Source organism: Syngnathus typhle, linkage group LG1, assembly GCF_033458585.1.
Source record: "Syngnathus typhle isolate RoL2023-S1 ecotype Sweden linkage group LG1, RoL_Styp_1.0, whole genome shotgun sequence".
Lineage (NCBI taxonomy): Eukaryota > Metazoa > Chordata > Actinopteri > Syngnathiformes > Syngnathidae > Syngnathus > Syngnathus typhle.
Genome location: NC_083738.1, coordinates 27,642,244 through 28,193,895, shown reverse-complemented (window position 1 = coordinate 28,193,895; position 551,652 = coordinate 27,642,244). Strand labels below are relative to the sequence as shown.

The following is a 551,652-nucleotide window of genomic DNA, read 5'->3' as shown; positions in this document are numbered from 1 at the left end:
AGAGCACACTGGCTTATCACATAGATAACAGTTTGGGGGGGGGAAGGGTTGGGTTGGGTTGGGTTGTTTTGGGCGGGTGCTGGCTTTAGGCCTGTGGTCATGTTAAACCGTTATAGCGACTTACTTGCCAAAACATTTTCAGCCTCGAATTCCTCTACCGTTGAGAGTCAAGTCAAGTCTGGTGAGATGAGCGAACGTGGGCCCGCTATTCTGCTGACATGACAATAATGTACCGTATTTTCCGGACTATAAGACGCACCATTAATGCATCATGTCAGATTTTGAATCCAAATCAAATCATTCTCCATTTTATCTTTTTTATTTCAACTTCAGATGCAACAAATGACTTTATAATCACAAAATAATGATCCATAGACTTTTTGATTCATGATTCCTAGTCTTCAGCGGGCCACTTATGATTGATTTCATGACACAACGCTTCGGGCCAGTTCATTGATTGAAATTGAGGAATTTGGTCCATATATAAGGCGCACCGGACTATAAGGCGCACTGTCGACTTTTGAGAAAATTTTAGGTTTTTAGGTGCGCCTTATAGTCCGGAAAATACGGTAACCGTGATTTATGTCGTTGCTTCGGGACGGGGATCGTCTTTCAAAGGTTGTGTCCCTCCGAGCGCTGCCGTCTTCTGAATCTTTGTGCGAGGGCGACAGGTGGCCGCATCACTTGTCTTTCACAAGCTGACACCTGATACCTGTTTTTCATGGGAGGGCGGGGCCAATCCCCCCCCCCCCCCCCCCAACCGTGCTGAGAAGTATTGTGTTCCTTACTAAGTTCTGCTGCTTTCATAGGCACGATGGAGGCCTTGAAGGTGCGCCTTGACTTCCAGAGCCCCATCATTCAAGCCCAGGTGAGTGAAAGAAGAGCAAAGGTTGGAGATTAGTGGCCTAAATATGCTTCTCAGTTTATTTTTTCCCAAACATTTTTGGTCACGCTGCAAGATCCACAACATGTCTTCAGTGTTTTCTCACACACATGATGTTTCCCACCTCCAAATAGCTCAAGTTGGGTTTCTTCTTCTGACCATACTCCTTTTTTTCCCCCTGAACGTGATTTCAAGGCGAGAATAACAAGATGTTGAAAATTTTTTTTTGTAATTTTTATTTATTTATTTATTTAATGTATTTAGGAAGTTGGCCAAGTTCAAAAGTGAAAAGAGCACTTTTTTTCTTTAAGATGTTGGCCAATATTTTTTTATTTATGGATTTATTTATTTATTCATTCATGTACCGTAATTTTTGGACTATAAGTCGCGTTTTTTTTTTTTTCATAGTTTGGGTGGGGGGGACGACTTGTATACATACATATGTTTTTTTTTTCACTTTTTTTGGCATTTTATGGCTGGTGCGATTTATACTCCGGTGCGACTTATAGTCCGGAAATTACGGTATAATCTTTTCCTCCGCGGTGTAATGATCAACATGCAACTCTAGTACGATATTTTTAAAAATTTTTTTTTTGCAGGCGGTGAGAAGGCTCGTTGCTGCCGTGCTGAAAGAGAAAGGTCCGAATGGACAAATCAGCCTGTCTTGCACCCAGGTGAATGTCGTGGAAGATATTTTTCGTATTATCCTACATTTGTGCCACCCGCCCGCCCGCAAGTGCTCAAACTGGCGGTGTCCCATCAGGGCTCGGCGCTGGAGACGCTATGGGAGCGCTGCTGCGGCGAGCGCGCCGCCGTGCGCTCGGCCTGCTGCCACGCCGTCGTGCTTCTGGTGGAGCAAGGCCACGCCGACCTACGCCACGTCCTCAACGGCGTCCTCAACCTGCTGCCTTCCGCACGGTACGCCGTCTCATCCGCATTTTGCTTCCGCTTTTTGACCGGACCCGTCCCCAGGAACGCTCAGGGCTTGGTGAAAGTCGTGGCCGAGCTGCTACGGATCCAGACGGAGCGCCGAGACCCGGACGTGAGCTTCGGATGTCCTTACGGGATCAGGTCAGTGGAGGGGGCCCCAACCGAGTCTCCGTTTTCGATTGACTCGCCTTGTCTATTTGAGATATTACAATTAGGTGGATGATCTGAAATATTTACCCCGTCTATCTGAAACCAGAAAAGCGCCAAATATGTTTGACAAGGCCACAGCTTCTTTTTCCCGTCCGTCCTCAAGCTGCTCACAAAAAGTCCGAATGGCTTTGTGCTTGCCTTCCTTTCTTTCTCCTCTCATCTTTTTTCAGGCGCTCGCTCACAATCTTTCCACTCCCTTTGTCCTCTTCTGTCGCCTTCATTCCCTCGGCGCTCTCCGCATCGGTCCGCCTCCCCGGCGGGAAGATGAATATGTTCCGGCGTCTCGGGCCGCCGTCGGGGCCTCGGATTCGCGGAGGACGCACGCTGGCGGCCATTGTTAAGCGGCCGCTCGCCGCTGTCCTGCGAAATCTGAAAAGTCGAAATCTGGAGCCGCATCCCAAAATAGTCTTAATCCATCTGGTCGACCCCTGCTGAGGGACGCTGCGGTGAAATCTTCATCAGAGCGTTTGAGTCTTAACTCGTTCAGTGCCACGGACGGTTAGAGACGTCAAAGATGTACCGGGTCGGCAGTGAATGAGTTCAGGGAAGCAAAGTGGGAGGGAAATGCGTATTATGGATTTTTTTTCCCTTCCATTTTGCTGCTTCCTGAACGATTGCGAAGGGTGCGAGAGGCTGATGGATGAGAGTTGGCGGGCGGATGAGCGACGAGCGAGGACGTTTGAAGACGGTCACCAAGATGATTAGGAGCGCAAAGAAAAGAGAGGGGTCAGTCCGTCTGGGTCGCTGAACTTCCTTTTGTGTGGATTGATGGGACCCAGTTGAGTGGGCCCGCAAGGTGGGGGGAGGGGAGTGACCCTCGTGACCTCACCTTGGATTTGACTGCCAGTGTTTAGTCTGGACTTGATGGCTGTGGAAGTGGTGATTTATTTATTTTTTTATCACGTGGAAATTTCTGGACGTAACAACATTGTATGAAAAAAATATAATTATAAAGCTTCTGTCCTATCCTGTCCTTTTCCTCAGGAGTGATCCTCACCCATTCATTACAGCTTTGGAGAACCGCCCGGACTGCTGGACCGCCATTCTCGCCGAGGTCCATGACTTTGTCCAGCAGGCTGTTGACAGGCAAGCCCAAAATAAATTGACCCAATCTGAAATCTTGTTGACGGCGCCGACTCTGATGACGCAGAAACGAGCCCGCCTACGTGGCCATGCTGGTCCCCTTTCTACGCTACCTCTACTGCCAACCCGAGAGGCGGACCGAGCACGGCTTCCTTCGCCAGGGTCTTCTGCGGACACTCCTCCCCGCAGGTGGGCTCGGCACGCGGGACGAGAGTTCGCCGCCGTCCGACAGCCTTCTCCGGTGCTTCTGCCGGCTGGTGCCGCACATGCCGGTGAGTCGGGGGCGACGTGCGGCTGACGGTTCTGAACGCTTTAGGCGATGTCAGAGGTCAAAGAAAGCCGGCTTCAAATATTCAAGGCTGTCGTCACGGCAGGTGGACGATGTGGAGGCGGCGCTGGAGCTGCAGTGGCTGATCAGCGCTTTGCTTCCCGCCTTGTCGGAGAAGCGCGAAGACGCCTGGACGAGCCAGAGAGTGCGTCTCCTGCTCCAGTTGCTCTGCGCGTGTCAGAGCTGCCTCAGCTTCGGCGGGGACTGTCGACCGCTCGTGGGCTTGATGACGGAGATCATCCCGACGTGTCGACAGGTCGGCCGGCCCGCTCGACTTGTCGTCATGTGCGCGATGTGACTTGGACGACAAATCATAGTGCTGCGTTTGTGTGTAGAAGCTGCCTTTGGATGAGATGCTCATGGCTGTTGCTTTGCTCCTGCTTGAGGCCCCCGCAGCGCAACAGAGCAGCCTGCTCAGTCTTGGTAAAAATCTGTAAAAAATATATACCGTAATTTTCGGACTATAAGTCGCGTTTTTTGTTTTTCAGAGTTTGGGGGGGGGGGGGTTGACTTATACTCAGGAGCGACTTATATACATATATATGGGTTTTTTTCACTTTTTTGGTCATTTTATGGCTGGTGCGACTTATACTCCGGTGCGACTTATAGTCCGAAAATTACGGTATATATTATTTTTATTTATTTATTTTATTTTAGGGATATATAAAATCATATACACTACCGTTCAAAAGTTTGGGGTAACAAAATTGTTTGGGTGACCCCAAACTTTTGAACGGTAGTGTATATATTTATTTAGATAATTATTTATAGATTATATATATAATCTTCTGTGTAATTTTTTTTATAATATATATGTATACTTATATTCATAGATTATATATAATCTTATACAAATATAATATATAATTTATAATATTTAATTTATAATATTTTATTATAATAATATTTACACTACCGTTCAAAAGTTTGGGGTCACCCAAACAATTTTGTGACCCCCAAACCTTTGAACGGTAGTGTATATAGTTGTGTTTTTTGCTCATTTCTACTTTATATATTTAAGGATTTATTTTTATAGATTTTTTTTCCCTTTTATACGTATATTAAAAAGAAAATTCAATAAAAATAAATCCTTTAATGTGATACACACACACACTCTGAAGTAGTATTTTTTTGCTCATTTCCATAACCTTCTGTCCACTTTCAAGCACTAACTTTAGCTCCCGAGCACACCACCGAGCCCTCCCACTGGTTGAGTCCGGTCCTGGTTCTCCCCGTGCTGCAGCTCCTGTCCTGCTCAGATGTCACCGAGGCGCTCGCAGAGCGCCACACGCACAAGCTCAACCAGAAGCTGGCTCAGAGCGTGTTACGCAGCGTCACCAGGGAAACCGCTCAACTCCAACAGGTAACTTGGAGCGTAACATAATGAGTCTCCATTCTGAGATGAAGATGACCCTCTTCTTCTTGCCAGTCTCCTCTACCGGAGAAGCTTCTTCTCACCCCCTGGTTCAGCGAGCTGAGAGCGGCCGTGTCCACGCTCCGCCGAGCGGTGGAGAACCCTTCGGCAGCCGTCGATTGGCTCCTTTCGCTCACCTCGGCTCTGTCGTCAAGCCAGCAGCACCTGCCCAGCTCCCTCGCTCTCACGGTCGCCCACCTTCTCCTCCTCACGGGCCAGGACCAGGTCTGCCGCTTGGCTTTGGATGCCGTACGGGCCGTCGCAGCCGCTGACCCCCGCCAGGTGAGTGACATCCTTTGACGAGACTTTCCTGTTTGGGTTTGAAATTCTGCCTTTTCAAAATGGCCGCCTTTCTGTTGTTGTTTTTTTGGGTCGTTTGTGTAAACTCGGTGGCCTCCAAATGAAGCTCCTCACCTCAATATCATATTCAAGCATGAATATTCATATTTTTGCTCTGTCCGAAACCTATATCGATGCAAAATATTAAAATAATTAAAAAAGTTGACATTTTAAAAAAATTAGACCATTGTCAGGGTTTAAATCAGTCAGTTCTTTTGTTGATGAAAAGAAATATAAAATTGGACTTTAATTTTATTTTATTTTTTTATCCCCAGCCTATCCAAAAACAAACCCTTGGTAACAAAGAGCTGAAAAAAATGAAAAGAAGCTGCCTCTGAAGAAAAAAAAAAAAATCTATTAAACGTGCGAATATAAAAAGTGTCTTCTGAGAAACTCACTTTAGCCGTCACTTTTAAACCCCCCAAGACAGGGAAGCTATTTTAGCTTCTCAATTTAGCTCACCGATAACGGCTCAATTTGTCATTACGCTTGGTGTTAGTCAGGCGTTAAATTGAGAAAGTCAAAATAAACTCAAAGCTTTGGCGACATGGGGAAAAAAAAAACATGTTAGCACTGCTTCGCGTTAGCTAGCAGAGTGTAAAGTGGCTAATGTGTGAATACAACAAACTTGACAGACACAAGCCAAGTGATGGCGTGACTCCAATTGTTGTTAGCACACCTAGCTAGCCTAATGTGTGAATACAGCAAACTTGACATACACGAGCCAAGTGATAACGTGACTCCAATTGTTGTTAGCACAGCTAGCTAGGCTAATGTGTGAATACAGCAAACTTGACATACACAAGCCAAGTGATGACGTGACTCCAATTGTTGTTAGCACAGCTAGCTAGGCTAATGTGTGAATACAGCAAACTTGACATACACGAGCCAAGTGATGACGTGACTCCAATTGTTGTTAGCACAGCTAGCTAGGCTAATGTGTGAATACAGCAAACTTGACATACACGAGCCAAGTGATGACGTGACTCCAATTGTTGTTAGCACAGCTAGCTAGGCTAATGTGTGAATACAGCAAACTTGACATACACAAGCCAAGTGATGGTTTCTCGCTTTCTGCTGCTACCAAATGAATTTTCAACCCAATGTCAAATTCTGGTTCCGCTCTTTGGAGCTCTTTGGCTACTTAAATGATGCACATTTTTTATGTTGAACTAAAAAAAAAAAGCTTTCTGTTGCTGACTGACATATCCCTCCGAGCCCTCGGGACTGCAACCTGAGTCTCCGCAACCCCCCCAGACAATGATGTGAAATAACAGGCGGTGCTCGTTAAGAGGATTCCCCCCGCTGTTCTAATTGCTCCCACAGTGCCACTTGCACCGGGGCGGCCATTTATGAAGTGGAAGACAAATTGGATTGAGCCCGAAAATTGTTGCTAGGGTAGCTAGCCCCTTTTGTTAAAAGACGGGAACAAAACGCACCGACCGACCGACGCGCTAAATCATCGCGCTCACCAACTGATGCGACGTTCCAGGTGCCATCCCTTCTTCCCGTGCTGCTGTTCAAGCTGGGCAAAGAAAAGGATCCGAGCGTGACGCGGGCTCTGCTCGAGTGCCTGCCGAACCTCGGCACCCACAAGGTAGCGTCGAGAAGACGGACCGTACATTTGTGCGGAAGGCTAAAAGTGTCTTTGCGTCGCAGCTCTGCGTCCCCACGGTGCTGCAGACCCTCGGCCTGCTCGCCAGCAACCTCAAACTCAAAGCAGCCGCCATGCGGCTCATGACGACGCTTTGGAAGAAGCAGGTGGGCCGCCTCGACCAACACTTGACATGATTTCACCGCCCTCAGCGTTATTGACCCGTCCTCGCCCCCGCCAGGACCGCGTCTACCCCGAGCTTCAGCGTCTGCTGGCTCAGCCGGACAACAGGGTGGTGATGGGGAGGGAAACCCAGTGGGAGCAAGTGTTGGCCCGAGCCGCCTGTCTTCGAGACATCTGCCGAGAAAGGTCTCATCGTCGTTAGCTGGAAAGTCTTTTGCTAGGTTGACTGTGTGTGTTGTGTTTGTGTTGCGCGCAGGCCTTACCAGCACGGAAGTGACATGTTGGCCGCCATCGCGTTGACTCTGAAGCAGTGCAGCAGAGCCGACCAGGTGACCCCTGCCGTGCTGGCCCTGCAGGGACTGCAGGAGCTGTGCCGTGCTGAGGTGGGCCCACGCAAAGCAAATGATTAGCTATGCAATTGGGATGGATAGAGGGATGGAATTGAAATATTTTGGTGTTCATGGTCTTCAAATGAGTGGCCATGTGCTGCGTTGTCTGCCATGCAGACTTTGGCCACCAAGGGGCGGTATGTTCCATACAGCCACACTGCACATATGGATTTGATTGAAAATGCAATTATCTTTTCAAGGTCTTCTTCCTGTGTATTTATACAAACACTAATAATAAATCAATTTTTATTACAATATGCGACACCGTATTTATTATATGTAAACATCTGGCGGAACACCCGTGCATAAAAACGGCAAATGGCAGCACTCAAGAACAAAATACTCCACTACCTTTGCGATTTGTTATGGAATTCACTGCCGCCACCTAGCGGTGGAGTGCCTGAACTCTCGTATGTCCACATTTTTGTTCGTTTGGCCACTTTGGACTGAAAACTATACGAGTTTCTAATTCAGACGTCCTGGCAAGAAAATATTCTAGCAATGAATTAAATTTTTCACAAAAGACCTGTCGTGTTTTTCAATTGGTTTTGCAGGTAGTGGACATCGTGTCTACATGGAGAACTCTTGGACCGGACCTGAGATGCGACTCTCGTCCACTGATGGTCAAGGCGGTTTCTCAGCTTCTGGCTCTGGTTCCCCAACTCGCCGTCAAATCTGAAGAATATGAGGTGAATACTTCAGTCAAATAATTGTCAAGCTATTACAGTCAGCCCCCTGCGCATTTCAAAAATACCGTAATTTTCGGACTGTAAGTCGCGGTTTTTTTTTCATAGTTTGGGTGGGGGGGGCGACTTATACTCAGGAGCGACTTATATACATATATATGGTGTTTTTTTTCACTTTTTTGGGAATTTTATGGCTGGTGCGACTTATACTCCGGTGCGACTTATAGTCCGAAAATTACGGTATATATATATATTTTTTTTCTTTATTTTTCTCACTTTTTATGATTATTTTTAATAGAAACTAAAGGATGAAGCGGTCAGCTTTCTCTGGCATTATGCTGTCAACAAGGTCTGTGTAAGAAACACCCGTGCACAATCTGATATTGTGACAGGTGCCTCTTTGAGCCCATTTTGTTTTGTTGGTGGGGGCGGGGCAACAGGATCCAGATGTAGCCAGCTGTGGTTTCCGGGCCTTGGCTGACTTCCCCGAAGCGAGTCACACCATCAATCATCTCCCCGAGGCAGTAAGTTGAAATTCAGCTCAGTTTTCTCATGCCGATCCACAATGGAAGGGACGCGCGTTCATTTCCACCATGTGCGTCGTAGGCCAGGCCCGTAGCGCCGCCGCCGCCTGAGCAGAAAGACGAGGACGAGGAGCAAGCGGGGAAGGACGAAGAGGGAGACCTCTCAGTCACGGGCTCGTCATATGTCAAGTTGCTGACTCTCACCCCCTCGCCTGCTTTACCAGGTCAATGACATCACAGCGTGTCTCTTAGTTGGATCGAAAAATGTACCGTAAATTTCGGACTATAAGCCGTGGCTTTTTTTCGCAAATTTTGAACCCGAAATCACGAGCGCGGCTTATAGTCTGGTGCGGCTTATAGTCCGGAAATTACGGTAATGTGCTACAGCGCCCTCTAGTGGCACCCGAAAGAATCATTCTCCTCTCTGATAAGCAAAGTGTTGCAAATGACTGAACGTGTGTCACACAGCCTTGGAGCATTTCCTGACATCGCTGGTCAAGCAAGAGATGAGCCAGATGCCGAGGGGCGTGTATTTTTCCGCCCTGCGGGGAGGCAGTTCGCGTTCGGACCAGGGCAAAACCCTGGCGGGGATCCCGGCCTTCATGCTCAAGTCCTACGAGAAGAACAAGCAGCCGGGCCTCAAGGCAGGACTGGCGGGTGAGTGTTGGCAAGTTTTAGCAAATGCGTCCGTCCGTCCGTCACATGTTCCTCGTTGCAGCCGGCCTGCTGCTTTGCCACGAGCTTCCGCAGCAGACGGATCGGGAGGGCCGACCCATCGTGCGCTTCCTCCTCAGCCGCAGCCGAAGCTACCAGCAAACCATGAGCGCCCTCATTCACGAAGTACTCGCGTCTCTGCTGCTTTCTGACCAAAGGGGGGGCGGAGTCTATCTGACATTTGGCTACGGTCCATCCGCAGGTGAACATTCAGCCGTCCGAATGGCACCGCTCGCTGCTCCTCCCTCAGGCGTGGCGCACTTTCATGAACGGCACCTTCCACGCAGTCCTCGAGGTTGCTTCTTCTAACATTCGGTTTTCGGGTAGAAGATACAATTTGCACGCACTCAAAATTTTTTTGCGCCCAGGGCCGACGCGCCGATCTGGAAATGCAACGGCGCAAAAGCGACCAAGAGGACCGAGAAGAACTGCGCTACAAGCAACACTGCGCCTGGCTGTGGTGAGCTTCTCATTCATCTTCACACCATCTTCATCAGCTGCCACCGACTCTCGCTGTCCACAGGACCAGAGACCACCTGACGGATTCAATCCGAGCCGCGACCAAGTGAGTAAAGGCCAAGGAGGCGCCGCTACCTTTTCCGAGGCTAACCCGCGTCTGTGCTACGCGGCGTTCAGGGACAGTCCCGTTGTTCAGGGAAATTCCGTACTGGCTCTGAGCGCGCTGGCTGCCGTGCTGGCTAAATACGAGCGCAACCTGCCCGCCGACAGCGACTCCGGCCTCACGGTAAGGCGTGGGATGTCTGATTCCGAGGCGAGACCGCGTGTCCAAGGCCTTTACCTCCTTTCAGGCTGGACCCGAGTTTGTGCCCACCAGCAGCTGGTTGGCAAGGCTGCTCGACACCCTGCTCAGCATCATCAGCAGTAGCTACAAGGCCAGCGGGCAAGTCTTTCCGTGGTACCTGCATGTAAGTCGCGAGGTCTGTTCATTGTGAACGAAGTTAGAAGAGGGTGTGCGCACTTGTGCAACCACATCATCGGAGTTGTTTTTAGTGCCGCTGTCATTCGTTTGAGTTGTTGGGTGCTTTGGAGAGAGAGTTTTGCCATGATTGAACTTGCTCTCATTTTTCATATTGCAAAAAGTTGCCATGAGGTCAGGGGTGCGACGACTTTCGCTTGCTCTCGTCCTCAGCGCTCTTATTCGGGCGAGAACACGGCGAGTGGCATCGCTCGCTCCTGCGCCAGCTTAGCGCTGTCCCTGCTGGTGCCGGTGCTGGTTTGGTGGCATCAAGACAGTCTGAGGCAGGTGTTGTCGGCGCTGCGGGCCGGCCTGCCCGAGTCGCCCGCCGAAGACGACTCCCAGGCCGTTCGCTTCCACTCCGGCCTGGCCCTCGGCATGGTGCTGTCCGGCTTGCATCAGCAGCGCCTCGGGTATTTTTGGAAGAATTTTTGCCGCTTGGTGGCCACGCTGGGGAATCAGCTCGCTTCTTTTTTTTCCACCTCCTCCAGCGACGTCACTCCTCAGAAGGACGCCGAGCTCCTCCTCGACGCTCTCTCGGCGCTGGAAGCTTGCGCTTTCGACACCCGGGCGGAATACAAGTGAGTCCGCCGTGGAGGGACGTCGCCGAGCGGACTCATTTTTTTCTCCCCCTTCTTCAGTACGGGCTGCGTGTTGGGTCTGGCGCTGGTGCTTTCTGCGCTCTGCAACGGTGGGCAGACCCAGCAGCACGGCCGGGTCACTCAAACGCTGGACAAGCTGCTGAGTGCCCTGCAGGACAGCGGCGGACAGGACAGGCGCATGATGCAAGAGGTACGAAGAGAAGAAAAGGAGTAGTGGAACGATAAGTAACACTGTACGATTTACGCCGTTGGTTAAAAAGAGTGGAAATATGTACCGTAAATTCCGGACGATAAGCCGCACCGGACTATAAGCCGCACCGGCTAAAACGGGGGATATTTTAGTTTTTTTCTTATATAAGCCGCACGTGCCCACGCGTCTTTTTACAAGGCGTTCACAGAAAGCCTTTTTAAAGTTTTAATAACATACTTTAACACGTCTTTCTAAACACTGCCTGTGACAAAGGGTTTAGAGCCCTTTGACGCAGGTCACCTAGCGTGCATTCCTACTAAAGCTCATAATAGTCACAAGCAACACAGCCAGAATAAGCAGCAGTTTCAAAATAGTATTTTTGTTGTTGTTTTTTTCTTCAAGATACCGCAGTGTATAAAAGTGATCAAGTCATCACAAAAATCACGAAAAAAATCCTTATATAAGCCGCACCTGACTATAAGCCGCAGGGTTCCAAATTTTGGAAAAAAGTCGCGGCTTATAGTCCGGAATTTACGGTATGTTAAAAAAAAAAAAAACTTTACATTTATAGAGCCCATTTTTAGAAAAATGTATTTATTGGGTCTTTTTCCTCTCTCTTGCTCAATAGAAAAAAGTCGGCCAATGTTTGCACAAAAATGTGTTGTTGTTAAATATTAAAATACGACTTAAGCAAAAAAAGGGTAATAAAAAAATCATTGTAGGTATTTTTGGTTTAATCGTATTTTCCGGCATGAAAGTAATCGAGCCAGTAGTTCCATGAAAATAATAGCGTTGTAACATTTTGCACCAAACCAAAAAAATGGTGTGCAGGTTTTGGCCTACTCGGTGGCGTGCGTCAGCGTCTCGGCCTTCAGCGTCAGCCTCGTCGATGCCGCCAAGGCAGACCAGGCCGTGGCGACTCTGCGCACCTTGACCGAGGAGAGTCAGCAGGTCCAACGCAAATCCGATTCTGATGCAGCATTCTTTTCTGACATCCTTTCTTTTCCTTCCTTCTAGCTAATTCTCCTTCCTCCTCTCCTTCACCCTTCCTACCTTCCACCATTTCTCTTTCCAATCTTTTACGCATCCTTGTTTATTTCTCCTTCCTTCCTTCCTTCCTTCCTTCCTTCCTTCCTTCCTTCCTTCCTTCCTTCCTTCCTTCCTTCCATCCTTCCATCCTTCCATCCTTCCTTCCATCCTCCGTCCCTCCCTCCCTTCCTTCCTTCCTTCCTTCCTTCCTTCCTTCCTTCCTCGCTCCCTCCCTTCCTGCCTCCATCCTTCATTCCTCCCTCCCTCCCTCCCTGCCTCCCTCCCTCCCTCCCTCGTGTCTGTCTGCGCCGCCACGCTCCTAAGATGTCTTTTCTATTGTTCAGACTCCCGGCTTCTCCATGGCACTGGGCCTGGCGGTCCACGGCCTGTCCCTGTGCGGCCACGGCAAAGCCGAGGACCTCCAACCTCGACTCCTGGCTGCCTGGGTTAAGATTTTACTGGCAGAGGTGCGACATTTGTTTTTTTGTTGCTGTTGTTGTGTGCAAGCGGTGCTGGAACACGTTGGTTGTTTTCAGGGTTGTCCCACCATGCAGCGGCTGGCTGCCGTTAACGGACTGGTGGCTTTGGTGGGATCGGAGAGTTACCTCATTCAGGTGAAGAGCCTGCCTTCGGCTCCGTTTGCTTTTCTTTGCATTCCTTTCGTCGAGCGTGCGTTTGTCTCCGTTCCGCAGCTCAAGAGCGAACTGGAGCCTTCGTCCAATCAGCAGAGCCGACTCAACGAGGTCATCCGGGCCGTTTCGCAGGTAACGCCGTCCTTCCTTGGCTTGTTTCCTTTCTTCTGTCCTTTCTTGATTCTTAAAAATTGGGCTTGTCAGATTGTGTCCTTCTCAGGAGCCATCGGCTTGCAGTCCAACTGCGCCTGCCTGCTGGGCCACTTGCATTTGTCGCACATGTTCAGCAGTCACAGTCACGTGGCAGGTAGCGAGCGAGCGAGCGAGCGGCACACGTCAAAGAGACGGTCGCAGAAAATACACGTGTGATCAAATGCATGTTGTGGTCCATCCATCCATCTATCCAGTGCCTCAGGATTTTAGTTACCTGACGGAGAAAAGCGTCATCAGGGCCGTGGTGGACTTGCTCACAGAGGCGGGAAAGAAAGGTTTGCTTCTTCTCTCATATCTTGCCAAAATGATTTGTGATAGAGGTTCAAGAATTGTTGAAAAAAAATGTGTTCACTTGATTGCAGCTCATCACACCAATTTTAGATTGCAACTGTTCATTTTAAAAAACATACTTTTCAATTATTTGACCATTTTATTGACATTAAATAAATGAACTGTTTGTTTTGGATATTTTTTCTACATTTTATTACTTGTATTATTTATTTGATGACTTTTAAAAACATACTTTTAAATTATTTGACCATTTTATTGACACTAAACAAATGAACTGTATTTTTTTGGAAATATTTTTATGATTCTTTATCTTTTACATTTTATTACTTGTATTATTTATTTTATGACTTTAAAAACATACTTTTAAATTATTTGACCATTTTATTGACACTAAACAAATGAACTGTATTTTTTTTAAAATATTTGTATGATTCTTTTTTTACATTTTATTACTTGTATTATTTATTTTATGACTTTAAAAACACACTTTTAAATTATTTGACCATTTTATTGAAACTAAACAAATGAACTGTATTTAAAAAAAAATATTTTTATGATTCTATTATTTGCTGACATTATTGCTCTGGATGCCCCAATCAAAATATTCAAAAGGTTGTGTCCTGGCAGGTCCTGAGTTTGCCCACCCGAGTGTGGTCCAAACCGCCCTGACGCCTCTGGCCTCAGTCGGAACGGGGGTCCAGTACCCGCCCGTCAACTGGAGCGCCATCTTGTCCCCTCTGATGAGACTCAGCTTTGGTAACGGCTCACTCGAAGGCCCAAAAATGGCCGCCTGATCCCAATTTGTTCCTGTCTTGACAGGTGAGGAGGTTCAGCATCAATGTGTGGCCTTGGCTGCAGCTCAAGCTCAGTTTTCCCAGAGTGCTTCGCTCTTCCTGGGCTCCTGGCTCAGCTCGCCTCTTGTGTACAGTCTGGGTGTAAGTGAGGAGACTTTTTTTTTTTTTTTTTCCGTGTCCATTTTTGCATTCTCCAAATTGTGTTGATCATTTAGTTCCAGACGAGGGCCCTTCTGTGCGAGAAGCTCTCCTGGTGGATGAAGCACGTCCCAGAGGACAAACTCCAGTTCTTCGTGGAGGCTCCGGGCCTGCAGAGCTTCTGGGAAGACCCGGAAGCGCAGCGTCTCTCCCTGCGTGGCTCTCTGCTGAGGGGTCTCGCCGAGGCCATGGCCGCGCCCAACCCGCCCGCCGCCTGCTGGACTCTTCTCTCCTCTGCCACCGAGAAGATCTTCAGCCTGCTGCCCGACCAGATAAAGGTACCAAGTTTGTCGCCTTCCAAAAATGACTTTGGAAATGTTTCATTTCGTGCTCGTCCTTTTATAGGACGGTGAGGTGGATTTTTATGTGGGCGTCGCCCAATGTTTGTCCGAGATGTCTGATACGGAGATCGACCGCATCGCGGGTGTGGCACAGGTACGGCGTGGGAGAAGTGAAGTGCTGTGAATCCTTTTCTAGCTCATGTTGTGACTTTGTACACACAGATGGAAAAAAGCTGCTTCGTCTTGGCTTACCTGGCATCCCGCGGGAGGATTCCGCTGCTGGCTCTGAACGACGTCATCGCCGGCGTGCTCCGCGGTCGGCCCAGCCACCGGGTGGGCTGGATCCTCCTGCAGACGTTCTATCAGTGTCGCCTGGCCGCCGGCATCAATACAGGTCCGATTACCGTAGTTTCCGGACTATAAGGCGCACCTTCAATGAACGGCCCATTTTAAAACTTTGTCCTTATATAAGGCGCACCGGACTATAAGGCGCACCATTAATGCATCATGTCAGATTTTTAATCCACCTCCATTTTATCTTTTTTTATTTCAACTTCCGATGCAACAAATGACTTTATAATCACAAGGTAATGATCCATAGTCTTTTTGATTCATGATTCATAGTCTTCAGCAGGCCACTTATGATTGATTCCATGACACAATGCTTCGGGCCAGTTTAAATTTTGGAATTTGGCGCACTGGAGTATAGGGCGCATTGTCGGCTTTTGAGAAAATTTTAGGTTGTTAGGTGCGCCTTATAGTCCGGAAAATACGGTACTTTTTTTTTTTTTGTCGTTGGCCGCTGGCACTAATACAGGCCCAACTACTTCATTGATTTAATTCATTTTGTTAATTGTCTTGAAGAAACTCGACAAAATGTGTGCTGTAAGTGTCATTTTTGTGTGGCAGGCGTTTCCAAGCGCATGGAGTGGCTGCTGGAGTTGATGGGACTCATCCGGAACATCGCCTACGGTTCCGCCACTGTCGCATGCGCGAACATCAAACTGGTGCGTAGGCTGCGTCGGCGTTTGCGAGTGCCTTGACAGGAGTCGGCGCTTATTTTGTGCAGGCCACAGACTTCCTGTTCCAAGTCTTTGCCGCCGCCGTCGTTTCCTGGGGCGACCACTCGGTGCCCCTGCTGTTGGGGATCCGGGCGCGCTGGTTCCCCTGGAGCCCGGCCTCCAAGCCCGCCGCCCTGACGCACGGCCTTTACGGCGCCGAGTCGCTGACGGAGGACGCCCTGCCGCGTTGCCTGCTGGCGCTGCCCCGCAGCTTACCCCCGCTTCTCCACAAGGAACCCTGGAACTGCCGCTCTCATAAGGTCAGAATCCTATCTGTCTTATCCTGGAGACGTTGCGTTTGACGTTGCCGTTTGCCAGTTCGTAGAGTGGCTTCTCGGCATGGTGGAGGGACCGGAACAAAGTCTGTCTGCGACGACAATCCACGCGGCTCGAGGTGAGAAAGCCCAGAGAATTGAATTTGAATTCAAATTCGAGCCTAAATTTCCACCAGGGGATCAATAAAGTATCTCTCTCTCTTTCTCTCTTTCACTCTCTTTCACTCTTTTTCTCTCTGTCTCTTTCTCTCTCTTTCTCTCTCTTTCTCTTTCTCTCTCTTTCTCTTTCTCTTTCTCTTTCTCTTTCTCTTTCTCTCTCTCTCTCTCTCTCTCTCTCGCTCTCGCTCTCTCTCTCTCTCTCTCTTTCTCTTTCTCTTTCTCTTTCCTCTTTCTCTTTCTCTCTCTCTCTCTCTCTCTCTCTCTCTCTCTCTCTCTCTCTCTCTCTCTCTCTCTCTCTCTCTCTCTCTCTCTCTCTCTCTCTCTCTCTCTCTCTCTCTCTCTCTCTCTCTCTCTCTCTCTCTCTCTCTCTCTCTCTCTCTCTCTCTCTCTCTCTCTCCTCTCTCTCTCTCTCTCTCTCTCTCTCTCATCTCTCTCTCTCTCCTCTCTCTCTCTCTCTCTCTCTCTCCTCTCTCTCTCTCTCTCTCTCTCTCTCTCTCTCTCTCTCTCTCTCTCTCTTCCTCTCTCTTCCTCTCTCTTCCTCTCTCTTCCTCTCTCTTCCTCTCTCTTCCTCTCTCTCTCTCTCTCTCTCTCTCTCTTCCTCTCTTCCTCTCTTCCTCTCTCTCTCTCTCTCTCTCTCTCTCTCTCTGTCTATGTATGTATGTAGCTAGCTAGCTAGCTAGCCAACTTTAGTCATCTAGCTCTCTTTTGTCATGATTTCAGCGGCTCTGTTGGCCTTGCGCTGCTCCCCCGAGTTCAAGAAGAAGTCGGTGTGGACCAGAGCGTACGGATGGTAATCTACGGCAAGCCATTTGAGCATTTTTTTCCCCCACGTCTTTAATAGTGCTTGGACCTCAAAATGGATCCCAAGGAAATGGAATCAATGCTCAAGTGACAAGGCAGCTTGAGATCCAGAAGCCAGGAGCACGTGCTGTTTTATTTTTTTCCGAGTCACTTCCTTTTCATCTTCTTGGCCCACCTCTCCAGCTGATGCCGCCTCTCCTTCAGCGACTGCCACACTGTGAGCGAAGCTCCTGAGGACACAAATTGCCTCGAATGACTCCCTCCCGCCTTTCACGGCCACGAAAGCGACGTCTTACCCAACGCGAGGAGCGGCAGCGAGACCACCAGGACAAGCGGCCGATGGACGGGCGCCGCCGCCGTTGCGTTCCCCGCCAACAACGATTCCTGCTCCATGTAACGCATCACCTGGTAAATCGTCACCCCTGTTGGGCAAAAAAAAAATGGTGTGAGGTTTCCACACCCGTCAGGCTGCTCCAAACTAAAATGTGTGAATTCTTGCATGATTTGAATTTTTGAATTTAATTTTTTCTTTAAAAAATAAATAAATAAAAAGTAATTAATTACAAAATTGATCGGACTGGATCACCTTCCGTGACGGCAGAGAGGACGTATACGGGGATCCACAGAGTGTAACGGGCCCACAGCATGGTGGCGGAGGGGGCGTCCATCACGCACATCACTTCGTGAGGGTACCTGGGCGCAAAACCGGACACGCTGAGGCCCGGCCCGGCCCGGATGGTTTCATGGCGTGCGAGCGGGCGGGCACCTGAGCAAGTCGGAGATGTTCCAGAAGAAGAGCTGCAGGCACACCACCGGTTTGCTCTGAACTTCGTCTAAGCGGATGAGCGTGAGCAGGAGGAGGTTCTTCTCCAAAACCTGGACACAACGTCAAGCTTCAGGCGCGCGTCAGCCAGGAAAACGATTGGCCGTACTTGGATGAGGCGCGGGAGCAGTCTGGCTTTCTCAATCCGGTCAGCAATGTGGAAAATCTCCAAGACGGAGAGCAACTGGCAGAAGCTCATGACCAAGCCGACGGAGTGAAACGTGTCTGCGAGGGCATCTGCAAAAACAGTTTGGGTCTTATGACCAAGCCGCTAAGGGCGAGCCAAATTTGCCCGACCTTGTCCGAAGGTGAGAAACCTGACGATCATGTTTGTCAGAATCCACGTGTGTCCACAGAACTGGAAGAGATTGTAGAAGAAAATGTAGGCATGGCTGAAGCTGAGCCTGGAGTAAAAAAAATAATAGTCACTCCCGACTGTAGAGCAAAAGGAGCAGCACGGTGTCGGTTGCGTTGGCGTAACATCATGATGCAATTCCATGTTACTTCGACTGTCACCCGTCTCTACTTATCGTGACCAAACGTGTCTGCCAATAAATCGTGCAAGCTCATCAATTGAATGTCGCTCACTTACATCGTCTCTTCAAAGTCGACTTTGTTTGCAGCCCCCTTCTAACGGCTGGTTTTTTTTTTTTTTTTTTTCTGGGCAGCAGCGGAAGCAGGAAAAGAGCTGCAATGTTTGCTCAGCTGCACTTCCTCAGGCTGATTAGCGCTCTTTGAATTGGAGGCAGAAAAAAAACACATCTATTGTATGTATCGACATATCACTATATAAGCTTTTCATTTCAAAAAGAATCTCCTTTCGTGAAAAAGTGCAAATTAGCACGTTTTTTTCTTTGTTTGTACTGCTTAGCATTCAAATCTTAAATGGAGTCAGAACAATTTTTTTTAGAATTTTATTTATTTTTTGTTAAATTACCCCAAAGTGCGAATATGCTAATTCTTTATTTTTGAACTTTTTAATATATTTATTATTAATATATACACTACCGTTCAAAAGTTTGGGGTCACAAAATTGTTTGGGTGACCCCAAACTTTTGAACGGTAGTGTAAATAAATAAATAATAAAATATTATGAATTAAATATTATAAATTATATCTTATATTTGTATAAGATTATATGTAATCTATGAATATAAGTATACATATATATTATAAGATTTTTTACACAGAAGATTATATATAATCTATAAATAATTATCTACAGAAATATATACACTACCGTTCAAAAGTTTGGGGTCACCCAAACAATTTTGTGACCCCAAACTTTTGAACGGTAGTGTATATATGTAAAATATATATATTTTATTATATATATAATTTATATATATCTTGTATATTTATTAAATCATGCTACAAACCGCAAAATTATTTTTACAAATCGAAATCAAGTCAGCAAATTCCATACATAACTTGAAACCATTATTTTATATTCAAACCATAATTCAGTTGACAACAAAAAATATCAAAGTACACACACACACAGGGTAAATACATAAATACATTTATAGATATGACAGGTATTGCACTTTCTTGCTGGCATGGGGGAAATATCATTCTTTCGGAAGACAACAGCAGCGTGTGTGTTATAAAGTGCATGCATGTCGGTTGAGGCTTGACATGTAAATCATTTGCAAGTAAAAGATGATTTCATATCCAATACCTATAAATACTATATAATTGCAGAGAAAGAGTTTGACAATATTTTATAATATATATAATGTGTTTTTTCTGTGGTACGCAGAGAGAGATGATTATACCCGTTACTTAAGAGTAGTGGTTCTCAACCAGGGGCTCGGGGGCCCTCAGAGGGCTGTGAGCTATTGCTTGGCGGTCGCAAAATAATTGCCAGTAAATTGTTTGCTATCATTTTTAAGAATTCACTTGAAGAAAGACAGAAATAAAAGTGTAATAGTGCGAAAACAAAATATACTCAATCGTAATGTTACAACTTATGTCTTTTTTTTGTCGTTTTTGTTAAGATTCCATTTTTTCCATTTCTCGTACGCCTTTTTACCTCGGCAAAATACATCTTTGAAAGATTACAACTTTTTTCTTGGAAAATAAATCATTTGAAATTAGCGTTGTAAATATTCAATGTCTTACCTTGTTAATTCTTTATCCCAATTTTTTTTATCGTAAAAATACTACTTTATTCTTGTAACATTATAACTCTTCCTTCCGTCAAAATACGTCACTGTTTTTGATTACGTTTATTTCATGTGTTCTATGTTCTAACTTTGTTTTTTCTTCAAAATAAAAATGTGTTCCTGTAACATGCTGACGTTTCCCTTCAACATTGGCCAGCTTTCTAAATTTCCTGTTACCGTTTTTTTCCGTGTATAATGCGCCCCCATGTATAATGCGCACCCCAGATTTTAGGACAATAAATTAGTTAAATTTTGCGCATTATACATGGAAAAAAACGGTATGCCTGGTGGTCCTGTGTCATCCATCGCCGTTACAATTAGAACCGGAATCGTGACCCCCCCCCTTGGACCCAATGTTGGAAACCCCTCCCCCGTTTCAGTCGGCTGACGGCGGCACGATGGTCATGAGAGTGCGTCCGTCGAGCGGCGCGAACAACGGGTACACCTTCCCCTTGAATTTGCCCGTAAATGTATAAATGTGCGTCTTGCTTTCGGCGTTGTAGAAAGACACCTGACCGACCTCGTAGTCTAAGTAGATGCCCATCCGCCGCGGCACCAGCCCGGCAGGCAGCATGGTCTCGGGCTTGGTACAGGCGTAGAACTGGTGCATGCTGCGCCACAGGCACCAAAAACCCGTCTCGGGGTTCATGGGGAAGCGGCCGTGACGGCGGGAGTCGACGGTGGCCAGCCCCACGCGCCAGTAGCCATTTTTGGCGATGTCCACTTCCCAGTAATGGCGTCCGCGGGTGTAGCCTTCCCAAGCCAGCACGCAGGGCCAACTGTCGAAGCGCTGCGAGCTGTACGGCAGGTCGGCCTCCGACAGGCCCTCCTGGACTTGCCGATTGTCCGCGGAGAGGCTCAGCCACGGGTGGTTGGTGTTTGCGTCCAGAATTACGTCGGCTGTGACGGAGGAGAAATTCTCAGAAAAGCTGACGTGGCCAAAATATCGCCGTACCGCAAAAATATGACAAGCCGAGCACACATCCGGTGATCTTTTCTGGCCTCACCTTGTGCACCGCGGATCCAATTCCAAACTGCAAACGAGACACGCGTGAGTCCAAATTTTTCAATCTTTCATCAATCCCTTTTTGCGTGTTTGAAATCAAGAGCTACCTGAGTTGGGGATGTATCTTGACGTGCCCACTTTCCAGGCGCGCTGTTTGACCGGCAGCCATAACTGCGGGATCATCGCCTAAAAAAAAAAATCACGTCAATTGTCCCACATTGTAAATCTTTGACCTGAACCAACAACATTTTTTACAAGCGCAATAATGGCAAAGTTCAAAGTAGCGCCTTGAACGTTACAATTTGGCCCAAAACGAAAGAAGGAAATGAAACAAAACTTTGAGGGAAATTTTTATCCGGACTCCCGATATAATGGCTGGTATGGGTCCAATACCTGTTACTTCCCCGTCCTTATTTTTATGCTGAAAATAATTTTCCATTTTTTTAAAAATCATATCTGCTACGGAGTGTCCGAGTGACCCCAATCAGAAAGTGGGGGTGAGTGAGGGCAGGTGTGGCACTTTTCACTTGAAATTTGTTGAGTGCAATAAAACCAGTACTGTTTTTTTTCCATGTACAATGCGCCCCCACGTATAATACGCACCCTAAAAATGGCATGTTGATGCTGGAAAAAAGCCTGTACCCATGTATAATCCGCACCCAAATTTTGACTCCTACTTAAGTCCGTAAAATGATTTCAGAAAAAAGATCATCTTTGGGAACCACCGGATGTTATTCTGCCGGTCAGTATCACTGCGCATGCGCTAGCAAACCCGATAGCGAAGAAATGTTTCGGATTTGTGTAGGGTACATTGTGACAGCAAACGAGCAGCTGATCGAGCGAGCGTCTGATACCAGAGCATTGTGTTCGTATGGAGCGTGTTTGAAGTGAACAGCATCTGTAATGGCGGCCTCCGTATCATATCCGGATTAAAAAAAAAAAAAATTGTACCCATGTATAATGCGCACCCCAGATTTTAGGACAATAAATTAGTTAAATTTTGCGCATTATACATGGAAAAAAACGGTAATCAAGTGTTTGCTTTTCAAAACGGAAGGCCAAAACTTTGCCCGAGGGTATTTCAACGCTGCGTCACGACTGATGCGCAATAAAGGAGAAATGTGTCGGAGGTTATCGACACGGCCGCGTTTATATAAACACACCGACTTGACTGATTTATTGCCCTCTCGCACGCACACGAAGGTTGACGTTATACAACCGGCATCTTATCGGCTTTCCTTTACGACGCTGAACCCGAGCGATCCCGCCTATAATGGCTTGATGGCACCTTCCGGGCTGACCTTTTTATTTTTTTCGTTTCCTCAGGCTGCCACCATTTGCCGCGTGGTCCGCTCACCATGCAGTCTTGCTTGAGGAGCGACCAGGTGATGAACTCCAGCAGGGGCAGCAGGCTGACCAGACGCTTCTTCTTGAGGCCCAGAAGACGCAGCACTTTGCCCATCTCGTCGCTCTGCACCCCGCAGCTCTGAAGAGACCGGTCAAGCGTATTTCGATCGTGCAATGTCAAAGCCCATAGAGTAGCTAAGTGAAGTTAGCATAGCAAAATTCAAAACTACTCTCCATGAAGCTGACTTTGCTTGGGGAAGCGGTTTCTCACCTCGGAGACCGTTTGGACCTCCCGAGCCCACTCCATGACCCTCACTTGTACATCCTCATTGGCGTCAAAGTTCTTCTTGGGTTCTTGAGTCTCAGGTGCCCAGGGGTTGGCCTCCAGAACCTGAAGACGTACAAGTCGGCACGTGAGATTTGTCTTGCGGGCCTTTGCCTGTCACGCCGACCAACCTTGTCCACATGGCGTAGTTCGTCGGCCCACTCCAGGATGAGTTTATGGCTTTCCTCCAAACTACGCTCGGTGCGCGAGTGGATCTTCTCGGCCTTGCTTGACGTTCCCTCTGATTTGGATCCGTCGCTCTGGAGAAGTCAAGTCAAGTTTATTTATATAGCCCTAAATCGCAAGCCGTCTCAAATGGCTTCACATATAGAGAACAAACGGAGAACAGCAAATTATTTTTTGGTTTGTTTTTTGTCAAACTGTTGCCATTTCTTCTATTTTAATGACCGTATTTTCCGGACTATAAGGCGCACCTAAAAGCCTAACATTTTCTCAAAAGCCGACAGTGCGCCTTATATATGGACTAAATTCCTAAATCTAAACTGGCCCAAAGCATTGTGTCATGAAATCAATCATAAGTGGCCCGCTGAAGACTATGAATCACGAATCAAAAAGACTATGGATCATTATTTTGTGATTATAAAGTCATTTGTTGCATCTGAAGTTGAAATAAAAAAGATAGAATGGAGAATGATTTGATTTGGATTAAAAATCTGACATGATGCATTAATGCTGCGCCTTATATAAGGACAAAGTCTTAAAATGGGCCATTCGTTGAAGGTGCGCCTTATAGTCCGGTGCGCCTTATAGTCCGGGAAATACGGTAGTTGTCCAGTAATTCAGACAGGCAATTTCCATATATACCTTGCAAACCTGGTCCACTTGCTCCTTCCAGTATTGGATGAATTGCACGCACTCCTGCAGGCTGCGCAGGTCTTTCAGGCCGTTCTGGCGAGGCTGCTGCTGGTGCTGAAAACATACCCAGTCAACTTTGACCCGCCACAAATTAAAAAAAAAAAAAAAAAAAAAAACAGGGGTGGCCAACCGGTCAGAAACTAAGAGCCACATTTTTTGACTCTGTACTGTCCCATCCGCCCCCTTTTAAGTAATTCATTACTTCTGCCCCCCCTACATATTTCGGGGCGGCGGCCATTTTGTCACTTGGCTGTTGTAATGACGTCACACGACACAGGTGATGGTCGTTACCTGAGCAGTATGAATATTAATACCATGTTGAGACTATAGTGAGGGAGCATAATAATATAATATGTAAAAGAAACCGTTTTGACTTCCCTTTAAACGCAAATAAATATGTTGAAAGACGTAGTTGAACAAAGCGGATTCACACCTGCGAGTGTCCGGTGAGTTTTCCGCTGGTGACGGGCCAGTTGGGAGCGGAGCTGTGGGCCTGGACGTCCTCCTCGGGAAGGTTCCAGCGCAGGGCACCGATGGAGCTGCTCTGGGTGGTGCTGTAATCTTCCGCCTTCCGCAGCAGGAGGTTCTCTACAGGGGCAAGCAAAAAAAAAAAAAAAAATCAAGTGCTCAGCGTCGCGCCAGGTAGCCATCTCCATCATTTGTGCTTTTCCAAACTTACTTCTGTCCGATTTCAAAATGCTCTTCATCTCCATCAAAGTTTCTTGGTTCCTGCGAACAGCAAGCAACTAGCTGGTTAGCCAACTAGTTAGTATGTAGGTTAGGTTTTTCATTTGTATGCTACCTTGACAAAAAAAAAATAAAAAAATCGGTCGTAGTTGGTTAGCTTCTACCTTGTTAGTTCGATATTAAGCTAATTGTGTAGCTAGCTAGAGATCTTCTTAGATATCAAATGACTTTTGGAATGAATTTATTTTTAGCTATAAAGTTATTTAAGCTTACAAGAATATGCTAGTTAGATAGTCAATAATTTAGAAAGAATAAATGTTGAACAATTTCTCATACTGTCGACTACAGCATAATGACCTTTTCAAATTTTTGGGAAAAGAACAAACACAATTTTACAGCACATTCTTATTTGAATTATTATTATTTACATATTGTAACAGAGACTTCAACCAGATGGGTCAACAAGTAAGCTGAAGTAAAAAGACCCAATAAAAAAAAAACCATCAATGTGTCCTCTAAAAAAAAAAAAAAACAAAAAAAAACGGGTGACTTAATAAATGAATCTGTATTTAAGGAAACAATATCAGGTTTATTATATTTAAGTGTTTTGGTCTTAGAGGTTATACAGTCCAGTTACAGTTCTCAACTTGCCGCATATTTTGACTTGAAGTCTTTGTCAGTGTTCGCCACGACAGTTTCTGCCAGAAAGGTTTGGCGTAAAAACAAATATAAATTATAAATCTGATTAGAACACAGATGCCCCAAAAATCTGTGTCTTTATCTGTACTGCATTTCAGCACCAAATTTATCTCCGCTCTATGTGGAAAAGAGAAGAAATGATTAAAAAGAAAAAAAAATCATTTAATGTTAGGAAATAAAAATGAATGGACACCAATGACAAGAATTTATTTATTTATTAAAAAGAGACTATAATTCTCTGTAAATTAAATTGTAAAAGGTCATTTGAGGCTTACCTGTAGTCGGAGGAAGCGGAGGAGAAGGCAACCAACTGGCGGCCCCTCCGCTGCCGTCTCGTCGTTTTGATGGATGGTCCCCTGACCTTTGGACTCCTGATTAATTGGGCGGGGCGACACTTGGCTGGCTACCTTGAAGCCGCCTGCCACCCTCTCTCACACACACACACACGCACACACACGCACCTACACGTGGTCAGGAATGGTGTTTAACAGCGGCGAAAGATAATAAAGCTTCGCTTATCGCTGATTGTGACGCACAAGATGATTTTACGCTGGCTCCACTTGGCTTACGTTCCCGAGCCTTTCGGTCTCGTAACAATGTTTATGGGAACAAAAGCAAGCCATCAGGCCCCAGCCATGCTTTTCTGTTTATGGTGTTTGTCCTCATTCGGGTCACACGTGTGCTGAAGCCCATTTTAGCGAGCGCACATAGTACCTTGACAAATATCAAATCAAAAGTTTTTATTCTTTTAGCGACAGCAGAAGCCGCTTCGGTTTATAAAAGTGACTGAATGACATAGTATGTACCTTGCATTTTGAACATTTCAGTCAATGCGTAAAAAAAAAAAAATTTTGTTTCAGAATTTCTGTTTTGTTTCAGGATCTGGTCATCAGTTCCAGCTCTTGAAAAACTGCTTGAAGATGATGGTCTCCTTCCCCTGGGGCAAGATCTCCACCTGAGGCAGAAAAGCAGAGGTGAGTGGAGGATATTTTATCAGATGTTATCATTTTAGGATTTTTTTTTTTTTTTTTTTTTTTGGTGACATTACAATCTTTATTCAGAGCATCACAACTTTCTGCATAAGGTTATGATTTTTCTTTTATGGATAAATGTTACGTTTTGTGACGTGAATTTCAGATTTTTTTTCTCGAGCCGGTGACCACTTGAACATTTTTGCAAACATTTTCTTTTAAATTCTCGTTGCAACCAATGATGCAACGTTTTCAAGTAACATTACAATTTCCTCATGATTGTAGATTTTTAGATTTTTGTTTGAACAATATTTAATATTTTCAAGATTCAATTTTCTCTCGGAGCTTTTGTGTCAAATATCGAATTGTTTTTCTCATATTTCGAGAATTCTTGGTAACAAAACATCTTTCTCGTAACATGATGACCCTTTTCATTGCGATAGTTCTTCAAAACGACTTTATGTCTTCTCCCAACATTCCGACTCTTTGGCGCATTTCAATTTTTTCCCCTTGCCTTGTGCACCATGCGTACGTTTGTCATAACAATGAATTTTCCTCACGCTAGTCTTCCCATTACAAAAAAAAAATCATATGTTTTTGTGTTAAGTTATCACAACAAATATTGTATGTAGGAGGAAAATGGCGACTTTTAAGTACAGGAGGGATCCGTACTCCCAAGTCTTTTATCTGTAATCCTCCTAGTAGAGCGGGAGCGCTTTTGCCACCTCTGTGAGAAAGTGATCGTTAAAAAAAAGTAACTGCGGGAGCAAATGATAAGAAGGTGGCGCGCAATAAAAACACAAAGTGTCGCAAAAGCATGCCGCTCTGCCCCACCTGCGTTTTCATCCTGGGGTAGTTCATCTGCTCAATGAACTTGTCTGCCACCTGCAGGGCCGCCTGCTTCTCCTTGCCGTTGGCCCCGATTCCTGAAAAAGCACGATTTGTTTATCGAGATAATTTTTTATTAAAAAAAAAATATATATATATATATATATATATTACTGTGCAATAACATCCTGCTCCTCACACCTTCTTGAATTTGTCTACACTGTTTTTGCATTATTCACATGTCCTGAATGTTGTTAGTCACCTAAATGTTGAACAGAGGGTGTGTTTCTACCGAAGTCAAATTCCTTGTTTGGCACGCTCAAACATGGCGAATAAAAAACTCTTGAATCTTGAATCTTGAAATATATATATACACCGTAATTTTCCGACTATAAGTCGCACCGGAGTATAAGTCACACCAGCCATAAAATGTCCAAAAAAGTGAAGAAAAAAAACATATATATGTATATAAGTCGCTCCTGAGTATAAGTCGCCCCCCCACCCAAACTATGAGAAAAAACGCGACTTATAGTCCAAAAATTACGGTATTTGTTTTTCAGTGCAAACACATTTTTATTGTATTACTTTCCAATCGTGAAAGAGAAAATGGAAACTTTTAGTTTTGATTAAATGAACGAATCAACCAATTGAGCACTCCAGTCGTTTTAAAAACGGTGGCACCCCAGCCCTGCTCCACTTTGCGGCGCTCACCTTTCCACACGAAAATCTTGCCGTTGGCGCCGTTGTCCAGAATGAAGCAGTCGTCTCGAAGCAGCAGCTCCTTGGCAAACGGGCTCTTTGCTTCCACTTTTGTCAGCGACATGGAGCCGGTTGCGTCCGACACCTGGAAGAAGAGAAGGCGGGTGTTTTTGAAAAGGTGACCCCAAAGAGAGGGAGCATCCCGCCGGTGACCTTGTAGAGGGAGGCTACGTTGGAGGCGTCCGCTTTGCTGTCCTCCTCCGGGGTGCTTTGGGCCAGCTCGGGCTTGGCTCCCAAAACGTTCAGCATTTCCGGAGGTTCCTCTCCCTCGACGGAGTCCACGATGCGAGCTTTGCCATGTCGCTCGGCATCCCGAATGAGCGAGGCGATCTCCCGCACTTTCTGTTTCTCAAAGACGTTGGCCTGCGATCCGATCCAGGACACGATGACCTGCGGGCGGCGACGGCAACTTAAGCGGAGCGCGAGAGATTTAAACAAGCAAGATTCCGCCTCAGCGTTGACCCCAGGGATGAATCGTAGTAAATAGGTTGCCTTGCGCCATCCAGCAGCTGTCGGCCAATTGGAAAAACATCGACAGGTAAGGTGCAACTTGGTTATTCACTTCACGATGACTTTTGTCAGCCAAATATAATGTAGATTGTAGGTTTTCAATTTCAAAAGGATTTTTTGCTCTTCATTTTACATTAACAAAGCTGTAGAAAGGAACCACAGTGAATTGTAGCTAGCTTGTAGCTAACTCTAGCTAGCTTGTAGCTAACTTGCTAGCATGTGTGTGTTTTTGTTATTGTGTGTAATGGGCAACAAAACGCTTTAGTTTTTTTACAAGGTCTGCTTTTTAACTGAAGAACTTGAATCGGGACTATTTTTTTATTGAACAAATACGATCTGTTCTACCTAAGGCCAACTTTTGCCGGTCATCACCTCTCCGAGGTCCAAGATGAAGCAGTCGCCCTTGTTGAAGCTCTTCCAGGACAGCTCCACCTCCTTGGCACGGATGTTGCGTTTGCCTTTAATCTGATACAAGCGTTGTACCGCCGTCCCTGAGTTCTGAGGCCTCCTGAACCCCGACTCCACGCCTCCAACCTGCCAAGAAAAGCTCCTCTTTTAAAAAAAATTGTCCATGCGCACAATTCAGAAACATGTTAAATAAGTTTTAATTCAGTTTTTTGTATCTACATCTATCTTGTAATTATTAAAAGATTTTGCTTTATCGCATTTTCCTCCCACTGTTCAGTTATTACGTTGACAATGCGACAACATATGCTAAGTTGTCTCGTCTTCGTTTAAGATTTTTTTCCCGCCATAAAGGATCATCTCGGTCAAACTAGCCCAGGTGGCCGTAGCAGTTTAATTAGTACTTTTTATTATATCGCTAAGTTTGTTCTTAATTGCTTAGCATAGCAGCTAACGGGCAGAACCTGTATTCTTTAGCGAAATGCTAACTTTAGCATTGATTTGCAACCCTGCTACTATGTATTCAGAGTAAGATTGTCTTTGTTCAATTTATGAAAGTTTTATTTAGTAATCGAAATATATGTTTTCCGGGCAGCTGCGGATCTTTTAGCGTCGTCTAATACAGCAAAATATAAACTATCATTGAAGTTGATGGAGAATTTAGGTTATTGGTTTTCTTGAAAACCGGACCAAAATGGTCAAATAAACTGCCCGTTTGTAAAAACAATCAAAACAATGCTAATTTCCAAATAATAACCCATCCAAATAATGTCAAATGTAGCTGAGATTCCCAAAATAAATTTCCACCAAAGCAGTTGGGTGGTGATGAAGGGCTGACCTTGTAGCTGACACCTCTGGGGAAGAGCGTCATGAAGTCTGAGGACTCGTACCCCTGGACCTGCCTGTGCTGAACCGGGTCCCCCCCTAGGAAGTTGTCCAGTTGGGTGGCCAGCATGGCACACGCCACCTGCTCGTCACGTGACGACTTCTCCCCTGAATTTGAAAGGAGAGCAAACGGCGATAAGAACCCAGCGCCTCGTCGGTATCCGCCAGGCGTCAGGTCTCACCTAACCACATGTGGAGATCGGTTCCCAGTTCGCCGCGGTTCTCCAGAACCAAGTAGGCGTCGCCGTTGTAGAACACCCCCACCTCGGACGAAGGCAGCGGGACCGCTTTCATTTTCTCCACCCTCCACACCCGCAGGCCCGGCTGCCGGACCTCCGGACCGAACTGACCCGCTGCGGCCTGTAGGGGGAGCATGCTGTGCCAAAGGATACACAGTCATCTACCGAACGTAAAACATATTTTTGGACTGTGCCGACATTTCAATCTCCGCGCCGCCCCTAACCGAACGACAAGAAATACCATCAAGGGTTCTTCCCTAGACTGACGTTAGGAGAAGTGAAAGCACAACCAGAGCAGGACTTCCCTTCTGCCGCTACTTCCTTGTTTCGATTGGATGAAAAGAATATTTTGATATTGTTTCGCTTTGTTGCTTGTGCCCGTTGGATTTGGAATCTTGACCGATGAATCATGACCTCTGCTTATGTGGCGCCGCGAGATAATGAAGACACACCCTTATCGTGTTACCGCAGCGCGTCGGATAAATATTACGACATCAAGGGTGGAGTCGATTGCGTAACATTGCAGCCAAGTGGAAGTCAGCAGCTACAAGGCCACGGATCCACCGTCACAGTATCAATATTTGAACACCAAAGTCCCCCAAAAACAAAAGACACAAGTTAGAAATCTCACACGATTCACTCAACTGGATGTTGTGGCCTGGTGCCGCGCTGTCCGACTCGGGCTCCATTCGGAACGGGTTCTGGAGGGGAGTTTGTGCTCGCCTGTTCCGGGTCGGTTTTTACAGTGAGCGGGAGGTAACCGAAGCCCGTGTGCTGAAAGCCTACCTGGGGTGGAAGCGGGGGAGGACGGAGGGAGTTGGAGTAGAGTCGGGTTCCTGGATACGGATGCTTTGGGGGCAGCGGCTCAAAATGTTTACCCTTATCAACTTTGCGAGTGTTTCCCAACCTTAAGTATTCTCTGGCTTTAATTTGTCACATTTTGGGATGAAACATACTCACCTAGCGTAAATGTTGGGGTGAACCGTGTCATTTTCTTTTTTGAATTGTCCGTGCAGTTTATCCGTTTGATTCGATTTTTATTGCTTGAGAGAAGGAAATATCATTAACTGTACTCCATCCCATTTCTCGTGTTCCCGCGTTTTTTTGGTTTTTTTTTGGTGTGATTATTGGTTACCGTATTTTGCCATGTATAATGCGCAAAATTTAACTAATCTATTGTCCTAAAATCTGGGGTGCGCATTATACATGGGTACAAATTTTTTCTTTTTTTTTTTATCCGGATATAATACAGAGGCCGCCATTACAGATGCGCTTTCTTTCTTCTCTGCTGTTCACTTCAAACACGCTCCATACGAACACAATGCTCTGGTATCAGACAAGGCTTGCTCGATCACCTGCTCGTTGGCTGTCTGTCACAATGTACCCTACACAAATCCGAAACATTTCTTCGCTATCGAGTTTGCTAGCGCATGCGCAGTGATACTGACCGGCAGAATAACATCCGGTTGTTCCCAAAGATGATCTTTTTTCTGAAATCATTTTACGTTGACGGACTTAAGTAGGAGTCAAAATTTGGGTGCGTATTATACATGGGTACAGGCTTTTTTCCAGCATCGACATGCCATTTTTAGGGTGCGTATTATACATAAGGGCGCATTATACATGGAAAAAAACGGTAATTTTATTTTTGATCTCTTGTTCAAGCTGAGTATATCGCCACTGTCGACCACTAGAGGGCGCCACACTTAATCAGGGTGGAAATTTGAAAGAACAAAATCGCGTTGAAAACAATTTCACAAAGCGATGGCTGGAGGTGCGATTTGTATTGTACGTCTTTGGCTATGATTATCGATGTGAAATATACTAAGGTCAATATTATTTGAAACAAAGAATATTGTGAGATGAGAAGTCTGATAGGTTTTAGGGAGAAAAGCATTAGCACACTGTTAGTTGTCGTAAATGAAATAAAAAAAAAGGGAGTTTTTTTTAATTTATTATTGTTGGAAATCACTGCAGTCCCCCCCCCCCCGCACTCTCTTTCAGGAAGCGTGACGCTGCAGCCGAAAAAAAAATCCCCATAAAACCACTTGATCTTGATAAGCGCAGAGAAAAAAAATATATCACCAATGACAGCAACAATGAAGTAGCTGCTGCTTTGCACGGCAAAATCATTTCATCGGGGTTCTTGTCTGAACACCGAATGGGACTCAACTATGTGACCACGAGGAAATGAAGTGCAAGAATGCAAAATATTTGACAACAGTTGTCCGGAGGATCAAGGTTGAAGGCTTACCTTGAACAGAAAGTTAGTCGCGGGACCAAACAGGCAAGGAGTGGAGAAAAGAGGGCTTGTGTGTGGCTGGGTGTTTGCCAACTCCCAAACACAAATTCTTTCTTTCTCGTCACATATTTCCTGGTTGCGTCAGGCCAGCCCCCTTGTCGGTCTCTTGTCTATACAACGCTACCAATGTGATGGAATGCCCGCCGCTCACTGAAAATGGATCACATTCCATTTCAGCAAATAGTGACGACCTTCAATTTACCATTTTAATGATGACGACTTATTACCGTTTTTTCCCATGTATAATGCGCAAAATTTAACTAATTTATTGTCCTAAAATCTGGGGTGCGCATTATACATGGGTACAAAAAAAAAAGAACTTTTTTTGTTTGTTTTTTAAATCCGGATATGATACGGAGGCCGCCATTACAGATGCGCTTTCTTCTCTGCTGTTAGCTTCAAACACGCTCCATACGAACACAATGCTCTGGTATCAGACGCTCACTCGATCACCTGCTGGTTTGCTGTCACAATGTACCCTACGCAAATCCGAAACATTTCTTCGCTATCGAGTTTGCTAGCGCATGCCCAGTGATACTAACATCCGGTTGTTCCCAAAGATGATCTTTTTTCTGAAATCATTTTACATTCACGGACTTAAGTAGGAGTAAAAATTTGGGCGCGTATTATACATGGGTACAGGCTCTTTTCCAGCATCAACATGCCATTTTTAGGGTGCGTATTATACATGGGGGCGCATTATACATGGAAAAAAAACGGTAGTCAAGTGGAATACCTGTGCAGGTTCCGATTATCTTGACGTGACGCATCGTCGAACGTGTTCAAACACGCAAGATGGTGCTTACGTAATTGCCGTGCGTAATCTATCACGTTGTATTGCCAAGCGACCGTTTATGACACTTTTAGGAATGTGTAGGGAATGCACAGTATCAAAGTCCACACACCCCAAACAACCCTGATCTGATACTTCTCCGGTGTACCCATAACAAAGCACTTTGTGACTTGAAGTTTAGAAAAAAAAGTTGTAGGGGGACCATTTCTTTGCACGGAAGGCAACAGCGTCCTCTTGTGTAAAGTCTGTGTAACTACTGTTACGCGGAATTGTTACACGTGGTTTCTTGGGAGCTAATTAGCTCATGCTAAAATTAATAGCATTAGCTAATTAAATAGAATTTAAATTTGATCAAATATTCAGTTTCAAGTTGATCAATTTTTCCCTTTGTAAGAGCGAATTAGATTTTTGTCTACTGCAATGTAAATGTGCTAAGTGGTAGGGCAAAATGTAGCCAGTTGCAAAATGGCAAGATTGTTATGGTACAGTACAAATAAAAAATAAAAAAACAAGCTACAAACTTGTTGTAAAACTTTTATTTCTTCCCAAGTCAAAAACAGAGAACAACACAACGAGACTGTGAAATGATTTCCAAATAGCGGCACATATACTTCATTGTTACCCTGTCTTGCTCTCCGATGCGCAATTTGTACAAGCTAATGTTTCTCAACAGTCCAGACAGGGCCCCTGACAAGGCAAGTCAAGAATCACAGTTACAAAACACCCCGCTTCATTACGAAAAGTCAGGAGGTGCCATCCTCTCAACCGCGTCCATATATTCTTTGCAGGACTCCCTGTCGACAGACACAATGACTCCTCCAGACTCGGTCGGTCGGCTAAGGGAAATAACATTGGCTGAACAGCAGCAAAAGGTAAGGAACTTTGTTAAATGAACGAGACGATATCCGAGAAAAAAAAAAAATTGTCATACTGAAGCCTGCTTAATCAAAAACAATCACGAGAAGAGGACATTGCGATGTAGGGTCACAACCTTGGACACTTAGGGTGTGTGAGTCTTTAGCCACGTTGAGTCACCAGTAATAATAATAATTCACACGGAATAGTAGTTAAACCTTCTGTCTTAAATAAACGGAATCGTCAAAATGATTTGACCCAAAACAGGGCAAACGTTATTAGCAGGATATTTCAATGTTCATTTGCCCCACATGCAAACGATGCCCAAAGCTCCGCCCATTTCTAGATAATGTCAAAATGAAAGACAAAAAAAGAAAATTCATTCCCAACGTGACGGGAATACCTTTTTTTTTTTTTGCCTTTGATGCAAAAGCCTCCAAAATGCTAGATGGGAGGATGCTGGTGGCCGTTTGAAGACACGGTTCAGTCTTTGGGGTGTGGACGGCAGCAGTGAGGACGCTCCTGTGCCTTGCAAACCAAAAACTAAACAAAAAAAAAAAAGGGGGCAGGGGAGGGCAGGGGGAACCGTTCATCCATTTTGTTCTGGAAAGGTTTTTGGCGAAACATCCGCCATTCCAGAATAGCTCGACGCCCAACAATTCAAAGTAAAGTTAAAATAAAATAAAAAATAATAATAAATGACCCAGCTCTTCTTTTCCTTGTGGGTATTGCCTGGTGGGGGTGGGGGATTATTTATAAAACTGAAAAAGGCAGCCTTTTTTTGCCTCCTTTAAGGCAAAGCAGTTTGTTTTCAAATAATAGTTTCAACTATTTGGAGAAGCAAAAGCAGGACAAAGTGGTCAGATGGTGAGGGAAAAAAAAAAAAAGGGGGGGGGCTTACGGGCGCTTTCCGCCCTCACCCGCTTCTCCTCGGCAGCCCCTCAGTTGTTTTCCTCGTCGCTGTCGTCCGGGCTGATGGCCGGGCTGTAGGTGGGCGAGGTGGGACTGTACCCGGGCGAGGTGGGGCTGTACGTGGAGCCTTTGGGGCTGGTCGGCGAGTACGTGGGCGACGTCGGCGAGTACTTGGGCGAGGTGGGCGAGTACGTGGGCGAGGTGGGGGAGTATTTAGGGCTGGTGGGCGTGTAAGTCGGGGAGGCGGGCGAGTAGGTGGGCGAGGTGGGGCTGTATTTGGGCGTGGTCGGAGAATAAGTAGGGGAGGTGGGGGAATACTTGGGCGAGGTGGGGGAGTACTTGGGTGACGTCGGGGAGTATTTGTGTGAGGCGGGGGTGTACTCTGGCGAGCTAGGGCTGTACGACGGCGAAGTCGGGGTGTATTTGGGCGAGGTGGGTGAGTAGGAGGGCGAGCTGGGGCTGTAGGAGGGGGAGCTGGGCGTGTAGGTGGGCGACTGGGGGGTGAAGCGCGGGCTGGAGGGCGAGTAGGACGGTGAGGTCGGAGAGTACGAGGGGGAGGTGGGGGAGTAGTTGGGGCTGGTGGGGGTGTAGTTGGGGGAGGTCGGCGAGTAGGAGGGGGAGGTCGGGGAGTAGGAGGGAGACGTCGGGGAGTAGCTGGGCGAGGTGGGGGTGTAGTTGGGCGACGTGGGGCTGTAGCTCGGGCTCGTCGGCGAGTAGGAGGGAGAGGTGGGCGAGTAAGACGGCGAGGTGGGCGAATACGAGGGCGAGGTAGGAGAATAGGAGGGAGAGGTGGGGGAGTACGAAGGAGAGGTGGGGGAGTAGCTGGGCGATGTCGGGCTGTAGCTGGGCGAAGTGGGACTGTAGCTGGGCGACGTCGGCGAGTAGGAGGGAGACGTCGGCGAGTAAGACGGCGAGGTGGGCGAATAGGAGGGAGACGTCGGCGAGTAGGAAGGCGACGTGGGGGAGTAAGAGGGAGACGTGGGGGAATAACTGGGCGAGGTGGGGGAGTAGGAGGGGGACGTCGGGCTGTAATTGGGGCTGGTAGGGGAGTAGGAGGGGGACGTCGGGGAATAGGAAGGCGACGTCGGCGAGTAGCCCGGACTCTGGGGCGTGTAGCCGCCGGGGGAGCGGGGCTCGTAGGCGGGCGAAGTGGGCGAGTAATTGGGCGACATGGCGCCACCTGCAAAGGAAAGGTACATTCGCGGTCAGTTCGTCGCTTCTCCTCAACTCCTTCCAGCGCTAACTCGAAAGCCCGGCTAACCTGGAGATGGGATGTAAGGACTGGCGGGTCCGGGGGATCCGGGGGACCCGGGAGTGGGCGACCAAGCCGGGGAATAGCCTGGCGAGAAGCCACTGGCGTCTGACGCTGCGCTCGGGGAGAAGCCGGCCGCCCCGGGGGTCATGCCGCTTCCTGAAGGACGGAATGGAAGGTCACAAAATGAGTAAAAAAAAAAAAAAAACATGCAAGGAGGACTTATTATTGAGGGGAAGGCTATTTTTTCTTTTTTTAAATTGAACTCTGTCACAAAGCTTCACTTCCACGTAGTTCGTCGGCACCGAGCCGCCACACGATGGCGCCAAAGCCCGGCCTCATATAGACTTTCAAGAAGAGCTTCCCAAAATGAGCAAAGGTGAATTTTGGAGTCGCGGGGGGCGTCCACTCACCAATGCTGGGAGACCAGGCGCCATGGGCGGGTGTTGCTCCTGTGTTCCAAGGCGTCATGGCGGGAGAGCGGCCGCTCATGGGACTCGGCACCGAGCCAAAGAACATCCCGGTGGCTAAGAACACAAAGGAGCCGTCAGAAACGGAAGGCAAAAGGAACCCAATCCTCTTGGAAGTCATCTCCACTTACGGCCAGCGACGCTGATGCCGGGTATGTTTGTCGGGATCTCCATGCCGTACTTGCACTTTTCGGCATCCAGGAGCAGGTCAAAGCAACCCGTGCCGGCGGGAGCCAGCTGGCCCAGCATGATGTTTTCGGACACGCCCTTCATCGGGTCGCTTTCGCCGTGGGACGACGCCTCCATCAACACATCCACCTAGACCGAGGGGGACGCCAAGCGTCAAAGCTGCATTCTCCGAGCGAGATTGGACAAAGCCCCGCCCCTCCCTCCCTCACCGTCTCCTCAAAGGAACACTTCATGAGCGGTCCCGTGTCCTGCCGGTTGATGCCGTGTCTCGTGATGGCCATCAGGTGACCGCGGCACGTCATGGTGTCGCACAGCAGGGCCAAGTGGCGGTAGTTGACGTAGGAGCCGTCAAAGGAGATGACGTGGTACAGCTCCCTCTCCAGCGCCTTCCGCACCGCCTCGATCCCAAGCACCTGCGGGACGGCGAGCGGCGCACGTGTTTCTCATCCGGGCAAGACATTAAGATGGGGGGAGGCATTTGAAGCGGACGCCCTACCGTGAAGATCTCCACGATGTCGTTGGACGTGGTCCTGACGGGATCGACGTCCTTCTCGCTCAAGACCCTCATGAGGCTAACGCCGTCCGTCTCCAGGATCCACTCCTGCAGCGCTTTGAATTCGCCGTCCTCGGTGATGATGATCTTCTTCTTGTTGTCCGTCTGGGGCAGGTGCATGTACACCTTGCTGATCTGCTCGATGCCTTGGAGCGTCATGTCGGTCAGCATGTTGGACTCGATGCACCTGAGGAAGACGTCGTCGTCCATTTTGTCCACCACCTCCTCGTCCTGGCCGACAAAGTCATTTGAGGTTCTCGTGGCGACTTGGGCGGGAGGAGATGGTTTTTTTCTCTCACCTCTTGGAACTTGTTCTCGTCGCTCTTCATGATCCGGATGCGCAAAACCAGCTTCTCGGCGTTGTCGTCGTTGAAGATGCAGTTGAGGTCGTCGCCGAAACCTTGGCGAGCGTGCGCGGCGAGCGTTTAAAAAAAAGCCGCCGTCGTGGGAACATCTCAACGCGCAAACTCACCCGCGTTGATCTTCTCGGCGATCTGCTCCATGGTCAGCTTGCGATCCGTCATGTGCTTGCGGTCCAGCTCGATGCGCAGCAGCCACGGGGAAATGCGCGTCACGTCAAAGTCCGGCATCTCGTAGTACACGTTGACCCACTCCTGGTCCTCGGCCACCACCGTGTTCTGGGGGTTGGGGTCGTAGTAGATGGCCGTGTTGGCGGTCACCTGGAATGACATTTTTTGGGGGGGGCGGGGTCAGTTCGGCAGACACTGAAGCGAGCGAGTTTAAAAATAATCTCGCCTTTCTCAGCGTGGTGTGCTCCAGGCGACACAGGATGTCTTTGGCCCTCTCGGCATCCCTGGCGGCCTGGCCCAGTAAGAAGACGGTCAGCGAGGGCGTTTTGGGCTTCTTGGAAATGTTGATCAACTCTTTCAGACGGGGCACGCCCAGGGTCACGTTCTTGGCCGACACGCCGGCATAGTGGAAGGTGTTCAAGGTCATCTGCGTGGCCGGTTCTCCCAGAGACTGAGCGGCCAGAGCGCCGACCATTTCGCCAGGGTGGGCCTGGGCGAGGACATTTTGAAAAAAATATTACCATTAACAAAATCAAATAGGTGTCAAAAAGTAGGGGAAGTTGTTCTTTTAAATGTTTTCTTTCAGGAAAGTTCACAACGGAAACAACAGTTTGAAAAATATTCCCATTACCGTTGCATTTAAAAAGATTTCCATTCACAAAATCAAATACCGTTTTTTTCCATGTATAATGCGCCCCCATGTATAATACAAACCTGCTTTGCAAACAAAATGAAAGAAACTCAAAATGAAGTTGAAAGTAAAAGTAAGAACTCACAATGGAATGGTTGAACTTGGTCTCGATCTCTCCCAGCAGCCAGTCGAAAGCCTCGGTGGTGAGGCGGAACTCCTCCGTCATGCGCTTGGAGCACAGCGTGGAGCGAAGGTGGATGTTGAAGAGAAGCGTGGCGTTCTCTTGGGCCTGCCTGCTGAGACGGTCTTCGCCGTTGACGATCACCAGTTTCTTACTCAGCTCCTCCACGCCTGAAGACATTTTCAGCTAAGTCTCAACTTTCATCCTTCGAGTCATCTCGATGGCCGCTAGCGCTTCGACCTGAAAGTCAAAGTATTTTCCCACGAACCTTCGACAACTCGAATCGGGTTGAGGTCCGTCGGAGTCCGCGTGTTGATGCGAAAGATCTTCTGGGCGTTCCAAATCATTCTGGCCAAGTTGCACGGCAGCACCACCTGTAGGGGAGGGGTGGAATTGCGACCGGTGAGTCGCCGGATCGACGAAGCCCGAGGACGCGAAGGCTCACCTTGCTGTCGCCGGTGGGGAAAATGGTTCGGAGGTTCTCCCTGTCCTCTTTCATCTTCTCAAACTCCTTCTCCAGCGTGCCTTGCACGTGGGCGTTGGTCATCACGTCTTTGACCACGTCCTCCTGCAGCGTTCGCCTCAGCGCTCGCTCGTTGGTGCAGTCAAACTTGAACCTGGACGGGACGGGACAACGTTGGGTGGACCGGTCTTGTCGTAAAAGCCGAGTCGGCGCCGGTACGGGCCGTACTTCTTTTCGAAGGTTTTGTTTGAGGGTTTGAGGGTGGCCATGTTTTGGAACTCCACGTTCTCTCCCGCCAGGCCGTCCTCGCCGTAACGCAGCTGCACCACCTGGTTGATGGAGTTTCGCACCGTGCCGTCGTACTTGACCATGACCGACTCCATGGACTTGATTAGACGCCGCTGGATGTAACCTGGAAGAGCGCAACGATACACGGGGGGGGGGAAATCAACCCAGCCCAACGAAGACGGACGGAGGTTTTCATTTCGCTCACCCGTCTCGGCCGTCTTGACGGCCGTGTCGATCAGACCCTCTCGGCCTCCCATGGCGTGGAAGAAGAACTCGGTGGGCGTCAGGCCGGCCAGGTAGGAGTTCTCCACAAAGCCTCTGCTCTCGGGACCGTAATCGTCCTTGATGAAGTGAGGCAGCGTGCGGTGCTTGAAGCCAAACGGGATCCGTTTGCCCTCCACGTTCTGCTGCCCCACCACGGCGATGACCTGAGGGAGCGGCCCGGGTTGAGTTTGCGCCGGCGCCCTTTGAGCGCTCCCCGCCTCGCTTTTCCTTACCTGCGAGATGTTGATCTTGGAGCCCTTGGATCCGGCCACCACCATGGACTTGAAGTTATTGTATTCCGACAGCGACTTCTGAGCCGAGGAGCCCGTTTTGTCACGGGCGTCGTTGAGGATCCGATTGACCTGGTTCTCAAAGGTCTGCCTGAGCGTGTTGCCGGGGGTGGGCTCCAGCTCGTTGTTGTGGGCCTTCTCGATGACCTGCCGGGATCCCGCACGGTAAGCGTTTGCCCCGTGCGGTCACGTGTCGCCGCTTGCTCGAGGCGCTTACCTCGATCACATCCTGTTTGGCTTTCTTGATTGTGTTCTGGATGTCGAGGTAAGTCTTGGCGTCGGCGATGGAGTCGCCGATACCGATGGAATGTCCTACGGGAGAGAGAGAGAAAAAAAAAACGAGTTGAGGACCAAAGCGGGATCTCGGAATCAGCGGCGTTGTGGTTTTGAGCCCCGCCTTCGATTAGCAGCCAGTTGTTGACCACCGTCTGGATGTTGGAGTAGAAGAGCCTGGTGACGTCATGGCCCATCTCCAGGTAGGAAATGTGGACCAGGGAACCGGCTGACGTTCCCAGAGACTTCTTGCACAGGATGCCCATGATCAACTCGCCGTTCTCTACGATGACCTGAAAGCAGACACAAACGTAAGCCGGCCGGCACCGAGACCCTTTGTCGACTCGGCGTACCTTGGTGTCGCCGGGAGAGATGTGTTTGTAAGGGCCGCTGTCTTCCTCGTCCGGGTGGGTGCTGTGCGTGCGGATGACGTTGATGTGGCCGGGAATGATCAGGCTGAAGATCTGCTTGCCCGTCCAGAGCGGGCGGGGCTTGAGGATGGCCGGCTGGGGTACCTTCCCGTCCCAGGTGGACAGGAACATGAGCAGGTTCATGACTTCGCCCTGCCGTGGAGGAGGAGCGGCGTTAGCCCAAAATGTCAAAGCCCGACCAGACACCGACCGAGTCGGCGGCGTCGACTCCGCACCCGCTCCAAGAAGACGTCCCTCTTGGTGAACTTGCGTACGGCCGTCAGCGTGTCCTGCACGATGCCCATGACGGGCCTGTTGGACTGCGGCGTGACGATCATGCGCGGCACCATGGCCAGCTCTTGGATCTCAGCCCTGGTCTCCAGGGACTGCGGCAGGTGCAGGTTCATCTCGTCGCCGTCGAAATCGGCATTGTAAGGCGTGGTGACGCTGGAGAGAGGCAACGGCCGCGGGAACTTGACACGACTCGCGCTTTGGTTAGCGGCCGGGGGGAAGACGAACCCCAACAAACCTTAGGTTGAGTCGAAATGTGGACCAGGGCAGAATCCGAACCCTGTGACCCATCATGGACATTTTATGGAGCGTGGGCTGTCTGTTAAAGATGATGATGTCTCCGTCGCACATGTGTCTTTCCACCTACGAGGAGAGAGGAGGCGCTCAGACTTTTGGAAGGGCCTCCTTCCCGCCACTCCAATCTCACCTTGTAGCCGATCTGCAAGTGAAGGTCGCTCGGTTTGGGGTGAAACCGCAGGTCGATTCTGTCGCCGTTGTCGCGGATGATGTATTTGGCTCCCGGGTACTGGCTGTTGCCTCGCCGCACCAGCTCTTGAAGTCTAACCCAAGAAGAAGAAAAAAAAGCGGGTGACATTGTTTCTCCGCGACGGGGCGTTCTCCAACCTCTCACCTGTCGTTGTTGAAGGGTGTGACGATTTCCGGGAAGGTCATATTGGCGGCGATGGATCGCGGGACGCCCACTTGGTCGATTTGGAGGTTGGGATCCGGGGTGATGACGGTCCGCGCCGAGAAGTCCACGCGCTTGCCCATCAGGTTGCCTCGTACTCGGCCTTCCTTGCCCTTCAGACGCTGTTTGATGGATTTGAGAGGGCGGCCGGATTTCTGCATGGCCTGAGAGAAGCGGAGAGAAAATGTCATTTTCCGTTTGCGTGTGCCCAACAGCCGATTCGGGCCCCGACGTACTCTGGGCAGGCCCGGCAGTTCGTTGTCCACCATGGTGGCCACGTGGAACTGGAGCAGTTTGACATCCTCCGCTATGACGTGAGCCGCCGCGCCGCTTTGCTCGTTCCGCCTCAGCTGGTTGTTGATTTTGACGATATCGGCCAACTTGTGGGTCAGGTCGTCCTGCGGATCGGGAGCTTCAGTCGCCGATTCGATATTTGCGACAAATATCCGAGCCTGACCTGGTTCCGAGCGGAGCCCTGCATGACCACGGCGGGCCTGACGGCGAGCGGCGGCACGGGCAGCACGGTGACAATCATCCACTCGGGTCGGGAAAATTTGGGATCCATGCCCAGGATGACGTCCTCCTCATCCGAGATGCGTTTGAAGATCTCGTGCACGCGTTCAGGGCTCAGCAGGATTTTCTTCTCCTGCGAGTCCTCGTTCACGTGCTTCCACTCGGCGAACAGCTCCAGGCCGGAGCGGCGGATCCCAGGCTGGTAGCGCCCGCAGCCGCCGTGTCCCTGCGCACGTCCACGGTCGGAGTTGTGTCAAACGCTTGGAAGGCGAGACGAGAAACTTTGGTCAAATACCTTCTCCTTCGTGATGTCCTCCTCCGTCTCCTGCTGCTCCATCCCGAATTTGTTATCCATCTCCTCGCCTCCTTCGCAGATGTTTTTGCCTTTGCACAGCTCGTACACATGCGTCAAGCGCTTCCTGGGTTGCCCTTTGGATTTGCCGAGGATGTCCTTAATCTTCGGATTGTTCTGTCAATAGAGTTGTTGGGGTTGTTTTTTTAAAATCGACATTTCCACTCGACTAAAACGTGAAGCAAGCATACTTACGGCATCCACGAGCAGCTTGGAACAAAAGAAGCAGACGCAACGCATAACCTTCATTATCTTGGAAATGAAGCCCACGTGGAAGACGGGCTTTGCCAGTTCAATGTGCCCAAAGTGGCCCGGGCATTCCGTCATGTTGCCTGGGGAAAGAGGCAACGGCACGTCAGACAAAGTCCGCTCCACGCAAAGGCGTTACGACGGCGTTACGACGCCGTTACGACTTTGTACCTGCGCACGTCTGGCATCTTCCACTTCGCTCGATGACGCCTTGTCTCGGGTCCATGAGGCCACCGAGTTTGGGACGGCCGCCTTCTGTCGTTTCGGGGTATTTGATACCCCCTTCTGTGACCGACATTCGTTTCTAAAAGAGACAATATGGAGCGTCAGTGCTTGGATTCTTGGAAACGCCGCCAGCCATTATGGTGCAAAGAGTCATTTTCCATGAGTATGAAGGGGAAAAAAAACATCTGACTTATTTTTCAATGTATTTTTTTTTTATTTCTTAATTGTGGGTATTACTCCATTCATTTCAATGCGACAACAAAGAAGAGCAGAAAACATCTCGCGCACCGTGCTCATTTGTGGCAAAAGGAACCATTGTAAAAGAACACTTTGGACTGAAAGTGGTGTGCTTGAAGTTTGCAAACTTCTCCGAACGTGCTCGTTAGCTCGAGTCCGAGCCGGGAAACGGCGAGCTAGGCTAGGCTAACGGCTAGCATTGTTCATTGTAACTCGAGCCTTTGCCACAAATGCCACAGTACAACATCCGTCGCGAGATCGGGGAAGGCGCGTGTATGATTTGTCAATGCAGAAATGCAATGTTCCCCCGCCCGCCCCGACAGAAGACCTACAAGCTCATCAGGGCTGATGATGCCGAACTGAACTCTCTTGATCGTGCGCAAGGGGCATGCGCTGTCGCCGGAGGGCGGTCCGTGCATCCTGTCTATTCAAAAGACGCGTCCTTCCTCGACACGTCGCTTTGTGAGCAGGAACAGGCTCTCAGGATTCACCACGGTGCCGAGCAGGCCGCCAACGGTGACCGGAATGTCTCCGGTAGCGTTATCCGAGGGACCTCTGTTGTCAGTCGCCTTTTCGATTCGAGTTCAACGTGGTTTTAATCGGGTCAGGAGACGACCGATAAGCCCTTCTCCCTTTTCCGATCTACACCGTGGTGCGCTCGAAGCGCATCTGAACTGTGGAACGCTCAACGAGACGTTATATAGACTGGGCGCCTGCTACGGGGTCTACCAGTCAACAAGGCAAGGTCTGACGCTTCGGTAGGCGGGACATTCTACGCTGTTTGGCAACGTTCATTGGTCGCGTTAGTGAGCGCGATGAATAAATTATTTTGTCTTAGCTTGAGCCAATGAAGGTGCACGTTTCGGTTCGCAGCCAATCACAGAAAAGGCGGGCGTTGGTTAGCTCCAAATCCGTTTTGATTGGCTAACTCACAAGCGATTACGCGGACCTCCATATGACAAACGTTGGAATGTGCCAATGGCAAATGGGCTTCGCCCAATTGGTGCGTTTTCTCGTTAATGTTAAGTAGCGGGGAATGTGTGTCCAATCACGGTCGAGATTTTGTCGTCCTTGGAATAATTTTACCGAAATCCGCCCCGTTTCCGATGTTTGCCGAGGATAGCCGATGTGGATTTCTTCCCTCAAAGCAAAAAAAAAAAAAAAAGTCTGTTCCCCGGTTCGTCTCGCTGTGGGTGAGCCTGGGCGCTAAGAAAGGAGGCTCAGAACCGAGGCCCGTTCAAATGTCCACGAAACAAACTCTTATTGTCGAATCACAGTGTATTGTTACAACAAAACACCGTGTATTGGACTTTTCGTTTTGGATTTTTCCCATCAACGTCGACGTTCGGGATTTCCACCATCGACACTTTGGGATTTCATGGGACTCGGTCGAAAGCCTCGGACTCGCCTGAATACGAAGGCCCGACGCCGCATGGGACAGGCGGCATGCCGAGTAGGAAAATCCGGGGAAGCCTTCGGTGATTGCTAATTGTTGTCACGTCGCTGTATTTAGAATACTGATGTTGAAACGTTGCTCGTTATGTTTGTTACACCAAGGAGCGATCCCGATGATTGTTTTGATTCATTTTCACGATTTTAAAACGACTCACTTGGTCGCAGGCCTACATTTTGAAAACTGTTCTCGATTGTGACAAAAGTGTTGGCTAGCAAAATGTCGAATCTCTGTCATTTTAAACTTGTCGTCATCGTCTTAATGACATTTTTAGTATGAAACACGTATGTATTCTAACTGGTTAGTTTAAACGGTGTTCGGAACGTTCGCCTCAAGGCTTTTTTTTTTTTTTTTTTGACGTGGGTCTCAAATGTTATGATTTTAGACTGTTTGGCCTTTTCCTTGATCACGATTCTCCTTGCGGGAACATTTTGAAATGGTTAAGATCAGAGCTTAGCCTTCCGCATCACTGCTAGCTTCGCGCCGCTTCACGTTTTAATTGTCGTCATTGGCGTTCCTTCGACTTGAATCGCATCGTGTTCTCGCCGCGTTTGAGTGACTCGAGTCCGTCATATCACACGTTGAAAGGACGACGCGCTGTTTTTATTTCAACCAAAGGGCTCAGCTGATTTGGACGAGAGCTTCGTTGGAACTAGCTTAGCCGCGGGACAACATGGCGGAGTTAGCCGACAGAGCGAAGGGAAAATGGAGCCCAGGGGATAACGTCGTCGTTAATGCCCCGCTTAGAAAGCCGCGCGTTTAAACGAGATTAATTCGCACGGCCTATTTCACTTATAAATGACGAATACGACTAACAAGGTGTAACGACAAGGCTGTCGGGCCTTTTATTTAGAGGATTCCGGAATTGTTGTGGAATACAGAAGCCATTTTGCTAGCCAACTATTGTTAATGCATATTTGTCTGCTGTGGCAAGACGTACCTTTTAAGCTCATTGCAAAGAAACACGGTCGGCTAAAAGTAGAGATACATGTTTTCATTTAATCACATTTGCATCGACGCTAAGCAGTCATTTATACATGGAACATATTTTCTACCCCTAAAAATACTCAAATTGGAAAGTGCCGGGGCCTGTTAAAATGAAAGTCGAAACTTATCCAAGTTTGTAGTTAAAAACGAAATAACTGATGGGTTGCTTTATGACGGGAAATACTTGAGATGTTCTGCTTCAACATCCCTCAAACCTTTCCAGAAAAAGGCCATGGATAGCAAACCCTCAACTCTTAAAATTCATCCTAGTGGCAAGCAAGGTTCCAAAGTGGGGAGTTAAAACTTAATCTACAACTTTCTAGTCAGGTTAGTGTTTGAAATCACAAAAGCGAGGGTTAGTTACAGAATTTTAAAAATTGGCCTTAAAGGTTTTGTACTTCTCAGGATCATTCATATCGTGCTTTCGAGCCATACATTCCCCTCTGAATTTAAACAGCCCAATTTTATCCCAGCGTGTATGTTGATTTAATTTCTATGTGCTCAATCCTTTTGTACTCGCGTACTAGCTAAAAAAATATCTCGCTGTCAGTCAATTGAAGAAATGTTGTTTTTGAATGTCTTGAATCCGTCGCAAGGAGGACTGAACTCTTAAAATGTGCATTAAACATTTTTGATGTTGAATTGCAACCAAATATTGTCAACAATTGTTCCTCATTCTCTGTTTGAATAAAGACACTTGAACCAGCATCACTTGTCATCATCTTTGGGGAAGTGGGAATGTTGCTGGAAATGAGAATTTTCTTGCCAACATCTCTTGGCTGTGTTTTCTTCCCTTCCATTGCAGCAGGTACAGAAGGGTGTGATCGCCGAGCAGGGGCAGACTGAACGGCCGCGGTTTGCCATTACCGTCACTCGTCACCCATTCGGACGAGTAGGACTTCTGGTTAGTAATTGGACTTTTCATGTGGATGTTTTAATGATTACACATTCCTTTGTACTTTTTCGTCCCATCCTTTTTAATAGCATCACTTTCCTTATTGCCTTTGTCCCTATATTTTACCAATACATTCCCTATTTATCAATATCCTCTCACCTCGCTTTTGTACCACAGCGGTCACGCTACAAAACCCCCCAAATGGCCCAATAGCTCCCCCGCGTGTCTGTTTTTCTAACTGCAGCAACACCCAGCCTTTACGTAATACCAATGACGAAAGCGGAAGTGGGCGGTGTTTGGTCTTCAAGCTTGCGCCCTCTGCTGTTCCAATAAGGTTGCTGCACAAAGGGAGACATTGGAAGTAAAATGCGTCTTTTGAATGTCTTTTTCTGACGAGAAGATAGGCTCAAAGGTTTTCAGGAAGCTGCTAACGAGAGGCTAACGCCGGAACCCCGTCCTCTGTAGAAAAGGGTACGTCGCGCGCGCGCGCACACGCACGCGCTTGGCGTGCACACGACAACGTGGTGGCTGAATTCGTGTGCGTCACAGTGTAGAAATGTCCCGAGTAGCAGCGTTGTTGTTCGTCGTGACATGAAGTCATTGTGTAACCGGACTCGTGCTATTTTACATTTCCAATCCAAATTTGCTAAGTCGTCACAACTCCTGTGAAAAGTGCGCATGCCCATAACGAGGGGGCGCTGTTGTCCCGGGATGTTGTCAGTCAGCGTGTTGACGGATGACCTTTGAAACAGCAAATTGGGAGAGGGGAGAAATCAATACCGCAAGGGGCGTTAATGAAAATTAAAGCAACATAATTAATGGAGCTCGTTCTAGTTTTTTTCCGTCGTGCCTTGGGATTAATTTAGAAAGGCCTCTCGGTCAACGTCTTCCTTTTCACTCCAATTAGGGCGAACGGTATCGAAATGGACGATTTTCTCGTTTGCTTAATCTGATTTCGCACATCCGGGTGTGTTTCACAATAAAAGTGAGTGACGTCGTTGGAGGCACGCGCCCTCCGTCTCTGTTTTTCTCAGCCCATTTGGGGGCAGTCTAAAATGTTTCATGCTAAAAAGGCCAGCTACCTAAATTCACGTGGACGTCGTTCTTCCGACACGAAGCTTTTTGTACACTTGCTTTTAGACTGTGTGTGTTTATTTTGGGTGACGTCAGCGCAGGGCCGCCGCCATCTGTCCTCCAGTCTTTCTTTCCCTTTATCACCGTCGTGCCTCATCACACGGTTTTCCAAAGGTTCATCGATTTGAGACATTCTTTCCCAATGCCCTCATTCACTGGACTTCAAGTGGCTTTTATCGAGACTGTCGCTCGAATTGATCCGCCAATAGGTTTGATAGATTGTCGGACGCTCACGTCAAATGTGATGGTGCCGTAACGGCCGGCCCACTCCAATACAAAGCGGTCTTGCTGCCTCGAACAACATGGCTGCGGAAAGAGAGTCAGTGTTGGCGAGTCGGAGATTTGCTGGCTATTTTTAGCCACTTCTTTGGCCGGCCTAATGACTTTTTAAGAAAGAAAAAGTTGCAAATCGTTGGAGAGAAGGAAGTCAGTCGCGCTGAACGTTTCCATCCATCGTGGGTCATTTTACAGTGACTATAGAAAACCGCTCGGGCCTTTCTATTTTTTAACGTTGCTCCTAATGATGGTACTCAAAGTGTCGACTAGCTTTCCAGCCATAATGTCGAGCGTAAGAGCCACGAGTTCAGTTGCTGACTTTGTTGGAGTTGCCCCCGAGGGGGCTTGACGTGAATGGGCGCCAAAGCGGAGCCAAAAAGACGGCGGCCTCCAAAGTACAGGCCGTCCCGAAACAGGAAGCGCACGCAGCCACTTCCTCCCCGAGCAAAACAAGCCGCCTGCGCCCCTCCCTCCCTTTGCGGGCCCGTCCGTCCTTGTCAATGGCGCACATGTGCCGCACGCTTTGCCCCTTCCTCGGCGCCGCCATGTCCTCCTATCTCTTGGGCCCTCCGCCCCGCCCCTCCGCTTTTCTCTGCCAGCGTGCCCGAGTAGCTGCCTGGAGATGAAGGAGCTAATTAATTTGATTTCGGCTGTGGAAAAAGCAGCCGTCCGTCCCCTGTCCCTCCTCCACTTTGTATCGAGCAAACACACACATTTTGTTTTCCACCTATCCTTCCCAGTCTCCTTTGGCGTGGTGCGCACGCTCCGCCTCCTCACGGATTGCCCGCGCTTACACAAGCAGCCGTTCGCTGCCGTTTGACACGCCGCTCGAGGTTCAGTCGAAATCCGCGGCGACTGCCGGGCGGCCTCGTTAAAAACCCGCGCGGGCTCTTGACATCTCATTAAAGGGTCCCTGTGTTGTCTTTGCAGGTCAGGCCCACCGTCTGCAGGGTCCGGCATGCAAACTCCTCAAGTGATGCCAAGAAAGGTGAGAATTTTCATTTAGCAGCGTAACGAGCTAGCTTTCCATTTTTTTTTTTTTTGGATTGCATTTGTCCCAATTAGCCAATCGCAAATCTCTGGGAAATGAAAATCACTGCCCTACTTTAGGATAAAAGTATGGCTTTGGTGGCATCTTTTGTTATGTTGGAACCAAGGAACTAAGTTGAAATGAGTTGAGGAGCTTCATCCCAGGGATTCTGTTTTCAGCAGGGGAAGATTTTTATTTTAACATATGATGACAGTCCCACCCCGAAATAAATACTGAAAAGACAAAGTAATGTAAAACAGTCGAAGCATGGCCAAAATGAAATTCTTTTATTCGTTATGTATTTAATTAAAAAAAACAACAACATCCGATTAATCGGGTATCGGAATTACATTTTGCCAAATATCAGTCGGCCTAAAGAATTCCTATCGATCGGGCCCCACAAAAAAACACCACTGTGAATTTCTTATAAGAAAAATGGTATCACACAGCATTAAAAAAGAGCATATTAACTTTTGTCCGCCACGTAACCAGCAAACACACAAACTTTGTCTTTTTCTTGTTTTTCCTCTTTTTGGTTTACTGATGGCAGCACGAAGGTCCATTCCCGTCCCCAACTGGGATTGCCCCCCCCCCCTTCCCCACTGCAAAAAACAAACAAACAAAAAAAACAGCATGAATTGATGAAGTGTGCTGCCGCCATCTAGTGGTGGGGGTCAGAAGCGCACCCGGTACAGTGAATGTTCATTTAAAACAGAAAATAAAATAAAAAATGTCATTTCTGAAAATGTTTTCCTACCACTGCCAACTGGACATTGAAGGCTTAGAATCCAAACACAAATGCATATTTTAAACTAATGCACCAAACAATGCGTGTGTTTCCCGAAATCAAACGAGGCACGCGAGAGTTAACGTTTGTCCTCGGCACCCCTCGCATTTTTGCGGCGCGGCGTCCGCTAAGCAGCTGCCTCGGCCTCCAAAAGGCGGCGCCGCCGCCGCCGCCACCGCCGCTTCCTCTTGAAGAGTGCGCTGACATTGGAGGCCTTTCAAAGCTTTGGCCCCTCCCACTTGTCAAGCTCGTCCAAGTCAGCCGGAGAGCGGCTTAGTCATCCGCTCTCCTCTGCAGGTCACCGAGGACGTGCGCTGCTGCCGACACTCGGCCGCTCTTGCGAGACACGTCCGCTGCCTGAAACAAAACGTGTTGATGCATTGCAGCGTTTGCACTTGAGCTTTTTTTTTTTTTTTTGCTGAGAAGTGAGCAGCCTGCGCAAATCGCTCGCCGCCGTGACGACGCCTTTATCACGTCGTAGACAAACGTTGGCGGCAGAAGGCCGGGAAGCGCGTCTGCGTAACATTCCGGCCGTGGAGCCTCCTGCGGAGAGTTTGTTTTCCTCGCGGTTTGGTGGATTTTCTCCGGCCGCTCCGGCTTCCCCCCCCCCCCCCACATTCCAAAAATACATTCACCTCCGAAGACTCTCCATTGTAGGAATTTGACTTCACGGGGGCCTGACCGATATTGACTTTTTATTTTTTTTTCTAATTGGCCTGTGCCAATTCCAATAATCGACCAATACTTTAATACCAATACTATAATCAGACAGCCAATTTAATATCGGCCAATGTAATCAGACGGCTGATTAATCGATTGGGCCCCATAGTCTCTCGTATGTGCAAAAACCTCGAGCACGTAAGGCTTCTCAAATTGGGCCAGATGTGTTTACACGCTGCTCTATTTTTATGGTGTTGCTCTTCAGCCTTGACTTTTCTTTTCTTTTTTTTTTTTTTTTAACTCTCTCGCTCCGCACTGGCCTTCGCACGAGGAAAAAGCTTTGACCTCCACAGTGCCCTTGCGGTGATACATGACGTCATGGGATTATTAATAGGCCACGTCGGACACCGTAAAGTAGCCGATGATGTTTTCCCCGCTGTTGAATATATAGTTGCAGAATGTAACCATGATTAAAAAAGAAAAACTACCGTTTTTTCCCATGTATAATGCGCCCCCATGTATAAGACGCACCCTAAAAACGGCATGTCGATGCTGGAAAAAAGCCTGTACCCATGTATAACACGCACCCAAATTTTGACTCCTACTTAAGTCCGTGAAGGTAAACTGATTTCAGAAAAAAGATCATCTTTGGGAACAACCGGATGTTATTCTGCCGGTCAGTATCACTGCGCATGCGCTAGCAAACTCGATAGCGAAGAAATGTTTCGGATTTGCGTAGGGTACATTGTGATAGCAAACGAGCAGGTGATCCAGCAAGCCTTGTCTGATACCAGAGCATTGTGTTCGTATGGAGCGTGTTTGAAGTGAACAGCAGAGAAGAAGGAAAGCGCATCTGTAATGGCGGCCTCCGTATGGTATCCGGATTTAAAAAAAAAATATATATATATATATATATATATGTTTTTTTTTTGTACCCATGTATAATGCGCACCCCAGATTTTAGGACAATAAATTAGTTAAATTTTGCGCATTATACATGGAAAAAAACGGTAATCCCAATGAATAAAAGAACGTATTTTCTGATCTTTTACTTCCTCCAACAAAAAAACTTCTGAATTACTAGCAGAACATTATTATTAATATTATTATTGTGGGAGATTTGTTGACCACTTTAGCACCAAGAATTGAAAAAATAAAATAAAATAAAATCGTAAGAATTTAAAAAAAAAAAAAAAAACCTTTCAGACTCTTAAATGTGTTTTTGGCCACTTTTCCTCACTTAGCAGACCATTATAACGATATTAACTCAAAATACATTTCCGAAAGTTTCTATCTGTGATGCGGCTCCACATTTTCCGAGAAAATGGCTTCCTGCTAGCCTCTGTTTTTCATTTCTTTTTTTTTTTTTTTTTTTTTTTGGGGGGGTGCTGCTGTTTTTCCTTTGGACGTTCAGATGTCGCTTGGAAGCACAGTATGAAAAGCCGTGATCACGTCAGGGCCAAAGAGCCATGAATAGGGGCGGCCGGACGACGGGGGCGCTCTGAATGGACGAGCTGATGGCGAGCACGCGTGTAGACTTGGCGCACACAAACACACACACACGCGCGCACACACACACATCCTAAAGCTATTGTCTTTGCCACCAGGCACGCCGCTTCTTACAAACTTCTTGCTTTCTTCCTGGGCTGGCTCTTTCCACCGAGATGTAATTCTTTGTCACGTGAAACCGCGCTGGAGTGAATGAGTTGGCGGTGGGTGGTAACATGGGGGGGGTTCAAAAAAAGAAAAAAGTTTGTCCTCCGACTCTTGAGAGCCGCCAGACAGGTCACAGGAACAACACCCAATCCCCGAGCGGTTCCCATGGCGACCAGTGTGGCAGCTCACAATGAGGGTGAGAGCGAGAGAGAGAGTGATGAAAGGGAGTGAGAGGGAAAGGGCAGGAGGCGAGCGGCCGGTCGGTCGGCCGGCCGGCCGGCGTCAGGATTCAGTTGGTGGATTCGAGGGGGGGGGGGGCGGCGGGCTCAAAGGGACAAGTAGCGTTACGCCGACACAACATATTTCAACGGGTTTACCCTCAACGGCTCCCATTCTTTCCTCGTTTCGATAAATCGCTCTTTGCGAGACATCTTAGCTGATATCCGTAATGCTGCAATGCAAGCGGGTGCGCTGCTCCTCCTACTATGCCTTCCCTGGCCACTGGGGGGCGCTACTCTGTCATACGGTCTTGCAGACAAAGAGGAAGAATTATATTTCTACTCCCCAATACTGTAATATTTGTCAGTTTTCATTAAAAATAAGAATGTATTACGGTGGGATTTTGATTTAAACGATTCATTTGGCTTTTTGTTTTTATTTTATTTCTCATTGCGTTGAAATGACTCAGCATTTTGACAGTTTTGGGAAATCTTGTCACACGGCTACTTTGAATTGTTGTAGAAATGCTAACTGTTAGCGTGTCATTCGGCATTTTCAGCTTCCGAGCCGGGATTGGTCGCCACTTCAGACATGGCAACTGTGATGTCATTTTCAGTTGACGGCAAAATGGCCGCCCCCTGGGCTGGATGAATTTGGCCTGTTTCTTTCATATTTTCGCACATGAATATGAATACCGTGTTTCAACCAGTTGGGCTGCATAGAATATATTATAATATATAATATATATATAAAATATAATATTCTTATTTATTGGGTTATTTGGTTATTATTTATTCATCACTCATATTATTTATTCATTATTTATTGTTTGCGGCTACTTGTTTTTATTTTGTGTCGTCTACTTGTATGTCTATCGTGTACTGTGTCTCGTCACCGTGGGATAGAGGAAACGGAATTTCGGTTTCTTTGCGTGTCTTGACATATGAAGGGATTGACAATAAAGCAGACTTTGACAAAGAAAATTGGAGCGTTGACTTCCCCTTTAAGCTAGCAGTGCTAACTGTTTCTTCGCCAATCTAGTTTCACGCTACCTGTTTTATTTTTTATGCTTAATTTGGCGCCAATGCACTTTTTGGATGAATGGTGTCAAACCGCTGCTCCTTGTCAAGTGAGTTGAATGGAATTGACTGCCACCTCCTCCGGGTATCAAGACGTTGCTTAATTCCGGGCTCACCACTTCCTGGTGGCTGGCTGGCTCTTCCAACACACCTGCGTGAATCGTCAACCGAGGCCTGCCACCGAGCGGCGACCTCATAGGCCGCCGCCTTTTCCTGGACTTTCCTTATTTGATCATTTAATAGATGTCCGCCACTCAACCTGGCCATTTAACGCATCCAATTACTTTGGAGCCTCGCCTCGCCTCGCCTCGCCACCCCGTCCACCCGTCCACCCGCCCCTTCGCCAACTTTCGCTTGGCTTCACAAGCGCATTCCCATCCGCCATTTGCCTGCCGCCACTTTGTCCTCCCTCTCTCTCTCTCTCTCTGTCTCTCATTCTCTCCTCCTCTCTCTCTTTCTTCCCCGCTCCGTCTGTTCGTCCGTCCGCCCGCCCGTCCTCGTGCCTGGGGTCTGCGACTTGGCTCAGTTCCTGTTTGTTTTCAGCCATTTTGGGGACTCGCCACGCTCGTGACAAACTGCTTAAATGGCGTCCTCGCGGCTCGCTCTGCCTCTCCCTCCCTCACCCTATCGTCGGGCTTTGTGGATATCAAGTAGTGTGTGCGTGTGCGTGCGCGTGTGTGTGTGTGTGGAGGGATAAAGGGAACAACACTTCCAAATAAAAAGAAGATTGGATTCAGTTGGGTGGGGTGTGCGGAAAGGAGGTTTTTTTGGGGGGGGGGGGGGTCACTTGCAGGGGGGGGGAATTGGGAAAAAGACTCCGTGTGGTGTGTGAGGTAAAACCTGGAGCGTGAAAAAGAGAGAGAGAGAGAGAGGGCAAGTTGGAGTGTGAGAATCGCTCCTGCCCTCTGTCTTCATACGCCGCCTGTGTACTCTCTCTCTCGCTCGCTCTCTCGCCTTCCCTCCCTTCCTCTCTCTCTCTCGACTACAGACGGACGGGGGAGAGTGAGCGAGCGAGCGAGGGAGAGAGAGAGAGAGAGAGAGGAGCGCGGGGGAGAGGACACATCGCAGCAGAGATGCAGCAGGAGGCTTTCCGAGGTACGTTGCGTTCTATGCTCGCCCAGAGAGCGCGAATAAGCGGAAGAGAGGCCGGCCGGCCGACCGGCCTGCCGACCGGCCTGCCTTGTCTTGTCAGCCCAGCCCTCGCTCGCCTGGCTTTCCTGCTTTTCCGCGCGTCAAAGCGGTCAGGGGGGTGTCTGGCGTTTTGGGTTTATTTGTCGCCTTGCGTGCGTCGGTCGGGGCGTGAGCGCTGGTGGGTGTGTGTGCGCGGACGGCGATTGGAGCCCGTGCGCGCTCGTGCGCGCGCGCTCCGGCCTTATTTTGGCGTGCGCGCGCATGTAGCAAGGCCTTCGTCGCCCTCATCCTCGGCCTCTGTCGCACTTTTTTTTTTTTCTTTTTTCCGAGGGCGGGCGCTGAAAGTTTTGGATCGCTCCGAGCTTGGCCGCGTCTCGTCTCGGCGTGAGGGACTGACAGGTTAGAATGAGCGTGAAACGGACTGGGTGGTGGGACAACCCCCCCCCCCCCTCTCTCTCTCTTTCTCTCTCTCTCTTGCTCTCTCTCTCTCTCTTCCCTCCACGGCCACATGTCTTTCCGTTGAGTGTTCCTGTGGCTTGTTTTGGTTGCGCATGTGTCGTCCATTTTAGCTGGCTGTTGTTGTGCTGGAGGTTGTTGGAGGGCATATTGATGTTTTTTCCAAAACAGACCGGCATCAGCTGCCAAGCACTCGGCATTCCACGGTTTCCATGGTTTCCGAGCACCCCCCCCCCCCCCTCCCCTCCCTCATTAACGTATGGAAAGTATGATGCGGGAACGCCGTAGGGAGCGAGGACAGAGGGAAGATGAGAGGGTTGTGTTTTGGTGCTCAGGACTTGTGAAACTTTTTGGGTCCGGCAACCGCGTCTTAATGGAAAGGCCCGGTGAACTTATAATTATTATGAAATTGCTGCTGTCTAACTTACCTCATTTCTGGTCAGCCTTTGAATTTTAATTCACTCCTCAAATTCCAGTTGTTTGGCACAATACACAGGTTATAAAACAAACACATTCTTACCTGTTTTTTTTTTTTTTTTTTTATATTACTCATAATCCGGCCTTTCTCCAAACCCTTAATCAGCTCTTTTGCCAACGCTCAATATTTCATCCATTTGCTGCCTTCTTCAAAAGCAGAAAACAAAACATTTTAAATGTTGCGAATAAAACAAGTTTTAAGAAATTAAAAAAAGTTGGAAACAAAAGTGGCCGCAATAGAGCCAAATATTATGATTGATTTTGTTTAATAGCTAAAGTTTAGCAAATTACAAAAAGAGGCCATTTAAAAAAAGAAAAATGGATACCATGATGATTGGGCATTATTATGAGACATGATAGTTTATTATGAAATAGTTTTTTGGGACCCAGGAACCGTCATGGCAGCCGCTCGTGGCCTTCAAGCAAATTTGTACTGGCGCCAACTTGGTCAGATTTTGCTGTGTCGTGGCTGCTACTTGCATTCGCTGATACTAACAATGTTGGCGGACAGTTCTTTTGTACATAATTGTTTTTTTATTTTTACTTGCATATGGGAAACGAGCGCCCCAGCTGGCAATGTTGCTTCTCAGCTTGAGAGGGAAACGCTGATTGATATCAGTGCGACGAGGAGCCACTCACGCTCGCTGATGTCACATGCGCCACATTAGGCTCCGCCTCTTAAAGGGAGGTAGCTCCACTCCTCAGTGTGTGCATTATTGTTGGTGTTGTTTATGCTTGATGGTTGGTGTTCAAATAAGTTTATTTTGAAGTGTTCAAAGTTCAAGAAAAGAATTTAATTTTTTTATTACCGTAATTTTCGGACTATAAGTCGTGGTTTTTTTCATAGTTTGGGTGGGGGGGGGCGACTTATACTCAGGAGCGACTTATATACATATATATGGGTTTTTTTCACTTTTTTGGGCGTTTTATGGCTGGTGCGATTTATACTCCGGTGCGATTTATAGTCGGAAAATTACGGTAATTGGAGGATTAGAACGTCTGGACCGTATAGTGAGCCCAACTAGTATGTTTTTTTTGTTGGTGCTATTTTTTAAGCGAAAATTCTGACAACCAGTTAATTGGATGATTATTATTTTTTTGAATTATATAATTCATAAAAGAACTTCTTTTGGGGATCCCTTAACGCTTATAACAATGAAGGTATTAATTGCTGGCCCAAACATTTGACTTTTGACAATATTTTTTTCTAAAGCCTCAATCTCACTAAGTAGCAAAGGTTAGCAAGGCTCTCTCTCCGTACGACCTGGATATCTATTTTTTTGGGGCAGCCTTCGTTCCAGGTCACAAAGACGTTGGTCAGACACTCGCCAGCAGTTCTAAGTCGGCAACGTTTTTTCTTCCTCGAGACAAAAGTGTTTGCAACCTTTTAGGAAACCTGACAAAATAGCAGCAATGGCTTTGCGCTCAACGAGATAAGGCCTCTAAGTATCGCCTTGGAAACGACCTCAGAAAGGTCACGAGCGTCTCCTCGGGCTTTTCAAAGATGTCGGCTGGAGTTGGCGGAACGGTCCGTTTTGCTGCGTGAGCGGGAGAGGGCCGCCATCTCGTCCCGTTCCGCTCGGCGGTGGGGGCTTGTGTGGAGTTGAGCAGCCATTCTTCACAGACGACCAACCGGCGCTTTGATTTGGGCCCCTCCGGCCAGCCCGAGCGGGGGAGAAAGCCCGAGCGACACCTTCCCCGTCGCGCACGCTCCCGGCCGCCAGCTGGAGAGGCGAGGCCAGGCGAGGCCCCCGCATTCCTCCCCGCAGGCGGGCTGGCGGGCGGCTGGGCACTCCCCTCCACCCCTCGTGCACGCACCAAACACGGCAGACAGGCTAGGCATTATGCTGCTCCATCGCAACTTTGATTTCCGGGATAATGGATGTTTGCGGCCGGCCGGCCGTTTGGCCGAGACGTCACGTCCGCGCTTGCAGCACGTTGCGCAACGGCGCTCTTTCCCTGAAGTTGCTTCTGTGGAAAAGCTCCGTATTCAACTGACAAGCTGAGGGGAACCAAATGACGTACGATTGGGATGATGAATTGAAATTGAAAATCGTTACTATAAAGTGTAGTACATGGAATGTCCTCTAAAAATAGCCCAAATTAAATGATCTGAAATGATTGTAAAAAAAATATTATTATAAATTAATCTTTTTTATACAAAAAATAAAAACAGCTTGATTAGAAATCAGCAAATTAGATTATTACTAAAAATCATTATTATTATCAATTATTATTTTTGTACAAAGAAATCCATTTTAGGAGGTTGTTTTCTCGGGTAAGAAAAGTTGCTTCAAATTGACCCAAGTCAAGTCAGAGCACGAAAAACTGGGGCTGTTAGGAGCGTGGAGCGTTAGGGGTCGCAGTAATAGGCAACAGGGGCGCTAATGATAGGGGGGCTTTCTGGGGGCCCCTCATGCTAGATGGATGGCTCCGGCAGGAACGGCCCGTGCAGAACCTGCGCAGAACCCTCAAAGCTCCCAAGACTCGGGCGGAGGAAACAATGATTAATTTTTCAAGTACCGTATTTTCCGCCCTATAAGGCGCACCTAAAAACCTAAATTTTTATCAAAAGTCAACAGTGCGCCTTATAGTCCGGTGCGCCTTATATATGGATCAAGTGATGAATTTGTTGATCCATACTGGTTGTACACAGTGCTCTGCCAAAATGTTTTAGTACGTTTTAGTACGACTAGTAAATTACAAGGTCGCATCGCTTCCCAACATTACGGTAACTGTAGTCAGGGGGCGTCACCGAATAGCTATTGTACCCGCGAGGCTATTTCATTTCAAAATAGGCTGCTCCGTTAATGTTTCGAGTAAATCTACGGATCGATATGGAAGGGAAACATAGGTAAGTAGTACCCATGCGTTAGATTGAACTTTAGTCAGTTCCAATCATTTTACAGGAGATCGTTTGAGAAACGCAATTGTTTACAGAGGGCTCGTTGGTTATTGGCTAGTGGGTGCATACCGCAACCCTAGTCAACCTCAGTTTGTTGCAGTAAAGCTTCTATTTTATGCGCCTCATAGTCCGGTGCGCCTTATATATGGACAAAGTTTTAAAATGGGCCGTTCATTGAAGGTGCGCCTTATACCCCGGTGCGCCCAATAGGGCGGAAAATACGGTAATCATCTGATTAATTGGTGCGGCTGAACGAGAAAGCTTTCGAATAAATCGACGTAAACATTGATTACGTCTTTGTGGGACCGGACGGCCGCCAGACGCCGTTGTCGTGCCTGTGCCTTCGCTCGGCGCCCGCGTGCGTCACAGGCAGATGAAAAAATAGCCGCGGAGTGGGTGCGAAGGGGAGGGGAGCGTCGCACGCATTTTCCCGGCGCGGGCGTCAGATGAGACGCTGACATTTTTAGCCGAGCGCCGAATCCGCCCACTCGGAGACGACCGGGGCCCGCGCTCGCTCGCTCGCTCGCCTTCAGGGATTTCCCGAGCCATTTCGGCATTTAGTCTGTCGCATGTACCAAGATTGGCGTGCTAGCTCATCAGCCAAAAAGCTGCGGCGAAGGCGTCGCGACTGCAGATGAGCCCATGGCGGCGCTCGGCGTCAGGTCGCACTCGGGCGCAGGTGACAAGTGCGGCCGAGCGGGGCCGGCTTTGTTGACGTCTAGCCTGCGGGGCCTGCCTGCGTGCGTGCACAGGGTTGTCGTGCCCGAGTGTTTGTCTGCCGAGAGGCTCCTCCCCCTTCCTTCATCCTCCTAGCACATGGAGCCCTGCCCTATATGGCGACTTGGCCATTTTGTACCCCTAGCGAGCATCTCATGAGCCGAAGCTCAACGCTTTGGAATCGGCAGTTCTTTTTTTCGTCTGCAACGAGAAACAGCAAAAGTCTCTTCAGTCATTATATGGAATCCAAATGAAGCACATTACGACTCGGTTTGAAAAGTTTGAAAGGACAACATATTGAAAAAGAGTCAAATGTTCCGGCTTGAATGCAAATCATTGTGCGGCAGAAGTTCCAGCACGGGATTGTTTGCGTTCATTTCCTTAAACGTGCTTGTCTTAAAACAATTGATTTTTTTCCTATATATGTAGTTTGCGCTTTATGATGGAATGTATTGTAATTAGGGCTGGGCATTGAATCCAAATTGAATCATGATTTGGATTTTGCTTCCTCATGATCTAAAAAACTATTTTTGAAAAAAAAACGATCGACTTGCCGATTGTAATTTCCGACTCAAAACGTGCCTGACAAATGTTCCTTTTTTTTCATTTAGCTACGACTCCAAGATACTTTACATTTCTTGTTTAATTTGTAGTTGATCTTTCAAGCTTGATCTAAATTTGAGTTTCGGACTCATTGTGTTTGCTCATTTCAACATCAAAAACGGCGCTTATGACATTTTCCATGATGCTAATCTTGCGACGGGGGGGTGACGTCATGGGTGGGCCTGCGCCTGATGAGTGAAGGACGTGACGCGTACGCCATAACGACGCCTATGGAGGCTTTAGGGAATGTGAGTCGGCCAGCCCTCGTTCGCTCGCTCGCTCGCTCGCTCGCCTTTCTCCGGCTGCCTTTTCGTGTCAGCCGTTGTCGCTCTCTCGCTGGCTGGCTGGCTCTCTCGCTCTCTCGCTCGCTCGCTCGCCTTCCTCTTCCCTCTGCAATAACAGTGCTGACCTACTTTCCGCTTGTTCAGTGCTGCCTGTGGAATTTTACAGCGGCCTGCCTCCCCGGCCCGGCCCGGCCGCCTTGCCGCTCGAAAACGCAGGCAGCAAAGCATGACTGAGGATTTTTGTCTCCTGGCGTCATTTGCGCTCTTACGTAGGCTGCGACGCCTCTCAGCAAATCAGCACTTTTTCCAAATGGGCCCTCCGGTCTGGAAGACGTCACGGAGCGCGCCGTCGGCGTGGCCTCGTCGCGTGCGGCGCTCGGCTGCGGTTAGATGGAAAAATGCAAAGTGGCTCGGCGTTCTATCCGGTCACGGGAGGCGGGTCGGACGTCAGCTGTGCGGCGGTGGCAGGAAGTAACCCAGCGCAACGGCTTCAGTCCATTTGTCAAGTACTTGAGTATTTTTTTTTTTTTAATGACGACCTACATTTGGTTGATATCACCAAATCCAATTTTGCCCAAATGGTTTTTGGAGATGCTCGCCTTGGCCACTAAGGGGCAGTGTAGGCTCGTTTCTCAGCTCATCAGTACGCCACTAATATTGAAAGAGTTTTGAAGCCTTTTGGGGAATTTTATAGGTTGCTATGGGAAAAGAAATAGCCGATAGCATAAATGTGAGGCTAGTGCTTGGTAGCTCTTCATTTTTTTTCTCGTCATGGAAAGTTGTCGCTGTTTACGCAAGTATCTCGACTTCTACACGAATTCTTCTGCCGCTGTTCAACTCGCTCTCCCTCCCTTTTCATCGTTCCTGGCAAATAGTTCAATTCTTATCCGGCAGATACCAAGCCCTTCCAGGAATGTCCAACAAGGCCGGAGTGGAAAGAGAACGCGTGACTGTTTTTATTAGCGATAGGGTCATTGAGCCGAATCGATATGGAGTCGTGATTCAAATGGGCGGGGAAGTGACTCATTTCTTTTCCGCTTCTTCTTTCAAGGTATATTGAAAGTTGAGTTGTAGTCATTGAACAAATACAAAGTTTGGAAATCAGTTAAATGATCATATTTACTAGAAGTGACTTCAATAGTGATAAAAAAATAAAATAATAATCGTGATGACTATTTTTTTTGCCATAATTGCTCACCTGTGACTCTGGTGGTACCTTCAATTTGGGCCATTTTTTTTCCCCCCTTTCCAGCCCCTCTAAACTCCCCCCCCAAAAAAATATATATATCCATATATATGGATGGAGGGTGGATGGACGAACGGATGGATGGATGGAGGAACGAACGAATGAATGGATTCAACAATTGTTTCTGAACAACTTTGTCCTCACGCTGTTCCTTGCATGCGAGCATTGGACACTAGTGGCCAGTATAGAGGCCTTTGTCAGTACGTGATTTAATGTTCACTTGCACGATGGCGGTTTCGTTTCATTGCGTTTTTATTTGTACTTCAAGCCGAATTTTTTTTCTTCCTCCAGAATTCGGGTGCTGGTCATGGTGTCCGGGGTGAAGGAGTGGGACCCCCTCCACGTGGGTCTGATTCACTCTCCTCTGAGTGAGCGACACCTGGCTTCCGGATTAGCGCCTCCCTGCTCCTTCACACATTGCGTCGCCAAGGACGCCACTTGCCGCCGCCGCCGCCAGAGTCAGCGGCAGACGCCTTCCACTCGAGTAAGCGCACAAGTCTTTCCGCCGCCCGGTGGCTCAAACCGGGCCAAACCAGACGCTCGAGGGGAACTCCGCCAGCTGGAGATGAAGGGGAAAAGGCAGTGCGGTCGAGGAGAAGCCATGGAGGACAGGCTGGAGAGCGTGACGGACGGACCTAAGAATGCAAAAATCACCTTAAGCTTCCCAGTCAGCGCCGGGCCCCTCCCGACCTCGTTGACGTCATCGGGCTTTTGCCGTAACGCCGCGTCATCCTCTTCCCCGCACAGGCGCCGGCCTTCCTCCAAGAGCTCCGACGAGGGGTCTCTATGGAAACTGGACTCCACCATGGACGTCAAGCACAGACCTTTCAAGCCCCCGAGGCGCGACGGTTCTCCGTCCTCGTCGCCCTCCTCCTCCTCCTCCCCCATGAGCGCCGCTCACGCGCTGATCAGGAAGGATCTCAAATCCCCGCCTCCGCTCAAGTGCTCCAAAGTCTCTCCGGAGACGCACTTCCACAAGACGGCGCCCGGATCTTCCAGCTCCTCTTCGGGGGGCAGCGGCGACGGGTGGGACGAAAGACACAAGTTGGCCAACGGCAGCGCTTTGGCCTCGCAAACGGCCCAGATCCTCTTCAGCCTGGGCGCCTCGGCCTACCAGAGGGGGGGCGGCGGCGGGGACGCCGAGCGGAAGGAGAAAATAACGGGCCGGCCGGCCGCCAAGCTGGGGAGCCCTCACGGACCCAGCCTGCACCCGCCTACGCTCCACCTCCCGCCCCCTCTGCCGCCGCCCCCTCCTCCCCCGTCCGAGGGGCTGACCGCACCCCCCCACTCCTCCTCCTACTCCCCCGGCGAAATCCTCAAGCCCGAGCTGATTTGCGGGGTGTGCCACCGGCTCTTCAGCTCAGCCTCCTCTCTCACTGTCCACATGCGGCTGCACCGCGGAAGCCGCGCCCTCGGCTGCCGCTTCTGCGGCAAAGTCTTCATCCACAGCAAGCGACTGCAGTCTCACGAGGCCTCGTGCAGAGCGCCGGGCCTGCCTTCCAGACCGGGCCCGACTCTCGCCGTGCGGCCCAAGGAGGAGCCGCCCGAGGAGGGCCAAGCGCCGGCCGAGAGCGGCGACGCAGACGCCGACCAGGCCGGGCCGGAGAGAAAAGCGGCCGGCCTGCTGGCGCGCATCCAAGGCGGCGGCGACGACGACGGCGGCGCGGCCGAGGAGGCCGGCGAGCTCCTGGCCGGCGACGAGAGCCATTTCGTGAAGGTGGTGGACGGCAACGTCATCTACTTCTGCTCCGTGTGCGAGCGCTCCTACATGACGCTGTCCAGCCTTAAGCGTCACTCCAACGTGCACTCGTGGCGCCGCAGGTACCCGTGCCATTACTGCGACAAAGTCTTTGCGCTGGCCGAGTACCGCACAAAACACGAGGTGTGGCACACGGGGGAGCGCCGCTACCAGTGCATTTTCTGCTGGGACGCCTTTGCTACCTACTACAATCTGAAAACTCACCAGAAGACCATCCACGGCATCAATCCCGGTCTCATCTCCAGCGAGAAGACGGCCAACGGCGGCTACAAGCAGAAGGCAAACGCCCTCAAGCTCTACCGCCTCCTTCCCATGCGCTCGCAGAAAAGACCGTACAAGACTTACAGCGACTCCCTGCATAACGGACTGCTGATGTCATCGGCCGACGCCCCTCCCCTGCCCGGCCTGGGCTGCGCTCTGGGACCCGGAGACCTGCAAGGTTTCATCAGCGGCGTCAAGCCCGACCCCGACGGCTTTTCCGACGACGTCGCGGCCGCCGACCGCCCCGCCTCGCCGCCCTTTGCTCAAACCGACTCGGCCCGGCCTGACAAACACGACGACGACGACGAGGCCCGCGACTCGGATCCGCCTCGAAGCGGCTCCAAAATATCCAGCGGCGGCAAAAGCAAAAGTCACAAAGCCCAGAGAGGCGGCGAGCCGAGCGGCACGCCCTCCGTCATCACGTACGGACACGCCAAAGCCTCGGTCATCGTTCACGGAGCCGCCGTGTCGTCTTCCGTCATCGTCCACAGCAAGCAGGTCTCCCCTGGAAGTGAACAAAACCAGAACCCTGAAATCAACGCCAGTCAGAGCTCCCACAAGGGCGGCGGCGCCAAGTCATCCAAGAGACAACGGGACGGCTCGGACGGCCACAGAAAGCGCTCCCGAGATACCGAGTCGGTCGGCGGCTCCTCTTTGAAGTCCAGAAAGTCCCTGGGCAAGAACGAGCCGTCAAAGTCGAAGCAGCCGTCGCCGTCGGCGGTCAAAGAGACGGGCCCGCTGTGCCAGATCACCGTACGTATCGGCGAGGAGGCCATCGTCAAGCGCAGCATCTCCGAGACCGACCTGCGCCGATCTCCTCCCAAAAGCAAGAAAGGCGAGGCGTCTTCGCATCACCACAAACATCACGGCCACCGGCGAGCCAGCCGGGCGCAGGAAGAAGAAGAAAGCAAGGAGGAGGAGGCGGCGGTGGCGGAAAACTCCTCCGACGAGTCCAGGGAGTACAACTTTCGCCAAAAGGTCCGCGAGCAGGACAGCGACCACGACGCCGAGGACAACCTGTGGCGACCCTACTACTCCTACAAGCCCAAGAAAAAGAGCCAGGCGCAGCTGCAGAGGTTCAAAAGCTGGCAGCGAAAGCTCAAGTTTAAGCGAGCTCTGCGGCTCAAGAGGAGAGCGGAAAAGCTGAGAAAGCGGGCCAAAAAGGAGACGGACAATTCGCAAGATGACGACAAGCCGGCAGGGGACGAGAGAGAAGCCAAGCAAGCTAAGCTGGGTTGTGGTGAGCTCGCCGCCGCCGCCGCCGCCGCCGCCGCACCTTCGCCGCCATCCCCCAAGCAGAAGGACCCTCTCGCCGCCGTTGCTCCTTCGGGACCCAAAAAGCGGCCCTGGAGCGACGCCGACGCGGCCGAGTGCGCCACGTGCGGCTGCTGGTTCTCCAGCTCCGGCAAGCGGGACCAACACGAACTCAGTCACCTTCTGGAGTTCATGTGCCTGTTCTGCCGAGCCACGTTCCCCTCCAGGGACAAATTGGAAGACCACCAAAGGATCCAGCACCCCAAGCCCGCCGACACGCCCTCAGCACCCCCGAAAGTGGCCGACGCGCCCAAAGCCGAGGGCGGCGACCAGAAGGACGACCACGTCCACTCCAGTCCGTCCCGCCTGAGCAGGAGAGCGTTGTCGCGGCACACCTGCCCGCAGTGTCACAAAGTGTGCAAGACCTCCTCCGCGCTCAATCGCCACGTCCGACGTCACGAGCTCAGCACTTCTCCGGAGAGGGAAAAGGAAGAGGACGTCCCGGCGCCCCAAACCGCAGCCGTGAGCCGAGAGGCCGTCGTCTCAGAGAAAGGCCAAGTCGTCTCAGTCATCAGCTACTCCACAGCAGAACCTCCTAAAACTGACCAACCTTCGTCGTCACCGGACCGTCGCGGCGAGCCGGCCACGCAACATCAGCAGGTGGGGACCGCCGACGAGCCCCAGGTGGCCGAGCGCGCCTACCCGGAACTCCACAAGAGGCCCAGCCCAAAGACGAGCGAGATCCCGGCTAACCCGGCGCCGGTCGAAACCCGGCTGGCCCTGCCCCCCGCGCTCCAAAGCGTGCTGGTCATGAACAGAAGCGAATGTTTGGACTACCGCACCCCGGGCAAACGGAGCCTGGACAGAATGGCGAGCCCCGCGCGCAGCACGCCGGCCCCCGGCGCCTCGGCTAATGTGCCCGTGACGCCGCAGACTAGAATAACCGCCGCGGCTGCTGCTCCTCCTGTTTCCATGGCAACCGATCGGCGATTGGTGACACGAGACGGGGTCATTATGGACAGAGAGAGGCAGGCTCCGTGCGCTACCTTTGCGCACACCAGCTACAAGGAACCCCTCCTGGTCCAAGATGGCCGAGTCCGCTCCCTGTCCTGCAGTCCGTCTCCCAACGAAGCACAAGACCTGACCATGTCCTCCATACTGGCTCGAGAGAGGGAGATGGAGAGACAAAGACTGCGAAAGCTGGAGAAACAGCGGGAAAGAGGGAAAGACCCGGAGAGGGTCCAGCACACCAGTCGACACGAACACACCCCAGCGGACCACAAAGCTCTGTTAGTCCCCAAGGAGGAGCCTTTGAGTCCCGTGCCATCCCCACAACACGTCCCCACCACCACCACCACGAATGGACCCCAGTCGCACAGGCGCACTCCAAAGTCCCCCTGCCGCCCTGGACTCTTAGCCGCGGCCAAGCAGCAGGTCCAAGAACTGGAGCGGCTCGCGTTGTCCGGCGTGGGAGAACGTCCCTCCGCCCAGGCTCTCCTTCTCCCGCGGCCACCCAAAGCGCCTGAACCCGAGAGCCGGGACACTCCGAGCTTGCACGTGGAAGCGGCGCCGGTGTGCTATCCCATCCAGGAGTACCCGCTGCCCCTGATCGTGCCGGACGCCTACCAGCCAGCCAAGAAGCAAGAAGACAACCTGCTGGTGTCCTCCTACCCCGCCGGAGCGCTCCCCTTCGGCCCTCTGGGAAAGATGATGGTCCCGAACGGCGCCGACTTGGCCAAGCTGCCCTTCTATCCGGACCCCTACCAGCTCCTCTACGGGTCCCAGCTTCTGGCCTACCCGTACAACGTGGCGGCTCTTCCCGTGGCCCTCAACATGATGGCGCCCGGCGCGGACAAGGTGGAGCCTCTGCCCTTTCTGCCAGCCATCTTTAACTACGCCGCCGGCGCGGGGCCCTACGTAGGTGGCACGCCGCACCCCCTGGTGGCCAACCCCAGCTTCTACGCCGCCGGCAAGAAGCAACGTGACGGCAGTGGCAAGAAACCATAGGCCGCCGCGCCGAGTAGCAAGAAGGATCGGACCGGGGAGGGAAGGCTTGGCCAATGTTCCAGTGACGTAGCTTCACTTCCTCCCTCCCTCCCAACCCTCCCTCCCTCCTCCCATCTTTGTTCCCTGCTGTTTTGCCGTAGTGTGCCGTAGTTCTAGAACTATTATCTCGAATATCCGAATAACTAACTGCGGTCAGGGTGCATTTTATTTTTATTTTATTTTTTGCGAGAGCGAATCGACTCAAAGCCAGTTATATGCACTACTTACAAAAAAGTTGGGTGGCGGCAAAATTTCGCATTTGAACATCGGATGCCGGAGTCTCACCCAAAGGCGATTTTTGTGAGTAGTCAACCTTCGGCAGTTACGGGCAACGAGCTCGGCAGATATCGAGGACGGCGAACGCCGCGCCGAACGCGGCCCGACCCCGACACACGGCATTCCTTCCTTCTCTCGTGGGCGTATAGAAGGGATACGCCGTCCGGAAGCGTGTACGACGAGCGCTCTGGACACGCCCGTGCGACTGACGACACTGTTGGACGTGTATAGCATCGTTTCAACCTTTTTTTTTTTTTGTGCACAAAAACTAGTCACGTAGTGGTCACTCCAAGGGGGGCACTTGTAGCTGCTTTGGATATGTAGCTGGTCACTGGGTTAACAAATGCAGGCTGGTAAAACTATTGCACTTCCCTTCTTCATCTCATTTCCCTAACACGAGAGAGGAAATAAAAGGCCCCGCCCCCGATCCCCCCCCACCCCTCCCCTTTTGGAGTAGATGGACAAAAAAACGAAATGGATTCAGGGTATTGAGTTATTTCTAGGCTTGGAAAAATGAGGTTGAGCTCAACAGCCAAAGCGATGCCTGGACCCCCCCGCCCCGCCCCCACGTGGTTCTGTTATCTCTTGTATCTTCAATGATGTTGCTGGTTAAGCCCCGCCCCCTCCCTCTTGCTGAGGGGCGGGGTGGGGCCTGAACCTCAAAATATGAATGTAAATTTGAATCACACGGTCAATGAAGTACAGCTGTGTCCCGCGAGACGACGACAAACCCTTTTGAGCATTTCTTCGACATCTTCGAGATCCAATTCAAGGTCCGCACGTACACGTTCTCGCTCTTTGCCCTCACTTTGAAGAATCCAGCACACTATTAAAGCGACTTTTCCCAACATTCTTTTATTTCGTTTTCAAAAGAATTCATTTCTTGACCACTGAATAGCTTTAAAGTTTGAGTTTTCAGCCCATTTTATTATTTATTTGTTTTGTTTCACACGTTGGCAAAACATAAGACAAAGATAATGACGTTCAATAAAATTGGCTGATTTTTGCCACGTTTTTGGCCAATTTATTTATTTCTATACATCAAGAGATGACGTTGAAAGCACCCCCCTCCCTAAAAAAAATAACATAAAACCTTTACATTTTTTTGGAACGTCGCTAGTAGTAAAACTAGCAGTTGTCAACTATTGCACAATTTTACAGCGCCCCAACATCACCCTTAAAAGCATTTTTCTATTTGCTGGTATTCTTTATCATCACAGCGAATGGTAGGAATGGAAGTCAAGATGCAAAATATAAATGCAGTCAAATAACGGCGCTCTTATGATCATTGTTTTCCAAAAATCGTGTTCTTGCACTGTACGCACTTTTAGACACTTTAGTGAGCTACTTTGATTTCTTTCTTTTGCTTCGAATTTTGTGAAGCGTTACGTCGTTGAGGAAATCCGCTATCATCGGTGAATCCAATCTTTTCTTTGAAACCACCCGTCGGTACTGGGAAAGGTGGAAACAATGTGAACATTTTTTCCAATCGCATTAAGCCCCTCCCCCTTTGGATCCCCGAGTCACGTGACTCGGACGGCGGATTTTAAACTGGATTTCGAGGATGCGGACGAGATGCTCAAACGGCTTTTTTTTTTTACGAGACACGGTTTCAGTTGGTTTTTTTTTGTTTTGTTTTGTTTCATACACGTAAGCTATTACAGAACAATATAAGAGTCTGGTATGCGTATATACAAACAGTAGTGCTAGCAACACGTCAGTTCCACGAAAGCATGAGCGCCACTTGCTTCCTAACCGTCTCTACGCTCGGCAAATCTTGACACTGTGCGCACAGCTTTTTTTGTTGTTGTTTTTTTCTCGTTCCCGTCTCAATCTTCCCTATCGGTCTGGTTTGGTTCTGAGTTGGCCCGACTCCACCGGGTGTTTTTTCTTCTTTTTTTTTTTTTTCTCTTTTCAGGGGTGAGCGGTTAAGCGATGAGGAAAAACCAAAAGTCACAAAGTCAGCATATCCCTCGGATACTCGCAATACGGGCCACCTGTTGTTATTATTATTTTTTTTGTGTGTGTTACAAAGAAGAAAAAAAAAAAGAAAAGAGAAAAAGGCTGTCCGTCTCCGAGGCAATATTCCAATCCATTCCTGTAGCTGTGTTTTTGGACCATGGTTTTCTTATGTCACACAGACCAAAAGCATGCCAATGGACTCGTATCGTAGTGACCGGACTGGAACCTGGTGGTGTTATACAACTCGTCTACTGTACGTTTTCGTTGAAATGAATGTGCCTCTGCTTTGATATTTAAATCATTATCTCCAGATCTGCCAGATTTCCCATGTTTAAGGTGCCTTGTTACGGCATAAGAAATTAGATTTGTAAATGAACGTTTTTTTTTTTTTTTTTTTTCCGTTCCTTTAGATATCATTTGGAGATAGATCTGCCGGCTTTGTCCGCTATGAAGCTGTTCCTAGATGTAGGGGTGTGGCTAAATGTTTTTTTTTGGGGGGGGGGGGGTATCATATATCATGTCTAGGGTAATACTGTGCCATAGAGAGCCCTCGAAATATGTCAGTTATTTTTGGGGGAAAGAAAAAAAAAAACCCAGATGTTTTTATGTTGCCTGAGGACTTTGTCTTTAGATTTGATACAAAGGCTCGTAGCCTCAGCTCTCCCAAAGTCTGTAGTCTCCTTTTCCCGTAACTCTTCTTGACCCCCGTCTGCCCGCCCTCGCCCCCACCCCCCCCCTTCTGTCTCTTTGCTGCAATCAAACAAAATAAAGTATTAACCTGATGACCCAATGATATTGTATAGTTGTTATGTTAGTCTTCCGTGCGTTTCACTCCTTCGCTGCCATTGACGAGAATAAACGTCAAACATCAGGCTGCCATTGACAGGAATTGACGTCCGACATCACTTTGTACTAAGGTGGCTGTGAATGAGTTAATACTCCCCTTATATATTGTATATGGCAAATTTGAGTTGAATTAAAAATCTCTTTCAAATGACAACATTTGACATACAATTGATCTAATTGGTTAATTTAGGAGATGTCAAATAAAATGTCTTCCTCGATAACTGCTCAATGTTTAGTAGTGTAAAACAAGAATAAAGTACCGTTTTTTTCCATGTATAATGCGCAAAATTTAAGTAATTTATTGTCCTAAAATCTGGGGTGCGCATTATACATGGGTAAAAAAAAAAAAAAAAAATTTATTTTTTAATCCGGATATGATACGGAGGCCGCCATTACAGATGCGCTTTCTTTCTTTTCTGCTGTTCACTTCAAACACGCTCCATACGAACACAATGCTCTGGTATCAGACAAGGCTTGCTCGATCACCTGCTCGTTTGCTGTCACAATGTACCCTTCACAAATCCAAAACATTTCTTCGCTATTGAGTTTGCTAGCGCATGCGCAGTGATACTGACCAGCAGAATAACATCCGGTTGTTCCCAAAGATGATCTTTTTTCTGAAATAATCTTACCTTCACGGACTTAAGTAGGAGTCAAAGTTTGGGTGCGTATTATACATGGGTACAGGCCTTTTTCCAGCATCGACATGCCATTTTTAGGGTGCGTATTATACATGGGGGCGCATTGTACATGGAAAAAAACGGTATTGAAAACTTGGCTTTATATTACACATTTATTATTATTAAATGATGCGCTAAATTTCTTGTGCAAAATGAAAAATAAAGAATAGTAGATTTTAAAATATGTGCTATGAAATATTTTATTTTGTCAAACAAAATTCCCATTTAAATTGGAAATTTCCACTAAAAAGATGTGTATAGATATCAAATCATTTGAATCAGCAATTGCTTTATTCAGTGTAAAAGAATAATTTTCTTTTTATACACCTGACTTTTCTATAGCGTTGGCAGAGGTGAACCCGCTACCACGGTAAGCGTCCTTCACAGCTTTGCCGCCGGCCACTGCCCTTTGAGTTGATAAACTGTGTGTTGTCCCCATTTGTTTATTCTGTTTGTCACCGAGTCCAAATCAATACAGCGCCAGCCCTCTTGCCCTCTGGACTGGCGCACAGTCCAGGACTACACACTCCTTGGGAACCTTTTGGAAAGCGGCGAGACTGGCACGATGATGGCGACTGGACCACTGCTGCTAGCTTTGAGCATCACGGCACTGGCGTGGGGAGTGCACGGGAAGGTATAATATATATATATATATATATATATAATATATATAAATGTAGAATATTGTCTAGAATATTGTGTGACAAATATATATATATATATATATATATATATATATATATATATATATATATATATATATATATATATATATATATATTTTAATTTATTTAAATATATATGATCATTTGAACTTTAAAAATTAAAATAGTGTTTGAAAAGTGTCATGGAAGGCAGTTGTAGACACTTTGATGTGTAAATTGTGAAGAGCCACATCCTCAGTTACGAGGGTGTGCACACTTTTGCAGCCAACTTATTTCTGATGTTTATTATTACTTCACCTCTGGATAAGATGTGTAAAGGTTAAAGGTTATATTAATACTTGGCCTCTTTTTTATGTCACGAACATGGTATTTGAATGGGGGGGGTGTAGACTTTTTATATGCATTATTTATTGTAAAACGACATAGGCTGATGGCCCCGGATGATTGTTTGTTTTCAGAAAGATGTATCGGGCAGTGCCGCCGTGTACCTGGGCCAGTCGAGAGACGCGTGGAGGCCGCTTATTCACATCACAGTCAACCTTACCAAAATAAGAGAGTGAGTGCATGAACGTGTGTGTGCGTGGGCGCGTGAGGTCATGCCTCCGTGTGGGATTGTTTGTTCATTTTTAAAATACATTCTACAATTAAAATACATATTATGATATACCGTAAATTCCGGACTATAAGCCGCGACTTTTTTCCAAAATTTTGAACCCTGCGGCTTATAGTCAGGTGCGGCTTATATAAGGATTTTTTTCGTGATTTTTGTGATGACTTGATCACTTTTATACAACAACAAAAATACTATTTTGAAACACTACTATGGCTGCTGCTTATTCTGGCTGTGTCGCTTGTGACTATTATGAGCTTTAGTAGGAATGCACGCTAGGTGACCTGCGTCAAAGGGCTCTAAACCCTTCGTCACAGGCAGTGTTTAGAAAGACATGTTAAAGTATGTTATTAAAACTTTAAAAAGGCTTTCTGTGAACGGACTTTCCTTGTAAAAAGACACGTGTGCACGTGCGGCTTATAGTCCGGTGCGGCTTATATAAGAAAAAAACTAAAATATCCCCCAATTTTAGCTGGTGCGGTTTATAGTCCGGTGCGGCTTATAGTCCGGAATTTACGGTAGTATAAAAAATATATATACTACGTATAATGTTTAAAAAAAAAGGCATTCTATATTATAAAATGTACGTTATAATATAAAGAATATAATCAATTAAGATTTTAAAAAGAATTGTTCATAGTAAGTTTGAGATCCTGTTGACCATTTCGGGGTTCTCCTGCCGTGACCCTTTTTACGCTCTTGTTTAGCATCAAGTCGTCCTTTCAGCTGAGGACGTACGACCCGGAGGGGATCATCTTCTACGGGGACACCAAAGACGGGAAGGACTGGTTCATTTTGTCCCTGAAAGACGGCATCCCGCTCATGCAGCTCAGCCGCAGCGGCGTCCTCGTCAACGTGGCGGGCGGGCCCAAGCTCAACGACGGGCGGTGGCACACGGTGAGTAACGGCCCGGCACGATCAGTCTCAGATCACAAGGCCCATACGATACAAAATGTGGAACCGGTGAATTCCTCTGATTGCACTTTTTTTCTTCCTTACCCTGGTCAAGCTGGAGCTGAGCAACCACGGCCATTTTGTAATCCTGGACGTGGACGGCTCGCGGGGGCTGTTCATGGGCGTCAGGTCCGACACCTCGGAGGAGGTGATTTCGGGGTCACTTCGACTGGCACTTGGCGGGATCCTGATTCCGAGAGAGAGACTGTTTGTTGAGGTAGTGCAAGACGGCGGTCTGTTGAAGACCCGGGAAAGTCATTCTTGTGATTTCTTGAAATGCATTTGAAGAGAATTGTTAAGACACGGACGGACGGCCTGGGCGGGCGGGGCTAAAACCGAGCCGCCTGAAAGTCGTCATTCCCTCTGTGGCTATCCGCACAACAGACACTTAGGGGAAAGTTAGCTGTTGATTAGCCGTTTGCTAGCCGACCATCTCCCTGCTAAAAATCAAAAAGCAGCATGCTTTTTCCTTTCATACTGGTTTTGCCGGTGTCACTAACGAGACGAGCAAAGGCAGCACCGGGTCTTTCAAATGCCCGTTTTTTGTCTTTGCAGTTTGAGCCGCAAATGGACGCCTGCGTGCGGGAAGGCCGCTGGCTTAACCTCAGCATCCCCTGGGAGACGGATGCCGAAGAGCTCCGGCCGTGCTATGAAAACATCCGACCGGGGAGCTTCTTCCCCGGGAACGGATTGGCCATTGTCAACGCATCAGGTGTGAAAACAAAAGCGGATTGGGGTTGGCAGTAACAAGGCTTGCTCCGATCGACCAATCAGAAGACGGAAACATGCTGATGTCATCAAGGGCCAGTGCTCTGGCCCTGCCAGGGTGAAAGCGCCATCCGATTGGTGAAGAAAATATCGCAACTACGTCGTTTACGTCCACCGGCACGACTGCTTTTGATTCTTGGGCAGATTAGATTGACATGGCAACACATAGAGGCTGAAATGGGATTGGACGAGAAAAATCTAACTATCCTCCCGCTTCGAAATCAGGGTAGTTCATGGACATGTCATTTTGTGTCTCTTTAGCAGTCCTGCAGGTACACCGCAAACGCAGCGTGACGATCGAACTGTGGGGAGATTTCACGAAAATGGACGGGACTATCTTAAGCGTCAGGACTCCTGGACAACCGCTCATGTTTTCTTTGAGTGCCCATAATGACACAAAGGTATGCACGTGAACGTGAGATATTTCCAGGAATAGCCAGACAACCAAAGATTGACTTTTTTTTTTTTTTTTTCCAATTGGCAGAAAGTAACAGTCTTATTCGGTGGTCATGTCCTGAGTGTCAAAGACAACTTCAAGAAGCTGGCCATGATCTTCAGAACCGGTTTGCTAGAAGTGAGACACGGTGGAGATGAATCCCATTTCCTCGGCCTGCCTGAGAATTCCGGGCTGTTGGACGAATTGAGAGGAAGCCGCATTGCCATCGGCGGCCTCCTTGGTAAGATTCAGAAATACAGCTCGACTTACGAACCAGTTTTGGGATCGCGAGCCGTCTGAGCCCAAAGTATTTCAGTGGGTTGGACACAACAACTCACAAATGAACCTCATTATGAAAACAATTGTGTACCTTCGGCTACACGTTGACAAAAGCATCTTTCAGTTGTAATAGCATTATTAACCACTAGATGGCAGGAATCGAAGTAAGGTTCAGGTGATTTTAGTGAAACAGATTAAATTCAGGGTCGATGTGTCGTCGCAGAACGGTCATTGACTGCGCCGCTGTCCTTACTTTGCTCCTCAGGCGAAGACGACGCCGGCTCCCACTTCTTGAAGGGCTGCCTGGAGAAGGTCCAGATCCAAGGGAAGGATGTGGACTTTGATCGGGCTATCAAACACCAGTCCATCTCTTCTCACAGCTGCCCCATATGAATCACAAGCATTTGGTCTTGCTTAGCAAAAGACTACATAATTCAGACTTTTCATACTGATAACTGTACTAGCTAGACTCTAAATTGTTAGCCATGTACAATAGTGAATAAAATGCTTTCATCTTGGACCAAGCTGATAATGTGTGGCGTTCCTGCTCCCTCTAGTGGATATCTTAATATAACGTTTAGATTACGTCATTCGTTCTTCGAGTAACGCTTTAATAATTCTTTATAGGGTAGGTTCTATTTGTTGCATTATATACATATAAAAACGAATCTTTGTCCCGGTAAATTTCGGGTAAAATGTTCACCCTCAAAGTAAAATATGAAATGACCAGGCGTGGCTCAATTTTATTATTGAACAATCATTTTTATTATAGGTTAGAATGTTTATCTACAAAATAATTTTTTTTATGGGCAAAAAAAAAAAATCAATTCACATAAACATACATATACCTATAATTTACATATACGGTGCTAATGTAATGAAAGTAAATAAAAACTGATACTGAAGCGATGGAAAATCAAATGGAGGAATATTTTACAGCAAGCCACTCATTTATGTTAGTTACAACATTTTATGTAGGTTGAAAAAGCAAAATAAAGCCTTTAAAAACAGACCACAATTCAGGAGTAAACAGCGGTCGGGCGTTTGCCGTAAATGAGCCTTTGCTATGACGTCACCGTCGCAACCCTGCGTGATGTCGCGCAAACTGGCCGCCCCCTAAAGATGGCGGCGGAGCTGCATCCCCGGAGTGGAAAGCTGGTCGGCCTGTCCAACTCCAACCGCACCGCCCGGCGCAACCAGCCGGTTCAGGAGTTCAACCACGGCCTGGTGCTCAGTAAGGAGCCGCTGAGGGACCGGGACGTCTTCACTGTCCGTATCGACAAGAAGGTACAAAGTAGCGCTAGACTGCCCCCCGCCATTGCCGCCGCCGCTGCTGCCTGCTCGGGGCGGGCGGGGGTTGATGAAACGGGGAATGCTTGGACAGTGCTCGCTGGGACGGGCGGGCGGGATGGAGGGTCCGCGCGGGGACGACTTGTCGCGCCTCCTTGACAGCGGCTCTTCACTACGTCGCTTTTGTTGTTTGAGCCATAATCATCTTGCGGTGTAAATGTTTGCGTTGGTCACTTTGCCATCGATCCAGTGTGTTAGTTAGCCAATGCTAATGAGGTGCTTGCTGGCGGACAAACTCGGTTGCTAGTCGAGGATCTCAATTGAGCTCGCTAATGCAGCTCGCTAATGCAGCTCGGCTTTGCATTTGTTGTCTCTCGTTAGCTCCTCGGCTTACGTCTTGGTCAATGGACCTTTTTAGCATGACGTCACCCAGGTACTTCCGGGTGGCAGGAGCTCCGACGGCACATCACTTAACGAACTCTTGAGCGATTGGGAAAACAACGTTGTTCTTATTCATTTAAAAAAATAAAAAATAAATAAATCTGCTCCTGTTTTTGGTATCGTGTCAAGTGAGGTCAAAATGTTGGATTTGGACTTCTCATTTGGTGACCATTGTATACGTATTTATATGATAGTTGTGAAAATGCCCTCCACAACATAGATGATGTCAATTTGCTTCCTAGTCTGACTCTTTCGAGGAGTTAAGGGTGGATCAATGGCATTCCGGTTGATTTCAACGTGGAGAAAAACTCGATTTTACATGTCAACCAATTAATCGACAAATTTACCCACAGAACAAATGAAACTTGCAAGTCGAGGTACAACATGTTGGCACCCTTATCTTAAGCAAAAGAAAAATAAGCCACAGTGGCCACAGAAGATCTCACAAGAGTGCAGCCAAGCTCCCTCTTCTCTACATTTTTGGACATCTGACCTTGTGGGTGATAATGAATCCAGCCCATGTGATTTTCCTCGGCCTCTCGTCGGACTTGCGCATATAACCCGTCAGAAAATCGATGGCGTTCCATCAAAGTGCATCCAGACAGGCCCTGTGATTCATCCCACTCAGCTCCACAGGAAGTGGAGGCAATTTTCATTTTGGGACGACAGTCCCTGAAAATATCATCTTGTTTTTGTGCTCAAGAAAAGTCACGAGAAATGCTGCCGCAGTGAGCTTTTAATTCTTTCTTGCTTTTTTGAGATCTTGTGGTTTGTTGGCGCTCCTTGAACGCACCTCGTGCACTGTTAATGTTTCTGCTATGTGCAATTACCGTTTTTTTTCATGTATAATGCGCAAAAATTAACTAATTTATTGTCCTAAAATCTGGGGTGCGCATTATACATGGGTACAAAAAAACAGGGGTACGTTTACGGACTTAAGTAGGAGTCAAAATTTGGGTGTGTATTATACATGGGTACAGGCTTTTTTCCAGCATCGACACGCCATTTTTAGGGTGCGTATTATACATGGGGGCGCATTATACATGGAAAAAAACGGTAGTTCCTAGTCTCCGCCGTCAATTTCCATGTATTCCCCGACTTTCATTGTCGTGCGGAAAGGCCCAAAAGTCATTTTTACGACTTCCACCGTTTATATAAAGCGCTCGAGTTCTTCTTGATTTGTGACGTCACATCATTTTTACGCCAGTCGAGTGAGCTCCCTCAGTCGGCGCAAAGTCGATACCTTCTAAATGATTCACCGGATAATTGATTCGAAAAAAGATTCGATTGATGAGCGCCGTGTTTATGTAACATTGATGCACGCTAAATCAAGAATGTGTTCACGACTTTCATCTGCTGCGTTTGAGTGCCTCGCATCGGCGTTGGCCTCAATGTCATGCTCAAGGTCATTTTCCTGCGTGCGTGCGTGTCGCCGGCCGATTTGGCTCGAGCTCTCCGGCCGGCACCACGTTGGTAAGTGTTGGCCAACTTATCCGATGCGTAAAGGATTGAGGATGTTTTGAAATCATTTTCTTCATGATTGAAAAGACTTTGCCGGTGTGGTAACCTTGCAAAGGCATTTTAAGGCCTCTCGCTGCAATCAAGTCACAACTGCATCGTAGTGGAATGCAGTTTCAAATTGCAGAGGTTCTATTTATATCGTACACTATATATACCGTTTTATTTCATGTATAATGCGCCCCCATGTGTAATACGCACCCTAAAAATGGCATGTTGATGCTGGAAAAAAGCCTGTACCCATGTATAATACGCACCCAAATTTGGACTCCTACTTAAGTCCGTGAACGTAAAATGATTTCAGAAAAAAGATCATCTTTGGGAACAAGCGGATGTTATTCTGCCGGTCAGTATCACTGCGCCTGCGCTAGCAAACTCGATAGCGAAGAAATGTTTCGGATTTGCGTAGGGTACATTGTGACAGCAAACGAGCAGGTGATCCAGCAAGCCTTGTCTGATACCAGAGCATTGTGTTTGTATGGAGCGTGTTTGAAGTGAACAGCATCTGTAATGGCGGTCTCCGTATGATATCCGGATTAAAAAAAATAAAATAAAAATTTGTACCCATGTATAATGCGCCCCCCAGATTTTAGGACAATAAATTAGTTAAATTTTGCGCATTACACATGGAAAAAAACGGTAGTTATGTTCAATAGCACAATTTGTCGGACGGAGACAGATATGAGTATTCACGCTTACGTAATACTCGCCGATACCTCGAGTGCTTTTGACCTATAGAATGATGAAAACAAAGAGCTTTCCTTCGAATGCTGATGATGGGTGGCCAATGTGTCAAACCAAGTAGCGCCAACTAGTGTCGAGGAGGACTTGTATGATGTCAAATTGTTTATTTATTTACGGCTGGTTTGTTATTAAAAAAACAAATGGGAATAGGACCGGGGAAATTTTTTAATGGTAATTGCGTTATTGGAGAGAAAAGAAAAAAGGCAATTCTTTTTTTTTTTTTTTAATCTTTGAGCCATTTTAGGCAAACGACAAAACATCTGGGTGGCCGTTTGATTTCCAACTTATGCCCAGTTGGCATTTTTGGCATCTTCTGCATGCGATGTGGCATTTTTTTCACTTTGTGATACTGTCCCGAATATGCTAAGAATGTTTCTTCCATTATACTGCTGCGGTCCCCACCACCAAGACGCCTTCTATTTTTTTTTTTTCGACGCAAGCTACCTTCCTCCCTCACTAAAAATATCTCCGCGGATCATCAAACAAATTGCTTTTATCCACCTGCACGTTTTAGTCCAGCCGCAGCTTAGCAGTGACTCGCAGGCTCCAGCGTGATCCGAGCGAAAAGAAAATGTTTCTCCTGTCCTGCGCCGGTTGCTCGTGTTTCTCAGCGTTGCCTTCTCGCAACCCGTCGCAGGTGAACTCGTGGAGCGGCTCCATCGAGATCGGCGTGACCACGCTGGACCCCGCCCTGCTGGACTTCCCGAGCAGCGCCACGGGCCTGAAAGGCGGCTCCTGGATCGTGTCGGGCTGCTCGGTCCTCCGCGACGGCCGCTCGGTGCTGGAGGAGTACGGCCGCGACCTGGATCAGCTGGCCGAGGGCGACCGCGTGGGCATCCAGCGCAGCTCCCGCGGAGAGCTCCACCTATGGGTCAACGGCCAGGACTGCGGCGCGGCCGCCAGCGGCTTGCCCGCCAAGCTGTGGGCGGTGGTGGACCTGTACGGCAAGTGCACGCAGGTGACGGTGGTCAGCTGCGAGCCGCCGCTCGCCTCCGCCGAGCGAGAGATCGTCCTTCGGGAGGAGGAGGAAGAGGACGAGGAAGAGGAGGACGATGGGGTGGTCTGCCGGCTACGGGAGGATGCGGGCATCGCCGCGCTGATGAATGTGGCAGCGATGAATGGAGTCATGATAGGAGACCAAGGTAAGAGAAGAGGAGGGAACGCCTCGAGCCACACGTCGTTCCATAGTTTCAACAGAAAGGAGCGACCCGACAGAATCCGAGCTCGGCAAACGTGCATATGGGCCAAAATTTGTACAAGCAAAAAACAAAGTTGATACAAAATAGCATTCAAACTTGAATCAAAATTCAAAGGCTTTTGTGAATTTTCAGTGTACCGTATTTTCCGGACTATAAGGCGCACCGGACTACGAGGCGAATGGCCCATTTTAAAACTTTGTCCTTATATAAGGCGCACCATTAATGCATCATGTCAGATTTTTAATCCAAATCAAATCATTCTCCATTTTATCTTTTTTCTTTCAACTTCAGATGCAACAAATGACTTTATAATCACAAAATAATGATCCATAGTCTTTTTGATTCATGATTCCTAGTCTTCAGCAGCCCACTTATGATTGATTTCATGACACAATGCTTCGGGCCAGTTTGAATTGAGGAATTTGGTCCATATATAAGGCGCACTGGACTATAAGGCGCACTGTCGGCTTTTGAAAAGATTTTAGGTTTTTAGGTGCGCCTTATAGTCCGGAAAATACGGTAAAGTAATTTCTTAATTACACCAATGCAAAAATTCGTATGAGCCAAAATTCGTTCGAGCGAAAAGCAAACAGTCGATGAAAAATCTAAATTCAAAGGCTTTTGTGGATTTTCAGTGTAAAATGATTTCTTAATTATATCAATGCAAAAATGCTAATGTGTGTCTCAACCCCCCCCCCCCCCCCCCCTCTTGTGGTCATCAGTGCCTGAGCTTAGTTGCGGTCACAGCAGACCAGACAAGTTCCCCAACAACCTGGAGCCAGACGCAGGTATGAAAAGCTGCCACTGCCGCCGGCGCCGCGGTGACACGGACTCTACTGATTTTGCTCTTCCCGCTTCTTGTCAGTTCTCACCGAGCACCAGCTCTTTGACGTGTTCAACAACGCAATCGTGTCTTTTTACCGAGCCGAGGATGAGGGCGGAGGGGAAGAAGGCGGCGGCGGCGGCGCCGGCAGTGGCAGCACGGGCACGGGCACGGGAGGGAGCTCGGCCGCAGGAAGTGACAATTCCTCGTCGAGGAGCGGCAACAGAGGAAGCACCTTGAGCAATGACAGCGGGGTGGGAGCGGGGGACGCTGGGAACACTAGCAGCAGCCCCGCCGGTAACGGAGGAGGAGGAGGAGCCTCGGCGGCGGCGGCGGGCGGCTTGACCACGAACGACGCGTTGCTCTTCCACGAGAAATGCGGCACCTTGATCAAACTGAGCAATAACAACAAGACAGCGGAGAGGAGGCGGCCGCTGGACGAGTTCAACAACGGCGTGGTCATGACCAACCGCCCGTTGCGGCACAACGAGATGTTTGAGGTGAACATTTCTTATTTATAATTATTCTTAATTATTTTTAATTATTATATATATATATATATATATATATGTGTGTGTGTATATATATATATATGTGTGTATGTGTGTGTGTGTGTGTATATATAAACATATATATATATATAATTTATTATACTTTTCTTTATTATTTTTATTATATATATAATTATTATACATATAATTTATTATACATTTATTTATTATTTTTAGTTCGTATATATTTAGTATATATATATATATATGTGTGTGTATATATAAACATATATATATATATATATATAATTTATTATACTTTTCTTTATTATTTTTATTATATATATATAATTATTATACATATAATTTATTATACATTTATTTATTATTTTTATTTCCCATATTAAAAAAAAAAACTCAACCTGTTTCATCAAATGATTTGAATAATATGTTTATTATGAATTTGGGAAAATGTTTTTTTTTTTTTTTTCTTCCAGATCCGCATCGATAAACTGGTGGACAAGTGGTCGGGCTCCATTGAGATCGGCGTGACCACGCACATCCCAAGCAATCTGGATTATCCTGCCACCATGACCAATCTGCGTTCAGGTACCGCACGCACGCCCGCACACGACAAGGGTCGCCGAGCGAGCCAGCGAGTGACGTCACCCTCATCAATGGCAGGCACAATCATGATGAGCGGCTGCGGCATCCTGACCAACGGCAAAGGCACGAGACGGGAGTACTGCGAGTTTAGCCTGGATGAACTACAGGTTTGCGAGCACGCACGCACTTCATAGTAGAGAAGATGTTTTTTAATATGCCTAGGCAGCTTGCTTGATTTGTTAACAAAAAAAAATGCTGCATACATAATGAGTTTCGGATCTTGTCGTTTCCCAGTTTTATGAAGTTGATTTTTTTTGTAAAGTCAATATTTGCAAATACAATATTGACAAATATTTGGTCAGATTTTTTATGAATTTATTTGTCCTCATAAACCCATTACAGTGTAAGATAATGACATTCGAACACCTCCACTCTCCCAAAAGATGACAAAGGAGTTTTGAGTAAAACTTACATATAATTGTCAAATGTTTTTTTCTGTCACTTTGTTTTTTGCAAATATTGAGGTATCCCCTCCCCCAAAAATGTCATTTGTTTTGATATACTTTTGAATGAATTAGACAATTAATGGGATATCAGAATCATTTGCTTTATAGATTTTTTTTAATTAATTGGACAATTAATGGGTTATCAGAGCCATTTGTTTTTATAGATTTTTTCAAATGAATTGGACGATGAATGGGTTATCCGAATCATTTGTTTTTAATATACCGTATTTTCCGGACTATAAGGCGCACCGGACTATAAGGCGCACCATTAATGCATCATGTCAGATTTTTTATCCAAATCAAATCATTCTCCGTTTTATCTTTTTCATTTCAACTTCAGACACAACAAATTACTTTATAATCACAAAATAATGGTCCATAGTCTTTTTGATTCATGATTCCTAGTCTTCAGCGGGCCACTTATGATTGATTTCATGACACAATGCTTCGGGCCAGTTTAAATTGAGGAATTTGGTCCATATATAAGGCGCACCGGACTATAAGGCGCACTGTCAGCTTTTGAGAAAATGTTAGGTTTTTAGGTGCGCCTTATAGTCCGGAAAATACGGTATATTTTTCCAATTCATTGGACCTTTAATGGGTTATCGGAACCATTTGTTTTGATACATTTTTTAACATGAATTGAACAATTAATGGGTTATCCGAATTTTGCTCGGTCAACATGGTACCCGTTTAAGAACGGGCATGAAGGTGTCTTTGCGTTTCTTGTCAGGAGGGCGATCACATCGGACTGATGCGCAAAGCCAGCGGGGCGCTTCACTTCTACATCAACGGCATCGACCAAGGTGAGACGAACTCACGGCCTTGTGAAACAAACGTCCCCGTCGGAACGGGTCCGGAGTCTGTAAGGAAGTCCTGTCCTTTTGAAGGTGTGGCAGCAGCGCAGACCCCCGGCGTGGTTTACGGGGTGGTGGACCTCTACGGCATGGCCGTCAAGGTCACCATTGTCCACAACCACAACCACAGCGAGCGCCTCCGCCGCAACAACGCCATCATGCGGGCCATGTCGCCTGACGTGGGCCGGCCCAGGCCCGCCCTCAGCCCGGACGCCGACGCGGCCGAGCGCCTGCTCTTCCACGCCAACTGCGGCCAGAAAGCCGCCATCATCAGCGACGGCAGGACGGCGCTCAGGCCACAGTAAGCTGCTCACTTTATTTTCTTCAATGAAATATGAATTATTATTGATGTTCTCACACGCCTCTCTCTCGCCAGCGCCACGGACGACTTCAATCACGGCGTGGTGCTGAGCAGCAGGCCGCTGCGCTCCAACGAAGTCTTTCAGGTTCGGATCGACAAGATGGTGGACAAGTGGGCGGGCTCCATTGAAATCGGTGTCACCACGCACAACCCCGCCTACCTGCAGCTCCCCTCCACCATGACCAACCTGCGCTCAGGTAAATCTAAAAAAAAAGGTCTTGGCAACTAGCAACGGTCTTGATGTTCCAAACTCTTTTTTTTTTTTTCTTCTTCTTATCTTTAGGGACATGGATGATGACAGGAAACGGTGTGATGCACAATGGAACAACGATTCTAGATGAATACGGACACAACCTCGACCGCCTCAAAGTGTGTAAAAAAAAAAAAAAAAAACTATATTGGGGGGGTTGTCCATTAAATATTTTAAAGACAGATGATTATTTTTTTCCATTTCTGCTGATTTTTTTTTTAACACATTAGCTTCTTTCAACATACCGTTTTTTTCCATGTATAATGCGCCCCCATGTATAATACGCACCCTAAAAATGGCATGTTGATGCTGGAAAAAAAGCCTGTACCCATGTATAATACGCACCCAAATTTTGACTCCGACTTAAGTCGATTAACGTAAAATTATTTCAGAAATTTAAAAAATTTATATATATTTTGTTTTTGTTTTTTTGTACCCATGTATAATGCGCACCCCAGATTTTAGGACAATAAATTAGTTAAATTTTGCGCATTATACATGGAAAAAAACGGTAATAGAAACTCAAGCATGCCGCCCAAAATCTGCCATTTTTACAAATTTTTTTCTCTGTTAAACATATTCCATTGTCATGTCAAATATTTTGCCTGTCACTCATACCTTTATGATCTCAAGCATTATTCATGATACATTATTGTCCATCAGAATTTTTTACAGCACATTTTTTTATTTTTTCCCTATCTGTTCTTCTAACGATTGTCTCCCCCAGGCGGGCGACACCGTCGGCGTGGTGCGCAAAGAAGACGGCAGCTTGCACTTCTTTGTCAACGGTGTGGCTCAGGGCCCGGCGGCTTGGAACGTACCCCCCAGCGTCTACGCCGTGGTGGACCTCTACGGCCAGGCCGCTCAGGCCACCATCATGGACGACATGGGTGAGGGCGGGAGGCCCACCGGCGGCGGCGCACGACTCGTCCGCTCGTTGCGGTCGAGCATTGCCCTTTTGTTTGTGCTCCTCAGTGGACCTCCCCCCGCTTCCCGAGGACAGCTCTGAAGGACCGGCGGCCGTGTCCCCCGGGAGCCCTTGCTCGGTTCTGGGCGCCGCCACCGACCTGCGTTTCCACCACCTGCACGGCACCAACGCCGTCATCACCAACGGGGGGCGCACGGCCCTGCGGCAGAACTGCCGCAGCGAGTTCAACGACGCCATCGTCATTTCCAACAGGCGAGGGCGGCGAAGAGACACCACGGCGTTTCCGTCCCGTGCGCGCGCGCTAAGTGGCGTCCCTCGACCTCTCGTTGCAGGTGCCTTCGAGACGGAGAGCTTTTCGAAATCATCATTCAGAAGATGGTCGACCGCTGGTCGGGTTCAATCGAAGCAGGTCGGGAGCTTGCGGGATCTGGAAGGTTGCCCTTGGAGCTTCTCCAACACCAGACGTGTGCGTCTTTGCGTGCAGGCGTGACTGCCATCAGGCCGGAAGAGCTTGAGTTTCCCAACACCATGACTGACATCGACTACGACACATGGATGCTCAGGTATGCCGCGCGATGTTTCAAAAAGGGCAAATTGGGGCTCGGCTCCCGTCGCTTGACTTTGCCTCCGGTTGGTCTCAGCGGGACGGCCATCATGCAGGACGGCAACACCATGCGCAACAACTACGGCTGCGATCTGGACTCGCTGACGTCGGGCTCGCGCATCGGCATGATGCGCTCGCCGATCGGCGACCTTCATTATTACATCAACGGCGTGGACCAGGGGGTCGCCTGCTCCGGTCTGCCGCCAGGTCTGACGAAGAGAAAATTCCTCTTGGTTTTGTTTTGAGTAGTATTGGACTATTTAACCCCCCACCCTCCCCTCTCAGATGTGTTTGCCGTGATCGACCTGTACGGTCAGTGCGTTCAGGTGTCCATCACCAGCTCCTCTGGCCCTCTGGACAACAGCTTGTGCACCAGCAACATCACCGAGAAGAGCTTCCCGATCCACTCTCCAGGTGGGAACGAGACGGCATCTCGGAGCCAAACGATTTGCTGACTGTGCGTGCGCGTGTTTGCATAGCGGCAGGAGTCGCCCACAGGTTCCACGGCAAACACGGTAAGAACGTGGTGCTGCTCGGCGAGGGCTGCCAGGCCATCCGAGCGGGGGGCTACGCCCACGGCATCGTTTTCAGCGCCAAGGAGCTCCAAGTGGACGAGCTGTTTGAGGTGGCCGCTTCGTCAGCCGCTTAACGTACCTCGTTGGGAAGGAACGTAAAATGACTTTCGTCCTGCAGGTGAGGATCGACGAGATGGACGAGCAGTGGTGCGGTTCGCTGCACGTGGGCCTGAGCACGCTGCCGCCCCCCGAGCTCCCGTCGTGCCCGCTGTCCGGCTTCTCCCCCTCCCTCCCGCAGCTCCGCGCCAAGGTCACCTGGCTGCTCTGCGGCTCCGAGGTGCGGCGCAACGGCGTGCTGCAGCGGCAGAACTACGGCTGCTCCTTGGACCGGCTGACGGTGAGCCGCGCGACGCTCGCCTTGATGTCGGTCGGTCGGACGCGCGTGAACACATTTGTGGCTTAGGTCGGCAACCGTGTGGGCGTGAAGAGATGCGGCGACGACACCATGCACGTCTTTATTGACGGCGAGGACATGGGCCCCGCCGCCACTGCCGTCGCCAAGGTAACCTTTAAAAAACGCCCACGCTTGGGACGGGCAATCAGTGGGTGCGTCCTTTTTTTTTTTTCTGTAAATAGATTTTATATGTAATATGCATTTATAATATATATTCTATAATACATACTATATTATGTATAAAATATATTCTTTTTATATATGATATCAAAATTATATAATTTACGTATATGTAGATGATTGACTACACCACCCTCCTCCCCCCAAGAATGTGTACGCAGTCTTGGACCTGTACGGGCAGATTACGGCGGTGTCCATCGTCAGCTCCACGCTGATTGAAGACGCGGAAGGCGTCAAAGTGCCGTCGCTCTCCTCCGGAAGCTGCAGTGAAGGAGAGGATGACGGCACGCCCGTCACAGAGGTGCACCACAATAGAAAAAATAAAAAAAAATTGGCCCACCACCAGTTATGAAAACCAAAGTACTGCCGTACCTCATGTAAGTGAAACCTTAGTTGTCGGTTCCAGGCGGCAAGTGAGCCGTGCGCGCCGGTGCCCACCGCCATGGCCTTCCTGGAAAACCACGGCAAGAACATCCAGCTGTCCAACCAGAAGCTGACGGCGGCCAGAGTGTCCAGCTACAACCAGGGCCTGCTGGTCACCGCTCAACCTCTCAACCAGCAGCAGCTCTTCCAGGTATCCGTCCACCGGGCGCCGCCGCCGTTCTTCCACGCGGCTGACGTCCTCTTCGATGTCCAGTTTCAGATCGACCGCCTCAATCCGTCGTGGACGTCGTCGCTTTCGCTGGGGGTGATCGGTCACTCCCCGGACCGGCTCAACTTCCCTTCCACGGCGTGCTGCCTAAAACGCTCGGCGTGGCTGCTGCAGCGGGACTCCGTTTTCCACAATTCCCTCAAAGTAGACGCACGAAAAAAAAAAAAAAAAAATCCCAGATTTCCTCGACCGGCAAATTTAGCGCAATTCGTCTTCCTCCTCAGATCTGTGAGAACTACGGTCCTAACTTGGACACGTGTCCTGAGGGGACGGTGTTGGGTCTGCTGGTGGACGCCAACAGTTGTCTCCACCTCTACGTCAACGGCATGGACCAGGGTGTGGCGGCGCAGGACATTCCCTCCCCTTGCTACCCTTTCATCGACCTCTACGGCCAATGCGAACAGGTACGCACGCACGTGCGAGACGTGGCATCGAAACGGGCGTCAATCAACACCTCAGCTCTTTGTGTCAACCTGGCAGGTTACCATAGTAACAAACAACGTGCCGGCCGCCGGTGGAGAAGGTGGCGACGCCCGCTGTCAGTGCGACATGGAAAAGGCCGACATGGTTGACGGTACATGACTGAAAATGTTTTGGAAATGTCATGGTATTTTCTTTTCTTATTATATTATCTTTAATTTGGAATGTTATATGTTGAATATTTGATATTTATATGCATTTATTTGATATGTATTTATATTATACTTATATTTATATATATATATTTGTTTTTTCTAGTTCTTGTGTACTACTTTCCCTCTCTTTTTGAAACACACAAAACAAATATATATACACCGTAATTTTCGGACTATAAGTCGCGTTTTTTTTTCATAGTTTGGGAGGGGGGGGCGATTTATACTCAGGAGCGACTTATATACATATACCGTAAATTCCGGACTATAAGCCGCACCAGCTAAAATTGGGGGATATTTTAGTTTTTTTTCTTATATAAGCCGCACCGGACTATAAGCCGCACGTGCACACGCGTTTTTCTACAAAGAAAGACCGTTCACAGAAGTTTTTATAACATACTTTAACATGTCTTTCTCAACATTGCCTGTGACGAAGGGTTTAAAGCCCTTATAAGCCGCACCTGACTATAAGCCGCAGGGTTCAAAATTTTGGAAAAAAGTCACGGCTTATAGTCCGGAATTTACGGTAGATGTTTTTTTTTTTCACTTTTTTGGGCATTTTATGGCTGGTGTGATTTATACTCCGGTGCGACTTATAGTCCGGAAATTACGGTGTATATGTATAAAAAATCCGACACTTTTAGCCAATTTTTTGCTCAGTTGTAAGTTTAAAACAGACACATGGGCTACTCGTGTTATCCAAACCTTGGCTTTTGAAAGGCCTCGTCAATCAACCCAAAGAGTGGTGGCAAAGACCTCATTTTCCTTTCTTTTCTTGCTCCCGCAGGAATCAAAGAGAGCGTGTGCTGGACACCCCCTCCCGAGGTCAACCCCAACAAGTCCTGCGAGTACCAGGCACTGTGCTCCCGCTTCAAGGACCTCCTCACCATACCAGGTGATTACCAAGTCAAGCACCGTAACACTTCTTTTCATCACGCGTAACCGTCGTTCGTCACTTGGCGTCAGATGGCTACTTCAGCGAAGACGCCAAGTACAACCTGTGCTACTGCGAGTCCTGCCACAAGCTGCGAGGGGACGAGGCTTATTACAAGAGAGGCGAGCCGCCACGGGACTACGCGCTGCCTTTTGGATGGTGCTGCTTCGCTCTCAGGTGACCAGGGGCGGAGGATTTCACTCTCTTTTGCTTGGCTAAAAGCCTTTTGGCGTTTTTTTCTCCAGGCCTCTTTCATGAGTGCCTTTTTTAGCAATTCTGCTGAACTCCCATTTAAAATCTTGATTGTCATGGCTTCGTTTTGGTGACTATTTTGGCAGATGCCGCTTGTTTCGGAACGTATCGACGGCATTGCCGTTCACGTCGGAGGGCAAAGTTGATTTGAGAATCCGCAAATCGTTTCTTGTGACTCGCTCGATCCGACTTGACTCACGGGCTCGCCTTTCTCATATGTAGGATCAAGCCGCACTGCGAGGTTTCCACGGCACTGAAGAAATGGCACATCGCCTACCACGGCACCAGCGTCGGGGCCCTGCGCCGCACGCTGGACCACAGCCAGCTGCTTCCCGGTGCGCAGTCACGACACACGCCCGCCCGCCCCACCTCACGCTTGACCGTACCGATAAATTGTCACCGCAGGGACGTCATCCATCTTCTCGGTGGCTCCGGCCAAGGCGGAGGGGCCCGACGGCTACGGTGATCGGGAGGAGAACAGCGCCCCCGCTAGGGAGGTGCCCCGAGTGAGACTCTCGCCCACCATGCGCTACTCCGGTTTGGAGACGTTTGCTCCTAAAGTGCAGTAAGTTGACTTTTGATAGTCCCCCAATTCCTTCAAAATGAAATCCTAAAAGGTCGGCGCCCCCACAAACTGACCCACCCGCTTCGGCGCCTTCTCCTCGATGCAGATTTCGGGACCCCCGCTCTCACCGCTGCCACCAGGCCCAGGTGGGCTTCCAGGTGTGCGTGCGGCCAGGCTCCTACAAGGCGGGGCCGCAGCAGACGGCGGGCCACGGCGGCGGCGAGCCCCTGGACCCGCGCTTCAGCAACTCCGAGATCGAGTGGGTCACCAAAGAGCAGGGCGGCACGCTGCTCTACGGCCTGCTGGTGCGAGTGGAGTGAGCGTTGCCGAGACTTTTGAGAAAGTGACTAGCTAATCCAAGCCCTGCCTTTGAGCAACAGACTCTTGTGGGATCCACTCGATCGGAATGATTGTTTTTCCATCTTGGCGGTCGCGAAGAAGAAAGGACACTGCCTGCACTTTATGTTTCGGCATTTTTTTTTTTTTAACTGGACAAAATAGCAACACGACACATTTATATTTGTTGAACACCCGGCTTTACAAGTCGGCGGGGCCGTCACTAATTTATGACTGAATCGTTTTTACGTGCAAAAAGAAAAAGAAAAAAAAAAGAGAAAACTTGAATTTTAAGAGTGAGCTTTTACAACTGGCTTGTTTACACGTTGCGTTGGGATCCCGTTTGTTGTTACGAGCCGGACCCGATTTCTGTTTCCTCTTCGGCGGCTCTTGTTTCTCACCATCCAGACGAAAAAAAGGCTTTGTCCGGACCGTTTTTATGGAATTTTATTCTGCCAAATATTGGAATTGGAATCGACGTTTGGACTAAAAAAAAAAAATCCTGTTGGTCTGACCTAATAATATAGTTAACTAGAATGTAAAAAAGTTTTTTTTGGGCGGGGAGAGGAAAGTTAATTCCATTTTTAAAATTTCATGCTTAAAGTTAGTGGACAGAAAACAATGGAAATTGCAAGTACGGGACTGAACCCAACTTGTACTCAGGTGTACTGACAGTGGCCGGAGTTCACGTCAGCCGTCGCCACCTAGTGGTGAGGTCCCTGCAGCGCACTGATTTTTGATGGCAGCACAAGGCAAAGAAATTGACATTGTAATGGCTTGAGTAAGGTGGGCCACTTGTAAGGCAAGGTACCACTTGAGTTCAAACTAACTAGGGAAGTAGGATTACTTTTCTATTAGGCCATCTTTATGCTATCTTGGGACATTTCAAAATGAGCACAGAAACAGCAAATAGGTTAGTTTTCCGGTGAGTAACAGGCGAGGTATATCAACTTTTTGGGGGTTTTTAAACCTTCCAAGTGTTAAAGTCAGAATGACTGTCAAAGCGGGCAACCCTGTTTACGATTTATCTTCCCACTGCATTTTTTTTTTTTTAATCTTCAAAAGAGTTCAAAAATCAGAGCGTCAACAAAACGTGAACAAAAACGTTGAGAATTGTATTAACGAGGACTTTGAGGTTTTTTTTTTTTTTGTTTGCGTTCTCAATCCCGGTTGAAGATCAAAAACCTTCTTCGAGCAGCTGGGATCCGGTGAGATCCCAAGGGGTTGGTTGGACAAAAGGAGAAAAACACAATCAAAAATGTGAAAACGATTTTATGGGTAATTTATGGCCCAGTGCTGCTTTTTAAATTGTTTTTTTTTCTTTCTTTCTGTATGTTGCATTGTATATAAATATCTCCCTGATTTATATAAATATATATATATATATATATAAAAGAAAATAAACTGACAGTATGCACAATTGGATGTGTGTTTTGCTCCAAACCCAAAAAATGTTGGACAAGTAGCTTTTCTGTCAAATTTATTTTGAGTACGAAACGGACATTTTTTATTGCAGCACACAATCACGCTGTTGAGTTCTTCATTATTAAGGCCAAGAGTGTGTTTTTGTCTTAGCTTTTCACAGAATGTCGCCGTTTAAGATCAGACAAGCATGAAGAAACAAAGACTTAGAAGAAAAAAAGAAAAAAAACAGACAACGTTGTATTTGTAGCCAAGTACAGGAACGGCTAGGATACAGTTCATCCCTGGGTTGCATAGTTTGCCATCTGCTATTAAAACAACAAATTATGCACCAGATTGAACCTTAAAAAATTCTAATTTCCCCCTAGAATACAGTTGTGGTCACTTTGGTGAGAAGTGTGAATCAAAGTTGAGTTACCAACCACAGAATGTGTGTAATATGCAAAATATTTGTTTATTCGTTTTTTTTCAATAAATAAATTAGTTAAATTCTGCGCATTATACATGGAAAAAAACGGTAATTACGATTCTAAATCCCGTGGGCCCGTTTGTTGTTCAATTTTGAGGCTATTGAGGATTGATTGGATATGGCTGAGATGATCCATCTACTAGTACGTGCTGTCTTCACTAGTTTAACACACTCGTTTAACAATCACTATGTAAGGAAATAGACAAACGAGTTGTTTTAACGTATTTCTTCACCGTCATAAAACCGAAATATTATAGTGTGGCTGTCATAAATGGGCTACAAAATGATGACGTGAACTTTTAGGGGTTGTGCGTGTTTTTTTTTTTTTAGGATGGCAAGCAGCATTTGCGTTGACAAAAATATCAAGCATTAATGAGGAGCTCTGAGAAAATATAGATTCAAACCATGTCAGAGTTTGGTTCAGCTTCAATTAAATATACATTTTAAAGCACACGCACGCGCGCACACAACCACACACAGACCGCAATTGATGCCGTCACCGATTGAAAAAAATCTGCCTTTAAAAAATAGCCCAAATCCTTCTTTGTTAAGTGTTAATATGTTCCTGATAAAGGTCCATCGTGGGCTAGCTACAACGGCCACTTATGAAAAAGGGGGAAATCACAGTAGTCCAAATCAACTGGCTCCTTTTTCACGGTTGACAAGAAATAAAGGAATCAGTGCAAGAACGTCACCTCTCAAAAAAAAAAAAAAATCTTTTTTTAAACTACAGTAGCCGGTTTGCCGACTAATCACACGCAGCTACGCGACGCTATTTTGGCATTTATTCGATATCCAGCTAAAGGGACAACTTATTTTGAATAGTACAATGGTGTTTCCTTTTGAGCTTTTCTTTTGAAAGGTCTTAATCCGGTTAGTACGCTCTCACGTTGTTTAGCTTGCTACGTTAGCATCCCGGCGGCGGCCACTTGCTGACAGTGACGAGCGCACACCTGGGATGAGCGGCTAATGAGGTCACCGCCGTTTCGTTGACTTTATACTTGCTTATTTGACTTTGTGTATATTTGTACTATATTGTTTCGTTGCCACTGTGTTGAATTAGCGGGCAAACCACTTGCGTCTGGTACTGTGTTAGTACTAGTTCAACTAGTGTCTCAATAGGAAGGCCGAAAGAGCAAAAACGGGACCCTTAAACTGGATATCCAGACTATCTAATAAATGCTGAAAGCTTTTCAGTAGCAGCCAGGAAAGAATGTGAAGACCTTTAAAAAATGACAGCAGTGAGTTTGACATTTGCTGAGGCAGTCAGTGCAGCGGACAAACCCCAAAGTGCCCCCCGCCCCCCCCCCCCAAGGTTTCATTGAATTGCAGAACCCCCCCCCCAAAGTTGTGTAAAAGGCGGAGAAAGGAACTCATCTCCTCTGAATGCACACTGGCTGATTAGGGGAGAAAATCAAGAAGGGAAGGAAGGTGAGCACTGAGCAGCATCTGGGTTTGATGTCTGTTGTATCTCAGAATTTCTTGGGGCCCCAGGCGGACGTCTGCGTGGGGGCAACGCTTGTCCCAAATGTGGGGAAGTCCTCCGCGCTGCTCATGTCTGGGGCCTGGAAAGCAAAAAGTATTTTGGAAGGACTGTACGTGACACTTCAATGATTTGTGGTCTCTATGTTGGAGTGAAATAGCTTACCGTTTTTTTCCATGTATAATGCGCCCCCATGTATATTACGCACCCTAAAAATGGCATGTCGATGCTGGAAAAAAGCCTGTACCCATGTATAATACGCACCCGAATTTGGACTCCTGCTTAAGTCCGTGAAGGTAAAATGATTTCAGAAAAAAGATCATCTTTGGGAACAACCGGATGTTATTCTGCCGGTCAGTATCACTGCGCATGCGCTAGCAAACTCGATAGTGAAGATGTGTTTCGGATTTTCGTAGGGTACAGCAAACGAGCAGGTGATCGAGCAAGCGCCTGATACGAGAGCATTGTGTTCGTATGGAGCGTGTTTGAAGTGAACAGCAGAGAAGAAAGAAAGCGCATCTGTAATGGCGGCCTCCGTATTATATCCGGATTTAAAAAAAAAAAAAGAAACCATTTTTTTTTTTGTACCCATGTATAATGCGCGCCCCAGATTTTAGGACAATAAATTAGAGTTTGCGCATTATACATGGAAAAAAACGGTAACTGATCTTCGAATGTGTGGGAGGAGCTAACTTTAGCCTGGGTTGTTAGCTGGAGCATAAAAAAAAATACGTCAAATGAACTTGGAAGTTACATAAAATTGAACTGCACTTAAAAATTGTAGTGAAATATAGTAAAACTTAAAAAAAAAAAAAAGCTTAAGCCATCATATGTATAGTTTGAACATTTAATTGAGTGATTCTTGCCACTGGAGGGCGCCATTTTAGGTCTCACCTTGTTCCCTGCGGCGTTCCAGGGTGCGTCGCGCACAACAAAGCCTTTGGTGGGAGTCTTGCTGCCGTCGTCCGGCCCCCCCGCGTCGGTCCCGCCTCCCCCGTAGCGCGACGGAGGCTTCATGTACGCCGCCAACGTCTCGGTTTCAGTCACGCTGAGCATCTAAAATAGTCCCAGGGGCGAGAAGGTGAAGCACTTTAGTGTCCTGTACTGTCAACAGAGGTGAGCGTCTCTCACGTATTCTTCCTCCAGGTTGATCAGATGCTCAATGGCGTTGTCCACCGTCTCAGGAAGGCCCGTGACCGTCACTTTGTCAGGTTCGTCGGAACCGGGAGGAGGAAACCGGATGTCGACCTGAAAAACGTACACAAGAGGGAGGAAGAAGAATCAATCGATTGATTGACTGCTGGATTTTTTCGTCCCATTCTAAGCCCCTGAGAAATTTGAACTACTGAAGCCTCGCCGTCCAAACCTTGAACTCCTCCATGAGCTTGCGGACGGCTTTGCCGCGGGCGCCGATAATGCGGGCGTGCGTCCTGCGGTCCAGGCGCACGTCTCGGTTCACCATCTTCTGCAAGTCGGCCACCAACCGCTGGATGGCCTGACACGCCTCCTCCACGTTGCCCTCGTACCCCGAAACCGCAATCAGGTCCTGAGGGCAACACACCCGGAAATTGACGCACCCTCCCTTCGACCAGCAAGCGCGCAGGACGACGCCGGCCGCCGTGCACCTGCTGTTCTTCTCCTTTTTCGGGGAACCGGATGACGACGTTGTGGTCCTTTCGGATTTGAGAAATGACCGCCCCTTTCCGGCCGATGATCTTGGGATGAAACCTGGGCTCCACCGATATGGTCACCTTGAAGCTCCGCAGTAACTAGTACAAAGGGAGAAATGAAAATAGCTTTGAGAAGATTTGGGATTTTGGCCCAGGGATTGCTCACCCGGTCCTCCTGCTCTGCCCGGAGCTCTTTGACGCGGCCCAGCAAGCCCCGCTTGGCTCGCTGCACGTTAGCCATCAGGCCCGTCACTTTGATGACGTCCCGCTGCATCTCCGGCTGCGGCACCCACATGTTCACCTGCATTGGTGCATTCAGGAGCATTGGAAACCACTTTGTACCTTCAGATTGTCGTTTTTGACATTTTTAATTTGTCATTAACCTCGTATTCCTCCATCATTTTTCGGATTCCGTTGCCTTTCTGCCCGATGATGTAGCGATGAAGCTCATTGCAAACTTCCACGTCCTCCGTGACGGGCACCAAGGCCTGAAAAAGGACAACGGAGGAGGAAAAAAACAAGCAAGCGGTGCTTCTTCCATCCAAATCGACGGCGGGCGAGGATCTACCAGCAGGGCAGCCTTGGCCATCTCGCACTTCTCGTCCCGCCCAGATATGGTGACCACGTCACACTTGCGGGGGACAAGCTCCGCCTCTGGACACACGTGTCCGTTCTCCAAAACCTCTTGACCTTGACGGACGACGATTGAAAAGGTCACACGGCAAAGCGTTTGCTAAGCTCCGGACGGACGCGAAGCCGGCGCCGCCGCTCGGGGGGGAAACCTGCGGAGGCGTCGTCTCTCTCGGGGAACTTGATGTGGACCTCGTGTTCGCGGGAGATGTTCTGGATCCGGATGCCTTTGGGGCCCATGATGGCGCGGTGGTAGCGCTGAGGGACCGCCACCTCCAAGCTCACCCGCGACTCCTGCTCGACCAGAGCACGTATCGACGACAACCCAAGCGACGAGGTCAGCGCTCCCTTACCAGGTCCTGGATGATCTCCCGTATTCGTTTCTTAGCGGCATCCACGCAGTCCCTGGCTCCTATGAGGTCGACCCGCCGGCTGTCGGCCCCCGTGCGGGGGAAGCTCACGACCACGCCGCCGTATTCCTCGGCCAACTGGCGTAGCACCTGTCCTCTGCGGCACACAAAATGTCGGTGGTGGCGAACGTCCACATCCATGCTGTCCTCCGACACGTCGTCCTGGAGAGGAGAAGCGACCGGTCGGAAAATTGGAACCAGCCACCGTGTGCTCTAAATGTAGTGATGTGGCGCGTGAGCTTTCAAGTTTCACCAGGTTTTTGAGCAGGTTTTCCAGTTCCTCGCGCGCCTGCCGAACGGCTTCCTCTTTGCCCACGATGGTGATCAGCTCCTGCCGGCCGTCGTCGGCCGACGGGAAGATGATGCGGGCGCCCGTCCTGTCGCGAACGCGCCGAACGTTGGCGCCGCCGCGGCCGATCAGGAACTTGTGGTGCTCAGGCTTGGCCTGCAGCTCGGCTGTGAAGTTGCTGACTTGCTGAATGGAGGAGAGCAGACGTGGGTGGAGATTCCGACGGCCAACGTTGGTCTTCGGGCTCTACCTTCTCCTCGGCCAGGTGCAGTAGTTGCCGCCGGGCTTTCTCCACCTCGCCGGCCGGCCCCCTGATGGTGACCCGGTCGGAGGCGGAGCCTTCGGAGGGAAAGTGGATATGGACGGCGCCGCCGCATTCCTCCATGATGGCGCGGACCAGGCAGCCCTTGGCGCCGATGAGCGAGTTGTGGAGCTTGGCCGGGATGATGACCTCCGTCTCTTTAACGTTGGCCTGGAGAAAGGTGGCGGTGAGACCTTCTCGCTTTCCAGATGCCTTTTTAGCCGAGACTGACCATTTCTCTCTGGATGGCGAGGATTCGTTCTCTAGCCGCCTCACAGTTGGCCTTCTTTCCCGTGATGACGATGGTCTCCGAGTTGCTGTTCTCGGTGGGCAGCTCGATCTTGGTGTTGGTCTCCTCGCGGATCTGCCGCCGATGAGAGTGTTATGAGAACTGAACCGCTCGCCGAAGTTTCTTGGGCGCTTTACCTTTTTGATGTTGGCGCCACCTTTGCCGATGATGTTTTTGTGAAACTGCTTGAAGATGGGAACCGAGAGCGAGAAGCTGTTCTCCATCTGCAGGCGAGATTGGCAAAGTGCTGGTCGGGGGACATTTTTTACAGGCCGGTGTGTTTTGGCACTCGTACCAGGTCGGCGATCATTTTCTGGAGGAACTTGGCGCACTTCTCCAACTCGCTCTTGGGACCTCTCATCTGAACAAGGTTACTCTTCTGCGCCGGGTCGGGGAAGTTGATGATGACCTGGATGAGGTGGACTGGATGAGACTTGCTTCTGCAGCGCAAAGAGACCACCTCCTCACCTCGGGGAACTTGTCTCGGACTTCTTTTATCTTCTCTCCCTTCTGGCCGATGATGGTTCGATGGAACTTGTGCTCCACCACCAGATCTTTGGTCCGCTCGTTCTCCTGGAGAAGAGTGTGGACTTTTTTTTTTTCTTTTCTTCAAGCTGTCTTCCTCACCGTCCGCCGCAGTCAAGTTAACCTCACCATTCTTTGGACCATCTCGATGAGTTCCCGGCGAGCCAGCTGGACGCCCTTGGGGTCTCCCTCGATCCGAATCGGGCTGCTTCCGTCTGAGTCCTGCGGGATTCTCACCGACACCTTGTACTGCTCCTTAATTCGGTTGACTGGAACGGAAGCGGGAGGTGAAGAAAGCAGCTACGCCTTTCTGTTTTTTTTTCTTCTCTCCAACACTGACTATTGGCGCCGTTCTTGCCGATGAGATGTCTGTGGAAACGCTGGTTGATGAACACCTCGGTGTAATCCATCCGCACAAGCTGCGAGTCAAAGAAAGCCCTGGTCAGAGATTTTCACGGTGGGCGTTCCTCAGCCAGCCAGCCAACCACCCACCAGATCGGTGATGATTTCTTTTAACTGGACCTGAGCCTGCTCCACCTCCTCCGTCGGCCCCTCCAGGCTGATTCGCTCCTCGCCGTCGGTGAACTCTATGTGGACCTACACAAGAACTGGTCCTAATTTTCCTCCACCTTCAATTTATTTTATTTTTTTATTGTCACGTACCCGAGGCAGCTGGTGTGTTATCCGCCCGATGTTTTGTCCTTTCTTGCCTATAATGAAGCGATGCAGCCAGGCCGGCGCCGTCACATCCACCACCGTCACGCTCTTCGCCTGGCCAGCGGGAAAAAACGTAGGAGCCAAAATATTGCAATGTACCATATTTCCTGGACCATAAGTCCGAGTTTCTTTCATCGTTTGGTGCAACTTGTACTCAGGAGTGACTTATGTGTTAAATTATTAACACCTTATATCATTTCACATGTTATTTTCACACTGAACCACAGGAGGGCGCTTTAAGCCTGTGGAATAATTGGAACTGCAACTGACGATGAGTCGGACGTAAGCCACTACTTCCGGTGTTGGCCGAGTTGTTTTTAAGTGACACAGAGGATGGAGATTTCGTCGGATTTAATGGATTTGGATGGTTCGATAAACTTGTTAGCATGTTTGTTTTTTCTATAGTCATTTGAATAACTCTTAATATGTTACGTCAGGCACGTTTTAAGTTCCTTCTTTATGTGTTTATGTAACGTTAGCAATGCTAATGGTGCGATTTAAGTCTATTCATTATGCATTTCGTGGCTTGTGCGACTTCTACTCCGGAGCGACGTATAGTCGGGAAAATACGGTATTGCGCTAAAACCAAAATGGGTGACATTTGTTATTTCATTTCCTTTTGTTCTCACCTTGGAGTAGACTTGCGTGAGCGCCGGTCCCAGCTTGTCAGGCTCCCCCCGCAGGACGATGGTCTCCGAGCTGGAGTCCAGAGGGGGCATTTCCACCGAGACTCCCGTGGCCTCCAGGATCTCCTGCAAGGTGTTGCCCTTGGGCCCGATGATGTACTTGTGCTGAGACTTCTTTACCTCCACCGAGATGGTGGTGGTCTTCCTCTTCTGTCAGGCAACACAACTCTATTAGGTTATTCTAGTTGAGGAAACTTTGCAATTCCTTCTCATCTTTTTGGTTTGTTTGGCATGTGTCCGCACCACGTCATCGTAGATGGCGCGAATGCGGCTCAGCGCCAGGGCGACGGCCTCCTTCTCGCCAGTGATGACGATCTCGTCCTTGGTCAGGCTGGGCGGGGGGACGCTGATGCGAGCGCCGGTTTCCTGACTTAGCTCCTGCGCCAGCCGGCTGTGCGGGCCCGCGATGAAGGGGTGGAAGGCCTTCTCCAGGGGGAGACGCTCTACAGCACGCTTGTCCTGATGGGCCAAAAAGAAGATGAGGAAAGTACATCATGGTTGATAGAATTTTTTTTTTTTTTTATATGCTTTAGAGGTTTTTTAATGGGAGTTTGTGTAGGTTTGCAGTGTAGGGGTACCTCAGGGCAGGGGCCCTTCTTATTTTCTCTTTTTACAAACGGCTTGACATTAGAGTTAAATTCTTTAAATCCAGTTTGGATGATGATGAGATGCTCCAGATATATGACTCTGAGTATTTGATCATCTGCTACAAAAATGATGTAACATCAAGTATTTCTAATCCGTCGGCATATCCAACCTGCTCGGCAGAGATCAGCAATATCTCATGGCGCGCCTTTTCAATGCCCTCCTTGGTACCGGTGATACGGATGTTGGTACTGGTGTCGTCCGGGCGCGGAATAACGATCTTGGTCGCCGTCTTCAGCTCGAGTTCTTGCAGCTTTTCGCCGTTCTTGCCGATGACAAAGCGATGGTGCTCTTTGGGGATGACCAGCGCGGCCCAAGCCTGGGCATTTCGGGGGAAGGAGATGAACTGGCGCCTTACTGATTGAAATAGAAATTTTCCATTTTCTGACCTGAGTCTGTAGTCTTGCCACAATCTCCTTGCGGGCCTTCATGACAGAGTCCAGTTTGCCCGTGACCATGATGGACAAGCCCTGGTCCTTAGCTAGCGACAGCTCAATGTGAGCTTCGGTCCGCTGCATGATGTCCAAGCACACTTTGGCTTCTTCACCCTCCCCAAATTGGCTGTTGTCCTTGTAGCGCCGTTCCTCCACGGGCACGTGGAAAACCTGCGACGCAGCAGGACCCATTCTTACTTCTTTTGAGGAGATATTTGCTCCATTTGCTTTTTTTTCTTCTTTAAGTATTTTAGCTGCCTTGATGCAAATGTTGCTTTGCAAGGGTGTGGGATTTTTTTTTTTTTTTATTCATTCCAATTTGATCATTTCCAATTTTAGCTCTAATATGATACTGCTTGCATCCAATTGCAGCTTCTTTTCTTTCTTTTTTTAGTCTGGCCACTTTTGGCAGCCGTTTTGAAATTGTTTGAATTCCTAAATCAAAACGTGTATGTAACCAAACCAGATAGCTCTGCCTTACCAAAAGTCTGCCACCATCTTGATGCTAACCCACAATGCAAAGCACCATAGACAGGCTGACCAAACTAGAATGGATACTGCGCTCCTTAAAACAAAACCATGTCAAAAGACAAAACAGTTCAAAGACTGACTGGGAATAAAGCAATACTCACGGGCCTTTTTTGGGGGGTTGGGTTAGTTTACATTATTCTTCGTTACCCATCAAATCTTGTGGTGTGAAATCACACACGTCAAGACTTTCAAATATTTGAAAAAAAAATACAAATTTGATGCTCGGGACAAGAAGCGATCCTCTAATAGACGCAAAAGCAATCTCGAAAATGCCAGATTGTGTCATGTCGAGGGATAAAGTCATCATGAGCGCCCAGCGTCCTTGTTGGCAAAGCTACCTGAGTAATGACGGAAGCTTTGATGGGTCTGATCTTGCTCCCCCACGCAGGAGCCGCCTCCCCCGCCTTCTCCCCCGGCGCGCCCTTCTCCGGCAGCGGAGGGAAGGCCTCCAGGTAGGTGGGGATGTATGCCTCATCCTCCGGGACGCAGCCTGCACCGCAGAGGTGAGGAAGAAAAACAAAAAATAAACACTAGCTACGCCATCATATTTATCTGGAATTTTTTTTTAATTTATTTTGATATATATATTAGATATTACATACGTATATATTTTATTTATTTTACTTGAAATTATTTTATATTTGATATTTTTTAAAATTTATTAATAAGGTAAGCAGGTGACTTTAGAAGAGGGAGGCGAGATATGGAAAGACAAACTCCAGATAGCCTCCACACAAGTGCGAAATATCACATTTGAAATCTTACCCGTGATCTCCTGCTCCCTCAGGCCGCCGCGGTGCTCTGCAAAGCTCTCGGGGGTCAACAGCGCCACTGAGCTCATGGTTCAAGACTTCTTCCGCTATTCCACTGCAACAAATGAGCACAATCAAAGTTCAAGTTTGTCGCTGACGTTCCAAGAAGTCGGACAAAAAGGTAAAGAATGATTCGCCGGTTAACAAAACATTCTGTGTCCATTTAGTTTTTCAAGATGGTGACACTCTACTGATGCTTATGTTGTTTTGGTTTTTTTTGGTATAGTGACAACACAGGTCACCTGCACAGGTCAATTGCCAGCAAGTCCGTCCAGGTCGCGGCTACCGACGGCGCTTCAGTGCCAGTCTCGTTTGAAGCTCCTGAAAACATGAAACAGGTCCAGTATAAAAGCTTAAATTCACAAAAAACATTGCTAATCTTCACAAAGCCTTTTTATTTTTATACATGGAGATGAATACTCATCAATCCTGTGATTTTTGTCAGTAGTTTTTCCTGTAGATAATGTTGCTTGCGCAAAGATTTTTGTGTTACATAAAACATGGGTAAAACTCTCGAAGAACTTCACTTGGAACTTCAAGGCCGCTATGGCTGTAAAACCTTATAAATACCTATACAACCTATATATCAAACCCCGTTATTACATTCATACTACAAATTGATGAATCGAAATTCAGTGAGGAAAATATTTTGTTAAAACTGTTTAGGTCAAGAAAAGGTATTGGTTAAAAGAACATGCTGGCAATATCGTTTTTCAACATTATTACGACTGATGACAATTTGTAACCGGATCCGGGCAATATTTGACTTTGAATATTGCCATTTCATAAACGGGGCTTTAATGTCGCCATGTTTAATCAAGAAAGAACAGTGGCAGGGTTCCTTAAGTGGTCCCACGTGATTTTTTTTTAAATGTTTTTATTCTAATTTCATCCAATCTCTTGCCGGTCGACTGCGTTCTTAGCTCAGGCTTTCCCGTCCATGCTCCTGCCTTGCCGCTCGAATCGAACGTTTTATTCGAATTCATGTTCAATGTCGGTTTAATGACGCACGTCGACGATGAAGCGCAAACGATTTCTTATCGTCTCCAAACAAGAACAATAACACGAAGGAAACAAGGCAGCAACCGCTCCGCTCCGCGGGCGCTAACCTTCCTAAGCTTGGCTGCGTGTCTTTGTGGGGGCCGGCGGGCGAAGCGGCGCAGGCGTTGTCCATCTTGACAATAATGCAAATAATAAATAAGGTGGAAAAGTATCCTACCTTACAGAGAGAAAACGTAGCGGAGGATGTTGAGCGTTTGACAGGTGATGGTGTAAACACAACTGTGATTGGTCGACGAGCATTTCCTCGGGACGAAGCGGAGTGATACGCCGAGATGCGCTGCGGTTCAAAGATGGTCCGGCCAATTGCCGCAGTATGTTTACGCCAGCGGAGCATCCAAATAAAATAGAGCCCGGTGATTTGAATACCCTGATTTATGAAGGATACAAAGGCCTCGCAGACTAGTGTTTTTAAAGGATTTTGTGGTTTGTCTCAAAGTTACCGTTGACCCAAAATATGGTGATGAGAGAGTATCCAAAGTGTTAGCCGTATTTCCCGTTTTAGACACTAGGTGGCAGTCCGAACCCAACGTAAACAAAGGTAAGGCAGGACTTCTTTTGTCTTTTTCTCACTTTTGGAAGAAGAATAAATACAAAATTAATAAGAATGCTGAAAGACCAAGTTTCACTTAGTTTCTGAGTACCATCGAGCGAGAGTGGCGTGCGAAGCCCACATTTGGTCGCGGAACGCATGCTGGTTCCGACTCGCTCCCAGGTGGATGCGCGCTCTGCTCGCTACGCTCCGCCCTCTACACGCCTCTTCCAACAAAGCGCGGTTTTGATCAAAAAGATACGACTGGTGTTGCGGTGTAGCCTTCACAATAAAACTCACTTGACGAATATTCAACCGGTCACTTTTATTTTGCAATTCGCTACAGGATTCATTATTTTCTATCAAAGTTAGCTTGACGATATGTACCTCCTTGGTGTTGTCTTCCCTTCAGTTGGCTCCACTCACTCCTTGTGCCTCTTACAACAAAGAACAAAGTACATATGCCGTCGGGGACCGGAAAGTAGCCTTTACCTTTTCTTTCTTGGTTTTTGTAACGATAATGATCATTTCTGCTTTTATCTTTTCACCTTCCAAGATCATGTTGGAGCGCCGACACAGCAGCCGAGTGACTGACAAGTAATGTTTACTCGCGTCCGAACTCTCCTGGTGAGTTTTCTATGCCTTATATCATTTTTTTTTCTATGAGACGTTTTTATTTAGAATTGACAACAATGCTGGAGCGTTTCCAAAAATGAAAGCACCTGTTCTCTCGAGGGCTGGCTTATTTGAGTTGCCAACTTGCCAGTGAAGTAAAGATGCCCGATGTGTCAATTGTTTCTAAAAAGAAGCACTTCCGGCTGGGCAACCTGCCATGTTTGTCGTCTCATAAAAAGGGGGAGTTAAGCACCAAGTAATAAGTAACCACAGAATGCCATGTAACATTTCATTGGCACATGAAAGGGGGATTTTTTCTTCCACCTCTTTTGTGTGCTGCCCCCCCCCCCCCAATATTTTCCACACACTGACCCAACAGATGGTACCCACACCCATACAGCGTCCACACTGCATCAATGGGATAATGGAAGCCCCTTTCAGGCACTTAAAGAGTGTGCACAAGCTAGATTGATTTAAGCCATCGGGCCGTGTTAGCTCGGAGTTGCATTTACAGGAATGAATGAGTGACCTAGTGACCCGGCCTGACTCTTTTGGTAAGCGTCCACTTGACGAAGAAATCAAATCAGGTCAAAGTCAGACAAAGAAGAAGAGCTCAGTTTAATACACACAGGGGGAAAAAAAATACGCTGTTAGAGATGTCCCCCCTAATTTGTGTTATTGTTGTTTTAGCAGTATCACATTTTCAGGTATTCTTGGTTCTTCCATTTTTGTCCGAATTTGCGTGCGTAATGGTGAATGACAGACAGGTGGTGTTTCCCCAAAATGAAAAAAACTCGTAAAATGAGACAATAAAATGTTTATTTATCGATACTACTTTGGATTTCCCCACCAAGAACCCCCCGCCCCCCATCTTTCCAGTAAGAAACCTGAAACCTTTCTGCTAAAACAAGTTGACTGACTCAATGGCACACGCAAAGCCAATCTCCAAACTGGTCCGACGAGCCGGTTTACGTTCTAACAAAGTGGTGTTGCGCTGGCACAGCCGGCCCGGGTACCCTGTCTGGATTGTCGTGCAGCCACTTGCACGCTGTAGAAAATGTGAAATTGACTCCAAATGTAATTTACTGACTAATTGACAGTTGGCAGGAATCACCGGCGAATGAAATTTAAAATACTTTTTTATTGCGTGTTGATGTTTCGTTGTCAGTTCTAACGGACTCGCCACATTTAGCCGTCCAAAGTGTTCCGACTTAAAAAGTGGGCCCGCAAGGCACTGTGAGCAGAAGGAGCGGACGCCCCGCCGCCTTACGCAAAGTTCGTTTTCCGCTCCAGGCCCAGTGGCACGTTTGCTTGTTTACAAACGATCAGGACGGATTATTATGGATGAGTGGAACTGTCATTGCAGGGCAGACATTTTGAATTTGCTAAGAGCTCGATTATAGTACGATGAGCGTCGACATGCGTCATTACTAAAACTGTCTTGTCTTCACTTTTTAAAAATAGAGAGACTGCTTACTCCCATTCATCTTTTTAAACGATTTCTAATTTTACAATTATCACTAGTCCCTGCCCCCTGGTGGTCTCGCGGGGCATGACAGAACTCATGATTGCATAACTAACGACCGTGTTCAGTCGCTTAATTATCTCACACAAACAAACCACTTCCAGTCAAGGCTCATTCATAGCATGCTAGCACAAATGGACTTGAAATATGTCCATTAGCACTTTACGAAAAAAGTTGGGAAACTCACTTCTGGGCATTTGCTCACAATCATAATCAATGTTATGAAATATAGACAAATGGTAATGGCCAAATTGTAATGGCCATACATAGTCGGACTATTAGGCGAGAAGGAAAAAAACAACAACGTTCTGTTTCATTCCAGAGACTGATTCTCTCTCTCTCTCCTCAACAAGTGTGGATGACGTGTTCCGGCGGCCATTTTCCCTCGGAGCCCGGCCTCTAATCGGAAGCGCGTTATCAAAGACGACCCGGCGACCCGACCATGGCTGCCCAGGAAGCAGACAATCCACCCGTCCAATTAGCCGAGCGCAAACCCAGGCCGAACATCCCGCCAAAACCGATGGAGCGAGGAACGGAGCAGGACGACCGGTCCGCCAGCCCTTCGGGCGCCAACGTCAAAACCATGGTGAACAAGTTCACCAAACAGCGTGTCGGGCAGGCCAACGCCACCCGAAGGCAGCAGAGAAGGCATCTGGTGTTCAAACCCAAGCCCGGTACTGACGCCAGTAACCCAGTGGTCCAGCCGCCTCCGCTACCCAAGAAGAGAACTCGCCTACCGGGGGCGAAGAGAACGGAATCGGAGGACGGCGACAGCGTCTGCGCCGAAGGAGGGCGCTCAGGTACTAATTACAATCATTAAAATTCTGCTGTGGTGTCCCGCATTCTGCAGCAGGCGCGGCGGAAGATGTGTTCCAAGAACTGTAAACAGGTTCTGCTGGTCACATGACGGGTTTCACATCCAATGTGCGTATTGGTGGAAAAGTCCAATGTAGTCATGGAACGTCGTCACCAAAATGCAATTTGACGGAAGCGGTGACATTTTGTGTGGTATTGTTTGATTTCAGTGGAAAGGCTTTTCTCTGTTCCTGTCCGACGAAACAATCGGACTTCCCTGTTTTGATTCCCCGTCGTGTTCTCAGAGCATTGAAGATGTAACGCAGACAGACAGAAATGGTCCCAGCGTGCATTTTACAAGTATTTATTTTCACTGAAGTATTTTACGATAGAGAACCAAAACTGCCTAAACCAGAAAGAAATTACCGATTTTTTCCATGTATAATGCGCAAAATTTAACTAATTTATTGTCCTAAAATCTGGGGTGCGCATTATACATGGGTACAAAAGAATATATATATATATATTTATTGTCTGTCACAATGTACCCTACACAAATCCGAAACATTTCTTCGCTATCGAGTTTGCTAGCGCATGCGCAGTGATACTGACCGGCAGAATAACATCCGGTTGTTCCCAAAGATGATCTTTTTTCTGAAATCATTTTACGTTCACGGACTTAAGTAGGAGTCCAAATTTGGGTGCGTATTATACATGGGTACGGGCTTTTTTCCACCATCGACATGCCATTTTTAGGGTGCGTATTATACATGGGGGCGCATTATACATGGAAAAAAACGGTAAATGGAAAATAAAAACAAATACATATTAAGTGGAATTGATCAAATACATTAAAAAATATATGAATTAATACTCAATTTTATTCATGAATTTAATTTTGTTTTTATTTGCACAATTATTTCCGGTCTTTTTTTGTCTTTCTTTTTACCTGTTTTTTTGTTGTTTTTTACCAATTTTATTCATATTTTGTTTTTATTTCCACATTTATTTTTAAAACCTGTCTTTACTTTTACCTGTATTCTATATCTTTTCTCATTTTCATTTCAATACATTTGTGTTAATTTAAATTTTTTTTCTTTTCATTTTCACTTTTATGAAAGGTGGTCCCAATGCAGTCGGTCAATGAGAAGTGCTTTAAGTAGCACTACACAAGCCGGAGCCCGTTTTCCACTCTCACCGGGTTCCATTTATTAATCCATCTTGGGTTTTCGCCGCCATTGTCTGATGAATATTTAAGGGGCCGTGTCAGTGCTGCTTTGCGTTCACAGAGCTGAACGCCAAGCCTGCCTGCCAGCCAGGGTTCTTGTGAGTGACCCTAAGCCAAGGTTTCTTCTTCTCGCAGACCCCGACGGGAAAGAGGTGGACGCCCCTTCCGTTGTTGGAAAGGTGGAGGAGGAGCACGTTCCGTACGATGTCGCCAGCCCGACTTGCGATCCCAGCTGCTGTTGCGTGTGCCACCTCCAGCGGCCCGGCATGAAGCTGGTGTGGGTGCCGCTGGAAGCCGAGGACGGCGCCGACGGCGACATCTTGGAGGAAGAGGCGCCCGACTGGGCCTCGTCGGACGGCGAGAAGGGCGAAGGCCTGGCGGGGGTAGAAGAGGAGGGAGAAGAATTGGAGGCGGCGCCCCTCGTCGCCGATGTGACGGAAGCGCCGCAAAAGGAAAAATTGGCGCTTACCATGGACGAGGCTCCCCGGAGACTCTCGGATCCCGGACCTCAGGTCTCCTTCGCTGCCCCCGGACAGAATCCATTCCTGACAGTCAGCAAGGAAGAAAACGATCTTTACGAGACCTTCATCCCCACGGTGGATCTCAGTCACAAGAAAGCCAGTCAGGAGGCGGCGGACGTTCCTCAGGTCAAGGTGCCCACGCCGGCTCGCAGGTCCAAACCTCCGGAGCTCCAGAGGGATGCCGCCGTGATGTCGGATGAGCCGCCACCCGCCATCCCGCCCCGCAGGCCCCTGACTCAAGACACTCGCTCCTTGTCGGCGGACGAGCGCACGCCGCAAGCCGGTCCTCGGCCCCCCGCCAGCCCCCATTTGCCTCAGAGACCGCCGCCGCTCCTACCAAAAGCCGACGTCTGCAGGGAGGCCAGCAACCCGGGCGGACAAAGAAACGGTTTGTCACCAACGAGCGCTTGCTTGAATCCGCGCTGTCGACGCTGACCTGAATGTGCTTCATCTCGCAGAGGGAGAGAACGGGGACCGATGGAAGGAGGACTCGACGGAAGAACTGTGAGTTGGCGCCCCGTCGCCGTCATCGCTGCTGGGTTTGACCTTCTTGGGGTAATCTGCTTGGCAGGTACGAGCCTGAGCTTTCCAACAGCTGGAAGTCCCGGCTGCAAAACCGTGAGTCATAAACTTGCAAAACAACCCAGGGGAGGGGCGGGGGGGGGGAAGAAAAACAGGCTTGGGGTGACTGGAATCCAATTGGATGGATGGATGGACTCGATAGCTAGCTCGATAGCTAGCTAGAGAGATACTTCTAGTAGGAGAACCCTCAGCGCATTTGGTACGGTCCGCATCAGCGTTACCGATTTGTCACCTCGTCAGAACCTCTGTACCAGACCTACCGGGCCACCGTCATCACCAAAGAGATCCACCGGCAGACGATTTGCCGGAACGTCAGCGCCAGCGGCGACTACACCTCCGAGTTGCCGAGCCGGAACGATTGCACCCTCTGGCAGAACCTGCCGGCGGTGCGGGACAGCGGCGTCTTGGAGCAGCTCTCCCGAGAACAGTGCAAGTATCAGGAGGTGAGGGAAGCTCGGTTCTTTTGGACCATCCGGGTCAGGGGGAGGGGAAAAAAAAATAATAGCCTCATGACACGTTGCTCCGCACAGAGCATGTTTGAGGTTCTGACGTCGGAAACCTCCTACCTTCGCTCGCTGTACGTTCTAACCGAACACTTCCTGGAGAATCGGGAGCTGGAAGGGACGCTGGTGATCAGAGACAAGAAGCCCCTCTTTTCTAACATCCTGAGGATCCGCGAGGTCAGCGAGAGGTGAGGCGAACGTCTCCACGTGCCCCAAACTGGTGCCTGAAGCGCAGTTTGCTTTTTAGGTTCCTGAAAGACCTGGAGGTGCGCGTCTTTGAGAACATCGTCTTCTCCGACATCTGCGACATCATCCACTACCACTCGCAGCACAATTTCCCGGCCTACATCGACTACGTCCGCAACCAGATCTACCAGGAGAAGACGTTCACCTCGCTCATGTACGCCAATGCTCTGCCGTCGCTTCTCGTGAGCGTTGCACGCTAACCGCGCGCTAACCCGCACGCTAACCCGCAGGAAGAACAACACGAACTTTGCCGCCGTCATCAATCGGCTCCAGGAGTCGCCTCAGTGCCAGCGGCTGCCCTTCATGTCCTTCCTGCTGCTGCCGTTCCAGAGGATAACGCGCATCAAAATGCTCATCGAGGTGAGCGGCAAAGTTGGAGACACATCACAAACTAGGGTCGGGCGATATGGCCTTTGAGGAAACGCCCGTGGAGATAGGGGTGCTGCCTCCCCCCTCCTTGCATGGACCACCCAAGTACTTTTGGTATTTTCCAGGATTTCTTTTCTTCACAGTCCCAACGAGGAACAAATGATGGAGGGTCATCAGCGTTTTAGGAGCAATTTAGGGTGTTTATAAAGAAATCATAATAATCGGCTGTAACTTTGACGCCCCCATGGCACCCCAAAAGAAAAAAATCGTGGTCCCGTGAAAAGTGAAAATGGTGTCTCTTCTAAATTGGGAAACGTGCTTGTTTGCTGTTTGCAGAACATCCTGAAAAGAACAAAAGAGGGCACCAAAGAGGAGCAGATGGCTTCCAAGGCTTTGGCCTCCGTGTCCAAGGTGACATCACGACAGGGCTTTTGGCAAAAGACACCTGACGTCATTTGAACTCTGGTGCTCGCGCAGATCATTGACGAGTGCAACACGGAGGTGGGCAAGATGAGACAGATGGAGGAGTTGATCCTCATCTCCAAATCGCTGGAGTTCGACAAGCTCAAGGCAAGCCAGCCAGAAAAGCGGCCTGTCCTTCCACGCCCGACAAGAGATTGCCATTTTGCCGCTTGTTTTTTTTGTTTGTTTTTCCTCGCAGGCCATCCCCATCATCTCCCAGACTCGCTTCCTGGAGAAGAAGGGAGAACTCCAGGAAATGTCCAGAGGAGGAACCGTCTTCCAAATGAAAATCAAGTTCAATCCCATCTACGTTTTTCTCTTCAACGACCTGCTCATCATTACCACCAGCACCGTCAAGAAGAGGTGAGACGGGTCCGGGCCGCGAGCGCGCCTTTTCTTCCGCCTGCCTCACCCGTCCGTCCTGGTGGCGACAGCGCCGAGCGCTTCGTGGTGCTGGACTACGCCCACCGCTCCTTGGTTCAGGCTCAGCCCCTGGAGGAGGACAGGAGCAGCGGCCCGTACGAGAACTGCTTCACCCTCACTCTGCTGGAGAACCATAATGGACGCTTGATGGAGCGTCTCATCAAAGCGCCCTCCAAGTGAGTAGCAGGAAGCTCCGCCTTGGCCCAAAAAAGTACCGTAAATTCCGGACTATAAGCTGCACCGGACTATAAGCGGCACCAGCTAAAATTGGGGGATATTTTAGTTTTTTTCTTATATAAGCCGCACCGGACTATAAGCCGTTTTTTTTTACAAAGAAAGACCGTTCACAGAAAGCCTTTTTAAAGTTTTTATAACATACTTTAACATGTCTTTCTCAACATTGCCTGCGACGAAGGCTTTAGAGCCCTTTGACGCAGGTCACCTAGCGTGCATTCCTACTAAAGCTCATAATAGTCACAAGCAACAGAGCCAGAATAAGCAGCAGTGTTTCAAAATAGTATTTTTGTTGTTGTTTTTTTCTTCAAGATACCGCAGTGTATAAAAGTGATCAAGTCATCACAAAAATCACGGAAAAAAATCCTCATATAAGCCGCACCTGACTATAAGCCGCAGGGTTCAAAATTTTGGAAAAAAGTCGCGGCTTATAGTCCGGAATTTACGGTACAATGACGCCACAACGTCCGGACAATCTTTTTGGACAGGCCGGATATGCACAGGTGGATGGGCGCCTTCCCCAACAAAGAGGAAGACGAGGTGGTCTACGACGCCTGGGGTGAGCCGAATCCGGACGCTAGCGATGATTGCTTTGACGTCAAGTGTTTCAAGTGTGTGCGTGTGTGCGTGTCAGACTGTCCTCAGGTTCAGTGCGTGGAGCAGTACGTGGCCCAGCAGGCCGACGAGCTCAACCTGGAACCCACTGAGATTGTCAACGTCATCCGCAAAACAAACGAGGGTGAGGAGGATTGCTACCTCGTTCCATTTTTAATTAGCAACCCAAAAAGAAAAAGCGGCGCGTTCTAGTTTGTTTTATATCTCAAATAAGAGAGGAAACGTTTTGAACTTTAAAGTTCAATACAACTGGAGCCCAAAAAATGTTTGCTGCTCGTCGTACAGTGAGCACACCGTTTGAACACCGAAATCAGTGATTTCTTCCACGTAGCAATATGAATAAATATAATATATAAATATATGATAATACAGAAATAATAATAAATGGCTTTCGTTGTCATTTTTAATCATATTAATAATAATAATTGCATATAATAATATGTAAATATCCATCCATCCATGGATGGATAGATGTAAATATATAATAATAATAATATATAGATAATAATAAATGACTTTCGTTATCATTTTTAATCATTTTAATCATAAATAGTAAATATATATATATATGTAAAATATAATAATATATAATTAATAATAAATGGCTTTCGTTGTCGTTTTTAATCATTTTAATAAATAATGAATATATATATTTATATATATATATATATATATATATATATATATATATATATATATATATATATATATATATATATATATATTATAATATGTAAAAATGATGACTGCTGGGATAGGCTCCAGCACCCCCGTGGGGGACAAAACGGTACTGAAAATAGATGGATGGATAATAATAATAATATATAAATAATAACAAATGACTGTCGTTGTAGTTTTTAATCATTTTAATTTGGTGATCTAACTAACCCCCCCCCAAATGTGGAATGAGCACATTTCCCATGGATTTGGCGGGTTTCACTGCTGTCATGGTTAACATGGAGCCTCCCTCCTCGCACCCTTCTTCCTCATTGCAATGATGCCCCCCCCCCCCCCCCCCAGCAGTTTATTGATTTTCTTTTTCCCGCATGAGCAATCTCGAAAACGCTTTTCCCCTTGCTCGGCCTTCCCGCTCCCGCAGGTTGGTACGAGGGCATCCGCCTGTCGGACGGCCAGAAAGGCTGGTTCCCCGTCAGCAACATCATCGAAATCACCAACGAGCACGTGAGGAGGCGCAACCTGAAGGAGCGCTATCGAGTCATCCAGGCCGCCAGCCAGGTCACCCCCGTCAAGAAAATTTAATCAGGTCGTCGGCGGTGACGGGTTTGCCGCGCAGGTAACTCGCGATGGACAATTATTTATACATTTTGTTTTTAAAGCTAAAATGAAACCGATCCAATACTGCACACTGAATATTTTTATTGTAAACGTGTCAAATGTACATAAATCCAAAAACAACAGTTGCTTGGTGTCAGCCATGTTCCTCTTGCGTGGATAACGGCGGCGCCGGGATTGGCAGCAGGTACTCCTCGTAATGCTCCACGTCGTCCGGTCGACTCGGTTCCATCCACGGCGCGCCACTCGGGGGCGTCGCCGTATCGTCTCCCCGGCCGACCTTCGATTTTGCCAACTCAAAGTTGCCGATTTAGAAAATCCCTGATATTTTGCGAGCCTACCTGAGAGTCTTCTGGGTAGCTCAGTTTGAGAAGACAAGTGACGGCCAGGTCCTCCTCGGCGCTCAGCTGGAGAATCATCCGGCACGGGTGACTGTCGGAGCGAGGCGTCAGGGTGGGGCCCCCCAGGACCCTGAAGACATGCGGCCCACGCAGGAAGGGGTCGGGCTGATTGCGAGGAGCGGAGCTTGTGCTCATGCGTGGCGGGGGAGTGTTGAGTTGGAAGCTGCTCCATGCTGGCTAAAAACAAATGGGCTGGATAAAATGTCATCATTTAAAAATGGATTTGTTTTCAATTTTAAATACTGACCAGATGAACGATTTAACAGAATATATTATCCGCGAAAAGTGTTTTGATATTCATATATAAGCTCGATTTCATATATTTATATGTATACTTTCATAGTTCAGCTTCTTTACACTCAATACCTGAATCAATTAATAGTTTTAAATGCAACTAAATGCCCCAAATCATTTTATCTTTTTTTTTTTTTACATAAAGACCAAAAACAACACTTAAGGCTTCCCGCGTTTTTGTTTTGGTCATTTGATACAATTCTAGTCACACCAGACAAAGAAAAAAAAAACTAAAAGAAATTGAAGATAAACAACTTAAAGAAAACACGGGCTCAAAACTTTGATACTTGTCTCGCGGTACTGGGGTCCATTCTCCTCCACGCTTGCTGTTGCTCGGGGGGAGTCCCGGTCTAAAGTTGCGGACTCACCTTGTCGGGAGGAGGCGAGACTTGCTGCTTGGTTGATGCACAAAAAAACATTCGTGACGGTTGCTGCATGGTCCTGCGGGAGGACGGCGGCTGCACCGCCGCCACCGCGCGCTGGGCTCTCGGCTATATTAAAAACGGACACCAATGACGCGTTAGCTTTTTTTTTCTTTCTCCCCACCAGTCCAAATTGAAGTTGAGACTCTTACGTGGTCGCTCATGTTGGAGTCGAGTTGTGCAAGTTCTGAATCTGAAGCTCGACACGAGTTTCGGCTGCAACAGTGCCCTCACATGGCTACAATTACACCTGCTTGATCGAAAGATCATTATAAGTCAAAAACATCCAGAGACTTATTTTGCTCTTAAACAGATTTTGAATGATTTACTTTTTAATCTGATCGCTCTAAAAAAAAAAAATTAGTTTGGTAATTTAGTTTGGTAATCAGGTAGTTTTACGTAAACGGGGCTGCTTGTTTCCTTACGGATCAATTTCACTGACGGACACATTCAATTTTGCGCCGGAATCGCAGCGTAGCAGTTTTGGGGAATTAAGCTAGCAGGCACTATCTGGTGAGTTTTTACGATTACTTTATTTTGGCCGCGTGCTAGTTAAATTTGTTGTAATAATTAGAACTTAAAGAGTTACATATACCTTTTTCGTGTCAGTGCTTTATAAAATGTAAAAAAATAAATAAATGCAATTTTGTTTATCGGTGTTCGCGGGCGCAGGTCGGTTAAATGTGTACATCTTAATATTTAAAAAGAACTCATTGAGGATTTTAGGTAAGACATAAGACTTTTATTGAATACAGTTAAAAATCCAAGCCTTCAAACGTTGCCATTCTGCCATCCTTTTATACCTGTGAAGAAATTGAACAGTTCATAATTCTATTGCAGAGGGTCAATTTGAACAATTGAAGGTTGGCTCAACCTTTTTTGGCATTAGGGTGAGGTTTGCTCTGTTTAGACACCCAGACGTAGCGCACCGCAGGATTGGACCCCAAATGCTTTCGGATCGGAGCGCCACTTCTGCTTCTTCCAGCCATGGGCGTCGTCGGAGCCGCTATGGTTGACGTGACGAGACCACTAAGAGGAGTAGTGCTGATTCCTGCCGCGAGCCGCTTGATGAAGCCCATGCTACCTATACCCGGGTCGTCCGACTCAAACCTGTACATGGAGAAAAGCTTGTGCAAGCCTTCCAAAGGATACTTGCACTGCACCATCAACCTGAGAAGTAAGAGTGTACACTCAATCCCTTCATTTTCCCCATTTCAAATAATTTCCACAGTCTTAATTTCTCCATAAATAAAAATAAGTCTTCCAAACCTCTCATCAACATCCTCAGACACATTCTTGCTGTAGAAAATCTCATTTCGATAGATCACATTGCCATGTCGGAGCTAAAAAAAGCGGAAGAGGAAAAAATGTAGGATCTCACACGAGTTACAAGTGATTTGTGTGAATACCTTGACTTTGGATCCACAGCTATTGAGCGGGAAAGAGAAAAGTGCCCTGGTTTCATCAGCTTCTGCAGGGCCGCACGAACTGTCCAGTAAGTTGCTTGTCAATGGGCTTGCACCGCCGGGAGTCATCCGAGATAAATCTGCCGCCACGGTCATCGTCCCGTCAGTGGAACACACTGAAAAGGACATTCACGAAAAGTCCAGCATTTTGTCACTCATTGGCCAAAATGTGACACCCACGGCACTCACCTACTTACCAATAAGTTCTGAGGTCACAAAAGGACAAGTCTTGGAAGCAGATTTTTGAACAGACCCAGTTTGACGGTCTTTCACATGGATTTCAAAAGTGCCCGAGAAGCTTTCCAAAGTGATGTCCTGAAACAAATGACCCCAAAAAACAAAACAAAAAAATCAGTCTGGAATTCTTCAAGCTGTAGAATCAGACCATCCCGACCTTATAACGGAAGCCCTGCGAGTAGACTGGCACATCCAGCTGCAGTTTCTGACTGGCATTGCTCATCTTGTAGCCCCGCCGAGCTGCCAGCTCTGGGGTCAGCGTGTCAGAGCCCACCACGATGGACCACAGGAAGCCAAAGCCCCGGTGGTCTGCGCTGAAGCTGATGCCTGACTCTGAGCAAACCGCATCCAGGACTGGAGGAGCTAAAGCAGAATTAGAGTTTAAATAGTGAGGACGACATCTAACCCAAACGGGTCAACCCAAGATTCGACTCACAGGGGCCAGCCAGAGCCGTGACGCTCACAAAGTAGAAATAGGGCTCGTTTTCGGGAAGAACACTCAGCGTGTAGTTGATGTCCAATTTGTATTGCACCGTTCCGTATGTTTCGTAGTACTAAGGGAGAAGAAGAAGCATGAGCGGAACTACTTGGGATGACTCAGATTGTAACTATGCGATCTACCTGCTGAGTGACAGCAGGGTGGTCAAAAGAGACGTTCAGCAAGTAACCGTGGCCGTGAGCGGCTTGCGTGATATCGGCGACGGAACACGAGTTGGTGTGGAGCGCCTCGCGGCCGTTGAGCCGAAGCAAAACCAAGCGGACGTCCTGGGGTACGTCGCCTAGGTAGACCTGAAAGAGGCGCTCTTCCACAATACTTCGGTTCTGGGTAAACAGAGGCCGCAGCAACATGGGTGTGCTCAGCGTCCGGTGAAGTCGCAGCCTGGTCTCGGCCCCTTCGTCCTCAAACATTTGCTCCAGGTAGAGGTGGAAGGTGTAGAACTCGTAAAGGTCATCGCTCACAAAGCTCTGCAAGAAGTGTGATGGGAAATCTTACAAAGAGTCTTTCAACGACCTGGTCACCGCTGAATACCGACCTTCCTGAGTCCGCCCTTGGCATCTAACGGGATGCTAATCTGAACCGTGCCGTTCTCGGTCACAACGTCGCCGTTCTCAAAAAGGCCTTCGTTGAATCCAACCCGAACTCTCGCGACATCAGGACCTGGATAAGGTTCCCCCGGAGTCCTGAAAATCAGGTGGCCACTGTCTTCGTAAGCACCTTGATCTGTTCAAGGATGGGGAGTGACTAAGTACGAAGGTAGGAGGACATTTCTAGCAGATAGGAGTTGATGCATACGCATGGAGCAGGTGGCCGCGACGTCCACCATGATGACCAACCAGCGTTGTCTGGAGAACAGAGTGGCCTGGACCACCTCCACAGGGATGTCATCCACCTGAGAAGATTAGCAAAGGAACGGAAAATGCACAGTAACATATCCACGGGATGTTTGGAAACCGCTTCAAGGTTTATTCCCCCCAAAATCCCATGAACATTTCCAGAACTCTGACCATGGCCATGAACGAATCCGTCTGTCCATAGGGTGTGCGGAACACCAGCCTCTGGTGGGTCAGCGCAAACATGTACCCTTGCTCACGGGCGTCCGAGATGCTCATCGGTTCCAGCTGCTCCTCATCTCTCTGGAACACCACCTGCCAACCCAAAGTAGACCAGCCATCTACCTGCAGCGCACACGCGCAAGAATCCCAAGACCGCCTAGCCATAAAGCTAATCCAACGATAAGGATGGATGAATGGAACATGTCCAAGGATCAGTTTTGCAACTCACATGTCCGAGAACATTCCAGTCGTCCTTCTCCCCGGCACCACACGGGATTTCGCTCTTCATGGACACCTACGGACACGCCGGCAAATGTATGGACCTGACCAGAATTGAAATGAAAAAGCCATCATACCTCCATGTAGTTGAGCTCACAGCACACCTCTCGTGGAGCCCACTCCAGGGATGGTGAGCAGGTCTTGTTCAGTCCGTAGGCTACGTCGCCGTCGCGCCTCACCAACAGGTTGAAGCTGAATCCGAACTCCTTATCGTCCTAAGGACCAGTGAACCAATCAGCAAATTTGGACTCCTTCCACCAGACATTTACAGATACCTTCGTCTGTGTGTGACAGCTAAAGTAGGACGCACGCAACTCCATGCGACCACTCAATGGGGAGATGGTGACGCTATAGCCACACTTGGCCGCGTACGGCTCAGCGACGGCGTACGCTCCCGTCCCATCTGGAAGGTCAGAAGGATCACGATTACCATCCACGTCAATCAAATAAAACCCATTTCCGCCCGTCAAGAAAAAGTTGAGAAAGGAAATATCTGACCACCGCGGTCCCCAACTGGACGTACCGACAGCCTCGAAGCGAGCATCATCCCCGGCGAACGAGAGGTCCACGGCTATCACGAAGGAACGATCGTGGCAATCCATGTCCAGGACTCCTGCGAGTAAATTGCAGAATGGTTCAAATAGCGCTTAAGATTTCTTCGATTGGGAGATTATTCCGTACCATCGGGAATGGGATCGGCCAACGTGGACAGAAGCCACACCACCCTGCAAGACAAAACCACACGCAAGAATCGGAGTAGTTCTGCGGCATGTGACAGTGCAGTCTTACCACAAATAAAAGAGGCGCGCCATCGTTGGAGACAGCCTCCATGAAACCGGCTTTTGATCAAACCGACTGACCAATGGAAGACCTCCATTGAAACAGGTGAAGGTGCCGCTCGTTAGCAATCAATCAGCAGCAGTTTGGCTTTGTAGGTCCTTCCGGGACCTTTTCTATCCCTCTCCTGAAATTATAAGTCGTCCATACGCAAAATACAGAAACGTGTCAATTGAATTTTGCCTTATCGCAAAATGAACTTGTGACTGTGTCCTAAAGATGATTTTAAAATACCAAATGGCTCTCGAGCACCCCCTGGAATTGCTTTTTTTCTCAGCCTTCCACAATAACTAATTTGCATCTCAAGGATAACAACTGAACTTTGAAATCAATGTTTGATATGATTTTGTTGATATGTGGTCTTTTGTGACTACTCTAAGCCCCGCCCCGCCCGCCAAATAACTGCCGTTTCCGCACGGACGCATTTCGCTGACGCACAAATTGAATTTCCCGCGACGAGTCAGGAGCACAGCACAGCACAGCGGAGATTTCGGGACTGACAGTGACAGCTTGCAATTTCTGGTAGGTTTTGGTTTTCTACGAGTACGTCAACGTGGCCGGTTCCGCTCTCAATTTGTCGCCTTTGACTGAATTTCGAAACGTTTGAGACGTCGAGACGCGCTAGCATACGCATGCGCACAATCATAGTGATTTCCCGGAAATGCAAAATGGGTCACGACGCATGGCTCGGTTGTAACACTTTATTTTTTCCAGTTTTCATTCTATACTGTAGCTACAGTAACTTTGTTCTTGACCAGTTAGCAGCAGCTAACTCAGCAAGGTGATCTATTGAAAGAACTAACTTGATTCAAATGTATTTGCTCCCCTGCTACTCTGATGAGAGTAAAATAAAAATGATATTGGTAATCACATGAACCGTCACTCTTTAGTACAACCACGATGCACAGTCACATCATTAAAATAAATATTTCCAGGAAAACCACTCGTAGTCCATACATAATATAAATAGAAAATAATATATATGTTGCTAAATGAGCTTCTTATTCCGCTTAGTGATCTAATTCATTGCATGCTGTTTGTATGTATCTTAGTGCTAACATAATTAATGGTCGAGTAAATCTTTGTCTCAAAATACGATGAGGCCGTAAATACTGTATAGAGTAAAACCAATTACTTTGGCAGTAACTGAGTGCCCCTTCTTACGCCAGGCCACAGTCCAACATCAGCAAAATCACAATTCAAGTCAGTATTCCTGTGAAAAACACTTTTGGGCTATTAATAGATGCCTTGTGCACGCGAAAGTACAATCTTTTTAAACCCACTTGTAGTCTTATCACTAACCGATGTACAATCAATTAAAAAGAGTATGTTGTTACGGCGTTCGCCCCTCCCACTTACCGTTTTTTTCCATGTATAATGCGCAAAATTTAACTAATTTATTGTCCTAAAATCTGGGGTGCGCATTATACATGGGTAAAAAAAAGAAAGAAAAAAAAAAGGTGTTTTTTTAAATTATTTATTTATCCAGAGATGATATGAAGGCTGCCATTACAGATGCGCTTTCTTCTCTGGTGTTCACTTCAAACACGCTCCATACGAACACAATGCTCTCGTATCAGACGCTTGCTAGATCACCTGCTCGTTGTTATCGAGTTTGCTAGCGCAGGCGCAGTGATACTGACCGGCAGAATAACATCCGGTTGTTCCCAAAGATGATCTTTTTTCTGAAATCATTTTACATTTACGGACTTAAGTAGGAGTCCAAATTTGGGTGCGTATTATACATGGGTACAGGCTTTTTTCCAGCATCGACATGCCGTTTTTAGGGTGCGTATTATACATGAGGGCGCATTATACATGGAAAAAAACGGTAGTTCAAATCAGTTGAATGGAGCCTGACAAGGTGCGATCACATTTCCGCCGCGGCGCCGGCTCGCTCTGAAACGTCAAGTCGTCGTCGAATTGATCCGCTCCCGTTGGCGCCGTTGCCACCTCGGGGCTATGTTGGAAAAGTTTGTGTGTGTTTCTCTGAGTGATGTCCTGCTCTTGAAGTTTTTTAATCATTTAACATTTATTCCCTTTTCAAGATCTTTTGAGGTGTAAATTAAATAAGAATTGTCCTCCAAAACAGGAAAGAAAAGAGAGTGCTATTGGAAGAGTTTGGCGACGGTTCCTTGACATTTACATACAGGCCCCCCCCCCTCGGAGCGCCGCGCTGACTAAAGCCGCCTCGCCTTGTTGTTCGTTAACATTTGAGTCACTGTGTGTCATTAACAAAGAGCCTCAGCGTGCGGGGGGCCTCACGTTGTGCGTGGACGCCAAATGGCTAATCCCGACCGACACATTTTATATCATCTCCATAGAGTTGAAGGGTTTTTAGACATAATCATATTCTCAAATTTGCAGTTGTACCGGAGCGTTTAGCCTTCACATTTTTCAGGGTCATTTATGTTTGGGTTTTTCTTGTTTCATGTGATTTTTTTTTAAAGATTTTTTTTCTGTTTAGTTTTTTTTCCCCTGATTTTCAGGGATTTTTCTTTTGTTTGAAATGTGTTTCTCTGAATAATGTCCTGCTCTTGAAATTTTTTAATCATTTAACATTTTCAAGATCTTTTGAGGTGTAAATTAAATAAAAATTGTCCTCCAAAACAGGAAAGAAAATCCCACAAAAAAATGCTCTGACAACCGAAAAAAATAAAATAAATGACTGGATTTTTGTTTTGTGTTTTCAAGTGTGCTCTAGTGTTTTTTCCAAAAGTATATTTTAAACAAACAGAAGCAGTATTACAATAAGCGTCACCCTAAAGTGACATTCAACTTCTTATGCAAACAACGACCGCGCAAAACAAAATCGTCTACCCGGGTGACACTTGCATCATCTGACAACACCTCGTAGCGCCCCCGCAGCCGCCTTCGGCCCATGGCGCGCTGGCGTCCAAGGAGCCTATTTATGAGGGCGAGTGCGCCCAATCGGCCGTCACACGACCTGTTCTGCAGAAGCGGAAATGCTTCGGCTGCAGGTGCTGCTGGCTCTTCTGTTGTCCTCCGGGCTGCTGGTGCGGGTCAGCACCGGAGCCCCTGACGCGGCTCACCTACTCGCAGAGGCCTTTGGGGCAGATGCGCCACTGGACAAGGTGAGGGGGGGGGGGGGGGTTGCTGGTTTTGTCCACCTTTGTATTTCTATGTACTGTGTTGGTACTGGCCAACTTTTTCGACACTGTCTTCACTTTGTGTGTGTGTGTGTTTTTTTTAAATAAAAGGATGCGAGTACTTTCATATAGGTGAAGTACTTTGAAGTCCGTTTAGTTTTTTAAAATATCCAGACGTGTACTTTTGCGGTATAGAGAGTTCTTTTTGGACTTCTCCACGTTAAATAAGGAGCTCACAAGTCTTAGATGATGGGAGGTAACAAAGTAGAAATACTCAATTACAGTATTTAAGTTGATTTTTTTAGCTATCTGTTTTTTAGTTGGGGAATGTATATATTTTTTTCTGACCACTTTACTTTTACAAGGAAGGCAAAAGAAGCAGATGAAGCTGAACTTGTTTGTTTTCAGGAGTCTGCTCGCTCGCTGCTGCTGAGGCTGATCTACCAAGCGGCGGCGAGCGACGAGGCGCTCCCCGAGCTCGGCGTCGGGGTGACGTTGATGCGGCGACATCTTCCTCTCTCCCAAAGAGAGCGCAAGGCGGGTTGCCGCAATTTCTTCTGGAAGACCTTCACCTCCTGTTGACGCCACGTCGTCATTCTCCTTCCTTCGATGGTGCGCCATGCCAACCCTCTCGCGTCAATTGAAACTTTGGCCGTGTCCCGTTTTTGTGATCTTTTTGTTAGGTGCCGTGTTGTTAGATTTGTCCTCATTGAATAATGTGCCTTGGCTCAATAAAAGTTGAAAAGCATCAGTTTGACGTTGTTCTTAATGGCGTGCGTATTAGTGAGAGATGGTATTTATTTAGGGGTGTGCTAGCTTTTGTTGCCAGCTTTGTTGGCTTATTTTGAGGAAACCATCTCTATTTTTAAACAAGTTGTACAGTTTGTGTACCGTTTTTTTCCATGTATAATGCGCCCCCATGTATAATACGCACCCTAAAAATGGCATGATGATGATGCTGGAAAAAAGCCTGTACCCATGTATAATACGCACCCAAATTTGGACTCCTACTTAAGTCCGTAAACGTAAAATTATTTCAGAAAAAAGATCATCTTTGGGAACAACTGGATATTATTCTGCCGGTCAGTATCACTGCGCATGCGCTAGCAAACTCGATAGCGAAGAAATGTTTCGGATTTTCGTAGGGTACAGCAAACGAGCAGGTGATCGAGCAAGCATTGTCTGATACGAGAGCATTGTGTTCGTATGGAGCGTGTTTGAAGTGAACAGCAGAGAAGAAAGCGCATCTGTAATGGCGGCCTACGCGTCATATCCGGATTAAAAGAAAAAAAGGGTTTTTTTTTGTACCCATGTATAATGCACACCCCAGATTTTAGGACAATAAATTAGTTAAATTTTGCGCATTATACATGGAAAAAACGGTAATTTCTTCACTTTTCCTAAAGAAACCCACCTGATTGAAGAAACCCAAATGAAACCTTTTGACAAATGTGTCCAACTTTGCGCTTAATTAGACACAAGACACTTTTACTTTATTTTAAAAATATTTTATTTATTCGCTCCAAAAGGGACGCGCCGCAGTACCGTGAGCTTCACTTCGTAGCGTTTCAAAACAGAACCAAAATGAAAAGCCAAAAAATGGACGTGGCCAAAGCTACATGGCTGATTGTGCAAGTGGACATTAACATTCAAACTTAAAGACGGGCAAATAACAAAAGGTACTGAGATCACTTCACAAGAGCGGGATCGACAATCGGACTGTACACGAATACTGTAGCTGCCGAGGCTCCAAAAATGAACGAACCCCAGATGACAGGCGGCCACAATACATCTGTTCATTTAATTTGATGGCACAGTTTTTTTTTTATTGCCGAAATGTTGTACGCTTATATTGTGGCCGCGTCGGCATGTTGCCGTGTCACGTCTGGGGCGATGTACAAATAAACAAACGAGCGCAAAGGTGCACAAAGAAACATCGGCAAGGGAGACAGACGCGAGTTCCGATTTGTAATCCTATCAAACTTCATTGCACCGTTCTGAGTAACAGTCCAAAGACGTTTTTTTCTCGTCACATTCGTTATGGCAAAAACCAAATCCTTGTGAAATCGACGACATTCTTTTTTTTTAGCTACAATTCTACCAGGCGCCGACGCAGCCTGCTCGAATGTAGAAAGTCACAGTTTGTTGAGTTTTGAGGCAGTTACGGATTGAGCCATCATCCATCATCGGGTTCGAAATGAAATGCCGAATATGTACCCGACCGACCGTGACTGCTTCACGTGTCACTCGTTTGGATCAGTAACACAAGACAAAGACTAGCAAAAAAAAATGACAAATGGGGGTTTGTTAAAGCTGCGTGATGTTTAAAAAAAAAAAAATGTTGTGTTCCACAGCGCCTCGGTCAGCAGTCGGTGGAGATTTTGGCCGAGAGGTCCTGGATGCGCCGGGCGCTGCAGCCCTTGCACAGGATGTGACCGTCCAGCGGGTAGCAACCGCGACCTTCGCCCTCTGAGGACAGCAGGAGCCCGCATTCCTGCTCATGATGGAGATCACGGTCAGTCCCGCGGCAAATCGACGGCAGCTTTCTTTCGTTTTGCGTCCCGTGAATATTTTCACTCATTCAGTGCCATTGACGGTTATGGACGTCCAAGATATTAACTGGATTGGCAGCGAAGGAGTTAATAATTGAGTAGTTGCTGAATACATTTTGGAAATTTCCTCCCAGATAAGACGATAAAGTTTAGAAGAATAAAACAAATTGTTAAATGAAACTAACCTCGCAGATGTAACAGTTGACGTGAAAGCTTCGGTCAAGCGCGACGATCCTGACCGTCTCCTCCTGACCCGCCTCGGGCATGATGGGCTCGCCGCACACGGAACAGCGAGGGGCGTACTTCCTGTCGGGGGGGGGGGGGGGGTGTTATGGGGCTTTCGTTAGCAGCACTCGGTCACTGCGCGCGCGTTTGCGTGGGTACCTGTGAAAGTCCTCGATGCAGTGGATCTGCGAGGTGGCGTCCACCGTGAAGGGCACGCCGTCCAAGCAGCAGTTGCACACCACGCAGGTGAAGCAGCGAGGATGGTACGCTTTGCCCATGGCACGCAGGATGCGGTCCAAGATGGGCTTGGAGCACTTGGAACATTGCTCCAGTGTACTCTGGCGGAAAAATTGCTTTCAGTTCACTGTCGCTGTAGAAAGCTGTTGTTGTTTGAATTCTGTTCATTTGGGGTTTTCTTTTTTTTTCTTTGATATTTAGTGCCTATTATTTATAACAATAATAATCATTTAGATTAATTTATAATTACTATAATGATATATAATTGTTATTTATGATCAGTAATGTATTTATTATTTAATTATTAGTTTAATAATTTATTTAGTGTCTATTATTTATAACAATAATCATTTAGATTCATTTATAATTACTATAATAATATATAATTGTTATTTATGATCAGTAATGCATTTATTATTTAATTATTAGTTTAATAATTTATTTAGTGTCTATTATTTATAACAATAATAATTTATATTTATTTATAATTACTATAATAATATATAATTGTTATTTATGACCAGTAATGTATTTATTATTTAATTATTAGTTTAATCATTTATTCATTTCGTATTTGTTCTATTTTTTTTTAAATATCTGGAGTATTTATTTGTCAAGCTCAAAAATAGGTTTGTTTTTGTTTGCAAAAATGATTTTGAACACTACTAGTTAGGCCAGTGCTTCTCAATTATTTTCTGTTACGCCCCCCCCCTAGCAAGAAGAAAACTATTCGCGCCCCCCCTCCCCACCGTGACTATCCTAACTTGTCTTGTAAGTCGTAAAATGTTGCACTGTCGCAAACGTGACAGAAGTAACAATGAGAGCGCCACTGCCCCCTGCTGTAGTAAACGCGCAATTACACTTTATTCTAGTACTGCCAAAAAAAAAGCCTGTTCCCCAGGGTCACACGCGCCCCCCCAGGAATAGCACCGCGCCCCCCAAGGGGGGCGCGCCCCACTATTTGAGAAGCACTGAGTTAGGCCCACGTTGGGATTCTAATGGAGTTGGAAGAGCTGCAAGCCAACGCGGACAACTGAAAAGGGCTTTTCATCAAGGCAAGCACGGCGGCGCTCACAATGTAGCAAGTCTCGCAGTAGCTCTTCTTGTCCAGGGCGTAGAAGGGCTGCCCTCGCAGCCGGGCGTGGCAGGTGATGCAGGTGAAACACTCCACGTGGAACACCTGCTCCATGGCGATGCAGCCGCTGCCGTCGCCCACCACGTTGTCGCCGCAGCGAGCGCAGCGCCCTAAAAGGGAGGGCAAAGGTTTTGGTCGCGGGTACCCTCGCTGGGGTTTCCGTAGGGTCGTACCAAAATAATCCTCGGCGGGCGGGTGGTTCATATCGTACACCAGCTTCTTGGTGAGGCGATCCAACTCCTCTTCTGGACGAGTCGAGGATGCTAGATGCTGCGCAGGGTTCAATTCAAAACGTTACTTCAAATGGTTTATTGATTGCCGATACAATGAAAATCTACTCTTTGACTGGCCCCTTGAATTTGACCCACTATTTGGTTTTGTCCAACGTGGCCAAGTGTCAGCGGTCTCACCTTGCCGGACTGGTAAGCAGCAGCGGGACTGTGCGCGGCTCCCATTTGATGATTTTCCATCCCCTTTTTGGACAAGGCCACCTGGCCCCCCTCCCTCACCCTGTGCGTCTCCTGAGGGGGCGGGGCGGCGGCGTACCAATCCTGGGGCGGCGGGCGTGGCGCGTGCTGACAAGGGGGCGGCGGCGCGTAGGCCTGGTCGGCCTGCCTCCCCGTCTGCGAGTAGGTGACGGGCTGAGCCGTCTTGACCTGCACGCTGAACCTGGGCCCACTCGGGGTGGAGGCCGTGGTGTAGGACGCCGGCACGGGCTGCGGGTACGGCTTGGAGGAGGCCGGCGCGTAGTAGTCCTGCTGGTACGGGGACGGGTGGTACTGGCTCTGGGGGTGGTAGCTCGAGGTGGTCCGGCTCGGGGGCGCGACGGCGTTGTAGTGTTCCCCCGAGAGGTATTTGTTGTAAGGCACGTTGTCGTACAGCTGTGGGAAACAAATCCCCCATGTCAACATGACGGGAAAACGGCGGCGCGTTTTTGCCCGGGTGTCGTACTTGCGCGCCCGAGTCCTGCGGCAGACCGTCCAGGTCGGCCAGCATGGCGGTGAGCGAGTCGATGTCGGCGTCAATCTTGGAGTGGTAGCCGCCGGCAGCCTTGTCGGGGCCGCGGCGCTGAAGGGGAGAGCCCGTTTTGGAAAAGACAACGTGAAGGCTGGGCGATGTGGAAAATTGGGTGCGGGCGACCTCGACGGGACACCTACGGTCAGCTCATAGCCGTCGCCCCCGTGGCCGCTCCACTTGGCGGGCCCGTGCGGAGGCAGGAAATAGCCATCGCTGGGAGAATGGTGAACGGGCCCACCTTTGCCGCAACAGAGAGCGGTCGCAGGGAATTTTAATCGGGATGCGGGCATCATTTTGAAATGAGATTTTTAGGAGTGCCCTGTGATTGGCTGGATAAATAATGACCATGAAGACAAATAAGTTATTTTCCAACCTGCACATTGTGCAAACAAACAAAAAAGAATATTTCAGAAGACCGACGTTAGATGAAACGTTCCAGCAAACTGCTTATGGTAGTGTGGTACGACTGGTGTTATGAGAGCTCCCTCTCGTGGTGAAGAAAAAAAAAGCACATCTTTTTTTAGATTTTCCAATATTTAAGTGAAGTGGCTAACAAAAATGTAAAGGGGAGAGAGCAACGTGGTTTTTTTTTTTTTCTGGGTGGCGCTTGTGCAAAAACGTAAAGACCAAAGTCTCACCTGTGGGTCCGGTCGCCATGTACCGAGTGGCCGTGCCCCCTCCTCCGTTGTGGTCATAAGGGTTGTATTTGGGCCGGAAGTCCGGCGCCGCCTTCTTGTTGGGGGCCCGGTAGGCGGGCGAGCCTGCAGAGTGGGCCATCTGGGGGACGGCTCGCTCGGGACTATCCAGAGTCCGGGGTGGCAGCCAGGTAGGACCCGACATGGCGGGATTCTGAGGATCGACACAGAAGGGGCAACGAGTCCAGCGGAAGGGATGCGTTGCTGCTTTTTTTGTTTCCCGTGGCAACGGCGGCTCAAACAATAGACTTTTGGGAGCAGGAAGGCAGCAGCCGGTCGGAAAGGTTTGGGGAATTCCAGCGGCGGGCCCCCCGAAAACATTGGGCGCACGCACGCAGCTGCAACGCTCGCACCCTGGCCGCCTGCCACCCACAATGCTTATTGTCTTTGGCTGTTTACGCCAGGACGGCGAGGATTTCCAGAATAGGAAATGTTGCGTAATGAAAGCACCTGGTTTAAAACAATACAATCCTTGACAACTTGCTTTGTTTTCGAGTCAAGAGGGGAGGGGAAAAGGAACATGTCAGTTCGGCCGAGTGAGAGAATTTAGGTCGTGGAGCTGTCATAAATCCTCATAGCTAAGAGGATTATAACCATGACGTCGTGGCACATAAAAAATTTTTGAAAAAAAAGATACCGCAACTCGGACTGAAACTTGAAACTCGCTTCCCCGTTCTGTGTAGCGTCCTGTACTTTTACTGTCTGTATGCACACTGGCTCTTTATTTGTTCTGTTATCTGTTTATTCATTATTTATTATTACTCTTATTATTTATTGTTTGTGCCTTCTTGTTTTTTTATATTTCGTCGTTTACTTGTATGTCTATCGTGTAATATGTCTCGTCACCGTCGTGGGATAGAGAAAACGTAATTTCCATCTCTTTGTGTGTCTCGGCATGTGAAGACGTTGACAATAAAGCAGACTTTGACTTTGAAGCCATTGTTATGAAAGACCGAAAAAAATATTAAATAGCACAAAAAGCGTCAAAGCTTTAAATTGCTATTATAAAGGACCAGTAAAAAGGTGACCAATAACTATTTGTATATTTTCGTTTTGTATTACATATATGTATATTTGATGTGATAAACGGTGCAAAACTCCAACTAAAAACAAAATACGGGCACAAATTCTGCACACTTGGCTGTTTCAAAGTTCTTCGCCCTGGAAAAAATATTGACTGTATCTAATCTTTGTCCCAATGAATAGATCAAAATCAAATCGATTTGACGGGTGAAAAGCGGGCGACAGGGTGTCAAGCGAATGGGGAACTTGGGCGTTTCTTCCGTTTCTTTTCAAGTCAAATTCCATGACACGAAAAAAAGCAATACACACGCGTGAAGCACCACCGAAATAAAATCCCAAGCATCGTTGTATCTGCCTCGGCCGTGTCCACAAGTATAGCAAAATGACGCTCAATTTGGAAATGTATTAGTCTCATGCTTTTATTTTGAAGGCTTAAGCTAGCGGCGTGTAGCTAGTTGTTTGTTGCGCTCTTGTCACAGATTGTGCAAACGGCCGAAAATGTAACAACAATTTCAAACGAAAGAAATGTGACTCGACTCTAAAGTGATGGGCGAGGGGAAAAAAAAAACATTATGATGCCGATGTTGGTAACCGGCTAACTTCGCAACACACGACCCGATAATGAAACAATAACAACAGTAAGGAAAGAATGATGGCTCACCACCAGAAATGGCGAAGAGCGGATCGGTGCGCGGCTCCCATGAAAGCACGCAAGCGGAAAGTTGTGGCCGGCTGTTTTCGGTTCGAGCGAGCCAGTCAGCCAGCGTCGGTAACCGACTTTAGGTTCGGCTCCGGGGGAGGCCTTTCGAGTAGAGGCCACACACAGCCACCTCGCGACGCTTCCCGACGCGTGACGTCAGCGAGCGTACAACGACGTGCTCGCACCCGCTTTGCGAGGTGGGCGCGTGACCGGGAAAAGTTCCCAAAATAGAAACCAACTTAGAAGAGGGGACACTACCCGGATTCAACGTAGAATCTTAAAGCTTTAGAGTTCAGTTGTACAGATTTAAATCAAACATATTTTCAAGTTATCGGTTTATTTATTATTTATTATTACTCTTATTATTTATTGTTTGTGCCTTCCTGTTTTTTATATTGCGTCGTTTACTTGTATGTCTATCGTGTAATATGTCTCGTCACCGTGGGATAGAGAAAACGTCATTTCGATCTCTTTGTGTGTCTCGGCATGTGAAGACGTTGACAATAAAGCAGACTTTCGACTTTGAAGTCAGAACATCATGAGGATAAATTCATATCTTTTCTCCAAAAATTGGCAAGTATTAGCCAACACAAGAATGGGAACAAATTGTAAGATTCTGAAAATGTTGCTTTTTTTCCTCCCCTCTCAAGGATTTATTAATCTCATATTACAAATGTCATCTGGAAAATGTAAAACCTGCTCTTGCGATATTCTCTGATTTAACTCTCCCACTATTTGGACTTTTTGTCTGGTTGTGCATCTTTTGATTTGTAGTCCTACGCGATCAAAGTTGGTGCCTCGTTGGCGTATTGGCAGGGCCTCGGCAGAAAGCGAGACAAAGAAAGACGTTCCCCCCCCCCCCTTCCTCCCCCATCCGGTAGCCGCTTGTCCTTATATGTCCACGCCGACGGCCAATCATAGGAAGTCTTTGTTTTTGTCAACACGTTGGCATGGGCTTGGGGGATTCGGGTCAACGTTGGGGCTAGAGAATACTGACCCATATGTGAAGGCGAGGAAGTCCCCCCCCCCCCAACACACACATAGCTTTGCCAACGGGACAGACTGGATGGCTTCCGCCCATTGGAGAAGCCGTTTAGTAATGGTCTCACTTTTCCTCAAAGACCCCCCTTGGACTCATCCGTTGTTCTCACAATGGCCGGAAGCGGCCCAGACCACCTCTGTTTTCTTGATCCCTGTTTCCCCGACCCCCCCCACCACCACCACCACCATCAGGGATGTCATGACAAATACAAAATAAAGGTCCGAAAAATAGCCGGGGAACTCTGCCAGCATGAGGTAACGTGCCGCCATTTTGTTTAGTTTTTTATATGAAGGCCCCTCATCGCCTTTTTTCTTCCCTGGTCTCCTGCCTCCTTTATTATTGACGGATGTCCTGCGCAGGCGTTTTCATCCATGTCTCTCAGCAGCTTTGCAGGATGCATTCAAAAGTGTGTGTGTGTTGTGATGGGGGGAGCAGGACGGAGGGGAGGGGGCGGGGGGGATTTCCTTCACATCTGTTGGCTTCATTTCGCTCCAAGTTTGTTTTCCACCATCAAGGGGAAGGTGTCCCCCATCTCCAAGCGACGACGGTGTTGTCTCGCTTCCTTCCTCTTTGTCCTCATAACACTTGCACCTCACTAAATGGTACTTTGAAAAACGTTGCTCTTAAATTGTTGGACACACTCGCGCGGTTGTTTTCAAAATGGCCAACCGCGCCCCAAACAAATTGCATTATAAGGGTAAACATGAAATCTCTTGTTTTTGTAACGGATCTATACTTCATAATTGGTAGATCATTCGGACAACAATATAAATATTTCTCTTCCTCCCTTCCGTGATGGTCGGTGATATTTTCTGGCTTGTCTCCAGACAATCGGCGAATCCTCCTGGATTTTTTTTCTTTTTTTTTGTTTTCCAAACGGGACACCACAAGCCTTTTCCTGTGCTCAGCGCGACGGGGGTTTCGATAAACTACTAGCCCACTAAAAATACTGGGCCAGGAGGCCTTTTCCTGCGCGTGGGCCATTGAGGAAGAAGGAAGTGGCAGAAGGCGGGTGGGCGACATTATAAAGAGCGGTCCTCCCCGCCGCCCCCCCCACACGAAGTCTTGTCGCCAGTGGAAGTGGAGGTGAGCTCGGTCCCACTTTCTCTTTTGTGCGGAGGAGCCTGAGGCGCGAAGGGCTTGAGGTCTGCGCGGGGGGCACTTCGGTTCTCGTCCCTGCTGGTCGGGGTGAGTCGAGGACAGCCAAAAAAAAAAAGGCCAAAATGAAAATTGAGATTACATTTGAGTTTTTCTTTCCAGGTACGAGTAGGGAGCTGGTCTCGCCTAACACATGTGTCTGGCACACTTGTGTTTATTTATTCTCGCACATATCTGTAAGTATTTTATTTTGGAGAGGAAAATTTAAAAAAAAAAAAACAATCGGTGTTTATCAAACAGAAATGTAAAATTCCTCTCCATCTTTACGCACAGATTGAATGGACCTAAATATGGGAAGATTTACAAACAAAAACATACGCTATGATTGGAGAGCACGTGATAGCGAAATAGTACCGTAATTTTCGGACTACAAGTCGCGGTTTTTTTCATAGTTTGGGTGGGGCGGGCGACTTGTATACATATATATGTTTTTTTCCCTTCTTTGGGCATTTTATGGCTGGTGCAATTTATACTCCGGTGCGATTTATAGTCCGAAAATTACGGTAGTTGAATTGTACCGCAAATTCCTTTCAGCGGTTGTTGCCTTGTCCCATTGTATTTTTTCTTCTTTTTTTCCAGAGAGGATGGCGATGGCGTCGGCAACGGAAGGGAACGGGGCGTCCGCCGGCTACGTGAAGGAGTTCACTCGCCACTGCGGCGACGTGCTGCTCAACCTGAACGAGCTGCGGCACCGCGCCATCTTGACCGACGCCACCCTGGCGGTGGGCCACGCGCGCCTGCGGGCTCACTCGGCCGTGCTGGTGGCCTGCAGGTGGGTGCACGCAAAACGAAATGTTTTTGGAAAAATGTTGCCAATAAGCAAAGGTTCCGCAAAACTACAATGGATTAAGATGTTAGAATGTTTTTTTATTTTTGTTATTGAGGATAAGGACTGTGAATACTGTTACATTATTTGTCTGAACGTGTTGAAAAAAACTCTCAATGCTAACCATTAGCATGTCAATGGCGTTTTCAATTCTAACTTAGCATTATCTCGTGTGGGCGTTTCTTTTGATTGATGCTCTGCAGCTCAGCTCCACCGGAGAATTGACTTTTTTTTTTTTCCCCCCCCTCCCCTCCTCAGCGGGTTCTTCTATTCGCTCTACACGCGGCCGGTGCAGCACATGAGCGTGTCCCTCCCGAGCCACTTGGAGCCCACCAGCGTGGCCCTGCTGCTGGACTTCATGTACACGTCCCGCCTCCCGCTGACCCCTGCCACCGCCCCCGGCGTGCTTGCCGCGGCGGCCTACCTGCAGATGGACCACGTGGCCGACACCTGCCGGGACTTTATGCGGCTGCACTGGTCAGAATCTTTTAAAAATTAAATACTATAAAACAAATAAACAATTTCACTTGTATGTTACAATATAATATAAATATATTTTTTAAATTTCTATTTTATATCTATATTTGATATTTATTTAGCGCATTATATAGCGCCATGATATTTTCAAAGCTCATCTACTGATGAGAAAATGTTCGTCTGCATTTTGAACCTCAAATGCTTCGATTTTTTTAGCGGGGAAAAGATGAGAACGACACACGCCCGATTGGAGCTGGACCCCCGGGTGTCGGTAGCCTCTGTGGCCCCTAAAAGTGGACACCTGCCTCATCTTGGACCGCAGGCAGCTCAGAAAGTCAGGTAAGAACTGGTAGCCCATTTGGGAACTATTTAGGGGGGGGGGGGCTGATGGATCTGACCTTCAAGCAGTACTTTTTCCAGGGCCCCGGGTGAGGCCGAGGGCCCGCTCACACCGGGGGCCTTCCCGGCACGCGGGCCCGCTTCAGAGGAGCTAAAGAAGGAGCTCGTGTCGCCCCCGCCGTCTCCCGACAGCCCCGCTCGCTCCAGCTGCCAGCCGAGCTCCCCGGCCGAGTCCAAAACCTGCAAGGAAAATCTTGAGGTCAGTTTAGTGGGAAAGCGACGTAACATATCAAATGGGAAAACCCAAGCGCGTCGTTTGAGTGCTCCGTTCTGTCAATTCCACTCACGCGAGATTTGAACAAGCGTTGGCTGTTTATGTGTGTTCCCCCCAGTGTGGCAGCAAAACCACCGCGTACCCAAAGTCCTGCAACTGGAAAAAATACAAGTACATTGTCCTCAACCCTCTCTGCGCCGGGAGCTCAGTGAAGGAGGAGCCGCGCGGCGGCGACGCCACGGCCGTGACACAGGCGTGGCCTGGAGAAGTGCCTGGTCAGATTGATAGGTGAGGACGAGGTCGCCGTTGCGACACACGACCTTCGTCTGCTCACAATCTCTGCTCGCCAGACAGGGGCGGGCCTCCTGCTACGAGGGTTCTGGCCGAGCCCCTCCCCTCGGGTCACCCGCCTCCGTGGACGAAGGGACAGGTAACGCCTTCCTTCCTTCCTTCCTTCCTTCCTTCCTTCCTTCCTTCCTTCCTTCCTTCCTTCCTTCCTTCCTTCCTTCCTTCCTTCCTTCCTTCCTTCCTTCCTTCCTTCCTTCCTTCCTTCCTTCCTTCCTTCCTTCCTGAAATACATTCACACCACCTTGGTTGTTTTTCTCTCTCTCCCACTCCACAGCTACCACTCATCAGAAACATCACGCCGTCAAGCGAGAGTGCTCCTACGCGCCTTACGGTTACCCGGGCAACGCTAAAGGAGGCAAAAGCATCCTCTCGGGTGAGGCTCGGATGTCGCCTGACGACCCATGTGGTTCGAATTTGCTCCGAAACCAGAACCGCGAGTCCACCGTGATGTGGGTTGAAAATCCGTTTGAACTGAAACCCCGCAGGCGACAAGCCGTACCTCTGCAACGTGTGCGGGGCCCGCTTCAACCGGCCGGCCAACCTCAAGACGCACGCTCGCATCCACTCGGGCGAGAAGCCGTACCGCTGCGACACCTGCGGCGCCCGATTCGTTCAGGTGAGCCGCCGCATTGCCGCTACTTCGGATTAGCATTAAGCTCGCAAAGCTAAGAGGTTGTTGTTATGTTCAGGTGGCTCACCTGCGGGCGCACGTCCTGATCCACACGGGTGAGAAGCCGTACCCGTGTCACACGTGCGGCACCCGCTTCCGACACCTGCAGACCCTCAAGAGTCACCTGCGCATCCACACCGGAGAAAAACCTTACTCGGTGAGTGCCGAATCAAAAACGGGTGCAATGATTCAAGGCGAGGTCAAATGTTCATTTTGGGTGTTTTTCGGCCAGTGTGAAAAGTGCGAGCTCCGCTTCCGCCACAAAAGCCAGCTGCGCCTTCATCTGCGCCAGAAGCACGGCGCCGTTACCAACACCAAGATCCACTACAAGGTCCTGACTGAGCCGTACCCGCCCGTTCTGCAGGCCTGCTAAAAAAAAAAAAAAGGCTGAACGACACGATTTTTTTCTGAACGGTATATTTGTCACTGCCCGTTATTGGTTGGTGGTTTAGCTGTCTGTAAAAAGACAAACTTGCCGAGTTTGAGAGTAGAGCGGTAAGAAAAGTCGGATTAGAGTGTAACAGAAAGTGTGTTTGGAAGTTTGTGAAGAGTTTGAGAGGAAGTCCTGCCCAAAGAGAGGTTTTGTAAAGTATGTTCAGTGAACCCTTACCATTCGACAACTTCAAACAAAGACATTGACAATCAAGCATAAAGATTGTTTTGCAATTTTTGAATCCCAATTTTTGAAGCTAAAATAATGAAGGACAAAGTCTGTTCAGGCACAAAATGGTGAGGGTTCACTTCAGGTGGTCGAAGGAAGTTTGACGTGTGGACGTTTGAGCTCATTCATTTAAAAGGCACTTTGAATGACAATTGTGTTGTTTCTTGCATTGAACTTGGCACGTGAGAGGCCTGGCCTGGCGCCTTGCCCTGCTCTCTGAAATAATTTATGCATCTATACCCACTTGAGAAAGTCCAAGCGGGCAAAGGACTTTTGCGGATATATAACCGTACAAATTGTCTCCAAGAGAGTCGGGAATTATTGGATGATTCATTTGCAGGTCAAAGATGCTTTTGTGTTATTTCAATTAAACTGCAGCCTTGATATCATGTCTCTTTATTTTTTAGAATTGACACAATACATACCGTATTTTCCGGACTATAAGGCGCACCTAAAAACCTAAAATCTTCTCAAAAGTGCGCCTTATACTCCAGTGCGCCTTATATATGGACTAAATTCCTAAATTCAAACTGGCCCGAAGCATTGTGTCATGAAATCAATCATAAGTGGCCCGCTGAAGACTATGAATCATGAATCAAAAAGACTATGGATCATTATTTTGTGATTATAAAGTCATTTGTTGCATCTGAAGTTGAAATAAAAAAGATAAAATGGAAAATGATATGATTTGGATTAAAAATCTGACATGATGCATTAATGGTGCGCTTTATAGTCCGGTGCGCTTTATGTTGGGATTAAGTTTTAAAATGGGCCATTCATTGAAGGTGCGCCTTATAGTCCGGAAAATACGGTACTTGTTTCATTTTCACGGAACGTCATTGTCGTATTTTAAATCAAGAGGACAGATTTTTTAAAATAAAAACAAAATTCAAGATACTATTAAGGGGGGGGGGGGGGGCATAATCAAGTAAATTGGCCTTATTCTCCCGATATGTCAAAGTTCCACATGACTGTCACATCCCTATCTGCTGCCATATGGAAACGATGAAAAAATTGCTGCCACTTGTTTCCTGCTTGACCCTCACACTGTTGCCATAGCTGGTGTTTCCTGGGGGGCGGGGCGAAGCGGGGCGGGGCCTGAACTCTCTCACCCTCTGTCACCTGACGCAACATGAATTATGACGATAAGCAAACCCGGGTTGGGGGGGGGGGGGGTGGGGGCGTGTCTGTCCCAGCTGACAACAACTTCAGCAAATCAACTTTAACGTTTTCTTTTTAAATTCAACCTGCCCCGTCTTTTATTACCCCGAGAAGTCATTAAACGCCGTGGCAAACGTCATTTATTGCATTATTTTTAAAATTGTTACCTGACCAAAAGAAAAGCCGGTTGGTGCTTTTGAGCATTTAAAAGGCAGCCCTTCGCAACACCCCCCCACACACGCGTCTAGAGGAACACGAACCGCCGGGTCGGTTCTGTGCTTTGACTTCATCGACTTCGGAACAAGTCGATGAGAACATGACCAGAATGATAATACAGAGAAGGTTCCAAGTACAAGAGGTAAGTCAAGTGTTACTGGCAGGTTAGCACTATTTAACAGGTTCTTCGCGAGCGTAACATATGTACATTTTACGGCTACTTCTACGGTACAAGAATAATTCTTTTCAATCAAGGGGTGTTGTTGGATGAGTAAATTGTGTGTTAGTCTTGTTTGTGCCGTTATTTTTTAATTCGTCTTTCGGGGAATTTAGTTTGTCGCTAATGCGCATGCGTTACGACACGTCATTTACGTAGACTTTGGTTATGCTTAGACGTGCTCCGTTGGCGTAAAGCGCAAGACTTCGTAAATTTTTTTTTTTTTTTTTAATGAATTTATTTTTTAAACTTGATGTATACACGCGAATCTTTTTGTTGTTTATATTCCTAAACAATTAAAAAAGCTTGCAAATCCTAATTGGGAAAAAAAAAAGTGTGTTCTTCAGCTCCATTGAAGCCCACTTCAAGAGGAGCCAGGTGCCTCCCACATGTTTTGCAGTGCACTCCTCCTTCAGCAGGTGGGTCACCTCCTTTTTCACAGCACATCGAAAAGTGCGACTTTGTGAAATTTCCAATCCTTCATCACAATGTACCTTGAATGCTATCATTTTCCAAAATGAAAGTTGATGGTTGTGGGTTTTTTTTTAGGTGGTGATTTCTTTCCCCTTGTCACACAATCTAGTTTCCTTCCTCAGTAAAAACTTTTACAAGTTGTTCATGATTAACCCACCAATGTTTTAAGGAGCCCCAGCCAAAGCAAGTTAATGATTACGCTTTACCTGTTAGCATTTGCCGACATACTTTGTCTCCAGATCCCTCAGCGATGGCCGGCGTCCGACCTGGAGCGGAGAGTCGGCGCAGCGGCGAAGCCGAGGAGCCCGACGGGGGCTGGAGCTGGGTGCTGGTGGGGGCCCTTTTCGTCAGCACCAGCCTGGTGTTCGGGCTCATGCGCGGCTTGGGCATCTTTTTTGTGGAGTTTGTGCAGTACTTTGATGAGAGCGCTCAAGCCATCTCGTGGATCGCCTCCACCGGTCTGGCGGCGCAGCAGTTCTTCAGTGCGTAACCCTAACCCTCGGTCCTGAAGTTAGGCAGTGAGGCAGCGTGTTGTTGTGTGGCAGGCCCCCTGGGCGCGGCCTTATCCAAAGCCTACGACGCGGGGCCGGTGGTGATGGCGGGAGGCTGCCTGGCTGGGCTGGGCTTGATTCTGGCCTCGCGGGCCACCTGTTTGCTTCACCTCTACCTCACCATGGGCCTCCTGACTGGTACGTCATCGCACGGGGCCATGAGGATACAAGTCTGGATTACTGGCCACGCACTAATACTGTCTGTTTGGACAGGTTTGGGCTGGGGCCTGGTTTTCACACCCATGGTGGCCACGGTCATGGCGAGCTTCCGCCAGCGGCGCAGCCTTGCCCTGGGGCTGGCCTTCTCCAGCATCGGCCTGGCGTCGTTCACCTTCAACCCGCTCTTTCAGTTCCTGGTGGAGACGTACGCCTGGCGCGGGGCCTTGCTCATCCTGGGCGGGCTCAGCTTCAACATCGTGCCGTGCGGGGCGTGCATTCGGCCACGGCGGCGGCCTAAGAAACCGGAGAAGGTCAAGGTGGGGTCAAATACACAGCAGTTGCCCGCTATTGTCTTGCTTTGGCGCCATCTTGTGGCATCTTGGTAACCAAGGAACTCCATATAATGGGGAACTTCGTTGAACCATGCTAAAGTTGTCATATTTGCTTTGACTGAAATTAGAATCTTTTCAAATTTGCCTCGGCTGTCTAAGTCAAGGTTGAGTAAATGTTTTCCAAGTCCGGACTTTCTTGTCTTCCAGGCGGCTACGGAGAGCAGGCAGTCATGCGGCGGCGCCTTGCGGCAAGTGGCCTCCTACCTGGAGCTGTCGCTGCTGTGCGAGAGGCCTTACGTCACCTACGCTTTAGCCATCAGCCTCCTCAACGTGGGCTACTTTGTGCCTTACGTCCACCTGGTGGCCCACAGCCGACACGCCGGCTTCTCCGAGTACCAGGCCGCCTTCGTCATGTCCGCCGCCGGCGTGACCGACATCCTGGGCCGCGTGGCCTCGGGCTGGTTCTCGGACCGGGGCCACTTCCGCCTCATCCACCTACTGAGCGCTTGGACCACGCTGGCCGGGTTGTCCATCATGCTGTTGCCAGTCAGCTCCATGCGGGGCTCCTACGCCGCCCTGGTGGGCGTCAGCCTCTTCTACGGCTTCTCCTCGGGGGCGCTGACCTCGCTGGCCTTCACGGTGGTGCCGACGGTGGTCAGCGCCGAGCGCGTGATGGGGGCGCTCGGGCTGTTGCAGCTTATCGAGAGTTGTGCGGGACTGCTGGGATCACCTCTGTCAGGTAGGAGCAACCACCCTGTATAGAGCCGACTATTTCTTGCTCCGCTTTTATTTGCCAGTTGACGAACTGAATGTAGCATTTCAGCTAAATGTGTAACCAAGTGAGTCAATTACAAAGTTAGCAGTGGATCGAATTATTCTACAACGTATGGCTTCCCCATGTCAGTTTGACATGTCATGACCTAAAAACAAACAAAGAAAAAAAAACCTCTGTGGTAGTCAAACATTGACCCAAAGTTATTTGCCAATAGCGCTTTTGCGTTACTCAAGCATGCCTTGTCTGGCCCTTCCTTCCAGGGCTGCTCCGAGACATCACGGGCAACTACATGGCCTCCTTCGTGGTGTCGGGTGCCTTCTTCCTCCTCAGCACTCTGACCATGGCCACGTTGCCCCACTTCTTCGCCCGCACGGATCCGCCGCTGCTGCCGGTTATGCCGCCAATGGTGCCAGACGCCGAGACGCAAAGTCCCAGCTCGGAGACTGAGCCGATGAATGAGTCGCCCGGTGACTCCAATCAGTGAGGGGCCACACAGCCACTCCTCAAAAAAAAAAAAGAATACGGGTTAGAGAAGGTCAAAGTGAAGCTTATCCTGTTGCCTTTTTAAGTTCATCCTGTGATTTCAGACCAAACTTTTTGCCAGGAGTGAACATGAGGAGGGCAAATGATTTACATTTGTACATTGTCATTGAAATGAAATGTTTTTCCAATTCCATGTAAACTGGGAATCTATTGAAGATGGTAGCAGCATACTCCACTGGTGTTAAATTGACGCACCCACCGGTGCCCAAAAAAGTAGTCCCAACGATATTCATAAGAATGAGCTTTACGCACGTCCCTCACACTCAGGAGTACAGGACCGCTGTTACTTAAGTGCCTTAGACAATAATTGTGTCTTTATTTTGTAGTTATGAGGAAGATAATAAATGCTGGTTACTTGAGTGCTTGGTTGGATCATTCACCCGCGCACCCCTTTGCTTTGGCTTCCTGAACTTTGCTGACACTATTTTGGAAGATACTTGTGTAGGACTTAAAAGTGATGTGCGATTACCGTTTTTTTCCATGTATAATGCGCAAAATCTAACTAATTTATTGTCCTAAAATCCGGGGTGCGCATTATACATGAGTACAAATTTTTTTTTATTATTGTTTAAACTCTGGATATCATACGGAGGCCGCCATTACAGATGCGCTTTCTTTCTTCTCTGCTGTTCACTTCAAACACGCTCCATACAAACACAATGCTCTCGTATCAGACACTCGCTCGATCACCTGCTCGTTTGCTGTCACAATGTAGCCTACGCAAATCCGAAACATTTCTTCGCTATCGAGTTTGCTAGCGCATGCGCAGTGATGCTGATGGGCAGAATAACATCCGGTTGTTCCCAAAGATGATCTTTTTTCTGAAATAACTTTACGTTCACAGACCTAAGTAGGAGTCCAAATTTGGGTGCGTATTATACATGGGTACAGGCTTTTTTTCCAGCATCAACATGCCATTTTTAGGGTGCGTCTTATACATGGGGGCGCATTATACATGGAAAAAACGGTAGCGTTCCTGAGCAAGAGAAATGCTCATCACATCTTTGTTTTTTAAACTGATTTTAAGATTAAACTTTAAACTGTGAAGAAGAAGAAAAAAGAAATCAAGCGAAGAGATACAAAGTGAATGCAAAGTACGCCTCTTTTGTGCCGTGTGACGTGTCGGAACGCGGAATGAATCTCGTTCGTTGAGGGAAAGACGGAGAGTTAAATGAGGACAAATCGCGCACTCTGGTGGAAGAGACTCGAACTGACAGTTTGTTGGCTTAGTTCGGCTAGCTAGTACATAGTCACCATTTAATTTCAAGCACTGTTAAGACTGGAAAAAAATACTGAGAAAATAGTGCACGGCCTTTCTTGATTTGTTTTTGCCTCGGACTTCAAATGCAAAGTCTGTTTTATTGTCAATTTTTTCACATGCCAAGATACAAAGAAATCGAACAAACAATCGACAAAGGACTTGAAGGGCATCCTGGGCGCAAAGCACACCCACTGGCGTGTACTTGGCCATCAAAACTTATAAATCACAGACGGACAAGTTCACCATCAAGTTCACCTTGTCAACGCCGCAGTGTAAACTAGCAAGGACAATAAAATGCATTTATTTGATCTGCATTTGTTGGACAAGAGACAATTCTGTCCGAAGAAGTTTCAACATTTTCAAATCGAATTATTCCAAAATATACCCCTTGGCGACAAGACAGAAGCAAGCATTTGCCCTAAATATTTTTTTCTTTTAGAATTTGCCGTCGGTGCTGCGACGCTTGAGCTTCTCTGGGTTGTTAGAAGCCATGTGCGAGAAGTCTCTGAAGATGTGCTGGTAAGTTTCGTCACCTGTGCGACACAAGAGAGGTAAAACCAATTACAAAAAAAAAATACGAAGAGTACAAGAACACATAAATAACCCCCAAGAAGCCGACTGATAGGAATCATCCATAAATAAGCCCCCATGAAGTCTGCGGATAGGAACGTAAAGTGCCACTAGATGACGCTGCCGTCTCGAAATGTACGCAGAAGAAGAGCGTGTTGCCGGAAAAAAAGTGGAAGCCACCCGTAAGTCAACGAGCAAACTTGTTTAGACTAAAGACAGGCGTTCAGACGGTAGCAACGTTTCCCAAAAGCTAAACAGATAGCAAACGGATCAATTGTCATCTCTCAAAGTCCCACTTTGCGTCTATTTGAGGTTGACCTCGAAGCGGGACAAGTAGGAAGCAGCGCGCATGCGCACAAATGCACTTTACCTGGTAGTTTACGGCAGGTGGCACGCTGCACAAACGGGTGAGACTAGAAGCGTGCAAAGACACACAAAGTCACAAATGCTGACCGCCAGGGTCTCTTTGTTTTAGTTTTTAAACAAGCACACACAAAACCAGGTTACAAGAAGCAAGCCTGCAAAGCAAAAACACAACGCTTGAGCACAAAGGCTGCAACACAAAAGTAAGCATGCTTCCTGTTTCATTCCATTTTCACAGTGTTTTGACATTTTGGCCCTTTCAAAGAGCCACACGCTTAAGTGGAAGAAGGAATGGTGATCATAGAAGACTCTTTGGTGTACCGTCGTCATGGATTCTGAGCGAGAAACTGGATTTTCACGCTTTGCCTAAGAAGGCGGAGTTCCCTTTACACGCCATCTCCAATGACATTTGCAACAGTATAAATACGCAGAGTAAAAAAAAAAGGTGACACTGCAAAAGCAGTGTGAAGGAAAAAAAACAAAAAACAAAAGCCCCTTTCTGTCAGAACTACTCATTTTGTGCTCCCGCTTATATGGTTCTTGAAAGCCTGGAGGCTCTTCCTGGATTGGACCTGCCCGCTCCCTGCCCCGGTGCCCCCAGCCGGCGCCTGCCCCTTGGAGAGACCTGATTTTCCGAGGGATCCATCCAGCTCCTGCATCTCCCTGTTCATCTTGGCGATTCGGAGTCTGCGGGGATAAAAAGAGCATCGGGCAAGTTTTCCCTTTTCGCCATCAAGGGGCAAATTTTTCTTCCCGATGCTCACAAAGTGACAATGTCGGCGTTGGCGTTGTCCACGGCGATGGTTATGGGGTCCTTTTGGCTTTTGTCTCTGGCGTTGTAGTCCGCGCCTCGTTTCAGGAAGAGGCACACCAGCCTGAGTTCACACACAAGCCCGTATAAAATTGAAATGGAGCACTATTAGCCCTACTAGCTCGTTCCTGTGGAAACGTTGAATTAGCTTGCTAGCCGTTACACGTCAAGAACCTGGGCTTGTCTAGAGAACTACTTTAAGATGTCTTCCAACGCTCCAGTTTTGACTGACTGTTGCGAGTATGCTAACAGACTGTTCGCTAATATGCTAACAGTTGGTCTGCTAACATATAGCAAGAGTACAAAATGCTTTTGAACTTGGGGTCGTGGGGTCGCAAAGGCTAAGATGCTCACGGTTGTTATGCTAATTGGAAGATACGAGCTGACAAAGTGATAAGAAGAAGAATCGACCCAATGCGAGAAATATCGAATAACTGATAGTCATCAGCCGTTCTTTTCAAAAACGGACATCATTAGCCAAGTGTTGTCTTTCCATTACAGACGGGGACACGTGTGTGTGTGTGTGAGTGTTTGTACCCGGTGTGACCCAATATGGTGGCGTGGTGAAGCGGACCTCTCCCATTTCTGTCCGCCTGGTTGACGTCAGCGCCGTTCTGCAGCAGGAATTCGCACGCCGCCAGAGCATTCTGCTCGGAGAGGAAGGAAGGAAGGTGGGAAGGAAGGAAGGAAGAGAGGAAGAAAAAAAAAAGCTTCCCAACAATGGGCCGGAGGAACCCTCACCACCGAGACGGCCTGGATCAGCGGCGTGCGGGCCTCCTCGGCCGCGTTGACCCAGTTGACGTTGGCGCTGTGGGCCAACGCGTCGGCCATGACGGGGAAGTTCTGCAGGGCGGCCGCGCGGTACAGCAGCGCCCCGGAATGAAGGCCGCTCAGATCCTCCTCTTCGTCATTGGCATCTAAGGTACAACACAAATATTGATAGCGTCGGGAACTTGTTTTTTTTTTTTTAAACGTGCGTGAACGCCGACCTCTGCGGGACCCCATGTCGTGCTCTTGGACCTCAATCGGGCTCGACGCTAAGGGGAGAGAGAAAGACGTGTGACAAGGCAGGCGTCTCGTCGGCGGTTCCGTCGTGCGTTACCCGATCGCGGCAGGGTGGCTCGGCTCGGTTTGGGTTTGAGCGGCGGTCGCTGCGCGCTGCGGTCTTGCGTGGCCGCCCTGTTCCTTTTATCGCTCGGACGCTTCTGCCACGTGTTCTGACCCGTCTCCGGCAGCTTTTGGATGAACTTCTTGTCCACGTATTTGGAGCGGATCCAGGCCTCCTTGTCCCCCCTGTTGTCGGGGAAGGCTCTCGTCAGGGGCAGATTGGAACGACGAGTGCAAAGAAGATGCGGAGTTGCTTCTGCACTTCCAAGCTTCTGAGCTAGAATCTGCCCAAAGCTACCTGGGACTGGAAGCGAGGGGCTTCTTCAAGGTGATCTGGTCAATCCGGGCCTCGTAGATGCCGTTGATGACGCCGTTGCCCAATTCGCACATCAGCTGCAAGGCACACCGAGACCTCAGTCATCTCAAGCCGCTCACACGAGAAGACAATCCCTTACCTTAATGAGTTCTGGCTCCCACGAGTCCAGCGTGAGGGAGCGCACTTTGGAGAAGTGGACCCCCAGGCTCCTGAAAGAGAGCAAGTTGGTGCGCCTGGGCCTGCCCGGGTCCAGGCGCCTGCATACCTGTGTATGCCCGAGCACACGATGCACAGAGTGATGCCGAGGTTGATGGAAGCCCAGTCGGGATCCGGCGCGGCGCAGTCGCAGCACTCGCCGTTCCCGCCAATGGCCCGGACCTCCTCCAAGGCCTTGAAGCCCTCGTCCCCTTCGCCGTCGGCGGGGTTCCCCGTCGACACCGAGCTACGGCGCTGCCGCTGCGAGACACGGGCCGCACGGTCGACGAGGGGAGGCGACGAGACGAGGCGGGTCTCGCCGGCAAATTCTCACCGGACTGCGTTGGAGCTCCCTGCGCTCGTGGTAGGCCGAGGCGATGCTGTTCTGCACGGCGCCGATCCACGTCTGCTGCTGCCTCTCCGAGTCGGCCTGTAACAGACAGCTTCTGCGCCCGCCTTAGAGTCGGCCGGCGGGGACGCCGTTGTCGCCGGGCGGGACTCACTTGGACGGGGAGACCACTTCCAAACAGAAGCGCCGCTCGCTCTCGCCGTTGGGCTTGACCGTGCACAGACGCAAGTCCTCCACCACCACCGTGGGCTGGTCCTGAGAGACGAGCAGACGGCCCAGACCCCTTTTGGCTGCGTTCCCCTTTTCGCCCAAAGCAACAAGCCTCATCTTTGTTTGCTCACCTTGAATTTCTTCTGATACACCAGCTGATTCTTCTGAATGGAGAACCAACGCCTGAGGGAGGAAGGGAAGGAAGGAGGGAGACGTGAGAAGAAGAAAAGATCACAAGAGATCTTTTTTTTTTTAAACCTGTTCCATGTCTTGAAGGCGTTGCTGGCCCGTTTGTAGAGGTAGCCTTCCATGGCAACTCCGTCGGCGGCGTCCGGTTTGAAGTCCATGATGGAGTCGTCGTAGGAAACATCCTGGAAAGCCCCGAATCCATTTTTAGCTGATTTGATGCCTTTTGAAACTCCAGAATGCAAAAATATGCTCAAGAGCGGACGTAGAACTTGAAATTGAAAAATGACGTCGTTCGAACTCTTTCACTGCCATTGACGCGTATAGACGTCAAAGTTGTATTTCAAAGGCAGCCCAGATGAAATACAACTTTGACGTCTATACGTGTCAATGGCAGTGAACGAGTTCAAATGTGCCCATTGATTGTGAAATGTTGTCGTGAATTTGGAATGATGCTTTGAGAATTGTGGAAGGGAGAAAAAAGTAGATATACACTACCGTTCAAAGGTTTGGGGTCACCCAAACAATTTTGTGACCCCAAACTTTTGAACGGTAGTGTATATATTTATTTACATAATTATTTATAGATTATATATATAATCTTCTGTGTAAAAAATCTTATAATATATATGTATACTTATATTCATAGATTATTTATAATCTTATACAAATATAAGATATAATTTATAATATTTAATTCATAATATTTTATTATAATAATATCTACACTACCGTTCAAAAGTTTGGGGTCACCCAAACAATTTTGTGACCCCAAACTTTTGAACGGTAGATATATATTACGTATAAATATTTCAAAACGTTGAATTGGTTGAAAAATGTTTTTAGGAGAATTGTTGAAAAAGTGTCCAGATGTTCTGAATTTGAAGTTGCGATGCTTTGAATGAACCTTTTTCTTGATGGCGGCGTGCCTTTGCTCCATGTCCCTCTTCTCTCGGGCTGAATTCAGGACAAACTGCCGATGCTGTTGAAACAGAGCAAAAAGGCAAGATGGAGGGAGGCAAGACGCTCATTCTCGTCTTCTCCTTGCATCCGATGACGACAAGTTCATTTCCTGTCTTTTGACAGACGGACGGACGGACGGACGGACGGACGGAGTGTGTGATCTTGTGAACTATTTCCTGTTGTTGCTGGCTCTTTCCTGTCACGCTGGCAAGTCGTGTGCCACGCAAACGCTCTCAGGAAACCTTTGAAATCATCGCAGCCATGACAAGAACCGCTTTTCAGATCCAACATTCAAATTGGAATATCACAAGAGTCAAATTATTATTATTATTATTATTTTTTACGTTCAATTTGGTATGTTAAGACATTAAAGACGCATGTTTTCAAGTCATACTTTCAAGATTGATGACAATGAGGTTGTTTATTAAGTCTTATTTTCCATCTAAAGATCTACAAGAGCCATATTGGATATTTAAGAATGATATTAGATGTAATATATAATAAATAAAATAAATGTAATAATATATCGTCCTATATATATAATATACTATATTATAATATATATATATACACATATATATTGAACGGTAGTGTAAATATTATTATAATAAAATATTATGAATTAAATATTAAAAATTATATCTTATATTTGTATAAAATTATATATAATCTATGAATATAAGTATACATATATATTATAAGATTTTTTACACAGAAGATTATATATATAATCTATAAATAATTATCTAAATAAATATATACACTACTGTTCAAAAGTTTGGGGTCACCCAAACTATTTTGTGACCCCAAACCTTTGAACGGTAGTGTATATATGAATACAGTATTTAAATATTTGAGAGAGAAGAAGTTGTAATATTGCATGAATATAGTGTTTTGTTTCTTCCCCAAAAAACAACAACAATCATCGTCACAATCACCTCTTCGCTTAGTTTTTGCCGATAATGGTCCAGTTCTGCCAAGGACTGGTAGCCATTCTGGAACAGCTGGGCCTGAGCGTCCATTAGCGACAACATCTAAAAATAGAAAAAAAAAAGAATTGCCCAACAAAATGTGGATGAGCTCAAATGTGATGCACGCATTTTTAAAAAGGTGACCAGGTTGCACTCACGGCCATCAACAGTTCCGTCTTCTTTTTGGCCTCGATGATGTTAATCTGCGAGGAAAAGACTTCAAACTTCAAAAGTGCGGCCTCGAAACCCGTCGCCATGTCTTTGCTGACCTCCAGGACGTAGTCGAGGGCGCCCGATCGGAAGGCCCGGCGGGCGTTGAGCAGCGCGCCGCTGGCCTCCTCCACCTCGTGAGGCTTCCCGCGAGGCGCCTGAGCGTTCCTGGCTAGCGCCCCCTCCAGGGACTCGCTGCTACGCTCAAACTCCTTGCGCGCGTCCTTGAAGCGCCGCACGTCTCTGGAGAGAACGCCAAATTGGGAAGGTGAGTGAACCCACCGCCCGCCCGCCACGCTGAAATTGAGCAGCTCCTCACTCTTTGACAAATGTCTGGAGCTTCGTCTTGACCGACTTCTGCGTGATGTCAATCACCTCCTGAAAGGACAACGTACATGTTGAATATGGTCCAAGATGACTTCTAACTACCGTTTTTTCCCATGTATAATGCGCAAAATGTAACTAATTTATTGTCCTAAAATCTGGGGTGCGCATTATACATGGGTACAGGCTTTTTTCCAGTATCAACATGCCATTTTTAGGGTGCGTATTATACATGGGGGCGCATTATATATGGAAAAAAACGGTATTTCGTGCCCGAGCAGCAAACCGAATTTTGAACTAACGTCACACCTGAAGCCAAATTTGATATTTTCAAAGGTAGAGTAGTTTATCAGAGCCCTACCAAATTTTGCTCTCACGTCACCCCTGGCAAAAAATTGGATATTTTAAAGTTGCCATACAAGAAAAGAGTGTAGCGGCCCCCCCAGAGTGGTTTATCAGAGCCCTACCAAATATTTCACTAACATTACACCTGGTGAAACATTTTTTATTTTAAAGTCGTCATACAAAAAAGGGTCTGTAGCGCCCCCTAAAGTAGTTAATCAGAGCCCTACCAAATTTCGCACCAATGTCACATCTGGCGAAAACTGTGATATTTTAAAGTCGCCGTCCAAAAAAGGGTCTATTTTGGCGAGTTCGACCCGAGACTACAAAAATTGTGTACAGTTGTACGTGCAAAAAAAGAAATATTTGAAACAAACCGCTCACCCCCTGCGCGTCCAAGATGACGGAGAGTTTTTGGGAAAATTTCTGCAAGCATTCCTGTAAGAAGAAAAACAACATGATTTGGACTTGCACAGTTGCCGATCAGCCCGCGGTTCTCACCTCCATGGTGGTGTCCCCGGAGCAGTGCTGTCCCAGACTCTGGAGGCCCGTCACAAAGCTCTTGCTGGTCTGCTGGTAGACTCGGCCGGCCTCCAGCATGGCCTGGCATTGTTTCACCAGCTGCCACACAAAAGCGCATTTTGTCTGCAGGTGGCCCATTTAGAGGCAATGCAAGAAGCTGCTTTGACTAAAGTTAACTGTGACCACTCTCACAGCGGCGCAGTCCTCCCTCTCGCAGATCCGCCGCCCACTAAATGACCAAAATTGTGTCTAGCCAGCTCGTCTAAATGAACTGGGCAGGGTGTAAGATTGAGCCCTATGATTTTGTTCTTAAAATACCCCAAACTTTTTTTTCCCTCATATTACAACTTCAATTTATAGAATAAATGAATATGTAACAATTTTATTCACACAAACCTCACCTTGTCTAATCGGGTCTCGAGTTCACCCACATCAGCTTGGACGGCTTCAATTTCCGCTCTGAAATGCACGCACACACACACACAGGCAATTTTATTTTTTTTAAATTAGCAATTAGCAATTTTTTTAATTAGCAACATTACTTTTGTATGCATTTTTCCAGTTTTTTTTTTTTCCAGAAATATGCTTTTTCCCCCCCTTTTTGGGAATTTTCCTGAAACTTTTTTCAATAAACATTTGACCCTACATGTCATATATGCCACATATCCATTTGATTCTGCTTTATTATAATACATCATGCAACCGATGTATTCCTTTCCATTCTCTTTCCGTCCGTATGTTTCGATATTTACATTTTACAATACTGTAAAGAGGAGAAGTACAAAATGGGGAAAGCTTAGTTGTTGTGTCAACGCCGGTGCGGTTTCACACTTCCTGCAGCGCTCGGCTTGCTTCCTGTTCACCTCAACTGTCACCTGGCAACACAACTTTTTCAAGTAACAAAATGGCCACACTGCCACTTTTGTCCAACTTTCGTGGCATCTTTGTTTTTCTGCTTCCTCTGTTCCAAGTTTCTCTGAGCTTACTGTGTGTGTGTGTGTGTGTCTGGGGGGGGGGGGTCAAGTTTGAAAGATGCCAGATCAGCTGCAAAGCACAATACTGACTGACTCAGACCTAGGGCACACCCAAAATCTGCTCTTGCTTTCTTATATACTTGCAACAGCACCATTTAGCACGACTTGCCTTGACATATGCTTCCACTTTATGGCTTTACATGCATATTATTAAATACAGTACTATTATTACATGACAAAAATCTCACGACACTCTACCAAATTGTCACAAAAATATATTTAGGGGCCTAGCGAAAAGCGATTTGAGTCAAAAACTTACTTTTGATTGAAAAGATGTGCATACACGCACACCTAAGCTATCACAAGACTTTTGCTTTTGTTACCTGAAGCGTGGGGAATCTTTCAAACACTCCTCAAAGTCCACTTTTATAGTCATAATCCTCTTCGTTTGGACGCAAAAAAACAATATAAAGTATATATTAAATAAATCCAATTTCGTCGTGGCAAGGTTTACTTGGTCATTTCGTTTCCTGCAGTTCTTGGGACTTGTTTAATTTGTGCGCCTAGCGTGCACGATGGATCTCGAGCGACGTTTGACGCGTCATCGGAACACACGCGCTCATAGGGGTGTGTTTTTCTTGTCTGCCAACGGGTTTTTCTTCCCACGCAAAATCTAACACCGCCCAGAGTGCGCGATAACAAACAAGATGCAAACACACACAGAAAAAACAACAACCACGTACTTTCAAGCCGAGCCTTGATGCCACATGACTGACGTCACGCACTCCGGAATTGAGTCACATGACTCGGATGAGCCATGACAGCGCTTCTTTGTGGAAAAATAAGCGTCTGAAGCCATGCAGTGCCAAACTGTACAATTTGTTAAAATACGGGGCATGGAAAATGCTTTTTAACTGATTTTTGGTACCACCCGTGTTCGTTCTTTTCATATACAATCGGTAAAGCAGGGGTCACCAAACTACGGCCCGCGGGCCGGATACGGCCCGCGGGACCGTTTAATCTGGCCCGCCAACCCTGAATAAATTGTATTATTAAACTTTTTTTTTTTTTTTGCTCATTTTGCCTGCAATGACTGCGTTTCCCCAGTAGATGGGGAAGCGCTCGCCTGCGCATTTACTACCGGAAGCCGTGTCAGAAAGCTCGGTGCACACTCACAAGTGCGTGTACGGACATGGCGCACTCGCGCTCTATTTGTATCAGTCCCGAATTTAGAGCGTGGGCTGTGACGACAGCATTCTTGTAATTTGCGCGCTGAGCTTTCAGATGCAGTTTTGCGCTAAAGCCACCCACAAACCTTCCCCTGGAATCCTTCCGTTAAAATGTCGCCCAAGTAAAGCAGTGCCGAGCGTTTAAAAGAGTTGCCAATTTGGCTCGACGTACGCGACGTGACGTTCAGCCACATGAACGTCAACATCTACCCGTCACAGATCGAGGTAAACGGACCAACACCTCGGATCTCGCCTAAGAATTGCCACAACAAATTTTACTCCAGACTATGACGCACTATCAAACTTTAACAAAAAAGACAGCAGTGTCTACAAGCCTACTGGAACCTACAAAAGGATTATAAGGAAGGAACACAAGAACTTTAAGAGACTGCTCATATGTGTCAGAGAGGTTCTGCTCTGACAACTGAGCTGAACTTTTATCTGTTAAGATTGTGCATGGCACAACAGAAAGTTAATGTTCCATGTTTTTTTTTCTATGAAGAACCCAGAGAGAGTTATTTAGTTATTTATTTCCTGTTTTTTCTGTGAAGAACTCAGAGAGGGTTTAGTTATTATTTATTTCATTAATAGTGTTATTATTTGTTTCCTGACTTTTTTTCTGTAAAGAACCTGGAAAGGGTTATTAAATAACCGTTATTTGGTTATGTGTGGCTTTCTGGAAAACAATAATTTTTTTAAGCTCCCCTACGATCGTCACACTTTTTCTGTTACAAACTGCCACCGGCCCGCCATCAGAGAAGGGAAAGGTTATGTGGCCCTCACAGGAAAAAGTTTGGGGACCCCTGCGGTAAAGTATTACGCCGAGAGCTCTGAATGCCACGCGGATGACGTCACGCAGCCATGCCAACAGAAGCCTGAAGAGTCACGTGATTTTGCTGATCAAAAGCAGGCTCAACTCGTCATAAATATTCACTTCCTGCTAAAAAACAAACAATAAAAGCATAGATAGGTAGACGAATGAAATGATTTGCCTTTTTGACACCTCGTATGCAAATAATGATCTTGGTCGCGTTTTCAAAACAGTGTGACACACGTCCGGTTGAATGCTTTTATTCTGAAGAAAGTAAGCATGTTTCCGTTTATGTGACGCATCTCGTTGGGTTTGACTCCCCCACCCCCCTCCGCGTGAAGCAGGAGCTGAGTGGCGTTTTCTCCAACCACTGCCCCCTCGACCCCCACGCCCCCCGCCCCACAATGCGGCGGTGAAGTGGCGGAGAGCCCGGGAGACGGAGCTCGGACGGTGGCTCGACCAAGCCCCCACCCCGCCCCTCCTCCGGATCCACGATGTCGAACCGCAAGCACCGGGACAACCAGGAGATTTGCGCACGCAAGGTCCGGGAGCTGGCCCAGTCGGGAGTAAACAAACATTGCTTCGAGTGCAACCAGCCCGGTGTGACGTACACGGACGTGACCGTGGGCACCTTCGTGTGCACCTCGTGCTCCGGAATGCTGTGAGTAGCATCTGCACTCAGCCCCGTGTCATCATGCAATTGTTGTTGCTGCAGAGTGGAGCCAAAGTGGCAGGCCCGCAGATTGCAGCACCGTCGCACACGCTGGTGCAATCGCGAGAAGCGCATTCCACGCATGTTGACACACTCTCTGTCTTCCCACAGCCATTTAAAAGCAGTCCTCGGGTGCAAGGTTTGTGTCTTGCCGTCCCTTCCAGCAGCTCCTCTGGAGTGTGGGCGTGTGTATGTTGATGTGTGTGGACACATTGATTTTGCATGTCCAGCCCACTCCTCGCACTCCACGGGAAGGCCGGCCCGGGCAACCACTCACTGTTGTGTTTCAGCGTTCTTGATCTCCAGCCTCAAGATCAGGACGCACTAGCAGAACAATTGCGTCGACCAGCGCGGCTCGGTAGTAACGTGTACCGACGCTGTCCTACTCTTCGTGAGGACGATAAGCTTGACATGAAGGATATCGAATAATCGTCGCTTTGAGCATCGATCCAATAGTTTTATTACTAACGCGCTCTTTGTCCGTGCAAAGTGTGTTTCTGCACACTACTACGTCTACACGCTAAAATGAGGTCAAACTACAAGTGAGGACAAAGAGTACGCGAGTAGATGGAACTTAAACTGGATAGAAAAGCTCTCAAAGAAATGCTCACACAGCCTTCCGTAGAAAGCATGGATGAAGATTCCCACACATCAGAAGATCCCAACACCTGCTGTTTCCTCTGGCCCGAATGACAACATATGTTTTTTTTTTTTTTTTATCCACTCGCCATCCTACCCCAGGCGAGGCCTCAACCCTCCGCACAGGGTCAAGTCCATCTCCATGACGACCTTCTCCCAACAGGAAGTGGAATTCCTCCAAAACCACGGCAACCAGGTGAGTGAGGCTGCAGCAAAGGAGCAGCCGCCGAAAAACGTCGGTCCGCCTTCTCCCGGGATTGCGGGCGATCACAAACTGCTGATGTCTGTCCTCAGGTCGGCAGGAGGACGTGGCTGTGCGCCTTTGAGCCCAAGACAGATGGCTGCTCCGACATGAAGGACTCGCAGAAGTTCAAAGAGTTCCTGCAGGACAAATACGAGAAGAAGAAATGGTGAGCCGACACACGTTCGCGCAAAACATAAATAGTAAATAAATCAATCAACATGAATAAATAAGTGAAAAAACATTTTCGGGCGTTAGCATCCCACACTCGTCAGACTTTGGTTTGTGGAGGCGGAGCCAAGAGGTCCTTTTTCCCGCAGCTTGTCACCTTTGGGACCATCCAGTGACGTTCACCCCGTTTTTTCTTGCAGGCATTTTTCCAAAAGTAAGAACCGGAGAGATGTGGAGGGACCTTGGAGCCCAGGTGTCCAGACCGTCCTGGTTCACGGCCCACTTGCCGGCCAGCCCCTTCACAACTTACCTCCCAACGCCCGGCCCGCCAGGACGCTGGTGAGAGAGTCTCCCCGACGCCGGTCGGGACGCCGCCGACTCAGCCGGCGAGCTTTTCTTGCAGTCGCAGATGGCGCAGTGGGATCGAGCCTCGCCCGCTGACGCCCGGCCCGACGCCTTCACCGCGCGGCCCACGCGCTCCCAAAGCTTCCGGGATCCGTCGCTGAAAGGTATCGTCGCCGGCGGAACCGTTTGACGACGATACCTTTTCAAACTTTTATTTATTTTTTTTCCGTAGAACAGAACGTGTGTGGGATTGAGAGACAGCGGCCGGGCTCGTTAGCTCACCCGCCTTCCTTCCCCGCCCTCCCCCGTCCTTCAGGTGGGCGTCCTAACGGCGTTCTGCTCCCTCTTGATGGGTCCTTTCAGATTAACGCCCTTTTCTGCCTTGTGTCTTCTTGACCTCGTAGCCGCTAGTTCTTTCAAAAAACACTTCACGTTAGGTAAGACCCGTCCCACCGGTGCATTTGCTGTCTGCGTCCGTAACGTCCGTAAGCTACGTAGCTCACGCATCGAGTCGTTCGCCGCGCCGGTCCTCGCGTTGCTATTTTTAGGCGGCCGCGGCTGCTGCCTGTGGTCAGCGGTGGGCTGCTGATATTTCACTCTGCGTCGGCGGCAAAGCACTTAAAAATAAATATGTGGGGCACCGCTGTAATCCGGCAGTGCCTACACATTAGCTTTTCCAAAAATACTCCTTAGCGTCGCTCCACAACGGCCGCTAGTCGCACGTATTGAACACGTGGAAGGAGTTTGCTATTTCAAGGTGATTTCCAGAGTATAGCTAATTGCTTACTTTTTAATAAAACAAAATACCGTTTTTTTCCATGTATAATGCGCCCCCATGTATAATACGCACCCTAAAAATGGCATGTCGATGCTGGAAAAAAGCCTGTACCCATGTATAATACGCACCCAAATTTTGACTCCTACTTAAGTCGATTAATGTAAAATGATTTGAGAAAAAAGATCATCTTTGGGAACAACCGGATGTTATTCTGCCGGTCAGTATCACTGTCCATGCGCTAGCAAACCCGATAGCGAAGAAATGTTTCGGATTTGCGTAGGGTACATTGTGACAGCAAACGAGCAAGTGATCGAGCAAGCCTTGTCTGATACCAGAGCATTGTGTTTGAAGTGAACAGCAGAGAAGAAAGAAAGCGCATCTGTAATGGCGGCCTCCGTATCATATCCGGATTAAAAAAATATATATTAAAAAAAATTGTACCCATGTATAATGCGCACCCCAGATTTTAGGACAATATATTAGTTAAATTTTGCGCATTATACATGGAAAAAAACGGTACTACTTTTAAAAAAGTAATAATACAAATTGTACTGCTCAGGGAACAAAAAAGACTGCATGCTGTGTTGTGGCCAATGGTTGCTGCACGCTGAGATGCTAACCATGCTAACCCCTCCCTTTGTTTTTTTTACTGTTGCGATGGTGTTTGTACGCTGAAACAACATAGTAGAAAACTCGCTCGACTACAGCGAGTCGAACATATTCACCACATCGTCGGTTCAGCGCTTTATATTAGCAAGCTGATGTGTTGGTATTTGATTTTGAGGGTGGAGCTAGTTGATAACAAGTGGAAACAAAAGAGAGGCTTTATCAGCTGCTAGCATGCTCTGTGGCGAATGTCCGCTACCTGCTAAGATGCTAACCTTGCCGGTCTTTGTGTCTATTTTCTTTGTATCTCCTCTTGCAGCATGAAAACTTGCCCTGACTAAGCACTTAGGGTGTTTGTTTGTATTCACATTGGGATGTTGGTGTTTGATGATCTTTGTCCGGGGCTTTTCCCTCTTATTATTTTTTTTTTTGTGTCGGTCCCAGGTCGCACGGTGTCAACATCGGGCGCCACGGGGCCCTTCAGAGCCTTCCCCAAATCTCTCAGCTTGGACTTTGGAGGTCTGAAACAGCTGCAGCCCCCTCTTCCTCACTCTCTATCCCAGCAGCAGAAGCAGACCACGGCCAACGCCCAGGACAGGTACGCTGCGGTGTCCCAACTGGATAGCGTCTTCTCGGACACAGGTATGCCACTGTCGACCGGCAATTCACCTCACCATTGAGGGACACCCCACCATGTACAAAAAAAAGTGACGATTCATTTCATTTCTAAGTTTTCAGCAAGGGGATCCAAACACTATTCAAGCAGAAATCCGCAGTCAGTTGTAGTAACGCTCGTATCGGCAGGTGGGATTTAATAAAGCATAGCCGTGGAGTCTGCGTGTGATCCGGATTGTCACGGCTTGCTCAGCTAGATTGCGTAACGTCCTTCCTCCAAATGCCAAGGTTGAATTATGCTCATTGTTTTCTCCCCATCGCGCGCAGTTAGCTTCAAAGGAGCCGCTTGACTCGTTTTAATCGGTTTAAAATCAGCTGCTTTTGACTCGTCAAGGTGGCTTTTTTTTTTTTTTGTGTGTGTGTGTTGAGGAAGTGAGATTGTTCCCTGGCTACGTTAAAAGCATTTTTTTCTTCATTTCAGTATTCGATTTGGGTACGGAAGAGGATTAGGGCCAGTGAAGAAAAAAAAAAACGAAGGGTGACAGGATTCTGACTTTTTTTCTCAGAATTCTGACTTTATTCTCAGAATTCTGACTTTAAAGTGGGAATTCTGACTTTAAAGTGGGACTTCTGACTTTAAAGTCACAATTCTGAGAATAAAGTCAGAATTCCCACTTTAAAGTCAGAATTCCGAGAAAAAAGTCGGAATCCTGTCACCCCTCTTTTTCTTTTCTTCACTGGCCCTAATCCTCTTCCGTAGATTTGAACCCAGTTTATAATTTGAAGTGAAAAAGCCCGTGTGAATTGTTTGTCTGCAGCACCACCACCTGCTGGGCCTCCACAGTATAGCACCTTGTTTGGCAGCCGGATCTCTTCTAGCTCCACTCCGGCCAGGCATGTATTTATTCATTCATTAATTTATTTATTTTTCATGTATTTAATTTTGTTTATTTGTTGGAGGGTTGAAATTTTCACTTCTCTGCCCTTTTCTGAATCCCCTAAATTCTCTTCTCCCACCAGCTCCCCGGGCGTTGATACGACTTCTGCCTCACAAACATTTACAGGTAAGCTGAACACGATTTGATATCCTCATTATTGGCTGAAGAACTCGTGGATTCACTCATTTGGCTAAAGCAATAAAATAAGATGCAGCGCAATCAAGTGGAATTCATTTGTTGTTCATTGTTTTTCTTAGACCAATTCTTTTAGTGAGGGTCCTTGAATGCGCCCCAAAACTCAAACTAAGAGTATGATTGTGCTTCTCTTGCTACTAACGGTCTATTCCACTTTCTATTTTCATATGTATATTCCAAAAGTTGAGTTCACTGACTAGTACACACATTTGTTTGCCCATGTGTAACAATGCCTTAGTTAGTGCTAGCGTGTTGTCGAGGCTACTATGCTAGCTAATATGTGTTTCTGTGTGTGTGTGGGCCCTAGCGTTCCCCAACCCGTTCAGCTCAGGCGCCACTTGCCAGCAGCCTGATGCACTCTCCCCCAGTAACCCTTTCAGCAGTTCCCCAGGAGGTGATTTTTTGTTAGTTTTGGAGCGGGTGGGGGGTTGTCCTCAGTCCTGCAGCCTAAGCGACCGATCCCAAACGTTGTTTCCCCAGGCGACGGCGCTTTGGTCACCACGCCCACGTCAGTGTTCCCCCCGCCTGCCTCCTTTCCTCAAGAGGGCGCCAATAACCAGGAAGCCAACGGTAACGCGCACTTGAATTTCTCATTTGTAGGGCAGCGTTATGCGGACAACCCAAACTGAAGATACAAAAGGCTTGTTTGCGCATCGCAATAACCAGAGGAGGATAAAGAATATACCGGTTTTTTTTCATGTATAATGCGCCCCATTGTATAATACGCACCCTAAAAATGGTATCTTGATGCTGGAAAAAAGCCTGTACCCATGTATAATACGCACCCAAATTTGGACTCCTACTTAAGTCCGTGAAGGTAAAATGATTTCAGAAAAAAGATCATCTTTGGGAACAACCGGATGTTCTGCCGGTCAGTATCACTGCGCATGCGCTAGCAAACTCGATAGCGAAGAAAAGTTTCGGATTTGTGTAGGGCACATTGTGACAGCAAACAAGCAGATGATCGAGCAAGCCTTGTCTGATACCACAGCATTGTGTTCGAAGTGAACAGCAGAGAAGAAAGCGCATCTGTAATGGCGGCCTCCGTATCATATCCGGATTAAAAAAATAAAAATGTATCCATGTATAATGCGCACCCCAGATTTTAGGACAATAAATTAGTTAAATTTTGCGCATTATACATGAAAAAAAACGGTATGCCTTTATTTATTTATTTTCACGTGATCCGCTCTCTCAAATGTTTTCAGGCTTCGCCGCCTTCCCCGCGTGCGACTCGCAACCCAAAGTCCCTCGGCCCATGTCGGTGAACCCTTTTACCGTGAGTACCCCTTTTTCGTACAAATCGGACGAGGCGCCATGAAGCAACTTCCTTTAAGGCTCGCTCTCTTTCAGGGGAACGTTTACCCCAGTCGCGGCACGTCGCGAAACCCTTTTATCTGACTCAGCCGTCTGTCTCTGGGAGAAGTGGACTGTCGTAGTCGCCTCTGCCTCGTCAATGCCTCTGGAGTATTTTCCTCCTCGTCCTAATGTCCCCGTATTTATGTGATTATTTGTGTGCGTGTGTTTAAAAAAAAAAAAAAAGCCTGAATGTAATTATGACTTCAACTAGCAAGATCTACTTTGATGCCTCTAGCATTTTTATTTATTTTTTTGGGGGGGGGAGGAGGGCAGAAATATACACCCAACGCATCGCTACTTTGCTTTCACCCCCTCCCTGCTCCAAAAAAAAAAAAAAGCAAACTAAATTTTCAGTTTTTAAGCCTAATAAGTAAAAGATAAAGATAAAGTTTTTGAAGGATCACCGCCTTAAAGCCTGTCTTCTGTTTTTTTTTTTTTTCAAAGATGTTAACCACTGCCAGGCTGCATGAGTTTTGAGGGCTAAAAAAATATACGACTAAAAAAAATAAGCTACTGAATGTAAAAAAAGAAAAAAGCTATTACAGAAAAACTTATAATAGTGCATCCACTGGACCAAAATGTTGTGTTTTTTTTTTTTTTTTTTAACATGGGGGTTTACTTAAGGATTGTTTTAACCACGTCTTTGTCATGGCAAGTATTCATAAAATCCGTTCGACCCTTTACTGCTGCCTAAGCGAGTGTTGCTTTCCAGAAAATAAAAGCTCTTTTACACCAAGTCCCTTCTGGATTTCTCCGCAAGGGGTCGCACGTTGCCCGTTTCCCCCCAAAGCCTCGAGGTTACTTTGGGATGCGTGTTGCATAACGCGCAGCCTGCTTTAGCAATAGAACTCCTATTTTAGAAAGGCCGACGGAATTATGGGATGCATTGCTTGCTTTGTGCTCAAATTACGCCATAGCATGGATCCCCGGTTGCTCGGGACCAGGCAACCCGAATAAAAAAATAAAACCTCCCGAAACGCAAATCAATTTACAATAAAATATGCATTTTCCACGGGGGGAAATTGGCTAGTAGGGAAATCCACAAGTATGCAAGGCCCGCAGTATCTTGATGAAAATATCTTGCATATAAAAGTCATGACAAATTTTATATCAATAAATAATAACTTAAATAAAACCAAACTCTGCATAATTGTCGGGTGTACTCGACCTCAGTGAAGATAAGTACGAGTTGAATCGGTATTCCTACTTTTTAAATACGTACATGCACGTGTTTCTACTGATGAAAGCACTTTTGGCTTAGCTTAATTTTTTTAAATCTCACTCACGACAAGGTCAGTGAACGCACCACGTTCCACAATACTACGAGGTACATCTTGTATTGCGAAGTAGTTCGTTTCTGAGGTAAAGATAAAAATAAAAAAAATCCAGGTACTTCAATTGTGGATCTGCTACAACGAAAGCACATTGCGATTTTATCATTTCATCAAAGTGACAATAAAAAGGACTCTTTCGACCACGCGGTCGGGTAGTGTGTTCTCCGAGCTCAAAACCGCGTCAGTGAACGCACCGCGTTCCAGAGTACTACTAGGACATCGTGTAGCGTGTGGAGTTGAGTGACAGTCCCACAGAAGTGGATCTACCACCGGGGACGCCGAACCGAGGCGGCGCGGTTGGACGAGCGGATCAACGCATGCCTGAAATGCGTTTTAATTGCGTTCGGAAGTGCTTGCGCCAAGTGTGAAAGTTGCGTGAAGAGGAGGACGAGAAGGGACGGACGTAAACAAGACTTGCAGAGAAGCGGGGGGGGGGCGCACTCCATCTCACATGGCCAAGTGGGGGGAGCCGGGAGATGTTTGAATGAGCTCGCCGCGAGGACACAACGCGTCGCCCGGCTGGGGGTCGCTGGTGGCGGGCCACGCCATGGACGCCCAGGCGGTCGAGCACGGCGAGGACGTGCGTAAGAGCGGCTACCTCCGCAAGCACAAGTCCATGCACCGGCGCTACTTCGTGCTGCGTTCGGGTTCGGAACGCGGCGCTGCCCGCCTGGAGTACTACGAAAGCGAGAAGAAATTCCGCGGCAAGGCCCCCGTCCCCAAGAAGGCCGTGCTGCTGGAGACCTGCTTCAACATCAACAAGCGGGCCGACTCCAAGAACAAGCACATGATCGTGCTGTACACGCGCGCCGAGAGCTTCACTGTCGCCGCTGACAACGAAGCCGACCAGGACGACTGGTACCAGGCCATGGTGGACCTGCAGTGCAAAAGTCAGTACGCGCGCATGCACACAGACGCGCGCGCGCGCGAGGCAAACGTGGCAGGCTGCAGTGACCATTCGAAACGTGCATGCGCGTGCGTCCTTTATAGAGTGCTTGAGGAGTTTTTTCCTCCCTTCTTTTAAATGTCCATGCCAGGAAAGCCGCATTTTTGCAGCGAGAATGGAAGCTTGTTATTTTGTGCATGTGGTTTCTCTCATCTGGGAGAGTTTGGGAACGATATTCGCAACTTGTTTATGTCGGAGGATGCCAACGTGTTCAAGAGGCAGCCAGCTCAAGTTGACTTGTTTGTTTTCTTCTTCTTTCCTCAAGAAAACAGCATGGCGTTTCTCTCATATACAGACTGAGTGCAGGCACGTGCACAGATAGACTCTAGTTTTGCTCGAGCAACAGACGTGTATATATATATATATATATATATTTTATCAAACAGATATGAATCGGCAGTATGGCCCAAAAAATATATATACTGTAATTTTCGGACTATAAGTCGCGTTTTTTTCATAGTTTGGGTGGGGGGGCGACTTATACTCAGGAGCGACTTATATACATATATATGGTTTTTTTTTCACTCTTTTGGGCATTTTATGGCTGGTGCGACTTATACTCCGGTGCGACTTATAGTCCGAAAATTACGGTATATATATTGTTTTTAAACTTCTTTTTTCAATGCATGAAAAACTGTACATTTTCAAGACTGGAAAAAATAACATCCTAACTTAAATATGCTCACCGTTGATCAACTAATCGTGAGCTCTAATCGCGATTGCCATCTGTTTGTTTGCGCCCCCAAAGTTTTTGCCTTGGAACAGGGGTGTGTAGACTTTCTAAAGCCAGTCCAGCTTCCCTTCACCTCCTCTGTAAATCACAATATTAAATATTGCTACTGTGGATTTTCTGGATCATGTGAAACATTTTGGCAATGGGTGCCTCTTTTTTTTTTTTTTTTTTTTGCTTAAGCCCCCACAAACGTGTGCACATATTGCAAAATCTGCTCATGCGCCAATGATCAAGAAGTTCCAGCCGACTCTCCGGTTTCCTCCAACGGTGCCCGAAGTAGCCAGAAATCCGCGCATTCCCCGATCGCGTCTATTGGCCGCCTGTGTAAACACAGCTGGCGAAGCGCCGATGGCGAGCGAGCCAGCCAGCGCGGCCACTCCACAGTCACCTGTTCGACCTTCCTTCGCCTCTCAGGCTTGGTGACGCAATGCGGGCAAACAAGATGACAAGAGTTCAAGGTGCTCCTCACACATGACCTGCTGCTCTGTTACATAAAGCGGCTGATTAGCGGCTCAGCCCGGACACTTTGTCTTGACACCGTCGTGTTTATGTGCAAGTGGCATTAGGCTAGCATTTAGCACATGTCCGCCAGCCTCCCGTGTGGACGCACTTGCTGGTCACGAAATGGATCGAAAATGACTTATTCGAACCAAAATGGTGGACTTCCTGTTTGTGGTGGAAGTCCTAACTTGCCCCGAAATGGCTGACTTCCTGTTTGGGTCGTTTCGTCACCATCCACACAACCTTCCATTTTTTGCATCGATCAGGGAAACCTGACGTCGGACCGTGCTGCAATCTCGGTCGGGTTGGTCTGCTGCTGCTCATTTTTGGAAAGGGCGGATGAAAAGAAAAAAAAAAAGCAAATAAACAAGGAGAACAGCCGGAGTGACCAAAGGTTACGGCCGAAAACGGCGTTGGCCGGCAAACGACTCACTCTGAACACTGTGGAGTCATAAGGGCGGGCCTCTTGGTATGCGGCGCACAGCCGTGGGTACACTGAAGAACTTGTGCCCTACTTGAAAAATTCACAGCTCGCATGCAGACTGGAAGCCAGCCGGGAAGCCAAGAGATGCTGCAGTGTCGGAGCCGCGCCCTGGGCGCCGTCAGAGGCTCTTTTCAGAGCCCGCCGGGCGGGATTTGGCAACAAGCGCTAGCGAGTGGGCGGTGGTGCTGCGCTGCAGGTGAAATTGTGTCAACTTTGAAAGAGTCAGACGCTGCCTGGGGACTTGAAAGCCTTTCGAGTAGTGCCCCTGATGTAAGGTCTCAAAATCCACAGCTGATTTTTAAAGCAGATCCAGATCAGAAATGGCCTAATTGTGAGCTGCCTTTTCTGCTGCACCGGCCTTAGCCACGTGGGGGCGGTAGACAGACAGACAGACAGACAGCTTTGAGGAGAAGCTCATCAGTACGGCACTAATTTGCCCTTTGTGTTCAAATTGTTGCTAACGTCGTAATAATCCGGGCACTGGTTTTTATCGTTCATGAAAATGAGCCAAATGAGTCAAAGTAAAATTGAAAAAAACTTTCGTTGAGAAAAATGTAATGAAATACAAATTGCTTCCGTAAATGCATATGTTTGAAAAACTACCGTTTTTTTCCATGTATAATGCGCCCCCATGTATAATACGCACCCTAAAAATGGCATGTTGATGCTGGAAAAAAGCCTGTACCCATGTATAATACGCACCCAAATTTGGACTCCTACTTAAGTCCGTGAAGGTAAAATGATTTCAGAAAAAAGATCATCTTTGGGAACAACCGGATGTTATTCTGCCGGTCAGTATCACTGCGCATGCGCTAGCAACCTCGATAGCGAAGAAATGTTTCGGATTTGCGTAGGGTACATTGTGACAGCAAACGAGCAGGTGATCTAGCAAGCGTCTGATACGAGAGCGTTGTGTTCGTATGGAGCGTGTTTGAAGTGAACAGCAGAGAAGAAAGAAAGCACATCTGTAATGGCGGCCTCCGTATCATATCCGGATTAAAAAATAAAATAAAAAATATATATTTTTTTGGTACCCATGTATAATGCGCACCCCAGATTTTAGGACAATAAATTAGTTAAATTCTGCGCATTATACATGGAAAAAACGGTAATGCTGAAACTAAACAAAGCTCAAAAATGAACAAACGAACTGTAAAATCAATGAATAAATAAATCTGATCAAAAGGAAAAAAAAATCGAAAGAAACCAAACAATAATCCCAAACTATTCCTGCCTGGTGGGCAAAGTCACTTGGATGATTGTTTTCTTACATTGTGCCCAACTTTTGATCTGGACCCCTTGCATTGCTGCAACAGCGGCCCAAAGTATCCGCTATCGCACGAGCTCTCCTCGAGCGGGCGCTAATTACACAAACACGGGCCTGCCGCCGTGCTCGGTGATACGCGGATGGCAGTTATTTATTCAGTTAAGTCCAGTAAGACACTTTTGGACAGCGACTACAGTGTCAGTATTGAGTGCGGCTATTTGTTCAGCTATTAGTAGTCAGTGGAGTGTGTAAAAGCTTAACCTCGATGAAGCGGGGCGGCGTGCCGCTGCGGCCCGGCTCTCGCCGTTGGCCAGGAAATTTCTCCCCGCGGCTCTGGCACCACCTCAAGAATTGTTGACCTCCATAAAACCAAATAGCAGCTCCAAATTTGGAGCTGCCGCGCCAGCTATAAACAAGATGGAAATTGTATCTGCGGCTTACAGACGCAAGCCGGACGGCCGCGGCCGTCGGCGCCATCAAAGTGTCGCGAGCGGTCTTTGAGGGTTCCCAAAATGGAGCTCGGCTGCGCCTGTGACGTCATTGCTACGCAATTAGCTGAGTCCTCATCAATAAATGAAACTGATCATTAAAAGTCGCAACACTGAGGCGGTTGTTTTGATATTTTCCAAGATTGAGACGGGCAGAAGTTGAAAGTCGCGCTGGCGACGCTCAATTCTCGTTTTTTGAGCTTTTTCCTCTCTCGCCCATCGAATCTGTTTGGAGATTTCCCGACTTTGATGCCATTTTTCAAAGCGCCATTTTCCACATGCATGAAGCCTTCTGTAGCTCCGTCTTTGGATGCCGCTGCCCCACCTGGCCCAATGAGATCCGCATGGCCCGATTAGGCGCTAAGCCACGCTAAGCGGGCGCTCATCCCCCTAATCAGGCGCTAATTGCTGTCTCGAGTGTCGGCCGCCGGTGGCACACTGCGGCCTTTGTCCCGAAAAAGCCGGCGCAGGAAGTCTTGCGAGTTATTCTTGGCTTGCCGGGCCGCGCCAAACTTTCTGGCCGCTAATGCTGTTGGCTAATGTGTGCCTTTGACAACACGCTTATCTTTTGTCTTTGACCTGAGAGCGAAGGCGGAGCACCTGCGGGGGATGCGGGTGTTTTTGCTTGATAGCGTTCCAGACATTCATTCGACTTTTGTTTACTCTTAAAGACGCTCGTGAGCACCGACGACGCACAGCGGGACCTTGACTCGGCACTTGCGCTGAATGATTTAAAAAGAAGAGAGGGAAAAAAAGAACCACGTTTGAGAAGAGCGCTTGGAAGACATTTTGATGACAGCTAATGCCACATTAACAATTTAGCACACGCTGTAAAATGGCGGCATCGGAAATCACAAACGGAAAATCCAGACTCAAACCCAGATCCTCGGAGCTGCGAGGCAGACTCGCTAACCAGTCCCGTACCGCGCTGCCATGTTCCATAGTGGCTCCCTTTAAATGGAAGCTTTTACCGTATCGATTATTGTTGCCGGTGCACATTAGCGCTGCGGTTGCAGCGGTCAGGAAGCGGCCCCGAATTGATCAGCTTTACGTTCCTGGCCCCGCCCCCTCAATTTCCTCACGCGTCCTTTGGGATGCAATTGAATCCACGAGCGTGAATGCGACGCTTCCGTTCGGATGCTCCATTATTTTTTTTTTCTTTTGCAGCAAAGCGCAACTTAAAAAATTTAGTAGTTTTAAAATTGAGGTGACATGAAATATTCACTTGCTTGGCACAATTGCTGCCCCCCCCCCCCCCCCCCCCCCAGAAAAACAAAGAATTTTGACATTGGGTGAATTGTTCATCCCTTTTCAATGACCTGATCATATTTTTTTTTTTTTTACTCAAGCATGCTGCGGCCAAGAATGCTAGCACATTGTGTTCCCAGTGGCCGCGTTTACTAGCTCAACAGCAGGCTAACCCGCGCGTGCAAGTCGTTTGAGGTTCCCTTGCTGTTTATTTCTTGTGTGTGTGTGTGGGTCCCATCCTTAAATGCCTCCTTTGCTGGCTGGCTGGATAACTGGGAACACATGCGAGCTGAACCTTTGGCAGACGGCGGCGAAGCGTCGTGTTCTCGGGCGGAGGAGTTACGCTGCGGCCCGCCTGAGGAAGTAGCAAGTTTGAAACGAGGGAAGGGGTCACACGGAACGGAGTACAAAGCCTCAATTGAGGGTGGGCGGGGTTTAAGAGGGGGGAAAAAAAGAGAAAAGAAAAACACTCTGCGGTGTGGAAAAGCATCTCGCCACGCCACGCCACGGCGTGCTAAGCCGATGAGGTCACCCCTTGGAAATGCGAGGAGCTCCGAGCGCTGACTTACAGATAGAAAAAGAGTCTATAATGCCATAAATTGGAATTGTCTCGGACGAGCCTGAGCAAAAATGAATTGAGTCGTGACCTACCGTTTTTTTCCATGTATAATGCGCAAAATTTAACCAATTTATTGTCCTAAAATCTGGGGTGCGCATTGTACATGGGTACAAAAAATACTGAATAACAGCAGAATAACATCCGCTTGTTCCCAAAGATGATCTTTTTTCTGAAATCATTTTACGTTTACGGACTTAAGTAGGAGTCAAAATTTGGGCGCGTATTATACATGGGTACAGGCTTTTTTCCAGCATGCCATTTTTAGGGTGCGTATTATACATGGGGGCGCATTATACATGGGAAAAAACGGTAGTTGTGGCAATGTCGACACTTTTTTTTGTGCTTGCTTTTGTGGTTCGAACGGCGGCACGTTGTACATCAAGTGGCACCAGGGAAGAAAAAAAAAAAAACTCGTAGTTTCGCCCGCTAAGTACGATATTAGTCTGTCTTGCTCTCTCCTCCCCTCATTCCAAGAATGTCTTTTCTGAGGTCACCAAATGAGGCCGATGTCTTTTCTGAAGGTAACCACATTGCGGCAGGTGGCTGTCTCCAAACGCTTTCGAAACCTCGCTGACGTTTGGCGGACGTTTCCCGGCCGCAGCCTTTGTGCTTGGCGGCTGCGTCAAAACTGGAGCTTTCGTGCCGGCGGCAAGGCGCCTCCGGGGAGAGGAAAGGCAGAGGTGCTCCATAATTCATATTGCTCCAAGCAGAATCAATTCTTGCTTTACGTAACCAAGAGAAGACGGGTTCTGACAGACGCAAATGTACTTTTTGAGAATGAAGCCTCCGAATGTGTGTAAAGTAGCCCAGAATGATTTTGAAAAAATCATCTCATTGCGACCCAGCTCCTCGCTGTTGCAATTGACTCTTTTACATTATTTTTAAAATCTCCAGATGTTTTGTAACGCACACAAGCGATGACTTAGCACAAGTTCATGTACCGGTTTTTTTCATGTATAATGCGCCCCCATGTATAATACGCACCCTAAAAATGGCATGTTGATGCTGGAAAAAAGCCTGTACCCATGAATAATACGCACCCAAATTTGGACTCCTACTTAAGTCCGTGAAGGTAAAATGATTTCAGAAAAAAGATCATCATTGGGAACAACCGGATGTTATTCTGCCGGTCAGTATTACTGCGCCTGCGCTAGCATACTCAATAGCGAAGAAATGTTTCGGATTTGCGTAGGGTACATTGTGACCGCAAACGAGCAGGTGATCGAGCAAGCGTCTGATACCAGAGCATTGTGTTCGTATGGAACAGCAGAGAAGAAAGAAAGCGCATCTGTAATGGCGGCCTCCGTATGATATCCAGATTTTAAAAAAATAATAATAAATAAAAATTTGTACCCATGTATAATGCGCACCCCAGATTTTAGGACAATAAATTAGTTAAATTTTGCGCATTATACATGGAAAAAAACGGTAAAATACAGTTGAGCTACTGCCATTAGTTTTCTGACTGAAAATTTGATGACAACAATAGTGCAAACAAATCTCTGGCTTTATCATTTAAAATGTTCATATTTCATGATGTACAACATATCCATATGTAGAAAAAAAACACTCAAAATGACTAGAGCACTTTATTTTCAAAATGGCTGCTTTTGCCATTTGAAAATTCCATTCTACGACATTGAAATGTTGATTTGGGTTCATTCATTGTGTTCATTGAGTTTTGGGGTTTTGACACTGAGTGGACTTGATGAAAGTGTGTGTGTGTGTGTGTGTATAAAGTTTAAGGCTGTGTCCTTCTCCAAACAAACGACACTCTTTGTGTGTGGCCTCTTGAAATGAAAAATCACGCTACACCCAAATTAGCACTTTGACGTAGCATTTGAAATGGTTTTGTCCCCACACGTTTTGTTTTTACAGTCGCTCTCTTTTCGCAATCTTCCCATGGTCCCCCCCCCCCCCCCCTAAACTATCGACTGCATCTTCCTGTTTTAAATCTTAACGGAGGAGCTGTGTGAGAAGCACAAAAGAGGCCACGCATGGCCTTGAGTGAGTCATCTCCCGCAGACGCAGTGTGGAGGCTGCCATCTATTCGAGGTTCCCTTTCAACTTCTAAATGCTCCTCTGTGTTTTTGACGGAGCCAGACATCCGATCAGCAGAACTACCGGTCATTGCGCCGACGTACCGGGTCACTTAGAACCCCAGAAATGTTCTTTCTAATCATGTTTTATAGCTTTTTATTCTCGACCCTCTGAGAAACCTGATGTGGTTTCCTCTCTTTTAAATTCCTACAACACGTGCGAGTGTTTGTTTTGAGGAGCTCCCTTTGTCGGGCGGGCAACACACATCAAACCCAGAAAGTCGATGAGCGAGCACCGGCGAAGCCGCTGAATGTCAATGGTTATTTCGAGACGTCGTCAAGAGCTCTCGCTTTAATAATCACCGCGCAAAAGACGAATGGGCTGCCGGTGCTAATGATCAGTTGACAAAGTGGGCGGAGCCTTTCAATCTTCCCCTCAATGGTTTCCCAGCCCTTTTTTGTTTTTTTTGGCACATTCCATTGTTAAGTGTCAGTTTACTTTGGTTTTCTGCCCTCCTCCCCGAACTGTTCATCATTGTTGGCGTCAGCAGTCGACTCTTTCCACGGCGGTATGCGCGCTTGTGTTTGATTGTATGTGTGCGGTTGACTAACGAGACCCCCGGGTATGAAGCCCGCAGGTTCAGAGGCGGTCACGCAAGCTCGTGCATGCTCACTTTTCGCTCTTATCTGCTTGAAAATCAAAAGAAAAAGCTGCGTCTGAAGCAAAGCCTGCTAAATAGTGGCGCTGCTGGTAGCGCTAGCGCTAAATCGCTTCCCACGGTTCAAGGTAACCAAGCCCGCGTTTCTGTCCTGTGCTCGTTAGGTAAGAACCCCTGTGACAAAGGTGCTGCCGGGGACTACGGGGTCCCCAACCCTGGGCCGGCCTTTAAAGAGGTTTGGCAGGTGAAAGTGTGGCCCAAAGGTCTGGGTCAGGCCAAAAACCTGGTGGGCATCTACCGCCTCTGCCTGACGGACAAAACCATCAACTTCGTCAAGCTCAACTCCGATGCCGCCGCTGTGGTACTGCAGCTCATGAACGTCCGGCGCTGCGGGCATTCGGAAAATTTCTTCTTCGTTGAGGTTGGCCGCTCGGCTGTGACGGGCCCCGGCGAGTTCTGGATGCAGGTAAGTCTCTTATCTTCTTCATCGTGTACATCCCTATCATCTAAAAAAAAAAAAAAGTCAACCATATCACATTTCAAAACCGCAATCTGAAAAGCCAGCCATAGATTTAGGCTAATGTAGATTAGCATAGATGTTCTGGTAAATACAAACCTTCAAAAAACACTACAATAACACCAATGGTGCTGCAACACAGACAGACAGATAAAGCGTATAATAAGAGCATCAGCACGTTTCAGGGTAGCATGTTGCTGCACGACGTTAGCATTGAGCACCACAAAAACGTGTGACGTGGTATGCGGTGTTTGTGTTTTGTAGGTGGATGATTCGGTGGTTGCCCAGAACATGCATGAAACGTTGCTGGAGGCGATGAAGGCGCTCAGTGAGGAGTTTCGCCAGCGAAGTAAATCTCAGTCAAACTCCGGTCCAGGAGGAGGTGCGACCGCCTCCAACCCCATCAGCGTTCCCACACGCCGTCACCACTCAAACCCTCCGCCCAGCCAGGTGGGCTTCACCCGTCGACCCCGAACCGAGCCTCCCGGAGGAGGTAACGGCGGGACGGGGGTTACCAGCTCCAGCGCTTCGCCTACCCCTCGACACAGCTTTCCGAGGTCTCGCGCTGCCAGCGACGGGAGCAAAGTCGAGGAGGGCCTAACGGGAGTTCCCGGCTCCAGTCCCTCGGCCAACGGTTCTTGCTCCAACACGCCGATCCTCAGGTCAAAGTCGACTCGCTCGGCCCCCACCTCCACCTCTAAAACACCTCTCGGTCTGATGCGCTCCATTTCCACACCGGCACCCTCCCCGGCCCCGAGCTTGTCCTCCAGCTCTGGGCACGGATCGGAATTTGGGGGCATCGCGTCTTGTGCCGGTCCCGGGGCGGGCTCTGGTCCCTACAGTCGTGTCGCCATGCATTGCGCCTCTGTCTCAGGTTCACCCAGCGACTACGGCTCCTCAGACGAATATGGCTCCAGTCCGGGAGAACAGACTCTTCTGGTCTCCCCCAGCCTGCCTGGAAGTTCGGTCGGCAGCGCTGGCAGCCAGTCCCTTGGCGAGGACGGAGCCAATTACATTTTAATGGGCCAGCACAGCGGGGGCAATGGCGGCGTGACGTCAGGCTCCTTGCCAGCACCCGGAGCGCCGGTCTGCGGCTCCCAAGGCCAGACAAGGAGAGTGCTGCGTCGATCCTTTAGCCGGGAAGGCGAAGCTGAACGTAAGTTGCTGAGCAAGCGCGCCTCCTTACCTCCTATGGCCTTGGAGAGGCTGGTCCCGTGCCAACACAGAGGCGAGGAGCCGGCAGACGAAGACTCGGCCGACTACGCAATCATGTCAAGGAGCACCAGCCGCGAGTCGTTTTCATCCACGTCCTCTGCTACGCAGAGGGAATTCCTCTTGAGTACTGGGTCAGGAGGGGAAGGAGGAGGTTACTTGGATGTGGCAGGAGAGTTTAAAGTCGAAACAGGTGCGGGATCAGGTGGTGTTGTTGACGTCGGAGTGGATAATGGCTACATGTCCATGCTGCCCGGGGTTACTCAGTCTCCGGTGTCCCTTTCCCAATCACTGGCTGTTTCCGTCCCAGACTCGGAGGCTAAAGCCGCCGATGATTACATGGCCATGACCCCGAACAGTAGCGTGTCCCCACCGCAGCAGATCCGAGCGCCGCCCGCCTCTGACGGCTACATGATCATGTCTCCCAATAGCAGCTGCTCGCCCGATCAACGCGGCGGTCTTTCGTCGGGGGCTTGGCTGGGCAGCGGCAGTGCCGACAGCAGGGCGGGTAGTGACTACATGAACATGTCGCCCATCAGCGCTCGCTCCGTAAGCGGTAGCCCCCCTCCCTCAGAACGCAGTCATTCGGAGACCAGTCCTCAACAGCAAGTCCCCAAAATGGTGTACTCTTACTATTCCCTCCCCCGGTCATACAAACACAACGCCTCTTCCAGACACTTTGACGACGGACCAGGCCGTGGCAGACGTCCTAACGGGAGCGGCAGTAGGGGAGGTCGGACCGTAGGAGGGCGTCAGGAGCAAACGCCCGTCGGCGGTTCAATGGCGGGGAGGCACCAGTCGCTCTCCTCTTCCTCGTACTCGTCCAGCTCGGCCAGCAGCGAGAGCCTCGGCGAAAGTGAGGAAAGAGCAGCGAGCTCCATCGGCGGGAGGTCCAAAGATGGAACTAAGCTCCAACAGCGACGGGGCTCCGGCGGCTTGCCAAAACACGGTGTCCACTCTCGAAGCAGACCCGTGAGCTTGTTTGTTGACGTATCCAAGGCCAACACGCTTCCCAGGGTCCGTGAGAACCCCTTGCCCCCAGAACCTAAGAGTCCCGGCGAGTATGTCAGTATTGAGTTTAAGGGGGAGAACAGCAACCCGCACAGGGTCGCGGGAGGGCGTGGCCGAGGCCTCAGGCAGGGCTCCTCGAACCCTCGTGGTACAAACAACCAGCCTCCTCAACACAGACCGGTGTCTTGCCTTGCCAATTTCATCCCCGTCTCCCGCAGCCCGTCCGCCCCCATCACTCCCCCGGCTGCTTCGGAATACGTCAACATGGACCTGGGTCCTTCTCCTTCGCCCTCACCCCATACCCCGCTGGTTTTTCCTCCTTTCCACACGCCTCCAACGCTGGCTCTGGCTTCCAAAGTCTCCGATACCGAATCGAGCGGCCCTCGTGAAGAGTCGGTAGCCATTGCCGATGCACCGCTGAGGAAAACCCGAGAGATTGTCCCAGAGTCGGAGTCCCCCACATCGTGCGGGGACTACACGGTCATGGCTTTCAGTCTGAATAACGGTACTGCTCCGAGATCCAGTGTCTCACCCAAAGCTCCTTCCCCGTCTAGGACTGAACTCTCGGTCGCATCACGGGGTCTAGACTTTGCTCTCGCCAAGTCGGGGCCCAATCCGGATCACGGAGCCAAAGTTATCCGCGCTGACCCCCAGGGACGCAGGCGACATTGCTCTGAAAGCTTCCTGGCCTCGTCTTCCCTCTCCACCTCTGGTTCGACCCCCTCTTCGTCCACATCGTCACTCTTCCCGGAACAGGCCGGGAGCCGCCGGCAGGGTTTCGAAAGCACTCCGTGGCGCAATTGTGCCGTCCCGGATGGCCCCGCTCCGTCACCCTTCCCTGGACAGCAGCAACAGCAAACACCCAGCGCAGAGCAAGGCCTGAACTACATAGACTTGGACTTGGCCAACAAGGAGAGCCCCCACTTGGGCCTGGACGGACTGCCGGGGAGCCAGGCATCGGTGCGCCTCTTTTCGGCGCTGGGTGCGAGCCCTGCGGTCGGAGGAGGGGCCGCGGCCGTCGGCAACAACAACAGCAGCAGCAGCGGCAGCAGCTCCAGCGCGGCCAACACCTACGCCAGCATTGACTTCTACAAGTCTGAGGAGCTTCGGACGCATCAGAACCCAAGCAAGGAGGGAACAGGTAACCTGAAGTTTCTTAAATACATTTTTGTCTTCTGAAATGTCGCAGGACCGCTTTTCCTTTTTTTCAAGTTGAAGTGGCGCAGCTTTACTCTTGTTCTATACCTAATAGAATGGCCGATGCTTCCGCTCGGCTTGAGCCATTGTTTCCTCGTCGCAAACATCTCACTGCCGCACCGTTTCCAGACAAAGGACGCATTCAGACTTGCCATCCAAGCGTCCCACTCAGAGTTGAGCCAATGGTCCTGTAGTGTGACATGAATCTTCCCCTTAGGAGTTTGTTTTTCTGGCCACCTTCAGGTTAGCTCCACGCGTGCTTTCTCCCCCTTTGCTATAAAAAGTCGATCCGATGCGTTTCTCCATGCATTCCAAAGTGGAATTGGATTTGATCCACTCATCAGTTTGTCTGTCTTTTTGCTACTCTCCTCATCCATTCCTGTCATTTCTAAGAATTTGCGCCTATACTGTAATGAATGCTCTTTGCATCCCAAGAATGTTCCTTCAGGGGGGGAAACCACCGCAGCTAAACAAGGCCTCAAACCCTGGGAGATGTTTCCCCCCAACCTCCTCCAATTGCCAAACATTCTTTTTGGCCACTGTCTGCACTGTTAGGAACTCGGCGCCTGCAGCCTGAGCAGATAGAGGAGCGTTTAAATGGCCGTGCGGATTTATGCGCATCGCTAAAACACTGGGCCGTCTTACCGAAGCGTTCCACAGTGAGCCTCTTGTGACAGCTTGGCCCCGCCGAGCCTCGCGGTTTGCCGAGCGGCTTCCACTTTGAATTGCGTCCTCGCATGCGTTGGCCGCAAAACGGCGCGGAATGGTGAGGGCGGGAGTGGCGAGCAAGCGCGCCCTTTTCAGACCGCACAGGTCTTGGAATGGAAATACTTGCAGCGGGGGAGAATGTGACACATTGACTGTGAATGTGAGACGGGGCCACGGGTTCAGTCGCACCGTCTCACAAATGCCTTTGGGCCGCGCTCGGACTCTTTCATCTGCGTAGCCCCCTCCTACTACCCCCCCCCCCCTCCCGACGACAAATAACCCTTTTGTTGGGGTCTTGGGGATCTCCCAAATGGCCTTACAGTCCCAGATTGCTTTCCTGATGGTCACTACTTTGTATTATTCTCAACGTGGCTTTGGTTTTGTCCTCAGATGATGGATTTCAAAAATTAAAAATAGTTTGCCCACCTCGAAGTCCCCGAGCCCTTTCGCGACATCCGATCCATCCTTTAAAGGCGATTTTCTAATCTCACTGGTCCGGCACAACGGGCGGGGATGACGTCAATGAGCCAGGAGCCATCATAAACAAAGAATAAATGTTTAGAATCGCCGCGTTATCTCGGTCCTCATGTGTTTTTAAATGTCATCTCTACTGTGATGACGGGGACCTTATCTGGAAACCGTGTGCTTATCGCATCTTGAAAACCCACGTCAGCTGTTCATATTGACAGTGGCCGCCAAATGACCCGATTGACTCGAAATAATTGTCCGTGGTACCTTTCCCCAAAATCACGTCCATAGTCAAAGCAAATTTGATCCAAATGTTAAATGAAGTGCACTGTTGCCACTCTATCTTGATCGGATGTTTACAAAGCCATATTCACGTATATCGGTCAAACGTGTCGGAGTGGAGCACACGTCTGCCCGTTGAAAAGCTTTACATTCTTTGTTTGAACTAACTTAAACCTCCAGGACCGTACCCTGGCCGGCGGCGCAACAAAGGAATCTTTAGTCGACCAAATGCTAGTGCTTAGCTAGTGCTAAGTTATTTTGCCTCTCAAATTTTAAAAACTCCCTTTTTCTTTGTTGCTAGCGTAGCATTAGTCGACCAACAGCTAGGGCTTAGCTAGTGCTAAGCTAAATTGCTTCTCAAAATTTAAAAACTCCTTTTGTTTGTTGCTAGCATAGCATTAGTCGACCGACAGCCGAGACACTAGCCCATGGGTAGGCAATACCCATCATCGATATAATGCTCTACGATTTATTGGCATCGATGCTAAACGTAAACAAGAAAAAACACGACATCAAAGTTCAGTGTTAAAATAAGCACTTTGTATACTACAATACTCTTGTCATTTCCTAAATAGAGTTTGCAGTACCTTGTTGATTTTGCGTATGAATTGTTATAAATCAGGATATTGTTCTATATTTTTTATTTAAAAAAAAAAAAAAAAACGATCGTAGAGCACTATATCGTGATATATCGTGAATGAATCGCAGCAGGCTTTAAGATATCGGCAAGTATCGTAGTTCTTTGTATCGATATGATATCGTATCGTGACAAAACCCGCCATTTACACCCCTAGTAGGCAAGCTCGCCATACCGATGATCGTTTGAATCAGGTGTCTTAACTTTAACTTAAGGAGAGAAACGTCTCAGACGGGAGTTGCCGACTCCCGCACCCGCCGGTCAAATATTTTTTTACGCTAGGACGGCGTTCGCTCACCAAATATTTTCTTAGCTACTTCTAGGCGTGTGCTCGACTGAGACGGAACGTGCCGTCCAAATGTTTCTCTCTGATGACAATTTGTCATGACACGCTCTGATTCAAATGGGAAAATTTGGATTTGTTTTCATTCAGATTAGGCAACCAATTTGAGTCAATCTGTGCACAATATGCGATTGCGTCCCCAACAAACGGACATCTGCAGCTATCAACTGGAGCCCGACCGATAAGGATTTTGGTCTCGTTCCTTCGCGATCTCCTCCAGCGAAAGCACGAGATGGAGAAAGCGCATCTGTAATGGCGGCCTCTGTATCATATCCGGATAAAAAAATAAAAATAATTTTGTACCCATGTATAATGCGCACCCCAGATTTTAGGACAATAAATTAGTTAAATTTTGCGCATTATACATGGAAAAAAACGGTAATCGGCTCAACTTTTACCTGGCTAATCTATGTCGCCCCCATCACCTCTGTCTTTAATGAGCACAGTACACAGAGTCAGGTCTGTCGGCGCTGCTAATTGGACACAACGCATGCATAAACGGACAATTGGATCACTAGCTGTCTCCTACTTGTCGAGACACTTTGCATGTGACGTGAATTTGATTCCCTTACGAGGAGACGATTTGCGCAGTGCACTGAATGAACCAACGAATGAAAGTGGCTGGATTCATGCAAGCGCGCATTTTTCTTAAGGCGGGGCCCTTGAAAACACACACACACACACAGAGTGCGTTTATTGGCTAGTTTATGATGACAGGTGTGTCCCCCCGGCTGTGGAATTCAGGTCAGGCTAAGGCTGCGTTATGTAAATGGGAACCACGTGGAAGGTACATGACAACCCCCCCCCTCCCCCTTACTGCCCCCCCCTCGCCCCTTAGAAGGCTTTACACGTCTTTAAAGCTGCTAGCGCCAATATAGCATAGCACTGCTAACTCCTACTTGATCACTGCGGTGATAGTATCTAAACTAGGAGGCGGGGCTACAGTATTGGTGTCACAGTAGCACGTTCACTGTCTTATGTAACCCAATTTTTAATCTCATCCTTTCTATCGTGTTGTTCCGCCATTTAAAATGGACCTCAAATGTCTGTGACGTTTTGCAGCCTCTATTTGTATCCAAGTTGATTTTAGTACCGTATTTTCCGGACTATAAGGCGCACCTAAAAACCTAAAAGTGCGCCTTATAGTCCGGTGCGCCTTATATATGGACCAAGTTCCCTAAATTTAAACTGGCCCGAAGCATTGTGTCATGAAATCAATCATAAGTGGCCCGCTAAAGACTATGAATCATGACTCAAAAAGACTATGGACCATTAATTTGTGATTATAAAGTCATTTGTTGCGTCTGAAGTTGAAATAAAAAAGCTGAAATGGAGAATGATTTGAGTTGGACTAAAAATCGGACATGATCCATTAATGGTGCGCCTTATAGTCCGGTGCGCCTTATATAAGGACAAAGTTTTAAAATGGGCCATTCATTGAAGGTGCGCCTTATCGTCCGGTGCGCCTTATAGTCTGGAAAATACGGTTGTTTTAAAATAAGCCTGTCTGAGTAGGAGGTCAGATAAGTTGGCTAAAGTGAAGGAAATTGAGCGAGCTCAATTCCCGGACTGAATTTGTTTGGGTGGGAATCGGGCAAGCTCGCCTCTGTTTTGCTTTTGGCCGAGTGCTGAAGGTTGTGTGTGTGTGTGCGTGTGTGTGTACACCACGTGTGCTTGTATTCATCTCTGCGGCAAAAAGGACGTTTTTTATTTTTTTAAATAATGAGGTCATCTGCGTGTGCCGCCACGGCAATATCAGCCCAGCGGTTCTGTCCGATTGGGCCAATCTAAGGCTGCCGGATCATAAACACAGTGACAATTTGTAATGAATGAACAAGGAGAAATATTTTACAAGTAGGCGGTCGGAACCAGCCTGCCCAGGCACGTTTGAGGCCCAGTGTTTTTGTTTAATTTTTTTATTTGGGGGGCTTTGCTATTATTAAGATATGTTTAAACATGTGCGCGTCCCCACATATACACACACACACACACACACGCCTTTGTGAAACCTGCATTGTGGGGCCTGGTTGGGGTTTTTCCGGTATTTACCAAGAAGGTGTCCGCTGGATTTGGATTGCTGCATAAAATAATGGATGCAAATGGAGTGGAAAATTTTGCACGCCTAAGCGCAAATGTTTATTTTACTTACGGATTGTGTGTTCACCATTTGAGTTTTCATTAATATTGTTGAAGGTTGAACTTTGCCCTTCTATAAATCTTGGCCCGCTTTTGTAAGCCTTGACGTGAGGCTTGGATGGCCAATATGTTTATTTTCTGGCAATTTGTATTGTTTGTGTCAAAAGGAGCTTTTTTTTTTTTTATGCATTATCGATCGTCAAGCACTTGAGAAGGTCGTGGTGACTTTTTCCTCGACAAAAGCTTTTGGGAAAAAAAACAGTCAGGGTTTCTGCTGACTGAAGAAAAAAAAGCAGGCATCATGGATTTGCTTTTGATTTCATTTGGACTTTTTTTTAAATTCAGTTAGTTTCAATGTGTTTATTAGTTTTAGTATTAGTTTTTGAATATAAAGAGTGTTTATCGAGTGCAAGATGAATAAAGAATAACTTACCGTAATTTTCGGACTATAAGTCGCGTTTCTTTTTCATAGTTTGGATGGGGGGATGACTTATACTCAGGAGCGACTTATATACATATATATGTTTTTTTTTTTCACTTTTTCGGGCATTTAATGGCTGGTGCGACTTATACTCCGGTGCGACTTATAGTCCGAAAATTATGGTATTGTGCATTGTTTTGATCTGTTTGTTCCTTTCGCTACGACTACAAAACACACCAGTGAGAAGAGTCGTTTGATTTGTGCAGTGAGTGAGTGAGTGAGTGAGTGAGTGAGTGAGTGAGTGAGTGAGTGAGTGAGTGAGTGAGTGAGTGAGTGAGTGAGTGAGTGAGTGAGTGAGTGAGTGAGTATGCGTTTTTGCGTGTGCCCGCCCGCCCCGTGCGTGGCATGGTGCCAGCTCCCTTGGTCAATCTGATCTTGTCCACATAGTGTGGACTGTGTGCGCCGGTATTAGATGCGTTCCGGCCCCTGCAAAAGCTGGGGGTGACTGAGTGCATAGAAGGAGAAGGGGTCCCGGGATCTTTTCACACATTCATTTTGTCAGCCCACCCTTGTTTCCTCTTTTCACGAGTGTCACGTCACACATCTTGGCCGCGCGGCGTGCGCTGCCGGGCATCAGCGTGCTGCGCCGCTAACCGGGTCTGTCCGTAAAGAGCTTATCCCCGGTGAGCGCTAATCTGATTAGCGTCTGGCTAACAAGCCAGCTCTCATTCAAGGACCGGGTCTGACTTTAATAGTGTTTGTTTATGCACGAGTCGTCGAGCGTATTTGGACGGGCGCGCGCGTCAGGTGGAGTCGCCGGAGCGTACGTCACCAAGTCACAATCGATTTCAGGGTTACCGTTTTTTTCCATGTATAACGCGCCCCCATGTATAATACGCACCCTAAAAATGGCATGTTGATGCTGGAAAAAAGCCTGTACCCATGTATAATGCGCACCCCAGATTTTAGGACAATAAATTAGTTAAATTTTGCGCATTATACGTGGAAAAAAACGGTAGTTCAAATGCCGCTAACAGGGTGCAAAGAGCTCTTTCGGATGAGTTGTCAACATTACCGTTGTCCTCCTCCAAGGACAAGAGTGAGAGGCGGCGCACCTTACGTAAGTCGAGAGTGCAGATGGACGCGAAAGGAGGCCAGCCCGACGTGTTTGCTCATCGTTGCCGCTAAAGCGCGTGTTAAGCTTCTGGAGCGGCCGGCTCACCTCCGCGTCACCTTGGCGTCAGCGCCCGCCGTCCAATAACGATAACTGCTTCCTTTTACTTCATTGCCCACTTTGCTCGAGGCACTCAGTATGTGTGTTTGTGTGTGACAGACAGCGTGTGACTCTTTATAAGGGGAAGTGCGTGTGTAGGCCCGTATATTATTTTTACGAGCCCTATGTTACCGCGTGGGCCTGCTAGTTTTTGTCGGGCCCCCGTTAAGTTCAAAGTTTCCCTTTTTCTTTTTGGGACTGGCATTGGACGGGCCTGGCGTCTTTCTCAGGACGTCTTTACGTGCGATTCGGACGGGGCGGTGGAAATGAGCCACGTTTCGGGGTTGTTGTCGACTGAATCATCCTAACGAGGCAGCGCAGCCTTCGATTTTGTGAAAAGCAGAGGGAGGCACGCCAACGTACGCTCCGGCTGCGCTTATTAGCGACAAAACGCAGGAAGTGGACCTCGCCAATGCTAGCTACTCAATCAACGTGCTTGCGTTTGCCTTTAAGAACTTGCTTTGTACCGTAATTTTCGGACTATAAGTCGCGGTTTTTTTCATAGTTTGGGTGGGGGGGCGACTTATACTCAGGAGCGACTTATATACATATATATGTGGGGTTTTTTCACTTTTTTGGGCATTTTATGGCTGGTGCGACTTATACTCCGGTGCGACTTATAGTCCGAAAATTACGGTATTCACAAGGGCTTGAGCTGCATGTGTGCCAGGTGGTGACATTTTGTTCTGTGTTGGGGTTGGGGGGGGGTTCAAAGTGAGGGTCTGGCAGATTGCAGAATAATCACATGTTGCCTTTGCAGAGCGCACACGCTACACCGGGCCGGGCCGTGCGTCATGGCGCTGACGTCGCCCACCCAATGCTACATATGTGAGCCATTAGCGGGGGGCTTTCATGTCTCGTTTGTGTGTCTGTTTCACGTCTAGTCATGTACAGCTATGACCTAAGCCCGCCACAAGCGACCACACACACACACGCGCGCGCTCATTTCCTAAAAGGCCTCACGGTGTGTGCAACCGTTTCTTTGTTCCAGGCAATTTGCATGCACGCAGGAACAAGCCCCGCCCACTATGCCCCCGGGATCTAACTATTTGAAAACAAGATGTGAAAGCCAGTCGATTTTGGAAGCGCGTACAGAGAGAGGCGGGGCAGCGACATGTGTCGATTTTCAGGTTCTCGTCTTGATGTGGAGATTTGGTGCTGGAATTGTGGGGAGGTGCGGCGGGACATATTTGGAATAGGTGCGCTGTGCCACGAGGAGGTCATCCTTGGGTGGGGTGGCTTCCGTATTTACATCACAAATCCATAGCGATCAAGCGTTCAGCGATCAAACTAGGGTTGAGCATGACTTCATGGAGGCGTCGCCAAATAACTCGATGATCAAAATTGTTGGACTTTGATCATCGATTTGCTTCACTTTCACACCTCAAATGTGAATATCGTTCTTCTCGATGCCAATTGTTAGCCTGTGCATTTGTTAGCATGCAGCGAGCGTTGCCGTAACGGTAGAACCTTTGTCCGATAGCGACTGCTGCTTGTTGTGAGGGGATTTTACGGTAAGGCCCCGTCCCACAGGCTGACACGGCGTTCCCAAAGCCCCCCCCGAGCCCTCCCAATGCCCCCCCACACACTCGGTACTGGCGTAGCTACTGACTTCCTGTCCCCACACATTCCAGCTCCTGGAATGCCCACTCTGTGAAATGAGCACACGGTGACGTCAGCGCTTTCAATTCTCAGGCTTTTTCAAATGGCAAAATTCAACAATGCGCAATTTGCACGCTCAGCTTTTTTTTCGGTCTCGCTCTCGCGCGCTACACGCCGCATAGCTTCCACGTCGCTTTGTTACGTAACGCTCGGCATTGCTTCAAAAGTGCCAAGGTGAAAGTGCACGCCGGACTGGTTTTTGTGAGCCCTCTGTTCCGGCCCCGGCAGCTGCGCACTGTGTAAAAAAATGTTGGAAAATAACTTTGAAGAGCACATGTGCTAAATTCACAGCCCCCCTGTCATGTCAGCATTCGTCACGACCTTTACGTTCCCCCAAGTCGACTCCAGTCCTAGAAAATACCTGCCTGTGGCTAATGCTATACGCTTAGGGTGGCAGTTAAACGCTAACGTTAGCTGGAAAACCTCATAGACAAGCTAATGTGAGTTAGCATGGATTTCAAGACCTAATGCTGTATGCTTCGGGTTCGGGTTATGCTAACGTTAGAGGAAAGACGCCATAGACAAGCTAATGTGAGTTAGCAGCCCCAGACTCACTCTCCTCATTACATCACTCAAGAGGAAGCCAGGCAGCAGTTTGCGGCAACTGTCAGACTCTTGAGGCTAATCATGGCTTCTGTAAGCGCCTTATTTCAACACGCATGTTGTTACGCAGGAAGTTCGTTTCTGAAAAGGCACACAAAATGAACGATTTTTGATAGCGCTTTTTTTTTTTTTTTTAACAGAACGAGCCCACTATCCTCTCTTGAGCACTCACTGATTCAAAGTAGCGATACCGCTAGTACTTTTCGTGCATAGATTTTCATTTACCGTAATTTTCGGACTATAAGTCGCGGTTTTTTTCATAGTTTGGGTGGGGGGGGGGGGGGTGGCGACTTATACTCAGGAGCGACTTATATACATATATATGTTGTTTTTTTTCACTTTTTTGGGCATTTTATGACTGGTGCGACTTATAGTCCGAAAATTACGGTACAGAATAAAAGCCAATGGGTCAAACCACATGGAGTACCTAAGGCTTACTAAAAGTCCTTACTAAAAAAAAGCGATTTTTCTTTGACAGAGGGAATGGCGAGTGTGAGTCAGTGAATTAACCTCAGGCAGTCTTTCCCTGTGTAATTTAACATGTCTCCCATTGAAGAAGCCTCATCATGATGAGACTAAATATAGTGCGCATGCAGTGCTGCGTGTCATTGCAGCAAATTAGAGCGGCCCCTTTTTTGGGGGGGGGGGGTCTAATTTGCAGGAGCCATCGCGGCTGCGTTTCGGGGGCTAACGCGAGCTCGCTGCATCAGGAAGGAGACAAACGAGTAGAGATGGGAGGGGGTCAGCGATCAAAGCAATGGGTGTCCTCGATATTTCCCTTCCTCCAACACACCTCGTTCAAATGAGGAGGATCATTCTCAGGCTTCTTCAGAGCCCATTGATTGAGTCAGATGTTTGAAAGAGGCAAACGTCTTTTTTGCCGGAGGGAGCTTCAATTCGTTCACCGACTCGTCCCGGTTTTAAACTTGGTTGACGTATAAGCGGAGCACAAAAATAGGTCGACACAAGATTTTGGCCACGCAGTCGAGCCACCGTGCTTAAATCCATTCAACGCGGAACAGATTGGATAGTGTGATTCCATTGTTGACCACTAGAGGGCGACTCACAATTTTGAGGCTGTAAATTTAACAAAGGGTGAGAACAGGAAGTTGAGTATTTTAGCTCACCCAAGTTTTTGCTCATTATTGAATGTTGCCCCTCTTTTGTCCTGCTTTTTACGCCTACAGAACGCCGTTGGTTCTTTTTTTTTTACGTACGACTTAAGGCATGATTATTTTAAGTACCGTATTTTCCGGACTATAAGGCGCACCTAAAAACCTAAAATTTTCTCAAAAACCAACAGTGCGCCTTATAGTCCGGTGCGCCTTATGTATGGACCAAATTCTTAAATTTAAACTGGCCCAAAGCATTGTGTCATGAAGTCAATCATAAGTGGCCCGCTGAAGACTATGAATCATGACTCAAAAAGACTATGGATCATTATTCTATGATTATAAAGTCATTTGCTGCGTCTGAAGTTGAAATAAGAAAGATAAAATGGAGAATGATTTGATTTGGATTAAAAATCTGACATGATGCATTAATGGTGCGCCTTATAGTCCGGTGCGCCTCATATAAGGTGGGCGTTGTAAAATGGGCCATTCATTGAAGGTGCGCCTTATAGTCCGGAAAATACGGTACATTGTGTAACCGTATGCGGATATTCTTTTCATGCGACTGCTCGACTTTGAGCGCTATGCACCCATTGACAGCAGCGTTGACCTGATTGTTAAAACAAACAAGCGTCAGGTGCCTTTATACTCCGACCCCCCCCCCCCCCCCCCCCTCTCTGTTTACTCGCAATGTTTACCCTCCCTTTACGTAGTTTCGGGTCACCGTGTTCTTCTGGATGAGATATTCTAGTGTTTATTTAATTTGATTTTCCTGATTGGCAACCAGCTCTGTATATACATGTGAAGCTATTTATTTATTTCTATTATTATCTATGATATGCTTCTAAGCCGGTGGTGTGCAAACATTTCAAACCAAAGCTCTGAAAATGACATCACTGCCCAAGTATCATATATTTAATTTTGCATATGGAGTGTTCTAAGCAAAAACTTTTTTCTTTGTGTCTGTTCGCAGAGTGCTGATGCCAGCGACTTTGGAAGTCCGTTTGCTCCTTTCGGGGGGGATTGGACACGTCCCCGGAGAGAGACTTCTCTTTTTTGCCAAGTGATGTTCTCCAAAAATAGCTTTCATTCCGTGAGTGGGAGCCCCAAAAAAAAAAAAAAGGAATTAAAGTTCTCCCAGGCAAAAAGAGCCACTCAAAAATAAAATAGTACTATTAAGTGTATGGAAAAGAAAATATTTACAGGTCTGGGGAAAAAAAGTGCCTACTTCGAATATAGACATTATGTTCCCAAGGGTGAGTGAACCCATTTTTTTTGTTTTTGTTTTTTAAATCACAACACCTCAAACAATCTTGTCATACGAACTATTTTTCCCCCCCCTCCTGAAAGGTTTATTTTTATTTTTTCTCATGACATAGAGCCATATACACCACGAGTATTCACAAAACGCGTAGCAAAAAATGCCATCCGGCCGACTCAGCACGAGCTGGCCGGCCGTTTGCTGGTAGGCCAAAAATAACACTTACCTCTCACACATAGACTCATGTTCATCGAAAGACTTATGGTGTGTTGTGAGTTTCCAGCGAGTGTGAGGATTTTTTTGTGTGTGAGTTTTGTGAAGGTTTTTTGGGGTGTGAATGAGAATTGTTTTTGTGGTTGGTTGGGAGAATTTTTTTGTTGTGTGTGTCGTGTAAGATTTTGTGTTTTTTTTTTTTTTTATTTGTGTGAGAGGATTTTGGGCGCGTAAAAAGTTTTTGGATAAGTGTTAGTATCTTTTGCTGCGTGTCCTTTTTAGGTGTGTGTGTGTCGAGTTTTTTTTTTTTGCTGTGTGAATTTTTTTGTGCGAGTGGGAGGTAAATGTTTTTGACCTATACGGCACCTCACATTTGGATGAATCCGTTTCCCTCCGTCTATTTTTGCTCTCAGGACAATGAAAAAACGTATAGTATGACTCGTGGTGTTGACGGCCACGCTAATGCTAACTCGCTAGCTTTTAGGAAATGTTCTCCAAACTCATTTGTGAGTATGCGCATCAGCACTTAAGTGCCTGTCAGTTTTGTCTTACCTGACCTATGTATCACTTCTTGGTCTTCGTCCCAGACCACATCTGGGTTTTTTTTCCGTACGTGATCTCGTTTTGGATGTATATAAGTCGTTTGTTTGTCGGGGGGGACTTTATGGTCGGCCGTAACTCTCGAGTGCTAAAACTGGACAGTAGCCCGCAGCGCTCAACTTTCTTGCTTTGTTTGAAATGTAACTGTTTTCTTTTTCCAAGCAATTGGAAGAAGCGGCCCCGATCTCGCCTCACAATTCTCGTGACACTTTTGAGATAAAGCTGTTGTGGTGAACACTTGATGTTTTAATCTCCATTTTGTTTTCACCCGTTGAGAAATGCATGAAGTGATCAAACCCCTCGCAAGCACCACTGCCCATGCGTCATCATCATCATCATTGTTGTTGCAAATTGCCTTCATGTGTTTGTCTGTTCCTAAACTGGAAGCAGATTCCGATCTGTCATTTGTAAGTGTCTCCATATTGGCAGCTTCCAAAGTAGTCGCAACAAGCGCAAGTTTCAACAGACAAACACGTGAAATGTTTGCGATGTCTCCAAACTTGAGTTGGGCAAAGTTTGGCCCGCCGTATGTGGCCAAAATGACACAAAAAATGCATTGCATCCATTTTGCTGCTAATGCTAACGTAATGCTAACCACGTATAATTGGAAATACTTGTGGGCTAACAATTAGCGCTAGCGGTGTTCTTTTAAGCAACGTATGTGGCCAAGATTACACAAAAAATGGGTTGCATCCATTTTGATGCTAATGCTAACGTAATGCTAACCACAAACAATGGGAAACACTCGCTAGCTAACGATTAGCGCTAACCGTGTTGTTCTTTTAAGCAAGCGATACCTGGGTATGTCGCGAAGATTACGCCAAAAAAAATGTGTTGCATCCATTTTGTTGCTAATGCTAACCACAAACAATGGGGAAACACTTGCTGGCTAACAATTGGCACTAGCCGATTTTAATCCTGCCCACTCCATGTTCCTTCAAATCCACGTCACTTTGAAAAGTCAAAATGGTCTCTTCTATGTGTGAGGGACGTGAATGGAGGGGAAAAAAAATGTGTGAGCGTTGCCATCGTTTTGTTGCTTGAGAAACAAAACAAACAGACGCTTGACCCCAAAAAAAAAAAAATTCAACCAACAGATGGACTCGCGGTGTCTTTTGTTTTGTGAAACTGAGCCGTCGCTTCTCGGGAGGCGTCCGAGGCACAAATTAGCGTTCCGATTTGGAGGGAAGTGCAAACAAACGTCAAGTCCTCCTCGCTTCTGCGTTTCCATCCGGGAAGACCGTCAAGCAGGTTCGAGCGAAACCACGCCTCCATGGAACACATTGGTAGCCGTCCAGGGCCTGCTGACAGACTTACGACAGAGATGGGCTTCCGTTTGAGGCTCCTTCCAAGGAGGGAGTTTTTCCCCGAAAAGGTTGGTGACCTCCCACTTTTCTCAACTCAATAAGTACTCCAGAAAAGAGATGCTTGCTCGTCCATGCTGCCTGTCACTGGCTTATCTACAGATGGCGGGCGCAGGAAGATGACCTGAACAGCGAGTGATTGTGTAGACATGAATAGAAATGAGAAGTCTGCTTGCACCTGGAGATGATCTGGGAAATTAAAAAAAAAAAAAAAAGAGCAGACTTGAATGTTACACCTCTTTGTTGTCCAACTATCGATACCGCTGAGCTCTCTGAAAATGAAGACAAACTATTGATGTTGCTTTTCGAAAGGAGAACTAGTGTTTCATGTTCTCAAAAAAGAAATCAATTATTGTGTTTTTTTATGATTATTATTTTATATATATATATAGAGAGAGAGAGATATTATTATATATTAATTATTAAATATATATATATAATATTTATATAGTTATTGATGAATTGCTGTGTTTATTTTTATTACCGTTTTTTTCCATGTATAATGCGCCCCCATGTATAATACGCACCCTAAAAATGGCATGTCGATGCTGGAAAAAAGCCTGTACCCATGTATAATAGGCACTCAAATTTTGACTCCTACTTAAGTCCGTGAACGTAAAATGATTTGAGAAAAAAGATCATCTTTGGGAACAAGCGGATGTTATTCTGCCGGTCAGTATCACTGCGCATGCGCTAGCAAACTTGATAGCGAAGAAATATTTCAGATTTGTGTCGGGTACATTGTGATAGCAAACAAGCAGGTAATCGAGCAAGCGTCTGATACGAGAGCATTGTGTTTGTATGGAGCGTGTTTGAAGTGAACAGCAGAGAAGAAAGAAAGCGCATCTGTAATGGCGGCCTCCGTATCATATCCGGATTAAAAAAACAAATTAAAAAAAAGTCTTTTTTTGTATCCATGTATAATGCGCACCCCAGATTTTAGAACAATAAATTTGTTAAATTTTGCGCATTATACATGGAAAAAAACGGTATGTTGTTAATATTATATATATATTTCTTTTCTAATTATGCTTCTTATAGGAAAAAAAAACCATGACTCCCTCTCCCTCTCTCCTTGTTGTAAAGTTAAATGTTAGCTGGATTCCACAATCGCGGTGATGTCGGGATGGAGAGAAAGCGGCGGCACGGCGAATGTCACAGCTGCCGCGCTGTTGTCGTGGCGACGCGCTCGTCCCGCCTCGGGAGATGAGGTGGACCTGTCGGACGTGAAGCCTCGGGACGCGAGGCCGCAGAGTTCAAATGACCTCCAGGTGGATTTAGGTGCGTACTTTGTGTAATTATTAATCAGCACATTCATACAAACTTGGCTGCTTCAACCTTTTGAGCATTCTCCGATGTGAATGACACGTTGCTTCATTTTCGGGTTGCATAATTCAACAAATTTTTGGACCTGTGCCTTTTATGGCCTAACGTCAGCCAGCTCCAACCCCGTGAGCAGTCGGCCGGGCTCGCTCCGTGGCGGCGACGTTACAGGAAGTCTTTCTGACTTTATGACTTCCTGCGCCGTGCTGAGGACGGGAAACGGACTGCGTGTAAGCGTGAGGAAATCGCTTTTTTTGTTCCCAGAGTAAATGAGGGAATTTCATGGCCGTGTCCATCATGATAAGACGCACAAAAACGTTGCCAGGGCCCCTGCCTGAAATTGAACGGGAAGTTGGCGATTTGGGTTTATTTTTTGGGGTGGGGGGGGGACAAGTCCAGGGAAAACAAAATAGCACTTAGCAGTAGTTTCCCCATTAGACAAGAAGTTTGGTGGATCTGTCTGTAGTGACGGGACCCACAAAAAAGCCTCAAGCGTCTAAACCCAAAATTGAAACGGAAGGCACAAAGGTCAGAAAAAAAAAAGTCAATCAAAACAAACACACAACACTTTTTCACTAGCCAACACAAACTTTGTCTCTCGCGTCAGGGCGCACAAAAAGCATCAATACCAAAGATTGAACAGGAAGGCGGCCATTTTGGATGACTTCTCTCTTTGTAATTTGTTTCGAAACTTGGCTGTTTTTTTCCAGCAACTGCTGAATGTGTTTTCGCAAGATAACGTTTGTTTATTTTGCGTGTGGCCCAAACAGCGTCGGTTGGCTTGGTGTTGGGCTAAAAACCTCAAATCCTTTTCCCTCCTCCCTTGCCACAAAGCCACCATCATGTCTTACAGTATGTCCTCACTAGTCACCCGCTGCCATCCCCCTTTTTTCACTTTGCAAAACAAAAGGCCTTTCTCCATGTTCCTTTCACACACACAGACCCCCCCCCCCCCACACACACACACACGTTGGAGTTTTGCCTTTATTGTAAACCGTGTGCAAAATTAGCACTCGTCAAATGCCACACAAAGAAAGCGAGTTGAAGGGAAGAGCTGGGCGAGGGCGTTATTTTGATGGAAAACTCCCTGAAAAGCTTCCACACATGCTCGAGAATTCCCCCTTACTTGGATGGGGGGGGGGGGCAGGGAAAAAAAGGGGGGGGACACCACGCGGCCAAATACATGCAGGAAGTAGTTGACACACATGAAAAGAAAGCGCGAGATGTCCCAGCGCAAACATTAAAATAGTTGAGCTCTCTGGGAAAGTGGAGCTCTCGGCTTTCCACGCCACACGGGGTGGCGGAGGGGGCTCGGGGGGGGGGGGGGCGGCGTTAATCCAGCGAAGGCTACAATGTGTTTGACTGGCAGGTCCCCTCACACTCACGGCCCCTTCGTGAAGGAGCTGGCAACTCACGACAAGTGTTGGTATTTAGGTGGAGCTAGCAGCCTGGGAAAAGGGTGAAGGCCCAAGTCAGGTGATGTGGGAGGACCTTGTCAAGGGGCTCCCATCTCGGTTTAGCGTGGACCTGATGACCCTCCATGGCTGTACTCAAAGGGAATCGTTTATTGTTTAGATGGAAAATGTGTAGACAATCGCTTGCTACTTTGTCGTTTTCCAGCTAGTTCGCTAGTTGGCTCGCGGGTTAGCAAAGGTTAATAAACCGTTAACTCTGCCCCAAGTGTTTTGACTATTACCAAATTGGAAAGACATTAATGATTTCCATTTCATGATAATTCGTGATAATACACGTCAGTGATTTTATTTGGCTCTAACCAATGTTAGGAAAGAGTAACTTAGCTTATGTTTTGTTTTTTTTTTTTGCTGGCCTCATTTCTTCAAAAATGATGCAGACCCCAAAAACCCGCTCACACCCCAGTTTGAGAACCGCTCCATTAACTTTTTTTTTTTTTCTCCATCCCTGATTAAGTTTGGTCGTCACAAACAACCCCACGTTTTAAACTGGCGACATCTTCGCGCATGAATACAAACTTGTCTCCTTGAAAAACATGACGACCGTTTCAATCTGGATTTATGACGGCGGACTACTGCCCTCTAGTGGACACGTGTGCCTCGACGGTGGCTCCAACAATCCAGAACGTTTAAGCAGGGCCCTCCTTTGCGGTTAAGTGTGAATCAATCGTCTGACCTTGTTGTCAATGCGAACCCAAAATAGTCGCTTTCATGTGTGAGAAGTGACTACTGGTTGCTCTGGTTTATGTCTTCTGGCACGACGAGAAAAAAAAAGTTGGACGAGCGGCCAGATCATTTTTTCCATCTTTTTTTTGTTTTCTTCTTACCACCAGCATGCTCGCAGATGAGGAGACGGAAAATCGGTGTCAGCACACTGCTGGGAATGAGGTCAAGAGCAACAGGAGGCACTACCTGACAGTTCTCAAATTAAACGTACGTGAACGATTCAATTAGGATTGCTTTGAACGTTTCAGCGCCGTCTTTCGGACTTCCGTGACGATTGGGCCGTTTTGACAGCTCGCCATCTGCTATTAAATTGACCTGTTCTTTAAATTGGGCTTCGTATAAAATGTGATCGAAAAAAAGTGACAATTTGAGAATATATTGGACTTAGTGTACAGATGGGACGAAATATTGAATGGTTTCAATCGATTCCTGGACCATGTCAACACACATCACAGGATAATGGTTCAGGATTTTCCATTTCTTTTATTTAATAACAAAGCATCCAGAACCGAACCTCAAATGGACTTGAAGGAGATGTTTCCTGTAGCAATTCGGAGGTAATTTAATTCCAACAAATCTTCCTGCAGCGTCTCGTTGGTCCCGTCGTCAAACGCGTCGCTTCTGTTTGATTCGCGGTCCGTTTTGACGTTGTCGCCATTAAGAGTCGTCGTGCGGCTTTTGTCGGCACCGGTGGGCGCCGGTACCTCACTGCTGGAGAACCCAACTCCGGGTTCTGTGGGAGCGGAGGTCGGCGCCGGGGTGGTGATGGCGTCGCCTTTGGGCAGCCTGACGATGGGCCAGTTTGCGGCGACACGCTTGGGCCCAGCGTGATGGGCCGTGTTCACGCGTCTACCTCTCGCCGTGCTGCTGGTCGACGTGCCGAAGAGCCTCGACTTGCCCTCGGCCAGCCTCCGTTCGGTGCCTTTCGGGCCGCCGCCGCCCGCCGTTTGGTTTTGTTGGTTTCTGTACCGTAGAGGCCAATTTGCAACCGGGCTTGTATAATTCTGGTTTAGACCTTGAAAAATCTGCTGAGCGGCAGATTTCTCAGATGGTCTGGCTTGACCCTTGACCTGATTTGATGGCTGTTTTAGCTGCCCGCGATCCAGGTTTTGGGGATATGGAAATCCAGTCGCCGACGGAGCGGCTGTTGGCTCAACTCTTCTCCGGTTGAAAGTATATTTGGACAAGAGAGAGGGGTAAATATTGACCGCTTTGAAGCTTCTTCCCTTATTGGTCGCAGAGTCACCGGCGACCTCGGAGGCCGGCCAACGGGAGCGTCCCGTCACCAACTGTTTGAAGGACAACAGAGGTTTCCTGGTTGTCATGGCCGCCGAGCCGCTTGGCGCATCTTTGTGGCGTTGAGCTGCAAAGGGCCCAGGTAAATAGATTCTCGAGGGGACTGGATACCGCCCCCCCGCGTTCCGGCCCGCGTCGTCTTTTCCGGACATCGTCCAGCTGTACAATGGAATACTTTTGTCCTTCTCGAATTTGGATGCGGCAGGGGAACGCAAAGGCTTCCCGAAATCTTCTCGAGCGACAAAAGAGGGCTTGAAGGCCGACGACTCTTCCTTCTTCGATTCTTCCCGCCAGTTGCTGTGTTTGAAAACAGAGGAGCGCGGGGTTTTCTCCACTGAGGCCGTCACGGGTCTCAGCGGAAACCTGCCGGGTCTAATCCCGTCGGGCATTTTCGGCACGTCCGCTTCGGTGGGCTCCTTGCGGCTCGCGGTCAGATATCGTGGAGGATGCGACAACCTTTGCCACACCGACTGACCTTCTGATGGAGCTCCTCTTCTTGCAGATGTTTTAGGAGCGTCCCCACTGGGTACCTCTTCACCTCTTCTCAGGTCTTCTTTGCGGTTCCTGGATCTCGGATGTAAGGGATGACCAGGTGCCGATTTCAGAACCACCACCGGGTATCGGTAGAGGTTTTCGCCTTGCCGGACGAAAAGCCTGTCGGTCGGTCTCGTTATCTCCGATTGGAACGGTTTGTAAGGAAGAACATTGTTTGCGTCGTGCGGCTGGCTCGATTGAGAATACGTCTTCACGACATCAGCACGGAGGACGCCGACGGAACTGGCTGCAGGTGAGAAGAAAGACCAGTGTGATTATTTTCAACAATAGTAAAACAATGCATCAAAAGTCTACACACCCCTGCTCAAACAGAGATAAAGTATGTTTTTGTGTGAAAGATTTTTTTTTTTAAATAGAAGAAAAAAAATTGGAAAAAAAAATTAAATAGCCCAAAATATTCATAAAGCACACACTTTTATTGGACTTGTTGGATCAGCGATGAAACATTTTTTTTTAATCATGTTTCTGAATAAAAATGAACAAAATTCATTTCACAATTTTTTTTTTTTTTTTTAATTTCTAACATGGAGGCAGCAGGTTTGGGGGGCTCACCTTGTGCAGAACGCGGGCTCAATGACAGCTCAGCGACAGCTGCACAAACCGGCACAAAGACGAAGAGGAGCCTGCGGATGGCGACGCAAAAACAACAAGCACAAGCGTGTAGTCGTGCAACAAAACAGGATCAATGTGCAAAGTGGAAGCGACATCTTTACCTCGTGACCAAGGGCATCATGAACAACTTTTGCAGTGGTCACACAGTTGTGGTATTTTTATTTATTTTTGTTGGGCTGTCAGGGCCACTGCTTGGGCTTCTGATTGGAAGCAATGCCGTTCACCTGCTCCACTTCCTCAATGGGGTGCCGTCACATCTGCAAACTCATGCAAACCAGAAGAAACAGAGCATGAAGCAAAATAGGACATTTGCCGCCCGACTGAACGATCTATGTTGTTGAACGTCCAGCCATTATGTGATAAAGAAAAAGAAATGAATTGTATCAAGTTGAAGCGTGTTCAAATCATGACCACTGGTGCTCTACTAAAGTTAGAGACACCAGTTTCTCATTTGTCGGACGTCATAAAAGAACGGAAGCCCGGAGGTCAACGGGAATGCGGCCATTTTGGTTTTATGTAGCCATTTTGGATGAGGTTTTTTTTTTTTTAAACAGAAATCTTGAAACAATTAGGCAAGAGAAAACTAGGTGGCTCTATTTATGATATAGTGCATCTATATATCAATTTTTTTTATAAACCCCAAAAGTAAAAATATCAGCACGTGATGGTTGACCTATCGGGCGTTGCTGTTGTTATGACAACAGTGCGTCACGTGTGCAACACCGGCCAAAGGAGGAGAGTGAAATTGCTTGTGCAGTTGTTAAAAGGATGACTGCTCGCTCTGAGTCATGGTCTGACCATGCGGTTATAAAAGCAGCAACGCAGCTTCCCCGGAGGAGTAGATCTTGTGCAAGTATTTGTTTTTTTCTATAATTATTTATTTGCATGGCAGAGTGAGTCGTTTTTATTGTGGTTTGATTTTTGTATATAATTTCTTATGGATGTTTTATAAAGGTTTGTTTAATTACATGATACGTTTTATTTTATTTTAGTTGTATTATACTGAACCTATTTTATAAATGTATTTATAGTTTTAATTATTTATTCTTTAAATGAATTCATGATAGAGTGAAGGATTTTTCTTAATTATTTTTAGAAATATGACTAGGAAAGTCATATTCGTCATCTCGTCATCTTTTTTTTATCTTATACTTTATCTTTTTTTAATTGTCGCATGAGTGACAGAGTAATTTTCCTTTACTTTGGTTGTTTTATCGAACAAGGGCCAAAAGTATGAACTTTTTTAAATCAGTTTTTTATAGGAAGCTGTGGACGGAAGAATACATGGAAGGAACGTAGGAAAGAAACAAGTATGGAAGGAATTAAGGAAGGATGGAAGGGATTCGAATTGTATTTAGAGAGGTTAGAATTGATTAATAGCACTTTAATCATGCTCCACCATCGACAAAAATGGTTAGTCATTATAAATCATTTGGGGGGGGGGGCTGAAAGGCGTGGCTGGGAGGCTACGTAAGGAAAACGGGACTTACGTGATGGCGTCACACGCCGCGTTGGCTCGCGCAAATTAAAAAAAAAAAAAGTGGTGAAAACTTTTTGGAACTCCCTCCGCCGCTCCTCCCCCTCCCCTTCCCTTCCCCGTGTGTTTTTGTTGAGGGGGAAAGTTACTCCGTGTTCGCTTCGTTTAAAGTACCACTTCCTTCGCTATAGTCGGTAAAATGTGAGTGTAGACATTTGTTTGGGGCGAAACGGCGACGGGACAAGGTGGGCTTCGAGTAAAGGAAGAAAAAGAAAAAAAATCTCAGCAGCCGCCACCATCGTTTCACCTCTGCCGTCTGGTTAGCCAGCTAGCTTGCTAAAGGCTAACTGCCACAACTCTTGTGTTTCCACTGGACGCCTTACTCAAGGACCACAAACCAAAAGAATAAATCATGGCGGAAACTAAAATCATCTATCACATTGATGAAGAGGAGACTCCGTACTTAGTGAAGATACCGATCGGCGCCGAAAGTATCACCTTGCTGGATTTTAAGCAAGTTCTGAACAAGCCCAACTATAAGTTCTTCTTCAAATCTATGGACCAAGACTTTGGGTGAGTTCGCTTACCAAAAAAAAAATGTCTTTGAATAAAGTGACCTCAGCAAACATGATCATTACAATGGATCGATTACCTGTCCTTACTGCTTTTCTTTGCACCCCAATCTCATGAAGTCCATCATGGTGAGATGCTGTTTTTCGTCCCCCGTTCTTGAAAACCTTTGGCCGCCAGCCACCCTTTCTTTCCCAGGACTTCCTCCCCCCCCTCCTCCATTCTCCTCCAGATAGAAGCAAGCAACAATCTGGCCCTCTATCAATTCATCTTTTTGTGCCGGCCCGGCTGCTAATCCTGCTGCAGAGGAATGTGCTGTTTGTGTGCTTTTAGGAGAGTCCAAGCGGAGGACGCGTATGCATATTATGAAGCATTGACTACTTTAACCGATTTTTTTGAAAATGTGAGAGAGCCCGCACACGGCGAGGTTGCCGTTAGCTCACTGTTCAAATAGTTTGCAGTATACACAAACGGCGCACTTCATAATTTTATGGAGGAATGATTTGGGGGAAATAATCTTATTGCCATTGTGACTTGATATTTAGGTTGTCAAGGACCTCTTCTGCTGTTTTGTGACAAACGCAAACGTGGATTTGACAAATGTGGATTAAAGGGGCAAATCTTTAACGTATGTTTTATTTATATATATATATATATATATATATATATATACACACTCATACAAAAAAAGAAACTGATAAACAAATAATTATAACTTGAGGAGACACTACGAGGAATGCCCATTCTTCGCAGAGGATAAAGAATACATATGACATTGTTTCAAATTTGACTGGTTCCTAATGTACGCTTGTTGTTTTCAAGATGCAATAGTAATTTTCAGAACCCATGACTCATCATTTTTATTCATTGTGATCTCGGTATCAATCAAAATCAGTGTTTTGTTTTTTTTTTTTACTTGAAAATTCCTTCCTCTACAAATGGGTGCCCTCATTTGCATATTTCCAACACTCTTTTCAAATGTGGCTTCCGAGTCGGCCAGTCAATCAAACCAATGGACCCCTCCTTCCACCCGAGCCGGTGGAGTCTCTTTCTGTCTTTCTTTCTTTCTTTCTTTCTTTCTTTCTTTCTTTCTTTCTTTCTTTCTTTCTCTGTCTCTGTCTCTGTCTCTGTCTCTGTCTCTGTCTCTGTCTCTGTCTCTGATTCCTTCCTTCCTTCTTTTGGGTGGGAGGCAGCGGGCTAGGACCAGCGCTGAGGAAACTGGTTCCAGACGGGCACCGTTGACTGGGTGTCGACATCACTCCGGATTTTTGGCTATTTGTCGCTGGTGCCATGGCGCATTCCTCTTCAATTCGCTCACTTGAAATGCCGCACTGCTTGATATTTTAATAAAGATTTAAAAAAAAAAAATTTTTTTCATAAAAATTTGAGTCACACCTCTGATGGTGATCAAGGAATTAAAAAAAAAAAAAGCAAAACCTTTTTGTCATGCTCCGCTAAATCCCACGTACGTAAAACATAACATATGGTTTTCAATGTTCAATAGCAACATAGCAGGAAAGAAAAGATTGAGGATTCCTCTGTGCCGGCCTACAAAAGCAGCGCCGAGCAGCTGCTTAAAACCAGGGGAGCCCGAGCGTGCCTCCCGTGCGTGCGTGGGCCCGGCCCAGCCCATCTTCCTCATAAGCACTCCAACGAGAACTTACGGCAAATGTCTGCCAAACACGGAGGAAAACCCCCCGAGCTTGTCTGATGTTCTTTACTGCTGCGTGTTGGAGCTTTTTTTTTTTTTCCGTTTTTCGGTCCTGCTCCACTTTTGAATCTTTTGTTTGTTTGTTTCAGGGTGGTGAAGGAAGAGATTTCGGACGATGGCGCCAAGTTGCCGTGCTTTAATGGTCGTGTGGTGTCCTGGGTAAGTACTCACTTTGCACAAGCACGCCATTTGCTTTTCACCTCTCAAATCTTGCGTGACAACCAACAAAAGAGAGCGATAGATGTCTTTAGATGTTGACTTTTACTTTCTGCTCATTCTAGCATTTAGTCTTTCTTTCGAACCGAAAATTTCTCTTCTCTGATGGCAGCCAATTGTTTGCTCAAAACTGTCCCCGGTGGGTCTCGGTTGACGACGGAGACAGCTCGGGGAGGTTTGAATGTAACCTTTTGGCGCCGGGAGCCCACTTGGCCCGGTCCAGCGGGTTTTGGAGGCATCTGTTAAGTCCATAAGAATGAAGCGAGCGCTTTAAAGCCGATAGACCCGCGGGAGCGATATGTGAGACGCACGCTGAGAAGGGTGGAGGCATCCCGAAAGACCTCCGCCATAGCTGGAGGGGGCGGGGTCAAAATAATTGACATGTTACCTCTCGAGCCCCCCCCCCCCCCCCCCCCCCACATATGTTTCGACAGTTCTCGTCCTGGCTAATTATTTCTTTTTTTGCATCAATTATGGACGTCAGCTGGTGTCGTCGGACGCTCCGGCGACAGAGCCCGCAGCTGCACCGGCGGCGCTTCCCGCCGCGGAGACGCCCGCCCAGCCGTCACCTCCTCCGCCACCGCTCCCGCCCCCGCCCGCCGAGAGGACCGGGGGCATCGGGGACTCCAGACCGCCATCCTTCCAGTAAGCGAGCGAGAACTCCTTTGATAAGGTCACCGGATGTGCCATAGCATGACCCAACGGCGAATTTCTCATTCGGTGAAAATGAGAAGCCGGCAAGCCACGTGCGTTTTGCGTCACGGGATCTGGTCCCGCCTTGACCCCGCGTCTCTCGCAGTCCCAACGCGACGGGCAGCGTGGAGACGCTTGACGAGCAGACGGAAACCGAGTCCGTGGTTTCCTTCAGGAGAGAGCGACCTCGGCACCGGGAGAGCGCCGAGCAACACGGTGAGCTGGAATCATCAGGAAAATGGCGGGAAATCTAAACCCCGACGTCTGCCCTTTTCAGGACCTCGGGTGAACGGCCAGAGTCGCCTGGAGCGCCACCTAGCGGGCTACGAGAGCTCCAGCACCATGATGAGCAGCGAGTTGGAGACCACCAGCTTCTGCGACTCCGAGGACGACGACACCATGAGCAGGTGAGGCCCGCGGCTCCAAACGCGAGCCGAGTCAGGTTTTCTTTGCTCCACATCGGACGTGCCTTTGGTTAGGTTCAGCAGCGCCACCGAACAAAGCACCGCCTCCAGACTCTTGAAACGACATCGGCGACGCAGGAAACAGCGCCCCCCTCGCTTGGAAAGGGTACTACAGAGCTGCGCTCGATTAAAGCTTGTCATTCTTTTCATTTCACACACGCTGCTGTGGAGTTAAAAAAATAAATAAATAAAAATACATTTCCTGTTGTAGGCTTCCTCCTTCAGCAGTGTGACAGATTCCACAATGTCCTTGAACATCATCACGGTCACCTTGAACATGGGTAAGCGCATCTTCCGTGCTTTTGATTGCGTCCCGTCGTGAGTTCTGATCGTCTTGCACGTTTCCCACCTCGAGCTTTTTTTTTTTTTCTTAATACTAAATGAATGAGCAAAACCAGCATTTCTGTTTTGGGGCTTTTCCACCACGTAGAGAAGTACAACTTCCTGGGCATCAGCATCGTGGGCCAAAGCAACGAAAGGGGCGACGGCGGTATCTACATCGGCTCCATCATGAAGGGCGGAGCCGTGGCCGCCGACGGACGCATCGAACCCGGCGACATGCTCTTGCAGGTGACTCCGCATCATCGCCTCTCTCGGCGCTGCCACGATGAAAGACTGTCGTTGATCTGTTTTCCTCCGCAAGGTCAACGACATCAACTTTGAGAACATGAGCAACGACGACGCCGTGCGGGTGCTGAGGGAGATCGTGCACAAGCCGGGGTGAGTGAGCCGACCACTCGCTCGGCGCGTCCGTGAGCTCGCCGATGAATACCGCTGACGTGTTTGCCAGGCCCATCATCCTCACCGTGGCCAAGTGCTGGGACCCGTCTCCGCAAGGTTACTTCACTCTGCCGCGTAGTAAGTAGACCCGGAATACATGGTTTCGAAAAAAACTGCCGTTTTTGAGCGCTTTTATCATCTCGTCACGCAGATGAACCCATCCGACCGATCGACCCCGCCGCTTGGGTCAGCCACTCGGTGGCCATGACGGGCGCCTACCCGGCTTTCCCGGGCAGCACCTCCCTCAGCACAATCACCTCCTCCTCCTCCGTCACCGAAACCGAACGTGAGATTCTCACTCCCTCTTTGATGTCTGGCCACTCGGCCATCAATTGTTGCTCAAGCCGTGTGAAATGGGTCCTCAGGATTCGATGACTTCAATTTGTCGCTCCACTCCGACATGGCGTCCGTGGCCAAGGCCATGGCCTCGCCGGAGTCCGGGCTGGAAGTCCGGGATCGCATGTGGCTCAAAATCACCATCCCCAACGCTTTCCTGGGTAAGAGAGAGAGAGAGCACAGAGCGTCGGCCCGCTTACCTCCAAATTTCACATGACTTCACAGGGCAGGCATTATATTCCGGGAATTAAAACCGTGTGATTTGTGGTAGGGGGGGGGGCTATGAATGTGTGAGCGCTTGTCTTGACTGAAAACAGCTGTTAAATCGGAATCACCTGCATCTGAATCACGTGGATTATTTTTTTTTTTTTGCTCATTTTAAATGACGTGCATTTAATTACCATATTTTCCGGACTATAAGGGGCACCGGACTATAGGGCGCACATTCAATGAATGGCCCATTTTAAAACTTAATCCTTATATAAGGCGCACCGGACTATAAGGCGCACCATTAATGCATCATGTCAGATGTTTAATCCAAATCATTCTCCATTTAATCTTTTTTATTTCAACTTCAGATGCAACAAATGACTTTATAATCACAAAATAATGATCCATAGTCTTTTTGATTCATGATTCATAGTCTTCAGCAGGCCACTTATGCTTGATTTCATGACACAATGCTTCGGGCCAGTTTGAATTTAGGAATTTAGTCCATATATAAGGCGCACTGTCGGCTTTTGAGAAAATTTTAGGTTTTTAGGTGCGCCTTATAGTCTGGAAAATACGGTATTATTATTATTTTTTTTAAGTACCAGGTCCCTCCTGATTTTTTTTCTCTCCACCAGTGTCGCCAGGCAATATTCAGTAGCAACTTTGTTTGTGAGTCGCCTGCTCCAGCAACGAAAGTGCTGTTGTTGTTCGGGGTTCCCCGCGTGTACAAATCTCATCTCGGTTCACTCCGCACGCAGGCTCCGACGTGGTCGAGTGGCTCTTCCACCACATCGAGGGATTCCAGGACCGCCGCGAAGCCAGGAAGTATGCCAGCAATCTGCTGAAGGCCGGCTTCATCCGTCACACGGTCAACAAGATCACCTTCTCGGAACAGTGCTATTACGTCTTCGGCGATTTAAGCGACTGCGAGAATTGTAAGTGGCGTGCGCAAACGTCGGACCACTCTGGAGCACGCCACAAATACATTCCAGGTCACAAAAGACCGAGTCGGTAACGTCACACCCCCGTGGGTCCTTCTCGCACACAGATATGGCCAACCTGTCCCTGAACGACAACGACGGTTCCAGCGGGGCCTCGGACCAGGACACGTTGGCCCCGCTGCCCCTCCCCGGAGCGTCGCCGTGGCCCATGATGCACACGTTCCCCTACCAGCCGTACGGCAGCCACCCTTACTCCAGCCAGCCGCCGCCCTACCACGAGCTCACCAGCTACAGCTACACTCCAGGAAGCACCGGCAGCCAGCACAGTGAAGGTCAGCGCTTTTGAGTTTATTCCCGAATTGTTCGAGGGCGGGAACATACCGTCAACGTAAATCTGTCACCAGGGAGCCGAAGCAGCGGGTCGACACGAAGCGAAGGCGAGCGACGTCGCGGCGGCGGCAGCAAAGCGCCCGGTAGCGCGACGGGCGGCGGGGAGAAGTCTCCTTGCGACGGCGGCGGCGGCGGCGACTCGCGCTCCGGCAGCGGCAGCGAATCGGAATACTCCACCCGGAGCAGCTTGAGGCGGGGCCACGGCTCGGCCGCTCCCAGCGAGCACAGCCACGCCTCCTCCCAGCGCTCGCATCATCACCGCATGCCCCAGCCGCCCCCCCACATGTCGCCCTATCCTCCGGGCATCATGCCTTACAACCCCATGATGGTGATGATGGTACCCCAGCACCCGGCCATGGCAGGTGCCCACACCCTTCCTCACGGGCCGCAGCTGCCCACGGGCCCCATGCACCCCGCGTTGCCGCCGTCCCTCCAATCGAGTTCGGCCGGACCTCCCGGCGCGCCGCCCACCCGGGACTTGGGCTCCGTGCCCCCCGAGCTGACTGCGTCCCGCCAGTCCTTCCACCTGGCCATGGGTAACCCGAGCGAGTTCTTTGTGGACGTCATGTAGTCGTCGCGCGGCTCGACGGTGCTTCTCGCCAGGGCCTATCGGATGAAGGGCGCTTGTTCCAAATTTGGGGAGAACAGGGTTTAACGTATTCAAACGGTTCACGAGGAATTGACGTGTCAAGTCGTCTCGTCCGATTCAAAGCGTACCAAACCGAGCGTTGGACCTACTTTTGCGCGCCTTTTCTGGTCATTGCTCATTTCCACTTTGCCCCCTGTGTGACATTCCAGAATGTGCGCGCATATGTCAAACACTCAAAGTGGGTCACCATTTGGAGTGCCTTGGTTTTAACACACTCCAGGTACACGACGTCACTCTTCGAAAGATATGCTTTTGTACGGCATTGTTTTACAATGAACGTGTGTGTGTGTTTTTTTTTTTTTTTCCATGGTTCAGCACACGGCAAGCTCAAATGTGAAAGACGAAAAAGTAGTCATTTTTTTTGCTTCGTGACGACAGCCTTCCGTTGTCACTAATTGTGTACTTGTGACGTGTACTGTATGGAGGGTGCGTTGTGGTACAAGTTGGTAAAAAGAGAGAGACCTTGAAGAAAGCGGTACGTTTAAAAAAAAAAAAGAAAAAAAAAAGAAATACACTTTGTAGATGTTAACTGTGATCCACAAGCCTCACACTTGTTTCGCGTTACCCACTCACATTATTTACACATTTCAATTTTTTTTTCCTTTTTTACGAGTGACTATATAGATCATGTATAACCCGAATATCAAGGTGCAAAATGGATTCATTGTTACGCGCCAGATTGCATTTTCATTGACTTGATTCTGCTGCCTTTGGTGTTAAAAGAATAAAAATTGATTTTGACGCACTATTATGTTGTGATTGTATATATATATTTTTTAATTTAATATTAACTTGGTCGCATGTCTGTGTGAGTGAACGTTTTGGAATTGCCTAGATTACTGTATATTAATGTGATCCGGTCATATGTATTCACATATTGATATATATGCGGGGTGTGATGAAAACAGATTTGAATCAAATAGCCGATTCTGGTTTCAAAGACTCATCAAACCGAATTGTTTTATTGTTGGAACCGCCCCGAGTCAAAATGGCGGCTCGGTCCGTATCATTCGCAATCAGCGGATGAGCCAATCACAACTCGTCATTTTAGCTTAGCCTGCGCAAGCTAAACATGTCTTCCAGAAACATGGCGTGGAGACGAAGGAATGATTCTCGATATTTTCTAGCGTGGACAAGTCGAAAGGAACGCAACGGCGTCTCCTTTTTTTCCCCCCGTGGAGTTTTCGCTTTGCGTTCTCTATGGAGACTAACCGGATGATGCTCAGGTACGTGACGGGCCGAGATTTGTTTTGTTTTGATATGACAAAGGAAAAAAAGAGCGAGGACTTTTTAAAAAAAAAATGCAAATAAAAAATGCATTAAAATGAAAATAAAAAAATCTTGCAGTGATGCAAGATGTCTATTTCAGTGGGCCACCATCATTTCCTCTTTCAGTGAGGTCTAATCCAAAACTGGCAAAATTTAAGTACCGTTTTTTTCCATGTATAATGCGCAAAATTTAACTAATTTATTGTCCTAAAATCTGGAGTGCGCATTATACATGGGTAAAAAAAAAAAAAAAAAAAAAAAAATTATTTTTTAATCCGGATATGATACGGAGGCCGCCATTACAGATGCGCTTTCTTTCTTTTCTGCTGTTCACTTCAAACACGCTCCATACGAACACAATGCTCTGGTATCAGCAAGGCTTGCTCGATCACCTGCTCGTTTGCTGTCACAATGTAGCCTACGCAAATCCGAAACATTTCTTCGCTATCGAGTTTGCTAGCGCATGCGCAGTGATACTGACCGGCAGAATAACATCCGGTTGTTCCCAAAGATGATCTTTTTTCTGAAATAATTTTACCTTCACGGACTTAAGTAGGAGTCAAAATTTGGGTGCCTATTATACATGGGTACAGGCTTTTTTCCAGTATCAACATGCCATTTTTAGGGTGCGTATTATACATGGGGGCGCATTATACATGGAAAAAAACGGTACTAGCAATCGCTGTATATGATGTTTTTTTTTTCATCCACGTGCAAGTTTAACAAATCTCGTTTGGATTAGATTTCCGTTGGAATGCCATGAAAATGAAGTGCTGAGCAAATGAAATGATGCATGAGTCGCGATTGTTCGTTTAGGCCACCAGAGGGCACTTTTAAACGAGTCTTTAAATAGTGCTTACTCCGGGAACATGATAATAAAAATAACAGAAAATTGAGAAGCACTGTTTTAAAGCTATAGGAACAGAAAATGTCATTGTTTCAATCTAATCAGAGTAAATTAAAAACAACAACAAACTTGGCATGGCCACGATAATTTACTTGGGATGTTTGGCGAGCGAATCATAGTTTTTGTTTTTCCATTAACTACATTACGAATTGGATCACCTGTTATTTACTAAGTATTGATATAACGTCACCCACATAGAAAAATAATAGCCAAAGACTCATAAATCATGTTGTATGTTTGACCCAAGAACGTTGTTGACATTATCTGACGTCGCCTCCCAATTTCTGCAGCACGCCAAGGCCGCTCTCCTGGTACTCGGCCCTGGTCAGCCAGAAGGATTCTTTGTCCTTCATGATGTTGGCCAGCACGGCGCCGCCCAGGAACACCATGTGTTTGCGGCGCGGTGGGTCCTCGATGCGAATCTTGAACTTCTGCGGAGATGAAGTGAAACGACTTCAAGTGTGACTGAGAACATTTCAGGTTCACTTGAAAATGTGTGCAAGAAAAAATAGTGTGTGAGGAAATCCAAAATGCTTTGTGGGGGGGTCTTACAGCCAACTTGTGTGTGTCTCCATCCAGAACCCTCTCCAAGTAGAGCTGCTTGATCTCTCGCTCCAGTCGGGACGGGAGCCCGGGGTACATGGTGCTCCCCCCAGACAGGACGATGTGTTTATAGAAGTCTGCCCTGCAAACGGCAACACATCAAAAGCCGTAATCCGCCATCTTTGAACACGAGTCAGTCAAAGCCCGATTGCGACCACAAAGTCTTGTCGTTATGGACGAGGACAGACGTGAGCTCCACCTGAGATCGATGTCAGCCGCCTGGATGGTGTTGAAAAGGAGCTCGGCCACGCCCGCCCCCTCCACGTTGATCAGGTGGGGCTGGAAGAGCGCTTCCGGGGCGCTGAACCGCTCGCCCCCCACCATCACCTCCCGGCCGTCGGGGAGCTGCAGCAGACGCCTTGATTGCTCGCTGGGACGTCACCAGCCAAACCTCAAAGAGTGTCTGTCGGTCGAGGTCCGGCCTACCGTGTAGGACTCCACCAGGTAGGTGGTTTCCGTGGCGAGGCGCTGCTCCTGCTCGATGTTGTATCCCACGTAGCACAACTTCTCCTTCAGCATGCGCACCGTCTCAAAGTCGGCCGAATGGTTGAAGGCGTAGCCGCGTAGCAGAAGCAGCTGAGGTCACAAATGGGGTCATGGCGTCACACACTTCATCTGTGAGGCAAAGTTCTTTGATTCTGCCACCTATTTATTGGTGGTGTAAAACATTTTGTTTCACACGGTTTACATTTGAAATACCGTTTTTTCCCATGTATAATGCGCCCCCATGTATAATACGCACCCTAAAAATGGCATGTCGATGCTGGAAAAAAAGCCTGTACCCATGTATAATACGCACCCAAATTTTGACTCCTACTTAAGTCCGTAAACGTAAAATTATTTCAGAAAAAAGATCATCTTTAATCAAATTTGTTAAATTTTGCGCATTATACATGGAAAAAAACGGTACTAGCAACGACAACAGGAAGTTTTTCTACTTGTCCTAGTGCAGTGCTTCTCAATTATTTTCTGTTACGCCCCCCCCCTAGCAAGAAGAAAACTATTCGCGCCCCCCCTCCCCACCGTGACTATCCTAACTTGTCTTGTAAGTCGTAAAATGTTGCACTGTCGCAAACGTGACAGAAGTAACAATGAGAGCGCCACTGCCCCCTGCTGTAGTGAAGGCGCAATTACACTTTATTCTACTACTGCCAAAAAAAAAGCCTGTTCCCCAGGGTCACACGCGCCCTCCCAGGTATAGCACTGCGCCCCCCAAGGGGGGCGCGCCCCACTATTTGAGAAGCTAGTGTATGCTGGAGATGATTGAATGCAGAATTTTGCACCTTGATGAGGTATCGTGTGATGTCACGCCCAGCAATGTCCAGCCTGCGCGTCAGATGCGGCAAGGAGAAGCCTTCGTACACCGGACAGATGTGAGTGACACCGTCTCCGGAATCCACAACCACACCGGTCAGCAGGCCTGTTGGCGGAAGTGTAAATATTTTCAAACACACAAGTTCAATTTTGAGTAGACCAGCCGATATTTATTTATTTATTTATTTATTTATTTATTTATTTATTTATTTATTTATTTATTTATTTATTTATTTATTTATTTATTTATTTATTTATTTATTTATTTATTTATTTATTTATTTATTTTTAGCGGCCGGTGGAGTTCAAGGTGCTCAGTGGACGGCGTACCTTGAGCGTACAGCGTGAGCACAGCCTGGATGGCCACGTAGATGGCGTGGAACTGGTACGTCTCAAACATAACCTCGGCGATCCTCTCGCGGTTCTTCGTCGGGTTCATGGGAGGTTCCGTCAGGAGGATCTGCGTTCCACGGGAAGCTTATACCGTATACTGAGTCGTGATGACCGTCCGGCTCTCATCTACCTTGCAGCGGGACGGCTCGATGTCCAGCCTCTCGGGTCCGAAGGTGTGGTCCCACAAGTGGAGCATGTCGTCCCAGCAGCGCACCATGCCGTTCTCCATGGGGTAGGCCACCTCCAGCAAGGAGCGGCACTCGCTGGCCTCATCGCCCACCATCAGGTCCTGAGAGACAACACCAGGTGAGAGAAATGGCGGCTATGATTTCCACGCCTCGCCTTCCCCGCCGTCCTTACCTTGATCTCGATGTTGCCCACTTTGGTGGTGGATCGAATAACTGGGCGACCCACCATGGCGGGAAAGATGTGATCAGGGAAGTTGGAGCCCGCAAAGCCGCATTTGACAAACTGGAGAGGAGGCATCGCAGCCATGTGAGTCCCACAAATCAGCAGCACAACCAGCCAGGGAGATTTTTTTTTTCTTTTTTCGTACACAACCAGCTAGCTGGAAGTTGTTGTTTTTTTTTTTTTGCATCACCCACAACTTTGGAAAATGCATTATTTGTTCTTATTATCATAATCAATCTACTAATAACTAATCATTTCATGATATAATTATGTTTGTTTTATTTCTTTTATTTGTTTGGCAAACTTAATCTTTTTCTACTGTCTGTTTTTTTTTTTTTTTAATTAATTTAGTTTATTTTAAATGTGTTAAATTTGTTCTTATTATCATAATCAATCTACTAATAACTAATCATTTCATGATATAATTATGTTTGTTTTATTTCTTTTATTTGTTTGGCAAATTTAATCTTTTTCTACTGTCTGTTTTTTTTTTTTTTAATTAATTTAGTTTATTTTAAATGTGTTAAATTTGTTCTTATTATCATAATCAATCTACTAATAACTAATCATTTCATGATATAATTATGTTTGTTTTATTTCTTTTATTTGTTTGGCAAATTTAATCTTTTTCTACTGTCTGTGTTTTTCTTTTTTTTTTTGTTTATTTTAAATGCACCAACAACCAAGGGTAAAACTTTTCAACTTATTTCTTTGGACCAATTATTGCTATACTTTGACGTTATCTACATAAAAACAACACAAATTGGGTCAAAAGGGATGGATCCAACCTTTTTTCTTTTTTTTTTTTAACCCAAAAGGTCGGGTCACATTACTAACCCACAGCATCCCATTTGTTTGTTCATTTCAGAGCATTTGAGCTGAGCGTCCATCAAATTCCAAATTCAGCCATGCCGTGTCTTTGCCAGAAGGATGGCAGCACATTCCAAGCAAAATCAAATAACAGCCCCTCCTATGAAACCAGCGGCCGAGGTGTCTCTCAGCCAATAGCTGCTGAGATGACAACTTCACCGCCTTGTATGGCGGCGGCCTGGGAGAACGGCGAGTCCAGACAAGCCTCTGCGTTGGTCCCTCCAGCTGGCAATAACGCACCACGCCCAAAGAGGAGCTCCAACAAAGGAACTCCAAGTGCTTTGGCCGCATTCGACTTACCCCGGTCCCGTTGTCGCAGACCACCACTTTCCGGCCCTCGCTGTCCATCTCGGCGCCGCTAACAGCTCCGACGTGCTGCCCACCTGGTCCGCGCAGCCTCGGCTCCTCACCTTACCTGGCCCAGTAGGCCCGCCCCTTTTAGAGGCCGGCTTGGGTGGGACGCCAGCGTTGCTGCCTCCCCCTCATCATTTTTGTTCCTTTGAGTCTGCTTCCATCCATGCATGCATGCATCCATCCATGCATGCATGCATCCATCCATCCATCCATCCATCCATCCATGCAAAACAAGCAAAAAGTCACTTTGGATAGAAATACTTTCATTTATTGACATTAAACCATCTTTCTTTCTTCCCCTCAAATGCTGCGGAGGAAAGTCCACCGGTGGCGGTCCACGTCTCCGAGGCGGCTCTCCTCGTGTCATCGACGTAGCGGGCGCGGTTTAAACAACACATCACATGATGTCAGCAGGTCAACCAACACACATCAGTGGTTCCCTGAGTTCCTTTTAAGGCAGTGACATGCTCACTGTGCTTGGAGCTTGCTAGCTCCCAACAACAAACTTTTTTTTTCTGGATAAGTATCATAAGATTTGGTTTAGCCTCGTGAGCTTTTATTTAAGTATACGCATGATGTAAGTTATTTGACTGGTTCTTTTATCCCAAAGAAAATATCTAGGTTGCATCGCCTGACATGTTTCGGCTAGTACTTTCGCCTTCATCAGAGTGTCACGAAGGCGGAAGTACTAGTTGAAACATGTCAGGTAATGCAAGCTAAATATTTCGTTTGTGATAAAAAGAACCAGTCAAATAATTGACAATTGAAAACAAAACGAACATAGTACAAACATGATGTAAGTTGATAAAAAAAGAGAGAAACTATTTTTGTGCAGAAATGATTTTTCCCCATTATGTCAAGTTAACAAAATGACTAATGTATATAACCGAAATTAAAAATACTTCATTAAAAATCAATTAGCTAGAGCGCTAACGGGGAAATGTCGCCCTCTGGCGGAGGACATCTAATTTTTATTTTTATTTTTTTATTTTTACAGCGTATCCATACTTCTACTAAATACAGATTGTTCGTACGTTTGCCACCTCTGCGGAGCCAGGCACTGTGCTGCCGGATCGAGCAACAAGAAACACTTCAAGAACAGAGAGGCGTTATTTTGAGATAGCTGTCGAGCTTGATTAAGTGCATGATGTTTTGTTTTGTTTTTTTCCAAATTCGAAATTGTGACATCATGGCACGGCCCAAGCCCCCGCCAGAAGTCCACGGTGTCTTTCGTGCGGCGTCATCTCATGAGTCGAATTCACTGTCGCTGCTGACCGAGATGTCCGGCGTGGAGGCGCCGGTGCCCCTGTGCTCGGTCCCCGTGCTGCCGTCGCTGGCCTCGGGGCTGCCCAAGTTCCTCGGGGAGGAGACCAATGAACGGGGACGGTCTGAGGGAAGGTGGGCCGGGTCCTGCGGCAGCCTGGTTCGGAAACAGCAAAGAGAGTCATTGCAAGGATTTTTTTCTAAATTGGGAATATTCCATTTGTAATTGTGTCAATTATACTTTAAAATATCCCGTAGCTCTTGAGCACCCCCGAATTGTTTTTTACTCTCGTCAATTCACCAATTGATCTAACCCTAAAAAAAAGTCCCTACCATCACAGACGCATTTTAAGTATTAATGCAACCTAGATTTTTGGAGCACTCTTAAAAAACTGAATTTTGATTAGAAAATGAATGAATGCTTTCAAACATCTTTTTCTTTTTTCTGATTGGTTTAATTGAGTAAATTCTTTCCGTCACGTCACAGCGCACCCAATCCAGGTGGTCGCTCGTGGAAGTCAGGTGTCACGGGAAATGGAAGGAAAGTTTGAAACAGTATTTTATGCTGAAATTGATATCAAAGCATATAAATGCAGCAATGGTCGAACTGTGGGAGCCGCCGAGCGAGTGAAACGGAGCCAAGGATCCAATTTAACTCGTAAGTTGTCGTAACATGTATTAATTAGCCTAGCGGCCCTAGCCGCTAATGTAGCCTAGCCGCTAACGTAGCCTCGCCGCCCCCTTCGTTTGAATGTGCCGCCTAGCCATAGCCGCTAATACTATGTAGCCTAGCTGCTAATATAGCCTAGCCGCCCCTTTCATTTGAATGTGCCTGCCAAGCCGCTACTTTGCTGATCGGTGTCGTTAGTAGTGTCATGGAATATTTCTCTGATATAGTTCTCCTTTATTCACGCCATTGTGTATTCTCTTAACAAGTTGGAATTGAAACGCTTAAGAGGTTATTGTTTTTGTTATGAGCGTTTCTTCAGTCTTTATATTTTGAGTGTTTGATGATTGTGTGTGAGTGCCAGATTCTTAATTGGACTTGTTTTGATGCAGGAAATGGAACCCATTCCTTCAGGACCAAACATCCAACAGGTGATGGCGAGCTATGGGCCTGGTCTGGGCCTGAAGTTTAAAACCTGGAGAGGAACCTCTGCTGGAGCGGAACCCTCACTGCTCTGTTCTGGTAGGAGGTCGCTTCTTACTGCAGCCGCTTCATTAGGGACAAGTTTTGGTCCAGGTTGACTTGAAATGTTTACGAACGATACATGGCGCCAATTTAAATCTGAAGCTGTTTGGTTTCTTATTCTCAACAAGGGTAGAAGGTTTTGCCACGCAGTCCCCTCTGCTATCAAAACGATTTGGTGTTGACTGGCCGGCGCTAAGCGCCCCGCCTCTTTTTTGTCACTCACCTGCTTTTGGCGGAGGCGGCGCGGTCTCGTTGCCGCCGGTTCTTGAACCAGTTGCCGACCTGGGTGGGCGTGAGTCCCGTGGCCTGGGCCAGGTGGCGCTTCCTGGATGGGTTGGGGTAAGGATCTTGGAGGTACCACTCCCTCAGCAAGCTGCGAGTCCTCTCCTAGTCACAAACAGTGAAGAGGACGCAATTTATTAACTTGCTCAGAGACCAAGGCATAAGGTCACGGACATCCTGCTTAGGAGTCCCTGTGACCACCAGGGGGCGTCCAAGATCAACTGTCAGTCATTTATTGACCGTAATTTTCGGACTATAAGTCGCGTTTTTTTTTCCATAGTTTGGGTGGGGGGGCGACTTATACTCAGGAGCGACTTATATACATATATGGTTTTTTTTTCACTTTTTTGGGCATTTTATGGCTCGTGCGACTTATAGTCCGAAAATTACGGTATTCTTTTAGCTGTCAGTCCATTTTACAGAATTGCTTTTATTACCGATCTTACCCATATAAGGGTTCAAAAAATAAAAGGACTTGCATAAAAATAACCCATCCATATTGGGTTATTCTTAATGCAGCAGTTTAGAGGTTTTTCTTTTTTCTTTAGTAGCATTGAGAACTCTGAGAACAAAATAAAATGTCTGTATTAGCTGTAGTAATGACATGCTAATGTTTATGTTTGTCAATACATCTACATTTATTACAGATCTACGTGACAAAGTTGATTGTTCTCGGACGACAACATATTTTGATATAGATTTATGACCGCAAGAATCTCATTTACTCCAGGTTTGTTATTGCTAATCGATGCCACAAGATAGCACTGCTTGTTTTCCAACATTTCTTTAGCTACCGTTCTTATTTATTCACTTTTCTGTGCGAAAACTAAATGTCGTCACTCGGCACAGGTGTTTTAGGTTCCGATATTTAAGCGCAGTTTAGATATTCAAGCTACGAGCGATCGTAAAGAGGTTGACAACGTTAACATCCTTGATGGAAATCCGTTTTTGACAACCGATTTCTAATGTCGCCTTTCAAAATGCAACGCAGAGCTATGCGTCACCTATCATGCCCTTGCAATCGTATTAGACGGGGGATATTATTGGAAGATGTACGTAGAAGTCACCGTCGATCCACTCAATTGGATCATGTTTAGCCGCTTAACGTGCTGATGGCAGCATGGAAGCCAGGCCTCATCTCGCCACACGCACAGGTTGGTAGAGTTCAACAACGCTAACCAAAACAAAAGTCACTTTACCGAACAAAATCCAATGAAAACAAAAATACCTCGTAGGTTTTTAATTCGAGTGAAAACATCCTTAGTAGAATACCGTCATTTTCGGACTATAAATCGCACCGGAGTATAAGTCGCACCAGCCATAAAATGGCCAAAAAAGTGAAAAAAAAAAAAACATATTTGTATAGAAGTCGCTCCTGAGTATAAGTCGCCCCCCCACCCAAACTATGAAAAAAAACGCGATTTATAGTCCGAGAATTACGGTACATGGGAAGAGGATCTAGGGGGGGGGGGGTTAATCCGATCTGAAATTGTAATTCGTGTGAGAATTTTCTTTCTAAAATCTTTCCGTTTTTGTGGCCCAAAAAGTCATCCCAACGATGGAAGCCCGTCTTGGCAAAATACGCAATGGCGGATGAATTACCTTGAAGCAGTGAGTTTTCTGCTCGCCGTCCCAGATGGTTCGGGGCAAGGGGAACTTCTTGCGTATGCGGTACTTCTCCACCGGACCCAGCGGTCGGCCTCGGAGCCTCTCAGCCTCCCGGTAGTGCGCATCCAGCCACAGGTCCTGCAGCTTGGCGTGGGACTCCCGTGTGAAGCGATGACTTTGCAAGATCTGGTAGAGCGCTTCGAAGTTGCCCCGATGGAAGGCCACCAGGGCTCGCGCCCGCATCACCGACTCGTGGCGGTTCAGGGCTTGCCCGGCCGGGAGGGACCACAAGAAGCGGCCGAGGCGCTCAATGTCGCCCGTCTCCTCCAGGTTCTCGCACACGCGGGCCACCTGCTCGGCCGTGAACATGGGCAGCGGGAACATGTCGCCAAAAAAAGAAGAACCCAGTACGAGCGACCGGGACCGAGTGCTGAGCGGCGGCCGGTGTCGCAGATGAAGCTGCCGTGAGTCAGGCGGTATTTATAGACGGACGCAATTAGCATCTCTGCGCTTGTTTGGAGAAGGATTATCAGACCGGGTTCTTGGGTGGGGCTGGAGTCGGGGTGGGCGGGGCTGGAGTTGGGGCTACCCTGGCCCGAGGTGACACACAGCTCATCAGCTTGTTTGGACGATTAGCCTCAACATACACGGATAGAGTGATTGGGAGACGGACGGCGCGCCAAAGAGCGCCCGATCAATATGCACCTTCCGTGCCCGAGACTCGGAGGAGGTTGCCGTCAGGTGAAGGATGATCCGCCACAAAGAAGATTATCATCATCATCTTTGTAACATCTGCACTCTTCAATATAAACACACACACACACAAATACACCACGTTTCTCAGAACCATGTTCTCGCTGAGGAGGCCCCACTTGGCATAATTAATTAGTGGCTTAAACCGGAGCCTTCTGCCTACCAAAAAAAAACAACTGACCTGTTGATTCTGCCACCAAGCCAAGTAGGGGGTATCTGTGTGTGTGTGTGTGTGTGTGTGTGTGTGTGTGTGTGTGTGTGTGGTGGGGGGGTATTAGCATGCTGTATAAATCCACAGTGAACACAATTAACAAGCAATTGGGAGGAGAAGTAATTAGTATTATCTACTTAACACTATGGCAGGGAAAATGGGTTAAAAACACATACACACATGCACGCACACACACACACACGCACACACGGCTAATCCCCTCCAGGCAAATGTGTAAGGGCTAATTCCAAGCTCATTTGCAACTCAATGGCAGTATCCTCTCAGACAGGTCCATCCCATTGCGCCCCATAAGACATGGAGTGTTAGTTTTACACCTCACCTCACACAGGGAGGGCAGCACCCCCCCCCCCCCTCCCCTTCACATCCCGAATCAACGCTTGCTGGCACGACGGGCCTCTCTCGCCACAGACGTTATCATGGCCGCTGTTTGAGGGATCGGCTTACCCAGAAGCTGGACGTTAAGCGAAGCCGTTGAGAAAATTAGCCCGGCCAATCGGCGGCGCCGGCCACGGATGATTGTTTTTCTTTTTTGTCGACACGGCCGGCGGGAACTCTGACTGGGCGGTGACCCCTGTTTGATTGAAGATGACTAGGAAATCCCCCAAACGTAAAATCTTGTATGTAATAATAAACGGCAGATAGAGGTTTAAAGTATCGAGGACCAATTCGGTACCCGCATGCAAAGAATTCCAGATTTTCTTGTGGTACCGTCAGAACCGAATAGTTCGTTTTTCATTTGGCGAGCTGCATCGATTTTCGCCAGAACTGAAGGGGGCAGTATACGCACGCGAGCAGCACTGAAGAAGAAGAAGAAGGAAACTTTCGGTCTTTCGTAACAACGGCCGCTCTCTTTTTTTTCGTTTATTCTCAGTCTAGATATGTGACTTGAAGAATCGGTGCCACCGCTGCTCTTTTTTTAACGTATAAAGTCTACTATACGCTTTAAGCAGTTTTAAATAAATGAGTGATTTTTAAAAGTACCGTTTTTTTCCATGTATAATGCGCCCCCATGTATAATACGCACCCTAAAAATGGCATGTTGATGCTGTAAAAAAGCCTGTACCCATGTATAATACGCACCCAAATTCTGACTCCTACTTAAGTCCGTGAACGTAAAATTATTTCAGAAAAAAGATCATCTTTGGGAACAACCGGATGTTATTCTGCCGGTCAGTATCACTGCGCATGCGCTAGCAAACTTGATAGCGAAGAAATCTTTCGGAATTGTGTAGGGTCCATTGTGATAGCAAACGAGCAGGTGATCGAGCAAGCGTCTGATACCAGAGCATTGTGTTTGAAGTGAACAGCAGAGAAGAAAGAAAGCGCATCTGTAATGGCGGCCTCCGTATCTTATCCGGATTAAAAAAAAAAAAAAATTGTACTCATGTATAATGCGCACCCCAGATTTTAGGACAATAAATTAGTTAAATTTTGCGCATTATACATGGAAAAAAACGGTAAGTGGATTCTCTCGTTTTTCCACCGTGGTACCGAAATAGTATCGAGAACGGCGGTAACTGACAGCCGTCGCTACCGACGACTGAAATTCTGTTATCGTGACACCGCTAACGACGAGACGCTATGTATATTTAGCAAACGGTATGTAACAGGTGTTAGTGGAGTTGTTTAGGATTAAAGGTGGGACTTATTCTTACCTAAGAGCCTAATGCTCATTAATTCCTGCTTTGGTGACTTAGCTCCCCCCTGATCCTCTGCGGACGGGACGGGCCGGGCTGAGGCCGAGCCCGACGGACGCCTCGGCGGCGGGCGGGATCGCTCGCGCGTCCGAACGGGAAAGCCCGGCCCGGCCGGGCCTTTGTGGCTCGCGCCATTTTCAGTAGCATCTCGGGGATGCAGATAAATGGTGCTGAAGCAAAGCACGTGGGTGGAGAAGATCATCTCCAAGTGAAGGTAGTAGTGAAAAGAAAGACGCGGCTTTTATTGATTTTGGACCACTAAAGTCTTTGTTGACAGATGACGGACCTACTGTGTGACACTTAAATTTAATCTGCCATTTCAAATCCTCTTAATCTGTTCGATCATAATGATAGCGAGAGCTTGACCGGGTCCGGAAAGGCCGCCCGAGCTTTTTTTCGCCGCTGTTGCTTGTGACGCGGTGGCTCCAGTCCTTAGCATCCCCCCCTCCCCTCACAGGTCAGAGGTCACAGGGTCAAATTCTGGGCTCAGGCCTTCCTCTGGCCCAAAAAGAGGCAATGGAGGACTCCAAATTGTCTATCCGTGTGAATCGGACCTCTCTGAAACAATACTTCAGTACGTTTGGCCCAACTTGATGTTCTCTAACAAGTCATTAGAGAGCGGAGACTTTCAACTGGACCTCGGTGGTTGCGCAAGGCGTGTTGGCACACACGCGCCGGCTGTTGTGCCAACACGGACGGAGCTCATCGTATCATAGGCGCTCATTCATTGATCGACCAGGACGGCGTGGGAGCCGAGGTGTGTTTTCATGTTTTCAGTGGGAAGCGTGACAACCGTGCCTGCAGGGCGCGTGTGTAGGGGGGTGGGGGGAGGGTGGGGGGTGATCGTTGGTGTTGCTGAGCGCCTATGACAGCAGGGGTGCAAAGCTAAGAAGTGTTAGTGTGGTGAGAAGGATTACATTTATCTGCCAGGCCTCCTTTTCTCTCCCTCAGCTAGCTAGCTAGCCAGCTAGCAAGCCAGTCCCGTGTCACATGTCGTTATTGCCATATTTTGGCGTGCAGGAAAATGGAGGGACTTCCCGGGAATTTAACAAACGAGAGTAGCCGGGGTGTCCGTAGCCGCGTTCACGACCCACTTTTGGCTCTTTGTATTAAAGTTTTGATAAGTTTGCATAGAAGTCAACGGTCTCCAAAGGAACCAAAAGTCGGATCAGGCAATTATTTCCAAAAAATAATTGATTGATTTATTTATTTTTTTGTGTGTGGCTGTGTGCTTCCATTCACCTGCCGCTTATGTTATTGCCGCCAGCGTGCTTGCCCAGAAACTTGTCGTTGGTCTGATATCACACGGACGATAGCTCGTAGAACCGTCAAAACCGTCTTTGGAAGTGGCCCAATGCATTTGGCAAATGACGATCCACCAATCAGCTCCCTTCAGCCACTCGTGTCACGTCCAGGCCATATTTGTGCTGACTCCACTTTTTTTTTTTTTTTTTTGGAGATTCTTCCCGCTTCCCTGTATTTGTTACCCTGTACAGTCATGAACATTTTGCTCTACTCTCCCCGTGACCCACAAGGAGGGCTGACGTTCTGGAGCGGCCTCCTCCCTCCCTCCCTCCCTCCCTCCCATGCCCGCAGCTCATGGCGCCCTCCTGCTGCTTTCCCCCCGCCGAGCCACAAGCAGAGCTGCTCTCCTGGCCCGAGATGGCTGGGCGGGTTGACTGGCCCTCCTGCCGGCCCCGCACAGGAGAGGGCGGCCCTAATTGCTTTTGGCGTAAAGCTCTGTGACCCAGATTAGCCCATGGAGATAAACCCCCCCTTTGCTCCTGCAAACCTGCTCCGCTCCACACCAGCCACCCCCCTCTCTACCTTCTGCCACGTTATTAACGACCACGACGGGCAACCGGGGCGACTCGAGGGAACCCTCACGCCGAGTCGGGCCCCCGGAAATTCCAGCCGGCGTGTCATCGGAGGACGCTCGGACACCATTCACGGTACGCCGGGCTCGTCACAGCACAGAACATCACAAGTTGTCCTTTCTGGCGGCAGATGGCAAAAGCGGGCCATGTGACTAATGTCAACATTGAATCGGACCGACTACTCGGCCCCCACCTTTCTTTTAACCATCAGCGGGGGTGGGGGGGGTGAAGTGTCACCACACAATCTGTCAAGCAACCTAACTCGTATGAAATTTATTCGCAAAAATTGCATCAAAACAAACAATCTAATTGCCTTATTTTTTTCTCCCTGTCTCAATAATTGCAATTTCATATGCATTTTTTTTTTCCATGGTCCACTTCCTTCTATTTTCTAACAAACAATAACAACAATTTCTAACAAACTTAGTCATACTAAGTTACCTCTATGCTAAAATAAAGGGAAATGAATCCTAAATTAATTTGAAAGCATTTATCAACTACAAGAATAGTACAAAGACAAATAAGCGATTGCATCAAGATGTTTATTGTCCCAGTTGTAGTTTGACCTATCTTAAAACTAAAACCTTCCTGTTGTGTATTAAACAAAACCGTATTAACATTGTCATCCCTAGCTAGCTTACGACACTAGCTTGATGCTAACACACAATGAACAATGCCACAGAGGGGCTTTCGAAACTAGCACCAAAAGTTCCAGCTGACTCTTTTTCCTGGGTAGCCAGAAACAAAAGTTCCCAAAACTTGAGGTTGGAATACTTATGGAGACAGAATAAAAGCCTCGAACTTTGTCTACGGTTAGAAAGATTGACTTCCTGTTGTGCTTGTCATGGCAACGTCATACTTAGGGCAAAGAATCAAGGCAGAAGACGAGCAGCGCTACACAAAAGTAAAAAATAAATAGACGGCAAGTCGTTGTCTCTGCCAAAAAGGGTGATTGACGAGGGATGTGCCATTTTACAATAAATACAAATACAAGCATAAAAATGTCAAAAGTACAACGTCAACTATCAGTCGGGTCTCAGCGCGTCTGCTGCCATCTAGTGGTCACTGACGGACATTACTGAGCAGTTTTTATCCTTTATATTAGCATCGCCTGGCGGAGTTTGGATATTTGGTCTTCAGAGCCTCTTTGAAGCTGCGAAACAGGAGCCGGTTGCGATTATTTTCCTCGTCCTTCTTAGCGTGGAACTCGCCCTGGATCTTGAAGCCGCGGTGGACCAGGAAGGCCGAGCTCAGCACGGAGAACTTGAAGCCGGCTACGTGGAGCTCGCAGGCCTGCACAAAACAAGTCACCAAGTCGGATGAGACCTCACAACGGAATATGAAAGACAATTTAGCGTTCCTTTGGATCTGGTCTCGCGTGCCTTCCCCATTTGGCTGCTCCGCACGCGCATGACGCCATTTCTGACCTGGCTGATGCGATTGAAGCCGTACTGCTTGAAGTTCTCGTCGTAGAGGGGCACGTTGCTTGGGCCGATGTAAAAAGGCTCCCATGGATCCACCCAGGTCAGCGTGTAGGCCACTTCCAGGACGCCCAAAGTGTCCCGGACGTGGCTGTTGACCCACTGCGAGTAGTTGCTGGGGGCTTGGCATCGAGGGCACAGCTCCTCATAGAAAGGTCTGACTTCGCCCACCTGGTATAGCCGCACCAGCTCCGCCTTGGTGGCCGGGATCTTCCTGGTGTGGCGGATCTCGAAGGCGGGCAAGACGAAAACCTGGTCCGGGTCAGGCCGGCGCCCGGCGATCATCTCCAGGAACTGCCGGTGCAGATCAGCCGCAGGCATCATGTCGATGTCAATGACGAGGACGTAGGAGGCCTCGGTGCCTCCTCGGGCCACGTTCCGAAGGAGGTTATTGGGGTAGGAGACGTCGGCGCCAATAGCGTAGTTCTTGTATTTGTCCCTGTGGGCTTGCAGCCGGGCGAAGACGGCAGCGCAGTCGCCCAGGCCGGCAAAGTGGTGGTGGTCCTCCTCGGGGAAGCTGGCCGTCTCCCCCGAGAGACACACCAGGTGGAAGTCCACCAGGGCCTGCAAGCGAGGACACAAGACGCCCAGCGCGTACACCAGCGCCGTGGCAAACTTGACGTCCTGGCCGTGCGCAAAGATGGCCACCGACAGCGGGTTGCGCCACCGCTCCACCAGATCCTCCAGGTGGTGAAGGTTGTTGATGCTCGTGTGGGTGGCCAGCGTGAGAACATTGGAAGCCGGCTTGTTGGCGAAGTCGCTCTGAACCATGTTCTTGTACACGCGGTACTGTCCGCTGTGGTCAAAGATCCCCCCCGTGGAAAGGGAATACCTCAGGCGCTCCTTGCGGGCGTTCTTCTCGGCGTGCGCCGCGACGCTCCCCGGGCCGGAGCCCCCGAAGAGCTCCGAGTAGCTGTAGCGCTGCTGCTTGCCGTGCAACTTGGACAAGAAGGACAGGTAGAGGAGCTGCAGCAGCGCCACCAGCAGCAGAGCGCTCAGCACCATGCGGAAGGCCGAACATTTCTTGGGCAGATGCATTCCTCACAAAGTGAGCCAAAACGAGAGGGAAGGTCGCCTACCTTGCCATTCTTGCCGGTGGCCGCTTCGCTTAGCTTAGCCTAGCCGCGTAGCATAGCATAGCAGCTGCGCTACCAGCTGGAAAGGCTCCCGACGAACGCCGTGAGAGCGAGCGTCATGACGTCACGCGCATGTCCAGCACGAGGACAAGGACAAAAAATAATAAAAAAAAGAGCCACTCGATATCATAGACACTCTGTAAAATCCTGTCATAATTTTGTCATTTTGACATATATATATTTCAAATGTATATCGGAGTCATGGAGAGAAAAAAAATGGATAGAACTCCATGCTTTATTGTCACATTCTCCTCCACATGCCATGGCAACTCTTAAATTCTTCTTCCTTCTCCACAGCCCAGAACAACAAAACACCAATGAGCGACAGGTACAGTATTTGCCTGCTTTACAATATTTTTTTACCTTACTATTTAACTTTTGTCAAAGTGGATTATTTGGGAATTTTATTTGGATGTGTTTAAATGTCATATGCTTATGTGTTATTGAGCTGCACCTGTTTACAAATCAATATTGTGTGCCAAAATGCATTGGAGAACATCACAAGAGGACTCATTGCCAAAGGCTTTTTATTCTCTGCAGTTTGCCAGAGCAGAGCAAAACGGGCTGACTGCTCCGACACGCGAGCACTTCGCCCGCGGGGCCGCCGCGAACACGCACACACTGTAAACAACGTTCGAGACCTACCAAAACTGAAAATGCATTTGGTAGGGCGCATCGCATCTTGAAGTTGTCAGTATAAAATCTTGAGGCAAATTTTATGTTTTGAACCTAGATTTTCTTTTTTGTCAACTTTGTTTTCAATATGTGAGAGCCTTAGAGCCACAGAATCCCCCCCCCCAAAAAAAAAACTATGAAACCAAAACACCAGCTCCACTTTTGGGGTTGCCTCCTTCACTATCCTTGGAAGCAGTCGTGGACTGGCCCTGTGCATCGTTCTCGCCCTCGCCCACCAGGCGAATGTTGTAACGTTCTCTGTACTCGGTGAGTTCCCGGCCTTTCTCCACCATCATGGTGTTGAGTGACTCGATTATTTTGGAGAGCTGACACAAAACAGGAGACCGATGCGTTAATTGACATGCGGCGATGGAGGCTCGTGACAAAATGCAAAAAAATCCACAGCTAAAGAAAAAAATCCGAAATAACCATCGTCGTTACCTGCTCCTTGTTGGTTTGCAGTGCCGGCAGAACTTCTTTGACCGTCCTCTCCACCAGCACGCCGCCGACGAGACGGAAGCATTTCCGGGAAGGGTCCACATCTTTCAGGGTGTCGATGACAAGGCTGGTGGAGACAAGCTAATCAATCACAGAGGAAAGTTTCCTCTGTTTATTATTATAGGTAATTGACGGTCAGCGTCGCTGTCTCCTTGTATTTTCGTCCATTTTTTTCGGCGTGACGTGCCGACAGTCGGGCCCATGCCTTTTGGCGCAAGAGACCCACCCACCTGTGTTCATTTGATTCCATCTCCAACTCTGCTGCTTTGGAGGCCATATTGCGCTGCTCCTGGCGCATTCTCTGAAAGGTTGCCACCACCTGTTGAACATCACACAAGTGATTTAGAATCAGTAATCATCTCATTTACGCAAGATTGTCAAATTGACAAAGGGCTATCTAAATGAAAAGGTTACTTGTCATCAATCCACAATAACAGATGCTTGGGAGGCACTCGTTCCTCATCCACATTATTTGCTTCACTTCTCTCGTCATGACTCGGCAGGATGCGCTAATGTATCAAATTTAGCCAGTTTATTGACGCTTTAATCGTTCTTTCACTCCCTGGTGGTTAGTTTGCTCCTGGCTGGGAGATACCTTGATGAGATTTGCAGAAGAGTCGCATTTTAAGGCAAATATCACCGGCTACCATATTAATGTGACTACTAAGGATCGGCTAGTGTGCACTGAAAATAGCGTTAATATCACGTCGACGGAGTAAAGAAGGCCGTAGAAACCAGAGCACCCTAAAAGTAGAACAACAAAAGCATCCACCATTGTCCAATCGGTTCATGAGGAAGCTGCATTGAGGTGGACACAAGCGCACAGTCGCCAGATAGGTGCAGCGATGAGATGCGAGCGTTAGCATTGTGGCTAGCCCAGTTTTCTTCGTCCCGTTAATCCCCGCGGAGGGGCCGGCCACAATCAAAGCGGCGAACGGTGCCGGTGGCGGTACCTGTTCGGTGGAGGGGGTGGATGGTTTTCCTCCACCATTGTTTGTAGCTTTGGAAGCCGCGTTGCTACCGTTCGCTGCCATTTTGGATCTCGTTAGGTGACAAGGAAGACCCCTGTCAGGAGTTGAAGTGCTGCCCGCGAGATTGCCTGAATGAAATTAACCGACATCAACAAACGCCTTCACGTATCGGTCTCTTTTGTTTTGAGTGGGGACCGAAGGTTCCTCGTTCTGCCAGAATCTTTAACTTGGAGTGAACAGGTGATGATTTGAACCAATGTTCTCCGTATTGAGGTCGTCAGCGTCCTTATTCTCCATTCGGGCAGTCGAGCCACATAACAGGTAACTCATTATTTGTCATTCCCTCCTCCACATGTCATCTGCACAACCTTGTCATTTTATTTACAAGCGTAGCTGGAACGAAGTTCAACAATCGGACATAAAGCAGGTAGTTGAGTTTATCATGCAATTGACAGGAAACAAAACGACTAGGCACGAAAACAAGGGGAGCGGATGAAACATTAGAAGGGGCGGTAGTTACGTAGCAAGGTGGCAGGAAAATGTTGAGAAGATGAATGACTAACTTTGCCGAAAGGCGTGAATAAATAACAAATACCATATGATTTTACGTTTAGTTGTGCCCCAATATTGATTTGGTTGTGGAAAAACACTCGAGCTATTTTTGCGACAGGTTGAAGGAAATGGGTAGAAAGTGCAGAAAACTTGCAGTTTACAGAGTACCGTTTTTTCCCATGTATAATGCGCAAAATGTAACAAACTTATTGTCCTAAAATCTGGGGTGCGCATTATACATGGGTACAAAAAAATATATATATTTATTTTTTAAATCCGGATATCATACGGAGGCCGCCATTACAGATGCGCTTTCTTCTCTGCTGTTCACTTCAAACACGCTCCATACGAACACAATGCTCTGGTATCAGACGCTTGCTCGATCACCTCCTCGTTTGCTGTCACAATGTACCCGACGCAAATCCGAAACATTTCTTCGCTATCGGGTTTGCTAGCCCATGCGCAGTGATACCGACCGGCAGAATAACATCCGGTTGTTCCCAAAGATGATCTTTTTTCTGAAATCATTTTACGTTTACGGACTTAAGTAGGAGTCAAAATTTGGGTGCGTATTATACATGGGTACAGGCTTTTTTCCAGCATCAACATGCCATTTTTAGGGTGCGTATTATACATGGGGGCGCATTATACATGGAAAAAACGGTAATCTTTATTGTGAGTATTGCTTTCATACGGTGTTAGTGAAAGCCAGAACTGTGGTGCAAGCAGCAGAACCCAGCATGGCGCATTTTCTATTATAATCAAAAAATAATGTCAATATTTGTCTGCTGTGTTTGTCTTAGGAACTATTCTGCATATTTGAGGTGACATGCTAGGTGTTGTCAGAACCAGTTATTTTAGTCAATGAAAACGAATGAAATAACTCAAATTGAAATTGGAAATACACTTTTTGTGAGCAAAATAAAATCAATAAATGCTTTAAAAGTAATGTCGCGCAGGAAAAAAAAAAGCCGCCTGCTGACATCGTCCCCAGCAGACAAAACTTTTTTTTTTTAAACGAAGCAAAACAAACCATCTCTGTAAACTAATTAAAGCTAAGTCGAAAAACAAAAGTCAAACCGAAACCCGTTCTCTGCGCAGGATGTCAAGTTCTCACCATCCGCGGGCCGCCTTGTGTCAGCTGAGCGTCACCGCAGACAAGCTGGCCAACTTTTGTACCACCCGAGAGCTGCTGGAAGAGGCAAAGCGACGAGGCGCCGCCATGGCCTTCCTGCCCGAGGCCTTTGACTACATCGCCTCCAGCCGCGAGGAGACCCTGGAGCTGTCTGAGACCCTGGCGGGAGATACTATTGCGCAATACGCTCAGCTGGCCCGGTACGAGACATCGAGGCGGATTGGTGTGGAAGACGTGGACAAGGGGAAAAAAGTTTCTGGCCAAGCTCAACATCACCTTCCTTCGTCACAGGAAGTTGGACATGTGGTTGTCTCTGGGCGGCTTCCACGAACGAGGACGTCAGTGGGAGGCCGAGCGGCGGATTTACAACTGCCACGTGGTCATGAACAATCAAGGTAGGGTTGTCTTAAAACGCACGTGGACTCCTTTGCGCTTCCTGACGTCACGTCGCCGCCTTTTTGTGATCCGTGCAGGCGAGATCGTGTCCACCTACAGGAAATGCCACCTGTTTGACGTGGAGCTTCCCGAGAAAGGCGTCTCGCTCAGCGAAAGCGCCTTCACCATCCCGGGCCCGTCGCTGGTAGCGCCGGTCCAAACGCCCATCGGCAAGGTGTCCTCTCCGCACCGACGGGTCCGATTTGCGTCCACTCGCACTTCTCACCGCCGTCACCGTTTGCCGTCAGCTCGGATTGGGAGTCTGCTACGACTTGAGGTTCCCGGAGTTTTCGCTGGCGTTGCAGAAGAGCGGCGCCGAGATCCTGACCTTCCCCTCGGCCTTCACGGAGGTGACGGGAGCCGCTCACTGGGAGGTACGACGCTTAGAAGTCCTAAATAATATTAGAAGTGATTCCCCTTTTCATATGAAAGGTACAGTGGACAGTTGAATGTCTCCTGGCCCGGGTCAAACGGACCCAACACATATTAAAGGGTGAAGCCCGTTGACAGGTGCTGCTCCGGGCGCGAGCCATCGAGAACCAGTGTTACGTCCTGGCGGCGGCGCAGGTGGGCCGGCATCACGACAGGCGCTCGTCCTACGGCCACGCCCTGGCCGTGGACCCCTGGGGAGCGGTGACGGCTGACTGCGGGGGGGAGCGAGCGGGCCTGGCGCTGGTGGAGGTCGACCTAGATAAGGTTCGCAGCGTCCGAAGGAATATGCCCCTTCAAAAGCATCGGCGAGACGACAACTTTTACGCCAGCATGTGACATGAGCGAATGGTCCAACTCATTTGAGGTCATGAGGAGAACCTGCTCCAAATGATCATATAAAGTTCTTCTGTCTTTTATAAGGACAAGGAACCTTCTCCAGATCATGGCTGTTGCGTTCCGTTTGTTAAACTACAGGGAACGACCGCTAAGTTTTACAATGAGAACAAATCGAAAGTTCTCATAATAGTCACCGGGACAAAATTGTTGGCACCACTATGTTAATGGGAGAAATCCCACGGCGCTCAACGCAAATAACGTGAATGTAACAAATGTAATTGTAAATAAAACGTGAATCAAAATCTAAATGGACTACCGTTTTTTTTCCATGTATAATGCGCAAAATTTAACTACCGTTTTTTTCCATGTATAATGCGCAAAATTTAACTAATATATTGTCCTAAAATCTGGGGTGCGCATTATACATGGGTCCAAAAAATTTTTTTTTTATTATTATTATTTTTAAATCCGGATATCATACGGAGGCCGCCATTTCTTCTCTGGTGTTCACTTCAAACACGCTCCATACGAACACAATGCTCTGGTATCAGACAAGGCTTGCTCGATCACCTGCTCGTTTGCTGTCACAATGTACCCTACACAAATCCAAAACATTTCTATCGCTATTGAGTTTGCTAGCGCATGCGCAGTGATACGGACCGGCAGAATAACATCCGGTTGTTCCCAAAGATGATCTTTTTTCTGAAATCATTTTACCTTCACGGACTTAAGTAGGAGTCAAAATTTGGGTGCGTATTATACATGGGTACAGGCTTTTTTCCAGCATCAACATGCCATTTTTAGGGTGCGTATTATACATGGGGGCGCATTATACATGGGAAAAAACGGTATTTCCAAGCAGCTTGATGTTCCTGTGACGACTGACCAACATTCCGAAATTGAAGGTACTACCTGGAAGTGGAGTGAAATGGGTCACACATTGAGAAAGAGCCTAGAACAACGTCCAAATAAATAAACGGGATCACTAAAATCCAAGATCAAGGTACATCAGTGTCAAGTTGCACCACCCGTCTGTGGATTAATGAGAAAAATACATTTTCCATAGCAACCGCAAATGAGGTAGGTGGGTTGGCAAAAGAAATGAGCAGCAAACAACAGTAGCACCATTAAAAAAACGCATGATAACGGTAAAAGCGCCCGCGTTCGGTCCAATGGTCCAGCCGTGACGTCATCAGTAGGAAACAGGAAGTGACTGTTGCTGACACAGGTACGAGACTGGGACGAAAACAGCAGCGATGAAGAGGAGCTGCTTGTGCAAACGACTTTTTTGTTAAATGGGCCATTTCATGTAAGGAGGAACAATGAAGTGTTGCGTCCGGACTGGATTCGAGGCATCGCTAAGGTTAGTTTGCTTCCTCCCTCGCTCGCTGGAGCTAACACCGGAGGCTAGCTTTAGCATCAAGTCATCGCTCAACATCTCGTTGTGTCATTGGGGGCAGCCACGTACATTTTCCAGATTTGATTTATTTTTAAATCATTCGTAGTCGCTTAAACCGGGAGGCTACAAGGTGGCCCACCAATGTGCTGAGAACGTCACCACGGAGGCAGTTAGTTGGAATGCAGCAATACAAGTTAAGTCAACAGGACGAGTTGCTGTACGGTGTACCGGAAGTCAGGGTTCGCTTCCAAGAGTTTGAACGGACCCAAAATATGGGTCGCCTAGTCATTAGTATTGCTGAGCTTATTTTAATATGGTTTGGCCGGTCACCGTAAGGAAATTCTTTTGCCGTTTTGGAGCGAATGCCCAACTTGGTTGCACCCAACCATAACGTTGAGAGCTTGGTGAAATTGCCGAGTGACTCTTGTTTATTGTAAACAACCACAAATGGCCGCCATCAAGCTTAAAAGTTCATGTCAAGCCCCGGCCGGTCACAACAGACTTGTGTAATGTTGGCAAAAAAAATGAACGAAATAAAAGTCAACTGCTGAAGACGTTTATGGCAGGAGGGAAGAAGCTGCTTAATGTCTGCTTGTGGGATAGCGCCTGCAAGAGGTGGTGACCAGGATGTGGCGGGTCCAAGTCCTCAAGAGTCTCAGTCTCTACTGTGGGAGTCCTTATTCATCCAAAGCAGACTGTGACGGAGGAACACACGACTGTTTTATAGAAGTGCCTCAACAGCTCCTCCTCAGAAGCTGCACCTTCTGCTTGGACTTTTATTTTCATTCCGAGGAACTTGAAGGCTTTCTGATAGATGAGATAAGGCGAGCAGCTGGAAAAGCCGGATCGGCTGAACGGTGCAATGTGGATGTGACTTTTTCTTTCTAATCAGCTCAGACCTGATTGGGTAAGCGTGCAAATGGAGTCTCACAATAGCCAATCAAGACGCAATCATCGCTGAAGGGATTAGGTTGCGTTTCAAGTCATTCACCAATACCAATAATGTATATATCAATAATGATCATAAATAAATAAATAAATGAGTGGGGGTATTTATTCATTTCAGCCACTGTACATTGGTTCTGACCGCGTGCGTTGTCCCCCAGGGCACGGCTGCTTTGCTAAATGGAGTCGGAGCAGCTGTACCACAGAGGCTACTCCAGGAACAGCTACAACAGCATCGCCAGCGCCAGCAGCGACGAGGAGCTGCTCGATGGAGCTGGCATGGTCATGGACTTCCACACCACCGAGGACGACAACCTGCTAGATGGCGACGCTTCCTCCCCAGGTACGGCGCACCTGGACACGCCGGGTCGGGCCGGGGCTGTGTTTATTGCATTCGTGGAATTCTATTGGCCTTTACTGAAATTGACGTTCAAGTACCCTCGGGCTCACCTGACCAAACACAGAACTATCTGATGTTCCATCATATTTTAATTGGGTGCTGATTTATCTTGTATGGCAAGATATTTGCTTAAGCATGGTCCAGTTTTATTTTTTTATTTTTATTTTTTTTATATTTTTTATGGTCTTTGTTATTTCTTTCTTTGTTGTCCTGGGCCTCCAGTGGCTCTAGAAATGCCCCTGTGAGTGCCGGTTCGTGTGTGATGATGATGTCATCAGCCTTCAAGTCAGCTGCTGCAGGAGAGGGAGAGGGCGAGAGAGAGAGAGAGAGGGAGGGTGGGCGAGAGAGAGAGAGAGAGAGAGGGAGGGAGGGTGAGAGAGAGAGAGAGAGAGAGGGAGGGAGGGAGGGAGGGAGAGAGAGGGCGAGGGAGAGAGAGGGTGAGGGAGAGAGAGGGCGAGAGAGAGGGCGAGAGAGAGGGTGAGAGAGAGAGAGGAAGGGAGGGAGGGTGCGAGAGAGAGGGCGAGAGAGAGAGAGAGAGAGAGAGAGAGGAAGGGAGGGAGGGTGCGAGAGAGACAGAGAGAGAGAGAAGGGAGGGAGAGAGAGAGAGAGAGAGAGAGAGAGAGAGAAGGGAGGGTGCGAGAGAGAGAGAGAGAGAGAAGGGAGGGTGTGAGAGAAGGGAGGGTGAGAGAGAGAGAGAGAGAGAGAGAGAAGGGAGGGCAAGAGAGAGAAGGGAGGGCAAGAGAGAGAAGGGAGAAGGGAGGGCGAGAGAGAGAGAGAGAGAGCAAGAGAAGGGAGGGTGATAGAGAGAGAGAGAGGGAGAGAGAGAGCGAGCGAGAGAAGGGAGGGCAAGAGAGAGAGAGTGCGAGAGAAGGCAGGGCGAGAGAGTTCAAGGCGACACACACATGCACACAGAGGCTGTGTGTGTCGCTGCCTTGCGCAGCCCTGCTTGCCTTCCTCCAGCAAAAATGGCAGCAGCTCCAACGCACGCACGCACGCACTTCAAGCAGTGCGCAGTGAAAGCTTAGCTTAGCTCCTTTTAGCCTAGCCTAGCCTCAGCTCGCCGACTCTGTCCGTCAACATGGAGGAGGAGGAGGACGCGGGCGCCGACCCCTATTTACCTTACGACGGGGGAGGGGACACCATCCCCCTGCGCGAGATCCCGAGACGAGGTACGAGTCCGTCGCTAGTGACGACGACGACGTCGCGCGCGGCCGTCGTGCACAAGATAACGAGATTAAGCCTGAGGCCTCGGGAGCCGTGTCCACCGCAGCCCCGTCAACGGGCGTCCGTCACGCTACGTACACGAGCTGGATCCAGGCGTGACCCCTGTTGTTGGTACGCTCTGATAACCTCCAGGGCGATTTTGGCCACCACCCTAAGGAGATCTTCAGCAACGTTCAACGTGACGTTTGCAATTCAAGCGAGCGCTCCGCAGCGTATCGAATCGAGCGATTCCTCAAGCGCCAACCGAGGGGGGGGGTTGGCGCCTCGCCAAAATGAGCGGGGGTTACCCCGCTGTGACTGTCATGCACTTGATTTTGGAGTCAGCCAGTCCTCCATCAAGTTGCTCCAAAATGCTGCTTCAAAGCTCACGTTGTTAGTCTTTGTTTTTTTTTTCCGACTTGTTTGTTTCGACTGTTTTGGTCTTTTTGACCGTCTTGGTGGTTCATTGATTGTTCGTATGACTTCTTCTGCTCCTGGTATGCCATTTTGTGTGCAGCGCATTGTCGTCATAGTTACCCTCGGAGGGCCATTAAGACTGTCGACATCTTCTTTCGGCGTACATACAGTCTAGGTGACGCAACAAACTGATAAATGACTCGTTCGGAAATCAGAGACGGTTGAAAAAGCGTTTTGCTTAAAAGGATGAACGGTGATTAAAGTTGCTAGCAATAGCTGTCATTTTAAAAAAAGTGAAGACAATTACCGTTTTTTTCCATGTATAATGCGCAAAATGTAACTAATTTATTGTCCTAAAATCTGGGGTGCGCATTATACATGGGTACAATTATTTATTTTTTTAATCCGGATATGATACGGAGGCCGCCATTACAGATGCGCTTTCTTTCTTCTCTGCTGTTCACTTCAAACACGCTTCATATGAACACAATGCTCTCGTATCAGACGCTTGCTCGATCACCTGCTCGTTTGCTGTCACAATGTACCCTACGCAAATCCGAAACATTTCTTCGCTATTGAGTATGCTAGCGCATGCGCAGTGATACTGACCGGCAGAATAACATCCGGTTGTTCCCAAAGATGATCTTTTTTCTGAAATCATTTTACCTTCACGGACTTAAGTAGGAGTCCAAATCTGGGCGCGTATTATACATGGGTACAGGCTTTTTTCCAGCATCGACATGCCATTTTTAGGGTGCGTATTATACACGGGGGCGCATTATACATGGAAGAAAACGGTAGTATTTCTTAGTAATAACACAAAGTCGGTGAAAAAGGTGTCTTCTCGGGCCACATAAAACGATGCGGCGGGCCGTATCTGGGCCCCCCCGGGCCTATGTTTTAAAGTGACACAGTGCAATTGCACCCAGTTGAGAGAGCAATAGCTGATCATTTTCCAAAGAAGAAGAATTATGGGTCGAAGTAGTCCATGTCGCGCATGCGGGTGTTTTGATCCGATTTTTACTCCGACAAAGCACTTGTTGAAGCGACCTTTGGCCTGGGTGACATTTTGTGGGGGTGAGACACGACACGACTCGGCTGCTTTCTTGGGCCGAGCGAGCGGAGACAAAAAGCCGTGCGGGCCTCACCGGTGGCCGACTTGGAATTTGCGGCCGTTCGCCCTCACGTGGGCTTCCTTATCGTTTCTTCAGCCGGTTTCACACGGCAACGCCAGCGAGCGACACTTAAGGGGCCACACTGAGGTGACTGGGCTCCGCAGATGATCTGAAGGTCTTTGGGGAACTTTAGAATGATTCGGGGTCATTTTGAATGAGCAGAAACGGGACACGCTCGTCTGAAGATGAAACGTGATCCGCTGATCCTTTTGCCTGGCGTAGGCTCCAACTATGCCATGACGAACGGGGGCGGCGCGCCCAGCAGCTCTACCCACCTGCTGGACTTCTTGGAGGAGCCCATCCCCGGCGTGGGCACCTACGACGACTTCCACACCATCGACTGGGTGCGCGAGAAGTGCAAGGACCGCGAACGGCACCGCAAGGTCAGGACCAGTTGAACCGGTCCCCTTGTGACTCGCGGTCGATCCGGCCAGGATTTGCAACTTTTTGGGAGCGCCGTCCGCCCTTTGTACAAATAGCGCGTTTGTGATGTTTGCAGATCAACAGTAAGAAGAAGGAGTCGGCGTGGGAGTTCACCAAGAGTCTGTACGACGCCTGGTCCGGATGGCTGGTTGTGACGCTCACCGGCTTAGCTTCGGGTAACGGCCCTGCAAACGCGCCACGGTTCTCGTCGTAGGCTACCGAGCCATTCTTAAAACCCATTGGCTGCCACTGACGGTTGTAGACGTCAAAGATGTTACTCGTGTTGGCAGTGAATGAATTCAACTCAAGTGATTTTAAAACGTACAACAAGCTTGTCCCTCCGTCTGGTCCTCGGCGGCAGGCGCCTTGGCCGGCCTGATCGACATCGCCGCCGACTGGATGAACGACCTGAAGGAGGGCGTGTGCCTGAGCGCCATGTGGTTCAACCACGAGCAGTGCTGCTGGACGTCCAACGAGACCACCTTTGCCGAGCGGGACAAGTGCCCCCAGTGGAAGAGCTGGGCCGAGCTCATCCTGGGCCAGGCCGAGGTTCGCTGCGGAGGACCGTCTCCGACCATAACCCAGTTGAGATTTCCTTTTTCTTTTTCTTTTTCTTTTTTTTTAACCGGGCTCGCCGTTGCAGGGTCCGGGCTCCTACATCATGAACTACTTCATGTACATCTACTGGGCGCTGTCTTTCGCTTTCCTGGCCGTGTGTCTGGTCAAAGTGTTTGCGCCGTACGCCTGCGGATCGGGGATCCCGGAGGTAAATGAAAAGCGGGCCAATTCACAGCATGGTTTTGACTTGATGTAACGCACACAGCCGCTAGAGGGCGCCAACTGGAAAGGCTGCTTTTGAGCGCCGCTGACGCCAACTCTGGTCTGCCGGTCTGCCCCCCTCAGATCAAGACCATCCTGAGCGGGTTCATCATCAGGGGCTACCTGGGCAAGTGGACCCTGTTGATCAAGACCATCACTTTGGTGCTGGCCGTGGCGTCTGGCCTGAGTCTAGGGAAGGAGGGCCCGCTGGTCCACGTGGCTTGCTGCTGCGGGAACATCTTCTCTTACCTCTTCCCCAAGTACAGCAAGAACGAGGCCAAGAAGCGAGAGGTGAGCCGAGCGCCCGCCACCGCGCACTTCCGACATTTCCGCCTGCGCCTTTTCCCTTGACCCCGACGAGGCTCTCCGTCTCGCCCAGGTCCTGTCGGCGGCGTCGGCGGCCGGCGTGTCGGTGGCGTTCGGGGCTCCCATCGGCGGCGTTCTCTTCAGCCTGGAAGAGGTGAGCGTCTCGTTTTGAGCCAGCAGGATAAGACTTGTCTCATGCTCGGTGTCTCCCCCTCCAGGTGAGCTACTACTTCCCGCTCAAGACACTGTGGCGCTCCTTTTTCGCCGCCCTGGTGGCCGCCTTTGTCCTGCGCTCCATTAACCCCTTTGGGAACAGCCGCCTGGTGCTGTTCTACGTGGAGTACCACACACCCTGGTACCTGTTTGAGCTTATCCCCTTCATCCTCCTGGGAGTTTTCGGAGGCCTGTGGGGCGCCTTCTTCATCCGAGCCAACATTGCTTGGTGTCGGCGGCGCAAGTCGACCCGCTTCGGCAAGTGCTTCGGCGACCGGTGAGCGGCCGTAGAACACGATTTGAAAACAGCCATTGTCTGGCACCTCAGGTAAGTACCCGGTTTTGGAGGTGATCCTGGTGGCGGCGATCACGGCCGTGGTGGCGTTCCCCAACCCGTACACCCGCCAGAACACCAGCGAGCTGATCAAGGAGCTCTTCACCGACTGCGGCCCGCTGGAGTCGTCGCAGCTCTGCCAGTACCGCAGCCAGATGAACGGCAGCAAGGCCTTTACGGAGAACCCCAACCGGCCCGCCGGGGCCGGCGTCTACGCCGCCATGTGGCAGCTCTGCCTGGCGCTCATCTTTAAAATCATCATGACCATCTTCACCTTCGGCCTCAAGGTGAGCCCGCCTGTTGCCTGAGGCCCGTTTGAGAGAGAGAACCGATGCAGCCACTCCGCCCCTCCCATCAGGTTCCATCAGGCTTGTTCATTCCCAGCATGGCCATCGGCGCCATCGCGGGGCGGATCGTCGGCATTGCCGTGGAGCAGCTGGCCTACTACCACCACGACTGGTTCCTCTTCAAGGAGTGGTGCGAGGTTGGCGCCGATTGCATCACGCCGGGACTCTACGCCATGGTCGGGGCCGCCGCCTGCCTGGGTGAGTCCGCCGGAGCCAACGACGAACTCTCCGGGTTCAGCGTGGTCACGCCTGTTGCCCAATGTCCTCCTCCTCAGGCGGGGTGACCCGCATGACCGTCTCCTTGGTGGTCATCGTCTTTGAGCTGACGGGCGGCCTGGAGTACATCGTGCCCCTCATGGCCGCCGTCATGACGAGCAAATGGGTGGGCGACGCTTTTGGGCGAGAGGGCATCTACGAGTCCCACATCCGTCTCAACGGCTACCCCTTCCTGGACGCCAAGGAGGAGTTCACGCACACCACGCTGGCCAGGGAGGTGATGCGGCCGCGCCGCTGCGACCCGCCGCTGGCCGTGCTGACGCAGGACGACCTGACCGTGGAGGACCTGCAGGCCGTCATCAACGAAACCAGTTACAACGGTTTCCCCGTCATCGTGTCCAAGGAGTCCCAGAGGCTGGTGGGCTTCGCCCTGCGCAGGGACATCACCATCGCTATAGGTAAACACCACGGGCATTTTCTGCCCACGCCGCTCGCCGAGCTTAGCCGCAAAGTAAGTTCAACCGGTAAGTCCGAGGGACGGCCGCGAAACGCAAATTCGGCCGAGCGTTGAAAGTTGATCGGGAAAAGTTCCATTTGAGAGCGTATCGTCATCGTAAACCGCCCCCACTGCTCTTCCGCCCGGACAGAGAACGCTCGGCGCAAGCAGGAGGGCATCATGTTGAACTCCAGGGTGTACTTCACCCAGCACGCCCCCACCCTGCCCGCCGACAGCCCCCGGCCCCTCAAGCTGCGCTCCATCCTCGACATGAGCCCCTTCACCGTCACCGACCACATGCCCATGGAGATTGTGGTGGACATCTTCAGGAAGCTGGGCCTGCGCCAGTGCCTGGTCACGCACAACGGGTGAGTGCAGCGCAGTTAGCGTGCCGGACCGGACCGGACTCTGGGCCCTGACCCCCATCCTGCCAGAAGTGTCGTTCCGCGTCTTGTTCCAGGCCAGTTGCGCGAGTAACGGGGGTGTGTTGCAGGATTGTGTTGGGCATCATCACAAAGAAGAATATATTAGAGCATCTGGAGGAGCTCAAGCAGCACACGGAGGCCCCGGTGACTAGACAGTAAAACGACCCCCACTCTTTAGTGGAGGGGTGCATGAAACCTGGTGTGGGCAAAAGGATAATGGCATCTCATTCCTCCTGCTTTCTCTTCCTGCTGGGGGCGGTGGGTGGCTTAGTTGGCAAGAGGGTTAGCCGCATTGTAGCGACCGTCCGCGGCGAAGCGCTTTGTAGCTGACGCCAGAGGCGTAGTCCTAGCTTAGCCTGGACGTAGCGGCCGTGGCGGTCCGTACAGAGTCGTAGCTGTAGCTTTGCAAAGTCGTAACGAGCGAGGAGGTCGCACCATTTTCCGCGAGCTGCTTTTGGGCCTTGAGCGGTCGCTGGAATTCCAAGTTCCTTTAAGAACTGACTCTTCTTCTCGTGTGTGTGTTTTCTGAAACCTTCCCGCTCTTGGTTCCGCAACGGATGTCGTCGGACTCATGGCAGTAACCACCGGCCTCGACGAGTTTGTGGGTGTTTTTGTGAACATAGCGAGGGGAGTTCTCCCCCTCTCGGCCCGATTGTGGTGTCGGATAGTCCCGTGTCCTATCATGCATGTAGGAAGTTTTTTTTAATCTGACCTCGCCCCCCCGCTGGCTCCCGTTCCAAGTATGGAATTATAAAAAGAATTAGCATTAGCTGGTTAGCCTTAGCGAGCCAGTATTGCTGGATAAGTTTATGGTTGTATAATATCCCGAGTTGAAAATTACAAACAACACGACAGAAACATTCCACGTATTCGGACATCAGCATTAGCATGTGTACAGCCAAGCGAATTTTCGACCAACAACTCGAAAATTACAAACGGGACTTGTGTAAGCAGAGTAGCTTTGAATCCCAACCCCCCCCCCCCCTCTGGAGGCACGTGAAAAGATAAGCTAAGTAGCAGCTAAATGTTGTCACATTTACAGGCCACATTTGAATTAGCATGGAGTAGCTAGCATTAGCACGTTCGCATCAGCTTGTTGAGCCACTAACCGCTTGGAAAAAAAGCAAAGACGATAGCATGTACCGTATTTTCCGGACTATAAGGCGAACCTTCAATGAACGGCCCATTTTAAAACTTTGTCCTTATATAAGGCGCACCGGACTATAAGGCGCACCATTAATGCATCATGTCAGATTTTTAATCCAAATCAAATCATTCTCCATTTTATCTTTTTCATTCCAACTTCAGACGCAACAAATTGCTTTATAATCACAAAATAATGATCCATAGTAGTTTTGATTCATGATTCATAGTCTTCAGCGGGCCACTTATGATTTATTTTATGACACAATGCTTCGGGCCAGTTTAAATTTAGGAATTCGGTCCCTATATAAGGCGCACCGGACTATAAGGCGCACTGTCGGCTTTTGAGAAAACTTTAGGTTTTTAGGTGCGCCTTATAGTCCGGAAAATACGGTACACAAAGATCCAAGTGAAATCCCTCCTCCTTTCCCACAAGTCAAATGTTTCTCTCGACCTTATAATAGGAAACAATATCAAAATCACCTTTCCCGGCCTTCTTTTTTTGAAGCAGCTTCTGTCTATCGGTTACGGGTGCTGGTCGTTGTTTTCAGCCTCCCTTTGCAGCCGCAGCAGCAGCTTACCTCGCCACCGGTTTTGACCACCATAACAAAATGTGCTTTGTCGCGCTCATTAACCCTTCCTGTCACGCAGGCGGCTTCTTGGCATCGTCACAAAAAAGGATATCCTGCGTCACATGGCTCAAATGGCAAATCAAGATCCCGAGTCCATCATGTTCAACTGATCCAATCGTTTCAGGACGACGAGGACGAGGAAGCAGTTTGCCTCCTGGATGACACCTACCGTTGACCTACGAGCCTCGTTTGCCCGCATTTTCCCCCCTTTTTTTTTTTTTTGCACTCCATCCGCTTGCGTTGATTGACTGCCGATGAGGTTTGTGACTCACTTTACTAAAAGTGATCTGAATTGTCGCTTCCTCCAGAATGAAGAACTTGGCAGGAGTTCCACACGGCGCTGTCTGGTGTGCAATATCTTTTAGTTCACTAATCCTTCCATCATTGTGAAGTCAGAAAAAAAAAAAAAACCTGAATTTTGTGCGATTGACTTTCCACTCGTGCTACTTTTGCCGTCACTTTAACTGGAAAGAGGGTCAAACGTGATCCTCGATGAATGGATGAACTTTTCACAGCTAATCAGCTGAGCCATGAGCCGGGAATGATTTTGTCACAACCAAATGTGGAAAAAGAAACACGCGCCTTTGTGCTCCCTTCCTCCCCACAAACCAATCGAAGGTATCGGCGCACGTGGCCGTTTCCGTCCGTCCGTCCGTCCTTTCCGTCCCGCTGAGGAACGCGTCGCCCACATCTCGGTTTCTTAATTTATGAAGTTGTGCAATGTTGTGATCTTTGCTTTCTTTGATTGTACATTTGAAACATGAAGGGTCATTAAATTTGGATTGAAATTTCAACTTTGTGATATGTGAAATAGACGCCGACACGTTTGTTTGATCAGCACTTCAAAGTCTGCTTTATTGTCAACTTCTTCACGTCAAGACACACAAAGAGATCGAAATTGCGTTTCCAACTATCCCACGGTGACAAGACATATCACATATATATATATATATACACACACACACACACACCACATTATATTGGACCACGGACGAACAAAACATACAAGTGAACAATACAAAAAGTAAAAACTTGTAGTTAGGGTTGGTGTTTCGAAATAGAATTTTCGAATAAGGGTCAAGATTTTAAAATAGGAGGGTTTTAAAGTTTCAAAGTAGGATTTCAAACTAGGTTAACGGATAGTTTTTAAAAGGGTTTGAAACGAGGGTTAGGGTTTCAAAATAGGTTTTAACTTTTAAAGTAGCGTTAGTGGGAATTCATAGTGACGTGTGACGTCATCGCTAGACCATAAACGTGTCATTTGGAAGTAAATAGGGGGGGCGGGGCTACGCGACGTCATCGCATCCAATAAATGCGTCATATCTACGAAACCGTAGCAGCAGCACAAACGAAACTTTTGGCAGTACAAACGAAGCACAAGCGGACGGTACCATTTTGGCTCCATTTGGAGGAAAAGGGGGGCTGGCTGACGTCCTCGCTACAACATCAACCAAATCGTAGCCAGGGAATTAAACGATGGACCGAAAAAAAGCGGGACAAGGATGATGCTGCCGAGTGCGCAAAGCTCACCAATATGGTTTTCTAAAGACCAACCGCAGAGGAAAATGGCAAAGAGCCATTCAGGTTTAGGGCACAACACGGGCTAATTCGTGTGCTAATATCAGTCTCAGTGTCTTTTTAGGCTCAAATCTTTCCCCCCGTGGTCAGCGCTGCAATAGTGGAGTCACGTGATACAGCGCTAGTCTGCCATTGGCCCGGTTGGATTTGAACCTGAAACATGGCGCCCAGCACGCCGCCGGACCGGACACGACTTGGTTCCAAACCGCCAGTGTCTTTTAGGAATGAAGCCATCCATCCATCCATCCTTCCTGCTTGCCTGCATTTAGCTCCAAAACGTGACAACCTGCTCATTTGACGTTGCCAAGAAAAGATGGGATCCGGAAATGTCTGGACAAAAGTGAGATCGCGTGCACACGTACAAAGGGCCTCCGCGGGAACGCGCTCTTCCAAGGGCGCTGAGGAGCGAGCGGAGGGAGACGGTCTGATAGTCACAGAGATAATTTTGTAGCTTTGTTTTACGAGGTGGGTGTGAAATTCCAACATGTCTTCCTTCGCTACTCCTTTGCGAGTTCAAAAAAACAATTTTTGTCTGGAACTGATAGTCGCGGAGATGATTCTCTCGCTTTGTTTTACGAGGTGGGTGTGAAATTCCAACATGTCCTCCTTTGCTACTCCTCTGCTATAGTTGAAAGAAACACCCCAACAACAACTTTTCTCTCCCCGAGTGGCCGGCGGAATGACAGAAGGTGGACTGGATTTCAGTCTTTGAAATGATTCAGCATCTTGAAACTGGTTGATTATCGTGAGAAGAAATATGCCTTATTGATTTTTTTGGGGTGCATATATGATTTCAGTTTATCTCTGTCATATTTGATTCTTGTCAGCCATGCAGGTGGCACCATTTGAAAACAAACTTGCAACTGGCCATCAAATCTTTTTTTCTTTTGTAACTACCTGAAAAGAAGGCAGCTCGAATTTTTTGGTGTTTAAAAAAAAAAGAAAGAGGCGTGACTCGACGTCTTCCTTTCCATATCTTTTGGCAATAGATGAAAAAAATGGATGTGGACTCTTTCGACGTGGGCCGCACTTGAGTACTGGCCAATTGGAAGGCAGCACGTGGACTGACTTTACAGTCCCTGAAATGATTCAGCGTCTCCAAACTGTTTGACGATTATTTATCTCATGAAAGAAAATTCGTCCTTCAGTGACGTTACACCCCGGCACGCACGAGAGCACCGAAATGGCTGGCTTCGACGTGGGTGGGTTGGTGGGTTACACTCGCCTGCATCCAGGCATCAATCGTCAACGAGCAAATACCGAAGCTTTTTTTGCCAACGTCACAAGAAAAGTATCAATTTGAGAACAAAGTTCCCCTTAACGGGAGGTAAGTTTCGTCTTCTTTTCTCCGCCCGTTCCCGGCAAAGTGACGCACGCTCAGGCCGTCTTGGCTCCATTTAAGGTCATTTCCTTGCCGTCAATTGGAATTTGACCAATTGCGCATGCGTGGCCGAGAGAGTTAGGTTTGGCTCCTCCGGTGGCTTTGCCCAGGCCGTCTTGGTTTGTGCGTGCGTGTCATTTTGGAGCCAACTACTGTCAAGCACCCTGCCAGGCTTCTTCTGCTGCCATCAACACTCTGACCCGACTGCAAAGAAAGATGGAGCTTCAGACCATGCAGGTGGTAATTGCATCATTTACATTTGTTTGACTATCAATACTTTGGTCGAGCTTGATCGGTTTCTTCAAAGGCCGGCCCTTACACTCGGCCTCAAAAAAAACATCTTCTAATGATCGTTTTCTTTCCAACTTGTTCTCACTCATATCCATGCATATTTGGATAAAGGCACCCTCCGTTTGATTTGACCCTTGACATCCAAATATGCATTGATGGGAGTGAGAACAACTTGGAAAGAAAAAAAAAGATCTTTTTGGGGTGGTCGCAGGGAACGAGGCAGGCGAGGCCGCCATTGCGTGACCGCACCCTCTCAAGCGTCCATGTGTTGAAAACGTTGAAGTGGATATTTTGTGATGAGAACATTCACAAATGCTTTCATGCGTGTAAATAATACAACAATAGTATAAAGGACATATTGTATCAATCTTGAAAATGTCAGTATTAGTCAACAACGTGTGCGTGCGCGTGCGTGCGCGCGTGTAACATTGGGAGGTGCGACGTAGCGTTGTGAACCTTGGTTAACCGAGGACCTCTAGTGGTCACAATTCACCACTTGCACACTTGCTCCATTTTTGCTCCTCTTATTCAGTTCGTGATTTGTTTATTTATTCTTGATTCATCATATCTTGTCACCGTGGGATAGTGGGAAGGTCATTTCGGTTTCTTTGTGTGTCTTGGCACGTGAAGAAATTGACAATCAAGCAGACTTTGACAATACTGTCAATAGGTCTTCAGGCGGCTTTTACTAGGACCACTTGTTTTGGAAGAGACAGAGTCCAAGGCTGCAAATTGACTAAATTAATTCACATCTTTGTCCGTCCCTCATCCGGACCCTAGGACCGTTCCGGCACCACTGACGACGGCGTGTCCGAAGGAGCATCGGAGTCTGTGGTCGTCGGCCGCTCAGAGACGTGAGTCAGCTTATCTGTCCATCACGCGACGTTACATGGCTTTGAGAGCTCTTGTCTTTTTTTGGGTTTCAGTTCGTTGGCTTTGCAGTTTCTACGTCCCTCTGATCGGAGACAAGACACCACGCCATGGTGGCGTTTGGTATTGCTCCTCTTTATTCTTTCATATACACATGCGCTTTTTGGGTTTGGTCACTCACGCACGCGCGCGCGCATTCACAGCGTCAAACGTGGGAAGATAGATAGATAAAGACCAAGCAAGCAAGCAATCAAAGAAATCTTGTCAATGACAACTTGAACTTGCTCGGGGGCGCATTTTGTCTTGTCTACCTTGTGCCCGTTGCTTTTCTGTCGGGCTTTTGCGCGCTCTCGCGATAATGTACCGACCGAGCCCAGACAGAGGTGCCGTCCCGTCCCGTCTCGTTGCCGCAAACAAGGTCAAAACCAACGTCAAGTGCAAAGAAAACTTCACGTCACTTGGCTAAACACAAAATACGCCATTAGACGCACGCAGAACAGTTGGGGACAGTCGTACGGAGTAAGCAAGAATAGAAGGAGAGCGCCAAATGACAAGTGGTGCGAGATGAACCAAAGCACCCAGAAGCTGATCGGCGAACCACCGAAGCGCAAGGGACGCATGGACGCGCACGTGCACGCGCTTGACGAATGGCTTGGTCGAGTTGAAAGTCGTTCGCTCCGTCGGGGGAGAGACAGAGACAGAGAGAGAGAGACGCCGCCGCCGGCTGAGACGTCGTTTTGCGCTCAGTTTGTTCAGATACGCTGGGGCTCCATTCTGGCGGTGGTCCCGACGCTCCTCTTGGTCGTGCTTGTCATCCAAAACATCGTCTTCTACCACTTGAACAGGTACGCACGCACGCGATGAACAAACCACCACAAGTTACAATACCCCCCCCCCCCCCCCACCGACCTGATGGCAGCTTCATGTATACCCTTTATGTGTTCCAAGGCCTCAGGACATCGTCAAAGAGTTGGGCGCGCTGGTGGCGACTTTGCCCAACAGCATCCCGGACCACAAGTGCACCGACTTAGCCTGCCACTGGGCGGCGCTGCAGACCGCATTGGCAGAGCTGAAAGCGAGTCACACGGCGATTTCCAGCGACCTGGAGAAGAGTCAGACGACATTGGCGGACCTGAAGGCAGGTCAGGCGGCATTGGCAGAGCTGAAGGCAGGTCAGGAGGCAGGTCAGACGGCATTGGCAGAGCTGAAGGCGAGTCACACGGCGATTTCCAGCGACCTGGAGAAGAGTCAGACGGCATTGGCAGAGCTGAAGGCGAGTCACACTGCGATTTCCAGCGACCTGGAGAAGAGTCAGACGACATTGGCGGACCTGAAGGCAGGTCAGGCGGCATTGGCAGAGCTGAAGGCAGGTCAGGAGGCAGGTCAGACGGCATTGGCAGAGCTGAAGGCGAGTCACACGGCGATTTCCAGCGACCTGGAGAAGAGTCAGACGGCATTGGCAGAGCTGAAGGCGAGTCACACTGCGATTTCCAGCGACCTGGAGAAGAGTCAGACGACATTGGCGGACCTGAAGGCAGGTCAGGCGGCATTGGCAGAGCTGAAGGCAGGTCAGGAGGCAGGTCAGACGGCATTGGCAGAGCTGAAGGCGAGTCACACGGCGATTTCCAGCGACCTGGAGAAGAGTCAGACGGCATTGGCAGAGCTGAAGGCGAGTCACACTGCGATTTCCAGCGACCTGGAGAAGAGTCAGACGACATTGGCGGACCTGAAGGCAGGTCAGGCGGCATTGACAGAGCTGAAGGCAGGTCAGGAGGCAGGTCAGACGGCATTGGCAGAGCTGAAGGCGAGTCACACGGCGATTTCCAGCGACCTGGAGAAGAGTCAGACGGCATTGGCAGAGCTGAAGGCAGGTCAGGAGGCAGGCCAGTCCGCATTGGCAGAGCTGAAGGCAGGTCAGACGGCATTGGCAGAGCTGAAGGCGAGTCACACGGCGATTTCAAGCGACCTGGAGAAGAGTCAGACGGCATTGACAGAGCTGAAGGCAGGTCAAGAGGCAGGTCAGACGGCATTGGCAGAGCTGAAGGCGAGTCACACGGCGATTTCCAGCGACCTGGAGAAGAGTCAGACGGCATTGGCAGAGCTGAAGGCAGGTCAGACGGCATTGGCAGAGCTGAAGGCGAGTCACACGGCGATTTCCAGCGACCTGGAGAAGAGTCAGACGGCATTGGCAGAGCTGAAGGCAGGTCAGACGGCATTGGCAAAGAAGGTGGTGGACCAGCCCACACTTAACAGGGAACTCAAAGGTAGCTAGCGAGCGAGCGTGTCCAGTTTGTTAACTTAAAAGCGGCCATCTATTTTGCACTCTCACAAATTCTTTTTTGCTTCAGGTCTCATTCCCAGAGACTGCAGTGACATCATGGCGGCGGGAAAGTCCCAAAGTGGAGTCTATGTCATCTTTAGCGGGTCCGTCAGCTTTGAGGCTTACTGCAACATGCGGCAGGACGGGGGAGGCTGGACCGTAAGTGCTTGACCCCCAAAAAAAACACCCCAAAGTTCCCCTCGTGAAGCCTTCCCCAATAAAGTTGGCACTTTTCTTCAAGGCTGAACGTCCAGTTGGCCAGTCATGCTCCTTTGCTCCGCTGATGGTGTGCGTGTGTGCGTTTGCAGGTGATCCAGAGGAGAAAGGACGGCTCCGTCGACTTCTTTCGGGGTTGGAACGACTATCGCAAGGGCTTTGGAGACCTCGCCGGAGAGCACTGGCTCGGTCTGAAACCAAGACACCCTTCTTGTCAAGCCTTTGTGGTTTGCGTGACGTGACGTGACGCCGCCGCCGCCTTTGCGTGTTTGCAGGCCTGGAAAACATCCACGCTCTGACGGCCTCGGGCGTTTACCAGTTGCGGATCGACTTGACCCTATTCGACCACCGCACTTACTACGCTCTCTACGACGACTTCTCGGTGGGCCGGAACTCGCTGGACCCCGACAAGGACGGCTACCCGCTGCTTGTGAGCGGCTACTCCGGAACCGCAGGTAACGACTCCTGCCGGGGGGGGGGGCACACTCGAGAGCCTGCGCCGCCTGCGTGCGCTCAAAAGCAAGTTTGTGTGCTTTGCAGGCGATAGGCTCACCGGCCAGTCTAGGATGAAGTTCAGCACCAAAGACCGCGACCAAGACGCCCATAGTGTCAATTGCGCCATTGATTGGAAGGGCGCTTGGTGGTACAAAGACTGTCACGACTCCAACCTGAACGGGCTGTACAAGGCAACCGGCACCTGCGACGGTACCAATGCAGTCTGGTGGGGTCCGAGCTCAGGTTATACCTGCCTGAGATTTGTGGAGATGAAGATCCGGCCCAGAAAGTGAGCGGTTGGCCGGCGGAGCCTGGGAACGGCATCCCCGCGGGATCACGTGGGTGCTGCCCGACGTCACCCATTTGCGCAGCGCCCGTCAAGATGTAAGATGGCGCTGCGCAAATGTGTGTCGGATTTGGCCCGGGCAAATCGGCTCAAGCGCAATTCCGAATCTCACCAGGAGCTTGACACGAGAGAGACCTGACAAAGGCTTAGTTAGAAGTTAGTGCCTCAAAATGAAAGGGCAGTTTGGCGCTGTTGCACTTCCAAATTTCACCAGCAGACGGTGCCATATTTAGACTGACGTGACATGGTAAATCCGTCGTTCGATTAGTCGAAGTTACACACACACGCTCACTTTTGGATCATTTTAGCGTGTTTTGCTTTGCTATCACAAAATCCCTTCCATCTGTCAACATCAGGAGTGCTCATAGGTTAGCTCCGATTGATTATGTGTTAAGTTAGTGAGTGTTCGATGAAGTTGTCTTTTGCAATGACATGGGTTCAAGTGAGGGTACGTTTGACATTCTCTTGCTTTGCCATGAAATGAGTAACAGCTGAAGCGTTCCAATGGCATCTGTTAAAGTAAGGGTACCCACCCATAACCATTGTTTAGTTAGGTTGCGTTGAATATTGAGTTAGGTTTCATTTTCTTCCTTTTTTTTCAGTTGAATATTTTCAAACATGGTTTATTGCTGTTGGTTGGTTGGTTGGTTGGATGGATGGATGGATGGATGGATGGATGGATGGATGGATGGATGGATGATCAACATGTATTCAATATGGATGTTTTATTCCTACTTGGATGTATTCTCACGCGAGTAAGGACTGTTAAAGTAATCATCGTTTAGTCATGTTGTGTGGAATATTTCATTAAAAGTGTTTTAGGAGTTAAGTTGCATTTTCTTTTCTTTTTTGGAACCAAAATTTGGATTTTGGGAACGAGGCCAACTGATTAAATTCCTCCACCCATTCCAGCAATTTATACCCTCAGTCTCCTTTTTTGTCCCTTCCCTTTACGAAGGTTGAGTTTTACAATCTAAAGAGGTTTGCGACGGCATCGTTCTCGCTGGAATGAGAGATGGCGAGTGGAATTGTTGTCGTTTGTACAAACAATTGAGATGTGTGACTTCTTTCCCTTATTCATTCAACTTTCTCTTGATAATCCTTTGATTTGATGATTTTTTTTTTTTTTTCCACGTACACTTTACAATGTGGAGCGAATCGGAATTCGAACAAAAAATTCTAGATTTTTTTTGTTTTTTGCTTCAGTTGTCGAACAAAATTCGGAGGTTGAATTTTATTTTGCTGCTAAATTTAAAAACAAAAGGCACATTTTTTAAATGAACTCTCAATGGATTTGGTTGAATGATATTTTCTGAACACCGAAGTGGGAGAAACACATATTCTGTTAGACCAGTGCTTCTCAATCATTTTCTGAGATGCCCCCCCCCCCCTAGGGAGAAGAAAACATTTCGCCCCCCCCCCTCATGTTATTAACATTAAAGAAAACAAAAATTATATAAAAAAAGAAAGATCAACCTACAATCAAGAATAACTATTAATAACATTGTTTTTCAGTCAGTAAGAACAGATTCAATGTGCATCACGCTTTGCCTGAAATTAAAAAACATTTTTTTTTTCAAACTATAAACATTCCTGACCAACTGCCATTTTACGGTGAAAAAAAACAATACAATAAATATTTTTTTTTTTAAGTCAAATGTCGCGGCGAACGGCAGCTGACTGCGCGCGCGCACGCTACTCACCTCCGTCAAACGAGGCTATCAGGGCGTGCGCGCGCGCGCTACTCACCTGAATGTAATCAAGGACGCCAGAATGAAAGACCTAATGGGCAAAAACATGCAGCACCTCCAGCAGCACGGGAATACAGAGCCAATACAGAAAAGTATCAAAAAGAAACAAAACATCTGAACACAACAGCCGGTAAGCTCACAAATCCTCCTTGTTGCCAAAACAAATAGGGAATGCGCGTTTAGCATAAAGTGGAGACGGACAATTAAAAACACGCATCTTTTTCTTGTATTTGTCACATGATTGTAATGTATTGAAAGTATTTACTGCTAAAAACGTAATGTTATAGAAAAGGTGTTTGTAAATATATATGGGTCAAAAGATCCTGCTTGGTTGGGTGGTTGATATTGACATCCATTGGATTTACTATTTTAATCTTCATCACATGGTTCAAGTATATTTGATGAATTTACATGAATGCATTTAAAACAGTCTCTTTTTCTATTAAGTCAAAGTCAGCTTTATTGTCAATCCCGTCATATGTCAAGACGTACAAAGAAACCGGAATTCCGTTTCCTCTATCCCACGGTGACGAGACATAAGAAATACAAGTAGACGACACAAAATAAAAACAAGAAGGCACAAACAATAAATAATAAATAAATATGAGTGATGAATAAATAATAAACAAATAACACAATAAATAAGAGGAGCAAAACTTTCTATAGTTATTTTCTGTCTATCTGATTTTACAAACAGTATCCGCCATGGTAACTGTTGGAATTTGTTTGTCTGAGGGTTTTCGCCTGACTTGCAAACTGACAACTTCAACTGAGACCAGTTTCAACAAATGATTGACAAGTTGGAAAGAAATCACGGGTGAAGAAATTAAACGGAAGCAATGGAACAACAGTCTGGTTATTGAGTGGAATCCAGTCCAAGTTTAATTTGGTACAACCCTTTAAGTGTGGGAAGAAGTGAAACACTTGACAAATAATAAACATACGTAATATTAAATTAAATAACTGCAATAAATATTATTCAATTCAAAGTAATCAGCAACATTAACTCAAGAGCACAATATATAAAACAGTTTAATTAAAATTGTACATGATTGTGTTGTCCCATGACTTAATATATTGCAGAGATGTGAGGGGCATAAGCACTTTTGTGAGGTACATGCCTGAGGGCTTATACCGGAACCCAAACTGTGTGTAGAGGCAAATCCGACTACCGTTTTTTTCCATGTATAATGCGCCCCTATGTATAATACGCACCCTAAAAATGGCATGTTGATGCTGGAGAAAAGCCTGTACCCATGTATAATACGCACCCAAATATTGACTCCTACTTAAATCCGTGAATGTAAAATGATTTCAGAAAAAAGATCATCTTTGGGAACAGCCGGATGTTATTCTGCAGGTCAGTATCACTGGGCATGCGCTAGCAAACTCAATAGCGAAGAAATGTTTCGGATTTGTGTAGGGTACATTGTGACAGCAAACGAGCAGGTGATCGAGCAAGCCTTGTCTGATACGAGAGCATTGTGTTCGTATGGAGCGTGTTTGAAGTGAACAGCAGAGAAGAAAGAAAGCGCATCTGTAATGCCAGCCTCCGTATCATATCCGGATAAAAAATAAAAAAAAATCTTTTTTACCCATGTATAATGCGCACCCTAGATTTAAGGACAATAATAAGATAAATTTTGCGCATTATACATGGAAAAAAACGGTATGTCTAGTCGGAACTTTTCTGCCTTGCACATCCGATCGACCTCCTTCCCAGCCAGACAGGTGACATTCCATGTCCCAAAAGCTAGCTTCTGCAGTTGGGGATGGGACCAACAAGGTCCTTGCCTTTGGCTGCCACCCAGTTTACTTTGCACCCAACCACTTTGGCCACTCCCACAGATGGTGAGCCCATAGGAAGGTGGACCTACGGTTTCTTTTCGGGCTGTGCCCGGCCAGGCTCCATATTATAGTAATTCAATCTAATCACCAGGACTAAATTTCAATCGATAAAATGTTACTCTGAATATTAACAAGTTCATTTTCAGTTCAATGTCAGACCAGGCACAATTTCTGTGCAAACTTTAGCGTTAGCTAGTAAATAATCAGTAGAAACCGCCCAGTAAGGAAGGTCTTAATTTTTCAATCATCAAGTGTTAATTGTTACAAGGTAATGTAAGTACTCAACACAGGATGGAATATTTTGTTGGAATCTCAGAAACCATTTGTATCACAAATAGTTTCAACAAGTTACAGTCCACCCCAACTAGCTACACTAGCCTGTTCATGTCTGTGACACATCATTTCCAGGAAGTGGACACAGACACACACGGCCCTTAAGAGCTTTATTAAAACACCACTTGAACAAGGGAATGCCACAAAAAAAAAAAAGCAAATTAACAGGGACTGCCGCACCAGGAACAAAATACAAAACAAAGAGCTTCTTTGAAGCCACTTTAAAAAAAAGAAAAAAAAAACCCAGGTGAGTAGATGCAAGCTCCAACCAAACAGTCTCCTAACAGGTGTTCTACTAAAGACGAGGAAAAGCGGCGCAATGCAGACGTCGTCCTGAGATGGCACAACTTCTAGAGGACTTGCCCTCCAGCAGCCCCGTTATACGGTCTTCTGCTGGCCCTTCTTTCCAATCAGAGATTTGTGGATATGTGGGATCACACCTGTCAAAGAGAAAACACAAAAGTTGAGATGCGCCTAAAGTACGCTGCCGGCAAGGTTGAAACCGCGGACTCGCCTCCGCCGGCGATGGTGGCTTTGATGAGGGAATCCAGCTCTTCGTCTCCTCGGATGGCCAGCTGTAAGTGACGGGGCGTGATGCGCTTTACTTTCAGATCTTTGGAAGCGTTCCCGGCCAGCTCCAGAACCTGAAGGCCCGTAAACAAAGAGGGATTCACGACGGCACGTAACTGATTCAAACGCTCAGGGCCACTGTTGGGGTATCCAGTCTGGGGAAATGGATGAGACCGTACCAGCCTATGCCCCCCCCCCCTCTTTTATCCTACCTTCCAGGTCCAGTATAGCCACAGTATAGCTTTAGGTGCTGTAACTTTGTTTTCCTGTCAGAGTAAAATAGTTTTTGGCTAAATCCAAACTGTGGCAGAGATTTTACTTTAAGGACCGGAACTTCCACCCAAACTATGGGGGAAAAAAAAAAAAAAAAAAAAAAAACGCGACTTATAGTTCGAAAATTACGGTACTTTGACATTTTTCTCTTTGAGGTCTTTTCTCTTCCCCAAACGTTTCCTTTTATCCTACTATTCAACCTAATGTTTTATCCTTGCTTCGAATAGGTCAATTGCAAAAGCAAACAAGCGGGCTTTTTGAACAGTACCTCAGCGGTGAGGTATTCAAGAATTGCCGCACTGTACACGGCTGCAGTGGCGCCAACCCTGCCGTGGCTGGTGGTCCTGGACTTGAGGTGCCTGTGGATACGACCCACCGGGAACTGGGGAGAGAAACAAGCGGGGAATGAGTTTTGGATCTGGAGGCAAGTCTAGCAGAATCTTGAACGGGGAGCCAACCTGCAATCCGGCTCGCTGAGAGCGCGAAATCGCCTTCGTCTTCGTCTTTCCGGAGTCTTTGCCCGCCTTGCCACCAGCCTGGAGGTAACCGCAAACAAGAACGCATTCACTACACGGAGCCACTCGAAAGCTCCGCGCTACTTACCGAACCCCGACCGCATCTCCACTGTTGAATTTTACCGCCATATTTCTATCGCTCACAATCACAACCGAAGCTAGGCTAAGCATGCTAAGCTAATACCATAGGCAAATATAAATGCATCGGCGCGGTTTCGAAAGCGACGACGTTAAGGTGAAGCGTAACAAATACGCGCCCCGGCGGCTCGCTTAACGATGGAGACGAACTCACCATGTTTTTGCCGTTGAATAGTTTCGGGCCGCTTGTAGCTCAGAAGCTAATTTTTCTTTTTTTTTTTTTAAAAAAATGGGCACGCCACAGTATACCGACGGACGGTTTGAACTACAATCCCCGCCTACAATTGTCCCTCGTTATATAGCTGAGTTACATCCGGGTTCGCCGTGAGGACACATCCAAGCCAATCACGTTGTACGATGAGGGACGTTTAGCCAATCAGCGAGAGAAGAATGAGTTTTGCGGGAAAAGAGACTCGTTTCTCCCCCCGTGTAATCTTGGGTAATGTAGTTGTACTTCAGCAAGCCTTTGTATTGACCAAACAATAATATGGGACCCCTTTGGGTTTTTGTCTGCGTTTGGAACCCTGTTAAAACATGCATCTGGATTCCGTATGCACTCATTTCCAAACGTTTATTTCAAATTTAACGAAATGTAGACTCATTCGACAAAGAGATTTTCTAGTTTTAAAATAGGAAAGACAACCGTTTAGATTCACACCGTAACCGACTACGGAAGTCAGCGGAACGTACCGTCAGCAATTTTAAAGGATTTTATTAGTGCTGAAAAGGAAATTGTCGTATTATAAATTGAAATGATTCAATGTACGATTAGTCTGTGTATTTTTTGTTTTTGTGCAGTTTACTTCTGTTTTTGTTTTCAGGCTTGTGCGTGCACAAAACTGCCACGCGAGGGTGGTAAAAGCTTATTGTTCAGTGCAACGATCCCGTTAAAAATTGAATTATGTATATTATTATGACTTCTAATAATCACTCGATGACGAAATGACAAAACAAATGAAAATCTTCTGGAAATTGCTTGATTTACACAAAACGCGTTAATGGTTTTTCCCGTTCTTTTCCCCAAGCATAAACTTGCATTTGCTTCCGCAAAATATGAAAGATTAGTTTCTTTACAGATCGCACGAAATGAGAAATTGTACAAATTCAGACACTTTTAATACTACTGCGTGTGCTCGCTGGGCCACATGCGCAGCAGTTGTTGGGGCAGGTCAGCATAAATCACGTGCCAGTCATACTTAGTGGTACCCCCCCCCCCCCCCCTGCAGCAGTCACTTTCCCTTTGACCTCAAGAACATTAAAGTCCAACACACAGCACTGCTGTCTCTCTTACTCGCTGACTGAAAAAAAATGCTGCTTTATTTTTCTAGCTGTAAAATTTGAGCTGACCGGGTTCATTTGATCCAAGGTTGGATTATTTATTTTGGGCTAGCAAATTGGGTTGAAAATTGCCTCTGTCCTCAGAAAATGTTGGTTACCGTTTTTTTCCATGTATAATGCGCCCCCATGTATAACACGCACCCTAAGAATGGCATGTTGATGCTGGAAAAAAGCCTGTACCCATGTATAATACGCACCCAAATTTTGACTCCTACTTAAGTCAGTTAACGTAAAACTATTTCAGAAAAAAGATCTTTGGGAACAACCGGATGTTATTCTGCCGGTCAGTATCACTGCGCATGCGCTAGCAAACTCGATAGCGAAGAAATGTTTCGGATTTGTGTAGGGTACATTATGACAGCAAACAAGCAGATGATCGAGCAAGCGTCTGATACGAGAGCATTGTGTTCGTATGGAGTGTGTTTGACGTGAACAGCAGAGAAGAAAGCGCATCTGTAATGGCGGCCTCCGTATCATATCCGGATTTAAAAAAATAAAAATAAAAATGTATAATGCGCACCCCAGATTTTAAGACAATAAATTAGTTAAATTTTGCGCATTATACACGAAAAAAACGGTATTTTGTTTTGAATGACAGCTGTACTCATAGTCCTGTAACTGTGGCTTCCATCCATGAGTAGTTTGGAACTCTTGTTGGATCTAAATATTGACCCAAGGCAGACTGGAACCACAGGAAATGTATGGTTGTCTTCATGTGCCCTACGAAAGATGGCACTTTTCTAAAACCGACAGCATTTCGTGTACTTGTTGTTAAAGACGCAACTTTGACACAGTCGCTTCTGTAGGATGCAAGAGGAAGTGACAGTGAGAGGCCAGAGGAAGACGGGACGGACAAAGAGCGTGAGAAAGTCTGACCCTTTATGCTACGGGCCTTCAGGGCGACCCGATTGAAGACGTTGCGATGAGAAAATGCTTCAATCATTCACTGTGCATTTCCTTACATGCTGTATTCATTACATTCTGTTTGAGGCACATGTTTTGCCAAAGAGGGACCTTTTTAAACATACACATCAGGAGCGTCGGGGTGGCATTATTGTACAGAGTGCATGGCGATGTACCGTAATTTTCGGACTATAAGTCGCACCGGAGTATAAGTCGCACCAGCCATAAAATGCCCAAAAAAGTGAATAAACCCACCATATATATGTATATAAGTTGCTCCTGAGTATAAGTCGCCCCCCCCCACCCAAACTATAAAAAAACCCGCAATTTATAGTCCGAAAATTACGGTAGTACACAGAATGACATGACCCTCGACTCTGCAGGGATTTTACATATGCATAGAGCCCCTCCCAACTTACATGCACATTAGTCCCCACTTGCAGCCGGGGGTCCGACAGCACTTTGACAGATGGTCCAATAGGGATGCAGGGTTGGGAGGAAGGGAGGGAAACGAGGGCTAAAGAGTGGGCTGGATGAAGAGGACAATGCAAATACAAGTGCAGTGTGTTTGGGTGTGTCATCTGGCACTGAAAGAGAAAAGATAGTAAACATTAAAGAAGACGATGCTATCCTGCTGGTACTGCATTTGCATAGATGTAGACATTTATCCATCTATTTTTGCTTTGAGCCGAAGCCCATGCCAGCAGCTGGGGAATTGCAACCTGGACTGGTCGTCATCCAACTGCAGGACACATAGAAACAAGCAACCGTTCACATTTGTTTCATGTGCTCTTGCCGAAGCTGTGACGAACTCCAGAAAAAATAGTAGTATAATAATGTGTGTGGAGGTGTTTGTGGAGAGACAGAAGGGCTGATAAATGGTCTAAAAATGTCAGTATGTCTTCGTTAATATACTCAGCGGTCATTTCGATTGAAACGGGACCAATGAGTAGTTTGGTCATGATGTTCTGCACTTCTCGGCCACCGTAGCAAGTAAGGGGCCCGCCCCGTCAAGTGCTTCTGCTTATGACAGTTCTGGTTCACAGCTGTCAAAGTAAAATATGATCAAACGACGCCCGCCTGGCTTACGATTTGATTCGTTGAAAAAAATTCAAGACACAAGAATAGACCCTACATCGAGATTTGACGTGGGTTGGAAGACGCACTGCTCGATGTCACTGTTCTTTGAGTTTAGTACTCGTGAGCTTTTATTGTGTAGGGAAACGACGGGTCCCGGCGTGATTGTTACGACATACGCGCACTTGACGCCACTTCCGGCTAGATTGACAGCCTCAGCCCACTCTCCAGTGTGTGCAGTGACGCGAGCTCCACTCTTGTGTGACGGCCGGCCGCGGCCGAGACTTTTTCTTTTTCATTTCTATTCCATTTTCGCCATCATGTTCATCCATTCGTAGATTATTCTTTTTGGGGAATCAAGGAGACGGCGTGGGGCCGTGAGCGTGACGCGGCCTTCTGGAAACAAAGTAAGGAGAGGAGCCCCGACGCCAGGGTGGTTTTATGGAGGCTGGGGATGGAGCCCAGCTGCCGGCCACCGTCGCGGCCAGTCGGAGTGTTGAGAAAGCCCTGGAGGACGCCGCCGCCAGCGGGGCGCTCAATTTAGCTAACCGAAAACTCAAAGAGTTCCCTCGGAGTGCTCGCAACTACGACCTATCCGACATTACACACGCAGGTAAGTTTAACTTTGTAGTTGGCCTTTTGTTTTGTCGGTTCCCGGCTGGGGGTGTGCTGGCAGCCCGAATCGAGCAGACGCTTCGAAAGTATTGTTTCAAAATACATGGCAGTCCTATCTTGAATCAACTTCCGACATTTAAATGAGAAAAAAAAAATGCAACGTCATTTTATGAAGAAGAATCGTCAACGTATTGTATAGTTGTAACACAGTATCATTGTTTCTTTTGCCGTTCTGGCTAAATTAAGCAATTCTTTTATCTCCATCGGCAAGGCTTTATTCACGCCTGATTATTATCTATATCATAGAAGCAGGGGCGGAGCTAATAGTGGCCCCTTAGTGAGTGCTTGTGTCCCCTGGGCACCCCAACTGAAAAGCCTCCGTCTCCGCTCCTGCGCGAAAAGTACCTATGCTCGTATGACTTCGCAGAGTCCGCTGTACGTCACATTCTTAGAAAAAAGGAAATTAGAAAATATCACCGCAGAAACGCAGGAAATGCAAGACCAAAACACAAGCACGGCAAGGTGAACCGATGCTGGCTAGATGTGAAATTCTCTGTCGCCATGAAGTAGTAGCAAGTTTTTTTTTTGTCAGCATCATTAAAAAAAATGGCCCTATTGAGGTTATTGTTGAAATAATTAATTTGTCAATTATTTCCTCTATTACCGTAATTTTCGGACTATAAGTCATGTTTTATTTCATAGTTTGGGTGGGGGGGGCGACTTATACTCAGGAGCGACTTATATATGTTTTTTTTCACTTTTTTGGGCATTTTATGGCTGGTGCGATTTATACTCCGGTGCCACTTGTAGTCCGAAAATTACGGTATTTGAATTGAAAACGTATACAGCAGATTGATTCGTATCGGAAAGTAGACACAAATGTTCATAAGTGTATTTCCAAGTAAAAATATGTTTATTTTGGTTAACCCGATATGACAGAATGGTTATCAAGAGCAGCAAGTTTTGTATGGTTCACAAACACAGTTTTAGTTTAGTTTTGATCTCCTGGTGAGCAATTTGGCTTGGTTGTAAAATTGCGAGCATCTTGAGTTCGCCATCGATGACCAAGGTGTCAGCCCACGCTTGGATTAAGGCCGACTATCTTGCCGCCGCCGCCGCCGTGTGCAAAAAGAGGATTACGCCGACGTCCAGGTTGACAGGAATCAATCTTCACGTTCCGTCCTGCGCTAGTTGCGCTAGGTGTCTGTGCACCGACGACCAAGAGTCAAACAAAACATTATTTTTCTTTTTGGGCCCAGTCAACTTTGTCTTTGTGCGTGGAAAGAAGTGTTAGTGATTGAAAATACCCCCGCCCCCCCTCCTTCCCGTCTTCCTCTCTCCCTCCCGGCAACTTCCCAGCTCCAGCAAGGTCAAAGGTTCGTACACGCGTGCACAAAGAAGACTCGCTTCTGGCGAGAAGCCGACAAAGCTCTGGCTTCGTAACCCTCGCGCGCACCCACAAGCGTGTGTTTTTCTTCTTTGGCGTTCTCGCCGTTTGATCAACGTACACAGCGACCGTCCTCGGGCTCTACTCTACTCTACTGTACTGTAGACGCGGCCATATCTAATATCGTTGCTCCGGGACTGACTTTGATAATGATGCTCATGTTTGGAATTCACTGTGGACGAGCTGCAGCGTTTTCTCACCAAGCGATCATAAGCTTCATAATAACGCTCGTACTGTGTTGGTCTTAAGAATGAAAATAAAAAGATAAAAAGCAGAGAAAGTTTGTTTTTCTGCACAGGACATTGCTTTTATTGCCACTAGAGTTAATATAAAAACAACCTCTGCTGGACTGGTTGAATATTGCGACTTACATATTGTATTAAGAAAGCTTTGTAAAAGTGAAATTGCCCATTCAACTCGCGCAAACTAATTTGTACAGCAATTAGATGTGATATGTGTTTTGAGAAACATCCAAAGTTAACATCTTTAATCAACATTGTACTGAGAATAACAACAGAAATCACGTTACAGGTCAATATGTTGCTAAGCGTTAATTAGCATTGGCTCTATGTTTACGCTATCGTAACAACCCCCAAACCTTTGCTCATGTTGGAGCAAATAAAAATGCTAAATGAGCTAATAGCTCCAAAAAACTTGTTTTCAGAACTAACAAACCACAACAGCACACGCGCAATGAATCGATGCTAGCTAATTTGCTAGTTACAACATATTTGAAGGTTCACGAGAATAAGCGCATACTTCCACTGCAGCTATCACTGCTGACTGCCGTTTTACTAGCTAACGGTTAGCTCGTTAACAGCGCGGTGCTAACCTCATCTCAGTCGCTGCCTCCCACGTCACTCACCAAACAAGGCCCAAACCTTTAAATGTGTAGATGACGCCCCCTAGTGGACAACAATAATACCTCTGATAACGAATTGATAATTTGATAGAAAATTTTGAGGTAGCCCAAAAAAAAACAAGTTTGCGCGTGTTTTTTGCTCAGCTGCTACTTCTGCCGTGTTAAGTAAATCCAACCGCTTACTTTATTTCCTGTGGGCTGCGGAAGTGGGCTCATCGTTGCGTTGGCTTCTGCTCTGTCTTGTCTGGCTGTTCCAAACACGTGACGCATTGCACATTTTAAGATTCCGTTTTTAGCACTTCTGGTTGACCCTGCAAGCACCAGCAGGACTGTCCGGGTAGATCTCAGAAACACCCAAGGCCGGGTCCTGGGCGACGATTCAGATTGTGAGTTGCTTTGGAAGTATTTTAAAGCTCTGTGGCAGCTGTTTGAAAGGGGCACAGGGGTTGGGGGGGGGGGGGTCCCACGGGAGGTAACCAGAGCGAAGGTAGTCCGCCTACAAGTGCAAGGCGCAACAACTTTTTTGTGTTCAGTTTAGTTTCCTGGCCACAGCACAGCGAAACTGGATGAGGGTGTGTGAATAACTGTGCGTGCGTGTGTGTGTGGTGAGGACTAGCTGGTGAATAATAAAAGGCCCGGCGGTTACGTAACCACGCTGATTCATGAGCCTCCGCACCGAGGAAGTGGACGATCCGGCGTGACGGGGCCCTTCAAGTTGGGCTTGAGAGACGAACCTGCCATTTTGCACGACACAGCGGCCGTCCGCCGCCGCGTTTTCACAGTCCGACCGTGCGCATGCCGTTGCCACGGTGATTGGAATGTGCGGCTACTGCCGCCATCTGTTTACACGTCTCTCATATTTCCGTGCTTGTCGCACAATATTTGGATTCCTACTAATTGCCCTTCATTCGTTCGAGCAACCCCCCCCCCCCCAAAAAAAATAAAAACTACATTCAAAACCGTACTGTACTGTATTTGAGGTGCAACGATTAATTGGTTAAATCGGTATTTGCAGCCGTGACTGTACATTGTGCTGCTCCTCCTGTGATGTGCATCATGGCCTCTAGGCGGCAGTATAGTATCCATCCATACATCTGAACGGCTTAATCCTCTCCGAGGTTAGTTTGAGTACCGTATTTTCCGGACTATAAGGCGCACCTAAAAACCTAGAATTTTCTCAAAAGCCGACAGTGCGCCTTATAGTCCGGTGCGCCTTGGCCCACTGAAGACTATGAATCATGACTCAAAAATACTATGGATCATTATTTTGTGATTATAAAGTCATTTGTTGCGTCTGAAGTTGAAATAAAAAAGATAAAATGGAGAATGATTTGATTTGGATTAAAAATCTGACATGATGCATTAATGGTGCGCCTTATAGTCCGGTGCGCCTTATATAAGGATTAAGTTTTAAAATGGGCCATTCATTGAAGGTGCGCCTTATAGTCCGGAAAATACGGTCATTTTAAACCCGACAAAAAAGTCTCACCAGGAAGCACATAGTACTCTGACGCCCGGTTTGTTTGTGTTTTTGGAACCGAACGCTCAAACAGGGCGAATAAAAAAAAAACCCAAAAAACTCTTGAATCTTGAATCATCACAAACGCAGATTTGGCGGCTAATCATACCGCCGATCCCTAAGTGTAGTCAAGGAAATATTGTAAAACCATTTATTTGTTGTTGCAAAAAGTCCGTTTTGAATTTATTATAGATACTTTTAAAATAATCAGAAGATTACTTCGTTTCTGCCAAATATCGGAATCTGTGTGAGTCCATTTTGCGTGGGATCAAGAAAGACTTGATCATGTGAGCCAGCATACTGCCTGAGAAAGTTTGCGCTTGCAAAGCATCGAAGCCCTAAAGCAAATGTTTGCGGCGTAATGGATGAAGCGTTGCCGCATCGCCATGTGGCTTGTGATTCACCTTTGGCCGCACCCCAAGCGGTGATTTCATAGCAAGTGTTTTGTGTTAGCCGTCTATCACTTTGCCTTTTCCCTCCACGCAATACTTTTGGCACCTGATCTCGCTCGCTCGTCAACAAATGCCCGACGACCATAACATGTCATAGCTTCACGCTGTTAACGTAGCAACCCACGCAAACTTTCAAATCCGTGCTCCGGTGGGGGCGTGAAGGCGAAACTGCCTGCCGTGTCGGAGGAGAACATCATTTTCATTCAGTGGGAGAAGGAATTCTCCCATCTCGCTATCGTGTGTCGCTCGATAAGGAATGTCGTCCGAGTTCTTGCGGGACCGCGCGGCATTTTCATCCCTCGTCCGGTGACCCACATCGAAATGAAAGGAAACGCTAGACAAACAAAGGACCTTGTTTGAATCCTGGCTCCCACCAACAACTAACTGGGTGTCACCGCCTCCGTGACGTGTCGTCAGCTCGCCTGCTTCGACTCCGGCCTGCTTGTGTCATGCTGATGTGTCATGCTGAATCACCTTCTGATTCTCTGCAGCGTCATACGGCGTGGAATATATTGTTTTTTGGAGGTCGCACTTTGCCTTCCCTAGCGGCTACCTTTTTGTCCCTCGATGAACTCCCGTCGGCGCTATCTGCGCGGGTCTAGCAAAGTCAAGTTCACAGTGAAACATCAGACTCGTTATTATCTCTCGAAATAAAGTACTGAATAAGTACCATATTTGCCGGACTATAAGGCGCACCATTAATGCATCATGTCAGATTTGTAATCCAAATCAAATCATTCTCCATTTTATCTTTTTTCTTTCAACTTCAGACGCAACAAATGACTTTATAATCACAAAATAATGATCCATAGTCTTTTTGATTCAGGATTCCTAGTCTTCAGCGGGCCACTTATGATTGATTTCAAGACACAATGCTTTGGGCCAGTTTAAATTTAGGAATTTGGTCCATATATAAGGCGCACTGGACTATAAGGCGCACTGTCGGTTTTTGAGACATTTTTAGATTTTTAGGTGCGCCTTATAGTCCGGAAAATACGGTACATTAGAGGTGGATTTGGATTCCCCCGTGGAACTCTGAGCAAAAACGAGTCAATTCTGACACTCCCAAAATCGGCAATATACAGCAATCCCTCGTTTATCGCGGATAATTGGTCCAATAAACCACCCGCGATAAGCGAAATCCGCAAAGTACTGTCACCAACAAGAAGTACCGGGCAGGCTAACGAGTTAGCGGAATGATGCTAATTCGCGATCGTGCTAACGCGCGAAAACGGACTTCCAAAGGAATGTAAACAAACATTTGGAGCCAATACTACTTTGTCCTAAAGGTTACTAACATGTTTCCTCAATTTAGAAGTTTTATTTGGACTTTTAAATGTTTTTGTTTTGTAATTTGGAAAAAAAAATTCACGATGTGTGTGTGTGTGTGTGTAACTCGATCACGTGATTCCTTTTTTTTGGTGTGCTTTTTGCTGAAAATGGCTTCCTTCGGCCATGCTGCTTCCAAAACCAATCAATAAACAGCCACTGGGCGGTCTGCCATCACCAACTGGCTTGTCAGCGAAAGATAATGGAGCTTTTCAAGCAGGGTTTGAGGCTATTCAAAATAATTGCAAAAATGTGTGTGCGTGTGTTTTTTTTATTCCATTGTGGCTCTGTTGTTTGGAAGAATTATTGACCAATCTCCAAGCCGTATGTGCTAAAAAAAAAAAAAACAACTACCGTTTTTTTCCATGTATAATGCGCAAAATTTAACTGATTTATTGTCCTAAAATCTGGGGTGCGCATTATACATGGGTACAATGTTTTTTTTTTTTTTTAATATATATTTTTTTAATCCGGATATGATACGGAGGCCGCCATTACAGATGCGCTTTCTTTCTTTCTTCTCTGCTGTTCACTTCGAACACAATGCTCTGGTATCAGACAAGGCTTGCTGGATCACCTGCTCGTTTGCTGTCACAATGTACCCTACGCAAATCCGAAACATTTCTTCGCTATCGAGTTTGCTAGCGCACGTGCAGTGATACTGACCGGCAGAATAACATCCGGTTGTTCCCAAAGATGATCTTTTTTCTGAAATCATTTTACGTTTATGGACTTAAGTAGGAGTCCAAATTTGGGTGCGTATCATACATGGGTACAGGCTTTTTTCCAGCATCGACATGCCATTTTTAGGGTGCGTATTAAACATGGGGGCGCATTATACATGGAAAAAAACGGTACTAATGGTGTGTAAGTAGCAACATTACTGTAGTTAAGGAAAAAAACAAAACAAAAATTGGGACAGTGAGAGAAATTGACAAAGATTGAACTTGTTTGTGTCCCCCCCTCCTCCGCCAGATCTGTCGAAAAACCGTCTGTGTGAGCTGCCGGAGGAGCTGGGTCACTTTATCTCATTGGAGACGCTCAGCCTTTACCACAATGGCATGCGTTTGCTCTCCCCCTGCCTGGGGAATCTCCAGGTCCTCACCTACCTCAATCTCAGGTACAGCCCACATTTGAAAATGGATTTTGCGTGCAGCCGCTGAAACGTTTGCGTGCGTTGCGTCCGCAGCCGCAATCTCTTGTCCAGTTTGTCCCCGTCCGTGTTTGAGCTTCCCCTGCTGCGAGTGCTCATCGTCAGCAACAACAAGCTGTCTTCGCTGCCCGCCTCCGTCTTTGCCCTGGCGCATCTTCGACAGCTGGTAGCGTCAACACGCCGGTCGCCGCCACCCCGCCGCGTTTCACCAGCCTCAACTTTTTTTCCTCTCGTCAGGACGTGAGCTGCAACGAGCTGCAGTGTTTGCCGCCCGAGCTCGGCCAGCTCGAGTGTTTGCGGGACTTGAAGCTGAGGAGGAACCGGCTCACGTCTTTGCCCGAAGGTAACGTCGAGATAATTGCTAACGTTAGCCGCGGCCAGATGCTCAAAATCCAAAATGGCCAGAAATCTCGGAGCTCCCGCTGGTCCGCCTGGATGCGTCGTGCAACCGGATCACCCGGTTGCCTCTGTGCTACCGCCACCTGCGCCACCTCCAGAGCATCTCGCTGGACAACAACCCGCTGCAGATGCCCCCCGCGCAGATCTGCTCCAAGGGCAAGTACCACATCTTCAAATATCTCAACATGGAGGCCTGCAAGAGGAGCCAGGAGGAGCTGGAGAGGCACCTGAGGCCCACCGGCTTTAACGGCTGGTCAGTGACCGAGCGCCGTCCGGTTTTCGTTTTTTTTTCCCCCCCCGTGGGCCGCGGAAGTCGTAACCTTTCGCGGCGTCGCAGTTTGTCCGATCAGGAGCTGTTCGCCTGTCAGTTCGGAGGAGGGCTGGACTCCGGCTTCAACAGCGTGGACAGCGGCAGCAAAAGATGGTCGGGGAACGAGGCGAGTCCAAGCTGCTGCTACGCTGCGACCGTGGCCAACTTAATAACAAGCGCTCCATTGCGTGTGTGTGCGTGTGGTAGTCAGCAGACGACTTCTCGGAACGTTCCCTCCGCATTTCCGAGGTCAGCAGAGACCGGAGAAACCTGGAGGAGGAAGAGGAGGAGGTGGAGGAGGATACTCCTCGACAAGCCAACAAAGGTGCGGCTCGTGGCCGCGTTGGATTCTTCTCCGACGGGCAAAATAAAATACAAACCGAAATGTTCTTAATTTTTTTTTCCACTAACGAGCTCGAGCGGACCACCCCGGCGCTCTTCTTGACGTCATTACGCAACACTTTTTCTCTCCACTTGTGTCCAGTCAACGGCCAAGCGGTCTTGATTGACAGCAGCGTGACGGAGGAAGAGGAGGAGGACACGAAGACGGACCCTCCCACGCCTCTCTCCCCGGCGGTATGAGGCAAAAGCTGCAGATTGCGCAACATCCTCTTTCTCTTCCGCTTTGCCTCACCGCCCCGTCGCTCCTTTGCAGGAGCCGAAAGAGGGGCCGGCCTCGCCGTGCGTCAAGGACGCTACGATACGCCGGTACGTCCCGCCGCTTATCCCCGCCGGCTCGATGCAATATTTGACGAGCTGGGGAAAGTCAACACACGGGAGTTCCCAGCCGGCCTTCCTGCCAGTCAAACATTGCCTCGACTCTGCACACAAGATTGTTTCAATCAATTTGTTTTTTTGTTTTTTTTTTGTGCTGTCTCCAGGTCCAGTCTTCACGTGGAGGTCGCCGCCCTGCCGCCGTCGCCGGTGTCCCCCTCCAGCCCCAGCACGGAAGAGCGCCGCCGGCCGGGAACGCTGCTCATCTGGCAGGAGCGAGAACGACTCCAGCAGCAGCAGCAGGGAGAGAAGGCCGGGTAAAAAAAAAAAAAAAAAAATCAAACAACGTGACATTCCATATGATGTTACCAAAAGTAATGGGACACTTCAATTAATTTGCCGCTGCTCGGAGACCCGGGATAAAATGTTTTTGCACATCATGTGGAAAAGGCTGCATTGAGTCCGTGACGTGTAAATTCTACGCGTCTTGGGTTTTGCAGTTTTTGCAGAAGCAGTAGCTCCGAGTGAGTTCACGTTTGGACGCCCGTCAACACGACCGCCGCTAGAAATGCTCATCACTGCTCCTCTGCTTCCCTCTAGCGGCCAGTCTCCAGAAAGCAGTCCCTCCCGCTGGGGCCTCCGAGAGAGATGCGCCGTGAGTTGTCGTGGTCCTCCGTTGGCAAACGCGTTGACAAACGCGTTGACGGTCGGCTCCGCTTTTCCTCAGAGCGTGGAACACGCCGCCGCTTCGTCTTCTTCGACGACCTCGCAACTTCAGCGCTCCGGGAGCAGAACAGGTACCTTGGGGAAAATCTTTTATTTTAGCTTGGGCCTCATCGATGCAATTGTAATTATTTTTCAAAATCATTAGCATCGTTAGCATGTACCAAAGTGGGAAGAAAAACTTTTTTCAGAGGGACCGTCCACGCCGAAGACATCGCCGCCCCCAGGGCCGAACCAGAAGCCCAACAGCTTCCTGTTCCGCGCCACGTCCCGCGGCAACGTCCGACCCGCAGGTGAGCACAAAACGAAACCGAGCGATGAGCTTTTGCACACTCCCTCGCTTTGTCAGCGCCCACCTGTGTGTCGTCCACAGGCTCCTCCTCCCAAAACGAGATGAGCAGGAGCGAGTCACGCACCGCCATGCGCTCGCCAAAGGAAGAGAGAGCGGACGCCGCTCAGCTTCGGAAGGTCGGTCGGTCGCTCGTGACTTCTCAAGGTTCGGGAACGCTGACGTTGCCTTTTGACAGACGCTGGAAACGCGGCTAAAGATCACCCTCGGCGAGGACCTGGCGGAGGCGCTGTCGGACGGAACCGCCCTCTGCCAGCTGGTCAACAGCGTCCGCCCGCGCGCCGTGTCCGTCATCCACATTCCGTCCCCAGCTGTGGTGCGTCTTACGTTCACGTGGCAATTTACAGATGTTGGATGGAGTTAGTTCCACTTTGTAGATTTGATGCGCCCATGTCCCTGTCCTTGCATTTCAGCCCAAACTGAGCTCGGCCAAGTGCCGACTCAACGTGGAAAATTTCCTCGCCGCTTGCCGCAAGCTGGGCGTCCCCGAGGTAGGCGAGAAATGTTCCCTCATCCGACCGAGCCTGCGAATAGCTTTGGACGCCGCGCTCAAAAAAAAGGGCTTGTCATTGTGCGTAGCGGCCACAAGATGGCGGTAGAGCACAACATTTCCCCCCCCTTGAAACTTAACGAGCGCTTTCAACCGTTGCCCGTCACGACCGGACCGACGACTGGCGCGGCCTCAAAAGGCGCGAGTCGCCGGTCCAAAGTCCGCTTTTGTCCCCGCTTCCTTCTAACACATCCCTGTCGTGTGTCTCTGCCCTCCCCGTCCAGGCGGACATGTGTGTGTGCTCTGATGTGCTTGTGTCTAAGCCGGGGCGCGTGCTGCGCTGCGTCGAGGCCTTGCTGGCCCTGGAGGGCGGACCCCGGCAGTCCTCGCTGCTGGCTGCAGATTTCCTGCTCTTCTACTGCGCTGCCATGGCGCTGCTCTACGTCCTCTACGACTACCTGCTAGCCTAAGACCAAACACACACACACAAAGCACTGAAATGCCTTTGCTTAGCCTTGTACCACATCGGAAAAAAACAACAACACACTACAGGTCCTGCATTTTTTTTTTCCAGCATATTATACAGGGTGATGACATAGCGTTAAGCATTTAGTTCCTTTATTTGTATTTTTTGCACTGCTCGGGTTTTGGAAAAAGGAAGGGAGTATCCTAAATGAGCTCAAGGCAAACTGTGAATGTCTGATGGCTTTTATTTATATTTCAAAACGTGCACAAACGAGACCCGAGTGCCTCGGAAGCGACGAGACTTTTGGCTTGTCCGAACTAGAAGGGTACAAACTACACACGCGCGCATTCAAAATGGAATGATTCGATTCGGATCGATTTGGCGATCTGATTCGATGACGGTACGGCTCAGTTTGAGTCATGAACTTGTGAGTACTGTAAACGAGGCCATCGACGACGCCAAGAAGAGGCGATTCGTTATAAATCTCCAGAGAAAAGTGGAAAGATTTTCTGATTTGAATCGGGGTTTTTTTTTTTTTTTTTTTTGCACCGTTATATATTTGTGTTCAACATGTCGAGCGACTGACCTTGTATAGATAAGAAGCGGTAATTAAATTAAATATATTTTTTATTTATTTTGTTTATGTGTTTTCATTTTTCGAGAAAAAAAAAAATAGTCAAAAGAAATCTAACAGGAAATCAAATGCGATCGATATTCCGAGAGGCTTTTCCACTTTTTTTTTTTAACACCTACGAAGCTTTTCCGCGCGACACTACGTACCGTAAAGTCAAAATGCACGATACAAAAGTGAAAAAAATATCAAATTCAGTCGATAGTCAGTGTGTGTGAGCCTCCGCCTAAAGTCTACGATTGTCTGCTCAAACCGATTTCCAATTCCCACAATTTTGCTGACTCGGTCGGTTCCCGTGTGGGGAAAAAATGTCGTCCCAGTACGCGTACCGAATTTCTCTGCCTTATTGCACATCTTCAGTCGATGTCAACTAACTCGTCTTGTCACGGAAACTTTTTTTGTACTGCTCACAAGGTCAAATGTCGATTTCTGCTCGTTGTTGTCCTGTTAGCTCAACCGTCTCCTGCTGCTGTTTTGGACTCTTCCCGTCTTTCTATTGACCTACTCTACGTTTTCTGTACACTGTATGAATTCAAAATGTCTATTTTAGACTGCTTTCCAAACGCACGCCGAGAAATGTCCACTGAACAGAAATTTCCAGTTATTTTTTTTATATTTATATACTCTTTGAGACTCCTTTTTCAAGTTTATATCAATATATTTGTTACATTTGCCCCCCCCCCTCCCCTTTCCTGTTGTAAAGAATTTATTAAAAATAGATTTTGATGCTCTGTCGCTCTGTTTGGTTAATATTGAAGAAGAAAAACTGTTGTTTTTATGGGAGCCGGGCGGGCCCACCAGTGTGAGTAGAACCGAAGCAGCAATCGAAAGCTAACCCTTTCAAATTCAACATTTCACTTTTCTGTCCTGCTGGCCCAGGACGCTCTGTGCTCACCACAGCTCACCGCAGAGGACGACGGCCTGAGCCGCTTGGCCCGCACCGTCCGGGTACTGGAGGGACTGGCGGGCTTGACGTGACCGACCGGTGAAAAAGGGTTGCCATTTAACTCGTCGATTCAATTGATTAAATTGTCAAGTCTAAAGGAGTGATGGTGGAGCGCTGCAGTCCGTCATTGGGGCGGTTCACAATAAGAGGACGTTTTATGTCTGCCCTCAAGGAAACTTGAAAAACTTTGGTGATCATTGGTTCGTCAGATATTTTAAGGAACTTGCAAGCTCTATTACGAAAACTTTTTTAGTGATAGGAAAAGTGAACTACCTGACTCGGCAGAAAGAACATTATGCTTGTGACATTTGTTATTTTGGATATTTGTAATTTGACCCAACAAAAAAATACGTTAGAGCTTTACATAGCTCGATTCATGAACAACTATCAGCTATCAGCTAGCATGTGCTATTCGATTTCCAACCCTGGTGTAATGATTCTAAAATTAATCTTCAAATGTAACGAGAATGGAATTTTCTTTTGGCCTATTTTAAGTACCGTAATTTTCGGACTATAAATCGCACCGGAGTATTAGGTCGCACCAGCCATAAAATGCCCAAAAATGTGAAAAAAAACATATATGTATATAAGTCGCTCCTGAGTTTAAGTCGCCCCCCCACCTAAACTATGAAAAAACCCGCGACTTATAGTCCGAAAATTACGGTAATGTAACTGGAATGGATTTTTTTTTCCTTAAGTATTGGGGAACAGGGTTGCTTAATAAAATATACGATTTCACACAAAATATTAGCTGGTTTTCTTGAAAACAAAAGACTATTTTCGTTTTTTCACCTCATGCTGAGCGGCCCAAATAATGAAGGTGCTAGTTTGTAAACTCCGCAAATCAGGCTCCACATTCAAGGCTATAAAGGACAAAAGATGGCGCAAGAAAAACATGCATGGATTGCTGTGTGCGCTTGGGTAGCTTAATAGTTACTTTTATGTGGCCCTTTTAAAAGGTTTGCGCTTGGAGGGGTTTCAATCAGGTTAATGATCCCCCTGGTCAGCCGCTCCTTGCCCTTGAGAGACGACACACACACACACACACACAAAAAACGACACACCAGTCCACATAATTGGTCCAATATACAACTAGATCAATAAACTGAATTATTGACACGTCCTACCTCTTTCCCCTTTGCGTAGATTGGGGTTAATCCTTGAATTAAATCAACATTTCCCAATATATGAACCTCTTGTAACGTGAATTGATTGCCAAAGTGCTCTTTTGTCCGGAGTACCGTGAACACCTCACCGGTCTGTCTTCCCTCGGTGTGTTGCAGGTATTATGAGTAAAAGAGCTTGAATCGATGTCAATCGAGAATTATTAAAAGTGAGGTAGAGGCTATCCTTATATGGACATCCATAAAACAATATTTGTAACGGGATTGAAATCCCTGCAGCGTTTCGGAACTGTTACGCCCAACGAAGTAGCTTGAAAGCACCATTTAATTGGAATCAGTTGCAATTATAAAAGTAAAAAAATATATCTTGAACCGACGTCTAGTATTTCTTTTAACGGGCCATAAAAAGATTATAATTAGTCCCAGATTGTTCCAATTGTGTTTTACCCCGAGGACCTTGAACGCCTCGCCCGATTGACTTCAATACCCAACATGTGTATCAGCAACACGCTAATTTGTATGAATTCATTCCCGTTTCGACTATCTACATATTTAAAAGCATGCTTGTGTGTATGTGCGAGGGGGTGCTTGAAAATACAACACATTGCATGTATTATTCATCACTTCTCTTATTTTCATAGCTGGCTTTATGCAAATTGGGGCAAAAAAAAACAATCATTAAGCGTGGAGGGAGGCGACTAATGCGTCTGACCTCTTATCATCAAGTTAGAAATAATGCGAGCAAATAGTAAGCGCTACATAATAAAAGCTACCCTCGTGGCACACAGGTACAAGTAGCTTTATTGTGACGGTCCAAACCGGATGTGATTGTTGCGTCCTTCAACTGACTTGACACCCAGCGGAACCGGAGAAGGGAGGGGAGGCGCCGAAGCAGGCAGAGTTGAGCAGCCGGGCGAGGACGAGGGAGGACGGGGCGGCCGCGGCGGCACCACGGAGGCTCACAGGGATGTACAGTAAACACAGACAGAAAAATGGCCACATATCGCCGGCGGCGTGCGCGTCTTTGCTCTTCTTTCTCGCTTTGTTCTCGCTCCACGGCGCCCCGGGAAGAACCAGCGGTAAGTCAAACTTGTTGCGCGCGGATGCTGACGTTTGAAAAAATAAAAAACAAACAAACGAAAAGGCTCCTTTTAGAGCATCTCCGCATTTATTAATGCTAGGTGAAACTTTGCGAAAAAACAACTTTGTCCTTTTGGTGTAATGAGTCTTTGGCTGTACGCTCGATGTGTGCGTAATCGTGGCTCCTGCTCGAGGCGCATATTGGCATCTCCGACTTGGCTGCTCCTCCACATTGCCCCGTTTTTGCTCTCATTGTCCTTAAAAGGAAGAGTTTTGGACGTTCGAATACCGTGCTCACTCAATTACAAACGGGGGTGGTGGAGTCCCGTTACGAACGGCGCTTGTAGCAGGGGCGGTTCTAGGATCAGAAGTTGCGGGGGGCATTCGGTCTGCGGGGTGTCGTAGGATTGACAATGATGATAATTGGCATTAATCGGAATCACCTTTATTTTAATATAATCTGATACACATTAGTACTGTCTGACCATTTGCTAACAAGATTAGCCACCCGATCTAATTGCACGATTTTCTGTAGCGGAAGCCAAACCATTAAGACTACAACATGAATCTAACGTTGTTGTAATATACCGTAATTTTCCGACTATAAGTCGCACCGGAGTATAAGTCGCACCAGCCATAAAATGCCCAGAAAAGTGAAAAAAAAACATGTATATAAGTCGCTCCTGAGTATAAGTCGCCCTACCTCACCCAAACCATGAAAAAAAACGCGACTTATAGTCCGAAAATTACGGTAGATGAATTTTTCAAATCCATCGGAAGAGGACTGAAAAAAAATGCGTATGAAATGTGCAATATTGCAATCAGACGACTTCACGATTGTTTAGTTGCGGTCGAGAAGTGTTCCTCACATTCCCGAAACGGGCGTTACGGCCAATTTTTGATGACGCTGCCAACGCAGTTGTAAACAGAGCGCTGCCGGTCGTTTGAACGAACTGACAATCCAGCAAGGGCGACACGTGTCCAGTCATGTGAAGCGGTGGATGAGCACAACAATCGCCGCCATTCATAAAAGGCCCGTATCCGCATAACGAGAATATCGTGTCATCGCCGCTAGTTCTCTATCCTCGCTGATGTCGAGGTTGCCTCCGGTGGGGCTTGCGTGAGCTCCGTCGCGTTAGTCACAGTTGTTTTTTTTTGCCGTGAGCTGGAGTCGCTGAAGAGAGCTTTTCATTCTCAAAGCTTCCTGTTCCGCTCTAAACGCGACCGCAGCTCTTATCTTAAGAACCCGCAGCTGTTTAAAGAGGACGTAACAAAGCTAACGAACTTTTCTTTGCTTGCGCGCGAGGAGTCGGACGTCCGTGCCTGCGGCCCGGTGTGGTCGGCAAGTCAAAGTGCTGACTTGTGAGGTTGGCCGCGGCACCCCATGAACATGGCATTTTTCTAAGGTCCGTTTTCGGACCCGAGCTCCGGCTCCGAGTCGCCCACGTGGACGCCGGAGGCCTACGCGGATAGGTCTCGTCTTACCGGATCGTACGGTGTACGACACACGCCTGTGCCACTATTGACGGACTCAAACTCGAATTATACATAACTGCAAGCATCCTGGGAGGGCGCCCTCTGTCGTGGCTGTGTGGTCCTGCACCGATCCCTCTCATTTCTACATGGAGGACATCTTTGGGCCGTAACCTTTGACCCAAATGGCCTACACAATCAGAAACGATGTCAACTCTCTCTCTCTCTCTTTCTCTCTTTCTCTCTTTCTCTCTTTCTCCCTTTCTCTCTTTCTCTCTCTCTCTCTCTCTTTCTCTCTTTCTCTCTTTCTCTCTCTCTCTCTCTCCCCCCCGCTTTAATTTTTTTATTAATTAATTAATTAAAAAAAATATATAAATATATTTACTTTTTAAATTATTATTTATTTTTGAGAATTTTTTTTTAATGGTTTTGCCATGCCTTGTGACTTGAGGAAAAAAAAGGCAGCTTTAATTTATATATACATATATATATATATATATAATTTTTTGAAAAACAAAATTATATATACCGTATATAATTTTCGGACTATAAGTCGTGTTTTTTTTTCATAGTTTGGGTGGGGGGGGGACTTATACTCAGGAGCGACTTATATACATATACATGGGTTTTTTCACTTTTTTGGGCATTTTATGGCTGGTGCGACTTATACTCCGGTGCGACTTATAGTCCGAAAATTACGGTATATACAGGGCTCGAAGCTTATTTTTTGCCCAAGTTGCCCTCGGGCAAGTTGGAGAAAATTTTACTTGCCCGAAACAAAATTTTACTTGCCCGAATTTTTTTGGAGTGGATTTTTACTTGCCCGACACATTTTTGCAATAAAAAAGACAACACTATAAGTTTTGCCTTCATATGCCTTCGTATCCGCCAACCGGAAACAAGCTCTGCTGGTGCGCAGGCGCAGAAGAGCCAGGGACGGGTGAGAGAGCATGCATTTAATTACGAAGCGCTTTGCCGTTATCAATGTATTGCAGACTTACACGAGAAACTAACCGCTCCCTAGAAAACAAAATGTCGGACCAGAAGCGGCAGAAGTTGCGAGAAATTATGCACAAAATCGTCTTTTTACAGCTTGAAAACATGGTATTATGGCAGGGCAAGTTCGGGCAAGTGAGGAAAAAATTCTACTTGCCCGTCTGCCATCGCTACTTGCCCCGGGCAATCGGGCAATCGTTAGTTTCGAGCCCTGATATATATATATATATATATATTAGGGACTATTGTATGTGCTCAATGCGTCCCTGAAGCGCCCTTGCAGCAACCCTTTGACAAAAGGGAAATCCAGCAAGCATTTGTCACATAGATAAGAAGGAGGGTGGCCATCCGTCTTCCTCTCCTGGGTTATCGTTGGTCCGACTGAGAGCTACAGTGGATGCGGCGGTGCTGCGAAAATGTGTTTTGTGTGCCAGTGTCACCCCCCAGTCCCTTGGGGGGCCCACAGAGGAAATGGCAGAATGTTTGAAAAAGAAATGGGGCCGGCTTGAGTGTCAAAGGTCTGTAGACTGTATGACCGTGCATATATATATATATTTTTTTTTGGGGGGGGGGGGATTGAAAAGGTCATGTTTGCAATCCTGGATGTACACGGTACAGGGTATGAATATAAAGAACGTATTGTTCTTCTGTAGCTCGGAAATTGCTACGACTGCTAACCGAGAGTTTCAATAATGTCTGACCTACTTTGGGTTTCGCAGATCAGAAATTCTCATTTCTTGTCTTGCTGAAATTAGCCCGTTTTGCAGCGGGGTGGCTTTGTCTCATTTCCTGATGGGCCAACGACCCGGGTGGATTTTGCAAGAGGTGCTCGGTGCGTGCTACTAAATTGTGAAGATTATTATTATTTTTTTTAACCTGTGGTTGATACATTATTTCTTTTTAATGTTGTTTAATGTTTTGTATTTTTTTTTTTGTTACCTGAGCTTGCTAATGTTAACAAATCAAAGGTTGCGCAATGATTTTTAAGCATTTGCCATAAATCGATGTTCAATTTTAGAGTTTTGTAATCTTTCCTTTGGGCTCCCCGACACCAATGAATCAAAGTGAATATTTAGGGCAAAACCCAACAAGTTCTGTTTGGTTTCAGCCGAGGGGTTGTGAACGTTTCGTAAGTTAACAACTCCAATTGAAGTCACGAAATAAACTCTCATCTCCCGATTTATTCTCAGAACAAATCTGACCTTGTTTATTATTTCACAGATGAATTTATTGCGTGTGTTGTTAAATGAACACAGAAGAAGAGAACCTTGAGCGGATTGATGGCGTTTCTTTTTTAAATTTTAGTATTACCGTAATTTTCGGACTATAAGTCGCACCGGAGTATAAGTCGCACCAGCCATAAAATGCCCAAAAAAGTGAAAAAAAAACATATATATGTATATAAGTCGCTCCTGAGTATAAGTCGCCCCCCTACCCATGCAGTCGCCGATGTAGTCACAGCTCGTCGATCGTAGTCACGTCATTTGTATTTCTTTTTTTTTTTCCCGCTCGGTAAATCACGGCCGGGCGAAGCTTAAGCGCGCCTAATGACGGCGGCGGCTTCTTCCTCGATTCCTCCTCGCACGTTTGCTTAAAGCTTGCGAGTTCAGCCTCTGAGCGGCGGCCTCATTCCTTTTTAACGACTCCCCAAGGACGCGGCGCCGCCGCCGCCGTTTTGTCAATGTTTTCACTCGCTCCACTTTTCAGGAACTTACAGTCAATTTCTCGAATATATTTTTGCAAATTCTTTTTCAAATTCAAACCGCCTCGCCTCTTTTTGTTTTGAGATTGCGTCATCCGCAGTCGAAGGTCACGCAAATAAATGTCAGGCCGCAAATGACGCGTGGGAAAACATTTCATCTGCCTTGAAGAAACCATTTTTTTTTTTTTTTTTGAACTCGGCTTCTCTTTTGATAAGCGCCGCACGTCTCCTTTTGTCACCCGTCCTTGTTGTTTAGCCATGCAAATGGAGCCCTCGGATTGTTTTGTTGTGTTTGTCGCTCTCCCGCCTGACAACAAGCTTCCGGGCGCAATGTTTGTTTGAACCACATGACTCAAATTCATGTCTGGAGATTTGTATTTTGACCTGTCGGGGGTTGAAACTCGTGGTTCCTCTCAGCAAAGGCATTATCGTCATCGTCTGGCGAGAATATAAAAGAAGCACAGAGTTTGCAAAAACAGACTTCGCTCTGTTAATGTTTTTTTTTTGGGGGGGGGGCTTTCTGAAGGGTTACAGAGAGGACGGACAGTGACGGCAAGATGGCTCTCCCAAGGTCGAAACAAGAGGGAGGCCCACATCTCAGCTCAGGTCAGTCCATTCATCATCTGCTTTGACATATTTCAAATATTTCCCAAGTTTTTATTTCAAAGATGGAATCGTTGCTGACATCTTTTGTAGTTTCGTAGCGTGGCCCAAATTGACGTCAATAGCGCTTTTTTTAACTTGAGGTGTCACAAAAGCAAAAAAAAAATATTAGCGGCAAATTTTTGGTTTGACAATTTAGTTTCTTTTCGCCACAAAAGTCGTTGGCTCCGCTTTTTGCTCTGAAACTTGTGCTTTTGGAGAACCTGACTAGAAAGCCATGTTGGAGTGTGGCCATCTCGCCGGAACTTCACATTTTTTGAGGTGGCACTTGAAAAAGGTCCGGGACTCACAGAATTTAGACAAGAGCCACTTGAGCGGCTGCCAAGACTCAAGATGAGGTGAAGTAGGCCTTGGCCTTTAATTCACTTTTTAAAAAATGCTATTTTGTTCGGACCCGCCCTCGCAACAGAGGACGCCATTGTTTGCTGAGCCGTTCCTTGCCCGTACGGACAAGACAATCGTGACGCCCGCCGTCTGCCAGGAAAGGACAATGGCGCCGTCTATTGTCATTCACTCGACCCGGTCGCTCCGTCTGTGACTAATTCGGGCGAGTCCGTGGCGTTCCTCGCCAAACTCCAAAACGAAGCATTCGAGGCATTTTGCAACATTTGGGAATTTGCCCGTTGCGAGCCGCGCGATCCGTTATTGTTCTACACGCAGTCGGCCGGGCTTGCTCGCGGGTGGGAAAGAATGAAAAGATGGCCGGGTGCCGCGCCGTGCAGATGTCCCCGCTTCGGCCCCAGGACGGCCATTTCGGCAGAGGAGGCCATCGGGGAGCTTCCGCTGGCTTTCACTCGGACTAGCTCGTCCACGGTCTGCACCGGAGAGGCGTTAAAAGTCGTTCAAGCGTGTCAGATGCCGAAATGTGGCACGATCATTCATCTCTTCTCTTATTGGTCGTGCTTGGATTTGCTTTCTTTATGCTCAGCGCGTAGAAAATAATTTTCCCGCCGTTATCGCGTCAAGGCATCCATTTTACAAATGACAAATGTAGACATTTTTGGTCCAAAAAGTTTCATCCAAAAGATTTCTTCACTTGAATAGATTCACCGACAGTTTTTATTCATTTATTTTTATGTACCGTAATTTTCGGACTATAAGTCGCACCGGAGTATAAGTCACACCAGCCATAAAATGCACAAAAAAGTGAAAAAAAACATATATATGTATATAAATCGCTCCTGAGTATAAGTCGACGCCCCACCCAAACTAAATGTATTTTTATTTAATCAATGAATTCATTTAATTATTTTGCACTCTAGTGTTGACGACGTTGCTGGGCCAAGGCACGGGCGCATCCGAATGCCCAGCTTGAGGCTAATGAATGCAACGGAGGAAACCAAATGGGAGCCATGCCCAGAAACGTAACGGCGCTCACGCGTACATCCGCGTAGCGGCGTCAGCGCGTTGGCACGCATGCTAACGAGTCCGAGCCGGGAGAAGAGATGCCAACTCGGCCGTAGGGGGGGGGGGGGGGGGTGCTGCGAGCGAGTCACAGCGTGTCTTAAGCGACTGTGACAAAAATCCAGAATGTTGAGTCGAGGACTCGCCACTAAATTCCAAGCAAGTCTCGTCAAGTCTTTCATCGGGTAAAGGAAGTCAAGTAATTCGCAACAAGCTAACAACAAAAAGCTAAACTAGCATGCTAAATCCTAAAACCGTCATCTGAAATCCGATTCAAACAATGGCTGGCTGGAGCGCTAGCAACAAGGTCCTATCTCTTCGCCGCATGCCTCTAATGATGAGGCGATAAGTCAGCCCGCCGAAAGCGGCCGTCGCCGGCCATCATTTACTCGGGTGACATTAGCGAGCGCACACATGGCGTCAGCGTTTTATCGGCCGCCGTAAATTGGTCGTCGTGCTCGGACGCATTTGCTCGCTCGCTTATGGAAAATCTACTTTTGCTAGCAATTGTAAAAAATATATATATATTTATGTATACATGAGAAGAGTATACAGTATAAAATATTACATTGTAAGCAAGAAAACGCTCTTTGGCCAATTTTTTTTCCCCCAAATTGCCGCTACGCTCTCAGCGATTGCGCAACGTTTCTAAGTCGGGCGCGTCCTGATATACAGCCGAGACAACAAGATGCAATCCGGGGAATTCATTAATCCATAATTCATACTCGCTTCACCCCAGCAAGGATTGCCGGCTAATAGAATTCCACTGTGCGATTTACATGCGGAGTGTCGAAGGCGGTGAGAAATTGGCTCGGAGAAGATAATTTTTGCGCGTGTCACGGCTAATAGCTCCCTCAAAGAAATCCGGAGAAGCGCTTTTCTGGGCCCCCGCGCTTGGCGGAAGTGAGGCGCTCAAACAATCTCCACGGATGCGTTCAAATGGCCTTTCAAATGCTATTTTTAGTTCACCTTCATCCGTCTAATGGGCCCGGACTATTTTTGCTCTTGTTCGTCAAACTGTTTGACTTGAACGTTCTCTTCCGTCGTCTCTCAAGAAACGGCAAATAGCGGAGGACATATTTGTTCCTTCGTCACCCGACACGAGTACGGCCCCCCTCCCCTCCCGTCCCGTGCTTGGTCTACATCTGGATTTTGTACGCTCCTCTGACATTTCCGCTTGGCGGCAGTTGCGCAAAGTCAGCAGTGAGCCGCTCTGTGTGTGTGTGTGTGTGTGTGTGCCGTACTTGCCAAGTTCTCAGCCATACGTTCACTTTTTGCCGTTGCTCGTCTCTTCACCTCGACTGTTCTCTCCGATCGGCGCGTCATCGATGAATCGGCAGCCATCCGTCATAACCGCCGATTCATCGATGACGCGCGCGGAATGCATTTCACGCCGACGGAATTCGATTTGTGTCGGGTGTCTCTTTTCTTGTCGTCCCAAATCAGAAGCTGCGTTTAGATTTTGTTTGCCTTTCCCACCTTCGAAGATAAATGAAAAAACAATCATGTCATAAATGGCGATATCAGCGATATCAAATTGGAAGTACCGTAATTTCCGGACTATAAGTCGCGTTTTTTTTTCATAGTTTGGGTGGGGGGGGGGGGGGCGATTTATACTCAGGAGCGACTTATATACATATGTTTTTTTTTTTCACTTTTTGGGGCATTTTATGGCTGGTGCAATTTATAGTCCGGTGCGACTTATAGTCCGAAAATTACAGTAAGCATCCATCCGGTGAGTCATCCACGCAAGGTCAGGCTCCCGGATCAAAAAAAAAAAATCTGGTTACGCTTGCCGCTTTTTGAAGTGTCACAAACAAACAGCGGGCATCTCTTTCACGGAAAAACCCAAAGCTGTCCGTTTTATTTGAACGGCGTGGAAGCGGAACAAATATGGCGGCGTCTCTCGCACATCAAAGGAGCGGACGACACGGATGTCGTTTTGTGACTGGGGGGGGGGGCGTTCATACGGCATTGAAGGAGAATAAAGTCGGCGCCGTCTCAACAAAAGCTCACTTGAATATTTGTTTTGGTTTTCTGCTGGGTTCAGCTAAAGAATTAGCCGGTGGGCGCAAGTGACCTCGCGACACAAATGGAACTTTTCCTGTCATGTTCCGGGAGGGGAGGGGAGGGGAGGGCGTGGTATTCTGTTAAAACTCGAAACCTTGGCAGCATCGAAGGCGAACAATTGGATGTTCGCTTTTACGGCCGACATCTGTTCCCTTCCCTCATGAGCATGATTGCGCAATAATAAACTGGCAGAGTGCCGCACATAAAAGCTCCATCTGGACACACACAAATGATTCCACTCCCCAGCTAATTTTATTTATTTTATTTTTTTTAAAGCCGACATATTACGAATCGTTGTTTTCGTGCAAATGGTCGGCCAGATGTGCCGGCGCTCTGTAACAAAGGCTAAAAGTAGTCGAGACAAAACGGAGGCGGCTCGTTTGAATCAAGAGGTGGATGGCGTTGGCTGAAAGCGACGTTTTCCAAACGCCCTTGATGACAAAGCGCACTCAAGCATTTTTTGCTCTCACTCCAGTTGTCGAAAAGTAGAACCGGACGTAGCCGCAAAGGGGGGCGGAAAGCAACACTTGCAGCGATTCGTGTTTTGATTCAAACGCCGACTCGCAATCATCTCCAGCCCGAGCTCCTCGAGGAGTCTTGTTTTGAGCCCACCTTTGATCACTCGCCTCGTTTTGCCACCGTGAGACGCCAGACGTGACTCTGTTGTGCTTCGGGGGATACGACTTTGTTTCAAATGACATTTTTGGGGGTTGCGTTTTTTGCCGAGAGGAAGGGAGTCGACCGACTCGACTCGTGTGCCGATTCCAAGAAGTGGGTCAATGGCACGCACACACGCGCGCACACACACATCTGGGGGCCGCCCACCCTGTTTCGAAATTCAGCTCCGCGCTGTCACGCCTGACAAACATTTTCGATGTTGAGGTTTCTTGTTTCCTTCCTGTTAATCATGTCATCATAGCAGATTGAAATGAGTAGTGAACCCCGCAAGTCCAACCTAGAATAAAAAAAAAAAAAAAAAAAATCAAGCTTTTTAATATCAAACCTACATTCTAGTTTACAAAAACATGCAGTAATGACATAATTATAGTACAGTCGCAATTTTGCTTCAGCGTGCTGCTCCCTCTGGTGTGTGTACCTTGTCCACCAGGGGGCAGTATAAGACAGACAGTAAAGTCATTCTTTCCAGAGGATAAATAATATACACCAGTTATGTTTCCTGAACCTAGCCCACATCATATCATTTCTTTTTTAATAAAGATAAAAAGCACAATCAACAATTTTCAATTTGTTCGGTTGCCGCCCAAATTGAAGCGTTTTTTTTCCAGGCGGGCTTTTGTCATCTCGCAGCCCAAACGGATCTCCCGCAAAATGTCTCCCTTTTTTTTTTTTTTACTGGTGAAATTGATTGCTTTGTTGGCTTGTAAGAAATCGTAAGCACGAGAGTGAAATGAGCGTGCCTTGTGAGACGGATAATTGCCATTGTCCGCTTTCCAGTGACTAGATTTAAGATTGGCACGTTAATAAAGCTTTTCATTGCAATTTCATTTAATGGCGCGTGTTTGTTCTGCGAGGGAGAGCTATCATAGCCCTGAAAGGGATTGAATGACTTGTAACCAAGCGCCACGCCTGAATTCAAGGACTCGGAGGAAATGAAATAATGCTTTTCATTTAGGCGACGACCCCCCTTGGACGGCGAGTCAAATGGGACTCGGGTGTGTATGTGTGTGGGTGTGTGTTCGCTGAGAATGAAGGTGAGACTATATTCACGGGCTTCAATTAATAGCGCTCCATTAATATGGATTTTAAAGGCATTGTCAATAAAAACTAATTTCAATATACAGTACCGTTCAAAAGTTTGGGGTCACAAAATGGTTTGGGTGACCCCAAACCTTTGAACGGTAGTGTATATATTTATTTAGATAATTAATTATAGATTATATGTTTAATCTTCTGTGTAAAAAAATCTTATAATATATATGTATACTGGTATTCATAGATTATATATAATCTTATACAAATATAAAATATAATTTATAATATTTAATTCGTAATATTTTATTATAATAATATCTACACTACCGTTCAAATGTTTGGGGTCACCCAAACAATTTTGTGACCCCAAACTTTTGAACGGTAGTGTATATTGAAAGCGAGAACAATAAACAACATCAAAATAATGTACAGTTTTGCAGTTTACAATCCGTCAATCAATTTACCAATCTCTTGTGAAATCTTAGAGGAAAAAAGCATGAAAGCAGGATGACAGCAATCTCGGCTGTGCTACAATTCTCCATTTAGTTTTTCTCCTTTCGTATTTGCAGTTTCAATTTAGACACATAGCCCACCATCTAGTGGCCAACAGTGGAATCACACCAAACGTAAATGGCCGGTTAAAAAGCAGAATGACAGCAGAAGACGTTCAACAACTGTTAAGAAAAAAAGCTTGGCTGTTCTTCAAGTCGCCATTTCGGTTTTCTGCTGTCAAATTTGCACTTTAAACATAGATACACCATCTAGTGGCCAGCGTTGGAATTACACCAAATAGAAATAAATTATTAATTGTACGAAAAACATACTGGGACTTTGATAGGCCTCTCACTACCGACTCGTTGTAGAATCGATTATTCTATCCAATGTTTCACCAAAGACTGCGACCGACTTACAAAAAAACAACAACAACAACAACCGCCATTTAAATGTGCATCTGTTCGCGTTATATATGCCGGCGCCTAAACGCTGTTATTGCGCGCCGTGTTCTCGCCCAAGGTTAATATTTAACGGCCGCCGTGTCCTCGAGAGCAAGGCAGGGCAACATTTGAAACAAAACGAAAACCGTTAGCTTCGACTCAGATTCAAGTGACATCAAGTTTTTGTCAGTCTGTGTTGCGCTAATGGCCATTCTGTAACTTGTGCACTTTTTTTTTTGTATCTGTGTGTGTGTGTGTGACTCAGCTCAAACGGAAATATTCGCGTTAAGCTTCTAACCATCAATTTCCTGCCGAGCTATAAAAAGCAACAGCTTGCCTTCCGCAGTTAAATAATTGTCATGCGCGACGACGCTTCATTTCACGCTGAAAAAAATACACCTGACACTTCAGCGATGGACGAAGGAAGAAAGAAGAAAAGCTCGACCGTCCCCCCCCCCGAACCCGAGCCTATTGAGAACCCGGGGGGGGCATCCTTTCAACATTGGTTTTATTGCAGATGCCCGTTCGAGTCAAAACCTGAATCAAAACTGAATCAACGTCATTAGGAACGATTTGTTCAAATTTGTCAACTCACCAAACTAAATGTGAGCTAAGCTCAAGGTTCGAAGAGCCACATGGGCCGACACACCCTCTTTCTTTTTTCTTTTTTTTTTCCATTTTGCCACTTTCCCTTCCGAGCGGGACGTGTGATTCGTGGAGTCGGGATTAGGTGGAACGCATTAAACATTCAAAGGCATTCCCGTCTTAAAGGATTTTGGATTTGTGCCTGATTTCAAACGGGAGCCATCTTGTACGAGCCAGCTCGGGCGATAATCTCAACGCGCGAGTGTCGTTTCGAACGATCCCGATCGCCCATTCCCTTTTCCCCGTTTTGAAGTGTCGACTTTCTGCGGTCTAAAGTGCACGGCCGGGGGCGGGGCTTGTGAGAAGCGCCAAGATGAGGGGGGAGCGGGGGGGCGCTAACAACGTTGACCTAAATCTGGCTCTCATTAAGATGGCCTGCACATGAGCCTCGAAAGAGCCCCCCCCCCCCCCTTTCCTGCTGGTCTTCTCCCATTCAGTCTGTGGCCTCGACATGTTGTATTTATTACAACCACTCTTGTCTCGGCCAGCTTTTACATTTTGGGGTGGGCCTTGTGTGCAGTGTGTGTGTGTGTGTGCGTAAAACGGAACAAAAAAAGTCCCGTAGTCGTTGACCTGCAAAAAAAAAAAAGTCTTCCTTTGAACATTCTTGTTTCTTCTTTTTTTTCCCGACTGTTTAGCAAGACAGAGACGCTTCTTCCATTTCCGCCACGTCAGGTACGCATTTAGAAAATGCAAAAAGGTTGCCCTGGCACATTTTGCACGATGGAAAAACAATTACCAAAGGAATGAAAGCGCTCCGAACCCGACTGTGCCGAGTAGGAAATGATGACGAAGCGGAGCAGAAGGAACGCGGCGCCGACTTCTGGAAGAGCAATTTTCGCCGAGGCCGACGACCCAAATGCGGCCAGGCGGGAGAAGAAGACCTCACTTGAGGTCATTCATTTCTTTGATGGTGGTCAAAATATTTGCCAGCAGCTACGTTGACAAATGGTCCAATTAAACCGAGTGACCGCTCGGATTGGGAAAGTCCAGATGGCCTCGTCCAATCCCGAGCGAAACAATAGCTAGCGCTCCAGTCTTCAAACCTCCTGCCCCTCGCCGATAAGGACTCCCTCCTCCTTTAGCGTATCGGCGCTCATTACCTGCTGCCGAGATGGCGTTCCCGAGGGAATGACGCCCCCCCCCTCCCCCACCCGACTCGCGGCTTCAGAGGGCAACGTGAAAAAGTAGCGAGACTATACGCACTCATCCAAGTTTGGAGTCGAGAGATTCACCACCGCCGGCGAAACTGCCGAGCGGGCCTCTAAATCCGCACGCTTGATCCCCGCCCGCCTCCGGCCCGACGCTCGACCTTAAGTAGCTCCTAATGGCTACCTTGCCCGTCAAGTCGGGAGAAGTTCAAATCAAATGGAGCAGCTCTCTCCGGAACCAATCCGGCACGAAGCTCCAGGCCGAACGCAATTGAGTCTTTGGTTCGGGACGTTTTTTGTCCATCAGCCTCACGCCTGTCCGCCATCTTGTCTTCTGCATCTTTCTTTCTTCGAGGGCTTTTCAATCGGAGCCTGAAAACACTTTCAATACCGCATAACCATTTCCGAATGAGATGGATCTCGGTAAATACGAGCCCTACGGTTTGCCGTTCGGGGGAAGGGGGCGGGGCTTCTTGTGTATTGGCGTGGATGCATGTAATTAGCCTAGCGCAGGTCTCCGGCACTTCAAAAGACGGCGGGAAACGTCAATACGCAGCAAATGAGGCTAACGTGGAACCTGATGGTAGCCGTTAGCGTCCGTTCGCTTGTGTTTGCTCGCGGTTTTGTTCGACGATCGTCGCCTTCTCAAATATGACACAAACATTCTGCCACATCGAAATAAAAATAAAATAAATTGTTTTTGTTACTCTAATTTTAATGAACACAACGACGCTACGCTAATGTTGGTACCTCAAAGTCAAAGGTTTGTAGCCGCCAAACGTTTGCCGTTCATTCCGTTTTGGCTGAATCCGATATTTCACCAGCAGTGCAGCGTTTCCAAAAGTACATTTGTTTGATAAAGCTCATTGTTTTGCTTCTGATTGTTTGTGACATTCTCATCCCTCTTTCAATCACGGCCAACCGGCGTTTCCCTAGCAACTAGCTCGCGAGCTAAGGTCGGCCCTCGTCCTCGCGAATCTCGCACGTGATTGGATTATTTATTTTTTTACTCTCGACCCGGCATTAGTTGTAAGTGAACAAGACTGAATCTGTTTATGCAGATGTTTTGATTTGTTTGGAGCGGAAAACAGGAAGGAAACAATAAGCTGGCGGCGCTTTGACAGCAGCGTTTTCGCTAATGGAGCCTTACTCCCAATTCCTGAAAGCAAACGTCTGGCACTTTGGCGGGCTGCTGTCTCGCAAGCAAAAGCTCCGTGCCACTTTAGCCCGGTCCTCGGCCACGCCGCTTGACTGACCGGGAGAAATTGGAGCCGTGAAGAGTGGCACTTCTTTTACCTCCCGCTGGCCTACTTTCACCTGTCTGAATTTTATACACAGTACAAAGTCCGTTTCAGATGATCGCTATGAACTGAAAGACCATTAATCTAAAAAATGTTAAAGTCAAATGCCTTTCAGGGTGTGTGTGTTTTCCTCGGAGGGAGACAAAAATTACCGTAATTTTCTGACTATAAGTCGCGTTTTTTTTTCATAGTTTGGGTGGGGGGGCGACTTATACTCAGGAGCGACTTATATACATATATATGTTGTTTTTTTTTCACTTTTTTGGGCATTTTATGACTTATACTTCGGTGCGACTTGTAGTCCGAAAATTACGGTAATGTGTAGTTCGTTAAGAAAAAAGAGGCGTAAATAATCAAATATAATATATTGAATAATAAAGAAAAATCATTAGTATATTATTCTTTTTATATTATATATAGATATAAACAAATCATACAATTATAAATATATATATGTATAATACAGAAATATAATTATTATATTATATATAAATATATATACTATATATAATAAATCAACGGGGGGGAAAAAACGACACTGGATAAAGGTTCTTTCCAGAGACGAGGAAGATGACAAATATTTGATTAGGACAAATATATTGGGCGCTACTACTCAGAATCTTAAAAATAGCTAGTAAAATAGCTCCACGTCGACTTTGTCTCTCTTTGGCCAAGAGAGCAAATTGATAGCACACATACACACGCATGCACACACACACACACACACACACACACACACACGCGCAGGCACTTTCTCAATCCCAAATTGTGTCTGGCGCTCCCCTATCACGATGCACCCTGGAAATGCCAGTGTCACTTTGAGTTCTTCTTATCAAGCAAGTTCCCATGTAGCAAAGAGCATTTGGAGAGAGTAAATGCGAGACTATCACGATGTTCCCCGCTGAATACTCTCCGGGCCCTCTTCAGGCACAGTCTTTTTTGATATTTGTTTTATTTATACTTGTGAATACATGTTTCATGTTGCACGATTGCACTGCCCAAAAAAAAAAAAAATCCTAGTTTGTGAACTCCTCTTCAAATTCTGTTCCTGATTCTGATTCTCTTCCTGATTCTGTTTCGGATTATCTTGCTGATTCCGTTTCTGTTCCTAAGTCTGCTTCTGACTTTGTTTCTGATTCTCTTCCTGATTCTGTTTCGAATTCTCTTCCTGATTCTGTTTCTGTTCCTAATTTCTATTTCTGATTCTGTTTTGGTTTCTCGTGCTTCTGTTTCGGATTCTCTTCCTGATTCTGTTTCCGAGTCTCTTCTTGATTCTCTTTAAGTTCCTCATTCTCTTCCTGATTCTGATTCTCTTCCTTGTCCTGATTCAGTTTCTGATTCTCTTCCTGATTCTGATTCTGATCTGTATGAATTCCACACCTTCTTGTATCTCTGCCCTTGTCTGTTTGAGCATCAAGAAAATCTTCCCGCGACATCCTTTTAAATCCTCCATCCAATTTCTCGTCTTCTCGTTCGGCAAGCTAATGTCATCCAAACGAGGTGGAGTAAGTGCGAGGTAGAGGCGGCTTGGCGCCCGGCGTCTCTCACGTCTGGGCGTCCGAGGGTGAAGAAGATTAAACCGCTTTTGTCGTAACAGCGGCGGAAACGCACACAAAAAAAAGACCCGAAAAGCTTTTGCGTGATGTGTGCCGATTCTTCGCCTCACACTCTTTATGCAAAATCAATCAAATGAAACGACCTTGACGTGCAAGTAGAAGCACGTTTTCATTTTAGTAGGAGAAAAAAAAAAACGGTGGTCCAAAAACACGCTCTAATCCTAAAAGCTGACTTTCCTTGGATTTTTTTTTTTTTTTTTGCTTCTGACTGTGGAAATGTTTCTTCTTACTCCAACAGGACGAACGGCCAATTCGAGGAGAAATTGTGCTTTCCTCCGATGACCTCCAACTGGTGCTACAAGTGGAACATAACCGGTAACCGCTTTCACTTTGACGTGTAGCTTAAAGGTGCCATTTTGTGCACTTTTGTTTTTTTTTCTTTTTCAATTGAAGAGTTCCCGGCCGGGTGGTTTCACAACATTTCTGTTTGAGACATTTAAACGGCCCTGTTGAAATACTTCAAACTCGAGCCGGCAAAAAATCCAGAGACGGCTTCCGAGCAAATGCCGCAACTGAAGAATGATCTGTTGGGCGCAGTTGTATGGCGGAAGCTAAAATGCAACTCTAGCGTCTGTAGTAGTCAGACGTAAAAAAAAACAAAAAAAAAACATCTGAACGTGAAGAATAACACATTGAGGTGGTGACTGAGAAGCGGCACGCACGCAAGCACATGCCGACGTGGCAGGCTCCAGTTGCTTGGAAACAAATTGACGCATGGCGAGAAAGAGGAGACAAAGCGGCCACTTTCCGGAAGCTCGGACAAAAAAAGTTGGCTTTTGCCGAACAACAACTGATCAGCCTTAGTCAGTGTTAGTAATGAGAAGACTTCCAGCAAAATGGCCAAGGGAGCATTTAGTGTTTGTTCATATTTGGCACTAGCTTGCTCAGCTACCAAACAGCTGCTTGTTCAACTTTTTCACACCGCTTCGTACGTACAAGAGGTTTTACAGAAAGCCCAAGCTGTGTTTGTAAAAAAAGACAAGTGAATTCGCTTGGCAATGTTGTGTTTTATTTGAAGCTAACGTTGCTAAAAGTGCGTTGCTAATAATGCTGAAAGCTAACTTTTTTCCTTTTCTTTTATTCTTTTTTCTTTTTTTTCTTTATTTCTTTTTATTTCATTTCTTTTTTTTTATGTTCCCTACAAATGGAAACGTGACAAATATATTATATATACGCTTGGCAATGTTGTATTTTATTTGAAGCTAACGTTGCTAAAAGTGCATTCCTAAAAATGCTAAAAGCTAACTTTTTTCTTTTTCTTTTATTCTTTTATTTCTTTTTTTTATTTCTTTATTTCTTTTTATTTTATTTCTTCTTTTTATGTTCCCTACAAATGGAAATGTGACAAATTACATTATATTATATTATATTATATTATATTATATTATATTATATTATATTATATTATATTATATTATATTATATTATATTATATTATATTATATTATATTATATTATATTATATTATATTATATTATATTATATTATAAAATCTATTATATTATATTATATTATATTATATTATATTATATTATAAAATATTATATTATATTATATTATATTATATTATATTATATTATATTATATTATATTATATTATATTATATTATATTATATTGAATTATATTATATTATATTATCTGGCCCGGCACCTGAGGGGGTCCAAGCATATTTCAGGGTGGGCCAGTCCCGCCTCGGCCCCCCCTCTAGCACCGCCAGTGCAGAGAACACACGTAGCCGGTGGAACTAGCATCAATATAGCGAATGGTTGGCTACACATTTTTTTTCCCCATCCCATGATGATAAAGCTCTGTCGTGAAAGTTTTTGAATCCCTCCTGGACACGTGTCGTCGAATGTTTTAAAATGGTACCTTGGCCTTCACTGTCTTTTCCGCAGCTCCAATCTTTCCAATTCCGACCAATTTTGCAAAGTCGTTGTGGATTTTTTACAGCACATGTGTTGTCATGGAAAGACTGCAAAACATTTCGAGCCAGAATATGTTGAATTCTTTTTTGGGATTGCCATCAGGACCATCAGTGAAAGTTTTTCTTTCCTTTCCTCAACAGGGAAACGTGTCCTAGATAAGCGTAATATATTGACACCCCAACGTGACCAGGTGGGAATTGGGACTCCTGCGAGAATGCGCAAAGCTTTATGGAGCGCCATCCGTCTGTTTTAGTAGCTCGCTTTTCTTCATTGATTTCTTTTTCAAACCCGAGGAAATGATTTGTTTGAACTCGGCGTCAGTCCCACTGTGTTTCCACTTTGTGATTTCAAATCAAATACGGGCTTTGTTCTTCTTATCGCAGTCTATTCCGGCTCTGGATGACATGGCTGTGATGATGACTGGCAGCTCCGAGTCAACAGCGAGTCAAAAAAAAAACGGATGAGCTTTCGGCTTGCGGGATGTCGGTCCTGGGAGGGAGGGAGGGAGGGAGGTAGGGAGGGGCGGATAATACTGCAGCAGTGAAATCAACTTTCCCATTCGAAATGAATGCAAATGCCTGAGACCGCCAAAAAGAGGTTTTGGAAAACAGAACATAATCCAGGACCACCTGTGACATGACATTGTGATCTCCGAGGGATCTTGCAGTCTTGATCATTAGCATTAGTAGGATTAATGAATATTATTAATATATATATATATATATATATATATATATATATATATATATATATATATATATATATTAAATATATATATATATATATATTAAATATATATATATTAAATATATTATATCAATATTAAATAAATAATAAATAAAAGTGTAAAAATAAAAGCAAAAATATAAAAACAGAAATAAAAATACATAATAGAAAATAAACATAGAAACAAAAATATAACATAATAATATTTCATATAGATTTAACATTTATTTTTGGTTCAGTTGAAAAACCTTTATTAATATTTATAATCATACAATAAATAGAAATATAAAAGTAAAAACTTAAAAATAAAAATATACAAATATGAAAACAGTTCATATCGATTTAACCTTTCTTTTTGGTTCGGTTGGAAAAACTCGTGTCCAGACACGAGTGTACTTGAGAGAACTGACGGGAAGTGGCGAAGGGCAAGTGGCGTGCGGTAGGAGTCCGTTTGAAACAGACAACAGGTGCTGCGGCTCGGCTGACGTCGAGCCCACGCCTCTTCCTGTCAAGTTCGCCATGCGTCTCGTTCACGGTCTGCCTTCAAGAGCAGGTGGGCCTCATCGCTCACAATGTGACCTTCTGAAAGCAATTGGCCGCGACGGGCCGCCGGCGACGCGCCGACGTCCTGCTGGGCCCGCTTGCCATCTTTCATTTGGCAGCCCCTCCCTTTCCCCTTTAAGTCTCGAATATCTGGCCAGAGCAAATGGCACCTCGCTTACGTTCTCAATTCTCCAGAGGCATTTAGTGTGATAAAAAGAAAAATGGCCAGAGACCTGCTGCTTTTTTTCCCCCCCTTTATTTATTTATTTTTATTTTTGAACCGATGACATCTTTAAGCTCTCAAAGTGTTTGTCTGGGAGCCTTTTTGTGTTTGTTGCCTTCCACTTGGCGAATACTCTGCATGCAAATATGCTCCACCGGCACAATAATGTGCCTTGAATTAACAATGATGAAATGATGCTACTCTTGAAGTCAAGAAAACATCTCAGGCGTGTTCTGAACACCTGACGACATGTCTGACATGTTTTTCTGGGGCCTTAGTCAAAGATTTTGAGGGAACAGGAAACAGGAGAAGCATACTAGAACAGTTGAAATTGAGGGTGTGCACACATATGCAACTACATTATCTCGCCTGTTTATTTTTAAGGTGTTTATTTTCAATTGAGTTGAGCAGGTTATACTTTATTCCTGTCATTTTATAGAGCACAAAAATCTGGCATTTGAACAGGGGTGTGTAGACTTTTTATAGCCACTGTATTTATAAAGAGATGAGACTGTTTAACAAACTATTTTTTCTCAGTATATCCCCCTTGAAAGGTCTAAACCCAATTTAAAAAAAATAAAAAATCGGTTAGCATCCCCAGCTGGGCCTGTCCAAGAGGGTTTTGTATTCCAATTTTACTCCAGAATAAAATTATGATAATTAACTAATAAAACAATGTGTAAAAAAAATAATAAAATCCCTTTTGGTCCTTTAATATTTGTATTGTGTTAGTAAAAAAACAACAAATTACCGTATTTTCCGCCCTAGTGGCGCACCGGGGTATAAGGCGCACCGGACTATAAGGCGCACTGTTGACTTCTGATAAAAAATTAGGTTTTTAGGTGCGCCTTTTAGGGCGGAAAATACGGTATCAAAAATCGGAGACAAACTGACAGTTATTTTTTTTTTTTTTTTAAATCTAATCCTTTATTTTTTTTCCCCTTCTTTCTTCTTTTTAACCAAAGGCCAGCCTGTGAGCTTTCTGGTGATGTTTTTTTTTTTTTTTTTTTAAAAAGAATAGCGGACGAAAAAAAAAAAAAAAACATGCAATCTTTGGCTCCACATTGAAATGCTGCAAGCTTTAATTGGGTCTCTTCACCCCGCTTTAATTAAAGCAGCAGTAGCTGCCGCGCCGTTTGTTGAACTCGAATGCACACAAGCCTTTGCTGGACGGACGGACGGACGGACGGACGGGCGGACTTTTATCCGTAGCGACAGCTGGCAAAGAAAGGCCGACTCGACTGCTAGCAAAGTGGCGCGACTTGCTATATTTAAGAATCGGCATGTGACGGGTCCGACACGACAGCGTGTTTGAGTCACAAACGTGTGACGCACACCTCGTGAACGCGGCCGCCGTTTTCACAAGGCGTCTTTATCTGCGTTGCCGCGGGAGACCGAGTCGGGCCTGAGCACTGAAAGTCGACCAATGTGTTGTTGTTTTCCTCTAGTGAGCTTTTGGGTCCAGATTTCAGCGAGACCTATTACACCGACGACGGGCAGCCGGTGACCGTGACCGGCGGGAATTTCACCGTAAGTAAATCCAATCCAAAGTGTGTCTTCAAGCCGCCATGACCGGGGCCCTCGTAACTTCTGTTTGATGGCCACTCCGCAAATTGACGACACGCTTATCCGTCCCGGTGGGCGGCATTTCTCAAATTTGGCCTGCGGCGGCGTGTTGCCGACTTTGCCGCCATGGCTTGACTTCGTTTTTATTGTTGATGTCATACTCGCATCATGCGTCGCAGCCATCTTGTGAGCTCACGTCAGTTGCTTTCAAGATTTGTTGTGAGACAGTGCTCAGGAGATAACCTCCTCTCTCTTGCTCTCTCGCTCCCTCTCTCTGGCTCGTGCTCTCTCTCTGGTGTTCTCTCTCTGGTCCTCTCTTTCTGTCTCACACGCACTCTCGCTCTCTCTCTCTCTCTCTCTCTCTCTCTCTCTCTCTCTCTCTCTCTCACACACGCACTCTCTCTCTTTCTCTCTCTCACACGCACTCTCGCTCTCTCTCTTTCTCTCCCTCACACTCTCTCTCTCTCTTTCTCTCACTTTCTCGCTCTCACACTCTCTCTCTGTCTCTTTCTCTGTCTCTCTCTCTCTGTCTCTCTGTCTCTCTCTCTCTCTCTTTCTTCCTCTTCCTCTGTCGCTCTCTGGCTCTCGCTCTCTCTGTCTCTCTCTCTCTCTCTGTCTCTCTCTCTCTCTCTCTCTCTCTCTCTCTCTCTCTCTCTCTCACTTTCTTGTTCTCACACTCTCTCTCTGTCTCTTTCTCTGTCTCTCTCAGTCTCTCTGTCTCTCTCTCTCTCTTTCTTTCTTCCTCTTCCTCTCTCTCTCTCTGTCTCTCTCTCTCTCTCTCTCTCTCTCTCTCTCTCACTTTCTCGTTCTCACACTCTCTCTCTGTCTCTTTCTCTGTCTCTCTCTCTCTCTCTCAGTCTCTCTGTCTCTCTCTCTCTCTCTTTCTTCCTCTTCCTCTGTCGCTATCTGTCTCTCTCTCTCTCTCTCTCTCTCTCTCTCTTCCTCTGTTGCTCTCTGGCTCTCTTTCTCTCTCTCTCTCTCCCCCCCCCCCCCCCTCTCAAAGGCAGCCTAAAAGATGAGGCTGCATTACTTCTTGGATCATCCAGTCCAAAAAGGACCAAATGATGTTCCGCTTACAAGGCAGAAGATTGAATATTCTCCACTTTCTTCTCCCTTCAGCACTAAACTGATTTGGCCCAGACGCAAATTCGATTAGGACTTCTGGGCTTTGTCATCCCAAAAGGAATGAAGTCATTTTCGACATGCGGCAGCGACTTTTTACATCCGTGGTCCTGAACAGGACTCAACAGTTTTGAATTATTATTATGATGTCATTTTGTTATCATTATTATGCAATTTGATTATTATTATTATAATGTCATTTTATTATTATTCTGTCTTTTTTTTTTTTTCTTCAAGATCCACGTATTGTTGTGACAAACACAGACAAAAATGAGTCCATTCCAATGAAGATGAATTTTTAGGTGATGCTATGGGCAAATTTCAAAAAGGAAGGATAATGGAGCCTTTTTTCGCCCCCTCTCCAAATTGCATGCGTTTGTGAATTGCAAATGACTTTCTACTCATCGCTCGGTCCCGGTCGGGTCCGGGAATCAACTCAAAACAGCCTGCGAGAATGCGTCTCCGTTCGGATGCCACATCTGCCCGTCTGCGTCGCACGCTGGCAGGAGTTCATTGCTAGATGTTGGCTGGGAGAGCCCCCCCCACCCCCACCCCTCCACCCACCCCTCCCTGGCTGACAATTAATTTGTATGTCCGCTATAACCGAGCTGGAATGAAAGAGCTCATTTCACGCTCTGATGAAGTGACAATTTAAAAAAAACGAAAAAAAAAAAACATCCAACCTGCTTGCATAATTTAAACCTGCCGGCGATCAAGTCTCCTTTTAACATTAGCAGCCGGTAATAAGGGCCAACGTTTTGATTCTTTTCCGCCCGGGCGAGCGTCGACATCGGCTTGTTGGCTTTGAACTGGATGTCGCGTCAAAAGCGGAAAATGTTAACACTCGATTACGGCCATTTGGAAGCAAACGAGCGTGGGCTCTTTGTTTTATGCTCAGTAAAGCAGCGAGCCGAGCCGAGCCGAGCCCGAGCGAGACCCGCAATCGCAAATTTGTGGCAGGAGTCCGTCCTTTGCCGGCGGCGCCTCAAATATTTCACATCAAGCGCTCCCTGCAAAATTGCTTAGGGGTGTTTGTCCCCCCAAAAATGAAGTAGTTGCTTCTCCCTCGGCGATTCCAGCAAGTACGAAACTACATTTTATTTCATTTTAATTTATTTGTTTGTTTGTATATTTATTGGTAATGACGTCTGCGGTTCCAGCAAATATGCATAAATAAATAATATTTATTTATTTATTTATTCCATCCATCTTCTATCCACAGGGGTTTATTTATATATTTGGGTGTTTGTTTCTTTCTTTTTCAGGATCATTGCTTCTATCACGGAAATGTCAGAGGTCATCCGGATTCCTGGGTGGCCCTCAGCGCGTGCTCAGGTGTCAGGTGTGGACAACAAGCCAACGCTATATATTTTTTTTCAAATTAACTGTCCAGCCACTGCTGGCTCTCAGGAGATATGAGACCTTTGTGAATATTTCAAGAAGGGAAGGAGACGTGCTTGGTATCCCGACTGATACGCATGCAAATTGGCGAGTGTTTCCCTGCTCAGGTGCCGTCTGCGGGATTATTCTTCACTTTTGAAGAAGAAGATCCTCATTAATCCTGACAGACTTTGCTCCTTGAAAATGACTCATCTGATACGCTCAAGCCAGGGCTGCTCAAACATTTGGATATTTGGAATTAAAAAAAAAAACTTTTTACGGAGGCCCGACCAATTCATCTCGGCAAAGACAGAAATTGGAATATTCTCCTGCTTTGGATGACTTTTGCCAATTTTCTTACCTGTTATGAAGTTAAACGAATACAATGTATTGAGAAATGAATGATTTAAAAAAAAAAAAAAAAAACATTTTAATTTGATTTTAAATGAATTTAAATTATTTAAATGAATCCGCTGATTAATCAGTTATTGACATTTTGGTCTTAAAAAATCTCCATGAGTCGGGCTTTCCTTTCTATCCCAACGACCGCCCAAACTCGGTTCTCAAAGTAGCGACATCATCGCTGACGTTCGCCAAAGTGTCGCTACAAACAAGACATTGGTTTTATTCCTCAAAAGTCGATCCTATTTTTCCATTTGACTTCGAATTGAAGCATTTCAAAGTTGCCCAAACAAAGTTGATGACCTTTTCCTCCCGTTACCGCAGGGGATTGATCTCGTTAAATGTGAACAACAGCTTCTACCTGGAGCCACAGGGGGGCGCCGATCCCCCCCTCCGCCATTCCTTGCTGCCCGCCCAACAACTGGAATTGGAAGGCGGCGATTGCGGTCACGGCCGTCACCACGCGGCGTTCGACCACGTGTCCGACTTCCTCCGACCGCATCGTTTAAGGGTGAGGGCTAATTAACTCCATCACTGTCAACCCGGTTCATATCTTTGACGTGTATAACCGTCAATGGAATTGAATGACTTAAGGAAAAAAAATGGATGCAGGCCAAGCCATCACATTATCACTCCAAGACGGCCGTTGATTTTTTTTTTTCTTCCTCCTGAAGAGCTCTCCGGGTGGTGCTTCAAGTATTTGATGTGTCTTCACAAAGGAAGATGAATTGAATACAGCTCGCTTAGCCTCGCATCTACTACCCCCCCCACCCCCTTCCCGCCATCATTTGTCTTGAATGCTTTGTGTATTTTGCTTCTAATTTATTCTCCCATATTTGGACCATCAATCACTTGATGGGTCCACATCATTAGCTGAAGCGCTCTTAGCGCTCCGCCGGTGCACCATCCATCCATTTCTTTCTCGTCCTTCCGGTCGCGACTCTCCATTTCCTACTAAGCAATCTGGTTCGGAGTGCTAAACTAATCCCGCTTTGGGTCCGGAGGCTTTTTCTTTGCTTCTTTCCCCAATAAAAGATTGCGATGCCCTGTTTGTCACGAGAGATACAGGCCAGATTCATTCTATGATATCCAAGAGACTGATTAATTGAGCTTTCGAGTTGCTTATAGCCACTGGCAGATAACGGCAAAGCACTTAAAACGGAGAGGATCATTAAAAAAAGGATTTGTTTATTGATTGATTTACTGCAGTGTGTAACAGCGCAGGAGCAGAAAAGCATCCAGCACGTCACACAATCGTAAATGACGCTATTCGTCGCTTCGGCTATTCAACCCGATCAAAACAACTTCACGCGAGACTCAGCGATTGTATTTTGAAAAATAATCTCGTTGAGTTCTTTGCGATAGCAAATGTCAAATAGTCGCGGTGTGTTGTCATAATCAGCCCGATGCGTTCAGCTAGCATACGAGCACAAGTCACCTAGCTTAAATAGCAATATCGTAACGTTAGCATTCCCGCGAACGATACGCCGCAATGTATTGCGAATCACCGAGCTTTAAACAATGTCTCGTCGCCACACCGATGCTATCAGCTAGCATACGAGCTTGAGTAAACTAGCTTAAAAAGCAATGGTGTAATGTTAGCATTACGCCGCAACGTATTGCGAATCACTGAATTTTAAACCCGGTGGCAAACTTGAAAAGGGCGACAAGCTAACCACCGGACGCCGCCGTGGCAACTGTGAGGCCACACTTGCAATTTTGAGAAAATGGCCACCCCACACACTGTCATCAAATGATGTACTTCAACCCTGATATTATATTTGATATTCTTCCAGGTGAAAAGAAACACGTGGGGCACCACCAAGTACATGGAGCTCTACATTGTGGCTGACAACACGCTGGTGAGAGCCCCTTCCGCTACTTTACACGACTCACAAAAACCTTTCGGATTTCCACGTCCTTTGATTAGGCCTGAATGACTTTAAAAAAATAATCTACCCTAACTCCGGTGCGATTTATAGTCCGAAAATTACGGTACTCGCGCCCCTGCCTTTAACATTTTGATTCATTACACGATTACTTTGTGAAGGTCTTTTTATGAATAGAACGACCAACTATTTTTTTTTTGCAGCCTTCTGGATTTAAAAATTGCTTTACGATGTCGATTTAAATACGATAATTGTTTAGCTTGCGCTATTTCCGAATGCACTTTCTTTCAGCACTTTTTCTCTAACAAGGAGCCGATCAACTGCGCGTGTGCTTTATTTTCATTTCCGGGGACATTCACTTGTGAAGATGTCGATCAATTGCGCCGTGTCACCTCGGCCTCGTGTCAAAAATCGATTGGGAAGAGGAGCGCCTCAATCGGCCTTCTAATCCAAGCATCAAACATCGGTTGTGAATTTTGCAAATATCGTCTTTGGCGCTAAGGGAATGGTCGTGAAGACGAGATGAGGTGTACTTCATGAAGCAAAGTGGAAATGGAACCACCAGGGCCTATAAAGTCCATCGACGAGCCACTTTGTCTTCATGAACGTCCTCGCTCGGTTCATTACGATTTTTCAATAAGTGCAATCGAGTGAGTTTGCGCTGTCTTTGCGTCTCTGCAGTTTAAACGACAGAATCGAGACTACGAGAAAATCAAGACGAGGATCATGGAAATCGCCAACTACGTGGACAAGGTGAGCGGCGCTTTTCCCCGGCGGACTTTGCCGCGCCATTGTCGGGAACGCTTCTCTTTCAGTTCTACAGGGCTCTGAACATCCGCGTGCCTCTTATCGGTCTGGAGGTGTGGACCGAGCGGGACCAGTGCATCGTCACCGAGGAGCCCAACGCTACCCTCTGGTCCTTCCTCCAGTGGCGACAGAAGCTCAAGTCCCGCAAGAAGCACGACAACGCACAACTGCTCACGTGAGTGCTCAATCGGAAAAGTTGAGCCCTCGCTTGAGAAGGTGGCTGGAGGTTGTCCGGGCGTCTTCTCGCTCCCGGCGATGGGAAGTCACTAAATCGCCGGCGGCGGTTTGGGGTGTTTACGTGGCCGCCTCGTTCTCTGGCAGCGGCGTGATCTTCAAGGGGACGACTATCGGGATGGCGCCGCTGGAGGGCATGTGCAGTCTGGAGAACTCCGGAGGGATCAATGTGGTAGGAGACGGCGACTTTATGCTCTGAACTCGCAAATTTGTTGCTGATCACTTTTGATCTATCGTTGGGTTGTTTTTGTGCAAAAGCAATCCAAATTTTGTTCAAGAATGTTGTTTTGTACAAAAGAACCCAATTTTGCGGGTTGTTTTACGGAGAAAAAAAATGTTAGGTTTAATTGACTAAACTTTTTTTTTTTAATCGACATTTTCTATGTAAAAGAATTTTTTTTTATAAATTTCGTGGAGAAGCAAATGTTAGGTTAAATTGAGTAGACTTTTTTTTATCAACAGTATTTATACAAAAGAGTATTTTTTTGTGTTTTTTTGGTGGTTGTTTTGTAATAAAAAGAATTTTTTCTTCATCAATAGTTTTGATATAAAAGAATCAATTGAGTGTTTTGTACAAAACAACAACATTTTGAGGGTTGTTTTGTAATTAAAAAAACAACTCGTAGTGGCTCCCTTTTTGATCCAATTTTTTTTCCGTGGACACGTTTTTGTGTTTTTAGTCTTTTTTTTTTTAATCGACATTTTTTATGTAAAATAATCTTTCTTTTTTTATAAATTTTGTGGTGAAACAAATATTAGGTTAAATTGACTAGACTTTTTTTTTTTATCAACAGTATTTATATAAAAGAGTTTTTTTTGTGTGTTTTTGTACAAAACAAAGTTTTGGTGGTTGTTTTGTAATAAAAATAATTTTTATTTATTTTTTTCATCAATAGTTTTGAGTGTTTTTGTACAAAACAACAACATTTTGAGGGTTGTTTTGTAATAAAAAAAAAAAACTGTTGGTTCAAATGGAACCAACTCGTGGCGGCCCCTTTTTGATTTAATTTTTTTCTGTGGACGCGTTTTTGCGACTGTCCAGGACCACTCGGAGCTGTCCATCGGCGCGGCGGCCACCATGGCCCACGAGATCGGCCACAACTTTGGGATGAGTCACGACCACGACGGCTGCTGCGTGGAGGCCACGGCCGAGCAGGGGGGTTGCGTCATGGCGGCCGCCACCGGGTGGGTGAGGCCCGCCGCCCCGAGTCGCCACCTGGCTGGCCACTGAGCGTCGGCAACTTTCCCCTTCAGGCATCCCTTTCCCAAAGTGTTCAGCCAGTGCAGCAAGCGCGACCTGGACAGCTACTTCCAGAAGGGCGGCGGCATGTGTCTCTTCGACATGCCCAACATGAAGGACCTGGTGGGCGGGAAAAGGTGCGGCAACGGCTTCGTGGAGGACGGCGAGGAATGCGACTGCGGCCAAGCCGACGTGAGCATGTCGCCTCTTCTTCGAGATTTTTCAAATGGAACAAAAATCTGCATATAGAATTTTTCTTTTTTTTTTTTGTTCCCCCTCTCATTGTTAAAGATGATCCGTTTTGATGACTTGGCACGTTGCTTTGTGCCATGAGAATTCAGTCGTGGCTTCTTTGTGGAGCGACCGTCAGAGCGCACAAGCGCGGCCAAGCGCGTGCTGTTGTTGTTGTCGGCGCTCATAATCCCTTCTCCCTTCCGTCACGCCGGGGTAATTTAACGCCCCTGCTCCTAGACCCCTCCCCCCCCCCCTCGACTCGCAAAGCGCCGGCTCGACAGAGGACGCCATGGCAACAGGAGATGCTGCGGCGTGTGTGTGTGTGTCGAGTGCGCAGCGTGACACAACGGCAGCGCGCCGCACCTCTGCGTTTTTATTTTTATACTCGGCGCCCGCACCCCCCTCGCCAATATTTTATCTAGTTAAGCCTCGTTCGCCGTCTTCTTTAATTTTCTTGCCACTGAAAAGTGTCTCCAGTTTATCGAAGGGATCGGTTGTTGCCGCCACGTTTCTTTTAGGTGGATTTATTTATTTATTTTTTTAAGCAAGTGATAGCAGCTAACGTGTTCCTTCAGGTCAATGAAACTACAGCCGATAAAGTACAATAGACATCGGAGAATCTATGAATCCCTAACCAGTTGTGAATTCATCGGTTTATCGGCTGTCGAATGAATAAAAAAAGGCCGATGCCGATAATCGGCACGATGCCAAATAAGTATAGACGTGCCTAAAGTATGTCAAATGCATTTGTTGTTGCATGTGCTTTCTGACAGTAAAAAAAAAAAAAAAAAAGTACCGTAAATTCCGGACTATAAGCCGCGACTTTTTTCCAAAATTTTGAACCCTGCGGCTTATAGTCAGGTGCGGCTTATATACGGATTTATTTCATGATTTTTGTGATGACTTGATCACTTTTATACACTGCGGTATCTTGAAGAAAAAAACAACAACAAAAGCACTATTTTGAAACACTACTATGGCTGCTGCTTATTCTGGCTGTGTTGCTTGTGACTATGATGAGCTTTAGTAGGAATGCACGCTAGGTGACCTGCGTCAAAGGGCTCTAAAGCCTTCGTCACAGGCAGTGTTTAGAAAGACATGTTAAAGTATGTTATTAAAACTTTTAAAAGGCTTTCTGTGAACGGTCTTTCCTTGTAAAAAGACGCGTGTGCACGTGCGGCTTATAGTCCGGTGCGGCTTATATAAGAAAAAAACTAAAATATCTCCCAATTTTAGCTGGTGCTGCTTATAGTCCGGTGCGGCTTATAGTCCGGAATTTACGGTACATATATATTTTAATATTTTGGGGAAAAAATAATTCGGGGGGAAATCCTTTTTTTTTATTTTTTTATTTATTTATTTATTTATTTATTTATTTATTTATTTATTTATTTATTTATTTATTTATTTATTTATTTATTTATTTATTTATTTATTTATTTATTTATTTATTTATTTATTTATTTGCCGGCGGGGATGGGCTGCCATACCTGCGTGTCCTCAAATCCAATTCATTTGTAGTAAGCCATGAAAATGCCTCTTTCAGAAGCAGAAAATAGAGGAGATGATTCAGAAAAGAGGAATCAGACCAAAAAAAAAAAAAAAAAATCTCAGGTTTCATGACTTTTGCAAGAAATACAGACAAAATCCTTGGGGACGAAAAAAAAAAAGAACCGCGGGTTGAGGAATAATCAGGGCCGACCTCTGTTTACTTGCAGGAATGCACCAATGACTGTTGCAATGCCAATAATTGCACGCTGAAAGAAGGGGCTCAGTGTGCCCATGGAGTGTGTTGCCAAGCTTGTAAGGTAGGGAACACACACACACACACACACACACGCAGTCAGACATCTTCAAACGCTTCGCCGTCTCTGCTCTCGTCGCTTCCGTCAAAACTATTGCAAAGACGAGCTCAGTCAACTTTTCACTTGACAGAAATGACAAAACGAGCGACTTTTATTTTTCCGTCTCTCCACGACAAGAACTTGAAATGCCTCTTTCCGATGTTGATTTTATGCAACGAACTCAGCTGAAGCAAGCGGGCACCATGTGCCGGGGCCCGGCTGGGGCCTGCGATCTGCCCGAGTACTGCACGGGCGCGGCGCCCTACTGCCCCACCAACGTCTACCTACTGGACGGATCCTCGTGCCAGGCGGGACGGGCCTACTGCTACAACGGCATGTGTCTGACCCATCAGCAGCAGTGCTTGCAGTTGTGGGGCGCCGGTAAGTACGTCGTACGTTGGGTTTTAGTCAATAGGTAGTGCTTTGGCGCCTCGTTTTGGTCTCTTGGTGACAAGGGACTGTGTTGAAGTCAGGTCAGTAGCACAGATTTTTTTTTGGATTTTTTTTTTCCCATGAGAAGGCGTTAGGCTGTCTAAAAGCAAAGTAGTGCTTTGACGCCACCGACAGGCAACGAGGGAGCTTTTTTATCGGAAGATTTATGGAGTCTCTCTGCATTGTCGCTCCCAGTGTCTAGTTAGCTAGTTTCTCCAGTTTGGGTTACTTTGGGCCCAGCAATAGTTGTTGAATTGGAATTGGTGTCAAGGAAGTGCACGTCTCCATTCATTTGAGACTGTTTGGCCACATCGTTTGAAGTACCGTATTTTCCGGACTATAAGGCGCACCGGACTATAAGGCGCACCATTAATGCATCATGTCAGATTTTTAATCCAAATCAGATCATTCTCCATTTTATCTTTTTTATTTCAACTTCAGATGCAACAAATGACTTTATAATCACAAAATAATGATCCATAGTCTTTTTGATTCACGATTCATAGTCTTCAGCAGGCCACTTGTGCTTGATTTCATGACACAATGCTTCGGGCCAGTTTGAATTTAAGGAATTTGGTCCATATATAAGGCGCACTGGACTATAAGGCGCACTGTCGGCTTTTGAGAAGATTTTAGGTTTTTAGGTGCGCCTTATAGTCCGGAAAATACGGTATATTTACAAATTGAACTATAAACTACAAAAAACACGCCTCCCTCTCGCTTTGTTTCCCAGGTGCCCGTCCGGCGCACGACGCCTGTTTCGAAGACGTCAACGCCGCGGGGAACGCTTTCGGGAACTGCGGGAAAGACGAGCGCGGCAACTACGTCAAGTGCGCAAAAAGGTGACGACGATGGCATCCGGTCTGATTCTTTCGTTTTGTGTCGTGTTCTCCCCTTCCAAAATTTGCTCTTTTTTTTGGGGGGGGGGGGGGTGCGGTTTTCACAGCGTGCCGCTCCTGCGAATTAATGGATCCAAATGAGCAATTTAGTTATGTTAATGAACGAGCGGATTAAGGAAGTTGATTGCCGCGCTGCCCACAACGATTATGCGGCCCCGCAGGAATCATTAAGACGGCGTTGCGGTGGCGCCGGCTGGGCTGATTATGGAAATGCGAGCTCCGTCCTGTTACAATCTGACTAATCTTTGCATTAGTCACCGCAACAACTCAGCTTCATCGTCCGGTAATTGTCATGGACCCCCGCCCCCTCCCCCCTCAAATGACGGATGGGAGTTTGCGGACTTGCCTGTTTTCATTTGCATATCAATGAGGAAGAAGTTACAAAGAATTTAGACAGCATGGAAACAGGCCCCAGTTGATTGTTTTTTAATTTGGTTGATCCCTACAAGGTGGGAATAGTTTGGCAATGGTTATTTTTTTATCTTATTTTAATTCAATTATTTTTTAGAGCTGGGTTGTCTTTTTTTTATTTGTTTCTGTTTTAAATTTCAGGATGGTTAGTTGTGATTTATTTAAATTGTTTTGACTTCACTTACTTTTTTTTAGAGCGGGTTTGTTAGTTTTTATTTGTTTCTGTTTTTTTTTAATATATGGAGCATTCTTTGAGCGGAACATACAAAAGAAAAGTCGCTAAATGTGTAGTAAGGAAGCCTATTATTCTCAAACTACTATTGATCCTTTTTTGGTACGAAAATAAAAGGTATCAGCAATTCCAAAATAAATACATAAGTTAAAAAAAATGAACTACCGTAATTTTCGGACTATAAGTTGCGTTCTTTTCATAGTTTGGGTGGGGGGGGCGACTTATACTCAGGAGCGACTTATATACATATATATGGGGTTTTTTTCCACTTTTTTGGGCATTTTATGGCTGGTGCGACTTATACTCCGGTGCGTCTTATAGTCCGAAAATTACGGTACAAAATTGACAAATATGTAAAGGATGGATATTATCTTATTGACAAGCATAGTTTCAGTCAATTTTCATTTCATTTGTGTTTATTTTGTGAGCCGAAAATCGTCTTTCCAACTTGTTTTTCGTGATTTTGCGTGACCCACTTTGCGCCCAGTGACGCCAAATGCGGCAAGATCCAGTGCCACAGCGCCGCCAAGAAGCCCAAAGGCACCAACGCCGTGTCCATCGACACCACCATCAAAACGGGCGGCATCGAGGTCAAGTGCCGCGGCACCTACGTCTACAGCACCCAGGACGGCCAGGGCGACCTTCCCGACCCCGGCTTGGTCGCGACGGGCACAAAATGCGGCGAGGGGAAGGTCAGCTCCAGCTCACATGTTTTGTGTGTATTGTTGTCGTAAACATTCCCAAGCAAACCTCGCACAATAACTGTTTTCTTGGAGCGGTTTAAAAATAATACTTAGGAATAATAAAAGGACTCAACACACACACACACACACCCCCCCTTGTAGTGCACTCGTATTAACGTTAGCCCAGGGCCCTTTTTTTAACATCTCCAAAACTGTAAAATTCCAAATAGAAGCAGCAAGTATTCATCCGCCCGTTTATTGAGTCATCCTTTTTATTTGCTTGGACTGTCTTGCCAATTTCTTTTCATGCCTCTGACTCGCTCGTGTTGTGTCCGCAGGTGTGCCGGGAGCGCCGGTGTCAAAACGCATCCTTTAGCGAGTTGGAGACGTGCATCTCTCGCTGCCATGGCAACGGGGTGAGGACGCAATAGGACAAACACAAACAAAACAAATAAAAAAAAGAAGGATTTATTGGCCTGAGCCAGATAAGGAAAGGAACGCCATGCAAGATTCATTCGGCGATAAAGCTCCGGGCGGGTCAGCTGGCCTTTTGCGACGGGAAATTTTCACAAATAGTACCATGTCCTCCTATATTGGATTTGGCCGAGGCCGCATGAGTGTGTTTTGACGTTGTAAAATTCATGAGGGGTGGGTGGGGGCCGGGTTGTGTTTATGCGCCGGCGAGCGGCGTCTTTTTCCCGCTTTGATTTGGATCGACCTTCTCTGCGCTAGGTGTGCAACAGCAACGGCAACTGCCACTGCCATCGAGGTTGGGCGCCCCCATTCTGCGACAAGCCGGGCCTTGGAGGCAGCGTGGACAGCGGGCCCGTGCAGTACGACAGTCAGTACACACACGTTAATGATGACAGTTTATGGAAAATGGATTTGAAAGAAAACAGACGAACAAAAAATAATCCTGAAAAAAAAACATTTTCTCTAACACAACGTGAGAAAAACACATTTTAAACAAAAATAAAGGGAAAAAAATGATACTCAAACCATAAATACTCAAATTAAAACAAAGCAAAAAATAAAATAAAAACAAACAAACTGGATGTTAAAATGAACAGAATTTCCTAAAAAAAATTTTTTTAACTAAATCCAAACTCACTCGTGAAAAATCTCATTTTCTCCAACACAAAGAAAGTGAGAAAACCATATTTTAAACCAAAATAAAGGGAAAAAACTAACACTAAAATCCATGAATACTCAAATTAAAACAAAAGCAAAAAATTAAAATAAAAACAAACAAACTGGATGTTGAAATGAACAGAATTTCCTAAAAAAAAAAGTCTAAACTAAATCCAAACTCACTCGTGAAAAATCTCATTTTAAAATGACAGAATTAAGCCCAAACTAAATCCAAACTCACTCTCATGAAAAATCACATTTAAAAAAAAAAAAAAGAGGATGGTGAACTTGTCAACATGTGGCGTGCAGGTCAGGTGGGCTTGGTGGTGGGCCTTCTATTTGCCTTCCTGGTGCTCCTGCCCGGCGTGCTGCTGCTCTTCTACTGCTACCGCATCAAGACCTCCTACTTGCACAAGTGGCTGGCGCGGAGAGACAAGAACAAGAGCAACAAGTAGCGTAACCGTTCTCTTATTCCTCATCGGGTTTTACGGCCAACCTCTTGGCTCTCGCTCTCGTTTGTCTTGCTCGAGCAGTTCATCGCCAGCCGGACAAACGACTTTGAAATACGTCGACATTTGGCGCTAATAGCTCGGATTGCTCGTTGTGTTAAAGAGACTAAGTGCGTATGTGTGACTCTGATGAATGTGCGTAATTAATTCGACAAATTTGTGGTGGTTGGAAACAAATGCTGAAAAAAAATCTGTGTGTGTTGGTGTGTGCGTGAAGAGCTTATCATCCAATATGTAATTCATGCACATAAAATATCACGTCGACATTTTGTGCCCGTCGCTTGGCTTGCGGTTTGCTCGGGTTATACGGCGGCGGTTGTAATGAAGGGCGCCCTCTTGTGGTCAGAATGGAAACAGACAAAGCCAAGAAGAACAGCCACCTGAATCCTGCCTTTCACCTCAAAGTTGTCGGACCCATCAACAAAGCCAGCAGCCACAAGGGGGTGAGTTAGCAACATATTCATTCAAGATATAAAATTGTTCATCTAAAAAAAAAAAACAATTTTTTTCATCCTGTAGCTTTCCGCCACCAGCAAAGAGGTTCTTCCTCTCCGACCAGAATCGGCGGCAGTTGGTACCCAGCCGGTTAACATCGTGCGCCCGCTGCGGCCCGCTCCGTTGACTCGGGATGTCAGGGGGCACCGCCCCCCCGTCCCGTCGGCGCCCCGGCAATCCCCGCAGCGACTGAGCCCACCTAAGAAGCCCCTGCCCCTCAACCCCACGCGATCGCCACTGGTGAGGCTGCCTAAAAAGTCATTTGCCAAAAAAACAAAAGGCCAGTGAACTTAGAAGTCCTCGCCCGAACTGATGGTAGTCATATTATGAACTTTTTTTTCCTCCCCACAGCCCAGACCGTCACCATTGCCCCCCCAGAGGCCCCTCCCCCTCAGTCCCGCCAGAGGAGGCTCGCCAGTGAGGGTGCTGACCTCCAAACCGTCGCCGAGCCTGCTGGTCATGATGCCCCCAGCGGTAGGACTCAAAACTGCAAGCAGACCGCCAGGGGTCCACCCTCACAGGGCTCTCAGGTGAGTTTGCGCAGGTGAGCGTTTTTTTTTCTTAGTTTTTTGTGATTACCGTAATTTTCGGACTATAAGTTGCACCGGAGTATAAGTCGCACCAGCCATAAAACGCCCAAAAAAGTGGAAAAAAAACGTATATATAAGTCGCTCCTGAGTATAAGTCGCCCCCCCTCACCCAAACTATGAAAAAAAACGCGACTTATAGTCCGAAAATTACGGTATAAATATCAATAGAGGTCATTTTCATACAATTTGATGAATAACGGTAAAGACAAAAACAAATACATTGTATGCGAATCACAGATTCTGTTTCCTTCGTTGTCTCCCGCAGAGCGGTCCCAGGTGCCAAACAGAGCTCGGCGTCACCCCCATCGTGAAGCCGGCCTTCCTCTTCTGCCTCAAAGCCTCTTTTTTTTTGCACTAAAGTAACGTCGCTACGTCGGTCGACCACCTCGTGGTCGCGGCGCACGGCGGCGGGAGGACGGCGTTTAGACGAAAGCGACGAGTCGCCGCGCTGGAATCTATGGCCACATTTGACGCAGTTTTGCACGGACCAAGACGTGTCATTTCTGCCAAAATGGCTTCTTTTAATGATATTTTAAAATGTTCTTTGTGTACGAAAAACTGCGGTTTACAATTTGTCTCGGATTTGCGTTCTGTGCCAAAGAGGTTTCGCCACGCTTGGGGAGGGGGGGTGTCCAGAATCGCTTGAAAATCATGGTCCACTCCGCAACGGAAAGCCGCTTGAGCATTTTAGGAAGTTAAAGCACGCATTGGTACACGAACCTTAAGCTGGATAGCAACGATACGGAAGAAACGCTCAAACGCATCAGGAACGTCCGATTCCTGCCGCACACCGACCAATCAAAAAACATACCCTTGTGAAGCAAGGACATTTTAAATATTGTTTTGGAACTTTGGGATGGTCGCTGTTGCTCGGTGTGCGGCTGGTCCCTAGTACGTCAATCTGGAGACCCACAAAAAAATGAAAAGCTGCCTCGGCTGCTTCTTTTACTGTTTACATTTTGACCGAGTACTTGATGGAACACCCCCGCCACTTCCGTTACTCCGCATCATCGCATCAATGTGAATGTCTTTTGCTTTTTGTCACCACTTTTGAAAAGGTACATAAAATATTTTTTACTAAACGCTTGGCACTCTCCTTGTGGTTCTTTGCAAAATTGACTCCTATTGTTAATGAATTCTATTCGCACTTTGCTCTGATTGGTAGTGGGGGGTTGACTGTACCGGAGAAAACGTTTGCGTTTTCTGCCGCTAGATGGCGGTACTTGCGTTTTAGCCTACTTAGCGCGCGGTTGATAAATCCCGATGAAGAGTATAGTACGAGTGCGCATGCGCCAAAATGTCACGGTGTTGGTAGTACTACCAGTATGTCACAGTACAAGTTGTTATAAACGATCGTTTTTTAATGATAGCCATGGCTCCCTTATCGTAACGATTTGGCTCCGTGGAGGGAGGACGCCACGGCCAAACGAAAGCGAAACTATGACAGCGAATGAGGATCAAGAGGTAAGGTATAAATGGACGCTAATGTGGCTAGCGGCTGGTAGCTGTGGAATGCTAACTCGCCAGCCTGTTGAAATGGCCGATTTTTTCCGAATGTGGTGCTTGTTTCTAGATGGAGTTGGAGGCTCTTCGCTCGATTTACGAAGGTGACGAGTGTTTCAAAGTGCTTAGTCCAGTTTCCTTTCAGTTGAGGGTGAGTATTAAGTTCATTATTTTGGTTCGAGTAAAATTCCCAAAAAAAAGAATCGCGTCTTGTTTTTTTTAAGTATTGCGTCAACAGAATAGAGACAAAATTGTGTGTTGAGACATTGAAATCGGCCAACCAGAAAATCTGAATCAGACTAATTATAATTTATAAACCATCAGATAGGCGGTCTGGATGACTCCAAAGCATTCATCCTGGACATCACGTGGCCAGAGACATACCCCAAGACTGGTCCTCAAATCTCCCTGGATGGCTTTTTTAACAACCGAATGTAAGTTGCCCGGCTTGGAGAAATAGTTAAAAATAAAAATATCCTCCTAAAACATTTTATTGCCATTGCCAGAACTCCCGAAACCAAGCAGGTCATCCTTTCGAAGCTGGAGGAACAAGTAGAAGCCAATCTGGGCGACGCCATGACCTACACCCTGTTCGAGTGGGCCAAGGACAACCAAGAAGACTTGATGGAGAACCACAGACCTATGGTCACCGCCGTGGTCGGTTTCAAGTAGTAGCGTCGGCGGCGTACGACCGGGCACTGAGCGCTTCCTTCCTTTCACCGCCAGAATTTAACGCCAAGCGGTGAGGCCGTACCCAACGCCACGGGCAAAAAGAAAGAGAGGAAGGAGCAGCTCACCAAAGCGCAGAAGAGGAGGATCATCAATCGGACAGGTGAGAAGTGCCCACAGCACAGGGGGAGGAATTTCGTCACGTGAGCTGCTTGGTTCTGCTTTCAGATAACAAAGGGGAACTGCCGAGAGGATGGAATTGGATTGACGTCATCAAAGTATGTACGCTTGCAACGTTCCTCGACATGAACGATAAGAAACTCCATTAATTTTTTTTTTCCCTTCCCCCTCCTTCGTTACAATGAACATCCAGCACGTAAGTAGAAAAAAAAAAAACAGCAGCATGAAATTCCATTCTTTCATTTTCATGGTGTAATTTTTTTTGTGTGTGTTCTACTTTTGCGTTGCAGCTGAGTAAAACTGGAGGCAAAGATGACGATTAGACCCCCAGAGCTGCCCCCCCTTTCAATTTGAGCGGAATGTCTTTCCGGAACAGGGCCGGCCGCAAAAAGGAGGCAATACTGTACAGCGCAATGCGTTGCTGGTTTCAGAAAGGTTACTTGAAAGCCTCCGTTCTGAAGGTACAGTATCGACTCACTGCCTGGAACCTTGACGCATTCGCCTTACAAACCAATATTTTGCATTGTCGTGACACTCGATAAATAATTCCATCAGATTTAACCTCACGGTTTTCTCTTTTTTTTTTTTTTTTTTTAGTCAAATAAAACCCGATTTCTGAGGTGACTTGATCTGGTTTTCTTTCATTGGTTTGTATTACAGCGGGAAGGTTTGGTGTCGACGATACTGGGCAAAGTATGCTAAGTGGTGTGATAGTGTTAAAAAAAAAAAAATAATAACCTGAAATTCCATTTTTATTGGAACAAATACGTGCATACTTTACACAAGTACTGTCGGGTTGCCATTCAAATCCTCCACTAAAGCTGCGGGGATTTTTTCTTAAGCTCTTGTTCCTGCTTTGACAATTTATCCGCAGTGCCCGGCAAACCTTTTTCGGGGAAATAATCATTGACCACGTCCAAGAGACCCCTTTTCAGGGATGTTTCTAACCTTTTGGAAAATTCATTTTTAAACATGTTCTCAAAGAAGCTGTGGATGTCCTGGGCGCGTACCATTGGCTTTGCAGATTGGTTTCTTGTGCGCTCCTCGTCGTCGTCATCGTCGTCACTCGGCGGTAACTCGACTGATAAAATCGACGTGATGACAGGAGTCTCCGCCCTTTCGTCCGAGACATTTGGAAGTGGCGGTCTCTCGCCTATTCGCTCGGGTTTCCCTTTGACTCTCTTGCTCTTCCTCCGGCCGTAGTGAGTCTTCCACATTGACTTGATCTTATTGAAAATGGGCCGAAGAGCTGGTTTTGCCCGAATGCAGTCCATGATGGTTCTTGGACAGTTTCCCAGAATTGGCTGTATCTTCATCGTTTGGCTTTTCCACCTCTTCCAAAGGGATGTCCTCCTTTCAAGTCCTTCCGGTGATGTTTTGTCAAGGTCTGCTGCCGCTTCAGATGAAAGTTCCTGCTCATCCGTCTCGGTTATCGATTCTGATAAAGACTCCCTGGAAAATTTGAGGTCGGCTTCTGCCACCAGTCTTGACGAAGATCTCCTGGATATCCGGTCTTCTGACAGTTTAGAGATGGCGCTGACTGCTGATTTTGATGAAGACCTCCTTGATATTCTGTCTTCTGACAGTCTCGAGATGGATTCTCTTGCCGCTTTTGACGAAGACCTCCTTGATATCCTCTCTTCTGATAATTTCCCAACATCTGACGCCTGGGAAGAAGACCTCCTTGATATCCTCTCTTCTGATAATTTCCCAACATCTGACGCCTGGGAAGAAGACCTCCTTGATATCTTGCCTTCTGACAATTGAGGAACAACCTCAAATTCTGCATCAGACGACTTCCTGGAGACCCTGTCTTCTGACAGTTTAGGAGGAACTCTTAGGTCTGCCGGAGATGAAGACTTTCGAGATACCCTGTCTTCAACCTCTGCTGACAAAGAGTCCAAGTATGCTTCGGCCGAAGGGCTCTTGGGTACCACGTAGTCTGACAGTGGGTTGTCATTCAAAGACATCTGCGATACCCTGCGTTCAGACGATATGACATCAACATCTTCTAGCATCTCTACTGACGTCCTCTTAACATCAAGCAAGTGAACATCAACTACTTCTTCCAAAAGAGCTTCACTCACTTCTGGTTCATCGCATAATTGAGGGGCAGACTCGAACGCTGCTTCTGTTGAAGGCAGCTTTGCTTCCCTGTCTTCAGGTGACTTGAGATCACCCCGTCCTACTGTTTCACAGGATCTCCTTGTGACCCTGTCTTCAAGCCACTCTTCTGGCTCCTGCGAGTTACTATCTACTTCTGACGGAGACGTACTTGCAACTTTAGCATCTCGCCCACTCGGTTCAGCATCTGCGACTGGTTCTAATGAGGGTATCTTTGTTACGTTGTCTTCTGCCCACTGAGGCTCGGTATCAACTGCTTCCGATGAAGAAAGCTTAGCCACGTTGACTTCTGGCCTCTGAAGATCAATATGGTCTAATTCTAATGACAGCGTCTTTGCTACTTCTTCCCATTTTGGATCAGTATCTGTTGGTTCTAATGAAGAAAGCTTGGCCACGTTGACTTCTGCCCTCTGAAGATCAGTATGTTCTAATGCCAGCGTCTTTGCTACTTCTTGCCACTTTGGATCAGTATCTGCTGGTTCTAATGAAGACGTATTTTCCGCAATGTCTTGAGTACACTTGAGATTATCGAGAGAAGCAGTCGATGCTAGTCTCTTTAATACCTGCTCTTCCGGTGACTTAAAACCAGCATTGACTGCTTGTGATGAAGACCTTTTCATTACCACGTCTTCTGGCCATAGGACACTATCTACCGCTCCCTCTGGTGAGACCCTCTTTGCTACCTCGTCTGCTTGCAAGGTGATAGGTACTGCTTCTGATGAAGGCTTCTTTACAACGCTGTCTTCCGGCTCCATAAATGCTTCGGAGGACGACCTTCTTTGTAGGTCTTCTGACAACAAAGAGTCAAATGTTTCTTGTCTGGGTGAAAGCAAACTCGCCGTCAAGCTTTCTGGCAACTCGGGATCATCGTCTCGTCCCTCAGACGACATCCTCTCGGAACTTACGTCTTCTGGAGACTCAAGATCAGCATTGACCGCTTCTATTGAATAGCTCTTTTGGACCCGGTCTTCTGGCAACTCTAAATCGGAGCCTACTGCATCTGACGTTCTCTTTGCTAGCCTGTCTTCTGGCAAGTCAAGACGAGTGTAGGCTTCTCCATTTGGTAAATTGTTTGCTTCTGGTGATTTGTTGCCATCATAAGCAGGGATTGTAGAACATCTACCTTCCAGGGAATCTACCCGGCCCGTATCCATGTTACTTGCTGTTCGTGTGCTCTCGGGGGATCCTGTGGAAATCCTGAAAGGATCGTCATAGTCAGTTTCTGTATCCTTCAGCGGCGATCCAGCTACTTCTTCCGATAAACCTGGAGAACGACACGTCTCCTCCATTTCCACTTGATCCAAGTTGTCCGGCCTCTCACCTTCGTTGTCCGGGAACAACACGGCCAGATTTGGCGTCCATCTTTCCTCTGACGTGGCCGAAAAGCTGGCACGTGGTTCGACCTCTGAGACGGGGGATTCAACATCTCGCTCCAAATCTTGAGTTTTTTGCAAGGTCTTGGTTTTTCCAGCTGTGTCGATGGTGGAAACCACAGGGTTCAACACTTGGCCAATCGATGGCTCCTGAGTCTCCTTCCTGGCGCCGGTCCTCGCAAATATCTTCAGGGCCGAGTTGGTGCTGCCGATCTTACCTTCTTCCTGCTCGGCGATTCTCAGCCGCTCGGAGAAAAAAGTCTTCAGGTGTTGCTTGATCTTCTGCTGGGTGACCACGCCGTACGACGACTCGTCGATGAAGGAGTTGCACGTAGCCCGCTCCTCCTTGTCCCAGAGGGTGATCATCTGCCTCAAGTTGGCCACATCGAGCGTACTTTTCTCAACAATCTTCTTGATGAGATTGTCGATCTTGGACTCTTTCTCGTTTAAACCGTAAGTCATATTCTGGAGTAGAAAAGTAAACATCTGATTAGGCATAATATTGAAATCCATTTCATTACCTCGATGCCGCCCGCCATGATTTCGATTTTTAAGTACCGTATTGACCTGAATATAAGATGACCCCGATTATAAGAAGCCCCTCTCTTTTTCAAGACTCAAGTTTGAAGAAAGCCTTTGTAAGACGATCCCCACCTTTTTCAGTTTTATTCCGATGAAAAAAAAAAACTCATCTTATATTTGGGACAATTTAAAATTGTTGAAAAAAATGATCCTTTGAAAATCCGCAGTATAGCAGGCACCATAAACATCGATCGCTTGTCACGAAGTAAGCTTCGGTCATTACCTGGTCAGCTTGACAACCTATCACGTTGTCCCCAAACATCCCTCGTTGGGCGAAGAAATCCTTAATGCCATGTTGAATCTTCTCCAGGGTGAGAAGATGTTCATTTCCCGGCCCGAGTGTGACCCTCTCATTGCTCATCTCGGGGCTGTGCTCGCAGTCTTCCCTTTCTATGTTTTTGGAGCTTGGAGCTCCAGAATTTTAGGGAGGATACCTCCGTTCTCGCAAACCTTTTATATCCTCTGAACTAGGCCGACAAGGGGCGGCGGGTCGTGACATCAGTCTTTGTCACCAAGCGTCGACATCAGGCTTTGTGGTCGAAGCGTTGTCATCAAGGTACGTCGCCCCGAGGGCGATGAGCTGCAACCGATCCGAAACAGAGATTGTATTCTTAATTTGGGTTGTAGGTGAGCTGGATGTTTAGACCAGCTGAATTTTGGATCAGAACCAGTGTCTGCCTGGGTTTCGACTGACAAAGGATCTGGACGATTATGGAAACAAATAATGGCTATCATTTGGTTTGGCATTTCATAATTAGTCAAACGATGTCAAAATTTAGTCTTTTAAGACTTGTGAGCCCAACGACCTTATTTGGTCATTTGAGCAACAGTCAGGCTAATATAATAGACATTGCTAGCAACAGGTGAATTAGTAGCGCCGATGTTACGCTAACGTGTCATCACCAGTCGGGGGTCCATTTTGACCCGACGATGTTTATCGGTGCAACTCGTGAGGGACTTGAGGTTGCTTCATCCTGTTTCAGCAAATCGCCTTTAACAAAGAAAATGGATGAAAATTGCCGAAAAACAAAATCAGTTTCAAAGGTGACTAAAGTGTGACTGATTTTGTTTCAGTGGTCGTTACATGTACCGAAGGCAGTCAACTGTGAATAAGGACCTCGTCCGCAAAGAAGACACTCGAAACCGAGATGCTTGAGTTGTATTTATTTTGACACGTCAAAAATAAAGAAACTTCTCACTAGGTGAGTAAGAAGTCTCTTCGATTGTGCTCTTCACGTTGGACTCTGATAGATTTCCTGGTGGGTCACTACCTGGACCGGCGGTCTTTTCTGTTCTTGTCCAGACTTTTGTCCATAGTCTTTTCATTGTCCCCCCTACATTTAGGACAGTACCACTTGCCCTTAGGTTTGTAGGTCAGCCCCACGCAGGAGAAGTGGAACCACTCGATGGGGCACTGCTCGTTGTCGCAGCCGATCATCTCGCCGTAAGACACCTGCTCACACAAGCAGTAGGTGGGCTCGTTGGGGTCGATGGCGAAATCCACCGGCGAAGCGTCCCGCTCCTGCTTGGACTTGCGCTTCTTTTTCTTGGCCGACTTGGACTTCTTCTCCCTGGGAAGCGGGACGGACGGCTCATCGGCAGCGTCGTCCGCCACGGAACCGTTGGCCGACGGGTGGCTGGAGTCTCGGCTCTCGCTGTTACGCTGCCGTCTCGGCCGGCGGGCCGAGGCGCGTTCGACGGCGGCGGCGGTGGCGGCAGTTGGGGCGGCGGCGGCGGCCACTGGGGGCTCCTGGACGTTGGCGCGTCTCTCCGTCACCATACGCTCGGGATCGCAGGGCTCCTGGAGGCACAGGGAGTGGGACTCCATCTGGCGCGAGCGGTTCTCCACCAGCTCGGTCATCTGGGTCACCACGTGGATTTTCTCGTCGCCCAGCTCCTGGCTGACGATGAGTGCCCGTTGCAGCTGGACTTGCAGGCGCTTTCTCTGAGCGCCATCCCGCTCAGCCTTGTACTTCTCAAAGACTTCATCCACCTCCTTCAGAACTTCTGCAAGGAGATAAACAAAATCGAATTGCTAAAGCGGACAATATAATTGCAATTGTGGGGTTTTTTTTTAAACCCCAACGCGGACTGTTTTTTTGAAAAGTGGGTGCGGAAAGAAACAAGGCGCCCAGCGCTTCCCCCTACCGAAGGTGACTACGCTGGGTGGTCACGTGACGGGGGCGGGACACAGAGCAGTTCTTTTGGCTGCTCCAACACACACTAGCTCATTCTACGGAGCACGGTCGCGACAACGGTCCGATTTCCCCGTCACGTTGTGTCGATTTCTACAACAGATTGACGCCCAACGTCATAGCGGTAGTAATGCACGCGCGTGTTTTGTTAGCAGGAACAAATGGAAAGAAATATCCGCCGCCTCGCTGCAAGAGAGCCAGGCTGCGTTGACGTGAATGGTTGGAAGGGAGGAAGACGGCTGCCCGCACCCGCACCGCACTCCACCATCGCCGGACACACAATGCGCATCGGCATCTCCTTACCTTGATACTTGGCGTCGATTTCCCGCAGCACAGAAACATTTCTTTGTATATCCAAAGGCAGGGATTCCACGCATTCCAGATAATCCTCCACGTAGCTGGCCAGTTGCTGCGACTTGTCAGCATTCGGGTAATGGTGGCCCAACATTGTCGCGACGATGCATCGAGGCGGGGTGGAAATGTGCAGAAATAGCGCGAGTGGATTCAAATGCCGGACGACTGACTTTGCGAGCTCCTAAGGGCAGTTCCAGGCAGCAGTTCACTTCAAACAAAACTGACACCAGCGCGCATGCGTGAGTATTTTCCTTTTATGGCGTTGGACGGTTTCTCGCCCGCCAATGTCGTAATCGGAGGCGGTGCCAGTGGGGGGCCAGCGTAAGGATTGGTCGAGAGGAGTCCTCATTACCATACGTTTTTTTTTCGGGGAACTTAGCCCAATGCTTTTGATAAATTATTACTGTGAGACGGGAGAAGATTACCAATAGCAACGCTGAACTCATTTGAAAATGATTCACTATTTTCTCCAAGTAGGCGCTTAGTTAAGTCAGTTCTCCACTAGAGGTCGCTGTGGTGTCTTCTGTTATTAAAATCAATTAGTGTTTAAGATAAGTTTATTTTTCCATACACAAAACATCGTTTTTAAGGATAAAGTCCTACTATGTATGGTACTGGGGGTAGAATTGTTGAGGTTAAAAAACAAAACTTTTTTTTTTTAAACCTCAACAAATTGAATGTAGTTGCAAAAAGAAATGGTGAGGGGGGGAAAAAGTCTTGAACGCTTTTTCTAAGGTTTTGCTCGTATATAGGTTGTCGAAATCAGCGGTTTCTTCGATGCATTTCAGCCGTGGCAAGTGAGCGCAGACGAGAGCGCAATACCACCCATGCCCGCAAGATGGCGCCACCCGATCGAACGCGGGAATGGAGCGCGACGCCACGTGCGGTCCAGGCGAGGGGGAGATCATGGAAGAGAGCAGCAATATCAAGGCAAGTTGATTTGTATAGCCCCACCTAGACAAAAATGGACAATTATTCTCAAAGCATCCCCTGATCTTACGCTCCCCAAATATTTGTCAAGTTGATTTGTCTAGTCCTAAATCCCAAGCAGTCTCAAAGGGCTTCACCTAGACAAAAATGGACAATTATTCTCAAAGCATCCCCAAACATTTGCCTTTTCTCATGGAATACGTCCACAAAACGACGTTGGCTTTCCGAAAGGAGTGGAGGTTTTTTTTTTGCTAGTTTGCCCACACGGTGGCAGACTATATTTGGGTCACTTTTCTTTCACGGTGGCCCGCAAATCAATTGTAGCACACCAAGCCCAAAAGCACGTCTCTGACCGTTTGACTGAAAGAGCTTTGCTAACGCGAGCGAGCCATTTAGCCACAGATGCATGGATTCAGCCGTGTGGGAAACGGACAGAGAAGTCGACAGACAGAACGATTACGAAAATCGAAAACGGATGGAATGAAAATAAAGCCTTTAATGACTCGCCTGGTGATTTCGAATGTGCTTATGTCGGTTGTGAGGAGTTGGAGCAGCGCTCTGAGAGAGACAGAGCGGCAGCTGTCACTTGAGTGCAATTGCAAAATGGTGGCGGCCTCCAAAGTTCTAATTTACATGAACAACTAAAGCAAGCCAATTTGTGTGTGTGTGTGTGTAATGATCCCTCCCGGACGCATTCCTCAATGACTCCTGCGGCAACCATGAGAGTGAATATTTGCCATCCATTCATGCGTTTGCCAACAGCAGGCATGAAGATGATGCAACATTGGCCTCGCAGGTGGGGGAGCGGTTCAGCTTTGCCTTTGACCTCTGATGCAAAGTGGCGGCGGGGGCGGCAGTGCTGGCCCGATCGTCAAGTGCCACTCGAGCCGTTTGAAGGCTTTGACTTCTGACGACGAAGCCGGGGAGAAAAGGACGTTCCGTCCTTACGGTTGCCATTCCAGACGTTTCCATTGCAAACGGCTTCAAAGTGGCTTGATTCCAATGACATCATACCTCGGCCATGAAACAGAAAGGATTGTGTGGCAAAATCAAAGCAATCCACATATTTGTTTGTTTGTCTGTTTCTTTGAAATAGCGAGGTGATGTAACGCAACCGCTGGACGAAGGATAACAGTCAACTCAAGCATGATTTTTTTTTTTTTTTCAGATGGATGGGAAGTTAGGATGGCTACTTGATTGCGATCATCTTAGCGTGTTTTTTTCCAGATCGATGGGAAGACGCGACGGCTACTTTACCGCGATCATTTGAGCGAGCGCGTTTTGCACGTTGGCTTGATTGACTCGTTTGCCTGTTCGTCTTGAACTCTTGAACTATTTCACTCATGACGGGAGTAACAAAGTTGCTCGGTCGTCTCGCAACAACTTGGCGGCAGGCGCTTTGACATCAAACGAAGCGCGCGTGGGCTGTGCGTGGCAAAGCGTCGTGACGTCACGCAGCTCGCGGGTAAGCGCTCGCGTCCGACACTTCATTCGCTGGTCGAGTCGGAGCAGCCAGCCAGCTCGCCAGTCAGCCCGCCAGTCAGTCCTCCAGCCAGCCAGTCAGCCAGCCAGCCAGCCCGCCGTCAAGCCATCGGCCACCAGCCAGCCAGCGACGTCAGCATGAATCTCGTGAAAATCATCTTGCTCTTGTGCGCCCACACGGCAGGTAGGACAACACCTTTTTACACTTTGCAGTCCGATCGATGTCAGTTGAATTGAAGTTGGAGCGTGCCACACGGTGAAGCCATTCAATTGATTGTCATGGCGAGTTGGTCCAAAGCGATGTTGATTTGAAAAAAGCCCTTACAATGTTTTGCTTTTCCTTCCTTTTGCCAATTGCATTTGGATGGATGGATTTGGATCCGTCATATTGTTTTGATACTTTGGGCCAGCTCTAATCTCCTCGTACGTATGTATCAGGACAACGAAAGGCATTCTGAGGGCAAAATGGCTCGGCACAAGAAAGCTCGATGCTCCAATCTATATCTCGGGCCTTGAAGTAGCTTTGCGTCTGTACAATGGTTGCTGGGTGTCCTTTGAGTACACGGTGCGAGTAAGAGCATGGGCACGCGCTGGCCACCTCTGCTTTTCCAGATGTGGTGGCAACTGTATGCGACGCCAAGAAGGATCAGGTGGTGTTCTGTGCAACTGGCAACACCCTCAAAATAGATCCCCCCACGCCCATTGCTGAATACGAGTGGAAATTTGGAACAACCGAGGAAGCGCTCCCAGAGGAACTGAAGCCAGACGCAAGCAACATATTGAAGGGCACCCTGGCCAAAAGGCACACCGGCGTGTACTTGGCCAAGCATAAAACTGATCCATCACAGACGGACAAGTTCACCGTCATTGTGGATGCGGGTAAGTCGCACGACTATCGTCCGGGATGTCTGCTTTTGGTGGAAAAACACCAGCGCTCGCTCGTTCGCTCGCTCGCTCGCGTGCAGCTCCAATTCAGCAAGATGGGCTGAGGAGACGTGATGGATTCTTGGGAAAGCCTCATTTGATTTTGCCCGCAAATTGAAAAGCGAGCGAGTCGCTCGACGAGTCCATCTGCGCGCGGCGCCGCCCGTCCGCCGCCGTCTATGTGATTTGACCGCCTGCGCTTGGACTTTGCTACCGCGCTGAATAACGCGATACAACTGTTTTGGGCTTTTTCAGAACCCTGCACCGCAAGCACGCCTTGCAACGTCAAGGCTGGTGGCTCCATCCAATTGGATTCCACAAATACAGATGAGGCTGTCAACTGGGAGTTTCAAGCAGACGGTACCCCTGGGTTTGTGGAGGTCACTGAGTCTGATAAGCCCAAGTTTCTTCCCGACGCCGGCAACTTCAAGAAAGGGTTGGGCCTCTTCAACGTGCAAAAAGCTGAAAGCGGGATATACCGGACCAAGAAAACATCTGGCGATGGCATATTTGACTCGTTTCCAGTCCACGTCCGAAGTAAGTGTGCCTCTGGCGCTCGCTCCTTTCACTCACTTGTTGGAAGTCTCGAGGTAGCCGCTCAAACAATTCAGGGAGCACGACGGCAGGCGAGCTGCCTGCCGCTGCCGCCGTTTGCTTCTCGGTTCATAAGTGTCGCGCTGTTGAGACATCTGCTTGATCGATGCGCCGGTTAAAAAGGGCCGACTTTTTGCAAGGGCCACCCTCTCTGACGTCTGAGTGCATTTCATCCGTTGGAGGATGAGATCTTGAGGGGGAAAATGCAAGCGGGACCCCAATTTGCACATGCCCGCCCTTGAAATGGACTCTCTATCCCAACAGCTCCCGTCTCCGGTGTCACAGTCAAGGGAGGGGGCTGCGATGGGAAATTAGAGTGCCAGGTCACCGGTGATGCCAAAAATATCGGATGGACCAAGGAAGGAACTGCCCTGGCTCCTACAGGGAAAACGTTGACCGTCGGAACGGGGGGGGCTGACTCCGGTAAGTATGCCTGCAAGGCCACAGCCTACTACGATGATGATCAGACAAGCCCCGCCTTCCCGTACGCCTACGCAGGTGAGTAAGGAAAGCACCATCCCAGAAAAATTGCAAAGCGCGACTTCCCCTGTTTTTTGACAGTTTCCACGGTCAGCATCGAACGGAGCGGCCGTGTCCTCACGTGTGTCGCCGACGGTGCCGTCAAAGCCTTTGAGTGGCTGACGTTCGGAAACGTGCCTGTCACAGCAAGCGACGGCAAAGTGGGCAGTGACCCGTCCAAGTTCACTTTGGACGCCAAGGCCATAGGCCAGTTCATTTGCAAGGTCACCGCCTGCGATAACAAGAACATCAACTCCCCGTCCTTCGACGTCAGCGGAGCCAAGGACCCCACCGGTAGCCCCGGCATGGACCGGGACAACAATCCGAGTGAGTACTTGCATGTCAGCGGATCAAGCCCCGCCCGCCCCGCCGCCAATGTTTGCCATCTTTGCTCTAGAACCAACCGCAGCCACCCAGGGCGCGTCCTGCTCTGTCGCTCTGTTGGTGATAAGCGTCCTCATTGAGCTCTACGTGGTGATGATGATGTAGACCGAGGCCGGCCGGCCGGTCGGCGGGTGAGTCGCCATTTTCCTTCCACCGTGGCTGCGCTGCGCTGCCTTGCCCAACCGGCGGTCTGTCTGTCTGCTTTTCCTCAGATGAGAGATCCTGGAGGCGAGCGGCCATTTTTCTTTTTTCATTCATTCAGCAATAAAAAGAATTCATTCATCAGCAATAAGAAGAGCGGAAAAAAAAGCACAACAGAAAGCAGCGGCTCGGGAGAAGCGGGAAGACGGCGGTGGCGGCGGCGGCGGCGTTGATGGCGGCACGAGACCCTGGCCCAATGGCGTCCATCTGGCGCGAGGGAGGGCAGGCACGCCTGAGCGGTTGGCCGTGGACTTGTTTGTGGTAGGGGAAGGGTCGAGAGTGAGCTTTTTTTTTCTTCTTCAATATGCTTCTACTTCTTCCATTTATTAGGATTTACAATGGATGATGTCACTCAGCGACCGTTAGCATTGCTCGGGAAGGTGGTCGACGCCATTGGGTGAATGAATTGCGCGGTGCAACTTTTTGTTGGTCTTCAATTTACTCCATTTATTTGCATGCTTACTTACTACTGGAGTTATTATCAATTTATATGATGTGGTTTACAATGGATGATGTCACTCAACTTTAGCATTGGGGAGGGATGGGAGGCAAACGCTTTGTTTGGACGCGCTGGAAGGTGATCAACGTGATTGGGTGGGTGAATTGGATGGTGCAACTTGCGACGGCAGTGCAATTTGAGTTTTGATGGTGCAACTTTGCCTTGGTGTCATGTGTCCACTGGAAACCACAATAAAGTCTTCATTCCACTTGGCGGTGGTGGTGCGGTTTGATGTCAATGGCGCCGGCAACGGGGCGATGCGTTGCGGCCCGCCGTTTGGACAGATGGAGGAGACGAGCAGAGATTGAATGGCCCGCCGCCTCCACAGCGATTCATGGAAGAAACTTCCTGAAGATGGAATGGCCCGCCACCGCCATGGAAGAAACTCGTGCAAGCGCTTAGACAGGTGGCATTTTTCTATCCAACACTTTTTTTTTTTTGGTCTTTTTTGCCCAGAGACAGGTGGGAGTTTGGTTTCAAACGTTCTTGCATGCGCTTAGTCTTTTTTTTCCAAACGACAGGTGGCATTTTTGGATCCAACTTTCTTGCATGCGCTCTTCAAACGGGAAGGGACTTTTTCTCCTTTGCAGCCTGCTCCACATATCGTACTTTGCGTCCCCTCGCCACCACCGCTAGAGGGCGGCGGAGCACATTGACGCTGGCTCAGCGCTTCAATTTACAAACCCATTGAGGAGTTAGAACGAGTTAGAAAGAAAATCATTTAAGAAAAATACAAATATTTTTTCGGTGGTTGCAGGTCCACCAAATTGCCCCCCACTCCCCCAACTGTTGCCCTAGGCCAGTGTTTCCCAACCTTTCTTCATTCACGGCACACTTTTTCATTGGGAAGAAAATCTCTGTTAAGGTATATTAGAATCAGTTATATCACAACGAAAGACGTAAAGTCCTATTCCTATGTAGGAAGTCGAATAATCGAATCAAAAGAAAGACAAAATATTCTTTGAATTGTATTTCTTTTTTTAAACAAAAGGCAATTCTTTTAAAAACCTTTTAGGCAGTGCAAGGAATAAACTATTGAAAGTGATTGCGATTAAAATCTAAAATAATCAACACGACTTTATTGTTTTAGACGAGCGCTCGAAATATTACGACACGTCACAACGCCGCGTTTGTTCGGAAGTTGTGTCATTCAAATACAAGCTCAATTTTGTGTGTTTTTTTTTCTAGGTGGCCCGAATTCGTCATCTATTCAAAGAAGATAATTATTGTCGTTTATCTCGATGCATTTTTTTTTCTTTGAACGTCAATCAAGAACATTTCCCCTAGTTGAATGCGGCCAGTTTCGTTTCCCGATCAAGAACCTCCTCCCTAACTGAATGCGGCTACTTTCGATAGCCGAAGCACCGACTACTTCCGAGAGCGGCTTTCAAAATAAAACGCAAGTAGCAGAAGTTGATCGTAAAATAAGTTTGACATGAAATTGACTAATCCACTCTGAATTGTAATATTAATTTCCAAACAGCGGAATGTCTCAATGCGTTAACGGTTCAATGATTGAGCAATGAATATGTCAAGGCTAGGTTTTGTTTTGACTTCTTACGTGCGTTTCCGGTCAAAGCACGTTTTCTTTTATTGAGCTTTGTACGTCGTAGGAGCGAGGCGTCACTCCGTCGGTCGTTGTCTTCGTGCGGCTGCCACACTACCTACCACCTGCATCTATCCTGGAACCATGAAAAGTGCACTTATCATTCTTTCTTGCTGTATCGTTTCAGGTATTTCTTTTTATGACTGCTTTTTACTCGGAAGTATAGTATATTTCCCTGCCGTTTTCGTTTTACGTACTATTTGTGACGTACGTACTAAAAAGTGCTTTCACGGTTTTTAAAATGTGAAATACCGAGGTTAAAGGTATGGATTTGTGTTTTTTATTTTATTTAAAAACTGTGTTTGGAAGCGTGTCAATACGTGGTGGACTTTGGAACTCGAGCGTATTATCAGACCAGTTCAACTTAAAAATCACTTGGCTCGCACTCTGACTCCTTTTTTTTTAAATGCTATTTTCGTCTTAAATTTTTGACGCTTAATAATTTTAGAAATACACACCTGGTGCTGATGGGGGGGGGGTTGTTTATCATAAATAAGTGTTCGTGATTACAAATACTAACTTTGTGACGTTTTAAGGCTTCGAACTTAACGTGGCTCGACGCGCTATAATTGCGTGGTTTTTCATTTGCGTGCGCAGTCGGAAGTGTGTTCAAATGTTTTCGTTCTGTTATGATTCACTTAAATCTGACCCCCCCCCCCCCCCCCCCTTCTGTTCTATCCTCTTTTAAAGCACTGTCTCTTGCGCGACATGGAAAGCCCCCAGCGACCATGGCTCCCGCTCAAGGGTTTTCTCCAAAACCTGACCCTAGCCCAACGGGCAAGCTGACTACACCGGCCGCCAACGCCACAACCGGCTCTGTTTCCACGACAACCAGCGCAACAACCGCTCTCGCACCCATCACCAATACGACCTCACCCGCACCCATCACTAACACGACCTCACCCGCACCCATCACCAATACGACCTCACCCGCACCCATCACTAACACGACCTCACCCGCACCCATCACTAACACGACCTCACCCGCACCCAGCACCAGTACGACCACCGCGCCTCCCACCATGACTCCACCCAAGCCCAACCCGCCTGCCGACTTGATTGCGGGAGACTACCGGCTGATGAAGGGCAAAATCGTTTGCCTGATGGCCCATGTGGCCCTGCAGCTCCGACTCGAGACACCGAAGGTACTTTTTTTTTTTTCAATCGTGTAAAAAGTATGACATTCTTTTTTTGGGGGGGAACAGATCAATGGCATTTCTATTCATTTCACCAGAGCCAGATGATTTGAGTAACACATTTTTTGTATTCATGTTATGAAATTGGTTCCCTTTGCAGGCCAGCGGGACGTTCGTCGTGCAGCCCAATAAGACCCGAGCCGTTGGAGAGTGTCAGGAGAACCGGGCTAACCTCACGCTGGTCTTCGAGGAGGGTTTCATCACCTTCATGTTCAACAAGGTTGATTTCTCTCAGAGCTTGCAAAATACTTCTCTGTACTCGAGTGGAAGTAAAAGAAAAGTAGGAAGTAGGGCTGAACAGTTAAATTATTAATTAAATTTGATCTGAAATTGTAATGAAATTGAATGATTCTTTTTTAAATGGTAGTTTCTCAAAAGAGTGATGGTTAATCCGATATTTATCGTAATAGAGCTTAATTCTTTTGCCCCTGTATGTTAAAACATACAAGGGACAACATCTTAAAAAAAAAAATAACTGCAACCAAAATATTAAGTGTAAAAAATAAATCTATTGTTTCTCCAAAACTCGTTCAGCCCTTGTAACAAGTAGACATCCTAAAACAAAAGAGCCATTCAACTTCTTGAAAATTCTGAATCTACATTTTATTTGAATTTGGACTTCCCAACACCGGTTTCTCCCTATGGCTCACCCCTGACTTGAGGTCATGTGATTTTTATGCGCAAAGCTACCACGGGTGAAGAATTATTCGAAAGAGGAAGTGGACCCGATGAGCCTGTTTTGTGCGTGTCGCAGCATGTGATCTGGATCACTCAATGCCTCAACCACACTTATTTGTTGACAAAGCAAATAACCATCTTTTGTTCTTTTCCCTAAATTTCTTCAGAGCTCCGCCGAAAACATCGCCTACGTCGACACTTTGCTGTTCAACCTCACCTACCCCTTGAGCAACGGTAAGGTCGCTTTGTGGATTGAAATTGATTTTAGCACTGCTTAGCGTAGCCTCTATTTTGGTGCAACACTCTAGCCCCGCCCCCAAAAGCCACCCACTTTTTTTGTGTATTTTAGCAGAAGTGTGTCAGACAGCTTTTTCCCCAAGATAGTTGGGCATTTTTAAAAAATCTATACTTACCTCGCTTTGTGTTTGTCGTTGCAGCCAGCGGACATTATGCCGCCGCCAACATGTCATTGCGCGCCTTCCCCGCCAAGATTGGCCACTCGTACGCGTGCAGGAGCGACTCTGTCTACATGGGAAAGGGTTTATATGTGGACGTCAAGGATGACCGCATGCAGGCCTTCGATCTGACCCCGAGCGGCGAATTTGGCGTCAGTAAGTAGACCGCCCCCCCCCCCCGGACGCCATTTTGAGTGGTGACGTACATGTAAATCACGGCGTCCTTTTCAGCCGACCACTGTGCGGCCGACCAGCCCGATTATAGCGTGGCCATCGGGGTGGGCGTGACGCTGCTGGTGCTGATCTTGGTGGTGGTGGTGGTCTACCTGCTGGGCCGCAAGAGGAGGACGGACGGCTACCAGCCACTGTGAGAACCTGCCGCAGATACGGCCTTCACGGTGTAAATCCTCATTCGACTTGCCTTGGAACTTTCTTTACTCGGGTCGCTGGCTTGTATAGGTCCAGGCTGTGCTAGCATGTTAGCAAGAATCAAGAGTTCCTGGTATTTCATTTTGACCTTTTTCCCCCCCCCCCTAAATTTAGTTTTAATTCAACTTTAGAACAGGTATAAAATATTGTCATTTTTATTTGACCAAAATGCTTTGTTTGAGTTAGTTTTTATTAGTTGTAGTACTTTTTTGCTAAGTATATAAGGTATTTATCAAGTGCAAGATAAATATATGAGGTCATAAATTAAACTACTGTTGTCAAACGACAAAGAGCAATGAAACATTTTAAAATGAAAACCAAAAGTGAATGTATATTAATCAACCCAAAAAAAAAAATTATATAATGTATGATACAGTTTTAATTTTCATTTCTGTCTTGTTTTTTCTGGTTGTTTTTTTTTTGTTCATGAAAATGCTTCAATTCTAATTCATCAGTTTTCGTTAATTATAATAACCTTGTTCGCTACTTTGACATGTTTTGTTTTACTGTGATTCTACTAAAAGGGAAAAGTCGGGTGATTCAAGCAATGCTTTGCCGGTAATAAATAACATGTTGCAATCGACAATTGCACTAATTGAAGGCCAAACTGGCTGGATGTAAATGCGTATTTTTCTATTGAGTAAAAGCTCTGACAAAGGGGGATATGGCTTGCTGCTGCAAACAGTGGTGAATGCAAATTCTCTCTGTTGTATTAATGACTTTTGGTACAATGAATGTTGAATGAGGCATTTTATGTTGAGACTGTTTTGTGAAGTCTTTATTTTGCCAATAAAGACGGATTCAAGTGTCTTCACTGGTGAGATTTTGATAGGAAATTTCTGAGACCAATGAAGGCAGCTGAAAGTGGCGAGCGCCCTCTGTTGACCATCTGCCACTGCGGCGTTGAACACATACGGGAGCATAATTATTTCCGCAAGTGATGGTGCTTCATTATAACATTACGCATATTTACTAAACGTTTTTTTCCCCAACATTTCATTTTATCGATGTTATGACACAAATTCCCGTTTTTTCCCGACGTTTTACGCTGTATTTGAAGGGGCCCTTTAGTGACGTCATATTACGTGATGACGCATTTTGAGTCACTTTCGGGAGAGACTGAAGTGCGCGGCAAAAGAAGTGGGGCACAAACAAAACAACACGAAACGAAACATGTGGCCGGACTACTGCTGAGCAAACGGTACGTTATCACTCTCACGCCATGTATTCTTCCGCCACCAGCGCGAGGCCTTTTACGGAACTACACAAGGACGGGGTTATTTTCCCCGGGACTTTTAACCTACATCAACGCGCCTTATCTCAACTAGTCCGCTTGAGCGAACTAGCCGCTTGTTAGCATTTTGGCTCCAGCTGGTCGCCGGTCAAGTCAAGCTGGTGCGTGTTGGGGCTTTGATTCCCATTTGGGTTCGTGAATGCTTACGATACGTTACGATACTACGTCGGAGTGGTTACTTTTACTTTCGAATTGGTAGCGAGACAGCGTAGCGCCGGTGTGAATGAAGCTCCCGATGCTAACGTTAGCCTAGCCTCTTTGGTATGTGTGTGTGCGTGCGTTTTAGCTAGGAGTGCCCCGCCCACCCACGAGCAACACAAGCTCTCAATGATTTAAAAAATAAATAAATAAATAAATATATATATATATATATAAATATATTATTACACAACTGCTTTTAAATACGATGCATATTTACAATACTTATACTGTGAGTACAGTATTTTTATTAATTGTTACCCTCTCAATGTAGCGGATTTAACATGGAACACTTGCTCGTATTTTATACAGTGGAACCTCGCACACTCGTTTCATTTGTTCATTAATTCATTCATTCATTCTCCATAGCACCTGTTCTCCCTCCCTTTTGCTTTCTTTCTTTCTGTCGCGCACCCATTTTTGGGGGAGGGGGTTGGACCAACCCTTTGTTTTTTGTGGGATGTTAAATGGGAAAAAAACAAACTAAAATTGCCTTTGCTTGTTACATTTAATATGTTTCTTAATCTTTAACCTAAATTGGAAATCTGGTATAACTGTAAAATTTGCTGAAGAACATAAGGAGACAACATCTCATGATGAACTGAAGGCTGTCATAGAAAGGAACCAACGGAAGCAATCCATTCATCCGTCTTCCAATTGTGTGCCACATTCAGCGCTGCGGGCGGCGACTACCTCAGAAGACGTAATGGGCTTGCACTCATCCCAGAAGAAGCATTTCCCCCTGCGGGGGATTGACGGCGTGGTTCAGCTTTTCGACGCCGAGCTCCGCAAGTCCGAGCCGGACCTGGCCCTCCTCTCTCTGGTCCTGGGCTTTGTCGAGCACTTCCTGGCCGTGAACCGCGTGGTGCCCATCAACGTTCCCGGCGTGCGTTTCGAGCCGCTGGAGCCCGAGTGCCCCAACTCGTGTTTCCCCACCGTGGAGCTCGGCATGATCTCGGCGCTGTACGAGCGCTTCACGGCGCAGATCCGCGGGGCCGTGGACCTTTCCCAGTACAGGAGGACTGCGGGCGGGTCCAGTCGAGAGCTGGTGAAGAAGGTGTCCGACGTGATTTGGAACAGCCTCAGTCGCTCGTACTTCAAAGACCGCGCCCACATCCAGTCTCTCTTCAGCCTCATCACCGGTAAGTAGGACTTGGCCACGCGGGAATTACAAAAACGTCGACCGATTTTTGCCGATTCAAACGAGCTTGACCGCCAGCGACCTCTTTCCTCAAGGGACCAAACTGGACAGCTCGGGGGTGGCCTTTGCGGTGGTGGCGGCCTGCCAGGTCCTGGCCCTGAAGGACGTACACCTGGCCTTGTCCGAGGACCACGCCTGGGTCATCTTCGGCAAGAGCGGCGAAGAGACGGCCGAGGTCACGTGGCACGGCAAGGGCAACGAAGACCGGCGAGGGCAGACGGTCGCGGCGGGTGTCAACGAGAAGGTAACTCCCCCGTTGTCGGATCAAAATAATAATAATAATAATACATTTATTTATAAGGCGCCTTTCAAGGTCACCGTCCAAACATAAAATAAGATCGACAATTTTTTTTTACGACTTTGTGTCTCCTTCAGAGTTGGCTCTACTTGAAGGGCTCCTACATGAAGTGTGACCGCAACATGGAGGTGGCTTTCATGGTGTGCGCCATCAACCCTTCACTGGACCTGCACACCGACAGCTCAGAACTGCTGCAGCTTCAGCAGGTGACGAGGCGCCGCACGCCGTCCTCATTCCAGCTTCTTTGATCGCGTTATCGATCGAATGATCTGGAGATTTGTGATTGGTCGATGAAATACGCTTGTTTTCCCTCCACGCAGAAACTACTGTGGCTCCTCTATGAACGAGGGGACCTGGACAGGTGAGTTTGCGGATGTCTAAAAGAATTGTCATGAAAAGTCAAAGTCTCCCGTGCTTTCTCAGGTATCCTATGGCAATGGGGACTCTGGCGGACTTGGAAGACCAGGATCCGATGCCGGGCAAGGAGAGCCCGCTGGAAATCCACCTCAAGGTAAGTCTGATTTAATAGTTTACAATCAACTGTAGATATACCACAAAATATGCGCCCCAAAATATCCTCTTGCCATGTCTCAGCTCCTCTCAGGTCATCAGTACGGCGCTAATATGAAGTTGTTGCTTGCAGAGGATAAAGAATCTATGCTGTTTAGCATTAGCATTGGGTTCGGGGACTGATAGTCGATGTAGTTGCGCACGTCTGTGTGTGGGGGGAGGGGCTGACTGGACTCGATGTTAACTTTTTCTTCTCTCGCGTCGTCACCAGGCCGTGGGTTCGGCCCAGAAGTATTACAACAACGAGCACATCTACCCCTACATGTACTTGGCCGGCTTCCACTACAGGCACAGGAACGTGCGGGACGCGCTGAGGGCCTGGGCCGACGCCGCCCAGGTCATGCAGGAGTAAGTGCTTGATGTTGCCTTTGCCTGACACCAGAGGGCAGCAGATACTTTTTTGTTGTTGTTGTGGTCGTGGAACTATGTCGTGATCATGCCGCTTTGTTCTCATGACACGTTTCTTTTGATTCTTGCCTGCGTTCGACATAGTAAGCCTTGAGAAAGTCCCTCGTCCTGGCTAAAAATAGACACGGGGCATATTCACCTTCCTCCTCATTGTTCTCCAGATTTGGCGCTTCCTCTCCCACTTGTCGCGGTTTGGGCCTTTTCGTCACACTCCGAATCGGAACGTCGTCGTCCCGCTTCACCGCTATTGAAACTTTTCAAATCAAAAGTCTTAAAATCTTTTGGGGGTATATTTGTTCAGTTAAAAAAAAAAAAACATTCAGCCAAGCAATTGGCTCATTTTTGCGGAATATTCTTTTTTTGTTCTCGTTGAGGTGTTAAGGCTTGAGACAGACCCCCCAAAAATCTGCTGCTGTACCAACTAAAATAAAAAATAAAATAAAAAAATAAAATAAAAATAAAAATAATTTTCAATTGTTTAAAAAAAAAAAAAAAAAAAAAAGAACATAACTCACTGACACTATTTTTGTATTCAACTCAAATTTCAAGCTTTGACTAAAAATAACGTGTCACTATGTAACCTCGGTTGTAAAGTTCAGGCCTGAGTCGTTCCAGTCGTGTTTTGTTGCTGTCTGGATAATTGAAGTGTTGAGAAGGTCCGGTGTAAAGAAGCCAATTCCCCTTGCGGCCGCAGCTTCAACTACTTCCGCGAGGACGAGGAGATCTACAAGGAGTTCTTTGACATCGCCAACGACGTCATTCCCACTCTGCTCAAGGAGACGGCCGCCGCCGCCGAGAGTCCCTCGGACGGCGCCGACGCGGGAGACGCGGTACGGAGTCGGTCGAGCTCGTCTCTGGGAGAAGCTCCAATCTCATCTTTTTTGTTTGTGTGTGTAGGAGCAACCGAAGCAGCAGCAGGCCGCGGCTTTCTCGGCACTGCAGGACCCGGAATGCTTCGCCCACCTGCTATGCTTCTACGACGGCATCTGCAAGTGGGAGGAGGGAAGCCCCACGCCGGTGCTGCACGTGGGCTGGGCTACCTACCTGGTCCAGTCCCTCAGCCGCTTCGACGCGCAGGTGAGCAGCTGGCGCTTCGAAAAATACAAACGCTCTCCAGTCGAGCTTCAAGTTCCCAATGAGTTTTTTTTTTCTATCGTTTATCTATATAGTTTATATATTTTTAATATATAAATAAAATTTATAAAATATATAATAATCAAAAATTGAATAGAATGAAAACATAAAATTAATAAATGTAAAAATATGATATTTTCTGTGTGTGTGTGTCTCCACTCACCTGTCAACACTAAAGGTGCGTCAAAAAGTGTCCATCATCATCAAGGAGCCCGAGTGCCAGGACGAGGACGATGCGTCCAGCGAGGACCCGTGGGAGGGGCGCAGGCGAGTCCCCCGCAGGGAGTCCAAGCCGGAGGAGCAGAACTCCCCCCTCCCCGCCGCCCCCAACTCCCCGGCCTCCCAGGGGGCGGCCCCCGCGCCCAAGAAAGCGGCAGAGGCCGGCGCCCGCCGCCGCTCGGAGGGGAAGCCGAGGTCGCCCGACGCGGCGGCGCTCTCCCCTCAACCGCTCCACCCGCCCGCCCCCGTGGTGGCCTTCCAGAGCGAGAAGATGAAGGGCATGAAGGAGCTGCTGCGTGCCGCCAAGGTCAACTCCAGCGCCATCAAGCTGCAGCTCACCGCCCAGTCTCAGGTCCAGATGAAAAGGCAGAAGAGCACGCCGCCGGGCGATTACTCCATGTCCTTCATGAAGAGGCAGCGCAAGTCGCTGTAGGACGCGGGCGGACAAACCCGCGCGCGTTCCTTTCAAACGTCCTCCTGCTGCCGTAAGCCAAAAACCTCTCTCGGTGATTCTTTCACAGCCACGCTGAGGTTCTCAAACCAATTCATTCGACAACATTGCTTTTGGGTCATTTGTTTAAGAGAGGGCAAGAAAAAGAAAACGCAGTCAAGACTCTCCGGAGCTTTTTGCTAACAACCCAGGCCAAAGTCAGCACCTCCCCGACATACAACGATTGTCTCACTGTCACTTCAGCATACACGTTGACGCCCATGTCCAGGTACTACTTTCCTATCGGACAAGGCTTGGGCACCTTCTCGTGGCATCCATCAGAAAGAGCACAAAAAAAAAAGCTCGGGCAATAAGTCGCGATGGGTTCATCGGCGAGCGGTTACATATCAGACTTCACGTCGCCAAACCAATTGACTTTGCCGCATCACGACATGTTGGAAAGGCTGAACGCTGGGAAAGTTCATTTAGTATAGTTACTGTGTAACATTGTCCACTTCCACGTTAAGAATAGCTCCTTTCTTGCTAGCTTGATGTTGCCTTATTTGCTTTTTTTTTTGTTTTAGTTTTGACTCAGGTCACGACGGTAATATAGAGGAAAACCCACGAGGTTTTGTTTGCTCAGAACCGCAGGATGTTGCGTTCAGTTGTGGTTTGCTCTTTGGATTTTTAGTTTTTGCAATTAAGAAAAATAAAAAAAAGTGGAAGCTGATCTCTGGGTGTTCCTAATCTTTTTTTTCTTAGACAAAGCTCCTATTTGATATCGATTAAACTTGTTTCTATGGCCTTATTTTTTGTTCCTTATATAAAAAAAAAAGGTTTGAAATTCGAAAATAATACGGGAAGACATTGAGGATTAATCGTGTTTAAAAAAAACAAAAAAAACTGCAGACTTAATCCGGAATTGCGCGATTATTGGTGGCCATTTTTTTTTTGTGTTTTTGTTTTGCTCATCCACGTTGGACTCCAGCAGGTTTTCCTTCTCCGCAGCGCGCGCGTGTTTCTTTAAAACTCGTTTGTTTCCGTGTCTTTTTTTTTTCTCCTTCATCATCTTTGGAGGGGGGCCTCCAATCGCTGTTCTTTGTCCTCGGCGTTAGGAGCAGCAAAGCGGCATGTGCGGCGCCGCCTAGACACCAAAAGCTCCCGCGCACCACCAACAGCGGCGGCAACAGCACCACGACAGCCCGCCCGCCAACATGGAGCGAATCGGGGTGTCATTCCTCGACCCGCTGGACGACTACGCGCTCATCCACCGGATCGGGTGCGGCACCTACGGGGACGTTTTCAAGGTGAGACTTTTCAACCAATGACCTTCTTCGAGTTTGAATGTATTTTATGACCACGAAAAATAGTGTGATGAGAAAATGAAGCGACGCAAAACTTGATGCACAATCATTGAAGACACATCATTAGGTACACCCTTTTTGCGTACAGTGAGTGATTTCGACTCAGAAAAAGGAGAAGTTTTCTCCATTGATGATGGATAGGAGGCAGAATGTCATTGAATTTGGCTGGAGCACAGTTCATCTCGACCGGGCGACTTGGCAAGTGTGTCGCGAGTGACATTTTCAACTCTTGCAGTTAACGCCTTCGGCATTTCACTCGTACACTTTTGCCTCACGTGAGTGGACGAGCTTAAAATGGCTAGCGAAGAGATTGAATAAATGCTTTAACGAGTTGTCATTTCACCCAAGACAATCAGGTGCGGTCGTAGAACTGGTTTCGACACATCGGTGGAACAACTAGTAGGACAAGTAAATGTTATTAATAAGACAGAACTGCGCCACGACATACTAACTAGTGCTTCTAGTTTATATTTCAATTCTTTGTGGTACACAGCTGTCAACTAGTCACACATTATTGTTACTAGTGTACAGAATAGCTTCTATTACCGTTTTTCCCCATGTATAATGCGCAAAAGATAACTCATTTATTGTCCTAAAATCTGGGGTGCGCATTATACATGGGTACAATTTTAATATATATATATTTTTATCCGGATATGATACGGAGGCCGCCATTACAGATGCGCTTTCTTTCTTCTCTGCTGTTCACTTCAAACACGCTCCATACGAACACGTTGCTCTCGTATCAGACGCTTGCTGGATCACCTGCTCGTTTGCTGTCACAATGTACCCTACACAAATCCGAAACATTTCTTCGCTATCGAGTTTGCTAGCGCATGCGCAGTGATACTGACCGGCAGAATAACATCCGGTTGTTCCCAAAGATGATCTTCTTTCTGAAATAATTTTACGTTCACGGACTTAAGTAGGAGTCCAAATTTGGGTGCGTATTATACATGGGTACAGGATTTCTTTCCAGCATGCCATTTTTAGGGTGCGTATTATACATGGGGGCGCATTATACATGGAAAAAAACGGTAGTAAAAGAAAATACTCAATGAAGAGTTGTACATTATGCTGAATATCCATTAATATTCATTTTCCCCGAAAGCTACACAGTTGGATTTCCTGCACACGCTGCAGCATACTATAGGACAACAATATTACGAGTAGTGAGGCGACACTGTGGACTAGTTGACAACTTTGTACTAGCTAAGCATATAATGTAATACCAGTAGAGGACAATTTTGCTTCACTTGTGTCTACTCGTATGCCAAATATGTGCTACTTGGGACAAAAAAGTACTAATGCATCATTTACATGGACCTTGAGCTGGATATGATACTCTGTGCATTACCACAGCCATAGAAATGAGTGATGAGTGATTTCTTTGTAATCGAGCAAACTTACAAATGTGTCAAAATGTGAATGAACACATTCGCTCAATGTCTTGGACTTCCCTCGGCCTTGTGTCCCGTCTGCAGAATGGAGACATAGAAGGGTGCCCAGTCGAGGACAATGGCCTCTGTGGGAGGCGAAAATGCGTGAGAAAAAAAAAAAAAGGGTCTCCACCTCCGGACATGTGACAGTGTCTTCCCTCAGTTTAAGATGCTCTGAGGTCACGTGAGCCACGGCGAGACAGTTGGGATACCCTAATGTTGATGTACACTACCGTTCAAAAGTTTGGGGTCGCAAAATTGTTTGGGTGACCCCAAACATTTGAATGGTAGTGTAGATATTATTATAAGAAAATATTATGAATTAAATATTATAAATTATATTTTATATTTGTATAAGATTATATATAGTCTATGAATATCAGTATACATATATATTATACGATTTTTTACACAGAAGATTATATATATAATCTATAAATAATTATCTAAATAAATATATACACTACCGTTCAAAAGTTTGGGGTCACCCAAACAATTTTGTGACCCCAAACTTTTGAACGGTAGTGTATATACAGACAGTATATGGAATTGGTTGTGCTCTACTGTAAAGCAGCCCAGGCGGCTATTTGGGGCTAGATTGCGTCTCTCAATTGCTGACAGGAAGTGCGGTGCTCAAACAGGAAGGAAAACAGGAAGTGAACGTGCATTTGACGTTGTGCGGATGGATGCCAGTGTGAAAACACGACGTCACGGCTGCATGCCAGGCCAGATGTGAAAGGCAGCAGGCCGCCATCCTTCATCCCGGGTCGTTATTTTGGCGCGGGCCTCTGTTGATGTGGTTCCGAGATGCTCGCGCCCTTTGAACTTTTCCACAGCAACAACGCGACCTGAAGCCACAACTTTGTCGCCATGCCCACGTTTCAGATGTTGGCACAAACGCATTATTTGCAGCTTGTTGTGGACGTTGTCCGTCATGTGGCTTGTGCCTATTTTAGCCCAACGCCGAATTATGGCAGGGTAAAATTACGATAACCAATATATATGCTTAAAAAATGTATATTATATGATAAAAAAAATATGATTTGAAAAATTAAAAAATGCAATTGCTATGTTATATGATAAAGAAATATTATTTGAATGATTTATTTTAGCAGCACCTTTCACGTTTCGTGTTTTATTTGATTGGTTGATTTATTTAGCGCAAGTAAAAATGCTTAAAACACATTAATATTTACAAATTTACATGCTTAGTTTATATAGAACAATAATAATTAAATGAGAAAATATTACAAGTGCTATTTGATTTAATTAAACTTAATTATGATAGGATTATTTATAATTAGTAAAACAACAATAAGACTTGAAGACTTGAATTCCAAATTTTTTTTTCATCCGACTGCAGGCTCGCAACATCCGCACATCGGAACTGGCCGCCATCAAGATCGTCAAGCTGGACCCATGTCAGTGGTAACTTTTGGCGAATGATGCAATCCGCGCGGCTTCCCGACCTGACTTTGAAGCGTTTTCACTTGTCCAGGCGATGACATCACGTCCATCCAGCAGGAAATCACCATGATGAGCGAATGCAAGCACAAGAACATCGTGGCCTACTTTGGCAGCTACCACAGGTATTTGGCATCAATACACACATGGTGCGCCTTATAGTCCGGTACGCCTTATATAAGGATTAAGTTTTAAAATGGGCCATTCATTGAAGGTGCGCCTTATAGTCTGGTGCGCCTTATAGTCCGGAAAATACGGTACTTATTAATTTTGTCAGTTTTGGAAAAAAAAAGACAAGATTTGCTTTCTGTAAAGAGGAATCAGTCCTCTGTGACGCTGTTTCTACTGAAAAAAATATATTTTTTAATTGTATTACTTTAAAAGTGTGCATATAATTTTTTTCTTTATTGTGAATTTAAGCAAACTGTTGATATTCTCGCCCAGGAACACCAAACTGTGGATCTGCATGGAATACTGTGGGGGAGGCTCTCTTCAGGACATCTACCACGGTATGAAAAGATACAGCTGTATTTAAAAAAAAAAAAAAGTTTTTAATTTAATTACCGTATTTTCCGGACTATAAGGCGCACCTTCAATGAATGGCCCATTTTAAAACTTAATCTATATATAAGGCGCACCGGACTATAAGGCGCACCATGAATGCATCATGTCAGATTTTTAATCCAAATCAAATCATTCTCCATTTTATCTTTTTTATTTCAACTTCAGATGCAACAAATGACTTTATAATCACAAAATAATGATCCATAGTCTTTTTGATTCATGATTCATAGTCTTCAGCAGGCCACTTATGCTTGATTTCATGACACAATGCTTCGGGCCAGTTCGAATTTAGGAATTTAGTCCATATATAAGGCGCACTGGACTATAAGGCGCGCTGTCGGCTTTTGAGAAGATTTTAGGTTTTTAGGTGTGCCTTTTAGTCCGGAAAATACGGTATTTGTTTATTTGCTGTAGTTTTATTTATTTAATGATTTGTTTATCTCTATTTATTTTGAAATGTGGCCTTTTTTTTGTCATTTTTGTGTTTTTCCCCTAAAGTGACAGGCCCATTAAAGGAGAAACAGATTGCGTATGTGTGCAGAGAAACCCTCCAGGTAATATTTTGGTTTATTATTACACGACGGGCTGTAGTTACGCTGTGAACTCTCCTCTGCTTGGCCGCCAGCACGGTGACTCATGTTTGCCGCCAGACACAGGACAGGACAGCTCAGTAGCACGTTTATCCCTCAACAAAGTGGCGAGAAACAGGCATTGCGTTCCGTCGTTACGGGTGACCCTGGTCAAAGGTTTCGTGTCGCCCGGTTTAGGCCACGGTACACTTTGAAGACCGTCACATGACTTAACAAAAAGTTGGAAGAAGTCCGTTGCCTTTAAATGCGTCTCTTAGTCAGTCACATTCAAAGAAGCGCTCATGCTGAAATACTTACCACTGTACCGCCATCTAGTGGTCGATTGTGGAATTACAACCAAACGGAGAAACTTTGCGATTGCGTCATCGAATATCCTTTTATGTCTCGTAGGGTTTGTACCACTTGCATGAAACCGGCAAAATGCATCGAGACATCAAGGTAAGGCGAGCTGCGTTGCGTAACTTAAGTCTTTGTCTGGTCATGCATTCAAACGGAATTTTTCTCTCAACAGGGCGCCAACATTCTTTTGACAGAGCGAGGAGATGTCAAACTGGGTCGGTTAAGATCCGGACGCATACTTGCTTTGTCACAAATGATCAGACCGGCCGGTCGTAAATTTCCCATGCGTGTGTTTTGTAGCGGATTTTGGGGTGGCAGCGGAGATCAGTGCCTCCGTGGCCAAAAGGAAGTCGTTCATCGGGACGCCCTACTGGTAAGGGCATTCAGTTAAGTGCAAGAAGAAGTCAGGAGTATTCACCATCACAGCATGGGCAGAGAACTTGAATGATGACGCAATGGTGTGTCAAAAGAAAAGCAAAGTGGGCCTCGAACGCTACCTTGAGGAACTCCGGAATCAGAAACTGCTCTGCGTGCGTGCAGGATGGCTCCAGAGGTGGCGGCAGTGGAGAAGAAGGGCGGCTACAACCACCTGTGCGACATCTGGGCCGTGGGTATCACCGCCATCGAACTGGCCGAGCTCCAGCCCCCCATGTTCGACCTCCACCCGATGAGGTCAGACCGCAGCGGCGAACGGAACCGCAACTTGTGCAGGTTTTTTCTCAGCAACATCCACTTGCTCCATTTTTAGAGCTTTGATGCTGATGTCCAAGAGCAGCTTCCAACCACCAAAACTGAAGGAAAAGACCAAATGGTACGTTTCAATGACCGCTCCTCATACTTTCACAATTGGTCTTTGATCGATCGACTTTTTGCCATGGCGCCGCAGGTCTCCGGGTTTCCAAAGCTTCGTCAAGATGGCGCTCATCAAAAATCCTCGGAAAAGGCCGTCCGCTGAGACACTACTACAGGTGAGCTATCTATCTATCTATCTATCTATCTATCTATCTATCTATCTATCTATCTATCTATCTATCTATCTATCTATCTATCTATCTATCTATCTATCTATCTATCTATCTATCTATCTATCTATCTATCTATCTATCTATCTATCTATCTATCTATCTATCTATCTAGCTATCTATCTATCTATCTATCTATCTATCTATCTATCTATCTATCTATCTATCTATCTATCTATCTATCTATCTATCTATCTATCTATCTATCTATCTATCTATCTATCTATCTATCTATCTATCTATCTATCTATCTATCTATCTATCTATCTATCTATCTATCTATCTATCTATCTATCTATCTATCTATCCCTAACCCTACCTACCTACCTACCTACCTACCTACCTACCTACCTACCTACCTACCTACCTACCTACCTACCTATCTAGTATCCATCGATCCATGTCTATCCATTTATCTAGTATCCATCCATCCATCCATCCATCCATCCATCCATCCATCCATCCATCCATCCATCCATCCATCCATCCATCCATCCATCCATCCATCCATCCATCCATCCATCTTCTTTTCTTCCAGCATCCGTTCGTGACACAATTGCTGAGCCGCAAGCTGGTCATGGAGCTGCTGGACACCGCCAACAACCCCGAGCTGCACGCCTCGCACAACATGGACGACAACGAGCTGGAGGTCAGCTGCCGCAGCTCGGCGGACACTCCCGCCCGCTAAACCATAGCAAACGGATAGCATTCTTAGCATGGTCACTGTCGACAGATTGGTCTCCAAGCCCCGGACAAGATCCAGTCGGCAGGGAAACACCTACCTGTGGAGAGAACCGTGTCTGAAGAACAATGTGAGTGGGGATCTTTTTTTTTTAATCGCGTCATTTAGTTGGGATTCATTTATCATTCATCGGATCGAGCGTGGAGAATTGGCGGCGCGTAACCGGATGTCTTGACGGCAACGAAGAGTGGCTTCCCTTGTCCGGACACCCAATGACGTCATCTTGGCGATGTGGTCGAGGAAGGACAAAAGACCCTCAGTCAGTCGGCCGGCCGCCCTCGTGCATACATGCGGGTTGCGAGGCCTGCTCGGTGGATGGCACGGACCACATGCCAATAGCGTGTCTGACACACACTTTTATACTCGCACTCTCTTAATCGGCGTCTCAGTCCAGTTTCAAACTACCAATGAATCGGACTTCCTAAAGTATCAACGTTAAATTTCAATTGTCGTGTCTTCCGCTCCATACTATCGTGGTTTTTTTTTTTTTAAATGTGTTTTTGTAGTTGGCCAAGTGACGTTTGGGCCACCGCTGAGGAAAGTCACGGAACCTTATCCTAATCTGGTAACCGCTGCGCTGATTGATCCATAAGTAAATAATCACGTACCCGAGCTAACGGCGTCGTTTTCTCCCCCCAACAGAGCTCGTACGACGACGACTGGAGCTTGTCTGGGGATGAAGACGACTCACCGTAAGACACTTTTCCGTGTCATATGGGAATCTTTTGATTTTTTCGAATTTCGAATACAAAGCGGGTCAAACCGAGCAGCCCTGTAGTTGTAGGCGGAATTCACATCAGCTCACCCCACTGAAATGAATGAATGCCACAAATGCCATTCATCTCTTCCAGCAGCCCTGAAATAATAATTAGAATAATTATAGTGTATGAGAAATATATGTGCTTTTAGAAATAATAAATGATTTAAAAGAAGGATTGCAACAGTATTTATATTTATTTATTTTCTCAAGTAAAAAACAAACAACAAATCTATCATTCCCATCTGTGAGGCAGCCAATGTGCCAATTTATTGAATTTGGTGGACATAGTGCTGCTCCTTCTGCTCTGCACATGCTGACCACTTGAGGCACTATAATGCAGATTTTGATTCTTGGGCAGATATTTGGTGATTCTTTATATTTACCGTATTTTCCGCACTATAAGGCGCACCGGATTATAAGGCGCACCTTCAATGAATGGCCCATTTTAAAACTTTGTCCATATATAAAGCGCACCGGATTATAAGGCGCACCTTCAATGAATGGCCCATTTTAAAACTTTGTCCATATAGAAGATCTATACATTTGGCCCACAGGCCGGACTTTGGACACGCCTGCTGTAGTGGCTCAATATTGGTCCATATATAAGGCGCACCTGATTATAAGGCGCACTGTCGGCTTTTGAGAAAATTGGAAGTTTTTAGGTCCGCCTTATAGTGCGGAAAATACGGTAATTATTTTACAATAACACAGCCGAACACAAGACAAAGATAACATTCATATTTAACCATTTACCCCCCCAAAACTGCAAAAAAAAAAATTATTGGGTTGCTGCTTGAAATGGTCGCTTAGCCTTTGTCTAGACTTCGGCGTCGACCAAATTTTTTTTTGAAGACCAATTGGCGTGGCGTTTCCTTCCCCGCCATTGTTGTGGGCCGCCGAGGCCTCTGGCCAGATAAACAGCAGGTCTTCCTGTTGCAGGAGCCTGCTGGAATGTGTGGAGCAAGCTTTGCAGCTGAGGTAGGCCACGCCCATCCTCTCCAGCTCGCCCCTCCCATTTTGTCATGCAAAACAGCAGGTCCCTGAGCTCATCCAGTGGGTTTGTGTTTAGCTCCTCCTCCTAATCCTAAAAATGCCATCCTGTTGATCCATAATCTGGATTTTGCGATCCCCCGCAAACCCACTGGTTTGTTTCCCGGATGTGTGTCGACGTGCTCGTCCTTCCCCATGTGTGTTTGGCTTTGATCGTCACGGTCACGTCATCCGACTTTCGCCTAATCCCGACGCTCACTCGGTGACGAGAGCTTGATCCCGTTTTCTTTTTTTCAGGAGTTTAACCATAAAGAGGGCGCCATCTACTGACGTGAGTGATCAACTACATGCACACAAAAATTCTGTCATAATTTTTTTTTTTGCATAGCTCTAGAAGTCCCATGTCATTTTTTTTTTCTTTTAATAATCCTGAACGTCCTTTTATTTGGGTCAGATTTCCCCTTTTCAGGCTGTTTTTTGTCTGTCAATTTCTTATTAAAAATTACCGTTTTTTTCCATGTATAATGCGCACCCCAGATTTTAGGACAATAAATTAATAAAATTTTGCGCATTATACATGGAAAAAAACGGTATATCTGTATATTAATAATAATAATATAATAATTGGATTTCTTATATATAAAATTGCTCTGATTGGATCATTGATTTGTCCCAAAATGATCATGGACAATCGATTTTTTCTGACTGGCAAAAATCTCTGCGGCTTTGTCAGCCTCTTACTGTCATGCTAGATGATGTCGTCTTTCATTCGCCGTTCTAGGGAGGAAGGAAGAGCGGTCTGTTCAGTCCCACGACCGCCTCCCTGCCGGCATTTTGCTCTTTAAGCGTCAACGCCGGGGACAAAGACGTGACGGAGAGGCCGAGCTGTACGCTGGGCCCGGATGCTTCCATCGCGCCCGACTCAACCGGTACGGCCCCGTTAATGGCGCCTGTGCGCGACTCGCCGGTCGTGACTCTGTCGCCATCCGTCTCTTAGCCGTCTTGGCCCGGTGCTCGGCCACGCAGGACATCAGGCAGCGCTGCAGTGACCCGTGTCTGCCAGCGGGGGGTGCTGTGACGACAGAGAGGAGGAAATCCAGCGCTGAAAAACAGACTCCCCTCTCACCTGAATGGAGCACACTCAGGAAAAAGACGGAGGAACCTGTGAGTTTAAAACATGGCTATATTTATATTTATTTATTATTTCTTATAAGCTAACTTTCAATTCCTAATTAGTTTTGATCAAGATTTTGTTCCCTCATATCATGGTTTGCGCTCCTGAGACTGACAATGCTAACATGCTAGCGATTAGCATCAGTTGACGCTTCGGAAGCAGCGGGGATTTGGACACAAACATTTCGACAGAATACCACAAAGAATAATCGATATGTTTTAAATGTGTTTGGAAAAGATCTGGTGCGTTTTAAATGAGGCCTTCCCGTTTTTGTCCTATTTCTAGAGGGCAGATTTTCATGGACTTCCTCCCACCCCTCAAGTGCATGTAAGTGTCAAAACTAACCCTAACACACAAGTTGCTTTGAGCTCATACTCAAATGCAAAAAAAAAAAATGGAACTATGATTGATTTTTTTTTTTCCCCATAGATGGGGGCTTGCTTTTCCAAAGTCTTCAACGGCTGCCCTCTCAAAATCCACTGTGCCGTCACCTGGATTTTTCCCAGGACGAGAGGTCAACTTTTCATATCGTTTTAAGTTGTGCGACACAAAAGTCGGTGAGCGCTGACGGCCCTGCTCTCTCTCTCCATCCCAGACCAGTATCTGATTCTTGGAGCAGAGGAGGGAATCTACACACTCAACCTGAATGAACTTCATGAAGATACACTGGAGAAGGTACAGAAATGACATCATGTTCCCCTGTTCAGTGTAAATAAATGAATAAATAATTAATAAAAATTAAAAACTATATATATCAATATAGATATTTATTAGATGCCGTATCACATGTTCATTGTAAATAATAATAATAATATATACTATATATATATATATATATATATACACTACCGTTCAAATGTTTGGGGTCACAAAATTGTTTGGGTGACCCCAAACTTTTGAACGGTAGTGTATATATTTATTTAGATCATTATTTATAGATTATATATATAATCTTCTGTGTAAGAAATCTTATAATCTATATATATACTTATATTCATAGATTATATATAATCTTATACAAATATAAAATAGAATTTATAATATTTAATTCATAATATTTTATTATAATAATATTTACACTACCGTTCAAAAGTTTGGGGTCACCCAAACAATTTTGTGACCCCAAACTTTTGAACGGTAGTGTATGTATATATATAAATTTAATTTCTTAACCGAATCATTTTGTGTCGTCCTCTTTTGGCCATTGACTGATTTCATATTTTTAGTTTTTTTATTTTTAAATTTATATATATATATATATATATATATATATATATATACATATATACACAATTTTGGGGTGAATTTTTTTTTTTTTTTCCTGAAACACACCGCCTGATTTGTAGTGTGGTCTTGTTCTCCTCACACAGCTGTTCCCCCAGCGATGCACATGGCTGTATGTGATGAACAATGTGCTGATGTCCGTGTCAGGTAACGCAAAGTATCCCGGGTCCGCTCTCACCAAACAACCCTAACCCCCCACCCCGCCCCGTTTCACGACAGGAAAATCGTCCCAGCTTTATTCCCACAGTCTGAGCGCCCTGTTTGAGCAGAAGGGACATTTGTCGAAAAAACACGGCAGTCTGTCGCTCGGCACCAGCCGTTTCGCCGACAAGATCGGCACTCGGTAGGGATTTCACATGGCCGTGACCATTCGACCGAGAAAGTCATTTTTTATTTTTATTTTTTGGCTTCTGTTGTCTCCTCAGAAAGTTTGCCTTATCTGTGAAGATCCCCGACACAAAAGGATGCAGGAGGTGCAGTGTCGGTAAGGCCCGTGCCGTACCGGACGTCTTGTCTCGGTCTCATCTCGACGTTTGTGTTCCAGCTCGAAACCCGTACACGGACAGTACTTTTCTCTGCGGAGCCGTTCCGTCCGGCCTCGTTCTGCTCTTGTGGTACGAGCCTCTCCAAAAGTTCATGCACCTCAAGGTTCGCAGCCTCTTTATTGCCAGAGTGGAGGCTCAGAGCGTTTTGAGTTAACGTCTTCCGTTCTGTTGGTAGCACCTCGTGACGAAGCTCCCCGACCGCCTGGCTATATTTGAGCTGCTGGTTTTGGTCACCGACGAATTCCCCCAGTTGTGCGTGGGGGTGAGGGACTGCGCCGACGGCAACCTCAAGTTTGATATCGTCGAGCTGAACGGCACGCCCATTTCGGAGCCCGGTATGGATGCGACTCTCTGGGTTAAAAAAAAAAAAGCATTGAAGGTGTCTCCAGGAAGACAGCAAGGTTGTCAGCTCACAAATCTGGATAGAAAGAACATTTAAAAATATCGAATCAGATTTTAAGACGCAACCCCCCCCCCCCTCAAAATAAATACCGTAATTTTCGGACTATAAATCGCACCGGAGTATAAATCGCACCAGCCATAAAACGGCCAAAAAAGTGAAAAAAAACATATATGTATATAAGTCGCTCCTGAGTATAAGTCGCCCCCCCCCACCCAAACTGTGAAAAAAAACGCGACTTATAGTCCGAAAATTACGATAAATGACTTAAATGAATGAAAATAAATAAACATTTAAAAATATATACCGTAATTTTTGGACTATAAGTCGCGTTTTTTTTCATAGTTTGGGTGGGGGGGGCGACTTATACTCAGGAGCGACTTATATACATAAATGTGTTTTTTTTTCACTTTTCTGGGCATTTTATGGCTGGTGCGACTTATACTCGGGTGCGACTTATAGTCCGAAAATTACGGTAATCAGCTTTTAAGATGCAACCTCCCCAAAATAAATGAAAAAATGAATGAAAATAAATAAATAAATGCTTGATGACTTAAATGGTGGAAAATTCCAAACTCTGGAAAGCACTAAAAATTGTTCCTTTATAGAAAACGGGGAAGTGAAGGCCGTACAGGTCACCCAGTTGGACCGAGACAGCGTTCTCATCGCATTTGAAAGTAAGTCACCTTCGTTTTTGACTTGCCGGTCATTTCTGAAATGTAACTTTTCGACACTACAGAAAGCGTCAAGATTGTAAACCTCCAGGGCCTTCCATCCAAGGAGCTTGCTGCTGAAATGGTGTTTGACTTCCCCATTGAAACTCTCGGTAAAAAGAAAAAAAACCCAACTATCATTTAAAAAAGGTGATTTTAAACTTTTCAACGTCTTTGATTTCCATTTGTTGCAGTTTGCTTGCAGGACAGTGTGCTGGCTTTTTGGAAGCACGGCCTGAAAGGAAGGAGCTTTCACTCGAACGAGGTGATGGAGGCTCAACACGTTTTGCTACAACCACGCCGTCGGCGTATAAATGGCTCACATTTCCCTTGATTTGCAGGTAACGCAGGAAATTACAGACGAGAGTCGAGTATTTCGAGTTTTGGGAACTAACAGGTATGTGAGCCCCCTTTTTTTATAATAAAAAAAAGGTTTTAAATTGACTGTACTTAAACCTCCTGGATCCCACCCCATACATAACAAAGGATGTATTTTTCCGTGGGATCCCATTTGAAATCCATCTACGTGGCTACTAGGCTAATTCTAGCTAACACTAAGGTAGTTTGTATGTACACTACGTAACAAGATTGAAATTTAATCTCGACTTTTATTTTATTTTTTAAATCACTGTCCTCAAGGTACTTTGGAATGTCTCCTTTGAGTTCTTTTTTTTTTCTCTTCCCTAGAGACATCATCCTTCAGAGCACACCGACCGACGAGCCCTCAGCGCTGAGTAACGTCTACATTTTGACAGGCCATGAAAGCAGTTATTGAAATTTTTCTGGAGCAAGTCTAAAAAGTATTTTCAACCACTTCCATTTGTCCTTGTTGGCAACATGGAATTTAACTTGAATGTACCGCCCTTAAACATGGTAGCAATACTGGAGCCACATTCTTTGATTTTCCAGATCCAGAAAAACGCAATCACTATCGCACAAGACCGAATCATACGGTGTACGAGCGTGTGGTTTATTTAAATATGAAGGAATCGTCATTTTATTAGACGGGGAGCTGAGGCTACTGCTAACTGTAAACAGCGGTAGGTATTTATTAGAATTTACTGAACAAAACATGGACAACTTGCGACCGAGAGAACACCATTAAGTTGTAAGGTATGTTCCACTACGCTAAATCTTTTATTTTTTGTAGAATATAACTATTATTTATGGAACATGCACTGTATAGCTCAACACCTATCCCAGAGATACTTGAATATTATTTGCATGTAACCATGTCTTGAGGGTAATTGTTGATCAATTTATAACATTTGTACACTATGCTTGTAACATGTATTTTATATGAGAAAATGTTCTTGTTTTAATGTCACTAGTAACCTCGACAGAGATTGTGTCACAACGATGGTTGATATTGGACCTAGGACAGAATATTGCATCACACAGGAAATAAACCTGTTTTTATTTCTACATAAGTACAAAAATGTTTTGACTTGCACGTTTGACATCATTTTAACCCTTAAGTTGGTCAAAAATGTAATAAAAAGTTATCTTTTCATATTCCAGGTATTCCTCAAAAAACATGTTTTTGACATAATGGCATTTAAATATTTAACTTACCTTTTATACATTTTAGGAAATTGTAGTTTTTGTATTACAACCCCAAACTCCCATAAGTGGGTCAAAAATGCATTTTTTTATGGAATCCAATGGAAACCTTTGATTCTGATCAACTGAAGCTGTCAGGAATATTATATAATTTAATATTATTTTCATATTCCTCCCCAAAAAAATTTTTTTCACAAATTCATACGATGGATATTCACAATGTTCACATTTTTCTATTACTGTTTTAGGTCATTGTTCTTTTCAAAAAAGTTAAAAAGTTCAAAATACACTACCGTTCAAAAGTTTGGGGTCACAAAACTTTTGAACGGTAGTGTATATATTTATTTAGATGATTATTTATAGATTATATGTATAATCTTCTGTGTAAAAAATCTTATAATATATACTGATATTCATAGATTATATATAATCTTATACAAATATAAAATATAATTTATAATATTTAATTCATAATATTTTATTATAATAATATCTACACTACCGTTCAAAGGTTTGGGGTCACCCAAACAATTTTGTGACCCCAAACTTTTGAACGGTAGTGTATATATAAGATATTTCAAACATTAAATCATTGTTGTGCGGTCCTAAATCTAACATCATAGAATATTGATCATATTTTGAAAGTGCTCTATACTGAAGAGTTAAAGGGTCTTTTTTTTCCCTCAAGCGCAATTAATTAAAGTCGTATTAATTAACACCGTGTCAGGCAAAATGGAATTAGTACATACTGGGAGTCTGTAATTAAAACAGAAACGTCATCAAGGCCGTCGCTTTCGTTGCGAGAATAGTCCCTTTTGTGACCAATAGGGGGCAGCAACGTTCCTTTGTGGCGTTGAGTCACAAACAGGGAAAGAGTAAGACGCAGCATTGGTGCTTCATTGAAGGCGCCATTTCACTCCTTATTCATTGGCGCCGCGGCCTATATTCTTCCACATCGGTAAGTTTGCCGTTTTACACTAAACATGCGATGTATAACTCACCCATGGTTAATATTTAATAGTCTCCCGCTTTGACCAACCCACACCGACCTTGACTGGCTCGGTAAAACGTTGCCTCGCTCACGTATTGTGCCCCTTTACGGCAAGCTTCCGGACCCCAATTCTTCCAGAGGCGGTATTGGTTTCGTTTTAAGAGGCTCGGTAGACACATTTATAAGCAGAATGCCAAATTGGACGAGATATGTTTGAGTCGAATAGGTCTGATTTAATGTAACTTTCAAACAAGCGACCCTCGTGTGTGTTAGCTTAGCATTGCGTAGCGCTCCTTGTTCGCTAGCCACTGCGCCATAGCTTCAAAAGCCATTCGGCGTAGTTTGTCTTTATAGATTTAATCAACACTGACTAAGTAGGCGTTTATTTTACACGTTTGATTTCAAGAGCGGGGCGGCATTATTTATGAGCGGTTTGCAAGAATAATGCGGGCTGCGGCCTCCCTGTGTGGCGGTCTCCCCGTGCGTGTTTTTAACAAGCCGCGCCCGGCTTACTGCACACTCCTAATATGTATGCATCTGATTTATAAGTTTGAATTGCCCATTAGCATGAATTTGGAGGAATGAATGTTAAAATAGTCCCCGTGTCAACTGCTGACTAGCATCACAAAGTACAGTGTGCCGAGCCAAAAAAGCCAAAGTCCGCATCTAATTAACATAAGTGATATCATTGACTTTGAAAGAAAGGTTGGGGAAGTTCAAAGAACGCTGATAAACCAATAAATAGGGGCTTTCACACTGCAGGTATCAATCCAACAACTTCCCCATCTACCCTGCTAGTTTGTTCACATCCCAAAAAGATTCTGGATCTTGAAGGTTCCATTGGGGTCTTCCTAAGTACCTACGAGCCTCCATGGTCTTTGTTTACCTACCTGGAACGTTTGAAGAGGGGCGTGCTGTGCTGACAAACTTCTGTCCGGTTGGTTGAACTTGGGTTTGCAGTCCATGGTTTTGTCAGCGCATACGCCGTTATATGATCCACTATTTGTGCCAGGAATCAAGAACCAGGAACCGACCCCTGTGCTTGCTTGCCTAACCGGGCAGAGCAAATATTTTGAGGGTTGGAAGAGTCTACAAATTGCCGAAAGTGGAGTGAGAATATCTCTCTGTCAATGGAAGATGGCAGATTTGGATTAAGAAGTGGCTTTATTCCTATTATTTGTCCACTAAGCAGAAACATATTTTGAATAAATGCTGAAAAGACTGCAAGTCAAAGGTCTTGGGAACTGATCAGCTCTTAATTGAAGTTTGTTAACGAGGCCTTGTTTTGTCTGCGTGTTCAAAATAAGAATTCATTCAAAGCGTTATCTATAGCTGTGACTTTTCCGAAAAAGTCGTTCCTAAATATTGCTTGGTCCTGTGTTCCGTCAACGTAAATTTCTGAAAAGCTGATGCGCTCGAGAGAAAACGAGTGCAGACGCCAAAATGTAGTTTGATAAGTTAGTCAACTTGCATCACTTGTCAAAAATGGTTGCCCGGCTAATCTTTTTAAAAATGGTTTATTTCGACGATGAACGACAGAAGCCTTTAAAATTGTTTGGAAAAAAGATTACAATGGGAATGACATGTCGGACTCTTCCAGGATCCAGCGAGCAGCCGCAGTCATGGTGAAAATCTTTATCGGCAACCTGGCCTGCAACACCAGCGTGGAGGAGCTGCGGGCCCTCTTCGAGAAGTACGGCAAAGTCACCGAGTGCGACATAGTCAAGAACTTTGGCTTTGTGCACATGAGCGTCCTGTCGGAGGCCGAGGAGGCCATTCGAAACCTCAACCAGCACCAGATGAACGGCTGGCGCATGAACGTGGAGCTGAGCAAAGGCAGACCCAAGTCCAGCACCAAGCTGCACGTGGGCAACCTCGGCGACGGGGTCACGGCGGACATTTTGCGGGCCAAGTTTGAAGAGTTTGGCTCGGTAGTGGAATGTGACGTAGTCAAGGACTATGCCTTTGTTCACATGGAGCGAATGGAGGATGCCCTGGAAGCCATTAATAAGATGGACAACACCGCCTTCAAAGGTGACCTCTCGGTTTGGTGCTCCGTGCCGTCCGTAAACTTGGATTGTGCTCTCGTGACCCCCAAAATCCCCCAGCTGCTCTTTTCCCCTGTCAGCCAGCGAGCGTGACTAACCCGGGCTCTGAAAAGGCATTTTGACCGCCGCTAAATAGTGACCGAAAACAGTAGCAGCCAAACTGAAACAGCGCCACCGTGACACATGAAACTCGAAAGGCGTAGTATTTTTCTCACCGCCATATTTAGCAGGAATGAATGGGATCCATCCCTAAAATTATCTTTAAATGATATTGTGGGAATCGAGTTATCGGATTTAAAAAAAGAAAAAAACAGACAGGCTTCCCGAAGGCTAAGAAGTTCCGAAAAGGCCGGCGGACGGTACCGGCCGCGCAACGGCAATTTTGACCGCTCTTGCTCGGTGTTGCTTGTTTTTTTCGGTTCCGGTCTCATGCGTCTCTTCTCTCTCCTTACAAGGCAAACTGATGAGCGTACAACTGTCCACCAGTCGGCTGCGCACGGCCCCGGGAATGGGAGATCATACCGGCTGCTTTGTCTGCGGAAAACATGGTCACTGGTCAAAAGACTGTCCAGTCGATCGCAACAATAGCTACGGTGACGACATGAGAGGTTTCGGCGGCCGGGGCCCCCCACGCGCTCCCCAAGGTTTTGGCCGAGGCGGCTACGGAATGGTCGCCGCGCCCCCTAATTACATGCCTGGCGCTGCGTTTAATCGGGCTAGTTATGGCAGGGGCATGGCGCCGCCGCCGCCGCCCCCTCCTCGGAGGCCCGGCCCCGAGGTGGGCGATCGGTACGGTGAGAGGTCTTCAGGTTTCGACCAAGACTCTAGTGTCGACTTCTACGAGAAGTACCGAGCTCGCCCTTACGGCTCCAGTTATTTCGAGGAGCGCCGCATGTCCTATCTCCCCCCTCCCCCTCCTCCCCCACCCCCTTCTGCCCTCTCAAAGTTCTCGGGCGTGGACCCGTTCGACCGGCGTCCGCCGCCCGCGCCGGCGCCCCCCTCCGCCGCTTACTACGCGAGAGAGCACAACCCAATCGGCCGGTTAGCCGGCGCCCCGGCGGGCTACGGTTATGAGCGCAAGCGGCTGTCGCCCGGCACCACCTACATGCCGCCGCGGCCCAAGGAGCAATTCGCACAGCGCTACGCGCCCTACTGAAGTCCACGGTAAGGCTCGGACGTTCTTCGTGGGAAATGGCAGCAAAAGCAACAACAAAAGGATGTTTATTTTTCATTTTTAGGTCTCGGACTTTTTCTGCGAGCGTCGTTTTGTCAAGCTTCCAGACTCCCATCAAACGGCGTGGTTTGTCCGCCCCCTCAACCTTTTTTCTCTGTGTCACATTTATGTCCTGTTTTTTTTTTCACATTATGTACATTGCTCGTTTTGCAATATTTTCAATTTACATTTTAAAAATATATATTTTTCTCATAACTTCACCACAAAAAAAAACGATTTTTTTTTCCAAGCGTCACATGTTTAAAAATTGTCTTGGCTTACGTTTGTGGATGCGCGGGAGGATGCAAAAACGTAGTGTACCGGTAGTCATTAATTTCCTCCGTTTGTTTGCTGGCTAAAAGTGATTACCGATGATCGGCTCTATTTCGCGTTTATCTGAGATGTGTTTCAGTCATTTGTTGTGTCACAAAGTTTCTTTTTTTTTGTTTAGATTACCGTTCATGCAATTTCATTAACAATAATAATGGATCTAAATGCCACGTTACAATTATTATCCCAAAATTAAAGTTTGAGTAGAAGCTGAAAACAAGTAATACCTAAAAAAAAAAACATTCCAACCTTACGTTTGACTCATTTTGTGTCCAAAATTAAAATTTTATATCCCTTTTTGCCTTTCCGAAGTGACAGTTCTTTGAAATAGTGTCATTGAGTGACAGCAAGGCATTTAACGTGTCATTCACCTGAATATTTCTGATTTGTTACACATTTTTTTTCTGTTGCAAGATCTCTTAAGGGTGAATGACTCAGGGAAAAGACGATGCGAAGAGGCACCATTTGTTTTTTTTCTGTGCCTTTTTTGCATATAGGTGAAGTTGAATATTGTATTTTTCTTACTTGCTGTGGTAGTACCAACATACATACAAAACAATTGTTTTTTAATAAAAAAAAAACCAAATTGGGTGACAATTTTGTTTTGTTTTTTTTAAAGCCCCAGGAAAATTACACCCATTTCTATCTAGAGGATATTAGTGTGTAGTAGTGAAATACGATTTGTATTTCTGTATCATGCGGTGAGAGGCGTTGTGCACTTAATGGAACTACGCGTTATAACGCTAATTCCGTTTACTAGGCAAAGCTGCCCCATCCAACATGGCGGACGTACTGATGGCCTCAGTACAAGCATCCGCCATTTTAATTACATAACTACAAGACGTTAACAAGACGTTAGTGCCGAAACGTACGCGGAGGGTTACCGATTCACGAAGCCGGAAGTTTTTACCAAACAGACAGCCAAATCCAGAAAATACGCGGAGGGTTACACTTGGCCACTAGGCCGGAAGTAGCGTTAGCGGACTTGATTACAGCTGATAATTTGCATAGGGAAACCGTATGGGCCGTTTAAATTGACAGTGTGATGTATGTAGTGGTGCAGTTTTGCACATAAGCTGTTGGTGGCGCTAATGCTACATTAAAATGATTTTCTATCCGGCCGATGAAAACCACAGGAGGAGAGCGGTCACGAGCCGAAAGTAGTCCCAGCCCAACCCCCAGCGTTAGCATTAGCGTCCGTCGCCATTTTCTAGTCTCACGTTCGTGAAAGCTGAAAGAATCCCCAGGTAGGCCGTCGAAGCGCATTCGAAAAAATAATCAACTCTAACTGGCTAGTTAAAAACCAGAAAGTAAAAAAACATTTTCTCCGTTTCCTAGTTCACCGTTTAACCGTCTGAGTGATGTCAAAGTGCGGCTAAATCGATAGCTCTCGCTTTCATTTACACGTGCGTTACGTTCAAAAGTATTGCACTGCTTTGGAAACGCTCATTTATATATTTCCATTTTTTTATATAAATTCGATATGGTGACATCGATCCAATCTTAAAGTGTGATTCAATCGTTTTTTTTTTCTGTTTTCAAATTAAGAAACTGGTGGGCCGCGACTCACTACTACCGCTGCTAAGGCGGCTATTGTGAAAGCTAAAGCTACTTTAGTGTCTCCAAAGCTAATGTTTAAGTCAAGACCGGCTATGGTAGCCTTTTAATTGTTTAACGTCATTAATGCTCGCAGTTGGACGATGAGGATATAACTGATTTAAGTCCAGATTGGACATCAACGTCATCTCGCTAAGCTATTGTATTGTGCGCATGAGGTTCGACAATATGGCGCGAGGCTTAACACAAAAGAATGACCACTCATGCCTAGACGCTCGCTTACAGCGTTGCAGATGTGTTTTAAATTTTCAAAAAGAAAGTATTACCTATTTTAAATTGACAAATTACATTTTAGGGGCTGATTAGTAAAGTGCTCTCCCCGATAAACATGGTTCATTATATTGTAATTCTCAGCACAGTTAATCCAATCATTATCCTCACAGCATTTTTGTCCTCCCTCTCCCTGCAGGAGTCAAGTGTAAAAAGTCACCATGGTAAAAATATTCGTGGGGAACCTGTCGCCCGAGACCACATCGGACGAACTGCGAGCGCTCTTCTCGCAGTACGGAAAGATCGCAGAATGCTCCATTCTGAAGAGTTTTGGCTTTGTGCACATGGACAGCAAGGCGGAGGCGGAGGAAGCCATCCGCAACCTCCACCAGTACCAGCTGAACGGCCAGGCCATGAACGTGGAGCTTAGCCGTGGCAAGACGCGCGGCTCCACCAAGCTCCACGTGGGCAACATCGCCTGCACCAACCAGGAGCTTCGGGCCAAGTTTGAAGAGTACGGCGTGGTGGTGGAGTGTGACATAGTGAAAAACTATGCCTTTGTTCACATGGAGCGCATGGAGGATGCCATGGAGGCCATTAATCAATTAGACAACACAGCTTTCAAAGGTGAACACTTGGGCTGGGCTTGTTGGGGAGTGTCTTGTGTGATTTAAGTGTGTTGTGGTTTAAGGATCAACAGGTAAGTCTGGAGTATGCAACAGGTGAGTGAAACGTCATAGGCCAACAGCAAAGTAGGGCTGGGCGATTGATTATTGATTCATTTGAGTTTATGATGTCGTGCACTGCTTGCGCCAACGAGGCTGCAAACAGACAGGCGCTAGTTTAGTGAACAGCCCAGCGAGTAACTTTTCGGACCCCTCTGAAGACCCTGTGGAAGGAAGGCAACTACTTTTTGTGAAACATTTTAAATCGACGTTGAAGGCCATGTTTACGTTCACCTAATGGCAGCGATGAAAACGCATCAAGTTGATGCTAATAATAATCCATTCTATTTATAACGCACTTTACATTCGGAGGAATCTCAAAAGTGCTACATGGCAAGTAAAAACAAGAAAGCCAAGACAACGACGCTCGTTCATTTCAAAGCTCGTTTGGCGACACAAAAAGTCGAGCAAATCCCAGAATGGGGGGGAAACGCCCCCTTTTTAACATAAAAGCAGAGAGGGGAAAAAAGGATTATTTTGAGGATGGGACATTGCCCCTTTTATTTCGAGGTCATATCGCCCAGCCGTACTAAAAAGCTATTGTTCTAAAGCTGCTATCCGTAATATTGCATCTTCTGTAAAGTTTGTTCGGTCCTACCTATTCTGGCCAGCAGAGGTGTTGATACTGACTAGACATATTTATTGGGGCTATCTAGCACCTCATACTGGAATGTGCATGATGATCCGTGTTGCTTTTTGCATTGGTACGCAATCTGCGCCCCCACCCCCAAACAAATTTGATCGAGCTTTTGCCTCGTTTGACCGCATCCTACTTGCATGGTGGAACGACGGCACCGAGACCGAACGCGGGATTGTTTGGCTAATTCTCATGAGCGGTCAACGGTCCCCAACTAGTTTTTGCTTCCTTTTTGTAATATGAAGTGCAGTTGAGCAGCATTGCAATGTTGTGGATGTAATGGCCAAAAAATGACATGAGACGGCAAACTACACTCACAGGTAAAAACAAGACCTTCTGATAATTATCTATAGCCACAATTTCATATTTACCGAAAGGCAAAGCGTGGAGCCTTTTGGCAAACGGCAAGCATGCGGAAATGTCTCAAATGTCCACACGCCCCTTTTCTCTTAGGATTGTAATATAGCCACAGTGGCCAGGGCAATCCACTTTTTCCTTGACAGTCGCACCGTGTTTTGTGGTTCAGTGACAATTTACGCGCACGGCGAGCGTCGGCGTTTTTTGCGTAGCCGCGACTCGGTAGGCGCGCGGCGGCGGACGGACGGACGGTCAGTCGCCGGGTGTTTGACGGCGCGCCGGCAGCTAATTTGCTCACAGTTGTGACGCGGGCCCGACTTTGGAACGTTACGGATTTCAGCTTTAATGTGTTGATGTGTTGTGATGATTAAATCTCGTGTTTGCATAATCTGGGAGTAGCCAAGCTGGATGTACAGATTTTGATTTTTTTTTTCTCTCTCTCTCTCTCTCCATAATGATTGCAAACAAGTCCTTATTGAGTGTTTCTTTTCCAAGGCAAACTGATGAGCGTGAAGCTTTCGACTAGCCGCCTCCGTACTGCGCCGGGAATGGGAGACCGCTCGGGTTGTTATCGTTGCGGGCAGGAAGGCCACTGGTCCAAAGAATGCCCGCTAGATCAAAACGGCTTCCACAGAGACGGCTCAGAGCCAAACTCTGAAGCATTCGATCCCTCGAGATTTGACGGGCGTGCTCAGAACCGGGCTTATCAAGCGGGCTTCAGCGGCGCGGGAGCGGAATATGGTGCCGGCTACGTTCCTCTGCCCGGCGTTTCCCGTGGTGCCGGTCACAGCGGCAGCGCGGCGGCGTTCAGACCGGGTCCGGGCTACGACAACGCAGCGAGATTCGGGCCGCATCCAGCTTACGGCGTGCCCGCCGCCGGGGCCTACCAGACCGACGGCTCGTACTATGGCGCGGTGCCAGGCTACCCGGTGCGGCGGTCGCCTTACGAGGAGCGAGATCCGTACGGAGTTGTGGACTACTACGGGAAGTACAGGGCCAATATGTACGGCGCCGGTTATTTCGAGGACCAACGCGCCGCCGTGCCCACACCTGCTGCGACGGCCGCGCCCTCCACCACGGCTGTCCGTCCTCCGTCGTCTAGCGCCGACGCTTATCAGGCCCCTCCTGCACCGGTTCCCCCATTCGTCACACGGGACCGGAGCCCGATTCGGAGGGCCGAGGGCGAAGGATACACGTATCCGGGCTCGCAGATCCCCACCGTTGCTACGACTGCCAATAAGTACTACCTCTAATCAGACGCGGGATCCCGGCGACGTTTGTCTCAGGCAGACAACGTGACAACTGGTTAGCAAACGGCCACTAGTATGACCAAATTAGAAATCCAGTTGGTCGTGTCAAGACCAAAAAAAAAAAAAAATCCTATTCAAGAGTGTCCACCCTTTAATAGGCAGAAAATCCGTGTGAATACGTTACGTTCCACTCCATTTGAAAGTAGCAGCATTCTTTCCCTTTTTAGTGGTTCAGTCAGTGGAAGACTTTAATGCATGGTGCATGTATCTTGAGTTATTTCTTTTCCCCATAGGCGAAGTATCGAAATGTTTTTGCTTTACATTGCAGTTCTGAGACTAACAGTAGCTTCGCATTTGAGGCATTTGTGTAACGTGTAAATACTATGCTTAAAATGCCTACCATTTAGTTTAGACTTGGATAGCGCAGCTTAATAGGCCTACCCATCTGTTTGAGTGGCAATGCCTCATTTTTTTTCTTTCCCCTGCAGTATAATAGAAAAATGTTTCTGGGTTATAGTAAAATAAAACGTGGTATTGCATTGCTGTAAACACCCACAATTTTTTTTTCTCCCATCAAATATTGATTCATTATATGGACAGTTTCTTTGTTGTCGCCTCATAAATAAAACAGAAATAAGTCAACTTTTGGGTGTGTTTTTTGGAGTAGACTAATGCTACCCGTAGCCAACCTATCACTCCAACAATCAAAGCTTGACTAACAATTGGACTTTTTTTTTTTTGTTCGTTTCATTCAATTCGCGAGCAGACGATATTTATTATGTGCTGAATTTTTACACGTCAGGATTAATTGAACAGTACTGTCATTGTAAATCAGAGTTGTCTCGTTTAAAATTGACAAGCTCGCACGAGATTTGATCCCTGGACCCTAAAACCTTGCGGCTGCCACTGTCATGGAAAAAAAAAAGTTTTAGTATTCCAAAAGTTAAAATCATGAAAGTTTTCAAAACACTGTGCTGCTAAAGCAGAGCAAGCAAAGGCTTCAGAACGTCGCTTGATTTAGGTCATTATGACGTCACGTAGTAGGCGCTGCTCATGTCGACCAATGGGAGAGCGTCACACTGCTGCGTTCACTCCCTCCCGTGGGCGGCAGTCTTTTGTGGTGTTTGAGCGCGGCGCCATTTTGATTGCTCCAAAAGAGGCTCGCGAAACCAACAGCGTGGGGCGCTCATCTCGTTAGCAACACATTCACGTCCACCCCATTAACCCAAGTGTTTTTTCGACAGCCGGTGGACGGGACCAGCCCAAAATGGCCACGGGCGCAAACGCAACACCTTTGGGAAAGTTGCACCCCAGCATCGGCGCTAAACGAGGCTTCGACGCGGGGCCCGGCGCCGGCAACGGCATGATGCCTAGCACGGCGGCGTCTGCCGCGTCCTTTGCGACCTTACAAGGATTCCAATCTCCCATGCCAGCATCCACGGCTTTTGCGCAGACGCACCAGTTTAGCGCGCCGGCTGTGTTTTCGCCGCAGCCTCAACAGCAGCAGCCCGGCGGACAAGGTAAAGCAAAGCTTCTTGTTCAAGCCATGACCAACGCGGGCGAGTTTACCACGCTAACGTGGCTAGTTAGCGCCATAGCGCGGGCTAAACAACGCCTTAGACCAGACATTGTTTTATTCGTGTTATTGGTCGTACATGCTTGACGTGGGGTCCGATCACTTCACACGCCAATTCGACATTGTATTGGATTTGAATTCAGTTCCAGCGTAGACAAAAACTTTTGATTTCATTAAAATTAAAAATTACCGAGCGATATGCTGTTTAAAATATTTAATAAATCGCAAAAACAAAATGTAACTGTTTAATTGTAAGGCGTCATTTACTTTGTTCGTAGTGGGCGTGGCCATGTGACTGACGTTTGTTATATGCTCACAAAATTATTTTTACTGTAGTTTTTTTTTTTTGTGGGGAGGGGGGGGGAAGACTCAGTTTAAAACATTTTGGGGAGTTTGCCTTTAGCATGTCAATTTGCAGGAACAGTAAAGTTTTGGTTCTCAAAATAGAAATTGTTGCAATTTTTTCATTTTCTGTATTTGTCTTTTGAATTTCGGTATAGTTGATAGATTGCATTACAGAGTTTTATACTGAGCCATCGCTGACGTATTTGGCTTGACCAGCCCCCACAATGTTATTTACACTTGCACAGTTAAATGAAAAATGAAAAGATATGCAACAGTCACACATCGCTGTTTTTTGTTTTGTTTCTTTGTGTGTGTGTTGTTTTTTTTATGGTAGATTTCAGCCAGAAGAAACTAAGGAAGAAAAGCCGTTGGAGTAGTGAGACACCCGATCAGAAAACTGTCATACCGGGTATGCCCACTGTCATCCCGCCTGGTCTGACCCGGGACCAAGAGAGAGCCTATATAGGTAATTTTTACGCAATATTTAATTTTTTTATCTCATGTCATTTGTTGGAGTGATGTTTAATGATTCCCTAGCACTTGTTTCAATCTCGAAAGTTAATCCTTACATGTATTTTTTTTTTTAAAATATATTTAATTTCCACACGGTGCATATAGATTGACTTTTGTTGATTGAGTTTTTACTAAACCACCCGAAGGAAAAAGTGTTGCGGAACTTGTTTCCCGACCGCTGTGCGGTTTGCTTACCATTGGGCACCCATTAGCAAGTCGTAGTGTCTGCTGAATGATGAAACGCCACCGCTTGCTGATATGTCTGTAAACTGCAGGTCACAGTTCACCGTCTTGCCTGACCGCCCCTTATCCCCCCCCCCACCCCCCCTCCAACAAAACATCAATATGGTTCCTGTGCATGGAAGCTCATAATGTCCTTATTAACATGCTGAAGTTCCGCTTTGTCGTTTTTTTTATTATTATTATTTAATTTGATCACGCTGGGGTGGTCCGAGTGTGAGCAATGCTGCTTCAATGGCAAACCAATCGAGCGATTTGAACATTTGCAAACCTAACCCACCTAATAATCATGACAGCTACTCGGGGGGGGCAAAAAAAGCCATTTTCGGGGATTATTTAGATTAGAATTGCCTTTCAGCAGCAGTGTAGCACCCGCACACTGCCTTCATGGGCCCTCGACGGGGTGTTCTGAAGCACACATGCCGTGTCCGTTTCCTCCAGAACTGACATTGTTAGCGATGTCCAGTCATTGGTAATGGTTGTTTGTAGCTGCTATGTGAACATTCATTTTTGCCCACTTTTACGTTGTCACACTTGGCTGTTTCTTTTTCGCCCATTCACTAATACGTACAATACAGGCTGTCCCAATGAGGCACTATTTATCCACTTCCTTCATTTGGACAGACGTGAAGCCGCAGCTTTTGGAATCCTGGGCTTCCCCATTGACATTGAAGTAGCATTGCAGTAAAGAAAGATATGATATACAAACTGCAAAGCCGAAGTTGTCAAATGCTCGTTGCCTCGTTTCGTCGAACGAAAATAGGGGGGAAAAAATAAAGGAAGTGTGTAGTGACTTTTGGGACACCCTGTACAAAGGGGGGATAGCAATGTGACAATTAAATCTGCCAATTTACTCGATTGATATCCAGACAATTTTATCATTGACTTTTTTTTTTTTTTTAAATAAATAAGAGGTGCACCGATTTTATGAGCCTGTGCCACACAACCCTAAAATATAAATCATTGAACTCGATCCACTGTAGGAAGTAAGGGGGATAAATGCAAATGAGCGTGGTTGAGCAAATGCAGTCGGTGCATCTCTACTAATGGACTTACCGGTAGTTATTAAACCAAAAAAAAAAAATGAAGACGTAAGATGTACACTAATCGTGAGCGGTTAGTTTCACAGAGACAGTTGAGACTAAGTACTGCTACTTTCCGATATTGGTTCAAAGCAAAAAAAAGCTCTAACTTTCTCTGTGAACCACACAAAAAAAAGGCTGTGTTCGGAATCACCATCGCAGGATCCCACCATTTAAGTTCTCTTTTTCGCCAGCCGGCCATTTTGTAGTGCCGCGAGTAGACGCTAGCCGCCGTAGAGTGGCAACAATGCATCCCGCAAAAAAAGAAAGTAGCCCACGGCAGAAAAGCATTGCATCTCACGATGCCAGAAAAAAAAAGCAGACCGGTGCTTTTTGGTGTCGATATTTGGTCCGCTTCAAACGTCGTTGCAAAGTATTTCTTCAGTCAGCTGACGCTACGCGAACTAAATGGTGGGAGTAGAGGTGTCAAGATTAATTGTAATAATAAACGAATAAATCGAGTAATCACTCAGAGCCATTTTTAATTCAAGATCGTCCAAATCGTCTTTTGTGGAAGCAGATTGATTTACTGTGTTTAACCCAAGTAAGATATTGGAAATCATCTTTCACTTTAGTAAACAATGACCATCATTTCTTCTTGTGTGACATTGCCTAGCTGAGAGTAATTGTTTTTTAATCACCAAATAATTCCAAATGAGCAAAAAAGAATAAATTAATACAAATGAAATCGGGGAAATAATCAATTATAGAGGTACTGGATGGTGAGCGAGCAAATGATTCCGAACACATCCACACACTCGGTCATTGTGTTGTTGTTTTTGGTCCTGTTCTGACATAAATGTCGATGTTTCCACGCGAAACGATTTCAGCCGAATCACTCTTGCGGCGATCGATCGATCGCGAGATGTTTGGCCTGTTTTTTTTGATGAGCGCAATTGCTAATGTTAAGACGGCTACCGCTTTAGAAATCCTCGTTGCTTTTCACCTTTTTTGTTTCCTCATAAGCGAGCCAGACCGCGCTCTCGTTTTTTTTGATGGTGTTGTCTTAACCACATTTCTCCCCATCCTTGTTTTTCTTTCCTAACCTGAATTCTTCCAGTCCAACTGCAGATCGAAGACCTGACACGTAAACTGCGTACAGGAGACCTGGGAATCCCTGTTAACCCTGAGGACAGGTCGGAAAAAGATTAAACCCATCAACAGTAACATTTTCTCTACCTTTTATTGACTTACTTTTTTTTGGAAGAAAGAAAAAAAAAAGTGCTCGTTTTGATGACATTCCTCTGTTGTGTTGTGGTTAGAATGAATCTTAGGATGTGTTAGACTTGACAGAAGTAGTTCTTAAAATCCTAAATGTACACATTGATCATGGCTTGCGTAGATTGTAGGTCGAGGTTTGACACCACAGTACAGTAAATGAGAAATAATCGTATGCTTTTTTTTTAATATTTGAATATTTGCTCGGATTTTGAGTACTGTTATGTCAAATTAATGATAATTTTTTTTTTTTTTTCCTCTTTTGGCCGGTAGTGGTTTTGTGTTACACTTCCTTCCGTAATGATTTTTTTTTTTTTCAAACAGGTTTGCCTCGACAAGCATTCAACAATTTAACACGTTGAGAGGAATTTGTCTTTTTTTTTTTTATTATTATTTTTTTTTAAACAACAAGACAGAAAGAGAGAGCAAGACGCTCGTATGGCCTGTTGCTCCTCTCTTAGCGGACAGCTAGAATATCGCTCGACATATTTGAGTTTGGCAGCTAAATTCAGTGTCCGCAGCAGGAAGTGGCTTTCTCTTACAAGTGTGTCAACTCGACCTTTCCTCTCTTAAGCAGTTTCTCAGTTTCTGCTCACTTCCCAGGGAGCCTGTTAGCATAACGACATTTTGGCGGCAAACTCTTAAAGACTTTTTATCGTGGTCGATGTGTAATACAAACTCTGGCCGAAACGGTCCAATTGGGTCCGCCGACAGCATCGAGTTGAGCTCGATCCCATGTCGGCCATCTTTATTTTCTCGTCAGCATCGCAAGAGACCGTGGCTCGGCCAAATTGCAACGGTAAATAAGTTTGGCACGTTGCAATGTCGTCCCCCGTCTGTCTCCTCGAACAAACCGTACACTAGGGCCAAACAATATTGAAAAATATTTGAATTCCCTCACTCTTGCGATTGATTTGTTTTTTCAGCCCCCCCCCCCCCCACTTTCCACAAGCAATAAATTGATCTGTATTCCAACGAGCAAGACGAGGTTTGTTACGCATAAGTCAAACGAAAGCAAATGTACCATGAAATGATATGAAAGACACAGTTTTGTCTACTTCAATCATTTAACCTTGTAAACAGCAACTTGCCGTCTTTTAAGCGTTGCCGACGGCAGCGTGGCAAATGGCCGCCTAGCGAGCGCGGCGGGAAACCCGCTAAATCGACGCTAATTCCAGCAAGTCTGCGGCTTCATCACTTCAACTTTTCAGGTTTGATGAAACAATTACGTGCGAGCATGCGGACTGCACTGCTTAAGCGGCGGCCAATTTATCGAGACAAGCGGCCGTTTCCACAGCAACCCAAAGGTTGATTTTTGCAGCTGCTGCATTGCCTCCTAATCTATTAGGACAATCGAGCGGAGGTGCCTCACCGCCGGCTGGATTTATTTTCATTTTTTTTTTTTTTATGTCTCCCTTCATGCGCTTCCCGTCCGTCACTTTGTGAACCAATGTGTCTCTCCGCCGGGGGAGCAAATGTAGGAAAAGGTGGATGGCTATCTAATCCTAATTCCTTTGCTCTAACCCAAATTACCCCCACGTCAACCTAACCCCTTTTTCAAGCACAGAGCCTCCCTAAGGCGGCAACGCAGGTTTTCAGCATCCACGGGGAGGTACGGACCTCTTCCGCCGCCACGCCACGTCGGCACCGAGCGGCTCTCAGCGCCTCTGCTTAGGATTTCATTCTCCTCCCAACTTTTCTCTCTTTTAGGCCAACAATCCTGTATGCAGGTGTAACTATGGCCACGCGTTTGCTTGCCACCAATTTAACAGTGACTGTGGTCACTCCCAATCTCATTGGACAGCGCGTGACCCGTGCGTCACCGCCCGATTCGTGACGCAACAGCAAACGTTAGACGTAGCCGTTGTCGTTCACTCGATTCCGCATTTTATGCCGTGACGTGATCTCACCTTGACCGTTAGAAAAAAAAGAAGGGGGAGAGAGAAAAAAAACAAACAGCCCGATGGTTTAGCCGTAGGTAGATGTTCCGATTACGTAATTGCCAATCGGCCCCGTTCAGGCGTAGGAGGGAAAAAAGGCGCTGACGGTTTCCCTCGTTGTCTCCCGTCTGACTGCAGGTCTCCCTCGCCGGAGCCCATCTACAACAGCGAGGGCAAGAGGCTGAACACGCGCGAGTATCGCACGCGCAAGAAGATCGAGGAGGAGAGACACGCCCTCATCACCGAAATGGTCGGACTCAACCCCGAGTTCAAACCGCCCGCGGATTATAAGTAGGTCCTCTCTGCTTCAAAAAAATAAAAAATGAATAAAAATGCATGAATTATAGGAGGGAAAAAAAAGATATTTATTTTGTATGTAATTATATTGACAACTTAAGTAATGTTAAATAAAAAAATAGTAATATTGAGTCGTTAAAATTCTTTAACAATTGAAATGAAAACAATCCTTTTTAAGTTTGAGTTTTTTTCAACAATTATTCATCAAACTAAAACCTGGTGAGTGTATGTAAGTGTTTGTATGTATTTTCTTTTATTTACAATTATGGCAGCAACTAACAATTAAAAACGCATGAATTATAGGAGGGAAAAAAAAGATATTTATTTTGTATGTAATTATATTGACAATTTAAGTAATGTTAAATAAAAAAATAGTAATATTGAGTCGTTAAAATTCTTTTAACAATTGAAATGAAAACAATCATAAAGTTTGAGTTTTTTTCAACAATTATTCATCAAACTAAAACCTGGTGAGTATGTAGGTGTTTATGTATTTTCTTTTATTTACAATTATGGCAGCAACTAACAATTATTTTATCTCTTAATTAATCTGTTGATTTTGCCCGGTAATAGCACCGCAACTAAATGGTCCATTTTTATGTTACTGAGTGTATTGCCCCCTTTGCACAGACCACCAGCCACCAGAGTGAACGACAAAGTGATGATTCCACAAGACGAGTACCCCGAGATCAACTTTGTTGGTCTGCTTATTGGACCGCGGTGAGTTTGAACCGCAGCTCTGAGCCGCTGTCATCTTTTGCGCAATCTTATTGGTGCGCGTGTCTTCTTTCACCAGCGGTAACACCTTGAAGAACATCGAGAAAGAATGCTGTGCCAAAATCATGATCCGAGGCAAAGGCTCGGTGAAGGAGGGCAAGGTGGGCAGGAAGGACGGCCAGATGCTTCCCGGCGAGGACGAGCCTCTGCACGCCCTGGTCACGGCCAACACCATGGAGAATGTCAAGAAAGCCGTGGACCAGGTGTTTACTTTGGCGTTTGCCTTTTTCCCTTCCGGCGCCTGTCACGTTAATCGACGATCCGCCCTCAGATCCGCAATATCCTGAAGCAAGGCATCGAGACGCCCGAGGACCAGAACGACTTGCGCAAGATGCAGCTGAGAGAGCTCGCCAGGCTCAACGGCACGCTGAGGGAAGACGACAACAGGTTGGTCAAGGGCTTCGAACTGGGGCCACAATAAGCGATCGAAGAAACTATACCATCCGTCTTGTGCAAGATTTTATCGGTGAAATTTGAAAAGAAACCGAAAAGTAGCTCCAAAATGTGTTGGCAGGATCCTGCGTCCTTGGCAGAACACGGAACCCCGCAGCATCACCAACACTACCCTGTGTACCAAGTGCGGCGGAGCGGGCCACATCTCCTCTGACTGCAAGTACACCAGGTAAGGAGAAAATCCATCCACTGGTTGCCCACGTCCAAACTAAATGTCTTCGTGTTTGTGCGGCGCAGTACCTTCGCTGGCCAAAGAGCGGCGGGTGGCGAGCCTCCCCAGTCGGCACAGGACAAGGCTCGTATGGACAAGGAGTACCTGTCGCTCATGGCCGAGCTGGGGGAAGCCCCGCTGCCGTCGTCCGGCGGCGGGGGGCACTCGGGCGGGCAAGGAGGACCCCCTCGGCATTCTGCGCCCAACAGCAGCCAAGGACCGCCGGTATGTTTTTTCTTTTTTTCCCAGACGGAGCTCCTCCTTACAATTGAGTTTGTTTGTTTCTCGACAGAGCCGGCCTCCCTGGGTGGGCTCCAGCTCCAACGACAACAGGAACTACCACAGCATGCACGGAGGAGGCCCTCAACACTACCCTCCTCCAATGTCCAGCATGGGCATGCCCCCCAACCCGAACGGCATGCCTCCCCCGTGGATGCAACCTCCCCCTCCCCCCATGGGCCATGGCCCAGGACCCCACGGACACCACATGGGTGAGTCCGAGAACCCCCCTTGGACACGTTTGGTGCCATCCTTTACCATGTTTTCGGAAGGTCCACCAAATATGCATCTCACTGATTAGATGGGAATCAGACCCACTTCAAAAGTAAATGTGAAAATATGGAATTGCAACATTTCTTTAGTTTGTGGTGAGACTTTGTTGTGAATTACTGCCGTCACGTAACAACTGTTGTCCTTTTCAGGCATGATGCCGCCCCCGATGGGCATGATGCCACCTCCGCCACCTCCTCCCAACAGTCAGCCGCCGCCGCCCCCTTCCGGTCCTTTGCCGCCGTGGCAACAGCAAGCTCCTCCGCCACCTCCGACAAGCAGCATGGCGACGAGCACGCCCATGCCGTGGCAACAGAGTAAGAACATAAGAAAAGGGAAACAGTCTTTCATTCTCTGCTCACCCCTCCCTCACTTCTTTCTTTTCTTATTGCAGATACCCCCACCACATCCAGCCCAGGCACAGGCTCACTCCCTCCATGGCAACAGCCACAGCAGGCCTCTGCACCCCAGCCCCCACCTCCGATGGGCGCCTCCATGGTACCGCCGCCCCCGGGAGTCCAGCCGCCCCCGGGAGTCCAGCCGCCCCCGGGAGTCCAGCCGCCTCTGCCCCCCGGTGCCCCCCCTCCTCCGCCGCCGCCACCCCCTGGCTCGGCCAGCATGATGTACGCCCCGCCGCCGCCCCCGCCGCCAATGGACCCTTCCAACTTTGTCATGATGGGCATGGGGGTACCGGGCATGCCGCCGTTCGGTATGCCGCCGGCACCGCCGCCTCCCCCGCCCCAAAATTAAAAACCCAATGTGAAGAGAAGCGCCCACGTCACATCCGAAAGACTGAGGTCATATCTATATCCAGTGCTTTTTTATTTTTATTTTTTTTTGGTATGACACCAGGCAGGCAGACAAATACTTGGAACATTTCAGTCAGTTTGAAATCCAATGGTTGAACCCACGGATAGCGGGCCATTCGGTATGATCGACAGATGCCCGGCGGGATGCAATGCGGCGAGCACGCATTTCTAGTTTTGTACGGGTCCTCTATTGTCAACGTGCGTTTATGACCGATAGGATGTTAGTTGACTTTGTCGAAATGAAAGAGTTGTTCTCTTTTTAAAGCTTGTATGAATGCAAAAAGCTCCATCTGTGTGTGTGTCTGGAAACACTCGTTCTCAGGCCTCAGTTCTGCAGTAATATGCAGTTTTTGGTTTGTCTACTGAATAAAAAGCTCAAAGGTTGACTTGGATGACTCGCGCGTTTCGTTTCAAGAGTTGATTGTGTTTGGAGCGGAACGAGTCCTTGGCAAAGAGGAATATTTTTGTAATAAGATGTGATGTGTTTTAGTTTTTGAAGATTTGGCTGCATGTTTTTCAGTTGGGGCATTTGAGTTTCAACTGGGGTGAAAATTGGCCTCCAAATCCCTCCTGGACTATTTGAATGTCGAGAGTCAGACTTGTTTTTTTTATTTTCCTTAAGACTCTTCACCAGTACACCATAAAATCAAGCTCTACGGTTTATCTTGCTTCTGCAAGGCCAAACAAACCAAGTAATTGTAGTTCCAATGTTCTTCCGTCACTTGTTTAAATTAACTTGCTTGTTTAGAAATAAACTGATTCATTGAACTGAGTGATGCCTCATTATATATAAAATATATGCCTCCCCAAAAAAATATATATATATACAAATATTAATATATATATATAATGTATATAATAAACATATATATATATATTATAAATCTAAAAGTATGTATATAATGTATATAATAAATATGGATATAATATACGCTACCGTTCAAAAGTTTGGGGTCACAAAATTGTTTGAGTGACCCCAAACTTTTGAACGGTAGTGTATATATTTATTTAGATAATTATTTATAGATTATATATATATATAATTTTCTGTGTAAAAAATCTTATAATATATCCATCCATCCATCCATTTTCCGTACCGCTTAGTCCCCACTGGGGTCGCGGGCGTGCTGGAGCCTATCCCAGCTGTCATCGGGCAGTAGGCGGGGGACACCCTGAACCGGTTGCCAGCCAATCGCAGGGCACACAGAGACAAACAACCATTCGCACTCGCACTCACACCTAGGGACAATTTGGAGTGTTCAATCGGCCTACCAAGCATGTTTTTGGGATGTGGGAGGAAACCGGAGTGCCCGGAGAAAACCCACGCGGGTCCGGGGAGAACATGCAAACTCCACACAGGGAGGGCCGGAGGTGGAATCGAACCCGCACCCTCCTAACTGTGAGGCGGACGCGCTACCCAAGTGCGCCACCGAGCCGCCTCTTATAATATATATGTATACTTATATTCATAGATTATATATGATCTTATACAAATATAAAATATAATTTATAATATTTAATTCATAATATTTTATTATAATAATATTTACACTACCGTTCAAAAGTTTCGGGTCACCCAAACAATTTTGTGACCCCAAACTTTTGAACGGTAGTGTATATAAATATAAATATATACATATATAAATTCTACGAGCGGAGCTTTGTAACGCACTATTCGGGTCGAGAGCTGCTTTTCCGGAAATGCATTTATTTTGACAGGGCCAACCCGGAACTAGGAACATTGTCTTCTGGTAACTTGACGTGTCGTATAAGTACCGCAGGGAGCCGACTTCCGACTTTGCGCTCGCTTCACAGGTGGTAATTGAAAACCTAATTCCGTCGCGAACCCTCTCGTCGCCATGTCCAAACCTTTGACGGACCAGGAAAAAAGAAAGCAAATCTCGGTTCGGGGTCTAGCCGGCGTGGAGAACGTCGCTGACCTCAAGCTCAATTTCAACCGACATCTTCATTTTACGCTGGTGAAGGACCGCAATGTGGCCACCAAGCGGGACTACTACTTTGCGCTGGCCAACACCGTCCGCGACCACCTAGTAGGACGCTGGATACGGACGCAGCAGCACTACTACGAGACCGACCCCAAGGTGAGCGGAACGGACGTGGGTCGCTGGGGTGCCGCAGTCGGGTCGGCACGTAGGCTCGCTGGGATGACAAGGGGGCGGGGCCTCTGCAGCGTGCATGGATGTGTGCGTTATTGTCACCCCTGTGTTTTTTTAGGACACAGATGGAGGGAGGATGAGTGAGAGAAAAAGAAAAACACATTGGTAGAGAGATTAATGAGAATCCCTCTCTAAGGGAGGCAGGAAGGAGTTAAGAAATAAGGGAGAGGCAGACTGTGGGAGAGAGTGCTCTCGCCATCCCTTTAGAGGCCTGTTTTGGCTTCAAGTCAATAAATCCCGTTTAGCCCTCAGAGAGTGGGGACGGCGAATGCTTACGTAAGAGTTGGCCTGTGCGGGCCTGGCTGTCTGGAGCACAGCATATTTTCTGTCTGACCCAAATGAGGACAATCATAAAAAGTGGAAGACCCCTGTCGGGATTGATGGCAACACCTTGCACTTCTTCATGCAGCGGGTCTATTACCTCTCCTTGGAGTTCTACATGGGCCGGACACTGCAGAACACCATGGTCAACCTGGCCTTGGAGAACGCTTGCGACGAGGCCACGTATCAGGTGAGGTTACGGAAGCGTCGCTCGCCGGCCTCGCTCGCTAATGACGCGATCATCCGTGCGGCGCCGTTTGGCAGCTGGGACTCGACATGGAGGAGCTGCAGGACATCGAGGAAGATGCGGGCCTAGGCAACGGCGGGCTGGGTCGGCTGGCCGGTGAGCTTCCGGAGCTTTTGACTTTTAGCCCTCGGGATTGATTCTTGTCCCTTCTGCCCGCAGCTTGTTTCCTGGATTCCATGGCCTCGCTGGGCCTGGCCGCTTACGGATACGGCATCCGCTACGAGTTTGGTATATTCAATCAGAAAATCGTCGACGGGCGGCAGGTACGATGACTTTCCGTGGCTAAAATCGGATCGCAAGCGAGCTTCTCACCCGCGAGCTTCTCACCCGCTCCAATTTTCATAATCGACTACCGTTTTTTTCCATGTATAATGCGCAAAATTTTACTAATTTATTGTCCTAAAATCTGGGGGGCGCATTATACATGGGTACAAAAAAAACCTTTTTTTTTTTTTTATCCGGATACGATACAGAGGCCGCCATTACAGATGCGCTTTCTTCTCTGGTGTTCATTTTAAACACGCTCCATACGAACACAATGCTCTCGTATCAGACAAGGCTTGCTCGATCACCTGCTCGTTTGCTGTCTGTCACAATGTACCCTACACAAATCCGAAACGTTTCTTCGCTATCGGGTTTGCTAGCGCATGTGCAGTGATACTGACCGGCAGAATAACATCCGGTTGTTCCCAAAGATGATCTTTTTTCTGAAATAATTTTACGTTCACGGACTTAAGTAGGAGTCAAAATTTGGGTGCGTATTATACATGGGGGCGCATTATACATGGAAAAAAACGGTAATCCTCAATTCATCATCATGAGGAAATTCCACTGGAAAAAAACAATTAAAAAAAGCAAATTGTTGGGTGATGCCCTCGCAACGTTGTTATCTGCTGCAGGTGGAGGAAGCCGATGACTGGCTGCGTTATGGCAACCCCTGGGAGAAAGCCCGCCCCGAGTACATGCGCCCGGTCCACTTCTACGGGCGGGTGGAACACACGGCCGAAGGCGTCAAATGGGTCGACACGCAGGCAAGTGGGACCAAAGGAAGGAAGTCGTCCAAACGGGCCCAGCTGTAGAGTCGCAGCTCGCTAGCAAAAGTCTTGTTTCTATCCAAGATGGTTCTGGCTCTCCCCTACGACACGCCCGTGCCCGGCTACCGAAACAACATCGTCAATACCATGAGGCTGTGGTCAGCCAAGGCGCCGTGTGATTTCAACCTCCAAGACTGTGAGTTGCGTCCCGCGGCTGGGCCGTCTCGCCCGCCCCGACCGCCATCTCACGCTTTGTGTCGCTTTGCCGTCGTCAGTCAACGTGGGCGGCTACATCCAAGCGGTGCTCGACAGGAACTTGGCGGAGAACATCTCCAGGGTTCTCTACCCGAATGACAACGTGAGTGAAATGCTTTGGAAGCAAGCGTCCATTTTTTTTCCCCCCCTTAATTTAAAATCAGGGCCTGATCGATTCATCGGCTAATGTTTGCTCTTAGTTGATTCTATTTTTAATTGTTGTAACACTTGTAAAACAAACAAGCCCCCCTGAACAATTTAATTAGGGCTTTTAAAACTTCATTTGAGATGTTTGCCTTTTACTTACCGTAATTTTTGGACTATAAGTCGCACCGGAGTATAAGTCGCACCAGCCAAAAAATGCCCCAAAAAGTGAAAAAAAAAACATATATATGTATATAAGTCGCTCCTGAGTATAAGTCGCCCCCTCACCCAAACTATGAAAAAAAACGCGACTTATAGTCCGAAAATTACGGTACTATTTTCAACATGAATTTAAAAAATCGGACACATTTTTTCCCAATTTTCTCCCCGTTAAGAGTTAAGCAAACACTAAGGACAAAGTTTTGTAAAACAGTCAAATGTCCTGCCTGCTAGTTAAGATAAAGGGACAAAAAAAAAAAAAGATCTATTTTGCTTACTTTACATTGCAAACATTATTTGATCCATTTTGTATATTCAAAATGAATCAACTGATCAATTGGCAATAGGAATTTTTATTTTTTATTTTACATTGCAAATATTATTGTATCCATTTTGTATTTTCAAAATTAATCAATGGGCCATCTGGATTTTATTTTTGCAAATATCGGAATTGGCAATGGCCTAAAATTAAAAAAAAAAAAAATCCAAGTCGTCGGTCTCTTTCTATAATGTGTCTCAAAATGCATCTCTTTTTGTCAACTTGAGTTTTTTGAGGGCAAGGAGCTGCGTCTGAAGCAGGAATACTTTGTGGTGGCCGCCACGCTCCAAGACATCGTCCGCCGATTCAAAGCGTCCAAGTTCGGCTCCACCGAGTTTGTCCGCTTGGATCTGTCGGCGCTGCCCGACAAGGTGAACCACGCCGTCGACGTGCTCTTCAGTGCCGCCTGTTCATTTCCTATTTTTTTCCCCCCCCCTGCATGTCGCCAGGTGGCCATCCAGCTGAACGACACCCATCCCGCTTTGGCCATCCCCGAGCTGATGAGGATCCTGGTGGACGTGGAGAAGCTCCCGTGGGAGAAGGTCCGTCGAGTCGGGACTCGGGATTGTACGGCGTGCCGGCGCGCTTAACGATGTGTCGGCAGGCCTGGGACATCGTGGTGCGGACTTGCGCCTACACCAACCACACCGTGCTGCCCGAGGCTTTGGAGCGCTGGCCCGTGGATCTCTTCCATAACCTGCTGCCCCGTCACCTGGAGATCGTCTACGAGATCAACAGGAGGCACCTGGAGGTGGACGGAGCTGCCGCACGCCCCACCGGCCTTCCCGCTTGACGTCATGCTCTCGCTCGCTCGCACTTTGCAGCGCGTGGCCAAGCTGTACCCGAACGACGCCGACCGCCTGCGCCGCATGTCGCTCATCGAGGAGGGCGACGTCAAGAAGATCAACATGGCTCACCTGTGCATCGTCGGCTCGCACGCCGTCAACGGGGTGGCCCGCATCCACTCGGAAATCATCAAAAGCACCGTGTAAGCGCGCCGCCGCCGCCGCCTTTCCCGATGGCTCGGGCCCGCTCCATGACTTTGCGTCCGCCTCTCGCGCAGCTTCAAGGACTTCTATGAGATGGATCCTCACAAGTTTCAGAACAAGACCAACGGCATCACGCCCAGGCGCTGGCTTCTCATGTGCAACCCGGGACTGGCTGACGTCATCGCCGAGGTTAGTCGGCCCCGTTTTCTTTTTTTAAATTCCGCCTGAAAATTGAATAGAATTCAAACCAACGTGATCGTCTCATCTTCCCTCCTAAAAATGGAACGCTTCTTACCCGCAGCGAATCGGCGACGACTACATCCGGGACCTGGACCAGCTGAAGGGGCTGCTGGAGTTCGTGGACGACGACGCCTTCATCCGAGACGTGGCCAAAGTCAAACAGGTGAGACTTGGCGCAAGCTTTGTTTCCGTGGACTCTCTCCCAGCGGACGTCTCCCCCTGCAGGAGAACAAGATGAAGTTCGCCGCCCATCTGGAGGAGCACTACGGCGTGAGGATCAACCCCAGCTCCATGTTTGACGTGCAGGTGAAGCGGATCCACGAGTACAAGAGGCAGCTGCTCAACTGCCTGCACATCATCACGCTCTACAACCGTGAGGCTGGCAAGAAAACAAAAGGAACAAGCCAGAAAGACAACACACCAAGCTCTCGGTTTGTTTTTCCAAATGCAGGCATCCGGAAGGAGCCCAACAAGGCTTGGACCCCGAGGACCGTTATGATCGGAGGAAAGGTAAATCGTCAATTTTTTATTTTTTATTTCAAAGAGCAAAATTTAAATGTGCCGGCTGATTAAGAATGAAGTTACGAAGAAAAAAGAAAAAAATCGCGGTTTGGTGTTGGTTTCCAGGCGGCTCCGGGTTACCACACGGCCAAGCTGATCATCCAGCTGATCACATCCATCGGTAATGTCGTCAACAACGACCCCGTGGTGGGAGATCGCCTCAAGGTCATCTTCTTGGAGAACTATCGAGTCACTCTGGCCGAGAAAGGTCTTTTTATTTATTTCTTTAAACGCATCCATTGGCACTGCGTCCAAGCATCGACGTGGAGATGATCCTTCTCGCATCTGCAGTCATCCCGGCGGCGGATCTGTCCGAGCAGATCTCCACGGCCGGCACCGAGGCCTCGGGCACCGGCAACATGAAGTTCATGCTGAACGGCGCCCTCACCATCGGCACCATGGACGGCGCCAACGTGGAGATGGCGGAGGAGGCCGGCGAGGAGAACCTCTTCATCTTCGGCATGAGGGTGAAGGACGTGGAAGCGATGGACAAAACCGGGTGAGCCTGTTGATTTTCTTTTTTTTTTTTTCTTCTTCTCTCCAAAGCATGTGTATATTTTTTTTAATTACATTTTTTCCCCCACCTAATTTTCCATAAAAGGCAGAACATGATGATGGTTATAAATATATTTTTAAAATTCACTTGTGAAAATATGAAAGCTTGACTTTAATACAACTTTTCCTTTGAAAATAAAATATTCCCCCCCCCCCCCTCAGATATGACGCAATGTCCTACTACAACCGCATCCCTGAGTTGAAGCAGGCTGTGTCTCAGATCGCAGCGGGCATGTTCAGCCCACAGCAGGTGGACCTCTTCAAGGATCTGGTCAACATGCTGCTGCACCACGACAGGTCCCCGCTCCACCCCCGGCGCCGCACCTCGTCGCTAGATTTTCTTTTGATCATCTCCCCTCATATGTGCGCCTGTCACAGGTTCAAGGTGTTCGCAGACTACGAGGATTACATCAAGTGCCAGGAGCGAGTGAGCGCCCTCTATAAGGTCAGTAGCCAAATTACACCGTCGCTCAAGAGACCAGCCAAGAGCAGGGTTAGGGTTTGTTCAGCCTAAGTGCTACTTTTTATTCGTTCATTTAATTACTGTATTTTCCGGACTATAAGGCGCACCGGACTATAAGGCGCACCTTCAATGAATGGCCCATTTTAAAACTTAATCCTTATATAAGGCGCACCGGACAATAAGGCGCACCATTAATGCATCATGTTAGATTTTTAATCCAAATCAAATCATTCTCCATTTTATCTTTTTCATTTCAACTTCAGACGCAACAAATGACTTTATAATCACAAAATAATGATCCATAGTCTTTTTGATTCATGATTCATAGTCTTCAGCAGGCCACTTATGCTTGATTTCATGACACAATGCTTCGGGCCAGTTTGAATTTAGGAATTTAGTCCATATTTAAGGCGCACTGGACTATAAGGCGCACTGTCGGCTTTTGAGAAGATTTTAGGTTTCTAGGTGCGCCTTATAGTCCGGAAAATACGGTAATATATTTTTTACATTTTTATTAAATTGTGTGTATTTACCAGAACCCTAAAGAGTGGACCAAGATGGTAATCCGGAACATCGCCTCGTCGGGTAAATTCTCCAGCGACCGGACCATTTCCCAGTACGCCAGGGAGATCTGGGGCATGGAACCCAGTCTGGAGAAGATCCCCGCCCCCGACGACTAAAGTGCACGTAGACACACACAAAAAAATATATGTAGCCTCGCACTGTTGTAGCTCGACATTTTCATCCTCTATTGAGAAACCCTAGCCAGTATGCGGTTGTACTAACTTGAATCTCGTCCGGGAACACACACACACACACCAAAACACTGTAAAGCTTCTACTGTAAGTCGTCTTCCGTTCTTTGGCTCTTCTGCACGCTGCCACCTTAGATGATCCAAAAGCGCCTAATAGCTAATGAGAGAGACTCCATTGAAGGAATAATGCTTTTCTGTGTAGTCATGTGTATTCCAACCAAACCACGTACTGTAACCATTTCATTTGCACGTCTGACGCTCCAGCCGTCACTTTCCACGTCTGTCCGTGTTTGTCAATAAACGGCCAATTTAGTCGACAGCTTTGTGCGTGTTCGATCATCTTGATTTGATCCCATGCTGAATTTTGAAATTATTAGCAGCAGCGGGTGGTGAAGAAAGTCATTTTATGAATGTAGCCAACCCATGTGCCCCTCCCACTTCCTTAGTGATTGACAGTTGTCACTCAGCGCAAGACCCCTCCCCTCTCCTCTCGCCCCCTCATATTAAAGCCATCTGCCCCCTCCCAGCCAGTCGCCTTCCACTTCAGGTCTCACCTGTTGTCGCCTCACACACTGCTATGGACTGCGGCGTTTATGGTAAGATTCATTTTTCGTCTTTATGATGAGATTTCTTTAAAATCATTTGAATGCTACTAATTTCATGACATGGAAAATTGCTCACTTTGTGATCGGGGTTCAATTTGGGTGTTTGTGTGACAGGGACGGATCCCCTGGAGGTTCCGCCTCTCACCCCGACCAGCAAAGAGGTTCTGTGCGAAGCTCTCCGAGCCACTTTTGCCGGTTTCACCCAGGAGCGACTCGCCCATCGTTTCCCTCAAGGTGAACAACGAAATGATGACCATGTGAGGATTTGTCACTGAATTTATTTGGACGACGTGTTTCCTCGACCCCCCCCCCCTCCCTCCAGATCCCACTTTATGGTCCGAATGGGAGGTCAACCACTGGCTGGACTGGTGCCGGGCCGAGTTCGGGCTGCACTCGTTGGGCTCGGACCTGAAGGGCATGCGGGGTCACGAGCTGTGTCGACTGGACCGCGAGAATTTCCTCAGCCTCATGTCCGACTGCACCGCCGGCGAGATTCTGTGGGAGCACTTGGAGATCATGAGACGGGGTTCGAAAACCGACCCGTATAAATTGTAATTTATCCGCGTGGCTTGCTGAACGTCTTCTCATCTCCAGATCACGACGGAGACTGCGGTGCTGTGCTGCCAATGTGCGTCGTGTCATCTCCTTGCCAGCCTCCGAACAATACAGGTACACCATCGCGCCATTTTCTCACCGCAAATCTGGAGTTCGTTGGAAATTCAAAACAAATCTTTCTTGGAATGTCACTTAATAGTAGCCTGAATTTTCGGTGTTGAACAATTGAGAAATTAATTTGCAAATAGAAAATTTTCACAACGGGAAAAATCTGAGCATTGGTGTCAAACTCAAAGCCCGGGGGCCAGATACGGCCCACCACATTTTATGTGGCCCGCTTTTGCATCGACTATGTTTTGTTACTAAAATTACAAATTGTCTTCACTTTTAAAAATAGGGATATTGCTTGCTAATTTTATTACTATTCATCTTTTTAAAATAGGTGAACAGTTTCTACTACCGTATTTTCCGGACTATAAGGCGCACCTAAAAACCTAAAATTTTCTCAAAACCCTACAGCCTTATAGTCCAGTGCGCCTTATATATGGCGCAAATTCCTAAATTTAAACTGGCCCGAAGTATTGTGTCATGAAATAAATCATAAGTGGCCCGCTGAAGACTATGAATCATGAATCAAAACTACTATGGATCATTATTTTGTGATTTATAAAGCAATTTGTTGCGTCTGAAGTTGAAATAAAAAAGATAAAATGGAGAATGATTTGATTTGCATTAAAAATCTGACATGATGCATTAATGGTGCGCTCCGGTGCGCCTTATATAAGGACAAAGTTTTAAAATGGGCCGTTCATTGAAGGTGCGCCTTATAGTCCGGAAAATACGGTACTCTGATTTCAAAACGACTTATTTCATAATGGCCCTCCGAGGGAAACTATGACTACGATGAGGCCCGCCACAAAAATGAGTCTGCAATAGAGGGACCTCCAAACGGGCACAAACTATGAATGGACCTTTCTTAAAACAGCACGCCGTTACGGTTTTCCGCTTTCAGAAAGCGACTCCGAAGCCGAAATGTCTCAGGGTAGCGCTCTGATGTGGACGAGCGGCGTCCACCGAACCGAAGCCACGGCGGACGGGAGCCTTTGCGGGGACACCTTCGCTCTGGCGCAACCCTACAAAACCTTCAAGGAGTACATGAGCAACAAAGCTGACGTCGGCTCAGCCGTCATCCCTGCAGCCATCCTCGCCGGTTACACCGGTGAGTTGCGGCTTTGGTTTCTCATTTCCCGGCGGGCGGGCGGGCGGAGGAGGACGATGACGAGGATCTTGGGCTCCTTGTCTGCACGCAGGAAGCGGCCCCATCCAGCTGTGGCAGTTCTTACTGGAGCTGCTGACCGACCGCAGCTGCCAGTCGTGCATCAGCTGGACCGGAGACGGCTGGGAGTTCAAGTTGACCGACCCGGACGAGGTACAACGAGACGCTTTTGACCCCGCCCCCTGAAAGATCGTTCTAACGGAGAAACGATTGCGACCCAGGTGGCGCTGCTTTGGGGCCGGCGCAAACACAAGCCCAAGATGAACTACGAGAAGCTGAGCCGCGGCCTGCGCTACTACTACGACAAGAACATCATCCGCAAGACGGTGGGCAAGCGCTACGTTTACCGCTTCGTCTGCAACCTGCAGGGGCTGCTGGGATACCAGCCCGGCGAGCTGCACGCCATGTTGGACGTCGGGAGCGCAAATTAACTTGGGGGGGTGACGGGCCGGGTCGCCGGAGGATGCCATCCAATTCAATCCCCCCCCCTGATGTAAATAGAAGGTGAAAAAGTGTTCTGAAGTGGAGCTCAGCTGCTGGTTGGACTAATTGAACATGTGTTCATTCACAGGCTTTCTTCCGTTACGTTATCTGAAGCCGCCGAATGTAACACACGTGGTTGTGCAGGGTGGGGGGTATTCTGCTTCTGCGGATTTCACGATCTTCTGGGTCCTAAAGCGGTTTTTCAGGAAAGGTAACGAAATGCTTTTTTTGAAAACGAGAACAGATTTGTTGACATTTGAAAAGACCAACATGAGTATTTATTGATTTAAATAAATTGCTGGTTTGTCTTCACTTTTGGTAAGAGGAACCATTTATTTGTATTCTTTAGAAGCCAAATTGTCGACTTTTTAAGAATCCAAAATTTGTCAAATCCTTTTAGGAAAGTTCATTTTTTAAGAACCAAAAATTTCTTACATTTTTTGTAGGAAAGTGTATAATTTTTTCTGCTCCGAACAAAGCAACACCAAGAATTTATTTTCCTCATTTTATTTTTTAGAAAATGAAAACATTAAGAAATGGCAACATAATTATTTTAGTCCTCTTTTTTTATTTGGGAAATCAAAACATCAATTCTATTCAATTTTGGAAAGCGAAACATCGATATTTTGTCTTCTTTTTGGGAAAGCGCAAATTAAGCTCTAGAAACGCTACTTCGAAAGACAAACAAAAAATAATTTATTTGAGAGCCCCCGAGAAGTGTTTCCATACCGCCAGCAGCTGCTCGAATCCGTATCGTTTTCATCCGCAAGCTGAGCAGCACTGTGTTTGTTTATGGCCGAAGCGTGTGTCCGCGTGATACCATATGTAGACGATGGCGGATTTCTAGCATGAAATCAGAAGCTGATTGAATTTCACAAATCACTGAGCAAGGCGGCACACAGCGAGTGAGTGTGTGCGGATTACTTCCGCCACTTTCCCTAATGGAAGGGGGCGGGCGGGCGGGGGTTTCTTTGTCCTCATGACCAAGTGTCAAGTGGGCATAAAATCTCCATCGCTGTCAATAGAAGGTGACCAATCCCGCCCGCAAACACCCCCGGGGTGAAAATAAAACACGTAATGGAAGGTAACAGTGTCTCACCGTTGACTGAACGCTGCCTTCACGCTTGGGGTGTCCCCCCGAGAAGCCAGTCAAGCGCTGTCGCATACCTCGTACCGTCCACTGATTTGAGAATTAATGTTGAACATGGCTTAGTCATACCAAATGCAAAGCAAATGGATTTCTTTCGGGAAACACAAATAAAAAAAAAAAAAAACGGACATACTCACCTCATCACCTGACTCGGAGAAGGTTTTGTGATATTGCAGCAACTTTTTTTTTTTTTTTAATGATAAAGGTTTTTTGTTTTATGGCTTCAAGTGTCCCATATTTCTGGCTACATAACAGACAGCTGTGATGTCATCATTGTCTCCTCAGACAGCTGACCGTGAAATCAATTGGTTCGCCGACTGACTGATCAATTTTGATTCACGGTCTGCAATTGGATACATGATCCAAAACAAAACATACATGTTGCTTTCAAAAACTGGAACAGGGGGAACCAAGAAGGAGCTGTCCGTTTTATTTCCAGCAGCATTTTCAAATGCATTAATATCATCTTTGTGGGAACCGCAAACGTTCTTCTTCTGCTTCTTGGTGTGCTTACCACTCAATCCAAATAAGATGCAATATCATTTCGACTTTTGTTTCTCCCACTGTTCTGGCGTGAGGGTCTTCTGCTCCAACGCGTGGATGTCTTTTAGCTCCTCTGCTAAGCAGGTATTCACCATCCTAAACATGATACAGTGGATTATGTGAGCTCAAAATCGGGTCAAGTTATTCAATTTGACAGTCCACCTGTGCATACCTGTGTCTCTGTAAGAGAGGCTTGCCCTCAAACTGGGAAGACACGACAAGCACTTTAAAGCTCGTTGCACATCTGTTGGGGGACATGTCCTCCACGTCCTGCAGAAATATTCATGTTGATGCATCATGCAAATGCTATTAATTGAATGAGCATAAACCGAAACCGACCACATAATCCGCCGCGAGCTCCGTTTTAAGTTTATCCCGGATGTGATCAGGTGTTATGGCCATGTCTGCAACAGAAAACAAGTTATGTTTCAATGTCCTGGCCAATATTACCCTTCATTGAATAAATATGATAATCAAATACGTGACTCGTATGATAGATTACAATCTAAATTAAGTTAAAATAATTGTTTTATCAATCACAAAATGATGCAGCGTTTAAACAAATATAAATTACATACCAAAACGTTATAGCTCCACTTCCTGATGATTTCAGTTTTGTGACATGTGGTCCTGTAAAAGATCCAATTGCAGCGCAGGGATCATAATCACAGCCAATCGGATCCTCTGAAAAATCTCGAGCCGGTTTCTCGAGACGATTTGTTGAACGCCTGACTCGAAATATTCCCTCCTCTCTCCGAGAGGGGAAAAAATACGTATCTTTCATACATACAACCAAATACACAACAAGACGGCAAACCAGTGTAAATTCTTTTTGGTTTGTTCCTACCACAGAAAAGCTACATTTTAATTTAAGAACAGGCAATCGTTATAGACTACTATTAAGGACCAGCGTTCACAAGCGGCGACGTCTGAAAAAAAAATATTCATATTTATTTATATATTTAAAGAAACAAATATATATTGTACCTATTACTTTGGATGAAACTAAAAGTATAGCGTCAGTTTTTCAACGTTTTATTTCAGTTTCAAAACATCCCTTTGAACGATCCAATCACAGAGCAGGGATTGCAACATTCATTTTGTTTTGTAGTCCATATTTTTGAAGTGGCATATCCTTTAACGCCTGACATAAAATGCACCTTCAGGTAGAAAAGCAATGTATTTTGTTGTTTGAAAGATATACAAAAGCCTTAAACGACATCATGTAGACTTAAATATTTGGACTTTTTCTTTATCAATCTCGTGGCGTGGCAGAGATTGACGTCATTAAACACAGGCAATATTATGGGCACCTCCAATGAATGTTTACTTATGAATCGGACGAAATGTTTGAATTCTCCAGGATGGAATATTGTCAGCATTACATTTCAACAAATGAACACAAATGAATGTTTCTTGGTGACATTGGAGACAATTTAGCCGTCTTTGGCGTTCATGAAAGCCCGTTGAATGGCGGAGGAGGTGGAAAACTTCTTTGGCGTCTACATGCTATACTGCCTCAACCCCAAATTTAAAGGGCGAATCTACATCGGCTTCACGGTGAACCCTGAACGCAGGATTCGACAACATAACGCCGGGCGACACAAAGGAGGTGCCAAGAGGACCAGCGGTAAAGGACCATGGTGCGGAGCAGAGCGCAGACGCTCGATATCGGTCCACTGTCGGTCAATGCCGTCCTTCCATTATTTACACTTTGCTTGCGTTCTAGGGAGATGGTCCTCGTCATACATGGCTTTCCCTCGGACATTGCTGCCTTGACAGTAAGTCCACATCTTTTTCTTTTGTGTTTTAATGGTATTTAAAAAAAAAACAAAAAAAAACCACTTGATTATAATAATTATATTAACCAAATATGTGATGCAAATTTAATTGTTTTTTTTTTTTTTAATTATTTTCTACCTCAGCTAAAATGTTTTGCTATGACCCTAATGCACATTTTCAACTGTTATTAATAATTAAATTGCAATTGTCATTTATGAAATAAACATTGATTAAAATGTAAAATAGGTTAATTTTAAATTGAAAAAACCCATTTATAATCATTTAAAAATGTCAATATGCTTTCAGTTTAGATGATTGACAAAATATTTGTCATTAATTGAAACGGTCCAATTTAAAATGATTTATTTTACTGCCATGTTTGTATTTAATATACGTATTATATAAAAACTGCTCATTTTGAAAGAAAAAATGGTGAACATTGGCTCATATTTACTTTATTCTTTTTTTTGTTTGCCATTATCTTTGCCCCATATTGAAATGTGTTAATATTGTAGAATAAATAACCCAAACATTTGAAAGAAGTCTGCCAATTTTTCCTTTATTTTCCAATTAATTAAATCGTCCCGCTGATAAAATTTTTGGGAGAGGGCCCTAGTTTATTTGAAGCTCTATTTATGCAAACAAGTTAAAAGTGAATAAATACTGTTTGATATGTTCCCGTTGAACGTTGCCTCAGACTTGGCAACGCAATTCACCCAATTGGATTGTGTCTTGTCAGTTTGAGTGGGCGTGGCAAAACCCGCACTCCTCCAGGCGTCTGGCCCACGTCTCCCGCCGCACCAGGAAGGAGTCCAGCCTGCAGTTCCACTGGCGCGTGGTCTCCAACATGCTGCGCGTGGCCCCATGGAGCAGGCTCCCGCTGACGGCCCGCTGGCTCAAGCAGGAGTACAAAGTGGACTTTGAGCCCGCTCTGCGCCCACCGCCGCACGTCTCCGTCACCTTCGGGCCTGTCCGAGCCAAGAAGCAGCGGCTGGTGGACACGTGTGAAGAGCAGGAGGTGACTTCCAGGTGTTTTCTCTGCCAAGGCCTGGTCATGGTAAGTTCTTGAACCTCGCCCAGATTTGGACATTTACTTATTAAGCTTTCTCACCCGCCCTGGCGCTTCATTTTTAAGCCTTAAATTAAAATATTGCCTCCAGTGGAGGGCGCTATTAGAATGTCACCAATACAGTACAATGGAGCGGAACGGAAATGTAAAATTAGTTATTTGACAGCTATTACCGTATTTTCCGGACTATAAGGCGCACCTAAAAACCTAAAATTTTCTCAAAAGCCGACAGTGCGCCTTATAGTCCAGTGCGCCTTATATATGGACCAAATTCCTAAATTTAAACTGGCTCAAAGCATTGTGTCATGAAACCAATCATAAGTGCCCCACTGAAGACTATGAATCATGAATCAAAAAGACTATGGATCATTATTTTGTGATTATAAAGTCATTGGTTGCATCTGAAGTTGAAATAAAAAAGATAAAATGGAGAATGATTTGATTTGGATTAAAAATCTGACATGAGGCATTAATGGTGCGCCTTATAGTCCGGTGCGCCTTATAGTCCGGAAAATACGGTACATGCATCTGAGAAGAAAGTCTGATGCGATTTTTGAAATATTTTATTGAAATGGTCAGAGTAAAACAAGTCATTGTCACAACACCAATGTGTGCAATGGAAATAATAGGGTTGAACAATTGATCAAATTGCCGCTAAATTATCGTTTACCATACCATGACAAAATAATCCGCGCAGATGTAGTCGAACCCTGCTACGGCGCAATTGACCCGTGTGATTGGAGAAAATGGCCCCGCCGAATTGGCATTAAAAGGATTCATCGGCCAGCCCTGTGCTCCCCTCAGACTCGAGAAAAGCTCAGTTGCGTCCACGCGTCGTGCGGAATGCGCAGCCACGTGATCTGCCTGGCCAAGCGTTTCCTGCGGCCCGAGCCGTCCCACCTGCTGCCCGTGGAGGGCCGCTGTCCGTCCTGCCGCCGCGCCGTGCTATGGGGGGACCTCATCCGACTCAAGCGAGGTTGCGCCGACTTGACCGCATCCCACGTAAGTCACCCTGACGCTATTCACACGCATCAAGCATGTCCACTCATGTTGGCTCATTTAACGGGAAATCTCTTCATGGGGACTTTCCGTCTCCCACAGGACAAGTGGACAAATGAACTGGAGACAAGAAATAGCCCATTTCCAACAATCCAGTTCCCCGCCCACATTATTTAAGACTTCTTTGATCAGGAACTGTCCTTCACAATCATGTTTATTGATTTGTTTTGAATGCTTTTTACGACATAATAAAATGTGTTTTATTTAATCCCGCTGTAGTAAATCCACGTTAAAGGCAGATACGATTTCACAATCGAAGAGGCGCTTTACAGAAAATAAAAACTCCATTTTCCATAATAGCCGATTGGCACTCAATCGACATCATAAACGTCAGCTGCATCAACAAAGTGCTCCTGGAAGACACGGCGCATAAAAGTACCATTCGGATCTCTAACACTGGAGCGGCGCTTCTCATGACGAAGAGGTGAGTAAATGCGGGAATATATACAAAGGAGGTCTTCGAAAAGACGTCACTGCAAGGGCTCGGGCTCAGGACTCGGCAGGCGGCGGGGTCTGCACCGTGATCACAGGCTGCGCCAAACAAAAGCCCGGGTAACGTTTGAGCAACTTTACCTTCTCGTCGCTCCACTTTATGAGCTCACCATTTTGCCAGCGGGCCCGCAGCAGTTGACCACCTTGCAGGCGTAAACGGCCAGCGTGACGGAGATGGCGAACCTGGACGATCATGTTCTGCCCAAAAAGGATTCTCTGCACGCGCTGGAAGTCACAATAGATTCAATCGAAACGTTGTGTTTTGTCAAACGCTGTTTTAAGATGTAAACAACAAGTTTGTTTCTTCAACTCACTTCCATGTCTTGGCAGGTTTGCTCTGAAGTGCTATTGTAGTCCTAGTGCCAGTCGGTATCCTGGTGGATCAGGATCCAGATCACGTTGAAGAAGGAGGCGACGGTGGACAATATCTGCATCCCCAAACCGGCCCTCAGCTAAACACACAAACACACACACAACGTGACGCGGAGAATCGACATGCTCTTACTCGCTATCTGATGCACGCTCAGGAGAATCTGCGTTATCTGACATTCCAAAAAAAAAAAACCTGAGTTCCAAATCAAACATTTGTGTTATTTGCTTGCGGCGGCCAGTCGGACCCCGAGAGCTTTAGGCTCAGCCTCCAGGTACTTCTGCTTTCTGTTCGGATCTCGTTGGAATGTGACGCTCACCAGCGGGTTTTGGGTCGAAGACTCCGGCGCAATAGCTTCATCTGAAGCAGACCAAAAGTTACGGCTGTAAACTGATGCTGATGTTGCAATCAAAAAAAAAAAAATGCAGAACATCTGGATTTCATCAAGTCAGAATTAAAATGGACTTTCTTCAATCAGAAGCTCCAAAAAGAAAGTTTTACCTGCCATTATCGCAGTCTGCAGCAATTCAACAGAGATAGAAAGAAGGAAAGACACCACTGCGGTGCCTTTTTGATAACCGCGTAAACCATAGGGGCAATGACGTCACACTTCCCGACGGAGGGGCTCGATCTTGCTGCCTGCCGGGAACCGTAGTTTGCAAGAGCCGGGTTAACTATTCGATTCTCCCACCAGAGAGCAGCAGAGTAAAGCAAAAAGAACTTTGTTGCATCGGAGAAGCTAATTGCAATATACAATATCGTCAAATGTAAACTCAAATATGGGTCATTCCACGATTGGAGGACGAATCATGAAGCATCCAATGTCCGATTTGATCGTTTTTGAATGATTTCAAGAAAAACGGGTCATCATTTACATATCGTTTAATTCAGCCAGCTAAGAAAATATTTTTCAAATGAACTACTTTCTTCGTCCTATCCCATTTTGCTGTGTTTATGCACGTGAAAAGAAACATATTGTTGAAAAAAAACAAAAACCTTTACAATTTAATTTCGGTCTCCAGCTGTGTTAGTGCAACATGGAAAAAAAGTACCGTTTTTTTCCATGTATAATGCGCAAAATTTAACTTATTTATTGTCCTGAAATCTGGGGTGCGCATTATACATGGGTACAAAAAAAAAAAAAAAATTATTTAAAAAAAAAAAAAAAAAAATCCGGATATCATACGGAGGCCGCCATTACAGATGCGCTTTCTTCTCTGCTGTTCACTTCAAACACAATGCTCTGGTATCAGACGCTTGCTCGATCACCTGCTCGTTTGCTGTCACAATGTACCCTACGCAAATCCGAAACATTTCTTCGCTATCGGGTTTGCTAGCGCATGCGCAGTGATATTGACCGGCAGAATAACATCCGGTTGTTCCCAAAGATGATCTTTTTTCTGAAATCATTTTACGTTGACGGACTTAAGTAGGAGTCAAAATTTAGGTGCGTATTATACATGGGTACAGGCTTTTTTCCAGCATCGACATGCCATTTTTAGGGTGCGTATTATACATGGGGGCGCATTATACATGGAAAAAAACGGTATTTTCTAATAATATGAGTTGAAAAGATTGCAAGGACATATCTTATATATATCTTATATACCGTGAAAATAAGCAGTTCATCCATGTATTTCTACAGAAGGGGTGTCAAACTCATTCTTTTTGGCGGGCCGCATTGTAGTCATAGCTTCTGTCGGAGGTCAACCCAAATAAATGTATGAGCACATACAGTAAAAGCTACAAAACAAACTGACAAATAACTCGTTTTAAAATCAGACAAGTAAAAACTGGACAAATATTTAAAAAAAAAAGAAAAATGACTAAAAGTGAAGACAAATTGCAATTCTAGTAATGACCTTCGCGGGCCACATAAAATGATGTGGCGGGCCGTATCTGGCCCCCGGGGCCTTGAGTTTGAGTCTCTGTAGAATCTACAGAATGCAGATACTGTCCATATCGTAGGACACAACGATATTATTTTAGTTAAGCCAAGCAAGGCTATCGTTCGTGACCTTGCATTCCAGCCGGTGTGCATCGAATCGGGCTGGGGCGGGCGATCAAGCCTGGACAAGCCGAGGAGGCAGCGCGTCACGCTTGGCCTCACCTTGCGCTCGGAACCAGGAAGCGCGCATGTGCGAGGTGCGGGGGCGGAGGAGAAGGACTTGGATCACCTCGTTGGCTGATGCGGAAATAGCGGACGCTTTATCCTTGCGCCAAATCACGCACGGCAAAAGGAAAAAAGCTCTTAGTGGGCAACGTGGCGTGGTCAAATCCGCGTGGGCAGGTGAGTCTGCGCTTGTCCGTGTGCGTCCATCGTGGAAGACTTGATTTGACAGAATGCGATGTGGACTACAGTAGACCGGCACGCCCCTTCTCGACTTGGTTTTTCGGCTTCTTTGCACTTACTCGTGTTGCTAGCACGCGCAGGTGGCCAAAGTTCACATGATGTCAACAAAGTAGTAGAAATGATTCATTTCCTGGATTTAAGTCTCCGCAATGTGCTTGAGTACAAAAGTAAAAAAAATTCATTTGGACTTTGCTGCGTAGGTTTGAAAAAACAAAACAATATAACGAGTACTGTAGGGATACAGTCTGTTTTAAAAAGTATATAAGTCCCTGGAAAAATTAAATCCCAAATCCAGAAATCCTCATCTATTTAATTAGTAGTGCAACAAAGTTTGTTTTTTTGTGTTCTGCCACCTGATGCTGCAAAATCCATGTAAAGTGCAATAAAATGATGTCATCAATGTTGGAGTGATACGGGTCAAGTTAGTAGCTTGGGCGGTGAGTAGAAATTACACACAGTCAACCATTCATTTTTGAATGGCAATTTGAGAGCTGAGCGTTTGTTGCGTGTGAATTAGCGACTTCCAAAAAGAATGACCCATTCAGTCAGTACTTAATGCTCACTCAAGGTTGGCATTGCGTTCCAAATATGCAACCACAAAAGCAGAAGTTGGGCTTGTGTGCAACTCAAACGAGAACAAGTTGAATTTCTGACGGCAGAAGGAAACGCCGTTGACTTTTGAAGCCATGCCGTGAAAGCGCCAGACCTCGAGGCCAGGACGGCGGGACCGATTGCTTCCTGCCGTGTCGCAAACGTGTCTCGTCACGCCGGCAGTCGGCCGTCTCTTTCTGCCTGACTGAAATCTTGTCTCGATTCGCCTTCAGTGTTGTGGAGTCCCGCCAGATGACGCGCTAGAAGGTCATGTCGGAAGCTGCGGAGCCAAGCCGGGAGCTGCAGCGCTGGCTCCTCAGCCTCCACCTCTCCCAATACGCGTCGTGCTTCCAGCAGGGTGGCTACCGGACTCTGCGGGACCTCGCCCGGCTCACGGACGAGCATCTCCGAGACCTCCGGGTGCTCCCGACCGGACACCGCAAACGCATCCTTCGCAGTTTAGAAGCACTGGGTGTCCAGACGCAAAGTCATGGAGAGGAAGTCCAGAAACCGAGGCTGTACCCGAGAAATATCTTCTTGGTGGATAAAAAAAGAGGCGGGTCCTGTCAGCATCCTTGTCCAAAAGAACGGCAGCAGTTACCAGTGGATGGGAGTCAGACCTTGCCGGCGGGAGCTGGACTCGGGACGCAGACGGAAGCCTCCGGCCCGCCGCGACCGGCCAGTCGAAACGTCCCAGCGTCTACGTTGGAGGATCTCCCTGCTTCCTTGTCCAGCACCAGCAGCAGCACAGAATCACTCCCAATTTTGGAGACCTCCCCGGAAGACGCCCCCTTTGTACCTTCCCCTTCCGATGTCCCGACCCAGAGCGAGGATCGAGGCTCTTCTCTCTGCCACATGGTGGACAACGCCCTCTACGACGCCCAGCCCGCTTCCGCCGCCCCCAAAGGTCCGCGACCGACCCGCTCTTATCGGCTGAGGCACAGGCCGGTGCCCGACATCCCCCGGCAAGACGGGTACGTAGTCTCCGGCGCCTTGCGATGCTTTGGAGCGCTAGCGGTCATTTCGCCTATAACGCATGCTTGGCGACCAAACAAAAAGAATCAATAACCAATAAGAGCCGGCCGCATCTTGCAAAACTCTTGCAACAGTCCAAGTAACGCAACAATACCCTGTAGCAAAGCGTTCCCCTTTTCCTGTCATTTTTCAAAATTATATCCGATATCTGCCCAGGGTTGTTTTGTGTCAAGATTTGAAAAAGTTCCATTAGAGAAAAACATACCCCCAAAAATCAATCATCAAGTCATCCACTAGTCAACTATCTTGACTCTGACTCCCCCAAAATCTGAAGCAAGATATTAAAGTTACTTTTTGCGGTGTCTTTGACAATCGTTAGCCTTAGCCTAGCTTACATAGCCTACACACATATCTACTAAGAACTAAATATTTGGTACACTCGTTTGAAATACTCCATCAAAATCTGAAGCAAGATGCTAAAGTCACTTTTTACATACTGTCCTTGACTCTCATTTATTATTATTATTATATTTTTAAATTTCCAGCAACATTTACTCAGACTTGGGTTAGCCTAAACCTAGCTTATTTTGCTAATTAGCCAACACGCACGTTTAAGATCAGGGGATGTTTGAGAATAATTGACCATTTTTGCACATGTCCTGAATGTTGTTAGCTACCTAGATGTTGTACAGAGGCCGAGATGTACCGGAGTCAAATTCCTTGTTTGGCATGCTCAAACTTGACAAATAAAAATAGGTTTTATTTGATTTGCTATCTACTAAGTACAAAAATTTGGTACACTCACTGTTTGAAATACTCCGCCAAAATCTGAAGCAAGATACTAAAGTCACTTTTCACATACTAGCTTAAGCCTAACTTACTTTGCTAATTAGCCTACACGCATATCGACTAAGTACTAAAAATCTGGTACACTCGCTGTTTGAAATACTCCAATAATATCCCAAAATCTAAAGCAAGATACTAAAGTCACTTTTCACATACTGTCCTTCACTATCGTTTTTTTTTTTTTTAAAGATTTCCAGCAACATTTCCTCAGATTTGGGTTAGCCTAAGCCTAGCTTACCGTTTTTTTCCGTGTATAGTGCGCAAAATTTAACTAATTTATTGTCCTAAAATCTGGGGTGCGCATTATACATGTGTACAAAAATTTTTTAATTTTTTTTTTTTTTAAAGAAAGTCATGGTACAACAAAACCAACAACAGGACTGACCGACAAAGTCGTGGAACAAAAAGACAGGGTGACATTACCAAAGACAGGAAAATTCAAAAATTCATAAAAATTGGGTGCGTATTATACATGGGTACAGGCTTTTTTCCAGCATCAGCATGCCATTTTTAGGGTGCGTATTATACATGGGGGCGCATTATACACGGAAAAAAACGGTACTTTACCTACACGCTTATCTACTTAGTACAAAAAATTTGGTACACTCACCATTTGAAATACTTGTATTTCCAATACTTAAGTACATTTACAAACATAAAAATACTTTTGCTCCAGTAAGTCACATCCTCCAAGGTGACCAACTCCCCGCAAAGTCATTTTTCTGCGAGGATACTTCTACTTTTACTCCACTATGGATTTCTACTACTTTCTCCAAGATCCGGGTGTGTGTTGAATGGCGAGTGTTGCACTTTTTGAAAGTTGTTTTCATTGCGCTCTCTCTCTCTCTCCTCTCTCAGGCGCGTGCAAACAAGCGGGCCCCGACACCCGGCAGCCGTCTGCGGGCGTCCCCCCGGTGCAAACGGCGCTCAGAAAGGTACGCAGCGCGTTCGCTCGCCACGTGCCATGAATATTTCATTTGGCGGGGCTCTTGTTTGCCCGGATGAAAGAAGGTGGGGGGGGGGGGGGGGGGGGGGGCGCCGAGTCTGCTGTTTAGCGGCTGCGTCGCGGGAAGCGGCGGCGCACATCTCGGGGAATATGGGCTCTCATATCTTGTCCCCCTCCAACTAGTCAGACCTGAGTCTGAGGTAGCTTTGAACAACTTTTTATGGGGACTGGATTTTTTCTTATCTTTCATTTTTTTTGTTGTCCTCTTCGAGATGACGAGTTGACAAAGTTGGATGCACTCCAACGGTTTTTAACGATTGGACCGCAGGTGAACGGTTGGCCGGAAGCAAACAATTCCAAGGAGCCTGTTTTGGTGTCACACTCAAATATCTCTTGTCCATTTTTTTGCTGAGCACTTACCGTAGTTTTCGGACTATAAGTCGCGTTTTAGGGGGGCGACTTATACTCGGGAGCGACTTTATGTTTTTTTTCACTTTTTTGGGCGATTTATGGCTGGTGCGACTTATACTCCGGTGCGACTTATAGTCCGAAAATTACGGTAATTGTGCTGTCTGGTGTTATTTAATGTCATTTGCAATTCAGTTTCAGGTTTAATTCCTTTTTAGAGCAGCTTGGTTAGTTTTTTTTTCCTTTTGCTTCATGTCATTTTAATTTTACTTTTAGTTTACAATTCTCAAACAATTATTTGACCTTCCTTCTATATGAACACACAGACACAAGTTCAAATTCCCTTTCAAATGCTTCACCAAGACTCAATCAAAAGCTATGGTGGCTACAACTATAATTAAATTTTCTCAACTCATTCAGTGCCATTGACGGTGACAGACGTCAAAGATATTAACTGGGTTCGCAGTGAATGAGTTAAATGTAAGATGTAGTTTCGGTGAGTCTTTATTCTTCTCGAAGTCCCACCCCCAAGGTCCGAACGGAACGGGAAAGTCGCAGGAGAGACGTGAGGAAGGTTTGTTGGATGCAAAACAGGCTAAGACGACGGCGAAGAGGGAGCGCCGGGAAACGCAAAGTCGCCTCGCCAACTTGGATGTTTCCCCATCACGGATTGCGCATGTGTGCAAGGCAGCGCCATTCCCACGAGCCGCTGCTCCAAATAGAATTTACCCGATGGATAAAAGTTCATTTTCTGCAGCGCGGTTCTGATTTGTTGTTTTCCGGCGAACGCCCGCGAGTTCATAATTTTTGTTAATTAATTGCCTGCTAATGTCACAAGGCGGTAGAAAAAGCTGTTAAAAACAAGGACTGATTTATTTGTTATTTGGAACAATAAGCAATAATAAGCCAAGCAAGCTTATTAGACTCGACAAAAACGAATGAAATAAAACCGAAATCAAAATTACGCAGAATAACGTTAGCTTGGCTGTCCTGAGGTATCAGCAACAAATTGACGGCCGCTGCGATTGGCTTCCTAAACTCATTCAGTGCCATTGACGGTTATACACGTCAAAGATGAATTGGCAGTGAATGAGTTCAAAGATCAGGAAGGAAAATCAGCGGCGACACTAAGCGGGAGCCGGTAGCCGCGCCGCCTCCCATTTAGCGCCACTTAAATGCCACCCTTGCGTAATAGAAGGATCTGGTCGGGGGTTTTGTCACTCACAGAGGTCAACTGGAGTGGACACTACGAGTGACCCCCTCGGTGAAGCCGATTAAACCCCCGACGTGACCACGCAATGTCTTTACGAAGCGCCGCCGTCCTCCTCAAGGACGTGACGGCGTCGCCGTGTCCTGACCGTCCGCCCGTTCCTTTTGTCTGCAGGCCGGTTTATGCGTCGGAAGGTGTTTTGATCTTTCCCGACGTCTTTTTAGTCTGGGCGTGTGCGTGTCGAGCCCGCGGCGGCGTCTTCTGTCCCGCGCCGTCCTCGGGAGAAGCTGGCGTCATCTTTCACAGTGACAGGCTGCGGCCCACGCACGGTGGCTGGCCCCCGGGTCTCCAGACTAATAATGTCTGGCTGCACTTTCTTCTTCTTCTTCTTCTTTGCCTTCCCCCCCCAAACATAGACCACGGTCTCAGCAGAGGCAAACAGAATGGATCAAGGCTTGCCAAACGTATTTGGAAAAAGTAGTCGTGTAAGGATGGGGATTCCACTCCTCCTCTTAATAGTCCAAAAGTACTATTTTATAAAGCGCAGAAATCAAGGTTACATGCGTTGTTGTTAAATCCCGCTCCAAGAAATTGCCTATAAATGAACTTTTTTTTTGTTTGCTGTGCACTCGAATAATGGCTGACCCGACAGAGATGTCATAGAAAACCAACAATGGCTTTTTTTTTTTTATAAGTTCAGGAGTAAACAGAAAAGTGGATGTTTTCAGTGATTGCGTGTAACATCTGCTCTGTTAAAGTAAATATAATAAAGTTCAATGTAAGAGTGTCGTGCTTAACAAAAGATGCTCAAATAAAAAGTACCGTCATTTTCGGACTATAAGTCGCATTTTTTTTCATAGTTTGGGTGGGGGGGGCGACTTATACTCAGGAGCAACTTATATACATATATAGGTTGTTTTTTTTCACTTTTTGGGCATTTTATGGCTGGTGCGACTTATACTCCGGTGCGACTTATAGTCCGAAAATTACGGTACTACGTTGCGCTAAAATGGCTCTGCCAGGTAGAGTTTATCGAAAACGTTACTCAAACTGATGTAGCTGAGTTAGCGTAGCGCTTTTCATTGCCGGCTAGCATTAGCTTGATGCTTGTTAGCGTTGACTTGACGTGTATGCTCTCAAAAAAAACCTATTGATTAAAAAAAATATATATATATATTAATCAAAATAACAACAAAAAAAACCCATCACTTTTTTTTTTTTTTTTAATTGTGGTGGTTCTTTTTAGGTTTGCAAACAGTTCTCATAGCTGACCTCATTAAACAATTGATTGGAGTCAAAAGTCAAATGTGTGGCCAAAAAATTATAATAATAAAATCATCCTCCCCATCACTGTATCATGAAAATGATTCAAATACGCAAGGATTGATCTCATCTTGCTTTTTTTTTTTTTTGTCGTCTGCCTGTCTCCTTTTTAGCTCCACTTCACAGAACCTTGACGCCCATCGCTCCCTACGGAGAGACCTTCCTGTACAACAGCGCTCAAAGCATTCCGGTAAGACGCCGTCCACTCCCACTGGCGCGCTGTTAGTAGCAGTTTACCAAAGAGGTACAGATGTATTTTTGTATTTTTTTTTTTCCTCCTCTCCCCTAAGATCCGGAAGAACATCACAGGCCAAAGCGCCATCTCACAGCGTTAACGTTGTCACATAACAGAATGGCGCTTGCTTCTCTGTTGCCCCCCGAGGTTAATAGAAATGTCAGGCGGCCGCTAAAGTTAGCACCGTTTAATGCAACAACGCCATCATCGTGTCTAAGCTGAACATTTTCTTTTCATTTGATGCTCATCTGCTCTGTGGCCCTTCCAGAGGCAAGGTGGCAAAGAAGCGGCGCCCAAGGAAACGGTCAAAGAGAAGAAGCTAAGGTAGCCGCTGCTTTTCTAATATTGTCTGGCTTTGCAAATTCAAGGAAGGCTTCAGAGAAAAATACCCCCCCCCCCACTTCTGACCATGTTTGTGTTTTGGGGGTAAACATGTTTCCAAGCGAGATGGAATTGTTTCATGGAGTCCATTTATCAATTTATCCAAATATTTGTTTCTTTCCAGAGCAGTTTGTTAATAAACAATGTAATTGGAGGAGCAGCTGTCTAACTTTGAAGCATTAAACAATACAGATGTGACAATAGAATAAATGAACTATTAATAATAATAAACATTTGATTTATAAGGCGCCTTTCAGGACACTCAAGGTCGCCGCACATAGGCATAAAAACAATTCAAGAAAGGACACAGTTTAAAAAAGCCAAGAGTTTTTAATTTTTGCTATTTAATTATTAGAACAGCTATTATTAAGCAGTAATTTTTTTTTTAAATTATTTGTGGAATCAACTAAGTGTATTTGTTGACTTCATAGCAGTCAATTTCCATTTCCTGTCCAGAAGCGAAGCTAAATTGATTTGATCAAATGTAATCCAATTCATAAAAAATAATAAAATAATAACAATAATGGTAATATAATATATATAATAATAATATAATATTATAATAATATAAATAATCTTACAAATGTTAAAATTTAATTTAAAAAAAGATCCCAATATTTACTCTATGTCGAGCAACATAAACAAATGAATAAAAATAGAAGGACTTGTTCCACTTGCACATCTTTTTCATTTGTCTCATTTCATGCAACCCGCAGATCAGAAGACAAGGAAGGCCCTCCCGTTGCAAGCGTCCCGGACCCTTACAAAGATGACTACGCCACAGTGGAAGAGTGCGCCAGCTTTTTGCCAAGTTTGGCGCAAAGTCCGGCAGAGTACGGCTCCATCGGCCCAGCGGCCTCTGCTTGGGATTCTGGCTCTGCTTCGGCCGTGACGGTGGACTGCGAGCTCTACTCCCAAGTTGACCGTCTGCCTGATATTTCCCCGTACGCTTGCTTTTACGGCGCCACAGAACCTCAAGTGCTGAAAATGGGCTGGCTGGACAAACTCTCCCCTCAAGGGTAGGTGGACCAAACATCTAATGAATGCACTCAGCACTACAAAGGTGTAAATGCTACCAGAAGATCAATGTATCAATATGACTGTGGTTCCAAATAATATTTTTTAAAGCTAAATAAAGTTCAGCTGTTCTAATCGTTAGACTTCTGATTGTGGGCTGTTGTTTGTAGAACGCTGAAGGGAAATAAATTAGATTTTTTTAATTTTAATTTTTTATTTCTATCGATTTATAATGTATTATTATTTATTTTATTATTGTGGGCTGTTGTTTGTAGAACGCTGAAGGGAAATAAATTAGATTTTTTAAAATTTTTATTTTTATTTCTATTTATTTATAATGTACCGTAATTTTCGGACTATAAGTCGCACCGGAGTATAAGTCGCACCAGCCATAAAATGCCCAAAAAAGTGAAAAAAAACATATATATGTATATAAGTCGCTCCTGAGTATAAGTCGCCCCCCCACCCAAACTATGAAAAAAAACGCGACTTACAGTCCGAGAATTACGGTATTATTATTTATTTTATTATTACAGCTAGCTTGAGCTTCTCCCTTTTTTTGCAGGAAATGCGTCTTTCAGCGGCGGTGGGTGCGTTTCGACGGCGACACCCTGGCCTACTACAACAGCGACAAGGTAACTTTGAACAGCCACCGGACGCTAGAGCTCAAAAGAAATCGATATCCCCGGTCCCGTCGGCCGCCTCATCATCGTTAGCGTTGCGAGCTAACGCAGGGAGGAGTGCAAGGACAGAGTGACTTTAAGCCAAGCGTGGTAGAGCGGCGCTTCCCACGCCCGGCCGGCCGTACAGTAAAATACATTGCCACGAGCAATTCTCGGATAGCGAAAAAGGGGGCGCCGAGCGTTCGTCTACCGCGGCTCAACCACCTGAATCGTTAACAGCATCGTTAATCACTTGCTAATTACGGCCCTCTGCGCCCGCTCACTTTTGATTCGTATACTCTTTTTCGATTGGATGCTGACGTGCATTTATGGTTGCATCTGATTGGACAAGCTCATATAAAAACATGTGATGTCATTTATGGCACTTTTTTGTGGTCTGCGTATTGCAAGTGCCATTATTGCGCTAAACAATATTTTTTTCGAAATATTGCTCTCGTCGTAACGACTCTTTACGACTTGAGCAGTTTTTGCCTTCTGATTTCGCGGGTCAGTAGGTCCTTGGGCCGCTCAGTAATGAGAGTTCTTTACGTCAACGGACATTTTGCTTCTCCTTATGTGTGCGCCTTGGGCATGAAGGGGGTCAGAATGGCAAAGCATCAAGAATATTCCCTGTGGGCATTATATTGAGCACTGAGCAGTTTGTGTAAGAAAATCAGCTAGTTTTATAACCACGATGCTATTTCCGTGAGCCTGTTAGCTCTAGGGCCTTTTGCGTTATGAGTTAGCATTAAGCTAGCAGGCCTTCATACGACATCGTTAAGTGGTTCATTCTTGTTTTACAGCGACTAAAACAACCATAAAGACTGCGATAGCGATGCTAGTATTGTTAGCCTGTTAGCTCTGTGTTGCCGTGAAGCTAGCGGGCTTTCCTTAAGACAAAGTGAAGTGGTTTCAAGGTTTGCTTAAATGCACAACATGTCCTTGTCTTTGTCCCAATGTTGAGTTTTCCACTAAATGTTGATCAATAACTTTGGCTTTGAGCTGGATATTGATTAGGAACGTTGGTTGTAGTTGACAAAGAAGGCAGCTGGAAGACCAAAAACCTGAGCACCAGTGCCTGAGATTATACCAGGTCAATTTTTTTGGGCCTTGGCAAAATTAACATGAACGTTTTTTTGCGCTTTCAAGTCTCTCAGCGGCGTTTAGTAAAGGCTAACCTGCCCGTCGGTAACAAAGCGAGGCGTCACGCTGCGCTCGTCTCTACACCAAACATTGCCATGCTTGTCCTCGCTCGGAAACTTTTAACACCCGCAAACTCTCTTTTGTAGTGTGAAATCCGACGGGATCTGTCGGCCCCAGACAGAACTAATCGCACTTAATCACAGTCGCAGCTTGAAAGGTCTCCGGTGATGTCATCATCGGGGGCCAGCCGAGGTGGCGTGGGAGAGGAGCGAGATCATCGGTCTCACTTGTTCCCGCGGGCTCGCCGCCTCGCATCCGATCCATCTCATCAATCAGCCCCTTTTCGCCCGATTTCGTCAAGACGAGGGGATTGGCTCGGGAGAACGCTTTGGGTCTTTAGATTTACTCCTCTGGGTGCTGATATGCGACGTCGTGCGTCTAAGTGTGTGTGTGTGTGCGTGTGTGTCCAAAGCCTGGCTTGAAGGGATGAAACGAAGAGGATGGGCAGAGTTTGAGGACTTTGCAGTGTGTCAGCCTGATGCGGCAAATCCCTCCATTGACAGTTACTGAAACGCCGGCCGGCGGCTTATCTTACATGCCAATTTTTCAAATTTTTTTTTTTTTCTACGTGCCACACCGGCACCCAACAAAATACGTCAATCATCATCGCCGGCGGGCTTTTGCAAAAATGCATCAATCAGCCTTGTTCGTTTCGGAGTACAACCGCGGTAAATTTGCAAGCAGCCCGCCGTGGCCCTGAAGAATTGTTTTCAAAATCTATAAATGTTATAAAAAATATCTTTTTTATTTTAATTCATTTGTGTCGATGAATCATAACAACCTTGCAACTATTGTGCCCTGAATACTGTTTTCAAAAAATACCGACTTGACGGCGACTAACAAAAAACAACTTTGAATGGGCAACATTTTTGTAATGTGAAAGGAAAGGGAAAAAAAAAAAAAGGTTTTTTTTTTTCTTTTCTCTAATGGAATAACACAGCAGGTTCGACGAAATGGGCAGCGAGCAGCTACGTGGGGAAAAAAAATGGATGCGATTTTCAAATCTTGATTTAATGGCTCACTTAGGGATTGAGTGAGCTTTTCAGTGCCACCAGTTGGTGTCCTCATGCCTCCATCTCAAATACGCCGAAACTTTTTTTTTCTTCTTTTTCTTTCTGCACCCCAAGCGCTCCTCCCTGCTTCTCTCTCTCCCTACATGGTGCCTCCATTGTTGTGTGCTTTAGCTCCAGCGCTCAGCCTTAATTGTTCCGTGAAGTTTACTGCCTTGTTTTTACTTTCTGTGTGTGGAGAGGGGGGGGGGGGAATAAGAGAGAAATGTGCAGGAAAAATTGGTCCCGCCCATCCCCGCCGCAACTCCTCTGCGGTGGAGGAGGTCAGTGTGAGGGGAAATAAGAATTGGGGGTGGGAGGGGGTGAGTCAGGTGAGTGTGTTATCTCAGAAAGGCCTCATTGCCTTCTTTGTCCTCTTGAGGCTCGTCTGCACGCGTGCATGTCTTTCTCCTGACCTCGTCTTTTCATCAGACCCTTCCCCGCGAGTATTTATAGATGCGCGAGTCGCAATTAAACAACTCTCTCCTGCCTGACCCCCAAACTGGAATTAAGACAATTAATTACCGTTAAATCATGTGGCGTAATTATCAGGCACGGAGCGCGATTGTCCGCGCACGCGTGCTCGTTTTCTCCTTTGGTCACCAGTCGCTGATAGAAAAGAATTTTGCGACGTTAGCGTATAAACGGTTGTACGTTGCATTTACCGTATTTTCCGGACTATAAGGCGCACCTTCAATGAATGGCCCATTTTAAAACGTTGTCCTTATATAAGGCGCACCGGACTATAAGGCGCACCATTAATGCATCATGTCAGATTTTTAATCCAAATCAAATCATTCTCCATTTTATCTTTTTTATTTCAACTTCAGACGCAACAAATCACAAAATAATGATCCATAGTCTTTTTGATTCATGATTCATAGTCTTCAGCGGGCCACTTATGATTGATTTCATGGCACAATGCTTCAAGCCAGTTTAAATTTAGGGATTTGGTCCATATATAAGGCGCACCGGACTATAAGGCGCACTGTCGGCTTTTGAGAAAATTTTAGGTTTTTAGGTGCGCCTTATAGTCCGGGAAATACGGTACTTGAATTGCTTAAATGAACCGCAAACCAGCCAGTGCACTTCATGTGGCAGGCAAATGAAAACAAAACTATTCAAAATGAGTGTTAACACGTTCACTGGCAACCCAGGGAATATCTGACGTGTATAGTCGTCAATGGCACTGAATGAGTTGATGTGAAATTTCGAATCGATCCAGCGCTCTCAAATGTTTGACGCTAGTCTGCATTGTGATTAATGTTGCTTGAGTTTCGTCAAATCTCGAATGAAGTCGCAAAATCGGGTGCGGCTATTTCGCGAATTGGTGGCGACTGAAAATGACAAATGAAAATTGATCCTCTTTACATGACACGTTTGTGAATTTGTGCTAGCGCTAAGCAATACGTTTCAAATGAGAGATTTGTCATACAGGAAGTTGTTTTGGCCTACTTAGAGCTCATTACATGAAGCCCTACATCTTCTTTAGTTAGATTAATGATCTGTCGAGACATTTCAGGGAACTCCGCATGAACTTACGGTGCCACAAAATGTTGCATTAGGAGTAAGTAAAACACACGCGGCTACGACGACCCAACAGGAAAACTCAAGTGAGATTGTGGCCAAAACATGTCATTAGCTAGAGCCAAAGTCGTTAGTGGGCTCTTATTATTTCTAATTGCACCTTGGCAAGGCCTACTGGGAAAGTAGCTTTTTCCAATTTGTTGACCAAATTGAGACGCACGCTCCAAAACAAATGAACGCTAGCGCTAATGTTAGCATGCTCGCGTTAATGTTAGCATTCTGCCTTTTTTCTTATAAATTTTGTGTCGGCTTCAGCATGTGAAGCATCGAAATACAATACTGAAACATTTACGTGAATTAATTTTGAAATTTGCCAAATTGCTTGTTGTATTTGAACAAATTTTCCAATTTGTTGAGCAGTCCACCAAATTGAGACGCTCGCTGGAAAACGGATGAACGCCAGCTAATGTTAGCATGCTGTTTTTAGTACAAGGCCCCTACAGCCAGCTTTGATGAGGTCTCTGGCCCCCTTGGCCGTTTTTTGCGCCGTCTCTCCTCGGATCTCCCTCCCATTTCCTTTCCCTCGGTCCTCCTTGGCCTTTCACACGAAGCTCATTTCTCTCGTCGTCCCCCTCTTGACTGTGCCGGATGATATTTTTGGCTGCTTGATTTCTTTTTTTTTTTTTTCTCCTTCTGTGGATGGCAAGGTCAGCAGCTTAATTAAGGAACGGCAAGTGGGAGTCACAAGTTCACCGCCTCCCTTTCCATATTTGCTACCGTGTAGGACAGTGTGCAGCAAACAAAATGAACCCTTTTTTTGTTTGTTTTTACTTGGCAAAGATAATGACACGATGAGCATGAATAATGCAATGTGGTTTTATTTTTCTTCTCACGAGCCAGTGATTTTCACAGCGTTAGAGTATTATAATGCACGTCCCTCTTAGGAGAAGATTCGGCTTTTTTTTTTTTGGGCTTTTTTTTTTCTCTCCCAATGCTCTAAAGGCATTTCTTTGTCACATCAGGCCTTGAACGCTGATCGGGAACGATGCCCTGCCATCGAGCTTTCTCATTCACGCCGCCGATGACCCACCCACCGAAAAATGTGTCGCATCCAGGCTTGTTTGGAGGAAGAAAAACACAGAAAAGTACGCCAAATGGCACTTTAGCCGATGCCGCGTCTGCAACTTTCTGTTCAATTTTCCAAAGCAGACTGAAAAGATAAGTGGATTGCAGTCAGACGCTTATTTGTGGCAAGTCGCTATCTTGGAAAAATCAAATAAAAATGGGCATCTTTTGTCTCAAAGACCCATGGACGGAATTGTACAGGAAGTTGGCCATTTTGAATTGAAGCAGCCATTTTGGATGAATTTCAGGGCTTGATTTTGCCAAACTCCTCTCCGGGAATTCGTGCCAACGAGTTGGACGAAGGTACAATGTACACTTTTTCAAATATGGGCTGTTTTAGTTAAATTGATTCAATTTATTTATTTATTTATTTATTTATTTATTTATTTATTTATTTATTTATTTATTTATTTATTTATTTATTTATTTATTTATTACATTTTATCCTGGTCCGTTGGAATTTTCTTTCTGGTTTTTCGGTTGCAAAAAAAAAAAAAAAAAAAAAGCAGCAGCGCTAATAAAGTCATCTTTCTCCGGCAGCAGGTCTTAATTCAAGCGCTTCTCATTCAGGGCACCTTTTATCAACGTTATTGCTCCAGAGGCAAACAGGGAAGGCATTTCTGTAAATAAATATGATGGCGTATTGATGGCTTATGCCTGGAGTTTGATGAGCATATCCGTCAGCCGCGCTTCAAAATTGAATCCGATCCAAAAGCGGCAGTGATGCGACAATTACACACACACCCGTTGATGCAAAAAAACAACAACCTCATTCCGACTTGATAGAGAAAAGAACAACAGCTCGATAATGCCATTCCAATTTGCCGGCATTTGCCAAGTTATTTAGTGTGTGCTGTCTGCTTGCGTGTGTGTGCAGGAAATGTACTCCAAAGGGATGATTCAGGCCTCCGCCGTCCGCCAGGTGCAACCTTTCGGGGACAACAAGTTTGAGGTCATCACCTCGCTTCGCACATTTGTCTTCCGAGCCGAGAAAGAAGGTACGGACTCCCGCTTTCTCCCGTTTTCTCCCGCTTTCTCCTTATCTCGCCTGCTGAAGCGACACCTCGGTTCTCATGGCTGCCGTTGAATTTGTGGTTCACGTGGTGTTAACGCCAAGGACAAATATCACCAAAAAAACAACAACACGTGGCTCAGATTGCTCAAAAAAGTGGTAAATAATCATTAATAAAATAACTAAAAATAATGATGAAATAATTATATGTATAATTATGAAATAAATAAAATAATGATAAAATAATATAGATAAAATAATGATATATATAATAATTATGAAATAAATAAAATAATTATAAAATAATATAGATAAAATAATGATATATAATAATTATGAAATAAATAAAATAATTATAAAATAATATAGATACATCATATCTATCTATCTATCTATCTATCTATCTATCTATCTATCTATCTATCTATCTATCTATCTATCTATCTATCTATCTATCTATCTATCTATCTATCTATCTATCTATCTATCTATCTATCTATCTATCTATCTATCTATCTATCTATCTATCTATCTATCTATCTATCTATCTATCTATCTATCTATCTATCTATCTATCTATCTATCTATCTATCTATCTATCTATCTATCTATCTATCTATCTATCTATCTATCTATCTATCTATCTATCTATCTATCTATCTATCTATCTATCTATCTATCTATCTATCTATCTATCTATCTATCTATCTATCTATCTATCTATCTATCTATCTATCTATCTATCTATCTATCTATCTATCTATCTATCTATCTATCTATCTATCTATCTATCTATCTATCTATCTATCTATCTATCTATCTATCTATCTATCTATCTATCTATCTATCTATCTATCTATCTATCTATCTATCTATCTATCTATCTATCTATCTATCTATCTATCTATCTATCTATCTATCTATCTATCTATCTATCTATCTATCTATCTATCTATCTATCTATCTATCTATCTATCTATCTATCTATCTATCTATCTATCTATCTATCTATCTATCTATCTATCTATCTATCTATCTATCTATCTATCTATCTATCTATCTATCTATCTATCTATCTATCTATCTATCTATCTATCTATCTATCTATCTATCTATCTATCTATCTATCTATCTATCTATCTATCTATCTATCTATCTATCTATCTATCTATCTATCTCTCTCTCTCTCTATCTATCTATCTATCTATCTATCTATCTATCTATCTCTCTCTATATGATAATATAGATATATAATGAAATCCAAAATAATAAGTGATAAAAATGATAAGAGCCAAAATAATTAGCAGGCGGCGGTGTTGTCCAATGTCAGCTCACAAACTGAAAAAGATGCCATTTCAATGAACGCAGTCAGTTAGAACTGATGAGCAAGCCCGCACAAATCAGAGACAACATAAATCGATTGCACATCAACCCTCAAATTGACCAAATTAAACAAAGGACCTTTTCACCGTCATTGTAGTTTATGTGAACACATGGTGGACTTTCAGTATTTTTTTTCCCCCGCCCTCACAATTTGTTCTTATGACTTAATGAAACTGTTTTTCAATTTTGTTCATTTTGGTCAACTCTGACGACCTTGTGAGGTCGGGCTCCCCTTCTCCGCGATGGGCGGGCGGGCCTCGCACCAAGGTGGCCCCTCTTTTTGGAGCGAGCGTTTGCATGGAAAAGCCAGATCATCCCCTCATGCATCTTTAAACGAGCACGGTTCGCCTTGGAGCCGAGACTCATCAATCTTTGGGGAGCCCACCAGAACCGGGAAGACCCGAGGAGGCTGATGGCAAACCAAGCAAGTTAGTGGAGCGGAGTAAAAGAGCTGCTGAACATAAAGAGCCGAGCGGCCGGAGGAAGTGAAGGAATAATTGAGGGGGGGGGGGGAGGAGGGGGGTTCATGCATAAGCCAGGTAGTGAAGAGGTAAAGGTGGCGACCACAGGGAGGCAAAAGCAGCAAGGAGTGAATAATTGACTGTCACGGATGGATGGATGGATGGATGGATGGATGGCTGGATGAGTAGATGAGTAGATGGATGAGTAGATGGATGAGTAGATGAGTAGATGGATGAGTAGATGGATGGATGGATGAGTAGATGGATGGATGGATGGATGGATGGATGATCGATGATAGCTAGCTATCTATAGATAATTATCGATAGGTAGCTAGCTATAGATAGCTATAGCTAGCTAGCTATAGATAGATGGATGGATAGATGGATAGCTATCATGATCTATATATAGATAGAGAGAGCGAGATAGATAGATAGATAGATAGATAGATAGATAGATAGATAGATAGATAGATAGATAGATAGATAGATCTTGTGCCACAAAAGAGAATCCTTAACGTCCTCTTGACAAACAAAACAAAGCAAACAAAAGAGGACCAAGCATTCATTTGCTTGTTGTTGTTTTTTTGACTCTATTCCTTTTGATGGAGGCCGCGTGGGCGGCCTTTAAGATCTCGTCGCCGAGCGCAGAGTGGACCTCGCTCTCCTTTCAAGCCAATTTACTCACTTCTTCTCTCCTTGAGAAAAGTGAAATCCGCTCTGTAGCCCTGAATGCACAACAAGCATCCAAGTTTTTTTTTTTTAACTAAAGTCAGCATCTACATTTTTGAAGAGTTTTACCTTTCCAACTCACTTGAAACACAGGCCAACATATCAATATACATGTAATATGATGAGCTGTGTTTTTGTTAGATTTAGTTTGGCTTTCCACCGATCCTCATCAGGCCCAGCTTCGTTTTGAGACACCATAAAAAAAAAAAAATTAAACCTGTGCTAATGCTGGACATGCTAACACAAATTAGCATTAATTCTCAAACAACCGCTCCATAAAAAAAAAAAACACATTTAGCAGCATCGCCTGTAACAAAACAACAATTAACCTTTCTATATTTAAACTGGAAAATATTCATTCATTTTTTCGCATCTACACTACCGTTCAAAAGTTTGGGGTCACAAAATTGTTTGGGTGACCCCAAACTTTTGAACGGTAGTGTAAATATTATTATAATAAAATATTATGAATTAAATATTATAAATTATATTTTATATTTGTATAAGATTATATATAATCTATGAATATAAATATACATATAGATTATAAGATTTTTTACACAGAAGATTATATATATAATCTATAAATAATTATCTTAATAAATATATACACTACCAAAAGTTTGGGGTCACCCAAACAATTTTGTGACCCCAAACTTTTGAACGGTAGTGTATGTCCAACATTCTCCCATGTGTCGTGGGAACAAACTCTAAATTCAGACAGTACAGTGTCAAAACCCATCAAAGTTTCATCGATGTTTTGGCCATGCTTGTACAGGCGACTGGAAATGAAATGAATTTAGCCGAGGCTTCACCGGACGATGTGGTGTACTCGCCAAACAACAAGCAAATGTACTCAAAACACAAGCGCTCAGGCGTGCGCATGCTAACACGCCGCTCGCCCGCGTCCGCCGCTTCCTTCCTCTCTGGGACCGACAGCGCAGAAAAGGGAGGGAGGAAAGCTCTGAATAAAATACGAAGCAAATAGTCGAGAGCAGGACAGGTAATGGAAGTCAAAAAGCCGGCCGAGAACGGAACAGTAAAGCCCGCCGATGTAAAAAGCAGTCGGTAATGGAGGACGCCATTCATTATGGATGCGGTGGCCATTGTGAATTCAGAGGAAATTTGGGAGGTCAAAGTGGGTCAGCATGTCAGCAAGCTAATTAAGGTCGCGGGGGAGACAATGTCAGCTCCGTCAGATGATTGACAGCTCATTGAGAGGGCTGCCCGTCACTCAGGCAAGGGCACGGCAGCCAGGTCAGTCGTGAAAGAGATTTGGCGCTTTGATACAAGCTCCTACGTTTGTAAACGTGCCCCGGGTCGCCGCCGGTGCGATTACGACCGAGCCGTTCAGCAAATTCAAACTCGAGTCGCAAGGAATGCGATTTGGGGAAAAAAATATATATATATTATTGAACTTGGTAATCGACCAGATTAAAATAACAATTACCGTTTTTTCCCATGTATAATGCGCAAAATTTAACTAATTTATTGTCCTAAAATCTGGGGTGCGCATTATACATGGGTACAAAAAATATATATTTTTATTTTTTTTAGTTTTTTAATCCGGATATCATACGGAGGCCGCCATTACAGATGCGCTTTCTTTCTTCTCTGCTGTTCACTTCAAACATGCTCCATACGAACACAATGCTCTCGTATCAGACGCTTGCTAGATCACCTGCTCGTTTGCTGTCACAATGTACCCTACACAAATCCGAAACATTTCTTCGCTATTGAGTATGCTAGCGCATGTGCAGTGATACTGACCGGCAGAATAACATCCGGTTGTTCCCAAAGATGATCTTTTTTCGGAAATAATTTTACGTTCACGGACTTAAGTAGGAGTCAAAATTTGGGTGCGTATTATACATGGGTACAGGCTGTTTTCCAGTATCACCATGCCATTTTTAGGGTGCGTATTATACATGGGGGCGCATTATACATGGAAAAAAACGGTAAAAAAAAAATAATAATAAAAAAATAATAAATGATTTAACTCAAAACGCTTTTATTTGAACCCTAAAATCTGAAAATTGTGTTTGATTAGGAAAAACAAAATCCAAAATGAAATTTTCACTTTTGATTTTTGAATCTTCATTTGCTCATCTGTGCATTTCGTAAACCTCAACGCAGCTTTGCTTACCTTTAGGACATAATCGCAATTCAGAGAGGGAAGACCTTCAACCCGCCTGGCTTCTGATGTAAATGAGTTTTTTTTTTTTTTGCCTCCACTCTTTTTCTGTTCCGTGGTAAAGTGTTGCCACAGCGGGCGACGTGTGTTTACTCGTGTTGGGAGTACATAAATCCGTTTGTACGTTGGCGTTGCTTCTCCGAAGGGGGAGGAGGGGGGGGGGGCGTTCAAAAGCACATACTCCTAAACATGAAATATTCACGTGTTGGACTGCCCGCGAGCTTCGCCAAGGTTGTCTTCTTATGGAGTCCATTTTAGCTTCCTCGGCGCTCACTTTGTCTGTTTGGATTCCGTCAGAGAATGTCGGGGGACAATTTGAACGTTTCAAAAACCACGTGTCAAGAAGGGGGACCTTGAGACAAAAAAATAATGGCATTTGAAATTGCAATTACTATATTGAGAGAGAGAAAAAAAAAATGCAATTATTGCAATTTCTCCAAATGGCTCAGCTCTGCTGGAGTCGCGGACTTGATGGTGATGACATTTCATTTGATTTTAATTAACTGTTGTGCTCGCTCCAATTTGCGTTGCAAAAATGAGCTCGAGGCGTTCAAATCTTCGTTAAGCAGCTTTCAAGGATATTATTTTTTTTTCTATCCGCTTGCGCTTGATCCCGTCCAAGTGGCTTTCGTGCTCAAAGCAGACAAAAATGAAACAAAAGTCTTTGAATGTTTCCTCGCCTAAATGTGTTTTTTGTCGGCAGGGGAGCGCCGCGAATGGATGGACAGTCTTCAGACGGCGGCGGCGGCGGTGGCGCGGGTCCCGGACAGCTCCGGCCTGCGCCGCCATTCCTCCACCAGCAAGCGCGGCATGCTGGAGCTGCGCCCCCACAAAGGCCGAGTTTTGGTCTCCCTGGCGGCCAGCAAAGTCCGGCTCTGCAAAAGTGAACAGGTACTCTCGCCGACACCGCGGCGGCGTGAAAATGAAGCGCAGATAGTCATGAATATGGAACAATGTTTTATCCCTCCAAAATGCAGTATTGTAATTGTGGATTTATAAAAAGTTGTCTTCAAGCCTGCTAACTTAATGCTAACACGGATGGGCTAACAAATTGCCGTCGCATTTGAGTCACAGATAATACTCGCGTGTATTTTCTTTATCCTCCGCAAAGAATGGCTAATATGACTGATTCTTACCGTGCTTTTGCGTCTGTCAATCTGTGTGGATGTACGCCCCCTTGTGGCCATAAGGTGCAGCACAATGTTTTAAAACTATTTTCTTTTTCATTTCATTTGATTCTCTCAATATAATTGAATATATTTACTTATTTATTTATATTTATTATCTTTTGCAAAATTATTTTGAGCACGAGCCGGAGTGAGGGCCCACAAACTTCAACCGCAGAAGCGGTAAATGTGGTACGTCTCTTCAAGTAGGGTTCAAAGCGGCATTGTTTTTTTTTTCTTCCCTTTCTTTCGCTTATGATCGGCTTTCTTCTCGGCACTCTCGCTCTCTTAAGCGAGTCTAATGAAGTCCTGTTATTCTTACATCCTGCTGGGACAGAAGGGCGGGAAATAGCACGTCGCATTGATGCTATTTCCTCTCGACTTGAGACGGCTACAGGCAGACGTTGCCTTCACCCGCTGTTGTGCTGTTTGCCTTTCATTATTTTCTTCATTAGCCCGAGCAAACATCTCGGTTAGATTTCGCTTTCGGGTTTCCCTCCGCGTCAGCACATTTCCGATCAAGGCGGGAGAAAATCCAAATTAATTGTATTTTTACAGCTGGAGATCAATCTGGCGGCGGGCGGGCGGGGGTGTGCGCATCTTGGCTTTGTGTGTGTGCGGCGAGGTCGTGGAGAGATGGAACGCTAAAAGACGAGAGTGGGAAGTAGAGACTCGCCCCGTTGGGGCTCAGCGGAGTGGAGTATTTAATCTAAGATGATGAAGGAGCTATTGGTAACACGGGCGCGCCGGCTCCTCCTCTGCCGCCGCCGCCCCGGACTCATTTGTCACGGGTCGCCGGCCGCATTTGAGGGCATTCAAGCACCGAGGTAAAGACAGTCCGAAGTCAGACGTGAGCAAGACCTTGCTCTCCTTTCCGTTGATCAAGATAAGACCTTTGCAAACTTTTACTTTGGAAAACATTGATTGACGTTTTTTTGCCCCTTTTTTGACATTAGAGAGCAAACGAAGAACAAAATCGGAATTAGTTACCGTATTTTCCGGGCTATAAGGCGCACCTAAAAACCTAAAATTTTCTCAAAAGCCGACAGTGCGCCTTATAGTCCAGTGCGCCTTATATATGGACCAAATTCCTAAATTTAAACTGGCCCGAAGCACTGTGTCATGATATCAATCATAAGTGGCCCATTGAAGACTATGAATCATGAATCAAAAAGACTATGGATCATTATTTTGTGATTATAAAGTCATTTGTTGCGTCTGAAGTTGAAATAAAAAAGATAAACTGGAGAATGATTTGATTTGGATTAAAAATCTGACATGATGCAATGGTGCGCCTTATAGTCCCGTGCGCCTTATATAAGGACAAAGTTTTAAAATGGGCCATTCATTGAAGGTGCGCCTTATAGTCCGGTGCGCCTTATAGTCCGGAAAATACGGTAGTTTTAATTTAAAACTAACAAACTAATTCCGATTTGTTAAAACTTTTAAACAATGACCTGGTGTTTGAATGAGATGGGAGTCACTAATATTTTTTTCCATCCAAATAAATGAAGTGAAAAAGAGTAATTACAAGAAAATAAATCAAACTGACCAAAAGAAATGAACCTTTTTTTTTTGGGGGGGGGGGGGGGGGGTACTTTTTCCCCAACCTGCAGTGATTTAAAAATTGTACTCTACTACTTTGCAATGTCGATTTAAATCCGATTACTTGTTCAGCCCTGGCTGTCACTAACAATTATTTTTAGATTCAACTCTCCTATTGATTCATCCATCAAATATACTCGGTCCGGAATATGGTTTTTGAAATGAGTTTTCAGGCAGAAATGTTTGCGGTGCTCCTTGACCCCGCCCCTCAGCTGCGATTGGCTGGCGACCAACCACTTCCTCTCTCAGGTCGAAGGGCCTCGTGTCCCAACTACTACATCAATTCTTGAACTCTAATTAGCCCCCCTTCCTCATAGCGTCTCTCCTCAAGCGCTGTTAAAGTTCCCTTGGCTCCTGGGAATTAGGTGAGTTATTTTTACCGCCATGCCAATCACTTCCTGCCGCCAAGAAGCTTGTGTTGCAAGACTTGCCGACCTTAATTGGCTTGCCTCACAGAATTGACGGTTATTAGGTAAAAGGCGTACCCAGGTGAGCACTCCGATGTTTACCGATAGACGGCTTCTCACATGCGGTCGCTACATTTGAGAAACCTCTGGGCTCCGCACTCTGCCCCCTTTTATTTTATGTCTTAAAGCAATAAGAAGTGCCAAATATTTGCCCTCCAAAATTTTTCATTAAAAAGTGGAGACTAAAGTTGATAAAACAGTTTGGATCAAATAAAAAATTACAAATGTAATATCCTTTTAAAGCATCGTGAAGGGTCTGGCGGGAAAATTCCAATTTCATTGTCAGAAGGGATGTAAAAAAAATGATTGTGATTTAACATTATTAACAAAAGATGGACGAGTCCATTTTTTTTTTCTCCCCCAAATCCAATTTTTTGGCAGCTCACCTCTGGACTGTCTCGGCCGCTTTGAGGAACGACCCCAAAAGTTTTTCTTTCACTCATGCCGCCATCTTTTTCGTTAGACCTTGCGAGCTTATCGGGCTTCCGGGCCGGTTTGTCTGCATCGTCATCATTTTTTATTTCATTTGTTCTATCTTTGTCCTCCAGGTTGTTGGGAGTCCTCAGACGCCCCTTCTGCCTTTTTCCAAGTTTTAAGTACAATCCTCACTCAGACGACCCGGTTCAGGCCAATGACGACGTGTGCGCGATTGCCTGTCACAAACTATTTCGAGCGGGACTCTTTTTCCTTAAAAAAAAAAAAAGAAAAAGCCAGCAAGACTGACAATACGGCTGTTGTAAATGTAGCTCTCTCTCCTTCTGTGTTTGTTAGCTTGGATGAGAGCGAATTACTTTGCGAGCCGGTGCGGGAAAAAAAACGAGCTGCGACTTTAATGAGGCAAGCAAGTGATTGTGCGTTATTTGAGGGGAGGGGGGCGAGCGGGTGTCTAAATTCGGCCTGGAAACAGAAGCTTGAGATGCTGTCTGCCGAAGACTAATGGCTCTCGCAATGCCTGATGTATTTGCTTCAAGGTGTACGGAGCTTTCGCACAAATTAAATGCGGCGTCTGGCTCGGAAGAAAAAGCAAAAGTGAATACTCCATATCAGCAGAAGCGAGTTTCGGGCTTCAAACCGGTCAAATTATCATGCCGATTATTTTAACTGTGGAATCTTTTGTCAATTAATTGAGACGGTCTGCCAGAATATCAATTTGGGATGGACAAGTATCAATCGCCTTATTTTACCGTATCGGCTGATACCAGGAAGTGTTTTGGAAATCGTTTTGGCCAATCCCCCGTTGTGCTTTGTGTTCCGTAAGGACTACCAGGCGGGCCTGGCGATCTGCGAAGTGGATTTGACGGCCGCCAGCATCCGAGACGCCGATCGGAGGATCTTTGAAATCAACACGCCCTTTAAGAGCTTCTGGTACGTCTGCAAGCCTTTGTTTGTCCCACTGAAATGTTTCGAGTTGACAATATTGAGAACGTAATCGGATTGGTCGAAATAAGAAGCAGGCGGTTAGGCAGGTTACACTTACATGGCAACACAGAGAAGCTGTAATCTGATTGGACAAAAAAAATCAACTTGCGCAGCCATGCAGTGAAATGAAGACAAAAGGCGGAAATAAATTCCTACGACTTCATGTCAGCTTTAAAATGGACTCACAATACTTAATGGCGCCACTGCTGATAAAATCAAACTGGCACTATGTTGCAAATGATAAAACTGTTTACGTTCATTTGAAATTGACATATTCACTTGTATTTGTATTATATTATTATATAAGGTTTTAATTTTATATTTTTTAAATTCTCTTCTCTTCAAATAAATAAATAAACAAATAATAAATACATTAATAATAAATAAATAAATAAATAAATAAATAAATAAATAAATAAATAAATAAATAAATAAATAAATAAATAAATAAATAAATAAATAAATAAATAAATAAATAAATAAATAAATAAATAAATAAATAAATAAATAAATAAAATTTGAAATTGACATATTCACTTGTATTTGTATTATATTATTATATAAGGTTTTATTTTTATTTTTTAAAATTTTCTTCTCTTTAGATAAATAAATAAATAAATAAACAATAAATACATTAATAACAAATAAATAAATAAATAAATAAATAAATAAATAAATAGACTATACAAACTCATTACACAAAAGGTTAAACATTGGAAAGAAAGGAAAGACAATCAGATATCGTGAATCAATAAATCAATACATGTCATCTAATACAACAGAGTGAATGGAATGATTTATTTCCATTTTTTAAAATTATTTTTAATGAACCCCAGTCTTGAAGCTTGGCAGCTATCTGCGGAACCTTTGAGGCGACTCCTTGTTCCCTCAGGCCCGACAATCAATAAGCGCGCTGCTTGTTTGAGCTGTAATGGCCCATTTAGAACACAAGCAGCACAAAGCAGCGCTTGTTTGTATGTGCGTGCCGAATACCGTCACCCCTCCACCACACTTTCTTTTTCTTCCCCCCCCCTTTTCCTTTTGGAGTAGATTGACTTGATTTATGTAAGACCCTCCCTCGTTCCTCCAATGCTCGGCCGCACGTCCAATCGATCTGTTTGTGTACGGGTCCGTAATGGTCTCGTGGTTTGGCACTTTGGTTAATAACCTTTACGTAGTCAAGTCAAGTCAAGTTTATTTGTATAGCCCTAAATCACAAGCAGTCTCAAAGGGCTTCACATAGACAGAAATTGACAATTATTCTCAAAGCATCCCCTGATCTTAAGCTCCCAAAAGGGCAAGGAAAAACTTAAAAACCCCTAGCAGGGGAAAATGAGAAACCTTGAGAAGGGACCACAGATGGAAGGATCCCCCTTTCAGGATCACCAGGTTGAAATGGATGCAGTAATTGCCTTTTTTTTTTTTTTCTGACCAACCTCACTTTAAAAGAAAAAAAAGTAAGTGGAATTAAAATGAGCTCTCCAATTGTTTTGATGAGGTGAATGCCGAGAGGCTCGGATTGTGTGTGCGCGCGTGTAGAATCGATTGGTCACCCCGGGAGTCTTGTGCTACCTGCTGAAGGTGAGGATTAGCCCGAGAATCATCTAATCACTTTAGGCTGGGCAGACTCACTTTGGCTTTTCCATTGTTTTGCTGCCATGGCTGACTTTTATTAGTGGTGAGAATGACAATTAGGAAGCGGCGAGGACGCCCAACGCCACAAAGACATTCGAGTTTGCCTCAAAGAAAACTTGTGACAAAACACTCGGATTGAAATAAATGTGTCGCCAAATGCTTTAGCTCAAGGGCGGATCGCGGGAGTGCTGACAGTACAACCCCTGGTAAAAAATGCCACGTGCTTGGCTTTGTGTGTCGAGCTTACGCGGGTTGTAGTACCGGGATTGACCTGTGAGAGGCAGCGTAGCGCCACACAGCATACAAGTCGAAAAAAGAAGAACGTGACCAGCGTGATTATGTGCAGCTTCACGGCCGAGTCGGAGCAGGAGAAGTCGGAGTGGATCGAAGCGGTTCGGGAATCCATCGCAGAGACGCTGTGCGACTACGAGGTGGCCGAGAAGATCTGGTCCAACGAGGCCAACCGTAACTGCGCCGACTGTCGCGCCGCCCAGCCGGAGTGGGCGTCGCTCAACCTGGCCGTGGTCATCTGCAAGAAGTGTGAGAGTAAGTCAGAAGGAACAGTGGATGTGTGTGTGTGTGTGTGTTCTGTGCAGCCCAATTAGTCGATTACTGTTTTTTGAACAAGCCAAATGCACCTGTCTTTATCCATCTCAGCGGCGGCCATTTTGGAATTTGCTGAAAATGACATCACAGTTGACAGGTCTTAACCAATCAGGGCTTAGCAGTTTTCTGAAGCTGAGACGTCTTCTTTTATTTTTTGAACCAAACGCTCGCAATTAATGAATTACCATTTTTTTCCATGTATAATGCGCCCCCATGTATAATACGCACCCTAAAAATGGCATGTTGATGTTGGAAAAAAGCCTGTACCCATGTATAATACGCACCCAAATTCTGACCCAAATTTTGACTCCTACTTAAGTCCGCGAACGTAAAATTATTTCAGAAAAAAGATCATGTTTGGGAACAACCGGATGTAAAAAAAATATTTTTTTTTTGTACCCATGTATAATGCGCACACCAAATTTTAGGACAATAAATTAGTTACATTTTGCGCATTATACATGGAAAAAAACGGTAATTAGTAGGACGCTCAACATTTTGCCATTTTGGCATTTGCTGTCTGCTAAAAATAACATCACAGTTGCCAGGTCCCGACCAATCACGGCTCACCATTTTTTTTTTCTTGCAATGAAATAATTGGTATGACACTCAACAGTATCGGAACCTTAAAGCGCACCTTCCCTCCACGCCTGCCTACTTGTGGCTCCGTGCCCGAGAGCCACGACTTTGAAAGCCGTTCCTCACCTCTTGCAGAGCCCGTGTAATTGCCAGCCATCAGATCTCCAACATCCCTTCTCAAACACCCTTAAATGATTTCATTTGCCGGAGTGTTTAATATTACATTTGGTCGACACGCTCGGCGAGAGAGAGCGCCAGCGTGAAGCGCGGCCGCTCGGCTGGCCGGCCGGCCGACCGGCCGGCGCTCCCCTTTAAATTAGACGGCGCTCCATCTGGAATACCGATGACTTGCCGCACTTCTAATTAGCGCTCTGATGTCACGGACAATAAAGAGAAATGCTGAACAAGAGGAAGAGGGAAGAAGTAATGAGAAAGCTAATGGTAGAAATGATCCCAGGCTGGCTTTTGGTCGCCTTCTCGCTGCAAAAGCGAATTAATTTTAATCGTCTGATGTGGGGAATTTTTACGCCATCACATTTCCATTAGTTGCCTTGCCTAAAAAGGGCCTTTTTAGAGTCGGCAATGGTCCATTTTGGGTAACTTTTGCTTGCTGGCCAACCACATGAAAATCCTCCCCGAAAATTTAAATGGCTTATTCTTCTCTATCAAAATTGTTTACTGGTTGTTTTTATTTAAAATAAAAATACAAAACAACAAATATTTTTTACCCTCTCGTCCCAATAAATAAATAACCCCAAAATTGTTGAACAGCAAGCCACTCATTTTGTGCATATTTTCATAATAATCAACAATTACCGTTTTTTTCCATGTATAATGCGCAAAATTTAACTAATTTATTGTCCTAAAATCTGGGATGCGCATTATACATGGGTACAGGCTTTTTTCCAGCATTAACATGCCATTTTTAGGGTGCGTATTATACATGGGGGCGCATTATACATGGAAAAAAACGGTACTTGTTATTGTGTGTTTGTCCCGCATGTCAAAAAATTAGTCTGGCCGACTCACCCGTACCATCGGCCGCCACTGTGCACGTTAGCAACACTCTTTAGCGGTGAATCTGTCAACTGGTGAACTTTTCGGGTGGTTGAAATTGTTTGAAATAATAATCATCTGCTTTATATTTTACCCGGAAGACTCCATTTTTTTTTTTTCTAGCTATTTGTCATGGCCCAATCTTCATCTCTGGTGAGGAAATTGTATTGGAATTGCTCTGAAGCATCGGTGTCAAACCCAAGGCCCGGGGGCCGGATACGGCCCACCATATCATTTTATATGGCCCATGAAGACAAGTTTTGCATCAACTTTGTATCATTACTAAAATTACAAATTGTAAATTAGAGATATTGCTCGCAATTTTTGTTACCGTTCGTCTTTTTCAAATATTTGAACAGTTTTTACTAGTCTCACTTTTCAATCTCGTCAGTTTGTTTTGTAGCCTATCCTGTATATGGATGACGTTGACAATCATAACGACCCTTCCGAGGGAAACGATAGCCACGATGCGGCCCGTGACGCAAATGACACCCCGGCTCTGAAGGGCTGTGTGCCATCTAGTGGCGAACACTGTCATTACATTAAAACTACTCAAGAATATAAACATGTTCAACAATTCTGGACTGACCCTCAAACCATATTTGGCTTGTTATTTCTATTATGGCTGAGTGTTCCTTGGGAGTTTTCTTTTTAATAACATCACCCGTCAACACATTTCCCGCTTTATTTTTAGCACAGCGTCATAAAAGTTTGACTCGTTTGGCACCGAGCGAACAGGATAATTCCGCAGGAGGAAATAGAGCCTCGCCTCGCCTCGCCTCGTGCACTGTCACTGCAGTCGCCCGGAAAACTTTTTAATTGGGGGTGAAATGTGTGGCCGCTTGGCCTTTCTGCCGGGCGAGGCGGCGTGATGGGAATGCCCTTTTTTGTCGTCTGTCGAGCTTCTCCGGGAAAGATGAAGACATTTGGCCTGTTCGGATGCCACCGTCGCGCACCGACACGCTCGCCGTCTCCGTTTCCTCGACAACAAGCGTTAATGTCTCGCTCTGGATGCTCGGCGCGTCGGCGAGAGTCGCTGCTGCCGTATGTCACGTATTTGGAGAGCCGAGTATTTTTTGTCGTTAGTACTCGGTGTAAAAAAGAAATAAAAATTCAGAACCGCTAGTTTGAACTACGAACGTCGACTCGTGTAAACATTTTCCGAGCGGGCTACAATTATGGCTACCGTAATTTTCGAACTATAAGTCGCGTTTTTTTCCTCATAGTTTGGGTGGGGGGGCGACTTATATTCAGGAGCGACTTATATACATATATATGTTTTTTTTTTCACTTTTTTGGGAATTTTATGGCTGGTGCGACTTATACTCCGGTGCGACTTATAGTCCGAAAATTACGGTATTTGCTTCTTAGCATCTGCTTTTCAAGTTGTTTTTGTTGCCTTCAATTTGTGTCACGCCAGGCAGTTTGCTCTACTTAAAACAAATTTCCGTCCGCGGCCGCCGCCATCGCTCGCCGTATAATCATTCGCACGTTTCCCCCGTCTCATGTATTATTCACGGGACTTCGGCCACTAGCGACCCCCGAGAAGCCGCTCGGCCGGATAAACAGGCCGCCGAGCAAACCCAATGAATTACTCATGATTCATTAGCAATGAACGGCGTCTCGTTCATTTGCAATTAAGCGGCGCCGAGGGGACTAAAACGCGTCTGTTTCTTCTCCAACGCCGCCAGGGCAGCACCGCTCGCTCGGCCACAACATCTCCAAAGTGCGCAGCTTGAAGCTGGACACCGGAATCTGGAGCAACGAGCTGGTGGAGGTAGCACATTTATACCCACGTCGTACACGGTGACATTTTGTCCATCGTGTGCTTCCTCACCCGCTCAGCTCTTCTTGGAAGTGGGCAACCAGAAGGCCAACACTTTCTGGGCCGCCCAACTGCCCCCAGAGGAAGAGCTCTGCGCCGGCGCTTCGGACGAGCAACGCGCCACTTTCGTCCGCAGGAAGTATCGGGAGAGAAAGTACTGCCGAGTCCTCGAGGACCTTCATGACTCGGAGCAGCTCAACAAGGTGAACTTTTTAAAACGCTAAATCAGGGGTGTTAAACTTATTTTTGTGGCGGGCCGCATCATAGTTTGGCCCATTCAAATGGTCCATTTTAAAATCATAATAAAAACTCTGCTAATATTTAAAAATAGAATAATGAAATCTAATCAAATATTTGAAAATAAAAATTATTTCAAAAAATGAAAATTGCTAACAATATTTCAATTTTTTTTTGAAGTGAAAACAATTTGACATTTTGGACATTTTTGTCTTTGCGGGCCACCTAAAATGATGTGGCGGGCCGCATCTGGCCCCCCGGGCCTTGACTTTGACACCTGTGCCCTAAATATTCCCCAAACCGTCAAAAGCTTCCATTGTCTGACTGAAATTTCGGGAATCGGTGACTCCACCGCTGGCAAACGACAACGATCAAAGAGACTAGAAAGCGTCTGTAAGCGACCGCGACAGATTTGGACGGGATCAACCTTACGCAAGCGCTTGAAAAATCACCCCGCAAGATCACAGCGCGTGTTCACAAATCACAAGCGATGTATGTAAAAAGACAAATTCTCAGCATAAGCATCGCCGGTGAAGCTAATTTCACGGGACGTCTCGTCTTAGTTGTGCGTCGGATCTATTTAGCGCCACGCAAAAAGCCTCTTCCTCGGGGAGTCCAGAGACGGCACCAAAGACGTTTACGGATTCGCCGGGTCGGCGTGTATAGCGGGCGGGTGACTCTTTCGACTGTCACGTTACAATTCGGATAAATGCAAGTGATTTATGTCTGATCGCATTCGCCCGCCTCCTTCATCAAAGGCAGCCCGGCTTCAACTTTTGACAGAAATTCTCTCCGAGTCCAAGCGTCATCGGCGTCAAAAAAGGCTTTTCAGTTATTTTGCAATCAATTATGAATCAATCAATTACCGTTTTTTTCCATGTATAATGCGCAAAATTTAACTAATTTATTGTCCTAAAATCTGGGGTGCGCATTATACATGGGTACAAAAAAAAAATTATATATATTTTTTTATCCGGATATAACACGGAGGCCGCCATTACAGATGGGCTTTCTTTCTTCTCTGGTGTTCACTTCAAACACGCTCCATACGGACACAATGCTCTGGTATCAGACGCTTGCTCGATCACCTGCTCGTTTGCTGTCACAATGTACCCTACACAAATCCGAAACATTTCTTCGCTATCGAGTTTGCTAGCGCATGCGCAGTGATACTGACCGGCAGAATAACATCCGGTTGTTCCCAAAGATCTTTTTTCTGAAATAATTTCACGTTAACCGACTTAAGTAGGAGTCAAAATGTGGGTGCGTATTATACATGGGTACAGGCTTTTTTCCAGCATCGACATGCCATTTTTAGGGTGCGTATTATACATGGGGGCGCATTATACATGGAAAAAAACGGTACTACTACTGACAACATTCAGTCCTCCACGCAGAATCTTATGGACTCATCTTTGCTTTCAAACTTTTTTTGCGTGTTCCTCTCCTATTCCCACGGCCCCCATTAGAAGCTCATATCGCGGTGACCTCCGGCGAGTCTCGGCAGGCGGCGTGACCTAGAGAAGAGAGCGTCAAAGGACCTCCCTATGTCGTTACGCGTGCGCGCAAATCCCATCAGCGACTGCAGTAATTGCCGTGACACGCAAGGTCATTTTGTAGAAATGATAGGGAAGAAGGGCAGCCGGCGTCAGATGCACCGTCTGACCCTTGACGTGTTTTGTGACGACTCCTGTGCACATTTCTACATACAGTGACACCTCGACATGTTTTTTTTTTTTTTTGTGCTCAAGGATTTAAGAAAAGACAATTCGACAATGCGATTTTGCATTATAACAGCTAGCTTAATGCTAACATACCACGGAAAACGCGATGGAGAGGCTAACAAAACCATGCGTCAATGCTTACGGTCGTTTGACAGAATATATATTCGTGGGGGATAGAAACTGGTCAATAGTGCTAGCTTAATGCTAACATACCATGCAAAACGGAGAGGCTAACAAAACTAGCGTCAATGCCACGGTCGTTTGACAGAATATATATTCGTGGGGGATAGAAACTGGTCCAACCCGCCAATAGTGAAAATCCACATCTAATTGTCGGCCATCGTCATAGTTCGACTAATTCTATTTAACCTTCGAAATATTCGTGTAAAATGAGGCCAGTTAACTTTGCCCGGCGTCAAAATGGCTGCTTTTCAAAAGTAACGACTCAAACTGGAAGAAAAGCCAAGTGTTGTTCATATGAATGCGCCGTTCATACGCTTTTATATTAGCAGAAGCAGAGATTTTCGGTGGAATAAATTGTGTATCGTTTATAACGGTCCTTGAAAAACAAATCGCTTATTGAGGTGGGAAAAAAAAATCATTTGAAAAGGTTTCAGTCCTAACTTTGGGTGGCCTTTTTGCGACTTTGTTGTGATTCTTTCAGGTGTTTGCTCAATAAGGCCTTTGTAGGCATCCTCGCTCGGACGCCGATCGATGCCGCTGCTTTACTCGGGGCCAAGTTGCATGAAAGGCAAAAGGTTGCTCGTTTTGATTCGCCGCCTCCGCCGCCGGTGGATCCACTTTGTTGCGGGTCATCGTCCGCAATGTTGCATCAATGGAGTCGATTGATGGGAAGAGACTGATGCGGGAAAGGGGTGGGGGGTAGTTTTCCCCGACTCGACTGGCTGCTTTTCTTCTCGTGCCCGTGACGGATGAAGCCTTTTAGCAAAGCGCTCTCCGACGTGGCTTTGTGTTGAGAAAAGTCGCTCCGCCTGGCAAAACGACGACGTGAGACAAAAGAGAGGTTTTTTTTTTTTGGTAGATTTTTCCTTTTTCTCTTCAACGTTTGCAGGTGGAAAATGGCAACCCAATTCCAGTTTGGAAAGTATTGACGGCGCTACACATTGTTGTTCATCTAGGCTGAAGATGGATTTGAACTCACGGATGCGGCAAACACAAATAGTCCATTTGGACCTACCGTCTTGCCGTTCTTCTACCTGACCTTGCTCTTTAAAGCGGTGTCGGTATATTTCACTCGGCCCATTTGTCCTGCTCGTTGTCATTCTATTCCCCGCTCCTTAGTTTCTCCCAGAAAAGATTAGCCATTTAATGAGTCGCGCAGGAAATATTCAAATGTGATCTTATTTGAACTTCTCTTGTGAGATCAGCGTGCAGAACTTCATCCTAACTTTGATGCCGGCCTTTTATGGAAACGTTGTCCTCGGGCAGCCTGGCTTTCAAGCAGATGCGATACCGCGGACAGGAAAAGTCGACACACCCCTGTTGACGTGTCAGCATTTTGTCATCAAAATAAAATGACGACCCGAATAACTTTCAAAATAATTTATCATTATTTATCATTTACGAATAATGGCGGCTGTGTGCCAAACGCTGAACACCCCAGGGTGTGCACACTTATGCAACTGCGTTTTCACCAATTGTTTATTCTTACTTTTTGATTTTTTTTTTTTTTAACTCTTCTTTGCTGGTTGACTTCAACTCTGTCTTGCAAAGATGATTACTTGGTGACACTTCTCTTAGTCGGTGGCCAGAAACGGACGTCCACCGACCGTGGCTTGTGCTCTGATGTGCTTCCAGGCGCTCTGTGGCGCGGTGGTGCTGCCCGACGTGCTGCGGAGCATGGAGCTGCTCTTCAGCGGCGCAGATGTCATGTGCGCCACCGGGGACCCGACCTGCTCCACGCCGTACCTCCTGGCCCAGCGCGCCGGCCAAAGGCTGCAGATGGAGTTCCTGCATCAGAACAAGCTCTTGGGTAAATACAAAGTCCATGCCGATGCTATTTCCCCCGGCTTGCAAATTATTTTTCCTCTGCCGCCGGCGCGACTTATTTGTGGCCCAACCCCCCCACGGGCCTCGTTCTCGCACCTACACCTGCTCGCACCTGCTTGCACCTTGGGATGTTGTTTGCAAATGAACATTCCGCTGAAAGACGAATGGGGTGTGGGGGTGGGGGTGATGTCATCCCTGGGGCGGCTTCAATGATGGCTCCATCCCTCCCTGTCAAAGGCTTTCAGCTACGGCTGTTCTATTTCTTTATGAGTGCTAAATTCTTTTGTTTTTCTTCTCTCGCTGGATCTACCAACAAACAAACAAACAAACAAACAAACAAACAAACAAACAGACAAACTGAAAAACGGCCAGTGTGCAAATGAAGAAACGGATCTATTTTGGCACAGCAAACGTGTGACCACGTCGCTGCGCTGGGCATCTTTAATTTCGACACGGCGCACGCTGCGATAGCTGTTGACAGAACGGAGGATGAGACAAAAATAATTTAGGGGCAAGCAAAAAAAAAAAGGTGGCGTGAACGGCCTGCTTTAGAGTTGTCACTGCATGCAGCGGCATATATATATATATATGTATATAAATGTTAAAAATATATATAAAATGTTAAAAATATATATAAAATGTTAAAAAAAATATATAGTATATAGTATATATTATAATATAATTTTATATATATAGTCAAAGTCAAAAGTCAAAGTCAGCTTTATTGTCAATCTCTCCACATGTCACAACACACAAAGAGACCGAAATTACGTTTTTCTCCATCCCACGGTGACGAGACACATACCACGATAGACATACGAGTACGCGACACAATATAAAAACAAGAAGGCAAATATAATATATATAAATATATAATATATAAATATATATGTTAAAAAATATTTTATATATATATAAATGTATATACGTACATGTGTATATATATATATATACGTACATGTGTATATATATATATATATATATATACGTACATGTAAAATATGTACATACATGTACATAAAAAATATTTTATATATATATAAATGTATATATGTGTGTGTGTGTGTATGTATATATATATATATATATATATATATATATATATATATATATATATATATATATATATGTCAGTTGTGAGGTTCTGTAGACAATGCTAAGTTTCAAGCCCTTTTTTTTTTTTCTCTGGTGGCTCTGGATAGTTTGTTTTCAAGTCCACTACGGTTGGAGGGCCCTCAGTCCAGAATGTTGCCTTCCATGTTATCATTAGAAGCGGGCCTGCCTTACACATGTAGCCAATTATAGCGGCATTTATTATGTGTGGCCCGATTCTTGCACGGCGGCATCTTCGCGCCCTCGTTGTCAGCGGCTGGCGAGGTAGCGCTTTGCGGCGGTTGCCACGGGCGACCAGATGGCTAATTGAGCACTCCATCATGTCGGGCTCCCTTCGCCGGGGACGGGGCCAATCGGCGGAGGCCGGGCTCTTCCAGCGACGCCCCCGCAGACATCCGAGTCCCGGCTTAAGCGAGGCCGCCTTTCGTGGCCCGCGGGGGCTGTTTGCTAGCGAGCTTGTTACAGCGCATACTGTGGCTTATTTGCATTCGGGAGGAGCGTGTGGATTTATGACATCGACACGACTTTAAGCACATTACATATGCTACCGTAGATTTGGGATGGACTAAATGATTTCGAAAAATAATAAAATATAATTGTCCCCAGATGCTCATTATTGTGCGATTATTACTTTTTCTCAATGTCTCTCTGCTCTCCATGCCATTTTTAACAAGCCTGTTATCAGATGCTGAGGCCATCAAACACTCGTCCATCCATTTTTCCATATTTCTGGACCTCCAGTGTAACTTCTATATAGTCTGCCTGCTTATTTGTGTGTAAATATTCTTGAGGATTAACTCATTCACTGCCATTGACGCATATAGACGTCAAAGTTGTATTTCGTCAATCAATGCCATTGACGTCTATTTGCGTCAAGAGTGAAGAATAAATCACTCACCGTGGTGTTCTCGCCCACCAGATTTCCCAAGACTTGATCCTTGGTCGGAAAACACATTGTCATCGGAGAGGTCCCGCTTCATGGACGGCTTCCTGTTCATCTCCTCGGGCCAAGGACGGACGTTGCCGGACCGGCGCAGGGGAGACGGTGAGTGGGCGCGCGACGTGTCGCCGCGGCGGCCCGACAAGACCCGTCAATCGGTCGGCGAAGCCTCGATGAAGTGCGCCGTGGTCAGGGGTCCGCTCCACTTAAGCGCTCATCGATCACTCAGTGTCGGGCCGTCAGCTGTCCAACTGGCAATCGTTTAATCCCAAAGCCAAACATCCAGGTCACAACAATCGATGGAGGTCCCGCGGAAGCTGGCAATGCTCAGACGGCTGCCCGTGTTGCCAATTCAAAGTCATAAATAAGAAGCCCGATTGAAAAGCATTCCTCAACAATGAATGGAATTTAGATCGAAAAAATATCGGAGTAGTATGCAGTTTGCAAATCGCAAAGCCACCATCAATATACCGTAATTTTCGGACTATAAGTCGCACCGGAGTATAAGTCGCACCAGCCATAAAATGCCCAAAAAAGTAAAAAAAAACATATATATGTATATAAGTCGCTCCTGAGTATAAATCGCCCCCCCCCCACCCAAACTATGAAAAAAAAAACGCGATTTATAGTCCGAAAATTACGGTATGTACGTTGATTTATAGTATTTGCCGATTTTGATGGCCCTTTTCATCGAGTTGTGCAAGGACTTACTAAAATCAAATTCTGTATACTATAAATGTTTTAATAGCAATTAAAAACCATTACAACCTCTCCTTCATGTCGTGGGAACGACGGCCATGTGCAATGTCATGTAAACGCCTCAGAATGGCCGACATTTGACTTCGGATAAGTTTGACCTGAAAAAGGCGGCGGCACTTGGGAAACTTTTCCCTTCCGAGCTAGTTAAGAAGTGCCTCGGACTCCCTCAGCCGCTGCAGCTCCGCAGTGGTCCCACCTCTGCAAACAGCTGGAGTGTCCCCGGGGTTGGCGGCTAATTGGCGGAGGGAGCCCACTCGGATACTGCCTTCGGGGGGGCGGAGGGCTTTTGCACCGTTAAGGGGGAGGAAAGAATGTGAAAGAATCCAGAAGAGGACATCTTGCGTGGAAGCGACTTGCTACACCGAGGCCGCTACGCGCAAACAGCTCTCCAAAATGGCCGCTGTAAAGCGATTTGGTTTCACTGATCAACGGCGAAACGGAAAGACAGGTGCTCTGGTATCCAAAATCTCCAGCCTGAACGTGAGCAGATCACTTGGCAACTGCCATTTGATCGTCACTCTCTTGTCTTGTGAAATGGGATCAGTCGGGAACATTTTTAGACATTTCACAAAAACGTCTCCAAACGTGCTTTTAGCGCTCAAAGGACATCAGGGCTCGCATCCAAAAACCTGTCTCCGTACAGGCGAGTGCTGCTTTGAGTGAGCTACTCCGGGACGGCTAATGCTTTGAAGGTCTATAGATGCTCCTCGGATCTGAATAATTCATGCTGTGCGCTCGGGGCTCAATAAAGACACTTTCTTTTTTTCACCGTACGTGCTGGACAATCGTCCTAATACACCATGTACGTCCTTCGCTGTGAGATTAGAGAGCCCGCTCGGAAAATAAATAGAAATGACTTATAAAGTGGGTACATTTTGTTTTTAACTCATTCGGTGCCGGCTCGGGTTAAAATGGATGTTTGACGGCTACAGTCGTCAACGGCAGTTAACGAGTGAGCGACTCAAGGCAGCAATTCAGGCTAGTTGGGGCAGCATCAGCACGACACATTGTTCTCAAAATAAATCAATCAAAAAATAGACTTTCTAAGGCCCTTTTATTTTCATGGCCCTGATGTTGCCCGAGGACAAAAATTGAAAGTTATTTGGAGTGCTGGAATAGATTCATGACGTTTGAATTCATTCAAGTGCCAAGGTAATAGTGTTTTTTTTTTTTTTTTTTTTTTTTTTTTTTTTTTTTTTTCTTCTCCTCTGTCCGTAGGCTGTAATTTGTCTCGGACTCGCAACTCTTTCATCGTTTCAACTTTCATTTCAAGCTCTCTGACAAGCTGTCACGGACAATGTCTTCAGTGGATGGATAGGCAGATGATTGGCAGCAGGATGGGCGGGGCCTCGGGGGTGGCGGGGTCATGACCATGGCGTAGTACGTAGAACGGACCTGGCAGTATTTCTTTTTTTAACTCATTCAGTGCCAGTCCAGTTAAAATGGACGTCTCTAGTCGTCAATGGCAGTTAACGAGTGAGCAACTGGTGGCTTACATGCAACTTTTGTTATTTTTTCCGCTGAAAACACCGTTCTACATTTCCTCGATATAATAACATTTGTCCCGATGGGCTTTACTTTCATTTCATTGTTGATGGTTCAGGCGAATATTAAAGTGGCAGTCGGATGAAGACTCACCGGGTTTGCGCTCGTAGCGGAATTCTAATTATTCACCGGGGTTCCTAAAAGGTTGCAAACGGTGGCAAACGAGAACTGTCCCCGACGATTGAAATTGTTGGCGAATAGCTTTGCAACCTTGAAGGAACCCTGACGAAAACAAAATCAACATTCGGGCCGTGTTCAAGCTTAAGTGAAAACTAAAAAACGAAAATGTGTAAGGTTATTGGCGCAAACGGTGGATTTTTTGCCATAGGAACAGAAAATGAGGAAATCAATCTATTCAAGTTAGGCAGGCTTCGAGATTGGCATCTCAAGATGGCCGCCGCTGGCTTCGCTCCTCCCCACAACATTGTTAGTTCTTTCTATCGGCGTTTGTCTGTGGCTTTGTTGTCGTCTGTTTTGCTAATGAGCGCCGGTTCATTCCAGTTTGGCAAACTCGGTGTGATTTCTTCTTAAATGTTGACGAACGACGGCCGGGTATAACGGCCATATTGATTGTGTCGAGTAGTCTCATCAGCTAGCTCATTTTGCGCACTTAAACATTTATCGAACGTCTCAAAATGAGAGATTAGCCCGACTAGACGTTCCTCGTTGTCAAAACTCCAACAGGAGCTTCTCGGTTTCTCTCGCCGGCTAATTGGCCCATTTCGGAGGCGAGCAAAACGCAGATTTCATCTCCGGTGGGTTCGTCGGGGGACCCCCGTGGAGAGTTGATCGGCCATGGGGGTCTTTGCCGTCTGGAAGGCGGAACAGCTGCTTGATTGCAAATCAGGTGCTATTGTTCCCATTATTGTGCTGCTGTGTAAAGCCTTAGAAAGCAACAAAAAAAATGGCTCCAAAGGAAGGCTTATATCGTCAACATTGGGAGTTTTGACATCTTTGTTGATTTTTTTTGTCTAAATGTGAGCGACCCCACTCATGAAGAGAAAACAAAAATCGCCAAACGATCAACTCACAAACTGCAACAAATATACAGGAACAATGAATATCTGGTGTAGTACCACAACTGACCTGTGGGGTGCAACGTGGCGCCACAGGGCAATATGGATGACCAGAAGAAGAAATGGAAGAAGTTTGGCTAAACATTAGCCTCTTTTTACCATTTTTATTTTGTTAACAGCTCACACCACTGGAAAATTATTGTACTGTTGAACCTCTGACTTTGTCGGATTAAATTTTCCTCCATAATCTGTTCTGACTATTCTGACATAGCAACAACGGACACTTTTAGCATAATAATTAGTCACTTATCATGAGTTATGGCTGTATTGATACATGATATCTTTTCAAGTAAGCAGAATGAAACAAATAAATAAGAATACCGTAATTTTCGGACTATAAATCGCACCGGAGTATAAGTCGCACCAGCCATAAAATGCCCCAAAAAGTGAAAAAAAACCCCATATATATGTATATAAGTCGCTCCTGAGTATAAGTCGCCCCCCCCCCAAACTATGAAAAAAAACGCGATTTATAGTCCAAAAATTACGGTACTTAAATAAGAATACTGCATGAACTAGTCTTGGGAACGGTTGGGGACGCGAAGACGCTGTCTGCTAGCCTCGAGACACGCTTTAGCTTGTCGAGCCGTACCGAAAGTTGCGTCGGGTAGCCTCAACCCGGCTCGGAAAGCTGCTCGGAGTCCGATGTTTCGTTTGGTTTCTGGGCTTTTTGGTTCAAACTCCGATTTGTTCGAACCTGGAGTCCGAGGTTCAGCTTTACTGGCATCCAATAAGAAGGCATCTGTTGAGTTTGATAAAAAAAAAAAAAACACTCACCTCCGGCCCAATTATCATGTTGCGTGCACGCCATTAACATTTCCGAGCGTCAACCCTTGCCCGTTTCCTGAGCTGAGTGAGAAGGAAAAAATCAGCCCTCCGGATAATCTTTTAGAGATAATCAGGGCTGAAAATGTTCACATTTGGCCTTGCCAGTTACGTGTGTACCTTGCAAATTTGGTGGGCACATTTACCAACCCTCCACTTGCCCATTCATACATAATTTAAAGTCCTTAATAAGACCAGGCAGAGCTGTTGGGAAATCAAGTGCGCCTCTTAAGATGACGACGGCGGGAGAGCAATGATTATTACAAATTTGGTTATTAGAACGGGGACGGAGGGAGCCGAGGCAAAATGAGCATGCGACCAGCACTTAGAGAGCAGGAAAAAAATGGACGTGACATTTTCGCTAAAAGCGCTACAATCTGGGGACGTGTTTGCAGCGAAGCGCACGGTCATTGGCGGCGGTTTGAAATATCGCACGCCTGTCCGCTCTGAGATGATGACTCGTTAGCGGCGGCTATTGGCGTTTTAGTCTCAGAGAAGACTTTCCTTTTTTTTTTTTTTTTTTTTTTTTTTCTTAAAAGCCCGCAGCGAGTCGCCAGCCCCACTTTTACAATAATGAAATGACAAAATCTGTCCCATTTCCACACAAATGGGAAAAGACACCGAAAAATGGTTGTATAATTTTGAGGTAATGTCACATTTAAAAGGAAAAGTCTTCATAACAAATAGTTTGAGGAAAAAAATAGATTTTTAAAAATCACACAATTTTGAGGCTGTTTGAGAGTTGAATCGTAACGATACAGAGTAAGTTTGCATCTTCTGGTGATAAATATTCTACGATTGAGGTCAAAGGTCAACACATTCTTGAGATTAGTATTGCAAGGATAATGCTGCATAGCGTGTTTTTGAAATACATTCTAAAATTTTGGAACGTGTTTTCATTTTGAGGTTGAAGAAAAAAAATGACTATATTGTTTTTTTTTCAAGAAAACAGTTTTTAAGGGAAAGTTAATGGAGGTGAGTCGTAATATTTGAGAAACGTTTTGACATTATTGCTGATATTACAAGAACTATCAGATTACTTATTTAATTATTTATTATTTTAATTATTTTTATTTTGTTATGTAGGTTGACCAAAAAAAAACAATTTTGGATATAGTTTTTAGAAAACATTCCTGAGAAAAACTTAATTTCTTTTAGAGTTAGCCAGTACACAGAAATACAGTTAGTCGCTGTATTAAAAAAAAAAAATCACGTTCCGAATTTCTTTATATTAGTGCTAATATTAAAGAAAGACATGTATAGTCATGATTTGACAAATTAAATTTCTGAGTCTGATTCATTATAACTAGCCTAATATTTATTTTCTAAAGCCATCCATCCACCCATCCATTTATCTCCGCTTATCCGGAGTCATTTGTAATATTCTGAGCATCAAGTTATATCTTTCCAAATCAAAAGTGGAACGTTTTCAACATGAAAGTGGAATTATCGTCTATTCTCGAGCGAAAAACTTCCGGGAGTACGGCCCTCCTGTTCCGCGCGCCGCCCGGAGATGATGACTCTCTTGCGGCTGCTCTTTGTGTTTGTCCTCGAAGCATTTTGTTTTTTTCTTCCCTTCTTTTGCGGCGCGTAGCCGCCACGTGGCACTTTTCAAGTCTGTCCCACTCCGACGCGGAAACGAGAGTCGGTGCAAGGGTGAACGGCGTCCTTGTGCTTGTCACATCCTCTTCCTTGAAAAAGCCAGTCGCAGCCACTTTTATTGGGACGCCATCCGCTCCTTCACAAGAATTAGCATATTCATGAGAGCAATACAGTGGGAGGTTTGGGGCGCCGGTGGCGCGCGCCGAGTTTGTTTTTCTCCGTGTGAGCGTGTTTGTTTGCAGCACAACAAAGAGCCCAAGAAACAGATGGCAGATGACTTTGAAAATCCAAAATTAGGTGTGAACTTGATTCTCATTGGATGTGTAATTTGCCCAGTCAGACGCTGGTGAAAGACGACAATGTGTTTTTGATAGGGACCGGCGCGGGAACCGTGTGGCATCAATTCAAAAGTTTTATTTTTATTTTTCCTCAACGTGGGTTTAAAAAGTCATTTTTATTTTAAAAGTGGAGCACAGTCATCCTAAACTTACAAACCCTAATTTGATATTGACGTTGATTTATTAACCGATCAGTAGCAGCACGGTCAATCGGCAAAGCGTCAACCGCTAGCATGACTTCAAAGTACCGTTTTTTCCCATTTATAATGCGCAAAATGTAACTAATTTATTGTCCTAAAATCTGGGGTGCGCATTATACATGGGTACAAAAAAAAAAATTTGCTTGATCACCTGCTCGTTTGCTGTCTGTCACAATGTACCCTACACAAATCCGAAACATTTCTTCGCTATCGAGTTTGCTAGCACATGCACAGTGATACTGACTGGCAGAATAACATCCGCTTGTTCCCAAAGATGATCTTTTTTCTAAAATCATTTTACGTTAACCGACTTAAGTAGGTGTCAAAATTTGGGTGCGTATTATACATGGGTACAGGCTTTTTTCCAGCATCAACATGCCATTTTTAGGGTGCGTACTATACATGGGGGCGCATTATACATGGAAAAAAACGGTAGTACTTGCTAGCATGCTAGCAAGCGTCGTGAGTGAAGCTGTTGGACGATTTGGAGCAACAGATGACCTTTGCGTTTTTGCAGAGACGGTGCGTCGCTGGTGCACGCTGGAGGGCGGCTTCCTGAGCTACTACGAGAGCGCGCAGAGTCCGACGGCGGCCGGAAGGGTGGCCGTCGAAGACGTGGTCAGCCTGGCCATCAGCAACGCCGAGACCATGACCGTGGCGGGGTACGAGCGCACGCGTAAAATCAAAGCATCGCACGTAAAATTCTTTCTTTTACAAAATATTATTGATTACTTGCAGTTGATTTAATTCAAATCAGTTGAAATTTTGAAAGCGGAATAAGCACCGTAGCGATCCGGATAATGCCCACGAGCCACACTTTGCCCACCCACCCCGCTTCTAAGACCTGACGTACATTCACACCAATTTAAAAGCCTAATTCCCACAGTGCACACTCAGCTTAGGCACTTGGAAGCATTTCTTCTCATTTATTGGACTGCGGCAGAATTGACTGCCTATGTAAATCACAAATGACACCCCCCCCCCCCACGCCCCCCCAACCAAGTAAACACAGACTTCAGTGTCATTTTTCCTCCACGCGACGCTTGTTGCATTAGCATATCGCTCGCTGGCGCATGATTCACTTTAACGCTGACCTATCAGGGCTTTACGAGTGCCGTATTTCCTGTTTACTTTGGCAAAGCGTAGCCCCCCCCCCCCCCCGTCACCACCCCAGTTAAAAAAGTTGTGGGAAAACTTCTCGAGTCGTTCTCCTGCAAGTGGAGCAGACATACAAAGAAGTAAAGAACCTCCTCAAGTACACACAGACTTTTTCTCCTAAGTAGGATCACAGTACAATGTATTAAAAAAAAGTTCAGACACCCAAAAAATGGTGATCTTGAGCTTCTGCAAATATCCTTTGCTAAAAGGATTCAAATGACCGCTGATGCTAGTTTTGTTAGCTGGTCTATGGTGTTTTCCATTGTGTGTTAGCATTAAGCTAGCGTTTTTTCTTTATGCTTAGTTAATGGTACACATCAACTGGGATTGGCAAGAAACAGTTTGAAGCAAACACCTGTGCTTATTTTATTTCTTGGGAGAATTGTTCACTATCCACCATCTCACACTTGCAACGCAAATTTTGCAAAGAAAGTTCCACGACTCATATCTTGATAAAAAGTACTAAATAGTCCTTCGTAGTAATATATTATAATACATCAAACTATTAAAGATCAACTCAGTGCAAAATCTAATAAAACATTTAAAATATGAGGAGGAAAACATAAATAAATAAAATTTTATTGTGCGTTAAACTTATTTTCCCCACATGCCAATTGATCAAAACAATTATTACTGATTGTGATTTAGCACTGCACTGAATCGTTTAAAATCTAAAACGATTGATAATTGCCTATCGTTGCCACAAGATGGCGGCAAAGCACTACTCATTTTAACGTAGTTCATCCAAGCTATATTTTCACATTAGACAGTGCTTTGGCCTTTGCGAAATAACAGCAAATAGGCAAACTCAATCTTTTGCAAATTGCCCGTCAATAGGAAAGTAGTAATTGGCTTTTGAAAGTTTAGTTTTGGGGTCTATTGCGGGTCATGAATACTAACGTACGCAGATGACACGGTCCTGTCGGCAGTCTGTGGGTGGACGGCGGCGTTGGGGTCATTTTTGCACGGTGCAGAGGACACGGAAATAAAATTCGGACCCAAAAAAAAAACCCGATGAATAATACAAATCCACTTCAGAGGAACGGCATGCATAGGAAGCATGTCGGCAGCTGATAAGTTTTTTTTCTCCTCCCTTTTGCCTCAAAGCAGCCGCCTTTTTAAAGCAGTCGATTGTGACCTTCAGACTCCTTAAAAACCTTGCAAAGCAACCTCGGTCCATTCCGACTTTCACGGCGCCGGCGGCGGCCTGCGACAAATGCGCGGCATAGCAAATGTGGCCGCTCTCCGTATCGGGATGACGAAGGGGGACAAAAGCTTCAAGTTGACCGACGGAGAATTTACAGGCGTGAACATGCACAAGAAAACTAAAGGTGACATTCGAATTTTTAATTTTTTTTTCCAAAAGTTTGATTGGCCAACTGGGAGCCAATCAATTTAGTTCTCACATTTGACCCAATTTGCCCCAACCAAATAGTACATCATTTCTAATTCTTGGCCGTCCTCTCGTTCCCGCCATCACTATCGTCCATCACAGCGGGGCCTTCAGGACCGCCCCTTCCTAACGAGCGCCGGCGCACCTGCTGCGGAGGCGGCGCCGGGTCACACCGGGGCCACGTAAACACCCTGACACCAGCACCGAACGGGCCTGCTCGCCGCACTCCCACGAGCTCCCGCTCGCTCGGCAGTTAACCGGCAGTGTGGCCTTTGCGCCTCGCAGAGGAGGCGGCGGCGGCAGCGGTGGCCAAGAAGTAACAAAGATGCTTTCTGCGGCTGATTGCTAACGTCCAGGGAGCCTCAGACATGATACGGGAAAATATTGCTTAATTGTGGCCGCAATATTTATAGAAGGTGCACAAAGTGATGACTCGGGGCCACCGTATACTAATTCTTGGCTACGACTTAAGCGGAATAAAACAAATTCATGTCTAAGTCGTTAGCAAAAATGAATCAACTAGTGGATAAAATGATAATTATTTGGAGTCTGTGTTTAATTCAAAGGAAAAAATAATCAAATGAAAATAATCAAATAATATTAATTAATTTTATTAAAATATAATAAATAAATGAATCAAACACTGCAAGTAATCAATTAATGGACAAAATTATGATTATTTGGAGTCCGCGTTTGATTAAATAAAATAGAAATAATAAAATGATATGATAAATAATAAAATAATAAATGAATAGTATAATAAATCATCAAATAAAAAATTCCTTCGAATTTCAGCCTCTCGAGAGTAAACATAAAATTTACAAACATTTGCGAACATTTTCTTTTACTTCGGAAAACAACGATCAACATTTTTGCCGATATTCTCGTCCAAAGCATTAACAGAACTGTAATCAATGTGTTTACTCTGCATTCTAAATTTAAAATGACTGACCCGGTTGTCATGAGACTTGCCATTGTTCTATCAGCAGATTATGCGGGGCTCACGTCTTTGACCGCTCTTTGCCGCTGTCGAGTATTTCCAATGCAAATGTCCGCACATTAGCATTTGATAGATGTTTGCGTTTTCTCCGGCAGGCCCGTGTTCACCGCGGAGGTGTACCTGCGCTCGGCGCGGGCGCTCATCATCGGCGCCGAGACGCAGGACACGCTACGTGATTGGATCCAGGCGCTGACTAAGGTCAGACCCTTTCTCCCTTTTTTTTTCTCACTCGTATTCATCTGTTTCTTCACGGCATAATCACCTCCTACGCAAATGTGCCACCTCTCTGCTTTGCTGTGATGCCGAGGAAGCGCGGTAGCAGGAAAGCCATGAACGAGGTGACAAAGTTTCTCTTTCCATGTTTTGCTTTCCCCGGCAGTGCTTGGTGCCACCAAAAGCGGAAGCTCCGGTGCAGGAGAACAGCGAAGTCATCGGCCGACTCCTCTACAAAGAGGGTCACGACCTGTACCACTGGAGGACGGGCTGGTTCATCCTGGCCGGATCCGTCCTGCACTTTGGCCCCGGCGACGAGGAAGGAGATGAGGGAGTGCTTCGTCTCAAACAGCTGCAGGAGCTCAGTAAGGCTCTGGCGTCGTTTCCAAAACTTTTGACACAAACGATTACATTTATTAATCAATGAATCAATTACATTTAATTAAGTTAACTTCTGCCCTTCATTTTGAGATAATTCCACACAATGAATCCGATTCACGTCATGCCAGTTTTAAAAATGTCAAAATATTCAGGTCTTATTTTTCTCTTTGACATAATTTACAGTTTTCCAAATCTACATTTCCATCCAAAGATTTTCCATTGGGAACAATCTTCAACTTTCTCCAAATTCCCATCAACATTTCAAACCACAAAAATTCCCACCAAAAAATCCTTTTCGGTTGGTCCCGTTTGAATTTTTGCAGTACATTTATATTTTCCAGTCCATTTAAATCACCTTGATAAATTTCCGCTAGTGAAAAAAAATATCCCCATTCATTCCTATTCCACCTCATTTACCTCATTCTCTACCAACCCAATTAATATCTTTGAACCGTCAATGGCACCGAATGAGTTACCGTTTTTTCCATGTATAATGCGCCCCCATGTATAATACGCACCCTAAAAATGGCATGTCGATGCTGGAAAAAAGCCTGTACCCATGTATAATACGCACCCAAATTTTGACTCCTACTTAAGTCCGTGAACGTGAAATTATTTCAGAAAAAAGATCATCTTTGGGAACAACCGGATGTTATTCTGCCGGTCAGTATCACTGCGCATGCGCTAGCAAACCCGATAGCGAAGAAATGTTTCGGATTTGTGTAGGGTACATTGTGACAGCAAACGAGCAGGTGATCGGGCAAGCGTCTGATACCAGAGCATTGTGTTCGTATGGAGCGTGTTTGAAGTAAACGCCAGAGAAGAAAGCGCATCTGTAATGGCGGCCTCCGTATCATATCCGGATTAAAAAAAAAAAAAGAATTTGTACCCATGTATAATGCGCACCCCAGATTACATTTTGCGCATTATACATGGAAAAAAACGGTAATACTTTTTGGTCAAGTCGCTAATGTGGGATCCCAGTTTGCGACGCCCAAACTATTGTGACGGCGACATCATCAAGCTGTTTTGCCTTTCCCTGAAAATTGCCACAAGCAAACAGTCCCCTGCCAGACAGCTTAAGTGGAGCTTTTAATAGGGCGCAAATTAGATCTGTATAACCCCCCGCAGCACAAAACGGCCTAATCGGCTTAACGCTTTCAGACACTCGGTGATTAACTGTGCTAAATCTCTGATGACTTTGACATTTTTATACATTGTGTTATCTACAAACACCGCAAGTAACCAATCCGGAGCATCCTCGTCATCCTCGTCTTTGTTCTGGAGTTCGCATCATGGTCCAAAATCCCACAGGTGGAGGAGTCACATGACCTGACTCAAAGTCAGATTTCAAGAAGCAATTTTAGGACTGGCTTGTCTAAGAGTTCAGCAAGAGTCGACTCGACTTGTCAGTTCTCTCTGGCTCACTGCTTGGCTTTTTTTTCTGGGTGCCCCCTACAGCTGTCACCACCCACACCGAGGGCGAGGAGAAGATCCAAGTGCTGCTGATGGTGGAGAGCGGAAGGTACGCTGCAGAAAAAAAACACTTCATCGAGGCGTTTGGCAGAAAAGCTTTGCTGGACCTTTCCGAGGCCATTTTCGGAGCTCGTCTGGTCGATTGCCGTTTCTTTGTATGTTCTTGATGAAGCCTCACGGGGAGCTAGTTAGCTGGGTCGAGTTGACCGCCGGCCAAAATAAAATAAACGACCCCATCGATTTTTTTTTTTCCCCTCCCGCTATTTTTTTTACTGAAAAAACAAATGGCAATAATATTATTCAAAACAAGTTTTGCTTTGCGGTATTTGCCTCGGCTCGACTTGATTTATTTCTCCTGCTGACCACACAAGTTTAAAACCAGTTTCAACTTGAATTGCCTTTTGCGGAAATAATTGAAAAATATTTGTCCAACATTGGCAGTGGATACATTTTGTTGGCAATGTTCTGTGCAATTAGCTTCTTTCTTGGTTCATGGTAAATAAAAAACTTTTTTTCCCCACCACTAGAGGCACTCTCGTCCTTCTTTTAGCAAGAATTATACTTACAAGTTTACGCAAAGCCGCAAAAAAAAATCGAAGAAAAAAAAAAACATGGATCAAATTGTTTAATTATTTGATGACAAATTTTCCAAACTTTTTACAGAACCATTTACATCCACGGTTTCAACACGTTGGATTTCGAACTTTGGCTTTCAGCCATCACGCAGGCGGCCGGCAATGACGGCAAGGCGCTGGGCGACCAGCAGCTCACCAAAAACGGCGTCCCCATCGTGGTGGAGAGTTGCATCGCTTTCGTCACGCAGTACGGTTAGTTGAGAAGATCCGCTTTGGTGTTCATTTGGCTTTTTGCTCACACGTCCGTCTGTCGGCAGGTTTATGTCACCAGGGCGTCTACCAGCAGGCGGGCGATCCCAAAGGAGTGGCCCAACTCTTGGAGGAGTTCACCATGGATGCCCGGAATGTCAAACTGAGGGACAAAGAGCGCCACCTGGAGGATGTGACCGACACTCTGAAGAGCTTCTTCTCCCAAGCGGAAGACGCGCTCTTGACCAAGGAGCTCTATCCCTACTGGGTGGCGGCTTTGGGTATGTGACAGACACTTCAAACACCGTTTAAAAAAAAAAAAGTTTTCAGTCAAACCAGGGGTCGTCAAACTCATTTTTGTCGTGGGCCGCATTGTACTCGTACTTTCCTTCAGAGAGCCATTATGACTGTCAACGCCTTATACAGTATTGGCAAACTGATGAATAACTCGTTTTGAAATCAGAGACTACTCTCTATATTTGAAATACCGTTTTTTCCATGTATAATGCGCCCCCATGTATAATACGCACCCTAAAAATGGCATGTTGATGCTGGAAAAAAGCCTGTACCCATGTATAATACGCACCCAAATTTTGACTTCTACCTAAGTCCGTAAACGTAAAATGATTTCAGAAAAAAGATCATCTTTGGGAACAACCGGATGTTATTCTGCCGGTCAGTATCACTGCGCATGCGCTAGCAAACTCGATAGCGAAGAAATGTTTCGGATTTGTGTAGGGCACATTGTGACAGCAAACGAGCAGATGATCGAGCAAGCGTCTAATATGAGAGCATTGTGTTCTTATGGAGCGTGTTTGACGTGAACAGCAGAGAAGAAAGCGCATCTGTATTGGCGGCCTCCGTATCATATCCGGATTAAAAAAATATATATTAAAAAAAAAATAAAAAATTGTACCCATGTATAATGCGCACCCCAGATTTTAGGACAATAAATTCGTTAAATTTTGCGCATTATATATGGAAAAAAACGGTATTTTAAAAAGTTGTTCTATTTGACTTTTTTTTTTTAATTTCTAGCATTTTTTAAAATATCTAGCAATTATCTAACTATTTTTAGTGTTGACACATGAAGTCAATGCACAATTTGTCTTCGGGGGCCACTTCAAATGATTTGGCGGGTCGTATCTGGCCCCCGGGCTTTGGGTTTGACACCTATGAGTGAAACAGTTCTCCATATTTAGTGGGCACTCGATTTTTGCCACGGTAACTTGCGGCGTTTCTGAAACATGAAGGCGAAGAGTTGAAACTTTCTTTTGACTTACTCCCACCTCTGGCATATGCTGTTTTTTTTTTTTTTGTAGATGAGGAGGATGAGAGCCTGAGAGTGAAAAAGTATTCCACTTTTATTGAAAGTTTGCCTAAAACCAACAGGGCAACTCTTGATGCCTTACTGCAACACCTGTACAGGTATTGAGTCCTCTTATTCTGTGACAATGAGTTTGCAAAAAGATAAGCATTCTTTTTCACACCAATTTCCTTCCCTTCAAAAATGAAGTGGACTTGGACTAGATCCCCTTTGTGTCTTGTCCTCCAGGATTCAGCAGTGTTGCCCCCTCAACGGTATGCCAAGTGAAAAACTGGCCTCGGTCTTCTCGTCCTGCTTGTTCCAGACGCAGGGACAGACGGCGCAGGAGATCCGCGTGGTCCGCGACCTCATCGACAACTACGTTACGCTCTTCAGTGTGAGTGCCAAATGACTTTTGTGATGTCACTGAAGGTTGAGCAGGAAATGTTGACACAACGCAAATGGAGCCCTCGCAGGGAAATCGAACTAACATAAAAAAAAAGACATTGAGAGCCCGTCAAGATCGAATTTTTTTTTTTTTTTTTTATCGAGGCTCAATCGCATTCGACACATTTGCATTTTAAAGCACACAAAAAAAAGAATGCAGAATTTAGTAGTGATAAACGACTCGGTGTTGTTTTTCATCTGCCGCACGAAAATTGTTTTTTTTTTTTTCCCCGGAAAAGAGTTCTCTTCTATTTCCTCTCCGTTTCCTCCCGAAGCGACTCTGAATTGATTCCCGACCGATGCGCTCGCAACAGGTCAATGAAGAGCAGGTGCAACAGATGGCGAGGGAGAATAGTTTCATCACCCGCTGGAATGACAAAAAGGACACCGCGGTAAGTCAATCTCAGCAAATGGAAATCAGCCACGCTCGGGTTTTGTTTGAGCGCGCCTCCGTATTGATTTGCGTGCATGCATCGGGATCTCGCAAATCAGCCTTTCGGCCGAGCGCCTTTCCGGGAAATGAGGCGCGGGTCACGGTGGGATTGGGAGGGGGGAGGCGGGAGGAGGCGGGAGCGTGCGGAATGAGGCTTTTGTGGCTGTTAACCTATTTTGCCAAAGACGTCATGCCCGGCGGCCCCAGCTGGTGACAAAAAAATGACAGTCCGTAAAATGGCATGTTTTTCCTTCCAACAGAACTGAAACTATTTACTGAACGTTTGATTGATGTATTATTCTTTTCTTTTTTTTTTTTTCAATGTAGCTATTTTTTCCGGCATGTCGGAGACGCCCTCTGTGACCCGTGCGGATGAATCAAATTCCCACAACCAATTAATCGGCCAATTAGGTTGAAGCCTGAAATGATACAAACTTGAATCAAATCATTTTCTTTTTGGGTCCTCCGAATATTCACAACAATGAAACTTTTTTAAAAATGAAATTCATTTCTGGCCACAGTTCTCGCCAGCTGGAGACTTGATCTTTGAGGTGTACTTGGAGAAGCGACAGCCGGAGAATTGCTGTCTAATCAAGGTGCGTAAACGGAGATGTAAAATGGCCATTTTTTTAATCTGCAAACAAACACAGTACAGCTCTGCCTCTGGCAAGCGGATATTGTGCCGACTTATTTTTGCCGTTTGGAATTGCAACACATGAACTTGAATTTCAGTTTAGCAAAGGTGGAAAAAAAAAAATCCGAGGTGTTCTTACCAGGTTTGGCCCAGCATGCGTTCAGCGGAGCTGGCCGAGACGGCGCTGAGCATGCGCGACGTCCCTTTTCACGCCGGCGACGCGTGGACCACATTTGAAGTCATCGAGAATGGCGAGCTGGGTAAGTTTTTATAAATGTAAACTTGTATGTACATTGATCATTTTTTGCAACAAAAGTATTTAGCATGTAATACAGCGATTCCTTTGCATACCACTAGAGGGAGCCCACGTAGCACTATTGGTCAGTGAGTCTTGTTTGTTTGTTATTCATTGTTCTGATGGTTACTGGACTTCCTGTCCAAATTTTCTGTCTCACGGTGAGAACATTAATCTTGCGGCGTAATGCAAGATGATAGCACACACGCCAATTAATTAATTCCCTCGTCATGGGCCGTCCTTTTCCTTTCTGGAGCGTGCGAGGGGAGTTGACCCACTTCCTCTCGCATGATTATGCCGCTGTTGTGTTGAGCTCGGTCGTGAAGTTGCTGAGCTAGCGGACCCCCGCTACACCACCCTCCCCCCCCTCCCTTTCTCACTCCCACGCTTCACCCGAAGTATGTTTCCCTCCCAAAAATGTGCCTGTGCTGAGACATTGTGCTGGAGATTTTTTTTATTGAAGAATAAAAAGTAGAAAAATAATACATTCTGTTTTTTTCCATGTATAATGCGCCCCCATGTATAATACGCACCCTAAAAATGGCATGTTGATGCCAAAATATATATATATTTTTTGTACCCATGTATAATGCGCACCCCAGATTTTAGGACAATAAATTAGTTAAATTTTGCGCATTATACATGGAAAAAAACGGTAAATAAAATAAACAAAAAAAAGGATAAAATAATAAAATGATAAAATAATAAAAGTTTAGAGAGCTAAAACATTTTCAACATTTGTCCAAACAAAATTGAAAAATCCTCTCTATCTTATTCCCAATAATTCTCTTGGAAAGTTCCCAACGTTGAAAGTTCCTGGCACCCTTCGTGCGGAAGGCAAGAAAATGCCATTTTGGGAGGATGGCCCCGGATAACAGCCAGCTAATATTTGTCTGCTGAGATGCCAAAGCTGATAAAGCCGGCGCTCTGAATATGTTAGCCCGTTGTCGCTCTCCCCCGGTTAGGAAGAAGTCGGCAGTATGCCGATGGTGCTACGCCCCGTTCACCAATTAGGAGGAGATAATAGCTCTATTTTGCACACCAGTGTGTTTTTACAATCCTATCTTGATCCGCTCAAGATCATTTGCCTGCCGCAGAAAAAAAAAAAAAAAAGAGAACAGCATCATTTTGTTTTACAGTTAATTGGAATTAGTGCAGCAATTTGGCGCCTGAGGTCGGGCTCGTCTTTGCCCTCGGAAATAATTTACTCTTTTCCGGGACAGAGCGGCCGTTGCACCACAGCGAGAAGATTCTCGAGCAGGTGTTGGAGTGGAGCGAGCTGGACTGCCCCAGTTCGGCTTTTCTGGTTTTGAAGAAGTTTGCCAAGGCCAAACAAGACACGTTGGACAAAGGTATGTTGATGAAAATGTTGTTTTTATTCTGGTGTTATTTACTTCATTTATTTTTGTGACCTTAGATAACCAAGGTAAGGTGGATCTAATTTCAGGATTTTTTTACTCAACCGGTAGGGCTGAATGATGATGAGTCTTTATTTTGAACCTATTTAAAACATAAAAGAAGGACAAAAATAAATTAAATACAATAAATAACACATTAAAGTGCCATATTTTCTCAAAAAATAATAAATAAATGGACAAATAAATAAATAGATGAGTAAATAAATAAATAAATAAATAAATAAATAAAAAGACAAATAAATAAATAATAAAAAAAATAATTGAACCTATTTAAAACATAAAAGAAGGACAAAAATAAATTAAATACAATAAATAACACATTAAAGTGCCATATTTTCTCAAAAAATAATAAATAAATGGACAAATAAATAAATAGATAGATGAGTAAATAAATAAGTAAATAAATAAAAAGACAAATAAATAGATAATCGTATTCAAATCGACATTTCAATGTAGTCAAATCGGAAAGGCTGAAATTTTGACTCGCTTTCCCAATTTTTCCCCCAAAGCGGAGCCCAAGCGCCCGGCGAAGCGGGGCTATCTGAAGTTCAACGACGGCTGCTCCAAGCTGCTCTCCGGGCACAAGTTCCAGGACAAATTTGTGGTGCTGCGTGCCCACAAGCTGCTGCTCTACAGAGATATCAAAGTGAGCCACACTTTTTTTTCATTTCCCGCCTGATCTGCCGCCGCATCCCTCGGCAAACACTCGCCCCGCCGCGGATTTTCACATTCAAACACGCCGTGCCGACTTCCACCTGCCGTATCTTTTTTTTGGGCAACTTGATTTTGGAAAAGAAGAATGCAATGGGGACGGACGGAACAGACTCTCCGAAATTCTCCTGGTGACAAGAATGTGTCATTTCACTTTTTGGATGAAGTAGCACAAGAATTCCTATAAAACAAAGAGGAAAAAAAATTGTGCTTTGGAGATTGGGAAGGACCGGCGGCGAGCCTTCCCCGGAGGCTTTTTCTTCCCGTCGCGTATCTGCAGTTAAAACGTGGGATTTGTACAGGCGTGTAAGGAAGCGTTAATTATTGATGAAGGCGCAGTCACACGTTGGTGCTACGGCGGCAAAATGGCGCCAAGCTTTCCTCCCCATACAGGAATGCGGCTAATTATTGGGCGAAGTGCGGTACGAGCGGCGCATCGTTGAGATTTCTCGGCAAATTGTTGTGCGTGGAAGCGGGATCGGTCGGGATGCGGCTTTGCTGTCATGGCCGCCGCCGCTTTGTAATTTTCTGCGAACCTGACCTTGGAGTTCACCTTGATCTTCCGGGCTCCATTTCGCTTATGTCATTAATTTTTTTAAATATTTTTTTTTTGTAAATTTTTTAAAAATGAATTTTTAAAAATTTAAAACTTCTTTTTTTACTTTTTTTTCATTTTTCTTTTGCATAGCTCAGCACAATGGCAAGTCTAACCTGTCTGTGCTTTTCAGACCACCAAAGCTGAGAAGGAGCTCCATCTCAAGGCTGCCAAATGTTACCTGGGCCTGAAGAAGAAGCTGAAGCCCCCGAGCAGGTACGGCCGCCGCCGCCGTTGAATCATGGCTGCCGATTGCTCCCGCGGTTGCAACGGAAGCGGCGAGGCGAGCGCTTTTTTCGTGTGAATCACGCAACCCGGGGGTGGAGTGGCTGGCGATGGGAGCGGGGGAAGAGTGATGCGGCGCCGTGTCATCATAGACTTGTCGAGTGGGCTGCGGGAGGTGGCGAAGGCAAGACGAGAAAAGCGAGAGTGCGGCGGCGAGGGCGGGCAGCGCTCCACTACCTCATTAGGCCTGACTCGCTCTCCCTGCGTGAGCGAGCGAGCAATGGAGAGAGGCCCGGCTCAACTTAACGCGGCGCCGCTCCGTCCTTCGCTCCTCCTCGGCTGCTCTCAAGCCGGCCAAGTCTTCCCTCCTCCGCCTCGTTAGTTGGTGGGCGCCAACGCGCGTGTTGGCATATCAGGCGTCCTGCGTGTGACTGATGTGTTTTAAATTCGGACGCTGCAAATTGGAGTCACACACACAACAAGCGGCACATTTGATTTTAGAATTCATTTGGAGCCAACATCTTAATTATCTTCATCTACACAAATTTGCCATTATATTAATTATATTGAATTTGGATGGTGCAAAACAAACCCTTTTTATCCCCCATTATTCCTGATAAATTGATTGGCCGGATCATCAAATCGGCCATTGTTTTTTTTTTTTTAATGAACACAAATTGGCATTTTCCTTATTTATTTATTTATTTATTTATTTATTTATTTATTTATTTATTTATTTATTTATTTATTTATTTATTTATTTATTTATTGTTTACTGTTATTTATTTATTTATTTATTTGTGCGCATATGTGCCATTGTTTATTTTAATGAACAAAAATCTGCATTTCCCCTATTTATTTTTTATTTAATTTTATTTATTGTTGTTTACTGTTATTTATTTATTTGTGCACATAACACCGTCACATAATGACCACATGGTGTGCACATGCTGACCCTAACTCAAGGACAACAACCTGGGGGGAAAAAAAGTAATGGAAAAAGAAATCAAGTATATTTATATCTGAACCTTTCATGACTTTCTTTTCTTTTCCCTTCCAAGTGTTCTTCTGTGGCGCTTTGTGCATGGCAACACGCACTCTGGTGCATAAAGACGTGGCCTGCAGCCACCGCTGCTTACTGACAACATAGTTACATGAAAATATTTCTTTGTGCCTTCATATGACTTTTTGTCCCATCTTTCAGCAGCTGGGGATTTACTGTCTACACAAAGAAACAGCAGTGGTGAGTAAGCCCAACAATTGGAAAATGGTATTTGCGTGCAACCAATTCGAAGGTTGAGGCGGGCGTCCGTTGCAGGCATTTCTGCTGCGAGGCGAAGGAGGAGCAGCTCGGCTGGGTCACCGACATCATCAGGATGAAGGTGATGATCAAGAAATGGTCAAATTAGGCACCAGTTGCAATCACAACCGTTTTACGAGAGAGAAAGAATTTTATTTTTTATTTTATTTTTATTAGCAATATATTGTTATTTTATTATATATATATATACATAATATTTTTATTTTAATTATTAATATACTATTATATATTTTAATATATATAAATATATATTACATATTATATGTATATTAAAAAATATATATATATATGTATATAAATATATATATATACATATATATATATGTGATATGTATGTACGCATGTCCTTCCATCCCGAGCCGCCCCATGTCGAATCCAATTGCAATTGCGCTGAATTGAAACGTATGGAATCGTACCAATTTGAAGTGAACTATCCTTTATTGGAGCGATGCATCCTGTATCTTGTTTTGACTGTGAGCCGGCCGGCGCGCTTCCTGTTGCCGACTCCATAACTCCAAGCCGATGGGGCTTTTGAGCTTTCACGGCTGCGTGTGGACATTTCATTAGTGTAAGCCCCCCCCAGCTCTGCCTCGCCAGACGCCTTTTATGGGAACTCAAGTGTTTTTCATCACAGGTGCTTACTTGGGTAAAAGCCTTTCACCGCCCTCGCCAGCAAAAAGGCCAACGTTGTCAGATGGAGATTAATCGAAAGGGGAATCCAATTTTTCTGTTTCGAAAGCATTGGGGAGGAGCACTCACTTGGGTGATGATGAGTAAATCTGGCATCGTGCTGAAATGTTAGGACACTAAGCCCAAAATTCACTCAATGAAAATCAAATAGTTGCTGATTCTTTTTTTTTACACACTCTTTGTCCTCTAGCGTAGAACGACGAATATTACTGCCGCACCGATAAGCCCAAATATGTGTAATAAGGTTTGTGCCAACCACCAAACAAAGTAAACTGTCCTATGTGGAGAATAAAATTTGACGGTTGAGCTGGACGACTTCAATTATAGAGTAGTATAACTTTATTTTTTGTAAACAAACAATTATAAAATAAATGATCAGCTCTTCCGAAATATTAGGCCTCATTTGTCCCCCACTTTTTGGACTAAGCCAATTAGAGAAGGACATTTTTCCAAAATCCGTCCAAGAGCGCTTCACCCTTTTCCTCCACTTTTACCTGTTAGCCTTTTTTTTTCCCGTGACAGTTTCCATAGCGACGAAGCAACATTATTTTGTAGCAAGGTGCAATTGATGGCGGCGTGTGGGCTGGCGCGTACATCCGAGGGCAGGTCCCAGCAGTGCTGGCAAAAAAAAAAAAAAGAAAGATGCTTTTAGGTGTCAAAAGGGTTAGCGCGAGGCGGGAAACACGTCGCTGATCCCGAATGGTCTTTTCATCATTCTCTCTATGCTCAGTTCGGCTCTGACCTCAGCTCGGACCCGGGGGAGGCCGCCGTGACCGGGTCCGCCAACGGAGGAGTCGCGGCGGACGGCAGAATGCGCCTGCAGCAAAACTCCGCTTCAAAGACTCAGGTGAGCCGGAGCTTAGCTTCGACCTGCTCATTTGGCCTACGGAGCCGTATTCATCCATTTATTTATTTATTTGATCTCTTTATTTTTTATTTTTTTTTATCTATTTATTTATCATTATTAAGATATATTGCCTTTCTGTCCGTCCATCCATCCATCCATCCATCCATCCATCCATCCATCCATCCATCCATCCATCCATCCATCCATCCATCCACCCATCTACCCATCCATCCATCCATCCATCCATCCATCCATCCATCCATCCATCCATCCATCCATCCATCCATCTACCCATCTACCCATCTACCCATCTACCCATCCATCCATCCATCCATCCATCCATCCATCCATCCATCCATCCATCCATCCATCCATCCATCCATCCATCCATCCATCCATCCATCCATCCATCCATCCATCCATCCATCCATCCATCCATCCATCCATCCATCCATCCATCCATCCATCCATCCATCCATCCATCCATCCATCCATCCAAATGATCGCGGTGATGATGATGTCTATTTTTGTGCTCAGGTGACAAACAGGAGGACTTCCCTACCCGACGGTCCAAAGCGCGCGATCCCGCGGCCGCTTTCCGTCATGGACCCGCCGCGCCAGCCGTACCCTAGAGCCCCGCCCGCTTCCCGGCAAAGTAGCCTTCAGATGGCTGGCAAGAGGCCCAGCCCGGGGGTCGGCGAGGGTAAGATGCCTCCCAATCTGCTGAGCGAGCTGAATTCGGTGCTGAGTAAGACGGGCCGCAGCGCCGAGTGACGGCGCTTGCTCGACTGGACTTGGGCGGTCCTTGCGCTTCATGTACAGCCAAGACATTTTCCGACGGTTGGATAAGGATACGATGTCACTCCCAAGATTAGGTGAGGAAGCAAATTACCTCGTTCAAGACTGATTTTTTTATTTTTTTTATTTTTTTGGTTAAGCCTGGACATTGTCTCGAGATTCAACTTTTTATACTCTTTACATACATGAAATATTGTCTTCTGTAAAATTCATTCTCCTATTCTCCAAATATTAGCAACTACCATTGCACATATGGAAACCGTGTGTCCGAAATGTAATGTGACCCCTACATGGCAGTTCAGAATCAGTATTCAACTAATATCATAAGTTCCGGCCCTCATTTTTATTTTCCTGTTGTACTCAGAGGGCCAAGCATTCCAATAAACTCCCGGAATGAATGAATGGATGAATGACTAAAGTGGTGCCTCTGTCTTCAATAATGCACACAGCATGCTGAAAATGCACACGTAGGCAATTGTCACATGGCCATGAATTATTGATTTGATTTTTTTTTTTTTTTTTGGTGGTCCCGGTGCCTTATAGAGTGACTTGCTTGCAGGCAGTCACCACCTTAGCTTTCACTCTTTCCAAGGCAGCAGTTCTTGATTGTCTGTGTGTGTGTGTGTGTGTGTGTGTTTCAGATTGCGGATTACTTTATTCCGCAATACTTAATAACCTTTTTTCAATCTTGAAATCGACAAATTCATCATACATATAAAAAAAGAAAGCTAACACTGAAACTAATAAAAAGCGACCTAGAATGAAGCTAAAATAAAAAATACAAACTAATAAACCTGCTACAGAAAGGAATGAAAACTTACGCAATTTAATAAACTAAAGTCAAAATGAAATCCAAAGTGACAATAATGAAAAATCCAAAAGTACCGTATTTTCCGGACTATAAGGCGCACCTAAAAACCTAAAATTTTCTCAAAAGCCGACAGTGCGCCTTATAGTCCAGTGCGCCTTATATATGGACCAAATTCCTAAATTTAAACTGGCCCAAAACATTGTGTCATGAAATCAATCATAAGTGGCCCGCTGAAGACTATGAATCAGAAAGACTATGGATCATTATTTTGTGATTATAAAGTCATTTGTTGCATCTGAAGTTGAAATAAAAAAGATAAAATGGAGAATGATTTGATTTGGGTTACAAATCTGACATGATGCATTAATGGGGCGCCTTATAGTCCAGTGCGCCTTATATATGGACAAAGTTTTAAAATGGGCCATTCATTGAAGGTGCGCCTTATAGTCCGGTGCGCCTTATAGTCTGGAAAATACGGTAATACAATTTTGCTTGAGAATGGGAATCAGCCACCAACCAAAAATGTACGCAACATGGATTTGCATTCCCAGTAAGGCGAGGCCTTACATTAATGGAGTCGTCCATGTGAGTCACTATAAATAGTGAAGTCGCCTCATGCCATCCCACCCCCCACCAATCCACACTTCCCGCCCTCTAATCTCGATTCTATTAATGCCTCGACTGATATTTACGACACGCGCAGCCTTTTAGCTTGACGCGGCTGTAAAATGTATGTCCAAGCTTTATCTAATTAAAAGCCCCGCACCAGGGCAATTCCGCCGGGATCCGAGCTTTAAAATCTCAATCAGTCGGCGTCCAACCCCCCCGCCGGCCGCCGCCACTTGGAGGAAGCAGCGAGCCATGAAGAGCTAATAAACGAGAAAAAAAATGGCAGACGTTCCAATTAAGCGAATGGGAGAAAAGACGTCTGTAGATCATTTTCTTATTTTGCTATGAGTGGAATTATGGGAGCAGCGCCACAAAGAGAAGGTCACCTCGAAAATCCCGTACCCGGTTGGTTTATCGGCTACGGTTGCATTCGGGGAAATCCGAGAATCGTATCTTTGATGATAGCATTTGTGCTTTGGGACGTGCCTCCTGTCTTCTGAGACGACCGGAAAATTCCGACCGATTCAACGCCCCACTTTACGTTTCAGATGTTCTGTACTGAATTTCGACATCACGCACGATGGTTCTGCATTCGGAAAACTGGTCCAGATAACTGCTTGGACTTTATCTGACAATCGGGCCTTTGCTGGATCTGACGATTGTGGTCAATTTTTTCGTCGAGGCAAAACATTTCGGCCATCTTTGTTTCAAGAGCATCGCTTTAACAGAACTGAAACCCACAACAAGGATTATCTCCGAGTGCTTGCAAGCTTTCCGCAGGTCACTGACCAGCCGAGAAGGTCCGTCGAGCCCCGCGAGGATGCGACAACGTTTTTCCCTGCCATCTTCCAAGTGCAAACGGTAAATAGCTTTTGACTTTTCTACCTTCCTTACTTCAGACTGACTCTTCTTTCACTTCCTGATGACGCAGCTTCATGGGAGTTCTATATCTTGCTCAAGAGCACGCTGTTAGGGTCGCAATGGCCGGACAAGGATCCAAGCCCCAACCGTTGCGTTCGGGAGCCGACTTCAAATGAAAAGGACTGCCAGGTGAGCATACGTAGCGATGTAGTAACGTAAACTAGGTCAGCGCTCTACCGCCCTCTATTGACCATCCACCACTGGTAGAAATTACGCTTAATCTCTTTTATTTAAGTACAATGAAGATTGAATTTTTAATTGCCGTTGTCAGGGTTTTCCAAACTATCTTGATCTATGATTATGTTGGAATCTATTTACATACCAACGTAAGCATAAAACTAATCTACCTAAGTTATTTATTACCGGTTATATAGATTCCAACATAATCATAGATCAAGATAGTTTGGAAAACCCTGACAGCCGTATGTATTGCGTGAAAACGACATGGATTTTCATTTATCGCTCAACCAGAAACATTTTCACAGTTTACAATGTCAAAGAAATGTTGTTGAAAAGTTGTCTGAAAAAGAACTTGGCTGAACTAACAAAGTATTTGTAGGATCAAGGGCGCAGGTATAGATCCGTTTTGAATTTGGCATGCTTCAACTATTTGTAGTCTTTATTTGCGGTCCATTATTTATTTATTAGCGTGAATCTACGCCGCCGCTACCTCCGCAGTAACCTTCATCTTTGGATTGTTTGGCCTAAATGAGGTTATCAACAACGCCGGGCAGAGAATTGCTACGCTGCAAGGCAGGAAAATAAACATTTGCTTGTTAAAGATTCATCATGCTGCCCGGCTTGAGTTTTGTGCCCTTGTCGCAAAGTCACGCGGCTCAACCGGCCGCCAATCACGAAGCTTTATTATTATTTCATAAAAGTCATTTTTCGAGCCGCGGTGCATCAACATGAACTCCGGCGACCCCGGATGAAAATCTTAACTGACGATATTGTGATTGTGAAGCGAATCAGCTTAGCGCGTTAGCTGCTTTACCCTTAGCATGTTAGCTACAGCAGGTACTTTGCTTGCCTGACTTAATAGAATAGAATAGAATAGAATAGAATAGAATAGAATAGAATAGAATAGAATAGAATAGAATAGAATAGATCTTTATTTGTCATTGTCACATGTACAATGAGATTTTAAAAGTGCCAACCAATCCGCGCATGAAATAAAAAATTAATAGAATAAATAGAATAAAAAGATTAAAAAAAAATACAAGCTAAAACCCACAGAAGAACATACACAATTAAATGTATCAATTAAATGAAATTGATTGTTTGTCTCACGCTAAATGTGATCAACAACAATTGGCGCTAGTATTGCTCGGTTAGCCTTAGCATGTTAGCTACAGCAGCTACTTAATTGTAATGGATTGTTCGTCTCACGCTAAATGTGATCAGTTTGAAGTTTTATCGTTTGGAACGTCGAACCCATTTCGAGTCCAAAACTGAACCAAAGTTCTGAAGAAGTGTTCTGGCGTTGGTTCCCTCAAGCCTCAAGCTAATTCCCGCTTGATTTGAAATGACCACGAGACCCCCTATTTTGAATCCAGCACTATCTCCTCCAAAGAATCACCTGGCACGTGTTTTGAGAAAAATGGGCTGACCTCTGCCGGTGTCGCTTAATGGCCTGTAAATCTTGTCACTTCGATCGGCCTCCCCCTTATTAAAAGCGCAGCTCGGATGGACGGGATGAAACGATATTTCACGGTAGACAACAAGCATGTTAAATTTGCTCCCCCCCACTTTTGAACTTGGCTATGTTTTGCTCTTGCCTCAAAGCTATTTTCCGAGTCATGTGCCCGCAATTCTGCGAGGCGCAATTAGCCGGCATGAAACAAATCGTGCAACGCCATCTCATAATTGATATTAAAAACCGTCTATATGCAAATTGATTGAAAAAGATCCAATCTGCCCCCGTCGCACATTGTATGGCTTTGAACTCTATCGTAATGGTGATCAAATCTTTTCCCCAGCCGGTCTGCCCCCCCCCTCCGCAACCCCCCCGAGCCCCCTACGATGTCGAGATAATGACCCGCGTTTGTGAGTGAGATTTGTGATTAGCACAACAATGGCCTCTAATTACCACCTGAAAGACAAAAAAGTTGTTCCAAAACAGCGCACCTGTGTATTGCTTTCCTCTCTCGCTCTCTCTATAAAAGTAATTTACTTCAGCGACTAAAGTCATATTTTCGAGTTAATGTTCTCAAGCTAAAAATTCACACGCTTTCACCACTAAATTAAAAACAATGTTTTTTTTTTCCAACAAATCTCATTACTCTTTTCATCAAACACAACTTCTTTTCCTAAAAGCTTTTTTCTCGTAAGGTTAAGCTGTGGAAAAATTGACGATGGCTGCTAATTACCACTTGAAAGTTAAAGATGAAGGGAGATGCAGCAAAACCTGCGTCTTACTTTCCCCCCCCCTCCGTTTCTGATGGCGGAAAAACTTAAGATGTAACGTTCCTGGCGAGTACGCCTCTGTTGCTAGGAGATAGCGGCGTCGCTAAAAGAATAGAAAGCGAGCTAAGCCGCGTTCACCTTTTTGCTCGACTTTCACAGATACTTGTGTTTTCCGTCTCGTGCCTCTTCCTTGTTTCTCCAGGGAAATGCGTCCCAATGAATATTTGATTGGCCTTGATTACCTGTTGGTTTGGTTCAATATGGCATGCATAATGAAGGGCAATGAGGCCGCTTTCAAAAATAGAGCTCGACAGCTCATACTGAGCATCCGTTCGCCAAAGACACAATGAACTCCCACTTAATGTGCTTTTACCATTCTTTTTTTTTTCCCCCTCTCTTTTTTGCCTAATGGACCCTCAGGGTACTCGTAGCTTTTAATTAAAATGAATGAATGATCTGAAAAGCCAGTTGATCGAATGTTAAATCTTTATGCCTTCTTCATATAGCCCTGAACTGAGTTTTAAGAAGCCACCTCTGGAAAAATAATATATAAATATATATATAATATAAATAAATATATATAATATATATAATAAAAATAAAACTGTATATATTTATATTATCTATAATATATATATATATAGATATAGATATAATAGAAATGTATAATATATATATATATATATAAATGTTTGCTAGCAACTGGCCCTAAGGCTAGCAAAAACAATTAGCGCAAAGTAACCCAGGCACTTCAGCATTTGAAAAAAAAAATACAATTAGCATCATCTCTGCTCGATAGCAATGGCAAAGTCATCATTGTGCGCCTTAGATATGATTTGGATGAATGAGCTTTCCGTCGGCATAATGTCGACAATTGATCTGATTAGCTGTTAGCTAGCAGATCAGCGCGAGAACAAGTCAAGTGACATTGTAATTTCAACATGACAAACTCTCCGTTGAAGGTAACCACAAAAATCCCTCGGCCAGCGCGTACACGCTACCCCGATCGTAGCTCGTCTGTGCGTCGTGACGACAAAATCTTTTCCATTTCTGCTGTGCTAAGTCTGACTAGCATGTAGCATTATGGCGACAATAGCGAGCGCGCCCTCGCATGAGTGCTTGATTGTTTTCCAGTCACTTTCGTTGCAGTCGTCGGCGGTGATTAAAAAGAGGACCGAGTCTTTGTTCTCCGTCGCTAATTCCTATCTTTTGTTCTCGCAGGAAAAAAAAACATCAAAAGTCACCTTTTGTTTTCCCTCCTCGCATTCGACTGGAATCAAACTGTTCGCTGCGGCCGTCCTTGGAATTATCCAGCCTCTCTCAAAACGTTTTCCCTTCTCTATTTAATTACCTTTAGTTGGGCCTTGTTTGTGAAGGCGCGCAATTTGGGTCATGGATGGAATTTTTGTGTTTCTTTTCGGTTTGTACGATTAATGAATAAATATAATGAGGAATTACCGTTCTTTTCCATGTATAATGCGCCCCCATGTATAATACGCACCCTAAAAATGGCATGCTGGAAAAAAGCCTGTACCCATGTATAATACGCACCCAAATTTTGACTCCTACTTAAGTCCGTAAATGTAAAATGATTTCAGAAAAAAGATCATCTTTGGGAACAACCGGATGTTATTCTGCCGGTCAGTACCACTGCGCATGCGCTAGCAAACTCGATAGCGAAGAAATGTTTCAGATTTGTGTAGGGTACATTGTGACAGCAAACGAGCAGGTGATCCAGCAAGCCTTGTCTGATACGAGAGCATTGTGTTCGTATGGAGCGTGTTTGAAGCGAACAGCAGAGAAGAAAGAAAGCGCATCTGTAATGGCGGCCTCCGTATCATATCCGGATTAAAAAAAAAAAAAATTGTTGTTGTTTTTTTTGTACCCATGTATAATGCGCACCCCAGATTTTAGGACAATAAATTAGTTAAATTTTGCGCATTATACATGGAAAAAAACGGTATTTTTAGAGATGTTGTATGAAGCAACTGTTTTCACGCAACAATCCGAAAGCCAGGCAGGCAATTCAAGGAGGCATTCCCCAGGTGATAAAAAAGATTTGATCCCACAGCCGATGAAATAATCTAACCTGCACGACAAATAAAACAGCCGCCGACATTTTAGTGCCTGCGCAGCATCATTGTAATGAGAGATGGTGTTTGCGACTCTCAGCCGGCTGATGGATATTTCATTAATATTGCAGCTAAAGACAAAAACGATGCAAGGAGCGCAAGGGTGAAGCGTCAGATAAACAATAATAATAATAATATAAAAAAATTCCTACGCAGACTCCCATCGGTAATCTGGCTTGTTGTTTTTGTTTACTCCCTCTTCTGTTTTCACCTGCTCACTCCAGCTTGTGTTTTTCCCACCAGGTCTGGCGATTGGGAAAACACCTTGGAAACCAACTGTGAGTATCAAAATGATTAAGCATATGTTGTTTTTCTTCATTTGCCTAAATAGTGCAATGCCATGTTTAGATCATCAACAATTATATTAGCGTCTACAATAATGGGGACATTGAGCGGTTTGTTTGAGAAAAAAAAAAAAAAAAGATACTTCAAGCTGATAAGTGTCACTCTGAGCTGCAGGTGGCTTGCCAAAGCAAATTTAAAAGCAAATACACGTGGCGTATTGAAAACAACAGCGCTTCCAAGGATCTTAATGCCAACATGTTCTTGCAGTTAGCATCGACTTAGCAGTCGACAGAACGCGAACAGTCGAGCAACAACGTTTGACAGCTAGCCAAGACCTTTGAAAAGCACAATGTGCATTGAAGGAGAAAGGCTGGCAAAAAATGGCCTCATTCGTTTCATGCCGTTGCTGTATTTTCCAAATTGCAGATATAATCGTCGTGTGGAGATATGCTATGTGTATATCCGTGTAAGAGTGTGGCTAGGTGTGTCTAATGTATATAGTATAGTGTATTTATATATGTATGTGTACATGTTTGTATATAGTATTGATTGATTGAATAATTATTGATCCCCAGGAAATTCAGGCCCCAGCAGTATCCATAATTGTATGTATGTATATGTACATATATGTTTACGTACATGGCGAATAAAAACTCTTGAATCTTGAATGTATATATGTACAGGTATACATATATATGTATACCTATACATATAAATATGTATTTATGTATACATACATGTATTCATACTATACATATATGTATACCTATCCATATAAGTATGTATCTGTAGTATATATGTACGTATATATGTCTATATATGTACTTTATATGTATAGATGTACGTGTACATGTATACATACATATGTATACCTTAAGATGTACGTATGTGTACATATATATGTATACCTATACATATAAGTTTGTATATGTATTTATGTTATATACGCATACATGTTCGTACATGTAGACGTAGTATATATGTATACCTATATATATATATAAGTATGTATATGTAGTATTTATGAATGGATATATTTGTACGTATCCAAATATATATATATGTACATATATGTATATCAAAGTCAAAGTCAGCTTTATTGTCAATCTTTTCACATGTCAAGACACACAAAGAAACCGAAATGACGTTTTCTCTATCCCACGGTGACGAGACATATTACACGATAGATTGGTATGTTCTGATCCTAGCCTCTAATTTAGCAAGTCCAGGTTGCTTTACTTGGAAGGAGAATTGCATGAGTGATAAGCTTGGAATGGGTGCGCAATGATAGGAAATTGAAGTCGGCAAGAAAACTATTAGCTGCTTTCCTCCCCGCCTGACAACACGGTTCCGGGCTGTCTGACTTGCAGACACATATCAAATTTGTTCCGGAATGCTGAAAGGCCTTTGCGATCCACTACATCTCCTTAAATTGAATCTGCTCGACGTCTTCCTCGGCTGATAATAGGTGAAACTTCGGGGTTGGGAAATGTCTCCCGCTTGAAATTGCACACAGATATATAATGTAAACATTTACATGCTGGACGCACAGATAAAAATGAAGGGAAAAAAAAAATGTTGAGGTGATGTGCTGAGAATAACTTCCTGTAACAATTTATCAGCGCTTGAATTGGCACCTTCCGGAACATGATTTTTTTTTCCACATTCTTAGGGGGTGGTTTTTTTTTTTGAAGTGATCTGGCGCATGTGCAGAATTAGCATCCAAGAAAAAAAAAAAAAGCCGGAATCTGTGAATCACACCAATTCCCTCACATAATTGTCACATGCGGAGCTTGTAATATTTCATGCGTTTAATAAGGTGTTTCATACATAGTGTATCTCGCAAGCCATCTTTTCAAAGTTTGTCTTTTCTTTGTAAGCTTGCTGCTATCTTAGCATATAAGCTAGCACTTTCAGTTTTGCCTCACTTGCGAGTAGACCGAAAATGTCTTTGGGTTGTGTGTCAAATCCTCTGAAGTCATTGTCGCTGAATGTTTTCATTTCAATGCCCTTTTTTAACTGGATGCAACTTTGAAGGCCTTTGTCAGGCGCAATTAGCAACGCGGGCTCTCAATATGCAGTGGCATGCTTTCGTCTGGACAATAGCGAGCGAGCGGACGGGCGGGCGGGCGGGCGGGCGTCATCATCTGGTGGAGAGAAAAAGAATGAAGCGACGCAGCTTATCAATCAAAGCGGAGGAAGAGGGAATCGATAAGCAAAAACATTTGGAGCAATGGGACGCGCCGAGAATCGTTCAGGTCTCTTAGCTGCAAGAAACTTTCTTGTAAAATGCTGATTGGTGTGTAGCCAGCAGTTACTATTTGCTGCTAAATCGATCTGGACGTTGCGCATAAACAATTGAATTCTTTCGTTTTTATTTTGAAAAGCACAAAGTGTAGAATCGTTCATTCCGATTTGTCCTGACTTCTTTTGGATTTAAGAATGGTTATTAAATGTGCTGACAAACTTCAGCCTTGTTATTGACAATACTTTTATGATATATCATATTTCATAAGAAAATTATATATTGTAGAATTATACATATGTATAATAAAATTCCATATATCTGTATACAAATATAAAATATAAATAGAAAATAGAAACATAAAATTATATGTGTGTAAATATATATATATATATATATAATATCAAATTTTATATATATATATATATAATTTATATAATTATATATATAATTTACACAATTACCGTATTTTCCGGACTATAAGGCGCACCTAAAAACCTAAAATTTTCTCAAAAGCCGACAGTGCGCCTTATATATGGACCAAATTCCTAAATTTAAACTGGGCCGAAGCATTGTGTCATGAAATCAATCATAAGTGGCCCGCTGAAGACTATCAATCATGAATCAAAAAGACTATGGATCATTATTTTGTGATTATAAAGTCATTTGTTGCGTCTGAAGTTGAAATAAAAAAGATAAAATGGAGAATGATTTGATTTGGATTAAAAATCTGACATGATGCATTAATGGTGCGCCTTATATAAGGACAAAGTTTTAAAATGGGCCATTCATTGAAGGTGCGCCTTATAGTCCAATGCGCCTTATAGTCTGGACAATACGGTACATCGTTTTTTTTCTCTCTCTCTCTTTGGTAGACATGGAAAACTGAGGCATACGATTTCAAGCTGTGATTGGACGCCACTCCAGAGGCAATTCCCCACTTTTTCTAGCAATTCCGACGGCAATAATGGCACACTTACAACCCAGGTGTCATAAACACGAATGCATGAATAATCGCTGTGAATGAGGGAGATGCCGTTTATCAAAAACAACACTTAAATTTGCTCCTCAGTGGTTTTCGATCAGGTTGAGATCACACCATCCATCCCGACTGGTCGATTGTTTGCAGCGTGGTATCCTGCGTTGACCTGAGCGTAAAGCACAGCTCTGTCCATCATGTTGTGAAATTGTCGGTTACACCGTTAGGCACAATGCCGCAGTCTCACTCGGCGAACCACTTTAGTTGTTTTTCAAAAGCCTCCTCGCTCAGAAGGCCCTTTTGTCGTTGCCAGCGTGCCTTTTTATTTGCCCGCTCCGTCGTAGAGAAAGCAAGTTTTGTCTCGTGAATTATTGTTTGCCAATCGCCGACGTGCCTTCAGTGGCCGTAGCAGCGGTGACTGTTTAACAATCGGAGAGCTAAACGGGGGATAAGCAGAAACGGGTCGAAGAAATGAGTTACTCGATGTTTTGATGCGAGTGAAAAGTCTTCGCTTTGGTCAAAAAGCGTAGCTGGAAAAAGCAGAATTTGATGTTTAAAGTTCAGGTCTCGGACAAAGATCACTCCGTGGGTTCCTGACGGCATCGCAAATCCGAATCTGGACAAACCAAAAAGAACAAACTGATTTTGTTTGGTTCAGGTGGAGAAAATTCTGGGCCAGCCATTGCTTAATGTTAGCAAGGAAGCTCGTCAGAAGGAATTTGGGTCAACGTCTTGGCATCTATCTGACAACTCTGCGGGTTGGTCATAAATGTGACATCATAAAAAAATGTCAGCTTCGCCCGCCCCCGTCACTCAAACACGACCGCTAACAACCGGCTAGCATGAAACAGCTAGCAACTTCGGTTGCAACTTTGAACTTTATAGCCATTATGTTGATGTTTATTGAAAAGTATCTTTGGTTCTTTTTCGCTTTGACCCAGACAATAAAAGAACTCATGTAATAAACGTGTTGTCTACAATAAACAGGAAATAACAATACGTTAGCGTGGTTACCCGCCTTCTCTTATTTTCCGCCGCGTCAAAAAAGTGTCCTCTATTTACCGCTCCTATGTTGACATTTGCGAGTTGACCTTTGAAATCAAATGGCGGCGGTGGCCGGGGACTGCATTAATGAGGGGAATTTGCCGAGCGATTTAAAAGTCCATTAGCATCGCGTTTCCACTCGGCTATGCCGCAGCTAATTGATATTCTTGGGCGAGGGGCGGCTATAAAAGTTTTTGCTCGAACACGCCTTGCCGTCTTGTGTTGCATTAGACAATATCAGACTCTCTAAATAAACAAGGGAAGGGACGTGGGGGTTGGCGGGGTGGCGGGCTGGCGGGCGCTTAATGGAACATCTCATTCTGCATGCTGAGTGGAGGAGTGCTAAATCCCCGTCAGTGTCATTTCCATGCTTTTCTTTTTTCGATTGCCGCAAATTAGCAGGAGGAGGAGATGGAGGGGTGTCGGAGAGGCCGTAAAGTACACTCGGATGTGCTTTTATGTCAGGGGGATGTTTGCATCGTTTTCCGCGCTTACACTCCTCATGCTAATGTGCTTACTCCAACGAGGCAGCTGTGTGGAAAGAAAAAAAAAAAGACCCACTTGCAAAGCGGGCCAGTGATATACAGTAACCCCCCCCCCCCCCCCCCCCCCCCCCGCCTGTTCCGCTGCCAGAACACCCCTGCAGTAAGTGAAATTTACCCGATTTGAATATGAATTTATAGTTATAGCATTATTTTTTCAAGGTCAACTCAGAACCAAGACACGTGTCCAAACAGGTACATTAGAAATGAACATCCAGCAGTTGTTTTTTGTAGGCATATGAAGCAGGATTAATACCGTTTTTTTCCGTGTATAATGCGCAAAATTTAACTAATTTATTGTCCTAAAATCTGGGGTGCGCATTATACATGGGTACATTTTTTTTTAATTTTTTTTTTAAGAAAATCATGGTACAACTAAACCAACAACAGGACTGACCAACAAAGTCGTGGAACAAAAAGACAGGGTGACATTACCAAAGACAGGAACAGAAACCAAACAGACATCATGACAGTAACACATGCAATGATCCGCACGCCTTTTTCACATGTCCGCACTGATCGCGGTGGTGCCTTTATGGGCAGTCGGAGAAATCAACGGCAACATTATACACGGAAAAAAACGGTAAAATCATTAAGACATAAAAAATGTATATATTTTTGAAAATGTATATATATATATATATATATATATGCACACATTTTTATACAGTTTTTTTTAATATATATATATATATTTTTTTCTTTTTTTAAATATATATATATATATATGTACGTCTGTTAGGATTCAATAAACGTCTGACTCCTTTCCACAATCTACTTTTCCAAGTTAACCTCATCTGGGAATCAGGCTGGAGAAGATTTCTGAAATGAAAAACCCGCTTTGAAACGGCTCTTTTTTTTTTCTCCCGGTGTTCGGTGCGCTCGGGTGACAGCGCAAAGTCTCGCCAGGGGACTATTGTGCTAACCACTTTCAATAATGTGCGTGCGCCTATTACCGGAGTGTGACGCGCCTCTTCCGCACGCACGCCGCCGCCTTTGCGCACGCCCCGAGGCCTCGTCTTCATTTCGTCTTTGCTGCGGGCAAGCCGGCGCGCCAAAATGACGCCGGCGCCAGACCTGCAAACAATAACGCGTTCTTTTTTCGAGTAATTCACTGATGTCACGCGGTGGCTTTTAGATGGCTGATTCTATATTGACTCGAGCAGAAACCTCTGGAGGCTTGTCACGGTAAACACGGAGATAATCCAAATAAACAAAAGCCATGATATTCCTGCAGTAAAATGGAATGCGCTGCTCCTTTATCCACGTCTCAAAATTTCATGGAAATAGTTGGAGTACGTTTTTTTTTTGTGCGTGTGTATGGCTGGAAATGTTTTGCCTGTGAGCAACTTAGTTGTTGTTGACTGTTTTGATCCTTAAAGAAGTATAAGAGTTGGGAGTGTGCCAAAAAACTAGGCCTGGAATTATTCCCGGTCGAATTTCTGGCCTTGAGTCGCGTTCTGACTTTATGAGCCTTTTTCAAATTTGATCTCGTTTAGTTCAGTTTCAATCAGAGGCGTAGCCAGGAATTTTTCCAGGTGGGGCGTACGCCCACAGGAAAAAATTACCCACGCCTTTCGCTGATCGCTAAAACAACATCCGGGTCAGGGAGGCAAACGGTGAATGGATAACATCGCGCACATTGAATAGCGCAAGCACATTCGCGCAAGACCGAAAGAAAAAAACGGCATGAAAATGAAGAATCGAAAAAGCTCAATTTTTTTTCAACCGGGGCGCCGCCCCGGCTCGCCCCGGCTTGGCTACGCCTCTGGTTTCAATCTAAAAAGCACATTTAGAACTTTATCGAGGTCGCGATAATCGGCGCAAAGAAATCACATGTTAATTCTCACTACGCCACTGGATCCTTGAAACGCCTGGAAAGTCCTTGAAAGTCCTTGAAATTCCTTGAATCCCATGGTAGACAAAATAAATGCGGTTCAACATCGTCCACTCCGGCCTTATAGAGAGTGGAAATGTACGTTGGAAAATGGTTGAGAAAGAAGAAAATCCCGGATCCGCTTCAAATCTGCGGATATCGGCAAAGTTGGTAACTTGTGCTGAGACATTCGGCAAAAGTTTGGCTGTCTTTTTCAGCAGCAGATGTTCGTCAGCTACACGGATGCCTGAAAGCGCAAACCCGGCCGTCATTCTTTTGACAAAATGAACCTTTGAGACGCAGCGCCGGGCTTCCATTGGCGCATGATAACAGAGCCAACGGGGGACTTTTGCGAAGGAGAGGATGCCAGACAAGGCAAGGGGAAGTCACAAAAGAAGGACCCGAGTGGATCGACGCGGACCCACCGCCGAGCGCCGGGATGTGAGAGCCGAGTCTTCTTTTTTGGCCTTTATTACCGCGTTGAATGGTCTTTCTCACTCCAAATTTCCAGGAAGATTCTCGGAAATGAATGACGCGTTCAATGCGCCACGTGCAACATCTTGCCGTGAATGCACATTTTCTTTTTTGTGATAGACTCCCCTCGGTCTTAAAAGAATTTTCTGCCCGGACCGTTTTCCCGGTAGCCTACTTGAGAAGACTAATGTGAGCGCCATCGCTGATGGAGACCTCATTGAAAAGCTACACAGCCGTTAATCCCGTTGATGTACAACCCCCCCTCCCCCTTCCTGCCCCCAACACTCCCACCCTCAGCACCTCATCCCTATTGACGGATGAGAAAAAACCAAGACGGTTACGATAAGACCACGCTGGCGTCGATACCGAGACGCGGGGAAGTATCAAGATCGCCGACTTTCTCGGCGGGAGTTTGTCAGTTTCCGAATCGGCGTGGGATGGCTGATCCCCTCACGGGGGTTCTTGAACTATTCCAGTCCAGGGAGCCCTTACATGAAAGATTTTTTTTTTTTTTCAACCAAGGTTCCTCATCTATATTTGAAATGTTTCAAATATTCATGAGCTGTTTAATAGAAATGAACGTAACAATTCGAAATCAAATAAATAAAAATTTATATAAAATATGAAAAATAAAAATATAAAAAATAAAAATATTAAAAAAACGTTTCAAATATTCATGAGCTTTTCGGTAGAAAATAATGTAACCAAATTTAACAATAAAATAAAAATAAATAAATAAAAAATCTATTTTTATATAAAAATAAACAATAAGAATAAAACTGTATAAAATAAAAATATTAAAAAAATAAAACGGTGCTAGATGACGTGCGCTGCTTCCTTGGCAACATTAACAACGTGGAGGCGCTAGTCTGATAACGTTTTTAAAAACTTTATTTGTCCTATAAAGCAAACCCGAGCGGAATCGTTTTCACATCGTTTTTTTATCATATGACAAGAAAAAAGCCAGAGTCAATTGTGCCCGAGGAAATGCTTCTCCTCAAAGAGAGGCTTAAACTCATTTTTTGAAAAATAGTCTGGAAAAGTTGCCGCATGCCGCAAAAACTACCCTACCCCCATAAGGGGTCCCTGGACAGAAAAACTTTCCTGTTATAGAGGCGAGAGAAAGCAAAGCTACCGAAGCGTTGCTGACACCACACTTTGGAGCTCAAAAGATGATCCTAGAGTGGAGGGGAGGGGAGGGGGTGGGGGTTGTTGGACGCCACATTTTGGAGCTCAAGAGATGATCCCACAGGGGGGGGCAACGGAGGTCGAGGGAGCGTCTTGTTTCAGCCGCCTTCTATTTGCTGCGGAGTGTCAAGGCCCCAAATGAAAAATGTGGCTCGCTGCCATATCTTCACATTCATTCCAAGCGGGAGAGACAGACACAGAGGAATGACGGCCATGTCATCAGAAGTTGATTCATCATCTGTTGCGCACGCCGGCAAACACGGCTGACCTTCATCTCGTACTCTGAAGGGGGTCATTTGTCAGGGAGCGGGCGGGGGTGTGCCGAGGCGGCCTCACCGGCGGGAATTCTTCCTCTTTTATGCAACCAAGGGAGAATTTCGCAAGCGTGCTTTAACGGCTGCTTTGTTTGCCTGCTTTGATGCCTAATGATGGGCGGGCTCTCGGATTGATCAGCTTTGTACGTGTGGGCTGAGCTGAGCCCGGTTCTGCTGATTTTCTCGAGGGACCTTTGTGCTGCCTTCCGCCCACTTATTGGCAAGGCGAGGCAAGTTTATTTGTGTAGCGCATTTCGTGTACGAAGCAATTCAAACAGCTTGCCGTCAAACATTTCAAGCGTTACGGAAACGAAATAGGAAGACAGAATCATAATAAAATCATATCGACAAATGAGATTAAAAGGATTCCAACTGAGCATTCATCTAGATAAAAGATGAGAGAGAAATGAAAGCTGGGGATTAAAATAATGGGGATTAAAAGAAGAATAAAGGATAGAGTCACGAGGATGCGCCAGTAAACAAAAGAATTTGCCACCCGAAGTTCGTTCGAGTCCGATGACTTCACTTTTTTGGGGCTTTTCTTGATTGATTCTCGTCCGTTCATGGTAAATGCACTAAAATATCAAATTTGATATCATCTGCACAAGTGTGACAAGAGATTCTGTGTTGATCCACAAATAAAATTAAATGAAATAAAAAATTAAAATTAGCAAAGAATTTAACAAAGGACAGCTGAAAGATATCAAATAGGAGTGGTGCAAGGGTGGACCCTTGCGGAACACCTCGTCTGATCTTTGTTTGCTCAGATTCATGAGTATCCATTGAGACAAGGTTGTCTAGCTTGATTGAGTAATACCAAGATGATGGTTTCATGATTCAGAAGACTCCAAGTCTCAAAGTTGTGCAATCCAAATGGCTTTGTGAAGCGCTTGCCCTCATCACAGTTGACGTTGCACACCCTGGTCCAGCCGCCAGACAATCGCAGGGGCACTTGTAGACCATCCAGGATCGTCTTAAGGTCGCCGTCTGGAAAAACTTCCAGCAAACTCACATTAGCAATCGAAAAGATAGTGAAAGCGACGATTCCGTTCTCCGTTTCCGTGCGAGGGAAACGCGGACGCCCTGACAGGCCTTCCTTAAATATTTCAAACAAGTATGTGGAGAACGGCCCCGCACAGGCACTGGAGCCTTCCAAGTCAATCAGGCAGCACGCTCACCTATGTGGTGAAATATTCATGGGATGGATGTGGTCAAAGTTCTCCAAAATGGGTGGCTGAGGACAGACCCTTTAGAAAATGGAGAGATGGATGGCTCCTAATTCTGCCCGGTGACAAGGAACTGAATGTTCTCTACTTTTTGTGCAAAATCGCTCTTCTCTGCATTTCCACCCCGCCCCGCCTCCCGGTTTCTCAATGCAGGGTGGGGGGGGGATTAGATGCTCTGCTAGGGAGGAAGAACCCGCAACTGAGAGTGAAGGTCTCCCAGCTGAGGTAGCAGTCGTAGTCATCCGACTTGCCGGAGCCGAAGCGGGGCTGTCTTTAGAGCTTTTTTTTTTTTTTTTTGAAGTTGAGCCCCAGGATTTAGCACGCTTGCTTCCTCAGCAGAGGCGAAACCTCACGTATCATTCCTGAGACTTGGGGAGAGGGAACGCCGGGAAGGGAGGGGAGCGCACAAAGAGTATGCACTCAAAGCCTCGGGGAAACGGCTGCGGCTGAAAAGGGAGCGCCGGAAAGTGAGCTGCCAATGCTCGTGCTGCAAAAGAATCACGAGTCGCCGGCTTGTGGGTCACTCGCTTGAGATTGACAGATTGGATGCTGATGCATGACATACCTCCTTTAAGGCATCCACACTCCACGCTGCCAAAAAATGGATTGATGGGTGTATTATATATTATATTATATTATATTATATTATATTATATTATATTATATTATATTATATTATATTATATTATATTATATTATATTATATTATATTATATTATATTATATTATATTATATTATATTATATTATTGAATTATGGTGTAGTCTATTTTATTTTTTATTTTATATATATAATAATAATTTTACATATAACATCAATATATATACAAAATGGTAATACTTAATAGTATGCATATGGGTACTACTACTTTCCACCAGCAGAGAGAGCTCCTGATATATTCTATTGCTGTATACCCCCCCATTAGCTTCACTCTATTTTATTTTTTTGCACTTTTAACTTTTGAGGTGGCATTTAGTGATTTTTTTTTTTTTTGCCCCCGCTGCTTTTTTTGTTGCTGAATTAATCATACAGCAGCCAGATATAAAAGTGGAGGAGGCGTGTTTGCCTACTTGAAGCTTGTCAGAGGTGAGGTTGAGGCGGGATAATCTGGCGCACAACACGTCTCATGCAGGGCGGGGTGGGAGCTTGCTTCACCTCCTCCTGAGTGTGCCGCATGTTTGTGTAAAAAAAAAAAAAAAAACTCACTGTGCGGCCCGAGTACTGACAACATAGGAGGCGGCTTGACGCAAAGCGGTGCTGACATGCGGGATTATGCGGCGCTCTGGCTCACGCTGCGTCCGCGAGCAAATCAAACGACTGGCTGTTCCCCGTCTCATTGTAACGGCTTTCAACAAATAGGAAGGGATTCATCCGCCGCAAAAAAAAAATACCCCATCTTTATCCACGTGGATGACTTGATGTTCTTTCTTGAACAAAGAAGCAGCCTGACTCAGACCACTCTCTTGTTGCCACGGCAACCGGCGCCATCAACTGTTTCCGTGTTGACTTATGAGGTGTGGCGGCACGGCACCGTCGTGCAGAGCGCATCCACTTTGGAGTCTGGAGGTTCTGGTGTTCCATCTCTTCTTAGGCCTCAGAAGTTTACATTTGGTCCCCCCCCTCTGCTCCAACGTGCTCGTGACCCTCGGTGACCCTTTGGCGCAGGTCGTCCACCACCTGCGAATAGCCGCATGCTAATTCGCGTGATCTCGATTACGGGGCGGGTGTTGTTTTCCTTCTTCTTGGATGACGGGGAAGAAGTGGGTGTGTCGGGTCGTTGCCGTGGGATACGAGCAGATTAATTGACCCAACTAGAGACTTTTTCCTGTTTACTCCCCATCCAGGGCAAGTGGATGGCTTTGAAAGAATACATCTGTAATGGGGACAATGCAAGCCATGAGAATAGATCTCCATTAGTGCGAGGACATCTGCAACATTTGCAAAATATGCCGGTAAATTAATCAAGAGCCGTATTTGCATTTAAGAAAAAAAGAGTATATAAGCAAAAATAAAAAGCATGGGAGTGAACGTTTGTGCTGGTCCACGCAGATCGAAAGAGGCGGGCTGCTGCTCCCAGGGAACCTGATGGCGTGGCCGACTCCGTGTCGAGCTGCTTCTCCGCGTCGGTCAGGAACAGCGGCCACATTTTGGCTTGTACGCCTGCGGCAAGGGGCGAGAGTTGACCCCCCCCCTTCCCTTCTTTCTCAGATCAGCAATTCTGAGGAGAATCCCATTGAAAACTGGCCCTTCCTGACACCGCCATAAAATTTGGTGCACTTGTCTATCATAACAAGACGTTTGAAGAAAAAGTCTCAAGGGCTCTTTGACTGAAATTCAACAGAAAGGCAGACACTTTTGCTCCCAAGTAGCTATTTCCAATGAAAAAGAAGAAAATATATCATTCGACAGCAGTTTGAAATTTGGCCGAAATATCTTCAAAACAATCAAAACGATCAAAACAAAATGGCCGCTGTAGAAGAGCGACAGGGAAGCAGCCATTTTGTTTTGAAGCCGAATTCGACTAAAAATGAGGCTTGGAGAATCTGGAAAAAGAAGCCCTCCTCACATAAATCGACGTGTATCGGAAGAGTTTCGATAATCTATACCTGAAATTGAACGGGAAGGATTCGGACTGAAGCGGCCATTTTGGGGATAAAGTCCATGGAAAAAGGGGCGTTTGATTTCTGATCTAATGAAAGTTAGAGGATACTTCTGTCCTAATAGGGTGCAAAAACTAAACTCCCAAGGACCCATGAGTGAAATTGAACTGAGTGGCGGCCATGTTGGGTGGAAGCAGCCATTTTCGTCCAAAGTTGAATCACGTCAAAGTGGCGACAGTATTAGTTGCGGCTTTACTTAGAAAAAGTCTGACATCATTATTTGACAGACTTTTTCTCAGGATGGCTCCGAGTCTGGCAGGTAGGAGAGCTAACGCCGAGTGGCTGTTTTGTAGCTGAGCTAAGCAATCTTGTTCAGCGCCAGTGCTAAGTCGGGCTTAATGGCCGCCGCTGCGCAGCACGGAATGTGCTTACCTCTGCTCGCCTGTCATCGCCGATCAGCCTTTGCATGCGTGCGGCCTTCGGCAGTTCGTCCCCTGTCGTGACGGAAGGGGACGGACGTTGAGGTTTTCCAGACACGCCATGCCGGCCGGAGCGACCGTTGCCTCGGACAAGGATCAAGCGCACTGAAAATGGCGGCTAAAGGAAATGGCTTTGCCGTGTTGATTTTTTTTTTGGCATAATCAAGCTTAATTGTGGCGTTTGTGTCTGCCGCCGAGAGATTGTGCGTATCTTTGGAATTTTACAAAGCCGTATTTGCCCGCATGCAGCCAAAATAAATAAAATAAATTTTAAAAAAGCCAGGTGTGACAGTGTTCCCGAGCTGAATTAACATGAAAACAATCTGCCAATTTGCAATGAATTGGAGAAAAAGTGCTGAGTTTCAGAGTGCCAAGGAAGCCAGCTTGGATCGGCACCCTGCATATAAATGTGTTGTTTATTCTCAGAAAATAATTGGAAATGATTGAAAAGAGCTCTGGAAAAGTACAAGATAGGTACTCCATCGCACTTAAGTCACAGGTGCCAAACTCAAGGCCCGGGGGCCAGATCCGGCCCGCCACATTATCTTCTGAGACCCCCAAAGGCAAATCATGTCAACTCAGTGTTTTTTAATAAAATATCAATCCTGTAAATGATCTTACTTTTAATAATACTGGATTATTGTAATATTTTTGGTTACAATCCCACTTTCAAAATAAACTCGAACTTTTTTTGTCACAATCCCACTTTCAAAATAAATTTGAAAATTGTTTAAACCTTTTTTTTTTGTCACAACCCAATTTCAAAATAAATTTAAAAATTGTTGAACTTCTTTTTTCACAATCCCACTTTCAAAATAAATTCAAAAACTGTCGGCCTTTTTAATCACTGGATTCTGTTCATTTCTATTTACCGTAAATTCCGGACTATAAGCCGTGACTTTTTTCCAAAATTTTGAACCCTGCGGCTTATAGTCAGGTGCGGCTTATATACGGATTTTTTTCGGGATTTTTGTGATGACTTGATCACTTCTATACACTGCGGTATCTTGAAGAAAAAAACAACAACAGAAATACTATTTTGAAACACTACTATGGCTGCTGCTTATTCTGGCTGTGTTGCTTGTGACTATTATGAGCTTTAGTAGGAATGCACGCTAGGTGACCTGCGACCTGGCTCTAAACCCTTCATAACAGGCAATGTTGAGAAATACATATTAAAGTATGTTATAAAAACTTTAAAAAGGCTTTCTGTGAACGGTCTTTCTTTGTAAAAAAAAATGCGTGTGCACGTGCGGCTTATAGTCCGGTGCGCCTTATATAAGAAAAATACTAAAATATCCCCCAATTTTAGCTAGTGCGGCTTATAGTCCGGTGCGGCTTATAGTCCGGAATTTACGGTAAGTCATTAATGGCCCAATGAGGGAAAACATAACTACGCTGCGGCTCCCAACAAAAATGGGTTTAACACCCCTGATTGAAGTTGAGGAAATTTTTTTCAAAGCCCCCTCATACTTGTATGAATGAATGTATAGTACGGAAAGGTGATGTTTTTGAGGTACTCCTTTCCAGATTGTTGCAGCTCTTGAGTGCGCGCTTTACAAGACAAGCTAGTCGGCGTCCTTGGCACAAATAAACATGTCAAATAATTCTCACCTAATTGAACCCGAGCCACTCCATTGAGCCTCCGTTATTAATTTATGATTACATTTGCCCGTAATGTTCAATGAAGGGAATTCTGATCGCGTTTCTCTGTAACATAAAATTAATGAGGTGCGCGTCTAAATATAATTGCGAGCATCAAGCTAATATACATGTAAGCGGGAAAGCCATCAATGGAATTAATTCACGGCAATTAGCAATCATGTTCTCACGCCTTTGCCAAAGCGACGGGAGGCAACGTTTCGTGGCACGCTGTCTTGGTAGACCAAATGTTTCTGACTGGCCTGAAAGATTAGAAGATATTTATCCTCCGCGTCAGGATGGAAGGCAGCCATTTTGGTTTGAAGCAAACATTTTTTGAGCTCGACTTGGATTAAGAAGTTGTCACTAGTTTACCAAATTTGGTGAACATCAATCACGAGGAAAATATAACAGGAAGGCAGCCATTTTATTTTTTGCTTTAGAACGGACATTTTGAGCAACCCTATGATCATGTCAGACATGACAGACATGGAGAAACTTCTAGTCAAGTCAAGTTTATTTGGATAGCCCTAAATCACAAGCAGTCTCAAGCATCCCCTGATCTTAAACTCCCAGGAGGCCGAGGAAAAACTCAAAACTCCAGCTAGGGGATATGAGAAACCTTGAGAAGAGACCGCAGATGGGAGGGTCCCATGTTTGAGAATATTTGTCATTTTTCACATGTCCTGAGTGTTGTTAGTCACCGAAATGTTGAACAGAGGCTGTGATGTACCAAAATCAAATTTCTTGTTTGGCACGCTCAAAACACGGCGAATAAAAAATCATGAATGTCAAAGATTGTCCACGAAAAAGTTTGCTCCATTGTTATAAGTTTATTTTTTTCTCAGCCCTTTTCTTTCAAATATTTGGGCGAGTGCCTTTTAGTCGAACCTGCTATTGTTTGCCCTTTTGACAGCAAAAAAAATCCCTACCTTGTCTTTCGCCATCTTCTTTGGATTTGTGCGATAGCACTCAGCTCGATTAATTGAGGTTGACTTGAGAAATAAATGGCGACATGCCCCCCCGCTCCATTTGCGACCCCCCCCCACCTTCGACTCAATTGCTTCTAAAGATAGCCGGCGAACAAACACTAGTTGTTTGTGGTGGCGGCGCTCTCGGGAAGGCCATTAGTCGCTCTTGACCCGTGCTGGCTGTTAAGCGCTGCCCACCGTGATTTTCTATTGTCCGGTGTCAGTCTCGGCTCCGAGCCCCTCTGGGAGAGTCATTATCATCTACTTAGGGACCATTACTGCTAGCGCGTCTACGTCGCTTTTGTGCAATCCTCACCCGTTTGTGACCGTATTGTGCGCCAAATCGTGCCAGACTTTTTAAAGTCTTACAGTGGCTAAAAAAAATCTTGTTTTTAAATCCAAAACTCTTGAAATCCTGTTTCGAACCCGATGACCGATGGTCCCCTTGCTGTGAATTCACTCCCAAGCTTCACTTCATGCTCCTCAAGAAGAAAGAAAAAAAATCGCCCCTTTCCATGAGCGAAGCATTTTCTGTTTATGATAAGATGAGAAGCCCGTTTGTGCTTGTTCATGGATTCCTTTTGGGCCCTCAGCGCCGCTTCGCTGGCATTTCTACACCTATAGAGAGATAAATGGGTCTACAGGGCTAGCTTTTGATTTCGGCGCAGGTGGGTGATGGAGAGGTCAGACGAGTCGCCCACAGCCTCCTTGGGAACTCTCATTAGACTGCCCCAAATACACCCTCCGACAAAGTTGGCCCCACACACATACACACGCTTTTTTGCGCTTCCTTCTTTAACACTAATACGGAGGTCCGTTGGTCTGTGAAGGACAACGGAACCTTTTGGCTGAGACAAATCGCTTCGGAGCGGGGTTGAACTTGCCCACCGCACCAGCGTGTATTTTTTCGCACGTACACACAAGTCGAGCACCCTCCGGGGTAACAAGGGAAGCCTTGAGTATATCGTGTTCTATCAGGAGTCAGCCAACTGGGCCGCCGGTCTAATCCCTAGCAGCATGGTCGCAATGCCAAAGTCCAATTAGGACCATAAAAAAAAAAAAAATTCCAGCGCTCTTCCTGAACGGTGGCCTTTTTATGAGAGGCCCGCTCGCCCCGCGAGCGTGACCCGCGAAAAGTCGTCGCAACAATGCGGCCATAATAGCGAGACCGGGGCAAGATATCGACCCGTGTGGCCACAAAGAACCTTTAAAGAGATGTTAAGAATTTTTCCCACTGTTTAAATGAGTTTCCAGGTGTCTTTGTGATGTCTTTTGCCAAAGTATTCCAAAGACAAAGGTGAGAATGGCTTTTTGTTAAGGAAATGACAAACATATCACCGTATTTTCCGGACTATAAGGCGCACCGGACTATAAGGCGCACCATAAATGCATCATGTCAGATTTTTAATCCAAATCAAATCATTCTCCATTTTATCTTTTTTATTTCAACTTCAGACGCAACAAATGACTTTATAATCACAAAATAATGATCCATAGTCTTTTTGATTCATGATTCATAGTCTTCAGCGGGCCACTTATGATTGATTTCTTCACACAATGGTTCGGGCCAGTTTAAATTTAAGAATTTGGTCCATATATAAGGCGCACTGGACTATAAGGCGCACTGTCAGCTTTTGAGAAAATTTTAGGTTTTTAGGTGCGCCTTATAGTCCGGAAAATACGGTATCATAAATTCAATGATTTATTTATTTATTATTTTTATGAATTATATATATTTATGATTTTTTGCCTGTCGAAAATTTCAGTTTTACTTGGGATGATTTTCTTAAATAACCAAAGTCCGCTTGGCTAATTGCTAAACTTTACAATGCCCATTGAACTGAAGCAAAAAAATCTGTTAGATTTTTTGAGTTGTTTTTTGGAGGTTGGAATAATGATGCATGTCGACAAAATTGTTGCGACCTCTTAAAGGCGCTTGTCTATCATTTTTTTCCGCTTCCTCTGAGCCATGTTTAGTACGGTCCACACCAACAGCGCACCCTTCAAATTTGAGAACGCCTGTTATTCTAACAAGTTGACTTTTGTCATATGGAAGTAAATTCCGAGACCGCATTTGCTGATAATCGCTCCACCGTACTTGTCAGCTTGATCTCACTCAAGGTCGCTCAATCCCGTGAAGCCCGGTCGTACCAATTTCAAGTTCCCCACCAGCGGTTACTTTTCGGGACGGCCAACGACGACGGCGACGTCGGCGAGCGAGGCGAGATCGTAAATTGCCGCAGCGGAACCGGGCGGTCGAATAAAGCAGTAAGAATGAATTTACAAGGCCTCCCTTCCATAAACAACAGCGATATTGTGTAAAGTGCCTCCTAATAGAGCCGGTCGGCCGGCCCATGTGTAGGCCGGTGCGGGCGGGCCACCAAACCTGCATAATATATTATAATATATTATAATATATTACTATATTATGTGCTACCATGGCTGGCATCTTCTCCGTTTCGCTCCACTGGTTGTGGCTCAACGGAATGGACATAACCAGCAGTCAGGTAGCGAGATCATTGCAAACTCTTGGTATAAGGACTTGAACAATCTATCAAATAGTTGTAAATGTCTGGATATGTTGCTGGCGGAAAAGTCGCCTTATTAGAGGACTGCTGTCCCAGCTCCTGCTACGCTTGAGCTGGTGGTGTTCTTACTTGGTTTCCACAGCGGATCAACACGAATGTTATATTTTCTCAACTTTTCAATGGATCTCTTGCGGCTTTCTGGTCCAACCAGACGAAATAATCACTCACGACACCCACCCAGGCCGCCATCCTCACGAGTCTAGTGGCGGCGGACGAGGCGTTTTGCCACCAAATAATAATGGCCGCCCGGATCTGTGACGTCAGTGCATATCCACCACTGATCTTCCCGCCCTCACCCTGTCCATTTCCGAGGCGCTGAGGCTTGAAGTATACATTTGCGCGGCGCATTACACCCCTCTAATAGGCAGTCAGTCAAAATAACAGGCTGCCTGAAATGTCAGCGTTTACCTTTGTAATGATTGCGGGTTTTAATCGATTCTCCGCCCGCCTGCCGTCTGCAGCTGAGCCGGTGTCAGCGATACGAACGAGAACGGACGGTGGACAGCAAATGGAGCTGAAGCGTAACACTGTGAAGGCTTTATTCATTTTATTATTTATCGGGGGATACGCCGCGCGGCGACGGCGTCGGCCCGTTAAATGTTCCTTATCAGTTGCTGTACGGAGGCGGAGCTGCCGTCGGCGTTCAGGCGATGGCCAACGCGACGTTACAGTCATGAAAAAAAAACAAATGGGGAATAGTTGAACAACAACTGTGACTCTGTCGACATGTGTTACTCCACGCTTTGCTAACGGTGTTAGCCACTCAGTGGCGGTTTCCATTATGTGTTAGCTAGCGGGGGCAGTCCTAAAACAAATTCAAACATGCAGACACAAATGAGGAATAGTGTGCTACTCGACGCTTTGCTAGCGGCGTTAGCGGTTTCCATTATGTGTTAGCTAGCAGGGGCACTCCTAAGACAACAATGTTGAGGCCGCAAGTTTGGCAAATATTTGAACACGTTTGCCTCGTCAGCCGTCATCGAGTCGGATGTTGCTCATAGTTACATCCTTACCTGACTAGTTATGATTATTACGTTTGATCATTACACCCTGACCTGAGCCGTTCTCCCGGCATTGTTTTGGCTAGGCAATAAAAATGGCAACGGCGACGAGCACATGGGAGCAGAAACAAGAAGGGGAAAGTGATGGGATGGTAATGTTTGCAATAATAACAATATAACTAAGACGGATAACACATCCGTTCTGGACTGGAATGTTTTTTTGATGCAGTTGTGCCGGCGTATTTGCGGGTCACTAGTAAAAAGCACCATCTGGCATCACCTCTCCTCCCATTGAAACAATAAAATGAAAATGTTAATGGATGCTAATGAAATGTCTAATTGTGGATGCGGTGCAACCATGCGGCGCTCCCCACTCTCGGATTCGGTCTTCATCGTTTATCACAGCGAACCCTCTCGAGAGCTACGCTAATAATGATAATCAACGGCAAAACACAATGACAGCGGCGTGGTTTCGCATGCCGATGGAGCGGCGCGTTGGTTCGTTTTTTTGTAAAATTGTATTTTTTTAGGGAAAATTGCAGCTGTGTGGTTTCTCCACAGACACTCGAAACCAAAGTCCTCACCATCTGCTGACCGCCAACCCCCCCCCCCCCCACCCAAATGTGATCGAGTTCCCTTTGCAGCACACTCTGAGTGGGCACTGATTAATCAGGCAGCAGCACAATGACTTATTTTTCGACATGCAGGTCCCATGTGGTCCCTTAAGTTTATGTGCTGAGCATTTATTTCCGAGAAGCAAAGTTAGTAAATCAAACAGGAATAGGAGCTCTTTCATCTTAACTTATAGCATTTTGCCACTCGCTTCATTTTATATTTATTTTTTTTCAAAACGACTCGCTGCCGAAATGGGGCCAAAACTGCGCTCTATTTTTAAACGTTCGCAGAGGCAAATACCTTGCTTTGTACTTGCCTTGTACTTGCCTCGCCTTGTACTTGCCTCGCCTTGTACTTGCCTTGCCTTGGCCTTGGCCTTGCCTCGCCTCGCCTCGCCTCGCCTCGCCTCGAACCGCAATCGGCGGCAACTCGGGGGACATGAACCGCAATCGGCGGCAACTCGGGGGACACGAACCGCAATCGGCGGCAACTCGGGGGACACGAACCGCAATCGGCGGCAACTCGGGGGACACGAACCGCAATCGGCGGCAACTCGGGGGACACGAACCGCAATCGGCGGCAACTCGGGGGGACATGAACCGCAATCGGCGGCAACTCGGGGGACACGAACCGCAATCGGCGGCAACTCGGGGGACACGAACCGCAATCGGCGGCAACTCGGGGGACACGATTTTGAGTTGGTGTGCTGCTGGTGGGATCTCTATTGCTTGGTCGGGCGGTGAAATGCTCTGTCCACCTTTGGTGTTGTTCCTCCTTAGTAGTGAGGAGTCGTTCCTCTTTATTCCGAATTTGTGTGTTGTTCTGTCTGAACTTCCCAGCTAGTTTCCTGGTGGTCATGTAGAGTTCCTTGAGATTGTTTTGTGCTGCTGCTTTCTGTGCTTCTTTAGCCAGTGCCTCAATGTAGTTTTTCTTGTACCGTTTGGCACTTTTCCTTACTTCCTTGTTTGCTTCCTCGTAGTCCTTGTGGGCTACGGTCTTTCTCGCTCGTGTCTTGGATTTGTTTAGTGTGTCCTTTTTGGCCCTCCTTTCTTCTATTTTTTTCCAGGTTTCTGTTGACAGCCAAGGGTTATGGTTTGTTGTCCTTTTCCCTAAAACTACCTGACAGGTCTCCTTCCATACAATTTTCAGGCTGTTCCAGTCCTCCTTCACTGATTGTTCTTGCAGGGCTTGAAACCTGTTCTGAAGGGTGCTTTTATACAGCTCAGTTGTTCCAATGTCCAGGAAGAGCTGGATGTTGTACTTTGTTCTGTTCCCAGCAGGGGTATTGCGGCGCTTTAGCTTGAGTTGGAGTTTTGCAGCCAATAGGTGGTGGTCTGATCCAGCGTCTCCCCCCCCCCCCTCTTTACTCTCAAATCCAGGAGAGACCGTCTGAATTTGCGGTTGATGCATATGTGGTCAATCTGGTTTTCGGTAGTGTGGTCGGGAGATATCCAGGTGGCTTTATGAATGTGTTCATGAGGGAATATGGTGCCTCTTATGACCAAGTGCTGGGTGTTAATGTCTAAATGATTAATCAAAAAGCAAGATCGGAAAGTGAAGTTGAGTCGGGTTCCAGCTGCAATCATGCAAGCTGCTCCCTCTCGTGCTGTCCGAGCTATTCTCGGGAAGCGGGAGTGAGGGCGGTGGGCATCGGGCAACGTTGGCTTTGGGGCGGGGCCATTTCAAGCGCTTTGGCCGCAGGTGGCCGCCGAGCAGCATTGTTGCGGATCTGGCCGCCGCTCGCCGCCACGTTTTGTTTGGACGTGGCGCCGACACGACCCCGGCTCAGCTGCTCATTCCGAACGCTGGCTGGCTTGCTATGCTCGTGGCAATGAGACAAACCATTCAGACTTTTGAAGTGGGGTGAAACAAGTCACGTGGACAAACAAAGCCAAATGTAAGATCTGCCAACACTTTCTGAAATGAAAGGAAGTGCCAAGGAAGTGACCCAAGTGGTGTCGGTCTCGTTTTGACCCTCTGACATTTTTTCAGCATATATTATATTATATTTACTATTATATTATATCTCAATTATATTATATATAAATTATTGTGTGTCTGACTTCACAAGACCAAGTCTGGTTGCCCCCAACTATGGGTTAAATAGTACCACTGCCCAGTGGGCTCCTCGGGAGAGGAAGGGGCTAAGGGAGTCAACCCCTACAGAAAATCTATTTCCCCTTGGGTTGGTGTCAGGAAGGGCATCCGGCTGTAATAAGTTTTGCTCCAAAACTTTTCTCAGTATAGGACTCTCAACCACGAGATGGCCATGGACCGTCCCCGGCGGAAGAAAGCCATATTGAGAATCCAGTCCAACCCAGCGGCGCCTGGAAAGCGGACTTTAAACCGATGATGATTATATATAAATTATATTATATATATATATATATATATATATATATTATTATATTCATTTTTTTCAACTTTTTAGCAATTCATTGTGCACTGTATGTCCGATCACCATTCAGTTGAGCAAGGGCCGTCTTGTATAAAGCATGGCTGGGATTATGCCGCTTTCCAACCCCCTCCCCTCCCTTCTCCTCCTCCCCCCTCCCTGGAATGTGTTATCTACGGTCGCAGCTGCATGGCAGCGAACAGCGACCATTCCCCATCCGCCGATCTGTCACGCGCCGCTTTATTCGCTCGCTGATTCTCCCAAGCCCACCTGACCCACCAGCAGAGGCGGCGAACCTGGGACCAACATGGCGCTGGCAAGCGCAACGTTCCTGGAAGGAGATGTGGAATCTGGCACCATGGTGGCAACAAGCTACAACTGTGCCGTGTTTTTTTTTCCAACATCAGCAAACCCCCAGAGCGCATTTCCGCATAAAACCTGCAGGGGCAATGCGAAGTTTGGCTTTCGTTAATGACGCTCGGGTATTGTGACTATACGAGCGGCTTAGCTAAGCAGCGCTTCATAGCCTTGCCAGTTAGTCTGCAGATCTGTGCATGTGGCGCATGCAGCAGACCCGCATATTCACTTAACCCACACTACGTCGACATTTTCTCGATTCTGAGCCGTGTCGAGGTGCTGACACTGATGTTAGCTAGCTAACTTCTAGCTAGCTTCTGTGACAACGAGACACAAGACTCGCCCTGCTAGCGTCGCATTGTCATTGAATTCCGGACTCATCAGTAGCCCGTCCGTGTGTGGAACGAGTTAGTTGCGGTTGGGATAAGCTTCCCCCCATGCACAAGTGCACATTTACAAGTTCTCCCCCGAGAGCGCTTTCCTGCTGAACAGCCAATAGCCGGCCGGCGTCTTTGAAAACAAAGTACATTGAAGAAGGGAGCCCGACGCTTGGCGTCGCACGGCCACAAAACAATGACAGCATGTCCTTGAGTTATAAATGTATAATATCCCTCAGGTGGCAGCGGGAGAAGCCAGCCTCTGATTGGCTTTGGTTATAAATCATTCATTACGCTTCACATCAATCATTAATATTCCAGCCAAGCCGGAATCCTTTATGTAAATACTGTCACACGTCAGAAGGTTACCATTGTAAACTTGCTTCGACAGGAGTTTTGAAACTTTTTGATAGCCGGCTGCGGGGCGCCGTATTTGTGCGCCCGTCTTGCTCTTTTGTTTTTTTTAATAAGCTGCCAACTAAGTGTCAGCCAATGTCACACAAGAGTGCTGTCAATATCGAGTGTCGTTGCAAAGTCGTCTTGCGCACGTCGTTGAAAAGTTGAGCGGCGGCCCGCTTGTGCTATCGCACTCCAGACCAGGAGGGGGCAGCCCATTAATGAGCCTTTGCGTGATACATTTCCGGTGTTATGTTTAGCTACCTACCTACCTAGCTACCTACCCACCTATATACCTAGTAGCTAGATATCTAGCTAGCTAACTAGCCAGCTAGCTAGCGCTATCTCTCTAACACATAATGTGAAACGCTGTAGAAGTGCTAACAAAACTAGCGTCAACATTGCGACATAAACCTTTAAATATCAGATTTTTGAACACAAATAATAACATACAACTAATATTACTGCAGCTTAAGTAGGAAATGTATCATTCAATCGAAATGTATTCCATGAACACAATGTCCATGAAATGGAAGCGTGTAATCACACTGCAACTGTTTTCGCACAATCCGGTAGCATGCTACGTGCTTGTTCATACACGACTGTCTGGATCGGTGATGTTGATTGACGACGCTATTGAAGCCGCCGATGGTTCCGAGATGATAGTCGCTCGATTTTACATTTGTCGTGGCCGCTCCAACTTTCAGACACGTGGGCGGCGGGCAATAATATGAGACGGGGAGCCAAAGCGGCCTCTTTTTGTCATGTTAATGTGAGCCCGCGTGACGCTGGGCAAATGGGATTTACAGTAGCGAGCCGGCAATGAAATGGAATTGCTCACTTTTCCAGAAATGGTACGAGCAAGTCTGGCCAGTAAATGAAAGTCCTCTGGCAGCCCAATGAGAAGGCGGGACACGGCGAGCTGCGGCGGGCGCAGGTCACGGATATGCTGCAATTCCACGCCTCCACTTTTCAGCTTTTATTGCTGGACTTTTTTTTTTTTTTTTTCAGGGGGAGTGAAACAATTGTCAAGACTGATGTGACGCAAAGGTTGCGTAAAAGCGCAGATGGCATCAGCATATTGGCTTCTTTTTTTCCCCCCCTTCTTCTTAAGCTCACGGAGGCACTGAGAACTTTCCCTTTTTATGCCTCGCGACCAAACCATTAGCTCTGCCATTTGGGGAAAGAAAGTTGAAAGTTTTTTTTTTTTCTGGTGAAGTCGAAGAGCAATTTCAGGAGGATTGTGATGGAAAGCAGCTGAACATTCATTCCGCATTCTTGATATTCCGGTTAAGGTCCGTGCACGCGAGTACATCTTTGTCGTCACGAGTAAGGAAATGACTCGTGCAATAGGGCAAGTTTTACGAGTAATTATTTTTTTTTTGTCCGCAACTTGGTAATTATTTTTTTCCTCGACTGGTCTTCTCCTGAATCTTTATAAAATTCATCTTGATGATCCAGTCAGTCGAGGTGGTGAGACTTACTTTATTTATTTATAATATAAATATATATATATATATATATATATATATATATATATATATATATATATATATATATATATATATATATATATATATATATATATATATATATATAATATAAATATATATATATATTGAATGACGTCGGTGATGTCGTCTGTGAAATCTATCTATCTATCTATATATATATATATATATATATATATATATATATATATATATATATATATATATACAAATATTAAAAATAATACAGAGCTTCTTGTTTGTTCTAAAAAAAAAAAAATCTACGCTGCCAATTGCATGCTACGATCGAGTTCAGTAATCCGTCGAAAAAGACGAAATCTGCAAAGTAGTCACCAAGTAGCCTATTTATGGCACGATTGATCGGTGATCAATGATAATAGGCCAGCAGTTGTGGCTCCAAGCACGCTTTCCATCCTCTCTGCTTATACCACCTGCCGCGAATTGCACTCCACTCTAACTAGTGAGGACAAAGCGTATGCGAGTTTATGGACTCTTAAGATGGCGATCAACAAAATGAATTCAAGGGGCTCCCATTGGCTGCGGCCTCCTCTCATTAGAGTCCACCAGCACGCCGGAAGCTCATCCAAGTCATCTGGGGCCCGCTCGTTGACATTTGACTGAGTTTCCAGACCCCCCCAAAAAAAGCCACGGTCCTCGGCGAAGCCCTAAATCCCGAACTCGGAGCCCCTGGAGTGTACGGAAAGCCCCGAGTCGATGTCCAGCTGCGAATGCTGAAACCAGCTCGTGAACTTATAACAAGCTTGGCAAAACCCGTCACTCTTCTTCGACCGCGGAATGAAAACGACACGAAATCTCATACGTCGCGACGCTAATCGGAAACCAACGGCGACGTGACGACGCATCTGATATGGAAGCGCCAGCCGTGTTCCCGCTCCTGCGTATGCATATTGAGAAGAGGCCTCGCCTTCATCTGTGGATTGAGTAATCGCGGAGATTACGAGTTTGCAAATGATTACACGGTTGAATAATTGCTGCTTAATGTCTTATCCTGTTTTTAAACGTGCAAAGAGACATTCTGTCACGTCGTCAAAAGTTAATATCAGTAGAAAAATATTTTTCTTTGCAGTTTGTCGTTGCCGCATGCCAGTTTTGATTTGCGAGCTGACAGTCAATCGGCGCAAACAATTGACACCATTTTGCATCGACAATCTGGCTCGATCATATCAAAGAGGCACCGTGATATTACGTAATATCAGTCGCAAAAGATCCTCCTGCGCATCTCTCAAGCAAAAACAATTCGATACGGTTTTCGATCTCAAACAATTTTCAAACGATTCAAAGATTCGATTTGAAAGCGGGACAATGTGCTTTGATTCGACTCATTTGGATTCCGGTTTGATTCAATACATTTTTTGATCCGCAACGATTTTGAAACGATTCAAAGATTAAATTTGAAAGTTGGACAATTTGATTCGATCCAATTCACTGCGATCCCGGTTGGAGTCAATGCAGTTTTTGATCCGGAACTATTTGGAAACGATTCAAATATTTGATTTGAAAGTGGGACAATTTGATTCGATTTAACTCATTGGGATTCCGGTTTGAGAATAATGCTATGAATCCATTTGAATGAACTGACGTGCCATTTCCTTTCCGACTAAAGACCATCTCGATATATTTGACCTGGCAATGCACATGAGTGGAAGTCCTTATTTTGTCCGTTTCTTGTGGACTTGTTTTCGCCTTTAACAATCACTTTGTTTTTTTTCACTTGACTAACACGCAGCCGCCTCCTCTGTGCCATTTCATGCATCATTTCTCTGTTTAATTGCAGCCGACTGGTGCCTTCTCCCTCACCCCGCCTCCCTGCTCGACATTCCCGCAGTCCGTTGAAACTCCTCCGCCGTTCAATCAGACGCCGGATGAGGCAGGGCGACCGTTTGGCCGCTTTGTCACGGGAACGCCACGCCGGATGCTCGCCAAACCGTGCAGAGGAAGATAAAACAAAACAAAGCGGCGTTGTTGTTTTCAACTTGGCAGGGTGACACACGTGGACGTCTATTGTTTCGACTTCTGGACTGAAATAAAACATTGTCGGTTTGTCGGCTGTGATGAGGCTGCAGGCCTGATCTCAATCATCTTTCCCGAGTGAAAGCAATAAAAAACGCCAGGAATCACTTCCAGCCCGCCCCCTTAAAAAAACAGCAAATATTCAGCAACATTTTTTAAAGGACAATGCTGGACAATAATATACCGTAAATTCCGGACTATAAGGCGCGACTTTTTTCCAAAATTTTTAACCCTGCGGCTTATAGTCAGGTGCGGCTTATATAAGGATTTTTTTTGTGATTTTTGTGATGACTTGGTCACTTTTATACACTGCGGTATCTTGAAGAAAAAAACAACAACAAAAATACTATTTTGAAACACTACTATGGCTGCTGCTTATTCTGGCTCTGTTGCTTGTGACTATTATGAGCTTTAGTAGGAATGCACGCTAGGTGACCTGCGTCAAGGGGCTCTAAACCCTTCGTCACAGGCAGTGTTTAGAAAGACATGTTAAAGTATGTTATTAAAACTTTAAAAAGGCTTTCTGTGAACGGTCTTTCCTTGTAAAAAGACGCGTGTGCACGTGCGGCTTATATTCCGGTGCGGCTTATATAAGAAAAAAACTAAAATATCCCCCAATTTTAGCTGGTGCGGCTTATAGTCCGGTGCGGCTTATAGTCCGGAATTTACGGTACTTTTTTAAAAATGTACAGTATTGACTCAATGAAATACAATTGAAAGATGGCTTGGGTTGCCTATAGACTGAATATATGAGAACTGTTCCATCTTCAACTCAATCATTTTCTGCAGAATTTTGTCTAAAATTGGTGGCCGCCTTAAGTCAGCTTGACTCAGCTCCTCGCAGAGGATAAAGAATATATGCCAGCTATACTGCTATGTTTTCAAACAACTGTCATTAGGTGGCGTCTTGTGTTGGATATGAACAGTAGAAAGATTGGTCTATATTTTTATGGAAGAACATAACACACCGAATGCCTTCCAGATTCAGTTCTGATTCGGTTTCACTGAAAATGTATTTGCAGTTGCTAGCATGAACACGAGTGAAAAAGCTAGAGCGGGACCTTTCTAGGCCACACATGCACTGGAAAAGATACAGCAAAGTGCTTATCTGTTCCTCTCCCAGGCCCTAAACATGTTATATCGGCATCACGCACGCACGAATGAACGAACGAACGAGCACGAGGAAGCCGCGGAGGTATCCGGAGCAATTATCAGGCTGTTAATGATTGCCGCGCATCAGCAGAGCCGCAGCCATTCATTACACGAGCTTCCTCAGACCCTCACCAGTCCCGGCCGGCCGGGAGCTCGCTTATCACACGGCCCACCGTTTGACGAGCTTAACGCAAAAAAGCGATTAAGCCGCGCCTGCGAACTTTGCCAAACCGCTCCCATCCTACGAGGGTGCTTGTTGATTTTGCAATTAGTCCGAGTAAAAGGCAAGAAAAGAAAGGTTTATTTTTTCGGTGGCGTTGTGACGTGAGCCAAGGGCAAGTAGTCGAGAGTGGCAGTAAAATTGCACTTTGCAAAACAACGAATGAAGCGAGATTAAAGCTACGTAATGGGCTGAATATATGGGAGGCCGTAAAAAGTCATACCGCGAGCCTCACTAGAAATTGCAGCATTTATTTGGGCCATATTTTCTCATGATTTCTTGTTGACGTGATCGTTTGACTTTAATTACTTTTTTTTTTTTTGATAGACGGATTTGGAAAGCGATTCTAGTCGCGTTCGGGGGATGATTACAGTGTCGGAAAAGATGATTACTGCTTGTGACTAGTCTTAAAAAATAATTCTAAATAAAAATAAAACTTATTTTTTTTTTAGATTTGATCATTTGCCGAAGCAATCACGCACAGATGCAGAATTTATATTCAGGGCTCTCCGTTTTTTCATTCCGCTTTCTGACCGTGGAGTCGGAGTTTCATGAAGACGTCATTTCGATAACAGATAGTTATAGCGGCTATTCCTTCGCGGTAAAAATGAAAATAATCGATTGACTAGCAGATTTTTAAAAAGGCCCCAAATTTTAAATGATAATCGACCCGGCTGATAATTGGCATATCTCTAATATACGTACATACAGAATTCTGTCCAACTGGTACAACCCGAGTAATTCACACATCGTCAACCAAACAACCTCCGAGTTCAGTCAGGTGTTAGCAAAATACCATTTTGATGTCCGAGGCTTTTTTTTTTTCGGCATGTGTCGTTGGGTAAAACAGCCTCCTTAATGGCGGCGAGCAAAACTGTCCTCATGTTTCTCGCCCTAATGGGATGTGCCTCACAGCCACTGCACAATAGTTCCATTAAACGCCAGCTCAGGAGCAGGAAGTTGAACGAGATGGAATTTCAGCTGCCCGAGATTAAAAGCCCACAACACCCAGGGCCGCTGAATGAGTACGGGGGGGGGGGGGGCAAAATGGTTGACGAGAAAGCGCGGGAGCAAGATGGAGGCGGCGGGCAGTGTCAGTTCCGCTGTAAATAAGATCTCCCAAAAGGGTGCTTGGCTCCGGACTTCCTTTGTCTGGCCTTTAATGGTTTAGCGGGCTGGGGGAGACAGATTAGAGCGCCACCAAAAATACGCCAGGCTTTGTCTTCCGGCTCGATTTATCTCCCACCCCAGGTCTCAACTTTTTGTTTTATCGTCACTGTCGATGGGGTGCTAAACTAGTGTTGTGCTCCAAATACTCAAGTACGGTCCAGATACCGGACATGAAAAATGGATTCAAGTACACCAGCGGACGAGATGGACGTGACTCACGTACTCCGGGGAGGCTTCATTAATCAAAGTGTAAGCTCAAGGGAAGCATCCATTTTCAAAGCACGGAAAGCTGAGGGAAATGATTTTTATGAAGAAACCGAACCGTCCCGTTCGATCGGACAACAAATCCATCAGAACTGCTTGACACTTCGTTTTTTTATTAAATAATATTTGTAATTGTCCTAAGCAAGCCTAAAACGTGGACAACACGCAAACTTCAGACGGCGGTCGAAAACTGAAACTCAAAACGGAGTGCTCGCCAAGTAAGGTCCTGGTCTCCATCAAAACTCCAGAGTCTGTGTAAATATGGCTCCCAGTTTGAGATGGGACGCTTAAAAAGTGATATTTTTGTCAAAAACAATTTTGTCTGTTCAATAAAAAGTCATTGATTGTCATCCTTCAGATAAATAAATGTTGGACTGTACCTTTGTTGTTCCGTTTTTTTGTTGACCTTTGTTTGGTTTTGTTGACAAGGCCTCCCAATGGCCAGGAATGGCTACTGCACTTGGAAGGTGTGCTCTCCTTGATCCTCAGGTCAAGGGTCAAGAGCAAGATGGCCGCCTTAGGTCAGCCATGAGGACACTGAGCTTAGCATGCCAGCAGGCCTCTCGCTCAGAGAAGGTTTTTCAAAGTGGCATTTGAAAGCGGGATTGACAACCTGCGTGATTTCAAGTCGGAGTTTATTCGTCATCAACTCGACGACCTTCCAACATTTGGAATTTGACTCCTGATCTCCTCGCCTGGACAAACAAATGGTGAGTGAATGCATTGAAGACCTTAGCTAGCTAGCTTAAGCTGTTGACATGTTGACATTTTGTTTCATGAATGGTTGATGAAAAAGTGAAGTGATGAAGCCATACAAGGAAAAAGTTGTGCTTAAGTTACTCCATTTTATTTTGTCAAGTGGATGTCAAAATAAAATCAACTGGAACTTTTTTTTAAGTAGATGCATCGGCAGCTTCAAAAATATATCTGGATCCAGATGATTTTTCCATGTAACCACGTGATGGAGAAAAAAGAAAATTTAACAAGTCAATTTTATTTGTGACAAAAGTTTTTAAATACAATCTAGTAATACATTCATTATTTTTTCATTTAAAATCTAATATTAAGTGGAAAGAAGACCTTGAAAAAACGAATCGCTTATTTAATCACAATTGCAATATGTATGTACCGTTTTTTTCCGTGTATAATGCGCCCCCATGTATAATACGCACCCTAAAAATGTCATGTTGATGCTGGAGAAAAGCTTAGAGTTAAATTTTGCGCATTATACATGGAAAAAAACGGTATATATGAAATACTAAATGATTATTTTTCAATTTTTATCATTTCTCATGTCATTATTTTTCTGCTTAAGGCTTTGTTCTAACCACTCTGACACCTTGCTGGCCTTTCTTCATTTCATCATCAGGGACTTGAATACATGTTCCAATCTCGTACGTGCGGGTCATTTACATGCTGGCATTTAAAAACGCCATGTGACTGATAATGAGCTGCCATGTTTGAAGTGCTTCTTCATTAGCGTCTTGAACAGAGCGCTGATTGGCCGCGCTTTGATGCGGCCCGTCGCAACACACAACAACAAATGGTGCGCGTAATGGCGCCGGCGGGGTTCTCGCAACGTTTTTTTTGTTCCATCCCGGCCGTAACAAGGGGCTCTTTTTGATCTATCGCACCCTAAAGAAGCGTTTGATGCACGCTAATAATTCACGGAGCCAGCGCCGATGCAACCGCCTGTTGTTGTTGCTAATCGAACCCGAGCCGTCTCGTAACCTCCGTAAACACGTTTTTGCAGCTTTCGCCCCGAACCCGACGCTTTGTGTTTATTTGCCTCTCTTATTTGTCCAAATATATGAAGAGCGTGCATTTGCGAGCGGCGGCGTCAACACCTGCGTGTTTTTAATGGCGCTATGCTAATGAAGCCCCGCACGAGCGGATGCGCCTGGCAAACGAGAGGAGAGGCCTAATTAATTTTCAGATTTGAGCTTTGATGTGTCTAATTGCTCTAAGCTTCCCGACTTCATTAGTCAGCGAGCGGTCTCGGCGGACGCGGGAGCCGGGTCCCTGCGGTTAGCGAGGGGAGGCTTACCTGTGTATTTTTAGGCCCTGCTATTTATAATCGCTAGCTAGCGCTCTGGATGTTTTTACATCCCAGACAAATCTTAAAGCAATAACAATTGATCTCGACAGAATATACACTGTATTTCATATTGTTTTCCTCGTGGCTCATTTATCATCTAGCTCTGTTACTGACATCCTAATCGGCCAGACGGTTTAATCAACTGAGCTTTTGAAAATCGTCCAAAATAGATTTTTTTTTTTGCCCATTTATTTATTTAATTTATTTAAACAAATGAATAAAACATTTGCTGATTTTTGCTGAGTTTTTTTCTTTCTTTTCTAAAATTCAACAAATATTAAATACTGTGATGTAATGAATAATTTAACGATATCACGAGGGTAACGTAATATGTGGTATACTGTAGTTTTCGGACTATAAGTCGCGTTTTTTTCATAGTTTGGGTGGGGGGGGTGACTTATACTCAGGAGCGACTTATATACATATATATGTTTTTTTTTCACTTTTTTGGGCATTTTATGGCTGGTGCGACTTATACTCCGGTGCGACTTATAGTCCGAAAATTACGGTACGTTTCTGTAGAAACCTGAACATTCGTGTTTATACTCAACAATTCCAACTAAATGAGGAAAGATGATTTTAATTTCGTAAAATTCTGAGTCACAATGAACGCTCTCACGCGTGAGCTGCTGTCAGCCACCGCTCACGCTCACACGCAGTCTCGCCGATCGGCGAGACGTCTGCTTCGAATTTGCTTTCGAGTTCCGATACAATCGCAACTGTGCACCCCCCCCCGAAACATCAGTCCAAAACATCCAGAACCTGCACCATCTGGGTCGAGACCGTAGCAAAGCAGAACTTTTCAGAAGTTCTGAGCCCCAAGTGTTGCCCTTAGTCGTTCTCTTGATGATGATTCAATCCCCTATTTGCAGCGAGGTGCAAATTGTCAAAGTTTTAATTGCGCCGTGACCTCACACAGCGCAGTTCACCAAGCAATCCTTCAGTCGGCCGACAGCGCTTTCCCTGGCACCTCGGCGGTAACTGCCCGGACGGGAACCTGCCATTTCTGTTTGTACCGGCGTCTACGCCGTGGATGAGAGTCAGGCGTTAATAACGCTTTCTCCGACCGGGCGAAATGACACGCCGCATTAATTCCCGCCTCCCGAGGCTTCAATTAATTTCACCAGAACAACATATTCAGTACAGAAAAGAAAATGTAATAAATGGCTAATTAGGATGTTGCGCTCTGGGAAGTCCTTCAAAACTTTCCTCAAGGATGTCGTCTGTGGGTCGTATTTGCCAGATACCTTCGCCGTGCTCAAGCTCAGACAATCATTGAGATGCTGTTGAGCTGTTGTAGATCACCTCCAGTGTAATGTTGGAGGAATTTATTGATTTCACCCTTGAATGGTGCTGAATATTCAGCTGTGTACAAGCACTTTAATACAAATCAGGGCCCTTTCCACAAAGAAGCAATTTTGTCAAAATGCAAATGTTACAGGTGACCTTGCCGTGTGTGCAAATGAGTACAAAAAAAGGATGCGTGCGGCCCCGCCGAGCAAAACGAGAAATCTTCCCTCGAGGCGACCGGAATGTCTTCATCCTTTCTAGCGAACCCGCGAGACTGACGAGGGGGGGGATGGACTGGCTTGAGGGGAAGGGGGGGCGTGGCGCTGACGAGTTTTAAATTGTTTCTGGAACATGAACGATCGTGAGCGTTTTGATATTGGCATATTTTAATACGGTTGCATCGCCGCCAGTCGGAACGGAATCATCTGCATAGAGGAAAAAAAAAAAGAAAGCCAACAAGTCAATAAAAATGGGCTTGTGAATAATGGATGAGGGTGTGAAAGAAAAGGAAGAGGTGATGTACGAGTGGGTGTATTTGCGTATGGCGAGTGCTCGGCGCGACGTCCCCGACAAAGATTCATCTTAGCCACTCGGCTGAAAAGTGCCAAAGCCGCCGCCTCGGCCAGCGCTGTTGGGTTTGTTGTTGGCTGAATCCACGTCGGCAAAAGAGAAGCGTTTCTCCAATAAAGATGATTCGATACCCGCGACCCGATACCCAGGGCGTCATTTTAGAGATATTCAGATAATGTTACGATTCAAATTATTCGTCTAAAAACTCGATATGATCAAGTCCGACGTTATCTTGAGTGCCATCGATTTGGACATCCTATTCCCTGGGTAGTAGAAAGGATAAATAAATGAAAAAAAAATACAGGAAATGATCGAATCATGTAAACAATACGAAGTAAGCGATGCGTGGGAGTTGTGGCAGCAACCTCTTAATTGCTCTGCGGAGGAGTAAAATGAAGGTGGAGCTAATTTCACACAAACGCCGTATGGTGGCGAGTGGCCAATTCGTCGCTTTTCAAACTTTGCGGCGAGCAGACGATCTCTAAATTGGCTGCCAATTAGACGTTAGCGAGAGAAATAGGTTATCCGGCTATTTTTGTTGCTACCTTCGGATCGGTTGCTTTGGGAAAGACGGAAAGCAAGCAGCCGTTTGAACACCGCTCGGCGCTAATGAGGCGCTATTGTGGCGATGGCTGGTGCGTGCGTGGGTGGACAAGTGGGAGGAAGGACGAATGGAAGGGCAGGTGTGCGGGGACGGACGGCACGGAGGGACTTGACCTCTCCCGGTGAGGAGTTTTCATCTGGGAGAGATTCTCGGACGGCGGCCAATCACGCGGCGCCCAATTTGGAAGCTGATGCGAGTGCAGGCGCCAAACAAATTGCCGCCATTGTTGGCTGTTGCTCGTCCAAAGAGCAGATGGCCGCCATCCTTTGAATCTTTGGCTCATTGAACATCTGGGCCTTCCTGACAACGAGCTTGTCGTCGTCACATTCACCTCCACACAAATGATGATTTTGCACGCCATCATCCAAAACCGCTCAATGGGTCTGCGCTCGATTGTTTGCCGAGAGCTTGAAATCTTTGGGCTCTGGATATCGAGACCGACTTTGGGTTCCAGCACGGCACTGTGATCCATTCGCTCGAATCTTTTCAGATAAAGCTCATGAGTTTGTAATCTGCGCAACTCGCGGAAGAGCTTTGAAATGTGACCATAAGAATAAAATCAACGCTGGTTCTGATGGCTGACCTGTTTTTGTGGTTTGTCCTTTGGGAAAAGTATTTCTTTTTTTTCATCTGAAGTGCCACTCTGGGGCTTTTGTTTGTCTCAAAGTACTTTTTATAGAACTAGCGAGTTATGAACGTCAGCCTCCATTTGCCGTGACTCCTGGAAGGCTTTTATTTTGAGTTAAATAGAATCCAGTTGGACAAAAGTACATTTCAAAGTCTTCATTGTGCGTTTGAGGACATGAAAAAAAAAAAAAAAAGTTTTTTTGTGATGACTAATACACTTATTTTGTTAACATATCTTTATTTTGGCGGAAGCGATGCTTTATTTTGGCGGAAGTGATGTAAACCAGGAAGTGTCTGTGCCTCGTACGATGCGCGCGAGGGGAGGGGTTGCGCAATTGAGGAAAAAAAAGCCGCATTCCCGCCGAGTTAAATTTGGGAGAAACTCCGACGGAGGCGACGCTTTGTATGTTCCATGTTATATTTTCTTGTTTTCATGTAAACGGAACTACATGTCTAACATTTATTTCATCTTTTCTAGTTGTACTCTTTTATTGGTGGCAAGCTACAAAACGACCGAAACGACTAGCGGCATCAGTTCAGAGTTAGCTCGCTGTCTAGCTTGGACAAAGCTAACACGCCTTAGCGACAACAATGCCGCTTTTAAATTAAAGGCAGTCGATTTGGCTCTTAACAAATGGTAATTGAACATTAAAACTTATGTTTAATTATTAAAAAAAAAAAGTTTTCCCCTAATTTTAGCTGGTGCGGTTTATAGTCCAGAAATTACAAATTTGTGAGATACTTTTGTCGCAGCACTGCTTGATGAGCACTTTGTCGTTGGCAGGACAACGGCTAAAAGTCGGGCACGACACGGAGCGGCCTTTTCCTTCAAATCCTTCGCAACAGCCAAGAAAGTCATAGTAAGTTGGTTTATTTTTCTTCCTTAAACCGTGTTTTTTATGTTCTGGTTGACGTCTGAGTTTTCATTGAAGAAAAAAAAAAAAGGCCTCATCCAGGTTGAGCACTAATTGCAAGATATGCACGGTCACGCTCGTGGCAAGGAGACCAATACCAAATCGCACACTCGGGGCAGGGGAATGAATTCCGAAAAAGCCTCTTGGCGTCGTGGCCGGCTGGATAATTAGCGATGTCCGTCAGCGGCGAGCAGGCCAATGACTCCGCCGACGCTTTGCCTTTCATTCTATTCCAATGGAAAGTAATTAAGTCGTTCCGAATTGTACGCAAACACCATCCAGTTTGCGAGAATGATCCAATGACATTTTACACAAACTCCCCCTATGTCGGCCTTTAATTACTACCGGGGATGTGGGGGGAAAAAAAAAAGCAATAAAGCACAAACCAAAGTGAGTAAATCCTCCTTTGCGTTTGACATAATCGCTCCCTCCACAACTTGCCCCGAAGCTTCAAGTAAATCCAGACTGATGAGCCGGGCCTGTAAAAATGAAGACGCCGATACACGATTTAATTGAGGTGTATTTGGCGAAAATTGAGATCAAGTCGTCTCACCTGGAAAATTATAAGATAATAGCTCGAGTCACCAAAGTTACTTATGTCACAGGGAGCTTTACAAGCGCCACCCCCAGCGTATTAAATGGGCCTGTACAAAGGTTAGCAGAATCCAATTTGATGCTCCTATTACTGTATTTTTCACACTGGGCAAAACATAACATCATGAAGAAGAAAAAATAAAAACGGTAAGTCGCTTGCTATGTTGCATTCATTGTGGCGGTGTGAATTTCTTGACGGCAGGTTGTATTGAAGAAAAAAACGGTAAGCCGCTTGCTACGTTAGCCTAAATTTTTTTTAGGCTAATTTATTTCGGTGGTGTTGAGTGAATTTCTTGACACCAGGTTGCATTGAAAAAAAAAAAAACGGTAAGTCGCTCGCTATGTTGCGTTTTTTTAGGCAAATTAATTTTGGTGGTGCGAGTGAATTTCTTGATGGCAGGTTGCATTGGGAAAAAAACGGTAAGTTGCTCGCTATGTTGCATTTTATTTTAGGCAAATTTATTTTGGTGGTGTGGGTGAATTTCAAACGGGAGGTCACATTGGAAACGATGGCGACGTTCCTCATTTTATTATAAAATGGCTCACCTGATCTCGAATTGTGCCTGACGTTGCGGGCCGAAGGGAGAATCTGCCTCAGTTATTGTGACCTTTGCTGCTATGGATAATAAACCCCGGTCGCAGCGGCAGCTAAGAAAAGTCACCTGTTAGTTGCCATGACGACGACTTGTTTATCTTCAATTTTGTTTTCGCAGTTGGCATATTTTTGTGGTGCGTTAAAGAAGATTCCATTTCCTCTGTTTCTTCGTCAGTCTTGGGGAATACTATACGATGTACCGTAATTTTCGGACTATAAATCGCGTTTGTTTTCATAGTTTGGGTGGGGGGGTGATTTATACACAGGAGCGACTTATATACATATATGTTTTTTTTCACTTTTTTGGGCATTTTATGGCTGGTGCGATTTATACTCCGGTGCGACTTATAGTCCGAAAATTACGGTATATGACTTCCAGAGATGCCTGTGTTTGTCGTTTCCGGAGTTTACCACTAGAGGGCGGATGCACGGTTTGTGTCGAAAGAAAGACAAGCTGTACCAAAATGTCTACTTTGTGATCTTGTACCTGGGAAATTCAGTAAAATGTCAATTATACTGCGGAGGGTGTGCTCTTATTTTGCCCACGACGCAACAGACACAATAAAAAAAAAAGAAAAATGCACGCTCGCAAATAACGCACCTCGTCAAATATGTCGTACGTTTGGACTTTGTCCCGGCGCGACTGTGGCGCAATTACGAACCAGCTGCACTTATTTTTAAAGTAGGGGTTGAGGTTTTATGACGCTCGCTTACCCAAAATGACTTTCTCTCTCGCCATTATCGCCATTGTGCGTCTGTCGCATTTTTTCCCCCCCTCCCTCGCTTTTTCAAGTGGTGTTTATTTTAATGCCATGCCTCTTTCAACGTTTAATATTGCATCTGTGTTCCTCCAGTTTGTTTGCCGGGGCGTGTTGCATTTCGCTTTCCGTTTTTTTTCCTTTTCCCCCCGCAGCCGAGCTCATATGCCATTAACATGAAATTAATACATTTGGTTTGCCTTTCCCCACTCACCCAGATGGTGACCAATGGCATTGTTCCTCCCAAACATATTAAACACTGGGAGCAAGTGCGCAAATGGAAGCTAGAAATGAATTTCTTGTAAATTACATTTCCTATGTAGATTGCAGTTAATACAATGACCTGTTTAATGGGGAATAAGAGGAGGGCGCCCAAAAGGGAGTCGCGGGGAGGAAATCAGAGAGTCGGCGGAAATGAAACGAAGGATGAGGGGCGACCATGTGTTCAGGGAGTCAAAGCTGTATGATGTCGACCGCGGCGTTGTTTTGGGGTAAATCGAGATCTGTTTTGTCACTTTTTGCCAATCGTGTGTGATGGCAATTATTGCATGGCGGTGAACGGAGGTGAGGCGTCTGAAGAATGGTACTGCGACGGCCGTTGTACAACATTAGTCGTCAAGAATGTCTTGCTTTTTGGAAATCATGACACTTGAAAGTGAGAAAACGTCTCCGCCGAGGACAAAATAGTCATTTTAAATGGCGGTCAAATGTTAAGTGTCTCGTAAATAAGTCTTAAGTGTATCAAGTCCATTTTTAAAAGCTGATGACACTCATTTGTACCTTGAAGAATTATATTCACATTTGCTGATGAAGCAACAATAATTGCTGTTGGAGCCTGTTAAATTGTTTATTATTACTATGTTTATGAAAACTCAAACTATTCGCCCGGATTAGTCCAGGGGATGTGGCAAGTGTGTTTAAGGAATGGAAAGACAAATGTTTTTGAGGGCGACACCCCGACAATTAAATTGAAGGACTTAGGATAACGTTGATTTGGTGCAATTTAAAAGAGCTTCTGTTTTATTGCTCTGCAGTTTCCGGAAGGAAGAAGACGGCGAAAGTGAGACGTTATTGAGTTCGTAATCCTGAAATGCCGTTAAAGTTCTATTCAGTTTATGGAAAGTGAGTCCAAGGGGAAGCAGGAACACGAATAGAAAGGGCTCCGCAACGGAGCCCTGTGGAACACCTGCGGTGACTGGCGAGGAGGCAGATAAGAACGAAATGCGTGCTGGTGGCTATTTCATACTTCCATGTCCATAATTGCAAATAGTCCTGCACTCTTCAAACCCAGTTTAATGTTAAACTCGTGTTTACAGTACGTGTGCACTCGCAAGGCCGTGTCAAGTGTCAGCCCATTGATGTTTCTCCCCGCTCCGTCTTCAAAGGCGTGCAGACGGGCGCCAGAGCGCAAAGACGCATTCAAAAACCTTGACCTGATTATGTGTTGACGCCAGAGAGGCGTACGTACATGTGATGTGCGGCGACGTGACATGAAAGAGACACGACAACGCGCAGCCAAGTGCACATCGGCGCCAGGGTCAGATGCCGAGCGCGGCATACGGGCGAAACGACCGAGAGGAGAGGAAGACAAGCGGAAAGTGTCCCCGAGGGACCCCGCTGACAGCTCCAAACTGCTTGTATGCACAAACTTTGGACTTTCATACCAGACTGCTGTCATGGGTGATTTGGCGCACCTGTGGCCCAAACACGCAGTTGACTTTGGAGTGAAAATCATTTTTCAAATCAATTTTCAGAGATGGTCTTAATTCTCTAGCTTGGGAGCTTAAGATCAGGGGATGCTTTGAGAATAATTTTTGTCTATGTGAAGCCCTTTGAGACTGCTTGTGATTTAGGGCTATACAAATAAACTTGACTTGACTCTACCAAAGGCTTGAATATTGTTTCCCTGGGCTTATTTTTTTTTCTTTGTATTGGTAGAATTATTATTATTATTATAATATACCGTTTTTTTCCATGTATAATGTGCAAAATTTAACTAATTTATTGTCCTAAAATCTGGGGTGCGCATTATACATGGGTACAATTTATTTATTATTTTTTTTAAATCCGGATATGATATGGAGGCCGCCATTACAGATGGGCTTTCTTCTCTGCTGTTCACTTCAAACACGCTCCATACGAACACAATGCTCTTGTATCAGACGCTTGCTCGATCACCTGCTCGTTTGCTGTCACAATGTACCCTACACAAATCCGAAACATTTCTTCGCTATCGAGTTTGCTAGCGCATGCGCAGTGATACTGACCGGCAGAATAACATCCGGTTGTTCCCAAAGATCTTTTTTCTGAAATAATTTTACGTTAACCGACTTAAGTAGGAGTCAAAATTTGGGTGCGTATTATACATGGGTACAGGCTTTTTTCCAGCATCAACATGCCATTTTTAGGGTGCGTATTATACATGGGGGCGCATTATACATGGAAAAAAAACGGTATATATAATATATATAATATAATATTATTTACAATATATTATATAAATATTGTCTAATTATTTGATTATATAATTAATATTATATCATTTCAATTCCATAAATGAATCTGAATCTGGGGGTTGCATCTGTACACACGTTGCTTTACTGCGAGAGCAAGCTGTCTTAATTCATTTAACCAAGAGCTAATTAGCAAAATCCAATCAATGCATAGTTTTGTCACGATTTGTCATTTTTCCGGTCTTCTCTCTGGGTCGAGGCGACTGTTGTTGTAATGCGTTTCCTCTCTGTAGAAAGCAAAAGGTGGCTTTGAAGCTCAAATCCTTCACTTGAGCTTGCCACAAAGCTCGCCTCCCCGCTAAGTAGTGAGCCATTTGTCTGTGATGACTTCACTTTGTGGGGACTTTTCACTCCCTGAGAAAATGCCCTCATTTTCAGGTGCGATAATACACTCATTTAAGCCACTTGCGCATGGCTCGCTTGGCCCATTACCTTGACTCACCTTGGATCAAGTTCTATCCTGAAAAGTCACTTTTGTGAGAAGCGAGATTGATTAGCTTGCTCTCGGAATAATGGCAGGAAGCACAGAAGGACACCTGTTTACCTAAGTGCTCTTGTGGGATTATGAATCCACAGTCCAGACGCCGCCACTTGAATTGATATCAAGACCTCGCCGTCCGGCAAGTTGAGACAATCGTACTTCGACTTGCTCGTCTGACGAAACTGTGGATAGCTTCTTAGGAAAGAGAGAGCATTAGCGCCAATGCTAACGTGACCCAAACGTTCTGTAGCTATTCGAAAGACCGCCTCCAAATGTCCAATGACTTCCTCCCGGCACATCAATGCCAGAGACGAAAGGTTTGGATCTTTCAACCAGTCTATCGAAGAAACTTGTCGATGCAGAGCCCCCTGTGACTCTTTGCCCAAAGTTACAGAAACAGTTCTGACCACCAATCGAACATGCAAGCCTTCCTGAAGTCAAAAATACAGAATAAATTCTTGAGCGAGTACTGCGCGGGTACCTCCCGCATAGCCTCAACAGCTGAGCCCAGGTAGCAGGTGCGTTTTATTGCCGACGTGTACGTAGCCGTCATGGATCCAGTCCTTCGGGGGCCGTCTCCGAGCAGCTTGAGGCCTCAACGTTCAGGTTGGGTCAGATAACTCGGGGGCGGAGGCTTCATTAACCTCCCCCCCGTGTTAGCGACCAGTCGTAGCGCTGACGGCTTCCAGATGGCAACCGGGACGGTCCGTGTCGGCAAGACAAAATGACAAATGGCTCCTATTAATGCCTGTTAGAATCGGCGCGTGTCGTTACGAGCCAAAGTTCTTTCTCGACTGATTGAAAGCATTCGAATTGAATCCAATCCAGGAGATTCTTCTATTGTTCCTTTCGCTTTTACTATTGCTCGAATATTAAGAGAGATTAACATTCACGCCCTCCTTCCACCTTTCTCAACCCATTCAAACATTCCGACTCCACGACACGCTTTAGCTTCTTCTGGATTGACATGGAACTATTTAGCTCAACAACCGCATCCTCCTTATTGAGAAGAGCTTTGACATCTTCCGCATTTCTTAACCTACCCATAACAACTCTTTATCTCCAGAAACGGCATCGTGGACGAGATGTGAATGCGTTTCCGATTCTCCCGCTCCAGCGAGGCTTCCAACTCATAGCTGGACTGCTAATGTCGAGTCCCCGGCGGACTCCAAAGTGCATCTTCAAACCAGATGAAGTGTGTTAAGCAGATATTATTTCTTCTCTGGTGTCCAGTCAATATTTATGCTGTGGTCACCGTTAGGCCCGATTTCTTCCCTTAAGAAAATTAGCTAGTGATGCATACCGCGATGGCGGCGATATGAACAGCCAAGCCTCCGCTGTGGCAATGAAAAGGTCTTTCGACTTGTTGAACAATCTGATCGAGGGAGACGGAAGGTGTTTGTACAATTTATTGCTAGATCTGCTATTAAAAAAAAAACACTCTTGTCAATTGAATCACCCGGTGGATCCAGGAAAGTCGTTTTATTTGGCTTTGAATGGTGTAAATGCCTTTTTTTATGGAGATGGCCAATTACTGTAAAATGAAGGGCAGGGATGAGCTCGTGATGATAATCTTTTTGTACGCGGCAAGTGCTTTCAATTTAGGGTGCACTTAACTTATTCACTACCAGCGCAGTACAAAGTTATGTTTGATGTAAATTCTCGTCAATGGCAGCCCAGCACAAAGTGATGTTTGACATCTATTCTCGTCAATGGTAGTGAAGGAGTTAAAGGCTCGGAAATTTGACGCCAATAAAGGTCCAACTATTGGATGTCATTCGAGCAGTCCCGCAACGTCCGGATAGACAACTTTGACGACATCCATTCGGTGTTTGTTGTCTATTGATGACTTTGGCCACTATCCCGTGACCTTTGACTTTTCGTATTGTCAACAATTTGATTGCATGCCACGGTAAGCTTGTAAATTGCAGCTATCATATCAAAAATGTTTTCTGTTCCCGTGCCGTCGTTTCTGTGCGTGGCGTTAATTGCTGTTGCGACAATGTCTTGTTTAATCGTGCGTAATACTCGCGTAAGCACTCGCTACACGCAAGATCGAGCTCAATCTTCAACTCCGGTGGGATGGATTCAAAATAATGACAGATGGTGTGTTTCTTAAGCATCACCGATGCGCCGTACGCGTTCACAGAGGTATTTTTCCCGCGTTCAGGCCAAGGAGAATCGATGGAGTCCTTGTGGGTCGTCAGCGCCACGCAGTCGCTAACCTGTGTTACGGAAATGGAAATTCAGCACCTCCTGTATGCCGTCTACCAATGCAAAAAGATATTTCATATGGTATTCTTTTTGAAGGAATTGTCTTGTATATTTAATGTACAGCACCGTGTAAAAAAAAAAAAAAAAAAAAAAAAAGCTTTCGGTTGTCGTCATTTGAATTTGTGATTAATCAGTTGGTCAACAGTTGACCCAAAAGCTAGCTAGCTAATGATCACCGATTGCATGCTAATTCGTTGGACTTTCTGTTACTTAAACAAATATCGCAGATGTGCTCTTTTATAGCGTTGTTTCGGAATAAATTAACCATTAGGTTCTCTAAAATACTAAAACAATTTAAATACATAAATATAATATAATATAATATAATATAATATAATATAATATAATATAATATAATATAATATAATATAATATAATATAATATAATATAATATAATATAATATAATATAATATAATATAATATAATATAATATAATATAATAATATAAAAAATAAAAGTTCAACCAAGCGTTTTATACGTACCTGTGAGAACATTCCGGAGGCTGGATTCTTTGCCTGTCCCTTTCGTAGCTCAGTACAATTGAGGGCAACCACCAACATTTGAGGGATGCAGCAGGGCTCTGTTCGTATTCCACGTTTGTTTCATTTGCCTCCGTTTTTGCTGTTTACAGAGAAAAGGTGTGACGAATTCGAAACTTAAGCTGCAGAGCTCCAACTGCTTTCTTTTAAAAGCCCCCCCCTGCCGTGGTAGGGATTTCCGAGCGTGATCTTAATCTTATCTTCGGAAGGCATTTCACCTATAGGACCTCCATAAATAAGCCTCATCTCAAGCGTTGCGTTCTGGCTGCGTCTGATAAAGCATCTAGCATTGTTCTTTTTCCACCGCAAACTGATTTTTTTTTTTCTTTTCGTAAGCAGCCTTTAATCATCTAGCAAGGTGACCTCACATTGGGTTTATCAGACTCACTCAGCACATGTGCATGCCGATACAGCCGACGCGCCGCCGACTAAGCCCACGCGCCCTTTTGTGGCCTACACAAATGCAAAGAACACCTGCAGTGGTTTGTGTCGAAAACGTGGAATTGTTTTAGTTATATAACGCGCTCGGGGAACCGTGCTAACACTCGCGGTGTGGTAATGCAGTTCTTCTACCGGATTGAAATTCTGCAGACAGTTCAATACAAAATCTCGTCCCCCCTTTGAAGGAAAGAGCGATGGAACATCTACGCGGTAACTCTGCTTTGCATATTTCCAGCGGTGCCCAACTTTTGTTTGGGAAGAATAATATGCGGATGGAGTTTGAATTTTTCACCAATGACTCCCTCCTGACAAATGCTTCATCACGTCGTTGATTTTCCGCTGCGTTTTATTTTTTTTTCCCGGGCGAGGAATAGATGCGCCCGTCGCTGACATACGCGCAATCAACATTTGATTTTACTTCCAAAGCAAAAACCGCAACGCAACAGTACGGTCGCCTCATCAATAAACGAGGACGTCTCGGTGAAGATCAATCTCCAATGACCGATCGCGGCGTAATCTGCATGGTAATTACAAAACTGGGGAATTATCCTCCGCCGCATGCTAATCTCTCTCTGCGGCCCGAGTTGTTTCTACTCATGTTGGCTTTTCCGGAGCTTTCTTCAAGGGGAAGCCGGTTCTCACGCGTACGGCGGGCGCAAGTTGTCGATGTTTTTTAAGAGCGAGCGCGTGGGAGCCCGATCCGCCGAGATGCCGTAATTGATAGACTTTGTGGAAACGCGGGTAGCTTTGCTCGTTTACGTCGGCGGCGGGGCCCCGTCAAAAGCCGCGCTTGCGTATATGTGCTCGGCAATAAACGATGTGTGTGTTTGTGTGTGTGCGGGCGCAAATACTTTTTGACACCACGAGGTGTTCCTATTCTTCTCTCCATCACGCAAACACATTTGCATCGCAGTAAATCCCAGCGGTGGAATCAATGCGGAAATTCTCGGCATCAGCACTAACGACAGCCCGCTGCGCCGCGGCTAGCATAACAATGAGCTCGCAGTCATTTAAGCCCAGAACGGGAACATTGTCAAATAAAAGTAGGAAGGGTCAATACCGTGGATCGACGAGTTGGCGAGGCGTGCTCTTCAAAGCGAAGCCCCTTATTTTTATGATTACTTTTTAGCCGCCCAGCGGGGGTGATGAGTCCGGCCGAGCGCTATCCTTGAATCCTAATGCTCTGCCCTTGAAAAGTAGCTTTGTTGTGCTCGGGCGGCGGGATTTCCAGACAGCTCTGTTCGGGCACGTAGGATCGTTCGCAAACGCTTACCGGAGCGATACGCCGCGACAGCTCGGGGGCCGGCCTGGCGCCACGCCGACAATCGATGACAGCCTTTCAAAGTCTTCTAAGTTTGCCCTCATTTTGCCATCACTTAGCGCGAGCTAAAGTTAAACGGTGAAATGAACTCGCCGTCAGTCAAAAGAGCGTGTCTTTGAATGAAGACTTTCCTAAGCGTTTGTAACGAGGAACGTAAGATGGCTTACTTGGAGTGGATGGTGTGGATTTGCCTGCGATTGTGCGTTCAGTGTCTCCGTGTGACAACTGAAGAATGGATGAATGTAAGTGAGGGGGGGGCGGATAAGCCAAAAAAAAGCGTAGGGAGGGAACGCTTGAGCCTTCTTAACACCGGCGAGGCGGTATCAGACACAGCCAAAGCTGAATAAACTTGTTCAGATCAAATTCAAGCATAATCCTGCAGGAAAAGTCAAATGTGGCAGCGCGGGTGCCATAGAATACGATAGATTCCAGGATACAATACAGAAACGATACCTATTGATTCTAATGAGCGATTTAAGTCGTTCTTAGTATTGAATGAGTCAACTCTTAATTTGTAGAGATTGATACCAATGTTATTTGTCTATCAAAATCCGCGGAAACATTTTTAATCCTGCCAACCAATCAGATGATGGGAAAACGCTGATGCCATTTTGAAATCGGATTTATGGCTAATATAGTTACGACTAATAATGATATAAAGAGACTGGACAAAAACGGTTTCACACCCGATCGCATGTCGTTTGTCAATCAAAGTCGAGGCTTCATTCCCTGATTGCTCACCGCTGAATTCTTTCGAAATAGTCTTGTTCTTTAGTGGCGGTGGTGCGAAGGGGGTTGGCGGGGGTCTCTCCCCGCACACTTTTCACATTAACTCTATTGACCCGACTAGTCGGAGGGGGTCCACACACCACAATCTGGCCAGATTGATTTGGCCGGGGAGTGAGTAAGGCCATTGATTTCATTTCTCAGGGCATTCGATTCAGGAGATCATAGCGCCTACAAAAAGATTGGCTTGCCATGGATTTCCCCACATCGGGTCAGAAAGGCTCGGATCATAAACCTTTTGTATTACTGTTTACCGCTTGGAACCTTCCCATCTTGTGGTGATCAACCGGCGGCCCGCGGGCCGAATTCGACCTGCCGAATCGCACATTCCGGCCCGTGACTGGATTTTATAATTATGTGGATCAAAGAGAAAATATCACGTGGTCCACAAAATTCTGCCCCTTGGACAAATTGTGTTGGTGAGCCCTGCCGCACAGTCCTGCTTGCGTTTACTCATCACTGAAGTTCCATGTGGCTATTTAGTGGCTTGTGACTTGATTTATAATGGCTTCATGAATTTATCGTGTGATGGGCCCGCCCGCCTCTGTTTACACAAATGCCGTGTTGGTTGTGGAAATAAAAGGTTCCCTGATAAATTCCAATTGATTAGGATAGCGGGGGCCGAGGGCCTTGTCAAGTTCCCCGTGGCGATCGTGTCCAACTGCGTTCTCGAAGCGCCGAGACTCTTTGAGGCCACGTCTTGCGCAGAAGCAGGTTCTCGGCCTTGCCTTAACTGCCAATTATGGCCCAGGCAGAGGGCTAATTAAAGTTTGATTAAGTTCACGTGCTTGCGGATATGCAGAGAGGGCTGTTCCAAAGGGTCCCGCGCAAGATCAAACAGCCTCTGCTCAAGGCAGCCGCTGTGAAATTGAATTGTTGGCCGTTATCAACCTTGACCCTCAACACAAGGCAGCCGAGGGGAAATTCACTTCTGCCGCCTCGCGTCCACACCGGACGAATCATTAACGAGGCCTACGAGGAATTTTACGTTGATTGGCCGGTGACTCGGAGCGGCCCTCCCCCTTTTGGCTATGTTTTTTTCCGAACATTTGCTAAGGGGGCGGCGGCTACTGGCCTTTTACTAATTCATGGCCGTAATTGCATATTCATGCGGCACCTTTTCATGGCAAGCCGACATATGCACAGGGGTTGCTCCGGCTTGTATTTTTAATAAACAAGAAGAAGGTGCATGCGGGCAGTCGGGCGGAAGAGCAGAAGCGGGCCAAGGATGTCACCGGGGGGGGGATGGCAGGTGACTCGTAGTCATGATACAAAAAGGGCGCCAAGATGCAGCGTGAGTGCAACTCATGTCTGCCATCTAGTGGTCACTTGTGATATCGCAACTTAAAACTACAGTCGACCACTACGGTTCGGCATCCATGGATTCACATGCTCATATTTTTTTCCATTGGGCCAATAACGACGGTTCCGATCCTGAGTACGAATAAAACACTTGACCTTTGCGATGAATTCTTAGACCTGCTCTATTTCTACATTTGCCACGATGGCGATATTTCCTGTAATGAGTTTGAGAAGAACTGTTTTTTGATTAGCCCTCGGCCTTCAAGACTGATTATTTCTCTCGCTTGTCAGTCTTGAATTAAAATTCCATTTTTTTTCCCCCTTTGCTTACACTCGTACCTCCATTCGTCACTGTCAGTCACAGCTTTAGAAACTGAAGCGCCGGGACGCATCGATCACCGGCGAATAACGTAACCATCATGTAAATGTGAAATGACGGTCGATAAATGGAATAATAAGTGTTCCCCGTCCTCAATGAGTGTGTTCGTGTCCTTTCGCCGTCATTTGTTGACTTCTCAAACAGACGGTCGTCGGAGGCCTGCCGGGGGTCCAGGGGGGGAATGGCGTTGTTGGGGAGGTATTAGAATCTCCTCCTGAAAGCAGAACAAGCATTTGTAATGAAGTCAATAGTTGAAGTACCCAGAGATAGGCAGCATTATTAAATATGCAAATGAGGCTAATAAGGGTATCAGGCTGGCATGTTTGTTAACCTCGGTCATCGTCCGCGACACTGGAGGGCCATTGAAATTGTCAACCCAAATAAATGTATGAACGTCTCATGTTCTTTATAATATCGCCTACACAACAAACGGATGAATAACTTGTTTTCAAAACAGAGACAAATTAAAAATGTTCAAATATTTAAAAAAAATAAATGTAATAAAAATTGCTAGCAATACCTATTTTTTAAGAGGGAAAACATTTTCTTATTGACATGAATTCAATGTACAATTTGTCTTCGTGGGCCACATAAAATGATGTGGCGGGCTGTATCTCCCCCCCCCCCCAACCCTATCCCTAAGCCCCCCCCCCCCCCCCCCAACCCCCCCGGGCCTTGAGTTTGACACCAGATGCATGGAAAAGTGGAAGGCAGGATGTAAACGATAGAACCCATTTTGGGGGCAATGTGAGAATATAAAAGAAGCGGCCGTGGAGAAGGTGGCGGCGCTCGAGCGGCGCTCACCCCAGCTGGCGCAGTCTGCTGGGAGCAGGTAGCGTATTTGGGTCAGCACGTTGCATCATCAGCATTTTCTCCCAAGCCGCCCGAGCAAACAGAGAAGGGGCCGAGCCGCTGGAGGAGAGCTGCATTATTAAGAATTTGGGCCTCTGCAGTCAACTTGTCCACAAAGCTCTGCTCGCCTACAAAACAACACGCTGTGAACCTTTGGTTCCATAACGAGGCTTTTTCGATTATTGTTTCGGCTTCAGAAATCAAGTGAGCACTCGATATTTCGGGATAAAGCCGAACAGTCGCCAAAAGAAAAAAATACTTCAATCAATTTTTCTAGGGTCATTTGAAGTAGTCCATAAGATAATGGCGGACACTTGTTGTGTTGCTAGCACCGCTATCTTTAATTGGGCCCTTCCAGTGGCTAGCAGCTAGCAACTTCTCCTGTTAGCAACTTCTGCCACTTCAAAAAGTGATTTGAGAAGTTTTTCTCGGAGAGCCTCGTCATTTAAGCGCACTCTAGGACTACTTCCACTTCTCCAGGAAAGTAAAAACCTTTTCGGTTCCCAATTTAAACATGCTAATGTATCAATGATTATGCAGGGCTACTGCGTAACGCCGGAACTTTAATTGCATATTTTTTGGCATCGGGGAATGGATGCAATTAACTCAATGTGGGTGGACTTCAATCACAAAGATGCACCGTAGTGAGAAAAAGGTTGTTGGAAGATAATTACGACTGCGTGATTATTCACCGTTTGTGTGAGTGTACATTATATTAGCTACCTTGTGTACAGTAAGCAGAATTTTATATTTCATTATCAGATAGAAATTGTGCTGGAAACAGCATGTTTGGCTTTAAGCGTGTTTAGCACTCTGGATTTTTTTGCCCCCCTTTTATCTTCATCTCACTGATTCCAAAGCTGCACAATATTCTTACTTCAGCAACATTTTAAGTCCAATAAATCTTTATCTGTGCATTGGATGGCTCATGTCTCCCGTTTTCCATTTCAAAGAAGTTTCTTTTCGTATCGGTCGACAAAGTTGTAGGAGCCGATATTGTATCGTGACGCTTAATTGTAATTGTTAGCATCGTTTGGCGAGAAGGTGGACGTGTGAACCCGACAGTCAGCCGGCCCCAGCACCTTTCATCCGTGACCTCACCTTGTAACTCATCACTCTGCGCTCTATGCCGGGAGGCCCATTTTCAACCCGTGGCTCGACTGACTCCGTCAGCCTTCTTGTGTGGGATGAGGAATGGGCCGCCGTGCATCACCCTAATAGTCAAGGGTGGGACGAGCCAGGTCTCTCCCCATCGCCTAGGCTAAATGCGTGGTGGAGGCCGCAGAGAACAATTACGCGCAAACGCTGGACGTTACCATCCGTCTCCGCCTCGGTGACGGAAAGGTTCCATTTAATCTTTTTGCGCTGCACCAGCTCATGGATGCCGGTACATTCGGCCGCATGGGAGCTGGGAGTAACCTTTCAGTGGTGGAGATATTTTATATGATGATAGCTCCTCCTTTGACAAAAAGGTAATGCGCATGAAAATCGGTTAAGAAATTAGCAAGTTAGGCCTTCTCATTAATGTCCACGCAGTACCTGTGATGGGACTAATGCCCCTGCCAATATGGCCGCCATTAGCCACGGCAGTTAGACGGTTTAACGCACCGCCTGAATGCTAGCATAGCAATAAACTGTCGCTATGCTAGCTATCGCTATGCTAGCCACCGAACCATCTTTGCCTAGCTTGAAATCTACCTGGTCTGATTTTCGACTCATCTTGCTATGCCAGATCACAAATGATATTATTGATGTTTTTAATTTAGACAAATAGCTCTCAATGCTATCACATAGCATAAAAAAAAAAAACAAAGTCATTGTGTCGCTTCAATTCAGTAGTTGAGACTAGTTATTCACAGGCATGTATTTTTTATCCTCTGTGAAGAACGAGATGCGACGTCATCTCGTCTTCGTAGACTGTGAATTATACTGCCCCCAGGTGGACAGGCCGCGCTAATAAGCGTGTAGAATTATTTACACACTATTTAACGATGTTATGACTCGTTGGTTTCATTCGGTAGTGTCTTATGGAGTGCTTTTTTTTTTCCTCATTAGAAGATCTAGACGATAAACTTTGCATCGTCCCTCCATTCCTATTTTTCGGAAAGTTAAACTTTTTGGTTGGATTTGAAAGACTTTTTTTCTTTTAACAACAGTTGAGTGTGAAATGCACTTTCTGAAAACATGAAGCACCTTCCTTGAACTCAACAGTCAAGGACAGCCTCGCTCGAAGTGGAGGAGGTCCACGAAGGAGGGAGTCGTCGCGTTGTTCGTCAGTCCCCTAATGAATCGGCCACATAATACCTGTCAGTGTGAAAAATGACCTATTTTCCCCATCATCACCATCATTCTTCATTGTTCCACTGATGTGCTGATCAGTCAAGAAAGCAAAAAGAATAATTGTTCTCAGTTTGGGGGGGAAGAAAAAAAAAAAGACCACGATTCATATTCAATCAAATGCGGCAGCAATGAGGAGAATCATTTAGCCGTATCGTACGTAATGCAAATAATTGCTGAAAACATCATTTCCTGAAGTTAAGGAAGGGCTTTGTTGGTGTTCTGTTCTTGTCCCCTTTTTTTTATTTTTTATTTATAGATAAAGTACAGTGTACCGTATGTCTGTCCAGAGATTTCAGCCCACCAGCACTTACATCGTCGGGGGAAATTAATGCATGCCAAACAGATTAGATGTCACTCTGCTGAAAATGCAATTTTTCATCTTTACCCAACAGCAGTCTCGAAGGGGGAGGGAGGGAGGGAGGGGGGGGGGTAGGTGGCGTGTCTTTAAATACAGCATAAAAAAAGCGTGTTGGCGAGTGCGTCAGCAGAGTATTTGCTAGGCCAAGGAACAAACCCGGCACTTGTTTGTCTATAAAGGGGGGGGTCACCTATAGCCTGGATGTGATGCACGGTATGGATTGTGGGTAGCACGTATTGTCCAGCCAGTTCTTTGGGGAGGCCCGGGAAACATGGCTCAGCGCTGATAAGCCTGGCTGACACTAACCTTTGACGGCTTTTAGTCCTGCTGGCCCGTTTCGCTTTACGCTAAGCTCTCGTCGTCGCCATACCGTGATCTACGAGCCATCCGTCAGCGCGCATTGATTTTTTTTTTTTTTTTGTATATGTTGCCTTAATCGAGGTACTCTGGAGACCCCCTCTTTTGTAGAACAATAGCAATGACAACCTTTGAGTACCTTTGGCATACATTTGCGAGCGCCAAACAATGGCGACGACGCTTCGGACCAAATAGTCAATAAAGCCTCGGCTTTGAAAGCGTATTCTTTTCCGAGCTGCTTCACAAGCCTGGGATGACTCCAAGAACTCACAGAGATTTCAGCGTACGACTGTTCCGGATCATTCAACTTTAAAACGGAATATGGCAGAATTAGCAAAGCATACAAGTTTAACACCTGTTTTGGAGACAGAACAAATACTCAGCCCACTTTTGTGAAGTCCTCATTGCCGTGACCGCCGAGCGAGCGTATTAATCAGCGGCGAGACTACATCCATCTGTCGCCCGGGCGTGGGAGCCGTGAGCCGTTGGCATCGTCCCCGCTCGTGTTGGCTCCCGTTACGTCTGCCCATTTTGACTGGCTTAGCTTTTCACGCAGGCCGCCCAGGGAGGGACAAAGTCGCAGGGATGTTGGCCTCGCCGTCAGCCTCGTGGGCTCGCCGATTAAAGGGACCGTCGACGCGGACGAGGCGCAATCGTGAATTTGTCATCAAAAATCACCGATTGTCCATCAATATGGCCCCACAAGATCGTACGAATAACGACTTCCATGCCCGAGGATATTATTGGATCGACACTTGGTCGTACGTGCAAATGTTCCAGAATAACCGATTATAATCATGAGAGAAACCCATTTTTATTGAAAAAAGAAAATGCAAAATTTGTTTGGAAGAGGTGGTTAAAAATGGCTGACAATTGCACATCGGGTCAAAGGGTTTATAAAAGCCATTTGAAAGGCCAGCGTGGGCAATTAGTTCAGCAACTTCTCTGCTCTCTATCTTTACATGAATATTTTAAAAATTATCTTAAAATTGTTTTCTAAAAAAATGACGTAAGCAGGCGTTATTAACTCTTTGTAAAAAATTGCAATCGTTTATTCATCGATTTCTTTCATTTTAGTTTTTTACGTGCATCTTGGCGAAAGGCGACGCATATTCACAGTTCACTTTTTGTAGCGTCACCATGTAGATTTATATAAACAAAATAAAAGAAGCCTTCCATGGTTGTGCATTTGTGATAAGGATTGTTAGCTAATCGAATACAGCCTTCCGTTGCAAGCTAGCTAGAGCAAATTCTAATGGAATTGAATTAAAAGAAGCGTTCTATAACGACACATTTGTGGTAAGGATTGTTAGCTAATTGAATATAGCCTCCTGTCGCTAACTACAACAATTTCCAATTGAATTGAATTAAAAGAAGCGTTTCATAACTGCGCATTTGTGGAAAAGATTGTTAGCTAATTGAATAGAGCCTCCAGTCGCTAGCTACAACAAATTCTAATTGTTGACATAGAGGAAGTACGGACAGCCGCTGGCTCGCTTTCAATTGAACACAATTTAGCAAAACGTAAGAACCTCAAGCGCATTTTTGGGGAGAGTTCGTCGTGGAAAAGCGGGCCATCGTTTTAAAACAGCGGTAGTTTATGTCGAGGCTTGTCCACAGATTAGAAATCCCTTTTTTTTTTTTTCGTCTTTGACATACTTTGCGAGATCCGTAAAAACGTTGTGGCTTTGATTAAACTCTACTCAGCGACTTATGAAGTCAATGAACGCAAGCGGCTTTTTTTTTTTGCTAGCTAACCTCTCTCCCATTATTCACAAGTAGGAAAATATATTCACGCACGCAGCAGTCAAGAAGCCCGGCCCTTACATGCGAGAAGCGATTAGCATAAAATCCACTCATTTCTCATAACGCGCGTGCGGCGCGGTGAAGGGCCGCCGGAACACCTGAGCAGGTCCGTCGGAGCGCACGCTGACACTTGGCTCGGCTCCTGCGCTCTTGGAAATTCTCCAAGACGTGTAGACACGAGAATCAATAGTCATCCAATTACCTGATTCGCGACTATGTAAAACTCATGCAAAGGTGCCCGGTGGGGGAAAGCGAGGATCAGCTTTGGCTTGACATTGTTCTCTTCCTCGACATTCTGAATGTCACGCGTGTATTTATTTTGTTAGTTGGGCTGTTTTTTTTTGTTTTTTTTTAATTAGCGACTGCTTATCATTGGCGTGCGGCACGCCATTGAGGGCTGACAGCACGGCGGTGTTGTAAAATTAATTATAGGGCTAATGTAGAGCCCGTGCATTTAGAAATAGCTGAACTCTCCCCAAATAGCTCATTAATCATCAGACAGCCACTCCTGGGCTAGGTGAAGTGCTCTTGAATTTCAATAGGCAAGCTCGGCTGGTGTAACCTTTCCCGCTCTTCGCCATCTCACCGGAGCAGCCGACGAGGTACACGAGCGTCGGAGAGAATAATATTGTCAGCGGCGGCGTCTGGAGCACTCTTCTCTCGGAGTCGTCTAATTATACACGCCTACGCGCTTTACCCAAACGCCGCTGATACGTGACAACTTTAGCGGCCGAGGACCGTTCGGGGATCGTGTGCTTATTTACAAAAAGTAATAATACAATGAAGATGCAGTGACATAAACAACTGCAAATCAAAGTATCGTGGCGACCGCTTTTGGTTATCGTCAGCACTTTCCGGGCCTGCAGCGTTTAGCAGCTGCCTGTGAAGTTGTTTGCTTGCCAAAACGTCAACGAAAGTGGAAAAATGAAAACATTCCCAAGCAATTTCACCTCATTGGTCCAGGAAATGTGTCTTGACCACAAATCATGTTTAGTGACAGGCAGAACAATAAAATTGTCTTCCACGACGAACCGCCGGGACCTTCGCTTGGCCGTTTGCGTCATTCAACACAAATCTCTGCCAAGACCAAAACAATAGACCGAGGGAATGTTTCTTGAAACAATTATTCTATTGATTATTCCATCCAGTCATTGTAAATTTTGGTAATATCTTTGACTTCGGGTTTTATTTGGTATTGTCTACTGATTAGACACCCCCAGTGTGAGCAAATTAGCAAACTACTTCCTGGGTACGAGCGACTACTCGTTTGGTATCAACTTTTGAGACTGCTGGTTTATGAAGTAGTGATGAATTGTGTTTTTTTTCTTGAGGAGTTTCATACATTTGTAAAAGTGAGACATTGACCAGAAGGATTTAATTTAATTTAATTTGATTTGATTTGATTTGATTTGATTTGAATTGAATTGAATTGAATTGAATTGAATTGAATTGAATTGAATTGAATTGAATTGAATTGAAGACCAGGTTGATGACTTGACCTTTGATAACCTCAGACTTTCAGAACTTCCTTGAGTAACTCTCCAACTACCTTCATTTCTTGAGAAGTTTTGGCCAGTATTTTATCTTATTTTTTTAATACATGAAGACCAGGTTCTGCCCTGATGACTTGACCTTTAATAACCTCGGACGTGACTTTCAGAACTTCCTTGATTGACTCGCCAACTCCCTTCATATAAATATACTTGCTAGCAAAGAGAGAGAGCGAGAGAGAGAGAGAGAGCGAGAGAGAGAGAGAGAGGAGTCTAGCGGCTCCAAATTTGATGGAAATCAACACGAACCTGCATAACTCGTACAAGCAGAGCGGATCATTTGTAAGCAAGACTGCAAATCACTACTAAAGTATGTTTTCCTTCATTACCTTCTATTAGTGCCGGGGGCTTTTCAAAATAAATTGGAGCCGAGCCATCTGAGAAGTATTCTCTAATTGCTTCTAAGGGTTTCTGTGATGGGCCTCCACCTTTCCCCGACTCCCTTTTTCAAAACCCAAACGAGCCTCTCATCACATTTCCTGCAATTTCCCGACTGGCCGTAAGATCGACCGACCGGCCCCACCACCAAAGTCCACGCCAGACGAGCAGTCGGGCCTCATCAGCATCGAGAAACATCAAGCTTGATCTCCTTTGACAGCTCAACCTTTAATTCCAACTCGAGATCAGTTGGAGTTGATAAAAAGTTGCCAGCTCGCCGTTTTCAACCCCCGTCTTCCTGTGCATCCTAAAATGTGCCGACCATCGAGCATCTCAAATGGTCTTCCATCAAAAACGGAAAAAAACAAAAGCACCGTCCAGAAAAAGGCTCCCTGGCCAAAGCCTTCTGCTTTGTGTTCCATACGTTTTTTTTTTCCCCCTCTTTCTGCAACCACTCAGCCTTAACGTAGCGCTGCGGCACTATTTTTACCTGCGCTTAGTTACCGTCTCCGTGCGTGTGACGTCAAGAGGCATTGAAGAAAAAAAAACACAGCGGTGGTCTTGTTCATCTGCAGGCTTTAAACTTTGTCGCAAAAACCACCGCCAGACGAGCCAATTGGAAAATCCTCAAACGTGTGCCGTTTAGGGAGTGCTTTGTCAAAAGATGAATAACCCTTTTATTGTTCTTTCTGCGTGTGAGTGTGTGTTGCATTAACACCAGCTGCTCTTAAAGAGGCATGCGCCGTTCACGCCGTTAATGCTCGACCTTGTCCAAGGTTAATCTGTCACTCTTGCTGTGTATTTGCATCCATTCTTATCTGCGGCCCAGCACTCAAGCAAGTGACTCTCTATCTGGCCCAGCCAGCGCTCCAACTTAATTGTCTTTGTCCATTATAGATGAGCCTGGCTTTTCCCGCCACGCTGCCAAGATGGCCGCCACCTCGCCAACAACACCTGCAAAGCATTTCCTGGCTTTTTAGATGACAGATATGGACCTCATGTTATTCACAAACAAGCGATTAGATCGCGCAAAAGGCAGGTCAGGTGAATCTGGAGGTTGTTCGGTCATCGTGTACTTTTGACGTGTGAACGTGAGGAATCGGGCCCGCTAGCATCGACATGCTAGGTGTCGTCTCTCCCTCTCCCGCCACGACGCCGAATTCCCTCATGTTCGAAACAGTTGACGTGTTGACAGATTGAAACGCGACACAGTCTGGTCCTCGGATGGCCCGACCAGCGAACCGTGATCACGCCGGTAAATCGATACGGTGGTCCGCGGAGGGCGTAAATTTAATACTACATATGGCAGTAGCCGAGTCTGGTTTACGTGGGATCGGAACAGGACGTTCCAAATTTTAATGTATTTATTATTATTTTATATTATTATTTTTAATTTATATTATTTTTATAATATTTAATATTATTTATTACTATTTTTTACATTATATTTATATACTATTAAGACGCATCGGGAAAGCTTCACTTTGCCCCGGTATCGTTAACATGCTAATTAGTTACGTCAGCTGTAAAGAGGAAATGCTAGCAAAACGTCGCCTCCATTACGACGGAGCTGATGATTGGTGTCACGGGAATATGCCAGGTGATAAAAAAGATTCAATTTGACCAGGCTGGATCTCGAGACGCCACTGTAATTCGGAAAGGAAATGCGTGTATAATTTCTTTTCAACCTCAATTTACTGCACGGGCTATTACGGATATTTTGAGAAAATAGGCCACTCTGAACCTTACAAAAAGTCAGTGACGCACATACATACTTTATTTGTTCCTTTTTTATTGTCAAAATGAAATATAAGAAGCCAGCTGAAACAGAGGAATTGTATGTTATTTCTTTTATTTATATCATGCGCCTTGTTTTTCAACATAAGGCCCACCTTTTCCCTTGGAACTATTTTTGATGCGTGTAGCTGATGGAGGTTTGCGGCGCGTCGCTGCGGGCAGAAGATGGCCTCGCCGGCTCGCTCGCCATTGATTCCGCCGGCTTGCCTGAATGCCATTAAGGCAAATTACAGTCAAGACTGCTGACGCAAATCATGTCCAGAGGTAATATCACGTCCAGATGAAGCGGAGAGCTCCCACCCGATGCGGAGGTGGCACTTTCCGACCCCGCGTGGGCTCAGGCAATTACCATTGGCAAAAGTGCACAATCTCCAAAACGGAGGAAGTGCTTGCGTGGCGCTTCCCTTCTTTCCTTTCTTCCTTCCGTCCGTCCTGGGAGCCCGTTTTTGTCTTTAGGACACCGTCGAGAATGTGGGCGAGAATCTGACTTGCCGTTCGTTTGCATATCAGACATGTGTGTCGTGTTTTTTTTTCATCGTTTGGGTGGGGGGGCGACTTATACTCAGGAGCGACTTATATACATATATGTTTTCTTTCACTTTTTTGGGCATTTTATGGCTGCTGCGACTTACACTCCGGTGCGACTTATAGTCCGAAAATTACGGTATGTTGTTTTGAACAAGCATAAGCGATCAGTTTATCTCGATTATAATCAAAAATATCAGATGTATTTTACGTAAACGGTTTGGCCTTATCGCTCGTTTACGCAAATAAATGCGAATAAGCTATAAATGAAAGGTTTTAGCTGACTTGATAGCAATTCGTTCAAATGACGTTGTCGATATGTTTGAATGACTTTTTCGATGCATTCGAATGACGTTGCGGTAGGTCCGAACGACGTAGCCCAGTCAAAAATTTCGACTCCGCTTCGGCAGTTCCACCCAAATAAATGCTAATAAGCTATAAATGAAAGGGTTTAGCGTTTAGCTAACTTGTTAGCAATCGGTTCGAACAAATAACTTTTTCGATGCACTCGAATGACGCCGCGGTAGCTTCGAACGACATAGCCCGGTCAAAAATTTCGACTCCGCGTCGGCATTTACCAAATTCTACTAAGCTCAAATCTGATTTAAACAAGAATGCCAACAAATCACACGATAAGCTAACGCGTGAATTGCACCTCTTCCGCACCGAACCCCAATCCAAACACTGCAATCTGAAACGTGCCTTCAATGCGATAACCATTTGTACGTGATGAATCATTCAGGCCTACTTGACAGGTCGAGATGGATGTTAAGGCCTCCTCGTTTTCTGGTTCTTGACCCTGGATAGGAGCAATGTGTTGACCATGTGCTGTGGCTAATCATAAGGAATGTTTCATGCAAGTCGGGCCCACATGATCCATCAATTCCAATTAGACTGTAATTGCCGGGTAGGAATGAATTCAAATGAGCTCTGCCAGGGGCGCCCGCAGTCTGCTTGACTATTTATCACCAGCTCGAGTGTTGATGCCGCAAGAATGCGCCAGCAATTTGCCCAGCATATGTCTTTATATGCAATCTTTGCCAATTAGCCAAGCGTGCCTCCGTTTCAGCTTTTCGGTCATTGTTTTTCCGTCAGCCGGATAAATCCGACATCGTCCACTATGTCCGTCTTGCTCCTCGGCCAGGCCGCCGGCAGCGGTTTCCACGCCGACGGGGGATGAGGCCATCGGGGCCGAGTTGACGGGAGGGTGGTGACAAAGCGACTTCATTCTGACACCCGCTGACATGACTCCCATTCACAGCAGCTGGCCCCGTGACACTAATCTGATTCCAGTCTTTAGGGCCTGCTGGGCGCCTGCCCGAAAAAGAGGGAATGACCGTCAGGGCAGCATTCTTACCTGGCTTGCAGCTTATGCACAGCCAACTCATGAATCCTTTTTCTTCTCTGCTCAATATGAGCAAGCATCCTCCCCAATTTGAATCACCCACCATAAAATCTGAAACTTTTTTGGATCCGGGCATCACAGCTTTCAGGTAATCTTTTCTGTGTATGTGACTTGAATCTTTTTGTTTTGATTTGACTTGAGACTTTAAGGTTTGGTGAAAGAAAGTTATGAAACAAAATACGGAAAAAAGGAAATGAAGAAATGAGGAGGATTAAAAGCAAATGCCAAGATTAGCCTGTTGTAATTTTACTTGGCAGATTTAACCTTTGGATCGCAGAGGGTGGGCAGGGCCTTTGCATTGGCCCTCAGGAACGGGGGCCATCTTCTTAAAGTAACCTGGCCTCCGTCTGTGTCGATTCGGGGCGCAAAAGGGGAAGATGAACCGCTCCCTTGCTTTTGAGACGCGACGCTGGTCCCTAATTGGATATCATCTATTTGCCCTAATTAGAGCACCATTGCTTTATGAAGTGATCTAAGATTCGGGAGAAATCGTAATTAGGGGGAAGCTTATCACGGGCGAGGGGCGCACGGGCACGAAGCATGCTGGGCCGAGTAAGGATGGCGTGCGGTTTGTTGACTTTTGCCTCGGTTAACTGCTAGCCTAGCGCCGCTGTTTTACACAGTCAATGTTTATGATGCGGCTTACGTTTAACACGATATTAATTAGCTTTTGAGTGTCAAATTTGCTCTTACCAAGCAAACAAAAGCTAGTTTGCATTTGAAACGAGAAGCAAATTCTGTCAGAGTTTTGTACTCCCAGCGGAGCCATTTCTCACGTTGCCAAGGTAGAGCGCTTGCGGCTGGGATGCGCACTGGAGACTGGCCCAGATTGGAAGGCTGCCTGCGCCGCAATCACGGCTGACGCTGATTATCACTCACTTGCGGGGGCGAACCTCTAAAACGACTAGCGCCCGCCCCGGGTCAGGACGTAAGAGAGGAGTGTTTAGCCTGTGAGGCAAATCGTGATGGATCCCAACTGGGGTGCAAACAACGATGCTAGCTTGACTTGTTAGTTGAAATCTTTGCGTGACAATGTGCCAGTCAAGATCACCACTCCCGTTAAATCAATCGGAAATGAGTTTTATTGATATGCCGCCATTGTGCATTCGTTCAAGTAGCCATCCTTTAAAGGTTTAGAACTAGCGGAACATCAATGCTAGTTTCATTAGCTTGATTACAGTGTTAGCAGTAAGCCAGCACATTGTTATTGATGTTAGTTGTTATATGTTGCGTTTTTTTAAAGGTTTAGGACTAGCGGAACATCAATGCTAGTTTTAGTAGCTTGAGTACAGTGCTAGCATTATGCTAGCACATTAGTATTGATATTGTTATGTTGCGTTTTAATACAACAAATACAAGTGCCCTCTTTTTTTGTGGACCTGCCAAAACGTAGCTTGTTGTGAAGTTGCCAGCCGCCTGCCTGCAGGACTCGCAATTGAAGGCAAAACATAATTTGAGCAAGGCTTTGCAAGCTGAGGTATCACTGCACTTTATTGTGCAAGCTCAACACGTTGAATGTCAGGACGGTCGTAAACTGAAAGATGAAGTCCTGGTAGCTAGCGCTTCCTCTAAAGGAGCCACCTTCAAATTATTTGAACGGCTTGGCCGGCAGGATACATCATCATTCATGGCCAAATGTCCGTTGACCAAATTCTCGGACACCGGTGTCAAACGTAAGGCCTGGGGGCCGGATCCGACCCGCCACATCAATTTATGTGGCCCGGAAAGGCAACTTCTTGTTAGAATACCAAAACTGTAAATTGTCTTGCACCATTTTTTAAAACCCTACTTTGAAAATAAATTTGAACATTGTTCAACTTTATTTTATGCTGGATTCTATTGTGTCTATGTGATAATATAAAATAGTCATTAATGGCCCAACGAGGGAAATCATAACTACGCAACCATGTATCAGTTAGAGGTTGACGCCGGTGGGTGTGGCTAGGGGGCCAAGCCATGGCCGCCCTCTGTTTTTCTTCTCCCGTATCAGAAAGCGGTTCCTACCATGCATAATTCTGTGTAGAAAAAGTGCATTCTCCAAAAATGGACCAGTGGACAATCAAAAAATCCCATTGTGCATTCTCCGCACCCCCCCCTCCCTTGCTCGTTATTTGCATTCTGTGTGCTCAGGCTGCCACTTGCAGTTTTCCCATCAGCCAAAAGAGGACGGTGTGGAACATGTCATCTCGGGGGAGAGAAGAGAAACTTTCAAGTGTGCAATGCCCTTGCTAAGCGACTCCCAAAAGAACGACCTGATCCCTTTTTCCCCCATCGTTGCGGTCAACGCATCAGCCTTCGCCGTTTAGCTTTTATCGCTTTGACCTCTTTGCTTGCTTTGCGACGGGAAGGGGGCGTGTCACCCTGAGACCGCGGCGGAAGAAGCCCGCGCAGAGGAAGTAAGTCCAGGCAGGCAGAAATACGGGAGAGAGCCAGAGCTTGATCACCCAAGACAAAGTGCGAGGGGAGAGAAGGCGACGTGGGAGGTTGCGGCAAGCGGAACAGACAGCCTGCTGAAGCTCAGCGGAAGAGGCAGCAGCCAGGGGAGAGACGCTGCGAAGCGCCGACGTGAAGCGATCTGACACGTGGGAGGGAGGGAGGGAGAACGAGAGAGAGCGCCTGGGTTGCCGGCCGAAGCCGTTTGTAACCGTGTGCGGTGTGAGTTAGCGCCACTTCAGCTCTGCAGCCCCGGGCGCAACGGGGGATGCGTTCGCTCGGCTCAATGGAGCCCTCCGGTCACTCAAGCCCTCCTCCTAACACCATCTGTCCACATTGTTCTTTATTCTCATCACAACAATGGAAAAAAAAAGCTTCTAGTCCGAGTGTGCTCACAGGCAGATCACCTGGAGTTCACCGACTGAGCCGTTCCGCCTCGACGAGTGAAGGAAGTGCCAGACAACGCCACAATCTCGTTGGGCATGTTTTGATGGTTGGTAGTGGTCGTTTGAAAGAAAGAAAAAAAAGGTTCCTCAGTATAGATATTTATTATTTATATCATTTATTTTATTTATAGTGATTTTGGACTCGATTGGAAAGGGACGATACGGTACGCCTAAGAAGCTGAGCGGTTTAATTTTTCTGTTTTTATTCAACACAATGTTGGATTAGTTTAGGAATGCATATTCCCATTTTTTTTGTTTTTTTGGGCGAATTACATTTAATAACATTAGGAAAATTGATGTACGTATTTTACCAGTCTTGGTATAAATCAAATAAGAACACAGGCATATATTTACAGATAAAAACTTCCTCCTTCTTACTTCATATGAAATTGTGCTTTCAAAGATAGTGTTGCATTTTTCCTCTCTCAGCCTTCAAATCCGCAGGCTGGCGTTCCGCATTGTCACGCCAAGCGGGTTGACTGAACATCCTATCCGTACACGCGGGATGTGACAAACATACACGACAAGTCAATTGATGGTCTGCCGCCGGCCCGCCGCCGTTTTGGCTCGGCTCGGAATGCAGCCGGTGTTCTTGGCAGCCGAGTCGCGTGTTCATAACGCGGCGTCGTGCTCCCGTCGCCGCGCTTTCAAAGGCTAATCAAGCAACTAAAGACATCTTTAAGCGGGGCCACCGTCGCCATGGCAACAACTAGCCCGCAGCCCCTGCCCGCGGCCCCCGCGCCTCCTCTGAGAAATCAATGTTTCTGTAACGTGACATGCCTGCGCCGATTGAATCGAGGTGGCGGATTATTTTTGGGCGTGGCCCGATTTTTCGGGAAAGGCGGATTTGGACGGCGGACAGGGACATATTCACATCGGCAGAGCGTCTCGCTGCTACGAGCCCATAAAACGTGGCACAAAGAGTTCATTCGAGTGTGTGCGTTGGCCGGGCGCCGAGGGCGACGGATTAAGATGACTAACGAGCGACGGGACATGTTTGAAAAGCCGTGGCGGGTCGCAAAAGTAGACACACGATGAATCGACCGCCGTGCTCGGACCTCGTTTGTTTGGATTTGACGGCTAGAGTGGACTTGTTTTGTTAACGCGTGGCGAATTTCTCATCACTTTTGACCAATTGAAATTAAAAGATGCCTGAGAGAAATTCAGTCATCTTTTTGGTAAATTCGATTTCTTTGTGGCGCTCATAATAATACTTGTGGTCTGTTTTGTATTCAAACTTTGAAGGTTTGGTCGTCTGCAAAGCTGTAACACAACAATGGTAGCAAATAAACCGCTTCCACTCAGCCTTGTCTTCCTTTCTTACAATTTAAGATTAGTTTGCGAAAGACTTTCACCACATAATGGAACACTTAAGAGTGACATTTAGTGTCTTTTTTTCTTGCAGTTTTTTTTTCCCCCTCGCCACATCGTGTACTAAAATAGAAAAGTTTCGTTTCAAAACGTCCAAGCCGCACAAAGTCACGAACTCAAACGTGATTGCGCTTTAGCGAGCGCATGTTGGCTTTCAAGCTAATAAGCACCCAACGGTGAATTGTAAATGTTAAAATGATGAGCTGGAATCTGTTTGGCAATTAGCAAGCCCGGCCTCCAAAAGAAAAAAGACACCCGAGCAGCTAAATGTCTCAGGTCTGACGTGCGCTTTGGAAATATGAAGCGTCACCTATTTTGCTAGCCTGCGGGGGCTCCTTGCCCCACCCCTCCCCTCCCCGCCTCCTTTGACACCAGCTGAACTCTCGCTTCAGGGGGGGGGCAGGGCACCAACATTTGGGCGATAAAACTACCGTAATTTTCGGACTCTAAGTCACTTTTTTTTTCATCGGTTCGACTTATACTCAGGAGCGACTTATATACATATATATGTTTTTTTTCACTTTTTTGGGCATTTTATGGCTGGTGCGACTTGTACTCCGGTGCGACTTATAGTCCGAAAATTACGGTACCTTACCTTCCATTTCAGCTCTCCATTTCTCGGCGGGACGAGGCGACGTTAAAAGAGGCCTACTCGGATCCATTTCGCCGCTTAATTAGACTCCTTTTGTACACCTAACAGACACGCGTTCAGACCGACATTATCCTTTCACCATTTTTAATTAACAGCCGCCTCGGGGTTTTTTGCCACATCCAAAGAACACAGTGCGCGTTCATCGTGAATGCCTTTGACGCCCGCCCGGCGCCCTTCCCCAATGTGGCAAAGGTGCCGAGGCGTGTGGATTGTCATGCAAAGCAGGCAGCGTGTCAGATCAGCGTCAGGAAAGTTCGCCATTGCCCAATACCCAAAGCTTTTTTTTTTTTCCGCTTTGGAAACAAATGAAGATATAGCCAGGCAGTTCCCGAGACTTAAAATTGGCAGTTTGAGTCATGTGACCAAGGGTGACACGCATGTTTTGTGAGGACCCATTTCACATGTCAACCAACCCAGCTTCCACCGAATGCCCGTTTTTGTCTCCGCTGCCTCATTATTATTTCTGCGTGGCGGATGCGGCTGAAAATAGTGCTTTTTTTTTTTTTTTTATGCAGGTGTGTGAAGCATGCACTGATGTGCCACATTGTCTTCTTTTCACACACACCGAGACATCTGCCGTGAGAGAAAACTGGCGAGGAAGCATTTCTTCCCGAGAAGAAAGACGGGACACAAGCGAAAGCTGTTACATTGGTGACAGCGAGGAATGTGATGAATCTCATTCGCAGCTCAGACCATCACGCCAAAAAAAAAAAAACCCATAAAGCGAAGTGTATTGTTGATGCATTTTGCTTTATCTTTTTATTTTTAACCCGTATGACAACAATCCATGGCAGAGGCAGGAAAAACATTGAAAATGAATGTCAACTTTTTAAAAAAATGTTAAATAATTCCCACTTCCCAACATTCCCGCAACGTAATTATATTCCGGAAAACATAGGCTGTTTAAATTTTTTTTTAAAAAAAATGGCTGACCTTTTCTCGCTCATGCCTCTGGAGAAAATATATTCTGCTCTCTCTGTTTGACTGGTGCAATTCCAAAATGTGGAGCACAGAAGCGGAACTTGCCGTGCAGTTTCCACGTCGTGACGAAACGCTTCAACACCGGTGTAAATTGTGCCGCTTTTGCTGTGCACGCCTTGACCACCAGAGGGCAGTATAATTCGCTTTGACGTGGCTAATCGTTACATTGTCTCTGTTTTAGCAAAATATTTCATTCAGTTTTATTTAAAAATATTCATCAGTTGGCTAACGGGTTTTAACTCGTGTTTATGGACTTTAGTTTTCGTCACTTTGACTCGCAGGTGGATTTAAATTGATATGCTAGTTGGAACCAGTGTTGCTACAGTTACCTTTGAAAAAGTAACCTAGCTACCTTTCTGATGACTTCACAATGACTTCCTGATTAAGTCGCAAAGTTGGATTCGTTCAGTTTCTTGTCAATCATTTGTTGGCAAGCTGTGAAACTGCAAGTCGTATTGTGTTATGTGTTAGCATCAAGCTAGCTGACGCTCACGAATGAATTTTGGTTTCTGTTTAAACTCTAACCGGGAATGGCAATAAACAGCGAGTCCTGTGTTCTTTGGACACAGAGTTTCAACTCTGGACGACAATCAAATTATTTAGGAATCTCTTGAATGCAGGCAGCAAACAAGCGGAAGCGGTAGCCAGCAGCATTGTTTGTATGTCGGGGTCCGGCCCGGCTTCTTGTCGGTGCCAGCCGCACACGAGGGGATGCCGCGTCGTTGTGCGCAGGCCAAAGCAACGGCTCGCCTTTTGTACCCGACGGCCTGCTGCCGCCGCTGCACCCTTTTATTGTTTGCTCTCTTTGTTTTGTCATCATCAGAGCTTCACGCCAGATCGGCTTAGCGCAACACGGCCGTTCCGACCGTGCCGCAAACATGCCCGAAGCTTTTCAAAATGCGCCGCGTCATTCAAATTCTCCCGCCGTCGCAAAGCCTACGATTGGCATCGCCGCACGTGAGATGCTCATGCGTTATAAATATAATTTATTATTATTATTCAGCTGTTTGACAGTGCCCTGACCAAACATGACGGAACGAGCTTTCATTGCTTTCACGCAAAGGCATTGCGATGCGAGCAACGTTCTCAGATACGCTCTTGAAATCAAACTCCCTTGCCTTAGAGATTAAAAAAAAAAAAAAAAGAAATTGCCACAACTAAAATACTTTCTCGTGAGCCATTTTATGAATTGTTATTGATTGGTGATGTGTAATTTCCTCGCCAAGACGTTTTGTGGGAAATTTCAGAATGGAGCTAAATTGCACGACAGTTCAATTCCAGTGTGTGTGTGTGTATGTGCGAGTGTGTGTGCGTGTGTCAGATGTTGCGCTGGTGAATTAATTCATCCACGTTTGACCCCATTGCACATTTTTGCCTTTCCGCTCGCTCCTTTCGAAGGCGCCATTTCCGAATAACGAATCGTAACGCGTCTCTCACATCTTCCCCAAACTTTTTAAGATGCTGCAAATGAGAAAATAAAGAAATCCAGCCGGCGGCACGGCAGCAGCCTAATAGGCAAGATATTTGGGACTCTGCTAACTTGTGCCGTCTTTTATTGTACATTTATCTGTCTTTAAAGTTCCCGCGAGAGGGGGAAATACACTAATTGGCAGCATGAAACATTTGCGCAAAGTTCACATCCACGTTTCCCAAAACGGAGCAGGAGGGGGAAGAAAGGCATCTTGTTATTCAAATTATCAAGTGCTTGCTCAAGAACTGTATTCCAAAAAGTTGCCTTACATTGTAAGGAAAAGAATTACAGCAGCGCCGTCGTGCATCTGTCTCAAAGTCGCCCACGCTGCGCTTTGCTTGTGTTTCATACACGTCTGGCTTGATTATGCGCCGGAGAGTTTAGATTTTAACGTCGGAAGGAATCTTAGCTGATATTTGATCGTCTCCGCCTGACGTCTTAAGCGGATGCATTTTGATTTGTAACCCAATTTTTCAAAATCTTCACAATGGTCGGCGACGAATTGACGGACGGCCGCTGATTGGCGGGTCGTCGTATTCAAAGTTATTATAAAACGTGTGCCACTGCCTCGAGAACAAGAGCCCATTCCCGATGAAGTTTACATGCCGCGCCTGCTTCGATGAAGCATAAGCCGCAAAGACCTTGAAAATAAATTTGATTTATTTTCTGTATTTTATGTACATTTTTTATTTTATTAATTGTTAATAATTTTTGTTTATCTAATCCCGTTTTTTTCCATGTATAATGCGCCCCCATGTATAATACGCACCCTAAAAATGGCATGTTGATGCTGGAAAAAAGCTTGTACCTATGTATAATACGCACCCAAATTTTGACTCCTACTTAAGTCCGTGAACGTAAAATTATTTCAGAAAAAAGATCATCTTTGGGAACAACCGGATGTTATTCTGCCGGTCAGTATCACTGCGCATGCGCTAGCAACCTCGATAGCGAAGAAATGTTTCGGATTTGTGTAGGGTACATTGTGACAGACAGCAAACGAGCAGGTGATCGAGCAAGCGTCTGATACCAGAGCATTGTGTTTGAAGTGAACAGCAGAGAAGAAAGTGCATCTGTAATGGCGGCCTATCCGTATCATATCCGGATTTAAAAAAAATAAATACATTTTGTACCCATGTATAATGCGCACCCCAGATTTTAGGACAATAAATTAGTTAAATTTTGCGCATTATACATGGAAAAAAACGGTATTTATTATTGTATTATATATCATTTATTTTTTTATTTGTTATTTATTCATTTTTGAAAAAAAATTGGCTTTGGAATGGGACCCAAGCGTTTATTTGCTTTTTGTAAGAAAACGCCACATTAGCGTGACCTCGGTCAAACGGCAACACTGCAGCAACGAGAGCTGTCTGGTGATAAATTACCTCTTTATACAATTTTATTCACATTAATCCGCCTACAGTAGATAATTTCAAGCGAAATGAAGCTAATGAATGGTTAGCGAGCATTCTGTGGATATTGGAAATTGTTACCTGATTTCCTGCTTATCGTGGCAGCCAGCTTGTCCTGTTTCCCCCCGATAAGCCTCTAATTGCATTCCACGTAGTTCTAATGAGAACTGTCATAAAGCCTGGCAATGCTTTTTTTTAATAAAAGCTTCAAGCGGACAGGTTGGACCAGTGAGCTAAATGGACAAAATGATCACTTTGGAGAAAGAAGAAGCGTAAATACACGGACAGCGGGACATTTCTAGATTACGGACACACTGCCGTGACAAAAATATTTGCCCTCGTCTCAAAAATCCCTTTTGCTTGCCCACTTTAATGTTAAGCTCATCAAACAAGTGCAAATATCCGACGGAGATGATTTTATTTCTTAGAGAAGGAAAATGGATTCAGATCTTTTTTTTCTTGTCACAGATTCAAGTCCAGACTTCAACAAGGCCACACCAAAACATTTATTTATTTATTTATTTATTTATTTATTTATTTATTTATTTATTTATTTATTTATTTATTTATTTATTTATTTATTTATTTATTTATTTATTTATTTATTTATTTATTTATTTATTTATTTATTTATTTATATTGTTATTTATTTATATTGCTATTTATTTATATTGCTATTTTTATTTATTTACATGACTATTTATTTTTAATTTATTTATTTCAGCTTTTGAGTTATTTTGGCTAACCATCATTTTGTCAGAAGTTCTATTGAAATGATTTTTTAGATTCAACAGATGAATACAAATAATGAAACGTTAGATCGAATGTAATGTTTGAGAATATTGACATTCTCCGTGAAGGATCTCACATTCCGGCGAGATGAAATGGATGCGTGGTAAGTAGAGCGGATCCTAAGCCGTCACAGATATTCCGCAGTCGTTCGGGCCAGGTAGTGACAACAAAAATATAGGTCGGACGACGCTAAATGCATGTCGGCGTGATGGACAAAGCGATAGCTTTGAGGAGCAAAAGGCGCCGAGGTTTAGTCGCATGAGGAGATTTGTCAAGAATCAGGTTACGGGTTCCGCTCTCCACTTGCCTTGACTGCAATTCCTCGTTGCTTTTTTGAGTCTTTTGTTTTGGGTTTCATCGCCAGGAAAAAGTTACGTTCGCTTCGTTTTTATCGGTCGTTACAATGAAGTTCAGTTTGGATTCCAAATTTCTCGTTGTGGATGTCCAAGCAACAACTCCGGGTGGTCCTTGCTGCTCTTAAGCGCGGGCGTCCGGCGCCATTTTGAATTTTTCTGGGACCTGTTCAGACGGCATAACAATAGTTTGGTGTCCTGTGTGTGTTTCGAAAGGAAAGACTATCAATTAACGGCGCCGGCATCTGTGATGGCGAATCTCTGTTCTCTCCTCTGCAACTTGAATGAAACTCAGGCGCAGACGCCTTTGATCACAATGACATACGGGAATGAAATGAGGAGGAAATGGAGAGATGGCAATTGGGACAAATGGCTTCTAAAATTGAACATGACAAGCGTCTGATTGTAATCTCCGTGTGGACTTTTGGGGGCCCGCGTGTCTATGATGGCTACGAACATGAATAAATATGAAACCGCAGCGCTTGAAAGAAAGCAAAACCGCCGCCGCACGTCTGACGGAATGGGATAGCCAGATAGCAGCGCCATTAGCAAAAAATGTTCCGAAAGTCGGCGTATGCCAGCTTTTGGCACGAGGGTGGCAAGGTGATTGTCGTCAATCCAAACTCAAGATGGTTGACGGCTGCAATATGAGGTCGGCGACTCTGCCTCAGGCTTTGGAAGGCTTTGAGTCCCTTCCTGCTGGCTTTGGGTGAGGGAACATATTTTGGAAAACTGCGTGTGCTAGCTGAAAATGAAACTGAAAGTCCGATTTTGCTTCTCTCGCAATGAACCTGCCGACACTTCAGATTGTGTGGATTGTGCTAGCGCATTGATGCTAGTCAGCTATCTGGTGGACTTGAGCTTAAAATAGATGATTTGTTTGTGTTAAACTAGTGAATTGAGGCGTTTATGCAAGACTGGTTGCGTGCGTGTTCATCACGTGTTCGTTCCTCTTTGTCTGTGTTGTTAAAAAAAGGTCCGTTGTGATTCCTTGGCCCATATTTGAGCTTCGAACACCCCCGCGCTCTACCCGGTAGAATATTGCTTCCACTCACACTAATTCAGTGCTTCTCAATTATTTTCTGTTACGCCCCCCCTAGCAAGAAGAAAACTATTCGCGCCCCCCCTCCCCACCGTGACTATCCTAACTTGTCTTGTAAGTCGTAAAATGTTGCACTGTCGCAAACGTGACAGAAGTAACAATGAGAGCGCCACTGCCGCCTGCTGTAGTAGATACGCAATTACACTTTATTCTCGTACTCCCCCAAAAAAAAGCCTGTTCCCCAGGGTCACACGCGCCCCCCCAGGTATAGCACCGCGCCCCCCAAGGGGGGCCCGCCCCACTATTTGAGAAGCACTGCACTAATTAGTGACTTGTCGTGTCTTTCTAAACTCGTCTTGATGCATGTTAAAACGAAGCACGTGTAAAATCTCTCTCTATCTATATATATTTTTTTATTATTATATTACCGTATTTTCCGGGCTATAAGGCGCACCTAAAAACCTCAAACTTTCTCAAAAGCCGAAAATGCGCCTTATATATGGACCAAATTCCTAAATTTAAACTGGGCCGAAGCATTGTGTCATGATATCAATCATAAGTGGCCCACTGAAGACTATGAATCATGAATCAAAAAGACCATCATCATTTTGTGATTATAAAGTAATTTGTTGCGTCGGAAGTTGAAATAAAGAAGATAAACTGGAGAATGATTTGATTTGGATTAAAAATCTGAAATGATGCATTAATGGTGCGCCTTATAGTCCGGTGCGCCTTATATAAGGACAAAGTTTTAAAATGGGCCATTCATTGAAGGTGCGCCTTATAGTGTTAGGGTTAGTCCGGAAAATACGGTATATTATACTATATTTTATATTTCTAATATTATAGTCCGGAAAATACGGTATATTATACTATATTTTATATTTCTAATATTTTCTATTTATATATTATTTTCTGGTATTATATTTGATATTTTCAGTTCTTTATTTTGAGTCTGATCCTAGTGCTTTTCGCAGCAATGCAATCCATGCAGTCTATTTGCGTGTTGGGGTCTTCTGTGGCGCCATTGAGTGCCTGGACGGAGCTCCAGGCTCCGTTTCCAGTTTCCCTGTCATTTAACACGAAGACGGCAATACATTTGTGCTCCAGGGAAATGTTTGGTCATCAACACCGAGAGAGCGGCCAGATCAGTATTAAAGTATTAAATGCTACTAACCAATTTCATTATTTATCTAGTCATTTAATCCAGTAGTAGAAGTGAATGAAAATGAAATGCTCCCATTTTTTTATGACTCCATTTTGCAACACATACGACAGCGCTCTAATGTAGCGGCAAGTGGTTAAAGAGGAGGCGAGGTGGATTTCACATCTGCCAAAATGACCGGGAGGCTGAGGAAAATCATTTGCCTCCGCAAGGGCAGGTGGCAGTGACCCTGGAAAAGTTGAATCTGGAAATGGCATTCTCGGCCGGCCAACTTTCAAGGTTGTTTGAACGCAGCCATTAAGCCCATGACACAAGTTCTGCCGACTGGCAAATCTTTTTTGGCACACCATTTGGAGGAGAAGATGCTATTAACCGATACCTACCTGGCGCTCGCTCGGATAAAAATTTACGCGTATTCATCGAAAGCCACGCAAATGAACGTTTTGTGCATGGAGAGGCGTTAGCGGGCTGCTCCGGAGTGTTCCGAGACCCAAGAGGGTGTTCGGCGGGTTCTAATTGTCGCTTCTAATTGCCACGTGATTGCGACACAGTCCCGAGAACAAAGGCGTGAGTCGTCGGTTCTTGTTATCATGCAGGCCCGATTTGGCGGCTGGTACGCCAAAGGTTTTTAGCCCTTCGCTTTTATTCGTCTGCTTCTATTTGGATGGGAACAACAGCGTGCTTTTATTTTAAGAAGCGTGCACGCTGGAGTGAAAGGCAGTTATTAATAATCTGCAATATGAGCCTCCGTCCCAATTAAGGAGCTGCAGATGAAACCGTTTCTTTGCGATGAAGAGGGCATTTGCAGAAATAGATCAAATGGATTACAAACAATATCGCTTTCCCTTACGAGGCTTACGAAATTTGGAAAATTCAGGCTGCGCAGTATTCGGCAAGTCCCGATTGTGTCTGTAGGGGTGGAAATAAGGACGCCATATATATATACACTACCGTTCAAAAGTTTGGGGTCACAAAATTGTTTGGGTGACCCCAAACATTTGAACGGTAGTGTAGATATTATTATAATAAAATATTATGAATTAAATATTATAAATTATATTTTATATTTGTATAAGATTATATATATAATCTATGAATATCAGTATACATATATATTATAAGATTTTTTACACAGAAGATTATACATATAATCTATAAATAATTATCTAAATAAATATATACACTACCGTTCAAAAGTTTGGGGTCACCCAAACAATTTTGTGACCCCAAACTTTTGAACGGTAGTGTGTGTGTGTGTGTGTGTGTGTGTGTGTGTGTGTGTGTGTGTGTGTGTGTGTGTGTGTGTGTGTATATATATATATATATATATATATATATATATATATATATATATATATATATATATATATATATATTTTTTTGTCTTTAAAATAACTTTGCACTTAATCACTTGTGTTTGTCTGGAACAATTTAATTTAATTATGCTTGAAAAACACTTTTTCGCGGGTTCTACAGTTCAATGCATCTGGGGATTGTTTTTGTCATGGGCATTTGTTATATGTCAAATAAAAAAAATACAAACAGGTAGAAAACGAATCTATGAAGATTGCCAATGAGTCTTTTGGACTTGTGATCCTTCAAACGTCCTTGTTGATATTTTCAACTCGGGTTGTTTTGAAAGCTGCAGCAACTCATACCTGCTCACTCATGGCTTCAGCTTGTATGTTGGAAATTCAATTTTGCCACTGAAGCTTGCTTTCTTTTCTTTGTCATCCTTTTTTTTTTTTCTTCTTCCCCCCCAAGCCGAGGGGGGATTTTGTTTCTAAGCGACATGGAAGCACCGACATGACTGCGGCGACGCACGAGCCACCCCCGGTGCCTGGCTTTTCTTCTTGCCCGCTAATATCCTGTGAAATCCAGCAAAGTTAATTTGAAGGAGAAGAGCTGAACCTGAACTAAGCGGATTGAACTAATAAATGTATTTTCCATTTAACGCTTTCATTTTTCCCAAAGCCTGTTTACAAGCGCCGAATGATCTGCCTGGAAGTCAGGCCCGAGGCCAAATCTGCTTACGCTCGCCTAAATCTATTATCTGTGCTCCACCTTCTGGGGGAAGTCGCTGCAGCCGTCTCGCAAACGTGATTCGTGGAAATTTCCATCTTTCGTAGCTGAGGCAAGGCCATTTCAAGGCTAGTCAAATTTGAGAGCTCCAATAACCCAAATGAGTTGTATTATGTTTTGAACATAAGTGCTTCAAGTCCAAGATTGAGGTAACCCTGGAAATGAATGGAATCGCAAAACAAAATAGCGGCCGCCCGAAATGAGCAAATGCTGAACTTCAAACAAAGACGCTTCAATGAAACAAAATCTAAAAGTCAAATCTCTCGTTTTAATCTTTGCTTCATTGTGTAAAAAGAAATTTGTTTGAAGGTCTCTTAAGCAGTTTGACGAAGACATTAATTGAAACTGCACGCTTCAAAGCTCTTTTTTTCCATTTATTTTTTTAGGTCTGAATGAAGCACTGCTGAATACTTTTTTTATAATGCAAAATCAAAAAGCTAATTGGGTTCAGTGATCAAACCAACTTGATTTATTTTACCAGAGGACCCTTTGAGTCACGGGACTTGCTTGTCCTACGATGCATTTTGGAAGTGTTTCAAATGAATCGAGGTGTACATTTGTTCAGCTGATATAGTGAAAATATATTCTATATATTATATATAGTATTATTTGTAATATTTGAATATTCGGAATAAAACTTTTTTTAATATGTATTTATATTTTTCATATATTTATATTATGTTTTTATATATATTATTTTATTTTTAGATGTATTTAATATATATATATATTATATTTTTTTATATTCCGCAATGTGGCCTTGAGCCAGCCGCAAGAAGGCATCATTCCACAATCGTAACAAAACTCTTCTCAATACGCTTCTTTGCATCGGTGCTGTTTCAGCACTTTTTGGCGTACCCTGAAATTTCAAAGCTAGCCTTGACTTATTGCGAGTAGCATTTTGTGCTCTGGCTCAAAAAGTTCGGGAGATCGTATTTCACCATGCAGCTAACAATCAGGCCAGCGTCTATAAAACCCTCAAATAATCACCCAAATGATTTCCTGAGTCATATTAAACTCAAAGTGTGAACTATTAAATGTTTTATCAGCGCTAGCTAGCCGCTGCTGTTGCAAATCCACGCTGATTAACGCGGCCGCAGTTGGACTCAAACGCCAGCCGGTCTTGCATGAAGATTCTTATGATGGCTTGCCTCAGTAAGACGGAAATTGTAGCTAAAGTTGATTTTTTTTTCTTCCCCCTTCCCTGTTATTTTTGTAGATTGCATTAGCGCTAATGTGTAGCTCATCGGAGTTACCGCTATATTTTTAACAACAATTCGTGGATTTGAGGAGAAGAAAAATTTTTCATGAAAAATGAATAATGGCGCTTGATGTGAGTTGCCAGGCTACATTACTGAAAGGTTAACCGAAAGGTCCGGAACACATCCAATTATTCCAGACTTCCGAGGATGTTTGATGCTTCTGTGAAAGAGACTAAGCCTTGTTTTCCAGATTTGGACGGCGCGGGCACGGCGGTGTTTGTCGGCGTGGCAAAGATTTTCCCCGGCGGGGTCGCTGGGGTTGAGTGCTTTGAGTTCTGGACGGTGCTGTTGTTCTATATGAAAAGGCAGAAAGTTCAAAAACGGTCATTTGGCTTTTTAGCTTGGCGAGCCTTTTCTGAGATGATTGCCGTGAGGTGCGTGAGAGGTCAAAAGAAGAGGCCAAAAGGATTGTCTTCCATACTAGCTGTGTTGGCGCTCGCTACAGAGCACATCTATTAGATCTGGCCTATAATCTCCAAAAGTCGTATTGCCGGCGGCCCATTCCGAAGCTTCCGTCACTCGGTATCGGCGCCATCGCTCTGCAGCGACTCGCTGATAGCAGCTGGCGGGGAGACTCATTCTAGTTTTGAGAGAGGAATGTATTTTTTTATTCTTTTTATTGCCGCTGTAGAAATGTTCACATCTGGCCAAATTATAACTCATTGCATCTTGTCTCTCAAGCAACACAAGCCAGCTGTCTGTGCGGGTTTGTTTACCCGGATTTGGTATTAAGAGGCTGTTGCTTTCCACGACAAACATTGCTTACCGCCACAGAAATGGAGATGAGAGCTTTGCGACGGCCGTGTTTTCTGATACGGTGCAAACATTCCAGATACCGTAAATTCCGGACTATAAGCCGCACCGGACTATAAACCGCACCAGCTAAAATTGGGGGATGTTTTAGTTTTTTTCTTATATAAGCCGCACCGGACTATAAGCCGCACGTGCACACACGTTTTTTTTACAAAGAAAGACCGTTCACAGAAAGCCTTTTTAAAGTTTTAATAACATACTTTAACATGTCTTTCTAAACATTGCCTGTGACGAAGGGTTTAGAGCCCTTTGACGCAGGTCACCTAGCGTGCATTCCTACTAAAGCTCATAATAGTCACAAGCAACACAGCCAGAATAAGCAGCAGCCATAGTAGTGTTTCAAAATAGTATTTCTGTTGTTGTTTTTTTCTTCAAGATACCGCACTGTATAAAAGTGATCAAGTCATCAAAAAATCACGAAGAAAAATCCTTATATAAGACGCACCTGACTATAAGCCGCAGGGTTCAAAATTTTTGAAAAAAGGCGCGGCTTATAGTCCGGGATTTACGGTAATTGTGATCATCGTTGATTTAGAGGCATTTTAAATATATATATTTTTTTATATTAAACAGTATTATACACTTTGCTGCCACGGACGTTTATAATCATCAGCTGGAATCCAACAATTGACTGCGGCCGACGTCTATGTTTGTCAACCATTAATATGCATTGTGAAAATGGAGCAGAAAGTGTCTGGTGCTACTGCTGATGCAGTTTATGGACTGAATTACAAATGACATGTAAAAAAAAAAAATAAAAACACTAGTATTCACCTTGAGCCGTGGGGGTGAGTCAGCGTTGCCCACTTCACATTTCATAGCTGGACATCTCTAAATTATTCTGCTATCAAAAAATAAAAGGCCCTTCTCAGTCTTGTTACTGTTGTTTTATAGAGTGAGATGTCATAAAAGCAAAAAAAAAAAATTTGTCAGTCGCTGTTGTGCTTCACGTTTAAAAATGCTGCTGAAGAGAAAAAGCTACTCTTTGAAAATCGCTTTCTCGCATTACGTTTGGTGTTTATATTTTCCCAGAACACAATTTTCAGGAGGTGCTTGTAGAATCAGTCAAAATGCTCTAAAACGTTTGCCGGTACTGGCAACTCTGTCTGCAACGGCTGCTAATCAATGAGCTCAAGTCTGAACAAACAAACGAACGAACAAATAAATAAACAAATAAATCAAAACAAATAAATAAATAAATACGTAAGTAAGCAAGCAAATCAATAAATCAATAAAACTAGTTCAACAGTTAATCAATTTTAACTGAGCAAAATTGCCTCCAAATTCTATGCAAGAAATCCCTCTACACCGTCAATTTATGCTTGTGTGTGTTGATGACAGTGAATATATGCTTTGAACAGATGGCGTGTCAGGCGTTGTGATTTCTGTCTTATGCCTACACTTGTTTCATGGCCAGCTCACAACATTGGATCTGAGCAATCCAGAGTAATTAGCACCAACTTAACATCTGTCTCGTCTTCTTTCCCCACTCCGTTTCGTTTTATTATGGTGGCTAGCAACTTGCGCGTATTGATTTCGTCAAGAGCCCAATGGAATTCTTCTCAAGCCTCGTTCCCCGTGTTTGTCGACCCAAATCTTTGCATCGTCACCGTTATTCTCCCAACCGGGTCGGTCGCGAGCGAGATGGGCTCCGCTCACTCTTTGTTCGAGCTTCTGCCCTCTGGGAAGAGGTACAGAAGCCTGCGCTCCCGCACCTCCAGACTCTCAAACAGCTTCATACTCCAGGCTGTTAGGATCCTGAACTCGCTCCCCCGTTCTGCGTAGCGTCCTGTACTTTTACTGTCTGGACTGTCTGACTGCACACTGGCTCTTATTATTTATTATTACTCTTATTTATTGTTTGTGCCTTTTTGTTTATGATGTTTTTTACTTTTGCGCTATGCTTGCTGGCTCCGTTATTTATTGTGTTATCTGTTTATTTATCATTTATTCATCACTCTTCCTATTGATTGTTAGAATTTTTGCCTTCTTGTTTTTATATTGTGTCGCGTACATGTATGTCTATCGTGTTATGTGTCTCGTCACCGTGGGATAGAGAAAAACGTAATTTCGGTCTCTTTGTGTGTTGTGACATGTGGAGAGATTGACAATAAAGCTGACTTTGACTTTTGAAAAAAAAAAAAATGGCCGATCGGAGCCTGTTCCGTTATCTCGTGTGAATGCCGCCTCAGCAATCCGCCTCTTTATCTAAGTCGGTCGGGGTGCAATAGTCGTGCGGCCGCCCGGAGGAACGGGATCAGCGCTAAAGAAGAGATCCGTGCGGGTAAAGCCGCCCCGGCCCGGCCGCCTACTTCCTCTCGGCGGGCTGCCGTCTCTTTTATTGTTTGTTTACGTGCTTTGGCCGTTCTTTATTGCTGCCACCGCTTTTGAAATACTCCCCTCCGCCTCACCTATCAATTTCGACCTGAGCCCTCCGCCCAACGCCTCCACTGATTGCAGATTTACGGGAAAATGGAGCGAGGCGGACTCTGATGTCAACAAAACAGCCGGCACTCGGTACCTAATCCTCGGATCCTCCCTCGCCCGAGCGTACGCAAATAGTACCCGGGTATCTCCATGCTTGCCATCCGTCGTCATTCTTAACAATTATGCAAAGCCTTTTCATCGAACACAAACGGAGCTTTTGGGTGATGGAGAGCCGCATCAATAAAAGGAATACAAACGCTGAGGCGGTGGAGCGATGTGGCAGACTGACTCAGCACGCTGTTTAATTACTCCTTACCTGGGCCAAAGGCCTAATGGAAGACTTGGAAGCAAGCCCGGACAAACAACGTTCCACTTGGCGTTGAGCGACAGGAAATCTTGGCTTGTTTAGATCATAACACGGTCCATGTCGAAAATGCAACACGACGTGGCAGGCGGTGGCGCAAAAGCTCCACCGTGGCAGAGTCATGAAGTTCGGTGTCGGGCACTGCCGCCGCTTAGCCTTGCCAATTTTCTTTGGTCCTGCAGTGCCACAATCTTAATCGTCATCTTTGGTTCTTCAGTGCCGATCTTTTTTGGTGCTCACTTGGTCTCACTGTGCCAGTCCTTCTACAGTGCCGGTAATCTTCAACCATCATCTTTGATTCTAAAATCTATCTGTCTGTCTGTCTGTCTGTCTGTCTGTCTGTCTGTCTGTCTCTTTCTCTGTCTGTCTCTTTCTCTGTCTGTCTCTTTCTCTGTCTGTCTCTTTCTCTGTCTATCCCTGTCTCTGTCTATCCCTGTCTCTTTCTCTGTCTCTCTCTGTCTGTCTGTCTGCCTCTTTCTTTGTCTCTCTCTCTCTCTGTCTCTCTGCCTCTGTCTATCCCTGTCTCTTTCTCTGTCTATCCCTGTCTGTCTGTCTGTCTGTCTGTCTGCCTCTGTCTATCCCTGTCTCTTTCTCTGTCTATCCCTGTCTCTTTCTCTGTCTCTCTCTGTCTGTCTGTCTGCCTCTTTCTCTCTCTCTCTCTCTGTCTCTGTCTTTCTTGCTCTGTCTCACTCTGTCTCTCTCTCTCTCTGTCATTGTCTCTCTTGCCATGTCTCTCTCTCTCTCTCTGTCTCTCTCTCTCTGTCTCTCTCTCTCTCTCATCAATCAATCCATCCATCCATCCTATCCATCTTTGTTTTTCAAAGGCATGTCATTCTTCAGTCAGTGTTTTTGTTCCTGCAGTGCCATGAATCTGTGGTCCTTCTCTGGTCCTCTATCTTTAGTGCTCATCCTTGGTCCTCCCGTATCAATCATCTAATTTCCCTTCAGGTCGATCTGTGTCTGTGATCGCACAGTGGCAATCAGCTTCGGTCCTACGAGGCCAATGATCTTTTACCACTTCTACGATTCCTATTCCAGTTTGTGTTCTTTACATTGTATGTTATACCGTCAAGGATCGTCCGTTCTCTAAAAATATAGCTGACCGGCGTTAACCTTTGCATTTCACACAATTTCACAGCCTCTGGCGCTCCACTGTCAAACTCGATGCCCGGGGGCCAGATCCGGCCCGCCACATCATTTTACGTGGCCCGCAAAAGCAAAATTGTGTGTCGATTCAATGTTTCTTTTTGAAATACCAAAACTCGAAATGGTCTTTACTTTAAATAACTGAGATATTGCACCATTTTTCTATAATCCCAATTTCCAAATAAATGAGAATTTTTTCAAACTTTTCTGTTGTGTATATGTAATAATATCCACCCATTTATTTCTATTTACCGTTTTTTTCCATGTATAATGCGCAAAATTTAACTAATTTAATGTCCTAAAATCTGGGGTGCGCATTATACATGGGTACAATTTTTTTTTTTTTTTTTTTAAATCCAGATATGATATGGAGGCCGCCATTACAGATGGGCTTTCTTCTCTGCTGTTCACTTCAAACACGCTCCATACGAACACAATGCTCTTGTATCAGACGCTTGCTCGATCACCTGCTCGTTTGCGGTCACAATGTACCCTACACAAATCCGAAACATTTCTTCGCGATCGAGTTTGCTAGCGCATGTGCAGTGATACTGACCGGCAGAATAACATCCGGTTGTTCCCAAAGATGATCTTTTTTCTGAAATAATTTTACGTTTACGGACTTAAGTAGGAGTCAAAATTTGGGTGCGTATTATACATGGGTACAGGATTTTTTCCAGCATCAACATGCCATTTTTAGGGTGCGTATTATACATGGGGGTGCATTATACATGCAAAAAAACGGTAAGTCATTAATGACCAACCATAACTCCCATGTGGCCCGCAACAAAAATGAGTTCGACACCCTTGCTCTTGCGTGACTTTCGAGTCGTCCTTTGCCAACGACTAATTGAACAAAGACGTACCTTCTATGCTTTTCAAACATTGCCGCCTGCCTGATTAGAATTCTACAGAGTGCTCGTGACAGATATCAACCAGAGTCAGCATTCCAGTCTTTCATTTGGAGCCTGTCCTATTGATTTGTCCCATTAAGTCTTGATTGAAATTACAGGGAAGACGGCTGCTATAAAATACTCGATAGCTCCGCGCCCATCAATTACACTGACTCGAGATTGTGGAGGGAAAAAGAGTGCCTGTGAGAGGACTGATAATTTTTATGCCGCAAAATGACTGTATTTCTTTCCCAGGAGAAACGGGAGCATTCATCTGCATGATCGCAATCAATAACGCAAAAAGTGGGACCTTGAAGAAAAATAGTTCGGAAATCACACAGCGTTGCCGCAGGTCGAATTCATGTGTGGTTCTTTGTGAGGTGATGTTACAAAAAGCCCAAGCAACTCCACCGGTCGCGGCTAATCTTAATTCCAGACGTATTGTCATTATTCAGGTATTCCCAAATTTTGATCCGTGTACGCTGACGCGATTCATTCCGATATCCCCCGGCATGGTCGAGTCCATCTCCAGATAAAACGTAAAGACGTCGGCGGCTAGCCGGGTGACAAAAATATTCTTACAAAGAAACGTGTTGACGGTGAGCGGAGGTTTCGGCTATTTTTTATGAATGGGCCGCTCGCTCGACACGGGGCGAGAGCTAAAGTGTGATACGGTCGAGATGGCTGCTGCCAGATGGTGCTCACACAACCGCCATTATTATTATTTTTTTTTTATTTCCACCAAAGGGCAGATATGAGAGATAATAATCAAACTTCAAATTGAATATAGTTTCATTTTAAATTTAAGTTAGATTTTTGGTTAAAGGCCCGATTCTCTGATGTTTCTAAGATCAGTGGCCACCAATGGCGATAAATCTGTGCAATATTTACGCAGCCAAATTCAGTCCCTGATTGTGCTACGCATGTTTTGCTATTCATGGCAGATGTTGTGCTTATTTGTTTTTGTGTCATTTCACAGTCTGCTGATGTAGCTGCCTTTAGCTAAATTCCTCAAATGGCTTTTTTTTTCTTTTGAGGTTAACTAAAAACCTTGGGCTCTGCAATCTAAAATGATTTTTTTTTTGTGTAAGGCAGCTACAGCCAAGAACATTTCAATAAAAAAAAAAAAACCCAGTTTGACTCGAAAATTGAATATGCAAAAGATGTCAGGCATTTTTGAATTGAGCACGAATGAAATGGATTGCCCCGTTCACAGTCACAAGCAATGAATACTATAATTACAGATTTGGGTCAGCATTACACAGTGGGCTTTCTGTATTGGCCCTGAGGTACTTGCAGCTATCCTTAATTCTTTGGAGGGGGACAAAAAAAATAAATAAAAACATCAGTGATGAATAAAATTTCCAGCGCTCGTCAGGAATGAAAAAGTGCATTTGTTGCTCAAGGCTCCGCTCGCATGCCATCATCCAATTATTATTAATGCATGCCTCATGGTTCATCTGGAGAAAAGCCTCCTTTCTTCTTTTCATTGACTTTTTTTTCCGGGCTCCGTTTTCATTCTCTGCGCGGACTAAGGAAAGAGAGGTCAGGGTTTAGAAAAGCCTTCCTCCTCGGGGCTATAATTAGCGCCGCGTGCTAAGCGGCGTCCAAGAAAATAACTCGACAACATCCTCCGGAGAGATAGTCATGCTGGCCGCGCACGAATTTGCCGTTGGAAGAACTAACATGCGCTAATGCTATCGTGACTGGGCATTTCCACATGCCTATCTCAAATAATGAGTTGGAAAAGTGATTCTAAGTGATCTTGAGGGGAAAGCGCCGACGACGGAGGATGGACGGCGCGGCGCGGCGCGCCCTCGTGTTCAATAATTCTCCTCCGTGGAGATTGCAGACGGCGGCAAGTAATTCCACTTGACGGAACAAGAGGCTCTTTTGGGAAGCAATTGGGAACAGAACCAAAGTCTCATTCAGGGAAGTTAATCCCCGTTAATGGGTTTGTTTAAATTCAATAAAAAGGAGAATATGCACGCAATGAATTATGAAAAACGATTAATGAATGCTTCGGCAAGTAATCATCTTCGGGATAAATACGCACATACATATTCATATCCGCCCCCACCGCCAGCCGCCATCTTACTGCAGAATTATACCAGCTTTGTCTTATTTTTCAATTCCGCTTTTTATCCCCAAAATGGAAGAATAATCGCTTGTTTGGCCGATACGGTCAGTTTGTTCCAGTTTGTGCAGAAACTATTCTTGGTGATTTCACACATTCACTCACATTTCCACCATTTTGACAGAACGGAATCATGATTTCACCTAGTGAGTTATTTTATTCTATTATATTATTATTGTTATGTATTTATTTATTCAATTTTTTAAAATGTTATTTCTTTAATATATATTATTATTGTTATTTTAGATTTGTTGACCATCGGTCAGACGAAGGCTATACGTGTTTGTTTTAATTTTTTTTTTTAATGTAAATTTATTTTATTTAATATATATATATTGTTATTTTAGATATGTTGACTATCGGTCAGATGTACATTTTTGTTTTAATTAATTTGGTTACTTTTTTAAATTTATTTAAATTTATTTTATTTATTCATTTAATACATTGTTATTTTTGATATGTTGACTGTCGGACGAAGGTCATACGTGTTTGCTGGTCGGCCGTTGATGCGAGTGAGCTACTTTGCAAAACGGGCTCACTAATGAGTTCTCGGCGGCCATTGCTGTGAGCGAGCCAAGCGTTTCCGCCGCCGTTTGTCTGTGTTCCGCCACCCGGGGAAATGGCTCCTGTGCCGCCGATCCAAACGCAATTTGTTCCTCCGATATCAGCACTTGCATTTGCCCTAATCGTTATTCCCATGCATCATATTTACAAAACGAAAACTTCGACAACACGCCGTCTTCAAACGCCGACTAATTTCACAATGTGCAAGGGTTGCGCTTTTGGTTTTCCTTGCCAACTGGGGCTAGTTTATAATTTTTTTTTTTTTATGTCAATATTTGATAAATAGAAATTTGTGGCAATGCAGCTCAATCTGCTTTACTTGCTGGATTTAGTTGGAGTCGTGACCATGTAAGATGACGATTGTCACGATTATCAGTAAAAGGGGGAAAAAAAGCTGCAGCGCACACACAAAATTGAGCGCCGTATCGTTTTTTTTTCTTCGGGAGATAGTCTGAAATATTTCCACAAGATAAATCTGATCTTATGGCAGCTCCGCAATTTCTCGCTTCTGCTTTTTGCTCCAAGATGGCGATGACGTCTTCCAGACAATAGCCGCTTCTCAGAAACAGCAAAAAGGTTTGAAGCAGCGGGAGGGACTTTGAAAAGAACATTATCTATGCTTGAAAATCCTTTTACATCTCCAGTGGGAGATGGAAGTAGCCGCGCTGTTCTGAGGGTTGGGTATTAAAAATGCGACGAGGAAAAAAAAAAAGTGAGGTGGGGGGGAGAGGAGTGATGCAACTCTTTCCTACTGTATGTATGTATTCAAAGGTATGCAACAAGGTCAGATACATTCCAGTCAAGAGGGAAAAGATCCGTACCACACTATAGATGCAAATTTATCAATTGAATAGCTCCCGTGAACCCCTACAAGTCTCGGAAGACGGATATCTCTCGGCCCACCGGACGGGATTTAATGACTGGAAAGAACAGCAACCATTACACCTTCGAGCTGTAGTAAGTGTAACTTTTGATTTGAATCCAAAAACCTTGAGGATTATTGCTGTGCGTGTCGGCGGCCATCTTTACGAGAGAGAGGGGGAGAAAAAAAAAAAATCGTGTGCTTTGCCCAAGGCGAACATTCGGGTTGCAGTCTGGTGAAGAGTCAGAGGCGGATCAGTCGCACGCATTCCTCCCAGCAAACCTACCTTTTGAATTATTGATTTGTCTGAACGTGCGTTTCTCCCACCTGGGCGTTAGGTGCTGATTAGTCAGGTCCAAAAGGTTGACAGGAGCGATTATTGACTGCCTCCTTTGTTTCCCCGAAAAGAAGACTCAACTCAACTCGACGCAACTTTATTTTTAGAACGACCACAGCCGCATACAAAGTGGCTACGCAGAAAGTAAGACTAAAGACCTGACCTTTAACGGAAGGGGCCAGGTTTGCTAGGGAAGGTGCGCTCCGACCATTTCAAGACTTAAAAGCCACTTATAAAAGAATCTGAGTGTATAGTATGTCTCTACAGTTTTCCCAGTTTTTAACTAGAGGCTAAGGTTGTTAGCCTGTTTAGCTTTATGTATTAGCATCAAGCTAGTGGATATTTGCCAGACGGCTAAGTGGTGGATATTGTAACATTTATTTTATGGGGGATAACTAACTGGCATATTGTAAATGAATAAGCAAAATAACATTTTTGTTCAAACATTAGTTTGTGTGTATAGTATTTCCAGGTTTTAACTAGATGCTAATGTTGCTTGAAAGCTGCTTGACGTAAGCTCGCTTGGCGCCGTCTGTCGAGAAGGTGTCCGCCAAACTGCACACCAGCTCCCAAAAGTGTGCTATGGCTTAGCCCAGGGGTGGGCAAACTACGGCCCGCGGGCCACATCCGGCCCACGGGACCGTTTAATCCGGCCCGCCAACCCTGAACAAATTGTATTATTAAACTTTTTTTTTTTTGGTCATTTTGCCTGCAATGACTGCGTTTTCCCAGTAGATGGCGAAGCGCTCGCCTGCGCATTTACTACCGGAAGCCGTGTCAGAAAGCTCGGTGCACACTCACAAGTGCGTGTACGTACTCAGTAGTACGGACTTGGCGCACTCTCGCTCTATTCGTATCAGTCCCGAATTTAGAGCGTGGGCTTTGACGACAGCATTCTTATAATTCGCGCGCTGAGCTTTCAGATGCAGTTTTGCGCTAAAGCCACCCACAAACCTTCCCCTGGAATCCTTCCATTAAAATGAGTGGCCCGAAAAAAAGAAGTGAGTGCCGAGTGTTTAAAAAAGAGTGGCCGATTTGGCTCGACGTACGCGACGTGACGTTCAGCCACATCAACATCAACCCGTCACAGATCAAGGTAAACGGACCAACACCTCGGATCTCGCCTAAGAATTGCCACAACAAATTTTACTCCAGACTATGACGCACTAGCAAAAAAGGGACACCAACAACACTGTTCCCACTGAAAATGAACGGGAGGCTCTCAAGTTTATTGTAAAAAAATGCATTTTGAATATGATTTGTACACATAGCAGGGATTGAAACTAGCGACCATTCTCATTTTCAAACAATGCAGGATGCTCAAGGACATTGATGCACCACCTATTTGCGACTAATCTTAACCTGTAAAGTTCTTAAGTGTTTCCCGTTTCCTCACCTCTGTTACCAGGTGTTTGCGAGTTAAAACTCTGCTCTGATTTTCAGATACCCCTCACCGTGTTGCTGTTTTGATTACTTTATTTGGATGTATGCTTTCACCGATTCTTCAAGATGATATATTTGGTCAGAATGTTTGCCGTTTGATGTGATCCCATAAGATAAACATCTTTCATTAATCTGACCTGCAGGCACTGAAGTCATGGAGACTGTCATTCATAATAACAGTGTCGTATTTTATGAGAATCACTGATAGCAGTTTTTTAGTGATTTTTTTTTTTTTTAATGCTGTTAATGAATGCATTTGTTTTCAAAAAACTTGTTTGGAATATCCATGCTTTACTACCTACTAAAGGCCAAGATCTTTTATGCAATGACCTTTACAGGTCGCTTATATGACTTCACACAACGCCTATACCATCTGCTCCTGGTCCGGCCCTCCGGTCCAAATTTAGAACCCAGTTCGGCCCGCGAGTCAAAAAGTTTGCCCACCCCTGGCTTAGCCTCAAACAACACTTATGGATATGACCTTTCTCACTTAAATCCTCTTTTTTTTTCCCGACTGCACATTGTTGTCCACGTTTGACGGACGGCTTAATTAGAGCGCCGCATTTGCAGTTCGAAACGAGACGGCCGTCATCGGCGCGAAGCGGATCGATCCCGCGGTCGGTCCGGTCCGACTCGTTGATGTGTACCGAAGCTGTCGAGGGCGGATTTTTAATCATGACAGAAAGATGACGAATCAAAGTGGACTCATTTGAAAATCTCATTAAGGGGCTTCTTTGCTCGAATGGCACCATTTGGAATTTTAGGAATTGTTTGCGCATTGATCGTTGGAACGGTCAATTGACGGTATTTCACTTGCGTTTTTATTTTTTGTCCTTGACATTTACAGCACAGCAGCCGATCAAGCTAGCTAGCAAGCTAGCTGCACAGCGAGGGGTTGGACAGTCAGTTGACGTTATTTCACCATTGTTTTTTTTTTTTTGTCCTTGACATTTACAGCACAGCAGCCAATCAAGCTAGCTCGCTAGCTAGCGCGCTAGCTGCACAGCGAGGGGTTGGCACTTAAGCAGCTGCTGGCTTTCCTGCGGCGCCGACGAGTAGTTGACTTGCGCTTTGGTGACCTCTACTCCCCCCCCGCCCCCCATCCTCACACCTCCCTCTTGCCGACATTTGTCAGTCAGTGCCAGGTCAATATGGTGGCCCAGCCCGCCCGCAGGCCTGCCATGTGCTTCAGAGGCAGGAACTGGCAACGTTGCAGAGCAACATCATTTTCTCCCTGCCCACCTGCCAAATAAATCAAACCTCTGGGGTGGCTCTCCAATGATGCCGTTTCCTGCGCTTGGACAGCTCCAGAGGAATCCCCTCCGTTTGTTTTCGTACGGATTTAACGACGTCACCCAAATGCCGCACTTGAGGCTCTTCGGAACTCGAGCTGCGCAACTTGACTCGAGTCGGACTTGGGTCACCAATTTTATGACTTGGCTAAAACTTATGAAAGACTCGACTCGAGTGTTCCCAATTTAAGATAGAACTATACGTATTGACATCATTTTTTTTTTGTTCACGTGACAGCTTCGCAACTTGCTAACTTCACTGTTACTCCAACTTCTGAGTCGTGAAAACCAAAAGTGGGGGGCTGGGGGGGTTGACTGAGCCAGGCGGAGAGTAAAAAGGGTGTCAGGGGCAGCTGGTGTGTGTTTGGCTCGGCCCGCTTGGCTGCGATCGGCGGCCACACTTCCAGAGGCCCCTGCGGGGATGACGGACAGGATAACTTGTAGTTTTTTTTTGTGTGTCTGTGTGTGTGAATTGGGGCATGAGTGTGACACAGACAATGACCAAGCGCCCATCGGGTACCGTGTCACTTGAGCTCCGCTATAATTGGATGTAGCATTACAATTGAAGCCATATTTTGGACACCTACCAAGTGTGGTGGGTTTCAAATGTCCGAAAAGTGTCTTTAATAATAACCATGGTGCAGCTCTTAGCAGCACAAGGTCGCGCTAGCATTGGGACGAAGGCAGTGAGCCGTGTTAAGCGCGAGTGCGGTTTTCTTCGAAATCAATCGAAGGGAATGATTGACATTAAAACACAAAATTTGCGTTTGCCATTATCGACCTCATGGGACATTTTGGCCGCAGGTAACAAATAGTGTTCATCAATTTGCCCCCCCCCCCCTCTCCCCTCAGTATTGACATGATCAGGGATTTTGGAATATTTGACACATACCGTAATTTTCGGACTATAAATCGCGTTTTTTTTTTTTCATAGTTTGGGTGGGGGGGCGACTTATACTCAGGAGCGACTTATATACATATATATGTTTTTTTTCACTTTTTTGGGCATTTTATGGCTGGTGCGACTTATACTCCGGTGCGATTTATAGTCCGAAAATTACGGTAGTTTGCATAATTTACAAGATTTTCCTCCTAAGAAACAAACTCATTTTTTTCTTGCGAGCCATATCGTAGTTATGGTTTACCTCGTGGGGTTAATAAATAATAATTATATTTTTGCATACACACAACAGGATTCAGCCTAAAAAAAGTTTAGCAATTTTTTTATTTATTTTCATAGTGGGGTTTTAAAAAGAAATGTTGCCATATCTCACTTGAAAACAATTGACAATTTTGCTATTTTAACAAGCAACATTGCAACACCAAAGCCTTTGGGGGCCACTTCAAATGATGCGGGCCCCGGGTCTTGAATTTCACACTTGTGCAATAGAGGTCTAACACACTGAGTATTTTTCAGTGGTACTTGGTGTAAAAAGTTTGCAAAGCGCTGGCTAACATTTAGATTTTTTTTTCTCTACGTAATTTCCATGATGTGTGCATAAATGAGTTTAATCTCCCAGGCCTAATATTGCGGTCTGTGTTGATGTGATGACATTTCAGCACAGGCGCCAATCCGAGAGAGTCCCGGCAAAAACCTAATAACAACCTTCCTAATTAATTACAGGTCTCGGGCACGCGTTGGCTCTTTTTTTGTCAATGATGCGATTTCAAAACCTCCAGGCGAGGTGTTTACGCGACAAGAGCGAAGAAATTGGTTCCTCCATCTGGGGAAATTAAACCGGCATCCGACATAACAATCAATGTGGCTCACGCTTGCGCGTTTTTCGAAGGCCGACACGATAGCGCAAATGCTACGTGGCCCGAGCTCCCGCGTGAATCACGCCAACGTGCTATGAGATGGAACATTACAATTTGTTATATGCGCGCGTTCCCATGGTGTGCTGTATGGGAATTTTTTTAATCTATCTAATTTTAGCACAATTCGGTTTCAAAAAAAAATCCACACGAACATAAGCACTGGATTGTATCGAAAACACTTCATTAAAAAGTGAGCACTTAAGCGCTTTTGTTGGATTTCTACTCTCTCGGGCTCTGATTGTCTGCTGGTATGGTCACACCTTCTCAGGTAGATGACTTTTCCATCCGCGTCGACTCGCCAACTATGCCTAGGGCTGGAATGATGACGCGAATAACCTTTGGCTAACGGTTAGCCGCTAACCTGCGCTCATCTCAGTCGACTCTACACCATCATTGGCTGACTCACCAGGCCTCAAACTGGATGTCCGCACTTGACAAAAGCTGGAAGTTGAATAGAGGAGACATTTGGTGCTTTTGGAACTCAGCGGGGTTGTCTGTTGCGGGTCATCAAAAGTCCTCTTAAATGGGTCTGGTCAGATTCGCTCTCTGGTCGGAAGTGGGGACTCAAAGCCTGGCTCCCGCTGCTTTTGCCCACCGGAGATTACTGAGCCAGTCAAATTTTTGGATGGCTATCTTTGGAGGCTTACGAGTGAGGGGGGATCGGACCACGCGGCCTCATCTATCGCTCTCGTGAGAGCGAGGATCATCATTTCATTTTGACTTTTTCCCTGCCGTGGCTGCGTGTCACAACTGGCCACTGAGATACGGTTTGAGTTCGGGTGGACGAGCGCTTTGCTGTTGGCTGGCCGGACTATGCTACTATGCTACGACGACGCTGTGCGTCCAGAAAAGGTCTCGGCACTCACAGAGCGCAGTTTTAGCGAGGAGACTTAATTAAACGGCTCACCCCCCGAGCACCCTGTCGCCACTAAATCCGGTTTTAGGTAATGCCGCACTTTATTGTGACAATCGGGCCGTCCCCGGGGCTTCGCTTTCTGTGAAATCGAATTGTAAGGGAAACGCACAACAAACAATGCTCCCGCACACACACACACACTGCTGCTGCTGCGATAGGTTTGATTCCTGTTCACTTTTTTGTCATCCAAGTGGAGATAAAATAACAAAGATCGTCAGCATCAAATCTCCAGCAATCGTCGTTCTTGGCAGAGGATAAAGAATACCTGACTGAGTCTTGCTACCCGTCTTTACTGTGTTTGAAAAAGCTTTTGCGAGCAACAGTAAACACAAAATCAATCATTGGAAGAAAAACAAATTGTGAAAGGCAAGTTGTTGTAAGAGCAGGAACCCCCCCGCCCCGATCTTTGTCTGCACTCCTGTAAAGTTCTTCAAAGATTTGCAGGTCGTGCTCTGCCAGGCGTGCATTTCAATCTTCATCTCATCACTTTCCTCCGTTTTGAGACGGCCAGCGTTAAGCTAAATCGACGTTAACCTCTGCACCCAATAGATTGAAAAGACGGCGCTTGACGTGGTTCCGTCTGCGGCCCGTCATGAATTTGGCCAGCGTTTGATGAAACGCCTTCACTTCATCTCCATGTCTATTCGCTCCAGTCGATGGGAACAAAGAGCGACGGTGGCGGCGGAGAAGAAGCCAAAGGCTTTCCCTTTTTGATCGTAATGGTGGCGTTTTGCCGCCGGGGGTCTATCATTATTTTATTTTTTTGTTTTCCAATTTTCTCCAAGTCGAGCTGACCCCAATTGACCGCAGTGAGCGTGTTTTCCATTCACTCCTTATCAAGACGTTTTTGCCATTATTTATAGAACAGCTCGCTCCCTTTATGCAAGGGAATTTAATTTCCATGCGTGGTGCCGTTGAATGAATGTAGTGTTTCCCTCTTTGTTGATTTGCCAGAACGTAAGCTCTGCAAAATCCTCAACACACACACACACACACACCGAGTGCTCCAATTGCCGAGACCGAGCCACTATAGTATATTTTCTTTATCACATCCCTGTGAAAGGAAATTTCCATGAGAAGAATATTTTTTATGATAATTCCAGTCCGACTGATACAGACTTCTTCCAACTGGCAGTTCAGCTCAGCCTCTCCACATTTTCTTCCATCTTTGACTCCACGTACATATTCGCAGTTTTGATATTTTGAACCTGAAGTGCATAGTCAGGCCTGGAGTGGGTCGTCTGGAGCACCTGGAGAATTCCCGGTAGGCCAGGCACTTGCAGCAGGTTCCTCCAGCCGAGTATCACAAGAATCAGTTGCGTGTGTCTTCTGTCGTTTTCCGTTGACGTGTGGTGATTAAGTTGGCATACACCCTCAACTGGTCGCCAGCCAATCGCAGCGAGACAAACGACCTTTCCCACTCACACTTGTGGAAGGAAGGCACGGGGAGAACATCCAAACCCAACACAGGAAGACCGGTGCTTAATATTTGGTGAAGTTGGGGAAGCAGTTGGACTGGCACTCTACAGACGGACCCCCTCCTGCGAGGTGAAGGACCATCACCCCCAACCACTCGGGAGTTCTCACCCGCCCACCAGCCCTTGTCTCTGCCACACAGGCGAGGAAATTCACAGCTCGTGTCATTGAGTGCCAGTGGGGGGGGGGGGGGGGGGTGTTAAGAAAATGCTGGCAGTTTTGCAGGATGGATTTATGCATGGATAGATGGATGGATGGATGGATGGATGGATGGATGGATGTGACCGCAACTCAAAGTGTAAGCGCCGGAGCCAGCAGAAGCGAATAAAACACACTTAGCTTAGACTCCCGCCCAATAAAATCGACAGAATCGGTCAAGCCGAGCCCCCGAAAGCGAGCCCGAAGTTGTTTGTGAGAAGCCTTTGCTGCACTCAGTGGAGCGGCTTCAGAGAAACATGGCGGGCCATTCGACGTGCGCGCCCACGCTCGTCCTCACTTGCGTCCGCCGTGTCTTCCAGCAGCCCAAGGTGAAACCCCGATAATTGGTCACATGGGAAGAGCGGGTGTGGGAGGGGCAATGTCGCCGAGCAGGCCGACGACGGAGCCCCGCCGCCATCTGCCATCACGCTCTCTGACTTTTTCCGACTTTGATTATTATCGCCTCTAATTTCTGACGTCCTATTTTGGTGTTGGATGCGGTGCAAATTGTCAGGCTGCTAATTACTCGCTGATTGCTGCGAGCTTTGAGGGCGGCGTGACGCTTCTTTGACGCTCGAAAAGTAATGTCCTGCGCTTCGCTTTAGCGCGGGATAATTGTCAGTCTTACTCCACACACACGCATCCCGGCCCCTCCCCCATCCTTTTGTGCTGAGTTACGGAGTTCAACAGGCAAGCATATGGATAGTAAATGTGCGAAAATCTTTTAGCTTTGCCTTCCTAATCATGGGCGCTTATCATTAGCGGCGTCACATTTTGGTTTGGAGTGGTGGTGGGGGGGAGGGGCTTTACGTGATTAAAAATAAAATATATGGCGCGTTGCAGGCGGCGGCATCTGTCGCGCTCGCCGAAGTTCTGGCGGGCTCCGTCGTGGAAGCCTGCAAATGTGTATATCGAAGCCTCCACTTTGTTGTTGTTGTTTTCTTCGTCTCTTTGATAGTAGACTTCTCCTGTCAACAGCGATTGTAACGCTTGAAAGCGAGTTGGAGCTGACAGTCGAGTTGTTACTCTGCTTCCATCCGGCCTCGAGCGACTCAACCTTTGACCGTGAGCATTTCCAATCCCTTGGCGGTAATGGCAGCGAAGGCTCCGATTCTCGGTTCAAACAAGCCGACTGGGTGGGATTTTAGAATTTGCTGAGAAAATCAGTCGGCTGTCGTAAAACGAAACCAAATCTGAACTTGATGGCGGGGGAACGAGTCAGCACCTTGGACAGCACCGTCAATGGCACCGAACGGGTTAAGCGGCGACGACGGCGTTTCTCTGTTCAGACGGGGGAGTCGTTTGACTTGGAGACGTCGAGAGAAGCACTTTGCCGCATTCGCCGCGGTTGGAAATTTTCATCTGCGGATCCATTTTCACCTCGGGGGAAAGCGGCGATTTGCCGCCGTGTGTAATTTTGTCTTTCTACGACTGCGGGCGCGCCGCAGGAGCGCCGGGGCGCATATAAATATCTGCACATTTGTCATCCGTCGCCCACCGACTGCATCTTTTAAGTTTAATTCAAAGACGCCACCGCCGCTCGCTACCGAGGGGGGGTAGGCCAACCGGGCGCAAACGTCGAGCCGCCCGTAGCCTCGCTGGCGAAGCGCCGCTGCGCTTTAGGGAGGCGGGGGGCACCTTAGTTCAAAGCCTCAGCAGATCAGACGTTGGAGACAGACACTTTGCCGCTCCAAATCGTGCTAAAAGTCACATCCGGTTTGAGCTCCGACAACGGAGCCACCGGGGCCCCGAAAAAACGGCCCGAGGAAACGCTCTCGCGTCTGTTATTGAAAGAATTAGCGTCAGTAAATAAGACCCCGCCCCCTTTTTATGTCTTCAAAGCGCCGCGCTCCAAAGCGATTCCGCGTTGAGGCGAGATTAAATGTGATTAGCGGTAATTTGCTTCTGCACATTTGTAATGCTTTTAACACTTTGCACTGACGTTGAATTCACACTCAGCTCACTGACGTACACAAACACACACACACACACTTCCTCAAGGGCATGAACAATAGCACACGGGGGAGAGCGGTGACGAGCAAGGTGGCGGATTGCTGCGACTAATTTACTGGCAGCGAGTGTGCTGCGCGGGGGGGGGGATGCTGAGTGGACACGGCGAGGTAGCGGCGGCGTCTCAACTGAGGCCACGGCCGAGGCCCCCTCGGCGACGTCCGCGCAATGTCAAGGCGCTGAGGCAGCAGAAAAAGTGGCTCATACACTTTCACATCCACTCGCCTTTGATTTTACATGTGTGTCTTTCCCTCGGAGCGAGTTCTTTTACCTAAGAAGAAAATCCGTTTTCGAAATGACGGGGAGTCCAAAGCGCAACGTCATCGCAAATGAAAATCTCAAATACAAAGAGCTGAAAGGAAAATTCAGTTGACACGAATGCTTTCTCGAATTTGTTCAGGAGGTAAAAAAAAAGGGTGTGCGTCAAGGTGACGGCATCTTTCGCTGCCGGCTTCATCAGCTCCTCTCCTGCCCCGCCCCCACCTTTGTTTTTTGTGATTGCGTTTTAACTTGTAGTTTTCCTTAGCATCTGTCGCTACTCTCCTTGTGCACGCCCTTCAATGACAAGAGCGTTCCAAGGCTCCAGATGGACCTCCCGCCCAGCTGACAAATACTCTACATTTCATCTTGTCAGAAATTTAAAAAAAAAAAATGCTTCGCAACTTGGCACTCACACAGTCCTACGCAGACGTCCAACATTCAGCACCATGGACAGCGCCAGTGGCTTTGCCACAACTTATTAGACAGCGCGGGTGGCAAACTATATCTTGTGTCTGGAGTACGTCACAAAAGTTTCTCGCTCTCCGTCTTGCTCTCTCTATCTCTCTCTCTCACTAGTTATGGTGCTTTGTTTTTAATCAGCAGGGCAGTTTCTACGTGTCACTATACACATTTTCAATTGATTGTAAATTGTTAGGCGGCCGTGACTCATGTGGACTCGTTTGAGAATGGGTCCAGCAGTTCGGAATCATTCAGGAGTCACAATGAAATGACTTGGTAGACAGTCCAGAAGCCTCCAGCGCCACGGGGCAACTTCCGAGATTTGCCGCCCTACTGCCACAAAGTCCAGATCAGCAGCGATGTCGCTTCAATCCGCGACTAATTGCTTCCCATTTCAGGAGCGACCTCTCAACGAATTGGCCCCGTCAGCGAGTTTCCGCCGCGGCTCCGCCCCCCCTCGGGACTTTTATTGTGTTGGAAGCGTGGGCGGCACCGTGCCCAAAAGCCGTCCGAGGCGGCATCGTAACCTTTTCCTCGGAGGAACGGACGGCCGCTGAATGCACAAAAAGTGGCTTGACATTAAGGGAAAGCTGCTCTTCGCAACGCGACAGGCAACATATGAAAAATGCACTTTGGAACGCTTTTAGACAAAATAGTCGGGCCTGTAAGAATCAAGTCGAGCAAGCTAGTAAATCTATTAGTAGTACATTCATATTGGTGTTGTCACTCTCCTCATCGTGCTTGGGCGGGATCAAGACCTCCCTGGAAGGGGCGAATCTGGCCATCAAAGGCATTTTTATTTGGTCTTGTCTCGGACTCTGGATTTTTTTATCAAGCCCGATTGAGATCAGGCCAGTACCAGTGTGATCAGTGAGAAATACAGAATAAAGGTGCCACGCCGCCTTCCCAATGTTGACTGGAGTAACGCCCCCAACACTTAAAAAACATGGCACAAGTCATCTTTGTTGCAAAAATATTGAACAAGAAAATATTTATTTATTTATATTTGTTTATTTATTTCATTTATTTGTTTCTTTATTTATTCAATCATGTTTTAAATTGTTTAATTTTTTAATTTTTAATTTTGTTTTTTTTAATTTTTATTTAATTTCATCTTATTTTATTTTGCTATTTTTATGTATTTATTTATGTATTTATTTATTTATGTATTTATTTATTTATTTATTTGTTATCTACAGTATTCAGTCTTGGTCTTGCCTCAGCCTCAATACTTTTGAGTCCTACCAATGTCTTGGTCTCGTTCGGCTAATGATCTGCTTTTGCAGCCGCAACCGGCCGGCTCTGTGAGGGCAACCGTAGCTGAAAATGACTTTTTATTTTTTTTATTTTTGCCCTCGTCTCACAACTGTCGGACTTCCTGTAATTCCCTCCACGGGAGCGAGATACGAGAGCAAAAGGTGCGAGGCTGCTCACGTTGGGAACGTGCCCAGCGGAACATCTACAACTAGTACGGCATCATTAGCGCCGGCCTTCTCGCGGGGGGTGGGGTGGGGAAAGGGGCTCGCTCACATCACACGGCTCAGGCAGCAGCTCCCTCCCTGTCTGCCGAAAAGCAGCTGCCGGCAGCTTCATTACTCAGACGACGCATTGTGAAATCCAGCAAAGTTAGGCGCGCTGATGAGTCAGCCTCTTGGAGCCGTCACTCAAATAGGGCTTTCCTTTCCTTGCTGTGCTGGGCGGGGCTGGGTGAAGCAACATCCTTCAGACGCTGACGCAACGTGTGTCATTAGCTTGGAGGGGGGGCATCGTGCACGCTTTGTTTGATTTAACAACCCTGCGAGTGTGTTCGTGGCCTCGCGAGGTAGCCTTACTTCAGATGGTCTAAATATTTATTAATTAATTAATTAATTTAGCCTTTATTTACCGTTTTCTCCCATGTATAATGCGCAAAATTTAACTAATTTATTGTCCTAAAATCTGGGGTGCGCATTATACATGGGTACAAAAAAAAAAAAAGATTTTTTTAAAAATCCGGATATGATACGGAGGCCGCCATTACAGATGCGCTTTCTTCTCTGCTGTTCACTTCAAACACGCTCTCGTATCAGACGCTTGCTCGATCACCTGCTCGTTTGCTGTCTGTCACAATGTACCCTACACAAATCCGAAACATTTCTTCGCTATCGAGTTTGCTAGCGCATGCACAGTGATATTGACCGGGAGAATAACATCCGGTTGTTCCCAAAGATGGTCTTTTTTCTGAAATCATTTTACGTTTACGGACTTAAGTAGGAGTCAAAATTTGGGTGCGTATCATACATGGGTATAGGCTTTTTTTCCAGCGTCAACATGCCATTTTTAGGGTGCGTATTATACATGGGGGTGCATTATACATGGAAAAAACGGTATCTTTATTTATTCTATTTTTTTTCTTTTCTTTTTACTGGCACTAGAGTGGCCCAAGCAAGCAAATCAACCGGTGTTCCTCGCATCGCCTTGAAATTGGCGAGTAGCGTGGCCAAACGTGCAGCACTCATTTGCAGTCAGACGCTTGTTACATGATTCACGTTTTTTCCCCCCGACAGCGAGCAGGTGTGTATCTTCCACGGAATGGCGTTATCCGACGGTAACAATGCATGAAGTGCGCGTGCGTCTTCCCGGCATGCAAATTCAGAGCCAGCCCAATCCGTGCTGAAGTTATCACTCGCAAAAGATGAAACGCTAAACTTTTCTGGGCAAGTCTGCTCCCCGCATATATTGTTCCCTTCTCTGACGCCCCCCCCCCCCCCCCATCCACCACCACACACCCCGCTGCTGGAACGGTGTCACTTTCACTCCTCTCAGGAGAAAGTGCTGTCAGCACTCGCATTAAAGTGCAGGCAAATTTCACAAAGTCGCTCAGAGTAACCCTACCCTTGGCCAATCTTAAGTGCTACACATCCGCTACAGATAAGCCTCGAAATAGGACCGAAAAAAAGGGCCCTTAATGGTCCGTCGATAACGTAAGCCCTGTGTCTACTGTCATTCACAATCAGCACATTTATATATATAGAGAGAGAGCAGAGGCGTAGCCAAGGCGGGGTGCGCCCCTACTGGAAAAATTCCTGGCTACGCCTCTGATAGAGAGAGAGGGAGAGAGAGTGAGAGAGAGAGAGAGAGAGAAAGAGAGAGCGGGTGAGAGTGTAAGAGAGAGGGTGAGAGTGTAAGAGAGAGTGTGAGTGAGATTCTGAGTCTGAGAGAGAGAGTAGAGTGTGAGAGAGCTCGTGAGAGAGTGGGTGTGAGAGAATGAGCGTGTGGAAGAGAGTGTGTGTGTGAGAGAGTGTGTGAGAGAATGTGAGTGAGAGAGTGCGTGTGAGAAAGAGAGTGTGTGTGTGAGAGAGTGTGTGAGAGAATGTGAGTGAGAGAGTGCGTGTGAGAAAGAGAGTGTGTGTGTGAGAGAGTGTGAGAGAGAGTGGGTGTGAGAGAATGTGAGTGAGAGAGAGTGTAAAAACTTGAGAGAGAGAGAGTTAATGTGAGAGAGTGTGAGAGAGTGGGCGTGAGAGAATGAGGGAGAGTGTATATATATACAAGAGAGAGAGTGTGTGAGAGAGCGAGAGTGTGAGAGGCCGCACAAGGGCCCTCTTGTGGTCTGGAGGACCGTAAAACCTTGAAATGAGCGTATACCCATTTCCAATTTGCGGGGAGCAGCTCTCCAATCCCGAATGAATTGCTCACCTGTAAATGTAAGGTGGCCCCCGCAGCATCCATATACTTTTCACGAGTACACAGCGCTCATAATTAGCTAGATCGTGATGCCTTTTCTCCCATGTTTGAGGGAATGCCAGCTAGCAAATAAGGACGCAGGGGTGTGTGTGGGTGTGGGGGGCTCCTTGCTAGAAGATGCCAAGCTTGTGAATAATTTAGTGGCGCTAACAGATGCAGGAGAAAAGAGAGAGGGAACGCTGGCGCTTGGCATATAGAGAGTGCAGCGGCTGCGAGATCAGTGCTGGGATTTGACTGTAAACATTCTGCTGCTTTAATATTTACTATTGTGTAAATTGCTGTCAATTGCAAATGCAGATTTGCCTCCTTTTGTTTTTCTTCTGCTGTTCCCTCAGAGGCAAACCTAACAAGATTTCTACCCCCTAAATGTGATATTTGTTATTGTGCGAATTGCTCATGGAAATTTCGCTCAGTCTCCGAGATCAGTACTCGGCTTCGACTGCTAGCTTTTTTTTTTTTTTTGTGCCGACAGCGATCAGAGCCACGAAACGAAAGAACAGCATTCCACCCTGAATGTGCTTTTTTTAAAGATATTTCATGCAGTGCAAATTTACCTCAGATTCTACAATTGGAATTTTTTTTTTTTTTTTTTCTCGTAACGTTTGAATGCTTCACTTCCTTTTGGGTTGACAGACTCGTCAAGCCAAATAACGAGACGCCGGCTTTAAACGCTTGACTTCTTTGCTAATGCAAATTTCCTGAACTTTCTACAATGCCAACTTTTTTCTCGTTTTTTTTATTTTTTATTTTCTTGCTCTGCTCCCCCGCGTAGTCTCTTTTTAGTTTGCTTTTCACTGGACTGTAAATCTATTGTTTTCATCCGAGCGGGGAGCCCTAATTAAAATGGGTGAAGAAAAAAAAAAATTAAAAACCAGCCGAAAAGGTCACACAAGCGATCCGGCGGGCAAATGCCATCGTAAACGGCACACATGCACGCGCAATGATTTTTTGCCTGCTAACCTGTTCCCGTTCTCATAAACGAACTGTCTCCCCACGCAGCAAGAACACACACAAACACACGCAGACACAAACACACACACAGACACGAACACACACACACGAACACACAAACAACGCACACAAAACACACACTCGCTCACTCGCTCACTCACTGACTCACTCACTGACTCACTCACTCACTCACTCACTCACTCACTCACTCACTCACTCACTCACTCACTCACTCACTCACTCACTCACTCACTCACTCACTCACTCACTCACTCACACACGGACACAAACACGAATACACACACAGACAGAAACACAAAAAAACACACACAAACAACGCACACAAAACTCACTCACTCACTCACTCACTCACTCACTCACTCACTCACTCACTCACTCACTCACTCACTCACTCACTCACTCACTCACTCACTCGCACACAGCCACAAACAACACACACACACACACACAAACAGAAACGAACACACACGAACAAACACACACACACACACACAGACAACACACACACAAACAACACACACATAACAACACACACACTGGTCTTGATGGTGGCTCTACCCAATTTTCTCTTGTGACAGTTTGTTCCAGTCCCTGAGCACCTCTCCCCACAATGGCCCTTTGAATCTTGCGGCCAAGCCTCTTGAGCGCCGGTAATACCACTTCTTTAGCACCCAGCTGCAGAAAAGGGGAGGGGAGGGGAGGGGGGGGGCACTTAAAAGAGCCTCCAGCATCAGGCGAGAGCAAGGCCCGAATGCTCTATACCCCAAGGACGGACACTTTTACAGGCTTCAATCTCGCCGCTCGGCAGATATCCTCTCTCGACGGCGCTCTGATATTTCGCCGGATGCCGCATTAGTCGAGCAACCGCCGCTGCAGTTCGCCCCCTGCCTGCCAGACTCGCTTTTGTCTCGGAGGGGGCCGCCGGGCGGGGAGGAAAGGGATGTGAGGAACATCAAATGATCCATAACGTATTAATATGTCATTTGAAAATAGCGTTTGCTGGCGCTGGCTTTCTTGAGGGCCTCAGGTAGCGCCATAAAAGCAAAGCTGTCGGTGTGCTATTAACTAGCCCTTCTCTTAAAATCCCATTGTAGATCCAATTGTTTGCTTGCAACGCGGCGCACATAGAGTACCACTAGAGGGAACCTTCTAGACTGTATGAATCAAAACTCTCCATCGTGTCAAACCTAAGGCCCGGGGGCCGTCTCCGGCCCGCCGCATCATTTTACGCGGCCCGCAACGGCAACTCGTGCGTTAACTCAATGTTTCTTGTATTGTAAAAGTGAGATTTTGCAAAAAAAACTAAAACGCCAATTTGAATGAATAAATTATTATAAATGTTTCTGTTGGATTCTTTTGTGTGCATGCAAAAATATAAGATAGGCATTAATGGCCCCACGGGGGACCTTTTCCTCGCCGATCCGCTCTGTAGTAAATGTTAATCCTGTCCGATATTTACCATCGAAAAAAGTTTGTTGGGCCTAATTCGGAACGACGGCCAATCAGGAAGCAACCTGAAGATGTTGCCAGGTCAAAACAAAGGCGCAACCTGTCAAGTGAAGTGTTGCGCAACGTCTTTAGCAATGCGACAACCGTAATGACGAATTTGTCATCGCAATTTAGCTAGCATATAGCCTAGCGAGCTGCGTGCATGCACAAGGGCCATTGAGTAAATTCTCGCGAGGAATCGAGCGCGCAAGTCAAGTTAGCATTTGTGATGTTTCCCAAGGCCGCTGGCTTCCGTCACTCAAGGACACTTTGTCTCAGGCGAACACTCACTTTGCTCTGATCGATCTTGCGACCTTCTGCTTTAAAGGAAAAAAAAAAGCAGTGCTCCCATCTGCCTCCAGACAATTGCATTGCCCCCCCTCCCCAACCTCAACATGTCCATAAATTGCTGAGCAAGTGAACTTAAGCGACACCTTATTCCGCTAACACGATCCGATTACTTGCACATAAAATGCCAACCTCGACAATTGTCTGTGAAATTGAGTCATCTTTAGCCCATCATTGCAGCCTGCTCATGTTTCTTCATCGGGATGATGAAGTGCCTCCGTTGGAGTGGCTCACATATGATTCCGTTTGAAATGTCACTTTCTTAGAACTTTTCAAAAGAGCTGCAGCGTGCTATTTTGGAACTTTGCACTTTGGGATGTCACAAGGTGAAAAGTTTAACAAAAAAAAAAATTTAAGTTTCAAAACAATTTCGGAAAGTCCACGTCCTCACTTTGTGATGTCACAAAGTGACATTTCTTTCTGCATCGGGCGGGGCGGGAAAGAGCACAAATGCTCCGAGATGAGTGAATGATGAAGTTAGCTAAGGCTCAAAAAGTTGATTTCACTTCAAATGTTTTTGTTTGCGTCAAATGTTTCCATCCCTCGGCGGAACGTCTCATTTGAACGCAAGCTCGGGTCATCCATTTATTTATCAGTCTTGTTCCGGCAGCTTGCCCAGGAGTCAAGGCATGGCTAATTATTCGCGGCTAATGCCCGAACGTGGAGGTGCGGCCAGATGCGGCGCACCTGCCAGGAAGGCACATCTGTGCACCGGGGGAGACGGGGGAAGAAATAATATTCATTGCTCCGCTCCCCCATTTTCCAAGCTAGATGTTTCTTGGCAATAGCAGGCGTCATTTAGACGAGATTGCATCTTGTCGAGCGGCCGATTGCTTTGGGAAAAGTTTGCAGAAAAGCCCCCCAAAGGCAAAACTCCATAAACTTTGAGCGAGAGAGAGAGTGAGAGAGACGAAGCGGCACTTTCTCGAACATGAAGGCCTCTCGTCTGCATTATCAGTGATTTAAAAACTTGATTTCTCAAGAGAAAATTTATAAAAATGTAGCTTAATTTTTTTGGTTGTTTTTTGATAAATCGCACAATTGTGCAAGACAAATGGTCTCTCGCTGTCGCTTCATTAAGCCGTCTTTCATTTTGCAAGTTTACGGCTTATCCCCGCGAATAATTGCAAAGTATCCCGCCGGGAGCTGCGCACGTTTTAATCACAGCTAACCTCAAACTATGACATGATTTTCGTATTTATTTCTTCGGAGCCGTATGCATATTCGATTTTAATTTATTGTTCTCACCCTTGCCGTGAACAAAGCACGCATGCCAAAGTTACGGGAGGGGAGATGTATGCCCGAGCCGTTCATACAATATTCATTAGTCAGCAGTGATTTATTTTCATTTCTTTTACTGCTGCCGAGCATTACGGGCCAATTTCCATGCAAGTTTGCGGAAGCGCGGTCCAAGGGCCGTCATAAGGCTCTGTGAAATATTTGCCATTGAGTGAGAGTGCACATTTATTTATATTATATATATATATACATATATATAATAAAAAATAAATATATATATTAGTTCTTTTTTTTTTTATTGTAAAAAAATAAATAAATATATATATTCTTTTTTTTTTATTGTCTATATTAGTAGTTTAGCACCTCAATATTCTGATCCGTCAAAGTGAAAGTCACAGATACAAAATATACTACACTGAAGACTCAGCTCATTTGGCAGCAGTCATATCAGCCTTTCGTTGCAGAGGATGAATAATATACCGTTTTTTTCCATGTATAATGCGCAAAATTTAACTAATTTATTGTCCTAAAATCTGGGGTGCGCATTATACATGGGTAACAAAAAAAAAAATCCGGATATGATACAGAGGCCGCCATTACAGATGCGCTTTCTTCTCTGCTGTTCACGTCAGACACGCTCCATACGAACACAATGCTCTCGTATCAGACAAGGCTTGCTCGATCACCTGCTCGTTTGCTGTCACAATGTACCCTACACAAACACAGGACCTCCAAGCCTGCTTTGACTGCACCGATTGGGGAGCTTTCGAAGCTGCAACTTCAGACTTGCATGAACTCACTGACACTGTCACATCATACATCAGTTTTTGTGAGGATCTGTGTGTGCAGACTAAGACCTTCTGCACGTACAACAACGACAAACCTTGGTTTACACCGAACCTCAGGAGGCTGCGCAAAGTCAAGGAGGAGGCCTACAGGAGTGGCGACCGCGAGCTGTTCAGGCAGACCAGAAACGCGCTGAACCAAGAGGTCAGGAAAGCCAGGAGGTGTTACGGGGAGAACCACCCGTCCTGTAGAGAGCCCAAGACTTGCTAACCAGCTAAACAAGTTCTACTGCAGGTTTGATCGGTCCTCCCACACAACGGGACCTCCTGCAACACAATCTACATACTCACCTCTCCCCACAACTGCTCTGTCCACACCTCTATCATCGTTGTCACCCACTCACTCTCTTGCAGAGCCCGCGCCCGCACTCCAGGTCCGCGAGGAGGAAGTGCGCCAGATGTTCCGGAGACAAATGACCAGGAAGGCACCGGGCCCAGACGGCGTGTCACCTTCCTGCTTGAAAGTCTGCGCTGAGCAGCTGGCGCCCACCTTTGCACGGATCTTCAACCGTTCTCTGGAGCTGTGTGAGGTGCCCTCGTGCTTCAAGAGCTCCACCATCGTTCCAGTAGCCAAGAAGCCCGCCATCACAGGTCTGAATGACTATAGACCCGTCGCACTGACATCTGTGGTCATGAAATCGTTCGAGAGGCTAGTGCTGAACCACCTGAAGGAGGTCACGGGCCCCCTGCTTGATCCCCTCCAGTTTGCCTACCGGGCAAACAGGTCAGTGGATGATGCGGTCAACATGGGACTGCACTACATCCTGCACCACCTGGACACCCCAGGAACGTACGCCAGGATCCTGTTCGTGGACTTCAGCTCGGCGTTCAACACCATCGCCCCTGACATCCTCCAACAGAAGCTCATCCAGCTTGCGGTGCCTGCCTCCACCTGTCAGTGGATCACCAGCTTCCTGACCAACAGGAGACAGCGTGTGAGGCTGGGGGGCACCACATCTGACACCCGGACCACCAACACTGGAGCCCCTCAGGGGTGCGTCCTCTCCCCACTGCTCTTCTCCCTCTACACCAATGATTTCTCCTCAGGTGACTCTCGTGTGAAGCTCCTGAAGTATGCAGACGACACCACTCTCATCGGACTGATCCAGGACGGTGATGAGACTGCGTACAGACAGGAGGTGGAGCGGCTGGTCCACTGGTGCAGTCAAAACCATCTGGAGCTGAACCCGCTCAAGACCGTGGAGATGACAGTGGATTTCAGGCGAGACCCTTCACCACTTTTACCCCTCACTATCCGCAGTAATACTATTCTTTCCACAGACACCTTCAAGTTCCTGGGAACCACAATCTCTCGGGACCTGAAATGGACCGGCCACATAGACTCTGTCCGGAAGAAGGCCCAGCAGAGGCTGTACTTCCTGAGACAGCTCAAGAAGTTCAACCTGCCGCGAGAGCTTCTGAAGACCTTCTACACTGCCATCATCCAGTCTGTCCTCTGCACCTCCATCACTGTCTGGTTTGGATCGGCCTCCAAACAAGACAAGCACAGACTACAACGGACAATCAGAACTGCAGAAAAGATCATTGGAATCAACCTCCCATCTATCCAAGACTTGTACCTGTCCAGGACCAGGAATCGGGCAAGGAACATCTCTACAGACCCTTCTCACCCGGGTTGCAGTCTGTTTGAACTACTCCCCTCCGGACGGCGTTATAGAGCTCGGTACGCCAAAACCAGCAGACACAGAGACAGCTTCTTCCCCCAGGCTGTTGCTCTGATGAACTCACACCACTCATAGAGTCTCAGAGACATTACTGTGCAATAACATCCTGCTCCTCACACCTTCTTGAATTTGTCTACACTGTTTTTGCATTATTCACATGTCCTGAATGTTGTTAGTCACCTAAATGTTGAACAGAGGGTGTGTTTCTACCGAAGTCAAATTCCTTGTTTGGCACGCTCAAACATGGCGAATAAAAAACTCTTGAATCTTGAATCTTGAAATCCGAAACATTTCTTCGCTATTGAGTATGCTAGCGCAGTGATACCGACCAGCAGAATAACATCCGGCTGTTCCCAAAGATCATCTTTTTTCTGAAATAATTTTACGGACTTAAGTAGGAGTCAAAATTTGGGTGCGTATTATACATGGGTACAGGCTTTTTTCCAGCATCAACATGCCATTTTTAGGGTGCGTATTATATATGGGGGCGCATTATACACGGAAAAAAACGGTATGCCTGTGAATGCTCTTATAATTTGTCTGTCTGCACCATTTGTCTTCTGACCGCCGGCTAATTGTTAGCTCGTGTACTTATTGTGTTTCCCAATGTAGTTTAGTGCTAACCTCGCTGAAACTGTTGTTGACGATAACAATAACCAGACCATCTAATGCGTCTTTTATCCCCAAATGACCTTCACGTGTGGTGACGCTGGCTCGCCGATGCATCCCAGACTGACGCGATACCCGAGATAGAATCCAGTCGAGTCGTTTCACATGCCCACTTGTGCACTCCCCGACGCCGGTGTAGGTGAGAAGTGGGGTCCCCCGTGTGCGTTTGGCACGACGCGACGTGCCCAGCCGTGCCTAATGGCATCAGCGTACGCTCAAGAGAGCTGATGGCGTTTTGTCCTCCCCTCGGCGCGCCGCCGCTTTCCCTCTGTGCTGCCCAATGACCCGTCCCCTTGCGCTCCGTCACCTGACCAAAAGTGCGGCGGGAGGGGGAGGGTTGATGAGGCATCAGACCACTCTAAAATACCCGTCTAACAAAGGACAAAAGAAAAGTTTGCAACCGCCGTCTACTTCTGAATTTCCATTGTTTCCTTCCGGAAACGTTTTTTTTTTTTTTTTTGCTAGAAACACTTAAGTATCCGTTGCGTCGTTGACGGCCAAAAAGGCGAGCCAATAGCAAAACATTGGACACGCTAATGAGGTGTTAGCTATTTAACACCTCCAATCAGCTTTCATCCAAAACACAGAAAGCCAAAGAACTAATCTGTATATATCGTATTAGTCAACAGGTGAGCCGTGAGTTCCAACCTGCCCTAGTTACCATCTTAAATCCATTTGCTTAAGGACAAAGAGCTCAGAGGACGCAGTGAAACTCCCTGCTAAGTTTCCAAATTTAACAATTACCGTTTTTTCCCATGTATAATGCGCAAAATGTAACAAATTTATTGTCCTAAAATCTGGGGTGCGCATTATACATGGGTACAATTTTTTTTTTTTATCCGGATATCATACGGAGGCCGCAAATGCGCTTTCTTCTCTGCTGTTCACTTTAAACACGCTCCATACAAACACAATGCTCTCGTATCAGACAAGGCTTGCTCGATCACCTGCTCCTTTGCTGTCACAATGTACCCTACACAAATCCGAAACATTTCTTCGCTATCGAGTTTGCTAGAGCATGCGCAGTGATACTGACCGACAGAATAACATCCGGTTGTTCCCAAAGATGATCTTTTTTCTGAAATAATTTTACGTTTACGGACTTAAGTAGGAGTCCAAATTTGGGTGCGTATTATACATGGGTACAGGCTTTTTTCCAGCGTCAACATGCCATTTTTAGGGTGCGTATTATACATGGGGGCGCATTATACATGGAAAAAACCGGTAGATTTTTTTGTAAGTAGGAAAGTAATACCTGATGAAAGTAGTACCTGCTTGTGGAGCTTCTAAGACCATGAATAATATACGCCTGTGAATGCTGGCATATTGTCTGTCTGTGTTGCTCCACCGTTTGCTAAACGCTAATTACAATGAAATGACGACGCAAAGCCATAAAACATCAGCACACCGAGTTAGCATAACCGCTAATAACAAACCTGGGCCCTTTCCAAGAAAGTTTTCATGGCCTGGAATTTCAACTACTGCACGTCAACAACACCAGAAAGTCTCCCCCCCCCCCCCACAAAATAGTGATTACTATTTGAAACACTGAGCTTTTGCTAATCCTCTTTCTTTTCCAGTACATTGGAATGAGAAGCTAGTAAAGTCCGTGTAATACATAGATGGAGTCGCTTGCCTGCAGCGGCTGACACGGGATCCAACAGTGAGCTTTAGCTACACTTATAATTAAAAGACTCATTGATCTCTGCTCCCATTGCGTGGAGCGCCCCACCCCGGCCGAACCTCCCCCCCTCCCTCCTTCACGATCCAATTCCTCCTGCCCTGCAGGATTTATTTATCACCCACAATTCCGCTCGGGCGCAATCATTCACTGGGTAAAGAGGAAGTCTTGATCCAAGTAGTGAGCGGCTACTTTGGGGAAAAAAATGGTGACGCCCGGCGTTGTTGCACGTTGTCGCACCATCAGCTTTCGAGCGCATCGGGGCCTGATGAGCAGCGGCTCTCTGGAGACAGCGCGCCGAAAACACTGAGGTGGAATATTCATGCCACTGAGCAAAGGGACTCGAAATGCACCGAATTGTGCTGCTGAGATTTTTTTTTTCAGTTTGTTATGCCACGTGGAATTCTTTGGAAAACTTTTTCAGACACTTGACAGACGTTGAAGTCTGAGTTTGAGTTCCCTACAGGAGTTGTAATACAGTCCCTGTAGCCAAGATATTCAGATTATTATTTTTTTTCCCCAGCATGTGTGCGTGGCCACGTGTTTACATTAGCAAACTGATGTGGCAACACGAGGTGTAATCAGGGGCGCATTTTCGGAAATACGCTCGGCGTGGCGAACGGCGGCCATCTTTGCTTGCGACAATGCATTTGCCGCCACCTCTGAGAACTAAAAAAAAAAAAAAAAAACATTGTTAGTACAAAAAGCAAACAGCGTCTGATCTTTTCCGCAATTCGTTTTCTGACTTTTGGAAAAAGGAGATCTTACGAAATGAAGTCAGGGCTGCGGCGTCGTTTTGTTGGCTCCTCATTCCCTCAACCCGAATGTCCAGTGAAAGCAAAGCTGGCAGCGTCAATAGGAAAGATGCTGACACGTGCGTTTGAAAGCAAAGCCTGACAAGCAATCGCTAGTTCCCTGATGCCGTCGTCATCCAGCCGGCTATTTTTAGCCGGCTAACCTTTTGTTACCGGGCCCCGATCCAAAGCACGCTCTTTCTCTCTTTCTCCCTCGGAGGCTGTGCTGCTGACCGACCAAAACATTACACATTGTTATGCCCGACCACTTCGAGGATTCTTTTTTTTTTTTGTGCCGGCGTTGAATTATCATGATTTGAAATGCAATTGAAGGACCAGGGCGGAGCCCCCAAAAAAAAAGCTCATTCAAGTGCTTTTGAGTCAAGAAGTGGAATCCGTAAATTGTCGGTTTGGCCATCCGGGCTTGTGAAATGCTGGCCACGCAGCAGTTTCTGCCCCGATTGGCGCCCGCCGCCCAGATGCTTTTTCCTCCCCGCCGACAGCTGCGTTTGCAGATGATCCGTGCGGCTAATAGGCCGCCGTCTCCATATGCAGCTGCTCGCGAGTTGGAAAGGGGCATGGGGGGGGGGGGGGGGCACGCTTGTTTTCCAGCGGGCTCATTGAGAGCTGCTGACATTTTCACGGTGAGCGCAAAGAAAAAGGTGTTTGACGCTTTTTGCGCTAGCAGGATGCAAATTGGGAGCGGGTGACATTTGGAAGCCCGATGTTTCATGCTAATCTTGTAGCACGCTGTGGGCGGGGCTTCACTTTTTTGGCTGCATGTTTTGCAAAGATGCCGGCCGGCCACGTCTCGAAAGCCTGTTATGAATTTTTTTAAATTTATATTTAAATCATTATATTTAATTAAATAATATCTAAAATATATAAATAATATATCAATATAAATACAATTGATAATTAAATAATGATATCGAATGAAATAAATAAATTATATTTAATTTAACACAATGCTGAAAAATTGTGAACGTTGAATTTTTTTAAAATTATATTTAAATCATTATATTTAATTAAATAATATCTAAAATATATAAATAATATATCAATATAAATAAAATCGATAATTAAATAATATTGAATGAAATAAATCAATTATATTTAATTTAACCCAACGCTGAAAAATTGTGAAGATCGTTCTTACGGATCGTTGTTGGCCAATATATCCGACTGCAGCGGTTTGGGTCCACATGACGTCATTGTTGTGTTCATCGTCCTTTTCCTGACTTTTCATTGGAGTTGTTTTCCTCAAGCACCGCGTTTACAGTATTTCCTCGCAATCATCGACTTCATCAGCGCCGCTATTTCCAAGTGTTGCGGTTCGAGCCGTCGATCAGCATCTTGCGGTGGAGGGAAGGGGGCGGGCGGAAATAGTGAAACGCAGCCCAGCTGGTACAACAAATCACTCGGATTTGTTTGCTACGCGCAGTTTGGCCCGAGCTATCATGTCATAAATTGGCATGTGGCGGCAGGCCAACTGCGTATTGCATTAGTTGGTGAAATAAAATGCAGCGCACGTAAAGAAATCGGAGCGGGAATAAAAAAAAATATATATAACCGAGGTGCTTTCTGCAGATTGAGATCTTAAAAAGGGAGCTGGCGCCGAACAACACATCTCGGCAAGCGCGGCGGGCGAGCGACCAGTCGCGGAAGATCGTATCGGCGTGCAGGATTACGGCTGCCCTAAATGAGATGACATTCACTCGGACTAATCATTTCCTCCTGTCCTATGCAGATTGGAAAATGAGATTAGTCCAAGTTGTGTTTGTACAGCTTCAGGGGCAACGACGGAAAGGGAACAAAACAATCAATCTGCAATGCATTTACCTGCTGTGTGTCACCATTGTGTGTAGTAGCCCCGGCCTCGCCCGCAAAATGTTCATTTAACCCTACATCACTTGTTCTCAAGATGTTAAGACTCAGACTCAAAATTCATTTTCATTCTTCATACATGCTTCATGGCATAGATTAAATCCCATAACGTAGTATGGCAAGCAGCATATATATATATATATACACACCGTAATTATAAGTATAAGTCGCACCAGCCATAAAATGCCCAAAAAAGTGAACAAAAAACATACATATATATACGCGATTTATAGTCCGAAAATTACGGTATATAAATATATATCTCAATCCATCCATTATATTTCCCTCTCTCTCTCCCCCCGACCTTGAATCGATCGAGCGTGAATTTCATTTGCTCAAGAAAGACCCGAACTGAGGATAGTTGGCCTAAAAAAAAGTATCAAATAATGGTAAATTCGATTAAATTAATTAATTACAAACTAATTAAATTAATTGACAATAATTAATTAATTCGATTAACTGAAGTGTATTTAAGAAATGTGGACTAAATTAGACTTAAAAGAAAAACAATGACGTTTATGACTCTAATCTGTTGTGTTATACTTTCATGAGCCACTAGAGGGAGCCAGTCGAGCCAATCGTATCCGTTTTTAGTGTTGTCGTTACTGGCGATGTACAGTAAAGCTATCGAGGCAGCCTGATTCCGATGGTCGTTACTTTGCAGTTCCCATTTCCAGTCCACCGCGGAGATGAACGAAGAAGTGTACTTTCCCTCCGAATCTCTTCGCAGCGCCTCAATCGCTGTGGTCCTCGATTTGGGAACTTTGAGAAAGTTTTTTTCCTTTTTAAACAACTGCATGGGATAATCTACGTGACGAGGGAAATGGATCGAATTTTTTTTGTCTGGCGAGGGTGGCACATCTTTGACTCGTTCCGTGCCATTGACGGTTATAGACGTCAAAGATATTCATTCGGTTGGCAATAAATGAGTTAACTTTCCCCTGACGAGTTTGAAGGCCCCCAGATGAATACCAAGAGTGCTTTGCTTTAAGGAACTGCACGCTCCTAAAATGTGGAGCTCCACTTTTACGACGACCATCATGCAGCGGCGTCATTAAATGGCCGTCGATGGCGGTTTTGCCGCACAACTGTCTTGTCATGTTCGTTACCAAGCCGCTGCATGTTCAGTCAATGATTACCGTGTTGCTGTTTAT

At 46.0% G+C, this 551,652-nt stretch overlaps 44 protein-coding genes and 3 long non-coding RNA genes across 89 annotated transcripts in view; 29 read left to right on the top strand and 18 right to left on the bottom strand.

Moving 5' to 3' along the window:
* Positions 1–17,351, top strand: part of focad (focadhesin) — an 18,692-nt gene extending 1,341 nt beyond the window's left edge. For both annotated transcript variants that reach the window (XM_061280914.1, XM_061280923.1), the window contains exons 2-44: positions 810–868; positions 1,483–1,557; positions 1,647–1,801; positions 1,856–1,954; positions 3,008–3,109; positions 3,174–3,378; positions 3,481–3,690; positions 3,770–3,857; positions 4,601–4,797; positions 4,864–5,130; positions 6,680–6,784; positions 6,847–6,948; positions 7,023–7,150; positions 7,221–7,347; positions 7,908–8,042; positions 8,338–8,388; positions 8,480–8,563; positions 8,646–8,787; positions 9,032–9,220; positions 9,282–9,403; positions 9,480–9,572; positions 9,646–9,737; positions 9,801–9,842; positions 9,914–10,022; positions 10,087–10,203; positions 10,428–10,666; positions 10,745–10,834; positions 10,895–11,045; positions 11,877–11,996; positions 12,419–12,541; positions 12,611–12,688; positions 12,767–12,838; positions 12,911–13,013; positions 13,114–13,194; positions 13,838–13,966; positions 14,030–14,145; positions 14,220–14,480; positions 14,548–14,637; positions 14,706–14,877; positions 15,393–15,490; positions 15,553–15,804; positions 15,863–15,938; positions 16,699–17,351. In XM_061280914.1, the coding sequence (XP_061136898.1) occupies positions 810–868; positions 1,483–1,557; positions 1,647–1,801; positions 1,856–1,954; positions 3,008–3,109; positions 3,174–3,378; positions 3,481–3,690; positions 3,770–3,857; positions 4,601–4,797; positions 4,864–5,130; positions 6,680–6,784; positions 6,847–6,948; positions 7,023–7,150; positions 7,221–7,347; positions 7,908–8,042; positions 8,338–8,388; positions 8,480–8,563; positions 8,646–8,787; positions 9,032–9,220; positions 9,282–9,403; positions 9,480–9,572; positions 9,646–9,737; positions 9,801–9,842; positions 9,914–10,022; positions 10,087–10,203; positions 10,428–10,666; positions 10,745–10,834; positions 10,895–11,045; positions 11,877–11,996; positions 12,419–12,541; positions 12,611–12,688; positions 12,767–12,838; positions 12,911–13,013; positions 13,114–13,194; positions 13,838–13,966; positions 14,030–14,145; positions 14,220–14,480; positions 14,548–14,637; positions 14,706–14,877; positions 15,393–15,490; positions 15,553–15,804; positions 15,863–15,938; positions 16,699–16,772 (5,420 nt within the window). In that variant the 3' untranslated portion in view covers positions 16,773–17,351. The remainder of the gene's footprint in view (positions 1–809; positions 869–1,482; positions 1,558–1,646; positions 1,802–1,855; positions 1,955–3,007; positions 3,110–3,173; positions 3,379–3,480; positions 3,691–3,769; positions 3,858–4,600; positions 4,798–4,863; positions 5,131–6,679; positions 6,785–6,846; positions 6,949–7,022; positions 7,151–7,220; positions 7,348–7,907; positions 8,043–8,337; positions 8,389–8,479; positions 8,564–8,645; positions 8,788–9,031; positions 9,221–9,281; positions 9,404–9,479; positions 9,573–9,645; positions 9,738–9,800; positions 9,843–9,913; positions 10,023–10,086; positions 10,204–10,427; positions 10,667–10,744; positions 10,835–10,894; positions 11,046–11,876; positions 11,997–12,418; positions 12,542–12,610; positions 12,689–12,766; positions 12,839–12,910; positions 13,014–13,113; positions 13,195–13,837; positions 13,967–14,029; positions 14,146–14,219; positions 14,481–14,547; positions 14,638–14,705; positions 14,878–15,392; positions 15,491–15,552; positions 15,805–15,862; positions 15,939–16,698) is intronic.
* hacd4 (3-hydroxyacyl-CoA dehydratase 4) lies at positions 16,810–18,347 on the bottom strand. Of its 3 annotated transcripts, none has more exons than XM_061281091.1 (7): positions 18,195–18,347; positions 17,900–18,006; positions 17,712–17,839; positions 17,546–17,655; positions 17,344–17,472; positions 17,076–17,201; positions 16,810–17,009 (listed from the first exon to the last, which is right to left on the bottom strand). In XM_061281091.1, coding segments are annotated over exons 1-7 (756 nt in total). In that variant the 5' UTR covers positions 18,197–18,347; the 3' UTR covers positions 16,810–16,855. The 3 variants fall into 3 exon arrangements, with proteins under 3 accessions (XP_061137075.1, XP_061137080.1, XP_061137089.1); XM_061281096.1 differs by having other exon boundaries at positions 17,900–17,960; positions 18,195–18,333; XM_061281105.1 differs by having other exon boundaries at positions 16,880–17,009; positions 17,366–17,472; positions 18,195–18,346.
* Positions 18,348–19,029: 682 nt separating this feature from the next.
* Positions 19,030–25,287, bottom strand: si:dkey-219e21.2 (nuclear factor 7, ovary). Its single transcript, XM_061281002.1, has 10 exons — positions 24,986–25,287; positions 24,004–24,053; positions 23,758–23,912; positions 23,274–23,378; positions 22,580–22,708; positions 22,395–22,514; positions 22,134–22,262; positions 20,884–20,962; positions 20,778–20,804; positions 19,030–20,670 (listed from the first exon to the last, which is right to left on the bottom strand). Exons 2-10 carry the CDS (start codon positions 24,035–24,037, stop codon positions 20,147–20,149), a joined length of 1,302 nt encoding a protein of 433 aa, XP_061136986.1. The 5' UTR covers positions 24,038–24,053; positions 24,986–25,287; the 3' UTR covers positions 19,030–20,146.
* A 148-nt stretch (positions 25,288–25,435) lies between these two features.
* capgb (capping protein (actin filament), gelsolin-like b) lies at positions 25,436–31,722 on the bottom strand. The gene is made up of 8 exons (XM_061281055.1): positions 31,562–31,722; positions 29,251–29,444; positions 29,022–29,176; positions 28,151–28,312; positions 27,422–27,658; positions 27,221–27,353; positions 26,516–26,607; positions 25,436–25,665 (listed from the first exon to the last, which is right to left on the bottom strand). The coding sequence occupies exons 2-8, from the start codon at positions 29,441–29,443 to the stop codon at positions 25,600–25,602; spliced, it is 1,038 nt and encodes a 345-aa protein (XP_061137039.1). The 5' UTR covers position 29,444; positions 31,562–31,722; the 3' UTR covers positions 25,436–25,599.
* Positions 31,723–32,923: 1,201 nt separating this feature from the next.
* polr2a (RNA polymerase II subunit A) lies at positions 32,924–43,208 on the bottom strand. The gene is made up of 28 exons (XM_061274671.1): positions 42,851–43,208; positions 42,228–42,360; positions 42,003–42,139; positions 41,751–41,924; positions 41,400–41,681; positions 41,179–41,340; positions 40,886–41,106; positions 40,682–40,814; positions 40,493–40,617; positions 40,200–40,410; positions 39,907–40,116; positions 39,678–39,846; positions 39,498–39,592; positions 39,224–39,427; positions 38,932–39,154; positions 38,667–38,850; positions 38,421–38,592; positions 38,244–38,349; positions 37,940–38,145; positions 37,390–37,653; positions 37,106–37,313; positions 36,933–37,033; positions 36,577–36,864; positions 36,290–36,493; positions 36,023–36,209; positions 35,835–35,948; positions 35,431–35,580; positions 32,924–35,349 (listed from the first exon to the last, which is right to left on the bottom strand). The coding sequence occupies exons 1-28, from the start codon at positions 42,935–42,937 to the stop codon at positions 34,199–34,201; spliced, it is 5,901 nt and encodes a 1,966-aa protein (XP_061130655.1). The 5' UTR covers positions 42,938–43,208; the 3' UTR covers positions 32,924–34,198.
* Positions 43,209–46,154: 2,946 nt separating this feature from the next.
* shbg (sex hormone-binding globulin) lies at positions 46,155–73,829 on the top strand. Of its 3 annotated transcripts, XM_061275609.1 has the most exons (11): positions 46,157–46,324; positions 48,194–48,251; positions 69,940–69,967; positions 70,076–70,231; positions 70,721–70,818; positions 71,580–71,769; positions 71,882–72,043; positions 72,382–72,538; positions 72,856–72,995; positions 73,079–73,271; positions 73,575–73,829. In XM_061275609.1, the coding sequence occupies exons 4-11, from the start codon at positions 70,163–70,165 to the stop codon at positions 73,700–73,702; spliced, it is 1,137 nt and encodes a 378-aa protein (XP_061131593.1). In that variant the 5' UTR covers positions 46,157–46,324; positions 48,194–48,251; positions 69,940–69,967; positions 70,076–70,162; the 3' UTR covers positions 73,703–73,829. The 3 variants fall into 3 exon arrangements, with proteins under 3 accessions (XP_061131602.1, XP_061131593.1, XP_061131586.1); XM_061275618.1 differs by having other exon boundaries at positions 46,155–46,324; positions 69,940–70,231; positions 72,859–72,995; XM_061275602.1 differs by having other exon boundaries at positions 69,940–70,231.
* zbtb4 (zinc finger and BTB domain containing 4) lies at positions 58,691–68,861 on the top strand. The gene is made up of 2 exons (XM_061275593.1): positions 58,691–59,773; positions 60,805–68,861. The coding sequence occupies exons 1-2, from the start codon at positions 59,658–59,660 to the stop codon at positions 65,792–65,794; spliced, it is 5,106 nt and encodes a 1,701-aa protein (XP_061131577.1). The 5' UTR covers positions 58,691–59,657; the 3' UTR covers positions 65,795–68,861.
* A 576-nt stretch (positions 73,830–74,405) lies between the features above and the next one.
* Positions 74,406–89,867, top strand: neurl4 (neuralized E3 ubiquitin protein ligase 4). 3 transcript variants are annotated; one of them, XM_061276321.1, is made up of 29 exons: positions 74,406–74,596; positions 77,940–78,444; positions 79,224–79,289; positions 79,367–79,824; positions 80,313–80,424; positions 80,500–80,588; positions 81,661–81,733; positions 81,818–82,085; positions 82,161–82,342; positions 82,429–82,514; positions 83,123–83,285; positions 83,371–83,575; positions 83,656–83,732; positions 83,808–83,886; positions 83,965–84,134; positions 84,213–84,341; positions 84,407–84,552; positions 84,621–84,839; positions 84,906–85,004; positions 85,225–85,377; positions 85,483–85,650; positions 85,714–85,872; positions 85,953–86,132; positions 86,209–86,302; positions 87,148–87,255; positions 87,327–87,471; positions 87,769–87,881; positions 87,952–88,111; positions 88,218–89,867. In XM_061276321.1, exons 1-29 carry the CDS (start codon positions 74,432–74,434, stop codon positions 88,429–88,431), a joined length of 4,785 nt encoding a protein of 1,594 aa, XP_061132305.1. In that variant the 5' UTR covers positions 74,406–74,431; the 3' UTR covers positions 88,432–89,867. The 3 variants fall into 3 exon arrangements, with proteins under 3 accessions (XP_061132305.1, XP_061132296.1, XP_061132288.1); XM_061276312.1 differs by having other exon boundaries at positions 83,656–83,886; positions 84,413–84,552; XM_061276304.1 differs by having other exon boundaries at positions 83,656–83,886.
* Positions 89,868–91,207: 1,340 nt separating this feature from the next.
* LOC133152629 (uncharacterized) lies at positions 91,208–99,875 on the top strand. The gene is made up of 3 exons (XR_009714164.1): positions 91,208–91,312; positions 99,337–99,451; positions 99,736–99,875. It is a non-coding gene; the product is annotated as an uncharacterized LOC133152629 (long non-coding RNA).
* Positions 91,687–101,251, bottom strand: hdlbpb (high density lipoprotein binding protein b). The gene is made up of 28 exons (XM_061276378.1): positions 100,980–101,251; positions 100,003–100,081; positions 99,714–99,815; positions 99,287–99,438; positions 98,373–98,588; positions 98,096–98,302; positions 97,582–97,797; positions 97,282–97,488; positions 96,599–96,706; positions 96,428–96,532; positions 96,276–96,354; positions 96,065–96,204; positions 95,879–95,983; positions 95,706–95,819; positions 95,548–95,634; positions 95,354–95,485; positions 95,071–95,292; positions 94,785–95,006; positions 94,475–94,693; positions 94,274–94,415; positions 94,060–94,181; positions 93,875–93,979; positions 93,658–93,792; positions 93,447–93,590; positions 93,188–93,367; positions 92,953–93,069; positions 92,716–92,877; positions 91,687–91,903 (listed from the first exon to the last, which is right to left on the bottom strand). The coding sequence occupies exons 3-28, from the start codon at positions 99,787–99,789 to the stop codon at positions 91,811–91,813; spliced, it is 3,807 nt and encodes a 1,268-aa protein (XP_061132362.1). The 5' UTR covers positions 99,790–99,815; positions 100,003–100,081; positions 100,980–101,251; the 3' UTR covers positions 91,687–91,810.
* Positions 101,252–101,724: 473 nt separating this feature from the next.
* On the top strand, positions 101,725–110,887 carry arhgef15b (Rho guanine nucleotide exchange factor 15b). 3 transcript variants are annotated; one of them, XM_061276343.1, is made up of 17 exons: positions 101,725–101,806; positions 101,908–101,978; positions 103,845–104,291; positions 105,650–106,423; positions 106,494–106,539; positions 106,607–106,653; positions 106,858–107,060; positions 107,148–107,308; positions 107,368–107,520; positions 107,597–107,726; positions 108,072–108,146; positions 108,213–108,305; positions 108,397–108,560; positions 108,632–108,796; positions 109,343–109,413; positions 109,489–109,593; positions 110,569–110,887. In XM_061276343.1, exons 3-17 carry the CDS (start codon positions 103,934–103,936, stop codon positions 110,727–110,729), a joined length of 2,706 nt encoding a protein of 901 aa, XP_061132327.1. In that variant the 5' UTR covers positions 101,725–101,806; positions 101,908–101,978; positions 103,845–103,933; the 3' UTR covers positions 110,730–110,887. The 3 variants fall into 3 exon arrangements, with proteins under 3 accessions (XP_061132327.1, XP_061132318.1, XP_061132337.1); XM_061276334.1 differs by having other exon boundaries at positions 101,753–101,978; positions 103,814–104,291; XM_061276353.1 differs by lacking the exons at positions 101,725–101,806; positions 101,908–101,978; positions 103,845–104,291 and adding exons at positions 104,380–104,415; positions 104,517–104,646.
* A 1,861-nt stretch (positions 110,888–112,748) lies between these two features.
* LOC133157898 (uncharacterized) lies at positions 112,749–116,227 on the bottom strand. The gene is made up of 16 exons (XM_061284584.1): positions 116,205–116,227; positions 116,097–116,140; positions 115,939–116,028; positions 115,691–115,818; positions 115,493–115,630; positions 115,362–115,431; positions 115,089–115,255; positions 114,877–114,973; positions 114,617–114,804; positions 114,204–114,548; positions 114,019–114,136; positions 113,740–113,945; positions 113,543–113,660; positions 113,289–113,461; positions 113,149–113,222; positions 112,749–113,082 (listed from the first exon to the last, which is right to left on the bottom strand). Exons 1-16 carry the CDS (start codon positions 116,225–116,227, stop codon positions 112,749–112,751), a joined length of 2,313 nt encoding a protein of 770 aa, XP_061140568.1.
* A 2,991-nt stretch (positions 116,228–119,218) lies between these two features.
* Positions 119,219–119,944, top strand: sst5 (somatostatin 5). The gene is made up of 2 exons (XM_061284086.1): positions 119,219–119,347; positions 119,771–119,944. The coding sequence occupies exons 1-2, from the start codon at positions 119,219–119,221 to the stop codon at positions 119,942–119,944; spliced, it is 303 nt and encodes a 100-aa protein (XP_061140070.1).
* A 904-nt stretch (positions 119,945–120,848) lies between these two features.
* On the bottom strand, positions 120,849–127,117 carry trip6 (thyroid hormone receptor interactor 6). Its single transcript, XM_061279648.1, has 10 exons — positions 126,908–127,117; positions 125,167–125,377; positions 124,669–124,766; positions 124,463–124,579; positions 123,922–124,392; positions 123,685–123,781; positions 123,452–123,621; positions 122,299–122,477; positions 122,100–122,220; positions 120,849–121,856 (listed from the first exon to the last, which is right to left on the bottom strand). The coding sequence occupies exons 2-10, from the start codon at positions 125,366–125,368 to the stop codon at positions 121,725–121,727; spliced, it is 1,587 nt and encodes a 528-aa protein (XP_061135632.1). The 5' UTR covers positions 125,369–125,377; positions 126,908–127,117; the 3' UTR covers positions 120,849–121,724.
* Positions 127,118–128,672: 1,555 nt separating this feature from the next.
* bcl6b (BCL6B transcription repressor) lies at positions 128,673–133,125 on the top strand. Of its 2 annotated transcripts, none has more exons than XM_061279661.1 (12): positions 128,673–129,176; positions 129,249–129,322; positions 129,726–129,918; positions 130,231–130,449; positions 130,666–130,788; positions 130,858–131,047; positions 131,181–131,350; positions 131,413–131,492; positions 131,685–131,783; positions 131,896–132,026; positions 132,100–132,237; positions 132,313–133,125. In XM_061279661.1, exons 3-12 carry the CDS (start codon positions 129,731–129,733, stop codon positions 132,451–132,453), a joined length of 1,479 nt encoding a protein of 492 aa, XP_061135645.1. In that variant the 5' UTR covers positions 128,673–129,176; positions 129,249–129,322; positions 129,726–129,730; the 3' UTR covers positions 132,454–133,125. The 2 variants fall into 2 exon arrangements, with proteins under 2 accessions (XP_061135645.1, XP_061135654.1); XM_061279670.1 differs by having other exon boundaries at positions 128,683–129,176; positions 130,870–131,047.
* Positions 133,126–133,928: 803 nt separating this feature from the next.
* Positions 133,929–137,528, top strand: slc16a13 (solute carrier family 16 member 13). Of its 3 annotated transcripts, none has more exons than XM_061279700.1 (7): positions 133,929–134,260; positions 134,683–134,754; positions 135,049–135,291; positions 135,355–135,498; positions 135,574–135,836; positions 136,059–136,590; positions 136,887–137,528. In XM_061279700.1, the coding sequence occupies exons 3-7, from the start codon at positions 135,060–135,062 to the stop codon at positions 137,108–137,110; spliced, it is 1,395 nt and encodes a 464-aa protein (XP_061135684.1). In that variant the 5' UTR covers positions 133,929–134,260; positions 134,683–134,754; positions 135,049–135,059; the 3' UTR covers positions 137,111–137,528. The 3 variants fall into 3 exon arrangements, with proteins under 3 accessions (XP_061135684.1, XP_061135669.1, XP_061135679.1); XM_061279685.1 differs by having other exon boundaries at positions 134,671–134,754; XM_061279695.1 differs by having other exon boundaries at positions 134,641–134,754.
* A 954-nt stretch (positions 137,529–138,482) lies between these two features.
* acap1 (ArfGAP with coiled-coil, ankyrin repeat and PH domains 1) lies at positions 138,483–147,670 on the bottom strand. Of its 4 annotated transcripts, none has more exons than XR_009713911.1 (23): positions 147,227–147,568; positions 146,271–146,328; positions 145,849–145,968; positions 145,732–145,785; positions 145,001–145,059; positions 144,741–144,924; positions 144,630–144,674; positions 144,439–144,534; positions 143,445–143,519; positions 142,610–142,722; positions 142,483–142,534; positions 142,296–142,396; positions 142,127–142,238; positions 141,863–142,053; positions 141,737–141,806; positions 141,580–141,674; positions 141,277–141,467; positions 141,164–141,211; positions 140,916–141,091; positions 140,712–140,821; positions 140,128–140,238; positions 139,371–140,050; positions 138,483–138,963 (listed from the first exon to the last, which is right to left on the bottom strand). XR_009713911.1 is itself a non-coding variant. In XM_061274541.1 (23 exons), exons 1-23 carry the CDS (start codon positions 147,277–147,279, stop codon positions 138,866–138,868), a joined length of 2,274 nt encoding a protein of 757 aa, XP_061130525.1. In that variant the 5' UTR covers positions 147,280–147,568; the 3' UTR covers positions 138,483–138,865. The 4 variants fall into 4 exon arrangements, 3 of the variants coding, with proteins under 3 accessions (XP_061130525.1, XP_061130535.1, XP_061130516.1); XM_061274541.1 differs by having other exon boundaries at positions 139,989–140,050; XM_061274551.1 differs by lacking the exons at positions 138,483–138,963; positions 147,227–147,568 and adding an exon at positions 147,587–147,670 and having other exon boundaries at positions 139,440–140,050.
* Positions 147,671–149,193: 1,523 nt separating this feature from the next.
* Positions 149,194–156,218, top strand: agfg2 (ArfGAP with FG repeats 2). Of its 4 annotated transcripts, none has more exons than XM_061274567.1 (14): positions 149,195–149,544; positions 150,337–150,430; positions 150,529–150,644; positions 150,847–150,985; positions 151,056–151,155; positions 151,224–151,307; positions 151,396–151,428; positions 152,820–153,017; positions 153,809–153,884; positions 154,011–154,054; positions 154,431–154,517; positions 154,604–154,693; positions 155,332–155,402; positions 155,477–156,218. In XM_061274567.1, the coding sequence occupies exons 1-14, from the start codon at positions 149,378–149,380 to the stop codon at positions 155,522–155,524; spliced, it is 1,347 nt and encodes a 448-aa protein (XP_061130551.1). In that variant the 5' UTR covers positions 149,195–149,377; the 3' UTR covers positions 155,525–156,218. The 4 variants fall into 4 exon arrangements, with proteins under 4 accessions (XP_061130564.1, XP_061130551.1, XP_061130545.1 ...); XM_061274561.1 differs by having other exon boundaries at positions 149,196–149,544; positions 151,050–151,155; XM_061274580.1 differs by lacking the exon at positions 154,431–154,517 and having other exon boundaries at positions 149,194–149,544; positions 151,050–151,155.
* Positions 156,219–156,994: 776 nt separating this feature from the next.
* Positions 156,995–181,693, top strand: si:ch73-335l21.1 (insulin receptor substrate 1-B). Its single transcript, XM_061293226.1, has 4 exons — positions 156,995–157,706; positions 165,965–166,266; positions 166,582–169,681; positions 180,356–181,693. The coding sequence occupies exons 1-4, from the start codon at positions 157,301–157,303 to the stop codon at positions 180,361–180,363; spliced, it is 3,816 nt and encodes a 1,271-aa protein (XP_061149210.1). The 5' UTR covers positions 156,995–157,300; the 3' UTR covers positions 180,364–181,693.
* Positions 181,694–186,804: 5,111 nt separating this feature from the next.
* Positions 186,805–191,167, bottom strand: LOC133163398 (uncharacterized). 2 transcript variants are annotated; one of them, XM_061293259.1, is made up of 4 exons: positions 190,934–191,167; positions 188,906–189,068; positions 188,745–188,815; positions 186,805–188,418 (listed from the first exon to the last, which is right to left on the bottom strand). In XM_061293259.1, the coding sequence occupies exons 2-4, from the start codon at positions 188,923–188,925 to the stop codon at positions 186,857–186,859; spliced, it is 1,653 nt and encodes a 550-aa protein (XP_061149243.1). In that variant the 5' UTR covers positions 188,926–189,068; positions 190,934–191,167; the 3' UTR covers positions 186,805–186,856. The 2 variants fall into 2 exon arrangements, with proteins under 2 accessions (XP_061149243.1, XP_061149235.1); XM_061293251.1 differs by having other exon boundaries at positions 188,906–189,061.
* dvl2 (dishevelled segment polarity protein 2) lies at positions 190,355–197,992 on the top strand. The gene is made up of 15 exons (XM_061293239.1): positions 190,355–190,854; positions 192,652–192,721; positions 193,263–193,423; positions 193,578–193,687; positions 193,749–193,878; positions 193,951–194,041; positions 194,147–194,216; positions 194,366–194,505; positions 194,579–194,655; positions 194,726–194,793; positions 194,867–195,001; positions 195,081–195,212; positions 196,023–196,199; positions 196,313–196,537; positions 196,610–197,992. The coding sequence occupies exons 1-15, from the start codon at positions 190,694–190,696 to the stop codon at positions 197,164–197,166; spliced, it is 2,304 nt and encodes a 767-aa protein (XP_061149223.1). The 5' UTR covers positions 190,355–190,693; the 3' UTR covers positions 197,167–197,992.
* Positions 197,993–199,317: 1,325 nt separating this feature from the next.
* zgc:101810 (uncharacterized protein LOC493612 homolog) lies at positions 199,318–203,467 on the bottom strand. Its single transcript, XM_061293268.1, has 9 exons — positions 203,312–203,467; positions 202,091–202,201; positions 201,861–202,019; positions 201,668–201,797; positions 201,307–201,443; positions 200,450–200,599; positions 200,223–200,368; positions 199,973–200,105; positions 199,318–199,851 (listed from the first exon to the last, which is right to left on the bottom strand). Exons 1-9 carry the CDS (start codon positions 203,357–203,359, stop codon positions 199,681–199,683), a joined length of 1,185 nt encoding a protein of 394 aa, XP_061149252.1. The 5' UTR covers positions 203,360–203,467; the 3' UTR covers positions 199,318–199,680.
* A 164-nt stretch (positions 203,468–203,631) lies between these two features.
* six7 (SIX homeobox 7) lies at positions 203,632–208,157 on the bottom strand. Its single transcript, XM_061293282.1, has 3 exons — positions 207,705–208,157; positions 206,044–206,207; positions 203,632–204,785 (listed from the first exon to the last, which is right to left on the bottom strand). The coding sequence occupies exons 1-3, from the start codon at positions 208,092–208,094 to the stop codon at positions 204,611–204,613; spliced, it is 729 nt and encodes a 242-aa protein (XP_061149266.1). The 5' UTR covers positions 208,095–208,157; the 3' UTR covers positions 203,632–204,610.
* A 4,640-nt stretch (positions 208,158–212,797) lies between these two features.
* b4gat1 (beta-1,4-glucuronyltransferase 1) lies at positions 212,798–214,942 on the bottom strand. Its single transcript, XM_061272227.1, has 2 exons — positions 213,697–214,942; positions 212,798–213,562 (listed from the first exon to the last, which is right to left on the bottom strand). Exons 1-2 carry the CDS (start codon positions 214,786–214,788, stop codon positions 213,371–213,373), a joined length of 1,284 nt encoding a protein of 427 aa, XP_061128211.1. The 5' UTR covers positions 214,789–214,942; the 3' UTR covers positions 212,798–213,370.
* Positions 214,943–215,103: 161 nt separating this feature from the next.
* On the bottom strand, positions 215,104–217,147 carry pfdn2 (prefoldin subunit 2). Its single transcript, XM_061272261.1, has 4 exons — positions 217,013–217,147; positions 216,290–216,378; positions 216,003–216,126; positions 215,104–215,887 (listed from the first exon to the last, which is right to left on the bottom strand). The coding sequence occupies exons 1-4, from the start codon at positions 217,091–217,093 to the stop codon at positions 215,696–215,698; spliced, it is 486 nt and encodes a 161-aa protein (XP_061128245.1). The 5' UTR covers positions 217,094–217,147; the 3' UTR covers positions 215,104–215,695.
* Positions 217,148–217,210: 63 nt separating this feature from the next.
* nit1 (nitrilase 1) lies at positions 217,211–220,228 on the top strand. Of its 2 annotated transcripts, none has more exons than XM_061272239.1 (6): positions 217,211–217,351; positions 218,684–218,917; positions 219,009–219,112; positions 219,191–219,327; positions 219,401–219,526; positions 219,663–220,228. In XM_061272239.1, exons 1-6 carry the CDS (start codon positions 217,287–217,289, stop codon positions 219,918–219,920), a joined length of 924 nt encoding a protein of 307 aa, XP_061128223.1. In that variant the 5' UTR covers positions 217,211–217,286; the 3' UTR covers positions 219,921–220,228. The 2 variants fall into 2 exon arrangements, with proteins under 2 accessions (XP_061128223.1, XP_061128231.1); XM_061272247.1 differs by lacking the exon at positions 217,211–217,351 and adding an exon at positions 217,359–217,457.
* Positions 220,229–221,100: 872 nt separating this feature from the next.
* Positions 221,101–231,607, top strand: clcn3 (chloride channel 3). 4 transcript variants are annotated; one of them, XM_061272182.1, is made up of 15 exons: positions 221,101–221,283; positions 222,426–222,607; positions 225,682–225,842; positions 225,959–226,058; positions 226,244–226,431; positions 226,526–226,648; positions 226,786–226,992; positions 227,081–227,161; positions 227,226–227,473; positions 227,544–227,841; positions 227,913–228,099; positions 228,177–228,575; positions 228,765–228,981; positions 229,107–229,182; positions 230,833–231,607. In XM_061272182.1, the coding sequence occupies exons 2-15, from the start codon at positions 222,445–222,447 to the stop codon at positions 230,986–230,988; spliced, it is 2,604 nt and encodes an 867-aa protein (XP_061128166.1). In that variant the 5' UTR covers positions 221,101–221,283; positions 222,426–222,444; the 3' UTR covers positions 230,989–231,607. The 4 variants fall into 4 exon arrangements, with proteins under 4 accessions (XP_061128166.1, XP_061128180.1, XP_061128173.1 ...); XM_061272196.1 differs by lacking the exon at positions 229,107–229,182; XM_061272189.1 differs by lacking the exons at positions 221,101–221,283; positions 222,426–222,607 and adding an exon at positions 223,419–223,833.
* Positions 231,608–232,150: 543 nt separating this feature from the next.
* Positions 232,151–239,139, top strand: LOC133149968 (angiopoietin-4-like). The gene is made up of 10 exons (XM_061272216.1): positions 232,151–232,856; positions 233,020–234,009; positions 234,844–234,917; positions 234,990–235,056; positions 235,681–235,778; positions 235,882–237,197; positions 237,282–237,412; positions 237,562–237,658; positions 237,745–237,924; positions 238,010–239,139. Exons 2-10 carry the CDS (start codon positions 233,989–233,991, stop codon positions 238,255–238,257), a joined length of 2,232 nt encoding a protein of 743 aa, XP_061128200.1. The 5' UTR covers positions 232,151–232,856; positions 233,020–233,988; the 3' UTR covers positions 238,258–239,139.
* Positions 239,140–242,338: 3,199 nt separating this feature from the next.
* Positions 242,339–244,045, bottom strand: LOC133160647 (histone H2A.Z). Its single transcript, XM_061288507.1, has 5 exons — positions 243,893–244,045; positions 243,544–243,621; positions 243,354–243,467; positions 242,757–242,886; positions 242,339–242,682 (listed from the first exon to the last, which is right to left on the bottom strand). The coding sequence occupies exons 1-5, from the start codon at positions 243,893–243,895 to the stop codon at positions 242,621–242,623; spliced, it is 387 nt and encodes a 128-aa protein (XP_061144491.1). The 5' UTR covers positions 243,896–244,045; the 3' UTR covers positions 242,339–242,620.
* A 3,206-nt stretch (positions 244,046–247,251) lies between these two features.
* lrch4 (leucine-rich repeats and calponin homology (CH) domain containing 4) lies at positions 247,252–260,206 on the top strand. 3 transcript variants are annotated; one of them, XM_061282066.1, is made up of 18 exons: positions 247,252–247,669; positions 254,256–254,400; positions 254,470–254,599; positions 254,671–254,776; positions 254,839–255,085; positions 255,170–255,269; positions 255,350–255,467; positions 255,627–255,718; positions 255,798–255,850; positions 256,024–256,173; positions 256,357–256,380; positions 256,457–256,511; positions 256,584–256,653; positions 256,771–256,872; positions 256,953–257,047; positions 257,107–257,244; positions 257,342–257,419; positions 257,703–258,602. In XM_061282066.1, exons 1-18 carry the CDS (start codon positions 247,498–247,500, stop codon positions 257,886–257,888), a joined length of 2,061 nt encoding a protein of 686 aa, XP_061138050.1. In that variant the 5' UTR covers positions 247,252–247,497; the 3' UTR covers positions 257,889–258,602. The 3 variants fall into 3 exon arrangements, with proteins under 3 accessions (XP_061138050.1, XP_061138051.1, XP_061138052.1); XM_061282068.1 differs by lacking the exon at positions 257,703–258,602 and adding an exon at positions 259,395–260,206 and having other exon boundaries at positions 247,253–247,669; XM_061282067.1 differs by lacking the exon at positions 256,357–256,380.
* A 1,263-nt stretch (positions 260,207–261,469) lies between these two features.
* Positions 261,470–297,935, top strand: adam19a (ADAM metallopeptidase domain 19a). Of its 2 annotated transcripts, none has more exons than XM_061282058.1 (23): positions 261,470–261,664; positions 266,363–266,442; positions 277,573–277,649; positions 282,202–282,283; positions 284,707–284,783; positions 285,548–285,734; positions 287,020–287,085; positions 287,794–287,865; positions 287,928–288,094; positions 288,241–288,325; positions 289,196–289,338; positions 289,408–289,585; positions 291,346–291,435; positions 291,657–291,852; positions 292,637–292,745; positions 293,933–294,137; positions 294,467–294,544; positions 294,861–294,969; positions 295,569–295,710; positions 296,115–296,211; positions 296,288–296,503; positions 296,615–296,793; positions 297,119–297,935. In XM_061282058.1, the coding sequence occupies exons 1-23, from the start codon at positions 261,553–261,555 to the stop codon at positions 297,162–297,164; spliced, it is 2,793 nt and encodes a 930-aa protein (XP_061138042.1). In that variant the 5' UTR covers positions 261,470–261,552; the 3' UTR covers positions 297,165–297,935. The 2 variants fall into 2 exon arrangements, with proteins under 2 accessions (XP_061138042.1, XP_061138043.1); XM_061282059.1 differs by having other exon boundaries at positions 296,615–296,807.
* A 180-nt stretch (positions 297,936–298,115) lies between these two features.
* Positions 298,116–299,829, top strand: rwdd (RWD domain containing 4). Its single transcript, XM_061282113.1, has 7 exons — positions 298,116–298,317; positions 298,427–298,507; positions 298,681–298,790; positions 298,863–299,013; positions 299,083–299,188; positions 299,254–299,401; positions 299,496–299,829. Exons 1-6 carry the CDS (start codon positions 298,117–298,119, stop codon positions 299,352–299,354), a joined length of 750 nt encoding a protein of 249 aa, XP_061138097.1. The 5' UTR covers position 298,116; the 3' UTR covers positions 299,355–299,401; positions 299,496–299,829.
* Positions 299,830–304,433: 4,604 nt separating this feature from the next.
* ing2 (inhibitor of growth family, member 2) lies at positions 304,434–305,927 on the bottom strand. Its single transcript, XM_061282101.1, has 2 exons — positions 305,783–305,927; positions 304,434–305,291 (listed from the first exon to the last, which is right to left on the bottom strand). Exons 1-2 carry the CDS (start codon positions 305,925–305,927, stop codon positions 304,552–304,554), a joined length of 885 nt encoding a protein of 294 aa, XP_061138085.1. The 3' UTR covers positions 304,434–304,551.
* A 3-nt stretch (positions 305,928–305,930) lies between these two features.
* LOC133156392 (uncharacterized) lies at positions 305,931–311,574 on the top strand. 2 transcript variants are annotated; one of them, XM_061282071.1, is made up of 8 exons: positions 305,931–306,072; positions 306,622–308,429; positions 308,858–309,124; positions 309,425–309,706; positions 310,028–310,261; positions 310,325–310,609; positions 310,680–310,797; positions 310,879–311,574. In XM_061282071.1, the coding sequence occupies exons 2-7, from the start codon at positions 308,384–308,386 to the stop codon at positions 310,769–310,771; spliced, it is 1,206 nt and encodes a 401-aa protein (XP_061138055.1). In that variant the 5' UTR covers positions 305,931–306,072; positions 306,622–308,383; the 3' UTR covers positions 310,772–310,797; positions 310,879–311,574. The 2 variants fall into 2 exon arrangements, with proteins under 2 accessions (XP_061138055.1, XP_061138061.1); XM_061282077.1 differs by having other exon boundaries at positions 305,938–306,072; positions 306,586–308,429.
* Positions 311,575–312,941: 1,367 nt separating this feature from the next.
* Positions 312,942–316,540, top strand: cd68 (CD68 molecule). Its single transcript, XM_061282087.1, has 6 exons — positions 312,942–313,099; positions 313,663–314,117; positions 314,269–314,388; positions 315,014–315,080; positions 315,284–315,457; positions 315,533–316,540. The coding sequence occupies exons 1-6, from the start codon at positions 313,057–313,059 to the stop codon at positions 315,670–315,672; spliced, it is 999 nt and encodes a 332-aa protein (XP_061138071.1). The 5' UTR covers positions 312,942–313,056; the 3' UTR covers positions 315,673–316,540.
* Positions 316,541–316,771: 231 nt separating this feature from the next.
* On the top strand, positions 316,772–322,212 carry men1 (multiple endocrine neoplasia I). Of its 2 annotated transcripts, none has more exons than XM_061282069.1 (10): positions 316,772–316,931; positions 317,897–318,364; positions 318,459–318,667; positions 318,799–318,927; positions 319,042–319,082; positions 319,145–319,232; positions 319,503–319,639; positions 320,394–320,529; positions 320,597–320,776; positions 321,012–322,212. In XM_061282069.1, the coding sequence occupies exons 2-10, from the start codon at positions 317,929–317,931 to the stop codon at positions 321,483–321,485; spliced, it is 1,830 nt and encodes a 609-aa protein (XP_061138053.1). In that variant the 5' UTR covers positions 316,772–316,931; positions 317,897–317,928; the 3' UTR covers positions 321,486–322,212. The 2 variants fall into 2 exon arrangements, with proteins under 2 accessions (XP_061138053.1, XP_061138054.1); XM_061282070.1 differs by lacking the exon at positions 316,772–316,931 and adding an exon at positions 316,962–317,125.
* A 221-nt stretch (positions 322,213–322,433) lies between these two features.
* map4k2 (mitogen-activated protein kinase kinase kinase kinase 2) lies at positions 322,434–336,387 on the top strand. Of its 5 annotated transcripts, none has more exons than XM_061282060.1 (32): positions 322,437–322,789; positions 325,649–325,706; positions 325,784–325,874; positions 326,194–326,258; positions 326,812–326,867; positions 327,294–327,341; positions 327,415–327,457; positions 327,543–327,615; positions 327,783–327,914; positions 327,991–328,053; positions 328,129–328,210; positions 328,803–328,913; positions 328,998–329,076; positions 329,513–329,571; positions 329,649–329,698; positions 330,706–330,744; positions 331,054–331,087; positions 331,538–331,685; positions 331,754–331,920; positions 332,216–332,257; positions 332,360–332,444; positions 332,526–332,605; positions 333,301–333,361; positions 333,434–333,557; positions 333,640–333,698; positions 333,759–333,862; positions 333,935–334,094; positions 334,768–334,836; positions 334,899–334,985; positions 335,067–335,137; positions 335,214–335,269; positions 335,560–336,387. In XM_061282060.1, exons 1-32 carry the CDS (start codon positions 322,697–322,699, stop codon positions 335,645–335,647), a joined length of 2,577 nt encoding a protein of 858 aa, XP_061138044.1. In that variant the 5' UTR covers positions 322,437–322,696; the 3' UTR covers positions 335,648–336,387. The 5 variants fall into 5 exon arrangements, with proteins under 5 accessions (XP_061138048.1, XP_061138044.1, XP_061138045.1 ...); XM_061282062.1 differs by lacking the exon at positions 322,437–322,789 and adding an exon at positions 322,891–322,913; XM_061282061.1 differs by lacking the exon at positions 330,706–330,744 and having other exon boundaries at positions 322,438–322,789.
* An 876-nt stretch (positions 336,388–337,263) lies between these two features.
* Positions 337,264–341,614, top strand: LOC133162000 (RNA-binding protein 4.1-like). The gene is made up of 4 exons (XM_061290823.1): positions 337,264–337,393; positions 339,027–339,460; positions 339,930–340,638; positions 340,713–341,614. The coding sequence occupies exons 2-3, from the start codon at positions 339,049–339,051 to the stop codon at positions 340,628–340,630; spliced, it is 1,113 nt and encodes a 370-aa protein (XP_061146807.1). The 5' UTR covers positions 337,264–337,393; positions 339,027–339,048; the 3' UTR covers positions 340,631–340,638; positions 340,713–341,614.
* Positions 341,615–341,941: 327 nt separating this feature from the next.
* Positions 341,942–356,595, top strand: sf1 (splicing factor 1). Of its 3 annotated transcripts, XM_061290793.1 has the most exons (14): positions 341,958–342,264; positions 343,044–343,471; positions 347,058–347,333; positions 348,069–348,200; positions 350,630–350,705; positions 352,866–353,018; positions 353,655–353,744; positions 353,821–354,004; positions 354,073–354,188; positions 354,316–354,423; positions 354,492–354,690; positions 354,758–354,956; positions 355,167–355,331; positions 355,409–356,595. In XM_061290793.1, exons 2-14 carry the CDS (start codon positions 343,066–343,068, stop codon positions 355,762–355,764), a joined length of 2,460 nt encoding a protein of 819 aa, XP_061146777.1. In that variant the 5' UTR covers positions 341,958–342,264; positions 343,044–343,065; the 3' UTR covers positions 355,765–356,595. The 3 variants fall into 3 exon arrangements, 2 of the variants coding, with proteins under 2 accessions (XP_061146786.1, XP_061146777.1); XR_009716159.1 differs by lacking the exons at positions 350,630–350,705; positions 353,821–354,004; positions 354,073–354,188; ... (3 more) ...; positions 355,167–355,331; positions 355,409–356,595 and having other exon boundaries at positions 341,952–342,264; XM_061290802.1 differs by lacking the exons at positions 347,058–347,333; positions 348,069–348,200; positions 350,630–350,705; ... (7 more) ...; positions 355,167–355,331; positions 355,409–356,595 and adding an exon at positions 345,059–346,455 and having other exon boundaries at positions 341,942–342,264.
* A 964-nt stretch (positions 356,596–357,559) lies between these two features.
* Positions 357,560–364,420, top strand: LOC133158540 (glycogen phosphorylase, muscle form). Its single transcript, XM_061285797.1, has 20 exons — positions 357,560–357,925; positions 358,410–358,511; positions 358,586–358,664; positions 358,728–358,831; positions 359,468–359,599; positions 359,687–359,798; positions 359,878–359,960; positions 360,767–360,910; positions 360,989–361,081; positions 361,144–361,290; positions 361,364–361,527; positions 361,603–361,717; positions 361,830–361,931; positions 361,994–362,141; positions 362,220–362,278; positions 362,396–362,537; positions 362,621–362,828; positions 363,047–363,181; positions 363,263–363,329; positions 363,884–364,420. The coding sequence occupies exons 1-20, from the start codon at positions 357,683–357,685 to the stop codon at positions 364,025–364,027; spliced, it is 2,523 nt and encodes an 840-aa protein (XP_061141781.1). The 5' UTR covers positions 357,560–357,682; the 3' UTR covers positions 364,028–364,420.
* An 87-nt stretch (positions 364,421–364,507) lies between these two features.
* LOC133158543 (transforming protein p68/c-ets-1-like) lies at positions 364,508–367,332 on the top strand. 3 transcript variants are annotated; one of them, XR_009715236.1, is made up of 8 exons: positions 364,508–364,697; positions 364,821–364,940; positions 365,029–365,232; positions 365,301–365,375; positions 366,274–366,480; positions 366,572–366,690; positions 366,759–367,030; positions 367,109–367,332. XR_009715236.1 is itself a non-coding variant. In XM_061285812.1 (7 exons), the coding sequence occupies exons 1-7, from the start codon at positions 364,508–364,510 to the stop codon at positions 366,966–366,968; spliced, it is 1,125 nt and encodes a 374-aa protein (XP_061141796.1). In that variant the 3' UTR covers positions 366,969–367,332. The 3 variants fall into 3 exon arrangements, 1 of the variants encoding a protein (XP_061141796.1); XR_009715235.1 differs by having other exon boundaries at positions 366,759–367,041; XM_061285812.1 differs by having other exon boundaries at positions 366,759–367,332.
* Positions 367,333–368,577: 1,245 nt separating this feature from the next.
* On the bottom strand, positions 368,578–369,384 carry zgc:112271 (uncharacterized protein LOC553698 homolog). Its single transcript, XM_061285829.1, has 4 exons — positions 369,292–369,384; positions 369,053–369,117; positions 368,886–368,983; positions 368,578–368,809 (listed from the first exon to the last, which is right to left on the bottom strand). Exons 2-4 carry the CDS (start codon positions 369,113–369,115, stop codon positions 368,710–368,712), a joined length of 261 nt encoding a protein of 86 aa, XP_061141813.1. The 5' UTR covers positions 369,116–369,117; positions 369,292–369,384; the 3' UTR covers positions 368,578–368,709.
* Positions 369,385–369,840: 456 nt separating this feature from the next.
* On the top strand, positions 369,841–372,831 carry slx1b (SLX1 homolog B, structure-specific endonuclease subunit). Of its 2 annotated transcripts, XM_061275926.1 has the most exons (5): positions 369,845–370,356; positions 370,443–370,494; positions 371,235–371,552; positions 372,369–372,566; positions 372,666–372,831. In XM_061275926.1, exons 1-5 carry the CDS (start codon positions 370,184–370,186, stop codon positions 372,738–372,740), a joined length of 816 nt encoding a protein of 271 aa, XP_061131910.1. In that variant the 5' UTR covers positions 369,845–370,183; the 3' UTR covers positions 372,741–372,831. The 2 variants fall into 2 exon arrangements, with proteins under 2 accessions (XP_061131900.1, XP_061131910.1); XM_061275916.1 differs by having other exon boundaries at positions 369,841–370,356; positions 372,369–372,831.
* Positions 372,112–373,980, bottom strand: LOC133157414 (uncharacterized). The gene is made up of 4 exons (XM_061283954.1): positions 373,733–373,980; positions 373,514–373,567; positions 373,226–373,306; positions 372,112–373,154 (listed from the first exon to the last, which is right to left on the bottom strand). The coding sequence occupies exons 1-4, from the start codon at positions 373,916–373,918 to the stop codon at positions 373,113–373,115; spliced, it is 363 nt and encodes a 120-aa protein (XP_061139938.1). The 5' UTR covers positions 373,919–373,980; the 3' UTR covers positions 372,112–373,112.
* A 1,624-nt stretch (positions 373,981–375,604) lies between these two features.
* arap2 (ArfGAP with RhoGAP domain, ankyrin repeat and PH domain 2) lies at positions 375,605–434,413 on the top strand. Of its 6 annotated transcripts, none has more exons than XM_061275872.1 (33): positions 375,606–375,775; positions 376,663–377,403; positions 379,109–379,185; positions 382,251–382,327; positions 382,641–382,696; positions 383,470–383,772; positions 384,336–384,405; positions 390,214–390,334; positions 395,819–396,006; positions 399,612–399,718; positions 401,754–401,953; positions 405,340–405,425; positions 405,494–405,676; positions 409,253–409,427; positions 411,477–411,602; positions 418,360–418,504; positions 421,489–421,591; positions 421,773–421,971; positions 423,449–423,512; positions 424,127–424,290; positions 424,356–424,568; positions 425,610–425,715; positions 425,804–425,990; positions 426,355–426,432; positions 426,995–427,069; positions 427,250–427,367; positions 428,626–428,754; positions 429,330–429,466; positions 430,260–430,342; positions 431,556–431,594; positions 431,670–431,733; positions 433,093–433,209; positions 433,747–434,413. In XM_061275872.1, the coding sequence occupies exons 2-33, from the start codon at positions 376,700–376,702 to the stop codon at positions 433,981–433,983; spliced, it is 4,731 nt and encodes a 1,576-aa protein (XP_061131856.1). In that variant the 5' UTR covers positions 375,606–375,775; positions 376,663–376,699; the 3' UTR covers positions 433,984–434,413. The 6 variants fall into 6 exon arrangements, with proteins under 6 accessions (XP_061131885.1, XP_061131888.1, XP_061131856.1 ...); XM_061275880.1 differs by having other exon boundaries at positions 375,607–375,775; positions 431,559–431,594; XM_061275896.1 differs by having other exon boundaries at positions 375,608–375,775; positions 425,843–425,990; positions 431,559–431,594.
* A 29,076-nt stretch (positions 434,414–463,489) lies between these two features.
* LOC133152386 (uncharacterized) lies at positions 463,490–471,206 on the top strand. Its single transcript, XR_009714123.1, has 2 exons — positions 463,490–465,949; positions 467,786–471,206. It is a non-coding gene; the product is annotated as an uncharacterized LOC133152386 (long non-coding RNA).
* Positions 471,207–483,297: 12,091 nt separating this feature from the next.
* LOC133157623 (uncharacterized) lies at positions 483,298–549,959 on the bottom strand. The gene is made up of 3 exons (XR_009715049.1): positions 549,771–549,959; positions 484,630–489,129; positions 483,298–484,096 (listed from the first exon to the last, which is right to left on the bottom strand). It is a non-coding gene; the product is annotated as an uncharacterized LOC133157623 (long non-coding RNA).
* Between the last annotated feature and the right edge of the window lie 1,693 nt (positions 549,960–551,652).

Bases quoted from the DNA above. Each gene is read 5' to 3' on its own strand.
- pfdn2 (XM_061272261.1), bottom strand. From the start codon at position 217,093: ATGGCAGCGAACGGTAGCAACGCGGCTTCCAAAGCTACAAACAATGGT. The intron at 216,127-216,289 runs GTGGGTGGGTCT...TGTCTCCACCAG, and splicing joins ATGGAATCAAATGAACACAG to CCTTGTCATCGACACCCTGA. The intron at 215,888-216,002 runs GTAACGACGATG...GTTTTGTGTCAG, and splicing joins TGCAAACCAACAAGGAGCAG to CTCTCCAAAATAATCGAGTC.
- map4k2 (XM_061282060.1), top strand. From the start codon at position 322,697: ATGGAGCGAATCGGGGTGTCATTCCTCGACCCGCTGGACGACTACGCG. The intron at 331,686-331,753 runs GTACGGCCCCGT...TCCGTCTCTTAG, and splicing joins CATCGCGCCCGACTCAACCG to CCGTCTTGGCCCGGTGCTCG. The intron at 333,558-333,639 runs GTAGGGATTTCA...TTGTCTCCTCAG, and splicing joins GCCGACAAGATCGGCACTCG to AAAGTTTGCCTTATCTGTGA.
- capgb (XM_061281055.1), bottom strand. From the start codon at position 29,443: ATGCTCCCCCTACAGGCCGCAGCGGGTCAGTTCGGTCCGGAGGTCCGG. The intron at 26,608-27,220 runs GTGAGCGCCGCA...GTGCTTTTTCAG, and splicing joins CAAGATTTTCGTGTGGAAAG to GAATCGGGGCCAACGGCAAG. The intron at 25,666-26,515 runs GTGGGGCAGAGC...TTTCTGCCTCAG, and splicing joins ACCCCAGGATGAAAACGCAG to GTGGAGATCTTGCCCCAGGG.
- b4gat1 (XM_061272227.1), bottom strand. From the start codon at position 214,788: ATGCATCTGCCCAAGAAATGTTCGGCCTTCCGCATGGTGCTGAGCGCT. The intron at 213,563-213,696 runs GTCAGAAATGGC...TGTTTTGTGCAG, and splicing joins GCTTCAATCGCATCAGCCAG to GCCTGCGAGCTCCACGTAGC.
- zbtb4 (XM_061275593.1), top strand. From the start codon at position 59,658: ATGGAAAAATGCAAAGTGGCTCGGCGTTCTATCCGGTCACGGGAGGCG. The intron at 59,774-60,804 runs GTACTTGAGTAT...TTCTTCCTCCAG, and splicing joins GGCTTCAGTCCATTTGTCAA to AATTCGGGTGCTGGTCATGG.
- slc16a13 (XM_061279700.1), top strand. From the start codon at position 135,060: ATGGCCGGCGTCCGACCTGGAGCGGAGAGTCGGCGCAGCGGCGAAGCC. The intron at 135,837-136,058 runs GTGGGGTCAAAT...CTTGTCTTCCAG, and splicing joins AGAAACCGGAGAAGGTCAAG to GCGGCTACGGAGAGCAGGCA. The intron at 136,591-136,886 runs GTAGGAGCAACC...CCTTCCTTCCAG, and splicing joins GCTGGGATCACCTCTGTCAG to GGCTGCTCCGAGACATCACG.
- LOC133160647 (XM_061288507.1), bottom strand. The intron at 243,468-243,543 runs GTTGGCTCCCCG...TTCTCTCCCCAG, and splicing joins CTCAGCGAGCCGGATTGCAG to TTCCCGGTGGGTCGTATCCA. The intron at 242,683-242,756 runs GCGAGTCCGCGG...TCTCTTTGACAG, and splicing joins AGCCACCATCGCCGGCGGAG to GTGTGATCCCACATATCCAC.
- polr2a (XM_061274671.1), bottom strand. From the start codon at position 42,937: ATGCACGGACCGCCCTCCGGCGACAGCGCATGCCCCTTGCGCACGATC. The intron at 40,815-40,885 runs GTGAGAGGTTGG...TTCTTGGGTTAG, and splicing joins ACACCCTTCAACAACGACAG to ACTTCAAGAGCTGGTGCGGC. The intron at 37,034-37,105 runs GTGAGTTTGCGC...ACGCTCGCCAAG, and splicing joins CGCCGAGAAGATCAACGCGG to GTTTCGGCGACGACCTCAAC.
- arhgef15b (XM_061276343.1), top strand. From the start codon at position 103,934: ATGGCTGCCCAGGAAGCAGACAATCCACCCGTCCAATTAGCCGAGCGC. The intron at 108,306-108,396 runs GCAAGCCAGCCA...TTTTCCTCGCAG, and splicing joins TGGAGTTCGACAAGCTCAAG to GCCATCCCCATCATCTCCCA. The intron at 109,594-110,568 runs GTGAGGAGGATT...CCGCTCCCGCAG, and splicing joins CATCCGCAAAACAAACGAGG to GTTGGTACGAGGGCATCCGC.
- bcl6b (XM_061279661.1), top strand. From the start codon at position 129,731: ATGGCGATGGCGTCGGCAACGGAAGGGAACGGGGCGTCCGCCGGCTAC. The intron at 129,919-130,230 runs GTGGGTGCACGC...TCCCCTCCTCAG, and splicing joins GCCGTGCTGGTGGCCTGCAG to CGGGTTCTTCTATTCGCTCT. The intron at 132,238-132,312 runs GTGAGTGCCGAA...TTTTTCGGCCAG, and splicing joins CCGGAGAAAAACCTTACTCG to TGTGAAAAGTGCGAGCTCCG.
- men1 (XM_061282069.1), top strand. From the start codon at position 317,929: ATGGGCTTGCACTCATCCCAGAAGAAGCATTTCCCCCTGCGGGGGATT. The intron at 318,668-318,798 runs GTAACTCCCCCG...TGTCTCCTTCAG, and splicing joins CGGCGGGTGTCAACGAGAAG to AGTTGGCTCTACTTGAAGGG. The intron at 318,928-319,041 runs GTGACGAGGCGC...CCCTCCACGCAG, and splicing joins AACTGCTGCAGCTTCAGCAG to AAACTACTGTGGCTCCTCTA.
- si:ch73-335l21.1 (XM_061293226.1), top strand. From the start codon at position 157,301: ATGAGCTCGCCGCGAGGACACAACGCGTCGCCCGGCTGGGGGTCGCTG. The intron at 157,707-165,964 runs GTCAGTACGCGC...TGTGCTCGTTAG, and splicing joins GGTGGACCTGCAGTGCAAAA to GTAAGAACCCCTGTGACAAA. The intron at 166,267-166,581 runs GTAAGTCTCTTA...TGTGTTTTGTAG, and splicing joins CCGGCGAGTTCTGGATGCAG to GTGGATGATTCGGTGGTTGC.
- shbg (XM_061275609.1), top strand. From the start codon at position 70,163: ATGATGGCGACTGGACCACTGCTGCTAGCTTTGAGCATCACGGCACTG. The intron at 70,232-70,720 runs GTATAATATATA...GTTTGTTTTCAG, and splicing joins CGTGGGGAGTGCACGGGAAG to AAAGATGTATCGGGCAGTGC. The intron at 70,819-71,579 runs GTGAGTGCATGA...GCTCTTGTTTAG, and splicing joins AACCTTACCAAAATAAGAGA to CATCAAGTCGTCCTTTCAGC.
- trip6 (XM_061279648.1), bottom strand. From the start codon at position 125,368: ATGTCGGGTCCTACCTGGCTGCCACCCCGGACTCTGGATAGTCCCGAG. The intron at 124,393-124,462 runs GTACGACACCCG...TGTTTCCCACAG, and splicing joins CGCAGGACTCGGGCGCGCAA to CTGTACGACAACGTGCCTTA. The intron at 122,221-122,298 runs GTACCCACGCAA...CCCCCCCGACAG, and splicing joins TGCATCGAGGACTTTCACAG to GAAGTACGCCCCTCGCTGTT.
- zgc:112271 (XM_061285829.1), bottom strand. From the start codon at position 369,115: ATGGCCATAACACCTGATCACATCCGGGATAAACTTAAAACGGAGCTC. The intron at 368,984-369,052 runs GTCGGTTTCGGT...ATATTTCTGCAG, and splicing joins AGCTCGCGGCGGATTATGTG to GACGTGGAGGACATGTCCCC. The intron at 368,810-368,885 runs GTATGCACAGGT...TATCATGTTTAG, and splicing joins CCTCTCTTACAGAGACACAG to GATGGTGAATACCTGCTTAG.
- acap1 (XM_061274532.1), bottom strand. From the start codon at position 147,279: ATGACTATAAAAGTGGACTTTGAGGAGTGTTTGAAAGATTCCCCACGC. The intron at 141,807-141,862 runs GTATGCAGGCGC...GCTCTCTTTCAG, and splicing joins GTGTGCTCGGGCATACACAG to GAGCCTGGGGGTCCACTTCT. The intron at 140,239-140,711 runs GTACAAACACTC...GTGTGAACTCAG, and splicing joins ACCATATTGGGTCACACCGG to GCTGGTGTGCCTCTTCCTGA.
- LOC133157898 (XM_061284584.1), bottom strand. From the start codon at position 116,227: ATGGCGCGCCTCTTTTATTTGTG. The intron at 114,805-114,876 runs GTATGCATCAAC...ATCCTTGAACAG, and splicing joins CGCGGCCACCTGCTCCATGC to ATCAAGGTGCTTACGAAGAC. The intron at 114,137-114,203 runs GTAGATCGCATA...CTTCTCCCTTAG, and splicing joins ACCCTGCTGTCACTCAGCAG to TACTACGAAACATACGGAAC.
- slx1b (XM_061275916.1), top strand. From the start codon at position 370,184: ATGGCGGAGGAGGTGGAAAACTTCTTTGGCGTCTACATGCTATACTGC. The intron at 370,357-370,442 runs GTGCGGAGCAGA...CTTGCGTTCTAG, and splicing joins ACCAGCGGTAAAGGACCATG to GGAGATGGTCCTCGTCATAC. The intron at 371,553-372,368 runs GTAAGTTCTTGA...TGCTCCCCTCAG, and splicing joins TCTGCCAAGGCCTGGTCATG to ACTCGAGAAAAGCTCAGTTG.
- neurl4 (XM_061276304.1), top strand. From the start codon at position 74,432: ATGGCGGCGGAGCTGCATCCCCGGAGTGGAAAGCTGGTCGGCCTGTCC. The intron at 82,515-83,122 runs GTGTGTAAAAAA...TGTCTCCCCCAG, and splicing joins ACAACCTCGACCGCCTCAAA to GCGGGCGACACCGTCGGCGT. The intron at 84,342-84,406 runs GTGGGAACGAGA...GTGTTTGCATAG, and splicing joins CTTCCCGATCCACTCTCCAG to CGGCAGGAGTCGCCCACAGG.
- LOC133162000 (XM_061290823.1), top strand. From the start codon at position 339,049: ATGGTGAAAATCTTTATCGGCAACCTGGCCTGCAACACCAGCGTGGAG. The intron at 339,461-339,929 runs GTGACCTCTCGG...TCTCCTTACAAG, and splicing joins GGACAACACCGCCTTCAAAG to GCAAACTGATGAGCGTACAA.
- six7 (XM_061293282.1), bottom strand. From the start codon at position 208,094: ATGTTCCCGCTGCCCATGTTCACGGCCGAGCAGGTGGCCCGCGTGTGC. The intron at 206,208-207,704 runs GTAATTCATCCG...GTTTGTGACTAG, and splicing joins AGAAAACTCACTGCTTCAAG to GAGAGGACTCGCAGCTTGCT. The intron at 204,786-206,043 runs GTGAGTGACAAA...TTTCCGAACCAG, and splicing joins GCCGCCTCCGCCAAAAGCAG to GCTGCCGCAGGACCCGGCCC.
- hdlbpb (XM_061276378.1), bottom strand. From the start codon at position 99,789: ATGAGCTCAGTGGCGCTGTTGACCCCCGAGAGCTTTGCAGAGCACCGC. The intron at 97,489-97,581 runs GTGCGGACACAT...GTTGCCTGACAG, and splicing joins GCGCCATCTACGATGACGTG to AAGAGGAAGACCACCACCAT. The intron at 96,533-96,598 runs GTACGTGACAAT...GTTCTTGTGTAG, and splicing joins TAACACACCAGCTGCCTCGG to GTCCACATAGAGTTCACCGA.
- clcn3 (XM_061272182.1), top strand. From the start codon at position 222,445: ATGGAGTCGGAGCAGCTGTACCACAGAGGCTACTCCAGGAACAGCTAC. The intron at 226,993-227,080 runs GTGAGCCGAGCG...CGTCTCGCCCAG, and splicing joins ACGAGGCCAAGAAGCGAGAG to GTCCTGTCGGCGGCGTCGGC. The intron at 227,842-227,912 runs GTGAGCCCGCCT...CCCTCCCATCAG, and splicing joins TCTTCACCTTCGGCCTCAAG to GTTCCATCAGGCTTGTTCAT.
- agfg2 (XM_061274561.1), top strand. From the start codon at position 149,378: ATGTCGAACCGCAAGCACCGGGACAACCAGGAGATTTGCGCACGCAAG. The intron at 150,986-151,049 runs GTGAGAGAGTCT...CTTTTCTTGCAG, and splicing joins CCCGGCCCGCCAGGACGCTG to TCGCAGATGGCGCAGTGGGA. The intron at 151,308-151,395 runs GTGGGCGTCCTA...TTGACCTCGTAG, and splicing joins CGCCCTCCCCCGTCCTTCAG to CCGCTAGTTCTTTCAAAAAA.
- adam19a (XM_061282058.1), top strand. From the start codon at position 261,553: ATGTACAGTAAACACAGACAGAAAAATGGCCACATATCGCCGGCGGCG. The intron at 287,866-287,927 runs GTGAGCGGCGCT...CTTCTCTTTCAG, and splicing joins TCGCCAACTACGTGGACAAG to TTCTACAGGGCTCTGAACAT. The intron at 296,794-297,118 runs GTGAGTTTGCGC...TGTCTCCCGCAG, and splicing joins CACCCTCACAGGGCTCTCAG to AGCGGTCCCAGGTGCCAAAC.
- LOC133158543 (XM_061285812.1), top strand. From the start codon at position 364,508: ATGAATGTAGCCAACCCATGTGCCCCTCCCACTTCCTTAGTGATTGAC. The intron at 364,698-364,820 runs GTAAGATTCATT...TTTGTGTGACAG, and splicing joins TATGGACTGCGGCGTTTATG to GGACGGATCCCCTGGAGGTT. The intron at 364,941-365,028 runs GTGAACAACGAA...CCCTCCCTCCAG, and splicing joins CGCCCATCGTTTCCCTCAAG to ATCCCACTTTATGGTCCGAA.
- lrch4 (XM_061282066.1), top strand. From the start codon at position 247,498: ATGGAGGCTGGGGATGGAGCCCAGCTGCCGGCCACCGTCGCGGCCAGT. The intron at 255,719-255,797 runs GTATGAGGCAAA...GCTCCTTTGCAG, and splicing joins CCACGCCTCTCTCCCCGGCG to GAGCCGAAAGAGGGGCCGGC. The intron at 257,245-257,341 runs GTGCGTCTTACG...CTTGCATTTCAG, and splicing joins ACATTCCGTCCCCAGCTGTG to CCCAAACTGAGCTCGGCCAA.
- cd68 (XM_061282087.1), top strand. From the start codon at position 313,057: ATGAAAAGTGCACTTATCATTCTTTCTTGCTGTATCGTTTCAG. The intron at 313,100-313,662 runs GTATTTCTTTTT...CCTCTTTTAAAG, and splicing joins TTCTTGCTGTATCGTTTCAG to CACTGTCTCTTGCGCGACAT. The intron at 314,118-314,268 runs GTACTTTTTTTT...TTCCCTTTGCAG, and splicing joins TCCGACTCGAGACACCGAAG to GCCAGCGGGACGTTCGTCGT.
- si:dkey-219e21.2 (XM_061281002.1), bottom strand. From the start codon at position 24,037: ATGGAGATGAAGAGCATTTTGAAATCGGACAGAA. The intron at 22,515-22,579 runs GTTGGTCGGCGT...GTACGTCTTCAG, and splicing joins AACTACGCCATGTGGACAAG to GTTCTGGAGGCCAACCCCTG. The intron at 22,263-22,394 runs GTGAGAAACCGC...CGGTCTCTTCAG, and splicing joins AGGTCCAAACGGTCTCCGAG to AGCTGCGGGGTGCAGAGCGA.
- LOC133157414 (XM_061283954.1), bottom strand. From the start codon at position 373,918: ATGTTCTGCATTTTTTTTTTTTTGATTGCAACATCAGCATCAGTTTAC. The intron at 373,307-373,513 runs GTGATCTGGATC...GGCAGAACATGA, and splicing joins CCGTCGCCTCCTTCTTCAAC to TCGTCCAGGTTCGCCATCTC. The intron at 373,155-373,225 runs GTGAGCTCATAA...TGTTTGGCGCAG, and splicing joins GCGGGCCCGCTGGCAAAATG to CCTGTGATCACGGTGCAGAC.
- rwdd (XM_061282113.1), top strand. From the start codon at position 298,117: ATGAAGAGTATAGTACGAGTGCGCATGCGCCAAAATGTCACGGTGTTG. The intron at 298,508-298,680 runs GTGAGTATTAAG...ATAAACCATCAG, and splicing joins CAGTTTCCTTTCAGTTGAGG to ATAGGCGGTCTGGATGACTC. The intron at 299,014-299,082 runs GTCGGTTTCAAG...TTTCACCGCCAG, and splicing joins GACCTATGGTCACCGCCGTG to AATTTAACGCCAAGCGGTGA.
- LOC133149968 (XM_061272216.1), top strand. From the start codon at position 233,989: ATGGAGCTTCAGACCATGCAG. The intron at 234,010-234,843 runs GTGGTAATTGCA...TCCGGACCCTAG, and splicing joins TGGAGCTTCAGACCATGCAG to GACCGTTCCGGCACCACTGA. The intron at 234,918-234,989 runs GTGAGTCAGCTT...TTTGGGTTTCAG, and splicing joins GTCGTCGGCCGCTCAGAGAC to TTCGTTGGCTTTGCAGTTTC.
- arap2 (XM_061275872.1), top strand. From the start codon at position 376,700: ATGTCGGAAGCTGCGGAGCCAAGCCGGGAGCTGCAGCGCTGGCTCCTC. The intron at 383,773-384,335 runs GTAGGTGGACCA...CTTTTTTTGCAG, and splicing joins GACAAACTCTCCCCTCAAGG to GAAATGCGTCTTTCAGCGGC. The intron at 428,755-429,329 runs GTATGTTGATGA...TTTCCCCCAAAG, and splicing joins ACAAGACACGTTGGACAAAG to CGGAGCCCAAGCGCCCGGCG.
- sf1 (XM_061290793.1), top strand. From the start codon at position 343,066: ATGGTAAAAATATTCGTGGGGAACCTGTCGCCCGAGACCACATCGGAC. The intron at 347,334-348,068 runs GTAAAGCAAAGC...TTTTTATGGTAG, and splicing joins GCAGCAGCCCGGCGGACAAG to ATTTCAGCCAGAAGAAACTA. The intron at 353,019-353,654 runs GTAGGTCCTCTC...CCCTTTGCACAG, and splicing joins AAACCGCCCGCGGATTATAA to ACCACCAGCCACCAGAGTGA.
- ing2 (XM_061282101.1), bottom strand. From the start codon at position 305,927: ATGTTGGGCCACCATTACCCGAATGCTGACAAGTCGCAGCAACTGGCC. The intron at 305,292-305,782 runs GTAAGGAGATGC...ATCTCCTTGCAG, and splicing joins AATCGACGCCAAGTATCAAG to AAGTTCTGAAGGAGGTGGAT.
- zgc:101810 (XM_061293268.1), bottom strand. From the start codon at position 203,359: ATGGACAGCGAGGGCCGGAAAGTGGTGGTCTGCGACAACGGGACCGGG. The intron at 201,798-201,860 runs GTAGATGAGAGC...CGTGGAACGCAG, and splicing joins TCGAGCCGTCCCGCTGCAAG to ATCCTCCTGACGGAACCTCC. The intron at 201,444-201,667 runs GTACGCCGTCCA...TTCCGCCAACAG, and splicing joins GCTCACGCTGTACGCTCAAG to GCCTGCTGACCGGTGTGGTT.
- LOC133163398 (XM_061293259.1), bottom strand. From the start codon at position 188,925: ATGATGCCCTTGGTCACGAG. The intron at 188,816-188,905 runs GTAAAGATGTCG...CGCCATCCGCAG, and splicing joins ATGATGCCCTTGGTCACGAG to GCTCCTCTTCGTCTTTGTGC. The intron at 188,419-188,744 runs GTGAGCCCCCCA...TCTCACCTGCAG, and splicing joins GAGCCCGCGTTCTGCACAAG to CCAGTTCCGTCGGCGTCCTC.
- nit1 (XM_061272239.1), top strand. From the start codon at position 217,287: ATGTTCTCCGTATTGAGGTCGTCAGCGTCCTTATTCTCCATTCGGGCA. The intron at 218,918-219,008 runs GTACGAGACATC...CCTTCGTCACAG, and splicing joins CAATACGCTCAGCTGGCCCG to GAAGTTGGACATGTGGTTGT. The intron at 219,527-219,662 runs GTACGACGCTTA...GCCCGTTGACAG, and splicing joins CGGGAGCCGCTCACTGGGAG to GTGCTGCTCCGGGCGCGAGC.
- sst5 (XM_061284086.1), top strand. From the start codon at position 119,219: ATGCTTCGGCTGCAGGTGCTGCTGGCTCTTCTGTTGTCCTCCGGGCTG. The intron at 119,348-119,770 runs GTGAGGGGGGGG...GTTTGTTTTCAG, and splicing joins CAGATGCGCCACTGGACAAG to GAGTCTGCTCGCTCGCTGCT.
- LOC133158540 (XM_061285797.1), top strand. From the start codon at position 357,683: ATGTCCAAACCTTTGACGGACCAGGAAAAAAGAAAGCAAATCTCGGTT. The intron at 361,718-361,829 runs GTTAGTCGGCCC...TCTTACCCGCAG, and splicing joins TGGCTGACGTCATCGCCGAG to CGAATCGGCGACGACTACAT. The intron at 363,330-363,883 runs GTCAGTAGCCAA...TGTATTTACCAG, and splicing joins GAGTGAGCGCCCTCTATAAG to AACCCTAAAGAGTGGACCAA.
- dvl2 (XM_061293239.1), top strand. From the start codon at position 190,694: ATGGCGGAAACTAAAATCATCTATCACATTGATGAAGAGGAGACTCCG. The intron at 194,042-194,146 runs GTACTACAGAGC...TTCCTGTTGTAG, and splicing joins GCCCCCCTCGCTTGGAAAGG to GCTTCCTCCTTCAGCAGTGT. The intron at 196,200-196,312 runs GTAAGTGGCGTG...TCTCGCACACAG, and splicing joins TTTAAGCGACTGCGAGAATT to ATATGGCCAACCTGTCCCTG.
- hacd4 (XM_061281091.1), bottom strand. The intron at 17,656-17,711 runs GTACGGCCAATC...CGTTGTGTCCAG, and splicing joins TGCTCCCGCGCCTCATCCAA to GTTTTGGAGAAGAACCTCCT. The intron at 17,202-17,343 runs GTAATTAATTAC...TTTGCCCAACAG, and splicing joins GATCCAGTCCGATCAATTTT to GGGTGACGATTTACCAGGTG.
- LOC133156392 (XM_061282071.1), top strand. From the start codon at position 308,384: ATGAATCTCGTGAAAATCATCTTGCTCTTGTGCGCCCACACGGCAG. The intron at 308,430-308,857 runs GTAGGACAACAC...CTGCTTTTCCAG, and splicing joins CTTGTGCGCCCACACGGCAG to ATGTGGTGGCAACTGTATGC. The intron at 310,610-310,679 runs GTGAGTACTTGC...TCTTTGCTCTAG, and splicing joins GGACCGGGACAACAATCCGA to AACCAACCGCAGCCACCCAG.